Here is a 576,716-nt window from a genome sequence, read left to right on the forward strand (position 1 = left end):
AATTGAAAATCGATTAAACATTTTAGATTCTGAGTGGATTAGTGGAACGATGGATGTATTGATTTTACAATGATGTGTGTTTTTTTTTGTGTGTCTGTCATCACGGTTTGGGACAGTTAAACTGCTTCGATTTTCTTCAACAGTATCTTGTTCGATGAAAATGTGAATCTAGTGCATTTACTGAATGTTTTTATTTTTATTTTCAATATACCATACAATTTTGTAAATATTTTGACTCTTTTTGAGCTGTTTACAAACATTGTCAGTTTTCATTTTTTTTTTAGTTTTTAATTTCTATAAATATCAATAAAATGTTATTTGTTGGGTAAAAAAGCGTGAAAATTTAATGCAAGGCTCTTGGTATATTGTTAAAATAGTACTTGAAAAATATTATAAATACATTGGCACAATTTTTTTTATAAGCATTTAAAGTTCAAATTTTGACAAAATTTATCAAATTTAAAATTTAATAATTATTTTACAGTTAAATATTTATAAAATGAACTTTTATGGCTAGGGAATGAAAATTTAAAACAAGGTTCCACGTAAATAGGTTATAATATATAAATAACTTTATTCACAATAATATTATTAAATATACTTGGTAATATAATATAATATAATATAATAAATATCCTTGGCTGACAACCCGATTTCGCTCAGAATCGTTTTTCGTATACCTACAATGATATTATATCATTGAATTCAAATTGAACACCATCCATTACAGTGACCCACTTGTAACCTACTGTACAGCAGAGTGACATCCACTTATCCCCTTTTTTTCATTGTTTTCCAATGGCTATACTTAATATATGCATTGTCGCATTGATATTTGAATTTTATGGCTGATGCACAGTTATAAGCACAGTTATACTATAAATAAGATATCATAATTCATAGACATAATAATATATATTATAGTACCTATTTGGTATTTTCATAGAACAATATTATGTTCTATGATGTTTCTGTTTGGCCTCCTTATCTCTGTATAGGCTTGCTCACTATTATTATTCTGTTGTAAAATATTGTATAATATTATTAATTGGTCGACTAATATTTAATAGGTCTTGACTCTTGAACTCTGTGGCATGACCACAATCATAATATGATTTTAATCGTTGGCCATGACATTACACAACAAATATTGCTCTTTATTTAATGATGGTCCATGGTTTATATTTTCTATAACAAAATAAATTTACTTTGTCATGTTCATGCATACTGTTTTTACCGTATAGTGTTTTCAGTTGTGTCTATACCGTCTACACAATACACCTACGTGGCTACATGATACATAATAATATAATATTAATTCATATTAGTTAGTCATAATAGTTATTACACATTATAATTCGCCATAATCACACATAGATAAAACTCTTCAGAAATTGAAAGATCACAGTCAATTGATTTCGATTCTCGTGACCACTACTGACCAGTATAGTCTGCCAGTCGACTAGGCAGTAGTTTCACCCTAGAAAGTGGAAATTCTCGAAACGCCTCACACAGTCAAATATTGAAATACACCAGAGACGACCAGACAGTTGACAACGGCAATTCTTGTAAAATATATATTTTATAGGCAGGTACGTTTATCATTTTTTTTTAAATTACACTGAATATATTATTATAATCAGAAAGAGTAAAAGTGCAACACAAATATCAATTCCTGACAAATTACCGCCTGCTTTTAATCTAAACGTAAAATAATAATCATACATATAACATATTGTATCATCTCAGAAATGAATAGATACAATAGAGTACCAATGATGGGCAGTCCAAACTCAGTGATGGACTATGTCAAAGAACTGAGAAATGGTTCGTATCAGCCAGTGTCAATCTTGACACCTCCGAGTTCTACAGTAGGGCCGTGGATGGGAACAAGGGAAGAAATACCATTGTTTTTCATACCAACTGTAGCAAAGGACCTCTTGGAATTTAAAAAGTCTCTGTTTTACTTAGCATCAAAGAAACCACAAGTTGGAGCTTCAGAAGTCCTTATAATATATATATTAACATGATACTAGCTGGATTTGGTAATATGAGCACGAAGATTCATCAAACGTTGATTAAATCACGTTTTAAAATAATAAACTATAATAAGGGATTAACGGAAGAATGGATGGACAAATGGGACAAAGATTATGTATTAAGAAAAGATTATAAAGATACAGAGTTTACTGAAGAAATTGCTGAAACACTAATGGGCATATACTGGAATTTTATAACCAGAAAACCAAACATAAGACAATGGGTTGAAAAGAGTAAGGTTGTATATTCCAAAGCATGTTTAGTAGATGAAAATAATCAAAGTTTAGAAACTTTAGATCCCAATCTACGATTCGCAGAAGTAGTCAACCGTCAGATGTGTGGATGGTTCGAAATGAAAAACGAGATTTTTCTTACTATTCAAACTCTATCAAAAACATCAAATCACGAGCTAAGTGTTATCTCTAAGATCACCATGGACTATTTTATGATGGCTGAAATGGAAGGGTTCGCGATGGTTGTAGATATCTTGAGCAGGGAACCCGGACTATGTACTCTGAAGAGAATAGACAAGCGTTTTGAAAATTATAACTTAAAATTAGCAGTGAATACATTCCTCAAAATGGGCGATCATGCCCCTTTTTGCGCGTTTATATATCAACCATATATTTCAGATGAATTGAAATATTTTAAAGCTTCGGCAATACAAGGATATATAGACATGGCCAATGAGATAGCTATCACAGAGGGCAAACCAAAAGTTTTTCAGGTATTTGATGATGAGTTCCTTCAGAAATGTAAAAATGTTGTTAATCTGATCAAGGCCACTTCAGCCCTACACATTCTGACTTCCGAAGATAAAGTAAATCAGATCATCCGTCAGTGCACGAAAAATTTCAAAATTGCATAGCTTAAGAAATCATTATTATATAACAAAATAAAATAGCTTTCAACAAGGTGACAACTAAGTTTTGTTTTTATGTTATAATTATATAATTACATAATGAATACTTACAGATATTACAGAAACAATATACTTATGATGTAACAATCCGTTTACATATTATTATATTAATATATAATTATAATTATTAATTGTTATAAATGTTTAAAAATTTAATATAAATATAATATGTATACCTAAGTAGGTATTAAGTTTATAAATACAAAGTGTGATCATGATAATATACTTAGTATACCTATATAGTATATATTGGTTTCCAGATTCCATTCAAATGTGATTCAACTTAGATTTCAGTATAAATTAATTTTTAAATGTATGCTTACTATAATAACTCTATGCTTTGTTATTTCTTTTCCGTAACCGGATGACAAAATTAATTAAATTTTTCTCACATTATAGTTTATATCATGACAAATTAGATAGGTATCATGACAGTTGTACTAGTTTTGCGCAGTAGATATGCATCTCCTTCACCTCCGGCCTATATCGTAGTTCTCCACTTCTCATTGGTTGATTTTGTTCTTTGTTATATATGTGTGTATGTATGATTGATAGCCAATAAGAAATGGAGATAAAGGCAAAGTAAAGAGCGAAGGATGCATATCAAAATACTGTGATGATACCTATCTAATTTGTCATGGTTTATATAAAGTAAAGTACATTTTCAGATATTCCAAATATAAAGATAAAACACATTTTATAAAACAAAATATTAGTAACAAAATTATTTTCTAATTTAAATAATAAAACCAAAAAGAAATTTAAAAAAGTGTGTGTATTACAAACTTACAACTTAGTATGAAACAACTCTATAGCTGATCTTCATATTGTAATAAAAAAAAGAGCAAATGCCTACATTCAAACTCTACTTATATTTCAAAATGTGAGTTAAACATAATATTTAAAATTAAGCTGTTTTATCATGTCTAAATTGTACAAATGATAGACACAAATGTTAAACTTTGAAATGGCATCATCTAATTAACACATAGTGAAATTATTATACAGTAAACTCTCGATTATACACTTTGAGAATTATCCGTGGTCTTCTGAGGATCCATCTACATTCAACAGTACTAAAAATAGTATTTAAGTACAAAATATGGATTTTTGAAAAAATAAATGTAAGTTATATATATTAAAATATAATTTTAAATAAAAATAAATTGTGTACTTATCTACATTGTCTTTAAATACTATCCAATATTAAACATGATTGTTTTAATAATATTATAATAGAAGCATTTTTGATTCACTTTGTATTTTTTGGATTAATAGCGGAATTTGCGTATCCGTGGTTGTGTGTCTCCCTATTCCGTGAATAATCAAGAGTTAAATATAATATTACTAATAATGTTGATACGGTTTTTTTTTTATTGAAGATGTAATTTATTGACAATAATATGTACATTTGATAAACACCTTGAAATAAACAAGAATAATAATAGTTTAAGCAACTTCCGAAACAACATTTTTCTTTTTTTCGGAGACGTATGGAATACTATTTTTCTTTGAATGTTTGCGGACATTTTCTTCCCTGAAAATATACATAAAAATAATTATAATGTATATACCAACATATATAAATTAATTTATTATTATTATATATCATTTATTTATAATAAAGACAACTCACTTTCTTTTAAGTTTTTTCTTAGATTCCAATTGTTGATTACGTTCATGATAGATATGTTTAGGCACCTGTCTATGTCTAGCAATCCTTTTTACTTGTGGATGAGCAGCGAACTTCTCTTTCAATGTGGCATTATATTCTAATGCTGTTCTTTCACGGGGTCTTAACTAAAACAAAATTTTAGTAAATAACTGTTTCATATTTAATTTATTTTTAAAAGTTCAACGTAACAAAATAAATATTTTTATGAATTCTAGCTACCAAGTACCTACATTGGCCAAATAGATTCGGCAACCAATTATAACTTTTGGTTTTCTCATAAGAAAATGTTAATTTGTACATGATATCCATTTTAAATTATAATCAATAAAAATAGACTTACTGTTCCTAATTTTTCTGAAGCATTTGCTTTCCAAATTCTTATATTCATTTCGTCAGATGCACTTAAAACAAATTTATTGTCTAATGACCAAATTACACTAGTCAAATGTTGCATACGTTTAGTGTGATAGATTTCTCTCGAATGTCCCTAAATTTTTTGACAAATATAAAATTGATATTTTAAAATGAATAATGACTATCAAAAAGATGAATAAATACCTGATGGCTTTCAAAAATTCTTATGGTTTTATCATAGCTTCCAGTGACAAATTCTAAACCAGTAGGTGCATAATCTATACAAGTAACAGCAGCCACATGATCCTTATGCACATTTATTGGAGATTCTAAATTCCGTGTATCATAAGAATAACAACTAAATGTATAAAATAATTAATCAATAACAATTTGGTAAGTAAAAATTTGTACTTATAATCTTTTCCATGAAAGAATAATCAGTCTACCGACCTATTTTTGTCAGTGCTGCTCATCTTCCACCAACTTCCTGGGATTAGATTGATCAGGTGATTCTTGACGCGCCAATCGAATCATTTGTGATACACGAAAACTGATTATTCTCTCATGGAATAGATGTTAATATAAAATTATTAATTACTTATAATCTTCATTGGCAGCAGTAAACACATATGCTTCCATTGGATTCCAGGCTAACTGATTGGTTTTGAGTTTCATTATTATTTTTCGCATTGGTTTCACTTCCCTGGTGTCATAAAGAATTATACTGCGGTCACTTGCACATGAAGCTATGAATATTTATTATACAGTTATACAACTAATGTATTATATACAAATATAAAATAAAAATATAATACCTAATACATTAGTGTCAATTTGATTAAAAGCTATATGATGTAAACTATCAACACCCCATTTTAGAGTTGATGTTGGTTGACTTCGAGTAATGTCCCATAGTTGTACTACATCACCGCAAGTAGCAAATACTTTATCGTTTAACCATTGACAACTGATACCATATAAAACAGACTAAAATAAACATAGTTTAAACAATATTGTCATAAATGGAATTTATACTACATTAGTTGTACATACTTGAGATATGAATGTATGAGATGGTGTGTCCAATTCTTCAGTATTCCAAACTTTGATGGTAGAATCATCTCCAACACTAAACAATCTTGTGCCATCAGGGTTGAAACTTAATCCACGAACAAAACGGTCATGGCCATTTATACTACTAATACATTTCTTTTTTGTTAAATTCCAAAGTCGTACTTCACCATCATAAGAACCACTAGCTAATGTTGATAATGATTTAGGATGTTTGGCCATGCAGAAAATACCATCACGATGCCCATCCAAATTACCAATAAATGGCTTGGCAAAAACTCGTTCCAATTTCACTGCGTTAAGAGCACGAACATATTCACGTGATGATTGAAAAGGGTGAAGATTTGGGTCATAATTCCGAGGAACTGAAAAATAATTTAAAATGTAAATTATAAGATTAATTAATAATAGGGAATAGAGATGGAAAATCATTTATTCATATTTATTCATAATAAATATTTCAAATAATTAAAATTGGAGAATTATTTCTTTTCTAATTAAGACTCTACATTATGTGATTATTACGTTATTATTAAAAATATTTTGTTTTAATACAATTAGCTAATTGTTTAACTAAAATAATTAATCAAACAATAATTGTAAGTAATAATCTAATCTACCTAAACAAAGTAAAAATAATAATTATAGGTAAAGATATAATTGATCAATTAGTATACTACCTCTGGCTATATACTCTTGCTACCAAAACCAACTAGGAGCGAAGTGCCCATAAGGCGAGAAAAAAAAATAAGCAAATAAACTGACTACACTCTTGCCAAAGTAATATGAGCACAAAATACAAGACATGTATAGGAAGCATTAGAGATGTATGAAATTAGTTATTCAATATGATATATGAATAACTTTATATAAAATGGATTGGCACGTTTTTCTATACAGCTAAGACTAGTAGAGAGACAAAACATGGTAGCTCATCCTGTATTTTTTTAATAAAATTAATATAAAAAATCTCATTAAAAATAAAGAATTAAATATATAATAACATTTTCTATTCCGCATGAATTTGATCATTTAGGTAGGTAAATAAATACAATTAGTAATTTAAAAATATTTACCCAAAGTACATTTTATGACAACATAGGTATCTACGATTGCAATATAAATGGTATGATAAATGATTTAATTTGTAAAATAATTTTCTTAAAAGATGTATATATACCAAACATAAATCAATCATGTATAAGTCTGAACACATTTAAATTTGTTGACACAGTTTATTCTACCAACTACATAGAATAAAATATAAATTATTTAAAACGTGGATGTTTCTACGTACCTACCTAATGTTAAATTGAAAAAACTATTTACTTAAATGTACAAATCGAATTATTATTTATTACAGTCCCCATAATGTGGTCAACTTTACAGAAAAATACAGATATAAGCCCAACATCAAAACAAATGTTCAACTCACCTTTCTGAATATCCCGCTTCGTCTCACGCAAATAATCATCCGGATTCCGGCTCAACACCTTGACTTTCATGATCGAATAATTTTGCGAATAATAACTGACAGTTGATCATCAGCGGGACACCACGAGGGTAAGCGACAATACTCAAGAATTGGAATTTGAAGCGCTATAAAAGACGCATAACACGAGTGTTATAACTGTTGACTTTTTGCTATTATGGTTTATGAATTAATGATAAGTGATAATAAGTATGCGATGTGCGATGTGAGAACCATAGATAATCACCGAAGTAACCAGAGTAGTAGCGTGATGGTCCAATGTGGTTAATGGTTATCACTTTTCGCTTATCAATCATTCAAATTTCGTGCCTTTTTGAATATTTAAATTTTTTAACTTTTATTACGTACATCACCACATTATTCATAATTCATATTATTTGAAGTAACACTAGTAACATCTATGCTCTGTGAGGCATTTACAATTAAAGCACCTAACGTTTTAGAGGTCTAGTTGTGCCTATTGTTAAGTATGGTCAGTGAAGGTTTATTTGTTATATATTGCTATAAATTGTATTTGAAAATACAATGTTATTGTGTGTAGAAAATATAATAATATACTTCAAAATAATATTTTTAAATTACAACTTAAAATATCTATAAAAAAAACTGAGTACCTATATACATTTTGTTTTAAATTTTCAATCCTTAACTATAGAAACTTAAAAGGATGTCAGCGCACTACTTGTTTTCTCTCTCTGACCCATGCGCAACATAGACAAAACGCATTTGCGCAGAATCGTTTTTTCTATGTTTTTAAGTAATCTTAGAGTAAAAAAACCCACAAATAGATAGAGGAACCTTGTATTAAATTTTCTTTTATCAATATTTAAATTTAAAAAGTAGGTTACAAATGGGTCACTGTATTGGATGGTGTTAAATATGAATTCAATGATATAAAATCATTGTATAAGAAAAACGATTCTGAGCGAAGACAGTCAGCCTATGATATATTGATATTACTAAGTATATTTGATGATATTATTGTGAATAAAGTAATTTGTAGATAACCTATTTACGTGGAATCTTGTATTAAATTTTCAATCTTTAGATTTAAAAGTAGAACATTTTATAAATTTTGTCAAAATTCAAACTTTAAATGCTTATAAAAAAAATGTGCCAATATATTTTTCAACTGCTGTTGTAACAATATACCTACCTATCAGGAGCCTTGTATTTTATTGATATTTACAGAAAAAAAAAAACTAATAAAATTGAAATCTGACAAAGTTCGCAAACGGCTCAAAAAGAGTCAAAATGTTTTCAAAATTGTATGGTATATTGAAAATAAAAATACAAACATTCAGTAAAATTTACATGTATCTACAGTTCGTTTATGAATTACAACAAAATAACAAAATCTCTACATGAGAAATCGAGTGAATATCCAATCTTGTAAAAACTTCAAACGCTCATAAAAATTTAATTTGATTTGCTTGTAGACTTTTTTTTGATAAAGATAGACAAGCGTATGAAGGATTTTGTATTGTATTTTCAATTCTTCGATTTAAAAAGAAAAATGTGTACAAATTTCTAACTTAAAATAATTTGCACCTTTATTTGAATTTTACGTATTTTGTCAATATTTGAAATTTTTTTTTTTTTATTAAAACTTCCAGTATATAACTATTATAGTTCGACAATTATTACAATATATAATATAGATAAGGTTTACAATAGATAGTATCTTATTCTAGCATAATTTAGATAATTAGATAAGAATATAAAATGAAATGATACAATATATTATGGTGGACGTATAACGGTATATGGAATTACAATTTACCTTTATTTAATAAAGCCGTTAGCAGAGACAGGAGGGATTTTATGATTGCAGTGAACTCGGTAATAAAGGATGTAAATAAAGTTTCTGTATTAGGAGATAAGTGGGAATGGTTATGATTGGAGGAAGTAGCTTCAGCATATGATGGTTTATCGGTATTGGGATTTGAGGTGGATTTAGGAAAGTTTGTATGAGAATTGGGAGTAGATATGAAATGTTCACGACGAGGTGGTCTGTAATTTAGTTTTTATAAACGAGACAGCCTTTGTAATCATCGTCGCAGGTGATGAATACTATGTCATAGTTAGTCACTCGTTTTTGAATCGTTTTTTGTGAAAGATGGATGTACCCATTTTTACGTGCATGATTTCGCAGCTTGTTGGAACTTTTATAGGATCTTGGAGTAATTGTACTTCGCACGCTGGTCTACTAGTACGTGGATGTAATGGATTACCTTCAGGACACAAAAGGAAGTCTCTAGCGTGTTTACAATGTGTGTAATAAAATTCGTCATAAAGAGCATAGTGTTCTTTCGTCTTACTTATAGCTAGATACTTATTACTAGGTTTTATATAATAACAATCGTTTCCGGTGCACACTGGCACAGGTATTAAATTATACAAAATAAAATCATTTTTATAGATTAGTGGTAAAGTAAGTATAAGCACTAAGTTGTCATTTGCATAGTATATAGTAATGTCTGAGAGCTTTACTAATTCGTAAATATTTTGTATGTCTAAATCAGTAGGTAAATCGGTGCCCCCAGGTAATGACATTTTAATGTCCTTAATGTTTTCTAAAAGTTCGCGTGGAGATATTAAACTAGTTTGAATTATTCCTATTTTTGCTTGTTGTATTATTTCGAGTAATGTATTGGTTTCTAACAAATGTTTTGTTATTAACAAATTCATAATTACGAAGTGTTTTAACAAGTAATTTTTTGTTTGTTGTTCCCTAGATATATTAATAGATTCGTTATATACAAAAGTTGTATTATAGTTTTCGTATTCGTCAAACTTGGTTTGTAATTTAACTATTTTTATTTGTTCTTTAACGAATTTTGTTTGTGTCGCGTCGTGCGTTTGTCCTATATTAAAAGTAAATCTTTTTACATATTCCGTATATTAATCTGGCTGCTTTTGCTATTGTTCCTAACGTTGTACTTCTTTTGGAAATTTTATGTTCTATGGATTCTATTACTAGTTCCCTTCTTTTACGTAGTTCCTTTACTATAGTATTATTAGCTGTGTACACTAAGTTTTTACAATTGTTATCGACGTTGTGTGCGATGGTCATACATAGTGTTTCAGTTTGGTTCATAATATCGTCAATATAAACAAACCGTTCCTTATACTTAGCAAGATTAATATATGCAGTTAGGTCCCATTGAGACGTAATAAGTTTCAAAGGTCCCCGGTTCTCGTAGTATAGGCCAGGGTGTCGTGTTAGTTGTTCGTCGGGGCAGTATCGAAAAGTTCCCGACGTGAATGGTATTATCAGAAGTATAAGTCTGAAAATCGTTTCAGCTTATTAGTTAAATATAGTTCTATAATAAAAGTTTAACTTAATAGTATTCAATATACCCGTTCCATTGTTCAGGAAACTACTAATAAGAAGTAATATGATTATGAGTGTAAAATAAATAAAATAGCAAAAAAAAAAAAAATGATAATAAAATAATTTTATAATTAATAAAATCCCGTAACCCTCATAAAATAATTTGATAATAAAATCTTAAATACCGTAATATAGTATAATAATAATAAAATAAGAAAAAACGTAATTAATATTATTAATTAATAAAAACCCATAACCCTTGTAAACTAATTGTATAATATAAATCATATTGGTGCGGGGAGAATATTTCTCTTTTTATTTTGTTTTGCCCACACCGCATCGTTAATGACATCCCTATGTATTTTATATAGTTGTAAAAACAGGCACCTTGTCCATTGGACGTCTGCTCGGGGGTCGTGAGCTTCAAGCCCCCCCGTGAAAATAGAGATCGCTACACATAAGAGTGTGTGCCTCGTCGAGTTTGAGCGATCGCCCGTTCTTTTTGTACTTTCCTATCGGAATGGATGCTATGGGTTGGTTGTCCCCATAATCGGTTAGTAATAATACAAAGTTACCATCCAGTAAGTTGGAGGATTTGTTTATCGGTACTTACTACCCTCCCAGGTTAATATTGCGTCATATTTGTCTAGCTGCTGCTTGCTTTGGGGCTGCGTAAGGTTTGGTGAAAGAGTATGATCAGAATCGTAAAGATGTGCAAGTATTGGGTATAGTAAATTAAGTCTGTCCCTAAATATAGATTGAAAATGTTTCACTAAATGTTTCCACTCTTTGTCCGTTATGGCTCGATTTTCTTGAAAAAATAATGCGCGCCCCTCTAGTTTTGTGATGATACCCGGCTGGTATCGGCCCATGATGGCGCCCGATATGAGTATTAAGTGATCTCGGCTGTAGCTGCAAAATTCGAAATCTACGATTGCGTATTCGGGTATCTTACTGTAAAATAGATTGATTATAAAAATTTTTTTTTTTTTAGAAAAAGAAAACAAAAAAAAAACTTCATGCTTAATAACAGAAACCGTATTAGTCATATTGTTGCTTTAGATATATATATATATAGTATTAGATAGTTGTAGGTTAGTGATTAAATAGAGATATAAAAAAAATAAATAATTAAGTTTGATTAATTATAGAAATGTTAATCGTTTGTAAACGAATATGTCCGTTGGGTCCTCTGTGTTATCAATAAAATCCTTTAGTACTAGGCACATTGGTTTCCTAAGTAACACAGCAAACAAAAACTTACTTCAACCGTATTCACCCACCGAAATACTGGGAATTACTCGTACGCTCAATCACTTTTCGCATGACCTGATGAAGGGAAATCAACCACTTATAAAAAAAAAATAGGAAACCACAAATACGTATATGATCAGCAATTATAGCTATTATTTTATGTTCGTGTGCTAAGGTGCCACAATCCAACACAGATAATCAGTAATGTTATCGTTCACTTGCGAGTACATGGTGACCAACATGCGTTAGCTAGTGGGAATTATTCATACAAAATATATAATTTTTCTACCATCAGACATACTGCTGATCCGGCCGCGTTATCTAAAATGAAAACATTTGATATTAACATCCGAGAAGGTTCGTCATATTATTTGACAATTTATCCATAAATTATATAAAAAAAAAATTCGCCCATGTTTACGTTAATATAGTTTTTTACTCAATTAAATTATTTACTGTTAAATGTCTATTTAGTCTATCGTCTGTTCCATTTGCCATTAAAATCATGATATTGTTAGAAACAAATAATCGCGTTGTTGAAGAATCCATCAGTGTGAGAATTAAAAATGCTTTGGCAGGGTATGTCACTCTTCTGAACTATATACTACTTAAACTGTTGATATTTAATTTATTGCATTTACATTGTAGAAATAAGCCGGAAAACACAAATATATTCATATCGGATTATGCGGGAGTATTGTTTCACATTTCAAATTTAGAAGGCCAAAAAAATCAGCTTAGGGTGAGTGTAATGTTTAGCGCTGTCATTGGAAATCGGTTTGTAAAATAAATTTGTATTACGTTGCAGGTGAGCATAGCTTTGAAATTCTATGCTGAACTACAACAGCACGGAGCAACAGAACTACTAAACCGTGTGTATGGGTCATACGTCACAGAACCAGAATCGGGTTTTAATTTTTCTTTGCTAGTTGACCTAGAAAAAATTCCCGATGATTGGGAATTATTAGTGAAAAAAATTGGTCAGTTTAAACGTAATTGTTTCGCTTCAGTATTTGAAAAGTATTTTGACTTTCAAGAAAAAGGTGAAGAAGGCCATAAAAGAGCTGTGATTAATTACCGAGATGATGAGACTATGTGAGTGAAAAATTGATTTTATGTTAAAAATATTCATCTAACCTTTCTTGTGTACTAGGTATGTGGAAGCAAAAGCAGACCGTGTAACTGTTGTATTCAGTACAGTATTCAGAGATAGTGATGACATAGTTTTAGGTAAAGTCTTTATGCAAGAACTAAGAGAAGGCAGGCGAGCTAGTCAAACTTCACCTCAAGTATTGTTTACACACAAAGAACCACCCCTTGAACTGCAAGATACTAATGCTCGTGTTGGTGATGAAGTAGGATATATAACATTTGGTAAGAAAATGACATTTTTTTTTAAAAATTAATTTGATTTTAGTTTTGATAAATCAAGAACCCATTAAAAAAAAAAGAATAACTAATCTTCTACCTTTAATAATTTTAGTGTTGTTTCCGAGACACACTAATCGTGCAGCTCGTGAAAATACTATTGATTTGATTCATATGTTCCGTGACTATCTACATTACCACATTAAGTGCACGAAAGCATATATACATTCCTGTATGCGAGCAAAAACAACTGACTTCATTAAAGTGCTCAACAGAGCTAGACCAGAATCTAAAAAATCTAACGAAAAGAAAACTATTAGGTAAGTAAAATTTTAAAATACATTTTTTTACTGATTTCTTACGTTTATGTGTTAATTTAATTTGGAGTGTCGAGCTTTAAATTTATTTTGTCTGCCTCTTTTTTCACAAAATATGAAAAAAGCATTTTAATTCTCAATAATTTTATCAAACCACCTAAATTTGCATAATTTATTTTAAAACTTCTTTATTAGCTTAAAAAATTATTTTATAAACACTTGATAAAATGTTATATTTAACTTTATAAAAAAATAATACGACCAAAGTAGATATGGTTAAACAACAAACTTAACATTTATTATATGACTTGAAAAATGTATATTTGACAATATAGAAAGATAAACACATGGGTATAAAAGATAAATTAGTCAATAGATAATAAATAATTTAACAATCAAAAATGTGTAAAACAACCTTAATTTATAAAATAATTTGCTTGGATATACAATAACGAGTAATAATAATTATAATCAAAATTAATGATATTTATTACTTTAATTCCAAAAAGAATTGTTGAAAAATATTAAGAGAAAATACATTTTAACATAAATTATTAAAAAAAAGAGTAGTGTTTATTATTTAGACATATTGACCAATTAAGTAAATTTCCTAGTTTCTTGATGTATTAGATTGTATAATACATTATAAGGGTTAGGTAATTTATTGAAATGAGTATGTGTGTGTAATACTATAATATGTTACTTTAAATTTGTGTATCTTACTAGTATGCCTGGAAATGTTTTTTATTTATTTATTTAGTGTGTAATTTATGTAGTAAATTAGTATTAGTACAGGAACAATTGCCACCGATCAGTAGCATGAATTAACTGGTGTACAATTTCACACACACACACACAAACAAACCATTTTGTTATAATAAGTAGTTTTTTTTTATAGAAAATACAATCTATTATTAAAATACACAAATATAATGGCTGTAATTGTTAATGTTTCAGTGGCAGATCATTCATTCGAAAGGACTGAAAAAATATTTTACCTTTTCAAATATTGTATAATTAATAATAAATAATGAAAACATTGAATTTATCTTAAATTAATGTTAACAACATTGATTTTTAGTCTAGTATGTATAAATATTGTTAGCTAATATAACTAACCATTGTTTTAAATTTATAAATAGTAAAAATAAAGTTGTGTATTCATCTTTTAATTTTTTTTTTAATTTTATTATTATTATATATATTATATATATCATTTATTTAATTGGAACAATAGTATTGCATTTATATTCATTTAAATTACAATAATAAATTATTTATTTATTTATAAGTTGTTATTAATTAGACTTTAATTTACAATTAACCGTCATCTGAGAAAGGATTTTTACTTTCATCATACTCATCTTTGAAAGGATTTTTATTATCATCGTACTCCATATCATCGCCATCTTCATCAAAGGGATTTGTGTTTTGTTGTTGTATAGTTTGTACAGATAATATTGGACTCAGTCTTGGTGGTGTTTGTACCACTGGAGCTACAGGTTTAGGTGATAATACTACAGGAGATGATACCAATTTTGATTTAGCTAGTTGATTTTCAACTGTAGATAGATCATCAAATAGACATCGACCAAAGTACTCTGATATTAGTGAAAAACTATCTGTAGCTCGTTCTAGCTGACTATGGAATGCTTCATTATAATCTTTTATCTGGCCCTAAGTAAAAAACAATTTAACATAAAAAATATTAATAAATATGTAAAATAAATTATGTATTACTACAGTCATTATCAGATAACAAGGCCAACAGCACAACACTAAATAATGGTTCTCAAGATTTAGCGCTATTAACCTACTATAGAAATTTAAAGACCTTTGTATGTTAAGGGTCCCGGTGCCAGTTTTTCAAATTTTTCACAATTCTATAAAATTTGAAAATTAGATTTTATATTTTAGTTTCTACCTCTATTATAAGACTTTTCCACTAATCTACTACCTGATACCTATTTAGGGGGGGGGGGGTGGATAGGGTGTATTATATCGAAAAAAATGACTACGGGAATAACTCTCAAGCTTTGTAGAATTGTCGGAATTTGATGACTATTTTTTTTATCTAAAAGAAGACTTCCTACATCTCGCATCGATCTCTGATTTTGTTTCATATAATTGTATTAAAAAATTTATAAAAAAATGCTTTTTATCTTGAATTTTCTTAGACATATTATAAAGTTTGAGAATAAAATATTGAAAACAGAGATCGATGCGGGTTGTAGAATATTTCCCTCTAGCAATTGAAAAAAAAAATTATGAAATTTGGTTGATTCTACAAGTTGGTATCGTTATTCCCGCAGTGTATTTTTGAGGATAAAATGGCATCGGCACCAAGTGCCTTAATGTCACTTACAATTGCATAGAGCCGGGTCCCCAAATGGCAGCATTCAGGCAAGACATTTATTTTTATGGGGATTAAAGAAGATATTCATTGTATTTAAATATTTTTGTTTTTTATTATTATTTCATATAGTTTCTTAACTTTAGTAACACCCAAAAATTTTGTAAATTCTTAATGCAGCCTTCCAAAAATATGAATTGGAGACTCCTGGCATAGAGAATCATTAATAATATCAATATTTTTTTCATATAATATTCCCAATCATGAACCATAAATTTTTTTTTCATACCAGTTGTTAGCTGATGTATTAGTACCAATATGGATAGTAGAGAAACCAGTATGAGAACAATTACTGATAGACAACAGCATAACTACTTAGTCTACAAAGTTACAAGACTTCTGTATTTTATTAAAATTTACCTGAGTCCGTATGATATCCATTATTTGTTTATTGTTAGGAGTACAAGCCGGACAATCATCATCGCTTTCTGAAAAAGCTTGGAAACAGCTAAAATAAAAATAAATGTAACATAAAATAATAACCGGTTTACGTTGATTGATATTATATCATGATAGTGAATAGTAAAGTATAAAGAATAAAAAATTAAATATTTTAAATATGAATGTAGAAATTAAAATGTTAACTAACTGTTGATGGTATGAATGTTGACACATAAAATGTACACTGGGAAGTTCTAATTGGTTATTGCAAGCACTACAGCGCAAACCTTGAAAGACGACAGCACTGAAAAATAATTGTTAATTTTTAAATTGAATATTATGTATTGTCATTATTAGGCGTGACTGTACGTACCAATTTTTTAATTTTTCTATGGTGTGTTTTAGGGTTTCTGTATCTTTTTGATATTTATCAACCATTTCTTTATCCTTTTCTAGGGTTTTTTTTTCAGCGCCGAACAAACTTGTTAGATAAGCTCGAACATGGCCAATATTAATGGTTTTAGATTTGGCTAATGATGTAATAGTAAAATGAGCCGACAGAAGAGATTTTCTTTCTATTATAACAGTTATTTATTATTAATATTTTACACTGTTACAAAGTACATATTGATTGACATGTATTTGAGTTATTTGAAATTTATATGAAATAGTACGTTAACTTTGGTATGTATAAAGAATTCCGGACAAAAAGTCCAAAAATACAAATTTTTCAAATCACAAAATAAATATTAATTATTATTCTTGCACAATATTGTGTTTGATTTTTATTTTTTATAACTATATAGTATACAATTACAATTTTCAAGTTTAAAAAGTCAAAATACAACAGAAATCCATTTAATAAGTACCACCCGATATTTGTAAATTGGGTAGGTATAAAGAAAATATATAAATAAATAATCAAATATAAAATGTTTCAATGTTTCAATTTTTGGTTTTTTCAATAATTTGTATTTTTAGAATTGTTATTGGATTCAAAAAATGTGCTGGGACTTTTTGACCAACAGTAAAAAAATGAGTCCAAACTTTTTGATGGATTACCGTGTGCGAATTTCTACCACAAAAATGTCCATTATACATTATACTATATATTAGAGACGATTGATAATATAGTTATTAGCTATCAGCTATCATTATTCTATAATCAATGGTCGTTACATAACATACAATTATGAGAGCTTAATAGAAATCTATGAACTCCATAGCATAATGATTAATATTTAGAGTATACATCTAGAGTGTTAATGTACATAATCACTGAATGAGAGTTAAAGAAAAATTGTGTACACATAATTAAGACTTAAAGGAATATTATTTTCAAAAATCATGTTGAAATCTATTAACTTTTGCAATAGACACATATTTTACAATAGCCATATTTTCATGCTAAAATCAACTTGATATACACTGTTAGAAGATATTTAATCAGTATTTGAAAAATTGTTTAAAATAATAATAACACTGGTTTACTTTAAAGTACTATTAAAGATTAATATAATTTAGCGTACAAACAAAAATATTCTTTATAATGGTACATACCAATTTCGTTTAATATTTCTTCCAACAAAGAAGGTGGAAACATGTCATCTATCATTGCTGTATTAAACAATAATATCCATAATTTTGATTCTACATGTCCATATCTCCTACAACATTCTATTGCGCCAATGTAATCATATAAAGACAAGTAATAGCGTATTAATTTTGAGTACCTGAAAAAAAAAATTATTGTGGTTATAATGTAAATAAAATATTGAGTTTTTTACTAAACTGTTTGTTGCGTTCAAAAATGTAGACTATGGCTGGTTTAAATTCAAAAGACGTGGCTAAGATTAAAACTTGATAATGGTCACATGTTTTAATATCAGCAGATTGTAGAATATTAACAATTTTCTTTTCAATTATGCTACGTTTTTCTTGATTGTTTTCATTTTTCCATACAATCAAGCAATGTTCAATGTATGTATTCAGTAATGATGTAGACCATTTATCTAAAAACTTAAATAAATACATTAATTAAATCATTTTGATTTTTATTAAATATTAGTTATTACTTTTTAAGTAACTTACATTATCAAAATGTTCTAAAAAATCCACTAAACATTCAGAGTCGTCAAGCAACAAATAAATGAAATCTTCAGGTTGAGCTAAATTTCCAGACAGGTCTACCTTAAAAAATGATAATACAATTTATATTTAATATAAACTTCATTATCTAAGAATAAATTAGGCATTTACATTGGTTGTAGTATAGCAGGTGGAACATAATTTCTTCAAAAAACTGACCGTGTCTTTAGGAACATTTTCCATGAATACGTTACTATATTGCTTAATTGTTTGTACTGACTGAAATTAATAAAATATCAACAATTATTTTAATTGCTATTAGTGATTACTTAATATAACAATAACAATATGGTACCTGTTCAATGGAAAGTTTTTCAATATATTCTAAAGCTGATGTATACTCATGACGATCTTCCAAAAGTATTTTGATATACAAAGAATGTCTGCTATGTTTTTCAGCTAATGCAAGTGCATTTTCAGGTGATGACTGTCTACAAACTTTTATTGCCACATCCACATCAAAATCAATGTTTTCGTCTTTTATCTGTATTAAACACAAATTAAAATTATTAAATTTAACATTTTATTTTCACTGTTATTAAAAATCTAAAACGTTGTAATTACTACAATAAATTCTTGAAGTTTGTCTAGACTGTTTAATTTTGAATAGCAGTTGAACAACAATGTTGTATGGTCTTTATTTGCGTTACCTGATTTATGTAAAGCATGCAAATATGTGGTTAAACTGTCTATATATTGAGAATCTAAAAACTAAAAATAAAAAATGCATTAATATTCAGTTTTAATTTTTGCATAGTTTATATAATAAAATATTTACTTTTTTGATGACATAAGATGGTTCAAGTTTTCCAATTGTTTTTATATATTGTTCTACAGCACCACTGTGATCCCCTTTAGTATACAAATGATCACCATATTGACGAAATATATCAATCAGAGCTTGAGAATCATATTGCTGACACTTAGCCATACGCACCGCAACATCGTACAAGTTTTTCTTAAATAATACAGTCAATTTTGATTGTAAATCTTTTTCTATCAACTGTGATAAACATCCTTTAGTTGTTAAAATATACAATGATCCCCACTCAGGTAGAACTGATAAAATGTCTTGCATGGTAGTAGTATAAATTATAAACTTATTTTGGATATCTAACACAGTGATTGAAATAGACTCTATTTCATCACTGAAAAATAATTAAAAATAACAGTTAGTCACTCAGAAAGCTAGAAAAAAGGGAACATATTAAACAAATCTTACGAATGTTTTGTAGTAGTAGAGACAGTAATAGCATTTAAAGGTTTTCCTCTTTCTTTGGATACTATAATTAGATAATTTCGAAACCATTGAAGAATAATTTTTTGACCGCCAACAACATAGCAAGGTCCACGACTGTCAACCGTATAACAATAAATGGCCTAAAATAAAATAAATAAAACTGTTCAACCTAGAACACAAAGAAGATATAATGTGTATTTTTTAAGGGCTTACATCTTCTTTTGCAATCATAAAATGACTATCAGGTCCATTCACTAACACAGAACACTTAAAATCACATCCTACTGCATCCAAAACAGTCTAAAACAAAGCATTTTAAAGTTATAATCTCTCAATATCACATAAGATATAATCAGAGTAATGATTACTAATAAATATACCATAGGACAGGAATCTTTGGAAGTAACATTAAATTGTTGCACAGATGAGGCAGTAGATACAAAAAGGTACCATTGATCCTTATTAACACATTTGAAAGCCATTCCAGTTATTCCTTGACCTAACTCTTTTAACATCTTGGGTTTAGAATTCCGATCTCTAGACAAATCTCCTTTGAACAAAGCTATACAACCATCTACAAATCCAACAGCCATCAACAAACGATTGTCAGTTACACACAATGTAGTAGGTTTTTCAGATTTTGGTAGTTTTGTAGACCGTATGCACATCGGAGTGCTTTGACGATCTCTTCGCTCTAAATCCCAAACTTTGAGTATGGTATTAGTATCTGGTTCATCTTCCTAGATGTAAAAGTTTAAGTATATGATAAATATTATAATGAATACATATATAAAATACTCACCCCAATTGTAACTAAAAAACTACTATACTGTAGTTGTGTAGAAAGAAGAACAACAGACTGATAGGCTCGAAATGTAGTAACTTGAAATGTACGCGTAATTAAATGAACAAGGCCATCATCATCACATGTTACCAAGTGACCATGTCCACTGCTTGTTGAAGTTATTTTAGAGCTCTAAATAAATAAAACTAAGCGTTAGACATTTAATATTTTCAAATTTATTTTAAAAAGAAAAAATATTAATCTAATGATTCTATTGATTACTTTTCTAAAACAAGCACTTAATTATTTTTAGTTTAATTATGTTTGAATTCAGAACTGAACAAATTAGTTCCTTCATTAATCAATTGTTTTATTATTTTTTTCATCACTTAATAATTTTTCAATTTAAATTTCTTTCTGTAGTCTGAATTGGACATTAAAAGAACATACTATAGTTAAAAGATATAATTTTTCAGATTTTTTATTCTTCTTGAAAAATATTAGAATAATAGTAAAAACATTTAAACAAAATAAATTATCTAACTAAATCTTGACTTTCGCAAATTTTGTAGAAATTGAGCCATATACAGAATCATTTCATTGAAATATTAAGATTATTGAATTCTGATTTTAGATTAATCATAGATATAATAGAATTCTACATTTCTACCGTAGTACTGTCTATGAGATGATTGCAAATATACTTTCTCAAGTGATGAACAAAATTCAGTATAGCTATATTAATTTTTTAAAAAAAATTTTAATGTCATAATAATAATAATATATAAATAGTATTATTTAATTGCATTGCAAAACCGTAGTTCAACATTATAAGACTGTATTTTCTCATAAAATTTGTTGGAAAAATACAAGTAGAAATTTATCAAAATTACATACACCAATTGTTTGGGATATTTTTTTTGAATCTGCATCATGAATAATGTCGAAGAAATTAAATTTTCGCCACTGAAACATAAGAAAAAATAAATTGTGTAAATACATATTTTGAAATGCCATTATTACAGTCCTGGCCATTGACCAGATAATGTTTTTGGTTTATATATTATAGGTATATACAAATAAAAAATACCACTATTATCAAATTCAAAACGAAAAATTGAAACTCACTTCTAAAAAAGACATGATAGTTTTTTTTACTCAAGCATTAGTGAAAATGTCTGATGAAAAATTAGACTTGGGAGGACTTAGTGATATGATTGATACAAATATCAGAATATATAATAATAATTATAACATAAAATCATTTTTATCGCCCATCATAATTATGACTTATGAATAAATTAAGTATATATAACTTATATTTTATATTAATATATATTATGACTAGTGGGCGGTGGCCGGTTGGAAGTTGGAACACAACTGGGTAAATAGTAAATACTAAATAGTAAATAATATTATACAAGTACTATATGAATTCGGTTATCAATTGTCGATGAAATGTCATCTGATAACTTATCATGGTCTTCTGTAAACAGCCCGGTCACCAGTCTCTTGAAACCACGACCATGGTGGAGGTGAAACACCGTACAATCACTTAACCAGTGACCACTAACCGCAAGCCAAGTTGACTTTTGAATTTTTGAAATAAAGCCCACTTCGAAAGCGCTTGCCCTACAAGTTACAACGAGCTGTCGACGGTTATCGTAAGCCGTAGATCCCGGAGCTTTTTAGTTGCGTCCGATTAATGCTTTCGAACATCTTACCGAGGAATTGGCTTCCGTCGCGAGTAATTATCACGGTGTCCATGGTCCATGATTTCGTAGACGGTGAATCGGGCGCCCATTTTCGCGTATTGTTGTTGTTATCGAATGTGCCTACGTATCGGACGAACGCGATTGGTCGGTGGTAAAAATTTTTTGAAAATCAAATATGGTGTTGCAACGCTCCAAAAACGCGCACTTTTTCACAATCGATGACTGCCGAACACGGACTATACTCGCGCCGAGATCGGTTTTAGGGTCTCCACGAACGACGTCCACTCGCTGCTGACCAGCGGACAGCATTATTTAGACCGGGGCGTGACCACTTACGAAGACCCGATCCTCTCCCAAAAGACGACGATCAAAGAATCTCCTTTAGAGACGCTGCCGAAGACCAAAGGATCCTACGAGACACGACTTCAAGGCGGCAGAGAATAGAGATCGAACTTTCGTAATCCATCCAGTTCCTTCAACTACAGCTCAACAATGTCTAACGCAGGTGGGTACAAACGGTTTGGACCTCTGATGACAAAAATGATAATGCGTTTCACTTTCCTCTGGACCATTAATTCTTTCTTTTGAGTTGTTTTCGTCTCGTCTTAAGCTTTCAATTGCAGCATCTTGAACCTTGTGGTTCTGCAATTCTTGTGCTTGTAAACTTTGAAACCAACTGAACCCAATACTTTTTATTATCTTTTGATTTAGTATTTCAACTGTAAATAACTTATTTTGTTTATTAAAGTTTTAAGTCTGATTTTAAACCAATTAGTATAATTTTATCATAGAATCATTTTTTGCAAAAGGTAGAAATATTCCTAGGCAGTGTATGTAATTCATACAATAATACAATGTCTAATGGATGCTGATATTTTTAAAATTATCAATGTTATGTTACACTACATAGTCAACAAATACAATGATAATAGTTGTACTACTGAATTAGCACCTAATAACTAGTTTTCTATTACCGAATACCTAGTAATTTTAACTATCTACTTGTTTCCACCAGTTTAGAAATTGGTTTTCATGACATACATATTATGCTTGTGGTAATGTCAGGTCTTTTGATTAAAATGCATTAACCTAATCTCTGTATTTTCAGTGTATCTGCAATCTACGTATTTAAACAAAAACTATTTAAAAATCCATTAACTGAATTTCAAATTTTTAGAGTACCTACCTTTATTATTTTTATACACTTTAAATTATAATATTCATAATTATGTCAAATAGGTACCTAATTAATTTTCGAAATTAATTCTTTCATAGTTTCATGCCAATTTTGAATTGTTTTGACCTCAAAATTATTCATATTTCCTTTTTTAGAATCCAGAGGTCATTCACCTCACTCAGTAATAATAACATATATGAGTATACACAATTAATAACATTACAATTCAGACATTTAAAAATCTATAAATATAATTGACCAAACAAATATTTAATGATAATAAGGATATACCTATTTAACAAAGATATTTTAGTAAAAAAGTTATATAATTCATCTTAACTTAAATTTAGGTACCTAGATCATCAAAAATGTTACTTTGATGTATAATTTATAAAGTGTTTTATATGTATGTTGTTATAACCAAATTACATTAGGCATAACGATTATGTTTTATGTATTAATTTTACCTCCCATGGACATAATCATCCTTTGAAACAATTTAACGTTGCGCAAATAATGCTAATACCTTTAATTTTTAATTTAGTTCTACGGTTTTTAAAATGCCTTTAACCTATTTCTATTATAATCATTATCACTTATGTATTATATCTTATTCCTGTAATTATAATACACAATATTACTAAATTTTTATACTTTTTATAAAGTATCTGTTTAAAAATAACTAAATTATCTAATTTGTTTTTTTACTTTAGATTTTGATAGTCAAGACTTGAGTGGTCCAAGTGTGTTGGATGGTGATTACTTAACAATGTTAAGTTCTTCTGACAAGTTAATGTCGGGTGAATATGAAGCTATTGAGCGACTGCAGGCTGAATTAGATTTATTTGATGATCCAAATAGGACTGAAGAAATTGTGGAACAAATGGCTGTAGAAAATCATCTAGATTTAATTGAAGAAGAAGTTTGTAGTTATGGAGGTGATGTGACAGGAATGAAAGATGGACTAGTATTAGAAAGTCAACTTATTGATGAAGCTTCTGTTCAACCTCAGTTATTAACTGATTCACAAATTAAGTTAGAGACTATAGATTTAGATGAAGATGAAATTGTAACTTTAAAACAATCCCAATCACATTCTCAGTCTGAGATGTTATCTGTTAGTAGTTCAAGCGCCATAAAAAGAAGTGCACCACAAAATCTGCATGGAAATCAACAATCAAAAAAACCTGTATGATAGACCTTCGATAAAGAAAATATATAAAAACATTTTGATAGTTATTTTATTTTTATTTTAGTTGCTTACGAAAGTAATGGTTAATACATTACCAAGTACAAGTACTGGAAGAAGTACTCAGCAGATTTTGTTAAACGTTCCAATTGGACAACGTCCACAATTAGGTTCAACTAGGACTATAACACTTACACAAGCTCGCCAAATGGGTTTACTTACTCCAGGTTGTCGACTCCAACCTGTAACTTCAAATCCAAGCACAACACAAAATAAAGTATGTTATGATTAACTTTTAGTTAAAATTCATATTGGATAATACTCTTGCAAATATTAAAATCTCTTATTTTTAAATCTTTAAATTTGTGTTGTTTCTTAAAATATTATCCTACTATACCAACATTTTTAAATATACTAATAAGTCACACATGACATGTTTCTTTATTTTATTTTTTATTATGAAATATAGAATATGGTAGTAAATAAAATTTCGGGGACCATGAAGAAAGGGACAGCAGGTACCTTGAAGTCATCTGTGCCGACCAAAATCTTGCCAGCACCAACTTTAATAACAACTAAAAGTCCAATGATGCAACAGCAAAAGATTTTTATACGACAAGTAATTACAAATAATAAATAGCAATTATTTTAATAGATCAATATATTTTTTAGAGTTTAAGAGTACTCAATTTTGAAAATACTAGCAGAATTCTAGTGTTCAAACTCAATTTAACTCAAATCAAGTACTCAACTTTACTCCACAGTTTTATTAAAAACATACATTTTTAAAATTTAAAATTTAATGAAAAAAAAAAAAAATTATTTTAATATTGAATTTTTAGTGTTAAAATACTTTTTATAATACATTTTAATTAACTAGTTCTTGTGCAATTGAAAAAACTTCAACAATTACAAGTATTTGACCCTGTTCGAGGGTTAGGTTAGGTATTCGAGTACTCGACTCAATTCAAATTTAAAAAGCAGTACTTGTCCAACTCAAATATTTTTACATTTATTTATATTTTCAGGGTGGTGTTTTCAAACAAGGAACACTAGTGTCAACTAGCAATGGTGCAAATCAGGTTATAAGATTACCATCTATTGTAAGCCAGTCGTCATCACCAGTATCAACTATTCAACATATACGACTGCCAACAGTTAATGCTTCAACAAGTCTACAACAAGTTAGAATGCCAGTAGTAACCTCTGGAATACAACAAGTGATACCCAATAAACAAGTAATACTAATCAGTGACAGTTAATTGTTACTGAAATAATATAAAATTGTATTTTTAATTGTAGGTTCAATACATAAGACTAGTACCCACAACAGCCACAAGTAGTTTAGGTTCTTCTACCGTATCTGTTGTAACTACAACAACAGCTACATCACTTCCTAAACAACCTCAAATAGTTACATTATCAACTTCCGCACCAAAATCAAACGTTAAAACTACAACAACTGTAGCTAAGACTTCTACAGCTAGCAATCAACAGCCAGTTACTAATCAGATAAAAGTTTTTACTGCTTCGCCACATGTATGATGTTCAATGATTTTACAATTATTTTTTATTATTAAACCGTATAAATATTTAATTTTTATAGACTGCAACATCTAGTCAACAAAGACCAATATTACCTGCGAGTAAACCTAGTACAAGTACATCAGTAGAATCAAAAAAACCTAGTAGTTCTAATATTCCATCGATAAACTCATCAAGTTCTAAACAAGTATGTTTAAACAAATTATACTATTCTGACTGTTCTTCTAATATTATGTTGTTAAATAATTCATAGGTTTCAACTCCATCCAAAGTCACAATTAAAGAAGAATTATTAATTGATGATACTATTCCTGTAAAAAAAGAAGATAAAAAAGAAAACAACTTAATTACCCCAACTGTACCAAAGATTGGGAGACCATCAACATCTACCGCACTTGTGTTATCCGAAACAAAACCCAAATCAACGAGTGATGTGAATAAAACAAAAAAACCTTGCAACTGCACTAGATCACAATGCCTTAAACTGTATGTTAAATTCCTTAAAGATTTTTTGAGCAACATTACTTACAAGTTATTGTATATTGTTATAGTTACTGTGATTGCTTTGCCAACGGTGAATTCTGTTACCAGTGTAACTGTAATTCATGTTACAACAACATAGAACACGAAGAGGATCGAGCACAGGCCATTCGCTCAGTATTAGATAGAAATCCAAATGCATTTAGACCAAAAATCAAAAGCTTCGTAGGTCAAGCCGAACGACAACATACCAAAGGATGTAATTGTAAGAGATCGGGATGTTTAAAAAATTATTGTGAATGCTTTGAAGCTCGTATAGCATGTTCACAAAACTGTAAATGTATTGGATGTCGTAATATGGAGGACGACTCTCATACTTCATTTGGGGACCATCCTGGGTCTCTAAGTGTAGATAATTTAAAATCTAGAACAAAATCAGCTAATTTTGTAACATCATTTGGTAGCATGCAAGCTGCAAATGCTATACCAAGGTAAAAAATTTTACATAACTATTAATATACTATGCATTTAATTTTATGTACTTTAATTTAGAACTGTTGCCATTAATTATATGGCAAACTTGACATCACTTTGAAATCATTTTCTTATTTTTCAGTCAACCATTCAAATTTTTTACTAATGACGTAGTACAAGCAACGTGCCGGTGCCTTTTAGCTCGTGGCATGGAAGCTAAAAAATTAAACGCTGGTGCTGAGGAATGTCAACGTATAATAATCGAAGAGTTTGGACAATGTCTTGTCAAAATCATGGACCTAGCATCTGAAAAATCATTTTTATAGTCAAATTATTTAAATTATATATGTATAGTCTACTTTAAATTGAATTTAGTTTGTGTATAATCACTCGCTTATTACTTTAATTATATTGTTTGTTTTGTGTTGGAAAATTCTGTACATAATTTTTTATGTATACGTACATATTTTTTAAGTCATGTGCATATGGTATTCAAATGTTTTTATTTTCAAATTTTATTGACGTGTGTAAAACAAATTTCTTTAAATATTTATTACAAATTTAACATTAAAAAGCCTTTTTGTTTTTAGCTATTAAATGTTTAGCCTTTTCCTTCACATTGCCATCTCTGAATATTTCATTCTCTGGTTTAACGCGGAACGGTGCAAGTAGTTCCTTTGTCTTCTTAGCTTTACGCTGAATTTTATTATTGGTATACTTGTCTTTTTTATTATCTTTCAATAAACGTCTTGTCTAAAAAAAAGATAAGTACATAATATCATACCCATTGAAGACATTTATAATTTATCGTTTTAATAATACCTTTGCTGGAGTTACATAAAATGGATTTTCCCAAAGAGTTTCACCGCAAAAACTTCCTTTAAAAATGCGAATCGGTTGCAAAACAAATCTTGGTCCTACAACAAAGTTAAATAAATTAAATTTTAGAATATAAACTTAGAATCAGTTAGATTAAAAATTAGAATTTCACTTACCAATTTCAGCTATTGCGCCATTTTCGTCCAATATTTGATAGTTCCTAAACCATATTCTGTTATCCAATACAGAGAAGTTTAAAACATTGTCAACGAACGGTTGACTTTTAGGATGATGGTCTGGCACACCAAATATTTGTACAAACATTTCTCGTAACAAAGAATATTGTGGATGCTCATCAAATGAATTGTCAAAAGACAACAGTGGCCGTGATCCTTTTAAGCAGTTGCCAGTTAATTTCAGTTCAGTACTTGTAAATACTAAAATTTAAAATAATTAGTAAAATATATGTTGTTACAATTTCCACCATAATCAAATTACTTACTACTTTCTACATTGAACTTAATACTAGGCCCATCTGGTGAATTTGAAAACCACATGTACAAATCTCTTTTAAGTCTCCCATCAAATAAAATGCATTTGTTACAGTGAGACGTCTTACACATCTATCAAAAATTAAATGTCATAAGTAAATAAAGAAACATTAAAATAAATATAAGGTAACATTTAAAAAAAAAAATTTTTAATTCCACATACTTCGTTAACCACAAACAAATTTTCTTTACGTTCCATTTTGTTTGCCGATTTTGAGTGAGGCAACAGTTTGATTATATCTTTCATCAAATGGCGATGTTGAAAACTAATTCCACGAGTCGCAAACACCAGGACTCGTTCTCTGTTTATCCATTTAGCCTATAATCAATAAAATCTAAATAGTACCAAGTATAAAAGCCATGAATGTATGTATTAGATACTGTTTTACTATAGCACTAAAGAGCGAAATATTTCGTCTGATCAATTAAGAAATATAAGTATTAATCTTTTTTTAATATTTTATCTATGATCGTACAATACAATTAAATAATAAAGCACCTAAAGGCTGTTCAAAATAAGATCGGTACGGGCAGCCAAATAGTTCGCATGGGCGTGGCTTTGTTTCGCGGCAGCACCCAACGCGTCACCGTAGTGGAGACAGTGTTGGACCACCGCCAAACAAAAACTGGTTGCCGCTGTGTACCGATCTCATTTTGAATAGACTATAGGTACTAAATACTTTTATATAGTGAAATGATAGACACTTCCTATTGGGGAATTTTTTTGGAAATAATTTTTAAAAACTGGACCCTCTGATTAGGGGACAAAATTTCAATGACCAAAAATGTCAGTTATTTAGGTAGAAGTTTCACTGTAGTATGATTATAAAAATGTTGAATATACCTATGAAAAAGAAAATATAAGTTGATTTTTTAATACCTACCTCTATCATTATAGCAAAACCAATCATTGTATTACTTATTAGTTATTAATCATTTTGTACAAAAACTGCTAACTAACTTACCATGTTGTATTAAAAAATTACTGTTAAGACGTGTCAATGTTTTCAATTGTTAAAAATTAAATTATTTAAGACATTTTTAGTGTTATTAATAACTTCAATTGGTAATTGGCTCTTGAATTTCGTAATATCTTTTATGTGGTATTGCAACTTAGGGGAAACTGCGTTAGAATTACTCCCCATAATATTATTACACCACAGTTTGCTTCACTTCCCCTAATTTGAATAGTTTGGCTAAAAAATGGGAGATACAAAGTGGGTTTTTGCTGTACTGGGTATGTGAAGATATTGAGCTGACATTGTCTTCATAAAGAAAAAATTTAGGCCTACTATGACTCCGTAATTTGTAAGAATAAACACATACTATACATGCATTTTTAATACACAGCCTAAAGAACATCACACCTGCATATTTTGTCTCAGTATAACAAACGTTCAATATAAATAACTAGTTTTCAGCAGTTCCAATTTTGTATGGTAACCTATAATAATATGAAGAAATTAACCAATCATCAAACATTACGGTAAGAAAATTATAAATGTTTTAGGGGGGGTTTTTTAATTATAATTTTTAAGCGAGATGAGAATTTGTAAATTTAAATATTTTATGTAGGTAGTTGTACATAACTTGCTTAAAAATTAAAATATTGTAGTACCTATGTGAAAACACAGATAATATTTTTACCTTTAAGTTTGGTAATGGGTGAAATGCACTCTATTATTAAAGGTTACTACACAAAATTGGAACTAGGTACTGAACACAAATTTGCTGTAATACTTTGTAAGAGAGAGACAAAACATGCGAGTCCTCCAAAACAGACAAGATAGGCGTTGGAAGTTATTTTTCGAGAATTCGATTGTTTCATAAGCACTTTCGTTGTACGAATATAACACATACCGTACCTAGAGATATGCGCGTCTACGTAAACTGAGAACGTACAGAAGTGAAATTTAATTTGAAAACCAAAGAATCATACCTTTTTGGTGACCGGTTCGTCCGAGCGTCGGACGAGAGGCAAAATCACCTTCGATTCATCTTCTTTTACCACTTCAATCTGAGTTTTCTGCTTCCTTTTCAAATTTTTCTTCGCCATTTTCATAAAATTTCAAATAACACGTGCGATGTGTATTCGTGTGATTTGTTTGACTTCTTTTTCACAGGTTTTGATTCTGATGTGATAACGGAATACATTCGGATAGCGCGAGATAACGTATCGTCCGCCTGCTCCGAGTACCAACGTAACCGAACCGGCAACGACAATGTGCCATAGAGCTGCTGAAACAAAATATAATATGCAATTTTTAATGATGCTAAATATAGGTACTTAATAAATATTACTTATTAAACATTTGGCATCGTCACATCGATGCCTATTATATGGTTAGTGGTTATATGAAAGCACAGATCAAAAGTAGTAAGTACCGAAGTGCAATTTTGAATTTATAACAGACAGTGTCTTACAGTCGTCCATCCATTATACAGTGGTCAGTGACCCACTTGAAACCTACTGTACAGCAAAGCGTATCCATTTAATCACCTTTTTATTTTAGATTCTGAGCGGAGCGATGAATATATTGATTTTACAATGATGTGTTTTTTAAATTTAAATTTTTTTTTTTTGTGTCTGTCATCATCTTTTAGTAGGTACGGTAAAAGTGCTTAGATTTTCTTCAACAGTATCATTTCTGATAGGAAAGTGAATCTAATTGGTACATTGAGGCGTCAAAAGTAAAAAATTTTCAGTAGTTTTCAAAAACGCCGTGAAAAACAAAAGATAATTAAGGAAAAACGGGAATTTTTACGCAAAATTGATTTTCCACAATATTAAATTTGGTTTTTGGTGTAATTCTAAAACAAATGACAGTAGATACCTCCTATATATGACATTTTGACTGAATGATTATATTAGTATTTTCTATACACCATAACATTTTCAAAATATATTAACTTATTTTGAGCTGTTTACTGATATTTTCATTTTCCAATTTTCTTAGTTTATTATTCTATAAATATCAATACAATTTTATTTGTTGGGTAAAAAGCTTGAACATTTGATAGAAGGCTCCTTATATATTGTTTCGAAGATACATGAAAAATATTAAAAACCATGGTCACAATTCTTTTTTATTTGCATTTAAAGTTCAAATATTGACAAAATACGTACAATTCACAAAAATGTGCATATTATTTTGAGTTAAAAATTCATAAAAAATTTTCTATTCAAATCTGAGATTTAAAAATGTAATTCCTCATATGATTCCTCATAAATGTGTCTAACTTTATCAAAAGAAAAAATGTCTACAAGTAAATCAATTTTTATGAGCATTTGAAGTTCATATCACAGAATAAGACAATATTTAATTCATATTTTCACAAGATTGAATATTCACTCAATTTCTCATGTATAGCTATTTCGTTATTTTATAATTCAAAAACGAATAACTGTAAATACATGCAAATTTCACTGAATGTTTATATTTTTATTTTCTATACACCATAACATTTTGAAAATATTTTGACTCTTTTTGAGCTGTTTACGGACATTATCAGTTTTAAATTTTTTTAGGTTGTTTTTTCTATAATTGTCAATAAAATTGTATTTGTTCAGTAAAAGTAGGTGAATATTTAATACAAGGCTCCTAATATATTGCTACAATAGTAGTTGAAAAATATTAAAAATACATGGGCACAATTTTTTTTTATAAGCATTTAAAGTTTGAATTTTGACAAAATGTATTAATTATTTTGTAGTTAAAAATTTATAAAATATTCAACTTTTATAGCTAGGGATTGAAAATTTAAAACAAGGTTCTACGTAAATTACAGATTATATATAAATTTCTTTGTTCACAATAATATCATCAAATATACCTAGTATTTAGTAATATCATAGGCGGACTGACACTGACCGTCTTCGCTCAGAATCATTTTTCTTATACAATGATAATATTATATCATTGAATTTAAATTTAACACCATCCATTACAGTGACCCACTTGTAACCTACTGTAAAGCAGGGCAATCCACTGGCCCACCTTTTTTAAGTTAATTATTTCACTGAATACAAATGATTATAACTGATGGAGTATCGGATTGTTCCATACATAAACATTGTGAGTACTGCTGGGGAAAAGTGAGTTTACATTGAGTAGAGTATTTTTAATTTTGAATCACAAATCTAAAGTTGAATATTGTGTTTATATTAAGTTATTAGGTGCCAAAATTAATATACATATAATATGCTAATATGTAATAAATTACTAATAAGATTTTAACGTTTACCAATTTGTATGTTAATTAATTGATATCTATCCGGTATAGTTCATATAGTATATTATGTACCTATGTCCTATTCAATACTTTGGTTGTCATTTAAATTGGTTGAAGAAGGTTCATGTTCAATAAATAACACCTATCATCTTTTTAATTTATTATTCATATTTCATAAATAATTAAAAACATTAGTTACTTAGGATTTTAGTGGGTTCATTCATATTTTTTGGAAACTAAACCCAATCATGAAATATTTTAGGTTGGCTTATTAGAACAACCTTACTTATCCAGCGGAGTAGTATACTGTTGGTTGGGATATAGTTAAAGTGAACTAACCTTTGTTTTCAAGTTAATCACTTTAAGACACCTTTATGAGGCCTCAATAGTTCAATTCAATTTGTTAATAGGTCTATAGTTTTTAATGAACAGTCGATTTGTTAATGCAAAGGGATCCAGCAATTCAGCAAATTAGGCAGTACCTTATAATTTCTTAATTTTGAGTTTGTCGAGACCATAATATGTTTTTATGAATTGTTGTGTTCATTTTAGTATTAATCCTCAAGACTTTTATAATACCAATAGTTTTAAGCAATTTGTTGTTGATACCAATGTAAATAAATTGTAACATAGTGCATAATATATAAAATATGATTAGTTCAGCATTACTGTTAAGGTTTTCATTGTGTTCATTTTATTAATGGCCTAACTACAGTTATAAACCATTTTTTTTTTATTTTTTTTTGTCTCTTTCACTGTTTTTTTTTCTTTGAATGTAAATTCAATATTTAATGCATGCACCTATTTAAGTTAAATAAATTAAAGTTAAGAATATTAACTTAAAATCAGTTTGTTTAAAAATTAGAATTTCACTTACCTACCAATTTTAGCTATTTCACCATTTTTATCCAATATTTAATAGTTCCTAAACCATATTCTGTTATCCAAAACAGATAAGTTTAAAACATTGTCAACGAATGGTACTAACATTTCTCGTAACAAAGAATATTGTGGATGATCATCAAATGAACTGTCAAAAGACAACAGTGGCCGTGATCCTTTAGCAATTGTCAGTTAATTTCAGTTCAGCACTTGTAAACACTAAAATTAAAAATAATTAGTTAATAGAATTTGTTCCAAATTGCACCATAATCAAATTACTTACTACTTTCTGCATTGAATTTAATACTAGGCCTATCTGGTGAATTTGAAAACCACATGTACAAATAACAAATCTTTCCGAAGTCTGCCATCAAATAAATTGTATTTGTTACAGTGAGACACCTCACACATCTGTCAAAAATGAATTGTCATAAGAATATGATTAACTTTTAAAACAAATAGGTTAGGTACCCTATAGAGTAGGGTAGGTATATAATATTAGGGTTTCCAACCAATATACTATAGCTCATAGAGTAATATATATTTATTAAACATTTGGCATCGTCACATCGATTACCTATATGGCTATATAAAAGCACAAATCAAGAGTACCGAAAGGCAATTTTGAATTTATAACAGTGTCGTCTATCAAAACTTTTGGTTTACCTCTATACCACGATTTATGATGGTATACTATCTTAAATCGTGCTCCATACCAAAAAGTTGCAGTCAAGATGTAGAGAAGATTCTTATATTCGTGTAATCGGTTAGGTCGCCTGATAATGTGCGTCGTCGAAGCACTCTGGGCTGATGAAACTGACTCGACGTAAAGATTTTAGTAAGTACCTATAATATAGTAATATAGTCTATATATCCTTATGATTAATAAACCTCGGACGCCGGCAATATATTACTTAACAATTAAAATACTTAAAAAAAGTGTAATGATTTGTATCGAATATTATAAGAACGTCAGTGATATTTCATCTATAATTATACATCGCTCACGTCCACCACACGTGGTATCCGCACCTCGGCCTTCTTGGCCTCTTGTCCTCTTCACATTTTCTTTATCTATATGACTATATTGAATGTTCAGAACTTACATAATCAAGTCGGGCCACGGATTTCCGAGTCTTACAATTAGTGAACCCTTCAAACGAGCGTTTCGCGGTGTTCTGAACAAAGATGTCACGGACCACGGTTCGTGACTTATATACAAATAATGGACAATTGTGGAAGTCTGCCTCATCTCCGAGATTATAAACCAAGAACGATTCATAATAATTTCAAACACAATTATTCATGATATTTTTCTGTACTAGTGCTATAATACTATCATAACATGAAATATTTTGTTGATTATTTTATAAATATGAAAACTGTCAAATAACATTATATTTTAACGCGAAAAGTGCATGCATTTTACTGTTCGCCGTTCGGTTTAATCGTATACGTTTAGTTGATATACCTAATAATAATATAATACTATTCAATATAATAAACAGATTTTAACGCTCGTGCTCAAATAGATCACCTATGTGGCTATGTAAACGCAGTGGCGTGCAGGATTGGTGTGAAGAATAATTTTAGTAGGGATAACTTCAATACCTCAACTTTATTTTTAGTTCAAAATGTATAAAAAAAATATATTATGTTTAGCATTTTAGATTCTGAATAGAGCGATAAATGGATACAGTGTTTATTTCAGACCTTTTATTCTGGGGGGGGGGGGGGTATTGTAAATTTTCAAGGGGGTACATCGTACATCATAAGTTTTTAGAAGTAAATAATGAAGGGAAGTAAAAATATCGTTTTAAGCTTAATTTATTGGTATTAGATAGATACCTACAAATACATAAAATATTAATTCTTAAAAACTCATTGTTTAATTCTAAAAAAGTCTAAAAACATGTAATTGACATTTAGTAATATTATTAATGATACTCCGTTCTGAGCCTATATGTCATATATTATGTATTATGTTTATCAATAGTTTGATTTAGTTTTAGCACTACTTTATTTAATAACGGTTCATATTTAGTAGTATGAGGAATTTCTTTTTTTGCCAAAAAATAAACACTACGAACAAAAGTAGAGAAATTAATTCTATTTTGTATTTTTTCTGAGTTACTTTGTTGATCATTTGTGTATATATAGGTTCATTTTTTCCTTGTAAGAAAAATTCGTCTAAAGCTACAGCTGAACTGAACTAGCGTGTTTTAAGAGTTTACCAGTAAATTACCAGTAGCTTTTCGATAATGGAGTGCATATGAAAATACCTTGTGATTTCTGTAAAGCACTTTGATCATTACTAAGACATTTTTCACATACTTTACAAAAAGCCCCACCTTTTTCAGTATTAAATTAAACCAGTTGAACAATTTTTCCCAATTTTTTTGATAAGAATAAGTTTTTAATACTTTATGAATGCTTTGATCTTCAATTAATTCTGCTGGAAGAGGTGAAACCGATGGGTCATCAACGTCTTCGTGTTCTCGCATCGGCTGAATTTGTTTTTTTTGAAACATATCTAATGTAGGATTAGTTTTGCGTTTTGACATACTGGCAGTTAACGATTAATTTTCAAAAGCACAAAAACGCGACAAAAGTTATACAAATGTACCAAACAGTTAAACGTATCGTAAATGTGAAGTCGTTAAGTCGTACACACGTAAGCCACTACAGTGATTATACTACACTGACAGAGTAACAGACGCCAGAACATTTTAAAAACTACCTACGATTCCTACACGCGATATTGCGATAACGTATGTACCTACCTACAGTTACGATATTACGATTATTATTGGTAGGTACACATTAATTGGCTAAAAGGCAATACTCAACAAGTTATTATATTTATTTTATTTTATAATATTAACCGTGATGCACAACATTACTAGGGTAACACCTCCCCTCCCTGGTCACCCCCTGAAATAAACACTGAATGGATATTATGGATATTGATTTTACAATAAGGATTGTGTTTTTTTGTGTATGAAGTCTATTTAAAAAAATTAATTCTCCAATCATCAACATCGAGGGAGGTTTCTAGTAGAGTAGGTAGCAAATTCGATCTAGAGTTTGTACTTTAGTTATAGAATAACCTATTTACCTTGTACCTTGTTTTAAATTTTCAATCTTAAGATATAAAAATTGAACATTTTATAAACTTTTAACAACAAAATCATTTTTCAATTTTCAATTTGATAGGCATATGTTGTCAAAAATTGAACTTTGAAGTTTAAATGTAGGTAAATGTATATATATAAAAAAAATATTCCTATTTTTTTTGTATTTTTCAACTGCTATCGTAACAATATATCAGGAGCCTTGTATTAAATTTTCACATTATTTGATCCAACAGATACAATTTTATTGACATTAAAAAAAAACTAAAAGAATTGGAATCTAACAATTTCCGTAAACGCCTCAAAACAGTCAAAACAAGTCAAAATATTTTGAAAATTTTTGAAAAATGTATGATGTAAAGCAGTGGCGGTTTTTTGAATTTTTTCTGGGGGGGGTCCTTTAACATTATCTCATAATGTATAAAGACAAAAAAGTTTAACCTATGAATAATTACTAAATAAAATTTAATTATTACATAACAAAAAAACAGCATTTTATTTATAACTATATTACAACACAAAATCAATTTTTAGTTTTTTTTTACTAAATATCGTAATCGTTAATGTCATAATTTCAGGGAAAATATGGTATTTACCTAAATAGCTGTACCTAGCTAACATTCTAATATACGAAATAATAAAGATGAAATCACCAGAATTATGTAGGTACAAGCGTACCTATATCCGCATATAAAAATCGTAATCGTAATAGCTATAAAAAAAAAAAATACTGTCAAAACCCAAGCGGCTCGAGTGAATAATGTATCACAGCCTAAACTCGGGATCTGAGGGGGGGGTCCAGACCCTCTGGACCCCCCCCCCCTGTAAAACCGCCACTGATGTAAAGAAAATGCTAATTTAAACATTCAGTGAATGTATCTACGGTAAATTGTTTTATATAGTTACACCAAAAACAAAAATCGATTTTGTTGAAAACCGATTTTGACTAATAATTCCAGATTTTCCTTAATATTTTTTTGTTTTTCCCGGTGCTTTTGAAAACTACTGAGATATTTTTACCTTTGTCTTTTAACATACCTACAGCTTTAAATTATATTATATTGTGTATAGTAGGGGGTAGTGGTTGGGTAATACTTTGCTTAGAGTATGAAATATGTTCACCACGCCACTGTGTACAAGTATAAGTACATCAAAAAATAATGGTCGACATACCATGATCATGGTGTGAAGCAGGGGTCACAACTCTCTAACCAGTCGATCGTATTAAAAAATAATTGTACGGAATCGTTAAGTTTAAGACTTAAACACACTTTAAATGATTTAAATATCTGTAGGTCTATACGACTATACTGTGTTACTATAAAAAAATATAAACTCTACACTATATAGTACACTGCATTGTAGTATTGTACCTCGCCAGCCTGGGTACTTAATATACCTATGCATAAAATAATAGTTGTAGACTGAAATCTGTGGCTTGTATATAAGTACGATTGAAACTCGAAAACTAGGTAGATAATGTATAAGTTTAATAATCATAGATTATAAATCGTTGTTGAGCCCAGAAAACAATCATCATAATTGCATCGATCAGTAAAAAAAACAGCGAAATTCTTGGTGTGAACACTGCAACTTAATTGTTCACGATTATAATCAAAGTAGACACACGTGCTCAAATGAGCAATGCGATACGACGTGTTTTTGATGTTTTCGTAGTATCGGAGTTTGCAGTGCCACAAGTCACAACAATAACAGCCACCGATTATACGTGTCCGCGCTGAATGTGCGCCGTTCATATAATTTCGTATTATTTGGTTCTGATTTTAAATTTTTTTTATCTGCTGATTTTGTTGAGATAAAAGTATGAAACTATTAATTAATAAATATCCCCTTCATTTTGCATATTTTATTGTTTTGTATTTAGCAATTTTATTAGTGTTAAATTATTAGTATAAATATTATAAAATCTTTGTTTTTATTGCATATTTAACGATATCTAAGGTAATATTATAGCGATTATTTATACAATTTTAAATGCTATAAACTCCCAACCTTGTGTTATCAAATTTACTCGTTCTTTACGTATAACTATAACATTTAAATAAAATTTAACTATTACGAAAAACAATTTTACGTACGACATACCTATATCTACTGTAAATATAATTTTATCACATGATGTGTGATACACTGATACCTCTAACAAAAGTTGGTGTATTTTTTTTCATTTTTGAAAAGAAACAAAAAAAACTATATTTTTTGAGTCTTAAGCAGAAACTTTTTTTCTAAAGAATATCTATTATTATTTATTAATAATAAACCAAAAAAACACAATATTCACTTGGTTTTTACACTGTTTTAAACATATGTCTTATTCGATTAAAACAAATGTTTTAAATTCATGTTTTAAACATAATAACCCTGCCTCTACCTTAGATTTTCATAATATTATGAAGTTTAAAATATGTTCAATACCATATTACGATTTTATTAAATCAATAAATACATATATTACCATATTCTAGAGCAGGCCTGTTAAACACGCAGCCCTTAGTTCGTTTTTATAGAAAAATGGATAGCAATATTAATAAATAATTAATTGAAAAAATAAATTATAAAATTTTCCTTTCGTGTCAGTGTCACAACTATTGAACTACGTTAGTGAGAACTGAGACGTATACACTATGATACTTTTCTTCAGTTCTTCTGATAAACTGTAATTCAATAAGTATTGTATAGTATTATTGTGAGTATAGCCAGTATAGGTAATGAATAATATTAAACAATTGTATAAAATGTTTATTTTCAATACATTTTTATGTGCGGGCTGCATAGTATATTCTATTCAATATATTTAGCCCAGTTAATACTTTGAGTTTGACATGTCTTTTCTTGAAATTTCAGGGGCGGCTCCTAGGAGCCGTGCACCCCAAGCTGTATTTCTCAACAATTGCATACTGTTAAAAACAAAATTACAACAAACAAATCATATTATAATATAGACATTTTCTGAAAATTATGACTTGACACCCTCCCCTCCAACCATGTCACTGGAGCCGCCCCTGAGAGGGTTTGCAGTGTTATTAAACTTAATTACCTATTAATAACGATGGTTATGAAAAATTTCAAGTGAACAACCGAATATTAGGTATAGGGTATAGCTAATAGCTCATAAAGTTATAAGTGACTGTGACACGTGCAGTATTGCCGCCGACTTGCACTTAAATAATCATCAAATTATTTAGAATCAAGGGTCGTTTACTGAATAGTGCAGAAACTAGAGTCGCGTTTCCCAAACTCTTCCTACGTCGGACCCCGCCATAGAGTATATAGTAAAAATTATTACGGACCCCGTAATAAAAATAAACTTACATAGCATCAATAATAATAATAATAATAATAATAATAATAATAATTCACGGACTCCTAGGGGTTCTCGGAACACAGTTTGCGAAACGCTGCCCTAAACCATTACAAAATATATTATGATAAATACATTTTGTGATGTCCTAAACAGTGTCACATTTCATCCTTCACTCAACTTTATGTGTATACTTAAAAAATTGAATTAATAAATTAAGCTTACATCTATGTTATGAATAATATAAGCATATTACCTAATATATTATATATATGTTAGGTATCCTTAAATTGTGTTTTCAATGATTAAAGTTTATGTTAAAAAATTAGCCACGCCCCTCTATTCAACCACCTCTCCATCAAGATAATATAATTTGATTGCCACTATGGTCTTTTAATTGAAACACCAAACTGCATTTTACTTATAATCATCATTCATCAATATTTTATGTAGTGCTCCTCTTTCATATCATAAAATCTGCTATTGTTGTACTTTGTACACTTGGTGAGTTGGTAATTTTGTATAATATAATATATTAAAGATTTATAGCCATATACAACACTGCCCGCATAATATGAGTTGTCTCCGTCAAAAGTTCCCACGACTGGTACGACCGGTCCACTTGTACAGTTATTTATCACTGGTACATTTTCCGCAGATTGTCAGTAAATGTAAAATGTTGCACAAGTCAATGGAATTTAGGAATGGATAATATACTTAGTAAGTACATGGGTATTGGGTACACTTGAAATAATGGGTAAAACTCCATAAGGAAAACGGCAGTGGCGTATACGCAATCCAGCACACAAAATATAAGGAAAATAAGGAAGAAATTCTTTTAGAAATCAAAATATATCAACACGATAACTATACAGATAAATACCTATGGGCTATATGTTTAGACTATGTGTATGAATACCAAAATATATTATATTTGGAGTGAATTGACCTATTCGATATCAACATTATCAGGCACGTGTTTGTACAATACGTTTTTTTTTCAACTTTTAAGCGAGTTATGACATGAGTTTTGAGTCAGTATCACTCATAAAAATATAACACTATTTAAAAACGTGGACCCTCGTAGTCTTCTGGCCGCCCAGGCGGTGGTCCTGCTCCTGGCGCGCGGTTCACTACTCACGGACACCATCGCCACGCACACAAATCGATAAATTTTCCGGAATACGACGTCGCGATAGGTTTCCGTCGGTCGTCGGAACGCTCATCGTCTATGTACTTATTAATTATTATAATACTAAACAGTTGTGGATTGTATATTACCTGTATAATATAGCTCTCATACGACCTGTAGACTGTGGCGGATAAATCTAAACATTAATATGTGTATTGAACAATATTTATTATCATTATAATTTAAAATATATCGACGCATATACTGCTGTCGCCTGTTGTGTTGACGTGTCTTATAAATATAAAATCACATAGATAAGTACATAATATTATTTATGTACTTACGGTAGGTATGCGCACTTTAACTGCACAAGTTGTAACAAAAAACCAATTCTATATAACTTATTGTACTTGTTTATATCACACATTATATTATTCTGACCTATACTTAGCACTGCCCGCAAAATTTGAGGGTACATCACGGGATATTAAATTAATCTACACCATGGTACATATATGGAATTGCCACATAAATTATACATTATATTATTTTAATAGACATATAGCATCCCTACTTGTAAGTTGTAACCACATGATATTATGATTATCACAATACGTACGCCGTCAATCGATCGGTATAACGGTATCACGTGATATACTGATATGTCATACTAAATACTTATGATTTATGAATGCAGTTTGAAACGCTTTTACTGGGTAGGACATATTTTGTTCTCCAAAAAGATTCGTGTGCACCAGCTCCTATATTTTATTGTGCAGAGTAGTATGCAGTACGACATTAAACATTTTGTACTTATTCCTTCTAAGGCCACTTCTGGTCATAGTGAAAACTGAAAATATACTTACATTTAATATCCCTATATATCTCTCTCAAATTTGTAAAAAATGTGTAACCTGTACTTAATATATTATAAATTTTCAAAAAAAATTCAATTTAAAACCTCCATACACTCGACCACGTTTTTACCGGTCCACATATACATATAGCTTGACCTGGGCTGAATTAAGGGAGATGCACCTAAAATCAATGATTTATTTGCACCACAGTACTGTAATTTTTCGTGGAGCAACTGTCCGCACATATTGGCACTTCTAACCTAACCTAACCAAGTGCAAATAACAATTTTTTTTTTTAAAACGTGCATATACATAACATGGTCACGTGGGTACATCGCAACGCCCACATATCACAGAGCTAGTGTTGCATATTATGACATAATATACCATTTTGCACTACTTAGTGGGTCCAGTAGTACCTTGGAGTATTTACATTAGAAATAAATCATAGGATACAAATACAAATTAATTATTTATCTACAAAAAAAAATATGAAATATACAGATAACATATCTTATGTTTTTTTACCAATATCAAGTTGTTTACGAACATTTTAGAGTAAAAAGTGTATATCTACTTTATATCAGATATTGGATATGATCAACTGCAGTGATGGTCGATGGAGCAATAAAGCAAAAATTGCAGACTGCACTACTGCAGGTTTTCAAAAGTTTAATAATCGATGATTATCTGTACTATCTGGCTATATTAGCTATATTACGTGTGCCACATAGACAATAATTTATGATTGATGTCACTCAACGTATGTCTTGTTATTGTTACTACTATAATATTACAGACTACAGTTAACCAAAAAATAAAAAAAAAAAACCATTTGATGCTTTCAGCTTTGATTGTTATAATTGAAAAAAAATATTTGGCACTCTAGTCTATAGTGCCTAATGATTAATCAGACCTGAGCTTGAATATAATGTCTGATGTGCAAGAAAAGTGTGCTGTACGACTATTTTGACGAGTACCTACTACCTACGGTTACCAGTCGGAACTCGGAAGTATCCACAAACAATAGTAACCGACTGATTAATAATGGCAAACCGAAACCACGATTTAAGATTGTATGGTCCATTATTATATTGTATTGTATCGCACGGCGACGACGAGATAAAACGCCGCCGCAGAGATATCTAACATGTCTGACATGGCGTACAATGTCGTGGCGATATCGTATATCGTTTGGTAAACCGAATACCGTGTGTATCAGATACGGAAACGAGATACGCCGTATCTACATTTTTGGCAAAAATGAAGTTTTATAACGAATGTAAAATCTCTTCGTGCTCTTTTTCGTTGCAATTTAAATAGTTTCAATGCTCTCTTGAATGGAAAATTATGAAAATGTGACAGACACGACGTGGTATTACCATATTTTATTTAATCTATTCCGCGTAATAACGCGGTTTACTTAATGACAACGTAATATTATAATTTATAATATTTGCGGTGTGCAATATCGTGGTCGACGACAGCAGCAGCAGCAGCTGTGGTACAAAATAATATAATGTCAGTATTATAATAATGATTATACCATTTACCGGGCGGCGGCGGGCAGCGCAGCGCACGCCGCCGTCGCGATATGCGCACTCGAGCGAGCGATGGAAAGGCGGCGAGCGAAGGGAATCATAATATGAGCCATGAGGTTAACCAACGTCTACGTACCGATACGACGTCCGTACACGACACGACAGACGACTGAGTTGCAGCTGCTGCTGGTAAATTGTTACGCTTACCATATATGATCGTTCAAATTGTTCGTTGCGACTCGTTAATTAATAATCACAATATAATAATATAATAATATTATATTAATAATTGTTACGAGCGGCGCGCGTCGGATGACGCGATCACATAACAATTTACACCGACATCGCAGTGGTTCCAAAACGGTCGAGGTACCACTGTACCAGCCGTACCACGGGCGCTCGGGGTCATCGCGTGTTCTTTTGGCGGCCCGCAATAGGATATCAGGGCCGATCGGAACGGAATCTGCCCAATAGATCGCGATACTGCGATAGGCAGGTCATAGGCCCCATCAGTCGTCGGACAAGACCAGACGATGACAATATTATAGAAAAAACTATATCGATAATACCGGCACGGCGGTGGCATTCCGACCGTGTGCAGCGGCATCCGCTGAAGACATCGCTGGCTATGGCAGGACCGACGAAAGTTCGTCGAAGGGGTGGGGAGGGGTCTGGGCGGTCGCGCACCGACCGTACTCCGCGACCCGCCGACGACCACAGATGCTCGCCCACTTGTTATATCGCCACGCGGGCTGTTCCGTTCCGCCGAGCGAAAGCTCCGCAATAATAATTTACGGTGGTAAGTATATAGACGTAGTCCGGCTGCAGTAGTGATATATTATTATACATATTATACGGAAAACACGGTACAGACCCGCCGAGGTTGGCAACAGTGCGGCCCGATACTACATGTACCGATCGGTGATCATGCGTGTTTTCGTTCACCGAAGAACATCTTCGCCGTCGTCGTAGTCGCCGCCGCCGCCGCCGTACGCGTCGTTACGTCTTTAGCGCCGTCGAAAGCGCTGCCCCCGCCGCGCCGTCCCGCGCGCACCATCGTCGCTCTTCGGACCGATTTCGTGTGTCGCGCTTCTGCCTTTTTCCGTTTTCCATGTCCGAGGCACGTCCAGGCTAAGTCGTCCGGACTCATTGCAGCCAATCCACTCGGAAAGTCCAAGAACCATGGACGCCTAATAACACTGTAGAACCGTAAGTGTTTTGTTCTGCTTCTTGTTGTTATTGTTCTTCTTGTCTTCTTGTTCTTCTTGTTCTTGTTGTTATTGTTCTTCTTGTTGTCGTTCTGTGTGCGTCCACTGTCGTGTGCAGAGTGCCTGCTGGTGTCAAACGGACTTGGGATTTTTTATGAAATTTTTATTCCACCAGTGATCGCATTGCAGTTGCCCAAATTTATTTGTTATTCGGTCAAGCATACGCAACAGTATCTACGCACTGTCGACATGACCACCACTTGTCTAGCAATCCTCTGTTTGCTTGTCGTTACTCATGACTCACTGATTAAACGTCCCTTCCTCCGATCTGATCTACAGGTCGGTTTGGTCTTAGTGTTGATATATTGTTCACGATCGGTGCTCAGCATACAGTTTTTGTACGTAGGTTACCCAAATGAAATGGTTAAATCTTTATTGATCTGTTATTAAATTAACGCAAGCAAATAAAAGGATAATATCTGTTGATAGTCGACTAATTTTACTTTTCGTCTCAACAGTTTTTATACCTACTTAGTGGTAGTCATCTCAGTGCTAAGTCGTAATTTTGATTTCCACTGAAACAATTAAAATTCACAAGGTTAGGTACGGACAGATAAGTGTAATAGTCTACTGATACTATAAATAATTACTGAATTACCTAGTAATTTTTATCATTTTCTGAATAATATAAGTAATCAATTTATTTGCAATTAAATTAAAATGTTTGAATAGTTGTTTTTATTTTTTATAAATTGAGCCATAAAGTCCAAAATAACTTCCTCGCTTAATTGATACTTATAGGTAGGTGCAAATTTGAAAAAAATAGAACTACCATAATGTATCTTTTTTACTAAGTAATCATAATATTATGTTGTACCTATCTAATGAAATAATTATGAAGCTTAAGTTTGTAACAGTTTTTTATTACTTTTAATGATGTGTTTACATAATGGTTTTATAAATTTGATGTAAATTTCTGGAAATACAAGCTAGCAAAATAGCAAATGTTTTAAATATTAATCGTTACATGTTATTACTATATCTATCACTTTTACAAACGTTTTGGCTGTATTTAAATATTTCCAATGCAACAAATCAAATCAGTACCTATCCAATGATAACATATTGTCTTTACACAAAGTTTTTACTGTTATCTCATCTATTTTATACAATTTAGTCATTCTATATTAAAATGTTTTTTAGAGTAGATAGTGTCGAACATATCTTTTTACTTATTTCTGATAGTTAATTCACTTAGATTCATATAGTTTACTTATTAACTTTTTGTATTTTTTTTCAGAGAATCTTATAGTTATACTACTGAACCTAAAAACATGAACCACTTAAAAGATAAAAAGCCTAGTAGGCCTGATATTCAGGAGATATTATCTAGAATGAAAAATCGATTTAGTAATGTGGAAGATTCGGATAATGATGACATGGCAAATGAAGAAAATATGGTTACAACAAGTGTGGTTGACACTACAATAAAAGAAGAATTTTCCATAACAAAAAGCCCTGACGATGAGATTGCAGAACTTATGCTCAAATTGAATGGACAAGTAGATGAAGAATTAGTGGCTAGTATCAGATCTAGAAAGAAAATGTATGAAAATCAGCCTGAAGTCGATAGTACGTCAACTACAAATAATTCTAATGAAATCGAGCAGGAAAAACCTAGAATCATCTTGACATTGAGGCCTAATGAAAATAAACCGGATTCTTATGTGAGTTCTAGCAATCTTACGGATTACAGTTCCAATAGCCCGAAAAGAAAAAAACAAATCAACGATGTCAGCACTGAAGTTATACCTCTCAAAAGGTCTTCAAGAAGATCTAACAACAGTAATCAATCAGTGTTGAAATCTGCTATTGCTCGAAAAGAAAGAACGTTCAGTATTGATATGAATTCAAAGAAAAAATTACCTAAGAAAATAAAAATAGAACAAGAAGAAGTTGCTACTAAAGTTAATGTTATTCCCGTTATTACACAACCTCCTATTGAGATTGAAAATGAGGATATCAAAGATGCACAAATCAAAGAGGAAATTAACGAAGAAATTCTTACAGACCATAAAAAGAAGAAAAAGAAGTTCTTTAGAGGTGGAAGATACAATATTTTTAAAAAAAAACCTGTACAAAAAGTTAAGAAAGCAATTTGTAATCAATTGAACTCTGATCTTGTGAATTTTGATGCAGACTCGTCAGAAACTAATTCAGAAAGACATTCCATCTCAGGTATATTATTTGGATTGATTTAAAATTGTATATGATATACCAACTATATTGAAATGATTATTTTCAGTTTGTAGCGATATAGGCACACTAATGTCTAGTGAAAGAAATGATCAGGACGATATGGACATCAGTATCTCAACCGTTGATACCGTTGATACAGAAGGTAAACAAATTTAATTTTAATTAACATTAAATTGAGTATAAATTTAGTCAAAAATATATTAGTAACCTAACTATAGTTTAAACTGGCAATTGATTAGACGCTCATTCTCTTCGATTTTATAGTATGTAGGTATCAATCTAGTTTTATGCCAATTTAGTCAACAAATTAGTGTTGTCAATAAATACACCACAAAATAGTAAATACACTATAATTATCTGTCATGTAGGTATGTACATTCAATCTACAAACAAAACATAAAACTACTAAGCCCAATCTAAGATGATCTTGATTCTTTATTTAATGGTGTCTAATTAGTTATCATAATTTATAAGTCTAATAGATAGGTACTACTTGGGTCTATTTTGATTCTAAACTACAAATAAAAATAAATAAAAATATTTATACATTTTTTATTTTTATTAGGTAGGTAGGTACTAATGTTATTTATATTTTATGTTATGTATTTTATTTTATTTTTACAGATAAAATAAATTACAGTAGTCTTGAAATACAAGAAGTTAATTTATGTTTGTGTCAAGAACATATTCGAGTAGTTATGGTTGATGAAGGAAAAATATCTTGTAAAGCTCATGATTGCATAGATGGAAAAGTTTATGCATGCAAGAATTTAGCGTCTCACTTAGATGAATATGGCAACATGCCCATGTTAAGAGCAAATGTTGTTCTACCTTATGTGACATACTGTCAACATCATATGAGGCGGTTCTTTTTACACCACAGTTGCCCACGTTGTGGACGGTTTTGCTCAGAGGTAAAACCAAATGTTGAATATTAATTTCCTAAAATAACATTATTTATGTATAAATATCACTATTGGTATTTAATTTTAACAACAGGAATTGAGATTTATTTTATAATTGTGATGATTTTACTTATTTTCCTAGGGTATATTTATGATGTGTAAAAATAAACATTTTTTCCACATTGGTTGCCATCAAAATGATAGGGGCTGTCTACACTGTGGTGACTCTGATGTTTATGATTTTGAACTGAAAAGAATTGTAATTAAATGTAAGAAACAAATCCAGCTTAATGAAGAGCTTACACAACATATTACTGTGGAAGTAGATAATATAAAATTAAGTACCCTCGATTGTCCACCAGAAATTGATATACATGAATTTTCTAAATATTTGCAACAACTTAATGATGAAATTGTTGATACCAAGCGCATTAAGTAAGTTATTAAAAATATTTTCATATTGGAAGTTATTAATTAGACAATGCAGTGGTGTATTGGTGGAGGGGGGGTGGTATACAGCATGTACTCATTTTAATAGTTTTTGTTTTAATGTTTACTTAATTTACGATAATACCCTGGTATACAGCTATATGGTCTATTAGAATTTTCAGTAATGAAAACTAAATATTCTATAATTGTAATTTTTAATTCTCAGATGGTATTAAATTGATATCAGTTGATTATATCAAAAAATATTTTGTGAACCAATGACCTTTTATTTACTTTGTATTGTTTGTGGGTGTATTGAATTTTATCTAATTTTTCTGAATTCAAGTTTCATAAAATGTAAAGTATTATCAATGTGTGCCTCTTTTCCTTTCCGATTTTTTTCATTGGGTATTAATGATTTTTGTTTGAAAAAGTACTACAATAAATAACTACAAAAAACTATTTTCAAAAGTATTAAGTGCTAATTGTTATAAGCCCTATAAAAAAAATAAGTATTTTGAGCAAAGAAACAAAAAATTTTTTTTGACCTAATGATAAGGTTTTACCAGTCACTTACCTGCTTGAAAAAAGGTGTACCCATGAATATTTTTAGCAATGCATCACTGAGTAATAAGTGTATATTATGTCATTATAACATTAGACAGATACAAATTAATGTTTTATTAGTTAAGTATACTCAATTGTGATTTCATTTTATTTGAATATAATGTTGTTTGTTGTTTAAAACAAGTAATTTATTTATGTTTATACATACTGGTAGTGTTGGTTGAGTACTCGACTCGACAACATTTTTTTTATAGGTGTAATTACGAGTACTCACCTTGAATTAAGTACTCGTCTTAAATCGACAACATTTTGTTCACGTCAGTAATTATCAGAGCAATGTTTGTATAAAAGAAAATTTTTGAAAATCTATTTCTATTTCAATTTAAAATACTTGAGCAATTCCCAGTACTCAACCCTTTTTTCAAATACTTGGCATTTGTCGAGTACTCAAATTTTGTTCATACTCTGCCTTTGTCGAGTACTCAATTTTTTTTTCATACTAGACCTCTTTCAAATATTTGGCAATTATCAAGTACTTGAATTTTGTTAATACTCAGAATTTGTCGAGTACTCGTATTTTGAACTTTAAATAATAAATAATTGGAACTTGACTCGAAATTAAAAAACTATACTCGTCCAACACTACATACTGTTTGTCTATTGTCATTTAAGATTTACATGTTAACTAATTTTTGTAATTAAATTAAATAGGCACTCAGTTCAAGGACTCTATGAAGCTTGTGAATCAAATAATATCAAAAAAGTTTTATCAATTATTGGTAACTTATTTTTACACGTTAACACAAATAATTATAATTTAGTAAAGTTTTATCAATAAGAATTATTAAAATATTATAGGGGCAAAATGCAATCTTATGTACCAATTTCCTAGTAACCACAATCGAACAGCATTGCATATTGCATGTAGACAAGGAAACCTAATGATTGTATATATATTACTAAAAGCTGGTGTTGATCCAAACCTGGTTGATAACAAAATGAAATCTCCCGTGAGAATGGCTGCTAAAATTGGTCACAGTGATGTTGTTCAATATCTTATAAACTTTAATGGTAGCCCTGAAATCAAAGTAATACGAAAATACATAATTAAATAATTAATAATACATTGCCATGCAGTTAGTCATCAGTTGTTATTAATTATTGTTTTAGGATATACAGGGTATGACCGCACTTCATTTGGCTGCTAAGAATGGAAAGTTAGAATGTTGTAAAATTATACTTAATAAACAACCTTCTATGGTAAATTGGAAGGATAATGGAGGATGGACTCCTCTTGTGTGGGCTTGTGAAAATAGTCATATTGATGTTGTGAAGTATGATAAATAAAATATTGTAATTAATTGTTATATTTTATATTAATTTTAATGCATAATTAGGTTTTTTATCACGTATAAACCAAATACGAGGATATCAGATAATGAAAATAATGTCGCATTACATTGGGCAGCAATTTCTGGATGTCTTGAAGTTGTTAAAAGTTTGGTGGAATATGATTCCGAAGTAAACATGTTCAATGAAGCTGGTGAAACTGCGTTGTAAGTCCCTATTATTACATATTTTTTTTTGTCTAAATTAACTGCATTGTTTGTTTTTGTTCTAATTTTTAGACATATTGCTGCTCGTAAAAATGCTATCGATATAGTAACTTTTCTATTAGATAATGGAGCTATGGCTTGGCATAAAAACAAAGCGAAAAAAAGACCAATAGAACTTTGTCTTCCAAATTCAGAATGCTATAATATATTAAAAAATGTTTCGCCGGAACAACGTAAACCAGTTACTGTCATACCACCTTTAACCACTGTTAAGTTAGAATTTACTGAACCAGAACTTCAGAAGCCTCAAACACCTGTTTTTATTAAGACCACTCCAGTTCTTATGTCTGAGTAAGTAAACTATTACCTATTTTATTATTTGTCAAATACTAATAATATTATATATTTATACAGAGATATAACTCATGGCTGTGAGGATACTCCAATCAGATGTGTGAATGAAATTGATGATGAAGTACCTGTTGAATTTACGTACATTAAAGAAAACTGTTACGATGTAGGAAATTATGTTGATTCCGCCATGTCCCATATAGCTGTGAGTTACTATTTGTATTACAATTAAATGTGTGAAATGACATGTAATTAAAATTAATATTATTTTAGAGCTGTAGCTGTGATGGTGCATGCAACACAAGTGATTGTAAATGTGTACAAGCTAACGGTGACTGTTTGTACGATGAAAATGGATGCTTGAATTCAGATTTTGATTATTTCAGTAAGTATTTAATGTTATTTATTAGATATATTAATGAATAAATGTCAACTAATTGATTATCTGAATATGTTTGTCAACATAATAATATAAATTATAAACTTAAGAACATTATTTTTTTTTATCAGATCCAAGTGTTATATTATATGAGTGCAATTGGCGCTGTAGATGTCATAAACAACGGTGTGCCAATAGAGTTATACAAAAAGGTATAAAAGTAGGATTGGAACTGTTCAAGCATAAAGATATGGGTTGGGGCGTAAGAGCACTGCAACCTATATCTCGAGGGACATTTGTGTGCGAGTATGTATACTAATTATTTGACTATACAAAATTAGTAATTGTATTTCAGTTTTAAAATATAAAATATGTTTTAAGGTATGTTGGTGAAATAATTACAGATCAAAAAGCAAACGATTTAAAAGAAGATTCTTATTTGTTTAATCTGGAGAATCCCGTAAGTTAAAACTTAAAATTATGAATTAAAAACTTGTAACTCAGTTTTTGGGTCTTTAATTTTTTTTTAAACTTATTTCAGGGAGCTGCTGAATTATATTGTATTGATGCCTATAACTATAGCAATGTGTCACGTTTTATTAACCATTCGTGTGATCCAAATCTAATGTCCGTTCGATCATTTATCAACCACCACGATAAAAGGTTTCCTAGAATAGCATTTTTTGCTGTCCAAGACATAAAAGAGAATGAACAACTAAGGTACTGCCTTAAAAAAACATATTTTATTTTATAATGTATTATTGATATTTATATTTTTAATATTACAATTTTAGTTATGACTATGGTAAAACTTTCTGGAAAGTGAAGGGTGGCTTGTTCACATGTAAATGTGACAAACCTAACTGTAGTTTTTCTGATGAAACCATCAAAAGCCTTCGTATAGATGATTCAGATAATGAAGAGACAGAACTGGATGGAAATTCTGAACAAAGTAAAACAGAAAAAATTAAACTGCCAAATGATAAAATGTTAATTCAAGAAGTGCCCGAGACCAGTAAGACAGTTCGTAATTCATTGCGACAAAGAACTAGATTATCTGTAGCTAAAAATTCATTACAACAAAAAACTGACCGCTCAAGTCCGTCCAGTAGTGAATGTTCATCAGTGACTATATGCAGTCTTAAAAAACACAATTCTAAAGAAGCAAATATGATGTCCATACCTAAAAATGAACAATTAGGGAAAACTAAAACTATTACTTTAAATAGTGTTGTGAAAAACAAAGAACTTCCCATAAGTGAATCGAGCCAGTTGCTAAAGGTAATTGATAAACGATCATCAAAAGGTAATGGTTCAAAATCAATACAAAACAAATGTAACCAAGTTGTAATAAAAAAAGGTTTGGGTAACAAATTGTCAAATGGAAACTCAAGACCATCAATTGTTAAAAAAATATTATTGACTGGGAAAAAAGCATCAGTAGAAACTACTGAAAAACAAAAACTTTGCAATGGTAGTAAAGTGTCCCCAGGATCAATAAAATCAACCAATAACAAATCTATTAAAAATTATGTATTAAGACATAAAGCATTGAATCCTAACAAAAAAACTATTAAAAATATTCCATCTGATGGTACATCTCAAAATAATGGTTTCAAATGTTATAGTTTAATTAACAATCTTAGGGTTGGTATCTCATCAGATACTTCAAGTCGTAACCTTAAAACAACTAGAGATTCAAAAAATAACAATCAGTTAATAGATTTTATTAAAACTGAACGAATTGGTGAAGAATCTAAAACCAAACCAAACATGGTTAATGGACAACATAAGCATGTCGAGCGTCAAAGAACTTCTGTATCTGAGGAAGTCAAAGTAAAACCTAATGATGAATTATATATTATAAACGGTTGTAATGATGAAAGCTTTCCCCATGCTGATCAAGAAAGGTAGTTGGTCCTCCTCAATGGGATTGCCGAAATTAATATTACCATAATGATAACATTTAATTAAATTATTAAGGTTTGAATGATACATTTTTCAAAGATTACCTAAGGTTTATTACCTTTTGGGACTTATTAGACTGATAATTTCTATTCAATTTGTAATTTCAAAGTTAATTGATATCAGAAAGTACCTATTGGCAGTGATAATTGTAATTGATGCAGCAATATACCTTAAGATCTTTTAAGATTAAAATCAAATTATTTTAGCAATTTAAATGACTGAATATCTAACTTGATTTTATTAATTACTGATTGTAATAACTAATAACTGATATTGATTATCAATTTAATTTTTTAAATACCATTTTTTTAAAAACTTGAAATTTATCATCCATTAATATTACAGTACCACTAGAAATTTAAAACATGTATAGATGAAGAACCAAAATTTCATGAAGTTGTATAATTTAATGTAAAGTTAGTTCATTATGTATATGAAAAAAAAATATATATATATTTACGTAGTTGCATAAGTTTGATTTGTATTTGTGGATGGAATGCAACTCTAGTCATTTGGTCTTCCTAATCGAGTTAAATAAATAAACTTGAATCTTAAAATTCTATATATATATTTGTTTTTTTATTATTGTTCCATATTAGTTTTTACATTGATTGTTTTATTAATCATTAATTGTAAATATAATATTAAGCTTTTAAAAATTGTATAATTTTCTTGAAATGTATAATGTTTTGTTTTTAAAATATTTGATAAAATTGTATAATGTTTTTATAATTTAAATTTTTGACGTGTTCATTAGTTAGGTAACTTAAGTATATTGTTTTCGTATTTTCTTAAAAAATAACATTTTTTCATTGTGTTAGTAGTTTGTTATGTATGCGATAGCCGATAATAGTTGATTGTTGATTTTAAGTTTATTGTTGTTGTAGTTATAATTAATAGCTACTTTTTTGTTGATTTCATTATGTACAAAAAAAAAAAAAAATTCATTATAAACTCCATGACTGGTCATCTTTTTCTTTTAATGTATTCTTATAAATGTCAATTTATTAGCCAAAGAGTGAACTTTTTTTAGTACAATATATAATATGAACAATTTGATAACATCATTTTTGAAAATAAACTGGCTATTTATATTAATTTAAATCAACATAAATGTATGATGTATTTGACAACAATTTATTATATTATATATTTTAAATTATAAAAATGGTGATAACTATTTGTTATTATTTACTATCAATTAACCTATGTTATGTCAGTTAGGGCTATTGCCAGATGTTCTATTATGTGGATATATTTTTGGGCCAATCACGTCTTAAGATGTCTAATATACCCTAAAGTATATGTAGTATACCTCTCTTAAACCGTGGAACGAATACTTAGGTAGTTAGGTAGTGCTTCAAGGCGACAATAAGAAATCAAATTATATATATTGTGTCATAGTCAGTATAGCTAAAGACTATTTATTTTATTCTTTCTCTGGCATGACTGCTCTCTTAAGAGTTTTTGCCGCCATTACTGCACTACCTATCTCTATCTTGGATCACCAATCTCCAAGAGTTTTTAGTTTTAGATCTTCTTCCACCACGTCAACATATATTTTCCTAGGTTTTCCTCTAAGTCTTGAATGCTACTCCAATGCTACTCTAACTGCTTTGTTCTCTCCTCTTCTCATTATGTGGCCTACCCATTGTATCCTTCTTAATGAAGTTTGTTACTGGTGCTAGACCAGTCATTCTAATATTCTAATAAAGACTATTTATATGGAAATAAATAAAATTATAATATTTTCACATGGAAGGTAATAAGTGCACTATTGCACTGTTATGCACAATCCAAATTATATTCTTTATTTAAATATTGTACCTATTATTGAATTAATGATTTTTGTATTATAATAAAAACAGCAAGTATAAACAAGAAGAGGTATCTAACCATTCTAACCTATTGCAGTTCTAAAATATTCATGATATTTAAGATTTCAATAATGAGCATAATATAAACATTTGAATGAGTGAAACTTGTTGGTTGTTGATAAAAAAAAAAAAAAACAAAGAAAACAGCGTATAGGTACCTACAGTGTTTTTTCGGTGGCGTTATTCTCCGAAAGATTAAATATTTATGTGGTAAGTTTTTTTCCTATTATTTTAGGACAGGAGACATAACATATTTACTGTCACCGACAACTTACTGACAAGCAGCTTCTCGAGAGACGGATACTCATATTTTATCAGATACCTATACAATCATTTTAAAGTAGGTACCTATTTGATATTTTATTCGGTAATGGAAAAAAAAAGTAGGCAAACGACACATATTTGTTTATTCAAAAACTTTTAATATCTCGAGATTTAATTAAATACCACACAAAACAATACTTTACTTAATCAGTGAAATGCGTAAAATGTAGGTAGGTACGTAGTGGTTGTTTTGTAACTTTTCATTATAAATTTATGTTTTTATTGACGCAATATGCATTTAATTTTATGTTTTAAATTGTATTTTTACTTATCAGTTATTATACATTTTTTTAAATTTTACCAACAATTAAGGTGACTTATAATATAGGTAACTATAATGTTTTTTATACTATTATAATACTAGCCGGTCCCACTTGGCACTTGACTATTATAAATTATTATTTATTAGTTATTACCTACTTGTTATATATTCATATTTCTAAACAATATTTTATTTAAATTTATTAATTTTTACAAAATTTAAAATACCTAGAATATATTATTCTAAGTCTGTGGTAATGTGGTATTTAGCAAAAACGAACTATACTGCATATTGCTTTTTGCTATACCTATATGGCTATATGCCTTTTTCCAATTGCCTTTTTTCTCTAGATTCAATGCTTGAAATATTTCATGAGATCGAAACAAACTGATAGAGGCCGAGCGTTGTTGTAGACTCTTTTCTTAATTCTTTTTATGCGTTTCGGTAGTTTCATCTTCAGTGATTAGTCATAGAATAATATGCACAGGGTTTAATACAAATATATGCATCTAATGGTTCCCTAAAATTTAATGGACCAAACATAGGCTACTAAATCATATTTAAGCGACCATTAGATCATATTATTATTGATTCATTGAATGTTTAGTGGATTGTTCATGCAGCCCAGCATATTATGTGCCTATCTAGTTTTATCTCTATTGTCTATTTACCTATATAAGTAATTACTAAACTAATTACTAATAGTATATTTCATGTGTAACTTGTCATTGAGTAGATCACTCTACATAACTAAAGTGTTAAATTTGAATTCAATGATAAATCAATGTATACAAAATATGATTCTAATATAAAATTTCAGTAATTTATACTTTGAATAGTGTAAATAATAGCATTGATTAAATATACAATTGTATATTTAATCAATGATAATAGTATATATATATTTATTATTTACATAAGTACAAAGCACCTAGACCTAGGTACCTATTGTACATGAAAACTAAAAATATAGGTAACATTTCTGGCGCGCATGATACTATAATAACGTCGAGGGAATGTATGGCGTATAGTGCCAAAACATCAATACCTACTCGAGAAAAAAGGGTTTTTTTGTTCAAAATCAGCCAAATATATGTTTCTTAAGTCATGCAGAGCATCAGTATTAAATGCTTTAACTGAATTTTTTCGACTTGCTCAGTTGCTAATATTACTATAGTGTAGCCGTGTAGGTCTTTAATTATAATAGACTAATAATTTAGAAAGTTATATAGTTGTTAAACACTCTGATAGTTCAAATTCAGATGAGTCGGAAGATGAATTTAACTAATTTATATTATTTTAAATAAATAAATATATTAAGGGGCCGGGTGCCGATTTTTCAAATTTTCCGCAATTCTATAAAATTTGAAAATTATACTTTTTATTTTAATTGCCACCTTAATTATAATACTTTTCCACTAATCTACTGCCCGATAACTATTTAGGTGGGGTTGATACTGCATATCAGAAAAAAATGACTTCACAGATCATAGGAATAGTTCTTGTAGAATTGTCAGAAAAAAAAAGACTTTCTATAACTATAGGCCGCACTGAACTCCGATTTTTATTTTATTTCAAATACTGGTAATGGACAATGGTACAATATATAATAATTATCAATTTGTAGAAAAAGCGTAAAATTGTATATTTTTTTTGAAGACATAACATTATAATTTTTGAGATTAAAATATTGAAAAACAGATTGAAATGCGACATGACGAATATTACTCTCAATTAGTTAAAAAAAATTTATCAAATTTGGTAGATTCTACAGAACAGGATCATTATTCCCGTAAAGCGTATTTTTGTGGACAAAATTACATTATTGGCACCGGGTGCCTATTTTATTTTTTCCCAAGTGGATACACGGATTATAAAATTACGTTCTTTTAATTTTACACGGAAATAAAAAGAATAGTCCAAAAAATCTATTTTGAGTTACTTTATAATTAAGTTTTACGTGGTTTATTAAGAATAACATAAAAATTAAGTACGATAGGTAAATTCTGATTGCACCAAAATGTTGAGCATAAATAATACTAACATTTACTAAAATATAAACTGTTATAGTATTTTAAACTCAAAACGAGAATAAAATTTTGGAAAATCGAGCATTTTAATGTCTTTTACCATAATTTCCAAATTAAGTTTTAGTGTAAAATTCCTAAAAACGCTTGGGAGCTAAACTAGAATTGATCCAAATTACCTATACATTATTAGGAATGTTTGTAAAAAATTGAAATAACCAATTATTACTTCTAAAGATTTGTCTCATATTTATATATAGGTGTAGCATAATATATCTAACCAGTTAGTGTAAGTATTAGACGTTAAATAATTTCATACACTATCCCACTCATTCATTGCGGTTTTCTTTATGTAATTGACATAATATTATATTTTGTTCACACGAAAATATTATGTTTCACTCTATCCTCTTGTCTTATAAATAAATATTCATTTTTTATTTTTACAATAATTTATTGTATTATTTCTATGATTAAAGACATTTGTAATAACTAATAATCAATCTGTCGAATAATGACTTCTCAGTTCTAAGGTTATAATAATTTATATTTTATAATGCCATCATCGTGGACTTCGTCTCGATAATCTATTCTCTACCGGCGGCAGTATGAACACCCGCCCATGACAAATAAAATTATCTTATTTGTCATACACCCGCCACCCACGACTGTTGACCTTACAAAAATAGATTAATTATAACATAGAGCATGCTGCTATATCATAATATAGATTAGATAGAGCCATAGAATAATAGTTCAACGGTTCAACTTCAACCGCCATATCTGAGTATCTATAAACAATCACTGTCAACGATGTAAATAATGATGGAATCTTTACACATCTAACCTAACAATAACAGCGATTCGTCATACCGCTATAACTGTCTGGCCCCGACTTTTGCGTCTTTTGTCCTCGGGGTTTCAATTTTCGCACTCGTCTTTTAAACTGCAGAAAAAAAATTTGGCTCTTGTTAGACGTTTAGGTACCTACCTACTATGTATCCACACCGTAATCCGGTCTTGGGAACCATTTATCTTGACGAACCCGACTACTCGTCCGAAGGTAAGTGCAGTACTGGCAGTACTGCAGTTTTGCTGTAAAAGAGATTGATGAACTAATAGTTTTACGCCTCTTTCAGATTCCGATGAACCGTTGCCCAGGTTGTACGTCTCATTGATTCGATTCTGTCCGTACTCGGAAAGGATTCGTCTAATATTAAGCATAAAGGGTAATCCGTGAGTACTGAGTATCTAATCTATCATTTGATCCATTCTCCTCCGGTCTGTTATACCTATACCTAATCACCTGAGCACTTTTTGTTTCAGAGACCGCATGTATAAGTATATTGATTCGATAGATAACCCCGGCGACTTCTTAAAAAGGAATCATGCTTGTAAAATTCCCTATATAAAGTATGATGAAAAAGTTATCTATGATAGCTTGGAGCAGGCAGATTTCCTGGACGAACAGTACCCTGAATTACCATTGTGGAATTGCAGTCCATCCCAGAAAATTGTGGACAAGCTTTTTATAGAGTCTTTTGCTAAAGTGAGCACTTAATATGGTTTAAACAGCATAATACAAATTATGAAACAATACAATACAATATATTTATTATAATAAAATAACATGGTATGATGGCAATTTAATGATAGTGATGCATACTCATCACCCTGCCGAACAATCAGTATCCAGTTCGCTGCTTTTCATTGGTTGTGTCATGATTAATATAAATATATAGGTTATAGGTGGTGTATTGTGAGGTGAACTAGATATAATGATGTGAACAAGACCCAACAATATTTCGGTTCGTCGCCATCATACCATGTTATTTTATGGTATTAAACCATTAATTATGCTATTAGACCCATTAATATGGTATTATGTCTATTATAATAGAATTAGGTTACACAGTTTTAAGAAATTAATTATTATTGTTTGATTAACTTTTATTGAAATGCAGTAGGTAGCTAGTAAGTAATGGTTTTATTGTGTTCACTTTGTAATTGTTTGATTAAATATACCACTGGGGTAGGTTAGGTAAATTGTATTTATTGTTTGTTTTTTAATTTAATTGTAGGTGGAAACAGCGGTACATAAGTTATTTATGACAACAAAAGAAGTAAAAAATGAAAATTTTGAAGAACTTATTGCATGTTTAACACCATTTGAAGTTGAACTAGTTAAACGAGGAACAAAATATTTTGGAGGCAAGTTAATATATTCAAATCATTAAGTATACTTTTTAGTTTTGGAAATTGATGCAGACAATTTGAGAGCACATAATTAATTGTTGGTACCTGCTTGTTCAGCATGATTTTTAAGAGTGATAATAATAGTTGACTTGCGATTAACAGAATTATATAAGGTACCTGAAAGGTATTTTTAAGTCTAATTTTTCGAACATAAATATAACTAATATTAGTACATTACATCACATGACACTATTTAGTAGGTTTCTGATACTGTATACTGTAATATAACAGTTAAACTACCTATTAACAAATAATATAGGTTTTATTTTAAATTTAAAATTTTGTATGTACAATTAGAAATAATTAACTTCAAATATCTATAAGGTATATTGGAAGCCGTTGATAATTTGAATCTGTACTCAAGGCTCTCCTTATGACGTGTGCCCATGACGAGTTCAATTTTGTGTTGCCTACTTTTAGATTAATATTGACAAAATAGAAAAATAATTAAATGGGCATAAATTATAAATGGCTAAAATTTAAAATGTTGGTCATTATTTTTATAAGTATAATAAGTAAATATAAAAACTAAATAAAGATAAAGATATTCTTTATAGGGCCTACCATTGTTATTATTGCTGTTTTTAATTTAAATATAAAATATTATTATCTATATATTTTATATTTTTTTTATAGTTTCTGATATTTCATGTCTTTTCGACTTGCATCATTGCTTAGTGCGTTTATTTTAAAATACACAGATAAGCCATAGCATATGAGCTTTCATTGACCAAAAATATGCTGTTAGCCGCTATGTTCACTGTATCTGTTTGCATTAGCTATTAAGCGCAATGTAAACCCGATACAGCGTATCTAGCAGCTGACAGCCTATCTCTAAAATATTAGTGACATCATATTTTTAGTTGCCAAAAACTCCTATGCTATGGATAACCTGTGTATTTTAAAATCAATGTATATTGGAATCTAGAACACTGCAGTTTCTTTAATTTTATTTATGGCTTTTGAAATTTAAATGTTTGCTTGTTCAGAAGGTGCTCATGTATAACTTTGATAATTATTTCAAAATTAGTTGGTTTTTCCTTAATTTGTTTATTGTATCCCTGAACTTTTGAAAACTATTAAGAATTTTAACTGTGAAAAACCTCCCCAATGCACCAACTAGATTCACTTTCCCACCAGAAAAGATACTGAAGTTGAAAACCATGAAAGCATTTTCGACTACTCATGGTGTTTACAGACACAAATAAAAAAAAAGCGGATAAGTGGATGTCGCTCTGCTGTACAGTAGGTTACAGGTGGGTCACTGTATAATAGATGGTATTGAATGATATAATATCATTGTATATGAAAAATAATTCTGAGCAGAGACGGTTTGTCAGTCTAGAATACTTTATATCATATTTATATTGTTATTACTATTATTATTAGAGCTCGGATTTATATGCATTTAAAAAGTGTCAAATATGATGCAAATATGCAAAGAAAAATTGGTTAAATATGCAATTATATGCCATATGTTATTCATTATGAAATGTGATTTTTTTTAAAAAAAAAACCATATTTTTATACCAAGGAAAGTAGGTACCTACTAGATATTCATTCAGAAACAAAAGAATATTTTAATAGTTAAACATTTAATACTTTAAAAACCAAGATGCAATATTTTATAATCTTAATTTTTTCATATTTTAGATTGTTTGAGTATTTCAAATGTCTAAAACTCAGAACACTTAAAAAAAGAAACAAAATAAAAAAAATAAAATCCATTAATATTATAAGTTATAAAAAAAAATTTGTAAAATTGAGTTACTGCCTTATTCGTTTAAGTAACATCATACTATCATAGTATGCCGAAATGCAGGTGTATGTGATTTATTTTTATTAATATAGTATTATCTAAACGTGCTCAATTCTCATGAAGTGTTGCAAAAATTACAATATTTTAACGATATTCTTGTAAGAGACCCTGTTAACGAGTATTTTTCCTCTTTCAAAATTACTAAAATATATTTATCTTAAATTAAAAACCCATTAAATATGCATGTTATATGCATTTATGAATCAATATGCAATATAAAATTCAGTGTGAGTGAACCGTGGACATTTTAGAACCCCCTAGACATGCATACACTTAGTACAAATATGCAAATGCATATAATTCCGTGCTGAAGGACGAATGCCTAGTTTTTCTTGCCTAATATCTATTTATTATAAGTTATAACCATTAACTAGTTCATTAGTTATATTTTTATTATTAGGTGAAGAACCAAATATGATGGATGTCCTGATGTTGCCTTGGTTTGTGCTTATGGATGCTATAAATCCATATTCTAAAGGAAAATTTATTTTTCCTTTTGATTCCAAATTTCCTAAATTGGTGAGAATTCAAAACAATACAAATTGTTTATACATATTTTAATGTTATGCATTGTTTTATATTTACAGGCAGAGTGGAAAGTCTCATTTGTTGATTTAGGAGTTCAATTGGGTTATCCTAAGTTCCTCGCTGAACATATTGAACTAATAAAAAGTAAGATTTCTGTACTTGGTATTTGAAGAACATGCTGATATTTAATTTTCCAAACTATTAATTAAATATTATTTTTCATATACTATTTGAATAAAAATAGTTATTATATAATTTACTGTATGGAAATAGATTACTTTTAATATTATATCAATTACTATAATTAATTATTCATTCTTGTCGATCAAGTTAATATATTATATTCAACCATTCAAATTATTAAATTAAAATGTTTATTTATTACGATTATAAATGTCCACGATGATGTCAATATATCAACTTTTTTATTATGCTGTGTATGAGTCACATCTGACGTCAACAATTTAATATAGGTAATATCATAATTTGAGATGAGAATATAATAGTATAGGTAATGTAGGTTACATGTATAATTATGTCCATATGGGAAATAAAATAAAAATTTAACTAAGTTTCAGAAATCAGAGTTATATACTTTATATAACTATATCCTACTAAGGACAATAGGACATAGGTGTATCCAGACCTTTGACGCAGAGGGTGCAAAATGGTGCGTACCCGAGGACCTCCCTTTTTTTAAAACAATTTTGAAATTCTGAATTCATCATTATCATAATATCTAACATGAATTTTAAAAAAAATGGTGTCCCCTATTTCAGATAACGGATGTCAGTAGATAAACAATTAAAACAAAATCATACACCGAACATATGCATGGATAATAAATTGTTATTTACACATCTTGTTACTTGTCCCAATTGTTGGGTTAAAATATTGAAAAACGGATCCAATTGACATAATATATTTTGTTCACACAAAAAGTATAGGTATATTTAATAATGTGTTTCCCTTTGTGTTTTTGTCCTCCTGTATTTTAAATTAATAATAATATATTTATTTTTATTTTTTACAATCATTTATTGTACTATTTCTATAATTAAAGACATATGCAAATTGCAATTAATCGATCGGACTTCTATGTTCTATAATAATTCATATTTTATAATGCTAAATCTTCATGGACTTCATGCAGAGGCAGTAACACAATTTTCAGATGTACTACAGGGCACTAAGCTCCAAGTACCTTCACAACAGACTTATAATAAAATTGAACATATTTTTGTAGGTACAATAGGTACATACTTGAAAGTTTGCATTATTTTTGACTTGTGTTTCTAAAAAATATATAATAATATATTAATACTATTTTAAAGAAGCACAAAACACTCAAAACAATTTTCTGATTTTCCGGAATGCACACTTGACACTTGTATTTGAATTTGATTAGTGATTAGTGATTACTACTGATTCTAAAGGTAGGGGTGAATGCATTTTGTATACAATATATTTTTTTTTCTGTCTATAAACATTTTTTCTAGTAGAAATAAAACTTCGGTTTTCAACTTCACATTCTTTTCTGATGTGAAGGTAAATCTAGTTGCAAATCTAATTTAAAAATTCACAGTAATTTTCAAAAGCGTTGGAAAAAAATGAAGGAAAACAATTACCCATAACCAGTTTTTGACAAAATCGATTTAGTTTTTTTGTTGTAACTAAAAAAATAATAATTATAGTAGATCCTTAAATTTTCACCAATCACCAGATGTTTATATTACCATTTTCTACTTAAAATTTGACAAAATTCGCAAATATCTCGACTATTTGCAATTTTTTTTGTTGTTATAATTTATAAATTTTCCGTTTTTATAGCTAAGGATTAAAAATTAAAAATAAAGTATCTCGTAACTAGTTAGGTGACTGACAAGCCAACTCCGGTCAGAATCGTTTTTTGTATACAATATTACAATGATATTACCTATATCATTGAATTCAAATTTAACACCATCCATTACATTGACCCACTTGCATCCTACACTAACCTAACTGTACAGCAGAAAATGTATATTAACTGATCCTACATTACACCTAATGAATACAATTTCTAAATTTTTTCTTTTCAAAAACTTAATTTGAAAAAGGTGGACAAGTGGATGTCGCTCTGCTGTACGGTAGGTTACAAGTGGGTCACTGTAATGGATGGTGTTAAATTTGAATTCAATGATATAATATCATTGTATAAGAAAAACGATTCTGAGCGAAAACGGTCAGTCAGCCTATGATTTTACCAAGTATATTTGATGATATTATTGTGAATAAAGTAATTTATATATAACCTATTTACGTGGAGCCTTGTTTTAAATTTTCAATCCTTAGCCATAAAAGTTAAAAATTCATAAATTTTTAACCACAAAATAATTAATAAATTATAAATTTGATAAATGTTGTCAAAATTTGAACTTTAAATGCTTATAAAAAAAAATTGTGCCTATGTATTTTTAATATTTTTCAACTGCTATTAGAACGATATATCAGGAGCCTTATATTAAATTTTCACGCTTTTTTACCCAACAAATAAAAATTTATTGATATTTATAGAAAAAAAAACTAAAAAAATTGAAAACTGACAATGTCCGTAAACAGCTCAAAAAGAGTCAAAATATTTTCAACATTTTATGGTGTATAGAAAATGCTAATATAAACATTCAGTGAAATTTTCAAGTATCTACAGTCATTCGTTTTTTAATTACAATAAAATAAGAAAATTGTTACATGAGAAATCGAGTAAATATCAAATGTTGTAAAAATATAAATTTCAGACGCTCATAAAAATTTAATTTAAGTTTCTTCTAGACATTTTTTTTTTGATAAAGGTAGACAAACTTATGAGTAATCTTATATTACATTTTCAAATCTTAGATTTAAAAAGAAAAATTTTTATGAATTCTCATCAAAATAATTTGCTATTTTTCGTGATTTTTCCGTATTTTGTCAAAATTTGAACTTTAAATGCTTATAATTAAAAACTGTGACTAAGGATTTTTAATTTTTTTCATCTGCCTTTGAAACAATAACCTAGGAGCGTTCTATTAAATTTTCAAGCTTTTTTCATCAACAGATAAAATTTTATTGATATTTATAGAAAAAAAAACTAAAAAAATTGAAAACTGACAATGGCCGTAAACAGCTCAAAAAGAGTCAAAATATTTTGTAAATTTTATGGTGTATAGAAAATGCTAATATAAACATTCAGTCAAAATTTCATGTCCCTACGGTCATTTGTTTTAGAGTTACACCAAAAACCAAAATCGATTTTCTCGAAAACAGATTTTGCGTAAAAATTCCCGTTTTTCCTTAATTTTTCTTTTGTTTTTCACGTCGTTTGTGAAAACTACTGGGAAATTTTTACTTTTGACCCCCCAAAGTACCAACTAGATTCACTTTCCTATCAGAAAAGTTACTATTGAAGAAAATCCAAGCACTTTTACCGTCCTAAAAGGTGATGACAGACACAAAAATAAAAAAAAAAAATAAAAAAAAAAACACACATCATTGTAGAATCAATACATTCATCGCTTTGCTCAGAATCTAAAATAACAATATCTTCTTACAGTGCGGTTGAACATAGAACATTGCCTGATCTTTATTATAAAATCTTAGGTGGCATTTTAATTTTTCGTTTATTACTTTTGAAATATTGTATAGCCACTGCATTTTTTTAGAATTGAACATTCTTTCAAATTAAAAAAACTTATTTTTCGTTTATTATGCTCTTTTAATTCCATGATATTAGTATTTACTATTTATAATCTATATATATATACTGTCAGGTTAGGTTAGGTTAGGTTAACCTACCTATTTAAATCATTACATCTTGTCGTCGTACGTCGATTGGTGTGCAGCAATAATTACATACCTTATTAGTTATTATTCAATACTTAATTTAAACTTACTTTTATTACAAAATGCTATTGTCAATAAAAACACCGTTTAATAAGTATTTCATATTTTGATATTTATAATATAATAGAACTATCAAATAAGTGGCTATATCACATTGTATTATTAGAATCTTTTCCGTTATACGTATACCACGTCAGTATGATGCCGCGTTGCCATTCGCTCACTGTGTTGCACTCGGACCAAAAAATCGAAAATATCCCTCGACTTGTTATCTAACACCACCTGAAGCTCGTCACAGGGTAACCGTCGTATATCCACTCGACTATTTAATTTAAATAGTGGTATACGCAATACGTATAACAACACGTATAATACGGATTCAGATTGGATATACGGCGGTTACCCTGTGACCAACTTGAGGTGGTGTTAGATAGCAAGTCGAGGGATATTTTCGATTTTTTTATCCGAGCGAGTGGTAACGCGGGCATCACTGACGTCCCCCCCAAAAAAAGTGTGTCCAGAAAATATGGTACCTATACGTATAACGGAAAAGTCTAAAATCATGAATAGTCTTCTTATCTGTGAAGTATCATACTCGCCATATTATAATATTATTTATTTATAATGGAGGCTGGAGCACAACGTCCTCTTAATGGCATATAAGTGAAAACGAAATAATTTCGCAATACGTAAGCTGTGGTACAAAATGAGCAATAGTGTTTATTGTGTACATATTTTTCATGTCATGGTAAAATATATTATATTATATTATACTAAAAACGATTTTATAAAATATATAAAAATTAAGTATTTGAGTATGTGTACCACGTCGACGAGTGGGTACTCGTAAGAAACTCGTCCGGGTCGTCATTGTAGGTATGGGCGCAGTTCAGGGTCGAATTTCGAATTTCAGTTTTTCGTCGTGGGTCTCTAGCGGGTCGAAAAGGCGAGCGAGGGAGAGAAAAGAGACCGCAGATGGGTAAAAGGAAAAATATTATTTTGCAGTAACGATACACAGCGCTTCGTGCTGAGATTTGTTTTTTTTTTGACTAGAAACGCTCCGTCGGGGGATCGTTTTTTTCCCCGTCCGTCGAACTCGTTTTCCCTCTGGTCCGCCGTCGTTTCGGTTTCAGTTGATGGCGTGCATGGGCAGCCGGTCGTCTCCGTCGCCGTCGTCACGCTCGTACGCAAGGTTTTGGCTGCCCTTGAATATGTCCTTGACGCTGATGCCTGCGTTCGACTGCCTCTGCGTCTGGTTGAACGCGTGGCTTGCGCCCAGCGTCTGCATCTGAGACTTGCGTCTCTCCGCCTGCATGGACCTTCTCCTCACCTCGAGTGCCTGCCGCACTTCCTTGCCCATCGTCAGTTTCCGGCCCAACACCGGCGTGCCACCTGTAATAAACAACGGACGGCGATTATATATTGTAGGTTTTGAACGAACAGGCGCCTAACATAGTTTTCAGATCAAAATTGAGTTGATAAATAGATCGGTTAAATAACCTAACCTAGGTAATTTAAATACCCACACCTGGGTAATATTTATAATGTATTATTTTACGTTAACGTTTTTAATTTTTTACTAACGAGTAGGTGGTACCAAACAGAATCTGTACCCAGTGGCGTATTTATGTGCAGGCACTTTAGGCACGTGCCTACAGCGAAACATTTTGAGGGTCGGACATTTTTTCAAGGTAATTTTTTTTCCATAATGATTGATTTGGTGATACTTTTCATGTACCTGCGTTTTCGTGTTTTTAATGTTATAAAATATATATATTGTGTATGTATATATATTAATTTTTCTTAACTCTTAAGAAATTATGTTTTAGTATTTAAATAAAACTTATTTGGCATACCTACCTACCTATTTAAGTTATATTTTATAGTAATTAAGTGATAATTCAGTGCAGTATGCATTTTAGTTATCCTCCATAATTCAGTACTTTAGCCCAGGCCTACAAGCGGAAAACATGTAAATGCGCTCTAACGTCGATCGATATCCGTTCAACATAATATTGTTGTGTAGCATGTACCTATAATATATTATTAAGTCGTTAAGATTATAGATTATTCTAAAATACTTCTACCAGTTGAAACCCTACTAGGTACATATATTATAATATAAATCTATATTCTTATCTAACAGCAGATCAATTACAATCTTAATAATGTTGATAATAATTTTCATTGGTATTCATTACTTCATTTTTAGAAATGATAAATTTTGAAGGAAAATTTATGATATCGATAAAACGAATAGATAATATTAAAATAACTGCAGTCACAGGGTCTCCCCTTAAAACTACGGGACCACTTCGGTAGTTGCACCACTGACTATAATTTGCCTCCAATATTTCGATACGGCGCAAGTATTTAATACATTAAAAGTGTCTGTAACAGTGTTTTATAGATAAGTCGTTGGTAATATCGTACCTTGCGGTTCGTCTTCGTCCTCTCCCATTTTCATCTGCAAGAATCTCTTGCGGAAAGCCACGTCCAGCGTGCCAATTGTTCTGGTCTTTTGTCGTTGTTTTTCCAGATTGTAAATTGTTCGGCGGCGGCCCACAGCGTTATCGCCACTGGAACCCGACTCGTTGTCGTAATCGCCATTGATGCCCCTCAGACGTTGGAGATGCTTGACGATAACGACCGCTTGTTTGTCTAGTAGACCGTCGTGAGTCAAATCTTCAGTCTAAAACCAAGAAACGGTGATCGTTTATAATTTTAGCAAAAAAAAATCGAATTTTTCGCCGTTCGCAATTACCTTTTTGTTCCAACACAAGTTTAGGTCCGTCGAGGCAAGTATGTGGGACAGCGTTCCGAACCGATGGAACAACATGGCGGTGAACTGAACCACTATGATGAATGCGAAAAAGAACACGAACACCAAACCGATGGGTTCTAAATGTAAGTACTCTTTGCTAATGATGATCTGTAATCGTTTTATTTTATATCAATCATGTTGAACATAATACAAAATCTAAAAATGTAATATAATTTTTACCTCGGATGTCTCTGCTACAGTCGTGATATTTGTCTTGACGCCTATCGGCCAGTCCAGATGGAGCTTATCCTTGTTCAATTGGAGCAGGAAAACAATGAGCACGAACAGAGCATTGATCATGAAAAACGAGAACACTGACTTGTTTCTCAATTCGATCAAGTCTGACGCGATTCGAGCCTTTTCGTCTTTATCTTCGTCAATCGGATATAAGTATTTGTCGATCAGATCCCTCCAGAACTGTTGTTCAGCTGTGGATAAAAACGCCACTGGACCCTTACGCAGCGATTTGTCTTCGATCCAGAAAGGATTGATGTCATCGTTACGTTCCACTCTGGGTTCTGCAATCGAATCAAAACATTTTTTATTATTTTAGGTTACAATATTTATAAAATCAAGCAAAACATAATAATACAATTAATAAGTAACAACGCTTACCTAAAGATTCATCGTCAGTCTCTGTATCGGAGTGTTCGTTTTCAGAGTTTTCTTCTTGGACCGGATCCAGAGCGATCTGATGTGGGACGCTACTGGTCGAAGCATTTCTCTTACGGTTCACCGATGTCGGATCCATCACAGTCCTATTATAATGGTGCCCACATTAATCTACATTCTTAAATTACTTAATTTTAAACGTAGCACTCACTTTTCGATGTGATCCATCCGTTTACCTAGACCTTCTAACGAATCGGCTATCCTCACCAGTTGTTGACCTTCGTTTACGGGTTTCTGGTAAGTGCAAAACATGCATTTGAAAAGTCCAGCGAATGACAGTTCAAACGAACCCTCTTCGTTGTCCTCATTTGGGTCCCAGTTTTGCAAGAATCCGAGCATTGACTTTTGTTTGTTCTTTTTTTCTGACTCTTCAGCGGCTTTCTTTTCTGCTTCCATTTCCTTTTTAGTTCTTTTGACTTGAACCTCTCTCGTACCCCACGTGACAATGTTTAGATTGATAATGGAGTACAATATTAAAAGCAAGTACATAGACGGAATAGACAGCCAATATATACCGAAGTATATGATACAAGAGAACTCTTGTGGATGGAGAAGTGCCGCTATTATAAACGAACTCATCATGGCGATTAAAAATATTGCAGATGGCGATCCGATACCGTCCTCGCCCAGTTGTAAAGCTGTACCGACAATAACAGCCATCATAACTAACGCGTATAGAGCTGATAGAATTTGCGCCAATAATAGCTGTGGACAAAAAATAAATCATTCGAATGCATACGCGTATATATATATTTTTAAATAATGATATTTAATTTTGAGTAGGTGTCATCAAAATACATATAAAGCTTCTAATTATAATTTACCTGTATATTTGATTTGCAAGTGAAGCATACAAAAACAAACAATACTATCGGTATGATATTGTAATAGAAACTGGTCCAATTGTCAATATGAAATACAGCCACAAAGGCTCCCACCAACATAAGGAATATAGTTCCTGGTCCTAAAATGGTACCACCCATTAACATGATCTGAAAGTAATCAAATGTCAGATTAGTAAAAAACAATCATTCATTAGATAGGTAGGTAGGTATATTATAATAATTTAAACAAAAATATTTACATGATAGCTGATGTAAGGCATTGAAATGTTATCGTTTATTTTGATAGTTTTTTTGTAATCCATTAGCAAGTCCATGATGTTCGCCATTGTCGATGGTACCCATCTTCTTCGCTGATTATAAAACTCGTTGAAACTTTCAGGACAGTGAGTATACGCGTCACTAGCAGCTGAATATTCTACTCGATATCCTCTTTGTAATAACAATGTACACAACCATCTGTCTTCGCCTTAATTTTTTAAGTAATTTTATTAGAAATAGTTTTTATTGTTTTAATGTTCATCGTTATTCACCTTGATCATATTGTACATAATGTCTGGCTTCGTCAGATTTCAATGTATATCTTTTCATCACGTTATCGTCCATAAGAGCTTTGCCTCTGAACAGTGAAAAACATCCAGGACTACAAAGGACGCAACCAATCATGTGTTCAGTAGCTTTTTGGAGCCAATGACCAATGGCGTATTCAAAAACTTGATACCACGCCAATGGACCTATACAATAAATAAATAGGTACAATATCATTAAATCGGGTTCATAATCAATTTAATTTGCGAGGATTACCTCCTCCAATTGGATGGATTCTACCACAAGCGGCTCCCAAATTTTTATTTTTTTTCATTAAATCTATCAAAAGCCTGACCGCATGTGGCTGGAAATCAATATCACCATCGAGCGTCAATAAAAACGTATTTTCAGCAATGACTTCTTTCCGTTCAACGGAAATCGGTAGTTCCATCAATCGATGACCAAGTAAGTAGTACATGTACATGACCTGACTCCATCGTTTTCTGTGTCGGATTTTGGATTTGTCTTTGATGTGTACAGTGAGCTTAGTTTTTCCGGGTAACGTCCATACTAAACGGCCACCGTATGGAGAGGGATATTTAGTCGGTGGTTTGATGCGTATATTCGTTTCGTGCACGTGAGTTGCAGCTTCGTCGATGGTACTTACTAAAAGCTTTACGAATCGATTCACTTGATTCCAATCATCGTTTTCATCACTTATTTCGAATCCGTCATCCATGAATATGTGAGCTGAATAAATTATATTTTGGACTTAGATCAGTTTACATAATATGAAGAATATTTTACTTACTTTCAAATTCATAATAGTCTGGATCAACTACACGCAAATATTTCTGGGCTACTCGACGGGCGCACTGATCTTCGTCCATTCGGAGGATCGACTTTAACATCTCCATCATTTCTTCGTGAGTTTCGTGCCACATAGTCGCACAAGCGTAAATCCTAGTAATACTGTCAGATTTCTTCACAGTTTTAGGTGCTGTACTACTAACATCCGTGTGCACAGATATTGTTTCATAATATTCGTCTGGTTCTTTATCTCGGTCAGCCAAGTCCTTGACGAATAAATGTTGTTAGATTAAATACTTTAAGCTGAAATCAATTAAAAATTCTTACTTCAGTTTTGACGTCTTTTTCATCGTCCCATCTCCTGTTCATTCCTAACGATTGATCTATCAGCAATGAATCGTACATAGGTCTTGCGAAAAGCTTTTCAGTGGTCGCTAGACGTTCACACTTAGGTGTCCAAATATGTAACGTTACCCACGTTTGAGATAGAAGCCATAGTAACCATACCCATACGTGCTAAAAAAACGTTACAGTTATAATATGTGCTACATAATATTGTTAATATTGATTCAATCAACTCACTTCTTTGGTGATAAAATTGTTTAAGAAATTGACATCAGGTGTATCGAAAAATAAATAATCAGGGATAGAGTTATGGAAAAAACAAGGATCATCGTGACGCAAACCACATGCGATTATCAATACAGACATGGTGACTGGTACTGTTAGATTTACAGGGAATGCATAGCTAAATCCTTGAATCATAATTTTGCAAGCAAATTTTCCTGGGAAAGAAATAAAATCATAGTAGTTATTAATGTGTTATCAATTGTAAATAGTATTATAACTATTTATAATTACTAACATTTAATATCGTACATTTAAAATAATAAAGAAAAGTTTATTTTGCAAATAAGGTAGTCCCACATACTACACAATATATTGTGCATATTTAATTTAATGGTAAACTCATTAAACACTAGCAATTTTATTAATATTAATATATTTACCAAATATATAACAAAGATATGCTGAAATAATTTGTAAAAGAAGTACGTGCATTGCAGTTACATATTCTGCATCGATGTCAACCGAATCTCCAGTTGTAACTATATCGGCAAGATCTGGTAAAATAGTTCCACTTCGTGTTACTTGATTTACCTGAATAATGCGGGAACAAAATAATAATCTTAATATCAATTACAGTAATATTAATAATTTAATTATTAGAAATTACCTCGAGAACTTGTATCTTGTGTTGTGAAAATCCAGCGTTGACTAATGAGAAGATTTGTGTAACATTTTCACCCTTAAAGAACATAACTACTAACATGAAACACATGAAACATAACATTTTCCAAATAGACATTAGCATGTATATGAAATAACGCGTTCTTCTCATTCGGTCTTTTATATGATATGCAAACTTCATAAATCCTAAAAATTCAAAAACAAATTTGCTCAAACGTTCTTTTAAAAATATTCCATAGACATTATAATTTCAAGTATGGCCTACCAAAAAATGTATTTTTGGTTGTATAATTTTCCCAGTAACCACAAGAAATACAAAATACTGAAATTGGGATGGCGAGGTTATTCATCTGTTTTTCCGGGTGTAATAAAGGCCATAAAAAGAAGCCAGTGGCTTGTGATCCTACGGCAATTAGATCCATTAAGACTTTTGCGTAGACTTCAGACTTTTCAGAATTCGTTTTACAACCTTTTGTTGTCCTCGATAATAAATCTGCAATATTTAAATATTTTTATCGATTGCTCTATAAATAAATTTAAAAAATAGTAAACTTACTGAGCAAAGCTGGCATGAAACAAAGACAATTAGTAAGCATCGCACCTTTGACCACGTCTAAATTTGGTAGTACGACATACACAAGCAAAACTAAGCCAAATACGTGAAGGGTTTCCATAATTAGCACAAATACAAAATCAAATAATGGAGGTCTTTTACACGACTTGAAGAAACAAATTCTCAAAGATCGTATTAAAGTACCGATTTCTGGAACGATAAATGCCAACAGCAAACACCATATCCACGCGACACGTTCTTCCGTTGGGAGATTGACAACGTAAAATTTATCACGACCTATGAAAAATGAGTTATATAATGTTGGTTTGATTATAAATACTTGATTACAAAGCGCAAGTGCAGCTCAGTATAACAATCAATTACTAAGTTCTTTATTGCAGAATGTGACGACGCGATCAGCTCTGATTTGAGATGTCATGAAGAACATGCTAATTTTAGATATAACGCCACAACACAGGACAACAATGAATGTGGTCAAATATGCTAGGATTTTCAGCACACGTATGGTGAATTCGAGACATGCTTGATTGGCCATAGATCCGCTGTCGCTGCGCGGAGGTAAATCTCGAAAAACGTCCCATGCTTTAGTATCTGCCAAAGTTCTTTGACTAAAATATTTATGGCATTAAATCATCAAACCAATTTGTTTTAATGTCACTACGTCATAATATATATTTAAAAAAAAAATTGTTAAATACCTTCCACCATATAAGTCTTGGGTTAGAGGTGAATTTTCGTCATCGTCCGAAGAATTATTCTCGTCACTGTCGTGAAGTCTTTGGTGAGACATGTTATTCACGGATGGAACGAACGACAAACGCGACGTCATGGCGCTGAAAACAATTTAAAGCTGTGTTTAAAAAATGAAACAGATAATATTACAAAAATAATGTTTATTATAAATAGGTATATTTTCTAATTTTATAGTGTACCTAGGTATAAGTAGGAAATACACATTTATCCATTCAAAACCATATTTTACTTGGTTAAATTATGAATTATTTATTAAATATATGTTTCATATTTCACTAATAATGTTATAAGTAGAAAATTAATAATTAATGAATTCTATAATGTTTAGTCTTGGTAGGTATTCGAATTTCTAACTATATTTTTAAAAGAACAATTTTATGTTTTATTATTATTATTAAAACTTAGGTATATAATTTAATAGTTATATCATGATCACTTAAGAAACTCAATTACTATTGTGGAACATAGGTATTAAAAATGTATGTATACTGGAGAGTTAACACTTAGTTCGAGTTTCGTTTCGCTTGGAAACACGTCGTAAACAACGAACTAAAACACTAGTATATTTTGAGGTTTATTTAAAACTAATCATGCGATGTAAATAATATAATAGATACAACTGTTTAAAGTGTTGAATATATTACTTATAAAATAGGTAGGTATTAATAATGTTATAATACAAAGTAAAGAAATACGAAGAAGCAAAGTGAATTGTAGGTTTTGTTTAAAAATATTTTTATAGGTAGAAATTGATAGAAATAATTATTAAGTTTTTTCTACATTTTTTCTATTAATTTTTCCTCTAGATAAGTCAAGCCCGCCCTTACAGTTGTCGGTGTTCATGAGTCATGAATAGTCATGGTTTTATGAATCAGATATTTAATTTATTTTATTATTGTTATTATAATTATTGTTTCTGCAAATCATAAAGACTAGCCAGACGTTTTGTTTCCATTTTACAGCTAACAATGGAAATTAATGCATGTACATAAGTTTCCATTCAATAAACCGATACACGTGGAGCCAAAACATATTTTGATTGTCTCCGATGTTTTATTTCATTGATTTATCCGACACGATATTGAACTTGCTATTTTAATTCAAATTCGGCGTGTTTAAAGTAATAAGTTTACAACTGATGTCTCGTGAACTGTGTTTCAAGGATATGCAAAGAGAAAGAGGTGTATAATATTATGTATTAGTCATTTGTAAAAATGAGTACACATAGTATGACCTGTTCACGACCTTTACTATAAGAATGTTAAAACTGTGGTTATCTGTCATAGACTATGGTTGAAACATATAGTCTTATATAGGTACTAAGGTGCCTGCATATTATGTCCGTTGTACCTGTATAGGTATGACTCTTTATTATTATAGTACCTACATAACTATTTTTAAAAATTTATGTTACGTCAGAATAATGTCGTGAGGATAGAATGTTGCAATAGAAATATGTTATAATATAGGTACCTATAGTTATTTGGCACCAACATTCGGTAGACTAAATTTAAATTCAATATTTCACTAATTCACTTTCAGTATTCAAAACCAATGAGCTATCAATAGTATTATTGCGTTAGCGAGAGAAACATTTATTTTATACATTGTTTTATTATACTGTATTACTGTGATAACAACTAATATAATTAATATAATTAATAAATAAAAAATAATATGTTTCAGATATATTCAACAAAAACTATCTATTGTCTTGCCGTCTTGGTAATAATATAATTTTATGATTTATTAGGCATAATATATATAATAATTTTAGTGTCAACCTATTTTGATTATTTTGTACGCGGATTATTCTTTAAATTTTTTGTATAAAGTATACTGTAAGTATAGTATAGTAAGTATACTATAAGTATACTGTAGTACTACTCATTATTTTAATACGGACAATTTTTATATAATACTATTATAATTTCGTTAATTATTTCATCAATACAATATTATACTACAAAAATAAATTTATCTTAAATGGTTACATAATAGATATTTTATAATTTTGTTTTAATTTAAATATTTGTTTGTTGTTCTTAATTAAAATTTAAAACGTGTAACACATTATAACCAATTTTATAATAAAATAATACTTTTTTCTTTTTTAAACCGGTTTTAAACTGTAGTTATGGTGTAGAAAAAAGTATGCCAGTGGTCCAATTTAATCGGTACAATAAACATAGGAAAATAATTCGTTTACGGTGCATGATGATGTTTTAAGTATAATCTATGCGACCGAGGTTTACACTCTATATTGTACGATGACGATTCTTAACTACCTAACGAAGTTGTCGAATATAGGTACATTGACTGGAACGGTCAATGTCAGGACTCGTGTTGTCGGAATACCATCGCGTCCGTTTCCATATACATAATATCTCGACACGTATTTAATTTCCCATTAGCGATCGCAAAACGTCTTAACAATATTATTCGACTTGTGTAGAGCGGTGACCTGAAGTCGCACGCTAGAGAGGGGGCCGCGGAGTCCGGCGGAGTGTGGCCCTGGGCGAGATTTGAATTGAAATGAAATCAACAATTTACAAATTACAAAATAATAATATAATATAATGATAATAGCGCATAGATAATGCTACCGATGGACACAAATGAAGTTAATTTAAAACAAAATAAAAATCGCCACGCGGGAAGACGAAAAATTCCGCGGTGCATGTAGGTATTATTACCATTATTATTTATTACTATCGCCTACGTTGTCCGAATCTTATATAATAGGTATACGCGTATTTCTAACATAATATTTAATATTCAATTTAAAAAAATGCTGTCTTATCTACTACCATAGGGACCGGTTTCCATGGAAATGTAGTGCACTACATTTAAAATTTCACAGGCAGGTATTACTAAAGGTTGTAACTTTAACCCTAAAGGTTATATTGAATAAATATCATCGACATTTTTTTTCTCCAACAGTATAGTATTATAGGCAAGCCCGAGTTAAAATATTTTGAGGCACCTGTACGAAAAAAATAAAATAATTTATATATTATTTAATATTAGGTGCCTGTTATAATAAATATATATAGGTATTAGGTACATAACAATAAATAATGAATAATGTATCACTTTATTTATAAATTATGATTTACAAGCTTTTTTCCTCGCTAAATAATCATCGATTTTTTTTAGTGACTTATGCAGGTTATAACCTATAACGAACAAAGTAATGGACAAATCTGAGGCCCTTAATTAAATTCTAATTATCGAGGCCCCGGGGCCATGGCCCCATCTAGACCCCCCCCCCCCCCCCCCCCCAATAATCCGGGCTTGAGTATAGGTATACGACTGATGCCTAAGTGATATTTTATTCTCGATTACCAGGTACTCACCTGCAGCATACGTCTATAGTGTTTATTCTAACACTCATCTATTCTAAAATTAATAAAAATATCTTGAGGACTTTGTTAGAACATTTCAGGCATTAATGAAACAGCTGATGTAAAAGTCTAGTCAGGCCTACGATAACCGAATAATTGCTATGGTAAATTCCTCATGCACTAATAACGTCCGACTAATTAAAACCCTCATTAATTTCGTACGTTCAGATACTGATTTTCAAAATTTAACTCTATAATTGGCTTTGTGCTGTGCGATATTTTCTTAGTTACCTATGTATTATTTTCTATATATTTTCTAAGTTTCTTACGTGCGAGATATATTCGGCACAATTTATAATAATATGTTCGTGATGTGAATTGTATAGGTTTCATATACAGCGTCCGGTTCGTTTAATTTTCGTAGTCGCAAAATTTGTATCACATAGCGTAAATACACGCTATACAACGTGTCTGTATATATAGTTGTAAAATGAATATTATGGTCTAGTATAGCAAGGCACATTAGCCGTGAAAGTGAAACGGTCTCTGGTTGTCGGTTCGAGTGAAAGGAAAAATCTAAGGAATTGGTGCATTGCTTTATTTTTATTTCGTTCTTACGTTGGAACATTCGTATTTTATTTGTAAACGAATACAACAACACCTATACTATTCCTAGGTATATAATATATATGTATTATAGTACATGAACTTGTGATATTTGTTTATCTATGTTTATGGTCGTAACCATTGAAATACATTTATAATAGGTACTTATACATTCTTTTGGAATTGTACCTATTAAGTTCTATTACATACGATTATAATATAAAATAGGTACCTACCTAATAGGTAATGTAGTAATGACATGATAGGTTTTTAAATTAAAATAAGCGACTCTAGTTCGTTATGAAAAAATTAGAATAGATTTTTATTCAAATTAGCGTTTCAAAACAAAATTAATAAATATCAAAACCTAACCCCATGAGTCACGAATATATTTCTTAAATGTTAATAAGGTCGTAATAATACCATGTAATAAAAAATTTGTCGATTTCTTGTTTTATTTAATGAATCATTCATAACTATAACATTTTTATGTTAATTATTAAAGAGTTTTATATTTAAAGCATTGCGTAATATTATAAAATTTATATTTATAAACTAACTAAATTATATTTTATATGATATTTATTATATTATACGCTCAAGAGTGAAGAGACTTTAACGCTGATATTTAAGTAAAAATACTTTAAGCAACTCACTGTTCTATATTCGTAGGCGAACAAAATATAAAAATGTAGATAGGTACTAATATTTACGTACTTATGAAAGGATATTTTTAAAACAATATCTACTTGGGAATTATAAATGTTTAAAAAATGAAATGTATAATATTATTATTAATCAGCAATTCGCTTGGTGCAATGTAAATCTTATACTTAATAAAAATATCTTACCTTTATATAGTTAACCGAATCGCGTAGAGACTTGAGTAATCCAATCTGGCTAGGCCTACATTCTTTAAAATTTGAACACGTCTACAACACAATGTTATTAAACCACAAGCGAACGCCAACACGCGGCAAGACAACTGCGGCCAAAGAGACAGGTCTTTGGCTTTCCTTCAACTGGTGGGAGACTCGTAAAGCAGGTTCGTATGGTCGGACTGAAAGCAAAAAAAAAGCGAATATAGAAGGACAATAAAGAAACCGTCTACGGTATATGTAATGATTCGATTCCCCACCTCCATGAGTGATATATTAAAGTATTAAACGATTCCATGCGTCCATTTCCATACGCGCTGCAAAATAATAATTGTTGCGGGTGCTGTAGGTTATAATATGGTGTACCTAAACCCTCGGGCTCTTTGAATTATGTTACTCGATAAAACGTTTCTTTAATATTACCACTGCCTATAGATAAGCTCAAATCAAATTTCATTGTTCTAAAAGTGAAAAAAAAAATGTTAATTATTAATAATATATCAGTCTTTGTGAACGAATATTCAAAGTCCAAACCGTGCGAACTCGTTTGTATGGCGAGAAAAAAAAACAATATCTCTGTTAGAGAATTGCATTTTTTTTTGTCATTCCGATGAAATTCATATAAATTGTATAGGTACTCGGACGTTTTGTTATTTACGGACTTTATCTTCATCTCGTTGTATAAGTTGCAGCCAATAAAATAGCAGCTATACACACTGCAACACTGAAGCATCAATACAATTTATGTGCAAATTAAAACGTTATTTTAAATGTATATAAATATATCACATAGAATATTGTACACATACATTATATAATATTGTACAAAAGTAACACACAGACACACATATATAGGTAAAATATATACACATATATGTATATATTGAAAGTGAAAAATATTCGTTTACCGAATCAAATCTAATATTTATGAGCAAACATATTTGAAATATTGTACAAATACCTTCGTTTTTAATCTTTAATGGTTGTAAAAAATTATTAATTCTAGGTATTTAGGTGGGCAATATAAAAAATAATATGCTAATAATAAATGTATGATAGTTATATTACTATACAAGGAACGACTAAGTCGTAAACAACAGCAGTGTTGGAATTATTTTCGTACGAAGTTGAATCCTGTATTATAGGTAGGTACCTAATATAATATGATAATGTTTGTAATTTGTATGTTATAAATAAGATAATTTCAATACAACAAATATTTTAAGGATAAACCATATAGTTTAATATATCATTATTAAATATCATTATATCATATTCGACATTTTGATGATTCAGATTCTATTATTCACGGTAAATTTCCTAAAAATAATTTTTATATAGTTTTTAACAAACCAGTTTAAGAATTACGAATGTTAATTGCAATTCATAAAATGACCTACGGTTATTCCAAAAATGATATTTGTATTTACCACTACCATTTACCATGTTATGTTAAATTATGTAGCATATAGGTACTATTAATATACTACAGCATGTTCTTAAGTTAGACAAGATAAGTAAAACAATAAAGAAGAAGTAAGATATAAGAAGAATACTTGGATATACCTAATATCGAACTACATAAACATTTTTTATATGTTTAAAGTTTGTTGTTTTTTCATTTTATATTGGAATTTCACGGTCAGCAGTTTTCTTTTCCTCAACTCGATGGTAATTGGTATATAGGTACAGTTGTTGTACAAGGATACTAATGTCTAATAATATAACATTTTCTCTTAGTATTAGATTATAAATATCAAATGTGTACCTACACTTATATAATGGTAGGTACATCGTACATAAGTACATTGTACATACTACACACACAATATACAGGCCATACTGCGTGTTTATATATCAGAATATGTAATGACTGATGTCATATCATTATTCATTATATTATTTAAGGTTTTTTTGTGGTGATTGTATCAAATTCTTTGATAACAAGTACCTACTCAGTTTTGTATTGTTATTATTTTTTAATCGATTTTGATTTCATAATATTGTCTTAAAAACACATTCAATTTTATAATAATATCCATAAATAAATCAATTATAATAATTATATAATAATTACAATAATTACTATAAATTATATGATTACTTGATCCCTGAGAAATATGCTTTCCAGTTTCGAATATTATTTTAGTATTTTCAGCTAGATTTTAAATGTTTATCGAAAACCATATGATTAAACTGTTATTTTTTTAATAATAATTGTAGCGACATACACATTAAACGTTGTTGTTAAAATAACAATGATAATGGATCATAGGAATTCAATAAGTTAAGTTTAAATGTTGAACAGTTAAATGTCTCCTATGTTATATTATATTTGTTAAACATTTTTTCGATCGATGGTTTTGAATTGTTGATACATATTTAAATACTAAGTACCTACGAGTAATTATATATATTGTTTGAAATGGCATCTAAAGTATGTATGGCAATAGATTAATAAATTAGTTTAAGGCATACCTACTTTCATAATATCCAACACATAATAATTTTAATTTATTGTAATTTAATTTTTATAAATAACTTAGTTTAACAATGCATTCAATGTAATACATTATATTTTATGAAAATAGTTAGTAATTTCAACAGTCTCGTACAAATGGCGTAGTTAGGTACTATACAATTATTATAATGTTTTAAATTTGATAAAAGACGTATTTTTTTATAATATCATTAATCCTTATTACCTATTATAATATTTAAAAAAAAAATGTATGACACTATTGTAATTCAGCCCGCGAAGTGTAGATCGGTCAGTAGGAGGTAGGTACCTACTTTGCAGTATAGCCTTGTATATTTGTAAGAATCGTAGTATGAATACCTGGAAAGTGTGTCACACAAATTAATAAAGTAATGGTCATAGTGTGATGATAACAAAACAGGAAACTTAAAAATAAAAATAATACCTTCTTAATTATGGTCATGTTGTAAATTGAAAACCTAAGAAATGTGTATCAAAAAATTGAATATATATAGGTATGAAAAAAAAGATTGGGCAGAGTACTTTCTAAATGTAAAACATGGCGTATAAATTAAATATTGTTCATAAATTAAGCTGGGAACAAATAACTATAATATTACTATACATATAACTTTATAATACAATAATATTTATTATATCAGTGTTCTGTAAATTAGGTCATCTGTTATTTTTCAATGATTGGGTAACTTGCAAGACGTAGGTTTATAGTTTACCTATTTATACAATAAAATATTATATTTATTTGATATTAGTTATAGCAGTAGCCAGTTAAGGTATAGGTATTTAAAACGGTTCACTGGAACATTTAATAGGATGAGACGAATCCTATTGTATACTTAGCTATTTAATTAAAATACGCGGAACTGAAACGCCAATTAGTAATTGTTAAGACATAGATGTGTTCGAACGATAATCTATTTTTTAAATATCTATATTTTAACGGTATCTTTGCGACGGTCGTTTAAATAAAACCGGTTACAATAATTCATGACGTCTAACCTATTAATTATTATGAATACAAAGTTATGTGATTATACTTCTTTCAATAACAAATATTCAATCTTTAAAAAAATCGAATACAGTGTCATCTCTATAATAAAGTAAAATGTTTTACGTTATTTTAATTTTTTTTTTTGCAATAACATTTTACAAAACCTACATTAAGTTCATGGGTTTTAAATACCTATTATACTTTAACGCAACCTTCGCAAGGACTAATGTGGATGTTAAATAATAGTAATAATAACGAACGCATTAAACCGAGGGGGCGTTGTCCGTCTATTGCACCTCCACAATCTCGCCCATAGCTATTATAATAATACGATATTAACACGGCGAGTTATTATATAATATAATATTATTCTTATGAAATGACCAGTCTGTGTACATAGTTCGTTGGAGCGGGTATGTTGTTTGATATGTTTCGAAAAAAAACTGGAAAACATAACATTATATAAAAAACATTAATCTACTTATAATAATATATGTATTATAATCTACCGTTTATGCGTTTTACGAGCTATATATAAGTTGAACGCGTGTAATATAATAATATATATAATAGGTACCTCCTAATCATAATACGGTCGGCGACAATAATCTCGCGTGAATCCGATTCGGGACCAGAATATAATAATAATAATAATAGTAAATAATAATACGTGGACGTATATATAGGTAATATATACATAACCAATTATGTATTATTATATGACCACATCACAACAATGTCGACGTAGGTGGACACATTTACGATCGTAGGTGGTGCATTGAACTCGTTTGAACTTATTATAATATTATGTCTTACACACGATTGAGCTATCCATATAATGAACTACAATATTATATACGTTCACATATCATATTATTATATTTATAATCGGTAGGAATAGACCTATATAATATAATATTATATTATACATATTACACTCGCATAATACACTTCGTAAAAGATAAAACTATGGTTATTAATTTAATGGGGATACATTAAATTGGTTAATTAAATATTTATTTGATAAGCCAAGAGCCAAAAGCCAAGAAAGTCTGCTGTACTTTTTAACTATGTAAGGTAGGTTTTGTCTTCTATCCACTATTCACACTTGTTGCATACGTTTTTTACATTAATATGTTTAGGCATAATTGTAATATAGTACATATAGGTAGGTACTATATTGCGATACCAAATCATATACGTAGCCATGATAGGTTGGTTAGGTTAGGTACTCGTTTCAATCACAATCCCACAGCACTCAAAAGGTCATAATAACTGTTCCTAAATAATTATAAGAACAGATTTTGCACAATCTGGACCATATTATAATGTAGCCATGCAGGTACTTGTAAATGTCTGACTTCAATTTAAAGTTTTCAATTTTAATAGTTTGTAAGTATTATTTTGAATTCTAAAAATATTGTGTTGATGCTGTTTTTAAATTGAAACTATATTTCACAACTGTCATTTATTGTATCTTTTATTTGTTGTATATCTTTTTTTTCTCTTATTTTTTGCTTCAGATATAAATTTGTTTTTTTTGAATAATAGGTACTTGTTGTAGCTTGCTATGCTATAACTCACAATGTTATTATATCGATTAATAGTTTGTAACACTGAACTATCACTTTCACACAGCATATTTGGCTCAGAAATGACCAATTTCTTGTCCAATTATAATTGTGAATTTTTTTTAGGTATATTGTTATAGTTGAGAAAAACTTAATTAATTGTTGTTTTAAAAATAATAGGTACCTATCTGCGGTATTCAGTGATTGTGTGCACTGTACAGAGTTCCTATAATATACTACACAACAAAAACATAACTGAAAAGTGTGCAAAATTAATTGATTATAAAAAGCCTGTTTCATTTAGTCATGCGAGACTTGGCTATTTTTCACAATAATAGTAAAACAAATAAATAATAATAAATCTTGTTGAATTTGTACAGTCGACGTCAGAAGATGATTACGTTTCTTTCATGGTCTATCTGCGAACAAACGGTGTCTGAAAATCCGTGAGCGACGTGTTCGGGATGTTAAAAAAAACTAGGCCCAAAGATCCGATCGAGTAAATTATTATACAGTATATATAGGTATATATTTGTTTTTTTAAAGAAACGTAGGTACCTATATGGTATTATCTAGAGTCAAGGTTATTGGAGTATTTTATTATATATTTTGGTAGTTTTGTCCGATCAATGTTTTGAGAAATTACCTATGTTTTCCTCTTCAATGTATACCTATTTAGGTTTTTCAAGGCGAATGTAAAGATCGACAACAGCGACAACAGAGCCATCGAAGAAACGCGTCGTGAAATTGCAGAGGCCGAAAAAAAGCTAAGTATTTTAAGACACGACAAACTCGTGTTGACGGCTAATTTGGATTTGCTAGACATGACAATTCGTCTGAAACGAAAACCAAATTCGGGTGTCGGAAGCACCGCAGTCGACTACGCAGAGGACGACAACGAAATGATTTCCGAAACGCTCTCTCATTCCGAGCACGTATAGGTGAGCGCACGCATCGTACGCGCGGACGAGTACAAACGGCTGTGACGACGGACGTAGAACAATCGAGCTATATAGCATTAAAAAAATAAAATTATTTTACGCACTGACAACGATTCGTATTGGTCGTACTCAATAGATTACCTTTAGTATATTATACAGTTATTATTGTTTATTATATTATATTTTGATGATATACTTGCGCGCAATCCTAATATAGGTATGACGGTCGGTTGTTCACACTTGCCTTCACGACGATTTTATATTATATTCATCAGGTGGTCGTTACGTAACCATAGCTATATGTAGTTGGTACGTTTTTTTTCCGCACGGACGCCATAAATACATGTTTAGATGGTAGATCACTATGTGTTTCAATGGCATCCGCATCCGAATTTATTACATCGCGGTTGAACCGTTCATCCTTACCAGAAGCTATACCTACGCAGGAAGTGTATAATAATAATAATAATAATAATAATAATAACATATTATGATACCCAGTGACAGCTGAGTACTTAAATAGTGACGTTGTTACACTCGTTCCATGTATATAATATACTGTACAACATATATATTGCAGCGATTTCTCACGGAATAATAATACCTAATGTTATTGAATTGTTCATCGTCTGCTTCCCGAGATTGATTTTGATAAAATAACGAATTAATGATAATGAGATTATTCTAGTATCCCTATATTATAATTACACAAGTGTCATACTTTTAAATTATATTAACATCAAATTCAGTGCTCGCCTTGGCAAAATTAAAGTAAGGGGACTCTGTTTACTTTTAAAAAAAGAGCGTCCCCATCTCTTGTTAAACGTTATTGTAGCCCTCCGGGCTCAATGCCCCCACACCCCCTTATAACCCTTTTTAAATCATATTATAAAAAATAATTATAAATAATCAATTAAAAAACGATACATATAGGTAATTACTGTATGTAGGTACCTATTATATTATATATATTACAGTTATAAATAATAAACAAACTCAAACGGATAATAAAAGTAAATTAATTAATAGTTTAGTAATAATTAGTTAATATTAACTAATTTATAGATCTGCGGTAATGAAATAATCCATAAGACAAATTATGATGGTATCTCACACATTTTGATAAATATACAGAAGCAGAATGGGGAAGCGTCTCCTACGTCCCCCTTAAAAATAATAGTAGGGGTATGCCAAAATTTCTGAAAAATTAGTTGGGTACTCCGCCCCTGCGTACTCCCCCTCTCCTCCCAAGTCGAGCACTTAATGCCATTAGTAGAATTGTATACGATAAGGAACGTTACACCTTACGCTATACATATTTATTTGTAATATTATACTTGAGTCAACACAACGCAATACAATATATTATATATTATATACAATATTGAAATGCATTTCATAAAGTTAGTAAGTGGGGAACTGGAAAACGTACGAGTAAAATTTTAAACAGTACCTCGTTATAACGGCAACATTTTTAGTATATTTTCAAGTTGTTTAGGATAGTTATTGTAAATTAAAGCCACAACAGCTGATTAGATTAGACATTCAAATTAAAAGATGAATTTATTACAGGCGGATACCAGACTTTCATAATTTCTAGGGTATCATTAAAAACTGTACGTAATTACTTATTATCGTAATTAAGTATGCACTGCCTATATTTATATTAGGCAGGTAAGTAGTATGTATAGTGTGAATTTACAATGTGAAAATTAAAGAATTAATGGTGTTTTTTTTAGAATTAATAACTACAGTATTTTGTATGGTAGCCGGTAGGTATCATTTGTATATTCAGCCTCGCGTCTAAGTATAATAAATAATAATGGTATGTAAAAGAAAATTAAGCGTAGGTCATCAAAAACTATAGGTGCGTAGTTACAAGTTAATATCAAAAACAGAAATAGCTAATAAAAATTACTTATATTTAAAATGAAAAAATTGGGAAAATTTTATAAAAATATATTATCCGTAATTTGTCAAGTATTATATTTGATAATTCGCCCATTCTAATTATCGGCAATGAACAAATATACATGATATACAGCGGACGATTATTTTCACAATATCTAGAAAATCTATAGTCTACACTTTTTATTAACTTCGAATTTTCAAGATAAATATCATTGAGTCCGAACTCCGAATAGTGTTCTGACTATATAAAATCAAGGAATAAATTAATAAAAGGTTATAGATATTTTATTGTTTACTAAAACTAACATTTAGTTACGTTATCTATCTATGTTTAATAGTAAATTGTTTCAAGGCGAAAAAATTATATGAATTGAAAGTATAACAATTTACGATTATAATATACGTTGCATACTTATATGTATCAATTCGAATGCCTTTGTGATATTTTATAATATAATAATTACAGTTTGTTCAGAATCGTGTTGAGGACAATCTAATTTGCAGATTTGTGTGTCTTATCAACGATTTATTTAACGCATGAATTGAAATCATTTTTATGTTCTATATAAGTGCTTGGGTGTTTACGATTTCACGAAAACAGATTGGTTTTCTTTTGTTATACAATTATTACAGCAGTATTATAGTTGTTAACGAATATAGGACTTTCGTTATTACAATTATTATAGTTTTAGTCTGAGTAGTAGATAGTGAATATATATATTTTTTTTTTATAGGTATATAATAATATGATCGTTAATGTTATAAAATTTAACAAAATTCATCTCAGACACCTACGACCGACGAGGAACTTTGACAACCGATTTGATTTATATTCGTAGTCACATGATAAATAAAATAAATAAGTTATATTCGTGGTTGAGTTAAGACATAAAGTACTCTGTTTTCTGCAACATTATAATGATACTTTTCATTTGTAACAGACAATCTTTTTGTAATAAGTTTTCGAAAATTAGTAAGATTATAAATATAATGAAAACATAACTCTATTAATTAACTAATGTTGAAGCAGTATTAAAATCGATAAATATAGAAACTAGAAATGTCTAAATCATCTATTTTTAAACTAAACAATTTACAGATTTTTAAGCATTCACAACAAATTTTCATTAAAAATATTGAACAGGTAAATTACATTTGAAACCAACGCATAGTAAACATTGAGAAATAATACGTATAGGTATACGCTGAAATAGGCAAGAACCACTTTATAATAATTACAATATAATATCAAATTGTAGTTCAAAGAAAATATAATATTTTATACTGGTTCTAATTAAAAAGTATAAGTTCGTCCGGAACAAAAATATTATGCCAATAGATCTTTTTATATCTATTTTATAATTTTCTAATAATATTTTTGAGAACAATTTAGCATTACCCAGAGAGGACCACGAAGAGGCGATTCTATCTAATTATTCTCCAAAAATTATTTTGTTTATTTTCATTTTCATATTATTATTCATAGTATGAAATTATCATTATATGAATGTAAAATTGTGTAAAAATGTTGGTAATATATTTCAGTGCTGGATTTCGTTTGAGTATTCAGTGCAAAAAATATAAGTAAAATTGTACTATTGTATAGTGTAATAATATAAGTATAATTAATTTTTTTAAGTAAAAAGCCATGTTTTATTTAACCACCGATATTTCTTTATTTTAATATTTTATAAGTGTATTATTTCTAAAAAATTTTTTTTTGTTTTTGAATTTTAAAAATGAAATTGAAATTTACAACCGACCTTTGCTTTACTATCTTCTATTTCCGGGCCGAGTTTGCAGCAAAAAAGGTAACCACGGGGCCAGTTTATACATTTTCCCACTCAGGTACATATTATAGGTATCGACGTATCGTATAGGTATAAGGTACTAATATCTACTAAAATTTACTTACATGTTAACCATCGATATAGAAACCTATAGGCTATAGGGTGAAAACGAGTAGAACACGATATATATTGGGATAGTCGTAACGGAAATTGGCGACTTTCTCTTAGTTATTCAGATACCAATTGAACGACTTCTAGCATAATGCTAATATTTAGACAAAGTGTTTATTTTATACAGACACTGTGGTCTGTGACACGTGACATTTGTTAAAGTGCCCGCCAGCTAATAAAACGTAAAGTTCAATTCCAGAGTTCTCGTGCGGTGAACCATTGCAACGCGTTGGCTATAAATAAATAATTATTATCATATGCAGTAATATATTAGATCATATTTTATCCTTATACAGCGTTGCATAATTTCGTGTTACGTTCATTTGAAATTCACCGGCGATCTATATTATCTTTTTAGTTTCTATATAGGTATAATATTAATATGTTTTATACAATATACTAGATACAGCATACCAGCTATATATGTGCTTCATAAATGCACGAACGAGTTCGTAGGTGGGCATAACACGACCGGACAAGACACACTTTGTTCGAAAAATATTTTATCAAGGTCTATTACAATGATGATTTATAAAAAAATTACACACCGTTTTTTCCATTATGAAACATTGCTAAACCATAATGACGTATACAAAACACTGGACTGCATAATATAATATGACGTATACGCGTGTACTACACACGTGATTGTTAACATAAAAGCACCAATGTGATTAAAACGGTTTTTAATTTTAGCCGATCGATGTGTCAGAAAAAAGCATTTAAAATTTTAAACATTGACTCCACCTGCATATTGGTAGGTAATTAGTAATTAGAAATTACTAATTACGATACTAACATATATAGGTTAGAACAAATATTTTGGTTTGGTAATTTCAAAAGTATTATACTTTTATTCGTATATAATATGGTTATAAATTATAATATATAAATATACTTAATTTTATGTGTGGGGTAGATGGTCAGTCACGTAATTAGAAATTTATCTTAGGAGGGGATGGAAATTTTTTTACACAAAATACTATAAATACTAAATACTAAATAAATAAAATAAATATGTGTAATAATTACACATACATACTAATAAAATTAATAATACATTTTCAAGCACAGTGGTGTGTGGTAGCTGGAAATAGCCAAATAGGTACTATAATTTATCAAAAATCCTAAAACTAATATATACACAAATTTATTAAATTTTGCTTTAAAATTCTACACAATTTAGTAGGCCTACAATATTATAATATATTTGGCATAAATTCACTTTAGTTTTTAAAATTTTTTTTTTTTTTGAAACAAATGTGTTTCAACAAGTTAAGAACGATGGTGCAAAAAAAATTGCGGAAATCATTATTTTGAAAGTTTTATCCTTCCAAAGTTTGCGATTTTACGTTTGCACGCATACCCAACGACAACACTGTACATTAGTGTTGCGCACAGTGCAAATAACAAATTTTATTTATTTTTTTTTTACGTATTTTAACGAGTTAAGAATGATGGTGAAATTAGTAGTATATTTCTGTTTTACCGGAAACCCTTTTTTAAATTTTATCTTGTTTCAACGTATGTAGTTAACCTGCATGCTGAAAACAACAGCTAGTGAAGTCAGAATTTGGTAAGGCTGGGAATTGACGAGTTAATGAGTTAAAAGTTAAGTTAATCTTAATTTTAACTTATTGACTTAACTTAATAGTTCGGTGTTTTAATTCACTTAACTTTTATATATCTATAATTTTTAATTTGATGTTTGAAAAAATTGTCAAGACATGCAAAATAAGCATAACAATTTTAAGATAAGCACTTTCCCGCAAAATCTATGAAATATGCAAAAATATGTACATTTAAATTTTAGATCTGATATCATGGCACAGATAAATTAATTTATTTCGCACTCTGCTATTTTTAACAATAATTAACAAAAGTATGCAAATGCTAGAAGTCCCTAAGCCTACTTATAACCCCCCCCCCCCCCACTATTACATTATCGTAGAAATATCATAAGAAACGTAATATTTTATTTCGGGGATTTAAGTTTTACAGAATTATACAATAACGTCATAATATTATCGTAATTCGTAATATAAAATAAAATATAACTGTTAATGTTTGAAAATTATTTACTATATATATTATGTATATACATTTTTTTAATGATAAGTTGTACCAATAAAACATATTATGCACTATAAGTATATATTTGTAATTAAATATTAATTAGTACTAATTATACTAATTAGCGTTTAAAAAATAATTGCTCTATCATTTTCATGTATTGATGTACCTATATAGTTGTGAGTAAGTAATTATAGCATGGGGATATTTTTCCTAGGGTCGAGGACCCTTCGGGAGCAACAGCAAAATACGCATACCTACCTATACGGTTTTAGTATTACTCTCCCGCGACGGAGACGATTTTCAAAATTGTCTATTCTGACTGTAGTCTCGTTTCCACATTTTCTCCGTACCTACTCGAGGTTGTTGATAATTTTGTCAATCATGTCCATAATACTGGTAGTTTCGCTTTGGCGGGTTGTTTTGTTATTATATGACTCGGCCATTTTCGGTGCAGGTGTAGGTATATTAGTGTGCGTATAGGTAATCAGAATTGCAAATGAGCCGATTCTGAGTTTCGTCCTAGGCTGTCACAGAAAATTTAAAATACAACATCGTTTATTACTTTATTAGTCATTATTTATTACTAACTAGCGAGTAATAATAATAATAATAATAATAATAATAATATTTATTTAGCAAACAAACAAGATAAAACAATATATTCAAACAAATTATAGTAGGTTTGCAAGCTCATCCAATAAGCATAGATATGCTTGTAGACGGATGAGCTGGGTTCATGTTATGAGTACTCCATCATAATATTAATCGGCCAGCATCGGCTGGATTTCGGGTCCGTTTATTTTTTCAAGCATCATAATTTATTATTACTATTATTATAATTGGTATCCCAACTATAGTCTACTATGGTTCAGTGATGGAAAATAAATGGCACCCGAAAGACTTTCATTTTTTCATGTGTCTATACATATTTATAAACCTTGCAAACATATTAACCAGACATAAAAAATCTTTCAAGCAATATGAAGTAAAATGTTTCCAAGTTTCTAACAATCAATAAAAGTTGATTTTTTTAATAATTTTTTCTACATTATTTATAATTTGAAAAAATTATCTGTGTTAACAAAATTAATTAGTGGCACGGCTGAATTTTTTTTTTAATTGTGTCATAAATTGACACGTAGGCCAAATTCTATTTGCCATCCCTAATATAATAGTTACTATACTTAGGTACGCAAAGGTATAATATTTTAACGAGGATTGAAATAAATTGAAATAAAACTTAAATTTAAATAAATTGAAATAAAACTCGTTTTATACGTTTATAGATGAAGTCTTTTGACTTTTAGATTCTGATCGCTCCGATCGATGCGTATTGTAATTTTACAATAATTGTAATGTAATACATAATTATTATGTGTGTTTTTTGTATGTGTAGGTACACGGCGTTTTAAAGTAGAAAAATGCATGCTTCGATTTCAGCATTGGGGGTGATTTCTGATTGAAAATTGGATTTCATCGGTCTGAGCACTTTTTCGATTTTTAATATAATACTTGACGATAATAAACTTTAAATGTTATAAATTTGTCAATTTTCAATATTAAATATATTTAAAAAATTTAAAAATACCTACTAAATATACGCTCCGACCAATGTGAAATAGACTCGTTGAACAATTCAAATATTTTTTTGCCACGCCTGCACTGAAAGTTTAGTTTTCGATGACAGTTGAAGCGTTGGAAAGCAACGTTTGTCCGTCGGTAAAGTGGAAATCCCCAAAAGTACCGGGCGATAAAGTGGAAATCTCCAAAAGTACCGGGCGGTAAAGTGGAAATCCCCAAAAGTACCGGGCGATAAAGTGGAAATCTCCAAAAGTACCGGGCGGTAAAATGGAAATCCCCAAAAGTACTGAGCTCAGATATCACGCGTATCCTCTGCACAAGCAGACACTAAAATCTATACTATGGTACTCATAAAACATAAACTTTTGGTTACATCTTATATTCATATTATAACCTCCTTGCATGACGCGCAAACATTTTTCTTTCACGAAATTGTTTTCGTATAATAATTTGGTTGTTGCATAGATCCCCGCATAATGCATTGCCGTTGCCTTGATTACATATTTTTTTATTCTTATTTTATTTCAATATAATAATAATTATTTTTATTGAAATCTATACCACGGTCTTTACAAAACATAAACTTTTGGTTACATCGTATAATATTCATATTATAACCTCCATGCATAACGCTTAAAATAAATAAAACCAAATCGTTTCTCTCATGAAATATTGTTTTCGTAGAATAGTCTGGTTGTTGCATAGATCCTAGCCTGAATTTCCTTTGCCGTTGTGGCGCGATCAATGAACGCACAGGCGTGACAAAAAATAGTATGTGTGGCTCGTGCGGGAAGGCAATTTCAGTCTTGCCCACGACTGAAATAGCTCACTTCCCCCCGCCCTTGCCACACAATACATATACTATTAATTTTTTTAAATCCTATACAATTATAAGTATCTTAATTTTTGTCCGACGTTTTGACGAAAAATTGATAGGGAATGCTACGCTCTTAACAAAAATAGAACATCTTACGACTTGTGAAGGGAGGCTCTGCAGAGGCTCCTGTCTTCAATCATCACAACCGTTCCAGTTCTGGAACATCGTCCATAGTTGAGGGACTGTAATAGACGCGCCGCCGCCCGCGCGACCTGCATGGTCAAATCGACGAAAGTCAATTCCTGGTAAAAATTGTGTACCCTAGCTGTGTAATCTCGTTTTAATTCATTCGTACTTGATGTTGTTGAAAATTTTATTTTGTTAACGATGTCCATAATGGCTGGTATATATATCGACCTCTTATTTAAATTTGAACGCGGATATTTTTTATGACAATATTATCTAATTATTAGTGAAACCTTTCAGTTATAAGATTGAAAACTTAAATTTCTAATAACTGACATTTTGTATGCCAAAATTCATAATAATTGAATAGTGAAACTGGTTACCTATTTTTAAGCATTTTAATTATCATGAAGTGAACCTAAAATTACGAATGGTCCATAACCTTTATCTTAGATATTTTATTATTAAAATGAAAAAACAATTATTTTTTTTGGAATTATTATAAATTTTGACATACAAAATATCAGTTATTACAAATTTAAGTTTTTAATCTTATAACTGAAAGTTCTCACTAATAATTAGATAAGATTGTCATAATGTTACCGTTCCAATTTCTGATTAAAGCATACGAATTGTATTTTGCTAATGCTGTTGGTAACAAAACTATTATTCTTAGAAATTCAAAATAATAATTACCTAGCTAGAGCTCAAGCTTGGGAAATTTTCATTAAATTTTAATATTCTTTTTTTTAACTGTTTTAAAAAATACAATCAACAAAATGGTTATCTTAGAAATTAAAAAAAAATTATTTGTCTAAAAAAAACTTTTGATAATTATTAGCATTTTTGAAAAAAAAAAATCGAATATCATGCCATTCAATCAGAATTTCCATACTTATTAGTTATTACTGTAAAAAAAACTGCAATTAAATATATTGATTTTCCACGGAGATACTAGGGTGATACTTAGGGTGATACGGGACTTCTGGGATATACTGTATATTATAATCACGGTCATAGGCGGATATTTGATCATATCCGTGGGGGGGCTTAACATTTTTACCATATTCATTAGCGTTAACACATTATTAGACACTTCAACCTGCAAGCTAGTAGCTCTCCTACTTTATTCTATCTGAGGCCCAAAATATGTATAGGTTTTATGAACATAAATAAATAAATATTTAAAGCTATTAAATATGTTTTTTATTTTAATGTTATAAATCTATTTTTTTTTTCAAATATATCTATAACAGTATCGGTATTAATATATTTAGTTATGTTTTTTTCAATATACAATATTGATGTGTTGTTGAACCGCTCCTGCAACATGGAAGTTCGAAGCCAAGTTTTGATTCGACGCATTGCTGAAAAACTCCTTTCACAAGTTGAGGAACTTATTGGTTTTGTTATAGCAACTTGAAATAATTTGTATAAATTAGGGAAAACACTTTTTGTTAAAACCTTTTTTACATCATTTAAAGATATATATTCTTCGTCAGTAGACTGCAATATGCAATTCTTTACCACTGCCATTTCTGACTTCAGTAAATCTTTAGATACACACATCAAATCCTAAAAAATATATAAAATACAGGATTACTTTTAAAAATAGAAAACTAGAGTGTAAGTAGAAATTTATTTTTATAAACGATAAATGAATACTTACTTTATAATGATCTACAAAAAAAAAAACGCTTTCCTCAAAGTTAAGTTGACAAAATTGATCAACAGCTGTAGCCATTTGGAGACTCAGGAGAAAACCTTTTTTCCAGATTTACCAAGATAGCATCAAATACAGGAAAGAAAGCATTTTTTTTTGAAATAACCTTCAGTGGTTTCATTAGTTTCATTGATACTATGTTCAGCACTTGTGGTTGCAGTGACATCAAAATTTTTAAAAATTGTTGGCTCTTGTCTTTTTCTTTTACATCCTAGTTAAGTAAATATTTACTTAAAATTAAGAATTATAAATAAATATATATGTATAATCAAGGCTCACCTTTAGATGGTGTTTGTATTGATATGTCATGATCTTTAGCAAAGGTTTCTATTTCACACCAAAGCTGAGAAAAATATTCTGTTGTTCTTAAAATTTAAAAAATCATCATCACACCTTGAATAATATTTTTAGATTGACCTAAGGTTGCAGTTTTTTCTTGAAATTTGTTGGTAACGATATTAATATGAATTAATACTTTATGTAAGATAAATAAATAAACTATAAATGGTCCACTTTTTAAATTTGCTAATATTCCTAAAACAAAAAAAAAGGACTATCATTACTTTTTATTAATTTATAAATTATTACTTATTAGTTATTATAATAATATATTAATATACCAATTGCTTCGTTTACTCCTCTATCATCTTCATTTTCGATTTCTTCTTCTAAAGCTTGAATAATTGCTTTATAACTTGCTTTAACACACTCTATATTTCTATAGCGGTAGTTCCATCTAGTGTCACTGAGTCTAATCACTGACCTATGTTTTATCCCCAGATTGGTTTGAATCTCAATTAAATGTTGATTTTTTTGACGGATGTGAAAAATTTATGTATAGGGATTCTAAAGTGTTAAACACATTCCTAGGATAGGATAACATAACGGTCTTATCAGCGGTAATTAAGGGGAACAGTGGAAAATAAATTCTTACAAAACAATATTTTTTTTTTATATTTTGATTATTTTCTACAATTGTATCAATATTGTTTGTTGTAATTGAAGTAGAGATACTAGAACCTTCCGAGGGGGCTTGACTACGTTCTGGGAGGCTTAAGCCCCCCAAGTCCCCCCCAATATCCGCCTATGATCACGGTCTTAGAAGATAAAAGTCCATATTTAGTCCATAAAAATAACCCCGAATGCCTTATGTTCCTAATCTCAAAATACGTCTAACCGGCAGCGCTTTTGCGGCAATTTGGTAACCGTTTTTGCCTCATTAAGAGGAAATATTGTAATTGGCGGGAGGGTGGGAATTGTCGGACCATATCTTCTAAGACCGAGTCTGCCGCACAGCTCGGCTGTCTAATCGTATAACACAGTAAGTGACATTCTTATCAAATTACGTTTTATTGGCCTAGATTGTTTGAAATGTTGTGCTGCGTTTATTATACCCACTCTTGTTACTAACATCCAGTTAACCACTAAGATAAAATAAAGTATCTCCACTTTTTTTTATGCGTTTATCTAAAAACAAATTATAAAACACAGTAGGTACGTTTAGTGTACTTGCTGTGTTTTATCATTGTTAACTTATTTTCTTGTAAATTATCTTACAGATTAAATAACACAGTATATACTTTTAAATGTTACATACTGTGTTTCATAATTGATAACTGATTTTAAAATATTTAATTATATAGTTATATTTAGCCTACTAAAATTAAGAACAAATAAGACAATGAGTAACAACACGTCTCATAATATTGTTGAAAATTTGCTACACGTTTTCAGTTTTGTATACCTACATTTATTTGTCGTTGGACGTTTTAAATTTAAATACAAACATATTTGATATTATAATAGTAATCAGTATTAAATGTATTATGGCAGACCATACATATTCATTATATTCGTTGACGTTAAGACCAGATTCTGCTAGTCGTGTGACTGATAATTCAACTTCTTCAATTAGTAATTTAGGTAATAATTATATTATAATATTTTATTTTAGTTCAAAATGTTGTAATTCGTACCCAAATCATTTTAATTGAAATAGATGATTCAAATTCATTTAATACTAACAATTTGTTTGAGAATTTGGAAAAAGAAAATGAACATGAAAACATGCATTCAGATTGTGACGATTCAATTAAAGATCCTGATTATGTCCCTCCATTTCAAACTTTAGACGTTTCTTGTACTGGCCAGGATTCTAATGAAGGTAAACAATGCTTGATAGTTGATATAAATGTATTTTCAACTAACAATAGGATATTACACTTGTAGATTTTATTGAAACACCAAATTGTTTGAATGATCATCAAGATATCTTTGTACCTAATGTTGATGAAGATTTTCCAGTGGAAGGAGGAATTGCCGGGATGAGAAAACGTAGAATGACAGGCAATGAAAAACACATTCAAAATATTAAATTGTCAGAAATAAAAAACCAAAACCAAATGGATAAACATCCTCTTATCCTAAAAACATGTACTGGTAAGTGTAAAAGGCAGTGTAATTTATTAAGTCATGAAAATCAAGTTTCTATTTGGTCTGAATTTTGGAAACTAAATTATACTGACCGACGAAAATATATGTCGAGATGCATTAATTTGGCCTCCATTAAAAGAAGGAAGGTTAATGTTGATGAAAATAATAGTTTTAAAAAAAATAAAAGCAGATTATACACACTTACCCATCCAGAATTTAAAGTTGAAATAGCAATATGCAAATCTACATTTTTACAAACATTAGGCTATACGAATGATTCTGTTGTCACTGAATTGGTGGTTGTTATGGAGAAGGGCTTGTGTGGACAATTTATTAAAGAAAACCGTGGTAGGCCACGAATTGATGCAATTGAAAGAAAAGTTATTATAGACCACATAAACTCATATCATCCCTGTGTAACTCATTATAGAAGGCATAATGCACCTAACATACGCTATCTACCTCGTGAACTCACCATAAAAGTTATGTTTGATGATTTTACAAAGAAGTACCCAAATTATTGTGATTCAGAAACATATAGATCAACAATTAAAAAACAAAATATATCTTTAAACAAACCTAAAGCTGATGATTGTGAGGATTGTGAAATCCTCAATCAGGATATAAGTAATCCAGAATCAAATTCAACTTTGGTATTACACAAAATTAAAGCCAACAAAGCTAACGCTGAATATAAAATAGATTCACAGGAACAGGAGTTAGGTTCAACAAGATATTTTTCCATGGATCTCCAAAAAGTAATACTTATTCCATACATGCCCAATATTAAATCATCCTACTTTCTTAGTAGATTAGTAGTTTTTAATGAAACTTTTGCTACTATAAAAAAAGGAAGTACATTTAATAGCTACTGTGTATTGTGGCATGAAGCTCTTAGTGGTAGAAAAGCTGAATGTATAACTGATTCTATAATGACAGTTATTAACAAAGAAAGAGATGTGCAAAAGTTTGTATTATGGGCTGACAATTGTACAGCTCAGAATAAGAATTGGACATTGTATTCAGCATTGGTAACTGCAGTTAACCAAAATGATGGACCAAATGAAATTATAATTAAATACTTGACTAAGGGTCACACACACATGAGTGCTGATGGGATTCATGGTAATATTGAGTCTAAAATTAGGAAAAAAGGTAAAATTTATGACTTTGATGATCTTACTGACACTGTGGCTGAATCCCGAACAAAAGTGAATGTATTAAAACTTGTGACATTTTATCAATGGAATAATAAAAAAAGAACAACAAAGAAAATTGATGATCCTTTGTTCAATTTTAAATTAATCAATGTCGTAATGGTACGTTTTGTCAAAGGATCAAATTGTCTTGAGTACAAAAATGATTTTGATGATAATCTAACTAAACTTGACTTTTTGAAAAAAAGTACATTGAGGAATATCAATTGTCTACCAACTCATGAAGATAGTCAACGAGGTATAAACAGTAGTAAGAAAAAAGAAATTATAAAAACTCTTGTACCACTGATGCCAGAAAATAGAAGATATTTTTGGCAAGATTTACCAGAATCAAATAATGTAACAGATTTGTTACATGATGAAGATTATGGTTTATCCAATTCATTAGTAATTTAGTTTGTTAAAATTTGTTACTTACATTAATTGTAATAAAAATAAAGATAATTTTTATTGAAATTTTTTATTTATTTAAATGGTATTATAAAATATTATGTTATAGTGACCTGTAATTGCTTACTGTGTATGCTTACCTATTTATTGAAAATGTATAATTTTATAACAAAATTAAAAACAGTTGTTCTTGCTGTGTTTTACTTGTTTTTCCGATAAATCAGAAATTCAGTTATCAAATTATAAACACAGTAAGATCACTTACTGTGTTTTTATTTTTTTTTTGGTGGATTTTAAATACAGCAACTAAATTATATAACACATTCTTTGAGTTTAAACAAGGTCTATAATTAGATGAGGTGAAATATTGATAAATTTTGTATTTCAAAGCTCTTTGGTAACTTAATATAATAATTGCATACAAATAAACGCCATCTACATGAAATGCAGAGCAACTCCATTAATCTCCTTCTCCTGAACAATTTAGTAAATTGCACTTACTGTGTTATACGATTAGACAGCCGAGCTGTGACGCAACTAGTGATGTCATATCGAAATATAGAATCGATACTTGTACTCATTATATTAATCGTTTGTTAATATCGATAACAAATATCGATACAAGTAAATATCGAATGAATTTAATTTTTTAGTACAAACATATATTTTTCGGTTTTTCTCAGTCACAATTTCAAGAGTTCATGTGACCTCAGTTTGTGATTTTGTTATAAATTTAAGGGGCAAAAATTATTTTGAAAAAAAACTTATTTGGGCAAGATCTTGTAACAATATTAATTTTTTTTTTAAAATACCTCTATTTGTACCTAATACTAATTTATTGTGGATAAGTCATAAGTGTCAAGCAAAAAAATTAACCTCCCGTTCGGCCGTTCCTGTAGTCATAATCGCGATTTCAAGATAATGTGTTCACAAATCACGGATAATAATAGTCACGAATAATGCGATTATTGCAATAACAGTAACACTGACAATACCTAAGTAAACATAATAATATTCAACAAGAGAAACCTAAAATAAATATAAACTTATATAAAGTAATTTGAGAGAAAAAATATTTTAATATTATAATATTATGTTAACAGTCTTGTTAAGAATACTTTTTAAATGTGGATTATTTGGAGGGGCCAAAATGATACTTTTACACACATTACGCCACTGGTTTAACATAATTATAATTAATTATTATATCGTAAAAAAGCCGATTCGATACAAGTATTTTCTACTGATACTGAGTAAATATCGAAATGAAAATATCGAATAAATAATACCATAGAACAATTAATACTCAAATATCGAAAAAAAGTTTCGATACTTATTCATATCGATAGTATCGTAACGTCCCTAGACGCAACAGAATATTACTGATTAGTGATTACAAATCAGTTATGGTCGGCGACGGCTCGGCATTCTATAATCATTTTACCTGAATTGTCTCCTTCGCGTCACGCAAGTGATAGAAAATTTGATCTTGCGTTCAGTGTTGTCGTTGTGTTGTCTTTATAGAGTATAAACAATAAACCACAGTGTATTATTTAATAATATTATATTATATCGCGGGTATAGATACCTACATAAACCATAAACCTAATACTAACTGAAGTTAACTACAAAACAAAATAGGTAAATACATACGTAGTATTAATATGTATATTAGTATATTATATTTGATCATATTTTAAAGTACTCGTGTAGTCGTGTACTCGTGTATGCTACCTTCCATAAAACTGTACACATGTATTTATCCACCAAAAACGGTGTATTCTATCTACTAATTAATTACAGTTTATTAAACTAAAATTTAGTTAATCTATAAATTTCGGATTATCAACATTTTTAAGTATATGTATTAAAATGTGACTAATTCATTGTTATGTATAATATATATACGCCAAGTTGTTGTTTTTACGTCATCCCAGAAACATAAGTTATCGTTGTCTTGGTGGATAGTTACTAGTTATCAAATAATGAGCAATACACAAATAAAGTAGCCTGTGGCCATGCAACTTTATATTTTAATATAACTTGACTACTTGAGTATGTAAACATACCAAAAAATATCCCCCCTAGGCAAAGAACTGAAGTTGCCCCTGATATTGATATGTATATAATATATACTATATAGGAATAATTTTATCTGTCCTTACTCCTTAAATTTAGTAGTTATTCACATAAATAATATAAACTATCTATATTTTTATAATATTTTTTTAAAGGCGTTATGTCTGTAAAAGAGATGGGATCCGTAAGACATGTTATACCATGGACAAATGGCCAAAAGCAAGTTCTAAAACCCATCGGATGTGATCCTAAAATATATGTAAACAGCTGTCATACTCACAGTTTATTTGAAGTCCTACAATGTTTACGGAGGTATGACGTTTTGAGTATGTAATTTTAGCTGCTATCAAAATAAATAATAATAACGTGTTTTATGTTTTTAGAGAAGAAGTGTTCTGTGATATGAAGTTAGAAACAGATGACGGTATAATAGTGAGTGTACATAAAGTTGTTTTAGTATCAGCTAGTCCATATTTCCATGCCATGTTTACCAGTTTTTCCGAAGGGGATAAAGATTTTGTACATTTAAGAGAGTTTGACTCTAACATTTTACAGCTCTTGATTGATTATATTTACACTGGCAAAATCATGGTTACCGAACAAAATGTAATGGTATGTATATAATATATTTATTTAATTTTTGATAGCCATACGCTATGTGTCAAATAAAAGGATAAGGTGACAAAACTGCAACACAATATGGATTTTTATGTGTTGTGTACTGTAAACCTACCATAGGTAATACAAATATAAAAAAAAAAAAAAAACAGTGGAAAGGTGGCACTGGGGTCTGCTGTATGCTTTAGGAGTCGTGTGGGTCACTGTAATGGATGTGTTAAATTTGAATTCAATTATTTAATTGAAGGTAGCAGCGGCGTATTTAGGAATTGCTAAAAGGAGGGGATGAGGCACTGAATGACATATATAATAGTGGGGGGCCTTGCCCCCCACATCCCTCTTTGAGGTTTCCTATACTTACTCACTACATACTGTACAGTTTACACAACATTTAATACCAATTATTAATTATTTATGATTTCATCTAAAATGTATAAATATTTATTTATAATAAATACCTACATATGATTTCTAAATGATGTAATTGCAAACCGTAATACATTGCTGTAGGTAGCCAAATATTTTTTTTTATATTTATGTATGTGCCCCCAGTGACTATCTGGCTACTTCACTGATTTAAAATATTATATTACTTAGCAACTTAGCTACCTTTATTGTTTCTTCATCTGTTAATGTTTTAGCTGTGTTACTAAATAAAGAAATGTCATCTACACAAGTCTCTAAATGTAAAACATTAAGCTCCTACAGTACCGTCTACAGTTATACTTCAATAACGCTTAATCAGACGATAATACATATTTAACTGGGCAAATTTGGCCGATTGAACTCCGGTTAACTTTAATCGGAGATGGTACAAAGAAATTAAACTTATTTAATGATTTAGTAATAGAAAATGTTAGTTTAAAACGTTAATTTATTTGTGTATAACTTTACCAGTGTTATGATGTACAACAAATTTCTGCAGTGCAGAAACAGTTCATTCTCTTTAAGTCGATTAAAAACAATTATTGTAATGACATAAAGAAGACTAAATTATTTAGCAGTACTTGACATATCTAAAAAAGAAATGCACATAATGATGAAAATGTCAATTAATTTCTACAAAATTATTTTAAAAGATTTTTTTTTGATAATTTCTCTCTAATCTCCTAAAAATTAAAATTTTTTTATAAAATTTTGATTTGTTATATTTTTTTTTATTTACGCTTTAAAAAACATTCATTAAAATATGTAAAGTTGCAAATGTTGCAATTATTAGGTAAAATAAAAATGTTCCATTCCAACTACATAGAATTTTTAAAACTTGACCCTAGTTATTTTATATTATAATCAAAATTATTTAAATTCATTATTATTGTTAATTTGTTTAGGTTTTGTTACAAGCGGCTAATCTTTTACAGTTGGACTTTGTGAAAGGCGTATGTACCGAATTTTTACAAATACAACTGAATCCTTCAAATTGTCTGGGTATCAAAGAGTTTGCTGACTTTTTTAACTGTATGGAATTGTCATCAAGTTCTGAAGAATACATAAAAAAAAATTTTTTGTAAGTTATATTAAATTTTACACTGTTATAGTGAATTGTATGAATATGTTGTTCATGATTTTCAGAAAAGTTGTTGAAGCTGATGAATTTTTATTTTTGTCTTCTGATCAAGTGATTAATCTAATCTCCCGTGATGACATTAACGTTCCGTTTGAAGAAAAAGTATGCATACTAAAATTCATAATTGTTGTATTTAAATATTGAAGGAGGGTGTTTGTCCAGTATTTTGGTAGGTGATATACCTAAAAAATTATGTAAAGTATGTGTTATTATGTTAATTTGGCTGTTTATTAGATTAAGTATTTTAATCTACAGCTTGATTTCTGATTACTAGGCTATACTGCTACAGTATGGTTAATAAGCGGTTATACTTAATATGCAAATTTAAAAAAAGAATCTTATTTAATTAATAATGGTATTTTTTACAAACCTTGATCTTAAAATGAATACTATATTATGTAATATTGTTCATTATTTATAAACAAATGTGGGCAATACCCTTAAAATATTTTAATAATTAATATTTTATTTTTGTTTTGTAGCTTATTAAATAAGTACATATTTACACCAAGGAAAAAAAGTTTGCTAATGTAATTTGTCTTAGTTAAATTTTAATTTAATCATATTTATTTGTTGTAGATATTTGAATGTGTTATTAATTGGGTGAAAAATGATTTAGATTGTAGATGTGACACTTTGCCTAAATTAATGGAACATGTTCGTTTGTCATTAGCACCCCAAGAGTATTTATCAATAAAAATTTTTGAGGAACCTCTCATTAAAAATAGTTCTAAATGTAAGTTTTTTTTCATCATTATACTTTTACTGTAAATCTATAATCTTATATAATTATTATAATATGTTTAGGTAAAGATTTTTTAATTGAAGCTTTAAATTTCCATATCCTAAAGAATAATCGGCGCATTACTATACCTCAAACAATTCGTAATTCACCTAGACAAACTGGGCAAAAAGTATTATTATTTTGATTTCAGGTTTCAAATTATCTAAACAATATTATTTTATCTAATTTTTGTTTTAGTTTCTTCTTTCTATTTGGGATTCAATGTCATCAATATATGAGTATTATATAAGCTGGTATGACCCAGCAACCAAACTAATGCATAAAACAATAAGAATAAATAGTGGCTCACGTACTATAGGATTAATAAAGGAACATTTAATTTTTTCAATAAGTACTACTCAAAATATATATCCAATGGAAATGCTTGATCTATCGTCACAATCACTCCAATGGACCCCAACAGTTAGCTTGTTAGTCGATCGAATTTTTTTCAAAGTTTGTGTCTTAGATGATCGTATATATGCTGTAAGTTATACTAATATGTTGCATAAAACATTTCTATATACATTTCTATTAAATGCTAGGTTGGGGGAGTTGTTAATCGTTCTCCTACAAATAGTGTCGAAGTGTTTGACGCAAGTATTCAAGAATGGCGATTAATATCTCCTATGTTTACTGAAAGAGAGGACCACGGTGTAGGAGTACTAAATAATCTTATATACGTGGTAACATTTTTTTAAAAATAAATATTAAGTTTGTTATACCTACATTTAATTCAATTAAATTCTATAGGTAGGAGGTTATAACCGTCAATCTGTTTTGAAATCCGTTGAATGTTATGATCCCAGTCTTGACATATGGACATCAGTCACACAAATGTCTACAAGTCGCCGATGGGTTGGTGTAGGAGTCTTAGATGGAATAATGTATGCTATTGGTGGAGAACATAACGAAAATAATAGATCATATTTTCTTAATAGTGTTGAGGCCTATTCACCAATTTCTAAAGTTTGGTCTTTTATTGCTAATATGCACAATTGCCGAATCAGCCCAAGTAACTATAAGAATTACTTTTTCAAGAAAATCCTTCCAATGAACTTATTGGATTTAAATTGTATTTTCAATATAGGTGTTGTCACATATAATGGTTTGTTGTATGTTATGGGTGGATTTAGTGGAGTAAAGTTTTTGGATTCTGTAGAAATATATGACCCCAAAACCAATACCTGGACCATAGAACCATTTCCAACAAATGAAGAGATGATTAATGGTGCAGTAGTCGTTAATATGCCATCACATTTGAGAGCTGATTAGCTTTTACATCGTCTTATTGTTGGCTGTTGTATATTATATTCATATTAATTTATAATATATGAACCATGTGTTAAGTACTTTATACATTTTTGATTTTGTGAATGTTTGAATAAAATGGTTTTAAATAATTTTAATCCACTATTATTTTATCTCCCAGTTAACTTCTGATTAAATTATTCACATATTTTCTTTAAATATTCTAGTGGAAATAAGGTTTTTTTATTTGCAGAATAGGTAATAGTGTAAAACTATATAGTTGACAGCAGTATTGTTGCCCTTCACTAAATAATTTAAAGTAAAAAAGAGTATGTTCTCATTTGAAAAACAAGTTTTTATCGACACATGGCACTCCTTTATTTTTTATTTTGTCTTTAATATCTTAATACAATAATAATTACTATTTCAGAATAGTGTATAACATAAAATAAGTAATAACTAGAGCGCCGATATTTATGCACTAAAAAGTATTGAAATATGCCATATAATATGCAGTAAAAAACATAAAAAAATGCAAAAATGCAAGAATTTTTTTTTTTATTCAAAATTTTTAAATTAAATAACTTATTATAATAATTAATTACTTAATAAAAAAAAAAAATGTAGGGAATTTTCTGAACAACTTAATGTTTTTTTTAAATTGTTTTATTATTAAAATGAATAATCATATGCATTTCGAATTTTTCTTCTGTGAAGCTGTGACGTTTATCGGTTAACATATTATTAAAGACTGAGAACGAACGTATCAACGTTCTACGTCAACTGAAGTTGTTGGGGCATATTTGAAGCAACTTAGTCTTATCGGGTCTTGATAAAGATTTTCGAGCTAAACGTTTTCATCTAATAAGTAATAGTACTGGCAGTACTGCATTCATTTTTCATAGAATTTCCAGACCTTTATTTTTATTGGAAAGCTTGTTTAATTTTGTTGTAAATGTTGCACCTTTTGATCTAGGAATAGAATGATTTTTTTCTTTCGTTTTGTCAATTATTGAAAAGCTTTTATGTAAAGTCATATTTTGAGTTTGCAGTTTTTTTATGACCAAAAAATATATTTTTAATTTTTCTACTTGACAAAATATTATTTTATAATTTTTTTAAAATTTTTGCTTCAATATGTAATAAGTTTTGAATTTTACCAAAATATGCAAAATTATGCAATATTATTTAGATATGCAGAAATATGCAAAAAAAATTCACCATTAATTTCAAATTATGATGATTCATGGAGATAACTGACAAAAATCCAAAAATATTAAAAGGAAAATAATATGCAATTGCATATAAATCCGTGCTTTAGTAATAACATACATTAACAGTATTTGTGGCTCACAAGTAGATGACTCGATAATTACTTGTGCTTCCATGTTTTTATACATTTTAACATAAATAAAATGTAAACATTTTAACATAAATAAAATGTAAACATTAAAATTATAAAAAAATGTTGGGATACACGTTTTCGTTTTTCTGACCGATTATGGGTAAGACTTTCGTTGTTATGGTTACTTATTAACAAAAACAAGTTTATGATTCATAGATTATTTTCTTATGGAGGTAAAATATTGTGTTATTCTAAGTAATTCTAGGTAACTTGTAGGTACGCGATACTATGCATTTCACACACAAATGCCCCTAAATTGCCTATACCGTGCGCCGACCAGATTTTTTACGAAAAGGTGATGTACTGATGAGTATAACAAAATTCGGTAAACATCCATCGAAAAAAAGACTGAAATAATTTATATTATATACGGTGTGCGTATTATGTTAAATGTACCTCAGGTTTTTAATCATTGACTTAATATCAGAAGCTAATGGCTTATAAAAATACACATGATATTATTTAGTAAGATACCTACAATTTACTTGCCAAATATTGTACACTTTTATTTACACTCAGATTAAGCGTACATTTTATACTGACTAAAATTTCAAGTATATAACCTATTTAAGCCATAGGGAAAATATTTTTTTAACTCGACAAATAACAAAAATAGCAATAGGCCGATTATCTTACTTCAATCTGCAGCTGTTTTTGCTGAAGATTCTATATTTATATATGAGCAAGGTACGCGATAGCATGCATTCCACACACAAATGCCCCTAAATTGCAGAAAATATTATTTACAAATTGTACAGCAACATAATAAAATTTCTTCCTACTTACTCATTATTTTTAATGTGACAATTCTTATGCTAAATATTCAAACTTTATGTATATCATTTGTTCAGTGTTCAGAAGTAAGTATATTTAGGAAATAGGAATATTAGAAATAATAATAGTAATAATAATAAATACAACTTTAAATAATATGTATTACGAACGTAACAGAAATATATTTGATTATTATATGCACATACAATTACCTAGGTATATTAAACTTTTAAGTAGTTAGAAGAAAAAAATTAAACAATTTATATATTTTATATTAAAAAAAAGGTGGGTAAGTGGATGTCGCTCTGGTGTACAGTAGGTTACAAGTGGGTCATTGTAATGGATGGTGTTAAATTTGAATTCAATGATATAATATCATTGTATAAGAAAAACGATTCTGAGCGAAAACGGTCAGTCAGCCTATGATATTACCAAGTATATTTGATGCTATTATTGTGAATAAAGTAATTTATATATAACCTATTTACTTAGAGCCTTGTTTTCAATTTTCAATCCTTATCTATAAAAGTTGAACATTTTATACATTTTTAACTGACAATGTCCGTAAACAGTTCAAAAAGATAGTCAAATTATTTTCAAAATTTTATCGTGTATAGGAAATGCTAATATAAACATTCAGTGAAATTTTCAAGTATCTACAGTCATACATTTTTTAATTACAACAAAATAAGAACATCGTTGCATGTAAAATCGAGTGAATATCAAATGTTGTAAAAATATGAATTTCAAACGCTCATAAAAATTTAATTTAACTTTCTTGTAGACATTTTTTTTTTGATAAAGGTAGACAAATCTTTATCAAAAAAAAAAATGGATAATCTTGTATTACATTTTCAAATCTTAGATTTAAAAAGAAAAATTTTATGAATTCTCAACTAAAAATAATTTGCTAACTTTCGTGATTTTTCCGTATTTTGTCAAGATTTGAACTTTAAATGCTTATAAATAAAAACCGTGACTAAGGATTTTTAATATTTTTCAAATATCATTGTAACAATATAGTAGGAGCCTTGTATTAAATTTTCAAGCTCTTTTACCCAACAAATAAAGTTTAATTGACATCCATAGGAAAAAATACTAATCAAATTGGAAACTGAAAATGTTCCTAAACAGTTCAAAACAAATCAAAATATTTTAAAAATGTTATCGTGTATAGAAAATGTAAATATAAACAACCAGTGAAATTTTGATGTATATACATTCATTTGTTTTAGTTACACCAAAAACCAAAATCGATTTTCTCGAAAACAGATTTTGCTTAAAAATTCTTGTTTTTCCTTAATTTTTCTTTTGTTTTTCACGGTGCTTTTGAAAACTACTGGGAAATTTTTACTTTTAACCTCCCAAATTACCAACCAGATTCACTTTCCAATCAGAAAAGTTACTGTTGAAGAAAATCCAAGCACTTTTACTGTCCTAAAAGCCAAAAGGTGATGACAGACACATAAAAAAAAAAAAAATAAAAAAAAAACACATCATTGTAAAATCAATACATTCATCGCTTCGCTCAGAATCTAAAAAAAAAATACAAACTAAAGTATAAAATCCCATTTTTGTGGTAACATAGCAAATCTATCGATAATTTCTTTCACATTTAAATCAACGTTTCGATATATGTTTAGTAAGGCCAATCCAGTAAGTCTCGTTTCTCCTATATTGTTTCGTAAGTATGTTGTAAGCAGGGCCTAAAATTGTGTGTAGTAGCAAATTTAAAAGTGTACAGTACTATTTTCGGCTTTTATAATTTTTTATTTGATTAATATTCAACATTGATTATTGAAAATTACTAATTAGCATATTGTATTCGTTTAAAATCCTTAACATTACAAATAATACACCATATTCTGGGTGGCTTATTATATAATAAGTAGGTACATTAACTCAAGCTATGTAGTTTTTAATTTTAAAATGCCTAGTCATATAGGTATCAAGGACTTTTATAGAAGATTGTCTTAGATTGTATTTATTATAACTAATTATTAATAAATAACAAAAACAATTAAGCAATGGAGTTATATGTGGTATGTGCACTACTAGGCCTATGTTCATTATTTTATAATATTTTAGTATAGAATTAGGTATGAAGTAGCAAAATATCTTAATTTTAGGCCCTGGTTTTAAGTCTCCGTAGAGTTGAGAATGACCGTTCAGCAGTAGCAGTTGTAATAGGTAATGTGACCATAATATTGTCAAAAGACTGAATGTTTGGGAAAAAATCATAAGACATTGCAGACAAAGTAGTCAATGATGTAGTCTGACGGTCTCTACCAGATACATTTTTCCATTTAGCTGGCCATATTTTAATTTTTGCGTCAAATGTTTCATAGTTAGGTAAAATATCTTTATAAAAAAGCGCTACCTCTTGAAAATCTTGAATAAGTGATTGTAGTTTAGCTATTACATGATGATGGTTAGTAAATCTATCTTGTAAATTGACAAATAAAATGATCCAAAAAAGGTAAAAATGTTGATATTTTATAATACTGTTCCGGAGAATCAGATGGAATGTTGTTACGTGCAGTTTGTCGACCTACAGTTCTTGGTACCTCAATAATTCCTTCCAACATAGACTCTTCTGAATTAGAAAATATTTCTTTGAACTCATCATCGCCATTTTCTCGAATTTCCTTAAATATTTGACATACATCTGTTACTCGCTCATAACAATATGACAAATCAATATTTACTTTTTATAGTGCTATAGATAGTGGTAAAGTTAAAGAAAAAACTTCTCAATCACATGTAAAGCTATGATAAAAACTGAGTTATTAATGGAATTTGAAAACTGAAAAGCTGTACGTGATGTTATTTCTACATTTGAACACTTCTAATTTTTAAATGCATAATAAATAGCTTTATATAATTCTTTAAATCGAATTAAGCTTTCATATCGATCTACCCATCGCGTTTCACACATTTTTATTAGAGTTTTTGTTCGACTTTGTGGGACATATTCATTAATACATTCAATCAGTGTTTTTGTTCTTTGCAATGAAGCTCGGAAAAATGTTATTACTGAAGATACAGTTCCAATACAGTTTCTAATTGATACGATTTTACATGAACTTCCTACAGCCAAATTCAAAGAATGAGAAGCGCAATTCACATAAAGCGCATGTGGAACAGCCTCTAAAATATAAAAATTAAAAATTAAATTATAAAACTATGCAGGTATGTCTAGTGTTACATATTATATTAATTTAATTTAAAAATTGTAAACAAAATTACCCTTTAAATTAATTTATTCATTTTCCAAATACAATAAAATGAGAAGAAAATATACAGAACTTTAAAATAATATGATATAAATTATATTTTACCTCTGATGTAATGCTGGATGGATGCCATTGAACTGCCCACTCATCGATGCCACGCCATCATAAACTTGTCCTACAAGACATTTTTTTTTCAAATCCGAATTTCTCTAGCAACTGAAGCATAGAAGTAGATAATCCTTTACCAGTCATATCGTGAACAATTGAAAATTCAAGAAAATCTTCCACAATACAATTTGACTTACCGTCAACGATACGTACACAAAAAGACATTTTTTCTAACCGAGATATGAAAAGAAAAATATTGTGCATTTCTGATATTTTTAAATATATTTTCTTGTATTAAATTGCCACAAATAGTAATGATTTCATTTTGAACATTAGGACTCGTGTGAGATGCAAAAGAAGTTGCGTTTTTTAAATGATTGTCTAAAATAGGATCAGTTAATGATTTAAATCTTAATAAAGATCTAAAATTCCCATCATTTGTTTCTATACTTTCATCATATATTTTGCCACTGTTATTACCTTTTAAAGCAATATTTTGTTTTCCACATACAATTAAGGTTTCAATTATTGGACGAAGAATATATCGATTTTCAATGACTTGTTTTTTCGTGAAGTATCTATCTCATTTGCAATATTATTCTTTTTGTTTTCCATTACTTTAATACATTTTTCAGAGACCAGAGTGAATGATTGAAAGCTTATGATACTCAGATTTTGAATGATGATTAAAAGTTAAAACGTTCAATGGTATTCTTCCATTTTGTAAAAGGTTTTATAATCAGAGCACCTAATTTTTGATGAATCCCCTTTACCAACACTGTTATTGGAAAATAGTACACAGCATTTACACAGGGCACCTTGCACTTTTTCGGAGTAAACAAGCCAAGGAAAACGGTTTAACCAATCTAATTGAAATATCAGCCACTTTTGTTGTTCGATGGGAAATTGGTAATTTTTGGGTGGTGTCCATGGTTTTTTTAATAACTCGTATTTTTTTGCATCATTTATATTATAATAAGCTGATAAAAATAATCCAATATCCAGAGAATATTTTTTTAACGATTCATTGTCTATATTTGTATCAAGTTGGGTCTGCAAAGCGTTTGGTACATCAACTTCGGTTGCAATATTTTCAATATTACTCGATTCACTTTTAGTTTCTTCGTTATTTTTAATTTTTTTTACACCAAAATTGAATAATGATGGTTGATCACTATTTCTTTACATTATATATAAAAAAAAATGTATATATAATTTTTAATAAATTTGGTTATTTAATCAGTTTTATAAGTTAGAACTAAAAATATTTAACTTAAAATATTTTATAATAATAAGAGTATAATAAATTTGACTTAATTTCAAAGAAATTATTTCGGGGGGTGGGTTTGCCTACGTATATTTTCCGAAATGACCCAGTACTGTTCGCCTGTTCTTATTTAAAAAGTAAGAACGCAGAAAACTTCGTTTGAAATGATATTCAAACTCGGGTTCCTAGTCGGAAACAGTTTTACTCAGGTCTCAGGTGTACTACAATTAATTTGAAAAAAATCATTAAATAAAAACACTTGGCCAGTATACTCGCGTACAATCAAAAAAATGAGAACAATGAAAAAAAACCTAGTCTCTTCAGCAACGTTTGACCCTTGCAAATTTAACGAATGCGCTGCACACGGTACAAAATCACGCTTGTTCAGATATTCGTTTAATACGAGCCTGTAAATTGTAATCCATTTTAAATGCCTGACATATTTCATATTTGACGCGTTGTCATAGGAATGTTACAATTTTCAACTTCAGTATCTTGTACGATGGGTAAGTGAATCTAGTTGGTCCATTGGGAAGGTCAAAATTTAAAATTACCACTAAAAACAAAAAAAAAAAATTAAGGAAAAATTGATTTTGGGTTTTGTGTAACTCTAAAACAAATGACCGTAGATACATGAAATTTTTACTGCCTAGTGCCTATATTGTTACAATAGTAGTTTAAATATAAGATTCCTCATAAGTTTGTCTACTTTTATCAGAAAAAAAAAATGTCTACTGGAAAGTCAAATTAAATTTGTATGAGCGTTAGTTACATTACGTTAGCGTAAGTTTACATTTTTACAATATTTTCTTATTTTGTTGTTATTCAAAAACGAATAACTAGATATTTCAAATTTACATATTATTATGTTTATTTTATCAATTCCTATACTTGATAACATTTTGACTCAGTGGCGTCATTTCAGTTTTCAACAGAGGGGGGCAAAGGTTTAGACCGGCCCGAATGGGTAAAAAAAACCGCAAAAATATTAGTGGTTTATTAAGATATCTTCTTTTTTTTATTTTTGAAAATCTATTAACTGCATTATCTATAAATCAATTTTACCTGATTCATTATAAGTATATAAGTATATATATATTATCTTATATAAGTATATGATATATTTACAAATTAATATTATCTTAAATTATAGTATATTTTTTTTTTATTGCTTGATTACCGGCTCAAGTTTTGTCTGTTTATTAACATGTTAGAAATTATTTTCGATACTTTTCGAGCAGTTTGCCGTAATTTTATATTTTTAGTCGCACCACCTAACACCACCCATCTATTTTTTTTAGATCATATTTTGCCCAAATTAAAAGATTAATGTAAACATGCGTCACGAAAAAAATTAATTTTAATTTAGGTACTCAACTAAATTAACACAATACGCAGAATAGTTGAATCATACACGACTGTCGCAAGTTATGAAGTCCGTGATCAATGATAAAAGCGTCAATCGGTTGTTGTTTTTAGAATTTGTAATTATTTTAGATTTTAGAAATTAAACTATACGAGATTATGATACTAATTGTTCATTTTCCTTCACAAAACACACTCACACAAACAAACATACATAAATACATACCCATACATACAATGTGTACGTCCCCGCATACGTCTAAATATATTCCAACTATCAATTAGTAAAAATGTATCATTGTGACAATAATTTCTTAGTACATACTATAATATTTTCTGAAAATATTATAAAATACCCATACAGCAAATGTTTGACTAAAAATATTATTATAACATTATTATAGGCACGTTTTTACGCTAATAAAATATAATAATGGTAAAACGGCAACAACTGGACACCGGCCCATAGGGCTGCTTTTAAAATCAGACAGGGGCAAATGCCCACCTTGCCCCCCCCCCCAAATGACGCCACTGTTTTGACTTGTTCTAAGCTATTTACGGACATATTCAATTTTTAAAATTTTTTTTCTATAAATGTCAATACAATTTAACACCTTCCATTACAGTGACCAACTTGGAACCTACTGTATAGTAGAGTGACACTCACTTGTCCACCTTTTATTTTATTTATTTTGTTGTTGTATTTTTATTTTTATTTTTAATACTAAAAATAGCCAGTTTGGAAATATTTTTTGAAAAACGTGTATCTATGTAAAATGCATAGTGTATAATATTTTACAAATTAATATACCTAAACAAATTAACTTTGAAACGAAGAAATAAATAAAATATCATCAAATTGCCTATCCATGCGCCGCACAGATTTCAACAATACAAAAAGGTGATATTATACAATACATTGCAGTAAACTTTTTTTCGATGAAAATTGAAATGATAAAAATATAAAGTGTATAATGTTTCTCAGATTTTAGATTCTGATCAAAGCATCTTTCACAATGATGTGTTTTTTTTTTTAATTTTTTTTGGTGTCTGTCATCACCTTTTAGGACGGTAAAAGTGCTTGGATTTTCTTCAACAGTAACTTTTCTGATCGGAAAGTGAATCTAGTTGGTACTTTGGGGGGTCAAAAGTAATTTCCCAGAAGTTTTCAAAAGCACCGTGAAAAACAAAAGAAAAATTAAGGAAAAACAAGAATTTTTAAGCAAAATCTGTTTTCGAGAAAATCGATTTTGGTTTTTGGTGTAACTCTAAAACAAAATGAATGTCTATACATGAAATTTTCACTGGTTGTTTATATTTTCATTTTATATACACGATAACATTTTAAAAATATTTTGATTTGTTTTGAACTGTTTAGGAACATTTTCAGTTTTCAATTTTATTAGTATTTTTTTCTATGGATGGCAATAAAACTTTATTTGTTAGTTAAAAAAGCTTGAAAATTTAATACAAGGCTCCTACTATATTGTTACAATGATATTTGAAAAACAGGCATTTTATTTATAAGCATTTAAAATTTAAATCTTGACAAAATACGGAAAAATCACGAAATTATATTTAGTTGATAATTCCTAAAAATTTTGCTTTTTAAATCTAAGATTTGAAAATGTAATACAAGATTATCCATAAGTTTGTCTACCTTTATCAAAAAAAAAAAATATCTACAAGAAAGTCAAATTAAATTTTTTTGAGCGTTTGAAATTCATATTTTTACAACATTTGATATTCACTCAATTTCTCATGTAACGATTTTCTTATTTTGTTGTAATTAAACAACGTATGTCTGTAGATGCTTGATAAATTTCACTGAATGTTTATACTAGCATTTTCTATACACGATAAAATTTTGAAAATGATTTGACTCGTTTTGAGCTGTTTACGGACATTGTCAGTTTTCAATTTTTTTAGTTTTTTTTTCTATAAATATCAATAAAATTTTATTTGTTGGGTAAAAAAGCGTGATAATTTAATGAAAGGTTCCTGATATATTGTTATAATAGCAGTTGAAAAATATTAAAAATACATAGGCACAATTTTTTTTATAAGCAATGTGACAAAATTTATCAAATTTAAAATTGAATAATTATTTTGTAGTTAAAAATGTATAAAATGTTTAACTTTTTTATTAAAGGATTGAAAATTGAAAAAAAAGCTCTACGTAAATAGGTTATATATAAATTACTTTATTCACAATAATATCATCAAATATACTTGGTAATATCATAGGCTGACTGACCGTTTTCGCTCAGAATCATTTTTCTTATACCATTATATCATTGAATTCAAATTTAACACCATCCATTACAGTGACCCACTTGTAACCTACTGTACATCAGAGCGACATCCACTTACCCACCTTTTTTGACTTAATATTGGAACTTGGAAGCTAAATATGGCTTTAAAAAATACGTACAATATTATTTATTTAGATACAATTCAATATAATACTGTAAATATTGTACTCTCTTATATAATATATTCATAATAAGTAACAACTGAATAAGCATATATTATATTTTATACTGACTAAAATTGTACAACTATATTATTTTAAGGTACATATATCTTTCAAAAAATCGACAGATCAAAAAAATAACAATTATCTTTTTTTATTAAATACCGATTATTTATTTCCAGCATCCGAAAATTGGCTATGTCGTATGCGTATAAGACGGAGACAATATAATATTATGTGGGTTGGACGTCTCCTTTTGTACATATTTTTTTTTGATTAGGCATTACAATATTAGTGCTATAGTACGACCTAGGTTAAATTAATTTTTTGCATTTTAAATTCATATTTTATTGTATTTTTTTGAAATTTTTAATGCTTTTATAAAGGTTTTTAGTGCATTAAATTCATAGCCTTGATAATATTATATTTTAAGTTTTATGGATTCACAAATAATATTTTTAATTAAAACAAAACCACTATAATAATAATTGTTATTCTTCGTTTAAATATCTAGTTTTGTCGTAATTTTAAATTAAAATGTCTGTAAAAAATAACTGTGTTAATATATTCTTTTAGATTTTTTGGTTACAAAATAAATTACTTACGCAGAACCTTTAATTATTTTATAAAATTATAATATGCATAACTAGAAAATAATTCATGATGATATTATATAAGTTCGTGATTTATTATAATTATTGTTAAGACAAAACGCATTTATGCAGAATCATTTTTTCTATGTTTTTAAGTAATCTTAGAGTAAAATCACCCATTACAAAAAAGATAGAGCATACTATTTTTGAGGGAATGACATATTATATAGATTTGTCTAAATATTGTCTTAAAACAATTTAAACATAAATTAAATGTAAGACATTTTTTTGTTTATTTTGAAAGTCGATTACAAGGTCAAATAACAATAAAATATAAAATCGATGTCTCAAAAATATAATTTTCGCTATTTTTTGTAGTGGGCGATTTTAATTTTACTCTGAGATTACGTCTTAAACAAAATTTGTTTAATTCTATTTAATAGAAAGAAATATGATTCTGCGTAAATACGTTTCGTCTATGTTGCGCCTGGACCAGAGAGAGAAAACAAAATTTGTTGCGCTGACATCCTCTTTTAAGAAAAATAATTAATAGCCCAACTGTTGGTCGCTCGCGTATCACGTTATCTCCTACAGTCATATCATTGAGTATTACCATTGATTAAGTGAACTAACTTACTAATGTTTACTTAATCAATGGTATTATTCTTTGGGCTCATACAGTCGTATCTCGTATACTACTAGACTGCTAGAGTAATAGAGTAATATTGCTGAATAAATTAATATAATTTTACTTTACGGCACAGTAAGGAAACAGAAGCTGTCTTCAGTCTATTCATGTTCACACTTCTACAGTTCACACAGTTCAGTAGTTCACACTCCACAGACAGCCTGTAAGTCAGTGAGCTTACAGACATTTTCAAACTAGTGATAGTATATAATATTTATTATTTTATAACTTATTTAAATTTAAATAACAAAATAAAATAATTTTCGGTATATTTGTGTAAATGTTACCACCTTCTTGTCGGTAGCAGGCTCGATATTTCATTGAAAAATCTATACAATGTCACTTAGGGAAGTGTTTAAGCCTAAAAGCTTGAAGATCTCTACCACGTTTATCGACGCAGATGGGAGAGAAAAACAGGTACATATTAATGCACATATAATTCTAATAATAAAATAATCTTATTTCGAATGATATCATTATGGTATCTTATCATTTTTGATATTGTCGAATCCATTTTCAGATCGAAACTAGGGAAGACGAAGAACAGTCACAGAAACTGCAAGAAATTATAGATCTGTTAATTGCAGCTGGGTATTTTCGTGCTAGAATTAAAGGCTTATCTCCATTTGACAAGGTTTGAACGATAATTTTTTTTTTACCAAAATAATTACTTATCTGGTATATTTATTAAATACATGTGCACACAGATTATTGGAGGTCTTACGTGGTGCATAGATAATTGTAATGTTGACTTGGACATTAATCTGCATTTCGATGAATCTTTAGTCATCGGTCAAAAAATGTAAGTTTTCGCATTATTTTAATTTAGATTTGTAAATACTATTTAAAAATATGTAAACTATTGTTATTAGAGCACTCACGGAAAAAATTGTGTCCGTCCTACCTAAAATGAAGTGTCCCTACCAGATTGAGCCGCATCAAATTCAGGGCCTTGATTATATCCATGTATTTCCTGTTATTCAAGTAATTGCTATTGACTATTGAAGAATTATTATTAAGGTATTATTATATTACTATGTTCATCTGTGTAAACCGGTTAGTTTACACTTGACTACAATATACAAATTGGTAGAAAATATTCAACAACTTCATTGTGGGGTCAGGTGTGTTGATGATGAATAATAAAATTGTTTTATATAAACAATATGATTTAATTAAATGAATAACAAGAAACTTCTTAACGCAGTGATAGTGTAATAGTACCTTTATAAAATATTTTATTGCAATCATATTCCAAGATAAATCGTATAATGTTTACAAAAATCGATTTTCAGTGGTTAGTGAAGCGTTCCATAGAAAAGAGAAAAGAAAGAGGTGAATTCTTGATGGTCTATGCTGCTAATCAATTTGATAAGTTAATTTGTTTTAAAAATGTCTTGGAAAGTGAACATAAACATAAGGAAAGATGTAACCATCTTAAAGTAAGTAGTATAAAATATAATACATTATTGTGATTTAACTGATGATTTGAAGTAGTGTCACTAAATGGCTCCTTTTATTTACGTCATTCAGCTTTTTCATTGTAATCCAAAATAGACGTATAATGGATATTGGAATTATTTATTTCAACAATGGGCCAATTAAATTTTTTAAAGGTCATGAGGTTATAATTATGAAATATTTTATACTTTTATGTGAACCTGAAATGTCTGTATGGGCCCCAATTCCCAGGTGGCTTCTCTCCCATGCAACATTTTTTATTTTGTTTTTATTTTTACAGATTATACATTTTCTTATTGTTTAATTTTTAATATAAAACATAAAACATAACAAATCTTATGAATTTGAAATAGTAAATTTATTATTGTATATTCGTAAAATAGAAAAATATATAATAATACCACTTAACTAAGAGATTGTCACCACAATATTTGTTCTCTCTCTCAGACACATGCATAACATAAATAAAACGCTTCCACTTAAAAAAGTTTTTATTATTTGTTATTTTTATCATTAAGTAATCTTTGAGTAAAATTACCTATTACAAACATTTTAGAGGATAATATTTTAAAAGATATGACATTTTGATTATATATTTTATTATTATCTAACTTTGTATATAAGGTCTATGGTTTTGAGACAATATTTAGACAAATCGATATGTCATACCCTCAATTCTCTATCATTTTTGAAATGAGTGATTTTACTTTAAGATTACTCAAAAAACATAAAAAAAATGATTCTGCGTAAATGCGTTTTGTCTATGTTGCGGGTGGGCCAGAGAGAGAGAGAAAAGAAACAGTACCCTTCATCCTCTTAACCCTTATTATCAAACAAAAATCAAATTAAAAGTATGACTTATATATATATATATTTATTTCAGAAATGTTTGACTGGCAATAGGACAAATAAATCCTTTCACAAGGAAGAGCAGAGAATAATGGAATGTATTGACGATATATCTGAACCTGAAGACATGGAAAGTTGTGAATGGTTTATTAAAAAGCCTTTTGATGCCAATGACTTTATTGAGGTAATAATAATTATTAATATTTGCATGTACACACTAATTTTTTTTATTAATAATTATCAATATTGTTTTATTATTATTTAGACTGTGATGACAGATGAAGAAAAAATTGCCAAGTTACACACAGAAAATCAAAAACTAGCTGAAGAGTTACAACAAGCTCAAGAAGAAACAGTTAAAATTGAGAGTAAAATAGAAAAAATAACTTTGCAGAATAACAACATGGGGGACGATAGAAAACGGTAAGTGATTATAGAAACATTTGTGGTAGATAAAAATATTAAATAAACTGAACACTAAATTTGATTAATATTTTTAATCATTACTCTTTTTACAGAGAACATGAAAAAATTAAAATTCTTCTAACCGAGTATGAAAGAGTGAAGGAAACCGAAGAAACATTTCAAAAAGAATGTGAAATAAAAATGGAAGAGTACCAGCAAAAAATAAAGTACACTAAATTTATATATACACAATAAATTGAGAGGATGCTACCCATATATTATTTGTCTCCGTCTTCTACACATACAACATAGAAAATGTTCGTTCACTAGTTTTAATAGTGTGCTGTTAGTTTTGATATTAGATTGAATTGACCTATTATAAAACTTTTAGATAAGAACATTATCTTTGCTTAAGGGCATTATATTATTCAAGGCATCTTATATACTTATTATTGTATTTTAATTTTAAAGCATGTTATGAGTATTTTAAGATATACAAACAATTTACAGTTGTAAAATACTCATAACTCGGCTTGAAATTAAAATATAATAAAAAACTTATTAGATGCACTAAATAGTAATATTACCTTTAAATTTTATAAGAGGTCATTTCACTGTAATATTAAAAATGTTGATGATTATAATCATTATTGTGAACGTACAATTTGGTATGTTGCTTGTGGGTTAGAGAGAGAAAACAAATAGTGCGCTGTATATCCTCATTACTTCTTGAGTGTCGTTGTTATTTGATATTTTAATTTTTAAGCTAGAAAATATTTAATTTGTTATTCATGAAATGGTCAACAATTAGACGTTTGGGTTATTTTTTATTTTATTTTTATAATACAACACTTGACAAATTTACAGTTTATACATTTGAATATTGAATACAATACATTGTTTAAAACATTTTAAGTATTATTAAAGTAAGATAGAAGGGTCTCGATTTGCTAAATACATGCAGCGACATAGTGGCTCATTTTAATCAAAATTAGTTGAGAAAGTTAATGAAAATAAAATAGGGTGATGTGAGATCTAGACTGGAACATTAAAAAAAATTTGCAGCTTGCCTACAATTAGCTAATGTGTCAAGTTTAAGTAATTGTAGGACAGGTGATATTATACTCCGTCCTATGAGAGAAGTAGACTGGGCGGCGACCTAAACTCGTCTTTTTCTGCCACTATCAGCTAAAGCGTCACAGATTGTGGGTCGTTGCCGACTATAAGACTCGCCAGTTGGCTGCGAGTGTGTAATATACAATGCGTGCATGCTGACTGTCACATAATGGGGGAAACGGAGCCTCGGAACGGCCGCTCAGTCTACATTCGCGGAACAAGCTACTTCTCTTGTGGAACGGAGTTTAAATGCGTTTAATTCATTGTCAACTAATTGTGTACATACTATGTATAATTGGCTTCTTTTGTTATCATACAACCATTTTATGATAGGGAAGCTAGAGCATTGCTCGAAGAGCCAGTAGAAGACGATGCGGAACTTAAAGAAGAATTAGACAATATTAGAAACATGGTGGAAGCAGCTAGAACGAAACTGAGTAAAAAAGCTAGAGCTGTGGGACTAATGAAACGAAAACTCGATCAAATACCTGACAGAGCTGAATTGGCCCAATACCAAAGACGATTTGTTGAGCTGTCTAATGAAGGTATATTCTTGGATGTATTGTTTTGTACTTGTTGATATTTTACTTGTATATTTGTTATCTTATTCTTACATTTCATATTTATTTAGTATCGGCCAGGTATCGAGAGACAAAACGACATTACGCTCTCTACAATACTCTTAGTGATGTCCAAATGTACTTGAATAAAGAGCTATCATTATTGAGTTCAATTCTGGACGCTTATCCCGAGTATGTAGTCAATCAATCGTGTTGTAGAATATTTTTTATTGCTTATATTTTAATAAACCTTTTAAACTATAGAGCAGAAAAGTCACCAGAGTCAAAAGAACAGTTTTTGAGGCAGTTAGAAAACATAGATGTTAGCGTTAAACAAACTTTAGACAGAGTAAGTCTTGGGGACTCATTTTGTTTGATGCCGGGTTTGGTAATTATGACTACATTATCATGTTCTTAGGTGGAAAGTAAAAGAAACAAAGAGCAAAGCATTAAGACTAATCTAAACAACCAGTTGTCCACTTGTATGTCAGCGCACCGACAATATTTAGCTGCCGTAAAAGAGCTTGAGACTGAAGTACAAAAAAATCTCCATCTTCAAGAACAGATTGATCAATTTTAAAATATTAAAGAGTCAATCAAAAGGCAATCTTTAATAGTTAATACTTATTTAAGTAGTAAATTGTATTTAAATTATTATTTATTTTTATTTATATAATATTATATTTTAACTATTAAAACAATACAAATGTTTAAAATTGTTAATAAATATTATTTTATGTATAACACAAAATGCAGTTGTTCTGATGTATAGTAGATTAGTCCACTGTAATGAATGGAGTTAAATTTGAGTTGAATGATACAAAATCATTGTAAACGAAAAACGATTATGAACGAATATGATTTGTAAGCCCTTAATATTACTAAGTATTTAATGCTATGATAGTGATTAAAAGTAATTTATTTTACTATTAGTACAACTAATGCCTAACAGTAAGTTAAATTCATTTTTGCTAAAAAAATTACATTTGAAAAAGTCATTGTGTGTATAAAATAACTATATTAAAATATGTATTCTAAAAGTTTCAGATATACATGAATAATTTTTTTGATGAAATCATAATTAAAACCTTAGTTTAATATGTAATTTTGTCCAAATTTGAAGTTAAAATGTCTGTACAAAATAACCAAGTTCATATAATTTTTGGTTACGGTATGAATTATTTATGAGAATCATTGTTTTACATTTTCAATCCTTAGCTATGAAAGTTGAAACATTTTATAATTTTTTAACTACAATATATTTTAAAATCTTCGAGTTTTTGATATATTTTATCAAAATTTGAACTTGAATTAGTAATTACTTATAATCATGGCTATAAATAACGTAACTTTCCTGTGAACTTTTTCATTTGATAGAGGTAGAGATGCTTGTTGTGAACCTTCTATTAAAATTTCTCATGTTAATTATGAAAAGAAAAAAATTATATATTAAATTTCTGACTAAAAAATAATTTACAAATTTAAAAAAGTGGGTAAGTGGATGTTGCTCTGCCGTTCAGTAGGTTATAAGTGGGTCACTGTAATGGATGGTGTTAAATTTGAATTCAATGATATAATATCATTGTATAAGAAAAACGATTCTGAGCGAAAACAGTCAGTCAGCCTATGATATTACCAAGTATATTTGATGATATTGTGAATAAAGTAATTTATATATAACCTATTTACGCGGAGCCTTGTTTTAAATTTTCTATCCTTAGCTATAAAAGTTGAACCTTGTTTTAAATTTTTAACTACAAAATAGTTATTAAAATTTGAAAAATTTGTCAAAATTCGACTTCAAATGCTTATAAAAAAAAATTGTGTATTTATATGTATTTACAGCCCAAAAAGAGTCAAAATATTTTCAAAATTTTACGGTGTATGGAAAATGAAAATATACACATTCAGTAAAATTTTCATGTATCTAGTTATTCGTTTTTGAATAACAATAAAATAACAAAACCGCTACATGAGAAATCGATTGAATATCCAATATTATAAAAATATGAATTTCAAACACTCATAAAAATTTAATTTGATTTGCTTGTAGACATATTTTTTTGTTAAAGGTAGACAAACTTAAGGAATCTTGTAATCTTGTATTACATTTTCAAATCTTAGATTTAAAAAGAAAAATTTTTATGAATTCTCAATTCAAATTAAATTGCTAATTTTCTTGATTTTTCCATATTTTGTCAAGATTTGAAATTTAAATGCTTATTAAAAAAAACCGTGACTAAGGATTTTTAATATTTTTCAAATGTCATTGTAACAATATAGTAGGAACCTTGTATTATTTTTTCAAGCTTTTTACCCAACAAATAAAGTTTTATTGACATTCATAGAAGAAAAGTCTTATAAAATTGGAAACAGAAAATCTGAAAATGTTCCTAAACAGTTCAAAACAAATTAAAATATTTTGAAAACTGTATCGTGTATAGAAAATGCAAATATATAAACGACCAGTGAAAATTTCATGTATATACTTTTTTTTTTAGAGTTACACCAAAAACCAAAATCGATTTAGTCAAAAACCGATTTTGCGTAAAAATTCCTGTTTTTCTTTAATTTTTATGTTGTTTTTTTTGTTTTTCTGTTTCACTATCACAAATTATGTTTTCGGAAGATCTGCCCCCATCTTCTAGCAGACGCCGTCACCCATTGGCCATCGGCCATAGGGGAGAGTGGTCCACGTTGAGACAAAAATCGTATTATTGTGTCTTATTAAAGATAGGAGGGCGGTAGATCATTTCTAACTGTACTAAACGAATCAGGAAGTAGTAGGGTTTATTATAGCATATTAGATCATTATTGAAAACTATTTAAGCCACTTGAAAAAATTATTTTTCTAAAAAGTAGAAAGTGTCTCATTGTAGACCATCCATGGTCCACAATGAAACGTATGTTATTCTTGATATAAAATAAAAAAATGAACATGAAAAAACTAATTTAACTTTCTTAAATTTTTTTTTTTATCTCCTAATTATCATAAAATGCAAATATAATACACTGGTAAATGTATACTATATATTATATACCTATATAATATAATTATATACATACAGTATATACCAATTTATCATTATACTATAGTATTTATAATCAATGATATTATGAACAACTTATAGGTATAAATAAAATAAAAACAAACAAATAGGTATAGGTAATATTCTTTTTTTAATTTAAATTATCATACAGTCTTACTTTGACTTTGATCATAAATTTAAATTATAATATATGTAACATAATAAATAGTTAAATTGACTAAAATATAATTTTTGTACGACACAACTAACACTCTAATTCAATGAGATGTCGTCTCACTGTAGACCAAAAATTTTGTCTCATTGAAACTCATTTGACATATTTACGTTACTATGACAACTACATACACTAACGTTAACATAGTGATTCGTTTGATACATATTTAAAAAATAGACAACTTACTGAGTTAGAATTGTTAATTGTTTTGTTTTTACATATTAATTAATTACACAAAAAACTTAATCAAAAATAAATGAAAAATTTACCTCACGTTATCAAAAACCGATTTTTAACATTATTTTGAACTGTTATCATCAGAGGCCAATGAAAACACGTTTATCCGTTGGAGGTAACAATTTAAATCATAACCTCCAAATATCAAGCGTTATCTATTAACAATAATAATATAATATTATGTCACTCGTCTCACTATAGACCACAACTCTCCCCTATATACTATTAAAGAATAAAGATAATTTTAAAGATAAGATTTTTGTAATAAAGGTAATTTTTGTCATATTTTTATTTTTCGATAATAATTAGCGGATGATTGGAAATATTATAATGGTACATCACCATTGGTAATAATATCAGCTATAAATTATCCAGCGTGAATGAGCACCTGTAATTATAACCAGCAACCATGTATGTACCTTATTTTGTAATAAATGTATCTCTTTATTATTATTCAGTTTATAGTTGCTAAATTAAAATTGAATACCGAACCACAGAATATAATTATGACAAACTTGATATTTTCCATCTACCTAGGTATAAAATGAAACATTTAGTCATATTTTTTGTAAAACTATCCATTTGAACGGTAATATTATAACACAATCTTTAGTGTTGTAAAAAATACTTTTAAAACATTTTAAAATAAAGTACTTAAAATACAACCCAAATACTATAAATATAGAAGTATTTGAAATAATCTTCAATTACAAAAAAAAATTCTATTTAACTAAGCTATTAATTGACGAAAACCGATATCAAATCATCCATAAATGATAAATATATAATATAAAATTTTTATAACGCTGAAGCATAACCATGACAGCATGGGAATTTTTATAAAACAAGAATTATAAATAGAAATAAATTAAGAATTAAAAGATTAAAAAAGTACCTATTCAATTGTAAAAAAGTATTTAAAAAACCATTCAAATACATCAAAATAAATAGTATTTTAAAAGTATTCAATACGGAAAAAAGTATTTGAATACTTTTACTCAAATATTTTATAATACTGACAATCTTACATAGCTTCATAACCTATCATAGTTTAACACTAATTATGCACCTACTCTATTATACATTTTTTAGAACAACATATCTCTATTGCATTCAACTTCATACAACTTTTTATTTTCTGATAAATTTGCTATAACGAGTGTGAAAAAAGAGGCACTGAACATATTGATATGGCCCAGTATCCCAGTGAAATATAAATGTACACTGCAGGTTACCTAGGCAAGCCCTAAATCTCCAACAACATTTTTAAAAAAGTCAGTTGAAAATTCAACAGATGTTCTTAAATGTATGTATAGAAAAAGTATTGTTTACAGAACTGGAGCATATTTACTATTGCCGTTATAAATTTGTCCTTGGTAATTAGTTAATTGTAGAAACATGATGAAAATGTATTTAAAAAATATAAAAAACAATAAATACTGATTCGATATTCAATTTTAAGTACATATCAGTGTTTTCCTTTTATTTATGGCAGTCCAAATAAAAAGTTTTAGAAAAAGAATATGTACAAATGGACACCCTACAAACCCTTCTTACAAGTTGGTCATACCAAGTGAAAGGTTTGATATAATATAAGGTACCTAATATTGTTATGGTTCATGTTCACAGTATTTAATTGAAAAACAAACAATATAGAGGACATAGTATGGAACCATTAGGAATAACTACTGATGATTGCGGGATAAATTCCAAGTAAGCAAAAACATTGTAATTAGTGTGTCATTAGAAAATTAATTTTTAACCTACATTTTAAAACTAATTGTTTTGTTAATTTATGTATTTATTATTACATTTGTGCAATGTATCTAATTTATACATAAGTAACGCATTAGTACAAACTGATAAAAAATCAATTTTTTTGCAATTTCTTTTAGGTATAATGATATAATACACAGGTCTAGTTTCTTGTCAATCCCACTCATTAGATGTGATGATCAAGTATTTAATGGAATTATTAAACAGGAAAATATTGATAATCAAGTATTTAATGGAATTATTAAACGGGAAAATATTGATAATCAAGTATTTAATAGAATTATTAAAGTGGAAATTATTGAAGAAAAGGACCATAATAATGATGGTCGATCATTTCAAATAGGGTATGAATTAAATCTACATCATAGTACCTATAATATTACATTTTGTATAAAATTTTAATTTTGATTAATTATTTTATGAAATATTACACAGTTCTAGAGTGCCATTACCACTTAATGTGATATATGGTGATCAAGCATTTAATGAAAATACTAAACAGGAAATTGTTGATGATCAAGAATTTAATGGTTTTATTAAAGAGGAAATTAATGATGGAACAGACCATAACAATGATAATCAATTATTACAAAAAAGGTATGAATTACATTTATGTTATAATATTATATTTGATGATATGATTTTATTTTTTAAACTCGTTTAACCTATTAAGAGACAGTTAATAAAAATTAAGAAATAAAAATGTTTGGCAAGCTGGTCCCACTCTACTGTACGTATGTACATAAAGTATCATGTGGGTCAATGTATTGGATGACATGTTAAATTTGAATTCAATGATATAAAATCATTGTATTTATTTGGAAATGATTCTGTGTTGACAGTTCGTCAGCCTATTAGTTTATTTACTAAGTATATTTAATGATAATATTGCAATTAAAGTTATTTATTTTTCTATTCATAGAACAGTAGGTTGGATTAATTTTTACCTAAAACTTTGCATTTCAAAATGTCATTTTGTGTATAAAATGTGATAATAATATAGTTTAATAGTTTCAAGGAGATATTCATGAATTAATTTTTCAATTACAACATAATAACTGAAATTGTTATTCCTTGGTTGAAAAAACATGTTTTAATTTCTTAGCTATACAAATTTAACATTTTATACATCTTTAACTACAAATAAATTTGTGAAATTTTGTGATTTTCTCAAAAAAATATTTCTTTTGCCTAAAATGGCTCAAAAATAGCAAAATATTGTAAGTACATTTTAGGTTTATAGAAAATGCTAACATAAATATTTGGTAAATATTTTGTAAGTATATCTATGGTTAATGGGGCTCCAGCTGACAAAATTGGGGGAACTTGGTTTGACAGATTTTCATTTTGAAAACGAATTATGATTGATTAACTTTAATAGGTTTTCTCAGATGCAAGTATTTAATATTCCATTTAATGTTAGTGTCTTATTAAATAATATAAAAACAAAAATATCATAATTTTATTCATGGATATCACAGCTGAAAAAATAGATATTCAAAGTCGCCTCGATCAAAACCTAGTAAACTTAGTAGCTAGTCAGTGAAAATCAGTTTTAATTATTTAAATCAGTTTTGTCTGGCTTTCTGGTCTAAATTAATAACTCCATCATTGCCTACCGATACGTAAGTTAATTGACGGTGAATATAAATAACGCCAGACCAAACGGGTAGTATTATGGTGTTCCTCCAAGCGCGGTCGCCGGTCGAAAAATATGCCGGAGCCGGCAAACTGGGCGAACTGACCGGCCGGCGAAAAACGTCACTGTCTGTTTTCCACTATCTAACTCTATATATAAAAAAACCAGACGGCAAACTAGGTACTAATGTTCGTTTACTTTGTGCACAGTTACAAGTTACTTAAATTTTATCATGTTAAATTTCCTATATTCATTTCCTTAAAACATGACCGACAGGACCCCCTTAAGAGGACGTGATACCCGTAGTGTTGTCTTACAAGTGCGCGCCATAGCAATTTTACGCTCAGCAGAACACGTGAGCTCTATAGGTTTAATAGAGTGAATTGACCTCTTATAAAATTTAAAGATGAGATTATTATTTTCAGGGCCCCGCGTAGGCTTTTATTGATATTATCATTTTTAAATAAGTTATGAGTACTTATGACCTTTTTGAAACTGTACATTTTAAAATGATCATGACTTATTTATAAATAATAAGATCGTTAAAAGCCAACGTGGGGCCCTAGATAATAATTTTTTCTTTAAATTTTATAAGAGGTCAATTCACTCTATACTTTTTAAACCAATAGAGGTAACGTGTTCTGTTGAGCGTAAAAACATTCAACATTTTAAATTAGCGAATTTATTGACAATAAATAAAAATGTATAAAAATAAACAGAATTATATGCCCATAAATAGCTCTAAAATATTTAGAAAATCGTGCAAAGAAATTACTCATATAAACTTTTAGGTGATAATTTCAAAAAAGTAGGTAAGTGGATGTTGCTTTGCTGTACAGTAGATTACAAGTGGGTCACTGTAATGTAATGGATGGAATTTTAATTCAATGATACAAGATAATTGTACCTATAAGAAAATGATTCTGAGCGAAGGCGGTCAGACAGCCTATGATATTACTAAGTATATTTGTCACAGGGCTTGAAACCGGATACCGGTTTTTCACGGAAACCGGTTACCATGACCAATTTTGGGTCTGGTAACCGCTTCCCGGTTAGTAAGTTTAAATTTTGAGAAGCGATTAACAATTACCGGTCAAAAAAATTAACGTTATATTTTATTTTTATATTTTATTTTTTTTTTTTTTTGAAATTGTATTCAATTTTTTTGATTAATAATTTTATTTACAAGATAATAAATTTAATGTAATAATAAGTACGATTAAAGATGGTATACTGTCTGTAACCGCGATAATAAGTAAGTATCACCAATCGTAGATACTAAGTACGATTCATTGATTCATAGACATTATTATAGAACATATTAAATGATAATTATTCATTTTATTTTATTGTAATTTTTGCCGTGAACTATTTTTCAATCGATGATTATGGGTAATTTACTAATTTAATTTAAATTTATGTTTATCCATATCATCAAATGATAAAATATAGCCATATAGATATTTATTTTTTAATTTAGCTTGTCCTGGACCATTTTATAAAGTGAATATTTGTTTTGTGTAAATTTAAGTAAAACTAAAATTTTCCGAAAAAAACATAAATGGAAAAAACCGTTTCTGAAGTGGTTACCGGTAATCTTGAACAATTAAAACCGCTTCCAAACTGTTAACCGGTAGCCACATTTTTAGAGATAATTTTAGCACGAGTCAAAATATTTTTAAAATTTATGGTGTATAGAAAATAAGAATCTAAACATTCAGTCAAATTGTCATGTATCTATCTACAGCTACTTGTTTTTAATTGCAACAAAATAACAAAATCGGTACATGAGAAATCTAGTGAATATCAAATGTAAAAAGGTGGATAAGTGGATGTCACTCTGCTGTACGGTAGGTTACAAGTGGGTCACTGTAATGGATGGTGTTAAATTTGAATTCAATGATATAATATCATTGTATAAGAAAAACGATTCTGAGCGAAAACGGTCAGTCAGCCTATGGTATTACCAAGTATATTTGATGATATTATTGTGAATAAAGTAATTTATATATAACCTATTTACGTGGAGCCTTGTTTTAAATTTTCAATCCTTAGCCATAAAAGTTAAAAATTTATAAATTTTTAACTCCAAAATAATTAATAAATTATAAATTTGATAAATGTTGTCAAAATTTGAACTTTAAATGCTTATAAAAAAAAATTGTGCCTATATATTTTTAATATTTTTCAACTGCTATTAGAACGATATATCAGGAGCATTATATTAAATTTTCACGCTTTTTTACCCAACAAATAAAAATTTATTGATATTTATAGAAAAAAAACTAAAAAAATTAAAAACTGACAATGTCCGTAAACAGCTCAAAAAGAGTCAAAATATTTTCAACATTTTATGGTGTATAGAAAATGCTAATATAACATTCAGTGAAATTTTCAAGTATCTACAGTCATTCGTTTTTTAATTACAATAAAATAAGAAAATTGTTACATGAGAAATCGAGTAAATATCAAATGTTGTAAAAATATAAATTTCAGACGCTCATAAAAATTTAATTTAAGTTTCTTCTAGACATTTTTTTTTTGATAAAGGTAGACAAACTTATGAGTAATCTTATATTACATTTTCAAATCTTAGATTTAAAAAGAAAATTTTTTATGAATTCTCATCAAAATAATTTGCTATTTTTCGTGATTTTTCCGTATTTTGTCAAAATTTGAACTTTAAATGCTTATAATTAAAAACTGTGACTAAGGATTTTTAATTTTTTTCATCTGCCTTTGAAACAATAACCTGGGAGCCTTCTATTAAATTTTCAAGCTTTTTTACTCAACAGATAAAATTTTATTGATATTTATAGAAAAAAAAACTTAAAAAAATTGAAAACTGACAATGGCCGTAAACAGGTCAAAAAGAGTCAAAATATTTTGTAAATTTTATGGTGCATAGAAAATGCTAATATAAACATTCAGTCAAAATTTCATGTCCCTACGGTCATTTGTTTTAGAGTTACACCAAAAACCAAAATCGATTTTCTCGAAAACAGATTTTGCGTAAAAATTCCCGTTTTTCCTTAATTTTTCTTTTGTTTTTCACGTCGCTTGTGAAAACTACTGGGAAATTTTTACTTTTGACCCCCCAAAGTACCAACTAGATTCACTTTCCTATCAGAAAAGTTACTATTGAAGAAAATCCAAGCACTTTTACTGTCCTAAAAGGTGATGACAGACACAAAAATAAAAAAAAAAATAAAAAAAAAAATAAAAAAATAAAAAAAAAAACACACATCATTGTAGAATCAATACATTCATCGCTTCGCTCAGAATCTAAAATATGAACTTCAAACGCTCAAAAAAATTAAATTTGACTCTCCGGTAGAGATTTTTCTGTTGATAATTCCTGTTGAATATTTTACCCCATGAGCTGCCACTTTAGCCTATAAACACCATACATTGAAGGAAATATGCACGAAGTTCAGTGCTTTAAGTGGTTCTATAAGTTGAACTCTTCCTGAATTAAAAATATTACTCGAGCGTTCATTGAAATAATGATCAATCAGAGCAATCAATGGGTATTGTGATTTTAGATACACTGCGCTTATACATTTACCTATAATAGAAAACATTTTAATATTTTCAAAATTGGGGGTGATTTCTGATTGTAAATTGGTTCTAGTTGGTACTTAGTAATATCATAGGCTGACTGACCATTTTTGCTCAGAATCGCTTTTCTTATACAATGATATTATATCATTGAATTCAAAGTTAACACCATCCATTACAGTGACCTACTTGTAACCTACTGTACAGCAAAGCAACATCAACTTACCCACTTTTTTGAAATTATCACCTAAAATTTTATATGAGTTATTTCTTTGGGAACAAATATAAATCTAGAGATGTTAAGAATAAGAAAATCCAACAAAAATACTCGGAAAATATTGGTGAATATATAAAGAGTATTGAACTGAATGACATAGATGAACTCTGGGCCAAAGTTACCAAAGCCATTAAAGAAATGCATCGGAAAACATTGGAAAGATAAGAAACAAGAAGAAAAAATGGTATAGTGAAAACTGTCGAAAAGCAACAAGAAAAAGGCAAATTTTCGGTGAAAATTATATCAATATAGATAGTATAGACACAAAAAAAATTGAAGATGTCTTGAGTACTCTAAAGAGAGAAAATAAAGTATATAGGTGAAATATTACATGGGGCTGAAAGAAATTGTTCCCTGGGAAGTTTTAGAAATTTATTCAAGGCCATGAATCAATACAAATCGTTCAACCCAAGTTTAAAATCACCAGGATCGAACGAAGTACCAGCTGAACTCATTAAATATGGCGTAAAAGAGATTCAACACCTACTTTTTAGGATTTGTCAGAAGATTTGTAAAGATGAACGCATACCAAAATGTTGGAACGAAGCTATAATCATACCAATACACAATAAAGGCGATAAGTCAAATTGTGAAAATTATAGAGGCACATCATAGCTTAACTCGGCTTATAAATTGTTTTAAAATATTATTAAAATGGATAACACCATACGCCGTATACATCGACAAAGCCTCTACAATATAATGGATGAGTTCGGGATCCTACAAAAATTAGTGGCTTTGACAAAAATGTGCATGGAAGATACGCAGAATAAAATAAGTGTTGAATACACGGTGTCAGAAGCTTTTGAATTAAGAACTGTCTTAGAACAGGGAGATTCACTTTCCTCTACCCTATTCAATATAGCTTTGGAAAAAGCTTTAAGGGAATTACAATTGGAGACAACTGGAGTAGAAATCGGCCAACAACATAAACAAGTTCTGGGTTTTGCAGATGATTTAAATATACTAGGAAACTCAATACCTAGAAATGGAGAAACCATAGCACGCCGTATCTAAAACATGGCAACCCTTCCTACATCCCTAATTATTGGCCAATATAAATTCAATCTCAAGTTTCTAAACTATTTGAATCGCTTGTACGAAATTCCATTACTCCATCTGTCAATAAGGTCATTATGGAAGAGCAGCACGGGTTTTGCCCTGGCCGCTCTATCACGTCGTGCAATGTATTATTCACCAATTTTGTTTTTAATGCATTTAAAAGCCACTCTCAAGTAGACGTGATATATACGGACTTTAAAAGGCTTTTGATACAGTTGATCACGCAATACTTATAAAAACTCTCAAAGCGTCTGGTGTGCCACTAGTTTCTTGGTTTGAATCCTATTTTTTGGGCAGACATCAATAGGTCAATGTATTTGGTACAAAATCAACAGTTTTTCATGCGTTTCACAAGATAATTCGACACATATTCTATTCTCGTTATTCGTTGGTGGTGCTACCAGAGCTTTGGAATCTAGTTGCCTTCTCTGTTTCGCTGATGACATAAAACTATTCATGCGCATCGAGTCTCAGGAAGAATTTGTTAAATTACAAAACGACCTCAATCGTTTTGTTGACTGGTTTATAGGACTTGAATTAAATATAAACAAATGTAGTATGATGTCATTCACGAGAAGATACTCTCAAATTGTATTCTTTTATAATATAAATGGTACCATCCTGCAGCGATCTAATGACTGCACTTTACCTGGGCTTCAAATTAACAAGTTTTTTGGATTGTAGACCTCATATAACGGTTGCAAGGCCTTGAAATCACTTGGATTTATTATGCGTACTGCTAATTCCTTCCCTAACGCATTATCCCTTAAGGTACTCTATTGCGTTTTGGTGCGGAGTGTACTTGAGTATGGCAGTGTAATCTGGGATCCCAATACGACGTATGTAGTAGATCTGAGTGCAGAGACGATTTATTAGGTTCGCTGGTTCCTTGCTAAAAATTTCACAACCCCAACATGATTATGACTCTGTTTAGATTCCTTGGCTGATTGCCAACATTCACTAAATCTCCAGTTCCTAAATATATCTGGTTAAATTGTCTCACCTACCTTCCTGGCACTGATTAGTTTTTAGGTACCTCAACGATCTGCCAGGCATTCTGTCCCTTTTTTCATTCCATTATCTACCACAAACTATATGTTAAATCAACCTATTAGGCGTATAGTGTCCATTGTCAATGTGGACCCCTCTCGTTCTCGTTTTTAAATTGTTAATTATTATCGTTGTATAGATATCCTAGGATTTTGTAAATTTAGTATTGTTAATGTATATCATATATGTGCTATGCAGTATTGTAAAAGGGTTCAGCCCGTAAATCTTAATAAATAAATAAATAAATTTCAATAAATAAAGTAAGAAATCTTTTTTGTTAAACACTGTTTTTCGTAAAAAATTCCTGTTTTTTCCTTAATTTTTTTTTCTCCAATAATTTGAAAAATTACAAGGAATTTTAAATTTCAACTCTCCAGAGTAAAAATAGACTCATTTTAACACAAAAAAAGATACTGAAGTTTAAAATAGGTTCATTATTTTAACTACTTGATTATCTTGTTCACATCCACAAAAAAATTCTATGTATAAATATATAAATATTGTACATTCCATTTGAACATATTATATATATAAATACATATTTTTGTATAATATTATTTAAATATAAAAGGGTTTGTCCATATGTACCTACGTTTGACATAATATTTAAAAAAACATATAACAAATTGGTCTCATTCATAATTAAAATATTTAAACTATGTTGTAAAAGTTATTTTCCTTTATTTGATAAAGGTTAACGTTTTTAAAATACTTTATTTTATTTTTTAGAACTAAAACTGAAGAGAAAGTTAACACTATTGATACCGTAATAAAAACAGAAGTAAATTGTATTGAAGGTTTTGAATTTGAAGGAACAGTTGTAAACGAAAGCAATTCTGCAGATATCATTACTTGTATGAATTTGGACTTGCCATCTAACTGCTTAAAGAAAAATCCATTGGATAATAACTATGAGAAAATCTCTACAGCATCCAAATTAACAAAGCATACGAAGACATCAGACACCAGTAAAAAATCGTATAAATGTGATATCTGTGATAAAGAGTTTACTACAATATCACGTTTAAAAAGACATACAAGGACACATACCGGCGAAAAGCCGTATAAATGTGATAACTGTAATCAAACGTTTTCTTTGAATGCACATTTAAAAAGCCATACAATGACACATACTGGCCAAAAGCCGTTTAAATGTGTAAACTGTGATCAAGCGTTTTCTCAGAAATCAAATTTAACAAGGCACACAATGACACATACCGGCGAAAAGCCGTATGGATGTGATAACTGTAATCAAGCATTTTCTCAGAAATCAGATTTAAAACGTCATAGAAGGACACATACCGGCGAAAAACCGTTTAAATGTGATTACTGTGATCAAGGGTTTTCTCAGAATAATAGTTTAATTAACCATATATTGACACATACCGGCGAGAAGCCGTATAAATGTGATAACTGTGATAAAGCGTTTTCTCGGAAATACAATTTAATAGTACATACAAGGACACATACCGGCGAAAAACCGTTTAAATGTGATTACTGTGATCAAGGGTTTTCTCAGAATTTTAGTTTAATTAGCCATATATTGACACATACCGGCGAGAAGCCGTATAAATGTGATAACTGTGATAAAGCGTTTTCTCGGAAATACAATTTAATAATACATACAAGGATACATATCGGCAAAAATCTGTATAAATGTGATAACTGTGATAAAGAATTTACGATAAAATCAAATTTAATAAGCCATACAAGGACACATACTGGCCAAAAGCCGTTTAAATGTGTAAACTGTGATCAAGCGTTTTCTCAGAAATCAAATTTAACAAGGCACACAATGACACATACCGGCGAAAAGCCGTATGGATGTGATAACTGTAATCAAGCATTTTCTCAGAAATCAGATTTAAAACGTCATAGAAGGACACATACCGGCGAAAAACCGTTTAAATGTGATTACTGTGATCAAGGGTTTTCTCGGAATTTTAGATTAATTAGCCATATATTGACACATACCGGTGATAAGCCGTATAAATGTGATAACTGTGATAAAGCGTTTTCTCGGAAATACAATTTAATAATACATACAAGGACACATATCGGCAAAAATCCGTATAAATGTGATAACTGTGATAAAGAATTTACGATAAAATCAAATTTAATAAGTCATACAAGGACACATACCAATTTTACAAAAAAGACAAACCTCATAATTTGATCATGAATACGTTCTACTAAATAAGAAACAACGAGTTCATAAACTACATCCACTTTTATACAGACGCTTCTAAAACAGTAAAGGAAACCGGCTTCGCCATTACATACACCGAAGATAACAATCTCCATAAAATCGCCCCTTTCTCCAGCATATACACTAAAGAAACTTTCGCAATACTTGAAGCTATAACTATCTGACTTTCCACAAACCACAATTAAGTCCTCATATTAAGTGACTTTTTGAGCGGAATCACCTCAATTACCAACATACATACAAAATAGAACCTCGCCCGAAGCATCCAAAATACAATCCTTACAAACTACAATACTATCAAACTCATGTGGGTTCCATCGGAATTCCTGGCAACGAAATCGCTGGCGAATTTGCAATGAAAGCGGAAAATCATCCGGACATCAAAATGTATCCACATGTAACATATGAAGTTGTAATCCACGCCCTTAAAATCAAATGTCATTCTCTCTGGCAAAATCGAAGGAAATAACAAGCCAACCAAGACAACAAACTTAAGAAAACAAAACTTTCAATTAAAAAATGGCCAGACCCTCTAATCAAGCTTACACGGTCCAAGGATACCATGGTTACCAGACTATGTATTGGACACACTAGACTCACACATTCACATCTAACGTTTAAGGAGTCCGAACCCAGGTGTGAAACGTGCCTCGGTGAACTCGCAATCAAGCACATATTCTTAGATTTTCCAATTATCAGAACATCCGACCAAATCAAACATAAACACTATCCTACCCAAAGAAGCATGCGGCTCCGGTCAAGAAACAAAAATAACAGTTTTCACCAAGATAGCCGGGCTCACAGTGAACATCTAGAACAATGGATCAACGACAGCTCTCTATAATAATTAAATAAATCTTTAAAAAAAAAAAAAAAATGAAAATTGAATGTAACGAAATTATGTAAATAATTGTATAATTGTACAAGGTTTATTAACGTGTATTTGAAACCTTGAATAAATAATAATAATATAAAATAAATTCATGTTTTTATTGGTTTCTTTCAATTTAGTTATAATTTAAGTATTATTGTTTTAGTTATCAAATTGTTGATCTTTATAGTGGTATCTAAATTATTTTAACCTTAATAAAAACTCAGAACAAGGTTCCCCTTTTCAAATTGTTGGTCCTATTGTCTCAATTTTTTATCCAGTGACCTCGGCATTTATTGAAAAAAATAAAAATAAATTTGTTTATTGTTAAAATTAAATTTCTGTAATATTGTGTTTCATTCTTAAATACCTATTAAATATTAAAAGAAACGTTTTTGAGTTTTTAACTCAAATTAATTTGAATATTTTCATACTCACATGGGTCCAAAATATTTAAGAGCCAATATCAATAGGCAATCGTAGTACCTGTTTAAGGAGTACATCGTATTCAAATTATTATTTATTTTTTTATTTATATATATTTTAATTATTAAAACAATAAAAATGCTTAAAATTGTTAATAAATATTATTTTATATATAACAAAATTTTTTAAATAACAAAAAAAAAAAAAACGTGTAATAACAAATCTATCGTATTTAAGTGTACCAATCTAAACTGCTATGGAGTAATCTGAATGCTTTTGTGGGTTGTTATTTGACACAGGTCTCGACCACAGTGTTGACTTTCCCAGGTTGAGTTTCTTTAAAGTGTCCGAGTTGCTGCTGTCAGTCTCTGCTCGGCGTGCACTAGTCGTGGGGAACAATGATGTGTTGGCCATCGAGGAAGACCTTTTAGATCTGTTGGTTGGGAACCATCTACAAAAAATGATTTTAAATAATTTTGAATGTTAGATTAAACGTTTTTTTTCTACTACAACAGGCACTGTTTTTTACCTAGTCTGTGTTCGTCTTGGCAGTGATTTTTGTTCGGTTGGAGGTGGAGATAAGTCCGACGATGTGCTGGACTGTGCTCGGCTGTATATGAAACCTGCGAAAGAATCACAACAGTACATCAATTAGACGACTGGCAAAAAAATGGAAAAACAAGTGTCGACAAACACAAAACGTTAGAAATTTAATAATATCAACATTCGATTAAAGTAATATTGTAATGTGTTTGTTTGTTTAGCGATATCACTGTGGACACTCGCTTGTAAGTTTTGTTTTGTTCAGATGATTGGACGATTCAATCCTACTTGACGTCATATTTTGTTCGACATCTGAATCCGAATCATCCATATTGTGTGCGGAATGCTTTTCGTACAAATCTTGAGCTGATCTGTCGTGTCTGTTTTTGAACATCTGCAATATTAAAAACTTAATAATTATGGTACACACTATACTGTTATATTTGGTTTTTTTTTTGCAAATGCGTGTAAAACTGTGTATTTATTATTTAAGTTTTAAACGTAATTTTCAAATTTAATGATGTTTACATTGCTATCAGTCTTCTGTAGTATCTACAATCTACATACCCACCTCTCGGTACCTAACCAATTTATAATGATTTGTTTCATAAGAAAATATTTGTATACGTGCAGGTTAGTTTTTTCCATTAAAGACTTGCAACATATAATGATTGTTATGATTAAAACGAGTAGTACCTACAAATTGATTAAAATTTTAAATGTTGATTATATTATTTCTTTAAATATCTACTTTTCCACAGGTTGAACTCTAAAATCCTTCAAAAATTTGATTTTAAAATATTGATACTTTTACAGTTTTAAATAAGTAAAAAAAAAAAATAAATAAAAATAATATTCTTTACACAACGTTTGATATAATCACGAGTATGAATTACATTTTTAAACGTTAATTTCGTATTTTTTTATTTTTAGGTTTTTTTTGTTCATTCATTGAATATATTTTAAAATGTTCGTCCTGTAAATTGTTGTTTTAATAAACTATTAAAAACTATTTTTATTTCCAAAAAACTTGATAGAATATAAAATATGTACCTATTACATATGTATTTTTCTAGGATTTGTTGTCTTGCATTAAATTCAGAATCCTATATATATATAATAATCTAGCTATCATCGTGTGCCTGAGCGAGTTACGTACCTTTGGCGGGTGCGAGGGGGGCCCATAGTTTTCGTGGACGGATTGCTGGCGGAGCGTGAGGTTGTGCAGCATTGGCATGGACCCGCGCTGTGTCTCGTCCACCGGAAAAGTGGCGTACGGCGATATGTCGGCCGACGTCTCTGTAATATTATCACATTGTAATATTGTTAAAATATTCGCACAAACGGTTCACTAACAGCTGACACCTCGCTAAATTATAATATACGATGACGACGATGCCCGGATTCCGTAAAGAATTTAGTCATTATATAATAATATGATACGTAATATAATATATTATGTTATTTGGAGTTCAAAAAATTATGAAATCGTTTGTTGACGTGAAGTATTTTTCCGTAGCGCTTTTCCGAGGTCGAACTTCTTCGAAACCAGAACCCAACGGAAAGATCATACTTTGACTCAATATAAGTTTAGGTATGCCAATAAACAATTAATCGTAAATTATGGAATTATTAAAAAAAAAATCTTGCAATTTTAAAGAATGTTGCAGCGCTCGATGGTGCATGATTTAACTTTTGGGTAAGAATATGAGTGGAATATGCTAGAAGTATAATGAATAAATGTTCGAAAATAATACCACGTTCATAGTTACCGACTGGATAATAAGTTAATTTCAAATAGATACAAAGTTAAACCTAAGTCATACTTATAACTAAACATTTGCCCACAGGCTACAGTACTTTAGAGCGTGCAGTCCGTAATATAAACATTTAATAGGTAAATTACATTTGTATAATATATAAGACCATTAATTCACTGGTTCGATATTCTAGGATTGTTTGTCTCTCTTAGATAAAGGTTTAATCGTCAACGACATGTATGATGCATTGATTTTATAATTTATTAAACTACTGTTCTACTAATCTTCGTAATAATAATTTTTTTTTGTATTATTGTGGGTAATAACGGTAGTGTTTTGCCGTTTTGGACAGTACATTCACTCCCCACTCCCCACCACTTTAGCAGCGTGGCATTAAATTATGTTATCACTGTGGGGGAGTGGGACACTCATCTAAAGTGCCACCTAGGTACTGAAAGTATGTAAAAATATGCTCTGTAATGTGATGCACCAGCTACTATCTATAATAGCGCAGCTTCGACGGCAATGGATCAAAGTTTCCCTATTGTAAGCACGATGTTTGCTATCTCACTTACCAGGAATTTTTTCGGAATTGGTCAGTCCCACTTTGTGGATGGTCGCGTAATATTTTTGATTTTCTGCACTCCTCCTGTCCCGCGTGTCTGTTGCACTCTGCGCCGGAACGCTATCACGTTCTGAAACACGCATTCGTGTGTCAAGTGTCAACGTAAATATTTAAGAGGGTATGTAAGGTATCCAAGATAATACAGAGACCGCCATGACACAATTGATATTTTGAAATAGCCCTAGGCTTCTCTGCGCCGTTTAAATACCCACTGGAGCCTGGAGGTATATACCTACCGATACCACAGACCTTATTCTCAAAGGTGTGCATAATCTAAGTAAGGCGCTAGTTAAAAATGGTATTGTTTTTTTTTTAACTTTTTAACTTAACTAGTTAGTTAATTTTCTAACTGACCTAAGAATTTAGAGATAGTTTAATATTGACTGTGAAAATAACTTAGATTTGTTATGCTTGTTTAAAAATAACCCATCATAAAATTAAAAATGTTTTTGAAATGTCTGGTATTGAATACTATTGATACATTAATTCTGTACTATATACACGGTTTTAAATAAAAATAATCTAATACCATAATAATATATCTATTAATACTATAATTTCTGTTATATTTCTTTATACCAAAATACTATATAAACGATATATCTTTAACTTAAGTAGGTATAGATAGATAGGCAAAAAGTACTATTCTTGTAGTCCACATACTAATAAACAATTTAGATTTACTTTTTTAAACTTAGTTAATATTTTTTCCATATTATAAAAATTATTGATATACGTACCTGGTATATTTATTTATAAAATTCATTGATAACGATTAGGCAAGGTTAGGTTAGGTTTCATTTTGTATTATTGAAATTGAATTGTATTTGAAGATTATTTCAAATACTTTCAAAAAATATTTGAGTATTACTTAAATGGTTTACTGTAAATAGTTTTTGGGTGGTATTTTAAATAATTAATTTTTAAAATATTTGAGTAATTACATAAATACTTTTCAAAAGTATTTTTTACAACACTGCTCTTAAAGTCTTAACTATCTAAGGACTAAGGAGTGGTCGTATTATTTCAACTATAATAACAGTTATCGTGCCGCGACATCGACAGACATTGCGAAAATTACAGTCGGAAGTGGTAACCGTACTTCTTTTCAAGCAGACGAACGCTGTGCAAACGACCGCCAGAACGGCGACGAACGTGCCTAACACTGGAATAGCCATTTTCATGTCCATGTAGTAAAACGGACGAGATATCTGACTCTTCTCGACCAGCTCCGGTGGAGGCTCTTCTGCAAAACGGACGAACGAAAACGGTTGAATGGAGTAAATAAAAACGACAAATGATTCGCAGAAAAGACCGGACGAGAAGCTCACCTCCGTCTTCGGTCAACGTGAAAAAGTAATAGTCCGCCAACGTCGACCCGGCAGCATTGTGGCCCTCAACTTGCAACTGGTACTCTGTGGCGGGCATCAACCCGGTTATCGTGAATTTCCTCTGGTTCCTCAGGTTGTCGGCGGCTGAAACGGTCATTACGAATATAACGATGTATTGTATTTTTGATATATTTTATGTATTTTCATTACAGACATCGGTACAAATACCTACATAAGTTTGTACACGATAAAGACAATATAATATTTACAATAATATTATGATAATAATTTTGATAAAATATAAAAAAGTGAATACTTGACTATAAACAGAGGACAATTTAAAGGAATTCGAGATGTGGACATCATTTTCTCTATGCTCAACAGTCGTGAAGAGGTGACTTAAGTCAATAATTATTTTATATGAGAAATTAATTAATAAGGGGGGGGGGGGGGAGGAGGAGGTGAATATAGTATGATGTGGAAGAACTTTAAAAATTAATTCTATAACATTTTGAAAAGAGATGATAATAATGTGTTGGAACGCATCCGATCGGTAAGGATAGTAAAATTAAAAGATTTACGGATCAGTCTGGATATTTTGGAGGACAAGGTAGGTTTAATAAATGGGCGGCAAAGTGAGATCGGCGATGAACTCTCTCGATTGCTATAAGGTATAAAGAATAGCTTATGAGGGGTCTTATGTATAGAACATAATATTATATGGTCATATTATGGTTATAATCGTCCTATGCTTAAGTATGGTGCCGTAATTTTGGACCTCCATACTGATGTTACGCTTGTCAGCTGGAAAGGGTTCAGCGAAGGTTTTTCAGATTTGCAAGCTACTTTCTGGGTATTGCTTGTCCTCTTTATGATTATTATACTGTTGCCACTTATCTTGGTCTTGTTACTTTAGCTGAGCGCCGACGTCATTTTGGAAACACATTTTTAAAAGACCTACCGACTGGCGTTATAGATTCTCTAACCTATTACTTTCCTTAATTATATTTAAAGTTCGGCAACGGTCCTCTCGCTCTATTGCTATGTTCCACTTACCCTTCGGTTCCATCAACTACATGAGTAATAAACCTATAAGAAGTTTGATGTAATATGCCAATACGGACCCCATTTAAAATTTTTAATTGTACACGTAGTATATTATCATATATGTATCAACGTATGTCATATTATATATTATCATCGTGTTACTAATTATATTGCTATCTTACATTGTATGCTTATATACCTATTATAATTGTACACAGGGCTCAGCCCGTATATTTAATAATAAATAAATATTATACACTCACTCGTGGTCCAGTGTGGTTGCAGCATCGGCCGGTGTCTGACGACAAACTTGTCGATCGGACAGTCGTTGTCTGGCCACGCTTCCAGGTTCAGTCGCAGGTACGTCGAGTTGGGCTTCAGGAATAACGATTTCTTCGGCACCCCGGGCCTGCCACCTTTCGTCTTGGCTGTCACCACGACGCTGGGCGTGGAGCTGCCCACCTTGTTGTTGGCCACGATGTGCGCCTGATAGGTCTGGCCGCACGCCAAGTCCTGCGAACCAATATTCATAAATTTTACCGTACTTGTACAGTTATCGTTATGCCGACAGTTTGTCGTCGCCGGAAATCCACCCTCCAAATGTTCAGAGGAATTTCAAGGAGATTCGAACATCGACCGCCGGGACGAACACACTCACGTTCAGATAGTACGACGTTGTATGTCTCGGGATCGACACTTGTCGGTACGGGCCCCTGGGGTGCAAGTGGTACGTCATGGTGTAGCCGGTGATCGGAGCATCGCCGTTGGACGACAGCCGCCAGTGGAACACGAGAGTGGAACTGGTGGCACGAGCGGTGTACAGGATGGGCGGTTCCGGCGGCACTGTAGTGAAACAATTGTATGAACTATAAATAGTGCTGGAATGGTATTTAAAATTATTTGATACCGGTACAACAGTATTATCCGGTAATTGTTTACTACCGCTATATCGATTATCGACGGTATTATTATACCAATATTGCGGTATATTCGGTAACTATACGGTAGCGATTATAGGTACATAACAAATTATTATTGATGGTCAAAAAAAAATCAAGTTACCTTATTAGGTATATAATTATTGTTAGTTAATATGTGTACAAATGAGACGAGATTTTTTTATTAAAATTAATAAATTGTTCAAAAAATACGTGTTATGAATTTATGATCTCGATTTATAAGTAATCATAAAAAAAAATCATTTTATAAGCCGTTTAGAATTTTTTTTTTTAAGACTTTAAAATCGCATAGTTGATAGTAAGTTTGTGGGATATAAGTCAATATATATATTTAGTCAATAGTACGATAAACTATCTGGGTGCTCTTGTAGGTACAGTGCATAGACTTCAATTGGCTCGAGTTTTGGTAGACACATATAGTTTTATTTTTTTTATAGGGTTTGCTTTGTGCCAAAAAAATGTCACGCCAAACTCACCTTGAACGATTATTTGATAGATTATCGCATCGGCTCCATGTATGTTTTCCACGTGACATGTGTAGTTGTCGCTGTTCGATCGTTGGAGGGACGTGATCGTCATGTCGCCGTTTTCCGTCACTTGCAAGTTACCGTCCCAAGACTGAATGGCCCTATAGCTCTTTAGCCACTGCCTCTTGACGGCAGGCTGCCCGACAGCTGTACAAGGCAGTTTTATGAACGTCCTCCAGGGTCTCTCGACCAGACCGCCGAACGAAACGATTTTCGCGGGAACTACTTGGGTGACAACACAAATAGTGAGTTTTAATATTGTAAGTCATAGAAATATTATAAAGCTTACGAGTGTGTATGTTCTAACGCGCTAATCTCAGAGAGCTACTTGACTGATTCCAATAAAAGTAATATTATGAATAGATTCCTTGAGACTAAGAGGGTGTTATAAGCTTCATTTTTTGAACCCCTAATTTTTTGTTCATATTTAGGGTTGCCATTGGTTAGAGAAATACAATTTAAAAAAAATGGTCTATTGCTACTTAATAAATGCTTGTTGGTATACGATATTTTTTAAATAAAATAAAATAATTTTTAATTTGTTGTTTATTACCAAATGTCAAACATTGAACATCCTTATGTTCGTAGCTTATAGACTCAAAAACTACTTGACAGATTTTGACGAAAGTTTCAGAGATTGTTCTTGGAGATATCAGAACATTTTAGAGAGTATTTTTAATCACGTTCGAAAATATACCAAGTACTATGTACAATTATATACATTATATAGTAACTCAGACTTCATGAAGTATACGAAGTAATATAGTAATTATGTTGTGCAAAATAATGTATTTTACGTACAGTCATCATCACGTGTTTGTTTTTCAATTTCTTATTATTTGTGATTATATTTTAACTAAAATTAAAACGTGATCAGTGTGAACTGGTTTAAATTTGTAAATGGTTACTCATCTTTGGACCTTTATTGCGAATCTTACAAAATGTAAGCTGAACGTGGATACATATTACGAACTCAGTGTGTCAAAAAGCAGTCCTAATAAAGCCCTTCGAGGAAGTTTAAAAAATGTCAAGACACTGACTAATGTATAAACAAATAATAGTTTTTGATTTTTCTGATTTTGTTTTTTATCAATCATTGTCTAAGTTATATATTTTGATTTTACTCATTTTTTTTTATCTCCAAATAGGTCGAGCGCTGTATCCTCCTATACCTATCCAGATTCTGCTGCTCGTGAATTCCGAATAGCTTTATAATAGTAATATTATTCATGATGTTTAGCTTACTTCTGGTCGTTGATAGTATCTGCGTTGTTATTTTTGAGCTTTGTCCTTCGCCTATTTTCGTGGAAGCTGTCACCCAATATTGGTATTCCAAGTGTGGCTGTAATCCTTTGGTTTCGTACGTCAGATGATGACTCGGCAACGTTCTCTTCATGTGGTTTAACTCTTCTTCGCCTTTCATAACTCTACAAATATCACGTAGGTATGTATTATTATTTATTATATATTTGTATAGGCATTTATAGACACAACACAGTGTTGTGAAGAATATTTTAAAACTTGTTAAAATATTATAATTTCCATCGAATATAATTTTGGTCAATCTATTGCTCGAATAATTTTTTTATTTAAATTTTTATAATATTATTTTTAATTATTCGAAGTAACATAATTTCTTCGAAATATTATTACGATATTTTTAATAGGTGACAGTTATCACTTTATCAGTATATAAGTTACCTACCTACCCATACTACAATTAATAATTAAATGGAGTTCTATTAATTAACTCGATCGTTCTATATGTTCAATTAAAATTTGAAATCACAATAATTATGCATATATTATTATTCCCACAGTTATAATACTAAATAAATAAAAATACAATTTGAACTCCGGGTAATTAATATCTATGTATTCAATGAGTATGTATTTAAAACATAATTTGAATTATTTTACTCAAATACCCATCACTTGAAGCATAATAATACTATGTATTTATTATTATTCAAGCAGAAGTTGATCATATGTTACCTGGTGTATAAATTGTATCGCAGGAGAACGCCGTTTGAATACTTTGGAGGCGACCAGGCGACTGTCAACGATTGTGCGGACGCTACGGCGATTTTTATGTCTTCCGGCGGTCCGGGTGCTAGAATGGTTTAATAGCAACACGTCATATATTATTCTAATGTTTTTGAGCGACTTTAAACACTATGTCATTTTCACATAGATCAATAATATTTCTGTCGATCATCATAACAGCAGATAATCATATTACCTAGGTATAGGTATATTATTATTATAAACATACCGTCTTGATCGGTGCAACACGTGATCGGCTTGGAGTTTTCACCTGTTCCGATCCGAGTGTACGCGGCGACCTTTAGTGTGTAATTGGTGTATTTGTGAAGTCCCGTCAGGACGATGGTTAGCGACGGTGTTCTCCGGTTGCCGATTTCGATATCATCGTCTGCAACACGGTCGCATTATTATATATGTTAGTATGCTATTCATCGCAAGCCACCGATCAACAGATCACTGAGCAACAAGCCGCCTACCTCTATCTATGGAATCGTAAGTGACCACATATCCTTGGATCACTCCGTTCCAATGTTGCATTTCTGGGTGTTTCCAAGACATTTGTAACGTTTGCGAGCCCAGCGACGAACAATGCACGTCTAGTGGATAACTGGATGGCACTGAAATATGATAAAAAAAAAAAATATACTATACAGATCCTACACAAGGTGATTATCAAATAAAGGACACTTTTATAGATAAGCATATGGTAAAGATTTTGGAAATATTTAATTTATTAAAGTTATAATACTATTTAACTCGTTTGAAATTCAAGTTTTAAGAAAAATTATGTATAATAACATACTTGTATAATATAATTTGGGCACGGATTTGTATTTCATAAATTAGTCAAAATAATATAATAATATGTAAATATTTAAGTAGGTACCTATTGTTATACTTTTGCCAAAATACAATACATTAAAGAACATTGGAATATTTAATAAAATAAGTTAAAATCTAACATTTATGTTTAATATATTATATTTATAAAATTGTTATTATAGATATATATATTATGTAAAAAAGAAAATTTCTGATTAGAAAAACTATCTAGGTATATCCTATAGTACTAGCTGTTGTTCAACGTTATTTATTACGATTTATAACAGATTGAATATATTTCCCGCAGAATAATGATTATAGACTATAGCAAATATTTGTGTGAATAGGTTAAATAAAAAAATACGAACTATTGAACAAAACATTTCGTGCACTTATTAGTTATTACTTATTGGTAAAATATTTAAGAATATGCATTTACTTAAAAATAAAAAATATGCAAACTTAAAAATAAATATGTTTTATTTTATTTGGAGCGTAATTATTTTTAATCAGAATTAAGAAATCTGCATTCAATAATACCGTGTATTTACACAAAAATCTGCTTCCTAATTTATTTTTATTTTTTTAACATCATTTTTTTTAATTAGGCAGTCTGTTGCAAAAGTTGAACAATAATACGCTTAATTAATAAATTTTTTTAGTAAACACAGGAAACACAGAGTGAACAGACTTCCCAGTGGAGGAACTTCGCTTCCTAAATTAATAATAATTGTGAAAGTATAAAATACCGTCTTCCATGGTCTGCGCCGTGGTCGGTTCAGACAGCGGCCCGTTGCCGACTTCGTTGAACGCTTGCACCACGACCGAGTATCTTTTGAATTTAATCAAATCCGCCAGTATTAACTCGCCACCGTCTTCCCCGTCGCCGTACACCGTAGTCATGTTGTGGGCCATGGTATCCATGCTAATCAACAAAACACATGATAATAATAATTATTTTTAATCAAAAACCGCCGTCGTTCGTTTGCACCCCGTCGTCCGATTTACCTCGCCTCTACGAAACCAATGTTGTACCCCAACACTATGCCGTTCCTCTGATCTTTCTGAGGCGGTGACCAAGTGACGAGTAGCTGCGTGGACGACAAGGACCGAATTTCGATTCTTGCCGGCGGGCCACTGGGTCGTTCGGGATTGGTGATCGCTACCAGATCTTCGCTGGGCGAACTCCAACCGGCATCACCGGCGGCAATCACTCTTAGCAAATACTTGGTGGCTGGTTGCAGGCCACTCACAAGCGCTGTATGAACGTTGCTATCCACCTCGGTCGGATCCCACCAACCTGTTCGGAAATCACCACCGATGATGAATAAAAAAAATTCGATTGTAAGAAAACCGCCAAGTGTCGATGATGTATTATAAACCACTAATAACTATATTATTATGATTATTAAGGAATTAAATGTTTCAAGTTTTCATAGTAGATATTTGTTTCGTTTATAGCACGCAACTTATACTCTAGCCGCCGTTTACCCAAAAAATACGAACAACAAAGTTTTCAAACATTATTCGATCGTAGTACGATCGTTCAAAAGCCATTTCACTTTGACTACCGATATAACGGCTCCAGAAGGCAGAAACCCCCCTCATATATTTTATACTCTCAATTCATTACATATTTACATAACATTTATTTTAGCGTCTCAAAGCTTAACCAGATTTACTAACACAATATACCAATGATAGGGAGCACTTGAGGGTGCTATAATTCACCACAGCTTAAAAACATTGGCCTCACACCCTCCAAACAACACTTCATTAATCACTATACGTTTTTTTCTTAAACTACTAAATATCTTTTAAATGTATAATATTATGTTCATTACAATGTCACAGTTTAATAACAAAATCACAGAAAGTGGGCAATTTCATCCAGTAAAATTTAAATTATTCTATGTTTTTATAAATATAATGAATTATTTGATGAATAACAATTACAAACGATAATATCTAACTTTATTTATATGACATTATTAATAATCTCTGCCACACATTCACACTATTGCATAACACTAACAAAATATTTGCCGTATACTATCTCACTGTTATTTGAATATTGAAAATACATACTAAATGTTTTAAAAATAATTATAGCAATTGCAAAAACTGACATCGATAAAACAAAAAAATTGTATTTTAGGTAAACTTCTGAAGTGTTGAACCATTTATTTTTATTTTGTCACCTCACATCCTGTTTGATAGTATTGATGGAGCGAAAATATCGTTCTGCCTAGAATATAGCAGAAGAGACAACTGCACCTCATCCCCTAAATGCCTCCTATGCACACACCATGTACGATAATATACCTACAAATGCGATAAATATTACACCCCGCGCACGTTTAAATAAATTTTATTTTTATATAGGTATATATTTCGCGCGCTTAGTTAGTCGATATTTAGTTTTACGCTTAGTTTGTCGACGTTCTTTTATTCAGTTTTCGGTATACCACTAATCATTTGCTGAACACCAGTTTTTGCAGATCTAAAGTAACTATATTTTCACTAATCGCTTTCAAACTAAAAGTTAATTGACAAACAACATACCGTCGGCCTTTTTGTGCTGTACAATGTATTTGGACGTCTGGTCGCCATTGTGTTCCCATTGCACGTTGATCGTCGTACTAGTGACAGTGATCACCCTCAAGTCATTAGGTCTGTTTGGCGGCTCCTGGACGTACAACTGCACCAATTGCTGGTCTCTGCCGTACATGTTACTTGCCTGACACACATAAGATCCTCCGTCGTCTACTTGTACGTTGCTGATTTGCAGTGAAGCAATCACTTTTTCGCCAAACGTTTGTTGTCGTTCCGTAAGTCTACATCGGACGAAACACACAAGTAAAAAGGTGGGTAAGTGGATGTCGCTCTGCTGTACAGTAGGTTACAAGTGGGTCACTGTAATGGATGGTGTTAAATTTGAATTCAATGATATAATATCATTGTATAAGAACAACGATTCTGAGCGAAAACAGTCAGTCAGCCTATGATATTACCAAGTATATTTGATGATATTATTGTGAATAAAGTAATTTATATATAACCTATTTACGTAGAGCCTTGTTTTCAATTTTCAATCCTTAGCTATAAAAGTTGAACATTTTATACATTTTTAACTACAAAATAATTATTAATATTTTTCAACTGATATTATAACAATATATCAGGAGTCTTGCATTACATTTTCACGCTATTTTATCCAACAAATAAAATTTTATTGATATTTATAGAAAAAAAAAAACTAAACAATTTAAAACTGACAATGTCCGTAAAAAACACAAAATAGTCAAATTATTTTCAAAATTTTACCGTGTATAGAAAATGCTAATATAAACATTCGGTGAAATTTTCAAGTATCTACAGTCATACGTTGTTTAATTACAACAAAATAAGAAAATCGTTACATGAGAAATCGAGTGAATATCAAATGTTGTAAAAACATGAATTTCAAACGCTCAAAAAAATTTAATTTGACTTTCTTGTAGACATTTTTTTTTTTTGATAAAGTTAGACAAACTTATGGATAATCTTGTATTACATTTTCAAATCTTAGATTTAAAAAGAAAAATTTTTATGAATTATCAACTCAAAATAATTTGCTAATTTTCGTGATTTTTCCGTATTTTGTCAAGATTTGAACTTTAAATGCTTATAAATAAAAACTGTGACTAAGGATTTTTAATTTTTTTCATCTGCCTTTGAAACAAGAAACTAGGAGCCTTTTATTAAATTTTCAAGCTTTTTTAACCTACAAATAAAATTTTATTGATATTTATAGAAAAAAAACTAAAAAAATGGAAACTAAAAATGTCCGTAAACAGCTCAAAATATTTGGAAAATGTTATGGTGTATAGAAAATGCTTATATAAATATTCAGTCAAAATTTCATGTACCTATGATCATTTGTTTTAGAGTTGTACCAAAAACCAAAATCGATTTTCTCGAAAACAGATTTTGCGTAAAAATTCCCGTTTTTCCTTAATTTTTCTTTTGTTTTTCACGTCGCTTTTGAAAACTACTGGGAAATTTTTACTTTTGACCCCCAAAGTACAAACTAGATTCACTTTTCTATCAGAAAAGATAGTGTTGAAGAAAATCCAAGCACTATTACTGTCCTAAAAGGTGATGACAGACACAATAAAAAAACACACATCATTGTAAAATCAATACATTCATCCCTTCGCTCAGAATCTAAAAATAGGTAAGTATAAAAAATATTTTACAGAGCCTCCTGTACCGGTAAAATGGTAGAAAGTTTTCAATTTTACATGGATACATCTTCATCTATATTTTCACAGACAGTATAATAGTGTATGAAAAGGCGATTAAAAAAAATGAGAAATTAACAGACTTGATTTTGTACAATTTTATGTTTACTCTATAAATATTTAATCAGACAAACTAAAAATAAAAACCGTTTGAAAAAGTTCAAATGTTTATTTGTCCATTTCGAAGAAGAAGTTTAATTAGGTCTTTAAATACAATAAAAGTGTTAGTTTTCTTCGAGTTAATCAGCTTTCAAGTAACAACATCCGATTCATTTTTGACATATACATATATGAAAGGGACGCATGCCTCAAACTATATTCCTAATTAAAGTACGACATATTTTATCAAATGCCATAGCCCATAGGTAATGTGTTTTGTATTTTATAAAACGTACACTGTAGTACTATACGTCTGTACAGTGTACGCAACTATAATATAATCTTTAAACTTTATTTACAGAGAAAATAAATAAATCAAGTCTGGTCTTGAAATACAAGGCTGAATCACAAGTTATTTTCTGTGCAAGATAAATATAAATTATATTTTGGGAATTTGTAAAACATGAATATTACACGAAAGAGAGTGGCCTATTCATGAGTAATCTTGACGTTAACTTTCCATAACACTTTCAATGAGAATTCCCAAACAAACACAATCGTTAATAAGTTGACCTTTTATAAGAGCTCGAGATAATAATTTATAATATACTCTTACCGTATTTTCAGGAAACTGTTATTATACATACAGTCGTATTTTATAATATGTTAGGTATAAAGTAAACGTTCATAATATAGTCGCCCCACATACATACAAAGTGATTCACGGATGCACCAAGTATTCTCACCCACATTTTTTCCTTTAATAATAAATTTATTTAAATTCTGATTTTTGGCATTTTTAAATATACTCAAAGACCATTTTTAAAATTCTTAAATTCTTTTGTACTATTTAAGGATTGTCCGGGGGTGGTACAAAATTCTAATTTTCAAATGAGAACCATTTTTTTTTATTTTAAGTTATTTAGTGAATTATTTTTTTTGAAAATGTTGATAGGTATACCTGATTTAAAATTCGAACTAGTAGTAAGTAGTTCCTCAGTTAGGTATTAAAATATTTGTACGAAGGATAATAGTCCTTAAAATGATTTAAGGGCCTGCGTGCGACTTGTTTTTTGCTCAAAAACATGCCTTACAGGAAAAACTCTCACGCTTCTTAGATTGGTCCGATTTCGTAATTTTTTTTTATTAGATAGAAGAAGACTTCTTTTAGGGCGCATTGGATTTGGATTTTCAAAATTATTTTTCAAAATCTTATATTACAAGTTTGAATTTAATCCGATTTTACAACTTTTTAATTTTTGTATTATTTTTTGTTTTTAGCAACGTAATTAAAAATTGAAGTCCAAGTGCCTTGTAAAAATCTTCCTCTATCTAATAAAAAAAAAAAATATGGGAATCGGACTGATATACGAGGTGTGAGAGTTTTTCCTGTAAAGTTTGTTTTTTGTTTTTATCGATATAATGCACCCTATCAACCCTCCCTAAATAGGTATCGGGTAGTAGATTAGTTGAAAAGTATTATAATTAAGGTGACAACTAAAATATAAAATTCAATTTTCAAATTTTATAGATTTGCGGAAAATTTGAAAAATTGATACCAGGACCCCTAATAGTAATTTAAAATAGATGCAATATTGGTTCTAGTACTTACTATACTTGGACCATTTTACAATTTGTTTATGTTGATAGATTACTATTATATCTATTATTACTATTCTACCTAGAACCTTTATTTTCTAGACCCAAATTAATGGTTCTATTATCCTTAGACCTTACATAAAGTTAAATAATTCAAAAACTCTTTGTTTGAATTTTCATTTTGATATGTCATAATTTTCAGAAACATTATTGAAAAAGAAAAGGGGTGAGCATGCTTGCTGGATCACCCTGTATATAGGATTACGATTACACAGATAATTACTATCAAACACTCTGTGAACTGTAGAACATTATATTATCATGTCGGGGATTGTAATTTTTTATTTTCTTAAATATCTTTTTAAAACAATTGTAGATACAACTCAAACTATTAATTGTACATTATGTGTGGTATAAGGAGCTTATAAGGTGCAGACTTACCGGAATTTGCTCGACGTCATCGTATCGGTTTTGCCGTTTTTGAACCATTTCACCTCGATCGGATGGTCGCCCGTCACGTTACACTGCAAAGTGGCCGTATCCCTTTCTTTGGTGGAAACCGTTCTCGAAGTCGACGAAAACAGTGGCGAAGCTACGAGGTTATACATTTCAATGGAAACACCGAAACACTATATTACAGGTACGTAGCCTGAGCACACTCACATTTAACATTGACTTGGATCACTTTTCCAATCGCGTTTCCTATACCGTTGGAAGCCTGACAGAGATAGTATCCTTGTTTGTCTTCTTTGACGTTTTGAAGCAACAGCGAATGATTGCTAAGTACTTTCGTGTGTATTTTTTCTTTTAGTTCTTCGTAGTCGCCAGATTTACTTCCTATTCCGATACACGCAACAACATTAATTATTAATCGAATCGTTATCATACGAACGAGCCTATAATGAAATCAAGTGCACGTGTACACGACATTACTGTGCAGAAACGCGAGACGCACAGAGAAAAAACACCGTTGTTAGAAATTTTAAACACATTACTCGTAGTTGCCAGTCGCAAGTAGCATAGTATATTGGTTTTTATTCCTAATGGAATTTTAGTTTTGTAAAATACTAAAATCTCTCATCACATATCTTATAAATCGAGACGAATATGAACGAAAAACATAATACGATTTTTAACTTATTATTTTTAGATTATTTAATATTGTTTGCAGTATTTGCAGTAAATGTGTGTGTTTAAAAAAATAAATAAATCTATTTGGTATATAATTAAATATAATTTTTAATTTCCGTAGTATATGCAGATCATTAACATCAAATTAAACTGGATAAATTTAAATAAGAAATGAAAATTGTCAAGTCAATTTTTGTTATTAGAATATATACGTTCACTCATATTCACGGAAAAATAAGACGTCAAAATAATATGACAGCTGCAGTGGAGAGGAATGACAGATCTATAGAGACGCTCTGAAAACTACCGCGTTGTACTACCCTTCAGAATAATACGGGAGGTCATTTTTTCGAAAACCTGTCAAAGTTTGTATTTGTATGATCATTCTGAAATCTGTCAAACGCGTTTCTATGTTCCAGATATTTCACAACAATAGGGTTCATCTAATTTTCAAACGTGCAAGTTCTTTTAAGAAGTCATCAAACCATTATGAACAATTTTTCAGTCTACTGCTTAAATGTAATTGGCTCCTAAACTCAAAATATTTTTGAACATTCTTCTTTCCAAATATACGCTCTGCTGGTTCCAGAAATTCTATCGAATAGTACTCTCTTTCTTCACTTATTTTCGTCACTTTTATTAGCGACCTGTCTTTAGAATATTAAAAAAAATCTCTACATGGATGCAGGACCTATATTGCAGGTATATAATATATCATTATGAAAGTTTTTATAAACAAAAACAAAAATCCATCGAAACATACGTTTACCGACAACATTCACAGATTCGTAGGATATTGTTTTAAAATAGAATACTGTTGACTGTTGAGTCATAATTAATAGAGTGCCATAGAACATTACTTATAGTTATAAATGTATAGGAATGTTTAATGTGTATTCAACTCTCAAAATTGTAGGTATAGTGAACAAAGGATATTGGAACTTGGAAGTATGGTTTTAAATTACCATTAAAAGCTTTCATTTCATTTATTCTTTCTCTTTGTTCCATTTTATTAAGGTCAACTACAAAACGTTCTTTTTCAACCCCTTTTTGTTAGTAACTCTTTTTGTAATTTTTTTCATATATTTTCTTTGGAACTTCTTCGTAATTTATGCGTATAATAATAATAATACAAATAATACAATATATAAATCATTTCACCACAAACGCTAAATAATTCAAATTGAAATAACATAAAGCAGCGAGAAATAATCACAAAGGTACCTAGTACAAACTACAAAGGTAGTTCCTACCCATAGTATCGGATGGTATTCATTTTCATTAATATATCAGATATACCTAAAAACGAAGAGAGGTTTATTTAAATACGTGATGTATTTACGTTTAGTCCTCGAGCATAGTTTATTTAATTTTTCTTTGAAATATAATTCATTCTGAAAAAGAAATGCCTATATTTTAAATTAAAATAAAATAATAATATTGATTAAACGAATGTCCGAAAGTAAAATAAAAATATTTTAATTTATTAGGATACAAAAAATTGTTTTATAATGTTATTATTATAATACGATTTATTCAATCGAATATAATGTATTTTTTTACATTTGAATCACAAGATGAAATACAAACATTTGTTTCTTTACTTGTATAGTCTGAAAATAAACGTTTAACTATTGAGTTCGTGTTTATTTAATCAAGCGAAAATTGCAATTTAGGCTTAACGGTAATTTCCCAGGTATGGGTGCCGGGTGGTTTCACACAAATTACATGGCTAAAACAGTGGGAGGGGAAAAGATCTGCAAATGAAAAAAATGAAAAATGCAATACAAAGAATACGGATGCGGACTTTTCCGACTCGATAAAAATAATAAAATATAATAATAATATTGTTTATAGGCAATGATAATATTTATATTGTGTTCCAAATACTGACCGGTAGCTTTTTTCCAAACGACTGTGGGCTTGGGCACTCCATCGGCTTGACAATCGATAATTAACTGTCGGTTCCTTTCGATGTCCACGTCCGCCGGTTCGATGGTCCACTTCGGCGGCACTGTTGGGAGGTGGAAAGGGGTGGGGGGGTTAAAACAAAAACAGACCAAAATGAATTATCAAAATCGATTTCGAAACTGCTCTACACGTACAATACTTGAAATACCAATCACCGCAGTCAGTTTTAACCGGCCGCTTTTATTAAATAATTATTACACGCGTCGTGGAATCAGCAGCGGTATGCGAAATTTGCATACTGTAATTACTGTACAGTGTACACTGCAGTCGTGGTGTAGGTAAGTACAATAAACGATTTTAGTATCAGTGTACGCCACGACGGCCTCACAATAGTACATAATATTTTCAAGAACCCGAGTGGCGTGTAAAATTATGTGTATTGTATGTTATAATAATATATAGTATATAAATATATAATATAATATAATATTATAGTACCTCATCGTATGTATTATATACCGGTATTTAAGAGGAAATTAACCGTTTTCGATTAAATGTGTCACACTTTTATCAGGGCCTGGAAATGCGTAGGTACGTTTTTCGAAAATATAAAGCAGACATAAAATTAACAGTGTTTGAAGAATGACATCGCTCACGTGCGTGGAAATGAAGGCGATGAACGCGTCTTTGGAAAAAATATTTTTATAATATTTTATTTATACATATATCTATATAAAATATGTTGTAACTTTGCACGGTGCCTTTATTTTCACTTATGTATTAAACGGCTGTTTACAGTGTAATAAAATATGTTTAACTAAATGTAATCACTTAAATAGAACTTAAGAAAATTGTGGAAAATGCAACCATTTTATTTTTACATAAACACAGCAGAAAATATTTTTCAGTTAATTCAAAACACATCAAATAGCAAATTTAGAACTTCACTATATTATATGAATATTAAAACCATATACAATTATTCTAAATATATAAATAATGTCGTAATAGTTTTCATATTTAATTAAAAGATAAAAAATGTAAAGAAGTGTAAATTGATTAATTTTAGGTTTGAAATATGGTTAATAAAGACGACTAAAATAATTTTAATTTTTCGAAATAACTTTTTGTAACTAAAGAAATTAAAAAGTAATGTTAATTAAACTCAAAAACAAATAATTGAAGAATGACAAAAAGTTCATCTGTAATCATTAATTTTAAATTAAATAATATTTGATATATTTTGGACTGTGTGGCGAATATAATTGAATCACGTTCCATTGAAATTATATATAAAAATATATAATATGATATATATTATAATATTCGATATTGCTTAGGCTTAGGTTATGTTTACTGTAATTTGTAAACAAAAGTCAATAATAATTACAAAATCAAAATTTTCTATTTGCCCTACACGTGGTCGTTATTTCACGAATATAACATGCGTAGATTATTTTCAGAGTATTTCGATTTAAATGTATGGAAAATCGAATTTCAAACAAGTACCTAGTTAATTATTTATAAATAGTTGAAGTTTCAATAAGTGAAGCAGTGGACCAAAATTTGCAAAGTACCTAGCAACTATTCTATTTCCACTCCATACTTTTAAGCTTTAAATAATTATAACTAATTAATTATTCGTTTGAAATTAAATGTTTTTATATCGAAATATTCAGAAAAATATTGTGCTTTGGTAATATGAAATTAAAAATGTATTGTCCTTTAGAAATGTAAACATTTCAAAAATGATATCAATGAAAAACGTTGTTTTGTAATGACTTAACATTATTAAAAAAAAAAAAATCATATTAAATTCGAAAATAATTTCGGGTATGACATTTTTCCAATTAATTCGGTTGGTATGTTGGGTACTTGGGGTATACGTATAATATTGGAGGACGCGCGCGGTGCACTTGAAATATAGATTATTAATTTTTGTTCGGATGGGTATAGTTTTATGCTGTTGGTTTCGTATATTTTTGACGTCAACGTCAGGATATACGAAGATACCATAAAGACATAGACGATACAATAATTTCACTATTTTAGTGTCATCATAATAATATATTACAATATTATATATTATAGGTAGGTATAGTTATAATTGTTATTTTTTAGAAGGGAATATAATATTATTATCTTGTGATCGAACAATGCTTTGTCCCCTCGGTCAAAAAATGAGACTTTTAAAGTTTTAAAAACGCCGGCACACTTCTGAGTAATAGGTATTTCAAGTATTTGTCCAGATAGTGGTTTATTAAGATATCGTAAACAAATTGTAATCATATATAATATTATTATGTAGGTTAGGTACGCCTGTCGACTTTGAGCAAGAAAAGTCAACAGAGGCGGGCTGCGTTTTGCGAATCGATGCATCGAGCGAAATATAGACAGTTACAATTGTAGTTATATTAGCGGAAACACAACATAACGTACTATATGCACTAAAATATGCATATTGCATAATATTATAATATCATGTTATCATCTAAATGTCAACGACCATCCGGACAAAGGACGATAGAAACGCGTTTCGATTCGCACCTTATCGCTGCAGATAAGTCGTTGTGATCGAGACCGTGTAACGACTATATAGGTAACGATAAACATAAACGAATATTATATATAAACGGATTATGCAGCGAGAAAATTATGGGGAACGATGATAATAAATATTTATATACACAAACATTGTGTATGTATAGAGTGTATAATGTATATAATAGATAGATTTGCATTAAAAAAAAAAAAAAATGTTTAAATATTAATTGTACATGTTGAATAAATAGGATAACCTACGATTACTTTTTAACGAATTCACGTTTCCACCATCCCGACGTCTCTTGTCGGATGTGCATAATATTATCATTTATGACAATAAATTGATAATATATTATTATGCGTATAATATGCAGGTATACATCGTGCGCATTATAACTGCATATTATATACATAAGTACACGAGCTATATCCATGCGCTTTTGGAACTATAATATAACAATAAGCCGGTACATACAAAAATGAAAGTCGATAATAATATTATTATATAATGTGTAGGTACAGCAGCTATAAGTGTAGTACCCACATATTATATTATACTATTATATATATACACAGAGTGATTCACCCCTCCACCCATTTTATCTTCGATTACATGCGGTTTATTAAAGTTTTGATGATTGAAACTTTTAAGTTCCAAACACTTATATACCGCATGTTTTCAAACACTCGGTTTTTTATGGAATTTAAGGAGCGTCCTGCAGCAGCAGTGGCATGCTTATAAAATAGCTTTTTTTCTTCTAGCGAGAATCTCCGCTGTTAAGGCGACGAGTTGTTAAAGTTTATAACGTATATTACAGACCCTGAGTGTAATGATATAATCCATGGCGATGATAGGATGAAATGGGAACGAGTAATCATGCTTTTGGCGAATCACTCTGTATACATATTATGCTGTACATACGTCCGCTATGGGAACGCGACTATATTATAATATAAATAAATTACAATATTATTATATTATATATATACATTTGTGCGTGTACGCATATCCGCGTGCGGTGCAAGTTAAATGCGAAATAAATGGATTAAACAATGATAGTGTAAAACATGCAAATCCTATTAACGGGTACATTATAATATAATATTGTTATAATGACGGAGCGGAAAAAAATCGTAAAGAGACGAGTAGGTACATCGTAAAACCTATATATACGTATACGAGCGGAGCGAATCGAAATCGGTCGTAAAAAAAGGGGAGAGATAGAAAGATATATAGATATATAGATAGAGAAAGCGTGAGGGAGAGAGAAAGAGAGTATTACACTTTGGCGAAACTATACATAACATTATGTTCCGAACCGCGTTTACTGTACCGCTGAAGCTAGTGGTCGTAGGCTTATACCTTGGTCGTAATAGGCTATTAAACCGATGTAGACGGTGACGGCGAGTGCATCACGGGCCATCATAAATCATTAATTGTGTTACGCATTTAACGATAGCGAAAAAATAAATGTATAAATGAATAACGTAATGTACGAGCTACAGGCTATAAGTGCGATTTTAATATTATCATTATTATGGCGGGCTGTTTTACAATCCCTGTGGAATTTGGATTCGCTCCGCGCGCGATGAACTATAATAATAAATAATAATTTGGAGTGTGGACGATGTGATGACGACGTATAGGTGATATTGGTATCTAGTGCGGACGAAAAACAAAATTCTCTAGAATAAATTAAACGAGAGTAAAAAGTATAATAAAGAGTATAAGTAATAAAAATATAAAAGTATAACAATATAATATTATAAGAGTAAATAAGAATGAATAATAATAATAAAAAAATAAAAATGTATAGTAAATAAAAAGTGCTCGTTTTACCTGTGAGTGATCGTGAACATATAACTGGTGATGGTTTCCAATGATAAATACGTTTTGTGAGTTAAGTTGGTGTACGATATAATATTATGTATATATATTGTTTCGTGTGACTAATATGTGAGTGCTTATATATTATACAATATTATAAAGAGCTTACGACGACCGGAAACGCGTTACGGTTTTCCATCGATTGTGGTACAATTATTTTCGTTTTATACGTATGTAAACGATTAATTATTATAGACGCGAATAATATTGTGGTACGCGTTGTATTTATTTTTTCTAAAGGTATTTTTATCATTATTGATTTACAGTCCTATATCAAACCGTGATAGTTAAATTTAAAAAGACAGTTGTTGCCGGTCTGTAGATCGCGATTCGTAACGGAATTATTTCTGTCCAATTCGTAACTCCATACACAAGCACAATATGTATTTAATAGTGCGAGGTTTACGTCGATCAGTTTTTGCTCTCGGTTTGAACGAGTTTAGTTTAGTTATTCAATTTATGGTCAACAGAGCAGTGATTATAAAAAAAAATGTTTTTTTGAATTATTTACATCGCGCAACGTAAATGAAAAATCAACATTAATTTATATAGAATTTTTTTTTTATTTAAGCGGAACTCCAATTAATATTTTTAATTGAAGAATTTCCTTGTACAGCGTCGGGAAATATTAAGAATCGTGCAGCAATTAAAAAACGAGAGGTTTTGATTTGCATTTCAACGGGTTTTAATGAAAAATTATAATGAAAGAGCGTTCTAGAATAGTCTACAACACAAAGCGTTTCTTCCGATGTAATACCTATTATCATGTGTACTCGACGTAACGAAAAATGTGAGTGATGGCACTCTGCAGTCGCTTAAAATATAAGAAGTGCACGCGAATAACGCGCGTTTGACATTGGGTGCAATCGGTGACAAATATTATAATAATATTAAAATATAACTTTGGATACGAATGCGAGTTTAGCGGGACTTATTATCGGATGAATAAATACGTATAACTGCGATCCCGTATAATGGGTTTACAATTTATTATTATAATATCGAATGGAACGTGAACAGCGGTTGAATTTTTTTTTTTTTTAGTTTCCAGTTTTTAATTTGAGTTGAACAAAAATATTGACTTCACGATTACACGGGATCTCGTCGCGCAGAATGTGCACAAAACCATGAATGCGTTTCAAAAGTAAAAACCACCACCGCAATAAAAAAAAAATTAGCCATATTGTTGTTAAAAATTATGTTTATAATTATTCTCCCTTTTAGCAAACGCATTCAGCAAACGTCGCGGGCTTCATAAATATGTAACAGTGTAATATTTTGAGTTAAATATTCAAATATTATGTTTAAAATTCATATTTTAATGGAAGAATTTTTTTTTTTTATAAACGCGGATATAATTTATGGCGTATCACGGATGGTCTGATAAAAGTTTACAGCCATTTTTCTTTTCGTTTATAATCAAATGAATTATGAATAATTTTACCGGCACGTATAGGATTAAGATAACATATTAAGTAATGCACATTTACAGATCATAGCGATAGTCGTTGGTTTTAATATCAAAACGAGCAATGGAAATGTTCAAATGCACTAAATAGCTGCAGTTGCAACATAATATGGATTCACGTGGCAAAAAATCTTTATGTATACGACAGTAATATTATAATGATATCTATATTTTGAATAAAACGCCGTAATTATATACAATAATTATTTTACTTGCGCTAGTTTTTATTATTTACACTGGACGAGTAATTACGCACGGTTATAGTATTATTCGAAACGTTCGTGACGTCGATTGGTTTTTTCGGTATTAATTTAACGCGTTTCTATCTCCGTACATTTTTATACGGTACAACTTTACTCCGCGGGTATACTGCACATTCACAGCCCGAAACCTAATGGGCATCGAGATCGATGGTGGGAGGGGGGGGGGCGTGAAGTGAGTTAAACACATATAATATATAAATATATACGCGAGTATATATAGCGCATTATACGATCGGAATACGCTCTCGGACCTTTGTTATTTTCGTTTTTATTTACATAATTTACGTCGGACGGTCGATCGGCGTCCGTTCGAACTCTGTGTGGAATAATTGTCCGCCGTGAAACTGTCTTTTTAAATGTACCCTTCGGGTCCCGAAAACGATAAACGAGTTCCGGTCGCTTGGCTCTCGACACTGCAAATTGTATATACGTATAATATGTGGTGGTAGTGGTGGTGGTGGTGGTGGCGATGGTGTAATGGTGCAAAAGCCGAGCAAACGCTTTATCAACGTATATAAAATGTTTGTGTTTCGATGGCCCGGCCGCAAAAAACGCCCGACGGAAATCGTCGGACGGACGGACGGACAGACTACGCGTTCAGTCAGACCGAAATACGTCGTCTGCGCCGGATTTTCGTCGGTCGCTGAAACGATACCGGACACGTCCTCCGCGTTCGGTCACGTAGATCACGGTATGCGGCACGTAGAGTAGATCATAATATTAATATTGTGTGTTTAATATGAGAACTCGGATTGTCCGTACACGAGGGTGGTCAGGTGCACTCATTATCACGTCGGTGACTGTGATTACAAGTACAAAATATGTATCTGCGGCCAATGAAAACAAACTTTAGTTAGATTTTTACGTTGTTAATAAATATGTATTAAATAGGTACATAGAATTTAAAAAAAAAACGGTTCGAAGTATTGTTGACTGTGTATAGTAAATATCTTAAAATAAATATCTCTAAACCTAACCCAATCTAACCTTCAAACTTCCCAATTTTAGATTTATCATAAGTGATGTGTTAAGATATTCAGATTTGAAAAGATCCCAAAAAGTAAAAATGAATAGGTAACTATTTCGTTGAACTCAAAATTTGTATGATCTGTAATAACGTATATTATCAGGACAACTGCCTAGAAATGGCCTGATACTTTAAATTTGAATTTTTAGTCATTACGAAACGGTTTAAATTTATGTACTTCACTATATGCATACTCTTGGAGCTTACATAAAACCATGACCCATCATGGGTCTTATACATTTCTTGGAGGGTGTACATATGCACGACAATCCGCTGGTCTCATTATAATAATATATATATAATATTATGTTACAATAATAATAATATAATGATCTACCGCGGTATCGTGTATCGTATAACGTGGATCGAACTGCCGAGCAAAAGTCCAACGCGAGCGCGCGCGCGTGTGTATGTGTGATGTGATTGTCGAGGGGATGATATGACTGCAGCGCGGGGGATGATGGATTTGCGGGGGGCATTTGTCTTGTGCACTTACCTTTAACTAGTAGCGCGGCCGTGTACCTGACCTGGGCCGCGGGGTTTTGGGCCTGGCAGGTATACCGGCCGGTGTGGTGTCGTGTGAGCCTGGGAATGCTGAGCAAACTGGAGTACGGGTCAAGCGTGGTGACGACCACGGCACCGTCGCCACTGCTGCCGCCGCCGTTGCCGAAAGTGGCGGCGGCAGCGGCAGTGGCGACGGCGGCCGACGGGTCCTCACCGCCGCCACCGCCGCCGCCGTCCTGCAGCAGGACGGGCGCGCCGTCCTTGAGCCACGCGATGCTCAGCGGAGGATCGCCGTGGCTCACGCCGCACACGACCCTCGTCCGCGTGCCTTCTACCAGCCCGTCGCCGGGGAAATTAAAAGGCTCAATTACGGGAGGTACTAATGGGAAAACAAAACAAAATTATAAATGTATATACGATAATAATAATAATATAAACGCTGTAAAAAAATGTAGTGATGTCAATACAGAACAGTAAGGACGACTTCACGACACGTACAGAATAATATAATAATAATAATGATAATAATAAATATATTTGTATACGGAGTGATTTTTTTTCGGTTATTTTATGCGATTATCGTATTATAATGTATTTTTTATAATGAAAAATTAAGTTTATTTTTTTTTTTTGTAAAACTGCGGCGTAATGATAACAACTTTAAATTTGTATTCTTATACAAACACAACATTTGACCGAGCGATCGATTAATGATTGTGCGTGTATTGTGTTTCGAAAAAAAATCACCTCGTAAAAGACGCACCACAATATGGGATATTGCGATGACGATAATAATAATATAAACGTAGAAAAGTTAAAAAAACAATGTACACAATACAAATATAATAATAGTAATATATACGCAACAATACGTCTAAATAACAAAATATATATATATGGAAAAAAATGTAATATAATAAACTCAAAACGCCGACGACGCAGTATATAATAATGTATAAAATATACCACGAGTAAAAAACAAAATTCAGCTACGTAAAACGCACGACTGGCAGCAGCTGGGTGGGGAGGGGGTGGATATGGTAGTAGACCAATACAAATGAGAATCGATTGGGGTAAAAATCGAAAAAAAGGATGGTAAAAAAATGTTTTAAAAAACCGTCGACGGGCGACCGTCGGTTATTTTCGTTTCTTTTACCGTTGACGATCAACCGCTGCGTGACCACACGCCGGGCCGCGTGGTTACCGGCCTCGCAACTATAGTTGCCGGTGTGCTGCGGCCCGAGCGTCTCGAAAGCCAGCACGCTATTGTAATTGTCCACCCGGGTGACAGTGGCGGCCGGGCCAAGTGGACCGCCACCGTAGTCCTTGGACCACGCGATCGTCAGTGGCAGGTCGCCACTGATCACCGAGCACGTGATGCTGGCCCGCTCACCAACGTTCGCCGTCCGTTCCGCCTGGAGCGAGCTGAGCCGCGGAGGCGCTGCAATTTATTATCAAATTCGTGTTTTCGATGGGATATGATAATGGTAATATAGGTAGGTAGGTATATCGTGTACCGATCGCCACTGCAGTATTGTAGGAACGCATGTCGGGAAATTTAATATGTATTATATATAAATATTGGTTCCTAAGGGGTCGAAACAATAAGTGTTCGAATTGATAAAAATCGGAAATTAAAAATAAATATTACACCATTATCATCACATAGATACAATCCGTACGTACAATTAATATAGAGATATTACTGTATTAGGTATTATTGTAAGTCCTGATGACTGTGATTTTCCACAAAGAATTGTCATCTACTTCAGAACGAACAGATTAATATTCAGAATTTTATTCCACCCTCCCAAATATTCTTTTATTAATTTAAAAAGATATCCATTGTGAATTGTATCTAAAACAAAGACGTACACTTAAATTTGAGAATAACGGTTGTAAAATAAAAGTAAATTTGTGAACTAAATACACGAAAAAGTTGAATGATTGCAAATTCTTGAGTTTATAATTCGTAGAAGCTGGATGTTGTAATTGTACCACATTATTTTTTTTTTATTATTATTAATTTTAATTAACTTCAACTTATTTGATATTGGGTTAAACTCTATCATTGTTATTGGTATTGAAAAATACGTATACCTACTATTTGGTAGTATTAATTTATTAAGTTTTTGATTGGGATTTTGTTTACTTACAGAAATTTAATTAAATCTTATAAAAAATAATAATACAATTTTGGTTTTTTTGCCAACTATATATTGCAAGCTACTTGCAGTTTGACGTAGGTACCTATTATATATTCAGACGAATAGATGACAATAACAACACGTATAATAATATGACGTACTGTTCGGCACTTTGGGGGATATTTGCGACGACTCTATCTTAGGGGTTATCTACGGGACAAAAAAAGTTTACCGCACTTGTCGGTCAACGCGTATCGGACTACAACCGGGGGAGTTTTATTATAATTTTTTTCCCGCAAAAAGTTATTTCGTCGTAACGACGTCGAACGGTTTCGAACGATAAGTTTTTACTGTTCGGTGACCCGGAAGTTATCGCGCTCGCGAACGTAATGTTATGCATGTATAATACATAGGTATATAGTATAGACGGCTTCCGGTAAAATTACCACCGCGTCTAGGGCTTGGCGTATATTAGACAAACTACACCGATCAGTTTTTTACGTAGTCGCGGGTATTACCTAGTAGAACACGATGAAACGTACTGCGATAAAAACAAAAACGATCGTTGCAAAGGAAGACGATTGAATGGACGACCTGCAATATTATTTTATTATCATAATAATAATGTTATCGTTATGCATGTTATTATTCACGACTTATTATTGCGGTAACGATTGATATATAATACCGGAATCGAGCTTTTTATTGGCAACTCGGATGGGACCACGAATTTGTAGGAAGAACTTGTGCAGTAGTGTAATAATTGATGTCTCGGAATCGCGTGGTTTTATGACGTTGTATTTTTTACGATATAAAGTATATTTACGTCAACGCGTCCCACGTATGTCAAGGACATTATAATGATACCGTGAAGCATGAGACTTCCTTATAAATTATCATCACGTTATTCGTATTAGTTAAGTGTTTGGGACTAATACAAAGTTTAAAATTACAGCTGTATGTTTATTATATTATATTTCAACCAGAAATCTATAGAAAATATTGTGAATTATTTGTTAAACGACGTGCAGGGAACGCAGACAGCGAATATACATTATATTTCATATAATTTTCTTTGTAGGTACCTACACAGAAACTTTCGAAAACGAAACTTAATAACTGAAATTATGTACACGTAATGTTCTATACCTATATACACTTATAAAATAACGATAATGATTGAGGTATCAACATTTAAACTTTTGAAATCAGATTTATTAATATTGAAAAAAAATTAATATCCAACTTGTACCGAAGAACGTGGTAAACTCGGTCGTTACGCGATGAAGTTTTTCCAACCATTAAAATTAAATTATCGAAACGTTTTTGAATTTATAAATGTTGTAGTCGTTGTTGTTAGTGCGAATAGAGAGAAAAAAAAACTTTTCAATACCTCGTACAAGTTTCTGCATTTATAAGAAAATCTCGTTTATCGCGCACCGACGACAAAAACATTTTGATGCAATAGCGGCAGAGAATGAATTGGAGGATAAAAACGGTTGCGGTCAATATACAACTATTTACGTTTGCGGAATGTGAACTGCTCTATAACCCCTATAACCTATTAAAAATTCTTTCGGCTGCACTCGGAGGAATTCGTCATATAATACCTATATAATATATAATATATATATATGCTCTTCCGCCGCCGTGGACGATGTGCAGCCGTGACGTGAAATAGTATAAGTATATTAATATTATTTAATATATATTATATAATTTGTTTTCGAAGATTAAAGAAAAATATTTTTTCTAAAACTGCTAAGAATAAAAATTTGAGTTAGACATATTTTATATTATATTACTTATACATTATTACGTGCACAAAGAAAATTTTCGGAACAGGCACATTTCGATACGCCACAAACAGGGGGGGGGGGCAATACGGTCGGGTGTAGAAAAGCTTCCTGCTGTGACCTAAAATATAAACGTTTCTTTTATGCTCCCGATGTATTCAAGTTATAAATTAAATTATGCCATTGGCGGTGAATGCGGCAAAACTTAAAAAGAAAACACATACATATGGGTACCTACCACCGTATCGTATACTGTTGGTCGAAATCAAATTGTGCGTTCTGAAATATTTCCTTTGTTGGTAATAATGTATAGAATCGGTTCAAGGCGGCCCGGGCGAAGGAAAAACACAAACATATTGAAAATGAATCTTTCATGTGGGCCCCTCTCTACGTGGTCCCGCCAAAGGTTGTTCGGAGTTTCAATGACCTTTTTTTTTCTCTCGGAAAGCCCGATTTGAATTTAACACGGCACTCAACAGGTAAACGCATTTTAAATTCATTGTGATGACTATGAATTTCTATCGCTACTGCAAAATTTGCGTTTGCAGCTATTTTGCGTGCCTTAAGTTGAGTTCGTGACTAAAAATATATATTATACACGTTCGGCGAGCACGTGAAATATTTGTGTCGGAGGAAACCTTTTTCTTCTTTGTAAACGCTAGAACAAATTCGTTTTCCACTCGATCACGTGGTTTTAATATTCCGGAATATCATCAGGTTCTACGAGGAATATAAACTTCCCGGAATCAGGGTTAGGTACGTTTTCCAATCGCTACACACGATTTTGTACTCTATAATGCATGTCTGGTTTTCGAACATTGTATTGTGTATACTTGAGTATATATATCATATCCTATACAATATGTATCTAATGCACTGCGTATAATGTATAAAGCATAATATTTTCTTTGATGGATAATTTTTCACATAATGATAATGTCATGATCATAATAATATAATACTATATTTTGATGTTAAAACGAATATTCTGCTCTGATAAGGTATAGGTATTAGGTACTCGCGGAAATCATGATGTACCTATTGTATCATGTTATAAACAACGATATAGGTATAATACTTTATTTTTTCGAGAATCGGCAAGCGAATTTTCAAGAGAATTCATATTTATAGCGGCGAAATGCATTTTAAATCAAAACAATCTTAACGATATTTCGTCGGTACAGAAACTTTTTCAATTAAATACGAAACGATGATACTTTTGCTTATAGTGTTTGATCATGCACTCGAAAGTTCTGCAATTTTAATTATTTACTCTGGTATTCTATATACACCACGTTGATGAAATGGTTAGGCTTACAGCAAACATAGGCTCGCGGAAACAATGTGCATTTTGATTTTGAAGTATGCGTTCAGACTAGCGATCCATTACATTAACGGAATATTATTATTATTATTGTTGTTAAAGCACCAGTCATCACGATGGTAATACTCTAATAATAATAATATGTTACATTCGGTATCAACGTTTATTCGGTAGGTTAACCATTAATATTTGATAAAGGGAATAATATGTTTAAATGAAATAGTAATATTATTAATTTTGACCTCAAATTAAAATAGTTATCACTAATATTTTTACACATTAAGTTTCTTTCGAAAATAATATTGGACCACTCATCTATTACTAAATGTCAAAATCGTCAACCTTAGTTTATTTTAGCGTAATATAGTTGTGTAATTGAGATAATTAATAATTATATGTAGATCACACTTTTTTTTTTAAATTTTAATTTGTTTAAATAACTTAAGAATGTCATAACAATTATGTTTTTAATTTAACGTCAATAAATCTATTATTTTTGACATGAATAGAATATGATCAACCTATAGGTAGGTTGTCCAAGGGGGCCTCGTTAAAACTGAATGGCGCAATTAATTTATTGCAGGAAATTAATGAATTCAATATATGTTAATGGCTGATATTAAATTGCTCGTAAAATATATTAGTATAATATTATATCTGTGAAATGATTATATGAATATATATTATTATGAAATATAAATTATAATGCATTTCAACATAGTCACTATTTATACTATAAGTAAATAAATATTTACCAACTTTAAAATCAAATTTGTTTAACTAATGAGATTGTTATTAATGGAAGTTGTATTAATTTAATTTAATTTTTATTTACGTACTAAAAGTAATTATATAATTTAGGTTACCTATTTGTAAGCTTAATAATATTTATATCCTTGGAAGATAGGATACCTAATAAGTATACCTTACTCGAATTTAAAAACTAAAAATAAAACGTTTTCTCATTGAAAAGATAATATTAATTATGGTCAATAACATAGAGTTTAAATTTATTGATATAATTATTTGAATAGTGTGATGAATAATTCTTTTTAATTTAATCTTTTGTATCGTTTTAACAAAAATAAAAATTTATCATAATATAGAAAAAAATAATAATGAAACATTATAGTGTTTGTAACAAACAATTAAAATAAACGACTTTTGAATTTTTTTTAAAAATATACATAGAATTAAACGGGTTCAAAGCCACATTGAACACCATACAAAGTAGATTAAAATTCCGTTTCTCGGTAATTATGATTCGGTATATTTTGTATTGATCGAAAACGGTAGAAAATATATAAACAATTTTTAACGGAACATTTTTTTCCTACCGTAATTGTAAATTTAAAACATTTGGGTCAAGTCGGGGAAATCAATTTCTCTGTAATATGTCATAATATAATATGTACACGTGTATTACGTATGTGCAGTAATTTCGGTCGATGACTTTCCACTTAAACTCCAACGGCTCCATCCCGCACCCCTCAGGCACCGCCCCCACTACCACTACCCTGTCAACCCTAAAGCTATAACCGCCAAAAAAAAAATCACATAAAATCGGTATTTTCACAAACGATAATAATATGATATACGCTCCGGGGAGGTTTCCGAACAACCCTTGTTTACGCGCCGCCACTATCGAGTACCTATTCCAACCATTGAAATCCCATCGCTCGGCACCCCTTGAACCGCAGAGTGGCGCGTGCACTCGCGTGGTCAAAAACCTTACCGATCACGTCCACCGTGGTGGTCATCTTGGCCGAATGTCCGTGTTTGTTGTTCGCTATGCACGTGTATGAGCCCGAGTCCACGCCTTTTTGCACGGACAGCACGGACAGCACTCCTAGCTGTAAATCGGTCTTCTGCCTCAGGTCCTCCGGCAACTCTTTGCCGTCTGTATAATAGGTATGTACACCGGAAATAGGTATACGTTACTCGAATGGCGTATACATGTAATATGTTCCGGGGAAAAGGCAAAATCGGTCAAATCTCATAAATGCCCGCGGACAAAACGTGAACTGCCCACAGTATACTTGGGGAAAATGTCATATATCGACTTAGCCCGGACAAACCTAGTTGTGACCGACATTATTTGAACCAAACCTAGTTGTGACTAACAACATTTGGACCAAACCGTAGCAACTTTAAAAGTTTTAATATTACGTATGTAAATAACGATAAATTAAAGATTATTGTACAAATTATATAATACGTCATATAATAATATAAATATTATATTTTTTAATATAATTGCTATTTATACTATAGTCATAGTAGAATTATAGTATTAGTTTTAAAAACTAAAAGAAAATCATTTAAAAAATGAACAACCTAATTATTATTGAATAAATTGATCATAATCTCTTCTCTAATCTCTTCTCTAACTATATAAAGCAGAAACCCGAGGGTGCTCCTCTGGCGATTTTTCGTACTGCTATAGAGGAGAATGAAGAGAAAACGGATCTCTTTTGTGGCGCTCCTTTGGCAATTTTTGAGACGGCCAATGAAAAAATTCGATGGGCGGTCTCCCAGGCCTCTGCTTTGTAATATTATATATCAGAAAGAAAGGTATATTTCCGAAGAATTTTGTATTTATATTTAAAGATAAAAACTTATATATTTTATTGATATAAATAATTTAGTTTATGTATGAAGATATCAACATTTACTCCCTTTGAGGACTTCCTGCGTCCATGCTCGGACCTTATTCGCGTTCCCCGCTAAATTTACAGCCTTACAGGCCGCGCGGCGGAGATAACGTGCAGACCGAGTACCGCCGTCGCGCGTGTTTATCGATAATTTTTTAGAAAAGTCGAGTTTTACCACTTTACGTCACGTAGGTATTACTATATTTATTACAGGCATAAATACATGTGTCGAAAAGTTCGATTTTTTTTATTGATTTTTTGGATTCAATAAACTGCGTTATTATAATATTATATTTGACTGTCTTTAATCCTTTTGCCTACTGGATGCCCGAAATTTTTTTAATTTTTTTTCACTTAATGTCGTGTTTTCGGCGGCAGTAAAGAACGTTTTCAGCGATCTGACGCAGTTGGATTGCATACCTGATGCCGTGACCCGGCCGTCCTACATTGTCCGCTATCCGACGAAGTCGGATTGCCTACCCGGATAACTGAGGTGACTGACCTGCTGACACCAAAAAAATCGCGGCGGCTATATGATTTTTTTTATGGAATTTCGAATTTCGGCGGCATAACCCGGGCTCCACGTCGAACCCGGGTGGTCCTAACCTCATCACAGTTCCTTATCACCAGACCTCCTTATCACACACCAACCGGCTTGAGGCCGACGAACAGACAAAAAGGACCACTGCAGCTTCCGACATCGGCGGTTAAAACTCTTCACCAACTCGGGGGGTTTGGCGGTCTCCCCCAGCGACGCTCGGAGACCTAGTGTAAGTATAATATAACATATCCTAGACTGACAAACCGTCTCCACTCAGAATCAATTTTCGTATATAGTGATATTATATCATTGAATTCAAATTAAATACCATCCATTACAGTGAACACTTGTAGCCTACTGTTCAGCAGAGCTACATCTATTTGTCCGCTTTTTTATTTAAATATTTATTAGCCAATACATTTTTTTTTTACATTAACTTACTACTAATGTCATTCATTACTAAGGAATGACAATCAGTTTTGGGAATTATCTAGATAAGATTTTTTGAAATAAATTATCTTTTAAAGTATCTATGGATAATTATGTTACGATTTATCTAATGTTTAGCTTAGATAAAAAATGGGCTTATCTAGATAAATTTATCTAGATAAATATTATAATGCCCCTATAAAATTATAAAACCAATATTACTAAAATTCTAATATAATTTAAATTATTTATAAAATTAGAAGAATATATTTCTTGTTATTATTGCCAACGAAAATATTAAGATAATACAAGAACCGGCATGTGGGCTTGCACTCTACATCGTTCTCTACTAGCCATAATAAGCATATTAAAATTAATTAGTTATAGGTTTATTTCCCCATCCATTTTAAAAATAAATTAAAATTAACTTCGTAGAACTGTATTTCAAAGGCTCAATTCGTTGTTATTATAAATATTATGTCATTATATTGATATAAATCTAATATTGAGACCGACAACCAGACCAAAAGACCACTGCAGCTTCCGATATCGGTTAAAACTCTTCGTCAACTCGGGGGGTTTTGAGGTCTCCCCCAGCGACGCTCGGAGAGCTAGTTTAAGATATAAAATAGTATATACTTGTATATTTAATAACAAAAAGGTGGGTAAGTGGATGTCGCTCTGCTGTACAGAGGTTACAAGTTGGTCATTGTAATGGATGGTGTTAAATTTGAATTCAATGATATAATATCATTGTATAAAAAAAACGATTCTGAGCGAAAACAGTCAGTCAGCCTATGATATTACCAAGTATATTTGATGATATTATTGTGAATAAAGTAATTTATATATAACCTATTTACGTGGAGCCTTGTTTTAAATTTTCAATCCTTAGCTATAAAAGTTGAACATTTTATACATTTTTAATTATAAAATAATTGTTAATAAATAATAATGTAATTAATAATTATTAAATTATAAATTAGATAAATTTTGTCAAAATTTGAACTTTAAATGCTTATAAAAAAAATTGTGCCTATGTATTTTTAATATTTTTCAACTGCTAATAGAACGATGTATCAGGAGCCTTATATTAAATTTTCACGCTTTTTTACCCAACAGATAAAATTTTATTGATATGTATAGAAAAAAAAACTAAAAAAATTTAAAACTGATAATGTCCGTAAACAGCTCAAAAAGAGTCAAATTATTTTCAAAATTTTATCATGTATAGAAAATGCTAATATAAACATTCAGTGAAATTTTCAAGTATCTACAGTCTTACGTTTTATAATTGCTACAAAAATCGTTACATGAGAAATCGAGTGAATATCAAATGTTGTAAAAATATGAATTTCAAATGCTCATAAAAATTTAATTTGATTTTCTTCTAGACAATTTTTTTGATAAAAGTAGACAAACTTATGGATAATCTTGTATTACATTTTCAAATCTTAGATTTAAAAAGAAAATTTTTTATGAATTCTCAGGTCAAAATAAACATTCGGTCAAAATGCCATGTATCTACGGTCATTTGTTTAAGAGTTGCACCAAAAACTATAATCGATTTCCTCGAAAACAGATTTTGCGTAAAAATTCCCGTTTTTCCTTAATTTTTCTTTTATTTTTCACGTCGCTTTTGAATATTACTGGGAAATTTTTACTTTTGACCCCCCAAAGTACCAACTAGATTCACTTTCCTATCAGAAAAGTTACTGTTGAAGAAAATCCAAGCACTTTTACTATCCTAAAAAGTAAAAGGTGATGACAAACACAAAAAAAAAAAAAAAACACACATCATTGTAAAATCAATACATTCATCGCTTCGATCAGAATCTAAAATACAACAAAAATATATTTTTGCGGTATTTATGTCTTATACAGATATTATTTATTTATATACATTAAAATAATGTTATTTATTTGTTGTTAAACAAATTAGATCCATATATTTAATTTTTAACGAATTTTGAACTCTATGTTCTCAATTATGATTATGGTACTTCGATGTTCATAATTGCTATTAATTAATTGAATATTGTTCCTTGTTTCAAATACGCCAGGTTTTTGTCATCAATAATCATTAATAACTGTAATAAAATCCTACTATTTTCATAATCATTCCTAGCTACGGTTAGGTTAGGTTAGGTTAACTACGGTTTTGTCCAAATTATGTTTGCATGGGAAAAATTTGAAATATTACGTTTTATTCAAACACCGTGATCAGTTCTCGTTTTTACCGGGAATTTCTAAGGGTTGCCTGATTTTGACTTTCGTTCGTAACACATATTATTATACACAATTTATATACGCATTTCCAGAAATACTGTGGATATACTTTTGATATATGGAGGTCGGCATCACTCACCCTTTTCCCATCGAATCTCGTTGATCGGATATCCGGCTACCGGACATTTTATCTTCATGTTTTCTCCAGCCACGGCCGTGATCTTGTTCATCGGTCTCACGTACGGATCACCTGCAGCAGGTTGAATACAATAATTTTACAAACGTATATAGATTGAAGTTTATAGAATAATTTCGATAAGCAGGTTGAGTTAGGTATACAGATGGTTATGTTTAAATTATATACAGGATGATTCTCTATAAGCATGATGCTCACCTTATTTATCTATTTTTAATTAATACAGTTGTTCAAAATCTTAGAATTTTTAAATATTATACCTAAATACCACATTTTGAAGTTCTTATAATTTTTTTTATTACTTAAGGATGTTCAGTAGATGTACAAACTTCTGTTCTTCAAATGATAGGACCCACTTTTTTACTGTAAATTATTTAGCAAATTATTTTTCTGAAAATTATGAAGTAGGTATCAAAATGAAAATTCGAACCAGTAGTTTTTGAGTTATTTGACTTTGTGTACTACGGACAATATGTCAATAAATTTGGGTTAAAAAAACCCAGAATTTCGACTTTGTATAATTGAGAATCCTAAAATTCAGAATTTGAATAAATTCATTACCAAGGAAAAATGGGGGTTAACGTGCTTGCAGGTGAATGACTCAATACATTAAAATGGTAACAATTATAAACGCGTATTTATGCAGAGAGTATTTAAACGAAATTAGTAATTTTATCGTGAATTTCGTGAATGGGTTATATTATTATTATTATTTTTTTTTTTTTATTGATCTTGAGCCCGGCAGCTGAGGCCATTAGCTATTTTTAGTTTTTACTGTAGGTTATTAAGTCGGTAGGGGGAGAAGGAACACGTATGTGTTTAGTTTGGCAGAATTTTTGATTGGGCACCCGTAGGTATCTGCCATGCCCGGGTGGAGGATGGCGACACTTGTTCTCCGGACACCGTGCCTTGTCCGAAGAAAAATGCCGCCCATGGCCTAGGAATCGAACGCGGGTCCGACTGCGTCGCAGCCGACGCCTTAGTCCGCTCGGCCACTCCGTCCCCCGGGTTATATTAATAACGATGTATTTAAGCAAAAGAGTAAAAATGTTTATATTAATACCTATATTCATTCAAATTATATTTATAATATTTTGAAAAATGCGAAGTAATGCACTCATTTTTTGTATACGGATTTCAAATATAATTATTTAAAAAATATTTTATATCATAATCAGAATTATACGATTTTTTTATTTATACAAAGACATATATTTTACAATACAGGAACAAATTTTGAAATCTGTGTACCTATAATGATTTTAGTTTCAATACTATACCCTTTATGTTAAATAAATTAAATATTAGCCAGTAGGAGGTAATCAATATCATTGATGATGTACGTGCAAAATTTGATACAAGTTTTGATAATTGTTTGGCGCTTTACATGAGTTAAGACGTTAAGTTGTTATTCGTAGTAAAACTTACCATAGATATTAAGCCTAGCAGAATGCGAAGTAGTTCCTGCTCGGTTATTGGCTGTGCATGTATATTCACCTCCATCTTCCACCAAAACTTGTGAAATGTTCAAATGACTAACAATATCTCCATGCAGCGTAACGTATTGGCCAATTAAATATCTGAAAATTAAACTCTTTAAACCATGCGTCATACTGATTAAAACAACATATTTTGGAGGTATTTTTTGTATCTAAATGGTATTATATAGTTACTTACCTATTATACTTTTATTTTTATTATATATATATTATTTATATTCGTAGGTTAGGTTAGGTTTTACATAAGCAATTTAAATTCATTCTAAAGAAATAAAATGTTGGTACTTAACAAATTGTTTAATATTATATTATGTTTACCTCTTTAGACTTTAGTCTTTACCAACATACATATGTACACCTAAAGGCTATAACCTATAACATTATATCGTAAATTTAAAAGTCGATTTGCCAATAGTCATTATTCACTTTTATGAAATGGCTTAGGTAAATGATGTGTGAATATTTAATGGATAATAAAGGACACTGAGCTATAAAGGCAGCAGCAGCAGTCGATAGATGGCATAAATAATGTAAAAATATGCGCAAAACAAATTATTTATTTCAAATGTCCAGTTTTTAACCTACCAATTTGATTTACAACAGTATTCTTAATTAAAAATAATATGTAGAGGTAAAATGCATCTGACTACTATGTGACTTTTCTGGCCAGACAAATACAAACTGTGATACAATGACTCGATACACGAAATACGCGTAATACACCAAATACCGCCTTCACGGTTAATCATTCGGGTTATAATATTCAGTTAGCGGACAGTGGTTAACCACATAATACAGTGTGGCTCTATAATGTCAGTACCTAACTATTGACCATAACCCAAGGAACAGTTACATGCACTATTATGTCCATGATAACAGTTAACATATTATTCTAGAACCGCACTAGTATTATGAAAACATTTAAACTTCTCGGAGATGGTGGTTTGATATATTTTCAATCCATATTTACTGAATAATATACATTTTTAAGAGGTTTTTCGTGTCAATTTTCAAAACTTTTTACAAGACCTCTTTGCTAACTGATTTCATGTGTCCGATTGTTACATAAAAATACTACGTGTTCTTTCATTCATTTAACGTCGACAAATGCGTCCATCCACGTGTGAATCTTTCAATGGAATTTATAAGAACGGACTTTTAGTAGTGAATTCAATCGGAAAAGAATCTTTAGTCTTTAGACTTTCGTTCGGATATTTACTTTGATGCTGAATTTTTCACGTTTATTTATTTACGACAGCAATGGAACTTTTAAGGAGAAAAATCGATTGTTTTTATTTTTATTTATTTTTTTAATCCTAAGAATTAAACCCACCCTCGGTATTGGGTAATATTACAGTGTGGGTTGGCAATAATGGTGGGGATAAGGTATGTTGTTCAAAATCCTGCGTGGTGGACACAATTACGGGTTTTACCGACAGTTGGCACTGTTTTATTTTGGCACAATTCATCGTGCAATGTCGGTCTAACATTTTCACGCACAAAATAATATTATAAAATATTTTGTTTTAAAAATTGATTTGTGATTGTAAAGTATACTAGTGTGATAGACTATAAACATCAAATATTACGATTATAAACGATTCAAATTTTCAGATACACTAGTCCCTACTTAATAATATAATATTAAATTTACATTACACAATATGATGATATGTAGATTAAGAATATTTTTATGTTGATTCCGGATTTAACTGTGTTGATTGTTATATCAAGTTGTTTGTGGATTCTCGGACAGACTTTGATTGATGAGGCAAAATAGAAAATGAACTATATATTTTTTTATTCCAGTTTGTAACCAAAATGTCAAATAAACTTTCTTTTCGAAAATAATCGTTCGTTTTTATCATATTAACGCAAGAGATTATATAATTTAAATATATTTTAGTAAACACGTATGTATAAGACGTATTCTTATTATTCTATTAGGTAAATTATATTAAAATAGCATCGTAGCCACCGATACGGCCAACAGGACATAAACAATAGTACCTATTGATAGTATCATTTTCTTCTGCAGTAAATCATTATTTTTACTGGTTGTCCGCATTGTACCTATTATATACTGTCTATAAAGAACAGGCGTATATATATGCTTTATAAAATCACTCACCTCGGATGATCTGGTAATTTAAAACCATCAAGCGACCAAGCCATTGATGGTGTAGGGTTTCCAGACGCGCTGCACTTTAACGAGACGGTCGGGCCAGGTTGTAGTGTTTGCTCAATGAACGTGTACTCCATAATCGGCGGCGCGTCTGTGAAACGACAATTTATAACACTCGTGAACAAAGTTAAATTATTTTTATATTTTTTTTTATATTATGAATTTACTAAATATAAATTAAACGAAAAGAAACCTAACCTAACTGGTTGTGTGGTATATTAATATTGTACATTTTTTTCGGAGAAGTTTTTCTGTGTAGTTCGTATTTAAATTTGCTTAAAAATCAATTATAAACTATACAGACGAGCCGTACGTGAGTGAGTACGTACACTGGAAAGTTCAACAGTACGCTTTATTATTAATGTATGATAGAGTAAAACTTTCGAATCAAGTTAGATGTTAGAATAATATTTATTGAACTTCGGCAGAAGTATTTGTCATTAAAATATATATTAATACTTTCCACGGCTTACAATGGGTCAATAAATATTCAAAGTTATATTTTGATTGCGTATTCAAACTAACTTTATTGTCGAGTATATACGAAACTTTGAAAACGAAAGTCTATATATTATAGACTCATTATATCGAAGTGTCCCGCGCTCCTATATACTATATAATATTTTAAATTAGTATTTTCGAGCTCTGTACATTTTCGATTGACATAGTCATAAATTGCAAATACCAAAACTTATTGAAACGTTATTTACTTACACGAAACCGAATAATTATTATTGTAAAAACAATTACACCGAGTTTACATTGGATTTCGTCCCGAACACGTTGGATAGGTAATATATTATTATGCCGCAGTGGTTTGGACGATCAAACGCTTTTAATTTCTATGCGGTTATGGTGCGTGCATTATTGTTGTCGCGTGTGTGCAGGAATTGATTTACACGTAAATTGGATTTTTTTCTGTAAAAATTTTACTCGCGCTCGAGTGTGCACATTCAAATATCTCATCAGTCATCGGTCGGAAATGATGATAAAAAAAAAAACCCGATGGAAAAAAATGAAAACCATCGAACCGCTCTCCCCTTGTTACGTTGTAGTGTACCACGAATTTTAATTCCACGCCCGTGATTTCCAAATAAACAAAAGCGAGGATTAATATAATGATACCAATGGGATTGGCATGTATAGGAAGCTATTATATTGTTATCATTAATCATTATTGTAAATTATTCTTATATTGTTGTTAATACAATATTATCATTGTATAAGTGCGATTAAAGTGCGGATGGCGGAAATTTGGTGGAGTGCCACATAATATTGTTTTAGTAGAATTTAAACGCTATTTTTCAGTATATGGTGACTGTCTAGGACGGTAGATACGTTTTTTTTTTCAAAAGCAATCACGTGCTACCAAAAATACGGTAAATTGATTTACTCACCTCCCAAGCGTACGGTAGCCGCGCTCTGTGCCGTCTCCCCGTCGCCCCTGCGCACCAGACACTGATACGTGCCGCAATCGGCTCGGCTGACCGAAACGAGCCTCAGGACGTCCCTCTGCGCCCTGCCCGCCATCACTCTGCCGTCCTTGTACCAAGTGATGGAGTGTTGTCCGTCGTTTGACGAGGACGTCATGCACCTCAGCTCAGTTTGCCCATTTAGGCTGACCGTCGACGTGGCCGGAATGATCTGTGGGAAGACATACATATAAAATAATAGTAATTTAATATCTTTAAACGTGCCTATCGTTATCGGACCTCGCGAATGGCAATTCGAAATCGTAATTCCAGCTCACTATAGTTAAAAATCACGATTTTCAGTGGACAATTTTCAGACGTTTATTATAAGCGAGTACAAAATATAGTTTTTCCGCAATATAAACGAATTACAAGATGCACGCGCCATCGATACAATTGTGGTTAGTAGTTAGTACCTATACCCTAAGGGGTGCCAAATGGCGTCCTGCGGGCCACATGTGGAAACATTTTATCCAGCCGGTAGACAAGGAAAAAAAATTAAAAATCGATAATATTATACGTTTTATAGTGTTGTAGTTTATCACTTTTGTTCATTAGTTTTACCGGTTTTAGCAATTTTTATGACCCGTTGACAATTTCCAGATTTATAATGTTGCACTTCAAAAATATTAATTGGTGACCCCTGACCTATACATTAAACGAAACTTTAAAAACGTAACATCCGTCGAATAGATACATACAATATATTCATCTACAGCGGTTTCCGTCATTTTAACGATTAAAAACTATGGGTAGTACAAATATACGAAATCAAACCTGCAAACGAATCGCGGCCGTCACGCGATAACTATATTTTATTTCTGAGGTGATCCATTCGTCCGACTTTATCTAATACCTATAATATAGTGTACACCGTAAACCAATTACATTATTTATTTTTATTCTCTAACCGCCGAACGAGACTTTCGTGTGCCATCCACTGTGGTGATATTGTTATTATATTATTATGTAGCAGTATTATAGATATATATTACGCGATCTCGTCAAACGAAAGCCATTAATTTTTACACCGCTGCGACGTTTTATTTGTTTTGACGCAATTTCATAAAATTTCGAACGCTGCAGTATACCTATAGCTAGTATAATATTATTATTATTATTACATTATTACGGCGGTACGAAACTGCAATGGTGCCAATAGGGATGCCAACATTTAAGCAGACTAATTTTTTTCATCGTCAAGCCACATTTTATTCATCATCGCCATTCATAGGTAGTGTGATGTATGTTTTTCATGTGTGTAAAAGTCCACGTATGGGGTTAAAGGGGTATAATGTATAGTATAACATTTAATGTTTTAATGATCTAAAAAAAAAAATCGGAAAGTTGGAAATAGGTTTTGTCATGCATGCCAATAATAAACAATTATAAATAATAAAGATATACATTATTACCTCCTTAGACGAATATCTTATATTATAATGTATGAACTATCCGGCACGTTTGTAAATTTTATGGCAGGCTTATAAGACGGAGAAATAAATAAGGATGACAAATAACACCCTACTGCCCACCCAAACAGCTCCTCTGCCCGCAGCGTATATCGCACCGGAATCGCTGAACTGTATATCTCGCGCTAGCTTATATATATTTATTTTATATACGTGAACAATAAAACGGATTACTGCGCTCGGCGATAAACGGGTAGACAATTATTAGCCGGAGTCGCGAGAATTGTAATTTAGAAAGACGTTGAATAATTGAAAAACGTTGGAAATCTGTCGATCCGTTTCGCGTTTGTGCGCTTTCACGCGAACGCAACTTTTTGCGGCGCGTGCACATGTGTATGACGTATAGGCCGGATCAGAAGATATCAAATGCAATGAGACACTATAATATAATGATAATATGATAATCGTATATAGACGGAGATTGATTTTATTTTATTAATATTATTATTTATAATACAATATGTAATATATTATAACCTGTATTTAAGTAGGTAGAAGCACCTGCTGACTATATTATTATATAATTGTGCAACCACAGTGCTACATAATACCCTACATATACAGAGTGATCCGTTTTAGAACAAAACCTAACCTGTCCTAAGATTTTGTATAGATAAACCATATTTTTTATCTTTGAAAACATTTCGCAAAAATATTTTTCAAAAAAACAAATGTATACCTCATATTATATTAACAATTTATTGTATTTTTAACGTCTCTCTGAAAGTTATAAAAATAGCATTTTTTTGGTACGTGAGTTTTTTAAATTCTCCATTGGGAGTCACGTTTCCTATTTTTTTTTCAAGCATAATATTATTTTATAAGATCATTGCTATTACTTCTCTGTTTCATATTTTTGTTCATTTCGGTTCGAAAACATGACGTGGTTTAAAAAATGCACGGGTTACATTAAAATCGTTTGGTAAAAGCCACAACAGAGGACGTGCTGATAAATACGTTATTTTTAAAATATGAATATAAAATCAGATAAACGATAACAATGCGTCTTTAGGAAAAGTATTTGCAAAAAGGTGACATATATTATCTTATGTTGATACACGAACTATGTTGTAGAGCAGATACAATATTGTTAATTAGTAGCACATATCAATTTTCGAATGAGTATTCGCGGTATTTATACTAATATTATAGATTGTACAGGTTGAATATTATTTTATTGATTACGAAAGGCAAGACAAATGATATACGAGTGCAGGTGACCAATCGATAACATATTATACGTAAATATCCACGGCAACCAAGTTTTTCGAACAGAATCACGGACTTTGGAACGTTGGACGTATTTATTTAAAATATAATATATTATGAACGGACGTCATGGAAATATTCGTTGAATATCGAATATGATAAAATGGTTATTAAAAAAGTAAAAATAGTGAAAAATGACATACCATATTGTAGGTTAACGTTTTCATTGTAAACAATAAAAAATCGAGTAGACCGCGTATATACTCGAACAATAACAACAACAACAACATACGTTATTATTATACGACATGTTTTATTTATTATGTTTCTCCGAACAATATTTATTATACCCACAACGAGACCTGAGCAACGCGTTATTCTTGGCAAAAATAAAACGTCTTGTTAACGTCTGCCTATGGTGATCGTAACGATCTCGAAACGCGGACGTCCTAATATTATCGTAACATTGAGGATAATGGACTGCTATATTAATGGACATAATATTATTATATTATAGCGTAGATCGGAGTCCTTTGGCCGACATTTCCCCCGGGAAGACCGCCTAGTAAATTTGCCGTAGTAGCCGACATACGACCTACACTGTTATATATTATAATATTGGTGGTAATAATTTTGACTAATTGGGGACAGCAGGTAAAGATAACCAAAATCCAACAGATTATATAATTTAGAAGTAGGCAGCGATATGTAATTAAAAGGGGGGGAATGAGTATACCTAATCCGAGTATAATTAATAAACTCCACGAAACGTCTTTGTCTTGTCGACGTTAAAGCTTAAAACACAATATATAGGTACACACCGTATAAATAATATGTGACTCTGTAATTAGCAATAAATTACTAATTACGCGTTGCCAGTCGCTGCAAAGTCGAGACGCAATAAACAATCAGTGGTGGTTTTCACACACGCTGCAATACATTATAATATAGGTAACTGCAGCAAGCGTTCGAAAATTCGAATTGTTTTTAGTACAAAAACTAAACTAGAAAAACGCTCAACGCATCTTCAAATTATCAGATTTTGATAATTTTTTTTTTTGAAAAGCAGACTTTAAGTCTGATTTTAAAAACTTTATTTTCAGAGATTTAAAGTCTATACATCACAAATTGTTGAGTATCTTGAAATGTATTATTTTGGCAATATTTAAAGTTAATTACAAAATTGGAATCCAATGCGGTTTGATCAAAGTTTTCTTCTTTAGGATAAAAAAAAATGATCAAAATCCTCGTCTATTCTACAAGGCGTGTTCGTTTTCCCTGGAAATTCGTCTTTGATCGTTTTTGATCGCCGAAATTGTTTGATTTGATTTTTCTGTATGATCTTTGTATGGCCACCACCCAACGAAACTACAGAATTTGCTTGCATTTTTCCTGTTAATAAATATCCCTTACTATAATATTATTTTTAATTACGTTGTTTGTGAAAATCATGGTTTCAAAAGATCCACTCAGGCTAGTGAAACTACCAATCATAGTTATTTTAAACACTATATATCGTACACAAAAGACAGTGTTTGCTGCATCCATTGCATTTTTTGATATAAATAATAAAAACAAAGTGAGTTTTAAAAGTATAAAAATAACGGATTATAATACACAGTGATAATTTTTTTTGCACTAATAATTTGAAAGAAAACTACGTCACATGATATATTACATTATATATAGCATTAATAATTGGAAAAAAAACTCTACGTCACATAATATATTGCCTTATAATTTATATATTCATGTATAAATTTGGTTTCTTAACTATGATTTGTAGCTTAAGTGGTTCTTGATCGCGTGAAATTGTTTTCCCCTCGTATTTACGCGACAACCAACAATGGTACTGACTATACTGCAGAGACACGGGACCACTTGTAAGTTAGGTATTTCAAATTAGTATTTAAATACATCTAAGATTTCATTAAAATTGCCAATAACAAACCCCTTAAGAAAACGGGCGTCATTTTAATTAAAATATAGTCAGTGCCTAATAACTATTACCACCATCCGGGGTCGAAGACATTTTAATATACCGTCAGTCGGATGGAGTTTTTATTTCTTACGGCTCGTTCAGACGGAAATCTCGAGAACACAACATAAACAAGTGCCACGCGATTATTGCGAACCGCCGCTGTGTGTGACGCGAGCAAATTAATTTCAATAAGTTTTTATCGTATAACCCCGCGCACAGTCAACGTCCCTTCTTTTTAATCCCGAAACTCGCGCGCACACTCGAAACACGGTTAATTTCCTGAACGGCCGCCGCCGACGCTTCGAACCACGCTACACCCCACCCCACCGCAACCCACTCACCCACCGGACTTCTTCTGTCAATATACGGATTCCATTTGATTTTTATACGCGTCACATTTTTTAGTGGTGTGGAATGGATTTATATCTTATTTTTTTGTTAACAACCGCAGGGGCTTCCAGGAAAACTGGAAAATATGAAAGAAGTATGGGTAGGTACTAGGTAGCAAAGAAGTGTAAAAAATTTATTTATTAAAAACTGCATAAAGTACAGTGTGTTTTCGTAGATGCCGCGGTCAACTTCTACTTACAATTGTTCCCGTTTTCCCCAAAGACCCTGCAAGTGGTACCTACATTGTAAATTATATTGTTAAATTTAAAAATGTTACAAAAGAACGCACTCTTGCGCGAGCAATTATATTATTCAAACAATATATATATTCCATGTAGGTCGACTGCACCGCATTAAACGCGTGTAGCATGAAGCTTCATTGTGTGTGGGTATATAGGCAGACGGAAAATTGTACACAAGACCGGGAAACTCGCGTGAGTAGGAAACCGTGTGAGTAGGTACGCGAGCAAGTGCACACAAATGTTGTATAGGTACGGCGCAGTGCCCTACGAACGACATTCGTTTGGTCTGTACTCTGTAACATATTATTTTACGCGTAAGTGCACGGCGGCGGCCGCGTAGAAAATGTATTATACCTGACAGTATAGTCAGTTATGCGCAGCGATAGCCGAAATTACAAACCATTAAACATATTTTTTTCCTGCAAATCCCCTGATAGACAATAAAAGTAGTACGTTATAATTATAACAATTGTAATGCGATGTTTTGCGCGATCGAACGATGCGATTGATCAAGGCCAATCAAATAATAGGTTACAGACTAGTCGACGGATAAAATTCACTTGACTCAGCAGTTGAGGTAAGTCCTCAACGCACGGTTTGTGAAGTTAATAATGCTATAATATCCAAATAATTATTTATTCAACCCTAAAAGTTTAAAGTTAAAACGGACAAAATATTACCAACTAAAATTTACTAAAAACCTATCTTATATTATTTGTTCTAATTGTACACTATATAGCTGTGGTGTGTTGGCCTTGGCAATGTGTCAACTGAATTATTATTAAATCAAGAAATATTAATTTGTTTGCTGATACTTAAATAGTTAAATTATTGCATATCTATATAGTGCAAAATTAATTAATTAGTTTAAACTTTAAACCATAATAATATAGTAACGGCGGGTATCCGAGTTAAACAATAACTACCCAAGAAACATGTTTTTAACTTAAGTGTATAATATTATTTATAAAATTATTCTAGAGAAGCTAAATTATTGAAATCGATATTTTCACTACAGTGAAGTTATTAAGCTAATTCAAAAACAAAATATTTGGCTAAGTAAAAAAAATGAAAAAAATTAATTATTCACTTTATCATAGTTTAACCTTTGCAAATAATACACTGCGAATGTGATCAAACGTAATATTCGGGCGCTCATCTAATATAATATTTTTTACAACAAGCTCTATTATTATTGATGATTTATTTTTCCACGAAAACGTGATAAGTTTTAATATTATGCCCTGCAGGCTACTATTATAAGTACTACAGCAGCCTGTGTTATACTGCAATAACCGTGTTATACGCGCACGCAGTGTATTATGATAATAATAATATGTAGGTACCTACGTAATAATAATATGCTAAGCCTACAGTAATGGTTATTGATTTACAGACTCGTTACAAACCGCCTACTATCTACCCAAACACTATGCACGTCATATATGTTAATATTTATTTATACACTATGTATATACCTATACGTGAAAACATATTGTATGTACCTAATAATATATGTAATAATTATGATTGACGTCGGTGTTTGTATAATATGCGGACACTATTGACGGTAATACGTAACGAATTCGATGCTTTGGTCGTGCACTGTTATTCATATTATATTATTATGTATAGTTATTACCTATACAGCTATACCACGGTCTGCGGGTATACCACGCGGTATATCCTTCGGCGTGCTGACGCAACGTGAACGACAAATGCTACGCATTGGCCGGTGGGGGGGGGGGGAGAGAGATAGAGCAACAGAAGTAGATATAATCGGCAAATGCTTCCGAGCAGGTTCTTAAACGACTTTGCAGGTTTCGTGGATTCGTATCACAGCCAATAATAGATGATCGATCGAGAGAATACGACGTGTTATGTGTATATTATATTGTTTCCGTCATCGGCCATATTATATATAATATACGAAAAAAAAACAAGACATGTTTTTTCTGGGTGCTTCGCGTCGTGAAGGCTTATTTATACAAGGTGATCCATTTAACGCGAGACACGCTGCTCATTATTTCAATAACTATTGAAGTTATTGAAAATATTTCTTTTACATAATTTTAAGTCATTACAAAACAAACATTTTTGGGAAAAAATTATATTTTTTACTTTTTTATCGTTATCATTTTTAAGATTTTATTCTAATTTCATATTTTAAAGTAGAATGTTATTCGAAATGTTTCGATCTATACAAATCCAAATGTAGGACAAGTAGTTTATTTTTTTTTTTTTATTTTTTTTTTTTAATGAACTTGAGCCCGGCAGCTGAGGTCATTAGTTATTTTTAGTTTACTGTAGGTTATTAAGTCGGTAGGGAGAAGAACACGTGTGTGTTTTGTTTGGCAGAATTTTTGATTGGGCACTCGTAGGTATCTGTCATGCCCGGGTGGGGGATGGCGACACTTGTTCTCCGGACATCGTAACTTGTCCGAAGAAAAATGCCGCCCATGGCCTAGGAATCGAACTCGGGTCGACTGCATCGCAGCCGACGCCTTAGTCCGCTCGGCCACTCCATCCCCCAAGTAGTTTATTATAGTTTAGTTTAAAAACTATGAAAATAGTAAAAAAAAATATATAGGCACCTACATATACTCGTATATTTAAATATGATTCTTTTAGAAAATGTTGTAACAAATTAAAATCATGTAAAAAAATATTTTCAATTACATTAGTAATATACTTATTGTGATAATGAGCTGTGTCTCACGTTCAATGGATCACCCGATAAAAGAGATTCTAGCCTGCAGCACCGGAGGTTCTGCTCCCCACTTGTCGCGCCACGGGCCCAACTCTATTCCGGTGTACAAACAACTACGCGAGAACGACTTGCCGATCCTAGTTGATTTTTCTCCTGCTACATATTTTTATTTCCACTATTACTATTATGGACGCTATTATACGCGAGTGCCGGCGTCGGTGAAAAATGAATTTCGCCGAGGCCGGACTTTTTCAGAGTTATTTCACAGGAACGGTCCTCCGTGTATACATACATATATATATATAACTGCAGAAAGACCGACGGCCGGAATGATTGATTTGTCCCGGATGATTGATGTCGTGAGCACAAAAGCGATTCCGGATTTTCGTCTTTCGGCTGCCCCGGGAACGGCGGAGCACACGCGAGTATGTGCGCCTAACGGGACGCTAAGATTTTTAAGTCCCAGACGGCAGTGGTTATTTTATTACCGGCCAAACTGACCCGTGGAGACGTGTGCGTGCGATAACACATATAATATATAGTATATACAATATAATGTGTATTATATACGCGAACAAGGCCGGAAACCAGCTCGGAAATCGTTCCGGTCCGTCGTCGGTCACCGAAAAGTAAATTCGAACCCTAACTGCGCCCTTGCTGTGGTCCCGCGAAGTAATATAATATAAGGAAATCGTGTTTATAATATATTGCAAACATAGAGAGTAAGAGAGGGATTCATTATTTTTTCCACAACGATTCAAATTTTTTTTTGTCTATATCGCACAGTGAATCTTAAACATTTTTTTTTCAAACAAAAAGCCCCCTTCACACTCAGAAATTTGAATATTATTTTGTGAAATTAAAATCAATTCAAAGATATAGGTAAGTACCCTTTAATTAATTATTATTTACTTCTACGTTTCATAAGCAATAATTTGATCACGATTGGACTTAATGAAATACAATAATTATATAATTATTTAAATTTTTCTCATGGAAATAATTATAATAGATATAAACTATAGATATATAGATTCACCGTATATTATAGTGGTTGGTTATATTTATATTTGTAAATTGTAATAGATTTATTTTTAATAAATGTTAATAATAATAATATTATAATCACAATGACACGGCGATATAGATATGCAATTTAGGCACATCACTGTCATGTGTATATTATTATCTATTATTTTTCTAATGACTATTAATAATAATAATTGATAATATTGTGAATTAATTTGATTTTTTAACGCATTTCAATACTAAAATATTTATCACAATTACAGTTTTCTGCTTTAACACTAGACACCAGCGGCTGATATGTGCACCAGACACGGTATGTTATAATGTTGATTTTTATTTGTTTTAATAACACAATTTAATATTGTAAAGTACTATAGAGATTGTTAAAGTTCGACAACATGGGTCTTTCTACAATTATATGTCATTATCAGGAAACCGTGTCAGTGATCCAAAAACACCATGACGCATTGATGCCATTATTTCATATTTAATTAAACTTGGTGCTTGCTACATTGGAAATTTACGCAATTACGGTTACAGAGAACGCAACATGCATGCCTCAAAGGATTACAAGCCACGACAATTACGCGTTGAATAAAAATAAATTATAATTTGTGATTAATAATCTATTATGTAACGAATTTTGTAATAAACTTAATTAAACAGTATAATAATACAACGTCAGTGTACTGATTTTTTTTTAAATAAAGTATTCCAGGTTCAGATTAGGTTATACGTATGTTTTTTGTTAAAATAATTAAATACGGTTGATAATAAATTAGTCAAATATGATAAATACAGCTCTGTAAGTAGTTAGAATATATCTATTATATTATATGAAAGATGGTTAAAATAATACTGCCTATTGGTTTATTGTCACGTTGAATTTTATAAGGAGAAAAGTGTTTTAAATAGCAAACATGGTATTTTATAGTAGTTACCTAAGTACTTAAAAATTTGAAATACTAATATTTATGGTCATTTTTATCAAATTTATCAAATTTAAATATCTAAAAGTAAGACTAAATATTATTGAAAAAAATTATAAAAATTTAAAATTAGATGATTCATACTCCACAAATGTGAAAATATAATTTTTACGTAAAATCGATTCAATCTAAAACGTCATTCGTTAATTACTTAAAAATAGATAAATTTGAATCGTTTTAAAAGAAAATATAAACTAATATAATAAATTAAAAATTGAATTAACAGTTAGAAATAACATTCATTTTATTACAGACTTGAATGGTATGACAAATATTTTTTTTTTACTTCCTTGAAAACACAATGTATCAAAAAAGTATAATATGTTTTATTCAAATATTTAAAAAAATAAACAGTTTTATTAAAATTCCAGTGGATATTTTTTTTTTGCAGCGGTTAGATAATATTATACCATAATGGAATGTGAAAATGTTTTTTTTTCGTCGAAAATACAAGGTGTAAATGGTTTTTACGAGAAAAAAATGTATATAATATGTTTTTATACAATTCTTTAAATTGTTATGCTGTTGTTAACCATGGGGAATATTCAGATGGAATTTGGAGGATCAAGAAAAAGGGGGAAAAATCGTAATATTTTAAGTATTGTTTAAACGAGGAACACCGTTCCGAATAAATTGAATTCGTATACCGTGTACGTCTGCAATGAAATTATTACAATATTTTGTTCGCAGTAGGTATTATATCACACGCTTACTGTATATTGTAGTGCACTAGCTGCACGTATACGTTACGCGTGAATCGTATTAAAGTGCGCTTCGGGAAGAGTACATATTTTTCACTCGGCGGGGAAAAAAACGGTAAACACAGTCGGAACGGTTTTTTTTTATTTTAAACGGCATACGCGATTTATCGTGCATTAGTACGGCGTGCAAATGCATAATAATAATATGTATGCAGGAGTTCGTCTGTCACTCCGACGTATACAAACACGCCATCACTCGATCGAAATTCGTGCGTTTTACTCGGGGCCTACTGGGGTTCGAACTATCACTAGAAAAAACGTCCCGTTTTAAGGTTGTCGCACTGCACCTTTCGTAGCCGAAAAGAATCGCAATTTTTCAACTGTATCAAATTCTAAGATAAACAAACTATTGATCCACGCATTATCAAAATAGTTGAGGAATTTAGAATTTAGAACTTTATACAGTCAAACGTATATTTAGTTAGGACGTTTTTAATTTTTAGTCGATTGTTAAAATTGGTATATTGTGCGTTGATATACGGTAGAAGTACTTACTGCAGTAAGTAGTAAAAAGTTCTAATGTCTTAATAATTTTAAATTGAAAGTAAAATACAAACTAGTTAGTATTTTTATAATAATTTAATACAATTAAAAATTACTTTAGCACAATGAGTACAAACGGTTCAGATACGCAGTGAACAACAAAAGTTCAACTAGATATTAGAATAACAATTGCTTTGAAAATGTACTTTCTGTTGCGGAATCCGTCAAAATATTATCCAATATAATAACACGAGTGGATTCCGTTCCGTTACGTTTTGAACTCGTTTACAGGATTCCTATTTAAAAGTTTAAGTATACATTTTTTTTCGTTCGGTCAGTTCGATTACGTAGGTATTCCAAATTAGCGTATAGTGACAACCTTGGTATGAATTTTTGACAAGTTCAACTCGACCGACTTCTGTGTGATAATAATATACATGGCTGGTTTCAGGACGCGTATATATTATTACATCTAAACCAGGGAGTAGCCGTTGTCAATTAATTTAATGAACTTTATTCAACGAAAGCGCATAGAGGATTGGCTAAGTCACTTTACACTCGCTGGTCCAAGTCTGGTTCGTTAAGTCAATAGAATTAAAAACGTCCCTTTAATTATTTTATAAATAGCCTTGAGGGCTTAGATTACGGTTCGATATTTAAATACGGTTGAAAACACACGGATACACTATACGAGAATAGACAAAATTAAATGTCACCAAAAGAATACAACGGATAAAAATACAACTTTTAAACTTTTAACTGAATGTTCCAATTCACGAGAAAACTAGGAAGTCGATGTAACAAACTCTACAGAATTGGAATTTTTGGTACTTATCGAGCATTTTAACGCTGTTTTTAAGTTCATTTAGGTACAGTTTTTTATTTCGTTATCAATTTTTAAATGTATTACTTTTTTTTAATAACACATTCATTTTTAATTACTTATTCTAAAGTAGAATACTTCAATGTATATAAAAATTGATTTTAAGATGAGTAGTTTATGAGTTATAAGAATTGGAAGTTTGATGAGCGGAGTGGAATGGTGCAGAGGAACGAGGAACACCACCAAATGTGGCTCCACTACTCCGCACATGTAAACTTAAAATACTCATATCTGGTAAACTTCGTCTTCTAAATTTGATTTTTATAGATCGAAATACTCCAAAAAATATTTTGCTTTGCAATAAGAATTTATAAATACATGGTGTCATTAAAATTTTTTTAAAAATAGTAAAACTATAATTTTTTTCCAAAAATGTTTGTTTTGTAACAGCTTAAAATTATGCATAAGTAATATTTTCATAGATATTAGCGTTTTACGAAATAATGGAAATAATGCAGTGCGTCTTATACTCTTATGTAGTTAAATGGACCACCCAGTATACGTATATTATATTATTGTGGTGCGTGTAAAGTATTATTGGTATTATAACAGTAAACGGAATTCGGTGCCGGCACAACGGTCGGCTGCTGAGTCGAAATTGGAATCGGCTCGGACAAAAACACGTACTCGGGTATACACATATATATATATATAACTCCTGGGACGCGCATAATGCGTCGTGAAGTATCCCAAACAGATCGTAAAAAGAGCGCTATTGCAATCGTAAAAAGATACAGCTTTGCGGTCCGGTGAGCCGTATATTTGACCGGAGTATACGAGGTAGGTATGTATACATTCTCGTTTTTATATATAATGTTATATATATATGTACACTTTTACATAGGCACAGGGCATTGCTTCACGCGCGTATAGGTATGACTATATACTAGATATATGCTAACACACGTACCCCCAATGCTATATGACGGCGGTGATAGTATATACATTATAGTACATCCTCGTATTATTATAGTAGTATTATAATAGTTGTAGTGGTATTATATTAGTTGTAGTGCTGGTAGTATTAGTATAAAGTATTATGGTATTAGTAGTGTTTTGGTGACTCGATATTATATAGGAATTCAAACGAAACTTCACGGTATCCCTTTTTTTTTACCCTTTTACGTAATTGGTTTTTTTTATCGTCATTTCTGGGATAGCTATTAAAAAGTCGCTATAATTTTTTTTTTCAGTGAAATATGTTTGTGTGCTTTTTTAAAAATTGTTTTTTTTATCGTCTTCGACTACTAGAATAAATCGATAGAAATATATGCGTTCCCCCACACTTTGTATAATCTTATTTGTGGTAGTACTAGTACACCAAAGAATAAAAACTAAAGAATAGTAATATTATAATTTCAAAATGTAGAAAAATTAAGTTTTTACAAAATATAATAATATACTCTTTAGTGAAATTCAAGAAAGTATTCAACACCGGTCTAATATTATTAGTCATGGTTAGGTGGTGGTATAACAGTTAACAGTCTTATGGATTCTCTGAAGTGGGGAGCGGAATTGTTGAACGTACTATTACTACTATAACCTAACCTATTCGGTGTTTAAAATGAGTAACACAACCTGTACAACAACAAGTATTAAAAAGTTTTTTTATCGAGCACTTGTATGTGTGTCTCATAGAAAGAAAAGAAACTGTACAACAGCAAACCAGTGTAGAACAATTATGGACGTTTTAAAATCGTATTTATTAGAACGGAGTAAAGGATAAAGTGCATTTCACTAGAAAGCAGCAGCAATGATACAGCATAAATCATAAGTACAGCAAAGTATACAGTTCAGGGTATACGAGCCCGTTTCTACCCATTATTATGTAAACTACAAGAGTTTTAGCACTGAGTCCAGAGGAGGAGGGAGGGTGGGGCATAAGAATATAATATCCGATTCAATGTTCGTATACAGTAAATACGCAACAATAAAAAAAAGCCACGAGGAGGATGAAATTTCTGTTTCGTATAATATTATCGAGATAAACATTAAAAGAACGGAAAATACAATATTGCTGTCGCCGCAGTCGGTATATTTCGGAACGCAAACGATTATAATATGAATAGACGAGTTAATTTCCAAATCGTCTTATTATTATTTTCGGTAAACGATGTACCTATAAATAATAATACTACACTTCATGCGTAGGAGGTGTATAATTGGACGTGAATTTACCGAACAATTGTGCGAAATTCGTGATTTTCGGTACGATGTATTAATCTTACCAAACTTCCCGCGGGCCAAAACACTTTTTATGATTTTTTTTCACACGATAAAAAATACATATTTTTTGTTTGGTTTTTATTTATATTAAAATAAGATTTTTATAACTTCCCGAATTACGATCGCAAATAAAACAAACTATTAAACTATTAAATATTAAGTATGATTTATTAATGTGAATAATAATTATATATTTTAGTTTTAACTAGCTTTTTGAATGATATTCGAAGTTAAGTTATTGCGACTGATTTTCATTCAGTAATTAAGATGACCGACATCTGAAATTATTATTTATTAAGTTGATTTTTGAATAATCAGCTTCACACATACATACATTGAACCAAACATTGTTGCATAGATGCGTAACCTAGTTTCTTAATTCGAAGTATTTACTTAAACAAGTCTATTTAATTTAGAACTGTTCGCACTGTAAAGTGTTTGGAACTTGATTACATTTATAAAACCAAAACTTCCGTGAACTCGATCATTATCATCTGTAAGGTAGCTTTATTAGAGTTGAAAATGATTTCGGCTTCACTGCTATTCATTCACCGTCGGGACGTAAATAAAAGTAAATATTTAATATTTACAATACGTTCTTCATTTTTATGAAATCGGTAAACCTTCATACTCAAATTTAAGCTTTTTATTTTATAAAATTAATAAACTGACTGATGTCAATACCTTCATTATCATTAAAAACGGTTTTAAAGTTTGGCAAACCTTTACAAAGGAGTTCGATTTTCTTTGAAAAACTTTTAGCTTCTGGCAGTATATCACACACTGATTTTTCTATACCTTGTAGTTTGAACTTCAAGTAATTTATATGTTTAAATATGTATATATTGTATAATATTCAATAATCAATATAGTATATCCATTAAAAATACAATATATCCGACATGTTATTTTTTCCAGAAAATCTAAATACCTAGTATTTTGCTCTTAGAATTTGTTATCGATAATCATTCGTTTTACAAATCTTGTATAAACCTGAATGTTACTGGAAGGTAAAAATCTATATTATAAATATTTTTATATAATAATATACTATCTTGGTCCATAAAAAATGTGTCCACCAGTCGGTGACCTCTGTACTATAAATGCGTACAACAACGACGTTTACTACGCAAAACTTTCTCGGAATTCGAAAACGGAAAATTCGTCGAGCGCCATTCTCCCGCCACCATCCCTGTCTTAAATATAGACGAGTAATTTGCGCGTGATAATTATTGTAAAACGAGGAATACGCTCACTGTTATAATAGATACCGCGAACACGTGTAAATACGCGTAATCGACTGCACCGGGGTGTATACTTAGGGTAAGTATATATTATACTATGGGTCTCTATCGGAGTCGCCATATAACAAAGGGATTTAGCGCATACATATATAATATATATTACTACTCTACATACCACACGTACACGCGTGCGCGAACATATTCTTCGGATACGAATAGAGTGAAGACCCGTTGGAACATATTGACGTATGTACAGGCCGATGCTTTTTGTGAATCGAGTAAGACATGTCACGGGTGAATACGTGACTTTTAATAAAAGAAAACAAATCATAATAACAATACATTCGTAGATAACCACGAACGTAAAATGTGGAATAATAAAATATGTACAGGGTGATTTATTGAGCATGTTCACCTTATTACTCTTCAATAATGCAGCTATTCAAAATCTGACTTTTTAATCTTTAAACGTACTTGTAAAGACAAAGACATTATTTTCAAGTTCTCTAGGTTTTTGTATAACTGTTAATTAAAGTGTATACCGTGGAGATACAAGCTTCTGTTTTTCAAATGATTACCCCCCCCCCCCTTTTTTTTCACTATACCTAAAATATATAGTTTGAGGAGGAGTATTACATACGTGCCAAAACCCTTTGTTTCACGGCAACTCCGACACTGTTATTATAAATGTTTAAAAATTCTTTACAATTTCCGATATTATTTCCCGATTGGCGCACCCCATATAATGCTATTGTAGTACATGCGAGTGTATTTCAGTATATACATAGCGACGAGCGGGGGGTATTTCATGTATTCGGACCGATTTGGAGTTATTGGGCCCCCGCGGATTGCACGCGGTCACAATCGCCGCCGATGAGAGCACATGCAATAATTTACATAGGAACAAAAGCGTTTCCATGGAGATCGGCTGCGGAAGTGGCGGTGGTGGATGACTGTTACGACGACGACGGCTTTAATAATAATAATAATAATAGTAGTAGTAGTAGTAGTAGTAGTAGTAGTAGTAGTAGTAGTAGTAGTAGTAGAACAGTAATAATAATAATATAGTGTGACGAGAAAGGCCACGACGCCAAATTTTGAACGTAATTAACATCGGATGTCGGTTTAACACGTTATCCCAGGGCCGGAAGTTAAATGACCGCGTAAAAGTGTGCAGGAAGGGGTTGACGTCGTCGTCGGGAACTGTTTATTTTCTCCGCGTCCTCGCGCCACGCACGCCCACCACCAATACACTTAAAAGCTGCGACCCTTTACCCCGTTCACTGCGTACCAGAGAAACTATATATATATTAAACACTGCACTAAAACGTACTCTATACAGCTAGACAGTATACATAATACTACGACAACTACTACTTCCGGTCCGACAAATTTCGCAGACGAGAGGGGGTTAGTTTTACAGTAATTTGCTAGCTATATATACAATAACAATTAACGCACTGCCGCGCCATCAACCTCCCCTGTAGGTCGTCGCTTTAAACGACCCGTTTAAACCATTCCGGTCGCAGCCGCTCCACGTAGACGCCACCGCGTCGTATCATTTTCGTTTCGTTATTGTCCCGCGTATTGTTTTTAACGATTTCCGACCCGGAGACGCTCCGACCTTCCGAAACACATATAATATTACGATTATAAAATACCGCACGTGCAAAGTTAAAGGTACCACACTACGACTGAAACTGCGCGAGTATGTTTTTCGTTACAACTCGAATCGGGGGGTTATATATAGGTGTACAACTCGTATATAATAATATTTTGTTTCTAGAGGACGTGGAAGTATCGTAATTCTATTAAACGGCTACGGTATATAAACGCGCCGCAATTTTGAACTCGGATTTGTTCGTAGATAAAAATACTCATTCCGATTAAAAACGGAACTTTCTCCCATATAGTCGAGTTTTGATCAGCAAACCTTATACAAAACTTTTCACTAATAGTTATAACGTTTTTGGAAATATTTTATATGTTTTTCACTATATTATGACGACATATACATAATTTTAATTTCAGATTCCTATGCAGAATATTTTTCTGATAATTTCAATATAATATCGAACTTTGAACGAGTAACTAGTTATTAGTTATAAGTATTTCAAGTTTTGAAGAGCGTAGTGAAGTGGAACATAGTTACCTCTAGAAAATATTGGTCCACTATTCCGGTCATCTTTCGTGCATATTAGAGTAAAATATTTATAAGTATTTGTAGTTTCAACATTGAATATTTAGCGCTAGTTAGTTATTTGACTTGTCTACTCGTTCAAGATTTGATTTTTAAATATTGAAATTTCCAGAAAAATATGTCGGTTATGCATAATGGAATATGGAATTTAAAATGTATGATGCCGTTAATAAAGAAAAAAAAAACTTAAATAACTTTTTCAAAAACGTTGTTTTGTAATATGACTAAATTAATTCCAAAAACGTAGCAACTTATCAAGAAAACGAGTGACACCCTCCCCCCTTGTAATTATGCCAGTGCTAGATGAGGTAGCCACGTCATTAAATTTTTCAAACGATCGCGTAGAGTCGTCGATATTTTGCTCGTCGCGTGTAACCTACAGCCTCGCAATAAGTAATAACCATTAGAGAAATATGTTTAAATAAAACACTAGATCAAACAAGATATTATGTACCTTTAATACTATATAATATTATGCGTACCTATCGGAAAATCTTAATTAAAAAAATTGTGACGTTTAGTAAGTTTTAATTGTAAACAGACAGCTAAAAATTGAGTACGTTTCCCGGATTTATACACTATAACTTATAATATCATATTATGTATAGAGTGACTTATCTAATTAAATCGCATATTTTAATGATATTATGTTCATTGTCATGGCATAAAATAGAATACAATACGAAGACGACGTGTCTATTAATTATTACGTTCTTTTTATTTGACATTCTCCCACGAAACTTAAAATTGTTTTATTTAAATTTGGACGGAAAGAGTTTTAACACGAATCTGAATAATATTATAAATTAAAAACGGAACAGAAAAAGTTAGATTACAAAATGTTATTACTTATAGTGACATTAAGCCGGTGTGCTCGAAAATCGTTTAAAAACCCATTCTTCTTTCTGTCCCCAACAGGAGGTTTGCCCGTGTTTCCTCAAATTTAATTTAAAATCATCTTTACAATTCATTTTCATTACTTGTTTGTTATTAAAAAATGAACTTTAAAGATTTTTTTTTCAATATAACACGTTTCATAAAAAAGTTTTTTAAATGTACTCACAACTTTTTTTTAATTACACAGATTTGAAACGATGTGGCTTATTTAAAATTTAAATAGTATGAACAAATAACGATAGATGTAACTAAACACAAAGTAAAAAAATCTTAGTTTTTAATGCTTATAATTTATAAGTAAAAAAATATTTGATTAATATCGAACTATCGAATAAAATATCGTCAACTTGATTAATTTCTGGAATAAAGAGTAAATTGACTGTATTAAATTGGACCACCCAACTTGAATATTTCAAACTAAGAATAAAATTCGTGTGCGAATAAAATGTTCGTTATTTCGAAGAGTATTGATTTTATGATAAATACAATTTTTACGGAGTTCATCATTTGTGTACTTTGCATTATTAATATTTCAATAGACAAAAATAATCGCATGTAAAAGAGAACAGAATACATTTTTTTTTCGTGACTACATTTTTATCAACACTACCTATTGTGTACCATTAGTGTATTAATATCTAAATTTAATTTTTTTTTGTTAAATTAAAAAAGTACTTTTCCAAAGAAATATCACGGTAATTAATTTTCGTTACAATAACGGTTTTTGTGTACTGATAATGTTCACTAATTATTTTTAGTATTAACTCTTCCCCCTGTCATAGATTAGATTTAACCTATTTAAAGTTCTACTAAATTAAATTCTGTTTACAAATCGTATTCCTACAAGAAGCTATAATTTTTTTCAGTTCGTGTACAGTTATAAACGGATTATGTGCATTCGTGTTAGTTTACAAATTAGTGTTTTATGATCATAAATAGGTAGCAGGTACGCAACTACGTAATTCGATATTAATTTAATAATTCAATTGGAAAGTTTAATGTATATTAGTTTTGAAAATCAATTCGTCTGTATTTTTGTATTGTTTATGTGTAGGTAACTTAGTTCAAAACAAACACTTGGTTCAGTTATAGTATAATAAATATTTGGATACGTCAAATTATAATATGATTATGATTACCATATTATTTTTAATAAACGGCTTAGTGATTACAGTGAGTGAGTATATTATATCGAAATGGTAAAAATTCTGTACATTCACGCGGGGTTAAATTGCCAAGAGTTGCTCATATATTGAATTAAACGAGTCATCGTTGCGAAATTATGTCCATTCACCCCCGCAGTAGATCATCCCTTTATTATTATTTTGGGACGTCGTTGAAAATAATAATAACAACTGTACAATAACTATTGGCAGGCTAATATTTTCGCATAATACAATAATCGCCCAGTTTAGCATGCGAAACGTCATGTTTATGACAGTAATACGGTCAGCCCGAGAGTTACATTTACTGTTTAGGACCAGGACCGTGGCACGCATGAATCGTACGCATAGTAGTTTTATACGCGTCATTATGTCGAGAGATCGACGTAATTCTGCATAATAATAACAATATAATATGATTTAATAATAAAAAAAAAAAAACAATTGTTCGACATCACGAACAAAAGTTTGTCGTCAGGAATTAAACAAATATTATTCCGCATGAATAAACGCGAAGTTGTCCCAACAAACGGACATTTACTACCATTTGGACGTGACAAACGAGATTATTATAGTTGTTTCAAAGAATATTATTCATAAAATATGCACGAAATATATTGACGAAAAATGATAATTTTTTAGTTTCGCACAAATAATATGCGTATGGTGAACAAATAATGAATAATTTTTCAATTATTGGTCTACCCTAGCCAAGGCGATTGTCTATAAGTTAACTGCGTTCGTGTATTCTAAAAGATTCACATTTTTTTTTTTTATCTAAAAAGTAATTATATAATGTATACGAGTTTATATAGGTAGAATAAGGTGACAAATAATTTACATTATCGGGGGACGAGGTGGCCGAGTGGTCTAACGCGACGGATTCGGCACAGCCGGTCCGAGTTCGATCCTCGACCACTGGGCGGCATTTTTCTCCGTGCAAGTCACGGTGTCCGGAGAACAAGTGCCGCCATCCCCCCACCCCGGGGCACGGCAGAAACCTACGGGTGCCCCATTAGAAATTCTGCCAAACACAACACACACGTGTACCAACCTACCCAATATAAAACTTACCAAACCTACCCAATATAAAAAAAAACCTACAGTGCCCTCCCCACACCCAATGGCCTATGTTGCCGCGGGTTACCCAATAAAAAAAAAAAAAAAAAAAAAAAAAAAAAAAAAAAAAAAAAATTACATTATCAGAATGACAGATGGTAAGCACCTATAGTATAGTGCCAACCGATATCAGCTGGGCAATTGGGCAAGACTAGAGTTATCAGGCCAATTTTTTTTAGTTGTCTGTTAGGATTTTGGGGGATAGTGCTTAGAAAAGAAGTTTAATGAGTTTGTTTTGGTGATTTTGAACTATTTAGTGAAATAAGACAATTTAGAGATGATGGTGACTTTTCGTAAGCTGATTTGGTGTTTGAATTCTGAGGTCTTTATAGTTTTTGTACTATGGAGATTTATTATATCCCACGGAGTAGAGACAAATCGAATGAAACATCTGAAATGTTCTCAGATTTGAAGGTTTTTTCTGAACCTCATAATATCTGAACTACGTACCTATGATCAGACTGTTCTTATTATTTATTTATTTATTTATTTATTTAAACGGGCTAAAGCCCCCCAATAACAGTTCTATTATGATCTATTTGTAGATGAATATCCAACATTAACGACGTTTTACCTGTACTTCAAGTGGCACGACTACGTCCAGTCTTGTTTCCGCACTGGTCTGGCCGGCATCATTGCTGGCCGAACACCTGTAAGTTCCTGCGTCTTCCGGCCGGACCGCTTCTATGGAGAGTACCTGACCAAGCACCCTAGTGCCCGAGCCCGTCTCCAATAGCGTAGGTTCGTTCTCGTCCAGTACGTGGTACCACCTTATGCAAAGAAAAAATAAATAAGTACTTATAGGTGGTCAGTATAGATAGTATATAGGCATATAATATAAAGATATATAGATTGCGCCTGGGCGTGAAGAGAAAAAACGAGTTTCTGAGATGACTGACTTAAAATGTGATCTAAAAGAGATTTGAAAATGGAATTCATTTTAGTACAATATGTAGATTTTGATATTAAATAATTTATAACTTTAGGTTTTTTAGGCGTATTTCTCATTTCCTATTCTGTTTGTGATGTACCTAAGTTCATTTTCAGCGACTTAAAAAACAAGGTAAACTATTTCGTTACGAATTAAAAAAAAAAATTTTTTATCAAATATCAATATTATGGATCCTATTATTATAAAAAAATAAAGAATATTATTTGGATGTAACAATAAATTTGTATTACTTATTCCATGATATTAGTTAACATAGTCTGTATGTCTCTCTCTATCTCTCAACGTTCATACTATCGACGCATTCCATATTTTTATAATATTTCTATATTACGTTAGACAGGTATTTGGATTATGCTATTTATACGGTATACGCATGGTTAAACGTCTATAATTTTTTTTTTACCTGAAATGAGGATGCGGACATCCGGTCGTGATGCATGTGAGCACGGCGCCTTCGTCTTGGGCAACGCGGACCGAACTCTTATGAGCGACAATTTCGACCATCTCATTTCCCGCGGCCTCTGGAACGCATACAAATATTTGTTTTTAATTAGCGTGCAGAACGGACGAGACACTTGCGGGTGCGGGAATAGCCGGTTAAGTAAATGGTCTTTAGAGCATGAAACGCAAGGACAAGTAACATCTTTCTCATTATCTGCTTCGGGACGAAGGCGGCGGCGGCGGTTAGTGTCGGGACGTTCGGTGCTTTTGTACGTCCATCCATCCGTGTAATCTCGGGTACTACCAGCAATCGGTCGCTATGGTTACCGGGTTCGTAGATTTTCCGGAAAAGGGTTACAATGTTATTATTTTGGTTTTCGGGTCACGTGCTAATAATAATTACTGCGACAGGAGTTTATGTGTCTCGCCAGAGGCGGGCATATTTCCCATCAAGTACAATTTTTTTTTGCACACCTATAACACCACCGTGCGCAATACCCGACTTATTCGCCCGACCGCAAAGACACTCGATTTACACCGTCACCCGTTTGTGTCATAATAATCTTACCGTGAACGGCTATGTTGGCCGGCGTGCTGGTCGTTAATTTTCTGGTCAAAGTGTGCATCATTTGGCACGTATACGACGAGAACTGATCGCTCGATTCGAGATTGTGAACCAGTAGTTCACCAGTGTGCATTGCGTGATATTTACCGTCTGAAATGATAAAAAATTAATACACGAAAATTAATACTGTATCGTTGGGAAAACTTCGCGAAAATTGGTAACATTTCGAAACGGATTAATACTATAATATTGTAATAGGAAAAATATATACTGTATATTAATATATTAATCTGGCCGTATAGAAGATTTAATGTTTTATCGGGATTACAGCAGCATTATCCTGCTTATATTTGGTTAAAATTAAGTTTATTTTACACACGGATATAAATTAAAATCTTAAAAATTCTCCGGCGGCTACTGTTCATACTATTTACTGGCTATATAGAACCTAGAAATTCAACAATCTTAAATTTAATCTAATATAATCTAAATAATATTTATTAAATATTATATTTGTCCAGCAACGTAGTATATGAGACGAAGTAATAAGTAGCATACATTAAAAATTAAAAAATAGTGTTAATTTATTTTGATAATCACTACCTCTGCCTAATAACTACATATACCTATTACAATATAGTCATTTTAAATTTTAAATTTTAAATTGATTAATCATTATGTTATACCTAAAATAATACATTTAACATTCAGTAAACTATTAATGCATATAAAGCATATGGCTGGTTTCTGTATCATTTTTTTTATATGTATGAGCCGGTGGAATCGATATAAATAAGTGTTATTATGAGCAGCAGACAGCGGATTATGTACCTACATAAGTTTATTTTTCAAAAAAGGTTTGGTTTCGGCGGAATTAATAATCCCCAAAATTATCATTTTAAGTAATAATAATAAAAAATAAAATATAGTGTATAACCGTCGTTGTAATTATTTGAACAGTTAATGTTATTGGATTTTTATTTTTATTGGCCAGCAATAATGATTGTTTAATAGTCAGCTCTTTTCGTCCAAATAACACATTTCATATAATAATTATTATTTAAATCGATTTCAGTATAACGGAATGCGTTCCCGTAATGCACAGCTGTCGTGGAATATTTCGGATATACGCATTATACAAACATGCACATCACTTAATCATAGGATACTGGATTACCATATATGTTGTACGAAATTACAACAATATATTATATCATCTAGTATTCTAGTGAATACCCAGTTAATGTGGTAAATTAACATAATTTACATTGATAAACGATGTAATATTATATCACATGTCAACTGTCCACTGACCAGATAAATTGTCCCTAATATTGTCTGTGACAGTAATGCGTATATTATGTTCGTATAGGTAGGTACCTGAGTTTACTTAATTTATGTGGACTAAACTAATTTACGTTACCATTTTTCAAACAGTTACACAATTATCTAATAGAATTATCAGATTTAGTTAGACTGAATTAGTTGATATTTTTTTTTTGTACCTGCAGTTATAATATAGGTATTTTTAATTTAAACTAATATACGTGTTATTATGGAAGAGAAATGTTTAGTGGAATAAGTCATCAGTGTCTAATAAAAACGAAATATGTACAGCACCATCATCATCATCATCATAATCTCGTTTCGTCAAGTTTTAATACCATGGGTCAAATGTTGGTTATTGGACGCATATTGATTTATTGTAAAATGTAAAGGTCAATAGCCTGTGTTTTACTAACGGAAATTTTCGATAAATTAATAGATGGGTATTATTACATTAATAATGAGCTCAAATATGTATGGTAAATAACACAGTGATTCAATTTTACATATTATTTTAGTAATATATAATACAAAACTGGACTTATCAAAAACAAACCATTGTTGTATAATATTAGATTTATTTGGTGTCGTTTTTGCATTATTATTACCATAATATATTATGAGTACATTATCAGTTATGTCTTAATTATTTATTGTTATACTTATTTATTATATTTATATCCGTAATTTGTCTTACCATGTATTATTGTACAACCACTTATGTGAATTGTGAATCAATCGTTAACTCCCTACTTCCAAGTTCCAATACAAAGTATACGCTTAAAGGAAGTAGGTAAACCGAATAAAAAATTTAAAACTATGGAAAAGTAGTAAAACTATTAAATTATGTGCCATTATATTATAGTTAAATTTTCAATAAAAAAAATTGTATGTGGATCTGCTGTACAGTAGGTTACAAGTGGCAGCATTTTATAAATTTTTAACTACAAAACAATTATTAAATTTTAAATGTGATACATTTTGTCAAAATTCGAACTTTAAATGCTTATAAAAAAAAATTGTGACCATGGATTTTAAATTTTTTTCATCTGCCTTTGAAACAATATACTATGAGCATTGTATTAAATTTTCAAGCTTTTTTACGTTTTACCCATCAAATAAAGTTTTATTGACATTCATAGAAAAAAAGACTAATAAAATTGGAAACTGAAAATGTCCCTAAACAGCTCAAAATATTTTGAAAATGACATGAGGTATAGAAAATGCTAATATAAACATTTAGTAAAAATGTCATGTATCTATAGTCATTTGTTTTAGAGTTACATCAAAACCAAAATCAATTTTGCGTAAAAATTCCCGTTTTTCCGTAATTCTTCTTTTGTTTTTCACGGCGCTTTTGAAATAACTGGAAAATTGTTACTTTTGACCCCCCCCCCCCCTAAAGTACCAATTAGATTCACTTGGAAACAAAAAAAAAAAAACACACATCATTGTAAAATCAATATACATTCATCGTTCCGCTCAGAATCTAAAAATGTATATAACCCGAATAATATAATATTATATGTAAGCAATCATGAATATAGTGCAATCGGTATTTTTAAATTTCATAATAATACGTCGACATATCTACCAAACAATAAATCTGCGACACGAATAGTTTCATCGATCACTCATGTATTTTGATGCACTGAAAACTGAGTATAATAAATTCTACCTGTTGGAATATTTTCATTTTGTTGTTATTCAAAAATAAATAACTGTAGATACATGAAAATTGTACTGAACGTTTATATTTTTATTTTCTATACACCATACAATTTTGAAAATATTTTGACTCTTTTTGAGCTGTTAACGGACATTGTTAGTTTTCAATTTTTTTAGTTTTTTTTTCTATAAATATCAATAAAATTTTATTTGTTGGGAAAAAAGCGTGAAAATTGAATATAAGGCTCCTGATATATTGTTATGATAGCAGTTGAAAAATATTAAAAATACAAAGGCACAATTTTTTTTTATAAACACTTAAAGTTCGAATTTTGACAAAATTTATCTAATTTAAAATGTAATAATTATTTTGTAGTTAAAAATGTTCAACTTTTACAGCTAAGGATTGAAAATTGAAAACAAGGCTCCACGTAAATAGGTTATATATAAATTACCTTATTCACAATAATATCATTAAATATACTTGGTAATATCATAGGCTGACAAATCGTTTTCGCTCAGAATCGTTTTTCTTCCACAATGATATTATATCATTGAATTCAAATTTAACACCATCCATTACAGTGACCCACTTGTAACCTACTGTACTGCAGAGCGACATCCACTTATCCACCTTTTTTATATTGTTATTATATATTTTATATTATTATATATTTATATTTTATTATAGCCAGTAACGGCAGTAAGTTGAATTAATATTGTAATATTATATCTTTACTTGTTGCTATGGTGATATACAAAGCGTTAGAAATTAAAATCACTTTTTCGGAACTTGTCTGTAGTTTTTCTTGTGGCATTAATAAATATTGAGAAAATTGAAAAATGACCTGTCTAAAGTAACATCTTGATCCAATTTGCTAAAGGACAAGGTACTATATGTTGAAATCGAAGCACTCATTCTGGTAGAAATTTTGTATACAGAATAAAAAAAATAATAAAAAATAAATACCATTGTAAATCGCTCCACTCAGAATAAAAAAAAAAAAAAAACATAGATACAGACTATAAGGAAAACGTTAATATCCAAGGATAATATAAATGTCCAAACTTTATATTCTCTTTTATATAAAGACTTTTTGAAAAAAAAACTAAAATTAAGTAAACATGGAGAGGAATAAGTTCGGTTAATTTACAAGTAAAGTTCAACAAATTTAATAGTCAAAGGGATAAATTTTAGTGTGTCAAACGTTTTGATTACATTTGAATAAAATATACTGAGAGGGCGAGAGGCAAAAGTAGGTAATTAAACATCAAAACAGTTTGTGAATATTTTAGCTAGTCGAGAGTAAACAAATATAAAAGAAAATGCCTGCAGATGTTTTTATATTTGTACCTACTGTGGTTATCTTTTGAAACTAATTGTTTGATTGGTACCTCGGTGGCTCGGTATCAATCCATATCGTAATGAAATAGTTAACATTTTGTCACTCAACATCTGTAGGTATTAGGTACCTATCAAATAATAAAAGTGACAAACCTTTACAGAACTCATCACGCGATGTGTCAAATGAATTAATCAAATAATAATAATAACAATAATAATAATGATGTACAATGTAATTTATTATGTTTGTGTATCACCGATAAGAACATTTTTTTTTGTTTTTTTTTTTATTAGATAAAAATAGGATATTTACAATCTGTAATATTTATATACAAAACAATAAGTAAATTTGATAGCTTAGGTACAAAATATGAAACGGCGTGAGGAGGAAGGCCCACCAGTGTGGATACCCTCTTAACTTGGGGTATTAAAACATTTACGATTATTTCATAAAATTAAATACCAACCTCCTTGTAACGATGGGTAGATATAGAATCCTGGTTCTTGAAGCCAGGATACGACCTTGACCAAATCTTTCATGAACGTCGGCGTTACGCATTCCAATACCGCAGTGCATCCTTTGGCAGATCCTCCGTTCACCACTCGAACCTCGAGGTTGTAATCTTGAGCCACAACTAAGACCACATCAATCGTGTAACGTTATTATTAAAACGATTATTATGGCGTAAATTTTAATTTAAAAGAAACTAAACTATAGGTGCCACATACGTCATGACACATTTCAAAATATTTTTGATTCAAATAAATCGTGCGATATATAAGACATAATATACGTTATTGATATAGGTGGTAGGTATGTATTTATATATCAGTTTATTGAATGTTATCCAAACCAATCGTACGCTATAAATCATATATGTTATTGATATGTATTCATATCGGTTTGTACTTTGTTGAATGTTATTGAGAATAAAGTATATGCATACCTAGGCATAGTGTTGCATTGGATTTAGTGAAATATTCATCGGAATATGACCGTGCGATGTCGCATGAAAATTGAATTCGACATATTACACACATTTTTCGATTTTAAAAATCATCACTGTCAATAGAAATTGCTCTGTTTCATGTTTTTGAAATTGTTTAGGAAGCACAATAAACTAAATAAATTGCTACATATGATCTCTGCAAGCGTATTACTACAAACGATTTTTGGTGGGAAAAAATCTCGATAGACTTTCAAGTCATAAAGGATAAATACGCGCAATGATAAAAGTTATACAGTGGTACCTGATCTTCAATAAAAAAAAATTAAACAGGAGGACATATTGTCGCGACAGTGACGAAAATGTGTACAGCTTAGGGACCTCGTAAAATGTATAGGGTGGAGAGGTCCAGAGGACGCAACAACAAAATCAGTTATGTCTGTATTATGTCGCACTATATTATATGATACTGTCGCATAGTTAATACCACCTCACAAATTTTTCGGATGTGATTAAACAGTGAAGATTGAAGTATCATATTATAGGTAGGTAAGCTTAGTCGTTACAAACTTTATCGAAAACACACCGTTCGTGTTTTCACAGAAGCTTTTTTTTTAATACTTGTATTTTTAAGACGGTTATTAATTATTTTAATTTTATGATTTTGTAATTACCTATTTAAATAATGATTAATAACTTTCTTGAAAATCTGGTACGCGACAGTGGTTTTACAATATTTCGCATGTATTTAACTAACATTATAATATTATACAGGTACACTGAAACTGATTTTATTCTGTTAACCTAACATTATAATATTATACAGGTACACTGAAACTGATTTTATTCTGTTAACCCTCTTAGGAAATATTATTTTTTTTAGAATATTGTGCTCGTTGATGTTTTACGGTTGCTAATGTTTTCATAATCGAATATTCGTGTTCATAGTCTACAATATAATATAGGCTTCGACAAGCATGTGCATAGAAAGTGGTTGGTTTTACTTGTATACGTTTTTTTCAAATAGCTAACATTTGAGAACGGGGTTTTCCGGTGGCCTACACTTATCCCGTGTAATGGAAAATGAATAAATGGAGTTAAATAAACTTAAAAAATATACTTAATAAAACTATATTACAGTTTTTAATGAATAAACAAATTGAACATTATGCAGTAGGTACGGTATAAACTATAAACATACGCAAAATGTAACTACAAATTTGCAAATTTAAAATTAAGTCATTCTATTTATTTTGATAATTAATAAAAGATATGTATGTATAATTTATATTAGATACTTCACGTTTTAAATTTAATTTATTGAAGTCTATTGTACTTACTGTCTACTAACCTTACGGTGTACCCATAATAATTTCTTTGATTACTATATTTCATACATTTGTAGATATAGGTATAATTTGAAGGATTTGATTTATCGATGTTTACCTATTAGGTACGTAGTTTTATTTTAATAGTACAACGTAAATCATAATACCTACGTATAGAAGATATTTGACCATTCTCTTAAAATGTAACGTTAAGTTTTTCAAATACTTGCGAAAAGAAATATCATGTTTAATGATTTCGTTTGCAAACACAATTTCGATTATACTACTACTACAACAGCGCTACCTAGGCATTAAAATTATTCTGGAATGCCACTCTGCATTAGATATTGACACAACTGATACGATTGTAACATTTATAATATTATAGTAGATACCCATCTTCAACCTAGCTATTTTGCTTAAACGTATTATATTATTTTATAATAGTATATTATGATGGTGTGACGGCAGTCAGCTATTAAATTTGACTTGTCACATGGCATTAATATTCACATTGATGATTTGTGAATAGTACGCGTTTGAATAAATTTGCATGTAGGGCATGCGTTTATAGTAGGTAATCTAAAGTATAAACTTTGACGAAATTTAGATACGCTACAGTTAATATAATATTATGCATGTATAATGTATATATAGGAGTCATTCGCTTGTACAATTATACTGAAATATGATTGTATATACCAAAGAAATCGCAATGGTTTCATAATTTATATGATGTTCGATATATCTACATGACTACATATATATTATTATTTATTATGTAAATTATATTATGTGATACAACAACCATAATTGTTAATTGTTAATTGTTGTATATATATAACAATTTGTATAACTTGAAATGTTGTAAGTGAGTATAGTGGACATTTCCTTAAAAAAAATCCAGATAAGCTACCACAACAGACAATAATATTTGAAGTTTCAATAATTGATTTATGAATTTATTAGTTAATATAAATATGCGGAAATGTGGAATCGTTCCAAGAATCGAAGGTTTACACTGTCCATTTGAATTGCGAACGTTGCGATTTCGGATTTAGTGAAATAATCGTTAATGTGATTGACACAGCGCGCTTACATGTTTCAATGCTTTTACAGTAGGTACACAAAGAAACTATTTTGATTCGAAATTCTCAATTTATGAAGTAAATGCACGTGGTTGTGAACATTACATAAAATGTCTTTAAAAGCTGCGTGTTTTGAAGTGTAAAACGATAAAAGGTTTTGAACTTAATTTTTTTTTGTCATATGCTTTACTTTCTGTCCGCAATGTGACGAGCGAATTTAATAAATCTATAAAATAAAAACGATTCAAAGATAGGTACTTACCGTTCGATTATGTTGTTATACTATTATTATGCTATTATGTATATTATAATATATAATTTACTTGTCGGGTTTTAATATTTTCAAACAAGTTTCTACACCGGTTTTTCTCGAGAGATGGTTTAAAAATGAACTATACGTCACATAAATAACAATTTTAAAGTATTTTTGGGAGACCTATTTCTAGCTATTTCCAAGTATTGTGTCTCTCGTCTCTTAATAAGTATATAATATTGCCTCGATAGTTGTACATTTCTACGATACTAACAATAATATAAGAACTGAAAAAAAACCAATAATTTGTTCAAATCTGATATTATAACTTACCGGCTCTAACGTGTACGTCACGGCTGACGATGGATCCAACATCGTTGGTGGCCAAGCATCGGTACACGGAGCTGTGCACGTCCTGTCTGTACATCGCTGGTGGAAACGGCAGCAGGGCCAGTGTGCCGTTGGACATATCTTGCCGGAGTGACGAAACGTCCGGCACGGGCGTCCCATCGGACGTCAGCCACCGGATGTGAGGTGCCGGATGTCCGGCCGCTGTGCAGTCAATCCACGCGCCCGTCGTGTTGGAGAACTCGAACTTCCCGGGAGGCTCCAACAAAAAAGATGGGCCCGTGAAATCCGAAGATGACGACGATGACATGGACGTTGGAGCGTACGTCGGCAACACTGCAGAGAACACAGAAAATAGTGATTCATATAAATTAATAACTATAAACTGTCTATGAATCAAAGTTGTGAAAAATGTTATCAAAATGTTTATTTGAATAAGCGTGTAATCGAATAATTTTCGAACATAATGGTTATTCGAAAAATATTCGAACACAATTGCTTTTTAAATCTATTCAATCATAATTTTTTATTAGAATTATTATTTAAAAAAAATTATTCAAAAACATTGTAATTATAATAATTACAAAAAATGTAGGTATTAGGATAAAAAACTTTTCAAATAAAATTATTTAATTTAAACAAAAATATATTAGAATAATTCGTTACCCTGCAATAGGTATATACATAAATTGTCATGATCAAATACTAGTATAAACTATAAAAGCATGTTATAAATATTATCCTGTAAACTAATAATTTTCGAATTTCGTAGCACAACATTTTCTATGAAAATTGTTGATATACGATTTACCTACGTTATACAGGCCTCGACAATGGACCAATATAATCTATTGTTTACGAACGGAGTTTTACGTGCTACTTGTGAAAAAATATTCTGCTTCTGTGATTAATGTATTATTTTTTTTTTCAAAAATTTAATGACGAGTATTTTGACAAGCATAAAATAAAAAACACAAAAAGTGAAAATTAGTACTGCGTTACTGCAATAAAACACTGTTTATTGATGTTGAATTTAATGGTATAACCTGACCTGGTTGCTCAACACTAGAGGTAAAAGATGTCTAAGAAGATAATTTAACCGTTTATATTTATTTGGCAAACGTTAAATTTTCTATATGCTTATTGCGAATTATTTTTCGTAATTTTATCTAATAGTTATGCATATGAAATGTGAATAGTTTTCAAGAGTTTACTAAGACATTAAGGATTTTAAGTTACGAATATTGATATTTTAATTTATTTTCGAACAGGTAAGCCTAAAATGGATATACTCAACTATAATAATCAGATAAAGGCACCGAGGAATATTAAAAATATTTTCGAGCCGAGTATAATATAATAAGGCAGTAAAAATCATATTATATTTCCGTTACTTATCAGTGTAGATAGATATGTATATAATTATTTTATAAGGTCAAAATAAAGATGATTATAACTCTTTCACACACTATCGCACTTCGGGCTTAGGATAATACGTTTTCAATAGGTATCCGAACCATTGAAACCACCGGAAAATTGTACTGTAAAAGATATGGAATAAAAAAAGGTGGGGACACGGTTGATAGTTGATGATATTTCCTTCCGTGGTTTCTCAAGTCGTTCACGCACGAAATGTCAATATTTGTTTTCGGAAAGTTAGTTTTTCCATGGGCCAAAAAAAAAAAATAAAACGACGTAGGTACATAAAATAGAACTTGAACGTGCAACGTGTTCATTTAATACGTACGGTGTTACTGCGTCGTTGAATACAGGTCGAAAATTGTAAGGGTTGACTTTAATTTGCTTTAGATGACACATCCGATGGCAATGACTATAATATAACCTCAGAGCGTTTTCGAATAAAACGAATTGAAAACGCCAAGTAAACATAATATACCTACCTACCAAACTAATAACATTTTCAATTATGCGTTCAAAAATATATTTTATAATACACCTGTTTATCTGTTAAACCCATTGTATTAACTAAATTAAAAGTATACTGGGTTTTTTGTGAAATGTTTAATTACAGGTATTTAAGGGGAATAATATATTATACGGTTATTTCGGATATATAAATATTATTTTTTTAATTATGTCAAAAGTGTGTAATTAAAAAAGGTAATTATTTACGCGTAATATTTACAATATATTTTAATCCTCATATTAATTGACGGACAGCATAATATTGTAACATATAGGTTCACTCATTTTAATTTGATTAAACTATAAAATATCTAATATAAATCTATCTAAAATAGAACGTAGTTACGACAGGGTTTTGAAAAAAATAGTTATAATACTTCATATAAAATATTTTTAGTATGATAATTAATTAACACACAATGTGCAGTCGTTTCGAATTCATGCACGTATAATACTGGAAATTATTATTTTGTTGAATCTTGATAATGATGATATTATAATGTAAAAAAAAATTGCACGCAAAAAGTACCCTTAAAAGAACAATATTCGGATACATACTCTAAAAGTCTTAAGTATATTGATTTACACTTAAAGCACTGGATGGCTAAAACTACTTAGGTTAAAAGTGATGAAAATGCATATTTTTATCGCACCAATTACCTATATAGCTATAGTGTATACTGTACAATATAAGTATATTATATAATATAAGGTTTGGTGACAACCAATAAACAATTTTCACCAACTTAATATTATTATTATTCTGTTATTGTAGTGCTCGCCGTGAACAATAATTATTGTGCAAACACAATAATAGAAACGGATTAGATTTTGTGGAGTTAACCGAAAAGTAATATTGTTTAAAGTCATCATAAACGGAGAATATGTTTTTTTTCGATTTAATTAAAAAATTATTGTTTTTATTTTCCATAATAATATTTCTGGCTTAATCGTATTAAATTTCTGTGCTGCGTCGGGTCATGGTGATATATCGGTGTATTGGGATCGAAAAAATAAATAGAATAAACGTTCGAAATAAGCATATTATTTACACACGACATTGTATTATTATTTTAAAATTGGCTTTAGTGAAAAAAAAAAAACAAAAACTGTATAGCTACAGAGCGTTAATCAAATTTCCGTTTGACTATTTAATATCAAGCGCAAGGGCGACCGCGTGGATCATAATACTATGCTCGGGTACGTAGTAAAACGATTAAAATAATAATATCAGAAATGTTATATCAGACGATTTAAATCAAACAAGTCAATATTTGTGTTCAAACAAACGGAATATTATTCAGCCCGTGCGCCGTGCACACACCGACACTATTTGTTGCGTGAAAAAGATCTTGTGGCTGATCGGTTTTTATTATTATTATTATTTATTGTGTACACATTTTCCGTTCGGGCTGCAAACATAATACAATATTATTATCGTGCGCATTAAATAAAATGGAAACGGCTCGGAATACTTTGTGCGCACATAATAATGTGTTTAAGAACGAATAGAAAATCAAAAATTATATAAACACCGAGCCACGACCGAGCCGGCGCGCAGCCTATATAAAATAATAAAAAACTTTATTTATTTTTCAGAATAAAATTTTTTTTTTTTTTAATAACTCGGCTTTTGTCTGTCCTATCGATTTTCGCGAAATCCATTAAAATTATTATAATTTTTGTGCTCTAACCATCAGAAAGTTTTAAAAATAAAAATGATTAATCACGTAATAATATATGCATTGAAATGTATAAAATACGTATATATACATATATCTTCCCGAAGCGACGATGACGACGGCGTGGCAAGGTATATGGTGTGACACGGTACTGTCATCCATTATTATTTGAAATACTTTTGTAGGGACTCGATTTCCATTAATATTGCCCAAACGACGAATTCGTTGGAAAAAAAAAATAATACATAACGAAGAAAATTCTTTGCGTTGCCTTTTTATACTAACCCACACCAATATATATACATATTATATACTTACAGATAGAACCTATACGAATATTATGTGTATATTATTAATATTATGTGCACGTAATAAAAGTATATTATGATATGATCATGTATAATATGCGTGTGTGTAACTGCAGTAGACGAAAACGGGAACAGTTTAACGACGCCTATTTATTTTTCATTTTAATCATGTCGTTAAAAATGTGCGCTCGCTCGTTCGTATGTCAAATATAAATAGTATCATACTACAACAGTAACAGCATAATAATAAAGATCCATACAAGTGCTAAGCTCTCAACTCTTAATTTATCCCCCCACGCTCACTCCTAAAAAAAAATTGTTTCTAAATATTTTCACTTAATCCAATTTGTTTTTGATAAATACAATGTTAATAAGTACCTAGTCGCAAGAAAGTTGACGGATACGTGTAACGACTAATGACAATAAATTATTATTAATATGACAAATTTACGTTATTAAATCGTCGTTCACGTATATAATATTATTTTTTTTGGTAATTTAATATTTACAAAAAAAATAATTAAATAAATTCGAATCTTCATTTATATTATAATAATAATTATGTAGAATGTGTGGGGCTAATCGGACACTGATACAGACTGTTGTTTATAGTATGTTGAGGACGAGCCCAGGGATAATTAATTATAAGTCCCTTTTTTTAAAAAAACACACTCACTTAAAACTTTATGTTATATATACAGGGTACCAAGCATGCTCACGAGTAGTTTTTGAGTTATTTAACTTTGTGTCATTATAAGGACAATAGATCCACGATAATGAGTTTTGAAGATAATATTATAGAGGCTATGATGACTTGACAAATTTAGTAATTAATATTAATCTATCATCATTTATAATTTGTAAAAATGGTTCAAGTATAATATTACACTAGACCCTATATTAAGTCTATTTTATATTTTTGTTATAATGGTACTATTTTTAAAAACTATTATCAATAGTTATTAACATTTGAATAACTGAATAACTAATCATTCAAATTTTTAATTAGGTTCTTACATAAAAATTTTCAAAAAAATATCCACTAAAAATGCATTGTAAAAAAGGTGAATCTCACTATAATACTGTAATATACATATTTAAATATTATGGTTTATGCATTATACGTGTAGAAAAAAACAAAAAATACAAGCACGTTATTGCCGTGTATATATAGTATATTCGACCTAATTCGTCCGATTCGGTCGAGAGAAATGATAATAATGTCGAGTTGGAAAAAAATCATTTTCGGTTTCATTGTCCGATTGAATAGAGCCGCGCGTGGTACATAATATTATATAGCATCATATATTCACAGAGGTTGTACGGAGGTTCGAATTGTACCCTGCAGTCTATATAACTTGTACGGATGTAACGCGTCACTTCCAATCATTATTATTCCACGGGGCACAGAATTCTTTTTTTACACGACAATTTATTTATTTCTCAGGATTGCCGCGTTTTCAATACCACTCATTCTAATCGATAAATGGAATTTACGCCGTACCTTAGTGATTAAAAAAAAAAAAGGTGGGTAAGTGGATGTCACTCTGATGTACAGTAGGTTACAAGTGAGTCACCGTAATGGATGGTGTTAAATTTGAATTCAATGATATAATATCATTGTATAAGAAAAACGATTCTGAGCGAGAACAGTCGGTCAGCCTATGATATTACTAAGTATATTTATTTTGATGATATTATGATGAATAAAGTAATTTATATATAACCTATTTACGTGAAGCCTTGTTTTAAATTTTCTATCCTTAGCTATAAAAGTTGAACATTTTATAAATTTTTAACTACAAAATAATTATTAAACTTTAAATTTGATACATTTTGTCAAAATTTGAACTTTAAATGCTTATGAAAAAAAATTGTGGCTATTTATTTTTAATATTTTTCAACTGCTATTGTAACAATATATCAGCCTTGCATTAAATTTTCACGCTTTTTTACACAACAAATAAAATGTTATTGATATTTATAGAAATAAAAACTAAAAAAATTGAAAACTGACAATGTCCGTAAACAGCTCAAAAAGTGTCAAATTATTTTCAAAATTTTATCGTACATAGAAAATGCTAATAAAAATTTTCAGTGAAATTTTCAAGTATCTACAGTCATACGTTTTTTAATTAAAACAAAATAAAAAAATCGTTACATGAGAAATCAAGTGAATATCAAATGTTGTAAAAATATGAATTTCAAATGCTCATAAAAATTTAATTTGACTTTCTTGTAGACATTTTTTTTTTTTTATAAAGGTAGACAAACTAATGGACAATTTTGTATTACATTTTCAAATCTTAGATTTAAAAAGAAAAGTTTTTCCTTAATTTTTATTTTGTTTTTCCGGGCGCTTTTGAAAACTATTAGAAATTTTAAATTTTGACCTCCCAAAAGTACTTATCGCTCCGCTCAGAAACTAAAAAACTAAAAAAAAAATTGTATTTGGTTTAACTCGCGTATGATAAGGTATATAATATTTTCAATAACATTACGTCCGGATCGTATTATTGTAATAATTGACATTTTGCAAAAAATCGTAAATCGTCCGAAGGTGTACTTCGGGTTTTAATCGGTTTTTGGAAAAAAATCTCCCAAACACAATACGATAACTCCTTCGTTCTTCAACCGTCGGTGTGGAATCCTCGACAACGATATTTTCAAGAGGCCGACAATATAAATTACGACCATGGTGATGTTATCGATTCGTCTCGAGAGTGAAAACGGAATAGTCTCCATATACACGAGGGTTTTAAGAGTGGTTTTCGGAGAAAATTATACCAAAGCAGCACGTTTTCACGCTGTATAATAATATGCCAAATGTGCTTGGGGTCATGTGCTATGGGATTCATAAAAATCAGCGTGGTACCACACACACAAAATAATATTATATTGTGTATAAAAGCTTACAGGATACAGCCTGACGTTTTTAGCAAGTCGCCCCCAAAAGGGCAATGTCGGGTGAAAGTCGATTTATCGGACTGCTGAAGTATTATCTGCATAGGTTGGACGGAATCGACTGACTAGACATTTCTGTAGAATAAAGTTACATAATATTATACTTTCCGTGGGAAATGTCGAGATTGGACGAAATAGTAAATTATTATATTTCCGACTTTAGTAACCTTTATAGTCTCGGAGTTAGTTTTTACTAGGATTTATATATCTCAATTATATACAAAAAAATGGCACCACCATCGAAAAAAGTTCGTGGGCACAACTAATTTTAGCCAAAAATCTATACTTGCCGCACGAAGTATTTGAACCATCGTTAATGAAATAGAGGCCACAATAAGTATATTCGAATCACCGCCCAAAAACGAGCACTCTCGTAGTTGTAGGACTCACACGAAATAAAATGCATAATAATAATATAATGTACCTACATGATAGTTAACTTGTGGCCATAGGACGCGAGTTTACCCGATGTAAACTATGCACCTCATTCCTGGTGTAAATGGTTATAGCAGCGGTTAATGAAGGGCTTCGACATTTTTGAGTTAACGTAAAGACTAGGTATATTTTGTCCATACCCACACATGTTCATAAATATTTTGTGAAACTAGAACTTCGGGTTGCTGTCGAAAACACTTTGATATGTTTTACATTTACGTGTCCCTAACAGAAGCCCGTTTCGTAAAACCATATTAACTTCTTTTATATTTAGATGACTAATTCTTGATAAAATAAATTCTCATACAAATAATTACCATCTTTGCAATTATTTACTATCGGAAGTTGTGTGGAAAAAAAATAGTCTTATACTGAGAGCAAATCTTATTATTATTACTATTTACTTACATCTTATTTTGCCGTTTTTGGTATACATTTTATTAACCTTTCTCTGTAACTCCCGATAAAAAATAACGACAAAAGCTCAAAATATTTTAAAAAGTAGTAGTCTATTGCATTTAAAAAATGTCTTATTCAAGATTATATTCACTGAAGTAGAGAAATCCCTCTTTACGCTATATTCATATTATTCCATGAAATATAATAATAATATGCTAAAATATGTTTCAATATCAATTGTATGTTGTCATATTCGATCGAACCGAAAACAGAATGACATTAAAACGGTTTCAGGATGTTTTTTCACGAACTGTTTTGTATTTACATATATATATATATAATACGTATCCTAACAAAATCACTTCGTTAACTCAAAAAAACATGGCTTAGTGAAACAAAACAAATCATTCAAATTAGAAAAGTTAAACACTGTTCCACACCCACCTCTTGCTACACGGTTCGTATATTTCAAGAGAACGCATAAGACTGACATTTGTTGTCTCCGTTCTACAAGTGCGTAACATATACTAAATTTACGCTCAGCAGATAACGTTTAGATTGAGAATTTTTAATTTACGCTATATATATACTCGAAACTTGCTAAAAAATTGAACAACCGTATAACACCCACATTCAAACACAGATAATTTTCTTACCAACAAGACGTCTCATAAGAAGCAGATTCACTCTTATTTTTAAACTAACGAACCGAAACGTTATCTGCTGAGCGTAAATTTGGCCTAAATTTCTGTGTTTTGTTCTCTTATAAGGGCTTATAAATTCGTTGAACAGTCAATATCGGACAGCGCTGAACTCGGAATAAATTACAAATTTCACATCGGACAAAATTACGATTTTAATCGATTCATTAGACCTAATGTTTGTCAATCCATTAAAACATATATATGCGTAAACTATGATGTACGTAATCTTATATATTATTATTAAACTCAAAGTCGAAACGAGTCGCGAACGTCTCGTAAGAAACGATTTCTGGTGATGGCAGGATTTGATTGAGTTAGCGAGTATGATAATATTACACGTGTTTATGACTCCCAGAAAGCGTTTGACTTATATTTTATGCTCTTGCGAATTTTGTTGATTTTGTACCGTAGCCCGCAGGGTCGAACGGGAGGCAAACTGAACACTCTCGTGTCGAAATGTCGTGAGTGTACACGTTTTCGCAAAGGCACCGTTTGGAATTAATATAATATATCGACGACTGCGAGGAATTCACGATGACTTTCTACGTCAGCAATTCAGAATATAATATCATTATTAGATTTTTTTTCTTCACTGAAATATTATAAAACAATATAATACAACGTCTTTGTTGATCGTCATCGTCGTCATTGTCTTTTTTGTTATACATCTACACGTCATGTGCTCTACAGCAACGGTCCTCAAACTGTAAAGTCTACAGTGTATGACTTTCTCAAGGAAAAATAAATTGAAAAAAATTAAATAAATAAGACACGGTACAACATAGAGGTATTAAACTGTCATACAAGAATTCATAAAAAAAAAATAAAAAAATATTCAATGTCCACTACGACATGACAGTGCCGGTAATTATTGTATTATAGAAAGGGTCGGCAAGTAATTTATATTGGAGTCCGGTAGATTAAAATAATAAATAAATGAGGTCCAGTAAAAATAAAATCTTTGTAAAATGTTTATATTTTTATGATAGCAATATGAAGACAAATAAAATTGTAAGATATGTTGACAGTTTTCTGTCTTCCGCTGCCCGCTAGTTGCCTACCGTTATATTATAGTTTAGGTACAGTAAGAACGTCGGTTCTACTATACCTCGAATTTTCACGTCCCGAAAAAAATAGAAAATCCAAGTCCTAATACTGTCGGATCTGATAACTCGAAAAATAAAGTATAAATATTTACAATACACAATACCTAATTGTTTATTGTTTCTTTTTCAATAGACATAAAAAATAATTCGTTTCTAATTCATCAAGATTCTAATCCTTTAAAATAATATATTATATCGAGTAGACCATGACACCAAGTATATATAATAGGTTAGGTTATTAGGTCTATTTACTTGCGGACCTGGTGCTTTATTTTTATTTTGTTCAAGATCATGAATCTTATATCATTAAAATAGTGATAACCTCTATTATACAAGAATGTTCTTTTTTAATAAAACTAATAAAAAAAACTTAAAGGTACCCAATTATAGATATATACTATAGAGTAATATTTATTACTCTATGGTATATACATATTGTTATATAATATTCCGTCCGTGACTGAGCTTCAAATGGGGTGCAAAGTTATACTATTTACACTGTTCAGTAATAAAAATATATTTTGGATAAAAATAATTAAATACCTGTGAAAACGTATTGTGTGTTTTTTTAATTTTAAGTCAATAGTAAATCAGCGTTATATAAAAAAAAATCATCATTTTTTGTAAAACAAATATCTCTCGCTCCATTCAAAATCTAATAAAATACATAATTCATTAATTTTATTAGAATTTGTCACAGATAATTATTGTGAACATTTAAAATTGAATTAAATTATTTTTAATGACATTTATTGAACGAAATAAAAAGATTCAATGTTTAATTCAATGACGCGCGCGGTCGCTGATAAGCAAAAAAAACGTGCCTTTGGGACGGTTACTCGACTAAAACATAAGAAAGTTTTTTTTTTTGAAGTATCAAAAGTCATAAGAATTTTACTAATCAAATTTTCACAGACTTAATTAAAAATTATTGGAATTCATAGCTATGCAACTTCTTTTGAAACGCAGATAAGTCAATAATAAGCAAAATAAACGTGCCTTTGGGACGGTTACTCGACTAAAACATAAGAAAGTTTTTTTTTTTTGAAGTATCAAAAGTCATAAGAATTTTACTAATCAAATTTTCACAGACTTAATTAAAAATTATTGGAATTCATAGCTATGCAACTTCTTTTGAAACGCAGATAAGTCAATAATAAGCAAAATAAAATTATAATAACCATTGCACTAAATGTCATGATAATATAATAAATCATTCTTATTTGATGTTTGAACCATATTTTCCATCATCTTTTAGATTTATGATATTATTTTCTATTGACGTAAAAAAAAATAAATTGGCCAAACTATACACACACGAACTATTAGAGGTAAGCGTTTTTGGAAGTGTGTTGAACGAGAGTATTCATATTATAAATTGAAAAGAGATTGTCATCGCGTTCTATGAAGTGGAGACGTTATTTTTACTCATATACTTACGGATCTTTATAATAGTTTGGAAAAAAATTATGGTATTTTCCATATTACACATAACCTTAAGTTTTATTTATTTTCAATTTCCAGTCATAAAACAAATTAAGCTTCTTTTTATATTCGCTTAATATTCAAATTGTATAACAATCAAAATACACACTAACATCGTTATCTACTACTACAGGTAATTCAATTTTGAAAATTGCATTGTTCTTACCTACTCATGATTCAAAATCGATTTAATCGAATTAGAATCGACTAATTATTAAACTTGCAGTAAAACACAATTAATTATAATTCAATTATTTTAATGAATTCTACCGAACGGTAAAATATTGGTTTCCAACATTATCGTAAGTCATAACTCGTGATCTGCGATGTGATGGATCGTCCATAGAATATTTATAGGCAAAATTTAAATTAAATTGATTATTGAGTAATGATAAATAGTATATACTATCGGTAATCGGTTACACCATTTTGCTAATTACAGTAATTGTTGTGTCTATTGTGATGATATCGTGAGTATGAGGACTTCGTAAACAGTATAAAACTATAAACCTAATAGGTATTATACTCTTGGTAATATATATGGTTGAAAAAAATATCAACACGCGACTACGCGTCAAAAAGTAACACAATAATAGTAGCTATTTACATTATTACTGAATCGAAAAATAAATAACCAATAATATAAAAAAAAAGAGGTGACAGTAAAATAAACACAATAACAAAACGGGGTAGGTTATTTTTTATCAATTTCATCGGTCCTATAATTAAATTTAAAATGATCGAATAATTTACATAACATAAATAAATAGTCTAAAATCATATAGTAATATGGGCGTAAAGTGAATAGGGGGACTGGTACACAGTAAATTATAAGGCACGGCAATCATGTTTCAAAGAATAAAGTCCAATGTAGTCAGTTTTATTTTGTACAAGTTACGGATTAAGTTATAATTAAGATGTCAATAATGTGATTATGTACATCATTGATGGACCAAAACGTTATACGCATTTTTTTTGACGTGTACGTTGAGGAGGAAAAAACTTCTATAAAATACGACAACCAATTTTCGTCGTTGATCTTTGACAGTAATTTATTATAATTAAAAGTGAGTGATTCGAGATAAAACATAATATAATTCTATCGTCTTTTTATAGTGTTTCCGATGCACTATATCATACATACATGTATATTATACACTAAGTACCAAAGGTGGGCATTAACTTGTTAAAAAGTTTAAGTTAAGTTAATTATTTTTGTTTTTACTTTATTAACTTAATCAGTTAAAATTGTTATTGTTGTAATTTAACTTTTTATAGTTAATTATCACTGTCGTGCAGTTAAGTTAATTTTCTTTTTATGTCATGCGTAATTTACTAGACAATATTGATTCGTTGACTTTTTTTCGATTTTGGTAATTTATTTTCGAATTATATATTATTATAATATACTAATTTTTTTATGCAGTGTTAAACGTTTTGGTAAATGTTTACATATAGCAAACTAGGTACAGGGCACTTAAAAATATTGTAACTTGAACAAATTTTTTTTTAACTTTTTTAATTGATTTAAGTTAATTTAATTTTAATTTTAACTTTAAACTTATCTAGTTTAATTTTTTTTTGTTAACTTTTAACTTAACTTGTCGGAGTTAATTATTTTCGTTAACTTGCCCACCTTTACTAAATATACGTATTGACAAACTAAGACTACACTCGCATCTGTTATTTTGTGACCATAATATAGGTAAACATTTATTATTATTTATTATTAACATGATCATCGTCATCGCGGTCGATGTTACGCACTTACGCCAACGAATTTGGCGAACATCAGTTAATGCAGTAGGTACTTAGCTAATACCTATAGACGGAAATCAATTTGTCGGGAAGAGAGATGCATACTAATTATTTTCTTTTTGCTCTTCATGTCGTATACATTTAAATTAAGTTTGCTTGCTTACTTACAACAATATTTTTTAATATAGTGATTTTTTAAGGGCCGTTACTTTGTTCATATTATAGTATACTAATAATAGACAATAGTTGTAATCCAAATTTTACCGAGTTGAATTATTATTTTCATCAAAATGTTACCAAAAAAAAAAAAAAAAAACGTCGGATGGATTTCATTGTAACACATTATTATATTTACTAAAAACTATGTTTAAAAGATATTTATTTTTTTTATATCAAAAACCCAAAACCATTTCTGGAAAAAATAACCTTGTGCAATATTATATAATATTGTATACATATTATGAACCGGGTTAATATAACTCTTGCGGCGAAATAGGTTGATAGTCGCGGGAGGCCCATAGGGTTATTCGGTTTTTTCGTTATAATAGTGTCGCGATACTTCTCGGGGCGCGGGACGTTGGCAGCCGTGTACCAGTGACCGGCCGTCCACTGTTGAAGGGTCGTGATTTCCCGAGGGACAATTCATTCACGCGAGCTCGTCGTCATCACGGACCATCGTCACCGCGAGTCCCCTTAGAAAACGCCGAGCTTAATGACGTCCGAGGGACTTCTTGCCTATTTCTCATATTTATTCCCCCCCCCCCCCCCCCGATACATATACGGGGTGATATGTTCACACCCATTTTTCCTTTAATAATAAATCTATTATAATTCTGATTTTTAAAATTGTTAAACATACTTTAATACCATATTCTCAAATTCTTAAGATTGTTTTGTATTGTGTACCTACTTAAGGTGTGTCCTAGCTGTGAAAGTACAAATGTCTGTATTTCAAATGATAACTCCCCATTTTTTTTAGTGTAAATTATTTAGCAGAACATTTTTAAAGAAAATTGTATTGTATACTTAATTCAAAATTTGAACGAATATTTCTCAGTTATTCAAATGTTAAGAATAATAATCCTCAAAAATGATTTTACAAAAATATAAAGTAGATGTAACATAGTGTCTAGTGTTCCTATATTTTTACCATTTTTAGTAATTATAAACAACGATAGATTAATAACTGAAATTTTCAAATCACCATTTCACCCATATCTTTTAAACCTATTATCCTTAGTACACAAAGTTAAATTACTAAAAAACTACTCTTTCGAATTTCAAGTTTGATATGTCGATATTTTCAAGAAATTGTGCACTAAATAATTTACAGATTCTAAAAATCGGATTTTAAATAATCGCATAATTGAAGGGAAAAGAGGAGGTGAAAATGCTTGGTAAATCGCTATGTATATCCCCGATCATTTTTTTTCGCTCCCTTTTTCCGTTTCTCCGTTCTCACTACCGATGTAATCATCTGCCCGGACATTGGTCTTTTTTTGTTTGTCTGTCAACACGTGACTGCGTATTAAATATACATACAACGCACAATATTATTAGTGCATATAATACATTATTATATAAAGCTCAGTAACACCTCTCATCGGAGGTCATTCCTTTGACTGTTTGCGATCGGTCCGATAGCGATCCCCACTCGTCGCCGCTTGACTACGCCGGTGCGCGCGGGCTGCAGGTGGCCTCAAGCAAATATAATAAGAGACTCCGCGTGATTCTTTGACCCAATAAGGGCTATTAATTCTTCCGTGAAAAAAAAACCGAGTTCAAAGGACCTCTTTCATCTCAGACGAGAATATTTCGCTATCTATATATACTTCGAGTATTACTAATTAATCCGCTACAAGTGACTGCATCCAACATACACGTATAATACAATATTGTATTATGAGCACTCGAAGTCGAGTTTTTATCTTTATCCGTGAAAACAAAAGAGAAAAAGAAAAAATGAAACGAAATTATGTGACATCTTCCACTGTATAATGAACAAAAATGTTTTTTATAACAACCATAATAATATTCATATAATAATGTAATATGCAGCGTTCATTTGTATGAATAAAATTTATATTTTACTATTTCGATTGTTTTGTGAGTATTTTAAGTGGATATTGAAACTAAAATAATACTGACGCATTGTACATATATATACACTGCATGCAGCGTTTTATCTTCAAGGAGCACCTTTGTATAATTTTTTCACCCGAAACTTTTCAACTGATTTAGTCCGTAAAGATTAGCTAGGTTTCGTTACCTAGTGAAATCATCGCGATAAAACTTTTACTTCCGTCTGCGTTCGTATATGTGTGATATTATATATTATTATATGGTTACTTAAACTTGTGCATATGCCTTTGTTTTTATATTAAATAAACATTATAATTTAGGCTTAAAGTTTATAATAATATATAATATTATAATATGACTTGTATTACGTAGTTTGAGGTCAAATCTAATAATTTATAGTGGACTCACGAAACCATTTTTTTTCCTAAAAATATAAATAAAATTGTAATATAATGTTTAAAATATTGGAAATCGAGTGTAAATATTTTTTAAATATGTGAACCACGGTATAAAATGAAAAGTAAAAAAAATTATAACACTATCATATTGTTCTGTACCTATACTTTTATAATGTTAAAAATATTAATTGCTAAACGATATTAAAACACTGACGTGCTATTAACTATTTAATAAATATTAAAATGTATTTTAACGTGTGAATATTAAAATATATTGAATTGTTTAGGTAAACCAGATGGCTAGGTATTATTTTTTTTTTAGAGGGGTAGGTATTGAGCTGTGTTGACATTTTAACGATAGACATAAGAAAGTGTAAGGATTCTATATTTCTGTATGGACTGAAAAGTTCATTTACAAGGCGATTCTTTTAAGTCTCACTTTTGTAAACATTGCTGGCCTCCTGGAACGGTATAGCAAAGAAAGAAATATAGAGGGTATATCCTTAAAGCAGATGAGGATATCGTGTTTATTTTGCACTCGACCTTTTTATGATATCTTTCCAGGCATTGCACCTCTGGTCAAAAATAATGGCATAAAATAACACGAATGCGCACTGAATATCGTCGAAAGACGAAAACTTATATGTTCATGTTCCTCAAAACATATACAAATTACGTAACCAATAATGCCAAAAAGGAGACAAATATAAATAATATGTAAATAAAATAATCATTGAACCGTACCGTATGTTGGACCAAAACCAGAATAACGAAAATATATTTTTATATATATTCCACATAATAATATATAAGCCTATATAAAATATAATATAATATAATATTTTAGAATCAAAGGTAGAGTGATTTTGTTTTTCAAAAAACGTTTGAACATTATAATAATTGCTTCAAAAATATCATAAAACTCAAACTATACGTTTAGGCCTAACCTGACCTGATTTTCTGCATTAATGAGTACGAATTCATATAATATAAATGGCTAATTTTATTAATATAGATGACTTTTAAAATGTTATATTATTAAAAAAAGTCTGACGTTGAAAATTCAGAGAACATTTTCAATTAAAGAATTTTTTTCAAAATATGTAGACGTAAATTAGATGCTATCTTTACTAGTTTACCTACAGTATACATAATAATAGCGTAATACACCTCACGTTATGAAAAAATTCGATTGAAATATTATGTGATTATTCATATATTATGTTATTACTAAGTGGATTCAAGTTACCTAATTAATTTCATTTAAAGTCGTTCGTCTTTCGTTCATATTTTTCATACAACCAAAAATATTTAAATTAAATTCAATCAACCCCATAAGAAGTTTTTTCGCATACTAAATTATGGTGTGAGCGTCAACGGTAAAACATTTCGAAGATATGTCTTAATATAATTATAGCAGTAATTTTAGAACATCAAGAGCCAATTTGAATAGTTAAAGAAGAAAGTTTCTTGTACCTTGCTGTCTATATACTGTATTTACCAGACAAAACGCTTTTGCATATTAATATCTTTAAAATTATTAATATTTTGTAGAATAATGACACAACCGCGTTTGAAATTTAACCTGTTTTTAATTTTAGAGCGTCTCATCTTTTAACCATTACCGTCAACACTTTTGATATTATAGTACTAAAGAATGTCGGAAATATTATTATATCAAATATTAAATATGAACATTTTTACATTATTTTATATTCAATCAAACATTGTATACCTACATTATACAATATTATATACATATTTTCATCAACATTTTAATCGATTTTATCATTATTTCTACTGTTTTATATTTGATCTAAGATATTTATTTTAGTTTATATTTGTTTAATATAATTTAACGTAAAAAAATGGGAGTCCTACAGTCATATAGGTGATGAGGTAAAATTGTCTCGCGTCGTTCACGCCTGCACAAGACAGTATGGTATTATTAAATAATGCATTTCAAAGAAATGTTAGTTATATTGTAATTACAGAAATAAAATTAACCAACACACCAGAAAAAAATTATTCCAAGCAGGACTTTGTGTATTAAAGTGTTAATGTCTTTAATTTATTTTATGTAGGCACTCGTAAAAAATAAGTTACAGTTTTTTAAATAATTATATTTGTTAAAGGGGGTATAATATGAGTAATCCAAGCTAAACAAATAATAAATAAAAATGCAAATAATAAAAAAAAAACCAGTAAAACTGTACAAAAATATATATAAAAATTGTATTTATAATTTATTATGATCATTGTCATATGATCACGACTATGAAAATACAAATTCAAAAACCAGGTAATTTCCGTTATTTTGTTTGTTTTTCAGAAAATAATAACTGAATTTATTTATAAAGACTGTAAAGTAATAATAATAATAACTACTTAAGAGACATGAAAATAAAACTTAATTTGTTAGACGGCGTATTGTATAGGCAATTTAGGTACCTACATTTTTATGACGCGTAGAAGAACATGTTTAATTTATTTTATTATTTATGGGCCAAAGCGCCTACATCACACACTACCTGTACACAGCTATTTGTATGTTTTTATATGTCTTAGTTAGGTTTTCTACGTAATTCGTGGTTAATATCGATTTAGTCCACTCATACCGGTTAAAAACTTGTTCATTTGCTACACTTTGGAGAACCATGGCGGTTATCCGAAACCTGTGATTCATAAGTTTTAAAAAACAATTTTTATAAGGACTTATTTTAGAAACATACTTCAATCAAAAAAGTTGGTAATTTGCACATGTTAAGCTTGAGTATTATAAAAGTCTGAAATAAACATACCGCAAAATACTTCATTTAAAGAACTGCTTAAATGTACAAGGTATAAATGTACAATTATGTTTATCATATTCCTAACGTTATCGAAATTCACATTAATTAACATTCCATATCATTTAAAAGAAACCGTATACTAAAAACAAGGATTATACACATATTGTGCATGTGTATCGTAACCTATACAAATAGTATTTAAATTTGAGAATTTGAAATCAATAATTCATATAGGTAGAAAAAATACTTTAAAAAAACAAACAATTATAATATCCATACACAAATAATATATTTTATTATACGCTGTAAAAAATTACGATGGATCAATCAATCTAAAATATCTATTGCTATAATAAAATTAATCAGTTTTTAATTAAATAGGTAATCAAAACATTTGAACTTTCTAACGTCGTTGCACCAGATATCGGGTGCTATAGTATATTGATAATTTATATAGCAGGTGTAATTTATCTTATTTGGTATTATATAGGTAATATAATAATATATAATCGACTGTAACAATATAATAATATTATATCTTTAGTATATAATAGTTGTAGTGTCCGCGCGTACCTATTTTCTAATCGATAAGAGACTTAATGAAACTTTTGGAACGTGTTTACCAATTCGAAAAAGGTTTACCGAGGCGAAACAAAAACACAATACAATTGTAAGACCTCGGTGCGTACAGAATCTCAAAGTCGAGTTTTATGGTCGTCCTCGCAACGAAAACAGACGTTCGCCAATACATTATAATAATATGAGTGTTATACGCTTTGAACGGTCGTAAAAAGGTCTAGACGGTAGACACGCGAAACCTTTGTTCTCGTCTCTCGCGACTAAAGGTAACACGACAATACGGTTAGGATAAAAGGGAAATTCGTTTTATACGATTTCAATCACACACTACGCTCTCATAAAATATATTATATTGTTACAGAAACGGGCCGGACACACGTCTAACGCTACCTAATAATATAATGCGTATATAATTCGTCTCTGATTACCTTTGCTGGAAATGTTTATATAATCACGCTAGATAATTATAACGCACCGGTATAGTATATACTATAATATTATACCTGTCACGCACATAAGGGGCGAGTCGCCATGAGCCAAATATTATAATATACTCAATGATTTTTTAAACAGATAACACTCACTATTATGAACTTCTTTGAAAATATTTTTTTTGCTTACTTATTTTGAAGACGTTTTTGAAAAAAAAACCTATAGTTTTTACTATACATTTATCGTTTTAATGTTTTCTTAAATATTTACTTTTTTGAATCATTGCATATATTTTTAATTTCCTATTCTTAAGAAGGTTCATTTCAAATGAATGAATAATAAGTTATAACTTATAAGCGTTTGAAGTTTAGATTTATAATATGTACCTACCTAGATTACAACCTAGATTACATTTGGCGAGGTTGGGGTACCCACCTTGTTCATCTAAACCTAAAATACTTATACCTAATAAAATTAACCACTCTTAAAATTTGGTATTTTTAAATCAAAATTCAAAATACACATAAAATATTTTGCTTAGGAAAATGAAAATGAAAATGTATTTTGTCATTTAAAAATAATATAATTTTTGATTTCAAAAACGTTGCTTGGCAATTACTTAAAATTATTCAAAAAAATATTTTTCTAAGCGGTTAATGATTTTCGAAGCGATAATAACTATATTATAATGATATAATATGTAGACGAGAACAGTGTGACTGTAGACATTTTCATAATGCAATCCTATTCGTCAGTTGGTTTGCAGACTGCCGCCTATATAATATTATAGTATAATATATAATAATATGCAATTTTTTTATAATAACAAATGGTTTGTACGACCCGTTTCGAGTACTTCGATTCATCTTTCCAGTCAATCCGACGCTCAAGTTAATTGTTCGGTCACCCATTTGCATGTTTAACTACAACAGTATCGATCAGTACGCCGAGTGCAGGCTGAGTGAATAATAACTACGTGCGCACAAACACGGCGATAAATAGTTAATAATATAACGAATGAAAATTAAATATGAGGGACGGAGTGGCCGAGCGTACTACGGCGTAGGTTCCGACGCGTACCGTCGCCGGTTCGAATCTTGACCACTGGCGATTTTTCTCTCTGGGTAGGCAACTGTTTAGAGAGGGAGAGGCCGCCATTCGTCGACTGGGCATGGTAGAAACCTATGGGTGCCCAATTTGAAATTCTGCCAAAAACCAAAAACACACGTGTTTACTAACCTACAGTACCCTCCCCTACAAACAAACAAAACAGCAAATGGTCATAGGCCGGGCTTAAAGATCAATAAAAAAAAAATTAAATAATATAATAATTCATTATTAATTATTGATTGTTATTGGACACTGTCTATAAATAATAATAAAATAATAAATTGTATAACTTGTATTGAAATATAATGAAAAATATAGGATCAACAAATAAATAGTAATATATTGTTTACAGTTTTACACACATGATATTATATCAGTTCATTGATGTTTCATTATAAAGTAAATATGTTTTTGGTATGGATGCAATTTTTTCTTCTAACCTTCGAGGCCAAATTTCATACAGCTAGTTCATTTTTATGGTTTCTAATAGGTAATAATTAACAAAAGCATATTTATAATTCCAAGATTTTCCTTATGTAATGGAAAAATATCAAGTAGCGTGCTACTGGTTTTTATATTTCTTAACTAAAATTTCTAATTGTTCACGTTATTTTAATTTTGTTTTTAATGTTTGGATTTAAATGGTTCTTTATAAAATAGTTGTCTTAAAAAGTATATGATTTAAAGTAAGTCACAATTTAAATTTCTTTTAACTTTTCTATGAAAAAAAAAAAATTGAATGTGTCGAAAAATACCTGAATCAAATTGGGAATGTTAAATAAAGCAGACCGTTACAGCATAATATGTAATTTCCTATTCGTAACTGATTACATAAAATCATCTTACTTTCTATAAGACAACGTGTAGGTTTAACAACAATAAATTATGGTCTGGGAAAAAATTAATATTTTTTTAAAATACTGATTAGGAAATTTAGTGTCATATTTTCAAACGTTTGTTTCAGAAATACATTTTCTTCTGATAATACAAAACGGGTTGCAGTTTGAATTATGTTTATATATTATATATATACTTGTTTAGTCCAGTTTATAATCCAGGCGCGTTTTGGATTAAGTAAATAGGTCATTTGGGCGCAGTCTATACGTATGCTCCACGAAAAGTATAACATTGTCATACTATATTATGAAGATAGATTATGTGTGCAACGTAATGCATGTTTCTACATGACAGGTTAGGTTTGCTCGTACAATCTTATTTTTTGTACGGCTTCGTTATGGACTAGTCATATTTTGCACCGTCAACACCTCCATATATATTAATATGAATAGTTTTTTGGTTTTTTGAAAGTTAAACAGTTATTTTATCATTAGAGTTTTATAGATTTAAAATACAAAAATTTCCGGTTTTTATTGAACTTTAGGTACCTAGGTCGTAGGTAAACATAGAAAAATAATATTTAAAATTCAATTTTTATGAAGATTACCTATAATGCACTTTTATCATAATTTATAATATATAATTGTATTATTTTTGTTTGTGTACCTATGTAAGTTGTTGGGTGTCAACATAGTGGTCGGCCGTTCTATATTTTATACTGACCAGTGATGATCGGGACACCATTGGGCGTATACTATTTATGTGGCATTCATTCGTTTTTATCTTTTGTAATTATAATACTAAACTGATGTCCATTCAAATAGATTTTTGTTTTCAGGTAGGTTTATAGTTTCAATTTTAATTTTTAAACTTATTTGTAGTGATAAAATATGATAAACGTGATAATTGAATGATAACAATTTTTAAATTATTTATCTTACCTATAGTTCTCAATAATAATATAACAGTATATGTAATACTAACCTAACCTAACCTATCTATTTTGAAATTGTAATATCTTATCATACATATTTAAATAATAATACCACCAGGCTGTAAAAGGGGTGGTGGAGATAAAATATTTACATTTACATTTAAGCGTCCTGAGGGTTATTATTTATTAAAAAATGAACTGTAAGAAAAAACAAAAATTTCTCAGAAAGTTTGTGTATTTCGTTCAAATATTTCACTGTGCTGTGTGTCTAGAAAGCTTATATAATATGTAGTGTGAGCTATACTGTGAGCTATATAATATTTATTATGGTAACGCCACGCAAAGTGCAACGATTAATTTAGTTTGATTAAGTCAGTTTGATTAACGATTTACACAATGCATAATATACTGTTTTAAGTGTTATCGTGTTGTATTGTTAATCGTTCCACGTGTACAATCGTGCGATTAATGTCGTTGTAAAAAAATGTTGAGGGTCTCCCCAACATTTTCCAGCTAATTTGTTTCACTACACTTGGAGCATCACAAAAAGTTTTTCAAATAAAAATATTGTTGTACGACGCAGTTATATTATATTCAATAGCTGGAAGTTATTCGAACAGTGTTTTCGCTAACACGAGATCATTATTTCGTGGAAATGATATTATAATAATTCTGTGTTTCAACTTTCGACGAATCGGTTATAAAGTAAGTAGGTACAAGCTAAAGATACATACGTGACAATGTTTCCAGCACATTTATTATTACTTAATCTCATGTTTAAAAAATACCGAAAGGCGAAATAGTTTTTATTGTGAAAAGTACTGAAGACAACCTGTTGTCATAACAAACTTTGCTATTATTTTAATCAAACAAAATTACAACTGTCATCCGAGACACATTTTCAAGTATAAATAATGATTTTAATTATTATTATTATTATTATTATTATTATTATTAAACAAACCCCAACAGTGAGGGTGTATTATTTTATTTAGTTCGATATAATATTCTATAATAACCAACAACAAAGGAAACAAAATATGAAATTCAGATTTACTGATCGCGATTACTTATACCTATAACCTATTATATTATTTTTACAACGATTGGTCTACATTAAACAAAATCTAACCTATACTGCGGCTATATTAATTACCTAACATCATACAATATAAGTGTAGGTATAGATAATATTACTTTACACGATATACGATCGCGTGTATATTATATGCATAATATACAGAAAGGTAGCCAAATGCCGAGGTATGACTAAATTTAAATACGGCCAATAAATATTCTGAATATTAAAGACTCAAGTTTAAAGCTACAAAATACAAATGAAATCGCTTAATACCTTAAGCCCAGATTAAATAATTCTGGCTGCAGGTACCTATCCAAAACCGTATACATTTGTAAAGACATAAATTAATGATATTTATTTTAAATTTTTTATCGACGGAAATTCATATTTAGATACGAAAATAAATGTATATTATACTTTAATTAACATGCGTCTTAAACCTACCTCGAGAAACTTGAACGATCTAAAAAATTTACAACGTAGGTTATTTTTTATTCATAATTTATAGACTTTATTTAGGGGTTGTCCGGATGTGGAATACAGTAAAATGTTTTATTTATGAACGATAACCAAAACAAAAGAAGGATCTTCAGTAAGTTCCGTCGGTATTTATATACACATATATATATAAATATATTACAAACACAAGCAATACACACACACACGCACACACACACACATATGTATATGATATTCACGCGTGAGTGTATAAAAAAATCATTGACCTCAAAGTATACAACGCCGGATGGAGACACTTGGCGCCAGTGACTAAAATATTTTCATTTTTATTTTATTTTTCTCAAAATCCTGCCCTTTTGTTATACTGAAAACTATTGACGACTGTAGCGTTCTAGGTTAAAATAGTTTTATTTGTAATTGTTTTTTCTTTTCTGAAAGGCTATTATGATATAAATGTAAAAAAATACATGTATAAAAAAACAGTACTTTATTTAGCTAAAATTTAACAATACGCTTTCTGTAAGCAGCTTGAATCGTATCTAAGTATATTTAAGTTATATCTAGAACATTATGTTTTTTTTGCTTTTAAAAACTTTTCAGTGTCAAAGAAACCACTTGTTATTTTTATTTAGTGTTTGCTACGCGAATTCGACAATAGTAATGAGATAAAACAAAATAAACTTTGAAATGAGTTTTTCATCGAATAAAACGATAGCTATGAATAATATTATAGTGTCATAATTATTATAATATTATTTATATAATTATATGTATACGAAGTATATACTATCAGCAATATAATATATATATATAAGTTATATCTATAATATAGACATGTAATAGTTATAAGAACGCAATGTATAATATCGTAACTAAATATAACTTAATAATACATTTTATTAATTAACTTTTAATTTTAAACTTTAAAACGGTGATAAGTTATAACCAATCAATTGCACACATTATTTATACCTTGATACCTATTTATAATAATTCGAAGAGTTTTCTTGAAATGACAAGAAAAAACAATTTTGATAGGATATGATGTGCAGCAGTGTGTACTATTTACGCTTATGGTACTATTATTGTTTATTGTCATTGATTGAAAGACCAAAAGCATCAAATGTTCAATAGGTGTAATATATCTCATTGTATTATACGAGTACACAGGCAGATAAACAATATATTACGCCTACTCGTGAAAACTGAAAACGAATTTTATAACATACTCGACCGTTGTGTGTCGAAAACAATTGCGTAATTAGAATTTAACGTTGGCGTTAAACCCTTAAAATTTAATTAAAAGTCTTCATGGAAAGTACATACATAATAATATAGGAACGACGATAATTTTTTTTTTCATTTTTTCGCGTCTGTCTGTGGATAAAAATTACGGTTTTCCGCGTTCATTAAGGTGCTTTTCATGTCTAACAAAATTGAATACAACATGAAATTACTTTTTTTTTCTCACTCGAGATAATAATATTTAATTCGCGAAAAACAAAACCGAGCGTGCTCCGAATGACGTTCGTCTTTGATGTTTTTGTAGGGGGTAATTAAAAAAATATGAAAGTATAAGTAATGTTTCCGGTGAACAATACGAGCGTCAAATGTACATATAGCGTGCGTATGATATTATGTATAGCCATATCAAATTTCTTCGGCAAAACGGTACAATTACACAAGAAACACAACAAGTTTTTATGGCGGGGGATTAATTTTGAGACATTCATCCTCCGCAGGGCTATCGCGTGTCTCGGTTTGTGCACGCTCAACTATATACTATATGGATATACTTATATATGGCGTTCAAAAGAAATAATATAAAAGGAGAACGGTCCCCGTTTTTTCGGTCAGAAATTTTAAAGAAAAGGAAATGATATCGTTTTACTCGGCGCGCGATTTATTAAAAAAGAAATACGCCTTCTCCCATTATTATACACACCCACAAGTACAAACACACACACACACACATTATATAGGTATATAATATAAAAAAATACAGTTGCCGAGTTCTTTTAATACGGTCGATGAATTACAGCAGAGTTCTGAAAAACAAATTTTAAAAATGAATCTACTAGACCATTATTATTATTATTATTATTACTACTGCAGTATAGTATACGAAACACTATTCTTTAGCGTATGGTGGGTTGGGAGGGGGGAAGGGGCAGTTATCTCGGCGCAGAAACAGTTTTATATGGCATACGTTTGATTTTTTTTTTCTGTACTTAATCGACTATAATATTATTATTATTATGTCGGCATGTCGTTGAACAAAAGTATTTATTTACAGCATATATACGACCGATACGTGCAGGTTAACCGAGTTATTAATATAATTTATAATATTATATACAACGATTTACGAAAAACGATAGAGAAAGAAAACCCAAATGTCAGCCAGTAAGCAATAGTATTTTCCCAAGATATATTTTAATCCGTGGTCGAGTATGGAGTTATATACATCCCGCAACAGCGCGCACAGCACGTGGTATATAGGTACATACCGAACATGGAATTAATGGCTTTAAAAATAGTTCAGAAAATTAAATGAGAAAAGTCCACTGTGGCCAATAATAATACCTATCACTGTAAAGTTCTGTTTGATTGTAATAGTTTTTTTGTCGATAGTTCAAAATATCCCAAAGTTTTGTTGATTTTTCCACGCGGTAGTCGTGTAATATTGATCTGCCGAAATACCTGCAGTAGGTACCACCTATTTTATTGTAACCATTTTTGTTTCTTGTTCTCCAGATTTTATTTAGAGTCAAATTGATCGTTGAATTATTCTTAAATATCATAAAACAATCTATTAAAATACATTTAAAATTAAAATTACATTTCGGCCGCTCCGAAATATACGCATCTAGTGTCGAATCTAAATAATATCTAATACTGTAATATATCATCGTGTTTGGATTGGCCCTACCGTGAGTGATTCATCTATAAAGTGAGGTAATACGCAGAGAGACAACTGATAACTAGGGATAAAAATTTCCGAAAAAAACCCAGGTATTTTCCCGTTTTTTTCGGAAAAATTGGGAAAATTTGGTTTCATTTAAAATTTCCGGAAAAAATGGTTTTTTTTTCTAAATAACTGAAAAAGTAATGTATAGTGGAAACTAATAATTTATAATAATACAAAAATATAATTTTATCGTATCCCGTATTTCCGCCAATGATGTTTTGTTGTTACGTATTTTCCTAATAATTATTAATTAATATTGTCATTACTCATTTGTCAATCGTGCGCTGTCTATAGTTATCTACAACTTACAAGTAAGTAATATTAATTATATAACATTTAAAAATACAGGTGATTTATTTTCGGGGAAATACACTCTCTCACATAAATACCAATTCGATATGTAACCACGTAATTTTTAGAACAAATATTGAAATATCCGTATTAATATTTTTAATAGTTGAATTTTAAATTTTAATACAATAAGGCCGGGGCTATACACGGCGTATTCCGCCGCGTTTTCATCCGCATAAAAACGCAAACTCCTAATTTTACATTGTTTTATACTTGGACGGGCTATACTGGTGATGGAAAACGCTGCGTTTACACCATAATTTTATGAATACAATAATTTGACGAGGATATTCAATATTTCATCTATTTAATTTAACTACCTACCTACTCATAAATAATAAATAGATTGTATATTTTATATGTAGATGGGTACAGATTTCTCTCCTTTTTCTTCCAATGCCTCATTTATGGCAATTATTAGAGCTGGTGTAATTTTTGGCATAATGATAATTTATAAACCTACTCCTACGAACTGACTAGTGCAAATGATCGATCGATGAGTGTCTATTATTAATTTGTACTATTCGATTGCGATTAATATATTTATATTATTAATACAATAATTATGGGATTTACCATTTTTTTTAAATATTGAATAGATATATGAGGCGGAATACGCTCGACGGATACGTCTTGTATAGCTTGGCCGTCAGAAAACGCGGCGGAATACGCCGTGTTTAGCCCCGGCCTAATACATTGATAGGAACCGTATAGGCAAATGTGAAATGACAATAACAGGTTTTCTTATCTATTTTTAAAGTGTTTTTTTTTTACATAGATTATTTTAATTTTTAAGCGTAAATACAATATATTATTTTCCAAAATTCGGTTTTTTTTTAATTTTCCAAAAACTTCGGTTTTTTTGGAAGTGTATTACCTATTTTAATATTCTCCAATTTTTCCACGTTTTCCGAGGCTCTGGGAAAAAAACGGTTTTTTCCGAATTTTTCCCGAATTTTTCCGGCATTTTGATTCCTACTGATAACTACACTCAAATCCAGCTTTCAACTTTACACATTAACATTCACAGAAAACCCAAAATATTCTACCGTTTTGCACCTTGAATGACTTATAGACACTCAAAATTGTATAATAGGTACCTACGTGTAATCCCGATAGAGTGTATTCCCGACAAAACGAGGTTAATGTACACCTGTGTGACCAGAGTATAAATCGTTATCGATAATGTGACTGAGAAAAACTACATCGACGAATGGAGTAAACTTTTAATCGTTATACAGCTGCGTAGGTCTTTATTACTTCCCTCCCCTTGAATAATTATTCAATCTACCCCCAGAATAATTACAAAATTACAATACTAAATTACGAGAACATGTGAGCAGCTGGGCACCAATAACCAACAATAGGTGGTAATTTTTTAGTGAGTGGTAAAGATCGGATTTTGATGTTTTTATTAAGTCGTCGTTAAAGAAAAAATACCGAACAACTTGTTTCAACTTTCTTTTTTTTATTGAACAAGTATTTTTTTTTAAATCACACACTTGATGTATAGAGCGCAGCAATATTAGAGATTTTGAAAGTCGAAAAACTTTTAAATTATTAACTTTTTAAACTCAATAATATAATACAAAGGATATAATAATTATCTACTTATAAGACGTGTGCTGGCCGGAATTTGTCGCAATATTAATATTATAAATCATTATAAAATATATTCGCAAAGTCTAGGAAAAGTCTGGAAAACTTCGTTCGTCAATCGTCGATAATCGTATAATGTTATTTTATGATACAACTCTGAACTCATCAGTACTTTCTGATTACAAGCGTAATCGTGTGGAAATTAATATCGCCGGGGTGCGGACATCGATTTATAATTGTTCAACGGTTTTACCGCATCCGATAAAAAAAAAAAACGGGCGATAAAAAAATAAACTGATCGAATTATTATTTATTTTTTATTTAAACGCGTGCACACATTCAATACAATAACAATCATTTGTCATATTTCGAACTTTTACGAGCGTTCATCTCTCCGTTCGGTCGTATATTATTTCCCGCGCCAAACTTTCACCTCTCGTTCCGGATATATACATAAATATAGCACGTGGTGTATTCCTATAAATATTATATATAATATAAATATGTGTGTGTGGGTGTTGTGCGTAGGATATTCATATGTAAATTCTCGCGTAATGCCGTCGCGTGGAATAACCAAATAGAGGTTTTTACCATTTTTTTTTTCATCGCTGGTCTTACACGGTTTTTTCGCTTTTCCACGACGATAATGATTTCTAACGGATCGGTTTGAACTCTGACGCTGTTGCAGCCGCCAACTCACTAAATGTACTCGTTCAATTCCCGGAGGAGGAAACGCCCGCAGTACGCCACCGCCGTTTATTTATTATAATAATAATAATAATAATAATAGTAATATATAATAATGGTCGCTCCGGCGTGATAATTATGTATAATATTATATATCTATGGATGGTGTTTATCATTTCGATCTTATCTCTGCGGTTTACCTCGGGAGCTGTAGACACAGAAAATATTCTGACGATTTGGACCATTTTTTAAACACAATATTGACAAAATATTACACCTACTTATAAAAACCATAAGATTTATGTATTTGTTTTGAATAATTATTCGTAAAATATGCTCCAATAACTTAATGGTTTTTTTTTTATACAAATGAAATTTCCTTATTTAAAAAATGACAATCCATGCAAATCTAGAACAATAAGTAGTTCGTTTACAAGAAAGTTGAGAATGACATGAAATGCAGTCATACAGTTGAGAAACCGGATGATTTGGTTTATTAAAATGATCAGATCGCGGCCCCAGTTCCATTTGAGCGATCTGGGTGAATTCCCAGCAATCGTGTTCGATACAAGTTGTGAAACGAGTTGGTTGAGATTTGAATAAAGTCTTCCTTGAAAGTGTTGGTGAAAAAGTAAAGCGGTATCGTCGTTTGAAAGATTGAAGGGTTTTGTTTGATAAACGCCAAGATGCTTTGGTCATGACGGGAAGGCAGATTTTCAGAAAAGCTTGAATAGTTGTCTTAAGTACTTGAGTACACGGAATGGTCCCAGATAACAATGCTATACTACCAATGTAGTCTCGAAGAAGCGATTTATGTAAAATGAGCTTATGAGCTAAATATGTTAAATTTCGACCGAATGCGCGTTAACAGGTGAAACCAACAGGGAGTAACTTAAGTGCTCAGTAAGTTATATACATGAATATAAGACATAATTTTGGACTTGTATGTATGCGTTCCCATACACCTACTAAGAGATATTCCTGTGGAAAACATGATAATATTGGACATAATATCCAAGCTGCGATGATTTATCGATCGAACGTTGTCATAACGCAACTCTTGCCCAAGTGCGTGGCAAATATGGAAGGGAGGGGGCTTGAGAGTATCAGCTCGTCTTGTGAAGTTTATAATTATTTCTGAAATATATTATGCAATATTATTCATACATAATATTTCGTGGGTTGTGACTATTTTATACTCTAATTTGGTAAAATCTAATAAATATTGCTCGTTAGTCGTATATATAATTTCTATACATTGATTATTATTAAAAATATCTCTTCTAATTTTTCGATAGTTGTAATATTCGATGGGCAGTATAAATTGTTGTAAATAAATAACTCGATTCATAAATAAATGGGAATTGAAAATGTCAACTTTAAATTTTAATCGATCTCTTAATAAATGGACTTATTTACATTATTAGTAATCATTGCGCTGTTAGAAATACATGAAGACATTAATTAGTTTTAAGTTCATAAATCATATTATGGTAAGATATTATTATAAGATTCATCCTCGTTTTGAATTTAAAGTAAAAACTGATTTATGAGTTCACGAAAATAATTCTAAACCGAGTTAATTCGATCGTTTTTAATAAATTTAAATGTTTGTTGACTAATTACTAATTAGTAATTAATCATTTTATGTACAGATTTTAGTTTATTTAGTTGATTTTAAGAACCTGAATATACACATAAATAAGTTATAATTTTTAATATGAAAAAGTAATATTAAAAACAAAAAGTGATTAGAAGTTTTATGAAAACTGTTTTAGAAAATTGACAAAGAAAACTTTTCTATAAAAAATTGCTTTTTCAACTGGTTCAATAATTCATAACTATGTGCATTATGGAAAGAGAGAGTACCTATAGACAGTATTATCCCAGGGCAATTATCAAGTGTAATAAAACTTTTCTCCTTCATATCGTTTGTTCTGATTTTTTTTTGATAATATCTTAGGTGTTTGGAAGACTTTTTTGTTTCCTCGTTTACTTTTGTTGTAATTGAAAAAATCGATTAAAATCAAAATTTATTATTTAGTTTGCAGAATGTATACATTATAAAATGTATAATATATAGATAACTGCAATATCAGTAGGTACAAAATAAACATAGTAAGAACTAAGAATACTACCTATTGTACGCTCTGTGTTCTCCAAAATAATTAATACAAATAAAGATAAAAAAACATTACAAAATATGAGCAATTGAATAATAAACAATTAACCTTGCCTCTTGGTAATTAGTAATTTTATTAGCTTTGTAGAAAAAAAATAAGAAATATCTTCATATTTATCTTCAATTGTAATATGTAGTGCTGTATGTTTTTAAAAATCAGTTGAATGGCTCACACAATTTTTCAAATTCAAAATAATGATTTCTTTATGTATAAAAATAAACTATAACAGAATAATAACAAATACTATAATAATACAATAATAACAAAAACTGTATAAAAAAAAACGCATATTTATTATTAGTTATTTAAATAAATGATCGTGGTAATAATATTATTTTATAACTAATGATAAAATCACTTTTAAACTGAGATCCATGTATTGAGTAGGTATTTTATCTTTTTCATGCACTAAAATATATACTTATAGTATATAATATATTATTTTATATTTTATATTTTATATAAATAAAGTTAATTAATGAATCACATAAATAATACATATATTTGTTTATGCATATACTATAAATGTATATATTGTGCACAAGGAAATTCCAAATATAATAGACTCCATTCATATCGAACATTTATAATACGGTAATATGCAACCAGATTTTTATACAGTAAAAAACATTTTTTTTAAAAATATTTTGGATAATTAAAACTTGAGTATAGTATGAATAAATTCCTATTGAAGGTATATATCAATCAAAAGCAATATATGATAGAGATCAATCGACGACTTGATGAATTTTTTTTTAATATTTATAGATATAAAGGGTTTTTCAAAGTCAAGTATTTTTCAACGTACTAAAGCAGTATTTTTTTTTTAAAAAAAAGGAAAACCATCATTTTACGAACAATTTTGAAATTCTTAACGCATTTTCATCGTGAGACTCAGAAATGACTGGGGAAGCGATCATGAACTAAAAATTCTCTACAAGACAAATGAAATAGTAAGAATTCATTCACCGGCAATTCATAAATATGCAGTAGAATAGGAATAGGGACATGATTCTAAAATAAACTAAATAATTCTAATGAATAGTAATTAGTAAATAATTTTGTTATGCGAACGATTTTAGTAATCTGCCATGCCAACATGCTATATATTACCGTCTTATTAAGTAGGTACCTAAATAACAATATAACTTAAATATTATTTACGTGGAATGAAGATTACATATTTTGAAACAACAATCCAAAGAAATTTAAATGAATTCCAATACATTGTAGGAGTTAATAAATATTTTTTTTTTATTATACCATTAACCTACATATTATCTTTTCACTTTTGTGCCTTTAGTTTATTGATACACATATCTGGTTAAATACCTTTATAATTATATGTTATAGATTTGGATTAATCAAATTACTGTTTGATTTGAATTTGTTTATTAAATAATCAATATTAATTTAAAAATCTACTCACAAATTTTAATTTATATTTAAGCTGTTCCGAGTTTGATTATTCTTGTCGAAAGTTGTGTAGGTAGGTTTTTAAAACTTGTTGGACCAAGCGAACGGCAACAGAAGTATATTTATTTAAAAACTTATCAGCGGTTACAACGAAATCGGTTTTATAAAAAAATACACACAAAATTATTTATTTAAATCAAAAATTTGAATAATATTCAGTGACGTAGGTAGTTTAGCACTAAAATACGAAATAAAAATAATTATGTTTATTTGCGTTATTCGAACGATGGTCTATTTTTTTATTTTTATTAATTTTTACTGTAGTCGTTTTAAAAGTAATATGTATGTAAGCTGAGGAACTCTCCCATTACATTATTTCCCTTATTGAAATTTCAAATACATGTAAATAATAAATGTTGTGATAAATATTTTAGATATAATATACAAACATCAACATTTTTGGACCAATATGTCTTCATTTACTTCAGAATATGAAAAAATAAAAACCCACAAAACTACAAAAATTTACTGAAGAATAGATCTTATTGAATATTGCGTCAAAAAAAAAAAATTTCCTGTATAATATTATAATATATAAGCGACGTCATAATATTATGTATAATATAACAACGATAAATTTGTAATGCCTCGATCGGATACGACGGTGGTCGCGAGTCGTTAGTTTTATTACTTTACCATAAAAACAAAAAATAATAATAAAAACGAACTGCGCTAGCGGAGTAAATTCAAACTTGTACGTATATTATATTATTATATTTGATACCTTTAATAAACTATACGTATATATCATAAGGCATAAATTATATAGAATTTAATAATTTATATACTCATCTGCTATAACATAAAAAGATACATTTGTCTGTTCTTTAATGTGTACAATATTTTTAATGGACTGTCAAGACTCAAGAGGAATGTGCTTAATTTTTTTGAAGATAACTTATCACTATAGAGCAAAACATTTTTATTTAATACTATATAAAACGATAAAATAATAAACATCCATAATTCTTGCATTATAATTATTGAAATATAAAAGAAAAATTAACAATTGCTTTATTAGAATTATTATTTTTAATTAAATGTTTTTTAAGCTCACCAAGCACAAAATACGTATAACACAATCGGCTGGAAAAATATGAAAATATTCGAAAGTCCTCACAATATACTTATTATACTTATCTGTTGGCAGATTATGATGTGATCACTAAGCGGATTGGATCTTTGGAAATATTTCTAAATGGTTAATACTTAATACATGGATTTCGGGGTAGTCTTGCGTTATCTATTAGTTACTAACTCCACATTCCCTCATGTCAGCTATGACGTAGAAACGAATTCATACTACAAAATAATTTTGATACATAACTAATTCCAGAAGCGTATTCAGTTTGAAATAGTTACGTTGAGATGTATTAACTTTCACATACCTATTACCTATCCTATTACAACCGTGATAACTTATAACATTTTGTAATTGTAAATTGCGTTTAATTTTAGGGTTTGAAGACTCTTCTAAGTATAATACATAATTATTAATTAATATAATATCATATTTTTTTTAAAAAATAATTATATATATTTTACAATTTTTACAGTATAGTATAGGTAATAAGTAAGTTTGAAGATAGCTAATTCGACTAAAAACATTTATGGTTAGGTTCCATACTAACAAATTAACTAAATAGAAAGGCTCTCAACAGTGACAAGATAAAAATATAATAGGTATCGCGTAATTTAACTTTTAGCTAAATTACTACAATTTTTCTACGTGTAAAATATATTCAATTATAGTAGAGCTCGTCAAGTATGAAAAAGTCTATTCAATATTGTATATGTTAGTATTAAATACAGTAAACATCAGAGTTCGTTTTTTGAGGTATCATTTATCATTGCTTTCGAATTAAAAGTAATAATCTGATAATGTGCGGCGATGATTAAATAGTTAGACACACGCTTAAGGTCAAAGCCGGTGTTTGCTAGTTGCCTCGCCAATTGACCCGAAAAATCCACAATTTCAAATACCTGTATTGAGAAAACTATTATACACACATCTAAGATGTTGTTCGGAGACTAATAAAATCGGTGCCATGAAATTTGAATTTGGTTCTGCGAATGTAGGTACTGAGTATAATATTACGACACGATGAAATCGAAATGTGAGTAGGTGGTGCATAATCGAATATAAGGTATGCTGGGTAATTTGTTTATCGTAGGATTATTATTATTTCATTAACTTTTAACATTTTTGAAATTTGTTATCGTTATAATTATTTGTTAAGTTTTCACCGTTTCGAATGACAAAATACATATTTTTTAATATAGCAACAGAATATTTTTTGTAGGGATGGATTTTCAGTGACGTACTGACATAGTACTATTATTATACTCATTATAAAAACAAAAATTTTAATTTAAACGACAGCGGCGATGGCCTACACAATATATTATAATACAATACTATATAGAAGTGTGGTGGACGCATAGAGATGTATGGACACGAGTTGCCGGACGACGCATATAACAACAATAATAATTATAATATAGTTGTACAACATCGGTGCGCGGCGACGGTCCCGCGTGATGTCCCCCGGCGCGACTGTATCTGACCGCCGCCTCGTCGTTCCGGTCGGGTCCGAGATAGGTGTGCGCGATTAATTAATACGGTCGGGTTAACTCGTCCTACATGTGTGTGTGTGTGTGTGTGTGTGTGTGTGTGCAATGGGGGGGGGGGGGGGGGGGTCAAGTCGAGGTGTAGAGGTGGTCTGTCGAGCTTACCGTTGGGGGTTGGTCGAGAGGGGGGCCGCACGCCAACGACTATAATATACTCACGGCCTTTCGACTGCGGGCGGGCGCGGAAGGGGAAAGCTCATTTCTGATGACTATCGATCCCGTCTCCACCCCCTCCCACTCACTCTATAACTCACTCCATCCTACCATCCTATCATCCCCATCACCCCTCAATAAGCGCTACAACGACTAACGGTGTCCGCAAGCAGCTCGCGCAATTAACACGGTCAAGCTGTATCGGTCAGCCCCCCGACTCTTCAAAAAAAAAAATTGGACCACCAAGACGACGACGAGCGAGATGACTGTATAGTTGGTTCATACTGTTTTGAATAAAAAATATATTCGCTCACATTTTTAATGAAATTCATACTTAAAATAATTATTCGTGTGCGTTTTAAAACCGTTAAAATCAACGTATTTTTGATTTAATATCGATATATTTTCAAAACCGATTATTGAATGTTTTAAAATCGAAATTTTGAAACACCACAGCACAAGTATAATGATGTTTAGTTAATTGTTACACCAATTGATTTTGTATATTATTATTTAAGACATAATTAAATGGATAGGAACTTTATTTCCGTACGAATGAATACAAATGCTGTCCAAAAACAATAATTATTATGACCAATAATCATGGAACTACCATTTTCAATAATGTAACGTTTTAATATAGTATTATAATATATTCTAAAATAAACACGGTCAATGGTGGGGGGCTGTAACCCCCTTAGCCACCCTACCCCTGGCTACGTATCTGTTATATAGGAGCTCCACTATTAAAATATGTCTATTTTTTACAGTCTACACGTTATAAACCTGTCCAGTAAATTGTCGATTTTTTTGTTTATTGGTACGTTTACTACAACTATTGGCAAAAGTTACTATAGTAAAAAAAAAATATATATTTAAAAAATTAAATACAATTTTAATTCAAACATTTAATTCTGGCAATAAATATTTTCATTATTATTATTATTATTAATAATACCCACTCGTAATTAGTTCAAGTGATATATTAGTGTTCCTTCTCTTTAACAATGTCAAGGTGATTAATTTTGAGGCAATAACTTTTCCTCTCGAATGTGTAATTATTTCGTTATTGGTCATATGTATTCCTGGTAATTTTGAATTTTGGTATTATGTTTTGGACTCGAACATGATTAATTACATTATATGATTTATTTATAGAATTTTGAACTTTGCTATGGCCAGCTATATTGCATTATAAGAATGTTGTCTCTTTCATCACGTTGAATATTTTGAGAAACTGCCAAATGTTAGTATGATGAGTTTTTGCCATCCTTTGAAATTTAGAGTGCTGTCCTTCTATCTTATTTGCTGTTGTATCACATTTGTCAACAACACTTTGGTAGGTACATATCATTCCATGCTTTTGGTGGATAATGAGGAGTTGGTTGTCTTAATCCTCTAGCTTGACGTCCTCCTTCGACAAACACCAATTCGATAAATTCACCGCCCATATCCATATTCTATACAAGCATTATTGTAACAAGTTTCCTGATATTATTCTTAATATATTTCATATTGATTCTATGGACATGTTTAAATTAAGAATTTTAAGAATAATTAATTAGTTATACGACGTATTGATATGATTTCAAGTACTAAAAATGAACAAACACATTAATGATTTAATGAACTAAAAACCTTAAAAAATGTGTAGAAAATCTTCCAAATTGTTTAAACTATTAAAAATAATTAATACGTTTTATCAATTTAATACACACAGTTTATAAATATAATACTCAATAAACGTGTAGATATACATGCGAACACTTGTATTCCGACGCAGTAATTTTAATCAAAACAAATACGCCATCAGATGTAAATATTTTCATTGAAATTTAAGATTTAAGAAAAATTTCAAAAAACTATCTGTTATATTATAGAAATACAAAAAACAATAAATTTATGTTTAGCTAAAAATGCAAATTCAAATATATAATATCATTCTCAGAATCTATGAAGCGTGAAACGAGTTTTTAGCCAAGATAGCACATTGTATATAGGATTAAAGTGAAAAAAACGCAAAAGTCATCAATCCTATTTCTAATTATAAGCATTTTAAGTTTAGATAAGTTGAGTGGAGTGGCACTGGGTTACCCCTGACAAAATGTTGGCTCACTACTTTATCGTATATACTTTAAATATACTTGTATCTAAGTTATGACTTGTAACTACTAATCACGACTTCTCAAAACTCGATTATTATAAATTAAAATTCTCATAAAAACTACATTCTGGTTCGGAATATGAAATTAAAAAACCCACAATGCTTTCGATTGAAATAGTTCAAATCTTAAAAAAACTTTTATTTTTTAAAAATTGGTTAAGAAATAATTGCTTAAAATGCACGTTAAGAATTTTAGATAGATCGAGTATTGTTTTTAAAAGAATCACCCTGTATTATACGGTATAGACGCTGTACCTACATCGTATGCAAACACTCGAGATAGGTACTTTAATTATATTTTGTTATCAAAGTCCAGCACCGGAACCCTGCTGCAGTCTATCCCACAACGGTATACGTCATAATATATTATAATATAATGTATCATTATAATAATATAATACACGTGAATGTGTGTGTTTGTGCGTGATTTTTACACATCACACATGCGTATGTGCCAGTGTGTGTGAGTGTGTGTCCGTCGCAACGATAATGTCAAAGTCCCTCCGGCGGAGACGGCACAAAGCCCGCGGCGGAAAGAGGAGACGGCGTACGGGCGAAAAGCGCGCGTCGCATGTGTAACCGGCGGCTGCGGCGCCCGAGAGAGAGCGGCGACTTTGATGTACGGTCACGTGCGAATATCCGCCACCACCGCTATCGCGTAGTACACAAAATGTATTATTATTATTATATATGACAATTATAATTTAATATCGTCAAATATTATCTAACGACTGTAATGTATACGATATTTTCCCTTCGTTTTTAAAACACTGAAAACGCCTTTTTTCCGTTATTTTTTTTATTTTTTTTTATTGTTTTCACCCGTTACGTTATATTATATTGTCCACCGACAATAATGCGTACTTCGCGTCCGCCGACACGCTTTACTTCTATGTATAATAACCGCGGGAATATAAAAATAACTCCTCTGCACAGCCTCGCGCCAACCGTATTATATATTATGTCATAATATGTTATACTGTTTATATATTATACAGGGTGATTCACCAAGAACGCTCACACCTCCATTTTTCTCACTTTAAGAGAATGCTACACGGACTTTTGTTGTCTACGTCTTACAGACAGTGTGTAAGAATGTACGCTCAGCAAATCACGTTTACCTTCGTTTGTTTAAAAATTAGAGTGAATCGACATATTATGAAACTTGATGGTAAAAACATTATCTGTATTTTTATGTACTTAGGTTTTTTACGATAGTTCAATTTATTAGCAAGTTTTGCGTATTTAATATAGCGTAAATTGAAAATGCTCACAACTCACTTAAAAACTGAATTATCGTAAAAAGCCCACACACAAACACAGATAATGTTCTTACCATCAATAGTTTCATTTTGTTTGATTCACTCTAATTTTTAAACTAACAAAGCTAAACCTGATCTGCTGAATGTAAATTTGGTATGTTATGCACTTGTAAGACGGAGACAATAAATATCTGTTCAGCGTCCTCTTAATAATTTACAGTTGAAAAGATGGGTTCTCGTTTGAAAAGCAGAAGTTTGTATCACCACAGGACACTCCTTAAAAAGTAGAAAAAATATCAAGAATTTGAAAATATTATGGTGAAATTCCAAAAATCATATTTTAAATTACTGCATAATGAAAGAAGGAAAGGGGGTGAGTATGCTTAGCGAATCACCCTGTATATTTTATATTGTTATACGTTTATAATAATTAGTGTAGTGTTTTTATACTTTCTTTATCCGAATTCGCGATTATATATTTTTTTGTAATTTGCGTGTATTTTTTATGTAGGTATCTACATATAAATATTAATATGATATAACACTGTAGTATGATATACTAAGATACGGATAGGTCGACCCTAGTACAGATTTAACACTAAATCTGTTGTACTGCAGCAGTATTACGTGGACATTTTATTTAATTTAATTTAATAATTTTTTTTGTGTACAATAAATATACCCTAAAGCCCTCGAATGTAATTTTTCCCATACTGGAACAATAGACATAAAAAAGAATCTTTTATATGTCCCTATGGCTAGAACCGGAACCCGAGGAAACGTAAACCCAGCACCCGAAACGGTAAGACTCATCAACATTATTTTAAACTTCCAGTGTAAGCTTATTATAATGCTGTACTTGACCGCAAAAGTCACACTTCGTATGTGGGCACTCGGGATATTATTTATATTTTATCTATCGATTATGACATACTTGAAATATCTAACTGCGGGTCAATTGATAGTAAAATGAAATTGGGATTTTGACGATTTGCAACGGGGTTTTTTTTATAATATTAGAGAGCATTTTTTTTTTAGTATCTACACTAAACAACTCGATTACAATATAATCTATTATACAATTATAAATGGCAAGAATTCTATTTTATTAAATATTAAACCCTACTCAACCCTTTATAGTAAATTTTCGATAGTTATACAAGATAGACAGGTAAATATACTTGGTATATCTATAATCTATAGTCTATACGTATCAAATTATAGTGTGTCCCTTGATTATACAACGGTTTTTGATTGAGACGAATTTAGATTCTAAATAGGTTTCTTTGAAGTATTCGAGTGTTCGTGGTAAATTAATGTCTTTATCTTATTTTGATTAAATGTTTGAACTAAAAGGTTTCAAATTAAAATAAATTATTCAGATATAAACTATAGGTATCGTAAATACCAAGTCAAATCAATTGTCTATGGGATATTTAGCGATTTTCAAGATCAAAAACGGACAAGACGACGTTTAGGATTTACATACCTAATTAAAATTTAAAATGCACATAATAAATCGTTGTCCTTTATTAAATATATTATTATTATTTGAATGTTTTAAGAGATAATAAATACGTAAAATTCACATTTTATTTTTTGTATACTACATAAATGCCGAAAATGTTTATTTTAATGTTTATGTAGGCCTAACCACAGTATTGCATTTTTACAAGTTTGTACCAACCCACTATCTATACATTTTTCGTGGTAACTTTTGCGCTAAATTGTTTAATGACGGAGACTCAAAAATAAGAGATGTAGATATCTAAGTTATATTGCTATATTATTTTATAAAATGTATAGAATATTAATAATACATTTGAAACTGAATGATCACTTTATGAAAATGTTGATAACTATACTTATAAGTTATAACTATGTAATTAGAGATAACACAAAAATAAATGAATTTTTTATTTAATTATTAAAGAAATAAAATTATTAGAAATAAAATTATTTTGTGATTTTGAAACATAAATAAATTATAACATAAATAATTAGTAGTTCTACCAAAAGTTCACATTAAAAAAGAATATCGATTATAATAATACAATTCAAATAGTGTAACAGTGTAACAGTGTAAATTGTGTAATTATTATATCTTTGTCTTTATGAATGCGATAATTTTGAATATGACTTCACATCGGGATTAAATATGATATTTATAAAATATAAAATCATTTTAATTATTATTTACAATTCTTAAAATTAAATATTTTATATAATTCGATTGATATCGTATTATTAAATTCAAATATTAAAATTAAAATAGAGTATTTATGTGAATTTTGTGATTTTCATAATAATTTAATATATTATTAAAATCAATAGTTATCTCATTCATAGGCAAAATAATATACTTATAATGCCTATTTTACAGCTAAATTACTAGGTAATAACTAATACGAACCACTATGGGTTGATAATACGTTTATTAATTAATATAGGTACCATGTACTGTTTACACTTTAGAATTTAGATACTAAATTAAAAAAAATTTCAAAAAATATTTACATTGTGTTGACTAATGACATTATTTTCAATATTGATTATTATTTATAATTAATAACTAGTTTTTGTAATAAAGCAACGTAAATGAAAACAAGTAGGTATACCTATTTAACATTTGAATATTTGAATAAATATATTATATCAGTTTGAAATATTACACATTTCTTTCTTTTTAAAACATTCATTAATAATAAATAACTGATCAATTTAATTTTTTTTCTTTCATATTTTAAATATGATTTTTAGTTTGTAAACATTGGGTTCACATAAAAAATATAAAATAATTTAGCTTTGGAATTTATATCAATTCAAATAGTTATGTTCATCCGAAAATTCTATATTTTTTTTAACAACTTTTATTTGTTATTACTTATTAATTTATAACAATCTATATTTAAGTCGACAACTACCAGGTAACAACGTTATACAAAGGCAAGTCCAAAGACAATATTCTATTAGGTATAGTTCTTGCCGTTGGGATAAATTAATGATAGAAGATTGATCATTTGACACTGTAGTTATCTTATATGTAGCCATTTGTTATTATTATTACTTATTTGAACGGACAAAATAATTTTTATTGTAATGTTATCCAATAGAATTACACATAAGGAATTTATCAGCGAGCTCTGAATGGGCACTATTGCTATAATAGTATAGAGCCAATACCATATCCACAATACAATATAGTAGCCTAATATACTTTATTATTTACTTTTTTGTACGATATTATCGGTACAACAGCGGCTTGCTTAAAAATGCAGCAGTTTAAAAGAAAATGGTCGAATGATACGAAAAAAATATATAATAAATTGTTATTATATGTATAAACGTTTGGAACCAATACAAAGTGTTTTCTGACGTCGTCGTCGGTCAATTGAAACATTTTTTTAAAAATAAATATACATAAGAATGGTACGTATCATTGGTGCGCATCTATAAAACTAGAAGTATCTATAAAGCTTAGGACATTTTTGGCAACACGTGTGATGGAAATATTTAACCGTTTGGCACGAGATACTTTCGAATCTCGACTGTCGATATCGGTTAAGTCCGCCGGATTTGTGCTAGTATATAATATGTGTGCGTGAATATATTGTCCTCTCAAGCCCTCTCAGCTCTACATATAAAATTACGTAAAATGCCTAATCTTTGCGCAGTTCCCGTTGGTGCCTACTTAGTATAGAAGCAATCTGATGTGTGTAACCGTGTATGAGATTATACAGTGGAAGAGAAGGATTAATACCAGACAAACAGTTGACGATCCCGAGGTGCGTTCACACATAAAATCGTACAAACGCCGTTTACTTATCATAAATATTCAACATTTAAACGTACAACAGCATCGTAAATGTTATCAATGTATTTGACATAAAAATTATATAATGGACATAAAAAAGCTGATTTATCACGAAGAGAAATCACAACTAGCACCCCCTAAGTGAAATGTAGGTAATAGGTATTGTTGTTCAGTGTTCTTTCTTATCGTGAAATTTATATTTTACCTGTAATTGTATGACTTTGTAAGGCCCAATTAATATAATGTTTATTGTTATTATGCATCCGATAGACGAGTTTTGAAAAAATAAAGTATTAACAAAATAATGGGTTGAACTGTATTGTAAAATTCATACATCAATTTCACAATACTAATAATAATTTGTTGTCAATTTAAAACTGTTTAATAAACTGTCTTTAAGTATTTTGCATACAACCTTTATAATGGTAGTTTATAGAAAAATTACATTTTACTAAATCTTACGAATCAGGTGTTTAATATATTTCACAAAGAGAAAAAACGAATTTGATGTGGGATGTACTGGCGTAGTGACATGTGCTCTGTCAAACTTTCTGTAAACATTAAAATAGTTTTGAGCACCTTAGTAAAAGTTGCAAATATATACGTCTGCTATATAATATATTAGTTAAGATGTTATCTTACATGGCATTTATGGTCCTGAAGTATTAGGAAGTGTCCATAGAGATGTCAAGACTGTCTAAGTTGACAAAATAATAGACAATACAATATATTGAAAAATAAATATTATATTATATTATACAATGGCTGTAATATTTTTTATTTTTGCCGAGCCTGTGCTAACTAATATTTATTATTAATAAAAAGTATTCAAATTTGTATAAAAAATATTTAATAACGTGACAATTTTTTTGATTCAAGTAATTATTTTATTAAAATAAATTACAAATTTTAAATAAACGAATAGATGAAATTCCGATTATAATAAAAAATGCCATTTTTTTTTCTCATTAAAATGGAGAAATAATAACGCGCATTTATTTATATTTATCAAAAGTAAATATTTATATTTTTTGTTATTATGGTAAAATATAATGGATTATTATTTATTGTTAGTTTTGGTAGAAATATAAAAATTGTAATTGATTTGTGTTCAAATAAAAGTTTTATAAGAGGTAAATATTATATATTATTAAATCAAATTTAATTTTTGTAGTTGTAAAAAACACTAAATGTTATACAAAAATATGAAATAATTAGGTAAGTATATAGAACATTGATGATTTATTTTCCAATTTTCTGAAACTAAAGCAATATTTGGGGAATTATTCCCCCCAAAACACGAAGAAAAACTTTGAAAAATTACGAAAAGTGACGAAGAAAAATAATATAAATCTATCAGTCTTATTCCTAGTGCGATGGATTATTATTGCTTTCAAATTGATAACAATTTATAATATAATACACCATTATTCTGCATCAGATCGAGACAATTTTTCAATTCCACTATCATCAGCTTATTAAAATTTCCATTTTGTATTAATCCTATTTATAAATTTGATTTGCTATTTAAAATAATAATGTATATTATGGATAAATTATAAGAAAGTAGCTAAGGTATTGCATAGCCTATAAATCAATATTAATTTATATCTATAGTACAACAATTGTTTCTATATGTATCGTTCTTTAAATTGTGATAATACAACTCTTTAGTGTTTCCTTTTTAAAATTCAATAAATATAAATACACATTAATTCTAGGTATATAGCAAGACAATAACTTTTAAGAAAACTTACTATAGTTTTCTGTTATTTAAGACTTGTTGTTGTTTTTTTTTTTGACTTTAAAAAACGTCTGTGGTTTCAATAAAATTATTCAATAAAATTTAAAAAAAAAAAAAAAAATTGTTTATATATCTTGTATCTGTATCTTGTACACTCCATGTAAATTTTGTAAAAGCCGACTGGCGTTAATTCTAATAAAATAAAAAATAAAATAAAAAAAGGTGGATGAGTGGATGTCGCTCTGCTGTACGGTAGGTTACAAGTGGGTCACTGTAATGGATGGTGTTAAATTTGAATTCAATGATATAATATCATTATATAAGAAAAACGATTCTGAGCGAAAACGGTCAGTCACCCTATGATATTACCAAGTATATTTGATGATATTATTGTGAATAAAGTAATTTATATATAACCTATTAACGTGGAGCCTTGTTTTAAATTTTCAGTCCTTAGCCATAAAAGTTAAACATTTTATAAATTTTTAACCACAAAATAATTAATAAATTATAAATTTGATAAATGTTGTCAAAATTTGAACTTTAAATGCTTATAAAAAAAAATTGTGCAAATGTATTTTTAATATTTTTCAACTGCTATTAAAACGATATATCAGGAGTCTAATATTAAATTTTCACGCTTTTTTACCCAACAAATAAAAATTTATTGATATTTATAGAAAAAAAAACTAAAAAAATTGAAAACTGACAATGTCCGTAAACAGCTCAAATAGAGTCAAAATATTTTCAAAATTGTATGGTGTATAGAAAATGCTAATATAAACATTCAGTGAAATTTTCAAGTATCTACAGTCATTCGTTTTTTAATTACAATAAAATAAAAAAATCGTTACATATCAAATGTTGTAAAAATATAAATTTCAGACGCTCATAAAAATTTAATTTAAGTTTCTTCTAGACATTTTTTTTTTGATAAAGGTAGACAAACTTATGAGTAATCTTATATTACATTTTCAAATCTTAGATTTAAAAAGAAAAATTTTTATGAATTCTCATCAAAATAATTTGCTATTTTTCGTGATTTTTCCGTATTTTGTCAAAATTTGAACTTTAAATGCTTATAATTAAAAACTGTGACTAAGGATTTTTAATTTTTTTCATCTGCCTTTGAAACAATAAACTAGGAGCCTTCTATTAAATTTTCAAGCTTTTTTACTCAATAGATAAAATTTTATTGATATTTATAGAAAAAAAAACTAAAAAAATTGAAAACTGACAATGGCTGTAAACAGCTCAAAAAGAGTCAAAATATTTGGAAAATTTTATGGTGTATAGAAAATGTTAATATAAACAACCAGTGAAAATTTCATGCATCTACGGTCATTTGTTTTAGAGTTACACCAATAACCAAAATCGATTATGTTAAAAATCGATTTTGCGTAAAAATTCCCGTTTTTCCTTAATTTTTCTTTTGTTTTTCACATCGCTTTTGAAAACTACTGGGAAATTAAAATTTTGACCTCCCCAATGCACCAACGATATTCACTTTCCCATCGAACAAGATACTGAAGTCGAAAATCGAAGCATTATTTCGACTACTTATCGTGTACACAGACACAAAAATAAAAAAATAAAAAAAAAATAAAAAAAAAAACACACATCATTGTAAAATCAATACATTCATCGTTTCACTCAGAATCTAAAATAAACCAAAGTTATTACTATTTTCTGTTAATATATTTGATTTTTACTTGGGTTGATTGGATGTAATCAAATGTATTTTTTTTAGAAAATATATTAAGATTTCAATTTCACGGATATGTTTTCACTTTGTGAATTATTATAGTTTATTATGTTTTAAGTACCTAAAATCAAACTAAATATGTTTTTATCAGATATATATCTATACAAAATTATTCATGTAAAAAGTATTAAATAAAATTTACCTACGTAACAAATAATTATCTGTTTAATTATTTACTTATTAATACTAATATTACTTATTAATACTATCATATTAAATTATATTATTTACTTATAAGTTAAAAGTTATGTTTAAAATTAAAATGTATATTCATAAAATTTGAATCAACAGCTAACATAGGGTATACCGGCATTTTAAAATTATTTTGGTAAACGGTATACCGTGTAAATCGTATCAACCATGACTAAATAAACAGGCATTATCACTAGAATTTAGTGACTAGATTTTTATTTATTATTTCGGTATACCGTAACATATCGGTGTTTAGGTATACCGAATCATTTCGGTTTTTCGGTATACCGTTTCAAACCGATATTGAAATCAATACCGTAACACCAAAAATTATTTTCAATACCGTCAGCCCTAAGGTAACATATAATCATTTATAAATTATTGACTACCTACTTTAAAGTTCTATTATTTTAATATAGTTGAATAAGATTTTTACATTTTTTGTATATGGTTATAATCGTACACGATACACCATTTCCAGCCAGTTCAACTACTTTTTTTCATAACTATTGACTTTAATACTTTCAGATACTCTTTATACTATGCAGCTCTACTGATTATTTGAATGTATATTTATATTTATATGCTTATGTTGGCTAATTTGTACCATTTTTTCCTTCTTCTGGCGGGTAGTATTAGTTTACCGAAATGCTTAGAAAATAATGTCAACATAAAATCGATATTAAAGATAGAGCTATAACTCAACTTTTTAAAGAATATATTTAATAGCCAGGAACGTAATGAAAACTATATTTATTTAGGTATGAATAAATATTAAAAAAGAGCGAATAACAAATTTTTTTAAAAACAAATTAAATAATGTTATTTTTTTGTTAATACCACGGTATTTTTTACTTATATTTTTATCCCTTTTATTATAAAAGTCCAATAAAATAATTATTTGTAACATAATAATTGGGAGGAAATATAGTAACTATAACAATGACTCTAAAAATATTACGAAGGCACTGATAGTAGAATTCGACGATTATCACAAAGTATGAACATAAAACATTATCTTTTTTGCATTCAATTTTACAGTAAAAATACGTTGATAACTTCGAGGGTTAAATTAATTGTCGGGATGATAAGAATCTTTATGTTCGTCTGTATTCTTTGCCATCTGTCAAATATCCACTAGTTGCGTCGTTATATATATAGACATTAGACACATTATAATTAATACTGAAAATAATATTTTTATAAAATTGGTCCGTTGAATTTTATTTGAAGTGAAAAAAAAGGATTCAATCTTTTGATTATGTTTTATAAAAAATTGAATTTAAAATATATCTTTAGAAAAATCGTTACTTTCTGTTTCTTTATGCTCAAAATGTAAAATATATTGAATTCAGTTTATCATTTAATTTTAACTTAAATGTGGTATAATCAGTAAAAATATTACAATAAAAAATAAATATATACTCTTACGTTATTCATATATACCTACATAGGTAGTACATTATTATATAGTAAAACATAAAATAAAAAAATAAGGGCATGCATTAAGTTTCTAGAGGAATGTTTGTTCTTTGAAATAAACAATCATTCAGTTTACAATACTATGTGATATTTAACATTTAGATTTTAGGTATAGTTTTATATGGGCAAAGCTGTGATAGAGGATATTTTTCAAAACTGTTGCACGTTAAAATGATAATTCATAGGAAGTTATTGCATTTGAATCTTTGCCAATTTATGATAAAATATTAGGTATACGGTGCCTCTACTACTTATATTTGGTAATTGTTTATATCTTTTAATTTTTTTGCATTTAATTGCAGTAGGTAAACATATTCTAGTTACATGTAGTCTGTAATATTATAAATTACTAAAAGCAATGAAAATTTATGGAACATAAAATACTAGAATTTTACTTGTTGAGTTGTTATTGTAATAATACTCGACATGCTTTTCTTATAAAAAATTGTTATATTCATGTATAATCTTGTGTAATATGCATGTACATAAAAGGAAAATCATGTCTTGGATTTGCGTTGTATTTCATGTAAGTTCATTAATACACATGTGGTGTTGTAAATTAAATAGTTCTTTAAAAAGTAGGTACTAGCTTGAAAAATAAATATATAGTGATGCCGGACGAACTTAACAAACATTTATTAGCATGTTCATTGTGTAAACGAATTTTGAAAACAATGATATACAAAAGAAAAACTAAAATGAACTTATTTGGCACTTTGTAGTTGATAACTTTAATAATATATTGTACTCCAACGTATACTTTATATTATTATGTTATTAAAAAGATATATTTGAATTTAAAGTAAACATATTTCAAAATTGAAAAATGTGTTTTCACAGATTAAAAATTTGAGTATAGTTTTATTCATCGTTCTCAAACATATTTCAACACCACTTACAAATACGTTTTTGTTAAGTATTTTCAAATATGTTTTATAATTGTAAAAGCTTTTAATATTTATTTTATTTTTGTTTATTGTTGATGAATTACTAATGTAACATAAAGAGTTAATATTATAGTTAAATGTATAGTTAATATTATACATTTATAATTATTGAAATTGTTTCACAGCGTCGTATCAAAGCTAATGCCTGCGATAAACGTTAAGTTATTAGTTCAATTCTAACTGTAGAAAAATAATGTTTCTCGGTATTTCACTGTAAAATTCTTCACATATGTAGCACGATAACACGTTTTACTGTATTAGTTTGTACCTTGTGCAAAAACTCCCTAATGACTTTGTGAATTAATTTTGAATGTTGACATTCATGCAAAAGTACATTCGAAATTCCTTAAACTAAATGCACACCAGCGCTCCTTTTACATTTTTGATATTATCTTGATGAAGAAAACCAATTAACCTTCCAAAGTAAGTACCTTAATAATATAGACTTAATCAAAATTGCAAGTACATACATACATTTTTAATGAAATGATTGTTAAAAACTTGAGCGATCTATTTCCCCGTATGTATTACAATATTACAATATTACAGTACCTAATACAGTATATACTATTTTATAGCATTGAACAATGTAAGATATTATAACAAAAATCTTTGAGTTGTATTCAGCAAATAAAACGTATGCTATTTAAAAACAAATAAGTACGTACCTATAAGTTCAAACAATAAGTCCACCCCTTCACCACCAATCCCACCGAAAAGTATTATAATTGCAATTATGCAATTATATAATATAATATTATAATTTATAGTTACAGATAGAGTTAGTAAGTAGTAGTGAAATTAGTACATATTTATTTATCATTGGTATTGAGAATTCAAGATTTACAACTACACATTATTTCATCAAAATAAATCACACAACGTTGTACGTAACACAGTTAGTGCATTCACCACAATTCAAATTTTAAATGCTCATAACATCAAACATATTGGTTTATATATACCTACTGTATTTATAATATATATGTATATTAGATATAAAAATGCATCTATCGTTGATAATTATTAATTCCAACGGATATGTCACGTTAAGTAGGTACAATAAGTGTATAGTGTGATAATAATATATTACTCTTGTATTATATTATAAGAATCAAGTTTGTCATATATAACATTTATCTGGTAAGTGATAACACAATATATTTTATAATGTATTATTACGTAATATTATATTGTGTTTAAAACAAGGTAATCGGTGGACGGCATCACTTACATCGAGACGCGAATTTTCACGCTGATAATATTATTAACTACCCCGTACTCGTATAACCATTATTATTATTTTTATTATTCTTACTTTCTGTCAACGTATAGTCACGAATAGGATGTGGTGCGTACTGCGTACACTATCTCACACGATTGTCTACTGACTACTGTTAAATGTCCAAAACCAAATAATTACACGTTTAAAGCTGATTATTTCATTGATACTCAATGCAGTGCTTATATAATATTATCATTGAGTATAACACATCCATTACAATACACCCACTTGTTCACATTTTATATTACATAGATACGCGTTGGCGTGTCACTACTCACTGCGAACTGATAATTTCGGCGACCATTCAAGATAAATACATAATATGAAAACTCGCGTGTGATAGAAGCACATAGTACACTTTCGAATTTCGCGAAAGGAGCACGCGTTGTCCATTGAATTATTATAAACGACCACGGTAAAGTCGAGTAGTAACAGACATACTTATATATGAAAAGGAAAAACCTGCGCAGTAATGTCGGGTTTGTATAGTGTGTAATATTATTATTATTACGAGTAGGTATGACGTATATACCTATAGTGGCGCCGAACTCTCATTTACGTCACTGGTGGTGCGAAATATTGCAAATAATTAACATCGCTGACAATTATTATCAAAAGCAATTTCAGAATATTAAATATTATCTGACCCGAACTGATGAGTCCCTGATTTACTACCCCACGTGCACTACGAGTCGTCAGCACGGTCATCTTATCATAATATATGTTCCGTTGCAGTTGGTCTAGACTCTGGTCTAGACCGTGTCCGATGTCCGTCGTGCGACTGCCACCCCCTATCATCCCTTTTGCATCGCAGGTTAAACGGTTTTACGCAATATTCACTCGATAGTAATTTGCTCTTTGCCAGCCGACGGCCGACCGTCTTCAGCAGTATTTAGGGGAAGCGATAGTGATGCGCTGCGACATCTGATGCACATATAGACCAGCTATACACTGTGCACAAACGGTCAATTAACTTACACACGCGAAGCCATAGCATTAAATATATCGTATAACCACGGGCCTATAGTTTCTGGTTAGACGTTTTCCCGCAGTGGAAATTCGAACTATGCGTATATAATATATAATAATATGAAAACGCACACGGGAAAAACGCCATGCTCTTCGACCCTTGTACAACGGAACATTTGCGCAGAATGGAAGTTTAATGAGACGCCGCACATTAAAACGCATTTAGTATTAACACGGATATATAATTTGGTGTTACCATATATAATATACTTACTCTACTTGATTTGTAATTTTAGAAATTGAAATTAATTTTGATAATTTATTATTAATGTCTTTTAAATTGATTAACAATTGCACAAAGTAACAATATAATATATAAATACGTAAGACGGATTGCATTGCGAATACAAACTACGTACTTTATGTTTTTAAAATGAAGAAAGGGGGACGAGGTGGCCGAGTGGTCTAACGCGACGGATTCGGCACAGCCGGTCCGAGTTCGATCCTCGACCACTGGGCGGCATTTTTCTCCGTGCAAGTCACGGTGTCCGGAGAACAAGTGCCGCCATCCCCCCACCCCGGGGCACGGCAGAAACCTACGGGTGCCCCATTAGAAATTCTGCCAAACACAACACACACGTGTACCAACCTTCCCAATATAAAACCTACAGTGCCCTCCCCACACCCAATGGCCTATGTTGCCGCGGGTTACCCAATAAAAAAAAAAAAAAAAAAAAAAAATGAAGAAATATCCAGAATATAGTTGTTAAAAATATAGTATTACGATTTATAATAAAATGTGTAATTTTATTGTTAAATTTATAATAATTTTAATTTTAATTATTCATACCATTTTATAAAAATATGTATATTTTATAGAAAATATAAAAAATTGATATCATAGATCAAACATAAATCATTTTATTTTATACATTTTAGTCTGTTATTGTTGAATAGAATATAGGTTTTTATTTTTTTTAAACATGTAAAATAATGTGAATATTCTGTATTTAACTGTATAAACTACTAATGGTATACCACCTACTTACTTAGTTTATAAATAATAACAATACTTAAATAAGTAGGAAGTATTATTTAATATAATTCTTGAAAATAGCAAATGCAGTTGATAGTCTTAGTAGTAATTATATACCTACTAAGAGTAAATATAATATTCAAAGTTTTCAGGTAAATTATATACTTAGTGTAATATTTATACAACAATAGTATAACGCTTTTAATCCTTATCGCCACACTTTTAATTTTAAAAACGAAAGGCTTAAATGAATAAAGATAATATGAAATGTAAACAACTTCATACAATGTTCAACGTTAATACTCTTTTTGTTTATTAATTCGTATTATATTTTAATCCTAAATAATCGCTTTACTACGTGTTTAACTACACGTAATATTTTAAACATTGTTTTAATCTAGTGAAATGTACAAGTTTTCCAAATAAAATTATGACGACAATAGAACATAATATTGTATAATATGGAATAACAAAGGCAGAAAAAGTGCGATGCAGCTTATCAAAGATCACCTTACGTACAATACACGCGTAGATATTATATATCTATACGGTTAATGAATATTGCATTTTAAATGTGTCATTCGGAGGGATCAGTGAATTAATTATATTATTTAATAATATAGAGTTTATGGGGATTTATCTGTTTTATTTTTTTTTCCATTCTATTGCGCATTTGAAATCTTTATTTCGCTCTAAACCCCTACGCGCGCGTAATGCGTGTGTACAACGTTCCTACGTCGGAATCCAATTACCCGAGATACGCGTCTCACAGACGAAATAAAACCGTATAATATAGAATATATAAGAATATGTGCTATATACATAAAATTACACACACACATTTGTCTCCTTTAAACCGTGGTAATTATTTAGCGTCGTCGCGACGACGTATTATACCACCCCCCGGCTTGAGTTCAACAGCCTGCCACAGATTAATATATATAGAAAAGGTGTGCGCTAACCCTACATTAAACAAGTAATAAATACAATTCGAGGTAGTGTCGCATTGAACTCATCCGAGGTACGCTTCGATTTTGATTTTTTCCCTCGACGTTTTTCTTCTGAACTTTGCGTTAAAAATGTTATGAGTGCGCGTCAAGAGAAAACCTCCACCCCGTCGCAATATAGTCGGCCACGTGGTGATGGTTATGAATATAAGACGTAAACTAATATAGCAGATGGTCTCGCGTTTTATAATAGTATGGCGTCTATAAGGGGTGAAAAGTGCAGGCGAGTGGTGAGAGAGCAAAAAAAGAATGGAAAATAAAATAATCGCGGGACCGAAAAGACCTCTTCGAAATGTCACCCAGACGATAACACGCGACACCCGCGTAAACGTTCAACCGTGAGTGTGTACTACATATATATATATATATATATATATTATATATTATTAAACCATGGTAATTATTTAGCGTCTTCGCGATGTCACCACCTCTCCTGTCACGAGTTCAATGGCCTGTCACAGATTAATACACATAGTACAGGTGTGCTAACCCTACATTAAACAAGTCGTACCTAAATATAATTCGGGTAGTATCGCGTTTAAATCACCCACGGTACGTTTCGATTTCGATTTTTCTCTCGACGTATTTCCACTAAACTTTGCGTTAAAAATATCATGCACGCGCGACAAAGGAAAACCTCCACTCCGCCGCAGCAGTCGGCAGCACGGTGACGGCTATGAATATAAGTGTAATACTAAAATAACAGATGGTCCTGCGTTTTATGCGGGTACGTGCCAGAAGGGGTGTAAAGTGCAGACGAGTGGCGAGAGAGCGGAAAAAAAATGTAAAATAAAATAACCGGGCAGAGAGGACTTCTTCGCAGTGTCGCCCAGACGATAACGCTCGGCGTCCGTAAATGTTCAACCGTCAGTGTATATTGTATAATATATAATATATATATATACAGTATATACTATATATATGGTATATAGGTACTAGGCCATTATAATATGCGTATACATATTGTATCCGACCGTTGTCTATAATATAAACGTGAGTACGGAGTGGTTGTCATCGTCGTCGTCGTCGTCACCAACGCGCCGTCGCTTTTAATCTTTTAAATGGGTTTAATATGTAAAGTTCTCCAGCGATATGGGCGTCTATGGGGTTGTATATAGTATTAGGTACCGGGGGGGGGGGGGGGAGGAGGAGAAACAAAAATGATGTTTATATAGACGCGCATATTTATAATACGAACGGTATACACACTGCACCGTCGTCGTGTTGGTGCGGCACTCGGCGCAGATGAAATGCTCCGTTAAAATATTGCGTATCCTATTATTTTTGTGCACACGGTCTCCCGAATGTAGGGGATTCGTGCAGAGGCTTTTCATATTTTAACTAATTGCCCTAGTGTTTGCCGTGTAAATCCACCACCGCCACCACCGGCAGTGTCTCTGGAGAAATCCGCTTGTACATATATTATATTGTTGAGTCGGCGGCGGGGCTCTTAATTTTAATAACCATATCAACGCGCGAGGCGGTTGCCCTATCGTTCGAGTTTCCTCTAAGTATATTATACTATATATAATATACGCGATTACACGACCTCCGCAAACTTTGCGCCTCTGATTAAAATTGTGAACGCTATAAACATTTCCTTGTCCCTCGTCTCACCGTCACATCCAAATTAAAATATATTATACGTCATCTGGTTAAAATGGTAAATTAAACGTCGATCGTTTATCATCTATATTTTTTATAATATTTATCACTAAATTATATCAAAAATGCTCCAACTACCTATATAAAAATATATTATATTATGTTATTATAATTCGGGCGTGCACTGATTTCCCAATGAATTTAAATTTTGATTTGTAAACAATATATAGATAGGAACGTTTGTATATAATAAATTTAATATCACATTCGTCGATCAAAAGGACATGTTCTGGTAAATATATCAAAGACTACAAAGAACGTATTTGGTCGATTTATATGCGGTAAATATACATATATGGCAGCATCATTGGGAAAATTTAATTTAAATGTTTTTTTGGACAGATTTTGATATGATATATTTATTTATCCAAATATAAAACCCCTTTTAATAACCCAAAGAATAACAAAAATACCAGTAAATATTTGAAAATCTTTTTAGTTTTAATTTAAAAGTTTGTGTTGACAGTTGGCATATATATTTCAAAAATGCTCTGTAGTCGCAGCCAGGGTCCTCATTGGCCAAACGTATCAAACGGTGTAGAGGAAAATTATAAAGGTGCCTAGTTAATGGTATGATAAAGGGAGTGGAATTTCTCAGTCGACGATAAAGTACCCTAAATTTGGTATCCACTTGCTGAGTAGGTGAATCAAGTATCAACATGACCAGATATGTTATGAAGTTGGTCGAAAAACGTTATATTAGCCGTTTTTTATACAATAAGTTATATAGAGTACTTAGGTACAACAACAAAAAATGTATTGTACCTAATCCTATAATAGAGGAGAAAACCAAACTGATATATTGTTTTAAATTTCTTTGTTAGTTGATAAGTTGTGTTTTTTTTTTTTAATGAAGAAATAAAAAACCTTGACAAGCCATTGGTCTACGAGTAACTTAAATTATATCATTATTAAATTAGATACATATGACAATTCACATTGCTTGAACTAAGGTATAGTTTATATTTGGATGTACATATTAGATTTTTTTAGATACCAGCTACTTAATTTAATTATGAATATCGTTTGGATCCAGACTAAGGATTCGTGTTTACATTTTTAGAAAATAACAAGAACCAATGATGAGAATCGTAATATTATCCAAGACTTATTAGTCTTATTTGTAATTGCAAATATTATTTTAAATACAAACATTTCATGCCGGTATTTTTTTACACTATTATAAATTATTTAAATCATAACGTAGCTTATAATAATGCACCTACTCGCGATCAATAAAAAACAAAATCTCAGTTGAACGTGTGTAACTCGTAACACGAGTTGAATATTATGTGACACCCGTACAGCAAATTTACACTTAACTCAGTATGTTTTTTACTAAATAAAACAGGTATATTTTATATTAAACATATATCTTTACACTGTCAACTATAACATAGAAAGTGACATTGGAAACAAAAATCATTGTAATCGAATCCTTTAGGTAGGGTTAGTGTTCTGTATGAGTATATATACATATATAATATATATATATATATTTAAACGAAAACCTGCTCGGTTATGTTATAAAGGGTAAGTATAGTAAAACCAAGGCATACTTTTTATTCAATACTTTCCGTGTCTAAGGTGACACTGATAAATGGGCTATTAAACATTCAACGAACCGTATTTAATCGTTTAGGTAAACTTCACATTACAAACAATACGGAATTGAAGCAAATGGAAGAGCTACAACTAAGCTTTAGGGAAAACTTTTGCGACTATTGTTCCGAATAAATGTATTGCTTGTGCCGAGCCGTGCTCAAGAAATCTTTAAATAAAAGTATGAAACAACTGGATTTTTTTGTATCATAAATAGTTCAATATAGATCGTGTCTTTATACTGTTAATGATGAACTGAGAAAAGTCTCATGTCAAAGAAATTATTTGTTATAATATATACATGTATATATTAACCGAATAGTGATAAATATATTTTTAATTATAAGACATATTTTTCAAGGCATTTCTCTGCATAATACCTATTTTGTAATCAAAGAATATGGGATTTTTTAATTAATAGAGGTAATATTAAATTATAAAAATATTTTATTTTAAAAACGATTCTAATCATTCAGGCTACATAAATGACAAATCAAATCTTTTACAATTTAATGGTTTTATACTTTACATTTTATTTTCATTTTTTTAAAACTTAATAAGCTTTTCTAATCTACCTATTAGGTACTTACTAAGAAGTAAGAACACAATCAAAGGCTTAAATTAAATTGAATTAAAATTCATACTAGGTATTATTAAATTCATGAAATATAATATATGAAATATTAAATATAACTTATAAGCACTTACAATTAAATATTAATAATTATTATTTTAGTATTTTACTTAATACATTTTTTTCAATAGAAACATTAATCAAATTGCCTAATTATAATTGTTGTTAAGATACATCTTATTTAAAACACAATAAAGTTATCTTCACAGTTTACATAAACATTATAATATAGGTATAGATTATATTAAATTTATTCTGCATTAATATACGAAACAATAAATTGTAGTTATTGTATGAATTTTTTTTCCTATAAACTTAACGGGTATATTGTAGTTAAGGGTAACAGTGTATTAGTAGTACATTTTTAACTCATATACTATTATTCATATTCAGTATGAAAGATTTATGGGGAAAGATTAGTTCGAATTGTTCACCAAAGGGTTGCTGGGCTACCTCCTTAATGAATCATATGCAAAAAACCACATTCAAATATATAATGAATAGATCTTGATGTGCTAATACTGGCTCTCAAGTTGAACCCTATTTTGAATTAATATAACAGCAATAACTATAGTGAAAATATTCTTTGTGTATTAATGTACCAATTATCTAATTGTGTAGAGCCCATTAAATTCTACTGGCTGCTTTATAGATGATAATTTATCTAAGTACTTACAAAATATAGTACTAAAATTTCATATTTTGAAATTAAAATAGTTTAAATATTGTTTAAAAAATCATAGGGAAATTACTAATTAATATAAAGTTTATTGAAAAAACAAACCTCAAAAATTTTTTTGTTCTATCTTATTAGGATTTAAATTAAGTATAATATATAAAAATACAAATTGCATTGAAATGCAATAAAAAAATATGACAGAAAATAAAGTCAAAGCAATTAATATAAAGTTAAATACGACTGATATATCGATACGATCCAATTAATTTATCAATAAATAATACATTATTTTGAGTCGCTAAAATATAAAGGTATGTCAACCGTCAATATTTAGAAAGAAAAAATATTAAGTCTTCACTTATCAGCTATTAGTTCTATATATATAAAATATTTCTTCTTCAAAACCTATTAGTGCAGTTATGTTACCGAAGTATTATTAAATTATTCTTAAAATTAATTTTTCGTAGCTCTTTAAATATTTATTTTTTCGTAGGTAGGTGTACCTATAACGGCTATTCCATTGACATTAATTACATACTAATAATTGTCAATTTATAATACTCACTAACAATCAATTGATATTACTATTACTATATTATCATACTTATATACATTAGGTACTTACAATCAATCAGTTTACAGTTGTTGTATAAAACTGTCCATATCCTTAAAGGCCTCAATATATTTTCATATAGGTAGTGCGTTTAATGATGCGTTTGACAAATATTTCAGAGATCTATATATATATATTTTTAATTTTTATTAGAAAAATTGAACAATTTGTAGGTACAATAAGTTGAAGTGATAGTCAGGTAGTCAAACAGAAAAAATAAAAAGAGGCATGTGGGTGGCAGCCAGTGACGGAACTTCGGCGAGAGATATATTCAATTTAATCACATGTTTTTAACGGTAGCCAATCGGTATTCGTGAATTAAAGCAATTTTGAACCTAATATATCGTTAAAACTATTATAATATGTATAATTTAATATGTATTATTTGTTCACACGTTAGGTTAGGTATTTATATTATTATTTGTTGCTAACTTTCAGAAATAAATATTAGTCATCAGAATATATAATATTATGCATAGTAAACAGATTAATTAAAATATATCTATTGTGCCTAATAATTCACCCATTCAAAATAGTTGTATTGTTATTACGTTGTGTAGTCAAATAGTTCTGGAAATATCTAGTAATAACTGATTGGAGAATAATTATTATTGTTCTAGCGATAAATTGAACAGTGGACAATGGACACTGACTAGCCATCAATCGACAACGATCGAATTAATATTCATGATATTCAATTCAGATATAAAGTACATACAACTCAAAAATTAATCTTGTGTTAATACAGTACAATTATAAATTATAATAGGTACAACAAATTAATTTTTATAATATATTATAAAAAAAATATTTACCTCATCGTAAATGCTGAAAAAAGTGGCACTTTCAATTTTTACTATACAATAACTTTAAATGTTGAGTACCTTAAGGGCAATAAAATATGTATATTGAAATAAAAAACTAAAAAACAGAAACTATAGTATTTTATAAAGTCTTTAAACTTATAAAAATAGCTTTTGTCTATATTTTAGTTATAACTTGCCTTAGTCGTTCAATTCATCTTGGCCATCGGCGACCATTACGATTTCACAAAATTATGGTTCTGAAAACTAGGTATATTATAATATTGAAAATACCATAGAGTATAGACATATTATTAAGTTTAATATGTCTATGGAAAATACCTACAATCGTAATTTGTAATGTGATACCAACTTAAATGTTAATTGAGAACATGAAATATAATTTAAACATTGTATATCCAACCTAGAACATATTTATCCTGACAAATTAACATTAAATTTATTTGCTATTTCATTATGATATTTATTATTTACTAATATTATTATTTATTAGGTATTGATAACTACAAATTGGTTATTTTCATTTGATATTGTTGCGAGTGGCTACACTGATTATATATTTTTGTTGTCCATTACGTCCTGTAACGTCCACCGAGAGCCAAGGCGAACTTTACTAGTCGAGTGAGTATACGTTGTTTAAAGATAAAATATTGTTGTAAAAATAATAGGTTAAGATTTTGTATATCGTTACGGTATTAAGTCAAGAGAAAGATCTAGTGATTGTTTTCCTTTTCTCTAAATCCTATCAGCACTATCCGTCTATTTAATAGAAAGACACTTTGACATGCCATAATGGTACGTGGAAGAACCGACTTCTGTCAGTCGAATTTTCTATTAAAACTGATGTGGACAGGTAGGTTGAAATGTACATTACACGGTGGCAAACAATATTGAATATTAGTTATTTTGTTAATAAAACGTTATTTCTTCATTATCTAATCTCGTAAATTGTATATAAAGATTGAAGTACTTATTACGCTGACACAATACATAATACTACCCATAGGTACACACTTTTTGCGTATCTAATATTATAGGTTGAAACTCGACTAAGTACTTTACTAGCTCACTAAATCGCTTTTCTCAAATTAATTATTAATAATAATTCAGCGTTACAATATATGCTATATTAAATTAAAAATACAATGAAAACTGATTTAAGGTACCTATATTATTATATTTTAAGGTAATCATATACAACTTTTAATAAGCTCATAAATAATAATAACATACAGAAAATTATGCGTAGCTATCAATAAATATTTAAATAAATATAAATCCTGAAAAATAAAAAAAGTTTGACTTTTAATTGATAAACTTAAGAATCAACGAACAATTATTAGAACGATTTCTTTTCTCAGATATTTCAAAAGAAGATACGAGTCATTTCAAAATAGGTACATACTTCAGGGAAAATTCTTTTGATAAATTGATATAAGTTAAAAACATACCTAAGCTATTTTTATATAAGCTATGATCATATTACCTACTAATTATTGTTTATGATTTAAAATACAATTGTAATGCATGTTGTAAGAATTAACTATGATTTATTACAGATACATATTTAGGAATATATTTCATTAGACATAAAGGAATACGTGATTTTAAAATTATATTAGATACCTAATTAATTAATATTATAAACTGCCTTTGTGAGTGGTGTTAATACGCATTGTGAAAAATAATATATTATTTTAACTAGGATTATAATATTACTTTTCCGATTATTTTTTTTATCAATTGATCAATAAAACTACTTATTTCATACAAAACGAACATTTCAGAAATAAATATTTTAGAAAATAAGGACCATGGAGATATTTTAACAGCAATATTTTACCAGCAACATATTATATAGTTCATTTTTTTCGCTATCATTTTCAAAAGAGCACTACTTTGTCTGCCCCGTCACACTGGTAAATCTATAAATCAAATTTAATCCAATAACTGTGTCAGAAAGTAACGTATATTATATATTATATTATGTATGTTTAACCATTTCATATATAAAATTCTGTATCATCATTTCGACAGTGATATAAAAATATTTTAATACAAAGGTAAAGTAGATGTATTATATAAATTAACGAGTTTTTGTTAAATTAAATATTCTCCTTTTAATATTTATATCCATGAAGAAGTCACATAAAAAATAAAATATAATTTCACATCATAATATTAAATTTAAAAAATAAAGGCTGATTAATTGCAAGTAAAAAATATTTTATAAAGGTAGGTATTTGAATATGTTCATAATATTATTCTTTAATAAATTAGAGTTATGTTTTACCATATTACATATTTTAATTTGTAACTATTATTTTAAAATACATATTATCATGTGTATTCGTATCTTATAAAGTTGAAAGGAAAATGTGCTGGATGTCCTTTAGTTTAATATTATGTAACAGAACGTTGTCAGTTGTCATTTGAAGTAGCAAATAATAATATTGTAATATTAAATAAGCAAATGTGTTCACGATTTTTCCAACCCAAATAATAAATATAATAACACACATATGGTTCGTTATGTATCATAATAATATAATATATATTTTTTTACAATAATTTACCACGGATTAGACCCTTAACCATTCGCACTATTATTTTCAAAGTACATATATCGCATTAAGTATAGTTTCTTTATTTCTATTATTTTATTTTTTTGAATTCGACTTCGTAGTTTTGTCGAAACCGCGTCTCTTGTCGCTTTTTTTTTCTTATTAACGTCCTTTGTTCTCCGTTCTTCATACATAATACAACGCACTCAATGGGCCCTCGGGTTTCCCTTGTTTTCACTAGCCCATACACACTTGTGTCCACTGCCCGCGCAACCTTTGTTTTTTCCCACCCTTGTCTATACTCGCGTTTCTTCCACTTTTATGTTCTCCGTATCTACATTGTAAACTTTGTCTTCTGTGCTTTCAATTGCTCTGTCTGTAGCTCCTTTACCCCGTTCGGCCATCACCGTATCCTTTTATCGACTCATTTTTCCCTTTACCCGTTATACTCTTTATGAGCAATTTCTTCGCAAGTTTCACCCTTTCTTATATTTTTCATTTAAGATCCCCATACTAAGAGACACTATTCTCGAATGATTATCAACACGAACTCCAGACCAATATAATTGAACTGCATCATATCGCATAAAACAAAATCCGAAGAAAACCTTTCTACCCAAGTGGTTATTAAGACAACACATCTTAATATAATATTAAAATTGTTTTCTTCTTTTATACAGGTTTAGGTACCTAATACTTATGCATAATGACTTATCAACATTTTTACTGAAAATATTTTAAATACATACACACACGCAAAAAATATTTATAAGTATGTAATATATTATATTATAATATTTTGAGCTTTATTTTATTTTTTTAATTTAATATATAATCATAAAATTAAAAATGCATCAATTATACTATTATTATATAATATTATGTTATGATTTACCTATAGTACCTATTATGGGCTGTAATCAGTTTAAATCACACTATATGGGAAAAATAAGTTAATACATGCGTTGAAAAAATAACATATATAGGTACCTACATACAACTAATGGACCATTTATTTTTTTTGTTACATTTATAATAATAATAATATATAATATAATACCTATGTAGTCAATAATCTATATTTATTGAGGTTTTGTATAATATTCAATTAGTTACTAATTTATTATAATCATACCGGATTGTGTTCACAAAATAAAGTTATCACGTAGCGATTAATACTTAAATATTAGATAGATAACACAATTAATAATATAATTAAAATTTTATTTCAATAACAAAAATAACATTTTATTTTTTTCTCTAAAAATTACAATTAGGTAAGACCTAAAAATTTTCTTTTTTCTTTTTCATTTTGTTAATTTATAAATTAAAAAATCATTTTACGTATTCATTAAATTTAAATTTAAATTAATAACTTAGAAGGAAATTATGTGAGTACAAAACAAGAATGTATTAACTGTAGGTACGATTTTACAACAGAACAAATAATTCATTTTTGTCCCGGAAATAATTTTAGAACGGAACAAATATAAATTGTATGTTGGCTTAGAATGTATTAATATTTTGTACATTTTTTTGTTGACAACTATTCTATGATAATTAAAACAAACAATCATATAATAAATAATTATTTTGGAGATAGTTTTTCATTGTTAAAAAAAACCCCTGTACAATTGAATACTTCAATTATGGAAATAATTGGATATATAAATTAGACATAATATCTTTATATGAATCAATGTACATAAGTGCATCTGTTTTTTAAACATATCTGGCATCAATTATATTTATAATTATCAATTTATATTTTATTTATCAGTCCATAAAATTGTGTGTACTACGACATACTTTGTGTAGTACGAAATTTAAAAGTGTTTTATTCTAATTAAACCTTTATAATGATATTATATATAATTTTATATCTTCATTTTTTTTTTATATTTCAATGGTTTTTTGCCAAATCACATTTTAATTAATATCTAAATTCTACACAGAAACACAGTAAACAATATTTTGTGTTGTTATTACGTCTTATTATAGTTATAATTATTAACTATTCATTGTTATTGAGAGTAGCTATTTTTATTATTACCAGCTTAGTAGTGAACGGTGGTATATAGTATACTAGTGTTTTAAGTGTTTAATCTAGAAATAATTTAGATTTTACCGATTTGGGACTATATGTGTAATACGAAAATTTGGATATTTTAGAGACTGATATAATTGCATTTTTTATACTGTTTTTCATTTGTTAAATTAGTACGCCATATTATCATTCATTATATAGGTATTAGGTACTGTATAATTACAGTCATATCATATTTATAAACTGATTTAGATGATAGATTCTAGAAAAGTAAATATTATATATCTTATATCTTAGTTATTAAATTAATATGATGTATCAAATGCTCAAATCCGTATAATATTAAACATATTTATTACTATTTTTAACGTGCATGAAGTTGGCCACGCCATGTCGAGATAATTTTACAAAACTTGTGCCCTAACTATTTTATAAATGTTAAAAGCGATGTTCTTTAGACGTTTCAGAAATATTGTTTTGTATAAATATGAGTAATACATTTAAATTATGCTGTAACACGTTACTCAAATTAGCAGCACTCTAAAAGTAATTTGTAAAAGTATTTTTTTTTCTTAACAAGTTGGAATGAAACCCATAAAAAATAAACCACGTTGAAACTCGTGCAGGAGACGCTAATAACAGTTGCAAATGTTTTCGGAAAATATTTTTTGATTCATATCCGCGGGTGTACAGTAATGAAATAATAGTTCACTGTGACTATAACCACAAGCCATATTTTTTCTTTCTTCCTTATTTTACGACCAATGAAGAAGGGTAAAGTTTCAAAAGCAGTAGAAATTTAACAGGATGAAATAAGGAGAAAACAGGAAAGATGTAAATAAAAAAAATAAAGCACACTCAGGATTGTAAAATTAAAAGAAAAAAGTAAACGGAAAAGTTTACCGTGTAAAATAATCCAGAGAATCGAATGAAAATTTCCTCGGCGAAAGAACGATGGTCTTCTAGTAAATGGTCATTGGGGATGGAGGAGTGGTTTTTAATCTGTTGACGGTCGACGACGTTCAAATTAAACTTTCGCTCCAATATGAATCGAGTAAGGGGCGTAGTGGGACGCAGTTGTCGCGATGCAATTTAAAAACGAATCGTAAACTCAACAACGAACAGGAAAAATACCAGTTCATTAAAAAAAAAAAAAAACATAACTTTTCCCTTAGACTATATTATTATTATATATATATTTGTAACCCTTCAACACGATAATTATAATTAGCGTTTACGTACATTTATTTACAGAACTCGTCTAGTCATAATATTTGGTTTATATTATAATAATAAACACTATAACGATGTTTAATTGTATGCATTTTAATTTTTCTATCAACTTGTTATGTTTATTTCAAATATGTAGTTAAAAATATATTTCCAGTTGATGGTATGTATAGAAGAAGATTTTAGTTTAGTTTTTATAAATAACTAGTGATACATTATATTTTTGAACACGAAACTAAAAATGTTCGGAAAAATCATTATTAGTCATGACAAAAATAATTCTGCAACATTTTACTTAAGTAGTTTTTATAAATGTGTTATTAATACTTCGATGGTAGCCAATTGGTAGGTAACTATAGTACCTACTACAACACGGCGCTAGAAGCAATATGGTAAAAGTGATATTCATTGAAAAAGCAGAACTCAAACAATTAATTTACCAAATAATTTTAAGCCGATTGTAAATAATTGTAACTGTAATTTTAATCATAATAATATTCGGATAATAGATAAGTAGGTAGCTAGGTATATAATAACCACATTGTTGATGTCATATTATTATGAGTTCTGGTTGAATTGACTTTGCTAATGAATTGTAAATGACTGATTAATGACAGTGAACAATGGTTCCTACAGTAAAGTATTGTACTTATTCTGGATTTATTCTCATCAATGACACAAATTGAACTTGTTTACGGTTTATTTGGAAGTTATTGATATCCTAGAATTCTACCGATGTACATATTAGTATTTTAAGCTGATAAATATTTACTTATATTATTTAAAAAATGTGAACATACATTATAATACATAACAATATTTTATATTATACATATATTATAATATTATTTAATAAAATGCAAAAAAATAAACCCTGTTAAATATTTAACTAACTATGAGGCATTTACATATTCCACCTTATCGTGGAGTATATAAATAGTTTTAACTTGCAATATAAATAACGGTAATATAGGTATAATATATTATTTATGAATTATAGCTGTATGCATCCTAAGAAAATGCGCATAGGTATTTATCCGTAATATGTTTTTAAAAAAACTGAAGCTTGGTAATATTATGTTTAAGCATGGATGGCGTTGTACTTGTATATTTGTTTCTAATTATTAAAATATGTTATTTAAAGTTATTCAGTGTTGATAAATGTATAATAATGTTTGTGTTATTCATATTATACCACCCATTGATTTGGTTTTTCGCTTATTTAAATGTCGATGATGACTACTGGTTCAATTACTGAATTATAGTTAAGTGTAAATTAAACATTATGATTAAATAGTTCTATACAAAACATTAAATATAAACATATTTATTAAACTTTACTAATTTAAAGTTTAAGCCAATTGTGTTTTAAATTAATTTAAAAAGCAATTGTATTTTATGCTCCTGTATGTCAAGATAAATAATTTAGATACTTATTTCTTATTAAAATAAACGTTTACAGCTGTAAGCTTTTGGTTATTTAATAATTGTCATAGAATGTACGTTAAAATACCTACTTACAAATAGTAATGATAAATGTTTAGTGTTCAGTTAAAGGTTCAAATTATTATTTTGTATTTAATTATATATTATGTTAATTTATTTAACACATTTATTATATTTAAAAAAATTGTTTATTGTGATAAACAGACCAAAGTTCTATAATTAAATAATATTTAAGTGGAATATTGTGTTTTTTCTTCAATTTATTTTAAATATACCTATTACCTAACATGCATGAACTATTAATTAGTATATAATATATATACATATTAAATACAATAGTCACTGATAAAGTGATGAACAGTCTTATAGGTATACTCTATAGTCTCTACAGAAAGATTGTTTAAATAATATAATTGCAATATTATTTATAATAACAACATTATTATGTAATTAATGTTGTATTTTATGTGAGTTATCCATTACAAATCATATAAGTTCTGTATAGTTATTTTAAGATGATTTCGGTATTTCTTATAGTATGATTACGAGTATATTGCATTGCATTTCTATACAATTTTATTTTATGTTTTAAAATAATGGTTTATAGTTTTGGATATAAGAATAGCCATATTGTATAATATCTGTGTAATTAAAATTATAATACCTACTAATTTTAATTCGTTTTATTCAAAATACAAGTTTTAGTTATGAGAATTCAAAGTTAAATAACTAATTAACAATGGTCTAGGTTTCTAGAAATTGTTATATTTACACATTTCCTTTTGAATTTATAAATAGCTTTTTATTGTATGTGAAGATTTATATGGGTATGATCAAACAAATACATTATGCATTCGAGAAGTTATAAAAATATGTCGCAGGCATAAACTCAAGTGTAAAATTAAAAATTTAAAAATACAAGATATTTTGAATGTGGTCTGAAATCATAAAATAGCATATTGGTCATTGGGGAACACTGTTAAGACAACACAAACACTAACCTTAGGTCACGATATAAAGGTCCCTTATAAATAAACAGATACCTACTATAAGTCTATACAAACATATTATAGTCAACAGTGAGTATAGGATTTACGATTTATCCGATAACTTGTAAGCAATATATACTGCGTTCTATTTAGGTTTTAATTTATTTTAAATTTAGTAATAGCTAAAGGGTATATTATGCAAAAAAAATGTACTTATAATGTCTTAATTAGTTTGAACCGACAACGTTATTAGATTTCCTCAAGTTTTAATTTTTGTAAAGCTTTCAAGTTACAATATTAATCTACTAGACAGCTTCTGGATTTTTATTAAATATGAGACACTATTAAACGTAATAAATATTTTTAAATCTCTGAAAAAAAACCAATATTTTAAATACATATTATACATAATATAATATAGAATATACATTTTACCTAAGAGTCTTTATTATAAATTATATGTAAAGTTGATGTACCTATTTACTATCTCAACGTTACTGAGTTTTATTATGAAATAATGTAAAACTTTCAAATAAAGATGGATGTTTTCAAACACTTTCTGATCTGGGGATAAAATCACTCTATGATAAAATGTATTGCAAGAAAAAATTTACCTAATACAAACTGTCATATATAATATTACATATTATAATAGGTACAGAATGTGTACGTATAACTTATTAGTACTTTCAAAAATATACTCAATCATTTAAAATCACCTATAGTTATACTAATTCACCTAAGTGAAATATGAAGAAGAAATCCCGGAAGAAAATATTAAATTTATAGTTTTAGTTATTATTTTAAAGTCCACGTTAATGTATAATATCTTATATACACAGATATAGGTTCTCTTTTATACATCAATTTTTTCGTATAATAATATGTATATAGTGAAAATATGCGGAGATTTAATTTACAAAATATTAATATGTTGTACTAATTTTAAAATTCTTTCTAGAAAATCAAAAATTAAATAATCACAGAACTAAAAAATAAGTGAAAATTCCCTGTACAACATAAAATTATATTCTATGAAATGTATCTAGGTATTTCAGTAAATTATTAATTTTAACTGTTATAATTTATACATCGTTAAGTTATTAATAACTAGCTAATTACTTAAATATTTATTTGATATTTAATTTTTCTTTAAATTTCAATTCTAAAAAAAATGTCTAATTAATAATTTCAGAATTTTTGATTTATCAATGTTAAATAATACCCACCATACATTATATAAGACGTCACTAAATGCGTTTATTGGATATAATTGTTACGAAATATGTAAATTCACTGTACAGACATTTTGTAAAAATTAAATGGAAAACTTTAAAAACAACCAAACTCTATATAGTTAGTAAAATTAAAAAAAAAATTAAATTGTATATTTCTATACACCTAAACCACACGAAAAATTAAAATACTAATAAATAATTCAAATATTAAAAGAGGACTCTTTTTCTAATCTCTAATTAATAGTGTACATGGTATATCTTCGTATAAAAAAATTAAATCAAAAAAATTTGAAAAAAACAATAAAATTTAAAATATATTATATTACTCGACTTTTTAAAAGTTCTTACCGGGTAAAAAAATGTGCACGACGAAAACAAAAGTCGCGCCGAGCCGGCGAAACATGTCGAGGGTTGCGCGTCTAACCGATACTGACGATATCCGGCGACTGCGCCGACACCCCTGACCAGGCTTAATACACTCCGGCAAACGGCCGCCCAGTAAAATGCCCCCTATAACGTGCGTGCAACTGTGCAAGTGTTTTTTACGCGTCAAAAAACCGCGTTTTTGTAATATATTTCTCTAAGACTCACTACAATGACTTCCGAAGAAAATATTATAACAAATCCTTATACCTATGTTGTAAGGCTTTTTTTCGTTTATAAATACACGATGATCAAATATCATAATTTGACGAAAAGCAAACATAGAAGTTCACGTTGTTAATGTAAAATCCACATTTTTCCATGAATATAACATTATAAGATAATAGGTTTTTTTTAAAACTCGATTCAGATTTCAGGTTGGGGAGCCATGAAACAGTTGCTAGGTGTGTTTATTTGTATTAAAATAGAAAATTTGAAATCAATGTTTAAACTTCACGGATTTGAACTTCTCTATACATTTTCCTGATACACTAAAGGAAATAACTGAGAAATCGAATAATTACAGATAATCAAAGAAGGTATGTATAAACTAGAATCAATGTCTGATCGATATTTTCCAATATTAACGAGCACTCCTTTTCCCAGAAAAATCTTTTTAGATAGAAACAAAATAAATATAGTAATTAATAAAATCAATACATTCCTTGCTTCATCATTAGAATCCGAAAACGTTAATCGTAATATATATGATGAATACATTTTCTTCCTTATAATCAGCATAACTGTTTGATCATTGTGGATTTTAACATGTAGTCTTGAGAAAAAATTACAAGATAAATTCATAAATATACTACCTGTATAGTACTTTTGATAAATTATGTTAATTTGTAATTATGTGTATATCTACTGTACTATCTATATTATACCTATCTCATATCTGTTACAACACTAGAAAATAACAAATCGTAATAAATAATAATATATTATTAAGAATTCGGAATTCAGCAATTCAGTATATTAATCTTACCAGGTTGCTCATGGGCCATGACTATCTTATGGCTCAACGAGAAATGTTACAAGTCTAACGTGTAGAACTAAAGTAACGATTAAACATGATAATATATTAACAGAATATTGCCATTTGTCAATACGAACAGAAAATAAAAGAAAACAGCATTTTGAATACTTGACCAATACGAAATCTTATAACCTCAAATCGGAATCAATCAATAAAATAATACATTTTCTAAGACATAATATGTACATAATATTATTATGAGCTATACAGATTAATTTAGATATTGATTAAGAAATAATATAAACAGCAAATACTTGTTTTTGTTGAAACTTTGTATACCGAGTGATTTTTTACCATTATTTTAACCAATAATGAGATAGACCCAATATATCCTTAGTACACAAAATTACCTATGTTACTCAAAAACTACTCGTTCAAATTTTCATTTAAATAAGTACATCAAAATTCTTACAAAAATATATCTGCTGAATAATAATTAAAAGTTAAAAAGGGGGAGGGTTCCTATTTGAAAAACAGAAGTTTGTACTGTCACAGGATCGTTCTTAAGTGGTACAAAAAATTTCAAGTATTCGAAAATATGGTCTTCAAGTGTATTTGAAAATTCCAAAAATCAGAATTTGAATATATGCATAATTTAAACATAAAAATAGGGTGAGCACTGAGCATGCTTAAAAAATAGCCTGTATAGGTATGTATATTTTTTTTAATACGCATGTGAGTAAAATAATTAAAACCATTTTTAAAAATGTATTTCAAAATTGCTGATGATTGAAATCAAATTTATTAAACTTAATTATTTTCTTCACCAGTTTTCTCCACTATGGATATTATTTTATTAGCATAATACAAAGTTCCACATTTTTCCGAGTATTCTGCATATTATAAATATCAATTAATTGTTCTCTTTAAAAGCAAAATTTAAATTCTTTAGAAGGGTAAGAGCAAGCTAAAAAATATAGTTTCCAATTAAATTGAATAAATTTACATTATAATTCTTTTTTCATTAAGAACTAAATAATATTCAAAATTATCAAAATGAATAATAGAAATAATATAGGTGTACCTATATAGTTAAAAAATTATATTGTTCGAATATTGGTTCACCGAGGTTTTACTTATGCTTAGTATTATATTTATTCATCTGAAATTGTATTCTGAAGATGTCTGAGTAACCAAAATAATATTAATCTAAAATCCGATAGAAGCTCTGTAAATTATATAAAATTGTTTAAATATATGCAACTACCTGTGCAAGCGAGTGCTTCATATTTTCCCGGTATGTATCTATACTCGTAAAACCTTGTAATTATTATTAATCAATAAACTGCGATTGGTAAATTTAAAGTAAATCTTAGACCTGAAATAAATTGCTATAATGTACCCAACTACAAATACGACGTGAAACTTATATTTAAAAATTATTAAACTTATAGGAGGAATAATCGAATCAGAAATAGTGCCACCCTCGTATGAAGTATTATATAAAATGATTTGATTTATTTTTTAGAGTAATTTGTGTATCCAATACCTACATATATATGAATATAATAGGTCTATATGACATGAATTATGAATATGTGACTAGTGCAATCGTAATAGTGTGTTATTCTTGATAAATAAAGTAAAGCAAATTATTAGTTACCCAGCTTGTTATCGAAGTCAGCAATAACATCACATCCCAGTAATGAAATTATGTACCAAATTAAATTATATTTAAGAATTTATTTATAAATAGGTATGTGTAATACATGTGTTATAATAATAGAATTAAATTTACGTCTACATGAGATATGTGCATTATGTATACCTACATAAAAGGTTGCTTATAATGAACAGTGGCGTAGGTAGCTAAAAATTAATCAGAAGGAGTTCAACAAATCGGGCGCGAAAGCCAAAATCTAAATAATGCCAACGTACCTACATAATAATATTATTATATATTATGTATACTGCAAAGAGGATTACATAATATTTTGTACTCTGAATTTTTAGACAGTTTTTAATTTATTAACGCGTGTTCGTGTGTACAGCAGGCCAGCAGGTACCTACATCTATATTACCTTTACCTATGTATACGGCTTAATTAAATTTAAATACCTGATTAGAAAACTTTCAAAAATATCACAAACGTAATAAAATAAAATTCGTATACATTTCAATACAGTCTTATACGCATCGAGGTGCAATAATATTATAATTTATTGCAACAACAATAGGTACAATATAATATGATTTATATAAACAGATTTAATTCAAATTGCAAGCTCTTCCAATACGCATATTACACTTGAATCGGATGAGCTGAGCAACCAATATATGCAGCTCATTACCTCGATGCTTAGTCGTTAGTCATAAATATTAATGGCAACATATGGTCTGTATATTTTATTTTCGATATTTTAAATCTACCGATGCTCAACAATCGCGATCATACGAGTATTAAGTAATAGATTCATTGATTTTACCCGAACCCTAACGGTTAGTATACTTTAGTACCTATAGGTGTATTTGTTGAGTATGCAGTTTTGTTTTTAGTTTTTACACATTATTATTCCTGGTATGGACCGTGGGTGAAACTTTGTCGTCCAGCACGCAAACGCTTAGTTTTCGCAATTTCGAGCCAATCGCAACTCGGTCCTTTTGTCTTTCGCCCCGCCGAATTCGCACCTTTGTCGACAACAATATTATAATAGCAGACCACTACAGTACAGCACATCTAGCACACCATCATATACGAGGTATATCGTTTTATATATATATAAATTATACCAATATGTGAATCGATGATAATACATAAACACAATAATACATGATAACGCACTTCATATTATTGTGTACGCATTATCGTTTTAGGTAAACATTTTTGAAAACAAAAAATATTTTACGAAGATTTTACTTGCAGTTTACAGTGATTTACCAACCATGCTCATTGCTCACACCTTATTTTCTTAAATAATTTAGTTATTAAAAATCTGATTTTTGGAATTTTCAAATATATACCTACTTAAAGATCATATTTTCAAATCCTTGAGATTTTTAGTACCCACTTGTATTTCCATACATCTAGATTATTTAAATAATGGTCTTTGAGCATACTTGAAAACACCAAAATTCAAAATTTAAAAATATTTATTATTGAAAAAAAAAATGGGATGAGCATTAAGCACTGATAAATCACACTGTATGACTGTATGTAATATATATTATATTATATATATATATAATTGTATAATATTTAATATGCTACGTGCAATAAGTTTACAATTTGGGCGTTTTATAAAATATCTTTCATATATTGGGCAATATGATATAAGATTTATGTTATTATTTATTTTTATTTTAGTATCAGTTAATGTCGTATGTACTACTTCCGTGACATTTTTATGTAGATACAAAGTCGCTCCGCTGCTTAGCTCTTGCACTTGCATGTTTTTTCATTTTTGTACAAACGTACATCGGTCGTAACCTGAAACCGGAAAATGTCCGTGCCGTCTCAAGGAGTGAAATTTTGGTTTGTATAGCGCCTCATCGATTTTCAGAAAACTTTCTTTGCAAATTACAAATTGGTTCCCAAATCTACAGATAATAATCCGTGCCTAACTGGCCCTGGTATTTTCACTTTATTTTGCCTATGCTTTACGATTAAATATCATTATCTATATTGCCCATAACATACGAAGGGCATTGTAGAAAACGCCCCAATGGTATACTTTGCCTGTAACATAACACAATTAATGGATCGACGATAATGCACACTTCATATTAATATTTATGTCGTACTGGAAATAACCTGACATACAGTGGCACAGCGGAAATACAAAGGCGGACACCTTTGAAACTGGGAGCTTTTGACTACTATGTATGATATTATCTTTAGCTATACGCAATAACAATTTTAAGCTATGTACAAATATAACGGACCTATAATATAATATTAAACCGGTGTATATGGTACTATTGGTACATCTGTATTGACCCATACATACAAACAGCTATTACAGTTGGTAAAACATAAAATAGTTTAATAAATAAGGATTAAGAAATAATGAAAAGCAAAGAACAAAGAACAAAAGTAATTAAAAATAAAGAACGATAACGGAAAAAATATATCTAATTTGTTTGTAATTTTGTGTAATTGCCATTAGGTAGGTATAGCTACACAATATTATGTCTTAGTTTTTATTATTACATTTTATATTATTTTTATGTTTTTGTTTTTTCTTTACCTATATATGATATAATATATTGGCTATATATGATTTAATGTATATGGTTATTTATGTATCAATTTTATTGAATTCATTTTTAGACTAAAGTTACAACTTTCGTCATAAATCTGTACATATATTTTATTATCAAATATTTTTTCAAATGGCAGATTCCTCCATTAATACTTACAAATAAATAAATAAATACAATTTATATGAAATAATATTACAATTATTATTAGGTTTATAATATAGACAATATCAATATTTGTCGTTGGCAAACATTTTTTTTTTCAACCCTACTCTAATAGAAGAATACATTACTAATAATTAATCCAAGCATGGACGTATAAATATAATAATAGTAATAACAATATATATATATTATATACAATAATAAAATATCCTTGGAAATATACTGCGGCTGACAGACCGTGGTCTCCGCGTAGAGAATCGTTTTTCGTAGATACCTATGAAATGATTGTAACGATTATCGTCATCGACATCGTACATTACTCCCTACGTTGAGCACGGCTAATATATAAAAAGTGTTAGTAATGACAAATGTGTATATATGTATGAATTATATATTATGCTGACGCGATGTTTAGCTCACATCGTGTAAATAACCGACCGGGACGCCTGGCGGGAGATAGTTATGATGGAGTTTACAGTGAGGTAGTCGATAGAGTCTAGAGCCGGCGGTCGATAGTGGAACTCAAAGGCTGACAACGACCTGAAGAGGACCTGCGGACGACCAGCTCAACCCACATTTGGACATCGGCACCCACGACACACCATGGCCCGATCGGTAACCTGTAGTTATAATTTATAAGTATACTTTCGATGTTGTAACTTGTAGTAGATAATAATAATACATTAATATTCAATAACAGATATACATATATTACGTTGAGTACTTAGCTTCCCATAAGGTAACCCTGATCCCTAGTAATAATATCACACACCGAGGTCGAGTCTCCGAGACCTCGTTAATATAAACAGAACGACACCTGAACGGGTAAGAGCCCAGGTGAAGAGGAGACGTTACATGATTTAGTGTTGAATTCAAATTTATTTCATCCGTAATGGATAGTGACTCAATTACAAAGTACACTATTAAACAGCAAAGCGACTTTCTCCGTTTTTTGTTTTTTTTTTTTTTAACGAGATCCGTGAGTATTACTGGTCGATGTGGCGTGAGTTTAAATTTGGATGCTGTGGTAAATAATTCAATTTGAAAAACGATTCCAAAAGTTAAGTTCGGTTTACCCAAATCTAGTTAAGATTGTTCGCTTCAGTTTCTCCGTTCGAATTGTTTTGCCGTTTTCCACTATACCTACTGTTTTCCTAACACCTAGAAGATTAGAAAAAATAGCCTTTTACTATATCGTCTATTGAGAAAGTAACATTCTTATGTAGTAGGTAATCCATTTCCTATTATTTATATACGTAGAACTACAGTATGAAACTTTTCTCCATTTTTTTTGTTCAATGCGTTTTCAAAAAAAAAAAATAAATAAATAAAAACCAAACGAGATTCACTCGTCTATATTTGTACAACAAATAGATCCTTCGCCTCAAACAGTATTATTTTAAAAGTGAAAATGTAATAGTTGTTTAAAGCGTTTGCGGGAACATAATTGTTGAGTTTACAACAACAATTTGAAGCTACGCAATCGCCAAAAAAATAAATATATGGATTTAAACGTTAAAAAGTTTGATAATATAATGTTTGGTGTATCTACTTCTTTAATAACGATTATATCGTTAAAATTATCTTCAAGACATAACACTTAAACAGTAAATAACTTGTGGAATGTTCTAGAAGAAAATACACACCTAAATGTTTCTTTATTAAATTCTAAATTATATTATAACGTTTTGATAAGCCACATTATTAGCCAATAACGAAAGTTTTCACGTAACTGTATAAACTTTTTGGTCGTTCAAAGTGGTTTACTTCAACGGTATTGTAAATGTTTGAAATCATTTGAATTGTTGAATTAAACAAACAATTTCGTTTGGCACATATTGGTTTCTCGATTATGTTAGGTTAGGACCTTAGAAAACGTACAATAAAACCGAAATTTATACAAATAAGATAGGTACTTATACGGGGAGGGGGGTACACCTATATACTTTATTTCTCATTATTTATAACGATTAAAAATATTTATTTTTAACTTGAGCGCCATATTGTCGTTACATCGTTAGTGTATGTATAGGATTCTATATTTCTTTCCCACAATAATAAACATTATTTAGCGTCGTAAACAAGATTCGGTTATTGTTTTTCAACGAACTTCAATCGTAAAATAGCGGTCGTGCACATTTACCACAAACATACATGGTAATTCATCAAACGCGCTCACAACCATTTTAATATAGGTAAACATATTTCTTGGCTGTAGCCTTGTAGGTGTTTAGGTTACCAAGTTTTTATGTTGCTGACCGATTTTTCGTGTAAAGGTTTTTGTTGTCACGGTTACTTATTAACAAAAACATATTTATCATTCATAGATTTTCCTTGTAGAGGAAAAATATCGAGCATCGTGCTATGGCTTTTTTTCTTCAATAATTTATTTATTCAAATTCTGATTAATGGAATTTTTAAATAATATACTTGAATACCGTATTTTCAAGTTCTTCAGATTGTTTGTACTACTTAAGGAGTATTCCGTGTTGATACTAACTATTTTTTTTCAATTGAAAACTCACTCTTTTTACTGTAAATTATTTAATAGATATTTATTTTTTTTAAATATTGATATACCTAATTCAAAATTCAAACGAGTACTCACTTATTAAAATGTTTACACTAAGAGCAATAATTTATTTGATCAATAAATTCTGTTTCAACAATCATTGTATTTTATCATTTTAAATTCTGAGCGGAGCGATGAATATATTGATTTTACAATTAAGTAGTACAGTTTTTTTTATAAATATTTAAAGTTCAAATTTTGACAAAATTTATCAAAATCTCGAAAACGTTCAAATCATTTTGTAAGTAAAAAATTATAAAATGGTCAATTTTTAATAGTTTCTGTAAATTGTTTATCTAATAAATGTTCTGAACATGTTGACGAATTAAAATACAAATTCAAACTATAGTCGTTTTTGAGTTATTTAACTTTGCGGAATAAGGATAGGTCCATGATGAAATCCATACTTGAAAAAAATATTATTTCACCCTGGGATGAGGGGGGGGGGGGTGAGGAGGATGTGGTGATTTGGTGATGTTAGTATTCAATATCAATCTATTAATATTATAGTTTTTGGCAACGGTTCAATTAATTTATTCAATACTAGATCAAATATTATATATATTTTATATTTTTGTAAAACCTTTTTAAGGACTATAATTATTATGAACATAATATCGTGATAGTAAATTAGTTATGTGTTTATGGATTATAGTAAGGAGAGATTGTGACGTTGGAAAGAATTATATAATCTATTTGTTTAGAACTATTGATAGGATTTAAGTACGAAACGAATTAGGATAAAATATTAGAAACATGGCGAGAAAATATTGTATTATCTTTGCAGGTTGCTCCTGAATGTATAATTATTAATGATAAAAACAAAAATAATTAAATTAAAATGTAATAATATGCTAGATGTGAAAATGTACACCCTCCAATTCCAATCCACACACTTACACACACACACGTAACCCTTTGGGATTTCCCAAAGTCCTAACCCTACTCTTACATATGATTTTCACTTGAAATGTGTATAATGGAACGAGCCTTAGTTAGTGGAAAATCTTTGGACCTTTCTCAAAGTAGCTGGTAGCTTTATTTAACGTAACCGTAGGGTGATTCTTCTTTTGAAAAATATTTAAATGATTGTTCAAAGTTTCAAACATATCAGTAATGTGGATTTCAAAATTGTTTACAATTTTCTCAGCACTTCCATCGTTATTAAATTGTTCTAGTGTGCACATTTTTCGTCCACGAAATTTGATAAATCAATAAATTCACAAAAAATAACCGTAATTTGTATGACCAAACCAGGACTTGAAATCGATTTCAAAATCGATTTTAAATATCGATAAAAATCGTTAAAAATTTTTTAAAAAATCAAAAGTAATATCGAAATCATTAATGCTGGTTAATGATTTCCAAAATTTATATTAAAATTGAAAAAAGTTGAAATCGATAATTTATATCAATATTGAAATCATATCATAATAATATCGATTTTAAAGAAATTACAAAAAACATTTAATTTAAAATTAAAAAGTATACAGGCATACAGCCATCAGGTCTATTTATATTTTATATTGTTAATAGGCACACGCATTGATATATTGGGTTATAAGTTATAGCATTGACTATTATATACTTACATAATGACCATATTGCGTATTATGCACAATAGTAATAACTAATTACTAGTAATAATTAATAACTTGTGTCTAATATTTTGTTTTCTTGAAAGTTAAAATAGAATCTTTACAATATAGTGTACCTACATATTATAGGATAAAAGGAATCAGCGTTCGACAGGCGATAGTTGTTGTTATTGCAAGTTTTATTTCCATACACACATTTAACTTATTATTAAGTAAAATGCTTGGAAAAATAATTTTTCCATTATCGTACATTATTTATTCCGTATATAGATATTTTGTATTATGGAGGTAAGATAATAATATCTTAGTGCGTGGCGCGTATGTTGTTAAGTTTAAACCAATAACCTAAAATACTAAAATAGTTTTAATAATTTAATTTGCGACGCGTCGTCAATCTCAATCATTACATTTTGTCGATTTGACTGTTCAGTTTGCTGAAGCTTGCCGTGTATGCCGCTCATGCCCGGTTATTAGTTATCACGTTGTAAAATTGTCATATTATATAATTTTAAATGGGTAGACCTCAAACTAATCCCGTGTAAAAATTATTTTTTTCTTACAATATTGACAAAAATGAGTCCGTATGTAAGATTGAAGGTAAAATTGAAAAAGCATAACAATCTATTGGGTAATATCTTTAATTTTGGTGGCTCTTAAGTGTTTTGTTATTAAAAAAGTCTAAACACTAGGTAAACGTTAGATCTTGGGCATTATTATTTAAATTTTAAATGGTTGCGACCAGGCCCGTATTAACAAATATTGCCGCCAGGGGCTAACCTTCATTTTACATTTTTGACCATTTCAATATTTTGCCGCCCCTAAACCTAATTTTTATACTGCCGCCAGGGGCAATTGCTCCTCCGAGCCCTCCCTTAAATACGGGCCTGGTTGCGACAGAAATTTAATTGATAAAGTTAATCAATATCAGAATCTAAAATCTAATCTAAATTTCACATTGATTGAAATGTAAAAGTAATAAAGAATAATCAAAAATGTATAGTTTAAGTTCATAAATTGAAAATATTTCAGTGACATTGAAATAATAATAGTATAAATTTGATATTTAAATTTTAAAATGTAATCTAAAATTGAAAAAAAGAAAATTATATTTAAAATCAAAATCATAATATAATGAAATCGATATATTATTTTTAAATCAAAATCAAAAAATACTAAAATTGATATATTATTTTTAAATTGAAATCGAAAAAAACTAAAATCGATAAATTATTTTTAAATTTAAATCAAAAAGAACTAAAATCGATAAGCAAAATTGAAATTAAAATCGAAAAATTTTATTTCGATTTCAAGCCCTGGACCAAACATTATTGGAATTGAAAATATAAATGTAGATGAACTACATTATTGTTTAATGACATCATCAAATTTCATATATATAAGTAAAAACAACGAATATCCAGTGTAAGAATTCTTATTTTTAGACTTTCGATTCGTTAAAAACATATTTAATTTCAAAATGAAGTGCTCCATAATTCTCAATTGCTCGACTACACGTGAAATCATTTAAGTAAAAGCACATCTATCACTTAAAAGGGTTCTATAAAAATAAAATGGCAAGAACAATCAATTGTATCCTCGCTTCGCTCAAGCGAATTAATTTAAAACCATTATGTTTAGCCACCGTAGAGTAAATGTAATTTTAAAATACATTTTATATGTTTTGATTCAGAGTGAAGCGAAGAGTCTCTCTCTATAAATATTTATTATATATATATATATCAATTATAAGACAGATCTAATTGACTACCTATGTCATTTTTGTCGTTGTTTTGATTGTAATCAGCAGTTATCACTTTTTCATCTGGTATAAGCACTCCTCAATACTTTCCAAAACGTCATATTAAAAGGTAACTATAGAATTTTCAATTTACATTTTAGTTAGGTCATGTATGTAATATTAACTACGTAATTTTCTTAATAAACCTATAATAAGTAAATATGGGCATTTTGTTGGTACCTACCTGCCTTTATAATGAATGTATATTAGTTGTGCAAAAGTCGGTTATAATATGACTACCTATCTACCAGCTGTCTACCGGTGACATTGTTTTGTAAAAATCGTTAAGTAACCGGACCCTCAATATAAATGTCGAGATTGTCTTTTGACTTGTGTTGATTATTATGAAATAGTGTACTGAACGAAGACAGCAATTAATAATTTATTCTTACCTTATTGTTTGTAATATACTAAATATAAATTATAGGTAATAAACGTAACTAAACTGATGATATTCTCTTATATACTCTGAATTCTGATTGGTTGATTTACATCACCCCATTAACACAGGCCGACCACATTCTACCCGTTTATAATTGACCACTTTGCACTCAAACATATTCAGAGTAATATTACATTGGGTACACACGTCATAACGAAAGCAGTGAGGTGATTGGTGAACAATAACAGAGGAACTGGTGTAATCAACTGTTTAGGACGTTCATTAAACTCATAGACATCCTGCAGCTGTATAAACGTGATACTAATATGCACTATGAATAAAACACAACGTGTGAATATGAAGTGCATTCTATGTCAAGAGAATATGGATTATCACGATATATAGAATAAGTGTGGAAAAAATTAATAATCTAAGAAATTTGAGAAGTAATAATGTGTACACTTGGATCATATTACTATTATATTTACCAATATATTTTTTTAAATATTTCACGACCATTCACGATCGATTCAAAATTTAATTTCGATCAACATAATACGCATGCATTAATGATTTTACGATAAAGATAATTATACAATATAGGCGTACATACATAGAGATATACAAATATTAAGAGACAATAATACAAATAATACAAATTATTATTAACTTACTAGGTAGATAACTTTTTAGTTTTCGGTACAATAATTGTTGTTAATAAATAATAATAATTTGGCGACAGCTGAATTAGTATGCACAAATGCACCACAGCGTGTACAGCTACTTAAGATTTCATGGTTTTCAGTTTATGAATTAATTAATACACGAACCGTGAAACTACGTTGCCTTTCGGTCGACCCACCTCCATTATGTAACAGTACGATTTGTGTTTGCTGGTTGTATTGTCCAAAATTAACACCTTCAAAGGGTTCTGATACGTAAACACTATCGCTTTGTTCTTTTCTTTTGTATTTTTTATATCAGCAGTCAATCAGAAGAGTGATATTAACTTTTTTTAAACTTACACTTACTACAATCTACAAATGTATAATATTAATCGGTAAATTATTGTTAGACCGTTTTTTTCATACCTAATATTATTCTCTTCATTTTCGTTCTTACTTGTTATACGATTTCAGATGATGACGTTATTCCAGACAAAAAATAACACTATTTGTTTTAATACATTTAATTTTGATAGCAAAATTAAGTACCTAGGTACCTACGTATAAAATATTTTTAACAAATAAAATTACAAATTATAAAATTAATTAATGCATGAAAAAAATTTGGCAGGTATACCAACGTTAATTACATATCACATGATATTCATAGGTATAACAATATAATTTGACATGAACTCAAAATGTCGAAAAATATTTAAATAAAAGTATTCTATGCTATAAAATGTATAGGTATAGATAAACTGTGCCTAAAACGTAAACTGTTTTACAAGAAATTAATAACTACACGTATATTATGTTCTCTTTGCTCGAAGTAATAAAAACGTATAAAAATGAATCAAGTGCGATTTATTGGAGTGCGCGTCCAAGTGTACTTCGTGCGTGATGTACCTATAATATAATATAATAGGGTCAAATAAAAGACCAATGAAACAATTCCGGTAAAAGATAGGGTACAATGACCACGTATAGGGTATTTAGTCGTAATAGACTGTCATCGTTCTTCTTTAAGCCGGGCGTCAGACGTGAGTTGATTTACAAAAATATAGATGTGCGTTTGTGTGTGTGTGTACCTAACAAAAGATAGATCGCGAATATGACCACCGTGGTGGCTTTGTGCAAGGCGCAGTAATCGATCATGCTAGAGACTCTATTATATTATAATATAAGTGACTCGCGATGGTAATGCCGCCGCCGCGCACCAGCACGCGGAATCGGATTTATGTAAAAATTTGACGATTCTTTGTTTTTCGTTTTATTGATCCTCTTACGGGGGGGAGAAACATTTTTTTTTCACTTTTCGGTCGACAATTTTCTCCTATAATATCACATTTGACAGAGTGGTAAGTGCCCGCCCGGAGCGAGTGGTCGGACGAACAAAAGATGCAGCTCGGCGTTGTACTATACTATAAAAGGCACTTGTGATGTCTGCTTTCTTCTGTGCGAACAATACGTTTAAATACTTTTAAGAGGCGCGTTTTCCTACCGGTGTGTGAGGCGGGTGGTGGTGGTGGCGGCGGCGGTGGCTGCAGGGATGGGATACAAAGCAGTCGAAACAGGCTTTTGTCATTTCCGAGGGGAGGAAACAGCCGAGGCGCAGGAAAATGAAAGTCTGCCGTTTTTGAAAAAGGTAAAAATGAGTGGGTATTATCAGGAAAATAAAAAAAAAACTATCAAGGTAAATTAAGTTTAACTGCCATAATAATAACGCCAAAAATATCAATAAATCCTTATAATTTTCGACAAAAATGTGAGAAAAAAAAATTTAAAACAAAATATAATAATACTTAATAGTACTTATAATTATAAACCTAATAATAACAATAAAAAATAATAACAAATATATCTCTAAGACATTACTCATTTTAATAACATTTCGAGTAGGTAAAAAAAAATCTCTTGTAAAAAAGAGTAGGTATTATATATTATATTATTAAATAACCCAACGCTCCATTATACATACCACCCGTTACTCCTTCCATGACTTATGTTATTGCCGAAAATATAATTGCACGATGACATAATATGTATATTGTATAGGTAGTATACCTACATTACAATAACCACTATTTATTTACATATTTTGATTGAAAATGAAAGTTAAGTTTTTAGTAACAAAACGAGTGTGCGTTGGAGATATTTTTGCAGGACGTTATCCCCTTAGCGATAAACTAATTCGCGAACCATTTTGAACTGAGATATTGTCTGTGAAGAATTTTGTGCGCCTATAATGCCTAAGATATCTCTACATTTTATTACTCGATTTTATGTCCTAAGACTACGCGTAACTATATACGTCCCTAAACTAATATGATGAGAGCTTGAATTATATTCATTCGTAATATCCTATGTCGTCAGTAAAGCGGTTGTTGAAAAAATGATATTTAATATTATATCAGGCACACGCTGTGGGTAGAAATTTTATTAAAATTATGTTCGAACGACGATGTCGATTGTACCATATTATCGTAAGTGACCCGCCGAAGACTGGTAAGTGTCAATTACAACAACTGAACGACATGATAATAATATAAACTCACCCCCTACGGCACGTACACGTCGCAACACGCAGCAGTGCAGCACAAACGCCAAGAGGGCTGTCGTTTTGAAAACGTCAACACACGTATGACACTGCAGTTCTAGTTGCAGTTCTTACTTAAATTTTTTTACCCCACGGACGGAGTAGGTGGTACCAAAATATATAATGGTGGTGCGTCGGTGCAGCGAATAATAATATTATTATATATAGCTGATAGTTCCGTTTGACCAACAATAAATAGGAAAATAACAACCCTAACGCGGATATTTGCAGGAAGACCATAATAATACGGGGAATGATATGTCAAATAATTATAAAATTACAGGTAATAAGGTAATAATAATAATAATCATAATAATGTACCACGCGAGAAAACATCGTCGAGACCTACACGACCGCAGAAAATGTATTGTACACCTTGTACAGCAACCAGGCGACGAGAGCGTACTTCAGGTATATCACCACCAAGTCCAACACGTAAAGTCTGCAAAAAAAAAAAAATTAATGACACCAAACTGTTACTGACCGAGAGAGTTTTGATTGAGGATGCGTTGAAGGGTAGTTATTAATTTGGGCACATAATATGAACAAATTAGTAATTACACATTTATTGTGACGACGACCTGTTTGAGTACAAAATTATACAGACGATGAAAACCCATTTACAGGCAGACTCCCTCATGTAAACCAGCGCACCCCCCCCCCCCCCCCCCCCTGTACGGAATGTCCAGTTTTCCATCCCAGATGACATTCACTAAGTGAACACTTACATAGTTTTATTAGTCTGTATATGATGGTTACACACAAAGGTGGGAAAGTATTTTAACTCGGTTAATTTACGCATCAATCGGACAATTTAAAAGTCAACAGTTGATTTCATTTTTGGTTAACTTGATCAAGTGTTACCGGAAATGTGCGCAAACTACCCGAACAAGTACAACTATTATTGTTCCTACAAATTTGCGTCAAAAAGTGCGCTTACACTTTCAGGGTTTTCCTGGCCTTGGGTATGGACGCAGGGTCTTCCTTCAGGCAGTACTGACGGGCGCCCAGAATACAATTCCTGAAATAAACGTCCATGTCCATTTTCTCGAAATCTATGCTGAACGTTTTCCGGTCCACTTCGGACAGGCTATCCCGGAGTGCCAACAGTCGGTCGTTTGTGAAGTCCCAATTGCGCAACGTGAAATATTGGAGGACGCGAAGGCCGTCCGATATCTTCTGCTGAACTCTGATCATACTGTCAATAAAAGTATAAAAAGTGATGTCATATTTGTCTGGAAGGCTCATCGGTAAATCGTCGTTATTATAATATTATAATATATTAACACGTAAAAATAAAAACTGTCGATTTTGGATTATAATATTATTATATGATTAAATAAAACCAGTTATTTGGTATGTTGTAATTGATACATTATTCAGTTTTACTAACGATTCAAATGCTTCACTCCGCGCTGATTATTACAATTATTTAATTAATAATATAAAAAAAAAGTAGATCAGCGCATTTTGGTGGTGGATGTTTGTCCATCGTCCATCGTCTTTTAAAGTTTTTACGAATGTTTTTAACTAAATTACAACAAAAAAACTCCCAAAATTGAAATTTCTATAAATAGCTCAAAAATGGCTTAAATTTTCCGAACTTTAAACCGTAAGGAACAAAATCCAAAATACAACAAAAAATATCTCTTGTCAAGCAATATTTCTGGTAGAAAACGTCGTCCGTAATTATTTAATATTATAAAATCGTGAAATCGTACGTTTTCTCTCTTTTAACCGCTTTTATTTCCAGTAGAGTTTCGAAAATCGAAAAATGACCTCTTTAAAGTACCAGCTCAAGAACATTACCTTTCAGAAAAGATGCTATACTTGATACTTTTGAGCAAGTTTAGAGGGAGAAAAAGTGTTTACAGAATAAAAAAGAAAAAGAAATAAACATCATTGTAAAACCATTACATTCCTCGCTCCGTTCAGAATCTAAAAAACCATTAACTATGTGACTAGGTACAACATTTCAAGATTGATTTAAATTATTTCAAATTCTAAACGTTCCTGACAAAAATTGTTAATTTTACGTTTTTGATAGTTTATAATAATTTTTCAATTATTACGTTAATAATATTATAATATAAACACACAATTTTTATTCGAGTTTTAAATCTGAAGATCCAAAATTAAACGTATTATTAATAATACTGTCACTGCTAGAATGTATATTATACTATGCATATAATGTTTAGGGTTTCAAATGTTATCTTATATACAGGAGTAAAAACATATTTTTGGAAATTAAATTAAACTGTAAATATTGTAGAGTAATCCGGGAAAAGTTTCTTGAAATATTTTTCACGACGTGTTAATAGTAATAGTTTTGAACGATATAAACAGCTTCCGTTTTAAACCAACGGCAATACTCACAAACGCTTTTGGCCGAGCAAAAACAAAATGCTGTCGATAAGGTAGGCTGGTATCCAGTGGTAACATATCACTTTGTAAGTGTGAATGAATCGGTTTGATGTAAGCGACCCGGTGGGATACCACAACATGAGCTCGAACGGGTTTTTCATCGTCTCTTCTCTGCCTTTGGACATAACTGCATCCCAAGTAATTGGGTTCAGGTTGTGCTGAGTCAAATTGTACACGGGGACAACGTTGGTCCTGTACAATACAACATTTCTAATGTTACTTAAAAATACTAATAATATGGACATCGGTGTCGGTGTGACTTTCACAAACACGTGCAATCGAAAAAAAAATGGTATCGGTTGATAACATCCGTTTGGTTATTTTGTAATTGTATAACATAATGCATAATATTATCGATTAGTTCGAATCTCGATAGCATCAGCAATCATCGCTGTTATCATAGTGGTGTATAATTAAGTATTATGCAAATAACTAATGATTTTTTTTTTATTTGTATTGACTATTATTTGTTATTATAAATTAGATGCATTAAGAAATACTAGTAAAATATATTATTAAAGGAATAATATATATTGTAACAATAAAAACAGTATTTTGGTTGTTATAAAGTCAAAATCAGTGTAGAAGAGTTATTGAAGAGTTTAATTCCATATTATGCGGAAAGCAACATTTTCAAGGCTAGAAATATTTATGTTTAAAACCTGTATTTGAAGAAATGCCGTGTTTCAATATTTTAAAGAAGTAAAAGTTTATTAGATTTAACTTAATTTTATGCATACTATAGGTTCTGCCTACTTTAAATAATTTTCATTAATACCTATCTGATGATGATTTGTTCATATTACGCAGATATAAAAAAATTGTTTCGTGTTGTGTAGTGGTTCGATTTTTTCGTTTACGAATAAAATCGTAATAAATATTATTGTACACATGTCATCCATTGCTTTTCCGAAAAGAATTGTTTACTATTTTATGGTAAACCCCGCCCACACCCGTCAACCAAGTTTGTACGCCAATGGTTGCTGTACTCATATTGTATTGTTATTATTATTATTGTCTCGCAGTCTACAAGGCTGTATACTTGCTTTTGTTTGGAAATTGCCGTTTTCCACGCGATCACGATCACGGCGTTTATTGCAAAGTCCACCGGCACGGCTTCGGCGGTATATTCCGAATTGCAAAGTATGGACCGGAGTACGCCTTTGCCGCCCGCGGCCAATATTCCTGTGGGTCCGTTGAGATTATCCACCCAGCCGGGCAGAGGTTCTTTGAGCGCTGGCGTCACTGCGGAAAAACAACTGTTGAGTTATTGTGATTACTCGACACCCCTCCCCCCACCACCATAATACACCCCACTCAAACGACCACCTCACCTATTGAAGGCCTTGCGATGACGACCGGAAGCTGGGGATAAAAGTCGCCGACAACGTCTTCGGCCAGGCGTTTAGAAAACGTGTAAGTGTTCGGATGTGGACTTATCAAGCTGCAATCACACGTTCGACGTTTTCGCGTAAGTATACAAGATAACTGTTATGCACAATAACCACAGTGGTTGATTATAAATTATAATAGATGAATGCGCAATCGGTACACCGCATTATTGCCGAGGAAATTGCGTAAGACTTGTGACGATTGTAGGCATACGTTTTTAGTTAGGTAACCAACAAAAGTACACATGTGTATAAGCTAACCGTACGAGTGACACCATAATACGCAGGTAAGAGTCGATATACATAAAAAGCTTCTTCAAAAATATCACATATATTGCTATCACGTATTATATTTATATACAGTGGAAAAGGATAGTATGATATATACCGTATTCGGTATATACCTCCTGTAATAACGGTTTTTAATTTTTTTAAATCATAATTTACGTTTTTTGATTATAACTGAACAATGATTAATAATATGTTAAAATAACCAGTACCAAAAAATCGGGTGCAAAATTATTATATGAATTTATATGAAAATATGCAACAACATTTTAGCACCGTTATTTTCACGCCTTTGCGGTAGTAACAAGTTTTTAAAAATCACCATAACTATGTTCCACGTGATTTTTTTTACAAATTTACCACCACCAACCAGCACGTACTTAAGAGGTGTTTCATATTAATTAATATTAATATTTTTCAGCTGATTTTATAGTACAGATGGTAATCTTGACTTATCATTGAAACTTGTTCAGCTATAACTCATAAGAAGCACCATCATGATAAGCTCGTGCAATTATTAGTGCCCCATTTCCCCTGCAAGTGCAAGAAACTGGCAGGGTGCACGCGAAAAAAACCAAACTAGTAGTTATATTCCATATATTATCAGTGGTGGATCCAGGGCTTAATTTTGGAGGGGTCGTGGGGGGGGGGCAAAGGTAAAAAAATGACTAAACACAGTATAAAACAAAGGGAAAATACGGCAGTTGGGTGGTGGGGGGAAAATGTCCCCTTTGCCCCTTCTAGATCCACCACTGCATATTATTATACATAAAATAATTGCTTCAGTGCAATAATACAGTCATAATATGGAAAACGCTAATAGAAATTGTATAACAATATAATATTATATTATCATAATATTCATATAACTGGGCTGGCGCATGCGCCGATTGCACCATTTCATTTCGCGCAATGGTATAATCAATCGGACCATACGCGGCGCTATATTATAATGGGAATGCAATATTGTTTTCCTTACTGAGGCGTGACCATCTTGATGGAGTTTTCGTTGAGCCAAGACGGTAACCTCATTATGTTGTATGCGTCGAAAGTCGATTTGTGCACTTCCTCGTCCAACGTGTCTAGGTCTACGTGACAAAACGCCGTGGAGAAATGTACGAAAGCCTGAAACATTCACACCGTTGCATTAATATACCGTGGTTGTCACCCTATAGGTCAGATACGCGCAGGTACGCGCTTGAAAAACTTTATAATGCCACCGTCAAATTGCCGCAGTCTTAACGAGAAAACGTGATTATTGCCACATTTTCGTTGGGTGACTAAACGTATTTATTATCGACGATTAACAACTTTTAGAACGTTTTCGACGCCCAAACTGGAACTATTGAACTCTTTGTGGTCGAAAATGCACGGAACCGTCGTCGTAATCGTCCGAAATCCGTATATTATTATAACTTATATACCATGCGTGGTTGGATGTGATTTGCTGGGTCCTAATCAAAGCAAATATTTCGACTTATTTATATTATAGGCTATGGTGTATTACTATGAATTCCTAAATTGTGACTGTGAATGATTTCTATTAGGAATACATTTTTCGAAATAAAAAATGTATAAGTAGGTGGGTAGTGGGTACAATTTCTATACCCAGTTCCGTGTTAAAATTGGCTCTCACCACTGTCTAGGTACTTTATTATCACATTTAAAATAAAATTTCTGATTTTCAAAAAATAAATGACATAAACACATAAAGGTCATATTAATTTCTTAATTTTTGTACTCTACGCATATTTTTTTAAATTTCTCTTGCAAATTAACATATATTTCTTTTGGATTATAGCCGATTTCTCTTAGACCTTATTCAACTAATTAATAGAAATTAATAAACTAATTTTTGTTCCTCTTTGAATTTTGATTCTATTTCGATACTCTCATTTATTTGATTTCAGAAATGTTTGATATCAGACAATATTAGTATTTTACCCCGGATATTTTGAACTTTGGAAAATTTCACAGTAGACATTCTTGGTTTCGAACATTTTTTGCCGGACACTTTTACCATAGAAATTTTTCTTTCTGACATTTTTGTAGACTAGGTAACGAAAAATATCGGTTGTTGCACCGGGCGAAAGAATTAACGAAAAATATACGTATGCATAATAATATTATACATACCTAAGAACACATTTTTCGGTATTGGAAAATATGTCACGATAGTGTTGATGGCATTATTTTTCCTCTATGTAGTGGTAATAAAATTGTGTGAGCCCAATAATACACCGACCACCACACGATATCACGTTAATGTGCGAGTTGCACTTGTAATTTGTAAGTTTGTAACAGTTGGGCCGATGCATTTCTATTTTAATTTGTATTATTTTCTAGTTTAAATTATACATATAGGTACACTGTATAAAGTAGTATACATCCTGATTCCTGATACACAATAGTAATATTTTTCATGCTTTCTCAAACTATAACTAACATGAGATAATTGAATTATTTGATATTAATATTTACATTATAAAATATATTATTCGTACATTAGGTAGGTCATAGTTGGTACCTAATTAGTAATTATCATCTCTCAGATAACTCTGTAATAGCCGATTCCAATTGACTTAATACGAACAGACAATTTAATTTGACGTCGATGGTTTCATTTAAAATTGTATAACAGAGTCTTAGATTATGATGTGTGTGAATTCTGAGTGAAGTAAAGAATATTGATTGATGATGTGTGTTTTTTTTATTCATTTATGTGTCTGAATACACTTTTTCTAGTAGAAAAAATGTCTCAATCATTAACTTTGAGGGAGATTCTGGTAGCAAGTTAGATGTTTAGATGGTACTTTTCATAGGGCCTCAGTACTTTTTAAAATATGTAATCAAGAATTATTACAAAAAAAAAAATTAAACATTTGTTAAAATTTTAATATTATTATTAAAATAATTATTTGGTATTCTTGGTTTCCAAAAAAGTCAACACTCTTCGCACTCAAAATTGTTTTCTTCTTGTATACAATGATGATTTATCAATTATCATTGAATTTAAGTTTAACACATCCATTACAGTGACTTACTAAGTGACGAGGTACACGCGACACCTACATCTGTAGTACTGCAGCAGAACGGTTACCTACTTGACAGCTTTATTTTTAATACGTGTGCAAAGCGAATAAAATTATACATGTGTATGAGTGTGAATATAAATGTAAATATATAAATCAATTAAAAGGTATCAATGTGGTTATTATTATTCAATTTCGTGTAAAACTATTGTAGAAGAGTAATAAAGGGCGCCGCCAGTCGATAAAACGGCACCAAATACATTTCACATTTTAAAACTGTTATATAGGTTAGGTTTATCCACTCACTATCCCATTCAATTTTCATACTTTATTTAAAAAATAAGAAAAACAATTTCTATAATTCTATATAAAATTAAATGTCAATAACATAATATTTTCTGAGAAGAACAGTATATTATAGTATTTTTTTTATTTTCAATGTTAGTTTCTAAGACGAACCAATTTCATACTTCAAAGCTTTGTGCGAAAACGTTGACATGTGAATGGCTTACATCGATCAGACAATTTTTTTTTAATCGTAGCAGATGGATTGCATGGATAATGAGTGTTTTGTGTCAAAAGCATCATTCTGAGATTACTTATTATTATTATTTTTATTTAAATTTTTTAATTGACTATACATAATATTATAGGCATTAGGCAATGTATAGGTTTATCGTATCATATCAAAAACAAAGATAAATACATCTTTAAGCCATGATCGATAAATGCATATAATATTATTTTAATCGGTGCTAATATTATAATCTTATATTATTACCTCTAAATTTTTCATTTCGGAGCATAATTCGAGCATGCGTAGCGTTCCGCTCGTGTTCAAGTTTATGGCCTCGGTCAGTGACGCGTCCAAGTTCAACGTGGCCGCTCCGTGAAAAACAATCGACACTTCCGATATGAGCCTTTCCTTCATTTCCTGTGTGATGCCCAGTCCGTCCAGACCCACATCGCCGCACACCACTTGCAGCTTGGACAACAACGATTTGTTCGTTTTCCTAATGGAGTCAAACAACTATCGCCGAAATATTGAAATCTCGTTGAATATTATACATAATATTATTATACTCCTACAACTATATTATAACGGACGACATTCTCACCGGCGCTTTTATGATTTCCTGGTATCGCAAAAGAGCAGACTTGCCTCTTTTCGATCTTATCAACACAAAAATGTTTTTTATTCCCGGACAGCTGTACAACAGTTTCCAGACGAGCACTTTTCCCATGAGACCCGTACTTCCGGTGACGAATACGGATCGGCCATTGAAAAACTGAGATATTACGCTTTTCTCCATCTTGGACTCGACCTACACAATCAAACGAATAAAAAGATAATATTAATAAGACCACAACTATAATATGTCATTATCGTCGTACGTATAATATACAGTTTATTTAATTTTTTTATCGTTTTGATAAAGGCTTCAACAGCGCAGGTTTTAACCCCATATTGACTTAATAACTGTATAGACTCAATACTTTATATAGTTTATTATTTCTCATAAACATTTTCTAAAATCGTTTTTATTTGAATGATGGAAAATTTGAACGAATAAAATAGGTACCTACCTAAACTAGATTAATTGCCGTAAACATAATTATATAATATTATGATGTATATAGGTACAATAAATACTAATATAAAATCACCATTATAATATCATTATTTAATTAAAGTGTACGAGATGTTGCCATATTAGTATTACACCGATAAATTAAAAGTACATGTATAAATTAAACTGTTATTTTCGAGTTAATCAAATTATAATTAAATTACTAATTCAAATCTCAATAAACGGAATAGCTATATCATTATTTAAAACCTATTTGCATCATAAACGACGGACGTAATAAAATAATTGTATAAATATTTTAAACTAATTATACGGATTACATATTACGGTGTGATAACAGTAAATTACAACACAAAATCAATTGATGGTTATATTATTAATGATAGTAATAATAATACTATGAACTATGATATTATGTTATATATTATTATTATACATAGGCGGGTAGTTAATAACAGTGCCGAGGTCAACAATTGAAGACTAACTCTTACGGAATGGTTCGACGATTACCTAAAGTTGAAACTAAAGTTAAAAACTAGTTTGGCTATTACGTTATGGGTGGCTTATTATTATAGTTATTATTAAAGTTACCTATGTGAAATAACTTATCATTTAAAATTGTTTTGATTTTTTTGATTATAATATTATGAAAACAACAATAATAATAGCAACACAATATTGTTATAAGCACAGCGAGTGTCACGACTTCTTCACTTATATAATATTATTATCAAGAAACAAGTACCTACTAATATTTATAATAATAAAATCTAAACATAAATAATATATAAAACCATTAATTACAACGCATTTTATTTTGAATAAATTTCTAATCGAATACGATGTACCTATTTCACTTAACTGTAAAATGGTAAACCACGAACAACACGCTACTAATGTTTCTATATATGGAATATAAGGAATATATAGTACCATAGTAGTCACTTCGAATATTGCATATATTATCGTTTAGTAATGGTACATAATATATGTATAATGTGCTGTGAAATAGTAAAAGTTTAACCATCAATGCCGTACAGGCTGCATTAAACGGTAAGGATTTGCCTATACGGCCTCTCGAAGTAATAGCATAATATTAAGTAACATTTTTATTTTTTACTCACGATAATTACCATAATATATTATTATTTACTGTTTTGGACTGTTTTAAACGTTTTCCAATTTTTAGATTCTGAGCGAAGCGATGAATGTATTGATTTTACAATGATGTGTGTTTTTTTTTTATTTTTTTTTGTGTCTGTCATCACCTTTTAGGACAGTAAAAGTGCTTGGATTTCCTTCAACAGTAACTTTTCTGATAGAAAAGTGAATCTAGTTGGTACTTTGGGGGGTCAAAAGTAAAAATTTCCCAGTAGTTTTCAAAAGCGACGTGAAAAACAAAAGAAAAATTAAGGAAAAACGGGAATTTTTACGCAAAATCTGTTTTCGAGAAAATCGATTTTGGTTTTTGGTGTAACTCTAAAACAAATGACCGTAGGGACATGAAATTTTGACTGAATGTTTATATTAGCATTTTCTATACACCATAAGATTTTGAAAATATTTTGACTCTTTTTGAGCTGTTTACGGACATTGTCAGTCTTCAATTTTTTTAGTTTTTTTTTCTATAAATATCAATAAAATTTTATCTGTTGAGTAAAAAAGCTTGAAAATTTAATAGAAGGCTCCTAGGTTATTGTTTCATAGGCAGATGAAAAAAATTAAAAATCCTGAGTCACAGTTTTTATTTATAAGCATTTAAAGTTCAAATTTTGACAAAATACGAAAAAATCACGAAAATTAGCAAATTATTTTGAGTTGAGAATTCATAAAACTTTTCTTTTTAAATCTAAGATTTGAAAATGTAATATAAGATTACTCAAAAGTTTGTCTACCTTTATCAAAAAAAAAGTGTCTACAAGAAACTTAAATTAAATTTTTATGAGCGTCTGAGATTTATATTTTTACAACATTTGATATTCACTTGATTTCTTATGTAACAATTTCCTTATTTTATTGTAATTGAAAAACGAATGACTGTAAATACTTGAAAATATTTTGACTCTTTTTGAGCTGTTTACGCACATTGTCAGTTTTCAATTTTTTTAGTTTTTTTTTCTATAAATATCAATAAAAATTTTTTTGTTGGGTAAAAAGGCGTGAAAATTTAATATAAGGCTCTCAAACATCTTACACTCGTTGTTATAAGTTTTAAAAATTACCCCCCCCAAAAAAAAAAAAAAAAAATAATAATAATAATAAATGAAAATATAAACTGATGTCGCGACCGTTACACAATCATATTCCGTAGCTGTTAAACCATATTATTATTTTGTAAGTATCACTTATCATAACAAACTCGTATGGTTTGTGTAAATGAATCAAAGGGGAAAAAAGGAATTAGAGTCTATCGTTGCCGTACACTGTACAATACAATATATTATAGAAGAAACAATGTAAATCATCATACTCGTGGGTACCTAATACTAATCATTTTGTAAATCTTATATGCAATAAAATGCGAGGCATATGTACATATATATGTATAATACAGCGTATGTATACATATTTTGTTCGACACTCGTACAATTACCTACTGAAATCGTATTGCTACCAGCTATTATAAGACTTATAGTTTGAGTAGTAATCAGCGTCCCATCGTGTAGAAACCACACGCGTAGGCGGATAGAAGAATTTTAATTATAATCTTTGGTTTTTGCACGTCTTTATCTACCACGCTCGCGGTATGGTGAGATTAACGGAACGCAACTTCTGCGCGTAAACTTCTCTAATGAAGATAGCTTATGAACTTTAAGAGGTCGACCTAGTAAAAATAAAACTAGTTTGTATTTGTTTGGTTTGCATCCGGAGAGTGTAATGAAAATCAACCGAACGCCGCAAAATTCGTTATCCGATCGTTATAAAACAATATTGCCGTGGTATTGGTGGCATGCCTATCTATATATTCGATCAAAAACAATCATCATTTCACATTCGATCCTCTCGCACTTTACGATTCGTTTATAAAATAGTATACCATACAAAATAATATAAATTATAAACTTACATCGCCGATGTGGTATTCTGCTGAAACAGTCGTAATTTACCGCGAGATGTTGCTACAATATTGTGCAAATATTATCCAAGTCGGTATTGTACAATAATCGAATACAATTTAAGACTTTAAGAACAAGTCGTTGAGTTTTTACATTGCTTCGAAGTAGCTAAAAAGAAAAAACTGTTGCACGCGTTGTACTTATATATTTTCAAAAAGGACACCGTCAATATTGATACCAACTGACGGGTGAAAAAAATTGGATCGGAATAATAAGACAGGTACCAACTTTTAACGAATTAAATATAATATAGTATAATATAATATAATATATAGTATAGTATAATATAATATACACTTACGAGAAAATACAACAAAGAACATTTAAATAGTTTATTGAATTACAATATTATTATTATTATTATTAATTATTTCATGGAGAAAAAAACAACGCTCACAAGTATTTTATAGGTACCTAACCTATCTATAATACCAATATTAATTGTATTTATTTACGATAAATGTTTTAATATAAAGTACCGTACAGCAGCTGCAGGCTGTTTGTACAAACAAAACAAGCAGAATATAATATATAAAGTTGATGTCGCGGTAACCCTAAATTGCATATAAAAACAAATTAAATGTCCGTAGGGATGCCACCCCGTTCGATGGCATCCCCTTGAGCTATTTTTAGGCTATTAGTTCTATACAGGTAATGTCCACCGATCAAGCCAATTACTTACTGTACCTTTTGTACAGATTGTAAAAAATGGAAATATTCTACTATACTGCCTACTACACTCCAGCCACAGCATTTTATTTCGGTATGGCTTTTATTCGAAAACTGGTCGAGAAAATCTAAGTTCATATGGTTTTAAATTTAAAAATGAGGTGGGTGTATCCTGAAACCCCGTTCGAATTCCCCTATAAATATAACTGTATACCTACCTACATGCATTTTAAATAAAATCGTGTCTACATTCGACAGTAATAAAAATATATTATGTAAAAAAAAACTATTTGGTTATTGAAAAATATCTTGTCGATATTAAAATATAGACTGTAATAAAATCTAATAAAGTAAGTTAAAATCACGTCCATCAATGATGATATTATATACTATATATATATATACCTATATTTAATAAAATACAATATTGTTTGAAACATCAATTCTAACAATTCTATTATATTATAGGTGTCCGCGACTGTCTACGTCTTGCAATATTATTCGATACTAACATAATTAAGGTGCACATCGGACATCTATTTGGAAAGTTCAAAACACATGTACCGAATTTCCAATTATTACTTATCGGTACACCATAGTATTACAATATTTCTTGAACATAACTAAACTCGAGTTGATGGTAAGAAGTATTATAGGTATACACTTTTCGCTACTATTCACTACTGTTAGTAAGTACCTACCTATGTAGGTATAGTTGATAATCTACAATAATTAAAAATAAATGAAAAACTTTCGCCTGCTCTATTCCACTTATTGCATAATATTTTACGGCTATGTGACGATTCATAATTATATAATTGTACTGCAATATAAAATAATGGTACCATTAAAACACCGAAATTAATCAATACATGGGAAAACATAATAATAACTTATATAATAAAACACAAAATGCACATTTAACATAACAAAATACAATTATTAGTGTATAATTATGAATAATTTAAATTAATCAATTATGGACGAGGTATTAGATTTAATTATAATAATTAATATTACCTTGTATATTGTACATTAATATTGGTGAACACGATTATTAATACATTTTAAATTTAAAATACGATACAAAATATAATGCTTGAAAGTATCAAGTGGATTTTAGTTCTGTCATTTCCAGGAATTTATCGAATATGCAAATTGCTAAGATATTTATTGTTAAGGGAAAAATTAACAAAATTTAATTTTCGTACAAACATAGGGTAAGATATACCTATACATAATATGTAACTTGTTTTTTTTTATTAAAAATGTATGAAATACTATAACATAAAAACTGAAAATTTTACAAAAATGTGTAGGTGCGTCGTGTAAAACCTAGCTATAAAACATATTTCACACAAGTAAACGTAACGTTAACATAATATTCTTACAAGTGTCTTAGATAATTCATTATACATAGGTATAAATATGTATTTATTGTATAATATATTATCTATAACTACGATGACGAACTTCAACACTTCAGGGTATTTGTATTTTGATGGCTGACAAATGTTAGTCGATATAAGTTTATCAGAAGCGTATTCCAATATTCCAAGAAGGAGTCGGATGTTGGCTATGTCACTTTACACTATCTGGACTTGAAGTCCTACACTCGGATATTCCTATGTATTACTTGACACTCGGAACTTAAAGTTCCTAGAGACTAGAATTATTGATAACTCTATTCGTCTACTCCTAAGGGCTATGACTTGCAGCGTTCTCAAACTATATCTACCATTACACTATACACAGACGTTTACAGAACGATAGACAAATTATAGATAATGTTTACTATGACATAAGTAGGTAATTATAATAATTAATATATAAATTACAACTTTCACCTAGTTGGTAATCCTAAGCTTGTCCTTGATTAAAGGAGTCACTCGAGATGGTGAACTTTACTACTTTATTAAGAGTTATTAATATTAAATGCGAAAAAAAGAAATTCATATAATATATTCCAGTGGCGATTCGGTTATCAACTGTCATTAAAACGTAAGATCAACATTTTACTTGAGATGCCTATAATATCATGTCTCCCTATAAATAATTATAATCGACTCATAATTTATGCCGACTTCTATTGAAATATGCCGTATGAACAAAAACTGGATATGCAGATACAGTAATGACTACCCTATATAATATGATTTTAATATGTTTTTAATTAATTCGAAAATTGATTTGTGTGGGGATTCAGTTAGTTTGTACATAGCTACTAATATAATATGCATTATTGTGATATCATAGAGTAGTATTGAAAATTTTAAACAGTTTTTATTAAACTTATTTTAAAATCCATTATTTTTAATGTATATTGTATAGTAATAGAATAGTAATATACAGTTGACGATGTTTTAGTTAAACAGTTTATTGTTTATTCCATTTGCAAATGATTGATAAATTAAATCCCTTGAAAAGCTAAATAGGATTAATTTAAATGCTTGAACAAACATTACAAATGTGTGTTATTTTTAATTATAACCTAAAATATTATATGGTGACAAAAGCCATTTAAAATTAATATTCAATGAGTAAATCATATATTTTATAATGAAAATAGATTATAAAACAGAAATATATTCGTCAGTTATGGATAGTTTATGAATGTACAATGTAGAAGGTTAAAGAAATCATTAAACCGAATAATATAATAATTTACCAGTTAAAAGTATTGAGAAGGTTTGTTTAAAAGATACATATTTTAATAGGATTATAAAAAGTACCGTTTTACTAATTATTTTTGGTGTTTATTTTTTAATTTAGTTTTAAAGTGTACTTATAGTTAAATTTGAGTACAATTATCATAACAAATCTGAAACAAAAATAAAAAGCTAATTTTTCTTGATTGCTAATTAATATTGTTAAAATCAACTCACACAGTATAATATTTTTGGTACTTATTACCAGACAGACCACAGTATATATAAATGTAATAATATTATATTGCATTACCAATAAATATTATGATCAAAATATCTTCTTATAAATTATTAAATTATATGAATTATTTATTAAGTTAGATGACTTATAAAAAAAATGAGTTTTCTTCGAGCATGTGAAATTTGAAATTTTCCGCTACAGACAACGACAATATTATTACAACGGTATGTAGCTCCGAGCGTTAAAATGGGGTTGATTTTTTTTTTAAATTTGTTACGGGTCGGGGTAAAAATCCATTAAAAAGATAAGTGTAAAAGTTCATATTACGACGGCAGGACTAAAAACGAGGATACCATAAGGAGGATAACAAGTGAAATGACAAGTGCAACGACGACCGGCCAATAGCAAGCACTGTGTATACTACACCACTCCAACATGTTGGAAGCAGCCACAGCGTCGAAATAACAAGCACAGGTGACAACTTAATTAACAATAGAAAAACACAATGGAAGAAACGAAATATAATAATATTTTAATGTAGCCCAATGGACGGATTTGTTCTCGCTGTGTGCCGCCAAATGAGACACGTGACTAATAATTATTGTTGTAAAACATTATAATAATGATGTTAATTTGATATTGTTATTTACAATAATACTTTATATCTATGCACCTAGTTATCATATTATAATTAATGAGAAATGTTTTTTTTCCAACAGCTATAATCTAAGAAACTACCGGACCGATTTCAATAAAAGTGATAACTGTGTGGATTCCCAAAGACTCTGAGGGTGTTTTAAGCTTCTTTTTTCAATCCTTATATAGGGTAGATTATTTCTTTTCAGCTCATGAAAATCGAATAATCTTGTGTTTATATATTATAAAGAGTTGCCTTTGGTAACTGAAATAAAAAAAATATACCTACAGACTTGCTGACTTGCGACTTGCTGACGCCCCATGCTTTGCTATATGGGATTTTTTTTAGGATTTAATTGATCGTTCGTTTGTTATTCCATTAATGTACAACACAATAGGTTATGTCCTTATGTTTGTAACTTACAGACTCAAAAACCACTCTAAAAATTTCGAGGAAAAATTGTTCTTAGAGATATCAGGTGAGTTTAGAGAGTAAATTATGGACCACGTTCGAAAATATATCAAGTGCTAAATCCAATCCGCCACAGGCGAATTGCCCATCTTGGTTGAAGTGGTTTACAAGACGAGGTTCGACGATGCTGATTCACACGTGAACTGAGGTACACTTAAACCAAAGTATAGGTACACCTATGTAGTGCCATATTTTATTTTTTTCCCCGGGCGAAGTGTATCGAAAAACAATAAATTATAATTAGCTGAAACAACAAGGAGCGTTACGTAGCACAATATACCGACTCTGTATTCGACATTTTCCCTCGAATGCGCACAGCTTTACATATTTGAGAAAATAACAAATTTTATACAAACGTGCACCACGTCGCACTGCTGTGTTGAGGATTTCAATTATTTTAATTACCCACCTAGATTCTGACAAATATAATATATACCTATTATATCACTATATGCGTAGTGTCAATTACGGCAATTGACGGGGCCAAGTAACAAATATAATTATTGAAAAAGAAAAATCATAGGAGTCAACTGATGCGAAAAAAAAACTAATATGATTTCTCTAATTAATAAAAAAAAAAATAATAAACCGTACAGTTTTATGATTGAAGATTTTACAAGTGTAAACCTAATATAATATATTAGTACATACTATAATGCACGACATAAAAACTTCTGCGATGTTTTTCTAATTACAAAATATATAATTCACTGGGATAAAACAATATTACGTTTAAAAGACGTTTGAATGTATATAATATGCGGGCAATATACACTGATATAATATTATACCTGTGACCTTTTATAGCAAAAGGGTTATTTATCTTCAGTTCGTTGTTTAACTGTAACGCAAATGGTCATTTGATTAGGTATTTGAATCAATGAATTTTAGAGAAACGACAGAATAAATAATTCGATTTAAGGGTGAAATGTTTGTTAGTTGATTTCATGTTGTTATTAATGTACCCGTATGATTACCCAAAATACGGTTGCATAAAAACCTTCTTCAATTTTAACTATATAAGTATCCAAATTAACTTCAATTCACTTTTTAAAGCGATTAACATTAAATACAATCACTAGGTATTTTACGAAATGTATTCTACCTTGATCTTAAGAACAATAATGTAATTATTATAATGTACAAATAGAATGACCCAAAACACGGTTAGTAAAAACATTGTATACAATTGTAACCGTTCCTATTCGTATCCAAATTAACTTAAATTCACTGTTTAAAGTGATTAGCATTAAATACAAGCACTTGTTATTTTACGATATGTATTCAATTTTGATCTTAAGAACTGTATCTAATTATTAATGATCTCTTCTAAAGTGTCTAGATAAAATCTTAAGTACCTAACCTGGCGTCCGGCTTCAGAGAATAAATGTATGTATTTTATAATAAATAATAATTAATACACTTATTTAGCACACAAATCCGTCTTATAAAAATAAAACCTAATCATTAATGGTGATCGGATGTGGATCTGACTTATACCTAACCGTTTAATTAAATTGATATAATTAAAAATTCTAGATTACATAAAAACTGAACAATATATAAGCATTGATAAATTCAAAATTGTATAGGTACACCTACTTGACAACATTAGTTTAAAACATCTTCTCCGATGTCAATTTATTGTATTGAGAACGAAACGTAATTCGAGCTATCAAGGCGCGATATTCTAGAGTTTATTGAACAGCATATTATTATTCTGAAGTTCCATTAAAAATGGTTTGCAGCAGAGATGGTGAAAAAAAATTTTATAAATAATCTAAATCAATCATCGGAAGACTTCTAGTATCATATAATATATACCTATTAATCGTTCTACCAAACGCATAAATCGGAAAAATAATTACAAGTCACCTTGTCGTTAGATACATAACATAATATTATATTATATTATGCTCAACAAACGGGTTTAAAAGCGGATGTGGTGCACTTAACTTATATACAGAGTCTTATTGGAATTTCGGATTCTCGTTTTTCTATCGACATCGGCATATAATATACTTTCACTCAGCTATGAGTCTCAACTCTGTATTATACTATTATTGTATATAATATGTACCTTCATCATATTATTATACATATGTGATAGGTTTTTTTTTTTTTATTAAATGTAATATTTATCATCATAGCGTATCCGTTTACACGATGATACATATACCTATCTGTCAATCCTAACGATGTTTTAAGATTGATTGTATAATAAGAACACACATTATATTATTATTATTTAATTAGAGCAAATTTTTAACACTCTCGTCTTAAAATAAGTCTCCCCACTAATAATTATTGGTCACGAATTAAAATGCAATTCAGTTAATTAATGGGTTTAGGATATTATTTAATTAATTCGAAAATAAACAAACATCGTGCTGTAGGTGTTATTTTGATTCGAACGAAATTATTGTGTAAACAGCGTTTGTCGGTGGGTGGGAGCTGAAATGCGACTAACGACAAATTACAAAAACTACCTAATGTGAATATTATTTTCATTCAGACAAACAGTTTTTATGGTTTTACAACACGCCCACGTACACGCCAACTAATTTATAAGTAGTAAGTACGTGTTAAGTACAGCCCTAAAATACAATAAAAATTATAAGAATAAATAGAATCCATAATAAGCTAAAAAAAAATAACACTAAAATGGGTATCTAGTTAAGTGTGATAAATGTATGACTTCTATTTTAGTAATTATTATCTTTCACTGTTACACCATATTAGAGAATGACAACGTTTTGTAGTTGCAACCACTTATTCTAACACTACCTACTGATGTATATAATATAATAACAGATTGATCGTAAATAAAAATTAAAAACCACGTAAAAAATATCACGCAAATGGCTTATTTTTTAAAATTAAGTATAAACCTTAATAGATTTTTTTAAATTAACTTTCACCCAAATGGTTAATAATAATATAATACGAGTACAGTTCCACGCGCTGAGGGTCAAATTATCCATTATTGCGGCACAAAAATGTTATGGTTTCGTAATTTCCACGGTTGATGATTCAAATATGATTTATAAAAATTAGTTTAATTACAATTGTTGCTTATAGATAAGAATATAATTTAGATACAAAATGTTTTATTATGTGTATTTGAATGAAATATATCCTGCAGTGTAATATTTCATCTAATCTGATACTCCAACCACAGAGATTTCACAAGAGAAAAACACAGTTTTTGTTATCTCACAGTTTTATCCGTCAGACAGTCAATGCAATAAAATAGTCTCATTTAACTTCTTATTTTTTTTTTTTAAATATAATGTTAGCAATATTTAACTATAAAAACTTTGTAATGCTAAAAATATCTGACAAAAAAATTTATAGAACAAATTATATCTGATTCAAATTGAATTTATAAAACTCTCGTATGAATATATCAAATAATTGAAAGACTATTTCAGTGAGCCATAATAAATTGTTTTCTACAACACTTATAGTGAACGCCAACTTGTATTGTATCATTCAAAATATTATCAAAAAAACTACAAAAAAAAACTCAATACAGGACAAACGACGTAACAACTAATAAGTATCAAAAATGGTAAACATCAATACCAAACGTCGCGTCGGGTTCTATTACTATACAAGGTGAATATATTAGAGAATTAGAAACGAATACAATTTAAAATTATCTAATTCCTTCTAGTTATATTATATACAATTAATTTATTCTGTAAACAACATTTCTACCAGAAGGAGTAATAGTAACAATTACTTTATTTAATCAAAATGTTAAAACACCAAACTACTGAATAGAAACATAATTTATGAATCTAATTTCAAAATAATATTATCTATGAAACATATTAATTTCTATATATAAATATATATTGCTACATAAAATTACTAATATTTACACTAATCCTCTGCTCAGAATAGTTTTTTTTTTCTAATGCAATCATTGCATTCAAATCGAATACTGTAGTAATACACTATCCTGTCCGAGGACCAAAGGGGTGATGGACAAACTTCCAACACTGCTGACATACTCCACCCAATTGAACTTACCCACTTTTTTTTAATTATAATTTTCAAGTTTTTAATTTGTTCAATGCACCAGGGTTTTTAATTTTATTTTCCAAAACAGAATATTTGCCTGAGAATATCAATGTACTTATAAAAATCGAATTTCGAATCTGCAGTTGTACTTAATGATACTAAGTTGTAAGTATGTTAAATGGAATTGTACTATTACAGAAAGATAAATATTCTGCTTTGGAATATGAAATAAAAAATGTATGCCGTCATTAAAAAATTAAAACCTTAAAAAATGATAACGAAAAAAAGTTAAATTTTAAATTATTTTTCAAAAATATTGTTTAAAGATGGTCTAAAAAACATATAATACTTTCAAAAACGTTCATAACTTTTGATGTATTATTATGAGCGTGATGACATCTAAAATAATCACCTTATAGTTATATTATAAGTAGTAAGACAGTAAGTATACACAAGCATAGTAGGTGTGAAAACTTACAATAAAACAATAATAATGCGCACACCTTAACAACGTTCGCCGAACACTATATATAATAATATAATAATACTATAATACGTGCAAAAACCCGCTGGGGATCGAAAGTCTCCGTCTTATCCAAAGCCCATTACGTGCTCGTAATTCGGTCAAGAACAATGTCTTCCGGTACATTGGGTCTAAGGGATCCGCTCGACCCATTAAGCTTTCGCCCCATCCCAACGGATGCTGCTGATTATTTTCAAACTGTTGCTCGTGAGCAAAAACCCACAACGTGCTACAACATCGTTATTTTTATCACGTAAAGCAAGTGCCAGGTACCTGGGCAAAGGAGGAGAAACTTGTTTTCATTCGCGTGGTTTTCTTCCGTTTCATTTTATATGACTCGACAAGTCGATTATAACGCCGACTACTGGATAGTAGTTGTAATTTATTGTATAATATATTCGATTAACTCCGAAAACTATTATATCGTCGATAGATTTGCCAAAGTTGTGTGGTTAATTAATTTTAAATCATGTTCGGTATTTCGGTAGATACAAATATTACATACCTACGTGTTAATGTGTTAAAATAATGTTGTGATTTTAATATTTATAAAACTTTATAAAACTATGATTTTAAAACATTTATTAGAAACTTATAAAACTTGTATTAAAGTATCCAAGTCTTCTGAAATTGTAAAATGTTTCAAAGATCTACGTACCTATAACGTTTATACTTCAAATTTAAATTGTTAAATTTTAGCATAGGTACTATAAGTAGTCTATAAGTTTAGAAAATTGGAAAATTGGAAAATACTTTCAACTCTATGCAATACTAAAATAAATATACGGTATACATTTTATTTTCCTAAATAATAATTACATTGAACTTTACATACCTAAACGAGTTAAAGTTAAATCAAAAAGTTAATTTTATGTTAGCAACTCAAAGAGGTGTTTTTAGGTTTTTATTATCTTGACTTAATAAATCACGAATTAATTTAAATTTGACTTTAGATGAGTTTATAGTGAGGTAACTTTATAGTTTATACTTTAAAAAGTACTTTATTATATACTGTAATTCTGTAAAATCAGTTAAAATATTTTAAGTAATATAGGTTACCAACTATATTAGATTTTAAGTGGAGAAATTAATGGATTGGTTTAACAAATATGTAGTTTTTAATGACTGAAGTCACTTTTTTATCAGGAAAAATGATATAATAATCATCCACTTCTAGAGGGTCTGTGGTAGTAAATGGATCTAATTTGTACTTGAGGGGGTCCAAATTACACATGTCCCAGTACTTTTTAAAATAATCGAGAAACCACAAAAAACAATTAATATAATTTTTTTTTTTTTATATTTTAATATCATCGATAAAATAATTGTTTGGTTACCATGGCTTACTCAACATCTACTGTATACATAAAAGTGGTTAGCTTACTTGCCCGCTTTAATTATTGTATTGTTATTCAAAAAATGTTAATCGTAGGAACTTGAAACTTTTAGCCATCACGGCTACTATTATTTACTTGACATTGACATTTTCAACATTTTCAAATTAATTTTAATCAAATAACCTATTCACGCCGGTTAACGCACATATTACGTACGTGATGTTTGTTTCAAGTTAATAACAAGTGTATAGTAATATTATATGAAATAATATTATAGTACTCAATTACTGTATAACATAATTTATTATTGATATTAAGCTTTTTGTTTTGATAAACAATTTATTTATGTATATGAATTTGGTAAGTTAGTGTTTCGTAGTGAAATCTACTTAGACAAGTTAAAAGTTTAAGACCCATTAATCGAATTTGACTAACCATAGTACAAACTGGTTTTCTTATAGTTTATTACACAGATGTTTATATTTCGTTTTCACAATTTTCTGATTACACCTTTTGACGACTTCCAAAAATAGAAAGATTAAAGTACCACGTGTTTCAAATTTTTAAAAGTTGCTTCATGAAATCAATCCACTATACTACCGAAAAAATCGTGTTTAGAGATTGCGAAGTAATTATCTCAATGTATACAATTATTTCGCTTTAAATTTAAATTAAATAGAAGAAAACAAAACACACAAGTCGTATGACAAACAATATATGTTGACTAATATATAAGTTTTATATAAGTAAGTCAAAATATACTTTACTTTATGACAATTAGAGTTGAATACATTTTTTGAGATTTAATAGAAATATATTATTTTTGTTCAACGATATGTAAGGCTGGCATTAATAAACAATTAAAAAAAATATGTAACGATCATTATTATTACTATTATTCTTATAGAGTATAGACATAATATATTTTAATTAATTTTTTTTATTTAAAGCTTTATATTTTATAATATACATTTTATCAATATTAAAATGCCTTAGGCGAGAAATCTTATTTCATTCCTCTCAAGTTTTAATCGCACTTGCTCGCTTTCGAACACATACCACAAAGCGTTATTGAATGTATATAAAAAAATAAATATTTTGCTGAAAACTGAGATGCTATTATTATGAAATAACGGAAACCGAAGAAAAATAAATTATTCCCACGTTATACCCATTTTTCCTATACGTAAATATCGTAATGCGAACGTATATGTATTCTCTGAGGGTAAACAATAATAGGTGCACAAAAAATGACTGTCGGGAAATTATTATTTAGTATACACCATGCATATAATATCCATATTATAATAAAACGTATAAATATATTTAGAATTTGGAAATTCTGTTAAAATAAAATATATTTTGCTAGAAATTCCATCATTTCTTCTTGTATAGATATTATAGTTATGCTAAGCAGAACGTTACTCTAGCAAGCTAAGTTCATACAAATATGTTTGTACTATATTTATTGTAAGAAATAAAATATTTAACACCAACCTGATTAAAATCCACAAAGTTCGTCATCGAGTATAGGTTATCCGAGAGAATACGTTTTGTTTACAGAGCTGTGACTCGTGTACAGAATTCTGAATATATTCAAAGAATCGCGCACTGCCGATGTAGGGAGAAAGTTAACGATCCGGTCGGATGCTTATTCTGGGTCTCCCCCCACTCATATATACGCTCGATTTGATTTCATAATAATAATTCTATGTTATTATTATTTCATAAATATAACCACATATGTATCATCGTTATGGTGAATTTGTTTTCATTGAGTAATTTTGTCAAAAGTGGGGTCATCGTGTATGATGGAAGGTGGTATCACCGCCACCCTATAATAACAATCATCGTGAAACTTTCGGCCTATACTTATACGTTTAATGGTTTGTTAAAATAGAAAAAAAAATCACTTATTTTGTTTAATAGAAAGTCGTTTTGTCTATGTATAGTGTACATCTTCTTGATTGCCACATGCGTGGCTTGCACAAACGCAAAGACGTACCTAAATAGAATACGCCACGACAAAAGACTTGGATAGTAACGGTTTTGAAAATTGCCGGTGGCAGCTGTAGTGAATATTACCTACGTACCTATAATATACCTACTGGTTAAACGAATATAGATAACCAATAGATTCATTTGAATTTGTTGTATTATCTAAATCGCCACATAAAAAAAAGGATAGATAATATTATTATAACAATATTATAACCTATTTTAATGTTTATTATTGAATATTAGGTATACCTACTAATAAGACATAATACGCATACGCAACTCATAACAACAATTCCGCCGCTGTGTATTGTATTATTGTGGTGTTCTGAACTTATGATCATAAATAAATACCTGGATACCTATTCATATTTATTGTTGATTAAGGATATCATCTATTATATGCATTAAAAATATTAAAGTTATTTCATGACTTTCTAATCCACCGAGTTATATATAGACATTTATTATTTGTTTTGTGTAGTTTTATGAAGAATTAATATTAAATATTACGAACGATTTTATTATCATAAATTTTAATTAGAAATTATATAAGCGCATGAAAAAAATACATTTTCTCATTCGTCAGTAGTTAACCTCCTGGCGTTTTTAATAGTAAATTACCGATATAATGTGACTAACATTGTTTCCCATCGTACTATAATACTACACCGTCTACACCCTGCTTGTGTCTTAATGCCTTCACTCTGCACAGTAACAATTATAATAATAGTACCTATACTTATTTAGTTTTTAGTTTTTGCGTTTCTAATATAAAATTTAAAATCTTTGTCATATATTATTGTACAATATTAATTAAATAATAAAATAAACTAATTGTGTCTGCTAATAGATTTACAATAGTTTATTAATGTTATTTATATTGAATATAATACCTATCATAATACATATAATATTATAACTTATAATTACAAAATATATATACCTACCAGTATAAATGTATAATAGGTACGTAAATGTATAATAGCAACGTATAACAAGATACCTATTAAACCTAAAATGTGTAACTATAATATAATATATTTTATGCAAACTAGTTTTATTAAGTACAGGTAAAAACTGAGACAAGTACATTTTGCGAAAGGAATTATTATAAACTTGTAAAAAATATGCGCTTAACACGTTATTATAATATATTAATTAATAAATATTTATGTTCATATAACTTATCTTATCATTGTGCCTATTGATATACCTAAATATTTTCTAGCTATACACCGCTATACACTATTAACGAGTATAGATAGAATTCTTACCTACGTTGAGTTTAAGTTACTCAACGTATAAAATAAAATATTGAGAAAAGTATAAATAGCATGTTTCAACAACCATCACATAATATTATCCACACGTAAAGTAACCTATAATATATAACTACACACGCAGAATAATACACTAACATCGCAACTACACACATACATACACGTCATATAATAGATATTAAAACTTACGCATATTATAACGTGTTAATGTTGGTAGATACCTACGTATTATATTATGTAAGTGTGTGTGTGCGTGTGTGTGTGTATAATGTAGAACAAAAGAATAAAAAACAATTTTCATTCTCCTTCCTTTTCGAATACTTCATTCAAAATAATACACAAAACGTAATATTTTTGCTTGTATATTATAATATATAATGTTGAGTTCGTCATCGTCGGTATACTAACTATTCGTTTTTAATATTTTAAAGTATAATTTTTTACGCTTGTTTCTGCAATTATAAGAGGAGTAATTTGAATAATTAAAATTGAAACGTTTTAGGTAGGTACCTATTATGTATATGACAATAATTGACAATGATTCGCAATTACATTAATGTATGTTATTTTTTAGAATAATTACTATCAAAATGTACAAATTTTACACACATGGAATTTTTATGTTTATATTTATAATTTATATAATACGTATATTACATAGGTATTATTATGAGTTATAACGGTCGTTCGAATATTACATTATAAGAATTTAAATAACGTTTGCAACATAAGTAGGTGTACTGACAAATAACCCACTTAAATAATAATTATGTCCAATACATAAACACATATTTATTATTTTTTAATTTTTTATATACAAATAATAAAAAGTAAATGCTATGATTTTATGATAAAAGTCAATAAAATAAATTATATTAACATATTAAAATAATATAAGTACCAAACACTAAAATATCGATCAAAGTTTTTACATTTATTATGGATTAAATCAAAAATCAGATTAATTAGTTAGATAAATTATCATAGAAGTTATAATCCTACACTCATCTTACACATGTCCGAATATTAAATGGTTCTATCGTAAGATCATCAAAAACCATTACATTCAAAAAAAGATGACGAGTTGACCTCGCAGTCATCCAAAAAATTATAAAGATTTATCGAATGTATTTTTAAGACTTATACGAAAAAACTAAAATAAATCAGTTCTCTAATATGCAATTTGTATTAAATTTGTTGTGTACACGGAGTACAGACATTTTACATGACCCACTACCGGTTTATTTGGGCACAACGATCACTCTATACCGCACTCTGACATACAAGGGACACTTGAAGAAAGTAAATTTTGAAATTTGAATTTTTATTGATAATGCAAGTCTAAACAAGAACCATTTCATAAAAATAAAAACTGGGATATAAATTATAATAATTAATAGTTAAATGGGCAGGTCGTAATAAGTGTTGTAAATGTATAAAGTTTACTTTGTTTACAGCATCTATACCTATACAACAATGGCGCTTTAACGCGATATGCCACAAATTTAATGTCTGTCTATGAACGTCTATTGAATTCAAATTTCAAATACCATTGACTTAATGTAATTAAGTCATAATCTAGGTTATAATCTTACTTGAATATTTGTACCTATAACTGTCTATTCTGTGTTGTGAATTACGATATTGTGAAAATACACAGTATAAGATTAAAATACATCTTAGAACGAAAATTCAAAAGAGCAGTAGTTGTCAGTGAAATAGAAAATATTCACTACCGTTAAATTATTTTTCCTATAGAAGTTCATACGCCATAATAATGGATGTATTCGCATCAAAGTATTACAAATAATTTATTTAAATAACAAATAATAATTATCATTAGTCAATTGATGTAACAGACTTTCTGACTGTGTATGGCAAATAAAATAATAAAATCAAACAGACAAATAATTTACTAGATTACATTGTGATGAAAATAAACTGTGTAAAACAGTACGCGCGTGAAGAAGTTATAAACTTCTACCGCAGATTTATCAAGAAAAAAAATGAAAAAAATTCAGTTTTTAGAAATAGGTACATAATATTATTACTATTTTATCAAGAAAACCAATTAAAAAATAAAATTTCTTCGATTTCCCTTAATTTATTTCGGTATAATGGCCCATTTGGTACCTACCACAGTTATTATTTTCTGATTTGGTTTCACAGATCATTCGTTATCGCTCGGTTTTTTAATTATTATTATTGGGCAGAACCACCGACTATTATGTATAATGAACACATAGAAACTATAATAACAATAATATAACGATTCTAAAATTAAATATTAATAAACAAATAAATCAATATTCACACAAAACGATACGGCCGAATACGTTACAATATTGTTTTTTCTAGGTTACATGCGAAAAGAAATTTCACTTCAATAAAATATAATCACATTTTGACCATTCTAATGAAAAACTATAAATTAATGATTAAAATATTTCATTTGAAATTAAACAGAAATTAAAGTTATATTTATTTTGCTCATTTATCATTTCAAGGCCATTAATATATAATATAATAGGTATTATCATTGATTATAAATACTATCTATAATCAATAATTGTATTATTTAATCTTTAAAATAATCTAAATTTTACCTAAATATATTTATAAAAACTGAGTTAAATGCCAACAACGGACAAGAGTGCCTATTCTGAATAGCAACAGAATAAAATAAAAAACTAAGATACCAAATATATTAATTATTATCATATTTATATGTAGCCATGTAGGTACTACAGTGAATTTATGAGACTAACTCGAATCGTACATTAAGTGTAGGTTAGGTTCAAGCGTACAGCACGTCATGAAATAATAAAATCAAATCATACTGGGTAATTAAATAATGATAATCATTAATCATGAAGTAGAAATTAACTATCATCATGAGTTTGTAAGACTATCTTTTTTTTTAAAAATGTACCTAATCGGTAAAACATTTGGTAAACAATTATTTATTACGTCATATATTATGTAGGTACCGAAATAATCAAGGAAATAATAATAATTAGAAGTGTGTCCCTAACATGACTAAAGAATTAGACAGCATAATATTGCATAAGTATTATAACTCTTCAACAATCACCAGATTCATCGATCATTAGTAATCACCTAGCTAGGTACACCTACTACCTAGTTACACTGTTAATGTATCTACTTATATTACAGTCAAACAATAAATATTGTACCCTGTACGGGTTGTAATTAGAATAACGACGTAGGTATGAATGGTATGATATATTTTACTTTTTAACGATCATTATGTTTAATTGCATAACATATGATTTTAAATTTTTAGCCTTCTCATTTTCGAGATAAGATTCAACATAAAACAATTTAATGTAACCGTCAAATAGCATGTCGTCTAATATAGACACAAAAAGTGAAATGAATGAACATAGCAATTATTATAATACCAGTTTCTATTAGTACTCAGTGAAATTAAATTAATATAAAAAAAAAAAACTGTATCAAAATATTTACATGTATAGTTGTATAGGTACATACTATACATTTATTAATGGACATATAATTGCCATTTAGTATCTAAATATTATGATTTATGATATTGTCTCCTCGTAAAAACGTATAGAAAAATTATATTACGATGTAAGATGCTTGATGTTATTTTATTTTATAACAATGTAAATAAAGGTGTTATTTGTACACTTATAAAGTTATAAGCCTAGGAATTATTTTTTCCACTAATACATTGCCTGACCGCTCAGGCTTTATATAAATTATTATAGTATGGGAGTCTTATGAAAATATGTAAAAGTATATTATCAAATATGTAATTACTAATAAGTAATAAGTGCTAAGAACACAGAGTTTTGTTTATTACAATATATCAGCAGTTTCCTCAAACAATATTGTTAGTATAAAAAAATTAGTCTAATCAATTACAGTAATATTTAAAATGTAATAAATAATGTAGATTACATTGAAGTAGATTTATATAACAATAATAGAATAGTTTTAGAAAACTGTCGTCCATTAATTTTTGTTATTATATAAGAATAATTAATAAAATCTTGATCCCACTAAATAAAGAAAAAAACTAATGCCTGATTCCATGACGTGTAACACCATACCAAATACAACAATAATAGTTACCTATTCCTAATGATGTTAAGACAAAAACAATTAACCAACTTTGTGTAAAAAAGTTAGCGAATACAGAAAATCAACAACACAATATTCTCAGGTTATGAATAATAATACATAATAGGCTATTAACATGCAGTGTGTCTTGCAAAAATTACATTTAGAATCAGTTTTAGAAATCACAATATATTATTACCTGCCTATTTTAAATTTAATAAAATGATAAATGCATGTGTATACAAAAAAAAAGTGGTTACTTAGACAAATAATTATCTGGAGATTTATAAATATAATATTATATATTGTATAACAAATGCACACTGCACAGGTACCTACTTAAAAAGTGATTTTTATTTTTCGTAATTATCTTAATATGGTATTTTTTTATCGTATAAAAATCTTTAAATAAATTTATCTTTTTTAAATACATAGGTAGCGTGGCTGCGTATAGTTGTGTAGTACTCAATGTATTCGGTTCATACAAAATTGTTTAGGTACTGTTTTTAAGACACCAATGTATCTATAGTATTTTATTATTATCTAATACCTGTCTTTACCTAACATAATAAAATTTGAAATTTTTAAAACAAAGTTTTTGAATATACAATCAACCTGTATTTGGTGGTGGGTATGTAAGTATATAATGTTACCTAATATTATTTATTTACCTATTATTAAAAATAATAAGGGCATTCCAGAGTAGACATCGTTAAACAATGCATTTGCATAAAAATAAAATAATAATTTTGGGTTCACAATATTTACATTGCTATTTTATAATTAAGTTATATAAAAAAAAAAGTGATGTTGATGATGACGTTCGTTATGGACTAGAGCAGGTATTATAACGATAAACACATAATATAACGGGATCGTAAACAAAAAATAAAAACAATAATATAAATAAATAAGTAAAATAAATAACAATTGAAGTGACAAGTTTTAATAATTAATAAATAATAATGTACAAGTTAATTATAAAATGTACCTACCGATACGAAAACAAAATCTTCTTATGAAAAAACAAAATGTTCAATCACTGATCACTATAGTTTATTTTTGAAAATATTAATAGGCTCGAAATACATATTTTTCTAGACAATACACATCATGCAAAAACTGACGAATTTTTATATGTAATAATATTTTATAATTCAACAAAAACGCGTACCTAGCCTGTAGATATAGGTAGGTAAAGTAAAATTGTGTTTTTTTAATGTAAGTATAAAACTCTTCATTATGACATAATATAATATATTTTCCAAAAAAAAAATGTGCTTAATAGGTAGTATAATATTGCATGCATTCTACCTATTAGCATATGTACCTATTGCGTTTTAACATTTAATCTAATCATACGTTTTGAGACAATTTATCAAGTTATATATTTTAAAACTGGATTAAACTATAGGTAACTATTAAACTATACCTACCTTAGTACTTATACTTACCTAGGTACTTATTAACTTATACAATCTTAAACAAACGAAGATTTGGATTAGAAATTCACTGATCCAGTGTCTGCGTAATTCAAATTATCTATGTCTGCAGACTCAGACTATAATATTGTGTAGGTGTGTAAGTACTTCCTACTGTATTATGACGTGTTCACTGCGGGCATGTGATTGTGTAATATTATATCAATTCGGATTAAATAAACGACAAGGCGGTTAGTCTAAAGGCGCTGTGTAAGATTCTAAGTTAGGCTTTCTCGATGCATATACATATGATAATATGTACCTTTTTTTTTCCGTTCAAAAAACCGGAAACGGATGAGAACTGTTTAGCACAATACTGCCATTCCATATAATATGTACCTGAGAACATAGAAGGGTGCCTATCTAGGTTTCTTTAAAATCGGATTATTGTTTAGGTAGGCACCCATCGTGCAGGTATCCATCATGGTTGTGCTCCTATTGGTATTATCGCTGAAACCTAGGTCAAAACGGTTATAGATCCTATATATTACTATACTATACACCTATATCAAGTAAATACAATTAATATTTTTATACCTATATGGCTACATATATTATATTATGACAGGCGCGGATCTAGAACATATTTACGGGGGGGAGGGCATCTTAAATAAAATTTCAGCCTAAGTCTGATAAAAACAAAAATAAATAGATATAATAGAAAATTCACCAGTCTACGGGGGGGGGGGCATGGCCCCATTGCCCCTCCCCCTTGGATCCGCGCCTGTATTATGACCTGAAGGTCAATTTCTAGTCGAACCTGGAACAATATTAGTGCCCCTAATTTTTTTTCGGACACATATTAGGTACCTATCATACATTCTAATTATTAGTAATTGTAAATTAATAAAAAATATTTTTAATTTTATTACAACTATCATGAATTCATGACAAATTCAATTTCGATGATCTCCATATTATAATATATTGATTAATATGAAATTAAAATATATACGCACATTTTACCATGCTTCTAAAAATTGTCAAGTTCTGGTAGTCTAACTTAACCTAGATAGGTATACCTATTGGCTACTACCTATGTTTTCTTATATGACTTATGGATTATGTAGATTGTAGATATACTATAATCATTTTACTGTCTATATTTACGAAATAGTGGTGGTGTAAATTATGTTGTTTGTGGATTGTGAATTAATAGATTAAGTTTATAGGTACTATTATTATTATTTTAGTAGGTATAGGCAATTATGATGATAGATTGTGACTTGTATTCTCACCTGTTTTCAAAAGTCATGAAATATTAACGGTGAAATTTTGAAAGCCTTTGATCATTAAACCATGATAAAATACCCTCTGTCCTATACGTATGTACGAACTACGAATATTCGATGATATACTTTGAGCATAAATGCTGATTTCTAAGAGCATCCAATAGATCCATAGAGGTGTTCTCACTAATTAGTAATTAAATTTCCCTTCGGCCGTGTCTAAAATACCTCATTTAACTATAATATATAAAATATATATATTTGATAATATAGATGATTATGAACAAATAATTATAAACCTAAGTATTCTTTATTCAGTGTTTCAATTGTATAGATATTAGGTACACATATTATGTATTATAAAGAGTACCTACCTATAATTTGGAATTTGGATAATACAATTTAATTCAAAATATCTTCAATTTTATTCTTAACATAGGTAATTTTCATTTTCTCTATTAAACGGCTGATACTTTTAGTTAAAATTGTAATGGAAAATATTCTATTCAGCCAGTAACGCGTATTTAGGGGCGATATAGGTAGATTTTGGATAGCTGATAAAATAAAATAATAATATTAAATTAAATTATTATTGAGCTTATCATTTTTACTAACGCAATACCATGTCATGAGCTCCAGAGACTGGTGGGGGTGCTAAGTCATAATTTTCAGAAAACTCAATACTATAATATGTTTTTTTTTGGTAATTTTGATTATAACAGTAAACAATTTTTTATGAATACGGCTTGGGAGGGGGCCACGGCCCCTAGACCCACCCTGGAGCCGCCCCTAGAATGCATTGGTTTTAACATTAAGTATTTTTTTTTTTACAAATATATTGCTGAAAAAAAATGTGATGGGAGGTTGTTTAATTTTATTACTTGTGGCGAAAAATATCTAAGTACGCCCTCTCCCCCTTGCCTCTATATCATGGTTAAGATCTTATGACTTGAGTAGATAAAAACACGCGTATAAAAAAAATTAAAAGAAATTACAACAATACTTAATATTGACGTCAAAGATGCATCAATTCCTACAGTCCTACTAGCTAGTTAAATATGCATATTATTAATATTTAATATCATTACCTACTTATGTAAACACTAAAAAAGTCTAAAAAAGTTTTTATTTTTATTTTAAGCCACGAGATATACCTAAATTGGCTAAATTGTTCAAAGATTTTTTTATTCAATAAAGGATGATTTGTTATTTTATTAAAACTAGTTTTATTTTAGTAAATTTAAAAAAAAATTAATCCCTTATCTAATTATTTTATAACTGGCCACGGGCCACCTTGGGTACCATGATCCTAATAATATAATAAAATATATAAGTAGAAAGTCAACTGATATCTAACGCTTTATTAACAGTCATTACTCATTAGACATAAGTCATAACAATTTTAGATAATCCACCTCTATGATTATAATATAATATCTTGTATAGGTATCATTTATTTGACGTATCCTGGTACACGGTATACCTACCTGATTCCCGAAGTCCCGAGGCTACACCACAACAAATCATTAAGTACCTACCTACAACTGTCAGGCATCAGCTGCTGCTGCAGGCTACACTCTCGAATATTTCAAAATGTTTAACTATACCACGGTAATACGGTATACTAGCTAATTACGAAAACACACCGACGTCACCCTTTGTTAAAATAGGTAGGTACATTTGAGTCAAATGATCTGACTAGAGGTGTACGGTACTAATGGTCTAAACATACTGTATACTAGCTGTATACCATAATAAACAGTTAACAGTTTATTTTCTTGTATGATTCATATTATAAGTGAATAGCGAGAAGCGACTGATGAGCCGCATTGTACGTTTATTTTGTCAGAATAACCTTACTACCACAGAAGACAAGAAAACAAAAAAAAAAAACATAAAATCAACTTTTCCCAACTCAGCCGGTACGATCCAAATTGTTTTTAAAAACCAACAGAATAATAAAACCAGCCCCACACTCTGTGTGGATTGGATGATCACCCTCGAAAAAACTATTTGTTGGACATAGCTGTATTGCTGTGACCGCAAAAATATAATACCATTTATCAAATATAAATCAACAATAACAAATATGTAGGGGGAGATTGTCCTAAGTGGAACTTATTTTTACATTGCCATTTTTGAGTTAAACAAAATATATAGTCAAGCCGGATTAAGAGGGGGCCAGGGGGCAGTCTTAGGTAAAATACTTTTGAAAAGTATTTGGAATAAATACTCGAATACTTAAAAATATTTTTGATAAACATATGAAACGATACCAGTTATAATTTTGATATTGTATGATATTAATAGATATTGTTGATTCCAAATTTCCAACTTATAAAATATAAATTTTGTTTTAAATCAAATGCAAGGGAATAACATGCAAATCAAACAATTTAATTTTCATACTATAAAAGTATTCAGAATACATTACAAAATTGGAAATAGTATTCTAAAAGTATTCGGAATACTACCCAAGACTGCCGGGAGGGGGGGGGGGGGCATGGACCCGGGCCCACAACGGATATCGAACAATAGTGGGACACTGGCAGGTAATAAGTTTTCTATAATATATGGATAATAGTTATATTATTATTATTTGGCCCCAAAATTATCTTAATCCAGGCTTGTATATTGTTAGGTTACTACTAACTAGGTGCCATCTTCAACAGTACAGATATTTAAATAATGTAATTTTGGTATTCGTTTAGTATGTGACCTACGCCGTATTAGGTATTCATTTTGTATGTGATTTACGAGACCAATAATTAATTTAAAAACACTCATCTTAAAAATCATAAAATTATGTTAGTAATTATTTAATTAATACATTAGTAATACAGTTATAAAATAATACAGGATTACATTTAACAATATCAAAATGAGTCAAACAAAATATCAGTTAAAAAAAATGTATGAATACACATGTTAATATTATAGATCTGTTCTCATATGTTGCCCGTACACAATATAGATCAGCATTTCTTAAACTGTAACCTAACTTAAACCTTGGGATTCCGGGGGGATCACTTCGGGGTTCTGCGAAACTTACATTATATTTTTTAGTGAAGGATTTATACTTGTGAAGTCCTTTGTCTGTCATTTAAAATATTTTTTGAATTAAATACAGTGTACACATTATTATTATAATTTTTAATGCAATAATCCTTACATAAAATGACACATTAAAACTATTGAAACAAAGTAGAGGTGGGTTCTAATCATCGAGCTGTAATAACTTATTGTTAAAAGCTAAATAAAAAAGCCAAAAAGATAAAAATGAAAATTAGGGGTTCCATGATTAAAGTGGATATAAAAAAGAGGTTCCACGAATAAAAAAGTTTAAGATATGCTGATATAATCGTCTTGGCAGGTCACATACTAAACTCGATTTTCACTCTGTAGTTCACATACTAAACAAATACTGTAATTTTTATAATAATATATAAAATAATTAAAACTAAATTAATTTAACGTAAGCCAAATATTTCTAATTATTTAAATTGACTTTATTATTTTTGGATATTATGTAGTTCATTGATTACTTTTAACTTTTTAGTACTCGTCAATAATAAACAATAGGTATTAAAATCATTCAATATTCCTATGAATATTCAACTTGCTCTGTTAACAAGTATTTATTCTAAAAAACAATCAATAATGTGAATTAGTATATATATATTTTATATTACTAGGTAGCTTAATCCCATACATAGTTTTAAAATGAAAAAAAGTTTTTTGTATTAATTGTTAATGGTTGTATCATTTTCAATTATTTTAAGCGCATCTTCTGCTTCTGTTGCAAGAAAGTAATCATCAGACTTGAAAATCACTGGTGGTTCATAGGCAGGTAATTGTCTGGAAGAATGGTCTTCTTGTTTTTTCTAATTAAAATTATTACAAATAAATAGTAATATGATATTATGTTTGCAAAATGCATTAATTACATTGCGATTAACTTACAAAAAAAGGTTTGAGAATTGTATTTAGTGGACCGTCCTTATTAATAGGCATACACGCCTCAGCTTCAGTTAGTTGTTGGTCAACTAATTCTACATCTTCACCAACTTTATTAACCAGCTTTTCTAATTTATTTACAGTGTCTGTGAGTTCAGTAACCTTGGACTTCATTTCTTTTATCGAATCATAATGCATCACAGTACTTTCCATTCGTAATGCTCGAACCTGTAAGTAATGAATGTGAATTAAAATTGAGTTAATTGGACACTATTAAGAAGAAATGATTTTCTACCATTTCCATAAATGTCTGAAACTCTTCCAATCTGGTGAGCATATCTTCGACTACATCTTTTAGCGCGCCAACCTGAGAAGACAAAGAAAATCTAGAGTATGTTTAATACAATTTCTATACTCCGACTGGAATAAGAACATTAGAATGCCGGGCGGCGGACCAAAACAGGTACGCCGCATGCAGGTCTGGCTTATGACTGTAACTATATGCATAAAGCTATGATAAGGTTGCGGCATAAGCGTGCGCAGAATTCCTGGCAGTGTAGTCATATACAAATACATAACACACACTTATTAATTATATATATATCATATTCACACCTTCACACCTAAGTTATAAAAACTAATTTGGATGGAGTAACCTCATTTAACTTTGTCTACCATAGTAAAAAAGTACATTATGATTGACTTTGCATGATAATAATAATATTGAATATTGAGGAGGGAATGTTCGCAGAGTAGTCAAGTGCCTATCATGTCTACCCCGTGCACACGCTTATGGGTTGCGTGTGGGAAACTGTCTGCGCACAGAAGTACTTTCTTATTTTGGTCAGAGTATAGTACTAGTATTTATAAGCAATGGTATTACGTCGTAATATAAACAGGTATACCTAAGTGTACTGCCTTACAAATATTTTAGTTTCAATGAAGTTACCTCATTTTCATTGTCGACTTTTAAGTACTCGGAATAATCGATTGCCAGCTCGTCTAACATCATTGATTGGTTTATTTTACCAAGAGGTTGTCTTACTTTTTGAACTGTTTAAACTTTAAGCAACAATGCATATGACCTAGGCTACAATTTACAACGGGAGTAAGACAAAAACTACAAAAATAGATCCGTATTACGATTCAAGAATAAACAACTTGTCGACATCAGTCACGTCATCTATGTCAATTTAATAAATTAATTAATTATACGAAATACAGAAAAATTAATAAAAATATTTATTGTTTTATTCTTTAATCAAGTGACAAGTGCTATCATGGTTATCAACAAGACCTAGTTCACGATTTAAGATACTCTCGTCAGCCCCCCTGCTGTGGTTGGCTGCACTGTCCAACATAGCGTGGCGTCCAAGGCGACGGTCGACATGCCGGGCCCAAGCCCGCTCAAAGTTCAAACTGACTCTTTTCTCGTGTCCCTCGTCTGAACTCTGTGTGCCATGCTCAGTGGTGAAAACGCGAAGCGTCCTTAGTCCCGCACTACCGCTCCATATTATAATTAATATTTATTCGTATAATCTCAATAATAATAATAATTATTCAACCACCTTGAATCCGTAAGTACCTATATATGAAAAATAAATATTTTTATAAAAACCCCTTGTAAGATATGCATAGGCAATTTCTACTATGATGTATTGCGGGTTCTCTTCCTTATCAGAATATTGATAAGTGGTAACTGGTAATAATATGATGATCGAACGAGATATCGGTATCTATCTTCAGAGACATCAGACACTTTACTGTTTTTACTAAGTTTTGTCATTTTTTACTTTTTAGTAACAATTAACAATTACTAAAGATGGTACAGATTGTGGGAGCATGGGAGATGATAAATTATTAATATATTATGTATTATGGTAATAATATCAGCTTAAGTTGTACAGTGTCAGTTTGCAGTAAATATTAAGACATAAGACACAAAGTTGTCATAAATGTACTTCTGATCTGATCTCATATCAATAGTTTATAGTAAGTAAATAAGAATTGAATATCGAACTCAAAGTTTTTCATGTAAATATAACGAGAAATGTAGGTATAATTGTTATATTCTGTGGTATAATGCTATTGCATTTTTGCTATTATGCAATTTTGGCAATTTATTTTTTTCGAAACATTTAAATTTATATTTATAAATGATAGTGCCTTACTGACTATTTAAGAATCTTCCTTTTTTTTCGATACAATTTAGTCGTGATGCTATGAGAAACGCTGCAAATATATATCCATGGGTCTGAATCTAATTCAATTTTTTGTAACCAAGGGCTTTGTGTTTGGCAAACAGAGCCGGCAAGCATAAGGAGCAACTTCTTGTCTTACCCTAAAATTTTTATAACTAAAATGTCAGCTTTAGTTTTATTGTTTGGATAGGTTTTAATCATATGACTGTAAATCACTCCATTCAATTTATTAATCCAAATACCTCTGCTCATACTAATAATGTTGATTGTATATGCGGCTTGCAACATTTCTTAGTGAGATTTCTAACTTACAAACCCTTTACCAGTGTTGGGTAAGTTACTTTTAAAAAGTTATTAAGTTACTTTACTCGTTACTTAGAGATAAATGTAATTACTTTACTTTTCAAATAGAAAAGTAACTCATTACTTTCTCGTTACCAAAAAAAAATAAATATTTTTTTTCAAATGTCTTGGCAATTATCATTCTGCAGGCAATAATGTAACTTTTTATAGAAATACATTACTTATAGTAAAAAGGTATAATTTGAAAAAGATGTACAGTTAATACATAATTACATAACAATAGTAATTACTTACGAGTTATGAATATTAAAAAATAGTATTAATTAAATGTACCTACTTAATACTTATCAATGGTAATTAATCATTATAGGTATATGTAAGTATATCATGTATTTATGTCACAAACTCATAACATAAACCATAGATATTATGTGAAAATAAAATTATTAAACAAATAGAACACAATAAGAGCTTAAAAAATTATAAAAATAAACCATTTATAAATTCCAAAATATAGCTATAATGATTTATAACAGTACAATGTATATATTTTGATATTATTTAATTTTTAGAGGAATCAATTTAAATAATAAATTTATTTAACTGTTCTCGTGATTTACGGTGCAATTCAACATGTCAAATATCAAAACCATTGAAAACTGAATTGTGTCGAGTTAAAATTAAATATACATACATATTCGATTGGTAAACATAATAATATCCGCATTATAGACAGATTTTTTTCAATTCGCAATAGATAAGTAGGTACTTGATAATACGAAACTGTAACGCGTTATTCTATAGAAATTACTTATTAAAAGTAATTTCCATTACATTTTCGTTACTTGGAAATAATTCTAATGGAATTACGTAACACGTTACAAGCAAAGTAATGCCGTTACAGTAACGTGTTACTTTCGTTATGTTACTACCCAACACAACCTGTGGCTTCTCACTCGCTGCATTTCTTTCCATGAAACCAAGACCATTGTTTTGAAAATTTAAAGATACTTATTTAAGTAATACCATAAAACCTACCAATACATGTGATTATAACTTCAAATCTAATGATTTGTGAGAATTTTTTTAGCTAAACAGGGACTTAAACCGGAAATTTTAAAATATTAAAGTACCGGAAGCAAACCGGAATTTTTAAATTAAATAGGTTCTTTTAGGTTCAAAAATAAAATTATTTCATTTATCATAATTGAATGGTATTACTGTTTATGATCATATGAGCATTCTAATATTTCTCAGTCTATTAATTAAACCAAAATTCCAGATAGGTATTTAAAATTATTATACTTTTCGGTACCTAAATTATCTGGAACCGGTACCAAAATTATTTGGAAGTGATACCTCTAGTTTTTTTTTTTATCAAAAAATCAGAACCGATCCGGTACAGTTATTTTATTTTTGGAGAACCAGTACCAGAATCAATACCGATAAATTCAAAATCCAAGTCCTTGAGCTAAATTGTTCCGAAAAATATTAAGTCATTAATTGTGTATAATTATCTACTAGTTAAAGATAGACTTGCTTAACTAATCACTGTTTTATTTCTATTTACTATATTACCTATAACTTTCTCAGAACAACATAATTCTTCATATCTCTATTACATAAAACTTTTTATGGTATTTTTTTTTGAACCAGAAACCCCCCGCAAAAAAAAAACACTTAATACATTAATATATGGTTCTTATTTATAATTATATATCTAGGTACGAAATAATTTTACAAATACATTTTTTGTGTTAGTGTACTTACTACAATAATTGCTATAAGCACCAAAAAAAAAAAATTAGAATTATAGTCAACAATTTTTAATTTGTATGTGTTACTGCAATTCCGGGTCAATCAACGGCAGAGGAGGAAAAAACCCTAAAATCTACCTAAGTTTAAAATAGAATAAAAATATAAAATATGTTCTAGGTACAGCAATGGACAATTTTTACTCTTGGTTGGTGGGAGATATGAATGTAAAATTGTAAAAGAAATAGAAAGTCAATGCGATGTACAACTAGGAATCCTATTATTTTATTATTTTAATCTATTCTTTATAATATAATTTATTACCGTTATCCATTTATCCTTAGTAGTTGGTCATTCGTAGAAATATTAAAAATAATAAAAATAATACAAAATACTGACTAAACATTAGATTTTTAAATGTATATCAGTGTTTTCATATTATTTATGGCAGTCTAAAAAACACTTGTCCCTTCTAAAATGAAATGAAAAGTCATAAAAGATATACCTATTTGTAATGGTTCATGTTCACAGTACTAATTGAAAAGCAAACAATTAAAAAGACATAATTCAATATGGAACCGTTCAGAACTACTATTGATGATTGTGCGATCAATGCCAAGTGAGCAAATACATTATAATTATTAGTGTAGAATTACAAAATGCAATTTTAACATACATTTAAAAAAAAAAATTATTTTATAAAACTAGGTGTTTTCATAATGTTTGTAGGTATTATTAAATTTGTGTATTCTATCTAAATTATAAATTAGTTACCTACCTACCAGTTAATAAAAAATCAATTTTTTTGCTATCTGTCTTGGTATAATGATATATTACACAGTTATAGAGTTCAAGAATTTAATGGAAATATTAAAAAAGAAATTATTGATGATCAAGTATTTAATGGTGATATTAAAAAGGAAATTACTGATGAAACAGAGCACAACAATGATAGTAAATTATTACATATAAGGTATGAATTTAATTTATATCATACTGTAATAAATTTGATAATGTAATTTTTATTTTGATTAATTTCTTTATGATGATATTATAATACACAGTTCTGGAGTGTTACCCCTCTCACTAGATGGTTGTTGTGCTCAAGAATTTAATGAAAATATTAAACAGGACATTATTGGTGATCAAGTATTTAATGGCATTATTAAAGAGGAAATTACCGATGAAACAGATCAAAACAATGATAGTCAACTATTACAAAATATATGGTATGAATTAAATTTATATCATTGTCATAGAGTAATCCAAGTCACTAATTTTAAGTCGAACATTTTTTAGATTGTTAGATGTTAGATGTTAGATTTTTTTAAATGAAATAAACATTCCTTGAATTTTAACTTCAGGGAACTTGTTTTTAATTGCTTTGATCGTAATTTGATCGAAATCGCAAACTATTGATTTCGGTTTTTATCCGGATTTTAATTTAAGTAGTATTTTAAATAGTCCTTCATACGTGTGATTTTTTTTATCATGTAAAAGAGCATTAATAAGGGTATGCACACCAACGAGGGATTTACTTAATTTTACGTTTACTTGTGAAAATAAAAGATATGCTACTTTAAAAGTGCCATTAACATACCAATTAGAAGACTAATAAAATATTTAAATTTTGAGCACAACAAAAAACTAACATTATTATCCAAACACGATTAAAATCATTTTATGAAAAAATTTGAAGTGACTACGCTGAAATGTACCCACCCTAAAACGGTGCTGCTGAGATGATCCGGATCCGTCCTAACTTGTTTAAATAATCAATTTTAAAACTTTAAGGCTAAAATATCTCATGGCTATGAATATCGTAACTATTTTTCTGTTTAAGGTTAAATTCTTTAATTTACCGCTAAATATCAAATACTGTACAAATTTTATATTCAAACCCTCATAAAAAATGAATTTTATTTTCCAGTAAACTTTTTTTTTGAATGGTAGGAAAAACTGAGGAATCTTCTATTAAAATTTATAATGCTTGGTATAAAAAGAAAATTTTTTATGCATTTTGAACCAAAAAGTAATTTGGACAATAATTTTAAAAAATTTACAAAATCTTAAAATTGTTCAAAGCTATAAATATCTCAAAAAAATATTTAATATTTCAAACATTTTACATATTTAAAAAATGCTAATATAAATATTGGGTGAAAATTTCAAGCGTCTAGTTTTATTAGTATTTGAGTTACACAAATTAAGAAAATTGTTCTATGAAAAATAACTTTTCGCCAAATTTTTTTTTGTCAAAGATACACAAACATAAGTTATGAGAAATCTTGTGAGGAATCTAAATTTTTAAATAAAAAAAAGATTAAAAGATTTTAAAAGAAAAATGTTGAGAATCTCTAACTCAAAATAATTTTAATCTCTCAACTTTTGGATTATGAGCGGAGGAATGAATGTATTGATTTTAAATTGATGTGTGTGTGTGTTTTTTTTTGTATCATTATTTTATTGTCTGTCGTCACCTTTTGGGGCAGTTAAAATGCTTTGATTTTCTACTTCTGCATGTTTACTGGTAGGTAAGTGAATCTTGTTGGTACTTTAGTGTTCAAAAGCGTCGGAAAAAAGAAAGGGTAAGTGGGTGCCAGCTGTACAGTAGGTTACAAGTGGATCACTTTAATGGATGATATTTTGAATACAATGATATACTTTCATTATGTACGAAAAACTATTCTTATCAGAGATAGTTTGTCAGCCTAGGATATATTATATTATATTTATAGTGATATTATTTGTATGGTAGCCGGTAAGTCTAATTAATACTATTTGCACGTTATCATATTTCAATATTTGTGTTTAATAATATACTTGAGAAGTTTCAAGTTCTCACGAATAATATTTTTAATTACAACTAAAATTGTTATTCTTGGTTATTTAACATGTAATTTCGTCCACATTTGAACTTAAAATAACTAAAAAAAAAGGATTTATATATTTTTTAGATACCTTGGTTACAGAATTAACTACTTACATGGAACCTTGTTTTAAATTTTTAATCTTTAGATATCGATCCTTAGCTTCCATAATAATGAACTATGTTTTACTAATTATATTGTTTTTAGGTGTGATAGAAATTGTTTAACTAATACTTGTAATAGAGGTGGTAGTGTCTTGATTACCATTTGCAAAGATATTTTTTGTAAGTTATTACCGTACGTTATCAACTATGTTGAACATGTGTTTGTTAAATTTCATGTGTATAATATTACCTTTGTTCTTTGTTCTCTGTATATTCCACCTTCTAGTCCTGTTATTATATGATTCTTATGTTACTGCTGCTCAATCTATTATTGATTCTCATCCTGGATACTTATTCAGGACTTTAACCTTCCTGACATATCGTGGTCTAATGATAAGTTTGGTTTTATATGCTCTTCTTCTTCTGGCCCTAGAGCTCAGTGTATTTCAGAACTGTTTTCATTTAATAACTTTTTTCAACTGAACCGGGTACCAAATTTGCATGGAGGTATACTAGACCCGGTCTTCTTAAATGAGACTCTCTGTTGTTAAATCTGATGTTGTCATTATTGCCTGTGATACGTATCATCCTGCGTTAGAAATCAAATTTACCATTAACAGTGAATTATCTCTCGTTGATAATACACATAAATAGTGTGATTTGTGTCATGCTAATTATACTGAAATATTTGCATTTCTAAATTTAGTCAATTGGTTAGAAACTATTAGTTAACTCAATGTTAATTCTTCTACTGATGCACTGTAGCCTTACATTATTGTGTGCTAAATTTCATCCCTGAAGTGATTTTTACATCGTCTAAATTTCCGCTGTGATTTTCCATTAATTTTTGAATAACTACAAAATAAGAAAATCTGTATGAGAATTTGTTAATTTATGGGTGGAATAGCCAATGTCTAACTTCAAACGCTCATAAAAACTTATTTTGACTTTCTAGTAAAGTTTTTTTTTATGTTTAATGTAGGAAAACTTAAAGGGAGTCTTGTATTACATTTTCAAAGCTTAGATATAGAAACATTTTTTTAAGTTTCAAACTCAAAATAATTACCGTGGTTTTACTTTCAATTTTTTTTTAATTTCCACTAACAACAAATTACAAATATTTGATTAAAATATTTTGGACAGTCGAAAAAGTTCCGTCAATATATATCGTTTCTGACTTACACGAACATTTTAAATTTTCATAGCAAGTAAATATAATTATATTAGATAATTCATCATTTATTAATAAAAAAATCTTCTTTAGATGTAGTCAAATCTATTTAATTTAATGCTTTATGAACAATGAACATATGACATAGATGTAGGATTCGAAGGAAGAGAATTTTCAATGGCTGTTTATATTCGCATTTCCTGTACACGATAAAATGTTCCAAATATTTTGATTTGTTTTGAACTGTTTAGGGACATTTTTAGTTGTTTAGGACATTAGATTTTTTTCTATGAATGTCAATAAAACTTTATTTTTTGGGTAAAACAGTTTAATTCCAAATTTAATACAAGGCTCCTACTATACTGTTACAATGATATTTGAAAAATATTAAAAATCCTCATTGAGCGTTTAAAGTTCATTTTTTTACAAGATTGGATATTCACTCGATTTCTCATATAGCGATTTTCTTATCTTGTTGAAATTCAAAAACGAATAACCGTAGTTACTTGAAATTTATATCATACATAATATATTTATTTTATCATTTTCTATACTTGGTATCTTCTGTCTCAAAAGGTTGCCACCCCTGCTCAAGTAGGTAAATCTTATGGAAAATATAGATAAGCCGGCTCCAGATCTGGAATGTCAATTAATATATCTTGCAATCCTTGGTCTCCAATATTTAACATCAGCTAGTCCCTTATTATGGACTCTTCTGGGTACCCATATTTACAATTAGTAAGCTTATTTATTTATATTTTTTTTTATTAAACATTAAGACCGTGACAGCTCTGGCCATTGGTCTGACAGTAACGTGTTATAACATAATATTAAGGTATTTTAAATACATAGATACATAAATGTATAGACTTAAACTTAAAATTAGAAAGGTTTAAATTTCATTGTACAAATTAAATGTTTTTAAAAACATAAATAAATTTACAATTGCAGTAAGATCTGGACTGTACATTTTGTGAAGATATTGTGTAGAAAAGAGGGTTCCCTCTGGATATTTTTAATGATTTCTGCATTCGGTTAGGATGTGCTTAATAGTTAGTTGGACACCTCAGGTAGAGCATTTGGGTGGGTCGTCTCCTGTCATAAGATGGCGAAAGGTTTGCGAGGTGTGGCCTGTTCTGAGACGATTTATAATTGTTTCTTGTCTTCTGGAGAAATCTGACGGTGGAGGCAATGTGAGTATTGACATTTTGATTTCGTTAAGTTTTTGTCATTTGTTTTGACCAATATTGTTGCCACACTTTGGTAGTGTGATTTTTTTGTGAATTTCTTACATCAGTGTAAGAAAAACCTGGAATAGTGATAGCTTTAAGTGAGCTGTATGAGAGTCTTGCGACCTCATCGGTTTTTCGTTGCCTGCTATATTGCTGTGATCGGGAATCCACATACAATTTGCATGTGAGGTGTCCAAATCTTGAATCAAATATTATACCAAGAATTTTAGTATTTTTGATTACATGTTTAGTCATATTAATTGGAATTTTATTTTTGTTGTTGAATTAATGAGTTTGGGTTTTTTTAGCTGAAAATCTAAACCCATATGTAGTTGACCACTTTATTAGTTCATTGGTGGAGTCTTGTAGTATTTGTTTTATTGTCATGGGGCTTGCTACGACATTAAATAGAGAAATCATCAGTATAAAGCAAGGGAATGATAGACTTTGGTATTCGCTTGGAAATGTAATTTATAGCTAAGTAGTAGGAAAAGTGTTACTGAGATTTTGGAACTCCGTGAGACTCTATTTTCTTGTATAAGTATCGGATAAGCAGTTTGATGATTTTACTTGGAAGGTACGTTCGAGTAACAGGTTTTTGATGAAGTTGAAAAGATTTTCCAATGGAATTGACCATTTCCTTTGGTGTCGATATGAACTCTGAGTTAAAGAGAAGTTGTATATTGCTTTTTGTTAGTTCCTTTAAGGGATTTTTACTCCAAACTATAAAGGGATCGGTCTGGCTGACTAAGCTGGATGTGTAGGCTTTCCATTAAGATGCTTTACTGTGTTTAACTAGAAATCTAGATCGCGCTCTATGTCGTTTTAATGATATGAAATCGTCTGGGTTGTGTGTGTTTTGGATTTTTTTTAGTGATTTGTTTTTATTTATAATAGATGTTTTGATTTCTTTGTTCTACCATGGAACCTGAGGTCTTATTTATTTGTTTTTAGCTATTCCTATTGACATTTTTTGCAGTATCAGTAATAAGTTTTGAGAATTTCTTTACATCATCATCGATATTTTCTTTGGAAGGGGTTCAAGTGTTGGTATACTGTTTTTGATCAATGAATTGAAAAGGTTCCAATTAGCTTCTTTAACTTTCCATCTTGGAGGATAGTATAACTTGTTTTTGTTTGACGAGTAGGTAAAAGTTATTTGTATGTGTATGTGGTCGCTGCTGTAGATAACTAGGAGGACTATCCATTCAAGTGTTTGTTCAAGGGAAGTATTAGAGATAGAAAGGTCAATAGAGTAAATTTTTTATTTGAAGGATTTATTCTGGTGGGTTGGCCGGTGTTAAGTAGTACTAGATTGTCTTTAAGTAATGAAGACTCTAAATTGATTATTGTTTAGGGTGATTGACATTGAACTGGGCAGTTAAAAAATATCTTCATGATTAATGTACATTCGCCTGCGAAAATTCGTGATATGCTTGTAGCCTTACATGTTGATGCCGGCTTTTAGATGATTAATTTACGAGATAGTGTTTATATTTATATGTTTTAATGCTTCCAAAATACTCGGTTAGAGATAGACGGACATACATTAGATATAACAATCCGTTTAGCCGGGTTAACAAGTCTGCGTATTGGAATTATTTGGTCATTAATTTTAATGGATTGTGTTTGTTGCATTAAATTATCAAGAACTTTTATACTGTATAAAAAAACACAGGAACGATGGTTTGGAATTCGCGATACAAAGATAATGTTGATAGATTTGAATATTTAACCGATGGCAATTGTGTATTTTATTTGAGGTATTCCATCAATAGAATTGAACACTATCGCTTGCTCTCTTCTCGGAGTGTTTTACGTGGCAGTTGCCGTACCTACCGAAGTTAGGTGAAAAGAATATGTGTAGATAGAGGAATGTTTAATTAGGTGTTCAATTAACGATTGAAAGTCATTAGTGTGGGTTAATTGAGTTGCTATAGCGGCGGAGACTGGTATGTTATCGGTGGAGTGGTAGAGAGGAGTCAGGTGTGTATTCTTAGACGGCGAGTTGGGTGCGGAATGGTTGATAGTCGAGTTTTAAAATCGACTATTTTTGTCTCGAGGCTATTTTTGCTTTGAATTTGTTGGATTGTGATGAATTCATAAGTGGTGTATTACGATTATTTGTGTAGACGATGCGCTTTGCAACCGCCACAGATTTCACTAACAATGTTGCAGTGGTCCCGTTAATCTTTTCAACTTCAGAGTGCACTTCCTGTCAGCTTTGGGGTGAGCTTCAGTTTGATGAGTATATCCCCTCGGAGTGTCTTACTCAACCCCCTTACTTCGCTTGTCAGGCCAGCTTTACCCAGGCCCTTCCTCACCTTCCTGAGTGTCTCGGCATATGTTTTGTCTCCAATTTTAAGTAAAAAAGTCTCCGATGGAACCGCACTGGTCTTAGGTTTCTCACGCGCCCTTTTTTTCTTTGACATCAGCGTGAATTCGTTGTTGAGTTCGTCCGGTGGTTCTTTTTTCTGGGTAGGCATAGGGGGTGCATCGCTGTCACTCTTTCTCTTGTCCTTCACCGTCGTGCCGTTGTTTCTTTGCCTAGTCTTACGTTTTCTTGGCTTATTCGGCGCCGGAGCTTTGTTAGTTTCTGCATCTTCATTTGGCATTGAATTTGAGTCCTGCGTACCCGGGTGGTCGGCCTCTGGAATCTTTGGAACCTTGGATGGCGGAGGAGTTCCTTCCTCTGTCGGCGTGCTCATTTCTGCTGAACCCTTCTTGCCTGATTTATCTTCCTTTAGCTTGAGGTACAGGACGTTCATCGACTTATGCAAAACCGCTCGGTTTTCTTGGAGTGTATTTGTTGCTTCATAGACCTTTCCTATCGCTTCCTTGATCTTCTCGGATCTCGTGGACTCTCTTAACTGCATTAAATTCTGGACCTCCTCCAGCTGTAGCTTGAGTCCGCCGTTTTGCGTTTTTATATGCGACATTAATTTCGCGGCCGCTTCTTGTGCACCAAATGTAGAATGCGTATCCGATGGCACAACTGTCTTCTTTATTTGCGTACCCGGGGGCATGCTGGAGTCTGTTTGCAAGATTTGGGGCCATACTAGACACCCCCTCCTCCTGTTTGTCGTGATTGACTGGTAACAAAAACAGCAGGCCCCCCACTCCTTTGGACCTGGCTTCTACCCCAGCACCACCTGCTACCAACGACTGTTGAGGCTTCGTAACCTCTACAGTAATAACATCTTCTTCGTTGGTTGTGTTAGTCATAATTTTAGGACGACTCCAGCCTCGCCTCGTCTGTCCTTTTTCCGTCGTTGCCTGATTTACCTGGACACCGAGAGTCAATCATTTCCCCGGCGTTGAGCTTGTCTGCGACTGCTTATTCGTCCATCCCGAAGGTGTGGCTTATTACGCATACCTATATATATACCTATGCATTTATTATATTTTATTTTAAATTAACAATTTGTGTTATTTAATAAAACCCTAAGCACCTTTTTAAGTTGAAGTCTAGTTAGGTCAATTTCTGTAATGCTTTTCTACCAATATTATTTGCAGTGTTGTTTTATTATTGTTTTTTTTCCTTTGACCTAGAAAATGGATTAATAAATGGTTTTACAGTTACAAATAGTGATGATGGTAAGTAAAATTAATTTTACACATTAACATGTATGGATATAAATTAATATTGGTTTACTGCATTAAATTGAAATTATTGTTTTGAATATTTATAATTTGATTTAAAAGAAGCCTATTATTCTAATGAATATATTTGTATTATTATGTAATTTAAACTAATATGTAATTGAGTAGCTTAATCACATTAAAAATAAATTAATCCAAATCAAATTACAAACATTAAATGGAGAGAATATATTATTAGGTTTTATTTTAAAGAACTGTTTCAATTGTAAATTTTCTTTTAGTTAAGAGTTAATCTCTAATATATTTATTTGTTAATCATTCCAATTCAATAATACTCATGTGATTTTGAATTCAAGATACTTATTGCTTATGAGTGGGGGGTTGGATTTGTATGCATTTGGATATTTTTAATAGTTGATCGTATTGTTTGCGAAGTAAGAACAAAATATATTTTATGAATGTGTGATTAAAAAATAAAAACTATACATATACAATTACAAAATTTTTTTCTGCTAGATGGCGCCACCGATGTAACTCAGTTTTTGTCTCTAAATCTCTAACTCACATCAGTTAGGTCCATAATTTATGCTATAAACCCGCTCCCCGACATTCTCTATCATTTAAAAAAAATTTTAGCAAAATCGGCCCAGCCGTTCTCAACTGATGCAATTTCGAATTTTTTGTCTCCATTTTTATATATAAAGATAAATATGTATTGTATTATACTAACAACAAATCAAATTAATATTTTTTAAAATAATGTATTATATTTGGCCATTTTTGGTACTTAAATGCGTATTTTTAAAAAAAAGTGTATATTGCATAACATACTTAAGAGCCCTACTAATGAATTTTGATGATATATTTTACATTCAAAAAGTAGGCAAGGTGTTGATTGTACCTAGTCATTAATTTGGTCACTGTTATTGACGTTTCTGATCGGAGACTATCTAACTTTGTGGTAACTGTAGTTAGCAAACAACTTAAACTTTTTTTTTATCTTAAAAAACACTGAGAAATTTCTATTCTCGACCCATCATAATACCAGCTAGATCAAATTTTCTGCCAACAATCTACAGTTAAATTTAATGATATGAGCATTTTTTCTACTATAAAAAGTGTCTTTAGACACTAAAATAAAAAAATACTCATCATTATAAAATAAATGATCAGTAGAATTTAAAAAACAGTTTTTCTATATCTTGTACATGTCTGTGCAGAAAAAAAATTGGTTTCACCTAAAAAAGTTTGTGAGTAAATTATTATTTTTAGGCTATGATAATAAATGTTAAAAATATTATGTTTTAAAAGTTTACGTGACTTTTAACTATATGTTTTACTTTTTTTCTTCAGACACATCATCGCCAATAATTGCTCCCAAAATTGAGAGAGAAGAACCTGAAAAGATTAAGAAATGGCGGGAAGAACAGAAGACTCGATTAGAAGAAAAAGGTATTATATTATATTGATTAATAATTATGTGGCTTTTTACTTAATTTATTTTGTGAATATGTGATTAGATGCTGATGAAGAAAAAAAAAAAGAAGAATTACGGCTGGTCGCTAAAAGTGAATTGGATGAACGGTACAAGATTCACAAGGAACAAATTGCAAAAACTAAAGATGTTAATCGTTAATATAAACTAATATTTTAAAATATACTATTATGTTAAATTATATTATTATAAATATATTTTCTTTAAATGCTTCATTGGAATAGGGAATCTGCAATGTAAGTACAATTAAGACTTAATTGATTGATGATGACTATTTCCAATTATAAAATGTATTTAATTTTTATTATCTATAGTAATATTATAATTTGTTTAATTTTTATCTAGAAATGCAGAGAAACAATTTGTTGCTGAATCTGATGAAATTGAGCCAGGCACTGAATGGGACCGCATCTCAAAACTCTGCGATTTTAACCCTAAATCGAGTTGTGCTAGTAAAGATGTAACACGTATGAGATCTATCATTCTTCAACTTAAACAGACTCCACTGAAAAAACCGGTATCACCTGCAAAATAATTTGTAATTATAATTTCCTTTCTGTCATTCCTATACAGTAAAATATTTATTCTATTGAGTTTTTTATTTTATAACATTGCTACATAGTAAATATTATATTAATTTCAGAGATAATAGGTATATAATAATATTTGTTGCATGTTTATGCTCATTATATTGTATTATTAATTTGTTATTTATAAAGTATTATTCATAAAATTCAATTATTTAAAAACTTTTCTGTTACTTATAATATATATAACATATTGCAATAAAAATCAAATATTTATACTTATAAATGGGTTAGTATGTTTTCATTTATTAGGTTATGTGGTTCTGGTATATTATTATGATTGGTAGGTTGTAGATATGTGAAGTTCTATTTAATTATTTATTTGTGTAAGGAAAAGATTAATGATTTAATTTATTTGCTATTTGTATACAAATATTTACTAAAACTATAAACTTGTTTAAATTAAACCATGCTAGTGTTATGCGGTCCATAACATGGCAGCTTTGAAAGCAACAGCATATTTATTTTATAATTTATAGTATGTATATTAGCTGTCTTCATTCAAGTATTTTAACTGAGTGATATCGATATAAAAAAAAAAAACATACATAAATAAAACTTGTACAGAAATATTAGCTTTATTATTCTTAGATAATTTTCAGAACAAAATGTATTATAGAACTTGAGACATTTCTATTAAAGTTACTGCTTGATATCTGCAAAAATAAGGAACTGGCAATATGATAATATTAAGGACATTATTGCAAATAGAAGAGGTTACAAATTACAACAAGTGGCCAAGGGTTAATTATTTAATAAAAAAAAAAATTACAACATTGTAAAACTTTAAAGGGGGCATGGAAAAAATCAGATTGAAAGTGGTTGTACACCATTAAAGTTAATACAATTTTCTTCCATTTAGTTAGAAACAAAATCATGTTTGTAGATTTATCCGACTTGTATTGAACAAGCATATTATGATACACACAATCAGATACAAATATTACTTAAGATATGTCAGCACACTATTTGTTTTCACTTTTCACTCTCTGGCCCATGCGCAACAAAGACTAAACACATTCACGCAAAATCATTTTTTTATGTTTTTAAGTAACCTTAGAGTAAAATTGCTTATTACAAAAACAACAGAGAATAATATTTTTTGAGGGTATGACATATTGATTTATTTAACATTGTCTCAAAACAATTTAAACATAATTTAAATGTACAACATTTTATTGTTTATTTTGAAAGTTCAATACAAAGTCTAATAACAATTAAATATAAAATCGATACATTATCCTCTATAGTTTTTGTAATAGTTGATTTTTTTCTAAGATAACTCAAAAATCATAAAAAAAAAATAATACGATTTTATATATTGTAAACTTTACAATGACTTGGTTGATATCCGTTATGATTTTCTTGAGCAGAATGAAATATTGAACAACCAAATGATGTATGTGAATCACCGACTTGAACAAGACGACGAATAAACTATACCAATATAATATTTTAAGAAAAACGTATTTTATGAAACACATTAAGTTTACATTTTAAAACAATTTACAACACTATAGGTATAAACAAATGCCAATTTATCGTTGTTAAGTGAAATTGTTTTATAATTAATTTATTGTAGGTTGTGATAATTATTTTTAGATTACTGTGTTTTATCGATAGACAACTTGACATAGTTTAAAGTGAATTGGGTACACAAATTACAATAATTTAATTTAAGAGTTGTGTTTGTCATATTATGATTGTATACTTGATTACAAGTTACAAGTTTACTACGTTATTGATCAATGATTTATGTAATATTTTGAAATTACCATTTTATAGCTCAAGCAGTTTTTGAAAACGAGAATCATTTTGTAAATTTTTAAATTTTTTTTTACTTAGATAAAGTAGAACTATTTTAAAAATTAATCGTTAAACTTTTCCTACGTAGCTCATAGCAGGCGTCTTATCAAAGAGCGATTCAAAACAGATTGATTAGTGAGAATTGTTTTCTAAAATGGATACAAGCGGGGCTTCCTCAAAAAAGTTAAAATAAAACTCAAAGGCTGTTGTTATTAGTGGAAATTAAAAAAAAAAGTTGAGCGTAAATCCACAATATGTTTTTATGAGTGAAAAAATTCGTCAAAATTATGAAAACTTGCAATCTGTAGTTAGATATAAATAAAATAATTTTTATTTATATCTAAGATTTTAAAATTTAATACAAGGTTCTCCATAAGTAGTTATTTTAATAATAGAAGAAAAATATTAAAAATATGTTTGTACGATTTTTTTTTATAAGTGTAGGTAGTTAAAATGTTGATAAAATTAGATATTTAAATGAGGAATAATGATTTTAGTTATTTTGTTATAATTAAAAAATTTTACTGTAGGTGCCCACTTGAAACTATTAATGTATATATTATTTTGATGTATACACACAAGGACATTTTCAAATGCAATTATTTTGGAAAAAATTACTGTAATCTACTTTACGTATTGTACTATTGTCTAATAGTAAAATAAATTATCTTAACAGCAGTAATTATTATCATAAAATATACTTGGTAATATTGTCATTAGGATGGCTGGATGGCAAATCGTCTTCGCTCAGAAGTCAGGGCCGATTTTCGCATTCAATGTTTTTATATACCTAATTGAATTAAAATTGAACACACCAATCACAAAGACTGGGTCACTTGCCCACCTTTTTTTTCAATTGTATTTTGGTGTTCATTATTTATATAATACATAAAATTGAAGCTGATATTGAATTATACAACATAAACACGTCATATTATTTGTAATTAATGCAATTTCGTGCAATTTCGTCCAATAATACATAGGTAATCTAATTTTTATACAAATTTACAATTTACATTTTCATTATCAATAATACATGAACATAATACATATAGGTAATATAATTTTTAATAATTCCAATTTACAATAATTATTTAATCTGCAGTAGCTGTACTACAGCACAACATACGGCTTAAAAATGTTTTTGTGCGAGACCAAATCGTTCGGCGTTTTTGTTTTATGTTTTTCCCGGTGACCTGCACCGAATCCAGACTCCTCGAACCGGACGGCACATCGCTTTCAAATTCGATTGCCGCAATATTCGGCATAGAATGATATGTCGCGATGCCGTTAAATTCCTCACGGCTCGTGCAGCCCTCATCGAAAGAATCCACGGATCGACTGGCCGAAGTCGAAGCTATTGATCGGCGTCCATTTTGTGCCATTTTATCGGTGATTACCGGGTCCACTATTCCGAAAGGCGAATTCTGCAGCGGCAAGTCTTGTGCACAACCGGCCAGCGGCAAGTCCTGCACGCAAGACGCGACCACCTTCCGCATTATCGACCCCGTAAATTGTTTCACCAAATCGGTCGGCACTTTGTTTTTCTCCTCGATCGCCGCTTGAACGTTGGCATAATACGTTGTCTGTAATCTTTTTGCGGCCATGGCACCGAAATATTTGGCACGGCTCGAGAATCCCCCGTGCAAATCCATTGGCCGGCTCAACGACATCAAAGGCATTATGTACGCTCGGCGTTTCCGACGAACCGTTTTTCCGACGACCAGCGGCAAGTGCTGCAGACAAGCCGCGACCAGCTTCCGGAATATCGATTCCGTTATTTGCTCTATTAAATCGGTCGGCGCTTTCTTATTTGCCTCGATCGCCACTTCAATGTTGGCATAATACGTAGTCTGCAGTCTTTTTGCGGCCATCGCACCGTAATATTTAGCACGGCTCGAGAACTGGTTTAGCATATTTGAAGACATTTCTATTTTAAAGAGAAGAAGGCGAGTAACGTTAAGCGCAATCTTTAAACAATAAATAATTATGAAGTGAAAGACAAATGTTATTTTAATAGTATAGTTGACCGTTCTCATGGAAACTATATATATTTAAATATTATGGTTACTATTACTATGTATGGAATACATTTTAATTCAAATATTGCAAGTAAATAAAACTGGAAAAAAAATTAAATAGTAGGCATACAAGGTGATTTACCAAGCATGCTCACCACCATATTTGGCAATTGACGTTTATATATTTTATGACATATTGACATTGGCCTTTGGTTTTGGAAGCAAAAAATAATTTTCAAACATGTCGTTATCAGTTTTAGTCTTATATCCTTATTATTGTAGACGTTTGACAGAGTGAATCTATTCTGTATTCCTGTATGTCGAGTTTCTTAAAATACGAATCAAATTTTTCTTTGGTCTGAACGGGCCTAAAGGCCAATAAAAATTAGTCAACAGATATATAGAACGTTTGGATATGTTGTGTGAAATATGATATAGCAAAGGCTTATCCGAGAGCTGCCTTTATATCCAAAAAATATATTAATGTTTAACGACATTTTAAATTAAAGTAAAAAATTCAAAATATACTTGGTTGGTTAAATATTTTAACTGTAGTTGTAAAAAATAAAAATACCATATTAAAATAATGAGAATTTATGTTTCTATCTTTTTAATAAATGTCACACGTCATGTTATAATAATATAGAAAAATTGAAAGAAAGCAACACAATGTTACTATAAATCTAGATATATGTTTTTTGAAATTATTTTATATAGTTATATTTTATTTATTAAATATACTATTTAATGAAATGAGTAGGTAGTGAACATTTAAAGCCCATAATTAATTGTATTTTAATTATATTTTTACTAACTATATATTATTTTTGGTTGACATATATTTCATAACCTTAACTTTTTCTCATTTGCTTATGAGGGCCACAGTTAAAATAAAATGACTTACAATTAATGAAGTACACTTTTACTAGAAAAAAAAATAGCGAATTAAACTGAAAATAAGTCTGAAAAAAAGGATTATAGATTATTATTGAAATTAGCTAATGAGATGTACAAATGTACAATATAGTAAGACGTGGTGGTTTGAGAAAAAGTTACTTCGGTAATTACTAAATTCGCCCAGGTTAGGTTAGGTGGCGTAGGAATGAATGTATTGGTTTTACAATGATGTTGTGAATTGCTATTTTTTTTTAATTTTGTGTGTGTATACGTTTTATAGCAGAGAAATGCGTCGATATTTTACTTCGAGGGTGGTTTCTGGTAAAACTATCAGTTATTTCCAAATAATTGGGAAAAACAATGGGAAAACAATAATTTTTACGCTAACCTAACCTTTTTAATCGACAAGACACTGTCAGACAGTCTATAAACACAAAATTGGAACGGCTAATCGTAATTTTGATACCTATGTAGGTATAGTTACATACCTATAGGTACCTACCTAAGACGGAGACATCAAAATATTCGGGCGTGGCGTTACATTTTTGGAGAATTGTTTTCAAAAGATACGAAAAAGATCAACAATACATAAATACATTTATTTTACGAACCACGTAGGTACCTTATACAATCTATAGAGTTTACATTTAATTCGCAGGAAAGCTGTTTAACATTTAAGTGCTGAATTATACGCTTAGGTACAGTCAGTAATTTATGTAAAAAAAACCATTTCTTACTCCCTTTTACCAGTTCTCCCGCGTCTTAACGGCCAAGTGTTTTACTGCAGCCGTGTGCAGAAAAAAAAACAATGAAGAAGATAAACTTCAATATAAAATACAATACCGTGGAAAAAAATTAGGATTTAAAGTAATTTTATAAAATATAATAAACTGAAATTATTATCAAAAATGTGGGCGATATTTTAGTTCTGTTATTATATTCAAAAAGATCGAATCACATTTATTCAAATTCTTATACTTACAATTTTTTAATCTCAAAAGTTTTAATCTCTTATTTTCAAATATTTAGATTTTTATAATGGTAAATGGAGTATACTGTGGTGATTCTTTTTTTTTCAAACGAAAATCAACCTCATTTTCAATTTAAATATTGCTAAGCATATTATTTTTTTTTTTAAATATTGTTATCACTATATTATAGAGGTGACCATTAATCTTAATTTTAGGAGTCACAAATTTATGAAGCTAATTTGAAGCGAGCCACATTGTTAAGAGATGTTTATAAAATTATGAATTTATGACACATTTTTCATTTCATAACAAATAAAGGAACATTAAATGTTAAATAATATTATATTATAATATTACATTTTATTAAACGTTTATTTATTTATATGAATATCTTAAAGCCTCACGAAACTGACTCAAAAGCTGCATGTGGCTCGCGAGCCTCGTTGTGTCCACTCCTTTTATATTACATGTATAACATATATCTTCAAAAATATATTAATACTTTTCGAGGACTTGAACGTTTATTAAAATAATCACCCTGTACACACATTTTGTAGTAAAACGTATAACCGCAGTCGATGAAAGCGCAGCTACGGTCACAAAAAAATATAACACAAATCCGATTAAATATTGCCAAACAATTTATTAAACTTATTAGACTAGAGTACAATAATATTAGACCACACAATTGTTTGTAGGCTAAGTGGGTATAATACGATTGTAGTATACACATGAATATAATATAATATGTATGACGAAAAATGTAATAATAATATATAAATTTGGATACATAATGGTCTAACCGTTATGCGTTTAAACGTAATGATATGTATTACTTAACATTATATAAAGAAAACAAATCGTACCTATACAATTAGTATATGCTAGTCGAGTTAACAACAGAAATTTTTTTTTATACACATAATTTTATTATAGTTATCATAAGAAGTATCATCAGTGTTGGGTAAAAAATATATCTTATAACTAATAAAAATATAACTAAACAAAATTAATCATTGATTAAGCGATTGAACTTTTATTTTTTACTCGTGTGGTGTGATTAATTTCACTAACTATTGAGAAATCCAATGAATATATTATTCTTTGAAGTTTATCAATTTAAAATATTAAGTGTAGGTAATATTTATGAACTCGAAACATAATAATATGTTAATCAATGAGTTTTTCCCTAACACTGATAAGTAGGTATATTATATAGGCGCAGTATGGTGCAGAGTGCGGGTATACTACAACTATAATTTATTGAAACGGTATCTTGTTCGTTTCAATGCGAATCCAATACGATTAGATCATTTACACGGCATTTCTTTTAAAAGGTTAATACTCATTCTCAACGCTAAAGATTTTTGGAAATATTTTAATAATTATTTATCAATTTTTATCGTTAAATTGTTTTTTAAATTTTTACTTATTTTTTACAACATACATTTAAATGCCATATTCCAAAGCATATAATATTACGTTGATGTAGGTACGCTTTAATTTAAAAACGTGAAAACCTTTAAAAATAATAACGATGAAAATGGTAAAAATATATTTTGTTTTCAAAAATCTTATAGTGAAAATACTTAAAATTGTCTAAAAAAAAAAATATTTCAAAAAACGTTAAAACTTGTCTATAAAATGACCCAGGAAGCATTTGGGAGTGATTATGTTCCACAAAATATCTTATGATGTATAGCTAAAAAAAACTAATCTAACCTAGGTCCTAACCGACTTTGTTCATTATGATTTGTTTATTATGTTATAACATAAGATTGTAACATTTCCCAAATGCAATATGAAGAGTAAGATCTTTTAATGAATTGCCCCGTGTATAGTATACCCGAAGCTAGTTACCCGAATAATTATAATTTGTTTCGTCAAAAAAATTACTCTGCAGCATACTGAAACATGTATTGTATTGTGCATGTGTAGAATTTTCGATATTGTTATGGTGCATTAATAGGTTATAGTTAAATTAAAATCAAAACGATACATTAATGGGTATAAATATTATTATAGACGTCTTAAACGATGAGTGTTATGTACACCGTACCCAGGTTAGGTGATATTCAATAATCAACGTATAATTAATATTAATGTAGTGGTGACAAATAAAATGACTGAAAGAATGTCGTTTTCAACTAACATATAAATCAATTGCTATATTATAATAATAAATAATAATAATAATGCTATATAAAGATACTTTCGCACGGAATCGTCAAGGGCTTCAGATTGTTTAAATTATTTAATATAATACAAACGTATTGCGTCATTGTTTTCCAATAGGCGTCGTAGGTTAGGTACATTATAATATTATATTACAATAACAACAATAACAACAATTACAATAATAATGATAATGATAATAATAATAATATTGCTGTATTGGGCATTGGCCGTATCGATGGTGCGGAAGTTGCCTAGTGTTCGGGCGGCGGTGTTAGTTCGAAAAGCGAATCTGAAACGGAAATAATATAATATTAACGCAATTGCACAAGACACGTAAGTATACGTATCAATCCACTACAGGTATGATAAGTAATTCAGTATTTTATATCTTAGCTTATAGAAATATAAAAACCATAATCTTTCAGAATCTCAACTGTTGATGATAAATTATAAACTAATTTAATTATTTAATTATAATAATGTGTAACTAGTGTAAGATCACAAAGTTCTGCGAAAGTTCAAACTTACGAATATTAAAAAAATAACAACAACTAATTCAGGGTTTTTTAGAGGTGTGCATTTTTATTTAATTTTATAACACATTTTCAAACTTATCGAAAAGAATAATTAAATAAAATCCAACCTAACGTATCTCAAACTATATTTTCTATTTGGTTGGTGTACAATAATTGTACTTACATGGTTATAATACGTATTTAATATAATATTGTGTAATTTAAAAAAAAAAGTTATTAGAAAAACCCGAAAATCGCTTGGAAAAATTTTTAAAAACCAGGTTTTGGAGTTAGTGTGTTGTATTGCACATCGACTTGAACTTTGATAATATAATATAAGATATAATATATATTTTAAGATCTAAATAGAAAACCCATTTAAACTGATCCCATCCCAGTGATGTCGACTAGTTATTTTAGGTAAATATTATTTTTACACTATATTTGTATGCAGCCTGAGACTGTATCACTGACAAATCAAATGTCATTCAAATTCACATCGTAGGTAAATAAAACAGTAAGTATGTAATTAATTTTTTCGTTGAATGTGGCTAACAAAGTTCATGCAGAATTTTCATTGTGTGTTTCAGAAGATTTAAATTACCTCTAAAACAAGTCAACTTTTAAATACGAGAAAGTTTGCATTCTTCTTTAATTGTCGTTCATTGTCGTCCAACACAATGTGGTTGTTAGATATTATTGTTATTTAAATATTTATATCCTAACATAAAAATAAACCCTGACCAAATAACGGTACCATAATAATATGTACTGATTTATACCCCTTTACCCAAAATATGAAGTCAACCAAAATGGTGCAATATTTGAAAACAATTAGCACAAATACCCAAAATATAAATGATTTTTAAAATATACAGGCCTATTTTTTTAATGTTATTCAAAATATTAAAATGGTCGATGAAAATAATCAAAACATTTTAAATGATTTACATTGGCATAATTCATCAAATATAAGTATTTTATAATGCTATTACTGAATATGTAAATAGTTTTCTTAAAAAGTGTACATATGAGTCTTGTACCTATTTACTTATTTATGTTTTTGAACAAAAGTTGTGGTTTTGAGGATGGTGATGTGGTCGACCCGCCTCCCCCCTCCTCCAATGTGGAACTTGGTTTATTCCTTTTAATATGTAAATATTAAAAAATAATAATATATCGCAATTTATTACTAACAGTATGTTTTTTTAAATTATCGGTCGTGGTTCGTTAAGCCGGATTTGTCGCTTACCTATATAGATAATTATATGATATAATAATATACTAGAATATATTATGGAGACGAAATTATAATATAGTTATTTGTTTGTGGTTCAATGGACGCCCATGAGCGCTTGGATGTTAGGCTGTTGGATGAGACAAGTCTGACAGGAAGATGTCATCGGCGGTGTATCGGTCAACTCCTTTTCCGTTTCACTGATAAAGGTCATTGCCGCCGGAGAGGTTAGATTGGGTTCGCGATCGCTGTCCATCGGCTCGTACAACTCGTTACGTCCACCACATAGAGACTCATCCGCCGACCCGTTTGCGTCCTCGTCAATGTTCACTTGAGCACCCACGGAACACTAAAATCGTGTAACAATAATAGAAAATGTAATTAGGTATTATTAATATTACTATCGTAATTATTTTCAAACATTTTTTTGCGCAGTACTCAGCATAATATTATTGTTAAAAGTATTCTAGTCTGGTATTATGGTAGCATATTCGTGTCATTGATTTTTATCGTTTCCGCATGTTTTCATTCCTCACTGCGATTAGTTTTCTCGAATAATTTTTAACGCGAGCTTTCTAACCGTATAAACACATATAGATAACGAATAGAAATTAATACTTTTGTTTTGTGCATAATGGTTATTATAAGACATTTTTTTACAACGTATATTTACGCACAGTATTGAAAATCAACAATAGGTTTTCTATTTTTCAAAATATATTTAGGTATAATACAACCCATAATTGCGTAATGGCCACAACTATAAGGTACCATACGCAAACCAGGATTCGACATAATATGTCAATTCTTTTTTTTTGTTTTGCACGTCTTTAACAAAAGTTAACAATAATATAATTCATTCCACCTATATCTCAGAATGCTTAGGTTTTTGTATTACATTTGAATGTATTTCAATAAAATAATATACAATAATAATATTATTATTATCGCACGGCGTCTTGGATATGCAATTTAGCTACATCACTGACTCATTGGTGAATTTCACGCTATATCGTGACATCATTATATTCATTCCATTTTTGACTGACTAATATAATAGTGACCCGTGAACTATAAATAAAGCCAGTCAATATATAATTTATATATTATTAAATTTAAAACAACTATTTACATATTACCTACAACATACATAATATTATATGCTTAATGCGATTAATCGATACTAATATGTACTAATGTAATTGATACTATTATTATTGACACTTTAAGAAACTATTATATTGTATAGATCACAATAATTCTAAAAACGAATATACCTTCATCCACGCTGTTGAAAGATTTTTAAGAAAAATTGTATTTAACTCTAAAATGTATTAAACTATATATTATATTGTATATTATTATAGTCCATTTTTGAGAATATAGCCTTAAAATTGGCAAATATTAGCGTATCTCCGGGAGCCGGGTAGTGGTGAACGGGATGATGTCTCAATGTCACGGAAATTAATCGAACACCAAAGCAATAATAAAAACAAGCCGATTACAAAAGTCTGTTATATCAAAGTAAACGGCGACGGAACAACATCAAATGACGAAAACAATTTCGGCCGAGTGCAAACGATAGGTCTTGTGGTATGGGTGAAATGGGTAAAGGAAAGTGAATTGTGTTTGAGAAATTCCTCGACTAGGTAGGTATTAAAAAAAAAAAAAACAACAACAACAGACACAGCCCACAAGTCACAACCAACGAATACTCAAAAATCGCTCTCGCCGATTGAAAATGTGGAAGTGAAAATAAGTATAGAAGTAAAAAGATCCCATACTTGGGGAAACATGGTGCGTAATTTTAATGATGAGTTTTAAAAAAAGTTTACAACATAACAATAATATTATCACGGTGATTTTTTTTGAATTTTATATTGTGCAAATTGAGTTTTAACGGATAATCGCAGACCTCCATATGTTAATGAATGTATATGCTTGGTTTTATAATATTTTTAATATACTAGGCGTGAACAGTTGATTCTATCACAGTACATATCGATATGATTATATTTATTATATTTTTAACTATAGAGACCAACTAACGGTATAATAACAAGACACTTTTATAATATCTAAGTGTGTACACCAAAAAACATCGTGATAGAAAAACTTTTTAACTAAAAACTCTTTTGATTTTCGGCGAAGGATTTCATCTTACAAGGTTGATATATTTTTTTATATAGCAGGTATTCTTTTATTTTTATTTTTTTTTGTTGAATGAAGTACTTTGAAAGTTACATCAGACCCTCTATATAATATAATGGATTGAAAATTGGACAGCGGACACGAATTGGGGCGAAAAAAAATGTTTTCGTAACAACACCGCATTATTGTTATTATTTATTATAAGATAAAATTTGTTAGTTTATACTTTATACGTAATATTAAAATTATAATATGTATTTTGAATCCGAATCCATAACCCTGAAATTGGGATAAGTATAATTAATTATGTATATGTGGTTGTATTATTATGAATATCATTATTAATAACTAGGAAACCTGTTTGGATGGATTGACGTTTTTTTAAATAATAGCCTAGTATTTGGAAAAATGACGATTTGTATTTTGTTGTTGTGGATGACGATTGTTGTTTTTTTTAATATATCATAATATACAATATTGATTAATGAAAATACTTTAAGATAATAATTTATAAATTCAATAGAACGAATGTTTGCCCATAAATAATAATAACATATATATATATAATTTTATATAATATATAACATGATATAATATACAACGTCCGTATTTCGTTTCGACTTTCAACATATTGAAGCATCGTCGTGGGCGACACGATGGCGCCTACTCCCTTATAGCTATTTGTATTCACCGTAAAGTCTCCACGTCGAGAGTGAATTAAAGAGAGGCGGTGACGAGCCATGGGCTTTTGTTGTCACAAAGGGTGGGCCGATGTTTTTACCCGTCATTCCCGTGATATAACATCGATACGACGATAACATAATAATATGATACAATACATACACGATGTCTCAATAATAACATAATAAATGAGTCACGTATAAATTAGTTGTATTAAATAAATACAGTCGACTATTTTTTTTAAATCTATACCGCTTCACATTTTAATATTATTTTATTTTTGATTTAATCATCATCATAAGTTTTACAACTGCTGTTTTATATTTATCAGGTTCAACTATGAGAGGTTTAACTGCAGTTCATCGACATTCCACAACATTATGATAATTGAGCGGCGCACTGACCCAACTACACACTTTCAATCACACACACATACACATATTTTTTGTTTTTTTTTTTTTGGTTGAGGGTTGGCTTTCTTATGGAGATTTCCTGTAGCTTTCATATTATATTCTCATTATTTATCTGCAGTCTGATGTGTGAATATTTCTCCTACACCCTTCTACTATATTGGTATATAAATGGCTTGTAAGTTGTAATAAATATAAATTTATATCAATTTTTGTATAATACTGATATGATATTTATCCGGTATGATTCACCAAGCACGCAATACTCCAATTTTTCTCTTTAATTATTTATATTTTATTTAAATTCTGATTATTTGAATTTTTTAATATATATTTAAGGACCATATTTTCAATCATTTAGATTAATTGTAAGTACATCAGCCGAATATCTACAGTAAAAAGGTTGGTTTTCATTTGAAAAAAAATAAATTTGTATCGTTAACGATACTGCTTAAATAGTTAAATGGTACAACAAATGTAAGAATTAGCCAAGTTTGTGAAATAGTCTAACATCATACTCGTTCTTAGTGAATTTTATGCATCAGTGAAGAAAACATTTTTCGTGACTTATCATCCAATAGATATTTATAGAGGTGACCAACCCCTTCCCAAGCGCACACCTAGTTGCACCTATGCACACACAAATGCATATATTATATTATAAACGTGGGAAATCGTCGTGTGTGGATTTCAGTTGCTATAATATATAAGTCGTGTGTCTGCAGCACGCTCCACGCGCGGGTTATATTATAAATATCGCGTTGTTGTTTTTTTATTTACTTCCCAATAGCAACAACAGCGGCAGTGGTAGCTTTAATAACTTAATGTCAGACAAAGTCCTAGACACGAAGCCCGGTCGTCACGCACCACGCCCACGATTGATCACTTCCGGTGGTTATCATTCCGCTGGTTTTTTAGGGTGTGGCCGCTCCCTCGTTATGCCGGGCGGTGCTGCGTTTGCGAGCATATACGTTTATACCTATACACCTATAGTATACTAGATACCTATTATATATATATTATTATAAAGTGTCTATGTGTGTGTGTGTGTGTGTGTGTGTGTGTGTGTGTGTGTGTGTATGCTCGCGTTAAACGTGTATATTTTGATTCCGTTTCGTGTTTTAATTACGACCTCAGGCCGGCCAGCCGGTCACCACTCTTCACGTGTTAGCGTCAGAGGGGGTTGTGTCGTAACGGACAAGTGTTGTGGCAGTGTAATTATTATTATTCGTTCATCACGTTCGTGTACACACTTACGTTTTAAAAGAGACACGCGAAACCAATCGACCAGAAACACACATATATTACCTATGTGTATGATATTCGCCACGTCACAACAGTTGATAAACTGCAGTTAAACGCGTGTAATGTAGCCAAGGGCTTCCAGCCCGTCACGATGGGTAAACACAAAACGAGGGATTTGTGTCCTAGCCAAATTTACGACTGAAAATTTCTCGAAAAAAAAAATCAAAATTATAGTACACTAACACGCACCTCAGTTGTACAATGTCAAACGTCGCGCACGCTGCACAATGCAGACGAGTAGAATTACGACATCACCGCATAGGACGAAGAGCTTATTTATTATACTAGGTGTAACAGAATGACCTGAGAAATAAAATAACTTGTTCTAATCTACATTTAAAAACTATTTTTTTCATAATTTATAGACGCATACGTTGTACAAGTAGATATACAGTATAACATTTTTTATTTTTATTTTTTAACACTGAAATAAAACATTTTTATTTTATTATATTTTTTAAAAACAATTCGAAATAGCCAATTTGCAAATCTAATTTTTAGAAAAATGTTGATGGTTCAAACGATTATTTAAGTCAAGTAGGTAGTTTATTTTTTGAAATTATTTAAAATACCAATATTATTTTCAGTAAATTAATTCGAAACGTAATAACTTTTTTCTAAAATAATATTATTTTTGAGAATTTTTAGACATAAAAAAATCAATAATTATTTACTATCCACATAATTTTTTTAGTTTTTTTCATAAACAATAACGTTTGGAATACTATAATCTGTATGGTAACATATAATATCGATTTATAATTTTTCATACGTCAGGTCATTCTGTTACATCCTGTATACTGTATAGACGTATAGTGTATATCAATATCTATTAGAAGGGTATTATATTTTTGCAGGTTGAAACTTTTCTTTTCCCTTTTCGTTTCCAAACCATAATTGCAGTCGTTAATGTAATGAAAATAATTTAGAAAACAGATTTTGTTTGTAACTTTTCAGCAGAACCGTGTTTTTTTTAACTCTTAAGATTTATTAAAAACAACGTTAAATATTTATATGAAAAATTCTATTCCTAACACGTTTATGCCTGTTATTCTGTTACATATCACAATATAATAAACGTGTGTAAAGTCATGAGTGGTGAACAGCTGACGAGTCTCTGAAAGATCATTTTGAGGTCGGACGAACACAGAAATTTATTTTTGTCGTATTTACTATTCCTATGAGGATTTATAGCTATACGTAGCTGGTTGGCTTTGGACAGTCCACGTAATGATTTCAGACTCAAATATAAATATAATAAAGCGTGATAGGTATGATATGCGACTAATACTTTTTAAAAGCATCTCGGTGGGACCTAAACGGAAATAGTACCTAATAATAATAGACTAGATTTTATAACGCCTAATAATATAAACAATAAATATAATATTATGTACTAAAGTCTAAAATAAATATTATATAGGTAGGTATAGATTGTTGTTGATCGAATAAACATCGTCATAGCATACGTTATACAAGACCTAAATATTAGATACAATAGGTATATTATTTAGGGACAATAAATCACATCAGTTTTAAGGCGTTTTTGATATTTCAATAAGCGCTCTTTGGAATGTTCACCACGTATACCTAACGATACAATTATTATTTACAATAAAATAAATTTAACTTCATAAACTTAGACACCTCCTCGAATCAAAACTTCCAATCAATATCAAACATTTAAACTCTTGATTTATTAATAAATTATCCTCTTATCGATGACCTATGGAATTCAGGTTAGGGATTGGGAAACGGCCAAAACATACAATATTAAAATATTCCAACAATTCCAGTCAATTTGCCTTCCGTCTCATTATAAAGGCCTCCGGATACGTCAGAAACTCTCCCTTCACTCTGACCTCAAAATCCCAACCATCCATTCACTAGCTGACTAGCCTCCCACTATTAAGTATAAACCATTTCACAAAACACATTCAACCATTTAAATTCACTAATTTCAAACATCTCCTCCCCTACACTTTCTGATCCCCAACCTTGCCGTCTTAAGCGAAATTGGCCGAGGGACATCCTATACATTGAAAAAAAAACACAGCCTAGAATTATAAAGTAATCATTGAATCCCATCCCCACCCCCCCATGTTACCTATTGTATACATTGTTATTACAGATTGTATACCTATAATGTATATAATATTGTTTTTTTATTTGTTCGAATAAAAAAAAAAACATTAAAATTAATTCCAATATAGTTTTCACGGAGATTGATTATTAAAACTATAGAGAAAAAAGAATTACCTACCTATTTAATAAACGCATAGTATAGTTATATAACCGAATGGATTAAAACGGGCCGAACGGAACGTGCTTCGAGATAATGATATTGCTGTTTGGCCTGACCTTTTGGATATACACGCGTTTGTGTAAACAAAAAAAAAACGAAAACATATACTTACCTATACCGACTGACTATAGTACAACGGGCAGAATTTGTTCGTGCAAGCCGCGTTGGCAAAATCTCAAAAAGAATAAAATAAAAGATCAACTTGCCGGACATGCCCCTGGGGATCGCGGCTTAATTGACGCGTGTGTACCCACCAACTCATCCACCCACCCACCAGGCTTATGCGTACCTCAGTACCTGCCTATGTTTCATTCGCATCAGAAACGCATTTGTTAAATTAGCCGACCCTCGTGCACAGCCGGCTCGACATAATATCACGGTGTTCAAACTCTTTGCCGCAGTGTTGCAGTGGATCGTCTAGATAATTGTATCCACACAATTATTGTGTTTGAATAAAAATATTTATCTTTTTTATCTTGTCTAGATAATAAAATTATTTTATATATTATAATATTTAATATTTATATTATTATAAATTACTTTTCAATTTTTTTTTATTGGGAAGGTGTCAATTGTTCATAGCTATTTAGTCCATAGGCTATTTAATCGGGTTTGTTTTCGTGTTCTTTTAGTTGTTTTAGTTCTTTTATATGTATATTATATTTCATTAAGTGTGTCTTATTGGTAGTCTGTTATTTTGTAGTACTACATTGTTTATTCTCTGCAAACACCGATGGAAAATTGGGTAGTTAAAACACACGCGTATTTATTACGAATGTTAACATTTAAACTTATAGAGACATAATAATATGTACCTATTGTTATATTTATAGTAAAAATTCTATTTCATAAATGCTAATGTTGAATCATCTATTTTTTTTATTAATATTAAATGTCAATGAATTATCGCTGCTTAGTTATCTTTATCTATATATGTATAGGTAAATATTATCTGCAGCGGTTAAACGAAAAACAACAATATAATGAGATCATTATTATTCATATTATATAATCGATTTATTGTAAATTCAGATCCATTCATATTCGCGCACGGATTAAATCAAGACGTGTCATTTTATTATGTATTTAAATATATTATTTTTACTGTTTGACGACGAGTTCGCAATACAACCGATGGCCAAAAGATTATTATTATTATATTGAAACAATTGAAGCAAAACTTAAAATAATCATCGTTCGTATTGTATACTGAGTAAAAGAAGTTTTAGAAACAATTGAACTTTTAAAATGAGAAAATAAGGTAATGCCATACACACTACACTGCATATTTTAGTGAACACAAAGAAGCTATTCGTTTATTTGAATTAACTATGTCAAATCGTTCATGTTTCAGACTGAAATCAGTCGTTATTCGTATACATATAGTAGTACAATACTACAATGTGTTAATATGAAATTACAATATCAGATAAAATTTAATTAGTAATGCGGAAATAAAACAGCTCTAAACAAACATTAAATTTGATTGTTGCATGTTATGAAGTACAATATTATTAGATTCACATTCTTTCTTTAATATTTTAAAATGCATTTAATTTAAATTATAAAATAATATTGTTTTTTGTTGATTACACACAACTACAACACAAGTGATGGGATTTAAACTGTATATTAATATTAATGGTTTTTTTTTTAATGGGTTAAATCAATTTATGCTTAAGGTTAACTACGCGTGGTATAATAATTATACAAATTAAGTAAGCTTTTAATAAATTCTGAGTTTCAATAAACATGGGTTGGATTGGATTAAAAACTAACACTAATGTAATATTGCGTTTTATTGTATCAAATAGTAAACGATTCGTTGGTTTAGTAAATCAAAAAGGGTTTTAACAATCATCGTAAACCGGTAAAAATAACTATAGTCGATAATGTATAATATTAAGATATAGTTAATATAAGCTTTAACCATGTATCGGTTAAGACAACCTTGAGCCCCCGATAAAATTACTACCTATGTTGACATGATTAAAATCTATTACTATCTACCGGCTAATTGATTTTTGCAAGATACACAAAATATATATGAATTTTAAACTCTATTTTTAGTGCAGGATAATCCAAGTTAGATGAGCATTTAAAATGCAGCTTGCACATCAAAGTCACATTTCAAAAACCATCGGCATCCAACATACGCAATATACGCACGGTGAATGACCAGAAAATACCAATTATAAAGGTTAGTATAAAATATTATGTTGTGAATACTGCAAGTTTGATATTATTATACTATCATCGTTTATTCGACTTACCGTTGATCCGTTTTCCGATTCTGTGCCCACTGGCGACGCCGTTACCTGGTCCCTGGTGGTCAACTGGTAGACGTTCATCATGTGAGCCGATTGCGCGTGCACCATGAGATCCCAGGCGCTGTCAAACGATTCTTTGCACTGGACGCACACCAGAGATAAGCAGCCATCGTTCAAGTTTCCGGGCCATTCTGCAGGACGAGAAAAACAAATATTAGTACAGGAAACACGTGAAATTCGGTATACCTACGTACGACAAGTATAGTAAAATATTATAATGTAAAACAAATCGTAAAAGGTATTGTAATATTATATGTTGTTATTGAAATGGGGTGAATGTAAAATAATATATTCTAACACAAACACGAAAAAAAAAAATAATCGATAGGTTTATTTTTAGTCTATGAGTTTAAAAGCGAGATATTATGGAAGTTCTTACTTCTTATATAATATTATAATACTTAGTCTTATATAATAGACCTTGTAGATACATGGTTACTAGACCTTTGTATCTAAGTCTAATGTGTAGCTAAGTTAAGTTTGTATTTTTCTCTATATTAATTTAACATTTTTGAAGTTCAACAACATACTATTATTGTTACTTATACAACTTAAAGTTTAATGTTATCATTTGCATTACATTGCTCCCCTTTGCATATTTATATGTATTATTTAATAAAATAAGTTAACATATTTTGTAAGTTATTTGTTGGTTATTAGTTAATAATAAAAAATAACATAACAATAGGTAAAATTATAAGTAAATAAAGATTTAAAAAAAAAAAGATCTGACATCAAATATTGTCTCTATATTATATTAGTGAGCACTATAATTTTGGGCACGCTGTTTGCTAATAATTTCTTATGACCACACCTTCACTCTATAATTTCTCAAGCGTTTATGAGAATTCTGAAACTAACATTATATATTTCATTGAACTGGATTTATATGAACGTAACAAATTCTTGTTTCAAGTTAATTTTTTCTTAATTAGAGTAGTGTTGTAGGAATAACTCATTTAATACCATTATTATCGTTACTAAAACCTGCAGTACGCACACACCATTAGTTAATTAATAATTGAGTATGTTTTAGACGAAGGTACCATACTATAGGATCACGGTCGGTCGATTTACCGATCGAGTGGAAAGAAATAAATTCGGTCAGGTTCTACTGTATTATGTACAGCACGCGGTGCACTGTCACTTGCATTGTTCGGATGATTTAATTGGTTTTCGTTTAAGTCAAAATTATTATATAATAATAATAATATTATTATACTCGTATAATGTTTATTACCGTTTTCAACGTAATGACACTATTGATTTTCTCAAATAGTACTTTCAAATATTATTGTACGTGTCTATTTTTTCTTTAAACACGATTATAATAAATGTTTAATATAATAATACTTAAAGACTACGCGTACGTCTGCAAGTTGTCAACATACATATTTTATTTAAATCATTTTCAATTAATTTCGCACGACGATTACAAAGTTTGACTCGACAACGATGGCCTTGGACAATTTGATGTTTTTTATTCTTTATAATTATGACAAAACGTTAGTTTAGTTTATTTTGACACTTGGTAAGTTGTCGCGTATAGAGGTGATGGTGATTTTTTATATGGCAGTATATTTTATCGTTTTTATTGCTAGTAGGGCATTACGTATTTAGGTCAGGTCTGAGTATGGCTGACTTCTATTTAGGGCGGGTGCCGGGTGATTATCATTGCGAAGTCACGACCCTGTAGCCTGGCTGTCGTAGTTTGTAATTAAAAATACGTAAACCTATACTTGTAAACCGTGTTAATGCACTGAAACCGATAATGTGTATTTCTTTATAATATTATGCAGATAACTATAGAAATAAGTCGTAACGAAAATGAAGTTGTGGTGTCACTAGGAGAGGGTTATAACCGGATGACACTGCACTATTAAAGTTACTATTTGTACTTTGACAGTGCCAGACAACAAAATATATTACTATTATTATCATAAAACATTTACTGTTATTGTTGTTGAAATTGGGCTTGACTGAGTTGTTACACTTGCACGTGAACCTGAGTTTGCAGTATTCCTTCTTATGATCCAACAGACCTTGCAGTTCGGTGAACATCTCCCGACAGTTGCCACATATCAGTATATCCGGATTGCCTGCGTAAAATCAGTAGGTTAGTTGTATAGCTATTGAGCTATTTATAGTTAGTTATCACTTATCACGTTCGTTTCGCTAGTTCAACCTGCCAACGTGATTTCGCTAGACTGTTTTAAACTAATAATATATGTAAATTCATGTTGGTCTCGCACTAAACACTATACCTATCACCAAAAAAAAAAAATTTACCGAAAACCCAATAATGTGGATGAAATGCAGTAACGATTAAATGCGTACATGTTACTTTGTTCAAAATATTTTTTTAGTTTTTAATTGTTTATTGCTAGTTTCACTTGTTTTTGAATTTTAAATTATTATTAATTTTACTGTGGGGTATTTTATATTATTTTTACAATATTTAACTATTGTTTAAAACATTACAATTTAGTATACATTAATAGTTAAGCATCGACATTCCACATAATTATCTAATCCTAACCAACCTTACCCTCCCCAACAGTAACAGGCTAATGATCTTAGTGATCAAAGCCTTAATTAAAAAAAAATAAATATCTCATATACATTATATCTCTCATACATTTTCCGATAAATATTCATACAAATTCTTAGAATGTATTGATATAGTTTATAAATACAAGAAACATATATTTATACATTTTTAGGCATTCAATACAAAACAAATAAATTTAATCAAGAACTTAATATGTCTAGTCTTTTACATTTTTCCCATACTTAATATTATCTGATGAACATAAATAACTCAATTATTGATGATTCGATTTATGAAGGGAGGGGTTGATAAAATTAAACCGTAATACTAGGGTCTCGTGGGGATTTTGTGACCGGCACGACATACCAAGTAAGTACGCATACACGATAAGTCATTATATTACGAATCAACTCACTGTAGAGTTTGAGTTGGTCCGGCACGATGGCATGATGCGGCTGTTGCTGTAGACCTTGTCCGGCCGTCGGTTGACCGCCACCACACCCTCCGTTCTGGTTACGACCACCCTTCGCCGAGAACTGATGGCTGACCTTTTGACGTTTGGAAGCCTTTGATCCACCGCCGTTGCAATTGTTGCCCACCACAGCGGTCGGCGGCGATATCGTTGACGACGAAGCGGCGTAATAGCTTTAAAACGTGCATAGAAACGCGCGTAAATGATTAGCGGGCATGTGGTAATTATAATATAATGTCTACTAACTAATTGTATAGAAAAAATTATGATTTTCCGGCATATGTAAAGCACACGCATTAAATATAAGACGAATACCTAAATTTAGCTATTTTTAATAGCAAACAATTTTCGTCGTGATGATGTATTTTGTTCTCGTTTTTTTTTTAGTACTTCCATTCTTGTACCAAATCGATTACCCCTCCGCCGACGAGCCAATTATTGCGGGGCTCGCGAACGCACAATGGGTTGTAATTCATCGAGTTTTCGAAATTGCACTCGGATATCACGTCTGCCCTGCTGTTTTCCGGATCATAACTCTTAGGCCCATTAAAAACAATCCTCCTCCCCGCCGCTCAGAACGCGTTTATAACGCGCGCCCGCCGTATTGATTTAATTTCCCGTTTTATATTTTATACGTTTGTCAATTGAGCGTGTCTATAATATTATATTATATGGGTATTATACACTGGAGATCCGCAATTTTCTTGCCGGCTTTTAACTTTTGATTTTTTTTACAAAATTAGATACGCCTCGCTCGTCGTGACGCGTCAAACGCCGCGACGACATTATAAGCACACGCACTCGACCGGCGACAACCCACCCTCATCGAAAAGGTGGGGGGAGCGGACAAACACTAAACAGTAATCCCGTCTCGTCGTCGACGTGACGCGTGAATTTGCATTTGATGAAATATATATATATCATTTCATATACATAATATATACCTGCGGCCCGACATCATAATATAATAACACGTCCTAACTCGAGGGCTGCCACCGCCAGCGTTTTGATGCGACACGTTAAGTGCGGGCCGTCGACGGATTTTCGAATGATTTTTATTGGCAAAAGTACAACGCGAATATATTATCATGATGATATATAAACGCGTATTAATATTATACACATATACCATAATATGTTGTATAAATCCAATACGCGACCGCATCATAAACACTATTTTGCAATTAAGTCTCGTCTGCTAACCATTTGATGACGGTTTTCATTGGAAGGTAGGTCCGCGACCAGTCATGAAAATTACCTAAGCCATTTATGATGTATGGCGAATGTATAATGTAGGGACATAATATTACGTCATCAAAGGGTTTTATAAAAAAAATAAAAAAATAGCCTAATAATTAACTGCAAAAAAGGTTAGATCTCGTCTGAAAAAAGAGAAGTTGATACCGCCGCAAGACTACAACACAATCTTTAAAAATGATACAAGAATTATATAAGCATTTGCGAAGTTTGAGAAACAGTCTTAGAAATTTGTTCTTAGCCAATTTTACGTCTCATTGAAGAAAACATTGTTCACGACTTATTATCTGATAAATATTTTATCGTTGGGAGTGGGCTCTCCAAGCTTCCTATCCTTAGTTGCAATTATAATAGGCAAACTTCCAAATAAAAATAATAAGTACAACAATAATATTAAGGATATAATATATATAAATGCATGTGCGTGTTGTCATTGTAATGCACAACTCGTGTCTTCACGAGGTCGCTGCGTCATGATTTCAATGTAAACGCGATAAATTGCGTAGATGTACACGGTTTGACGACCCCGTAATAATCGCATAAGCATGTTCGCGTAATATTTTAAAAATGTCACACTCTTTCGCCACGATACTCGTCGTAGTTTGGCGTAGACGCATAAAATGCGTTTAGAGTACGTATAATAATAATAATATGGTACGCGCATTACGGCCGACCCCTTTTATGAGATTGTACACATATACATATAACTATCCGAAATTTTCAATAAATTCTTGTACGGTTCATTACCACCCCTGCGCCAGTTTGGCTACAACGAAATTCCTCCAGAAATTCCATTCATATATCGTTGCGCGTCGTTCACATGCGTGTAAAATATATAATATAATATAATATATATTATAAGGCATGTAATATATAATATAATATATTGTCTGGAAATTAAAGTGGAGAGCTATCACTCTAGTATAATACGTTTTGTTGTGCATATTTTTTTCCACACAATGTACGATGCACTCGTTTCGTGTGCTGAACTCGAATACTTAAATACTCCGATGGACGGACGTTATGTCCATATATTTTAGGCACAATCTTGTCTGTTTCGAACACACACATACACGTCGTATACATACGTGTTCATAGTGATAATTTTAACATGATATAGGTACTATTGTAATTTGTATTATATAATTTCAAAAATGATTTTTTTTTATCTAGTTTATAACATCACATTACAAAATAAAATCTTTCAAAACATAGTGACATTTTTAAAAGTTATGGTTTGGTTAGATTTGTAGTTTTTTTATGGACAGCATTAATTTTTACGTAAAAATCTAGTTTTTTGTAATGTCTTCAAATTATGTAAAAAAAAATGTTTTCAAAAACTTTAAAATACTTTTCCAGTTATAATGAATGTTTACTGTTTAAGAACCATATATATATGGCTAAATGTACTATTAAATTCGTATTACGTAAGTTGCGCAAGACACTCGTTTTAGTCATTTTCTCAGTCTATGTAATATATAATATTTTGTTTTCACTGTTAAGTTTAGAAAAAGTAACAGTAACAGAATTTTTGCCACGAAAAATGTATTGTTTTTTTATCACAGCGATTTAGTACGTTAGTTAAGTTTTGATAACAGAAACTGTAATTTATTTAAAATTATGTATATTGTATATTTGTATACATATCCCGAATCACATCATTATCTAAACAATTTAATTTACAAATATAATATAGGACACTGAAACAATAAAGACATATAGTAATTTATTATAACCATATGTAGGTACCTACGCATTTTTACTTTTTAGTTTATAGTTTAGATTAAGTGACGGGTGAATATTATTTTGTGATATAGGTGCTATAATACTATATACACTGTATAGTTTAAAATGTTTGTGAAATAATGACTATAATACGTCTATACGTATACCGATTCAATATTCGATATATTTTAAACAATGACATTTTCACAACACGGTATGATCACTAATTTTTAAATTTATTTTTCCGCACTTCATGCTCGTTGACGAATACGCGGCCGCTCCTCGATCCACACAGGGTTTCGAACAAATCCTATTATCGTCTTGTACACGCATACTGGTGCAGCGTGTATAGTCGTTAATAATTACGAAAGTTACGTGAGTTTTAGAGAGTAAATTTACTGACGAATTTGAAACGGTCCGCGGCTTCTGCAACTCTGGGGCCGGCGGAAGAAGACATGCGCACACACATTCACGTCTCTCTCTCTCTCTCTCTCTCTGTCACACACACACCCACGCACATCAGCACTACGAATACCTATACCTATAGTAACATATACTCGTGTGTACATACCGCACGTCGAGTGTCTGTGTGCGTGATGCTGCAAGGGGTGTGGTGGGTACGCTAACGAACGTCGTTTATCTGGCTCGACAGTCCGTAACTAATGTAACATAATAGCTAGCCGGGTCGGCGGCTGGGTAAGGGATGTAGAGGGGGTGAAATTTTGCCATAATGTAGTCGCGACCGCTATACCATTGTCGCCGAATCCACCACATCCCTCCCACCTGCTTTCGCTTGTTTCCGAGTTAAACTTTTATCGCACAAGTTTTGCCGTCGACGCCGCCGCCACCGCCGCTGATCGGGCGCAAACTACACTCAAAACACACACACACAAAGCCGACGTAAAAAGTGACGTGTGAATGTAAATATATTATACATATATAGTACCTAACTATAACTATGATTCAAAAATTGTAAAAAACTTCTTTTGATACCTAACAAAATTAATATAGATAATATAGTTAATAACGAACATTTAGGTATTTCATAAAATATTAACAGTGTTATAAATACCTTCATTACCTACATCAAATGTTAAAACATATTATTTTTATGATGTTCGGGTAATATATTATATTAGCTGATATTTAACTTGTTCTTTATTGACGTGTATTATGACGTTACGGATTTCCACAAAAGTTACAAAGACACTACATAATATTAATTTAACTCAAAGACCCTTTATATCATTTTAATTACAATTTTAACATTAATACATTTCTATTGTAAATCCAGTAAACTCATTATCACTATTATTTAATATTTTAAAAAATATTTTAATAAACCTACTGATAGATACTTCTGTTGAATAAAAATTAAATAACTTTACAATATAATATACATTTTAATTTAATAATATTACCACAATATTTGTCATAAACCATTTGTATGCTATACTGGTTTCATTTTTATGTAACATTTAGTTAGAACTTATATGATATAAATAATATTGTAAATCTTTAAATTGTAAATTTAAAAAACACATTTAGGTGCCTTAGTGATTTTACGTTTAATGCCTTAAATATTTTAAGACGGTAAACGAAATAACCAATTAGTTACGGTGGCATCTACTGCAAAAATGTATTCACATCGAGTAAGACACGAAACTTCGTTTAAAGAAATGTCTAGACTAATTAATGGTTATAGGATGACTGTTATATATTTAACACAGAAAAAAAATGTTTAGGCTTTAAAATGCACTAACCAATCTTGTTCCAAGTTAAACGCCAATAAGAAATCCCATAATTTTCAAACACTTCAAAATCGCTGTCCACAAATCTGTGTACACTCGATTTTTTATTATTATAAAAGACTAATGATCAATTCTTTTTGAACATAAATTGTATGCGTAAACAGGTGTTACTATTTTCAATTTATTTTAATTTGGTTGTGTTCAAGTGATTAGATAATATTGCACTTCGGTAAAGCTTAAAATGGTTGTAATAAATTATATACATCGATTATTAAAATAATGTTTATTTTTATGTCTAACACTCTTACTACATAGCATTATATTTTGTTTAATTATTTCACATTTTATATTGTTACACTATACTACCTACCTAACTAATAACAAATTTATTTTTTTTAAATTTTATCTTAATAAATTTGAAGTTTTTATTTAGATGGTACAAGATAATAAACATTTTAAACTATAACATAACACTTTTATAAAATTCACCCCGGTTAAATAGTAATAACTAATAACATAAAACAAAATCACAACATAAATAAATAAATTTAATTTGTTTAAATAAATTTTATAGTTAGAACCGTTAGATGTAATTTAATCATATATGTAATCTATGTATACATATTTTTATATTGAACAATTATTTTCTCAAACATACTCAACATCTAATGGGACTATTGTTGAAAATCAAGTATACAGTCATATAGATAGGTACAGCTAGTATGTATCCTTTTACATCGTCAATATATTAATATAATAACAATTTGATAATAACATTTTTTTCACCTAGATACGTGCCAAGAATGTTAGCAACAACTAAGTATACCTAAAATCCCGAAAATTAATAACCTTAAAAATTGCTTTCACTACGATGTAGTAAATTTTTCTTAAAAAATCTTTAAAGACATTCACACTATATAGTTTGTATTGCATAATCTATGCTCGCACGTTAAAAAATTGCAGTGTTAGTTAAATCGTGTAGTTATAGGTATATACCGTATACTTAATACAAATTACTCAAAACTATAAACTGTTATTTTAAAATAGTACAAATACCTGCCTTTCGAACTCGTTTTAAAATATAATGACAACATCAATAGTCACTAGTCAGCATTCTTCGAAATTTCGGGTATATACTGTAGGCATCTTAATACTGATAGGTGGATAGGTGTGTACCCATATAATAATATATTTTCTGTATAATCACGATTTTGAGAAGTAAACCAATTTTTATAGACGCACATCACTTAACGTTTGACAGCTCAACTACCGCAGAGCAGTTGTGTGCGTAGACGGACCGAAAGAATAAAAAAAGAATAAAAATTGAAAAACGACACCTTTTCCCGAAACCACCCTTGTCTCTCGAAGCGTATCGGCTTCGATCCATTAGGGTCGTGGTGGTACAAAGGCGAACGTCTTGAATTCAATTAAGTTTAAAATATAATGTCTCGTCAGCACTCCAAACGGAAAAGAGCGTTTTCGGGATGTCTGTTTTGAATAATAGATTTCTATTATTTATTTATTTATTTTTTATTTCTTCTGTTGCGCCTCGGAATAGCTGTGTTTTCGTGCCCCGTATAATTCACTCTTTGCGTTTTCGCCACCACCACCGCAATGGTTTTGCACGCGAGAAATGCTGATGAAAATTCAACGTGTACAGTTTCGTTCACCTTTTTGCATATTTACAGACTTCCGCGTTCATGGCACACCCTTAACGACCGCATTGTTCTTAGATCGCATTCTCTCCCCCCCTGCATCCCTCGTCCACACCGGTTGCGCTGCAGCATATTACCGCGTGGTATATACCTGTGTCCACACACCGTCTGCCTGTCACTGATTCAGGAACTAGAAAGTTTCGAATTGAAAACATTTTCGAAATATAACGATATTGGGCAGGAGGAACGTCTACAACGAATTAAAAACATCATACGTGGCGTGCCGGACTGTCGTCGCTTTGTTCACGCTCAACACACCGCGAAATCGAATTCCGAGTCTAATTGCAGACGAATATCTATTAATACGACTCCCCGCACACCGCGACTCTGTCGTCGTAACCTTAGCGTATAATAATAATAATAATAATACCTCTCGCGGTTAGAATAATGTCGCAGACGCGCGTACCCTCGTCGTCATCCATCATCGAACGAAAGAGAGAAACTCATAAATATTCAAAACTTTTTCTTGGTCGACTTTTATGCTGACAGCCGTACCGACCCTATCTTGACACACATACACTCACAAACATATATTATAATATATACACGTACATAATAATATACATTATTAAACATCACGGTACGGGCTGTGGTGATATGTACACATACTGTACTTGTGTGACAGCAATCAAACGACTTATTGCCAATTTTTCATCTCAACATTACCTAAAGTATTTGTTATTATTATTTTTCTCTCTTTTTTTCCCCTTGGCGTTTCGTCGTCGATAAACAAACTCTCAGAAGTATGCTTTATCATCGAAATTGACGTTTATACCATTACACTGGCTTCGCAACGGTATTACTGCTGTAATACTAATATTACTTGTAGCAGGTGAATTGGTGAATGATGAAGAGACGAACAATGTACTCGAGAATGACATTGCGATTTTTGTAAAATGCCGAGCGGTTCGCTATTTATTTGATTTTTATAAGTTATATGCTACGACATTGATTAACTATAATAAAAATATCGATGTTCGTACAGAAAGTGCAACACATCCCTGGAAAATCCGAAGACGAGGATAGAATGGTTTTTTTATGAATGCATAATATTACGAACGAACATTCTCGTAAAATGTTTATTATTATTATTATTATCATCATTATTCCCGGTGTCCACCTTCAATGTTATTACAATGAAATTATTTTTTATTACTTACAATTTTAGATTTCAATTTATGATCTTCATTATGAGGCGAAAATCTTTTCATTCTCCTGAATGGCAAACGAGTCCCGTCAAAAGTTGATTTTCTTCGGGTGACAAAATGCAATATGAGAGGAAAAAAGTTGGTTGTACGAGAGGAGTGCGTGGAGTTATTATTTTCACCGTGATAAAAAGTTGCCTCCGGAGTATTTTAAACGGGTTTTCGAAAAAACGACCCCAATAACAGAGTTACTATTTAAATTCACTGAAACTTATATTCGGTCTCTCGCTTTCTTTTTTTTTTATTTTTACTTAAACTTCAATTTTATCTCATCTTCCGAACCGTAGTTTCGCTTTGGGAAAGTCGACTCAACGGGGTAATCGATTTCTTTTAAACGACAATATACACACTGAAGTTATAATTTAGTTTTTTTTTTTAAATATAATATTAAAGTATATATCATACCTGTTGTAATAATATTCCCTGAAACAAAAAAAAAAAAAAAAACAATATAAAAACAAAATACAATCAGTTTACATGAACAATATATTATTATATATATTTATTATATTTTATATGCGTGCATCATAATATTATTGTTATTATATCATAATATACATACAATGTTAATCGTATAAGAGACAAATTTGAATCCTATATGATAATATAGGTGCTAAACTACATTGGTAAATATGATGAGGGGGGGGGGGGAGGGAATGACACATTTTAAACAATAGCTCTCTGCACTCGAGAGAATAACCGTAATCGCAGTAAATTAAGCAGCGTGAAAAGATAGTGCATCTGGGATTAGGTACTCCGAATACCCTAAATTGTAATAATACGTGAGTAAATTTGATGCAATATCTATATATATATATATAATTAGTTCATTAATTACTATTACAAATTTTAACGTACACGCGTATTAGACAATATTATGTACTGTATTATTAACACGAGAGAGGAATATCGCATGTCCGACTACCATTATAAACGGAAAATAACACTGTCGCAATAGGTGTTGTGTACACTGAAAATAAATATTGTTTTTTTTTTATAATAGATCGGTATTTACAAAAATAACAAAATCTTGTATCGACTTGCATCGATTTTAAATGGATACCAACACCATAATTTAATATAAAAATTTCGAAGTACACGAATAACTAAACATAATATAAATCATAAGAAGAATAATTACGTACACATTTTAGTATTATATTATAATATCCTCTATAGTCTATTATTTGAATATGACTATATGTAAATATAATGGAATCGTTTCTGTTTTAATTTGATATTTGGGACAGCGTTACAGTGTAATAACGGTGCAATTTTTGTTTTATTATATAATACAAGTATACAACCTGTAACGCTATGTGAATTATACATGCTATAACTTACTATATTAGTATATTAGTATAATCGTATAATTGTACTTTTGATCTCTCGGGATTTCTCGATCCCAACTTTGTAACAAAATGTGCTGTATTATAACGATAGTAAGAAGCCACCACGCCGCCACGCCAGTCTCATTTTTGGGGTTTTTATTTTTTCTATAATATAAGGATCGGACACGGTGACAATATCGGAGCAAAAGCTTCTGGGTTTTCCATTAAAAAAAAATATTTATCGTCTAGCGAATTCCAAGGTTTCCACGAGCCACCCGGCACGTCTCACCACAACGTGTATATAGTGTGCGAATCGCGTACGTGACCGGCCCCCGAGAGTGCGTATGATAGAGGCCACGGCCATGAAAAAAACCATGAAAAAATTGCACGTTGTACCGACACGCTTCGGGTCTGAAATTGAAAAGTGGTCGCAGCGTAATACATTTGTCATATCACCGTATTCAAGACATATTCTGCTCCTCACACCCCACACATCTTCGATATTTAGGTTACAGCGCCAAAGGTGGAGTTCCTGGAGTTTACTCGTTCTGCATTTTAGCAGTGCGCAAAACCAAAATCGAACATTTAAGACGGTCGAGAGCGACAACTCGGGTCGTATTATTGTTATTATTGTTATTATTATTATTATTATTATTAGTGTTGTTATAAGCGCTACACTATACTTGACGAAACTCTCTGCGTAAGCGTGTTTGTGTTAATTATCTGTCAGGTAGCGACGATGGCGGTCGAGTGGTACGACAATTATACTATGTATTATGTTTTGTAGGTATATTAGGGGGCGGGTGCTGCGGGCACAAAAAACACCGTTTCTAAAGACGACTATAAGACGCGATAGTCGAGTGTCGAAGTTGTGCGTATAGGCCGTACTTGTGATGTTTGAACGGGTAAAACCACCTGTTCCACAACCCCTAAAACTACGCGTCCTGTCGCCAACGATGATGATCCTCGTCCAAACCAGACCTCGCCCCTATATATCCTTTCTACGTGGTTTTACCTCTCTCCCAACCATCACACCTCACCTCCCGTACTCTTAAGTTATTATATTATAAGGTCTCAACGGTATATTTTCAGTATTTACTGTACGCGAACATATAGGTATACGCAGCTGTGGCTGTGCATGGTGCGAGTCGGTTTCGGTGTTGTCGTCGCAGTTCTGTCAACAAGAAAGGATAGACCTGCTTAGGGCAGATAAGGCGCCAAAATATTCCTCACCGTTTTAATGAACACAACCCTTCGTCTTTAAATGGTGGGGGGTGGTGTCTGTGTATGTACACATCTGGTACCGCTGCCGTCGTGGAGCCGTGGGGGGATGTAATAGAAATTAACGAGTGTCGTTTATCGTTTCAAAGGTGTGTGTATGTATATAGTATTATCTACCATAGGTACGAGAGGTAATTTTTTTTTATCACTATTATAAATTTCTTTGTCGTGATTCATAAAAATAGCTCGAGACATTTTTTTTTATCGATATCCCATTTTTGTTCCTTTGAGACACGAAAAATGATGTCGTCAGAAACCTTATGCGAAAAACGAGAAAATAATTTATACAGAAACATGGTATTATAATAAAGGAAATCTGGCATTTTAAACGCTTATACCTGTACTGCTATATTATATTATGAAACACATCGAGTCGCAATAAAAGCAAACGCGTAATTCAAACGATGTAATTGATGGAAGCAATCGATTCTACGGTGAACGTGGCAAGAATAAATTATGAGTAAAGGGGAAATGGTTTTTAAAATTTTTATAAGTTTGAATGAAATGAAACTAGGGCGTGATAAAGACTGAACAGTAGATATAAAAGAGTATTAAGGAAATATGCGAGTGTGGAATAATATACATGAAATATTCAAAGGAGGAAAAAATATATTATATTTATATGTGAATTGTTGGATAATGAAATTTCTTTGTTACGAAAAAAAACAATGGAATATTAAAATAGTCGGAGAAAATTAAAGGAAACGTATATTGTCTTGACTGTGGTGAAATGGCGACGAAGCGAATCGCCAGTGTATCAGCATAATTGATGATATAATAATACATAGTATCAATAGAAACAGGAAACGGTAAAATTCTAACATAATTCTGAACGGTATACTCGTTTGCAAGACTTTGATGAATATTATAATATGTGCACATGTTTTTCTCAAAATTGTATAGATATTGTTATTGTCACGCTCAGACTTTTATAATACAATGTAATTGTTATTTTTTTCATTTCAGAACGCTAAGAAATATTATAACGAGGAGGAACAAATATTTTATACCATCCATTATAATATTGTAGACACATAGGTATAATATAATAGCTTGAGCGTTACGGATATTGTGGTTGTGTTCAGCGCAGATGTTATAGGAATAATGTGAGCTCGGAGAATGTGTAAAGCTAATACTGGACACGTAGGTACCTAGGTATACGAATGAAAAAAAGTTAAAACCAAAAATAGTACAATAATCTATTAAATATTTTAAAACGTGTAAACCCCATTTGGCAGGACCAAGAAAAAAGTAACGGTTCGTTGGTGATTATTATGTTGCTCTCGATTCCTGTTTTTAAGTGGTGACACGAAATAAATAATTGGGGAAACATTAAATTAATATATCGATCATGGAAAAGTATTCCACACACTGAGGGACCACCGCGTAGAATCGTAAAAATAATTTCACTATTTTGTCAATTCAAATAAAATTTTACCAATCGACCATCCACATAATTTCTGGTTTTAAATAAATAATGAAAATCAAAATATTTGTAGAAATACATATTAAGTACAGCGTGGGTCCAGAAAATTTTAAGAGGGGGTGCACAACAAAAAAATTCATTCCACTTTTTTATTTCTGATTACGTTATTTTAGGGGGTGTCCGAGCACTCGTAGTCCCCTTGAATCCACGCCTGATTAAGTATAAAGTAGGTACTATAAATTATCAATCGTATTTTTTATAATTAGATAACATTAGTTAGAGCAAACTTTTAGTATTGTTTTCGATTATTGATTATTCCAATATTATAGTACAATTTATTATGACATTGTGTTTAACGTCAATTTATTTTATCTATTTTAATTATTAAATTATTTATATCAATTTATTACTTATATTATTTTAATATAAATGTATATTAATAACACAACTATTGACCAATTCGATTATCGTAATACATATTATGGTTAAAAAATTTAATTTTTTATGAAATATTTATCCACTTATTCGTTTAACTAAATATGATATTTTTTATATGGTACTTTCCTGTTATACGAGACCACGGCTGTTATCGCGACTACCACCCAAGACTACCTCCGTTATCGCGACTACCGCGCTTATTTTGTGAAACATTTCAATCCTGTTATATAAAAATACCATAATGGTACTTTCCTGTTATACGGGACTACCTTATATTTCTTGCCTTCTTTGATATATTTTTCAATAATATGTATTCTGGGGATGGCCAGAATGAAATAAAGAAAAAATTTAAATATATATTAATTATTCGTAATGTATTTTACACGGTAAACGCCAAAGTGCCAAATTTGCCACGGCGTACGGAAAACAATAAAATAATAATAACAATACAAAAGATGGTAAATCCACAAATAAAATAATACATAATTTATGTATTGTGGGGATGACCACAATCGAATTATATAAAAAAAAAAAATTAAAAGATAATACATAATAATTATTCGTCATGTACTAAATTTGCCGTGGCAAACACCAATTACAAAAACTAATAATATACGTAATGACTAATGATAGATATATAATAAATATAATCGCAGCTTATGGATATCGTTCAGCTATAATATCAGCTAAGACAGGTAGTCGCGATAACGGAGGTAGTCTTGGGCGGTGGTCGCGATAATAGCCGTAGTCTCGTATAAGTGTATAACAGGAAAGTATAATTTTAGTAGTCTTATAGATAGCAGCTGAATTGTGATATCAAAAAACAGGGTAGTATCGTATAACAATAAAGTACCAATATTTTATTATTTTCTATACATTATTATATAAGGTATAATAACTAATTGTGTTTTACTCATTATCCATTGTTCTCCCCCTGAAAAAAAAATATATAATTGGTTCCGTAGGTATATTTTTAATTTATGATTACAACATTTTTTTTTAACTATTGAACTTAAAATTGCTTTATTTTGTATAAGTTTAAAATGCATACCTATTGTAATATTATTATATGAACCAAAAGTGTAGACATTTTCTGAAAGCACATCTTGCTTAAATTTTAACAAAGTGAATCAGATGAAAAGAATTATCTTTGACAAAAACAGCTTGTGCTTTAATGAAGTTCAATAAAAACATTATTGTTTATCTTATTGATGTATTTATTCTACTTACTTACAATTTATAATAACAATATTTTGTTGTTAAATATATTATTTTTATTTTAAATATTTTTATTTTGTTCAATTACCTATGTTACAATTTAAATAGTAATATATTATAATATCAAAGTCACAAAATTTGTTTATTTTAATTTAATATAGGCCCCCAGCATTTTAATATTGAAAATAACACAAAAATCAACACGAGAGAAATTGTTAATTTCATTAAATAATAATAACTTATGTATTATTATACGTACTTAAAACACATTTTTATTTTTAAAATTTCAATAATTACATAAATGATGTCAAAACTACAGTTAAGTATTTATTCAAAAACAATCGAATGATTTTTCGCCTTATTTATTCGCGATTTGCAGTGTTTTAATAATAAGTTTCTTTAGTATAGATAGTTTACTAATGTGTTTGGCTCGCCATTGCGCAAATGACCTTTTGATGACAGCTCGTAATTTTGACGAGCAAGTTTTAAATGAGTTTATAAGAGTTGCTCAAAATAGACTTAAAAATAACAAAAAAACATTTTACATTATTTCTATTTGCCCTTCGCTGCAGTAATCAGTGTTGCTTATAAATTTATTGTACCTACATAAATAATATTACAATATAATATGATTAGTACGAGTTAAATTTCCATCGACCTTCTATAGTTATCTCATAGTTTAAATTTAAACCCAACACCGCCACGGTATACAGGCAATAAAATATAATATTCCGGAAAATTCTCACTTGGAATACAATTCAGTTATCCACCTCGGTTTCCGTTGTCGGTGTGGTGATTTTTTTTAGAGTTCCAGTCTTTCAGACTAGAACAAAAAAAAGAAGGACGATGAATGAATTAAAAATCCCCCGGCACATGGTCTCGTGGGAAATCACAGTTGCCCTCAAAAATCCTGGTTTTTTTTTTTTTATTTCATTTTGAAGGTTGGTTTTATCTTTGCTACATTATTTACCTATGGAATTCTGCTTTGCTAAAAACGCAATACTATACCCACACAATACCCGCGTAGTAATTACCCCGTGTAACGACACCCAACCCTTTTTATTATTATTTTTTTTTTATACAATTTGGACTTTATCTGAAATTGAATACACTGCACAGTCATCAACGAATGAACGGGGTTTTTCCACGAGGAGTTATCTGACCACCAAATTATATTCAAGTAGGTATCGCGAGAATAAAAAAGTCATGTTTTTATTTTTGTAGCGTTACGACACCACGACGCAAATATTATTTTATAATATTTTTAGAGAGGGTCTAGAAAAAGGTATTTGCAACAGTAATTTTCATTGTTGTTAAAGTAATAAAATTGAACAATGCCAAAAAATTAAAACGATAACAATATATTATATTGTACACTGGAATTATGTGTTATTATAAATAGTTCCATTGTAATTGTAACATATTTAAAATCGAATCTTAAGTTCATTAAAATATTTGTTTTTAATATCTAGTTTTGTAGAAAAATAATATTTTAATTTATAAGTACCTATCTAACTTATTAAAATAATAATGTAATGAATTCAACACATGAGTTAATGATATATAATATATATATATATATGTTTATTATTATGTTTAAAAAGAGAGTCTCTTCATTAAAACGTTTCAATAACTATAGTCATTATTAATTGATTAGCTACTCCGAAAAGTTATTATCACTGGCAATTTCCATGGGACGAAAAGTCTATTAAAACTTTTGCCGTCGATAGCACCATGTACTTTCTACGATGACCCGAGAAATGAAATTTTCATTAAATATTATATTTTAATAACGAAAATATACTATAGAAGGATGTTTTTTCGAAATACCTATGGATATTATTTACCAGAGATAATAATAATTGTTCTCACGGTCAACCATAATCGAGTGGTTGAAATAAAGATAAACCTACACTAAAAATAAATTAAATAACTTTAAATCACTCTGTGTATATAAAATGTTTTTTCTTACCTAATCTTTATGATAGGAGTGCATTGAAAAAAGATGTACCCACCGTAACCTATATCGTAAAAATGTTATACATGTTTCAATTTGAAAATAAATTTCATTAATGGAAAATAAAATATTATACTATTTTAATTGCGATAAGAAATATTAAAAAAGATAGAGTATAGCCACTTACAATTTTTACACGGAAATAGAGGAATAAATTATATTACGTATGAAGTTAATTCAGACATAAATTTTCTTCAGCAAGTTCTAAATAAATAATAATATAATATGATAAAAGTTTAAACGAGTTTAACCCTAAATTTAGCGGCACGTTATTAATGACAAGCGTATTTTGTCATTATATCGAATATACAAGTAAAATTTAATTAAAACTACATTCGGCAATTGCCAAAAAATAAATATATTCGATGTAAAAAAATATAATTATAATGCAAAAAAAAATTGTGTGTTCTTTATAGTAGTGGAACTCCATAATAATACGTAATTTAATATATTTTGTTTATGGGTTTATAACTGTATGATAAAAAAAATATGGGGCGTAAAATGCATAAAATGTGGAAAAGGGCTTTCAGTCTACTTAAAAACTGTTACCAATAGTTACAGGAATAGATACATAATATTATTAGCTATATAGTATAGCTATATAGTTTGGACTGTTTAAAGTTAATAGTTTATAATTGAGTTTATTAATTACTTTAAATATTGTAATGTATTGTGATATAATTTTACTAATTATATACATTTTAGAATCTGAGCCTTACCAAGGAATGTATTCATTTTACAATACTAATAATGTGTTTTTATTTCTGAGTTAGTTTTGTCTGTTATTGTAATTCCGACTATTCCGAGTAAAATAATGGAAAAGTGCTCGAATAGCTTCATAAGCATCTTTTTTTATTGTTATTATTACAAAGTTGATTTTTATATGATAGTTTTAATTTACAAAACTTATCATTTTGAAAATGTAGTGTTTATTTTTATTTTGATAGCTTTAACTGTAAAAACTCGATAACGTATTACATTATTTTACAGTTAATGAACTTATAAACATATTGTGTTATTATAGATATCCATGATATTCAAAAAACCAAAAGTTATAAGTTAACATTATGCCTACAATGTATAGGTAACACATATTCGTTAAAGTCTTACCATTTTAAATATTTTAACCCTAAGATCTTTAAGATTTGACATCTGCAGTGCACTTATAGATAGCGAAGTATAATATTAACTATTAATGGGTATAGAGATTTTCAAAAAATTCATTATTGATATTATAATATATATATATATTTAAATTCTGCGTTCTTTCTCAATAAATGAGACGCGTCATTTTCTGTATTTAATAGGAAATATATTATTAAATAATCTAATTTTTCAAAATCTGGCTTTTTCTGTCTTTTTATCTTGGAGGCACCCTCAATCCCCTGGCAATGTGAAGTTGTATGAATACAAATTTTACAATAGCATTTCATTCCTATTTCCTAATATATCATTAGTCTTTTCACGAATACCTACTACGTCATGATGCGAACAGCGCGCATTTGTTCCGAGTCGGTGTAACGACATCATACTATATTGTGACATATATTTTGCCATTACCTTTCTGTATGTAGTACCTATGTATTTTATTTCTTCTTCATCAAACACTCAAACATACATTTACGCATATGCGTACTTATACGTTATACACCTTGATAAAGTTTGCTCATCGTTAAAAGTCTTATACGAGTCCATGTGCGCGCAACAAATGAAAAGAATGATTAAATTATATTATTATTGCATTGGGCTGGGTAGGGGGCGCGCTCCTGCGAAGATTGCTGTCGGTCTCCGATTTATAATGTGGATCACGGATCGCAGCGGTCCCAGCGGACGGAACCCCAGCGTTTCGATACGTCGGATATCCGGTATAATATTTCGCCGGGTTTATTACGACGTCGTATTTGGCGCAGGTACTTATGTGTGCGTGTATACGTAGGTCGATAAGCTATTATATCTAGGGTATAACTCCGCCGAGAACGTGGGTACTAATAAAATATCGTAGAAAAATTGGCCAACTTTTGTTATTGTTGTTCGGGGGTTACAACGCGGGCGAGGGGCGCACGCGAGAAATTTATATGGCCCGTGATTGGGTTAGGGAAACACTATTGTCGACGGAAACCAACTCGCGGTCTATATAATAATATTATTGTGCGTAGGTTAGGTATATAACGGTCGTAATAATAACATAATATATAACTATATAACATCATGTCGACCGGCACCGCGTGGATTGACGAAAGAGAAGGAAACGGACGAATACGAAAATATATAGAGGAATATAATAATAATAAAATGGACAAAAAACAAATTACTTTACTTACCAGTCGTTTCCGGTTTTTGATAAGTTTTGCCTTTTCCTACCGGTCTGATGCGGTTTCGGTTCGGCCACTAGGTTTACGTCTGAAAAAAAATCGTGAAACAGACACAAAAATATATATAAGTCTGTCTCCAAAACACGGTTTCGTGTGCAAAAGTCAAAAAGACTCGGTCGTTTAATGAGTATTGAGAAAAAAAATCGCAAAACAATAACAAAACAAATATGTGCATATTTGGAATTTGAAACAGTGCGAGTAACAGGTACAAAATAAAAAATAAATATACTTTGTCGTTGCAGCATTTATTATTATATACGTGCGTATATTATAACAAAATAGCTTCTACATTATATAAAAAATCCAATTCATTTTTCTACACAACAGCTATATATGAGTATATTATGTATCTGTGTATAGAGTATATTTTGGTTGGTAAAAAAATCGTTACCGACTTAACGTAGTTGATCAAAAACAATTAAAAAAGGTGGGTAAGTGGATGTCGCTCTGCTGTACAGTAGGTTACAAGTGGGTCACTGTAATGGATGGTGTTAAATTTGAATTCAATGATATAATATCATTGTATAAGAAAAACGATTCTGAGCGAAAACGGTCAGTCAGCCTAAATTTTTTAGACATATGAAAAAAAAAAGGTGGATAAGTGGATGTCGCTCTGCTGTACAGTAGGTTACAAGTGGGTCACTGTAATGGATGGTGTTAAATTTGAATTCAATGATATAATATCATTGTATAAGAAAAACGATTCTGAGCGAAAACGGTCAGTCAGCCTATGATATTACTAAGTATATTTGACGATATTATTGTGAATAAAGTAATTTATATATTTACTTATTTACGTGGAACCTTGTAAAAATGTTCAATCCTTAGCTACAAAAGTTGAACATTTTATAAATTTTTAACTACAAAATAATTATTACATTTTAAATTTGATAAATTTTGTCAAAATTTGAACTTTAAATGCTTATAAAAAATAATTGTGCCTATGTATTTTCAATATTTTTCAACTGCCATTGTAACAATATATCAGGAGCCTTGCATAAAATTTTCACGCTTTTCTACCCAATAAATAAAATTTTATTGATATTTATAGAAAAAAAAAACTAAAAAAATTTAAAACTGACAATGTTTACGGAACAGCTCAAAAAGAGTCAAATTATTTTCAAAATTGTATCGTGTATAGAAAATGCTAATATAAACATTCAGTGAAATTTTCAAGTATCTACAGTCACATGTTTTTTAATTACAACAAAATAAGAAAATCATTACATGAGAAATCAAGTGAATATCAAATGTTGTAAAAATATGAAATTCAAACGCTCATAAAAATTTAATTTGACTTTTTTGTAGGCATTTTTTTTTTTTGATAAAGGTAGACAAACTTATGGATAATCTTGTATTACATTCTAAAATCTTAGATTTAAAAAGAAAAATTTTTATGAATTCTCAACTCAAAATAAATTGCTAATTTTCGTGATTTTTTCGTATTTTGTCAATATTTGAACTTTAAATGCTTATAAATAAAAACTGTGACTAAGGATTTTTAATATTTTTCAAATGTCATTGTAACAATATAGTAGGAGCTTTGTTTTAAATTTTCAAGCTTTTTTACCCAACAAATAAAATTGTATTGATATTTGTAGAAAAAAAACTAAAAAAAATGGAAACTGAAAATGTCCGTAAACAGCTCAAAATAAGTCAAAATATTTGGAAAATGTTATGGTATATAAAAAATGCTAATATAAACATTGAGTCAAAATTTCATGTACCTACGGTCATTTGTTTTAGAGTTACACCAAAAACCAAAATCGATTTTCTCAAAAACAGATTTTGCGTAAAAATTCCCATTTTTTCTTAATTTTTCTTTTGTAATTCACGTCGCTTTTGAAAACTACTATTTTTACTTTTGATCCCCCAAAGTACCAATTAGATTCACTTTCCTATCAGAAAAGTTACTGTTGAAGAAAATCCAAGCACTTTTACTATCCTAAAAGGTGATGACAGACACAAAAAAAAATTTAAAAAAAAACACACATCATTGTAAAATCAATATATTCATCGGTTCGCTTCGCTCAGAATCTAAAATATTATTAAGATATGGATATATTATGGTGTGTAATGGATAAGATTGCATTTTCACGTATAACACGTATATAATATGGCCTACCTATTTCGATTCTTTGAATCAAATTTCTAATATTTACTAATTAAAATAATAGCAGAGGAGTCCAACTGCAGCCCGTGAAAGTATTAAATGAATATTGAAAAATAGAAAAAGATTTGACTCTCATTTGTTAAAAATGTATCGTGTCTATGTAGAATAAAATATAAATTAATATTTCATCTTTTCCTCTTGTTTATCGTTAATTATATACGTTGTTGTCAATCAGACATGATAATGTGTCGCAGCGTCCTCGTCGTTTATTAATAGAAATAACAATACCAAATTTATCTTTTTGTACGAACCACAAGTTAATATTATTTATCGTCAATAAATATAAACTTTGCTCTATTAATTAAAATCATAAACGAAAAATGTTTGATTCTTGGCCTGCCAAGAATTAAAATAATAATTTCATCTTGATTGTAAACATAAGTAATTGTTTCATTTTGGGTGGTAAAAATATCACAGTTTAAGACATAACGCAGTGATTTTATCAAAAATTGTAGTCAACTTTGAACTTGGTTTAAGTTTTCTAAGTTCGGAGTATATCTTGTCTATAAATTAAAAATAGTGTGTGGTATAATTTTGGTACACACTGAGCCAATAAAGAGTGTGGTTTTTATCCATCTACATTTTTGGAGTCTAAATCATAAGTGTGCTGTTTTGGGACACAACTGGATATTCTTAACTTACTGTCTTAAATCAACATCAAATTTGGAATCCAAAAAACCAAAGTCGAAAGACTAACATTATAATATATTTTAATAAATACACATGTGACCTGCATATCGTCTAAAAGGAGTTTTATGGAAATTGCAGCTACCTGTTTTATTTTGAACCCATCGTCACAAAACATCAATTAATTGATTATAGAGGAATTAAACCGACGTCGATTCTTATAGCCGTCCTGACACATTTTATCGCCAAAAATGTTTTTTTTATTTGCTATATACAATTGTTATTATTTTATACTTAAATAGAAGTCTTCCCATACACAAGTACATTAATAATAATCCTAGCCAAAGATTAAAATCTCGTAAGTCTCCTTAGACGTTGGCATAGAAATTAATAAAGAAAAACTTTAATATCAACTTTAAATGGACTGATGAATGGAGACTAAATAACCCTGACAAAAATAACATTATTGACGACTTATACGTAAAGAGTACCGGCCATTGGGGTTCCAACTACCTCGGAATAGGAATGCTATATAAGTGGGGGCTTATAAATAAAACACTATGTGACTGCAGATCCTAAGACAGCCATTTACATTGTAGAAGAATATAAAGTACGCAACATGCAAAGTGGTATGAAACACCTCCATAACCATATAAGGTTACAGTAGCAGTAACAAATTGGTTAACTAATCTGGATATCAGAATTTAAGTCAATGTAAATACAATCTTGACTTCACCAATCAACCATAATATGTATTTATTTATTTGTCTAATTTTATCTATTTATATATTATCTATATTTTATATTCTATCAATTTATATAATAACTATAATAATTTATTCCAACTTCTTCATAATAATATTTGCATTTAAATTTACACATTTTTAATTATATATTTAATTATATTGTTTAATAATATTCTTTGTTGTTAGTGTCGTATGCAAACCATACGATAAATAATAATAATAATAATTGTATAATATTCGTCGTCTGAACTTTTTAACATTTCGTCGCTTTATAAAAAATATTATATACACGTGCAGCATAAATACTGCAATATTATTGCATGTGGGTACAACTACTATTAAATACTCCACTGCCTACACATAGCAACCTTTACACTCGTAAAAGGCACATTACTACGCGTGACAGACGTTGATGTTTTACGTCGTTCAAAATGATAAAAGATAATTCAGAGAAAAAAAGATCTCCTATTAAATTAGTTTGGATGTCTGATGACGGCTCTGGCAGATTGTAGTATACGACCGAAATGACGAGGCGGGAAATCGTAAAAATTATTTAACGTTGTAATAAATTCTTGCCAGCTATTATTATGAGGTATTTAACGTTCTTATATAATGTATATACTATATTATAGCTATGTATATTTTATGAGCTGGTATTTATTGAAACAAAAGAATATTATGCGTGATATATATTATGATGCGGAAAAAGCGAAGTGGGCATTGACAGAAAAAAATTCAAAGGTTGCTAGGGTTTTCATTATAAGCCTTCGGTAATAATGCAGGAAAAAAGGAAATTAAAATTAGGGAGTCGACATACAATTTTGCGTCTCGTTCTGATAACGCTTTGAACCGCATGCGGACTCTAAACAGTATACGTAATTGTAAATTCAAGCGTCTGTTAAACCCATTTAAATACAAGTGCAACAAATCCCTTTTCACAGGGTCCTCCTGCAAGAGACAGGACAACATCAAAGTGTATTTTTATATTTTTAAATACCCTTGGAACCGTAATTAAAATGTCCATGTTTTCCCATTAATATTCATTTTTATTTTAATTAAGTAAACAACCGAATAAAAAACTAACGACGGGACCGCGTTATACATATTGTTGTATCAATATACGACCGAGTTTGAGAAACAACAGTCGAACACGTGATTTTTTTTATACAAGCATATTATAAATGTATATAACCGTTTGACTCGACCCCGCAAAACGTATAAATAGAAACAGTGTTTACTAATTGGCCACTCACTCAATTGAACGTTTATATACTGAGGGTAACCGTTATCATTTTTTAAGAACAAAACATACGCTGGATCGACAATTTATAATACCGTACATACCTCTACTATAGTATAAGTGTTCCTTTTGAGCTTGCAATTATTTAATTCTGTACGAAACTGTTTCATAATATTAGATTGTATGTAAAAAGTACATTTTTCTGGGATACATTTTCTTATTATATGATGTAATCGTAGTTACATTTTAACTGTTTGTGCAACTTTAAACGTTATATTATAATTAATAATATTATACTGTATATTCAAATATTTAATATTCTTATTTTTGAAGTGAAACTTTTTTACGGAGGTACAACGTCGAAAAATTAGTGAAGAAATTATGCTCACAAAGTCACGACATGAAAATATTGTCGGTGGTACCAACCAAATGTGAAAAATAATTTTATTTTTATCAAAATATTCACTCTAAGCTATTCGTAGATGGTCACAGCATCATCATAGCAGTGTTGTCATTTCTGACAACATAAAATATGTTTATTCGCATATTTATAACATATATTATTAAAACACAAAATTGCCATATTAATAAATCAATATAATATTCATTAAATTAATATATTATTCATTCAGAAATAATATAATTTTTGTATAATATTCGTCAATCCATTATCATATACCTACATAATAATTCTTAAAACTCAATTATCAAACGCACAACCTGAAATTCTATTGCAAAAGTGCATAGTAATTGAGTAATAGTCGAACAACACACTCACGTTGCCCCCCCTGGAACTAAGCCTGTGCTCTGTCTATGAGTATAAGCTCTATGATCTAAGCATAGGTATTCCATTTGATTATTGCTAAAGATAATTATATTATTACTATTAGTTTTATTATCTATTTAGATATTTAATGATTGATGGGGAATAGTGATGAACCTGAGCGTCGTTTTAATATAATGTTCTGTAAGTTATTTCAATTTATGTACCTACAAGTATAATAACATAATAATATTATATAACAATAATAATATACATACTATACATATTACACGTATATTATTACTAATAAAATTACTATTACTATGTATTTAGGTATTTAATAATCATGTAATAATAATAAACCTATATAATAATAATTATTCAGTAAAATCCTATCTGTTCATGCAAGTCTTTGCTGCGAGATTGTTCATTTTCAAAATATAGCACAGATATCATGGTATTATTTTAGTGCACTATAAACTACGAAGAAGTTTTACTTTATCCGCGCGTGCTTGCACACACACACACGTTTATTATTTTAGTAATAATTACGGCAGGCTTATAACAATATTTTTGGTTTTTTTTTTTACTGAGTCTTGATTTAGCATAATAAAATGGTTTTTCCACCACATGGACATTTTAAGCACAATATTAGTGACCTATAGTTAAATGAACAAACTCTACGACCAAAATATTTGAGATATTTCATTGTGAACCTAACCATTTGTGACAAATGTTCTCCATATTCTTGGTACTCAGTCCACGAAAATTCAATTTTACCAATAGTGTTCTATCAAAGTCGTTGTGATATTTATAAGCTTCACTGCAATTCTTCCCAATATATTATATAGGTATCATTATTTTTCAATTTAACAATCAGAAGTATAATCGGATGTACGCCGAAAATGTATACATGCGGGCAGTGACCGGGAAATTCGGACAACCAAAAACAACGGAAATTGATGGAAAATGAAAAAAATTAACTGTACTGAGTAGTGAGTACAATCATACTACATTACTACATAATATAATACCTATTTGTGTGTTTTATATTTTACAATCTAACAGTATTACGTGAACAAAACGTATATTTCTAACAGAAAATAAATTTAAAATACAATAGTATTATACCACGCGTATTATAAGACTTTATCAGGATCTACTAAACAAAAATCCTTCATTTTATTTCTACAAAACTGTTATTTAATGAATAGCGTGTATATCATCGGGTATATAACCCGTGTTACGCGCCATAGTTGAACTATGTATTTATATGGTAATTTTTTTAAACATTTGATGAAGTACGTAGTTTTCTTTTTCAACAAAAATACTATTGATACAAATTAAACTAATTAATAACAAATAAAATATTTTTAAAAATGTAGTAAACTTTATTAGGCTTGTTTTGGCGGAGTTAACTGTTTAATAAATAAGTTTATGGTTATAGAATACGGTTAGGTTTCAATTTAGTTAATAAAAATATAAAATGTTAAGATTTTTCTGTATTTTATTTTATTTTATTTATAAAATTATTAAAATAGATAAAATGTTTATAGTAAAACGTAGATATAAATTCTGATCTAATATTGAACTATTAAATGTAAACAATATTATATTATTTATAGAGGTATAGTTAACATTAGGTTTTTTTTTTGCTTCCTATGTTCTCTGGCCTGCTAGATTTTCACACATTTAAAATTGGCCCTCTAGTAGCGTTGAGTTGCCCACCCCTGATTTAAGGTATTAAGCACTACCTATCTACATCATTAATCTTATGATTATTATACTCGGGAAATAAATAACTTACCTTTGTACAAAAGTTTGCAATAAACTTCCCTGTTTTTTATTTATATGCATTCATGTTTGTCTCTGATAAAATCAATGAAATCGTAATTAGTACTTTCCATTATTAAAATTATTAAAATGTAATAGTATATATAGGTAAATCTACTATTGGTTTTAAATTATGGTTAAATTATGGTTTTAATTATATACAATTACAAAAAAGTAAATTTATTAAATTATTATTTTATTGTTATCACGTTTTTATCATAAACTTTTTATTAACCGAACCTCAGTAAACCCTCTTACCAAGTCGAAATCGACGGTTACAAAATTCACTAAACTCGTTCACGAAATTAGTTACCTGGTTACAGTAACCGTAATCGCGAAAACGATATCAGTTAACAGTTTACTAGCGGTTAGCGCCGGTTACACCGCCAAAACACGCCTACCGTTTGCGTTGTATCGCGCACGCTCTGATTAAAAAAAACCGGGAAATTCTGAACCTATAAAACATTTCGTTCTTGGACATTAACACACGCATTATAGGTACGATATTTATCGCATATATACCTACGTGATTTATGACTTATAAGAATATATTGCGAATGTCGTTTGACACACATGATTTGTTGCAGCGTGTCACACCCTGCCCACTTGCAATTCGCAGGTCTTGGATTAAGTGCAGTACATTAATTTTCAATAAACACGCGTGTATCAGTCATATTATTTTGACCTTTCGGAGGTGTACGATCCCGTTTAAGCAGGTGGTGTCACCACGACAGACAGAGGAGATGGGAACAAATACAAAAACCGGACGATAAAAGGCAAACAAGGAACCCGTTTCCCCCTCATTTCTTTTTCTTATTTTTCCTTATTTTTTTTCGACTTTCTTCGTTCTCGCTATTCGTAGATTGACGTTTTTGTTTCTTAACGATTTTACCTGGAGGCATTAAACGAGATGTCAGTGCCAGAGCTCACTATATATATATATATATATATATATATAATATGTACCTATTCTACTCGGGGAAAACATCCGAGAAATTGTATTTCGTTTGTTTTGTCCGGCTGTTCAATTAAAAACATCCATGATGCGCCTTTTATGTATACACTGCTGCGCATACCTCTGTAAAGCTGACTGCCGTAATTTACTCTGCGAATACAACAGCTGTTTAATAAAATTATTTTCCTGTGATATTGGGGGGAGGAGTGCAGCTGAAGGACTGAAAATTATTGTGACTTTTGCAGGAGGCTATCGTGTAAAGGACTCATTATCAGCCAAAAGCGAGTGGTTTCGTTACAGCACTTTAAGGGGTTTTAAAAAGATTACTAGGTACTGGAGTTTTAATTTGTGTGTGTCATAATATTTACTTAAACATTGTGTTTGCGCTTTTATTTATCGTTGTTTGAAAATACTATTATATATTATTTATGGCTATATTATATTTGTCATAAGTATTTTTGCTACAATAATCCAACATTTTAACAGCGAACGAAACGACGCTATAATTGAGGAAAAAATACAACTGTTTATAATTACTATTACCTATATAGGTTTACTAAATTATTATAGTACGGGTTTAATTGTTTTACCATCTGCTAGTAATATATTGAGGTGATTTTCGATCGGTACTTTCGAACGGTACCATAATATCATAATTAGTGGAAACATAAAATCGATCTCGAGATTACTATAATATTTATGTTTGCACGTAATACTATATAAAGTCGACCATTTTGATGTATAGATAATAATATTATATTATATTAAACGTATGCGCTTGGAAACAGCGATCGTGTAATTGACAATATATTGTCGGTAGTCCGTACTCGGAACGTCATTCGGCTAAAGGATTATTTGCCGTACATGCAGCAGTTTGGGGGTGGAAAATGTTTTCCCGTCCTACATCTGTGGCGAAGGGATGACGGTCATCGTATATAACAGAGGGTGTCCCGCAAACCACGTCAGTTTCCCGCGAACGGTCGTCGGCGCGTTGACTCGCAAGTGCAAAGGCTGACCTGTACCGCGTTCGTATAATATTATGTGTATATGTATATAAAATATAATGTATACATGTAATGTATGACACAAAAATACCGAGAGCAGCTCTCTAAATCCATGACATGTATTATTCTCTGGACGTGACTTTATATTTATTCGTATTAATACCAACGCGTAGCTAGAACGATATTATTATTATTATTGTAAAACCGTTGTCAACACCCATCGCCGTCTGCTGTAATAAAACCCTTTTTTTCATTTTTAATGCGTAACACGCGACACTCGACGACGTGTTAAATAGAATGTACGACATTTCATATTTTTTTTATCACAACACGGGGGATTCGCCGAAATGAATATCATCGTGATACTTTTCTACGGCGTGTTTCACTCGGCGAAGGGGCAGGATATATCAGCTTTGGTTTTAGGCGATTGACAATATATTTTATCTTCTATCTGCCTAATTTCTGTTTTTTTTTATTAAATCAATTAGCTATCCAAAATGTTTATAAAATTCAAAATAACTAGAATACTGTGAACCAATACACATAACCCATAAATATATTTAGTATAAAAATCATTCAGCGTAGACGGACAAAATATGGTATAATTCAAAAACATATTAGTGGCAAATAACTGGCGTAGATTAATACGATAATAACGAAAATAATAATACAATATTATATCAATTTGTGACCAATCTATATGTAATATAATATCATGATAATGCGTATTATACTCGTCACACGATACGTCATATTACCCGAGACATGGAAATGCACTTGCAGTTGTATACTGCAACTATATGTGCATCATTAAATTAGTATACATAAAATAATTATACATAATATTATTACGATGTTTGCAAATTTGCATAAATTAACCCATTACAAACATAGTTATTAATATCGTCTCAGCGACGGCGGTGGTTCATGAAATATTATATTGATAATCGTCGTATAATATTCATGATCGTTACGATGACATCGACTTGGATGGTGAGTTGTGGTGTAGAAGGGGACCATGCCGAGGTGGGATGAGTAGGAGTGGTAAGAAAAACATAATATTTATATATATATATATTATGTGTATAGAGTACGCGATTCAAAAGTTTTCGGGTAGACGTCGATCAACTACAAAAGTTTCCACCGGACCGGCGTGCGTGCGACCGCGGCGTGGGGAACGACGACGACGACGAAGATCCGCGGCGGCTTTTAGACCGTATTTGCCGCGACGACTGCAGCGGTCCGCGCTCGTCCCCCGCCACCCCCCCATACATCCATAACATTCGCCCCCCCCCTCGCCATTCTCCACCATTACGTCGACATTATTCAAAGTCGTAAACCACCGGGTGCCGCGGAAACCATTAATGAATAAAGTGTCATAACTCGAGTTTGGCCCGCCGCTCGTGATAAATAGACCGACCATCCGACCGGCGCGATATTATTCGTAGTAGCTCGTCGAGGTTGAATACCGTTTTACTTGTCACCGGCAGATATAAACGTCGTCGTCGTTGTCGTATACGTATTGCGAGAAGTCGTCTTTTCATTTTCTCTCTAATTTTTATCTTCTCCTCTCACTCTCTCTCTCTCTCTCTTTGACTCCCGCTACCTCACCCTCCTTCTCATTCATCCCTCACCCTCACCCATTGACTCTCACTCGCACCCTCAGCACAAGGTTTCTGAGCTCCCCTCCCTCCCATACATGCAACCTATTTTTTGTCGAACAAAACCGCGTGCTGCATTATATAGGTTTTAGCGTTGAGTATATTTTTGTATTCTTATATAATATTATAATATGCTAGATGATTCTGCACGGCGTTGCCCATGACAAATTAAATAACGACAGTGGATCTCCCTCGTCTTAAATATAAGCACAATAATTTGGGTGGTTTTGATCAAATATAAAAAGGTATTGGTCTAAAATTATATCCAATTATAACTAATTTTACTTTCTGCAACCATAATAAATATTCGTTTTTCATGAGCCAAAAAATCTCTGTTTGAGATACTATTTAAAATGTGAATTTTAAAAAATCCTTTCTTGTTGCATCCCTATACTATGGTGGTATGAAGATATAAAAACTATTTTAAACCACTCCGTTAGCTCATCATTTGTATACAAATTATACACATCCACTAAACATTTTTCTATATAATTTATATACATATTGTATATATATGTATACACGTGGGATGAACGACACTGTGATAGCTTAAGTATAAAATATAATAAAAGTAATTTTTTTTTTTATTGAACTTAAGCCCGGTGACCAAGGCCATTAGCTGTTGTAGGAGTTATGAACTGTGGTAGGGACTAGGGGTAAGGTCGGTACGGTAGGTTGTTTTTACGATTGTTATACGGTTCTTACGGTATGTAAACACGTGTATGTGTGGCAAGGTTTTTAACTACTATGAACCCGGGTGGTCACCCATCCGGGAGCTAGTAGATGTAGCCGTTACTTACTCCCAGTCGCATTCCGCGACTGGTAGTAGCCAACGCGCCACGCCAAGCCACAATATATAATAAAAGTATTATTTTATTAACTATCATTATTATTCCACCGCAACTAGTCCATCTAGACATCTGCCTTTAATGGGTATATATTATTATTATATTTTAATATAAAGGGTGGTGCTGAAAGTCCTGACCAAAACTTTGGCATACCGTTCTGTATGCGATTTATTGCAGAAAACCTCTTGGTCGTTTTTTGTTTGTTTTTTTTCAATTAGAAACTTTCTATTTAGTCCATAATATTTATATAGGTATTTATTAATTTTTTTTTGTCTACACGCAATTTTAAATAAATTATGTCTTAAAGTTGTACAGGATGAAGCTTCTAATTAATAGGAAAAACATTATAGTATGCGAGAGAGGTCCCTTGCTCGTTTTTATTCGTCCTAAAACGTCGTTAAAACTTGAAGCTGAAAAGGAATTTATTTTAAAAAATACAATACCATTTTGACACGTTCTTTAGTGAATTTTTTTGGTAACTATCTTATATCTGTAACAGTATCTTGTAGATCATAGTATCAATTAATTGGTTTTTGAACGAAAATTATTCGATATTCACATAGGTATTATAATAGGTGTCTACATAAATGTTTAGATATGAATCGAAAATATGAGTTGCGTTTGAGGGGAAGTAAAAAAAATCTCTGTCCTCGGTACTGTAATAATATTGCATTTAGACTCCTAAATGCAATTATATGGGGGGTGTAAATACTTTTTTGGAAAACCTTTAACCTATTATGTATCTCGATCTCGAACTCACGCTTCACGCCGTCGTCACGGTGCAGCGTATATTATAATATATGATAATAATATTATTATAATAAGTCCTATGTATTATAATATATACACATTAAATATAATATAAATATTATTATAAACATACGCGAGACGAACTCGTGGTAGTTACCAGCACCCCCGAGCATCGTGCCATTAATAACGACGAGCGGTTGTCAGTTACACGCCGGTAATTATTGTACGGTTGTTATACCGCGGTAGTCTGGCTGACGGGCGGGCGTACACCGCGTTATCGTGCCGACGACGTGCCCGAACAACCTCGCGCGCCAAGTCGTCGTAGTCATCGTCGTATAGTCGCCCGTTGAAGTATACATACCATAACAGCGATACGGATATATACGCGTGTATTATATTATAGAGTTTGTATATTATGCCCCTTAAATGGGTTTATGTTATATGTTTACTGTGTATAATGAGTGTGAGTAGGCAGTACTATTGTACTCGTGTATGACACCTGCAGTGTATAATTGGGTTCGCTGTATAAATTCGCTAGACGATTTTGTCGGGGTTCCGAGCACAAATCGAGTGACAATATTATTATCTATTTTAGCGCGAAAACTCGTATACGTAGGGATTTTTAAATTACTAACCTTGCATGATATCATGTGCGCCCGCAACCAGAGGATTTTTCAAAAGTGAGATTGCAATTTTATTTCAAAAAGAGATAAAAATGCAATTTAATTATGACTTCAGTATTATACTCTATATTTTAAGAAGTAAAAACGTTGTTTTTATAAGTGCGGCACGATCCTCCCCACCACCAACACAACCCATAGGGTTGAATGCACAGGGTTTGATACTGTACATTGCCATGTTCTTCAGCAGCTGCATAATATAATATGCTCAACGAGCCAGAGCTCAGACCATATTATATTAAATAATATAATTATATTATATGTGTATACTTGCCCATCACGCGTCAATGGACCTATTTCATATCGTGGATGTAGTTAAACCTTTAAACACAAAAAAAACTCTAGTATATACCTACGTCATATATTATTATACCCTCGTGGTAATAATCTCACCCTCGTCGTTCAAAATTCACTGACCACCGAAGTCGACTGGTTTTTCGTACCACCCGTGCCTGAGAAGTCCGTGGACTGTAATAATAGTATACTATATTATGTATAATCATAAGGCTGGTGGTACTTCAAATTTCAATACCGGTATCTAGTATTTGTTTATTACCGGTATCGATGGTATTTTGCAGTTGAATCTAGAACAGTCTTACCAACCCAGGACAATGTAATATTTATTTTAAAAATTATGTTTGTAATAATTACCTATACATATACACATTACACATTACACAATAATTTGCTTAAAAAAATGGTCACAAAATATTATTTTGATACAGTGATGAGATGGCAGGGATCTTTTACAAAAATTAAAACGGAAATGGATTAGAAAAGGTTCTAGTCTTAATACAAACTGTACTAGATCAGACGTTTCTATAGCCTTTTTACAATCGTACGCCAGCGTATTCAGTTTACAAAGTAGGACTACGGACCATTTACAGTAATTTATTTATATATTCTACCTAATGAATACTAGTATCGTCCATTGGTCCAACCATAAAAACCGTTTTAGTTGTAAAATCAACACTCTCTAAAATATTACATTTCTTAAATGGCACACACACTTTGCGGGTATCGGCGTCTGTGAGATTCTCTTCCTTTTATTCGTGCAATAATTTTATTACGTGGGAAATATTATAACAGGTATTTCGTATTTTAGGTTTTGAGAATATAAGCTACTAACATAATATGAACAAAAGAGTGCTTGAGTATAAATATATTATGGATAAATAATAAACTCATTATATATTTATTTTCATTCACACTAATACGTTTGTCAACTACAAACAGCAGCACTTTATATAATAACATGGGCGAAGTTTTCGTCACAACGATGTCACTCAGTTGTTATACATAATATGAGTATAATATGACCAATAGCGCTAATATAATATAAGATCGGATCCAAAAACGTAGATATTTACTAATGCACTATTTCAGTATTCGAACATATTTCGCGTATACCAAAATACACTGTGGTGATACTGTGGTGGTAGGTAAGAGGTTTATACTAAAACCACGGTCTGTACAACCGTCCAATAAATGTCCTGTGCACAAAACACGTCAAAAATATCGTCTTCAACTACTAACTTATACTTGGAAATTCCAAAATTTGAATTTAAATAGGTATATGCACAATTTAAGCATAAAAATGGGGCGAGGAATCAACTTGTATATTATTATTCAGGAACACATACCTTGGATTTGATTTAGTTTTAACTTTTATTAGAATGTTTATAATAATATAGTGTGGTGGTAGTGAACGAGTCGTGGTGTGTAAATAGTTTAATGCTGACTGCTTATAATATAATATGGCCGTACATCGATTATTTATTGTTTTTATTTAATTTCTGTTATATTCAAACGACAGCTGCAGTGTAGTAGTGGTCCAACAACGAATACGTGCAAAAGAACCGAACGGTTTTTCGAAAGCCGTCTGTGAAAAACGAAAGCAAAAATGTTTTATGAAAAACGATCTCATCTCATCGCCGTGTATTATAATATTGCTGTAGGTACCTGTATGTATGTACATATAATACTATATAGGTAGGTACTAATAATAATCTATGTGAAACCTTTTTTTTCCCACCCACCGCTCTTTACATCGCATGCCGCAAATGGGTAGCTGATAAAACGCGTTATTTATAATGTATACAAGCGTGCTTTAATTAATTAACTGCCCCCTGTTTTCTAGTATAATGAAAAGCCTCTCGTCCGAAGTTAAGTAATTAACAAAAAGTATCCCGGCTCATTAGTCAAATAAACCTGACATCTGTACATTTCACACGGTTGTGTATGTTTTATATATATAGGTAATATATAATATGTAACGATTTTTTTTTACATTTTTTTGTACGTTGTTATTAGTTAGCTAAAGAAAATTGGCAATATTCTTAATTGATATTACGGTAAAAACAATTCAACAAGTATTCGCATCATGCTTTATAATATTATATTTAAGAGTTTAAGTGGAGCGATGAATGAATATTGCTTTGACAATGTCACAATGATGTGTGTGTGTCACGTATCTTCTATGAGAAGTAAAATATAAAAATGCTTCGATCAATGTTAATAACTTTGACCGTGGTTTCTGGTAGCAAATTGGATCTAGTTGAAATACACTTTTTAAAATTACTGGGGGAAAAAAATTACGGAAAAAGGCAGGAATATCACGCAAAATCGATTTTATTTTGCGGTTGTAATTCAAAAACAAATAACCACAGGGAATTTAAATTTTCATCAAATATTTGTATTAACTTTTTCTATACGTTAAATAATTTTCAAAGTATGCATATTTGTACTACTTATTGATATTTAAAATGTTCGACTTATCTTAGTTTTTTTCAATTTATATTGATAAAATAATTGATGTTTTACAACTTGAAATTAAATACAACGTTCCTGATAAGTCATAAGAACAGAAATATAGACACTATATACACCGATATTATAGACACTTTAAGTTTATGATTTGACAAAATTGATATTTACTAAAATTAAGTATCAAACATTTTTCCTTTAACAGCTTTTAAAGTGTTAATTATTTTGTTTAAATTCAAAATATATTAATCACAGGAACTTTTCGCCATTATGTGTTGGTATTTCTATTTTCTCTATAAGAGGATCCTATTTCAAAAGATTTATACTATAGTTTTAAGCTATTTATACCAAGAATATATTCTCACCTTTTTTACGGTACATAGAAGTTATTAATAACTAATAATATTATATTAAATAGTATATTATTAGTATAGCGCAATTAGTATTAATTAATAATGTTCTTGCGATGTTGCCTCTAAAATACGGAATGTATAAATGTTAGGAAAGCAAAGATAGTATTCTTACAATATTATTATAACTAATAAATTTACCGAACTATTTGCTGTTTGAAATATTTAAAATTGTCTTTAACATATTTTCTAGGTTTCCTTTAAATTAGTTATTTCTGTCATGTTCATTCATGTTTCTTGTTTATTAGTTATATTTTTCAAAAAACTACCTTCAACTACCTAGGCAAATATTAACAATATCTTTCATTGAGATAGTAGGGAAATTCTATGACACGTGTTTTTGAATATGTAATATAATCTTCCAAAGTTTTGAACTTTTGCGGTTTATATCCATTTAACCAAATGCATTAAGTTACTTGGTAAATATAAGATATTTAATAAAAAAAAATGTGACTATACAATTTGAAGTTTTAACTAAAAATTAACATGTTAATTTTTTTTAAAAAACAGTCAGTTGTAATTTCATTTTTAGATAGATTAACTGTTAGAGTAATATACGTCATTTTCAAGACATCAAATCGTTTTAATTTCATGTTTTGAATTTTCCATTTGTTGAGTCTGCAGTCTAAACAAAACTTGACTGAAAATACAATGTTTGGTTTCAGTATTACGGAAACAGGCCATAAAACTGTAAAAAATGTTAGTTCACCTGAAATATTATACTAAGCACAATGTACTGCAGACGGACCAGTTTCTGCCCCCGCGTCACACGATGTGACTATACTGCTGTTCCACCGAAATCCCCAAGGTAATACGGCGGAAAGCGCGCACAACTTTTTACCGATATTATGTAAAACATTTTGAATGGAAAACACCCAAACACCCATACACACATGCACACAGGCGCTCGCGCATAATAATAATAATAAATCTTTTTACCGCTAAAAAAAAAAATAGTGTGGTAAACGATTTATAAACTTTGCACGACGCGTTGTGCACGACGCGTGTGTAAATAGATTTTTACGGGACTGTGTGTGAACAAGATATTCAGTCGAGATAGGAAACTTCCAAGCACACACATAATATACTCACACACGTGGCGCTTATCGGTGGAAACTAATCCTCCTCAATTTAATGTGGGCGTGTGCGCCTGGCTATTTATTACATTGTCCGTACACGTGGAATGACTGCAATAATACACACGACGCCCCACACACACACACACATCCACCTGCGTGGATTTAGAGGTTAACCGAAAATCCGTTTACGACCTGCAGATGATATTATATTATAAAATAGTCGAAGTGAAAAAATTATTATGGCAATGATTATAATATGATGAATAATAGTAATTATTGTGATTTTGATGTATTGGGAATGTACATAAACATATACAACATAATAATATGTTGTTCTCAGAAAAAAAGTGCAAATCGACTATGGTTCGGTCGTGGAGAAGATTGAGTGCACATTTTGCCTTTGGGCTAGCCTGTAGTTGGCACAAACATGGAATGACCATTAAAACGAAATAAGTAAATACGTCATCACGCGAATCACCTTTATCCAGAAAACGACAATCTTGTAAAAAAAAAAAATTATCAAACACCACTCATTTTCCTTCTTTTTCTATCTCTCGCACTCTCTGTCTCTCTGTCTCTCTCTCTCTCTCTCTCTCTCTCATTAGAAATTAAAAATATTAAACGTAGTAGAAATTCTCGATTGTGGATTATAGCTCGGTTTTTCATGCCGTTTTATAATATAATAGGTCTAAGGCTAAGTTTATGCGTAAAAAGTATTATTACTATTAAATTAACTAGTTAAAACATGTTTTCTGCACTTGTCCGAAATCTAATTATGTGTACGGTTTAGTTATATCAACACACGTTATTGGACCTATATAATATTTCCTACATGGCTATATTAGTTATATTCATCTACTGTTATTATTTTATAATAATAATTTATAACTCACAGGAGCAGAGTTTTAATCTAATGAATTATTTTGAATTTTCTCTCATTCAGACTTATATAATATATTATACGAGTAAAAAATAAATGGACTCGGTATTCTAATACCTAACACCATATATTTTTTTTTTAAGTTAACTCCTCTATTGAATCGAAAAAATAATTTGTCGGTCTGACCTATTATTGTTGAGTAAAACCTAACTAATAGCCATTTTTTACCTTTAGTTTAATCAATATTAATATGAATATAATATCATATTGTTATATACTTATATTATGTACTTGTTATAAAGGATAATATTATGAAAGATTGTTTTTCAAGATCGGAGTGTAGCTATTTTGCCTATGCATTGCGCCGACCAAAAAAAAAGGTTTGACATATTCCCGGGAAATCCTCTCACCTCCACGCGAAATGGCGGCGTATTGTTTGTTTATGTTAGAAAGTTAAATAATAGTCGTAAAATTATGTAACATTCGCTACTTTTAGTTCTTACAATTATTAGTAATTTTTCTAATTGCACTAAGAGTCGCGATGCTACTGTGAAAACCAAAAAATGAATCGTTCAATACGGTTACTTACGTAATAATAATTTGAGATTTCCAGCGTATCTAAATGAACATAATCACGAGGCTACTGTACAATATTTCTCGTTTACCATTATAAATATCAGTCAAAAATAGCCACATACAAAAGCAGAACAGATATGCACCAGCTCTACAGAATAGTCCTTTCGATAATAATCCAACCGTATTGTTTACTTACTTAACTGATTTATATTTGAGTAGGCATTAACAAAGCCGATTATATATTATAATAAGTCAATCGATCGATTGTTGATATTATGTCAAACTACATACGCTACGGTTTCAGGTAAGTTACTTGGCTAGGTCCATATTAATTGAGCTATAGGTAAATTAATTATAATTAACAACATTAACTATAACAAGTTTGTTTGTAATTTGTATACATAGTATGCATAGTCTTATATTATGATATTCATGAGTGTATTTTACAAATGTTTTTTTTTTATTTTAAATATGTACAATTTATATATAGTACACTTTTACTATTAACCATATTATTATTATTATATAAACAATTATGAATTCTAAATATACACGAAAGGCATATAATACACAAATATCGTATAGTTTATAATTGTGATATGCATATTTTTGACACTCGACCCGTATATAAAAATAATATACGTGTGTGACAGTCAGAGAGAAGTTTTCTGGAAAAACCGCAAGTCGATCTAGATAAAATACACGTTTGTTTGTTTGGTTTTTTTTGTTATTTAGTGTCATACACACGCGATCCCACGAGAGCAATTGAAAAGCGCTCCATTCGTGTGTTGAATCGGCGAGACGGGCCCGCGAGGTAGACAGAAGGGTAAGAAAAAAAAGCGCAATATAATTTGCTGCGATGTCAAAACGAACAAAATTATCTTCGGATACTTTCTAGGCACTTTGTTGCCGTGCCCGCCCACCCACTCACCGACCCTCTGCTCGCACACGCCGCGTCCGACTTCCCCGTAGAATATTATAATACGCGCGTTTGTACGTATCTATTTATGCGGAGGTCGTGGGGAGGAGGCGTGGACGGGCGGTGAGTCGTAACGACTTTTGAAACTTTGAATCGTTTCTGTCATGCACAACGCCAAACTGTTTAAATTCTCACGGGCACCGCACTGCCCGTGCCTGGTGTTCTCTCGTGCTCCATTCACATACGCGTAGGTATTGTGTATATATATATAAATGTTTGGCACCGAGACGGAGAGAGAAAAAAATTAAATCGTTTTTCTTTCTTTTTAACGTTTTGTTACACCCCCCCCCCCCCCTTCCTCACGCACACGCGCACAACAGATATGATATCGCGTGCAGTGCTCCGTACATACTTCGGCCGTCTTATACCACGAACACAACACGAAATCTAATCCCGTCCAATATTCATCCGGAAACGGTTTCGCGGCCTCGCGATGTGTGCACATATTAATATACATAATATAATACACCACCCCTTAACCCCTCAAGAGCTGCAGGGAGATGGCGAGTTGCTCGCGGGATTATATCGCACCCGTCGCGGCCGAACAATCGTTGTCCTATAAAGGGACCGGATCGAACGACGGAGGGCGCAGTAAAAAAAGAATTACGATTTTATTATACCATCTCCCGCGCGCACGTATAAAAAATTCGCATATATTATATAATGTATATATTTTTACTTATATACAGTGTATATACATACTGCAATATGCATGCAATTGCGGGTTTGCTGGAACGTTCTCAACGGCCACTAATAGAAATAAAGAATAAGACGCGCGCGGGGAGGGAGGTTATTTGGGAGATGTTAGTTGAGGGGATGCTGGCGTCGGGGGTGTGAAAAAGGTGCGAACAAATGAATAATAAAACGACGGAGTTCGAAAGGCGCGTGAATAATGTACCGATATATCTCTCGTGCACGCGCATATAGGCATACGCGGTATTGTGCCGGCCATTAAGAGCGCAGACACCTCGGCGGGCTTTCGGGGGTGTATTTTGATATCGTAATGATTTTAGATTGAACTTAGTGTATTGAATTTGAAAAAAATTTGGCCGTCAAGCGTGGAGTTCCGAGATGGGTTGTGACTGAAAATAATAGTTATTGATCGTATGTCGGAGCGACAGAGACGCTTTGTAGACGTATGCCGGCCCTTCGTAATATTAAGAGGACGTTATACCTGCATGTGTTGTCTCCGTCTTACAAGTGCGTAATATAGCAAATTGTACGCTCAGCAAAACACGTGTAGCTCCGTTAGTTTAAAAATTAGAGTGAATTGACCTCTTATAAAATCTAAAGGTAAGATTATTATCTAGGCAACCTCATGGGCTTTTTAGTATATTTTAATTTTAAAGCAAAGTTATGAATATTTTAAGATGTATAAAAAAGTTACAATTTTAAAATACTCATAACTCGCGTTAAAATTAAAATATAATAAAAAGCCCATGAGGTTGCCTAGATAATAATCTTACCTTTAGATTTTATAAGAGGTCAATTTGCTCTAATTTTTATACTAACGGAGGTGTAGCTGAGCGTAAAATTTGCTATGTTACGCACTTGTAAGACGGAGACAACACATGCAGGTATAACGTCCTCTTAAGACAATTCGTCGTCGTATAGCGAACGCGAGAAACGTCTCACAAAATGTCAATAATATTATTGGAATATTTTCTATTTCAAGACAGAATTTCCCCGTACAAGGATTTTCCACGAATCACATTGGTATAGTACTCAGTATACCGGTCCAGCGCCATCTGACAATAATAATATTATCGACATTTAATTAGTACAAATTCGTAACGAGTAAATAGTTTTGTCTTGTAAAAACCAAACTTGAATGTTATGTTTTATAATTTTAGAGGACTTGACAGTTCATAAACGTACCTATGTCTATGGTATGTGGTTTTGTAACTGCTCCAAGATATGATAACAATCACAACATGAACACATTATAAAACCAACACGTTCATCTCTCCACTCACAATCAAAAACTAAGAAATTCATATTAAACCAAATTAAATGTTTTAATTTTGTTATTTGTTTCTACGCTAGATTGATACCTAGTTCATAAATAATGTTGTTGTGAAATGATTATGCTACAGGTGAGTAACGCAAAAGTTTCAAATCCTGCTCAAATGTATAAAATATGAGGTACAGATAGATAGGTCCCTACTCGCTTAAATCTGGCCCTTGTTACAATTTCTACTTTTACAACTATAATAACTTTTTATAATTTTGGCTGAATATTTAATAGGTGACTATATTCTAGGCTTAGACGGGATGACGTTACTTCAGCTCCAACTGAGGAAAATCCGGGTGGATCAAGAATTGCAAGAATCATCAGATTCAGTTTTCATAGGAATTGAATAAGAAATATCCACGCAAATAAAAAATTATGATTAGGGGGCAAGGGGATTAGGTACGTTATAAATAATTTCACTCAATCCGCAGACTGCTAATAATATGTAAAAAAATAATTCCAAATCATTTTGCCATAGGTATTTTTATTTATAAAAAAAATGAACTTAATTTAGTCATTGGGTACTTATTACAAACTATAATTACTATAGGAACATTATGTACCTATACAGTTATTATATATTTATATACATAATATACTTATATATATTATATTATACATAAATGTATAATAATATTCTCGCTAAGGTTTCCTTGAAGAATAGAAGCCCCTCATATTATAATATACGACGGTACTTAGAGTTATTTGCCAAGCATCTTTTTTTTTTTTTTTATATGAATCCATATAAAGTATGTATTATTATTGTATATCATCAAATAAATAATATAATATCATATGTATTGTTCAGAACTTTATGTACACGACGACGGTAATAATTAAAATATGCGAAATATTTACTTCAAACGAAAATAAAATGTGTACGTTAATTGTTAAAAAATAAAGATAGGTATATTATTACAGTTAATAATTTGTTCTTAAAGTGAACTTAACAGAATTATTATTTGTATTTACTAAATATTTTATAGAAAATCAGTAAGTTATTCTCATATTTAGTACCTGAGTAAGAAACATGTTATTTCATATCTGGACATTTTATATCCATCACCAACGATATTTTAGACTTCAAATAAAGATAATGAGATAATATATAATATAATACATAATATGATCGACTTTTTAGTACGTTTTTCAATTTTAGAAATTACAATTACAGATTCCAATAGCTTTTGGGTTTTTTTTACCGGTATATTTATTACATATCAACGTTCCTGTGAACCATGATGACTTATATAATATATTTTGACTTAGCTATTTTAAGGTTAATCAACTCATCGATTTTCCGTCATAATATGATGTTGCTAAAAAAAAGGCACTCTGGTGATGGCCAGGGAAATTAATAATTATTTCTATAATTCCGTATAACACGTATGCCGAATAATAACGCTATTGCGGATTGTATGTTAATAGAAAAATTAAAATTATCTGTGAAAGTTTCAAAATTAAATTACAAATATGAAATAATATTATATTCATTACCGAACAAATGGCATATGTATGGTATCATTCGATGATACTTTTCCCCTGGCTTCCTATTGGTCACCAGCTGATCTTACACCATGTAACTATACCTACTTATTTCAGGGATATGATGTTAAAGATACTGCTGCAGTGCACGTACCAAAGTTATATCGTCAGCAACGATATAGGAGCTAAAATATTAGCGGAGTCAATGATGACAGCGCATATGCATGGAATGAACTCGAGTTCCACTATAGATGTTGTTCGAGACTTCGAGTGACCAAAAGGTGCCACGTGGTACATATATAACATATTAAATAGGTATCCAGGCCCCACACATCAAATTTTGGGCCCGTGTGCTAAATGTTTTTGAGGGTCCAATACAAATTTTCCAATAAAATACAACGCATTAGAAGCGATACGAGTGTCCTTCCCCCCCCCCCACCCTCTACACGATTTCTAGGTAATCAATGGTTATCCCACAGCTGCTTAAAATAACAAGATCATTAAAATATAGATTCATATCTTAAAATATTATTTAATATAAAATAAGTATTCCTATCAAATTACGAATTAATTTAAACTAAAATAGCCAGGCCCTTGTACTCCAGGTCCAATCACCCACCCTCCCTTGTGAGGGCCTTGCAAATAAATAAATTTGATATATTATTCTGTTATTTAATATAGATGATATCATCATATCCATATATTAGGTACTCTTAACATAATATCTGAGCATTTGATATTGACTGAATAATTTTAAACAACCTTGTACTTGTTAACTATATTGTAAACATAAATACATAACTAAATGTAAATAGACGAAAAAAAAATTGTAACAGAAATAATAATAATCATGACAATAAACGAAAAACTGGTGATTATGACATGCTACTCGAACAATACGTTTATAATAGGTGATATTTTAATACATCGCAATAATTACCCAATGTTTGTCCCAAAACGGTGCGGGCATCTTCTCCGACACAGGCGCTGCGAGCGTCAAAGGGATTAGTGAACTGAACGAAAGCAAATCCTTTGTGCATCGATATACCTGAAACACGAACGAAAACGTATTGTAACAATGACGACGACGACGATGATGATAGTAATAATAACAATAATAATAATAATAATAATAATAATAACGATATAACGTTAATTAAGCACAGGTGGTGATGGTCGGGGACTGTAGTAGTAGGCGCACCCGTCTTCCACCCGACACCACTTAACCATCATCACTCTCCTCTTCGCACAGCGGCGGAATCGTAGTAAACCTTTCCGACTTGATTATCGACTGTATAGTAATAATATATATGTATATAGTATGGTATCAAATGGTTTTAATATTATTATAACATTAAACATTTTATATAAATACCGTGAGCAATAGTAGTTGTTACATTATTAATATTGGCATTGTTTACCTGCCGGCGATATATACGTATTATTATATGCTCGTGCGTGTCTTTCAAAGGGAAACTATGCGTACACTTCAATGCAATAATATAGATATTATTATTATAATTACTAAAACTGTTCGAGAAAAGGATCCAAAGAGAGATGGTTTCGATTCGGAATAGCTGTTTAGAATCGCGCCGCGACGTTTCGTAGAAAATCGTATCGTTTGTTCGGAGAAACATACCGGTTAAGTTATTTTGACCTAAAATACGATCAGCACGATTCAACTACGCATCGTATGCATATTATCGTGATTATAATAATATATTTCTAGACAATTTTATGACTGCAGTGTTTATTATAGTCACAACTCTGCAGGTATGAGACATTTTTTCCAAGCGATCGTACACTTTTTTCAGACACCGGCGTCAGTTCTACGAAATGACAAAAATTTGAAAACGAATTGCTAGACAAAATTCAACGAAACGCGATTAAATAAAAATATGATATTCGAAGTTAATAATATATATTCGCCGCAACAAATCATAATACGAGATGATAATTTTTAATCGAAAGTCGTACCTATAGAAGTTTTAATAATAGCCATGTCTAGTGCATTTTGTCACTCTAACCAGTCCAACCTATAAGTGGTGCGTGGCACGACTCCCAAAATGCATTTATTTTGATGAGGCAACCCCCTGCCAACATTACATGAGTATAATAATTTCTTCTTCTTCCTCAGCTTGTCGGCCCATTAAGAGCCATCGCTGGCGTCATAAAACCTATGACCTATCCATTTCTCTCTGTCATATGCGTCGTCAAAGATCTATTTTATAATTTTGATATCTTGAGCCACAACATCCACGCATCGGGTCCTTGGTCTTGCTTACTTTTTAGATTCTGAGCGAAGCGATGAATGTATTGATTTTATAATGATGTATGTTTTTTCTTAATTTTTTTAAATTTTTTTATTGTTGTGTCTGTCATTATCTTTTAAGACAGTAAAAATGCTTGGATTTTCTTCAACAATAACTTTTCTGATAGGAAAATGAATCTAGTTGGTACTTTGATGGGGTAAAAAGTAAAAATTTCCCAGTAGTTTTCAAAAGCGACGTGAAAAACAAAAGAAAAATTAAGGTAAAACGGGAATTTTTACGCAAAATCTGTTTTCGAGAAAATTAATTTTGGTTGTTAGTGCAACTGAAAAACAAATGGCCGTAGGTACATGAAATTTTGACTGAATGTTTATATTAGAAGTTTTTTTTTCTATAATTATCAATAAAATGTTATTTGTTGGGTAAAAAAGCGTGAAAATTTAATATAAGGCTCCTGATATATCGTTCTAATAGCAGTTGAAAAATATTAAAAATACATAGGCACAATTTTTTTTTATAAGCATTTAAAGTTCGAGTTTTGACAACATTTATCAAATTTAAAATGTAATAATTATTTTTTTGTCAATAATTTATAAATTTTCAACTTTTATAGCTAAGGATTGACTGACTGTTTTCGCTCAGTATCGTTTTTCTTATACCATGATATTATATCATTGAACTCAAATTTAACACCATCCATTACAGTGACACACTTATCACCTACTGCACAGCAGAGCGACATCCACTTACCCACCTTTTGTTTATTTTATTAACCAACCACTTCTTTCATTACTTGTCCATCCACTCTCCAGACATGACCAAACCATTCTAGACGTTTGCATTTTAAATATGATATAATATTTGGCCTGTGATATAGCTCCTGTAGTTCTTGATTTTTTCTTCTTTCGTATACTTGCGACTCTGCGTTATACCTTGGGCCATATATGTAATTTGAGACTTGAGCGTATACGAATGTACAATAATTGTTTGTATAATTCCTTTTAAAAAATACCAGATACAGAAGTCACTCACATTTAATAAATATTTATATTTATATTTTTTGTTTTTAAAACCTTATCTGATTTGATAAATTAAAATACAACATAATATTATAAGGGATAAATGTGAACTCTATAGTACCTACATTCTCAGGCATTTTGGCACGACGCATAATTCATTTATTTGACTACCTGCTGTAAATATATTACTTATACATTGTATATCTTACGTAAAATAATAAAACTGAAGTGTTATAAAATTGAGTTTATTATTTTTAATAAATTAGTAAAATTATTTTATTGCACCTGTTATAACTATAATAATAATAATAATAATAATAATAAAAAATTCAGATGTTTAACGTGAGGTTATGCTGCTGAAATATCTTGAAAATGAATGCCGGAAGGGATATTGTACAGAGGAAAAGAACAAATAGCTGACTCAAACAGCAATAAGCGTGGGTGGGCGACGGCCGCCAGAGGGTAGATATATATATACACACGACCAAACAACGTGCATGCATTTGAAATGGGAAAAAAACGAGCAAAAAAATATGATATCAAAAGACTTCTGAGGAATAATAATAATAATAATAATAATATACATTTTGACAAAATGAAAAAATGAAAAACTTTTTGATAGTGTTGTGGCTATTGAAATAATATATACATACCTATACGCATAACCAGCTTGTGATTTGGTGTCATTAACAGCATATTTTCGTATTATATTATTATATTATTATTTAAACATTAAACGTGTTCGAAAAATATATTATATTTAACAGCAATGTCAGCCGTTCTCAGATCGCATATAATATAATATCGTGAATAATATGATATAATACCTACTATAGGTATTAAATATGTTTAGTAAAATTCCTTTGTACACTCATGTTCAAGTGCATTGTACCCTTTTACTATAATATAATGGTATTTCTATTAAATTTTAAATGTTAATCAGTAATATAATACTGTGCACTAATTAAAATACTCGAATCGGGAGTAAGGGGGAACCCTTTGCCGTCAACGACTTTACCAAAAATCTTCAAAGAGATAGTTATTATATTTTATATATTTGGACTACCTATGCAATACGTACCACAATAGTAACTAGTACAATATAGGCAATACCTACATAAGTAACTTATGTGTCCAATATTTCGGTATACTATGTAGTAATTTGTGTTAATTTATTGTTATTGATATTTGAATTATTAAAGTAATGTTCCCTATACCTATTAATATAATAATATAAAATCTATAAATAGGTTGTATGAATGTTTAAATATAATGATGTGATTAAACATTGGTTAATTAAATTTGAAATTGTTTTACAAATTAATTGTGTAAACATAATTTATAGGTAGGTAGATATGTATAAGTACCTACTTATTTACTTTCATATAGATTTAAATTGACAACAGACGAAGATCCTCGTAAAACATATAACATGTACGTTATCTCTATTAATATAATTTATTATAAGTCCTAACGTTCTCTTTTCAGTAATTGATTCATTCAAATTTCACTGAGACACTGTTCAATGACATCCTATAGAATGTACTATAGCGCTAAAGGCAAAAGCACGAAAAAAACACAAATATTTTCACCTTCAGTGAAGTAATGTCTGTAAATCTTAACATTCATCAGTAAAACTTAAAGATTGGAAAGCAATGGGCATTCGCGATTACACATCTATATAGCAATCTACCGTATTATATAGGTACCTACAAAATATAATATAAATGGAATTTTATTTGATATGGGATTTTTTTATATGATTAGTTTACAAACTATAATAAAATTAATGGTGAATTGATCGAATTGATGTTTATAATGACATTTTACATTGTAAATACGACATACATTTGGATTGAGTACTAATAATATTACCTAAAATTGATCCATCGTTTAAGTCTATCTATTGGTTAATACATCTACTTTTACCTTTTAAAATTAAATGTGTAGTATTTAAAAAAAAATATTAAATACATTAATTGGATAAAACGCTCGTTAATTAGATTTTTGCAAAATAATTAAAAATATAACATTTTCCTTTCTTAATTAATTTTAAATTCAATTCAATTAAATTGTTAAATTCATAATTTTAACAAGAGACAGTCTTTGGGCTGTCTTATATTTCCCTACTCCAAATAATTAATGTGAAAAAAAATACCGTCAATAATAATTGTATTATTTTAATTTTAATGCTAAACGGTTTTAATGCCTATACCTAATACACGCGCATTAAAATAATAATTTTTTAATTTAAGAAAAATATAAACTTTTCGATTACATAAAAACGAGATGATAACATTTGTAAGTATCTAAAGTTTTAAGTTGTACCTATATAATTATAATATCATGTTTTTACAATTTCTCAAGCAGATTCTGACCACGCTATACTCAAAAATCAAAAGTTTCAGTGGAAAACGTTTGTTATCGCAGCTTATGTATCATGCATATTCCGATAATCAACGTCCGTGACCTACTTAATTAAGGTCAGAATTAACCTTGGACCTTTTTCACCTGCCTGAAATACGTTTTCCGGAGCACAAGTCATATCTCATACACATAAACATATCTACCTATACAGTAAACACGATATTGATGATATTATGACTACGGTGACGGTGACCATTTCGCATCGCTGTCAAAACGTAATAAACGACCCACGCACATTATACGCTGGTAAGAGAATTTAACTGTGTATCGTGATTTTATCGACACAGGTAGCTATTTATGACACAATATGCATAATATATATATTGAATGAGGACGCCCAAGACGTCGATGGAAATACAAATAATTGAAAAATAAAACTGTTTTCTATATTGTCTACAAGTAAAATGATAAGTATTAAATTATATCATAATAATATTATACAAATTACAAACTTCTATTACAGCTGCATCTAATTCTATTGTATTTAAATTATTCATTACCTACCTAACAAATAATATATTATAATATACACATATATATCATACGAGTATAATCGACATAATGCGTATACTTAGATGTTTGGATAATATAGGTAATCGCATAAGCCAATCGAGGCTTTTGTAAAACCACTTACCGTGTATAATATAATACAGGTTCCTACTCTAACTATAAGTAAGTAGGTATAGTACCTACTGTTTATTTGAAATTGAAGTCTGGAGGTTACTCACTATTAGGTACCCGTTTAATATTACTGTTACATTTACTAACTAAAAAATGTCTACGTTAATATATATTATTATAATTTAATTACCCGTCTACTATGTTAATTACACAAATTAGAAATTAGGTATATTAATAATATTTAATGATAATATGACGCACGTTTGACGTAAACAATATTGATTTTTGCTAATCACCATCGCCTTAATTTTATTTTAACATTTTTCAGCATAAACACATAGATTTCTCTTTTATTTTAGTATTTTGGTCTTATAATTAACATATTCAAAAATTAAATTTTACTCATTTTTTCGTTAGTTGTTATATAATACGAAAATTTCAGAAGACTATATCACGCAAATGGTTTACAGTAGTAAACGCAGCACGTTTACGGATTGTGAAAATATAATATTAAGTACACACACGTGTGCTCCACGGGGTATTGCTTGACAACCTACAGATCATAGATATTTCCAAATTCAAATTGTAATAATTCTGACTATTATTATGTGATTCTAAGTACCTACACTTAAATTGTCAACGTTTAAATCAGTATAATAACATATACTTACATGCATACCTACAAACTTAGACGCGAATAGGGGGGGGGCTTTAGGGGTTAAGCTCCCCAAAAATGTCCATAGCCCCCAAACATTTCCTACATTTTGTTTTAAGCTTATTTAATAGTATCAAAGTAAGGCTTTATCCCGGCCCCAAAATCCCAAACGCTATTTGCGCCTATGCCTACAAAGTCTGGGTATATGATACTCAACATGGAATTGTGGCATAGAAGCATAAAATATAATATTGGACCAACTTAGAAAACCACATCAGATCTTTTTGGACCAACCATTACAAATTACAATAATGCATTATTATTTTAATACTTTTACGTGTAACAACGAGCTCAAACATAATTAAGTCGCTTTTTTAATTTTTCTTTTTTTCTACATGCAATCAGCATTTAATTTTACGTCAAACAATTTATACCATATTTTATACCGGCATCAGTTATATTTTAGCTTTTTGTCCTTAACTCCCGCCCCACCTTGTTTCTTAAACAAGCAAAGACACTGAGCAAAAAGCAGCAACTCTAAAAGTTAAATTTCAAGTCTGATTATGAGTATAAAATACAATATTTGTCACGAGGAAACCAAAGCCATAACATAAACTTAAATAGGAAGGTACATTAATTAATATGTCTATTATTTTGGAATTTCAATAAAAAAAAACACGATTAATAATTATTAAATCTTATTTTTCCCCATGTTTTAATTGTATTAAAATTAATATTTTTGGAAAATAAACTTTTCCTGCATTTCAACTAATGTCGCACTTATCCAAAACAATTCATTGACACGCGTAACACCTATCGCACGAGCACTATTACGGTTAAAATTATATATATATATAATTTTAAGTATTTTCAATGATTTTTTTAATTATTGTTTATGAGAAAATTCGGTAAACTTGATTTAAGAAAAACATATAACTTACTTAAAGTCATTAATGCTCAGTGTTTCAAAGATTGAACTATCTATGTAAGGACTTTGCAACGCTGCACTCCATCGTTTTATTCGTTTTGCTGGCTGGGAACCATAAAATAGAATTGCGCAAGTTTAGTCAATACGATATTATTACTATTACAACTATTATGATACTGCGTCCCACGTGGTACGTTGGCCAAACTGCGCACGACTCACCGACCGACCGACAACTACTACTCATTTGCCTACCAGTTGCGCGTGCGTTCGCAGACTGATAAGAGGTATCAGTTTTTTTATTTTTTCGTCTGATAACATAATATTATTGTCGTAGTTTTGTAAGTTTTGTTGTATTTTTCTTCGTTTGTTGATCGTCATCCACTGACTGTAAGTGTAGTAAACATTTTCGTCTACCACAAATCGCAATATTGATTAACCACCTGCGAAATTATTCAGGACATCCGTCACGATGCAGGTAAATTTGAATTTCTATGTATTATCGTATGTAGAAATTACTAAAGATTTGAAGCTTTTAGTTGAACTTTTCTAATAGATTGGACCTTTGGATGGATTTCCGCCTTGTTTTAAGCACGTCATTTACTCATGTTTCGAACACGAGTTTAACCCATATTGTATAAATATAATTTATTATTTGCTCGATACAATACCTCCATTGAGTAAAAATACGTAATAATATAATCAAATAGGTAGGTAGGTACTTACAAAGTAAAAACGTCTAGGTTGATAACTCATTCATATTGCTTAAAATTATTAATTATGAATAGTGGAATAATAGTACTATTACTATATGGATATGGTATATATGATTATATGAATGTTACATAAATACATATACAACATCTGATTTCTGTATAAACATGTTAATATTTTTTTGTTCAACAATAATATGTTTAAATAAACTACCTAAATTAAATACATAATTTATAAATTAATAATTCATTTACAAAAATATGGATAATAATATAATAAATTTTAATATGTACCTATGACTTGTTGTCAAAGATTTAGAATAATGTCACTGCAATAGCCAATAGTATAATCGTAAGATCATAATTTATGGAATAGAATAAGCGCAGTTTTAAAACCTTCCTATATTAATAAATTAAATTAAAATTATATTATTATGTTATCTCAATATTATTACCCACTTACAAACGTCTGCAGAGTAGTTCCTAATTTTTAGCCTGTGTATTTCATTCATTCTTGTATTAATGTGGTAATAATATTTAATATGGTAATTGAATATATAAAAATGAAACAATGTCATATTATACTGGACATTAATTGTACCTGTTTTTAATCTGTATTAATTTGTATACATTAGTTTAAATAATTTCGTAAATCATGTGTAGGTACAACATACGTCGCATATTAAAAATTATAATGATTAATGATCAATTCGATGATGATGATGATGTCTCAGAACGTATGTGTGTTCTATCATATATTTATAATATTATGTAATATATTAACTCGAATAATTATATGCATTTTGCGTGTTTAAAATTTTCGAATGACGTTATCGCGTGCGGTTTTGTACTTAAATACTTAATACTTTTTGCCTGGCTCTTCATAATTTTGCATTATTATTTATTATATCCCTCTATTCAATAACTGAAATGGAAAATATTCATCTACTGTTATATCGATTTTAAGACGTAGTGTAAACGGCGTGTGTTTAAAACTTATATTTAAACAAAGGTAACCGCCCCATTATTTCTTAATATATTATATACCTAGGTAGGTTTGTTATACATTCATTGTACTCGTGTATTTTTTATAATAATTTTATATTCTCAAGTATAAGTATATTATTTATATAGATACATAATATTATCTATTACTTTCAGCTTTAACTCATTGTTCGACGTTGTTCGACTATAATTTAGTCGATTTGTTGAACCGAAGATTGATATTTTTTTTTATTTCAAGTGTATTTGCAGATATTTAATGATACCGATGAAGTGTTGTTAGTTGCCACTACGATAAAAATCATTAAAAACGTTAACAATTGTTTGTCGACTGACTATTGTACACAAACCAATTGGTAGGAGAAAACAACTCGTGCAGGCTGGTTTTTCGCGTGTTTGGGACACATATTTTAAATATGTAAAACGATGTTGGCAAATAGACACTGTTTTTGACGTTTCCATTTCTGCTTTGCACCGTCGGTTTTGGCAATACCCCCTAAAATTATTATTTTCTATTTTGTTGTTTCGGGACTCCAAACGATGGTTTATAATGATGTTTGAATTAAGTATAAAAGCTACAACATTATTCAGTAATATATTTTATCAAAACGCATATTACAGTGAAATCAACGACCAACCTATATATTTTTCCTATATTGTTTAAGCCTATACCACTCCAAACTTGACATACGCACCTGCGGATTGAATCACTAACTATATATTTGAACCCAATGATCAATCGCTCACTCCACAACCATGTTTTTTGCATGAAGAGTATCTATACATTTTTATAAAATTTGAAATATTGGTCATACCTGTTAATGTATCTATATGTCTATGTGTTGTGTTTTTTAATGATTTCAGATTTCAGATTTACAATTTCATTTTTTTGTCTATTTATATAAACATATCATAATAACATTTATCTCGATAAAGTTATTTTTACCCCTTGAAAATGAAATTATTCAAATTAAGAAATATGAGCAATTATTATAATAACTAAAATAACATTATTGTAAGAATTGTTGTTTTTGTTTTGTCAATTCATTATTTAAAGCGTTCAAACAAAAATTATTATTAGGTTTCATTGTTGAATTCCACTTAAAAAAACTAAAATTCATATTTTTCAGAACTCAACGTCGATGGTCTTGAGACATTATTTGCGACGTCGTTGTGTGCGTTCCGCGTCAAGTGCGTCGAATTTTGACTGGGAAGATGCGCTGAACCTCGATCACAATTTAACGGACGACGAACGACAGTTGAAATCCTCGTTCAGGGACTTCTGTCAGAAAGCTCTCATGCCCAGAATATTGAAATCGAACCGCGACGGCGTGTACGAAAAAGAAGTGCTCAAAGACATGGCGTCAATGGGTGCGTTGGGATGTACTATCGGAGCCTACGGTTGTACCAAAGTGTCACAGGTCGGATACGGTCTCATCGCTAGAGAAGTGGAAAGAGTCGACAGTGCATATAGGTTGGACGCTTTTCATTTACATGTAGGCGGGGGGTGCCCGTGGGGTGATTCGACACATTTTAAATTAAATTCATTATTATTATTTGATTGCAAACATTTTATGTCTAAATAATTATTTACGCAGTTAACTGTAAAAGCAAATGGTTATACTTTTGCATTGAGTTGTCGTTAACGATGGTAATAGAATCTGCGAAGCAATATTATAGTGGAAATTTTAATGTTGAATAACCATGATATCGACTTTAAATTTGTAAATGTCACTGCTATCTCTCAATGAAATTTCAATTAACAGTCAGGCGCAAATCCAGACTTGAGAGACTCGGGGTTTTTTTAATTTTAAATCGTTTTTTAGTAACCTCACATCCCTCTCAAAACGGGCACCCCTTTCGATGACATTTTATCATTAGAACCACCTCGCCCGGCGGCGGTCATTGACGGGTGTGGGTGGTCAATTTGGTTTTAGATCCGCCCTGAGCGTCCAGTCGTCGCTGGTCATGCACGCGATTCACGCGTACGGCACCGAAGAGCAGCGGGAACGGTACCTACCACGGCTGGCCTCCGCCGACTTGGTGGGCAGTTTTTGCCTGACCGAACCAAACGCCGGCAGCGACATCGGGACGATGGAAAGCAAGGCCAAGTACGACTCGGACACTAAGTCGTACGTCTTGAACGGTGCTAAGACGTGGATAACCAACGCACCGGTTGCCGACGTGTTTGTAGTGTGGGCCAGGTGCGAAGACGGCCGCGTCCGAGGGTTCGTGGTGGAAAGGGGCACGGCGGGCCTTTCGACCGCCGTTATACCCGGAAAAATGTCGCTGAGAGCGTCCAGCACTGGGTCTGTGTACATGGACAATTGCGTGGTGCCCGAGGACAGCCTTTTGCCCGGCGTCACGGGTATGGGAGGTAAGGCTTTTTGTCATATAATTTAATATAATATATAATAATTATACGGTCGAGTGATCCATTTAACGTAAGACACGCTTTGAACGTTCATTGTTATTTTAATTATTTTACACAATTTTTTCAAGTCATCAAAAACTATATTTTTCTAGAAAATATATTTTTACTTTTTTTAATGATACCTACCATGCTTTTTTAATTCCTTATTCCTAAGCAGAATATTTTTTGTAGTACTTTGATTTATAAAAATAGAATTTTAGATGACTACCTATAGTTAATGGGATATAACTTTATTAGTATTTAAAGTTCATATGAATGGTGTGGAGTGGAGTGGTACAGGGGTACCTACTTCGTGAAATGTTCGTACACTACTCCGCTTATCTAAATTTTAAATACCCAATTACCTACTTATAATTAGTATACCTTCTATACTCATCCAAAATTTGATTTTTATCGATCTAAATATGTATAATAGTATATTGTCTTGCAAACAAGTAAAAAACTTCAAAACTGATAACAATAAAAATAGTAAAAAATGCTGTTTTTCGACGTCTTAAATTTATGCAAAAAAAATATTTTCAAAAACGTTTGTGTCTTATGAAATAACAAGTGTCTTACGTTGATTGGATCACTCGAGTTATACGTATGATGTAGGTATATATAGTGCCTATACTACTTGGCTGGTATATATGGTATTCTTCTGTCAAAATAATTATCGCGATAATCGTCATGATTTATCACCGTTACTTTTTTAGGACCTTTTGGCTGTTTGAACCACGCCCGGTACGGAATTGCGTGGGGCGCTTTTGGGGCGGCCGAAGCGTGCTTGTCTGTTTCCCGGGCGTACTGCCTAGATCGCAAACAATTCGGCAAACCGTTGGCCGCCACGCAACTGATCCAGAAAAAATACGCCGACATGGTCACCGAGATATCCATCGGCCTGCTGGCGTGTCTGCAAGTGGGCAGGTTGAAGGAACAAGGATTGGCCCCGCCGGAAATGATATCGTTGATAAAGAGGAATTCCACCGGCAAATCGTTGGACATCGCGAGGTGGGCGAGGGACACGCTCGGAGGAAACGGTATTAGCGACGAGTACCACGTGATCAGACATCTCATAAATTTGGAAACCGTAAACACCTACGAAGGCACCTACGACGTTCACGGTCTAATTTTGGGTAGAGCGATCACCGGCATACAAGCATTTAAATAGCCGCCGAATCGAGAACTTCGGAGATACGAGCTTAAGGAAAACAAAAAAAAATAACTATAATGCTGTGTACCAATTCCAGTCACCACAACGTTATACCGAGTAACCGAGCTTCATAAACCTATACTTACCGCTATCGTATATATCGGTATATACCACACGCGGCAGATGTACTATATATATTATGCCGACGGCAGTCTTATAACGTATTTCGGTCATATGCGTCTTAAAATACGCGTATATATTATTAATAATATTGTATTGTTTGTGCTTAATAAAATATTTTTATCTTTAAGATTTGATTTACCGTTTATAGAGGTAATACTATATATTGTATATACCTACCGCCGACTTCATACCACGATGACGTGTTTAGATTCCAATAATTCCCGAGAGGGAGTTTACGCGTGCGCGTGTGTGTATACGTGACTGCAGTAATTTCAAACGAGCGTAATATTTTTTACGGTCGCTGACAACTCACGATACTCAAATTAATAATTGTCTACCCGTCTTCCGCCGTCGTTTTATAAAGGTAGGTATAGGGCCGACCGGTACCACCATGGATGGCGTGTGCCGCACATGTACCTATACCTTATACATAGGAAGTATACATCACGTTTTTGGGGGGAGGGTTGGACAGCGTATATATTGCGCCGCCATATAGAATACCTTTTCAGCAACGCTATGGGGATGTTAACAAGTTTTGTCGATCCATACATTCGAAATGAGCTGAAAGTGTTGGCCGATCGCAACCCTCGACGAATTCATGAATTTTATTCCGATTATCTCCTATATACGCGTGAAATTGGTCTTTTGACAGCGGTTCCGTGTATAGTCTTAAAGTGCTTCTTTATAATATAAATTGGCGAAAATAACCTCTGGCGGTTTTTTTTTTATGCAATCAATACCTCCACTCGGCACTCGCTATACGGTAGGTAGGTACTTCTTTGATATATTTCTTGATTATGCTAAGCTTATGGCCGTCTACCAACTCTTTCTGCTACAAAGCGGCTGGATTATTAACATTATTATTGTTTCTAAATTTCAAACAGTTTTTGAATCCTGTCAAAAATTGGTTTAATTATTCACTTAAAGCAAAATTATTTATCTATAGTCTTTTATAAAATAAAAACCCTATTATATAATATTAATTAATTTAATCCTCATGTTCCCGACGGCAGTACAAGCAATTTGTTCGCAGCTTATTATATCTATTAAAATTAATATAATACTAAATTGCAGGCGACTTGTAAAATGTCATCGAGCTTGGCTATAATTCGTCACTGACTAAAAATTTATCGATTGACGATTACGAATCGAGAACTGCACTTGTTGGAATATTGTATTAAATATTATAATCACTTCACGCTCGTCGGAAATGAAAAAAAAACATTATTCGCAGATTCTTGTAATATATTATGCTTGCAATCCCCAGGTGTACAATAATTATTTCGTAACTGTTCGAACGGAACGACGCCGCGATTTTTAACGATTGGAAAATATATTCTGTGCCTCTGAAACGCCGACTGTCTCGTAAAAATAATTTGTTTATATAGGTACCGTAAATTAACAATAAATATTAGCTTCCATATTTCCACCATTCGCATAGTAATCCGACGATAGTATAATTATTATTTATTGTCTCGTGAAGTCAAACAAACAATATTATAATAGCGAAAGGCGTAAACGCCTCCCTCGTCACCCACGATTTAAAAACTTCGAAATCCACGTCGATCCCACAATCGAACTATTTCTTTATCGTCGACGTGCAATTCGGACACGCCCCGTCAGAAAAAATCATCAGCTTTTGGAATTTTCATCAAACTCAAATTATTTTAATGATTATTAAATCATATATCATCGAAAATACGATTTCGGTATCGGTTCGAATGTGCGCCAAACAATATTTCGGTCGAACGTGAGCGATTTCTTCTGTATGGAAAAAAACGCTCGAACGCATATTGAAATTCGTTGCCCCAATAATTATCGTTATAATATTATCGATGGTCATATTGTTATCGTCGCAGGCCGTCGTACAAATCGGCCGGCGGCGAGTTACAGGAACGCCGTGGTACCACTCCTACAGACCGACGCTTTTCCAGGGGGGGGGGGGGTGGTGAGGGCTGCGAGCTCGGGCGCCCCGGGGGTAGACACTACATTATCTCGTGTGCCGCTACTTAACGCGTGCGGAGGGGTGGTGGGGGTGGTTTTGGCCGCCGCGTTTATCGGCCGCGTGGTTTACGCCATTGTGTGTCCGCCGCCGGCCGTCAAATCGCTCGACGAATATACATAAAATATATATATATATTATACACATTATACATAATATACGCTTTAGAGAGTGGCTCGTTTTAATTTAACGCCACCGTGTGTGTGTGTGTGTGTGTGTGTGTGTGTGTGTGTGTGTGTGTGTCCATTGTGCTTTCAGCGTGCTCGCGCGACGTATTAACGCGTCACCCTCCGACCAACCCCCAACCCCTTTTTGTGTGTGGGCCGTATATAATAATATCGCGATATATAATGTGTACGCACGTGATATCGTATTGTATATACACACGCTGTACGTGTATTTGTACTTGTGTGTGTATATAAATTATTGTTTCAATAATGACTACGATCTGCGTATAATAATAATAACATTGTGAAAAAAAAACAGAAATGGTTTTCATCACTGCGCGTAACTATATATTTTATAATAGCTGGTATGTGGTATTATGTATATATATGTATTTTATATTTATATATTGTGTGTAGCTATATAATGTACCTTCAGAATGGGGCGATTCTTTTAAAGGTAAACACACTCGTTTTAACGAATTTGTTTGATGAAACTATTATATTTGTTTACCTACATAATTTGAAGTCATTACAATAATTGTTGTATTATTAAGTAATTACGGGTCACCTATACCTAATACCTATGTCCTATATAGGTATACCGAAAGCTAATTGATTTCCAAAATTGGTTTATTTTTTTAACTATCGATTCTCAAAAATATTGTTATTAGTTTATTCATGAACTCACTATCTAATATCTTGTTTTTGTGTATTTCTGTTATTTATGTTTATGACATAAATCTAACTATGATGGTTTGTATAATACATATGCGTTAAATATAATAATTATTGTGAGCCTTGTCCGTTTATAATGAAAATAATAACTGTTGTAAAAAAATGATATTTTTAGATATTCCTTAACTTTGTAATTTCTTGAATTTGTATTTGTTTGAATGACGACAAAGGTGTATTTTTAACCAGAGAATTTTAATCCATAAAAATCGAATTTTGAATCATTAGTTAATATTTTGTTATGCTTATGACTTATTATGAGTTATGCGTATTTAAACTTTAAAGTTTAGACGAGCGGAAAGAAATAGTACAGTGGTATCACCCCCATGGCCCCATTAAACAGCACCTATATTTAGGTTTCAAAGTGTTTACCTATATTTCAAAGAATCACCTTGCATAATATTATTATCAGGCTGGGTTGCCCATAGAAAACCTTTGGAAATGTCTGTTGGATTTATCCATATATTATAATATTCCTACCGACTACCGTATCTCCGGCTATGACTTCCAATCCATCCTTTTTCCTACCCCGGACTACCACCACCACCGCTAGCGACAACCACCGAAGACGACTATTCCCGATTGTCGAGGCTTCGGAACCCAAAGAATTCGTCGTTTGCTATGTACACTCACGAAACAACTATATATATATTATATTATATGTATATTGTGAACGTTGTGGATAAAATATTTTCTCGTACGCAGACAGAATCCGCAGTTATTCGAATGTAAAATCGTCCGGAAAAATAATAATACGCAACCCAAAAAAACTAAACCTCCTCATATCGCCAGTCAGTGAAGACGAATAATTAATTATATCAAAAACCTAATTGTCATAATATTATCGAAAACTCGTTATATTTTGTATGCAGGGGTGGTGGCGTAATAACGCTTGTGCTGTATATCTAATGTAAGATGTCCGAATTAATATTATGCACATAATACTATTATATTGTATTTTTTTCGAAACTTTCTTTCGGAATGCGTGTCTTGGCGACGGCGGCGATGGTGTCAGAACATGACTATAATACTTGTTGTCGTGAGCGAACTTTGTACTTAAGAGGATTAAAGGACCCTGATAGAAGCGTGGCTTATTTGCCGGGTTAATATTGTATGCATTTTAAATGTACCGTAAACAGATTACGTCGGAGCGAGAAAGTGTCTTCGAAAAACTGACCAACGCGTATACAATATATACAGATAGCCAATAATAAATACGCTTCTGAAACCAGCCCCCAGTGCATAGTTAACGAGGTAATAATATAATATAAAATTTATGTGCGCTTACAAATTAAACAGTCTTAATTTATTAATCGCGGCCGTCATACCCTACTTTCGAACTATATAGATACTATTCGTGGGATTGACAGGTGGTGGTCACCGGGAAATTCCGTCGCCACTTGGTGGTCGAGGTTTCGCGTAAAACAAATACAATTCCAATAGATGTTATGTCACTATATTATTATTGTTATTATTAATAATAATTATCACTATCTGCAGTTGTGCCAAACTATAACAATACAAACGAACTGAAAACGATCGTTTCGTATGATAATAATTTTAATTTTGGTCATTATAATACTTATTCTTTTCTAAACATAGTTTGGTTTTGGATATAGGTAGGTTATTTATGAGTTCGGTGCAAATGCATGTACAAAGAGTCAACAATCTGGTCGTTTTATATTTTAAAATGCAATGACTAATCAGTATTCAGGGCGACTACAGAAATAACTGTCGATTAAATTTCTAAACCAACCTGTAGTCAATATAATAGCATAGTATAGTACCTATTACGATGTCACCGCAGTGCTCGGTTTATCGTTAGGGAAACTTTCGATTTTTTACCGACTGTAACATTTTTGAAGGGAATACATAACATTATTAACACGCACAATTAAATTAGGTACCTACCTTCGTATACAAATTACAAATATATAAGGTTAGGTCACGTTTTGATTTTATCGAAATCATGTATAGTCATGACGTGATTATTGTACTATACATGAATTTAATAAATATGCAGATCAATTATCATTATAATAATACCTATATTATTCTGAAAATTATGTCCGCCGACGTTTGTGTTATAATATTATAATATGAAAAACCAATCGGGGTGAACGGCATTTTATTCGAAAACGGAAAACCTATAATAGGTGCAAATCGGTTGTTGTTATTGATGAATAATAATGAATTGATTAAAGTTTAAAAAATAGTCGACAATTTTTCGAACGTCATATTTCAAAACAAGACACACTTTTTCCTGGGTATTGTGTGAACAAAAAATATACGAAAATGACCATTATTATACATTAAACTATAATATAATATAATATACTCACCCACTAGACGACCGTATCTTTGAAACATTCTTTCGACGTCGGTTTTGCTACATTGAAATGTGTTGAGATTTCCCACGAAAACCCGAGAGTTAACCGCCTGAGGGTCTTGCGAGTTGGTTTGGTTGCCCACTTTGCTCATCTTCATGTCTGAGAAAATAAAAAAATAAAAAATGGAGATGATAAAATTATAAACTTAGATGTATTAGAATTAAGGCTTTAGCAATCTGACAATTTCTAAAGTACAATATGAGCACGTGACTGTCGGCCATTGTGCTGTTTATACTTATAATATAGTATTATATAACAACTACTAACACTATTTCTTTTTCTTCTCAGCAGCGAATCTTTTTTTATTATTCTTTACATTAGCGTTGATGTATAAATACGATATAAAAATAATACATATTTAATAATTTATATACTCATTCCATTGATGAAAATAATTTGATGTTTGCATACTGTACACTCGACATCCCCGTGGACGTGTACCTACAACTTATACTGGATGTGCCTATTTACATATGGAATAATATTTATTTTTCCTTACAGTCTGTTTGCTGTTTGCACTTTATAAATATTCAAAGTTAAATCAACGACGCGTCCTTTTTCGACATCTTAAATTCAATTCGTATAAACTCTCAACTATATTGGTCAATAAATGAATATAAATACGTATATATTATATGGAAGTGTCTAAAAATGAGTCGACTATATAATATTTAAATGTGAACATTTTTTTTTGATTCAGAACGTACTTAATACCTACTTAATATTATAATTTCACGTGCGCAGACATTATTGACAGGCAGTATATATAGAGACAATAGTCAATAGGTACCTATTCAACTTGAGTATTGTTCCAACAATTATTTTAGAGAGGTAATAAAATGTGTTCAACAGCTAACCACTCTTATACTGAAAAACGTATTACCCACATAACATTATTACACACATACCCTGACTGGCTGACCATATTATATACCTGGTGACGGGTAATAATATTATAAAAAACTCAAAACATCACTGAGACGATTTCGGTTATTTTATTTCCGATATTCTCTAAATAAAAATATGTCGCCGACGGTGTTGCAGGGTATATGTTTCAAATGCCTCTATTTCTCTTCATATCGCGATTAAAAATAAATCGAATATTAATATTTATAAGTTTATATAATATGTCCAATATACTGTATAATATATGTAATGTTATATATCTAGTAAAACGTGTCACAGAAATACGTATTTGGTAGACGAACGAAATCATAAAATAAAATTATATGAAATACTTATCACCGTTATAACATGATATTAATATTGTTGTATAATATCGTAGTAGGTACTTGACATTTAATGCCAACACATTTTTCAAAAACTATAACGTAATATAGTATTATATTATCAACCCCGATTGACAACACTTGCTAAACATATATTTGAATAAAATCAAATGAGCCAATAGTCGATATCAAATCATTTTTCTAGTTTATTCATCGTTAAAAAATAATAGGATGATACTACTCATACCCGTAATATAGATTTTTAGTATATTATTTGAGATTTATGTTTTTCGTTTTAAAAATATTGTACTTTATATGAAAAAATTCACTTTATTAAGAAATTAGTTTTTTGTCACATTCGCGTAATATTAAATTGACGAAGACATCGTAAGACAGCAGACACTAAGATATCACATATTATACCGTGAAAATCAACCAGAAACACGAAAAAAGTTGTTCGAGAGGTTCGCTCGCGTTTTGGGCCGAAACGCAAACACCGCAAATAACGCGAGCACTAATCCTCCAACAAGAGGGTAGGTACGTTATTATTAGCAGAGGCTTAGACACTCTCCTCTCCCCACAGACACCTCCTCAACCACCACGACCACCACCGATAGAGGAGAAGACGTCTTTCGGTCTCTTCCGATTTAACGACGGCGGCGTTATTGTTGATACAGGCTTCACTGTAATTTGTTGCACGAGCCCATTGGCTAAATAAACTACGTGTACATTATACATCCGTACTATATAACAACACTTGACCGCGACGTCTTGGAGCCGCGTCACGTCGTCCGTCCAGCACATTAAACATTGACAGTTTGCATGCATAAATCTATTTATCATCCGCGATCGTCTTAAACTTCGCCACAAACTCCAAGACTGTCGCCAAGTTCGACGCCCTGCAGGTAGTTGCCACGCTCGTAAATTAAACATTATACATGTTAGTTGCAGTGTTTGGACTTATCTAGATGAATATCTAGATAATGATTTGTTCATATTTTATCTTATCTAGATAAATAGTTACAAGGTATTTAAACGTTCATCTTAGATAATTTTTTTACTCATATAAATTTACGGTCACACTGCAATACTCTGCATTGTATTTAGTATTTTAGTATTAGTATTCAATTTATTCGTGCTCGGATGTGACGTGTAAAAAGAAATCTAATAAAATGCGTATTCTTTTGAAGATTTAGTTTCTATAAAACGGTTTTAGTTTATTGACTTCTTTTATAATACTTATATGATTTTACTTGCAGTTGAGCATGCGTTTAATGCACTTTAATTAATTAACATTTTTTTCTATTCATATTATAAATGATAATATCCCTGTAAATTAGGTCGATTTGTATGGATTCAAATTTAACTATATTATACTTATTACAAATACGATATTGTAAATGTAAGTACCTATACTTGTATTTTGTAATAACAATAGTAATTGCCTTATTATAAAAATGTAGAAGAGAACTTTTAAAATAAATTTTTTTAATACAGTACAAAAACTACTGGGGATTTAAATGAACAGTATTAATTTCATTTTATAATAAAATAGTTCTAAGATTGTAAGATTATAGCTCTTCGTGAAGTATAGAACATTTTAAATACTATTAATTACTACTTTTAAATAACTGATTATACTGTTTTAGTGTTTTACCAAATTTATTAGCAATAATAGGTTGATTAATTCTACATAATATGTATCTTGTGCATCACATTTTAAAAATAACAATCAGAGTTATCTAAATAGTAAACTGTTTAATATCAATTACTATGTCATATAACTGTGTATTATAAAAATTTAAAATCCATAAAAAAAAATTAAATTTCTACCTATATGTCAATCTTTGACTTGTTTTTCAAGAATTTTCATTTTTTAATACAAACATTTCAAATACGCTTATAGAACTGATGAATTTCAGACATCGTAACACTCATAAACTTTAGCCACTTTTATGAGTTTGAATAACCTAATTCTATGAATTCTAACCATTACATAATATCAAAATTATTATAGGATAGGTTTTTTATGGTACATTTAATACACTTCTAAATCACAAGAAAATTATTAACCACTCAACTATTAGTCTTAGAATCAAGAAGGGTGAATGGATTTTTTTCACACCAACCTTATATCATTATTAGTGATATATTATTAAATAGATTATAAAACAGTTAATATACCAGTTACGGTCGAGTGTAGACTTCAGTAGAGGGTGCTTCGTACAAGCATTTTATATAGCACAATCGATCAATGTATGTAAGACTAAAAAGACGTTAGACTTATAATATTATCATATTCGTATACAATAGTGTTATGAGAATGATCGCCAAAGATGTCAGAAGGTCATTAATCAATATTATGTCATTTTCAGAAAGCAAATTGGTTAAGTCCAGCACAAATCTCGAGTGTCGTTTTACGACAAATTGTCCACCCAAGATACGCACGGAATAGCAAAGCAAAGCATACATGTGATACGCGTTATCGTAGGAAATTTGCTTCTTTTAGCGTCGACTGATAAATAGTGTGTAATACGAGTCGGGAAACTGATACAATTTACTGTACAAGTACAGTGTACACAATATATAATTAAGTTACTCTACATGTGTATAATTGTAATATAAATTGATTTGTGTTCTATAATATTGCAATAGAGACTTCGATGCCGCATGTCCATATCACATGTGCTGAAACACTATAATATAATATTCGAATTTCACAAGGTGTTAGGTGATAACTTAAATCTTAAGACAACAATTTTATCAAATTACATAATTTTAGGTAGTTTATTATAACTGTGTTTTTTGAAAAATTGAATAATATTTTTTATAATATCTTAGTATTAATTACAATATTATTATTATTTTGTATGCAAAAGGTGGTTATTATAGGTCCCAAATATTTTTACAGTTCCCTCAATATTTTAGTGTATTCGTATTTTAGTGTAAACGTTTTCTTCAAAGAGACACCAATAATCAAACCTAACCCAGAACGAGTATCTATGCTGCATGACTGTTCTTCAGATTTATCAAAGGATGACGATATATTGGAAATGTATAATTTTGAAGACAGACAATCTGGGTTAAAATAAAATTGTCATGTTTTTATTGATCAAAAAAATATTGGTACCTCCTATCTACCTATATATATTTTTATCAATGTAAATATTTTATATTATTCATAATTTATTATTGTTATAATATATACACCGGTCTTGCAATAATATGTAAGCTCAGTGGAATATTGGTGTACGGAAAATGTTCACATCTATTAATAATATAAAGAATGGATAAATATGAGGGGTAGCGGTATAGTGCCTCCTCTACAAATTTATCCCATTATATTATAATATGCCGAATGGTCCGTGTACGCTCGTGGACCGACCGAAACGATGCGCAGATTAATATAATAAAATCATCTCACGTAATTTACGACGTGCGAGCGGGATTGCAAGGAAAAATAATAATATAATATATCGCGTAAGACGGTAATATTGTAATGTTGTCGTGAAAATTCGAACAATCGGATTTAGGAGGTGAAAAAACAAATAAATAATATAACCGGTACGCAGCCGAGGAAGACCGCTGTTTTCTGCTGGTGCGGCGGACGGCACATCGCGACGACTGTATATAGACGACGAGGGGTGGGCTCATATTTTTTTTCCTGCCCGCGGCGCGTCCGGAATTTTCCAGTCGACCGCCGGCGGACGTCTTGGAACGCGCGCATTCCGTTTAAATTAAAACGGTCCGTCGCACCCACCACCCCCTCCCCCTCCCCTCCCCTGCAGGAGACGGCACCTGAAAACGCGCGCGGCCGGCAATCTTGGCGAGAATAATAATAATACATTATAAAATAAAATAATGTGTACGCTCGTACGTATCGCAATTACGCCGAACGCAGCGGCAGCAGTCGTCGTCGTCATCCCGTGCAGAGTTGAGCTTAAAACAATTACGCATTTTAAACGAACCGTTTCGGCGGGCACGGAGTTTAAAATATAATATTATGGTACCGTGGCTTACGGATTACTGACTCGTTGTCTATGTGGAGGAGTATGCACTCGGAAAATAATAATAATATGTTCTTTAACAGGTGAACAGAAAGCACAGGAACGTTGAGTAAAATATTTATGTAAATATATACATATATTATATTTTAATTATGATCATAGTATACTGCAGTTTAGATCGCGAAGAGGGTATTGCATAGCAGCTGCACTCAACTCTGTACGTTTTAATTTTTTTTTTGTAGATTTACTACATATATGTAAAAACTGGAAAAATCTTACAAAAAATTAGAGACAACTATGTAACTCAGTATTCACAACTTCACTTTCTCCGCCCAATTCGTAAGTCCAAACTCAGTCTCAAAAACAAAATGCTCATCTATAAAGATATTATAGCTTGGTCATACAGAATCCAAATCTGGGGCCATTCAAAACAGTCCAACATTCGCTTCTGGAAGCATTTCAGGTGACTAGTTTACGACTAATTACTGGATGCCTGTGGTGTCTCTAACCAAAAATAATACATTTATTTATAATACATTTTACAATAAACTTATTAATCGCCAAAATCCTCTTATCTCTCAAATGTCCATCTCAACTATTCCAGGAACTCCCGCTCAAAGACTTAAAATTAGCTAATCGCAGACGCCTTAACTAACGTAATACAATATTATGAATCACTTCTTAGAAAAAAGATAAAAAAAATTAATAGGTATTATAAGTGTAATGTTCAGAGGGACTACTAATGGATTGCCCTAGACTCCTAGAGCGTGTCGTCCCGAACGATTTTGAAGAACGGATGAAGCCTCGTGGCGTCGACAGTTCTACCAACAATACTAATAATATAATAAGAATGGTCTATGGTATTTAATTTTATACAATATTGTGTATATAACGGAAATTATGAAGTAGATCAAAATACCATAATATTATAGGTAGCTGGTATACGTAAACGACCTACAGATTCGTTTATATATTTGGGATTATGTTTTTTAGCCAACCCGCAACCATATAATATTGGCGGACGAACGTCAAAGAATTTCTATAAACTATACATTTTACAATATTATATTTAAAACCTTATCGAGGTACAGTATACTTTAATCAACAATATAAATGACAACTCAAACATTTTGTAAAAATAATTTCAAGAGTGGATAATGGATATAGCATGTTTCAGTATTTTTTGACACATATTATTATGATAAAACTAATGATTATATTATTGATGTAACGTTTAGTTATATATTAAAAACATTTTTTTTTTTCAAAAGTTTTAATACTAAACTATAAAGAATTAAAAACGAGAGCCTCTAATAAAACTTTATTTACACGACCCCATGATTCAGTGGCGTTTACCAGAGGAGATGGAGTGATTTCGTGATATTATTCCCCCTCCCCAACTATCTAGGTTACTTATCTACTTACTATACGTATATGACGATTTACATAGTTTAAAACAACAAGGCGCAGTAGTTTGATATTCGAATTGCGTTTATTATTTAATGTTGATTTTTCATGATTTGAATTATTTAATCTTTAAACAAATTGTGTTTAAATTTAATATATTAATAAACAAATTATTATCTGCAATTTCATTGTTTAGGTACCAATATAATTGTGTACTAATATTATTTATGAGAAATAGATTTCCAATGCGTATAAATATATACAATTTACAAAATATCCTATGGTGGAATACGAGTATACAATACTGATTGTGCATGCAAGTTTTGGAGTAGGTAGGTAGCACTTTAATTGCGAACACCATTTCTCTGTACAATATACATGGTGACTGTTCATGCATGATCGCCACTCCTTTTATCCATTAATAATGAATTTATTCAAATTCTGAATTTTGGAAAATATAAAATAGATTTAATATTTAATAGTTTATGTAGAATACAGCACGTGTTTAGAAATCATAAAATCCTAATATCATATAAACATGACTAACAAGGTATTATTGTCAAATCATCAAAGCCTTTATTTCTACAAACCTATAAATTATCATGGATTATTATAATTTAGAAACTACACGTTCGAATATTTTAAATTAAACACATGAAAATAAAAAAAAAATACCCGCTTAACAATTTGCAATAAAAATATGTGGTTCTTATTTGAAAAAAGAAGTTTGTATCGCCACAGGTCTTTTTATGTGTCATAAAACTATGAGTGTTTTAAAAAATATTCTTGAGATAGCTATATTAAAATTTCTAAAATTCGAAATTCAAATAAATTCAACATAGTAAAAAATGAGCGGCGAACATGATTGGTGAATCACCCTGTATATGCAATGATAATATTATATACATGACACATCCCTTAAAAAAAACACCTGGTTACGCCACTGCCTCACATCAACAAAAACAACCATGATCAATAATAATGCTCACGAAATTATGTTTCGTTTAAAATATATGATATTATTATTATATTATTTATTCATTTCGTTGCAATGCGTCTAGTGAAGCGCATTTAATATTCTCGGATTGTTTAGAAAACTTTTTATTTTTTATCTAGACAAATTATAACACACCCTTAATAGAACGTATTGATTTTGAACATTCCGAGCTCTTCGTGTTCAACCTTGACAGATGACGTGCAAAACGAATAGCTTCTGAATATTCTCCACGCAGTAATAATTACGGTCGCTTTCTTTATCTCTCATATTTTTTCTTTGTGTGTATACAACTATAAATAATAATACTCATAATAATTTCCGTTTTGGTTTGGAGGAAATCTTCAAAATTATCTTTAATTAAATACCCTTACACATAAATACATAGTAAAATTAATATAATTGCGAATAAACATTATGACGACGGTACAATTCGTACTTGAACATTTGAACAAACGCCCAACAGAAAAATCAATTGTTAAATCTAATTTTAATAGAAAGTAAAATAGTATGCATATATTATAGATACCCACTTCATATATATATATAACGATTTATTACTTCTCTAAGAGCGATTTAAAAAAGAGTTTTTTTTCCGTCGTTGTACTATTTGATATAATTTAAATAAATTATATACGAGTAGGTATTATGGCTTAAAAATACTTATTTTTTACCCCCTCGTAAATCCTTAAAAATTAACTTTTATGCGTGCGCGATAGTGGCTTTTTAACGAAATCTCCCCGGGAATAATAACAATTTTAAAATTATACTATGATGATTATTTTATCATTTATTTCGTCAGTTCATTTTCAGGTTGATATTTGAAGAAAAAAAAGTTACCCTCGACTGTAATTTATTTTTTAACTAGTTATTTACTCGAGAGGCGCTGTGTATAATATTATGTATAATACAACTGCAGCATAATAATAATATATACCTATTAGGAACTGCAACATAATGGGTAGCCGGCGAGCAGTGTATGTCGTATAATAATATAGTTTTATTTCCGACGGAAAATTAAATTTCTTCGTGAAAATACACCTACCGCGGCGATGGACTTAATTCAATACACCACGCGCGGGAGAAGGTCGACATCGGAAAACTAACTGAATTCAACCACGCCGGTTTACTAAACAATATATAATAATATAATTTGCTTACGCTGTACCCGTTCAAAGAACTGCACGCTGCAAACGCACAATATTATGTATAGTTATACACATGTACGGAAAATGATGCCATATAGACGGGAAAACGTATACCCTTCAGGAAATACCTAATATAATATATGATAGTCTTGAGTGTAATAACCAGCGGAGGAGTTTTCATAAAATTGGTTTAGTGCACAATAATAATCAAGACGCGAACGTGGCTGTCCGCACACAATAATAACACACGATAATAATTATTATGATTTTAAACATTTTTCCCGAGTATAATAATAATATGTCGTACTTACTCGTGGTATACGATGATGTTGGAAGTACACACACATTAATAATGACCGTTCTGCTCGAACCGAAAGTCAATTGTTTGTAAGGCAATATCAATCACAATCCCCCACATAATAAAATAGAAAATTGTACGAGTTCTATTATTATATATTATTTTTGTTTTCTCAATACCTACGTTTTTCATTCCTTACGATTTTCCACAAATACGAGTATATTAATTTTAATTATTTTTTGTGTTTATTAATAAGTACAACAATTTGGGCTCAGAACAGACATTTTTTAATTAATAGTACAAACAAAAAATAAAATTCATAACAAAAATAATATATTAATATATATGCTATTAAATTCAATTTCAAAACAACATTTTTGAAATTAATTACATTTCTTACTGTTTTTATCGTCATATATTATTTTAATTTCTTACTTTTTTGAACAACTGCGTGTACATTTAAATATCATATGCTCTGAAACAGAACATTTTTTTGAGCACTTGGATATAAAAGAAAAATCGAATTTTAAATGAGTATAGACTATTTCTACTTAGTTCTAACTAATTAAGTACTTGTTCGAAGTTAGATTTTTATATATTGAAATTATGGGAAAATTAATTTTCAAAAATAACGTTTTGTATTGGTGTTTAAAAAAATTAAAACATTTTTAAAAACGTCAAAACTTTTTGATAAAACGAAAGTGTTCAAACGAATCACCCTGTAAGCTTAGTGTGTTTAATATATTGTCCGACCCTGCACTACGTCTGTAGTGTTATGACGTTATGTTTTTCAACATTTTAATCACAAGGCACTAATACTATTATACCGTTGCAGTGTCTAATGTATCCTATGGAAAAATCGATAATTATTACGTGTTCCGGACGTCTGCCGTGGGGCTTCAGCCGATGATGCACTCGCCCCTGCAGGGCACTCCCTCTCGCACGTACACGTATTATACACATATTTTTTGCCACCCTCCACGCAGCACACGTACGATTACGCAATTGCTACGAATTCATCAAGAGACCTACACACCGACCCGAGCGTTTCAACCGATTTCCACTCGCAGATTTTTTTATTCAAACTAATATCCGGTCCGAGTAATATTGTTATATAACTATAACATCGTTTCGTATTATAGCCATAGGTATTATTATTATCATCGTCATCATCATCGTCTATCTATAATATATTATGTTTATATTATGAAGGAAAATGTATAAAAATGAATGTGTTTTTGTTTGTACTCTATACAGACTCAAAAACTACTAGATCGTTTTCAATAAAAGTTATATTATCAATGAATTCCCCGAGACTCGGAGGGTGTTCATAGCTTATTTTATCAACCCCTATAGACAGTGCCGTAAAAATCTTAGGTGCAATCGGTGCACAGCACTGGGGCCCGCCGGTTTGAAAGGCCAATAGCCGACAACAAATGTTTTTTTTTTCATTTGATTCATAATAATTTTATATTAATCTTGTACCTATTTAATTTCATATAATGAAAATGTAAAAGCCTGGTCCGTTTTGACTTGGAATTGTTTATATAAAAATATTGGGGGCACAGCGTACACAGCTAATCACAGTTATTATTGCGTGATGGTAACTTAAATAAGAAATTGTATTTGTTTATTTATCCAAACTAAAATCTATTTAAATAACTCAGAAAAAAATAAACGGATTTATATTGTTGTTGCACCAATCTAATGATAGGTATTTCTTCCATGAAAATGATTTCATGGAAGAAATGCCTTTAATAAAGGCTATTCCGAAAATATTGTGACACTCCCTTGCGTTTCACACATTTTTCGCGTACAGGTTCTATCCGTAATGAATTTTAACTTTAAAAACAAAACTTAAAACCAAATTCTTATGAACACAGTTATTATTACAATGATTAGTTTTATGATTTATGCTTTCATAATTTGAAAATATTTTTGACGAATATCAATTTTAATAACGATATTGGATTTACGTTGCTTAATCGTTGAATCTATCTTCAAATTGTTGCGTTTACATCAAAATATGTTCAGAATAAATAAGAAGTGGAAATCATAAAAGTAAGTTTAATTGTGATTTAATTATATATATTTTATATACCACCTAGGTATTTCAGCTGAAAAAACTGAACACGATACATAGATAGATTGATTTTGATCTGGGGGAAGTCGGGTACCTTCTAGTATTTTAATAATGTAACCGTACCGTGATACCTACCTAACCGACTACATGATATTTTAATTTAATTTTAAATTTCGGAGTAAAATCGTCAAATCCTCCAACCAAGTAAGTCATATAATATACCCATAATAGGTACCTATACGGTTTTATATATCACTGTGAAGTAGTATTTTCAAAGTATTTCAATATCGCATATTGCATATATGTGGATTTATGTTAACAAAGGCACCGTTGGGTCATCAGCGAACTATTTTATAACTCAATTATGGTCACTCGATTTCTCTTTTGAAGCCGACGTAATACGCTTCTATGATGTAATTAACGTCTATATTTTATTTTCCTTGACTCTCGGATGTGACCATATGCACATTATAATATTGCGAACAATTATTATTTATTATTACTACTATTATTAGTATTACTATCAGTTCGCTGAAATAAGCCTTTCATATATATATATATATATAATGTACTGTACCTATATGAGATACTAGCTATGTAACGTGACTTTGCCCGTGAAAATATGACCAAATAAATAATATAGTCCTAAATAGGTGTAAGTACCTATACCTTGGTTGTAGTCTCGTCAGTGTACCTCGCTTTGTGAATTAATTCGTCCGAAATGGACAATTCACCTGTAGACTGTAGTGGAAATTTGCTATGTTGAGGGTCAGATAGAGAAAACAAATGGTGGGCTGACAATCTGCAGACATCCTCTCTAAGTCTACAGCGCATGGCCGATACGATCTTTCACAAAACGTGGTATGACTAATGATAATTGGCAATATGTTGTCAAATCGCGCGTATCACGAAATCACAAAAATTATTATTTTTACTAACAAAACAAATTTCGACGATAAATACATAATATTTTATATCAATACATTTAGCTAATATTTTAAAACAGGGTGCTGTTTTGTATCTATAGGGTGTGCTAATGACCCATATACATTAAAATATTCTATATGGAACCCTCCCTAACCGGGTAGTTGTGCCAGCGCCTATATAGACTTAACGAAATCGGATACGACTTGAGTTCGACGCGCGGCGCTTTTAAATATATTGCATATATAAAAGAACGATTTTTGTTAATTTTTAGTCCGTCGACCTTCTCGTATTTCAATAGCCGGTTCAATTGTTTTGCTATATTATATAAAGGAACAGCAGCGGTATATAATTTAAAATAATTGTTTAGTCTAAAAATGTTGCGATCATTAATTTATTACAAATCGCTTATATATATATATGTATATACATATTATAATGATCGTCGGATATCGTCTTTGTGCTTAATGATCACGTCGAGAAAGTGTATGTCCTACGCAAACGCCGCCGCCGCTGCTTTGATATCAAACGATTATTATATACGCTGTACGCGCGCTGCGATGGGAAAAATAAAGGGGAAAAAAGCCACTATACCGACGAATTTTCGCTCTTGCTCTACACTTAGGTACCACCTACTACCCGTTTCCCGCTCATTCTTTCCGCCGCGGCATTCCTTTAACTTGTCAAAATTTAATTATACGCTCGTTTAATTAATAGCCGTCGATTCTTCCCTTTGAGCCGCGTGGAGGGCTTCAAAAGAAACGCCCCTCCGGATAATTTGATTACAGAGAAATGATAACAATAATAAAGACCCCGTCCAATACTTGACACCATCGTCGCGTGAAATCGTTAATTGGTAGGAACTGTCGGTGGCACACTCGTCGTCATCGTCGTCTAGTAGCTGTAGGTACACTATATAATACATATTATATAGGACGAGTGCGTCTTGCAGGCCGTCGTTAATAATACTCGAGGAAGACGCGTATGTTTTCAAATTGAGCTTTTTGCGATAAATTCGGACAAGAGTTACATATTCTTTTTACAAACGCCTACGACGACATGATATGCGTGACAAGATTATTGAGAGGACGTCATTTGTTTTCATCACCTGTTGCAATAATTTATAGAGGATCATATTTTTGAGAGTTCAGTGCGAATCGATTTTACATTCTATCATTATTTGACTTGAAATATAAAAAAAAAATGTTGTACATTTAATTGGATATTAAATTGATTTGAGACGATATTTAAATAAATTTACGTGTCAAAGCTGCAGCGTCATATACCGTCAAAAATATTTTTCTCTACGATTTTTGTAATGCGTGTGATTTTATTTTAAGATTAATCAGACATAAAAATAAAAACTGATTTTGTCCGAATTCGTTTCGTCCGTATTGCAAGGCCAGAGAGAAAATAAGCAGAACAGTGCACTGGGCATCCTCAGAATATCATTAATTTTGACGTGGGTCCGTGGGTGGTCGAGGAGTAGGAGGCACTGCTGCACCTGTACACGCACGGACCCCGGGGGTGAAAATCAGCCCTGGCGATTAGGGGTGGGTTTAATAAATTAGCGTCGACGGTCCAAATTCTACATATATTTATATACTATTATTGTATAATAATATTACGATATGTTTTCGCCGGTGGTGTTTATAATTCCGACGACAGCAACAAACAAAAAAATAAAAGAAACCTTTCCGCCGCCATGTTATCACATTATAATAATAATATAATATTAGGTATTATTATACACCAACTGACATTTTAGCCGCGGCCTTTCGCAAACGCCATATATAAAACAACGGATATAATAACCTACCCCTCACCACCCACTTGCCACGGCGGTCGTTTCGCAGTGCGGGCCCGCGATATTGTCAAGAGACTTAACTGAAGGTTATACGGTTTGTAATTTTACTGGGGCGCGTGATACAACGTATAGGTAGTATAGCTACATAATATATACATATAATACGATATAGGTCTAAAACCCGCGAGTAAACAAAATAAACACCATGCGCCTTAACATATTTTGGTCGAGTTTGGTAAATACTGTCAAGATTATTTTATAGGTACATATGTGTAATATGCTATGTAATAATATATATTATTATTATTATGTGCTGTAGGTTTATCGTGTTTGCCTTGTTAAACTGTATAATACTATTCGCATAACCGTACACGTTGTATGCACCGACATCATATTAAAATATTATTATGTGTGTACGAAGACGACCGATTATCAAATACAATCTTATTTACGCGCTTTTACACAAGTATAGTTCGATGATATATTATATATTATAAAGTTGTACATATTTGGTACTTACTAGTTAATTATTTTAAACGAAACGGCACACCGACATACCGGGGTATGTGGTACGAGTGTTGTAATTTTTACGGTAATAACTTAAAACTTTTAGATCTCTGCAATAATAACTTATATAAGAAACCTTGTCTTACATTATCAAGTTTTCAAAAATAATAAATCGAACATAAGCTAAAAAAGTAAAAAATGTCATATGTCTATAAAAATATCCCAAAAAGACCCAACATATTTTTAAATAATGTTTCGATTTGTATGAAGTGATTTACAAACATATTTCAAAATTTGATCAGTTTCAACTATTTAATAATATTATAAATGAAAATGATTGGGATTTGTTTATTACTATTCATCGTTAACTGCAGTTTCAGCTAAAAATATTATTCAAAGTTGACAAAATATAGGTTGAATGTTGAAAATGTATAAATTTTAATTGAAAATAAATACGTAATATTCAATCGGTGGTTGCACTTTACGCAATTATTATTATTTAAACAAACAAGGGAATCCAAACATACCCACACATCGAATACAATGATGATTGCAGTCCAAAAACATTTCCTCCGTCACACTCAGTCCAGTACCTTTCAAAACAGCATACGTATTCAAAAAAATAATATATTTGCATACACTTTGCGGACTGGAAAAAGGTCCGATTGTTCACCTTTATTTCATCAAGTCGTCATTCTATAAACGTTCTACAGTTTTCGATGACATTATAAAAACAATTTGAGGATTTGAGGATTTGTAGATAATATATTATTGTACTGAACATTAAAAGGACGTTACACTGACATTTGTTGTCCTCGTCTTACAAGTGAGCAAATTTCACGCTCAGCAGAACACGTTTAGCTCCTTTGTTTAAAAAATGGAGTGAATTGACCTCTTATAAAATTTAAAGGTAAGATTATTATATAGGCAATCGCATAAGCTTTTTATTATATTTTAATTTTAAAGCGAATTATAAGTATTTTAAAATTATAAATTATTTGTACATCTTAAAATACTTATAACTCGTTTTAAAATTAAAATATGATAAAAATAATGATGCGATTTCCTAAATAATAATCTTATCTCTAAGTTATATAAGAAGTGACTTTACTCTAATTTTTAAACTAACGGAGCTACACGTGTTCTGCTGAGCGTACAATTTGTTATGTTACGCATTTGTAAGGAGACAACAAATGTCGGTGTAACGTCCTCTTAACCACAAATATTCGTGTTCTATATAATAAGTATAATATTATATTTAGCACTCAGGTGAGAGTTATCATAGAATTTATTTTATTTTATTTTATTCAATAAAACATCGAATGTTGATTTTTAGGCATAAAGCCATAAAGGGATATAAGGCCTGGGTCATTATAAAACGTATTGGTTCTGAATATTATTGCAAAAAGATAGTTAAAGTATCATTAAATAATAAAATCATACAAATATTATGATCACAAAAATCGTACATTCACTTATATTCATTTATATAACAGGGTGATCCATTTAACGTATTAAGACACTCACTATTTAATGAAATACTAACGTTTCGGAAAATATTTCTTTTACATAATGTTAAGTCATTACAAAACAACATTTTTGGGAAAAATTATATTGCTTACTATTTTATATCGTTATCATTTCTTAAGTTTTTACTATTTTGAATGACAGCGTCCATTTTTAATTTCAAAGGTATTCCAAAATAGAATATTATTCGGAGTATTTCGATCTATGAAAATCAAATTTTAGATAAGTAGGTAGCTTATTGACCATAACTCATAAGTAATTAAAGTTTAGAGTATTAGCAGACCAATATTTTTTATTTTCGGAGTACTCCTAAACCCTATTGTATTACTCCACTCAGCTCAACAAAACTTTAGATACTTATAAATTATAACTCACAAACTATACACGTCTAAAATCGATTTTTATGTATCAAAATATTCAAAAAATTATTATTCTTACGTTTAACACAATATTTTCACTTTTCCGGAATATTAAAGCATATATAGATGACATTAACGTATCACATTTGCAATTGCAGCTAACGTATATCTGTTATGGAGCAGCGTTACAAATGCAACATCGTCCGAATGAAACACGATAAGTCCTGGTCGGGGAGGGTAGGTACCTATCTAGAGACATGCACGCATACAAAAAATATAATAAAGTCCTAAAGTCGGGCGAAGACGAATTTATCGCGGTTACAACAGAATAGTAATGTCGTATATCACAATAATATAATATCGAACGAGTGTAACAACTTACACGTCGGACAGAGTTTCCGGTGCATAATATTATCACTGTCGTTCCGCTCCCACGCCCGCGCGTCGGCGAGACAAACGGCGGCGATCCGTTGCTCGGCGCACCGTCGTCTGTTTTTTGAGCATACCTACTAGATTATTACTATATCAGTACCTATGTATATTACTGTTAAATCAGCATCTTATATAATTTTTCGTCGCGATATTATTATAAATCAATTCAAAACGGCATCGGTGCACTCGACAGATCGTCAATCATCGGAATACGATTCGTTTATACAAAGTAATATATTATTACTAGGTATAATATTTTTACATAATATACATTATGTGCATCTTACGTGATTATATATACATGTACAGGGCGATTCACCAAGAGAGCTCTCCCCATTTTTCTTCGTCAATAATGCTCAGTTATTCAAAAACTCATTTTTGGAATTTTTAAATATACTAAAGATCCAGATTTTAAAATTCTTGAGATTTTTTATACTATCTACTAATAACAATTGTTCTGTGGATGTATGATCTTCTGTTGCATTATCCCTAGTACGATAAATACTTTAACAACTCAAAATCTAATCGTTCAAATCTTGAATTAGGTACATGCATATCAATATTTTCAAAAAAAAATGTCCGCTAAATAATTTACTGTAAAAACGGAGTTCTCATTTTAAAATCATGATTTTTCATTTCTACGGGACACTCTTTAAGTGGCACAAAACTATCAAGGGCCGGAAAATATGGTCTTTAATAATATATTTTTAGAATATTCCAAAAATCAGCATTTGAACAAATTCAATATTAAATTTAAAAATGGGGGTGAGCATGTGCTTGATTCATCACTCTGTATTTATGCGCTGCCGCCACCGTCCGAGCGAGTGACCCCGTTACCGAAATGAACTCTCGGGGACGACATATTATATTATTATCGTTGCGAAATAAATCGCACCCCGAACCCGAGTGATTTGATCTGTCCCCTTGACCTGCCGCTCCCGCAGGGTTGCTCGCACGTACACGATTTCGTTATTATTATTATTATTGAGGTCGTGATTTCGCGGAAAATGGCACTTTTTAAACAATATTCCTTATCTGGTGTATCCGGTTTTTTTAAGACCAAAGCAGCAGCAGCAGCCCCCCCCTCCCCGTCACCAGACGATCCGACCAACCACAGTCGTCGCCCCCGCGACCCACGGCTAAAAATGTTTGCCGATCAGTTAACGGACGGTTTCAGCTGTAAATACGCCCGACGTATTATACATTTATACATATATAGTTTCGTATAATTACCCCGGCAATTAACCGGATATCCGATTACGACGACTTATCTCGACGAAAATATTATATTTTATATTACGACTTCAGAAAACGTAATAATAATAATAATATTGTGGTTGGGTAGAGAAGTACACCGCGAGCAGCTCGAATCGAACGAGTCCACGTCGTAAATATAATGATATATTACCCTGCCGCGAGCCCGCGAGTATCGGCTGCTATTATAATCATTATTATCATATTATTGTTATTATTATTCGACAGAAACGATCTCTGGTGTATAATAATAATAATTTAATAATCGTTGTCTGAATTATTCAAAGACGACGCGCGGTGTGTGTGTGTGTGTGATTTTATTTTTCGTTCATACGACTTCAAAATGTGTATTCACCGAGAACAATATTGCAGTTAGTCTGTACGTGACAGCCGCGATGTCAAAAGCGGTGGTCGAATAACTGCACGCTGTATATACGTAATATTACGCACGATTTAATGTTATACATGCAGAGTGATTCAAAGCTCAACCGACGCCCAAATTTTTCTTAAATAATGCATCTATAATTTTTTTGAATTTTTTACTACACTTAAAAACAATATGGTTATTATTCGATTTGTGAGTTAAGTATTAGGCTTGTACTAAGAATAATAATACTAAATCATTGGTATACTACATAAAAATACATAAAATAAGATGTCCGGGTGTTCCTAATGGCTAATACTCAGTCTGGCACTTATTAATTAGGTGCTATTATTATACTAGTATACTCAGACAACTTTCTCAAACAAACATTCCTGTTTGCTAAACAATTTACAGCAAAATAGGGTTATTTGATAAAAATGTATTTGTATCGACACAATACAATACGCAAGTGACATAAAAATGTAAGTGTTTAAACAATATGGTGTCCGTGTCTTATTAGTGTACTTTAGTACTTGTACAATTCTAAGAGTCAGAATTTCATAAATGTATTATTAAAGTAATTCAATTGGGGGCTATACGTTTGATGGACCTGTGTAAATGTCAATGAGTAAATACGTAGTAAATAATAGTCATAATTATAGTAATCAAAACATAAAAACATTTCAAATATATGTATAAAGTGTATAGCAATATAGCACATAACTACATAAGATTATTTCTCATGCACCTATCGATGGACAGAAAATTGAGATGTGTTTGTAGTTGAAAAATATTTTCGTCCACCCCTCTAGGGATTTGTCAAAACCCACCCTGAATCACTCCGTATAATATATGACGAGAGGAGCGAATCCGTTTCGAATATTATATTACAAAATATTTAAATATTATACACACGACGTCACGTCAAAGGTCGGTTTTACTATGGTTGTTCCCCGTGTCAAAATATCGTATCGTAGGGTAAAGTTTTCTCCCCACGTAAATATCGCTGCACGTATCGTACTAAAACGTCATATTATTATTATACATTGAAGCGCGACGAAATATCCGTCCGAAACAAATATTTTCATTCTCTCGATACGGCTGCTTTCGTACAAATTGTTTTTAAAAATAAATCTCAAACATACAAAAAAAATAAATGTATATATTCACCAATATTGTGACTGACATATTTTTGAAAAACCATTAATTTAAAAGTGCACGAGCTTATGTATAATATTTTTTTTATATGTATTTAGTTGCACTTATTTGATCGACTAAAACCGCAAGTGTCCCTTTCTTTTTAACACGTTCGAGTCCAATGAAATATGTAAATTTTTTTCTCGCTGAAAACATATTTCAATGTATTTTAACTAGAATTACATTTATTCGTTAAATTTTTAAAAAATATTAGCGTGTCTTAAACATTACTTTATATACTGAGCGAAGCGATGAATGTATTGGTTTTAAGACGATGCGTGTTTTTATTATCATCTATATTTGTTCCCTATCAACACACTTTTTGGAACATTAAAAATACTTCGATTTTCTGCGGTTTCTCCGGTAGAAAATTGGATCTAGTTGATACTTTCTATGGTTAAAAGTATCAAGACTTAGAAAGAAATAGCTTACTACTAGCCGTCTTGTCCTCGCCATACAATATAATAAGTATGTATACATATACTATTTTCTATTTTTACTCAATAAATAAATTTGAACAAGTTGGACTAACAAAAATGTCATTACCTATCAATAATGAAATATCGTTTAATATTATTACTATCACTGGCTCTTAAATAAGCATTAATCCTAAAAAATTACCTTTGTTCACATTGTCGACTATAGTACAATAAACTATCCAACTGACAATGTAATTTGAGCCTGTCATTCGAAACTTCTTCTGCACTATAATAATTGTCTAACTCACCAGGCAAATTATCATCTATAATATTCTACTGCCCTGTTTCTTTGTAATATCTTTCTATTTGAGGGATTGGTAATTATCAAAACGTTTTTTGGCCTTAGATCAATTTCAGTTGACCAAAATCAGGTTCGGTATGCTGGCCAAGACATTGTTTATTGGCCGGATTTAGAAATTCTCGACAGAAATAACAATAATCTAACTGATGGATTGACTATATTTAAACCATGGATCAATCGTACCAAAATTAATAAATTATCGGTTTTTATGATTTTCAAACTTTATGTCTCTGGGTTTCAATGGTCCTTTTTTGTAATAATAGGTAGGTAAAGTGCATGCACTTACAAAATTAAATTAAAAATAAAATTTGCAGTAGCTGCAGACTGCAAGATGCATGTTAGATCATTATTCTTGGAATCACGAAGGACTAATAAATCTCGAATCGGGCGTGATTTTCCAGATTTTATATCACTTTTCCGTAATTTGTTTTATGCTATACTCGTTTATCGATAAAGTCAAATATATTTGATAATATATATAAATCGTAAAACGACGTCAAAAAATAACAAATATATAAAATTAATTTGTAGAATGATTTCAATAATGTGGGTATTCTTGTATCGATTGGATAGTCCTATAGTTCTATGATAAGAAAATGTTAGTGAAAATAAATAATAGAACCTATGAGAGCTGTATTATTTATTGAATGCGATTAAAAATTTGAAATTTAAAAATCTAGACAAAAAAATTGGCTATCCATAATAACCGTTAGATAACATTAACATGATAGTTATAAATAAGCGAGTTAATGAATGAGTAATTTTTTTATCTAGATAAGTGTCAAAACCTTTTGGATGTAGTCATGTAGGTAATTAAATATTTAGTAATTTTAATCGTTCATTTTTAGTAAATGGACATCTAAAAAATAGTGTCTACTAAAAATTAAATTAATTTTAAATTACATAATTTACCTACCGTCGTATAATCTGTATAATATAATAAACCATAAAGTAATGCGATAGGAATATTGAATTTGTAATCATTGAAAACAGTGAAAACAGCCCATGGAAATTTCAACGAATAAATTAAAAATAATAAAAGTAACAATTTGATTACGTTCGCATAATCGTTTTGTCGTTAATCGTCTGTTTCAACCTTAATGTTCGTGAAAATTCAAAACTATTTTTAAATCTAATCATGACTACCACAACTGTATTTTGCGTAAATAATTTGATCGTCGTTGTTTTGCAAATATTTTGTAATTACGTCAAACAAAATTATTGTTTAATCTTCCGAGTCGAAATCAAATTAGTCTGGATTGCATTAAATTAACATAAGTAGGTACACTGTTTATGGCTTTGAATCTAGGTTAGTTGGAACATTTAGAGTAAATAATGTATATTATACAATATGTATTTGTAAATACATCAGAAAAACGTGTTAAACCGAACGTGTAAAGTCAAAAGAGTAATATAATCATATATATTTTTTTTTTGTATATAAAATAATCTTGTTAAGATTATTTGTATAATAAATTTTAATTTTAATTAGGTATATCTTTACGTAGAATCCTACTCAAAATAACATTTTAACGAGTCTAAAATATTTTTAATCTTATTTCACGGGCAATTTTATTATTGGTAACGTTTTAATGTGAACACGAATAGTGAATATATGTATAAAAACATTCATCCAATCGTCTAGTTTTTGAAATATGTCTTATATGCAATTTATGTGCATGTATAATTTCCAAATACATATTATACTAAATTCCCATAAATTTATAAGTGTTATAACATTACATTTCAATTTTGTAATGGTATAAGACGTCCTTAATAATGGTTCAAATTATCGTACTAATTAAAATATTATAATTAAAATTAAATAATATTACTGATAGGAAGTTTTTATTATTTTTATTTTTCAGTTTTACGTAGAAATAGAAACCTAAGATTGATTAAATATTTTTTCTGGCAGTAAAAACTTTCAGTGGAGATTAATTCAATATAATTATGTCGTCATGTAGTGATATGATGGTGATCAAATGTCATAACACCGCATACCTACTGTAATCATTAGGTATATTATAATAAAACAAATACATATTATACTATTTCTCGCACAATAATAAATAACTACTCACGATAATTCGACAATATCAACTTCAAATCAAAATAGTAAAAAAAAAAAATCACATAAAATCGCTCATACTTGCTTGCGATTTCGGTGTAAGTACATTATTCGATTTGATACATTTATATGAGTTATAAAATATATATTATCCATAAACTCGGATGGATGATATCATGTATATACCTACTTTACACTTTACGGCGTAAGAAGTAAACTCGACGAGGAAGATACGAAGCATCGCGTATATTGTTCGTTGAGACGCGAAAATAATATTGCACATGAATAACGACGAAGTAATTCCAGATACTCTTGTTCCAGCGGACTTCGAGTGATAACAACATTCCGACGCAAAGTTTCAAAATAAACGAACGTCCACGATCAAAAGTTATTTATGTGTCTCGTTTGCGCATCAAGTTGTAGGTACACGTAAAAATATACTCAACCGGTGTGATGGTATACCAGCTAGGTATATAATGTACCTACATTATATTATTATTGTCAATTAAAACGATTTGAAAAACGTTCAGAGTTAGGGCGCCTACAATCAATCCATACGCGTAAGAAAACCCATTTTGCAGATGGCCACTTAAAAATTGAAACTTAACTTTGGGGTCGTCAAAATAGGTTTAGCGAATCACTGTTTCAGCATTACAGACACACAATATCATATTTCTGCAATATATCATTCAATCGTCGTATGGCCAATTCATATTATTATATCTTTCGTTTCGGTGTTATCGTGGAAAATATGTACGAAAGTATTTCTAATTTCAAAGTAAAAACCATACTCAGTTTACGAGTACGCGCAAAAATTATCCTCGGTACCGTCCGATGTGTATTCGTACCTACTACCTATTCGTTAATTTATAATATAATTATTTGGCCTATTTTTAAGTTCCATACAACAGTGTAAGTGCATTTGCTAAGGGCACAAATCATCTAGATAACTGTTATAATACCTGTGCCTATCTAAGGGCGCACTTTGTTTATTAGCATTTAGCATTTAGAAACCTGAGCACCGGTCTAGACACCAAAACTCCATAAAATGATATCAAATCCTATGGGTGCACACAAAAAAGCTTTTAGGTCCGCCGTGGTCGCATAAACATAATGACGAGAAGAAATATAAAGTCGTTATACTATATTTTTAGGGTGTATTGTGTGTGTAATAAAGCCGGTGCACTTTTTTGACCTTCCCCAGCTGGCTGCGGAGTGGGGTGCGTGAGGGTCGTAAAAAACGCATTTACTTCACAGGATTTGATATCGTGGCTCAATTAGGGCGCGCGCCATATCGAATAATTAATGATATAATGTCCGATTGCGCTCTTAACGTCATTCGAATTTCATATTATTATTTGCCGCGGAACTTGTTAAATGTACACCCGTAAAATGCGACTGCACAAAGGAATATAATCCGTAATAGCGTATTCCAGAAATAACAATAATTAGTGAAACGCAAAAGCAATCAGCAATTGTGTCTGGCTGATCCGCTCGTTACACCCCGGGGACGTTTATTTGTTCAAAATTAGAGACCTGACACTTTAAATACACAGCACAGTTATTATAGTTCCGCGAGACACAATTACACGCGATTGTAAAGAACCGTAAAAAAAACAAATTAAGAAAATATAGCTGTTAGGTGTGTCGTCTTAACGCAGACTTTATCGAGTCCACCCGCCGGTATGGCATAAAATATTTTAATGTTTTTATAATGGAGGTGTTTTTTTTTTCGAAACAAAAAATAAATGTTTAAAGCGAAAACTGAAAAATTAATTGAATCGTTTATTTTTATCGGATTTTGAGCAAAGCCTTCGTGGATTTATTACGATTAGGGATAGACTTTACGATATGAACCTAAATTTACGTGTATTTGTTTTTTTCATTAGTTATACGCCTACTTGGTGTAATATGAGAGTGCTTAGACGTCAATTAAATTATAATTTTCATTGTATTATTTTATTTTTAGTTGCATTAACTTAAAAGTTTTTTATGAGATTTCTCACTGAATATTTTATTAGTAAATATCCAATATCAAAATATCAAGTATTTTTTAAATTACCTATTTATTATTATTATTATTTTATAATAATTGTAACTATTGTCTTATTCTTTTATATTATAATATTAAATACTTATAAACAATATACCTATATAAAAAATTTTATCAGGTTAACTTTTCGAAAATATTTCAACAAAATTAAGTTTGAAAATATTATGAATATTATGAAATATGTGGCAGCACATATTATTATATTCGCAGGTAGATAAATGGAAAACGATGATATCTTGTCTGAAACAATATATAAGTAAGAGTTATATTATTTTCATAAGATTATAATAAATTGATGTTGTTAGTTATGTATTATTAAAACACGATTCACGTCTTTAAGATTATAAAAATTAAATTAAAACCTTGAAGTACAACAAATTAAGTAAATACAATTATTCAACAAGTTTAACAAGGTAAAAAAAAAAACAATTAATTTAAAATCAACTGTCTCTTTTATTTTCCTAAAATGGACGATTAAATTTAAACGATTTAGGAATATAAACGATAAAATAGTGAAATGGGTTGTTAACATCATTATTAATCAAGAATTATTTCTTTTAAGTCAATTAATTTTAGATTAATGTTTACATCCCCTTATTAATAGGGTAAGGGATGAATTCAATATGACCCTTAAAATTAGCATAGTACGTTTTATTATGGTCAACTTGCGTGAACTATAACAATCGGTTTGGACTTTTAAGAGCCTCAAGTATCTATACATAGGTTATATTATGGATAAACACTCAAAATCGAAGTATGTATACATACAATATTTATGCGATATTATAAGTACCTAACTATTTAAATAACCAATTCATCATCGATAAATATTTATTTCGAAAATAGCATAATTTGGTAATTTATTTTTAGTTTTAAATGTTATACTCTTTGATCCTGTGATAATGATGATGATCTGATAATAATAATAATCATATTATAAATTATAAATAATTGTATTTTAAATTAAACCTTTTTTTATTAATCTTATTCAAATATTATATAAATCATAATATAATAAAATATGAAAATACGATAATTTATAAAAACTTGTTGTAATTTTCTAGCTAGTACTTCATAATAAGTGATGATTCTGTGGAGCTCATTCCAAGTGTCGCCAATCTGTTGGATTAATTTTGAAATGTTATGTTTCATGAATAAAATATTTAACCCAGACATACAAAGTTGTTACAATATTTGCCACAAGATTGAAGAAAATTGCAACAAATTGACTCGTAAAGTCATAACTCATAAAGCATGTAATTTGTGTGACGTGTGTGCATGTGGTGGTGGGGGAGTTTAAATTATATTATAATAATATTGTATATTTGTTTACCAAAATCGTATTTGTATGGTTATGAAAACGTATAAAAGCTCACAAAGAGTATTGTTGAAATTATAATATAAAATCTAATTATAACTATAAATACTGTCCGCGGACTATGATTCCATCCCAAGTACCGATATCGCAATCCAGCAAACGTCATCATTCGCCACCAGCGTTCGTCGTTGACTTTGTTGACTAACTTTAACTAGGAAATGTTGAGTTTATTGTCGTCACGTTTCTGTACCCAATCGGAATTTATATTATAATACGTGACATAATTTTTTCCTCGGCTTTGTAGTCGCAGTTACTAACATTGTTATTATATTATTACATTTGTCTCGTCACTCCAAAATACTATGTTTGCAACTCTAAAAATAAACCTATTGTTTTGCCTTTTTTTAGTCGATTGTCAAAGTTGATCTTCAAAGAGATGGTGTATTAGGGAATATATAAAACACTATTAGTGAAACCTCTCTGAGTATAGAGTCTTTTAAGATTTCGAACAGTCGTGATCATAGGCCGCCTCCCCCCACCTGCTGCATCTGTAATTTGTTTAATGTATTCAATTTTGAATATAAAATCACAAAGATTTTCTACGATTTTTCAGGTATTAATATTATTATTCATTTTTATATTTTGTTAATATTTTAATAGCATTAAAATTGTTGTTTCGATATCGGCAACAATAGTATATGCATCGTTCTTGTGAAAGAAGCCTTTCGAAACCTTCAGCAGTCGTAGAGGCAAAGTTACGGAGTGGTTAAGACACATAATTGGGCGGGTTAACCATATTTATATAACAATACAACAGCCCTAAAACATTAGTTCGTAAAGAAGTCGTTGACATCTTTAACTCAATATAGCCGTCAAATGACGTATGAAACTGTGTACAAATATTTTTTTTTAGTGTATTTCCAAATAAAGATGTAAGTAATGTTATTTACCTATAAAATATGAACTGCAGATAAGTGTTAAAATTATAATAATATAATATTACTATTAAACTATTACTAATGGTATTCAACGATTTTATGACTTTTAAAATAATGAAACTTGTGGTTTAATTTTACCAATTTTAAGTATCAAGTCTTTTTGTGTGATTCAAGTGATGAAATATTTTAACTTCGTATGAATAATTTTTTCGAGTAAATCCATACTAATATTTTAAATGCGAAAGTAACTTTATCTGTCTGTTACAGTGTTACGTTTTCACGGCTAATCTTAGATTAATCCAAAAATTAATACAATTTGGTATTGAGATGGCTTGAACAACGGGAAAGGACATATGCAACTTTAAAAAAAAAACAATTCAACTCCAAAGAGGGGGTGACACTAATTAACCACTCAATATATTTGATAGTTAACTGCGTAAACAGAATTGAAATGTGAAGAGGGTGATGATTTTATATTGTATAGGCATCGTTGAAGAAGGGTATTTTAGAAATTCAACATCTAAGGGGGTAGAAGAGGGTGGTAAAGTTTGTATGGAAATAATATTTTTATTGTAAAATGTACTTGAAATTTGGTCATTTAACGCAATTTTGAATAATACAATTGTTGGACAGATGAATAAAAAATAATGTCACAAGTAGTAAGAGATATCATATATATATACTCATCATCACTCATCATAACAAAACTACTTGATATGTGAGCGAAGCTGTGGGAATTATCTAGTTATAATATATGATATTATGCAGGTCACCGGTAATAATAATATGATTTATTTCGATTAATTTTAATACAAATATGATTTGATAGGATGATGTGTCTTGGCAATGAGCAGTCGCACTTATTCTAGCAATTTATATAATGTTGCTATTTTTATATAGTGCTAGTATACTAGCTGTAACTTTATTTTTATGATTGTTGAATCATTATGTTATAACCTTATAACCAAACAACAAATAAATTGTAAAAGTTGGGCATGTATGACATCCACTTATAGATTTAAACATTTTTGCGAATTAGGCTTCTGGACTGTTTTTAAATAAATAAATAAATATTTTAAGAGGGTTTAGAGGATGACTTTCTAGTTAGGCATTGACATTATTACCAGAACGGCTGAACTACACATTTTTAGTCGTGTTCTATAATATTATTATCGTAAAAAACGATGCGCTTATATTATTTTTTTACACGTAGCGTGGTTTTATCTCAAAAATAACTAATGAATCTGACCGATAGACAAATAAGTGCACGTCGATATAAGTCGCTCTCGTCCACCGTTTTTTAAACACATTTATCGTCGAAACGTCGTAGAGTAAGATCGCCGTTTTACGCTACTATACGCCTAATATATAAAATAGACCATTTTCGTTTGTCACGAAAATCGGTTTCACATTTAGCACCCAACCCAGCTCAATTATATCGTTTTCTAGACCACCGTCGTCCCGTACATTCGAGTATCACGTGACACGCGTTCTATGTACGATAAATTCCTCGGGGGTGTACGAGTGCAGCGGCTAAACGAACGAAACCCATCATATATACGGTACGACTTTATTCGTAAGACCGTCAAATGGCAATTTACAGCGGCCGCTCGTGCAGTGCGGGGCCCGACCGGAGGGTGAGCGAGTTCCCTCCGCCGGCCGTAAATGGATTATCGGAGCGACACCGTTGCAGGTTAGTTGTCTGCCAATCGGCTCTACAAATTGAATTGGAACGACGGAGCGGGGAAAAGAGCTGCTGGGCCCGTGCACACGAAATTCTATGTATATATACCAACTGCCTACCGCATATATGCAGTACTGCGAATTTAATGCAATAAAGTCGGGTCCCGCTAGGGAAATGTACTACTACAACTGCTGCTGCTTCTGCTCCTACAGCTCCTGTGTACGACAAACGGTTGTAACTTATTCATAGCGTTTGTCGGTCGGTCCGGGGCACCGGTAAAACAGTCTGGTCCGGGCGAGACGGGGCCGAGGGGTGAGACTAATCGAAAAAAATCACTTCCATTCGCGCGAGAGCTTTCGTTTTCATTTGGCAAATGTGTGGAACTCGCATAAATATTGCATCATTCCACGCGCCCCAGCTGCAGGGACGGTCTCCCACGAGGCCGCGCGCTTCCCACCACACCGCCACCTCAGCAGTGGTATTATATTATTATATCATATTCACAACCGACGACACCAGAGACATTGGCGTTCCAAATCTTATCTGCACTATTCAAAGTCGTCCCGATTTAATGTGCCTAACCCGCCGAACGGGTTCATCAAACGCAGATCGTGTTGATCACGTGACGTGCGGACGATGTAGGTCTCTCCACAGAATTAATATCTCACGTGTATTATAATAATATATGTATTTAGTATTATATTTTTTTTTGTCATGCCTGCACTTAAAATTTAACTTTCTTTACCGGTCAAAGCGTTGGGAAATTACATCCGTTCGGCGGACAGCGCGGTGGGCGGAAAATGTACTGTTGAAATCGGTTTAATATAAACATATTATTATAGGTAGTATACAGAAGTCAGAAAGTGTCGATAAGTTTGGCCTAACATATCAAATACTAGCCAGTAGGTGGGTTACCTTCGTGCCGTTACTGATTACTCCATTACCGCGGAAGTATCGATAAGAGGCGTGTCAAAAAAATAGTAATTGTGGAAGGCAATTTCAATGTTTGGTGAAAATGCAGACCCCGCCTTAAGCTCGTGCCGCACACTTCGGTTGTGACTGAAATAAGCTCACTTACCACACAACATTATAATATGTAAGTAGGTACTATAACTACAGGTGTTTAAAAATATCATGAAATATGAAAATTTGAAGTTGTGAAATATTTCAATGATAATGCTTTAATAAAATAAGTTTATTTTCACGAAATGTAATAAATGTCATTGGTGATCGTTTACTTATAATATTATGATAGAAATATTTTAAATGTTTTAAATCGACAAACAAATATACCTAGGTATTTAATTTGTACACGTTATCATGCATTCAAATTATTGTAATATTTGTATGAAGGTTATTGTAGCAAAAGTATAAAATGTTATATACCCACGGCATCGGCATACCAAACTTATTAGGGATGTCATTATAAGAGGAAATTCGACCAGAGGGTAAAATATAAATCATTATATAGGGGCGTTCTTCTCGGTTGCTTTCAAATTATTAGATAACTAATCATATACCCAAAGTTGGGCAAGTTAAAGATTTTTTTTTAACTCGTTAAGTTAAGTTAAAAGTTACTCGTATTTTTTTTCGTTAACTCGTTAACTTTGAAAACAAGTAACTTGACTTAGTGTAAAGTTAAAATTTGCAAATTTGCAAAAATAAAAATTTCGGACACATAATATTGTTTATTAGATAGTTTTTCTTTACGCTCAAGAAAATTACTGGGGAAATTTAAAATGATACATCAAAGTAAAAACTCAGTTAAAAATGTGCATTATTCTTCGGACGAAAATTAACTTAATTTCAATCATTTTGAAATAAAATTAACTTTAAGTTAACACGTTAATCTTGGAAAAAAGTAACTTATTAAATTTGAAAAAGAAAGTATCGAGTTAATTAACTTAATTAAAATTAACATAACGTTTTAACTTAATTTTAACCTTTTAACTCGTTAATGCCCAGCCTTGCCTATACCTACAACCTACCTAGTATATCATGACACGGTAGATCATTCGACATTCACCATCAACACGAGATAATTTGAACTCACAAATGCAGCAGTAATACTAACAACCGCATTCGTATTCCGGTTATAGGACAATAAAGTAATCGACTTACTTAATATTATTTTCATTAAAATAATTTTAGAGTTGTAAACCAAACAATAGCCTATAATAAAATATAACATAGTATGTTAAACTAGTGTTTGATTTATTTATAAACGTTATGCGGTTTATGCGCAACATCCGTTCTAGCTGCAAAATAATATAAAAAACCGAGCAATATTATGATTATAGATGCGCGTTCAATAATTGGTTAGTCTCCAAGGAAAGTAAATTCTAAATCGTTTTTTCTCATAAATTATTTTAGAAATAAATTAGCGTTAATCGTGAAATGGATGTTGGGTGCTATAATACTATTATAGGGAATCTGTTTTAATTTATTGCGCCAGAAACAAAACGTGTACAATGGTTGTCAACTATGTTTACGAGACGTGTATATAACAATGATAAATAATACTATCATTTTTTTATGGAAAACAATCATAATTATGCATTTTGCTTTGTCACGCGTGGATTATAATTTATATTTGTTTTCAAAAACACTACCTTTAACACGTCATCTCGTATAGATGAAGTTTTCCGATGTTTTTGCAAATAATGTATTGATATAATAACGAATAATGTTTTCATTCAATTTTCTATTCGTACCTATAGGTTAGATTAGGTTGTGTGTTGTACAGTAGATATATGTACAGCATATCAATACCTACATAAGTTTTGTCGACACCGGTTGTATCGCGAGCACACGCCAAACAAAATAGAAAATCATACACTAAATAAAAAATTACTTTTTATTTATTTAATGTAATATGGTAATTTACGAGTATAGGTAGTACAATACGTAATATAAAGTAAATAATAAGCACAGAATTGAAACAGTGAGTGTATAAGAATTTAAAAGACGATACAAATTAAATCTACGAAAGCACAAGCACGTATTTTGGTACAAAATACATCTGATTGACTTTGAATGTTCAAGTAATTAAGTGGTCGGGTGATGGAATATATATTATAATGATGTCCAGTACTCCAGTACCAGTAACAGTAACAGTATAGTAACCAAAATGTAGGTCAGGTTAGGGCTTTTTAACATTTCTATAACATGGGAATATCGACGGGACCTTCAATTTTATATCGTCAAACACGGTCTGTCATTACAAGTTATAACTGGTACTACCAGTGTTATAATGTAAACGATCTATTGTATGTGTGCTTGTAAATAGTATACGCGTAGGGAATAAAAACCGTAGAAACGCTTTGTTTTCATGTCGTGACCCACAGCTGCGGACCGGCCTCGTTTTTATTTTAATAAAATTGTCATAGTGGTAATTTTTTTTCCGTCTTAAAAGTATCCCGATAACGTACATTTCATTAAAATGGACTATCGAAACATTTCATACCCTCCCTGCCAAGGTTTAAAAATGTTTCGTCTAAGTGAGACGTTTGGAACTGCTTGTTTTTTAAAATGTCTTGATAGTTTGCATCAAACTTTGTGGTTCCAATTAGTAGCGTATGTATTAGTAATCTGTATCAATCGTGTTTTGATTTTTATACCGTCTCCCTCCGCCTAGAAAACAACGCCGTGTCATCCGCCATTGCAGGAGCATTTTTTTTGGGGGAACTCAAAGGCAAAAACAAAAGCGATTTGCCGAATGACCGCGATACACACAACATAATAATATAACGACACGATAACATAATATATGATACGATTGATTTTCAGCGAGCATAGGTACTGTTCGAAAGCATGGAAACATGCTGTGGCCGTGATTGTTTTGCGAACTGCAGGTGAAAGAGGGGAGAGGAGGGGAACCCCGATGGATACACACACGACGCAAAGGTCCGGTACCCCTACCACCCAAACCATGTACCTATATATATATAGGTATACGCGCGGTTATCCTTTAGTTGCTGATTAGCGGGTTTTGTTAATTAGCAAATGGGGCCGGACCGATGACGCGTGATTTTACGTGGACGCGGCAAACAATGAACCTTTGCGTTATTTGCGAATCAAACAATTCCGACACATCGATCCCGAGAGAGACAGAAGCGCACAACAATATAGTATAATATGACGCACGCACACATATACGCGCGGGACCCGAGTGCCGTCGTTGAATCAGTCGTCACCGAATACAACATAATAATAATATAATATATTATTAATCGGTGAAATACTGAAATAATTAAACTACTGATTAATTTCGTTTACCACTCTACACAATATACTCTATACATATATATATATATATATAATATATACAGAGTTATTGACCAATCGTCCCCCCCCCACCAATTATTTTTTTTTAATAATGCTCAGTTATTCTAGTTATCCTATGTTTAAAATTTGTAAATAACAAAAATATATATTAATTCAAAAGATTACCTACGTTTGCGAATAGTTGAAATTTTTTTACCACTCACGGAGTTGGACACCGTGGCGGTATAAAGTCCTGTTTTTCAAACAAAAACGTCACGTTATTCAGTATATCATTTTTTTTTTGGAAATGTATCTAAATCTAAATCGAAATACGAACGATTATAGTTTCTGACTTCATTAACTTTATGTACAAAGGATAATACTATAATAGTCCATGATACTATAGTCCAGATGTCCGGACATCTTAATAATTATTCATACAATTAAAATAAATGTAACTTCGATGTTTGTTAAGCAATGTTCTGATAAATCATTATTAATATTAATATTAATCTGTTAAAATGTTATAGTGTACGAGTGTGGGGTAACAAGTGCTTGACTGAATAACTATTAAATAATGTTATAGTTTTTATTATGCCCTTATTTGTATAAGTATAATATCTATTATCCTTAGTAGAAAATGTTTAATAACTCGGAAACTACTCGTTCGAGATTTCATTTAGTTACATCAACATTTAAACAAAAAACCAGCTGCTGAATAATTTAAAGTAAAAAAAAGTGGCCCTCATTAGTCTTTTGAAAAAGGGAAAGGTACAGAAAATCTCAAGTATTCGAAAATAATGCGGTCTTTAGACTTTAAGTATATATTTTAAAAATTCCAAAAAATTATATTTTGAATAACTGCTATGTAGGTAGTTATTATTAAATTAAAAAAGGTGATAAGCTTGCTCGGCGAATCATCCTATATTGAATTCGAATTTAGGGAAATTTCGATGACGGCATATTATGGTGAACGAAAAAACCCACCTACCTATAGGCACGCTATTCAATTGGATTGGCGACGCGCACTGCATAAAAAAATATCTGTTTTGCATATTATAATTATAACAATAACAATATGAATGTAACATATTATTATTGTTAATTTTTATAGGTTTATTAATTTCAATAGATTATATAAATTATTATTATTGTCGTTTGCCGGGACCGGAGCAGTATGCAATAACAACAATGATCAATCGACAAACAATTAAAATATATCCAAACGGCGGTTATTCCACAAGTTGCGATTATATTATACGGATATCATAATAATATTATGGTTTTAACTCGCACACAGTGTGTGGACTGCGATCGTAAAATATATAATATCAAGTACAATATTGTGTGACGCGGTGTAATTTATTGCAAGTCGGTCGTAATAATATATTATGGCGTTTATAGCGATGAATATTTGGAAATGGAAATTAACGGTTTGTATTAGTTTTTTGACATTCCTGTATTATGAATCGTCCGTATAATATTATTTTATTACTGTATAATAGACGTACCAATGACGAGATTCTGTGCATATTTTAAACTGATAATATACCTATACTGATTTTGAACCAATTATAAACGATTTCAAACTAATATGCTTATTTTTAACCCACACGACCAAGAAAGGTTTTTAAATTAAATAATCGTATACTTGTAAACTTTTTTTGTACATTTATCAAAATTAGGTATTGGCGTATTGCACACTAAAATATGATTCAACAGCGCATTCATATTCAGAATAAATAACAGAACAAACTGACAAACAATAAATAAAAAATTAAAAATTGATAGGTACTAGTTATGCAGAAACATAATATGACACAAAATTATGAAAATTATATGGATAGTAAATAATGTAAGATTTACAATTATGTCAGAAAATTCAGAAAAAGAATATTTTGAAATAAGTTATTATAATATGTTTCAAATTAATTTATTCCAAAAATATATTAATATTTTTAAGTTATAAAAATTAAACTATTTTTGTGCATTTATAGTCAAACTTACATAATATATTGCACATTAAAATAAGGGCTGCCTCTGCAGCATTTATAAAGCCTTATTTTTAAACATTTTTTGGAGGTTTTAATTCTCTCGCCAGAAGTGGTGGTGGTATAAAAAGCACGCACCATCGTAAAACTAATAGTTTTGAATATGTGTCAAATACATTATTTTTTTGCAGCCACCCGAATATAACCACAAATGTATGTCAGACATTTTATCCTCAATTTAACGACCCACATCGAGTCGCGAACAATATTCAACCATCGCACAGCCATCAAGAAGTTCGTTGTTCAAACTGGGAATAAACTCTTTGCGCTACACGATCGCATTTCATCGCAAACACAGACAGAAGCGGGTCGCGGTAAATTTTTTTAGTAAACTTTTTTGCGGTGTACGTCATAACAAATATCAAACTTCTTTGTACTGTCGACGTTTTAACTAATTTAATCAACATCACGCGCTTATGGCTGGAAATCGAAAACTTATCGTTGTGTGCACGTCAATTTAGGTACAAAACCAAAGATATATAATATAGTTACACAAGTGATTTTCCGAATCAATTTGTACACAGGGTGTTTGCTTTTACGTAGGTGCTACACTCGACTGTCTCAGTTTTTGTGTTTACAAAATAAAAGAACGATTTTTATATGATTCATAAATAATAATATTATAACAATACATTTTTGCAAGCATATCAGCTCATTATAAATTATAATATATTAATTATTGTTCCTATTCATTTTTAAATCATAGGCTACATGATATTAATTACTATTAATAATAGTTTAAATATCGAAAATTAAAAATATTAAAATAATAAAAAAGCATTTTGGTAAATACTAAATTATTAGCAGAAATTTAAATTATAAATAATAATTTAATAATTTTAACATTTGGGATCATTCAACAACTCTGCCTATTAATAATTGCTGTGCTCTATGAAATTGTTTTGATTTTTCCTACTGGTAATTAAGTCAACTAATATACAGCGTCTGTTCTGTTTTCATTTATCGCTTTATAGTAATGATGACTAACTCTTTATAATATTTCGACAATATCACAATTAATAATTATTATCGACCGAGGGGAATAGCTGATACACATATTATATACGTCTCATCATAACACATAATAATGTTATTACTAATTACCAAGTATTCTCTTATTCATTGCGTGAAAAGCGTGGAAACATTTTTAATTTGTTTTAAATCCAACTTAACGCCGTTTAATTCTTACTCGGTAATTAGGTATTAGTATGCAGCAGCACACACGGGTAACGCGCGTGGACCCAAATAAAATTACACGACAAAACGAAGCGAGCAATAACAGCATAATATATAGCTACCTAATAATAATATTATGATAATATGATAATAGTATTTGCGTCTCAGTCGTGTCCACTCAAAAACAGCGCCGTCGTAACGAATTTAATACGTCAGAAGCGTTATTATACGTAGTATGGTATTATATTATTACGACGTGTCGTGATCCCGAACTGTGAAAAGGCCTACCTCGATCGTCGAATACCTCTTGTATGATATTATACACTTATACATCTGTATTTCGCAAGTTTCAAGCGATATAAACGACCCGACGGTATTAATATAATATAGTTAATGGATTGGAAATTACATTTCGGTGTCCTGCGAGACGTCACGTCTCCGACCCAAAACACGTATAAGTACCTATACATATATAATATTGTGTAGTGACATACCGCGGCGACTGTGCATACTATATATTATATTAAACTATATAAAATAATTTATAATAATATGTTATATCACTTCGGACGGATATCCTGCACGGTATTCCGATAAAATATAATTTTATACTTCTCATTGCGGGGTCGTCGATCACGTAAATAATATCTTGTAATATATTATATAAGTAAGTATTGCACATGGTAGGTATGTGTATTACATACTTGAAGAGCAGTCACGATTCACGAGAGTCCTAATAATAAACGGATGAACTGCGTATATAGCCGAAAACGACCTCGACGAGTAATATGTATCGAAGCGTTCCTGCACGTTATTATGTTATATAGGCTATTAGGTGAGGTCAGGTTAAGTGCATGAATATACCTGCCTACGTATATTGTATAAATGTATAATAGGATGAATGTGACTTCCTACACGAGACCAAAGAGCTAAAAATACACATAATGTTAGTTCCTATAACGTGGGAACATAAGTAAGCACCTACACATATATGTTAGGATTTTAATGATAAAAACTCGTACAATCGTCTTAAAAAAAATTTTAAATTCATATTAATTATTCTCAACAGCGTAAAAAGTTGTATACAAAATAATGTTATAATATTAAATAATTGTGAAATAAAAACATATTATTATATTATATTATATTATAAATGTACCGATACAAATGTCTTGAATATAGTGTTTGAAAGCGGTCAATTATTAATGACAGTACACCCAATTAGTTCGCTCGTCATTCACAGTTCTTTACTTTCAGAGCATACGCTTATTAATTATTATATTATACGTTTGTTGGAATATTTGTTTAGATAATATGAGCGCTGATAGATATTATTCGGCCTCAAGACGAACGCCAATATTGATTGTGCGGGCGTTGCGATGCTATCTGTTATCACTACGAGTTTTCATTTTAAAGTTTTAATGATATAATACAAAAACTAAAGAGTGACAAGTACCAATCATTTAATGAATCAGTATAGTGAGCTAATGATTTACTGGCCACTGATTGGTCAGTTCAATTTTAGTCAACCATTAAATTTATCAATATTTTATGCAATTCTGCATAAGAACACAATAAGACTGTGCGTGAAAAGGTTATTGCGTTATCATAGTTATAGTCTGGGCACTTGAATATTTTAAATCAAACGCGCCCAACTTCATAATAAATATTCGATGTATTTATTTTGGTGGAAGGAATGGCTCTCCCACACGTGAGTTCTGAATGTCCCGTAATCCTCCCTCCGATAATGTTTTAAAATCCTGTATCGGTGCCTTCCTCTTCCCCCACCCCCACCCATGTATATAGAGGTACTCTGTGCGGTCCAATACTAAAATAATATATTTTATACTATATAACGACGACGGGACTAACGAATGATCATTCACGAATTATCGCAATGTTGGAGAGGAGGTAGAGGAGGGGCAGAAAATCGAAAAAAAATCCGACAAAAACCATTTCGAATGACAAATCAGTATTGCGCGTTTACAAATAAAACGATAACTGACCAACGGATGATAAATGAAGTGTGGCTAACCGCCGCCCGTTGTCTAATCCACTATCAATCACTCTGGCCAATATGGTACAGCGCGGGACTACAACTACCTCCACCGCTGCCACCACCAGTACTATATATTATAAACAAGTATACACGACTACAACACAACACCACACAACGACTACCGACACTACCACTACCGCGGTATACGGCGTGGTACACACATAATCGACGCTAGTACACGGAGTGCACATGTCGCCGCGCGGATATGCCTGTGATGAGTATATATACCATCCGATAACCACGGTGCAGGGTGCGGGGGTTGATGGTGAAACTCCGGCCGGGTACATATTATACGCGTCATATATTTTACATATTATTATTATTGTTTATAGGGGCGGTGTGACAAACAACGATATATACGTAAATTATGTCATTTTCAATTATTAATGTACGTCCGTGACTGTGTAGGGGGAAGGGTGCAGCACCGTCTAGGGATCGTCCGTCCAGTTAAATAATAATAATATGGTATAATATAATAATATTATGCGACGGGCTTTTGAATAAACACACGAAATACAATATAATATATTATAATATTATAATATATTTGTATATTACGTGTTTTAATCCTGAAAAGCGTTATTTGAATGATGATATCCGTCCGTCACACGCTCCACCCCCATCCTCATCGTTTCACTACCATTCGTGGCGATTATATTTTTATTATTATTATTATTATGTACCTGTATATAATAATATCATGATTGACGAATTTTTTTCAACTCCCCAATAACATAATATTATAATACTGTGCAGCCAGCCATGGTGCAGATTTGTGATATATTTTTCACGCCACGACACCAGTATTATTATATTATACGCACGACAGTAATATTAATATTATATAATTACGGTTGGCCGCGATTTTTGTTTTGATTAGTTTGACGCCGACTCTGTTGAAAAAACACAATCGTTTGCTGTTTTGTTTTTGTTCGAAATATAGGTATATCGCATAAATTAAATTAATGGAAAGTTTTCGAGCTTATACCAACAATGTACACAATCGGTGTCGATGCCACAGATTGAAACTGATAACAAAAAAAATACTGTTAAATAGTATGCAACCTAGTCCGGATGTATGTTGATCGATCTACTACGGAAGACGTGCATTTCCTCCACTGACATTTTCCAACTCAAAATGAAAAAGGTAAAAATTTTTCTTTTATATTTTTAAGTTTCCCTTATTTGATCATCTAAACTTTTAGAGGTGATTTACAATATAAATACATATCTTAACATTATAGAAATAAAAAATAGACATTTATAATATAATAATATATACATGTCTATCCCTGTATATTGATTGACTTATTGGTGTCTTAGAGAAACTGTCTTTATTTATTTTAAATGTAACAATAAAGACTTATTTAGAAAATATAATTTTTGACGATTATTATTACGAATAAATATTCCTACTTTTGTTTGTTTGTTTGATGTTTGTTTATTATTTATTATTATATTTTGTTACATTTATTTAAACTAATTATTATGATACCTATATATGAATGGCGTTAGTTGAACGTTGAACACTTGAATGTGTGATGATTTCAGAATGCACTTTTATTTCACATTTTATAAACATCGAACAATAATATCGAAAAATTCAAACATTTGAATAATTTAAACTAAACAGACATTCGGATATTATTCATAGAATGTCTTCAAAAGAGCAACGATATAAATGAATTTAAATTAATTTAATTACACGCGGGAATACTTGTTGAAAAAACACGGGGCAAGACGATACACAATTTTTAGTAATAAACCTAAATCTATGATTACTTTGAAGCAAAAAAAAAATCTGTATGTTAAGGTAAATAAATGTAAATATTCATTTTTTTTTTAAACAAATTACTTTAACTATGAATATAAAATAATAATAAGTTATAATTATACATTTTGATTTAATACCTACAGTTTTTTTAACAATTTTTATGCGTACACTATAATATTTAATCTTTTCTAGTGGTGAAATGTAAAAAATCGGGAATGGGAAATCTCTTAATGAACGATTAGTAATATCATAAATCGCCATTCATTTTTGTCAGACATGTATATATGGGCATTTTTCACCATTGTTTCAAACGCGTCTAGCACAACCACAGCGGACCATACTATCAAAATTCAAAATATCAAGTTATGTTCGCATATGCGGTATACTTTACACACATGACACATATTATGTTCAACGACATTCGATAAATAATAGCTATATGCACACCGCGGTGCAGTGACGGCCATGCGCATTTATCTATAATAGATAGCTTAATTAAATCGTTGAACAGTGATAATAATATAAATAATTGTGTCGAACGCGCATTAAACGCGTTATCCTTAAAACAATTAATCACGTTAACGTATTATTCGGATACATAATAGTCTACACACGAGTTTTTTTTCGTTTAATTCTCAAATAATTGATTTTTAAAAACAATTCTCATATTCGATGAATTTTTGTAACGAAAAAATAATTATGCAATATGAATAATAATTATATTTATATTTATTGTAGCGACATCGAGTAAACCAGGTATAACCAGGCATACCATGTGTTGCACAGTCTTACAAAAAAATAAAAACCGTCCATCAATGCGCACACTGATTTGTCGCACACCTGTTGAAAATGGAACCTCACTTTTTGTATATTGATACCTTTATCCAAGTTTGAAATTTGTAATGCTGAGTTAGTGGCTAACATTACAAATTACAATACTATCTTGGACAGTTGGATCCTTTCGAAAACCAGCCAACGGTATACGAATGGACTTGTTGAACAGTTTTTGTGAGTTTCCAAGATCCGGCATAAGTTAAAATGGAAAATACAAAGGGGGAGAGGGTATCAAATACTTCCAACAAGTTGTCCAATAAATCAATATATCCACACATTGTTGCTCGGTTTTTGTAAAATTTTTCTACACGTCGGATACAAACTTCACGTACCCAACTGACCATAACAATATTATGTAAAATTTCATATAATCGCATATACGTGGAATTATCATAATATGCTCGTTACCTTTTGTGTATAAACATTATATTATTATATTACGAGGGCGTTGGAGAACTGTTAAAAGTGCATAATTTACATTTTTGCGCAGCGAACGTCATGTCGGTTTCGAGGACTCGTGACTTATTTTATTAAAAATATTTCCGTCCGTCCCGCGTCCGGAGAGCGGCAAAACTTCCCGAAAACCTTTCCAGCAAACTCCGCCGCGTAATTAATGAGCGAAACAAGTCCTACGCGCGCGCTGTCCCCGCGATATTAATGCGTTTTAAATGAACCCTCCTCACAGACACCTGTAAAACTAACGACTTTTTAATACCTATATTATTATATATGTGAGAGCGACGTAAACGTGGACGTCTCCCGAACCCGGCGCCGTGGTTTTCGCATTTAAATTCGAAAATAAAAACAACAATGCCGGCGACCGAATGCGCATTGTCGTACGCCTCATTCCAGTGGTGGGCGAACGGAGTGATGGCGATGTGCTTAGGTCGGAGGTATTCATATATATATAGTGGACCATAATAATTTCAATTCGAAACCATTTTCGTGAATTTTTAAAATTCGGTAAACTAGCTACGACATTGAGACATTGAGACGGTACTTGACGATAACACACCATAATATTATAGCAGTTGCCGTTCGAAATGGCTGCTCTTCGGGCGTAATAATGTGTATTAACAATTATAATCACTATTGTTATTATAATACCAAACAATGCGGTAAAAATAATTCTCGTAATATTCATGAAAATATGTAAAGCTATTTACTAAATTCTCCTCAATACTCAAAAAAATAAACATTATTATACAATATGTTTCAGAGTATCGTACGCAATAATATTATATTCAATGACACGAGGCGCGTCAACATTATGCTTTGAAGTATTGACCTGTTGAATCAAAGGTTCCAAGGTGTATGTTATTATAATTGTTTACTTTGAAAAAAGTAATAACTACATAGTTAATGTAATGTAATAAATAATAATATTAATGTGAAACGCATACACACCACACGTTATTTTAAATTCGGATATAATTTGGGTCATAATTTGGGTCATAATTATTATTATTATTAGTGTCAGTTTGTTTTGTGTGCCAAGTTATTAATATTTTATAAGTGTTTAAATTAAACTTTTTCAGACTCGTGATAAAATTGTGCATTTTAATATTAATGGTTCGCAAACGGCACGCCGTTTGAAGTCTCGAACGTTGAGACTAATGATTTATATCATTTGCAGCGGACGACGAGGAAAAAATGTGTTATTTACGATAGCGGTGTTAATACAATAGGTATAGACGTATAGTACCCAAGTACTATAGACAACAAGATGTCTTGCAATTTTCGAAATATGAAACATAAATATTTAATTCTAATCGCTAAAATTCGAAAATTCGAAAATTCTAATATTATTATAGCTGAATTCAAAGTTTCGTGTTGGACTAATTAACGCTCATTCGGTCTGATTGAATTATTTTTACGAAATACAGAACTATTTGACATATACATATAGACCATGAAATCGTACCTACCTATATGTATTATTTTGATTTAATGAGAACGATTTGTAGTAATATGATCTCGTAGCGAAAAACAATATGACTACAACCACGGTTGATATTTTCATATTCCTATTTTTTTTTAACTCAGTTCTGGTAATACGCGTTTTTTGTTAATATTTATTATACGGTTGTTATTATTAAAAAATCGTTTATCTTTTCCCCCATTTTAATAAATTGTTAAATATTCGTTGGACGTATCACGATATTGTTATACACTTTTTTCAGTATTACGCTTTAAGCTTTACTTTTAGACAATAGGTCGTCTCGCGTAGACTTTGACACGTTATCATAGAAAACGGAAACAACAAGAAACATAACACGCGATATTTTGTTCAACTACCCATCTGCATCACCATAAAATATTTATATTTTATATAATATACAGGACGATTAGTCTTGAGTTGAACACAGTTTTTTCAAGAACTATATTTTATGTCTTTGGAAATATATAATTTTATTTTATTTTACATAATTCGAAGTCATTACAATTCTTTCAATTTTTCACTTTTCGAGTGGAGTGTTTGACACGCGTTTGTTGACTATTTACTGTATATTTGAGTTTAATAATTTACTCATAACTGGTTAAAGGACTACTCGTTCGATATTCCGTCATTTAAAAAGATTTTTTTTAAATAGGTACATTGTTTGCGTATAGGAAGTAATGAATTCAAAATATCACGTACGCCGCAAGAGAGGACCCTCTTTGACCTTCAAAAGAATCATCCTGTATAATATAATATTATTATACATGCGTATGTTTTATTAGCTTTACCGTGTTTGGCAATTATTATTGTAAGTATATCATATTATATAGGTATATAGTACAGCGTGAGTGTACGGTTAGACGGAAAATGAAAATGTACCTACCTTTCGTGTGGCGAACGTTTTACACTGAAAACGCGGTTTTACCTGTCTACTATGTTTAGGGTACGGTTACCGTGTGTGTGTGAGCTTATTTATTATGTATAATATGCGATATCTTCCCCTTCTATCTAACCGAATTAATCTGAGCGTTGGTGGTGTGTGTGTGTGTGTGTTGTGAACGCCCTTGCGGTGGCTGTAAGAAATGTAGATATATGCACATAATACATAATAATATTATACCGAGCGATTATTATGAATTTAATACACTATAAAAATAACAGCCAACTACGGATGTATATCTTGACGAAAATAATGTACTGATATTTTTTATATGATAATATAATATGATATTATAATAATAATAATTATTATATATATAATATATTATATTATTATTATATGCGGTGACCGAGGATGAGAAATGAGGTTTAACGACTGTCGTGTTTTTATTTATTTATTTTTTTTTTATTTATTAATCTGCGGCAACTTAAGCTATTGGGTGGTTTTTACTGTAAGGGAGGGTACTGTAAGCTTAAACACGTGAGTTTTGGTTTGGCAGATTTTTTAGTGGACACCCATAGGTATCTTCCATGCCCGGGTGGGGGATGGCGGCACTTCTCTCTGGACTCCGTGACTTGCCATAATAAAAATGCCACCCGTGGCCGGCATCGAACCGGCGCTGGTGTGCGTCGCAACCAACACCTTAATCCGCTCGGCCACTTCGGCCCTTTTTAATTTTTATTATTAGGTATTTTAAAAGTCATCGGACTTTAGGATTTCGACTTCCTAATTATTTTACACACGACACTGATGTCGAAATAACGGTATTCGTGTTGAGGTAAGAATGTTCTGGTATAAGAACAGCATTTGCACATAAAAACGTTTATCACAATTGTCCGAAATTAAGCAGAAAAAAATGTATACTCGACATACTAACATTATTACGATCGAGTAATCTACGTTAAAAATATTTTACACAGATAATAATTTAATGTCCAACTTATAATATAATATAATGTGTTAATCTAAATCGGCGTAAACGTACTATTCGTTTTCTTTTTTTTGACACACTTAAATAACTATGTACAAGAATTACAACAATTGAATATCAAAATATACTATCGTAAAAATATGAACGCAATACTGTTTCTGCATAAATTCAACTCGCACGTAGAAAATCTGAAAACACAAGAACATTTCAAACTCTCCGGAGAGATCGTGAGAGGAGTACAATTATTTTATTTCTTTTAGTAATAACTGTTTACTCCAGTAGCATATTATAGATAGTAAGAATTTTTATCATTTTACACTTCGAGTAAAAGTTTAACGCGATGCCGCACATTCCGTACAGATTTAAACCAAATACTTATCACAAAGAACTCAGATCAGCGTGTGTACAATATTATTATGTGACAACTTATAGTAATTAATGTACGACAAATTGTTAAGACACTGAAGTTAAACATCATAGCATCAGTTAAAATAATATGAAGATGATTAAGTAGATATTGTCTCTATTATTATTATTCACGTTATTAATTTTGTATGGCTGGTATAAAGTACAAAATTAGATAATTACTCACTCATTTTTATTATATATTCCTTTTAATAATGGTAGGTAGTCAATCATAATATTAATGATAATAATATTATTATTATGGTAATATGGTTTTAAATTAATGTAAATTACGTATATATTTTTCAATAACGAAAAACTGATAACACGGCGTGTTGAATAGGCAATTTAGTTACATCACTTAATCATGGCGGGTGGGTACGTTATTTGTTTTTTTCGAATATTATAAAGATGGTTGCTAAAACAACACATCACAATATTATACAATAAATGGGAAATACCTAGTACAGTCAAGTTACTTAAAATCTGAATATTATTATTATACTGTATATATTATCTTTTTATTCTGGCGATTGAATGCAATTATTTTAGGCCATTGGATCTGTTATTACTGTCTAAAATATAAAATGAATCATTATTTTCATGACATACGTATATTTTTGAAAATCATAAACACAAGAAACATAATATATTTGTAATTCAATTACAAATATATTACAATGTTGTATTATATTTTAAATTTTAAGTTGGTTGTTCGTCTTATCTATTATGATACCTACATTTTTGTATAGATTATGTATATTTATTTTAGATAGTTATATTAAAATAGAATCTTTGGATTATGATGTTTGTAATAATAATTATTAATAATTGTTCGTCAGTGATTAATTTAACTTGGAACATAAAAGCATTTGATTGATATAAATGTTCATACGCTTATACGTAATTCCTGTATAAAAATCATTTTTATTTATACATTAGATATTGAGAATAATAAGAACAAAATATGTGAATATAAACATTAAATATTATGTAATTCTTGTAACCAAACTCTAATCAAACTCTAATCAAAAAAAAATGTAAGCATTTCATCGATGTGGATAATATTTCCATTAATTAATGCATTTTTAATAACATTTTGACTACTCACACATAAATATCATAACATTATAACTTAATTCCTGAAGGATACAAAATATGTCCTGGTCCTATTCGTTACTACTCTTCAACATAATATTCTAAACACCGGATTTCCCCCTATGGATTATTTTTATTCAACAATTATCGTACCTAAAGTCCATTACTACAATATAATAATTCTATTATAAGTTAAAATTATGAATGTTTGACCACGATCACACACACACACGTAATAGACAGTGGATTTTAAAACGTGTGGATTCATATATTATTATGATAATACATTTTTGAAATAATTTTAATAATATATGCATTTTCCCGCGCAAGGCCTTACGAACAACCAGAAAACTCGCAGGATCCACTCTGTATATATATTATTATGTACACTGCAGATGATACCTATCCGATATTCGCACGATTCATGGGCGTCCCCATGATTGGCATAATCTCGCCAGTTATTTAATAATAATATTATAATATTTTCCATTTGTGCGTGCAAATTGTTTGCTGCGCTGTTGACACACAACAACCCTTTTTTTTATCCACCCATCGCGTCGACGGCTCGCATGCTTTTTCCCGAACACCGCTTCGAATTACTTATGCTTGGCCACGTGACCGAATTGCGTTTGATACAAATTATTTGTTTTTATGATTATTATTGTTCAGCCGGTGTGACGCGGTACTAAATATATATTTAAAATTTTGTGTAAAACCATTATTAAGGACTATAATCCTAAGTGCATTAAGTTTAATAACAGAGTACCTAACCACTCGTTCAAATTTCGATTTGGACGTATTAACACTTAAAAAAGTCATAATGCAGTATAGTGTTTTCATTCGATAAAATAATTTCAAAAAATAAACTTATGAAAAGTAAATATAGAATATAAGTATATGAATGGTAAGTATCTGAACATTTATTATTATGAGCTTTAAGTAAAAATTCCAAAAATTATAATTAGAATAAGTTGATTATTAAAGAATACAAACAAATGGAATAAGCATACTTGGTGAACCACCCTGTATCGTCGTATAACCGTGGCGCCCGTACGGTCGTAAAACAAGAAACCGTCTCTTACACACGACCCACCCTTAGTACGCTCTCTGCTGTTTGTGGGAGTAGGGGGTACGGAGTTAATTTGTAAAAGGTCGGCGGCGCGACGTTAATTCAAATGAATAAACGACGACGTCGGGGGTTATTATATCGTAAAGATTGATCGCGGGAAATCGCTAAATTCTTTTGCGATTATATAATATCTCACATACACGTCGAGTCATCGTCGAAGAATATTTCACATTTTCACACACCTTAATAATATTCTGATATCGTTTGTATTCACCTGTAAGCCATCTGTAAAATGTCTAGAAAAATATATTCGGTCACTCGAAAGTAGTAAAACTATATTAAGTATACCTTTAATATAATAGTATGCACAATGTCATACGCCGTACGTTTTTAGCTACAATCGATATATTGAACATCATGTAACGACTTTAAGGTTTCAATACGACGATGTATACCTATTATATTACAAATAAGTTATAGCAATAATACTGCCACTGGTACCTATATTAATACGCAGTAAAAATAAGTGAACTTTTTAAAATTGTTGAATGTCAAAAAATGGAATCACTCGATTTTCGTCGTTGACATATTTAGTTTACAATTTAATGTTTAATGTTAAACAAAAAAAAAAAAAATCCAAACAAAACATTAACATAATGTTCTATATTATAACTTTAGCCAATCCGACAACCGTCTCTCGACATTCCATTTTGGTCAGCGAGAAAAAAAATATTCAAAATAATGTAGGTACCTATATATTATAGTTAGCTAAAATCATATATTTTTTGGATTGCGTCCCAACTACAGCTGCAAAGTGACGCATATCGATAGAGGTATCGCTGTACCTCTACGTTGTTTTACTGACATCGAATCGATAAATTATATTTTCCGCAATAATAATAAATAAATAATAACAATAGATAGATGTACGTCCGATTATATAATATTATTATTATGTATAAGCGTATTATTGTGTTTGCTGTTTCGGCTGCGATATGTCAATCCAAACGTATATTGAATACGATTATTATTAATTATTGTTGTTTGTGTTTAATTTCAGACCCATAAATCATACACGATAATAATAATATAATATACGACGGAAACCATATCGAGAAGTCAGCTCGCTCGCGGGCCGTGCTTACCGTATATAGTATTGCTTGTTTTTACGTCATATCAGCCGTGTTTACATTTTACAAGCACACGTTCACAAAAACATTTCGAAGATCGCGTACGTGCTCTGCAAAAACATCCGGTTGTGCGTTGTTTGATATGTTATATTATATAATATTGTTGGATGATAATAATCTGTAAATATTCGCATAAACGAGCAGGAAATAAAAAAAATTGGTTTTTCCGATCGAAAACTGTTTAATATCACATATCGCCTAATATTATATTATGCACATCGTAAATATTTTTTTTACGGAGAATTACGGTGCCGCCAAAAAATGAAACTTATCTCATTCCTCGGTTTTATTTCTTTTTTTACGGGAACATAATATTAATAATTCCTAACCTTTTTTGTTTTTTTCGGGTAACTAAAGCGATCGTTTTATTTATAATTTTAGATTCTGAACGGAGCCGGGGGGCCATATTGTTTGTACAATGACGTTTACTTTGTTTGTTTTTTTTTCAGGGGCAGTAAAACAGCTCAAAACGTTCCGCACCTCTCTGCAGTATCTGTGTATACAGATTGAAAAATGAACGCAGATTGCATAAAAGAGTGGTCGTTTTTTTAAATTATATTTATTTAAAAGTAATTCTATTTGCCATCCGAAAAAATGTTATTCAAGTTGATTAAAACCATTATTTGCCATTAACCATATTTTTACCATGGCACGAAATCACAATAAACATATTATAATATGTATATGTATATATAAATACATAATCATTAAATCAAATGCAATCATTTCGACTGACTTCTGATTTTAATTCGTGTATTATTCGGGTGTAACTCGTGTAAGTCGGTTAATTCGAAATACGCGTAAGTGGTATATAGTAAGTACTTATACAAATAGCGCGTAAAAGTACGATGACTAACGACAAGTATTTCCGGTGGTGATATATAATAATATTATGGTCATGAGCGTCGATCGTTAAATAAAAATATAACTAATACTTTCCACCAGAAATCTGTGGCTCTACCCTGCATCTCACATTAATCAACTTATTGCATTTGTATTTGATGACAATTGTATTATTATTAATAGATAAAAAAAAAAGTAAGATGTGGAGCTTTGATCGCCACTCAAATATTAGTATGTCACTGATGCACACGCACACAAACATACACGCGTGAGCATATTATCAAAAGAGGATGAGAAAATAATTCATCATTTTCGTTGTATCATGCTCGGGAATAATAATAATAATAATAATTATTATTATTATTATACCACGGTCGTGGTAGCCCCCATCGAGCAAAACCACGCGACAACATTACGTTCGTGTAATATTTAAATACCGCACAGTATCGTTTACGCCACCGCCGTCGCACTGTGTTACGGGTGCATATTTAAAATAATCGTTCACCGACAGCAGTCTGCTCCATCGACCCGTTCCCGAGCTTGCATTTCATATTATTATATCATGTTAATCATAGCTATTTTGTCGACTAATAACGTTACATATTAACGCTCTGAGCTAAAATATTATATCCATCACACGTCGTCGTTGTCGTCGTCATAATTTTACCGTCGTCGTACGGTTCTTGAAACTTAGTTTTTTTTCTATGGTATTTTGTCGGATTCACCGCGTTCGCACAAAAGCGTCCTGTTATAATAATTATTAACTTGTTTATCTTAAGAATTTACTGGGGGTCAAGTACAATTATTCCGATTTTGTTTTCTCCTGCCTCCGTGGGTACCAAACTGTACTTAAATATACAGTTTTGTTTTTATGCGTTTTAGTCGAATTACAAGAAAGTTCTTCGCCAAGTCAAACAGTCGCAATTAGTCGTCAAAACGATCGTTTCCGAGACAAGCTATTCTTTTAATAATAATTAGTTCCGTCGCCGCCGTCCAATTAGTTTTTGCAACAACGGCAGAAGCGGAAGAGTAACACTAATAGATATGATGTGCATTTTGAATTTCGATTGTTTAGCGCGAAACCTTATTAAGACTTGCACATAAATTTAAGACCCATTCATATAGCAGAACGCGGCCAAGCCGACGCACGATGTCTCCTGTAGTGCATAAACTTTTCGTGCAATTAGATAACTTTGGGACTTTTATAAACGCGCGTGTCTACCCGTGAAATGACATGGACGCAGTGTTCCTAAATATACATAAATATAGGTGTGTGTGTGTGTTTCGAAGTCAATCGCCGAAATACCGAAACCTAAATGCCCTCACGAGATGGGTATATTACAATATTAATAATTATAGGCACGCACGCTCCGAGTTGAAAAGCTGCCCGTTCTACACGGGTCGGGGGGAACACTGCAAATAAAACACAACAATAATATAATATATTTTTATCAACGAAACGATGATCGACGGAATGATAACATATATATAATACAGGTTAGGTTAGTTACTCGTTAATTATTTTATCTAACTGAAATCACTTTTTGTGTGATCAATTTTGTGAAAAGTCGTATAGTTGTGATTATGTTCTATAGTTCTTACATCTTACTAGAAGTGGGTGTTTCTATGTTTTTTCACATATTGTTGTCATTGACTATAGGGTATAATATGCAGTTTTGGGGGTAAAAACTGAAGACGATTCATTAAACGCAAATTTTTTTTACATACCTAAGAGTGTAACTCGGGTATTCCGAATAAGAGGATATTTTAGTTTCTATACCATAATAATTTGGTAAATTTTGGAAACTGAAAAAAAAAATACAATGTATTTTAATCTTCCTTCAATTATTATTATTAATTTTAATTATGATGTTCATAAACAATTTTTTTTTAATAATTTCTCGATTTATTATCTTTTTAAATTATGATTTTATTTGAAAATTGTTTTAGATGAGGTAGATAGTCATATTAACTGTTCGTCAAATAATTTTGATTTACACGTAATATGGTAGTATTATCTCTTCGTACAGGCATTTTTCTTATGTATATTTTTGTTAAACAAAATTTAATTTTCATATTAAACCTTATTTTATCATTTTAATCATTTGTACTCAAAAGTATATTTGTAGGTTTTCACAGAGCGCATTACAATTTAAAATCATATTTTTTATCATGACAATCCGGACCCTAGTGGCCTAGTTATGACCTAACCTTGTGTTGAAGCGAACACTTTTTATAAACTCTTTAAATTGGAGATCTGTGCACAGTATTTTTGTCAACGCACAAATAAAACTAAAAAGCTAAAGCTTATTTCAAACCGATTATTTTTGATACATTTTTTATGGTATAAATTAACTTGATTTTAAATTTAATTACTTATAGTGGTCAGTATACATATTATTTTAATGTTTTAATATTATATTATATTATCCATCAAATGATTGACAATTTTCGTGAATGTTATAAAAATCGTAGCTTTATTTACTGATTTATCACCTAATAAATAATATTATTCTGTACAATACTTATGAATATTATTATATTTCTATTATATGCGCATATTCGTGTTTAAATACGACTATACAAGTTGCAATTTCAAATTTTTTTACTAAATTTATCGTTATCCTGTAAGCATAATATAAGTATTGTGACAAAAATATTTGCAAATTGTTTTCCTAACGATTTTTAAAAGCCAGCACACAAACTGAGGATACCAAATATTGTATTAACATCTTAATAAAAATATTGAAAATTCCAAATAACGTCGGAAAATTCCTCAGATATTGGACCCCGAGGTCCCGAATAATGAAAAAAGAAGTTGTAATGTTTTAAAACCATATCCTTTATTCGACGAATATTTGGTAATTAGAGTTTTAATAAAGTTAAAAATTCTAAACCTAGAAACAACGAAGAATATACAGTTCAAAGATATTAATATTATAATATCTTTTTCGTGGTATATTGCGTTAATAGGAATAACACAATAATGTTTTCAATATTATGATATTATGTAAGTACGGTCTTATCAATCTTATAAGAATCAAGGAAATAAAGTAAAGAGCTTTCGATCTGATATTTATCCAGTTAAATAGACTTATTACATAAATACACAATATTTTTTTTTATTTCATTCATAATCGTGATCAAACATTAAATAAATAATTAATACGATTGAATGAAATATACATAATAGACTACCGATGACAAATAAAACGTTCCACTAAAATAATTATGTTACTATGTACTAGCATTTAACACTTTTTTCTGTACTGCCGTAGATTATTGTCATTGCGTAACTCGCAAATATTATTTCATTGATTTTTTAACAAAAATCAAACTTTCAAAGTTTCTATTATATATTTCGAGACATTTTACGAACTCTGCAAAAACTATTTTCCTTTGTAATAGGTAAACAAAAAAATCTTGTAGGTTCTTTTACTTTACTTTTACCTTTAAGTAGTCAGTGCCATCACTTTTCATTGTTGCGTAGAATTAATAAACTTGACCAAAAACGTGATAATGTATTTTGTAATATGTTTTATTATATTTGGTAGTGATTCAAATTAATTCTAGTTGTATTACTTAGGAGAAAACTCATGAGCCGAGACATTTTTTATCGTCGAGCATTTTTTAATTCCCGCAAAATTATTCATTTTTTGGAATTTCACGTTTGTTTTTAAATTTAAAATTAGAAAAAATGAAATAAAATTATATATCGACTCATCGTTCCTGCTCAATCATTTTCAACTACTATCTACCATATATTATGCGGACTAACGAGAATTATCTAGTTTTTTCAATGAGTAAACGTATGTACCTACCTGTCCTACCTGCAGGAAATTTAAAAATAATAAATTTAATCAGGCGCGATGAACAAAAATATATTATTCTGAAAAATGATTCTTACATTTTTTTTTTTTTTTTTGATTTTATTTTTCTTGCATCACACGTCTTATACAATTAATTATACAATGCCAAAAAAAAATTGGAAATGGAATATTAAATTCAAGTGCAAACTATTATTTTAATATAGGCATTATGTTAGGTTAAGGCAGGGAATTTGGGAATATACCTAATATATTATGTACCATATATGATACAAGAATTTGATTAATCTCGAGTGAATGGCCTTAGGTGGCCTAACATCTCATTTGAATGATAAAAATGTAATTGCTTACAATAATAAGTAATCGTTTACAACGCGTTAGATTCTATTTTTAAAATCACAAAAATCAAACATTTGCACAACTTTTCAATTTATTAAAATTAAAAAAAGTAACGATAATATATTTTTTATTAACTAGGTATCACGTTTATATTTAATCGTAAAAATGTAATAATTTATAATTATTCTAGTCAACGGAATGTTATCATTCAAATAATTTTTGGCTATTAGAAATTAATATTCAACATAGTAACTTATGTAGATAATAATATTATGTTGAAATTATACTTGGTTGATTTTTATTAATCAGTTAAATTACGGTCAGAGGTACATTGACCGATTTTCTACTTAAGAAATCAAGCTTACCAGGTATGATTTGTATCAATCATACAATATTAAAATTATGACGTGTGCCAGTTATATTGTGCATATATAGGTACATAAAAAATAGACGATATTAGTATAACAATATGTACCTGGTTGCTTATATTTTGCGATCAGTGGCGTCGGCGGCGGCGGTATCGGCGGCGGGTCAGTGCGGCGGCGACGGTCGGGCACGTATGTCTATATCGTCGGGCGAACAACGTCCGTACTGAACCACATGCGAGACACGCCGCCACGACCACCCGACGATTTTCCGGGAGCGCAAGCGCCCGCGTCGCGACACGCCAACGCCTCCGACGCCGTACCGGTCAACAAGTCACCTCTGTCGAGCGCGCGCATCGCGGCCGCCCGCATATATAGTCTCTTGCTCTCTCCGCCCTCTTGTATCGTTTTTCGGCGGTCGCCATACGCCCCCCATGCCCCCCTCCCACCCCATAATAGATCCCCCCAGCTGTGTATGTGCCTTTTTTTCCCCCCAGCGAGCAACCGTCATCCCCATATAGAGTCCGCTGAGTTCTTCCATTCGCGTTCACGTCACTCCTGCAGTTTTGTTTTAAAACCCCACCCATCCTATATCCGATTTTTAAGCAGCTGAGATATCGTGATCAATAATATTATAATGTAGATTGTATAAATACGACGATGATCGTATTTGAACGCAAAAAATGTGCACTCTGATATTTTATCTTCCATGCTGCTTTGGTAGCTTGTCCGTGTTGGAGGTAGAGAAATCGATATTAAAATTATAAAAAGATTGATTTTTTTCTTAAAATACACGGTTTACCTTCTCAGTATTGTCCGATTTGGTCACTTCGATCACTAAAAATAGTAAATACTATCGTCTGTCCGCGTCCAATAATATAACCTGCAGGGACAGTCTGAGCCTAACATAATACTGAGAAATTCCCCATGGCCTGGCCTATAGGCATTACCTATGCACTGACTTGACCGACTGACAGCTATAATAAATTAGTTATTCGTATAAATTATTAGCTGTTTATTTTGGAAATTTCGATGTTACATTTAAGTTAACTAACTAGGTTAGTAACAAACATTCTAGTACCTAACCTAACCTAACCTAACCTAACCTAAATGATTTAACAAACAAGGCGATTTTACATTTTAAGAATTATTCTCATAAGTGCAGAATTAATTACTTACAATTATATTAACTTAAGTTTTAAATTAATTTATGTTTCAATGCTATTAAAAAAAAACATATTAAAGTTTATAGGCATGTGTTATTGTTTTCAATAAACAATAGTTACTTCTACAGGTACGCCCAACTAGTTTCAAATGTTGGGAGGATTAAACTCTAAAACATTCATATAATAATATTAATATTACCTATAGGATAGATATATCTAATGAAAACTAATGTTGACAGAAATTACTATTTTTTGCACTGCCGTATATGATAGCACCGTATTCTATTTTAGCTCTAATCAGTGTTTTGTAAACATTGTAAAGGATTTTGTTTTGAGCACCCCATTTGTTGTTCGCTAGTAGTTTAATTATGTTGGTGGTCTTGGAAGTATTTGTTTTTAAGAATGAAAAGTGCTTGTTCCAGTTCAGGTTTTTGTCGAAAATCATTCCAAGAATTTAGTTGTCATTGACTATGGGTATAATTACATTGTTGAGTTTTATTTCTGGTTTGGGCGCTTTTTTTGTTTTCATAGAGAAAACTATGCATTTGGACTTAATTGGTGAAAATCTGAAACCATTTATTTTGCTCCAATCATTTATGGTATCTACACTAAGCTGGATGTTTTCTAAAATGGAATTATTATTTTTGCCTTTGCAGTGTAAATTTATATCATCGGCAAATATATTGATTTGTGTGGGCAGTTTTATTATTTTAGTAACTTCATTAATTGCAATTAAGAAAAGTGTAACACTAATCCCCCATTACTCCATTGACTAGAGTGAATTCATCTGAGAGTGTGTTGTTGACTTTTACAATGAATGATCTATCTGATAAGACATGTTGAAGATATGCATGAATGTTGCCGTGGATCCCCCAGTGGTATAAAGTTTTGAGTACCTTGTACCGCCATACGGTATCGTAGGCTTTGCATATGTCGAGACATATAAGTATCATACTTTGTTTTGTAGTGAATGTGTCACGAATTTCAGTTTCAATGTTGGTTAGACAATCGTAGGTACTTCTTTGTTTCCGAAAACCAAATTGTTTTTCCCCAAGTAGATTTTTTTTTTCAAGGTACCAACTGAGTCTGTTATTTATTATTCTTTCTAATAATTTACTTAATGCACAAAGGAGCGATATAGGCCGATAACCTTCGGTGGTATGTTGATTATTTGACGATTTTGGGATAGGGATTATTGTTGCTTTCTTCCATTGTTTGGGGAATTTGTTGGTCAGATAGAGGTTATTGAAAATTTTTAATATTAAGTTTATTCCTTGGGTAGGTAAGTGTCGTATGAAGTCTATAGGAATATTGTCGGGACCACAACTCTGCTTTTGGATTTGTTGAGACTTAACATTATTTCGATAATAGTAATTTCATCATTTAATGATCTTAGGTCTTCATCTATGAGTGAGATCGCTTGTGGTGTTTTAAATATATTGTAATCCTCATTGTCTTTTTTATGTTCTAGGAAAAGTGGGTCTAGTGATGAGTTATTGCTATTTTCTTCAAACTTACGACCAAGTTCATTTGCTATGTCTATAGATGCCGTTAAATTTTGAGTATCAGTTTGTAAAAATTTTATGTTTTTGTATACTGGTATATTTTCCATTGCTTTAATTTTTCCCCAAACTTCAGATGGGGAAGTAGTGGTTGTTAATGTTTTAGTAAAGTGCTGCTAAGCTAGTTTTTTGCTATCAATAATGGTTCGTTTGGCTATAGCTCTGAGTCTTTTAAAATCAATTAAGTCGAATATATTTTTGGTTTTTTTGAATTTGTTATAGGCTTTTTTTTTGTTCCTAATAGATATGTCACTAGCTTCGTTCCACCAGGGGACCGCGGGTTTAATTTACTACATATTTATAAGTATTTACCTATAATGTATTAATCAGTTTGTAATAATTAATCGCGGCCAATGCCCTATGCAGTCGAGGCCTTGTTCCTTATAATAATAAAAAAAAAAAGATATTACTATATTATAATATTTGAAAAGCTAAAGCAACGGCATTTGAAGATATTTTCAAAAAAAAATACGGCCTGGACAACAAACAAAATTCCCAGCCTAAAATTAGGTTTCCTTCACTGTAATACTCGGGACCCGTCGATAAAATTATTTTACCCAAAATCATTCCGTCAATATTCAATCAACAGTTTTTCCTAATGTCTTTGACTGATTCTGTGCTTTCAAGACGCTTTCTGTGAAAGTTAAAATGCATTACAAATTATAATAAGTCATATAACGCGAGACGTATGAGTACCTACTATGATTATTATCATAATTCGTTAATATTTGTTTCACGCGCACACGGCTCTGCTCCGTATCGATATCGATAAAATAGTTATTACGATCCGGCCGTTATCTAACATCTTAACAATATGTAATGTCATATTATTATTGTTTCGTTGTCACTGCTGCACCGCCACATGAGAGGTATTTGACGCGTGAACGAATTTATTATTCCACCGTAAATGTTTAAAAATTTTTATTTCCCCAAGTAGTTCATTTATATACATATATTATACACATTATGCTGATATGCGTACCGTGTCGCTGGTGTAGGTATAGAGCGCGCAATGCAAAATGAGAAAAGGCAAACGCGAGAAAAGCGTTAATTATAGATAGAAATTGCTTTGTTTTCGCCCGCGTATTCTCGCGAGACCACCTCGTTGGACTATAAACGTAAAACAAACTTGCATTTGTATAACACGTTACCAAGAGAAGGGTTACCGAAGCCTCTCGGACGATTTAACCGAATTCGAATAGTAGCGTGGTTTTTTTTTTGGCGTGAGCTATTTCAACGTTTGTTCGTTGTTGACTCTATGAAATATTTAATATCAACGAAAAAGTTTTTAAAAAAGAAGTAAGAAAGTACAATGAAAAAGCTGCAGTTCACACTTACTCACACGCGCAGACACACACATACACACACACATACAAACACACACACTGCACGTTTTGTAACTTTCATTCATGCTAGGTACGTTGTATATAATAAATAATAATATTCACGCACCTTCGGAGCCCATATTAGATCCGTTGTCGAGGGAGAGACCCAACATCACGGACACGGCTGGATGTAGCCGTGTAGATTGTGAATTTTTTTAACTTTACGAGTTGATTCAAAATGCTATCTCAGTCGTCTACAGTTTAATAGGTATCTAGGTAACTCATAATGATTCACGTTGAGGTTCCTGTCAAATCTGTCACTCGAAAGTCGTACCGAGCTGTCGACAAGTTTAAACTATGCATATAAATATATAATACGTTAATACGTTATACCATAATATAATATGCAACAAAAATACAATCTACGAGCTACTCCGCAAAAATGTAACTAACGATTAACTATTCATCTTGGTTAAATCGAATTACTCAATTCATCAGTCTAGTCTAGAGGGATATCGTTGTATGATATGGTATTTTATATAATAATAATTAATAATATAATATTAAAACTAGCTTATGAAATTATAACAGATTTTAAGAGACGGCGTTATGCATAGACAATTTCAGTACATCAGTGCATCGATAATCTTCAGTGAACTACACATCAGTAACCAGTATTATAATTTATAAGTTATAACAGTCAATTTAAATTATTAATACTTAAACACTTTAATAGTAATAATAATAAAACATAATATATTGTTATACACTCGTGCAAGACGTCGTTAAAGCACCAAGAGTTTGAAATTTGTGTATTTTTAGTTGTATTTAAACATAATATTAGGTATTACATCATATTGTATTTTAATGACGTAATTAATAATTTAATAATTCATAAAAAAAAACAATGTCATTGTCAGCAATACGTTTCCTGGGTCACATTGTTTACATTTATTCTCGAATAGTGATGTTTTTTTTGCACCATGAATATTTTATATCTTCTGGTATTAATCAGTTGGTGTTGTGCCATTGTCCGTTTCATGTGATTTTTGTTTACTGGAAGTCTAAATTTATATCAAAATATTTAAACCACTATTGCCAAATTTTACAATGATATATGTTTTTTTTGTATACGATAAGTAATCAAAATAATGCTTTGATTTTTAATTTCAGTCACTTTGTTTGTGAGAAAGTGATTCTATTCGAGTGGTCAAAATTGAAAATTCTCAGTAGTTTTCGAAAGCGTTCGGAAAAAAAAAATTTAAATTACCGTCTTGGGACGGTAGACAGAACTACAGAAGTGAAAACTTCTACTAATAAATGTGTACAGAACTTGCCCACTCTTTGGTATAGTATAATATTATGTATAGGTAATGTATAAGACATGGTTTAAGATAGTATGGTTGCGCATAGACTTGTGATAAGAAAACCAGTACAGTGAATTTCACTTTTTTTTTTATTATATAGCAGTGTTCCATGTGAGCAAAATAGTGTCATAAAGGCGACTTCACACTGTTCCGTGATCGATGAACCGGAAAATAAATACTCGTACACGTGAACGTATGTGGTGGAAATCCATCTTGACTCGTGTGACTATTGCTAGATCCATATCGATAACCGTCGGAGGTGGGTATCCACTATCCCAGTATCATCTATACACGTTTGGTTATAATTTGGATTTTGGAAGAAGTGTTCTTATCTCGTTTGCGTGTATGTGTATAATAATGTGTATTGATAAGGTGTCGTCACTTGTTTGAAAACTTGATTGAAAATTTTACTACAGATAGTCGTCACCACCGGGAGCGCTGCATGTCCTAAAGAGGCCGATAAATGAACAGTTTTGTACACCAAAGCTATAGAAAATTGAAAATATATTATGATTTAAGGAATAACATTCAAAATTTTTCATTGCATAATGACTTCTATGTTCTAAATTATTTATATGCATGTATTTAATTACTTTCTTTTAATCAAAAACAATTATTAATATTATTAAATATTGTCATTTTTAAATTTCTTATTAAAAAAAAAATATATGAAAAATGTGAGAGTTAATTCACTAAATTATCATACATAATGCTTTCAAAGTGTTACAATTAACAAATAATAATTATTAATTAATATATGGATTTTAAATACAATTCATAATATGTAGATATTGAGGTTAATACTAGTATTCATATTACCTATGTGTTACCAAAATGTATATATTTTGAATACCTTTTTATAAGCATTTATTACTCAGTTGTACTTATCACCATTGATTTTATGAAAAAAATTAACAAGTTGCTAAAAACAAGAAAACGCCAAAAAAACTAAACAATTTTTCAAAATTAGTTTGAGGTTTATAAGATTACTATTATTGAATAATATTATAATATAAATAATATACCTAATCATATAATAAAATATGCAAGTTTAAACATGCTTTTAGAGTTTTTTATGAGCACTAGAAAATAATACTCCACAATAATACTCCAAATTAAGTCCTCAATAGTTTATTCATATTTAACATTAAACATGTAATTTAATCTTATGTACCTAAACCCAATGGCCTATGTTTCCGAGGGCTCTTTTCCTCTAAATAAAAAAAAAAAAAAAAAAATACTCCACTCTACCAGACTACTATTAAAAATAGAAGCAGAATCATAATAGGTAGTTTTAATTTAATTTAAAGATTTCAATTAGGTTGCAAATATCCCAAGAAGTGACTAAATTATACATCATAATATTTCATAATTGATGTCTACTTGATAAAAAATATTTAACCTTATCAATACACCTTGGTGTATAAAAATACTTTTCTGTAATGGTTTGTTATAAATGGTAAGCTTTTGGTATACCAGAGTGCTTATACGTTCTTACCACCCGGTTAACCCACGATACCGTGTTGTTGGATGTAATTCAACAATTTTGAGTACACGGCTATATATTGATAACACAAGAATATATGAGGTAACATAACCAAACCTAACCAATTCTAACCGATCTAACCCATCTTAACCGGTGGGAAACGTTTAGGAGACCGTTAAATAAATAAATAAACAAATGCTCATAAAATCCCAAGCCATTTTACCGTAATGTGGGTTTCCACTACATACGTATACGTGTACGTGAATATATTTAGCGGATCCGTTCGCTATGAACGGTCTCACAAACGTTTCCCATCGGTTAATATGGGTTCGATCGGTTAGGGTTGGTAACACATTAGTTACCTCATATATTCTTATGTTATCAATATAGAGTCGTGTACACGTAAAAAGTTGAACTGGATCCAATTGCATGGTATCATGATCAAGCCTGTGGTAAGAACGTATAACACTCTGGTATACCAAAAGCATACCATGTATACCAACAAATCAACTAAAAGTATTTTTATGCACGTATACGTACACGTACCTAGTGGAAACCCACCTTAAAGCCGGGTTCACACTACACCGTGTCGTATAAAATAATCACGGTTACCACAGTTACCAAACGATACCGCATAGTGGTTGGACCAATTAGAGCACGGCAACATTTCACGACACGACACGGTGCGATGTAAACCCAGCTTTAGTAGATGGGCAATCATACTATAACCGTGGTGTAAGAGCCACTATCAACCGACGAACGCGTGCGCACACACGCATATTTTATAAATAATGTATGTATTATAGATCCATTGGATTGCAACAATTGTCAGTGTCGCTGATATTTTCACGCATTTACTCCCATAATTCAAGCGCAGAGCAGAGCCTCCCAATAGCGAAGTTTTCACTTCAAAAATTAAGGGAAAACGGAAATTTTACGTAAAATCAGTTTTGGATAAAGTCATTTTGTTTTTGAAATAACTCTAAAAAATTAATCATAGATACATGACATTTTTAACTAATGGTTTTATTAATATTTTCTATACATGATAAAATGTTCAAAATATGTTAACAAGGTTCCTCATAGTTATTAGCTTAAAAATATTAAAACACATAATATGTAAGATTTTTTATACAATCAGTATAACTTATAAGTTATAAGCATAACTTTTTTTAAAAAATCAAATTATGACAAAGTTTATCAAAACCAGGAAAACTTGCAAATTATTCTGTAGTTAAAAATGTATAAAATATTAAATTGTTATACCTGAGAATTTAAAATGTAAAACAAGGTTCCTCATAAGTGTCTAGTTCATAGTGTAACTAAAAAATTTAAAACTATATAAACACAGATTTTTTTATAGATATTTTAAGTTCAAATTCGTACGATATTAGATCTTAAAACGAATATTACAAATTTTGTTATATTTTTGTAATTAAAAATGTATTCGTTTTTCTGTTAGACTATTACATAAGTACGCCGACGAAGAAATGAGGATTTCCAAATTCATTTTCAATACGATAGTTCATATCTTTTAATCTAAAATTAAAAAAATCGTTAATTGTTAGATAATATAGTTAAAATATATTACTGCGTTGAAATTTGAAATTATCTAAAGCTCTGCTTAGAACAATGACAGATTTGTGATTAAAACATAATAGTAACTCAACGCATACATATTATTATATGTTTATATCAACTTAAACCTGAACATTTTTAGACCGTCGTACACGATTCGTTAAAACGTAATCGTTGAATGTATCAAACTATATTAATATAATACAACGAAATTCAAATCGTATCAGAAATATGAGTCAAACTCACAGCACAGAGATAAAATCATCACAAATATGACGTGCGTCATATTTTTTCGTTAGTGGCTCAGTGAAGGCGTTCAATGTACAATATAATAACATCGTCATAATAATAGTGAGGCCTTCGCGAACAATCGGTCTGTTATCGTCGTTCTTATGTTGTTTAGGTTTTTGTATTGTTATGTACCTATAGGTATATATGTTTTTGAATATTTTTTTAGTAGTTACCGCGCTCCAACAATAATATTGATTTCTCCCACGTCATTGAAAATATTGTTATTATTACCTACCTATTATAGTATTATATTACCTACAGTAGAAGCTTCAAACCATGTATTAATATTATTATGGTTACCTACGACTATATTCAGTCAGCGAATATGACATGTCTAACATATATCATATTAGTAATTATTATACAGTATTTCTGGGTGCTACGGAATATCGAGTATTGACTCACGTGAATTTGACCTCTGCAGTTAATAGTTATATTCAAGGCTGGGCATTAACGAGTTAATAATTAAAATTAAGTTTAAATGTTAAGTTAATTTTAATTAAGTTAATTAACTCGTTACTTTTTTTTTCAAATTAACTTTCAACTTAATAAGTTACTTTTTTTCAAGATTAACGTGTTAACTTCAAGTTAATTTTATTTCAAAAGTATCTGAATTAAGTTCATTTTTGTCCGAAGAATAATGCAAATTTTTGAATGGGTTTTTGACTTTGATGTATTAATTTAAATTTCCCCAGTAATTTTCTTGAGCGTAAAGAAAAACTATCTAATAAACCATATTATGTGTCTGGAATTTTTTATTTTTGCAAATTAGCAAATTTTAACTTTACACTAAGTAACTTTTTTTTTCAAAGTTAACATTTAACTTAACAAGTTAACGAAAAAAATACGAGTAACTTTTAAATCAACTTAAATTTAGATTAAATTATTTTAAAATAACTTAACTTAACGAGTTAAAAAAAATCGTTAACTTGCCCAGCCTTGGTTATATTATACTAATTTTCTTGGCCTGGGCGTTGCATGTGTGCTATAATGTTATATTAATTAAATCGCAGCTAAAAGTGATAACAATAATCTCGTTACCCATTTTTATCAGCCGAATAAACGGCTAGAACATGATACAGTGGAACTAATAGAAACCGGAAACAAACTCTGCAGGTAGCTATTGATTATTAAACAATTTTCGTATTTTAAGTACGAAATTTGTGAATGAGACATCCATTAGGACGGGGGATTTTTAATTGCAAGTCTAGAACATTATGGGAACCACTATTCCAAATTTCAAGTTCATATTTTTTGGGGGGTTTTTCAGAAGTAGGATTAGTAGTTCTTGTCGAGTCCTATCTAACAGTGAAAAAATGGTTGTTCTATATTAAAACCCCTAAAGCTATACGGATTTGTTTTAATTGTTATTATAAGGTGAGATGGGGACTTCCTATCCAACGGTGCAATAATGGTTGCTATAGTATAAAAAAAAGTCTGTAAGTAACTAAAAATAAAATGCCATACTTACCTGAATTAATTTAACTGCGAACAAGTATACACGATACAATACAACAAGTTGTTGTATGCGCCAACTAATTTAATTATAAAAATAATAGGCAGTATACCATATTCTTAATAATGGGTCAACAAAGCAAATGAGCTATGGTAGCACTTTGTAAAATAATACTTAAGGACGTAAGCGCCGCGGTAGAAGGGCAGTGCAGGTCCTCGAGCGAGGCATGTATTTTTGTAAGTGATTCATAGAGACTCGTATTTTGTGTGTTTTTTTATTATTAATAAAAGTAATTGGAATTTTCGTCATATTTTGGGTACCATCGAAAGATGGGTTAGATCTGTATACAACAGTGGCGCCCAACGTAACTCGTAATCCACTACCCGAATGGCCCAATTTCTTTAAAATGTGTATTAAATTTGTGCTTTTGTTTCATTGTTTTTAATTGGTTTAGTTATTAATAATTTTTTGTGTGTTTTACACAAATCACATTTTGGACATTCACCGTCAGATTGAATTTTCACGGCCGGAAGCAATAATAATTGCGCCCGATCACAGCAGCAATTGACCATAATATTTTGGTATTTTACACATTCGAGATAAATATTGGTGTATGGTTATATTTTGTATGTATGCGAATTATATTTTTGTTACGCCTGCACCGAAAGTGTTTGGTTTTCAATAGCAGTTGAAGCGTTGGAAAGCGTCACTTTTCCGTCCAGCGGGTGGTAAAGTGGGGATCCCTAATAGTGCCAGGTGGTAAAGTGGAAATCCCAAAAAATGCCGGCCAGTAAAGTAGAAATCCCAAAAAGTGCTGCACGCACATTTCACGCGCGACGCACATATACCCTGCACAAACAGTCACTGAAATCTGTACCACGGTCGTCGGTTCCTTACAAATTATAAACTTTTGATTACATAATCATATTATAACCTCCATGCGTGACGCTTAAAATAAATAAAACCAAATCGTTTCTTTCATGAATTATATTGTTGTCGTATAGTAAATTATAGTCTAGTTGTTGCATGGATCCTTGCATTACCCTTGCCGTTATCGATGAATGCAGAGGCGTGACAAAAAATAGTATGTGTGGCTCGTGCGGGAAGGCAATTTCAGTCTTGGGCGAAATGCGGCCGCACACGTCGCCTGCGACTGAAATAGCTCATTTCCCGCCCTTGCCGCACAATATATACCATTTCGTATTTTTTTTCGTTTCAATCACGTTGCGTGATTGATTTCAACCACAACGCCGCACTGTGCCATACATTTATATATTTTATTAGACTAAATATTACATTTATATATTTTATTTTTTGTAAAACTATTTTTAAGGATTACCTATACTAGTATTAGGCTAACCTATCCTATTACTGCTATTAGTACATAATATATTTTAATAACTCTGATAGTACTAGTCTTTTTATTCATGATTTAGACACATCTTTTTATTAAAAAAAAATCATCTGCATTGTTATTTACAGTGGAAAAAGAGTGATATTTTTGTCAGCTTAAAGATTTTTTTATTGATCATCCTTGGACTCTCGTACTATTTTTTAATAATTATTATATCGCTTCGTACGTATTATAATGATTTTTCAAAAAGGTTATATATTTCGTTTGTATAAAATGTACCGTCACTTTATTATATTATTATACACAGCGTACCGGTACATAATATAATACGGAATACTTGCTACCAGCAGAAAGCGCATCGTCTCTCGAATTCGCACAGCAGCCGCAAACGTTTTCTGAAATGGACTGAAAATAATAATTTTTGCCCTCGGGGAGCATAATATTATTATTATTTATTATTAATACTAAGATATTATTACATTCCGCAGTAGCAGCGGGTGTGGTGCGAAAAACTCGCTGGCCGACGTCGTGTGCACGCCGAAGGTTTCGTTTTTCGAAAAAGGTCAAACCCGAAGGTGTTAATTAAACCACGCGAATGCGATGTACATATAATTATAATAACACGATATACATACGCGCCGCCGCCGTACAATATACGATATAATAATATTATATAATATGATACCTTTCCCCATACCATATCCCTGTGCCTTATATATTTTATAAAGCCCGCGAGTATACGCATTGCAATGATGATAACGATGATTATGGCGATAATAATTATTAAAATATGAACAGAACAAATGAGCTACGATCCCGAGATGAGGAGCGAACCTATACACTAACCACAGGGTATACAGGATGATTCACAAGCAGTGCACAAAGATTAATAACTAAAACTATTCGTTCTAGTTTCGATGTACATATAAAATTGAAAGAAAAAAAGTGGCATTCCGACTTAAAAATTCCAAAAATCAGAATCCGAATAAATGCATAACTATAAAAAGGAAGAAAACGAGCGTGGTTACTTTGGGGAGCACCCTGTATATATTATTATATGTATACATTTTATATTTATATGACGCCACAGCGGTATAGGTATAGCGAATGACCACTCGTCGCCATTATACACACACCCTACTTATGTAAATGAGTGTGTGTGTGTATGTGTGAGAGAGAGCATAAATATCGTTATAATTTGACCGCAGTCTTGAAATACGGTTTTAATTAACTCGTTGGCTTTGCGCGGAACAGGAATCGTCGCCAATTATACTGCGCACAGGCAAAGGGCTAATTCTGCTGCAGGACATATAGTCGGTATATCGTATACGGTACGATGCTTTGAGGTCCTAAGCGAAATTCGTGAGTCTCGTAAATCCGTAAAAGTGTACAAAAACTAAAAAGTAATTACAAACGAGAAATGCCTACCGTGTATCTACCGGATACCTACCGCGTGTGTATTAATAATATTATGCATGGTTTTTTCTTAAAAGATAGCTTTCTCATATGAGTTTTAGTTAAATTCTAATTACTAATATCAACGTTTTAGATGTTAATGTAAACATTTTTATTTCCATTTTATAAGAAATGAAAGAATTTTTCAAAAAACAGCATACCTACTCAATAAACATGCCTAATAATTAACCACTTCAGATTCATATTTTAATAAAAACCGCTTCATATTTACATTAAAATAAATAATGTTACAAATAGCTTATAATTTGTAGGTTAATAGTTTAAATCTAATGTTTGAAACATTTAAGGTAGGTACTGTTCACAATATTAAAAAGATTTACTATTTTCTAAGAAACTAAAAATAAAACACATACGATAGACATAAACTACTATTATTTAATACGAGTTAACAATTTGGTTTTAAAAAATATTAATATAATTTCTATAGAATAATAATTATTATTACATCATTTTGTATTATTAAGTCTGTATTATAATTTAAAATTAATTTTTATATGGCACCAAGTTTTTTTTACGAATAATAATAGAACAAACTAAACATTTTACAGAGTAATATTGGCTTAAATTCAAGATTTTAATGTGATATAGTGCAACAAGTGGAAAGGTGTCAGTCAATTATTTACTTATTAGATATTGCATAGGTACACCCAGATACTTAGATCAAAGTCATACTACAGCGTTTGGAGATATCTAACATATATATTTTAGCCTATAGGAACATAGGTCATAAGAGAATTATTTTTATTAGGTACCTACCCAACGTATACGATTTTCTTGAATCTGGAAAAGTCATGTTATGTTGATGCTTTTCAAAAATAAGAGCTATAGGTAATATTATGATCTTGACCATCATTAATTTGAAAAAATATATATTAAACGAGCACAAACCATATCGCGAACGTTTACCACGGTCGTGTTATCTGCATTAGGTATAAATATTATTGGCATTTTTTATCGTTATGGTAATCGAACACAATATTATCCCAACTCCCAAGTCATAACTCTCATTCCGTGTTAACGCTCGATAAAATTACGAGGAAATATCGTATGTACTATGTACGTTCCACCCCTCCGGAAAACGTCAATTTTATGCTATACGCTTTTCCACGAGGTAGTCTATCAACACCTGCAGACAATGTTTCTGACCCTTTACAATATACCATAATATATTATATATTCTGCTTTCGTTTATCTGATTATATGTATACAAAACATATTATAATATAAATACGTATAATATTATAAATTATGTGTTGGACTATATACTGGGTGATTCTTTTCGAGGAAAACATTCGTTTTGTTTAAAAGTTTAAATGTTTTTGGATATATTATATATAATTTATTTTTTAGTTCACTCCAAGCTATTAAGTAGGGAACGAGAAATATTTTTAGGAAAACATTATATTATTTCTTATTTTTATCGGACTTCAAAGTTTTTTCCCGAATGCAACATAAATATTTTAAATTCCATATTCCAAAGCGAAATATTTTTTTGAATTTCCTTGTACAAAAATCGATTTTCAAACGAGAATTTAATAATTATTTAAAGTTTTGATGGACTCAATTGTGATCTGTGGACCAACATTTTATGGCGTATTACCCGCGAGTTGTGGCCGCTCTATTCTGCTAATCATCTATACTTTAAACATTTATAGGCTATAATCAAGGTTGGGCATTAACGAGTTAAAAATAAAAATTAAGTTAAAATGTTAAGTTAGTTATCTCGTTATTTTTTTTTTCATATTAACTTTTAACTTAATAAGTTACTTTTTTCAAGATTAACGTGTTAAATTCAAGTTAATTTTATTTCAAAAGTATCTAAATGAAGTTAATTTTAGTCCGAAGAATAATGCAAATTTTTGAATGGGTTTTAATTTTGATGTATTAATTTAAATTTCCCTAGTAATTTTCTTGAGCGTAAAGAAAAACTATCTAACAAACCATAATTATGTGTCTGGAATTTTTTATTTTTGCAAATTAGCAAATTTTAACTTTACACTAAGTAACTTTTTTTTTCAAAGTTAACATTTAAACTAGTTAACGAAAAAAATACGAGTAACTTTTAAATCTCAACTTAACTTTATTATTTTAAAATAACTTAACTTAACGAGTTAAAAAAAATCGTTAACTTGCCCAGCCTTGGTTATATTATACTAATTTTCTTGGCCTGGCCATTGCAACCTAACCTAACTTTCCCAGCCTTGGCTATAATAGGTAATATTATTATAGCTATTTAATGGTTCAAAATAGGTATTGAAACTCTCAGAAATATATACATATATATTCTACAATGACTTAAAATTATTTAAAAAAAATAAATTTCCAAAAACTGTCAATATTTTTGATAAAATTAGTGTTTGCTTCAAAAAAACCCTTATGCATTTTCTATGGACACGTTTATATTATTATATTAAAACCAGTAAATTAGATTCGTTTGAATATTATAACTGCGTTTTAACACTAATCTAGAGTATATAGTTATCAACGCAACAAATGTAGGTATGTAACAAATGTCGCAAAACACGGCAGTGGAAAAGAAGAATAGAAATGTTGCAATAATAAGAAATCTGGTCCATCCATCATTTATCCGTCGGCGGAAAAATCTATTATTCGGAAATACAGTTTTTTTTTTTTACTATTAACGATAAACGCAACACAAACAAGTAAACCTGAGGTGGAACAGTAGCAAACGATTCATTGGTTGTCATTGCTGTAGGCTTAGGTAACGTCATCTCAGGTTTTACGATCCACGTCGATCCATGCGGGAATGGTATTTATTTTAGTTGAAAACGATAAAACTCGATTCTCGGTGATATAATATATAATCAGTATACAACATAAAAACCGACCGACCGAAAAATTGCATTCAAAATTACGAAAAATATTTAGCGTTTGAATTATTTTCGTGCAGATATGCAAACACAGACGGATATTACGTACCTATACATTCGACATTTTTACAACCTTAAAACGTACCTAGGTACGCTTAAAAAACACGATTTTTATTATATAATATAGATGTACAGAGGTACTGCGGAGGCAATTATTTAATTTGAATGCTGATTGTCTGAAAGCACACACACGTCGATAAATTCGAAAGATTTAACTTGAACAAAGAAATAATAATCCATATTATTATGTTATAGAATAATCCGTCGATCGACAGTGATTGGATTAAACTCAAACTGGACATAATATTATTCTACGATCGACTAAAATGGTATTCAATACCAGTTGTAAATATTGTCTACTATTAGACATCAGTAATACAGTAGGTTGAATTCATTTTTTCCAAAAAAATGTCATAGTGCGCATAAAATATAATAATACACTTTATAAGTTTCAAGTACCTATAGTAGCTACCCACGAATAATATTTTTAAATTACAACAAAATAACTGAATTATTTATTATACCTAGGACGAATCCCCATTATTATGTATTGGTACATTTTAAACAAAACACGAAGCTTAATAATGGGATTTTTGGTGCTCTGCAAATTACCGAGCAAGTAATAATACATAATTTATTATATTAGTAGATTCTACCTACTCCGCTGTGATAATATGACTAATTACGACACGCAGTCATTTTTCTAGGTACCTATTCGTTTTTATCAACTATCGTTTCCGTAAAAAACTTTATGTGATTTTGGAACGCCGTTAAAATTTTCATCGAAACGAATGTCATGTATTTAAAATTTCGTGACGTTCAGCTGTAGTGCATTTAGAAATAAAACAGATCATAGTTTGCGCGTCTAATGAAATACCCAACTTGGGGGAGTTGGAAAAACTATCTTTTTAGCTCGGCCAGAATCTCCAGAAAGTAATGGCCAATGCCGTATTATTGTATGCCGTTCGTTTACACAACTTTTCACTTTGTGTAATATTTGTGTTACACCTCAAACCGTCAGTATGTTGGGGCGTAATATTTTCCACTGCTCTTAAATTTCAAATATACTCTATGGTAGACAATACTATAACATGACCAGAGTTATACGTACTCTAAATAAAACGATTAAGATTTTTAAATACCATCATTATGTTTATTTCCATAAGTTTTTATTAGTGAGTATGAGCGGGGGAGGGAGTCTTGATAAAAATGCATTTAAACTACTTTTGCTTCGACTACTTAGAAAAAATTATTAGGATCTACCAATGTAAATTTTAAAATACTATAAGTAGAATCGTAAGACATATTTTTTTTAACTATTAGCAGTTTTGTTGCAGATTATTCAACCTAATTTAAACCTAATATGTAATCATAAACATATAAGTATATAACTCTCTACCTCATAGACACAATAGTTTGATAAAAGATTTTATATATTTATTGAAATCAACATTTTTTTTTTAAAATTAGTTCTGTTAAATATTTTTAAGTATTAATTAAAACAATTATTTATTTTTAAAAAAAAATTGCACGAGAACGGTTTAGGCATTTTAAAAGTGATTGCTTTACAAATAAATTGTAATTTCCGTTCATAATAATATTATGTCCACCAACTATTTTTTATTCTAATATCGACGATAAAAATATAGCAATATTGGAAGCCGTTAAATCATTTACACGACAAACTGGTTTTTATTACGGCACCATAGGTACCTAATAAATAAATAAATAATTAAATAAATATTAAATGTTTGATGAACTCTTTTTTTCAAATTCGAATAAGGTAGGTAATGGCGTAACGATATATTAAATTTTAACTTGATTACGTCTATAATTAGATACAACGAGATACATTTTTTATGTGTAGGTAATTGTCACTGCAAATTTAATTTGACTAAATATATAATGACATGTACCTATACCATTCGTACAAACCCACACATGTTACCTACCATGTTTTTAATTTGTTTTAACAAACCCTTGATAACTTCAAAAATTAAATTTTAAACCAGCAGAACAAATCCTATACGCAAAATTAAATAATTAATACACGAAATATAAAAACACTGTAAAAATAAAAAAAGGTGGATAAGTGGATGTCGCTCTGCTGTACAGTAGGTTACAAGTGGGTCACTGTAATGGATGGTGTTAAATTTGAATTCAATGATATAATATCATTGCATAAAAAAAACAATTCTGAGCGAAAACGGTCAGTCAGCCTATGATATTACCAAGTATATTTGATGATATTATTGTGAATAAAGTTATTTATATATAACCTATTTACGTGGAGCCTTGTTTTAAATTTTCAATCCTTAGCCATAAAAGTTAAACATTTTATATATTTTTAACTACAAAATAATTAATAAATTATAAATTTGATAAATGTTGTCAAAATTTGAATTTTAAATGTTTATAAAAAAAAATTGTGCATATGTATTTTTAATATTTTTTAACTGCTATTAGAACGATATATCAGGAGCCTTATATTAAATTTTCACGCTTTTTTACCCAACAAATAACATTTTATTGATATTTATAAAAATAAAAACTAAAAAAATTGAAAACTGACAATGTCCGTAAACAGCTCAAAAAGAGTCAAAATATTTTCAACATTTTATGGTGTATAGAAAATGCTAAAATAAACATTAAGTGAAATTTTCAAGTATCTACAATCATTCGTTTTTTAATTACAATAAAATAAGAAAATTGCTACATGAGAAATTGAGTAAATATCAAATGTTGTAAAAAATTAAATTTCAGACGCTCATAAAAATTTAATTTAAGTTTCTTGTAAAAATTTTTTTTTTGATAAAGGTAGAAAAACTTATGAGTAATCTTATATTACATTTTCAAATCTTAGATTTAAAAAGAAACATTTTTATAAATTCTCAACTCAAAATAATTTGCTAATTTTCGTGATTTTTCCGTATTATGTCAAAATTTGAACTTTAAATGCTTATAAATAAAAACTGTGACTAAGGATTTTTAATTTTTTTCATCTGCCTTTGAAAAAATAACCTAGGAGCCTTCTATTGAATTTTCAAGCTTTTTTACTCAACAGATAAAATTTTATTGATATTTATAGAAAAAAAAACTAAAAAAATTGAAAACTGACAATGGCCGTAAACAGCTCAAAAAGAGTCAAAATATTTGGAAAATGTTATGGTGTATAGGAAATGCAATTATAAACATTCAGTCAAAATTTCATGTCCCTACGGTCATTTGTTTTAGAGTTACACCAAAAACCAAAATTGATTCTCTCGAAAACAGATTTTGAGTAAAAATTCCTGTTTTTCCTTAATTTTCCTTTTGTTTTTCACGTCGCTTTTGAAAACTACTGGGAAATATTTACTTTTGACCCCCCCCCCCCCCCCCAAAGTACCAACTAGATTCACTTTCCTATCAGAAAAGTTACTGTTGAAGAAAATCCAAGCACTTTTACTGTCCTAAAAGGTAATGACAGGCACAAAAAAAAAAAATAAAAAAAAACACACATCATTGTAAAATCAATACATTCATCGCTTCGCTTAGAATCTAAAAGTTGTCGATATACTGTATGATAGTTTAGATAGATTATGATAGATTGATTTAACTTTATTTCTTTGTATTTGGACTATCCGATATCCAAATTTATTTTTTTTTATTTCAGATTATTAAATAGACAATTGTTCAAAAAATTTCATGCAAAACTAATTTCTACTTTCAAAATCAGAAACTACAAGAACCTTTATCGTCGTCTTCGAAAACACGAAGGTAATCCATTTTCGAAAAGCTTTAAGCGTTTAATTTTATGTTGAGTAAATTTAATATGTTGTTAATTACCTACTCTTTTCGTGTACAGTTACAAATAACAATAAATATATAGGTAAAAATAAATATCCTATGATAAAACTTGTAAAAAATAAACCCTAAGTAAAATTCAAACATATTTTTGAAAAATTCAGAAAGTACGGAAAACAAAGACAGGAATTCATCCTTATTGGAACAAGTTTAGGTCCAAATCCAGACAACGAAATCAACATAGTAAAATTGTTTAAAATTATCAAAATACCAAATTGAATGTAGCCAACAATTTAAACGTACATATCTCAATATTGAATTTAAAACTGTAATTTTTTTCCTTATCAGTGTATACAAATGAAATGCTAATTACCTTAGTAGTCAAAGCAGAAATTATTGTAATTTGATGACCAATAAAAAAAATAAAAAAAACCTTAGGTAAATTAAATATTATTTGAAGTAAGTAACAATAATTATTACATAATTCCTACAAATTGGCTACAGTATTTACATCTTACCAAATCAAATGAGTATTTTTTTTTTATCTCTTATTGCTCTCCATAATATTATAAGTACAGCACATAATAATATATTAAGTATTAAATAAGTAATCGATTTCAATAACTATATAATAAAATAAATTTTTTTTTTTTATTTATCGGTTATTTTGTGATGAATATTTTTTTTTTCATAATTCTCACTTCAGATAAACACTTATTAACTATTTTATATCGGCTAATAACAGATAAATTCATATTCAGTACAAAAACATCATTCAACTGGTAACTTAAATGATTGACACGTATAGTACGCCATATTATAATATAATATTATCATCACTCTGAAAATATTTCAGCGGCTCACCATGTTTCAATATATGTTTTAATATTGATAACGAAAAGTTAAAAAAAAATTTACTTAATTAAATAGATTAATGATAGGTATTTAATATTTTGAAAATTTAACTGAGCGTTGTAAATAATGGTACATGTAGTGAAGACAATATTCAAAACCTCACGAATAAAGGTTTTTTTTAAACACCACACAATAACTAAAATGGTTACTTTTCGTTTAAATATATAATTTAACTCGAAATTTGATTAAAATAAACTGTGCATACGTATTTTGTAGATTAATAGATTTCTGTACGAAAAACTTATGAGGAGGAATTTTTATTGTAACTATTTTTTTAGCTTTGCCCATTAAAATTAAAGTGTATACAATTTTTAATTACAATATAAATTAAATTAACAATTTAATTCAGCAAAAAATTTACAAAAAATAATAATACTGTTTTTAAAAAAAAAAAATGTGATCACGTACGCTAATAATTAATAAGACAGCATATTAATAACCATTGCTGTTAAAGCGTTTTGTTCAATACAAAAAATATATATATGTATATAAATTACATGTCTGCGTGTGATTTTGACAAGTTTCGGAAAAGTTCAAACTTTAAACGCTTATGTGTTACTGTGTATTATAGATATTTTATAATTCTGTTTCCAACTGATAAAGGTGGTGACGTCAGTGGTCACAAAAAAAATCCACATTGTAAGGCCGTTCACTGAAACTCTGAGACAAATTATTGTTTGTTACAAAGTAACCAGGTACCTGCAAGGTTGTTTCTTGTTTACATATTGTGTCATATAGGTTGCATGTATTTTTATTCTAGTACGTATTAAAAATAATCTTATTATGACGTATCTTCAGTAATCTCATAATGTATAGCCTGTAATAGGTACGTCATATTAGTAATTAATGATGTACATAAACAACCACATTTAGAGATACGAATTGTAATTCGAGTTTTCGAACTTTTATATTCGATGAAGAGCATAATACCAAAAATATTTTAAAAAACTTCCAAGTACCTACCAAATAGTATATTATAATGTCTTAAAATTATATAAAAAATATATTTCCAAAAGCTATAGTATCAAAATCATTTTATGCATAATTGTTGTCGCCAACTTATGACGATTTCTATACAAAATCATAATTGGTAAATTATAAGAAAACAATTGAATAGGTGCCTCAAAATTAAACTACCTATAATAGTAATAACTGAAAATTAAATTAAATCAGTGTATTTTTCTTACAGTTTACAAAATATTTCAAAATAGTATAATATTATGAAACCCTATTCCTATTATAACCTAACCCTTAAAATATTATTCTCAATTTATCAAATGTGCAAAAAATTACTTTTTTCCTGTAAACTCACTGTGTTTAATGAATCGTTTTTATTTTTTACTTCCCCTCAATTTGCATACTTACACTCAACAATGAATATTATAACAATATACAAAAACAAAAAAAATATTTTTTATGGTAACGATGTTATTTGATTCCTGTGACATTTCGCCCGTTTAAAGTCACGATTCACAAATATATAAGTTGTCCATCGAATCGCCAACGGCTAATCGCATTTACGACCTACCGAAGACCGAACTATATAATACACTTGAAACCTGCTGTGCAGCATGCAATATTACATAATAGGGAATGTTTTTGGAAAGGGGAGGGGATCTAGGGTAGTTGATTTTTCAATCAATTTGTTTTCATCTTGCACCGCAAGTTCACGAATACCAGCAGCTATATATTTTGATATAGGTCGTAAAATCAAAAAATGCGATACCGTACATTAATATTATATAGTCGGTCAACAATGTTGTGCTGGCAAAACCACTGATTGCACGATGGAGGAGGAGTATTTTACAATATTATCGCACATACTATTATACATGCGCATGCATACAATATAATAATATAACAGCGGGACACTCGGATAGGAGGCGGTCGAGGAATCCTATGTCGGGCAATAATAACGATAGTAATAGTAATAATAATTATTATTATTGTGATATGATTATTATGATGATGAACCGGTGGATGAGGCCCCCGAAACCACTTGACGGGATGTCCGTGTGGGGAGGGCAAGTGGAGGTTGAAAATGTTCAGATATTAATAATATTATACCTATCGCATAACATCATCGATACGCACTCAAAACCGTCGTCCGGAGCACGCACGTGCCAGAACAATCGCCACTCGTTATTCCGTATTATAATATATACGCTGCGGGGCCCCTAATATTTCTGTTCAAAATTCGACTCGTCTCTGCGATCGCACGCGGCTAATAAGTGATATTATATAATATTCTGCTATTTGTATTTTGTATGAACCGACTTGGCCCTTGAAAAAGTGAACAAATATGGAATATAGAGCTATTATATTATACATGCATGTAGGTGTATCTCGGTGTACCTACCTCAGTTCACGGGCAGATCGGCGTCGGCGTGCCTTGCTTTGTGGACTAACCAACCGAGACGGGCAACGCCAGTGGTGGATTTGATGATATAGCACTTAGTTTATTTTTAACCGTGGCTTAAACTAGTCCTAAACTTTTCTGATACATCTAGAAATAATGTTTGAAATTTTCGTAAAAATCGATCGAGGACTTTTCAATTTATTGAAATAATGATCTACAAACGTATATTCATTTTCATACACAAATTATATAATTATAATATAAAAGTCACTTTTATTTCTGTAACCAATGACAATCCAGTATATAACATACATCCTAACAAACACGTTAGGAAAGCTCACTCTACGAGCGTGCTTAATTTACAATTTCTTAACGTATTTAAATATAACGCAATAAACTATAATTTCATATTATACAATTTAAAAAGTCTTACAATTAACACTCGTAATTAAATATGCGGATGCCACACCCTCATGTTTTGTTCTCCGCCTTACAAATGCGTAACATAGCAAATTTAAGCTCGACTCTATTAGTTAAAAAACTAGAGTGAATCGACTTATTATGAAACTTGATGGTAAGAACATAATCTTTGTTCGTATGTTGGTTTTTTACAATGGTTCAATTTCCAGCTAGTTATGCGTAAATAATATAGCGTAAATTAAATAACTCAAAAAAGAATTTCATAACTCACTTAAAAACTTAATAATCATAAAAAACCAACATACGAACACACATAATGATCTTAACATCAAGTTTTATAATTGGTCGATTCACTCCAATTTTTTAACAAACGGATCCAAACGTCATCTGCTAAACGTAAATTTGCTATGTTATGCATTTGTAAGCCGGAGACAACACGTCATTCGGGTGTGGCGTCCTCTTAATACAAATAATCGTTTCTATGTACAGCAACTAAGGACAATAAATAAATATTATATCTCAATATCAACAGTCGTAACTCTGCACTTGTGACTAACAGACTGGCGGACACAACGGGAATATATAAGGTGTTCTAAATTTATGTTTAAAGCATAAAAAGAAATATCTTATTTTCGTGATCCAAAACGAGATTCCTGTTTGAGCCGTGCTAGGCAACCTAAACGACAGTCAACAAGTAAAAATAGAAACGTCAAAAAAAATATTTAAGTTAACATTTTTATAGAAAATTAAAGGATTATGTTTTTAGAATTATATTAAATAAATTATTTTGTATTTGCGACAAATGTATGGGTTTTTATTTCAATGTATTAAAATTTTTTTAAAAATATATAAATACTGTCCAAAGTCAACCATTATAATAATAACATCGGTTTTTAATTAAATCTAATACATATCCGAAGTCACCCCATTTTACAGCTCACTTTGAACAAAATTTAACTTATAAAAAAAAGAATGAACTTCAATGAGTTTAATAATTATTATTCTTCTGGAACATGATTTCAACATACTTAAAGAACATGGTATATTATTTTCAACATTTGCAAACAATAAATTGAGGTTAATTTTTAAAAAAACGTTAAACTCTATAAGGAGTCACCCTAAACTAACCTACCTACTAATAAACACACAATCATTTATGTATGTATATATAAGAAGAAAAGAAACGGCTGATAAAAGTATAGATATGTGTGAAGTGTCGCACTATACGGATGCGAATCATGAGTATTGAACAAAGCGGAACAAAAGTTCCTCGAAAGTTAAGATGTGGTGTTGGAGAAGAATGTTACGAGTAAGCTGGATAGAAAGAAGAACTAACGAAAATATTGTAAACGAAATACCTGAAACCAGGAAGATACTTAGTACCATAAAATAAAGAAGATGCCAAGATGGAATATGATTGGTCATGTCTTAGGACACGAGGACACGATTAATAGCTTCTGTATATTATAATAAAAGGGAAAATAAATCGCAAAACGATGACCAAGAACATCTTACATCAAAAAGATGATTTTCGATGAAGGTCTAACAAACTTTATAAGGAATTTAAGAGCTGGCAACAAAGATGAATGGAGAAACTACAGAAAACTGCAAAACCAACCTTAAGGTTGATCACAAAAAAAAAATATATATAAGAAGAGTATAAAATTAAGCAGCCACCGACAGCCACCGACTTTTTATGTGTGTCGGCATCAGGTACCGATTTTAGACTTCGTCGGCCACCCACGTAGACATTAAATGTTTATTCATTATGATATTATGTGTATTTTATGCCACGGTGGATTCGTTATCATTTTACGCGATATTTCAATGTGATTTCAGCGCTCCTCACTCAGACCCTGATTACCTAATTAAAACCGAGGCCACATTGCAAGATCCGATTCGGTGTCCCGACCCATATACCTTCTCAGTTTAGTAAATACTCTCTACAAACAACAACCTCCCCCTCACCCCCCTTCTCCCAAACCCACACAGTACTTTTCTAATAACCCTCATAGGGCACAACAGGATTACGTATGTTTGTCAATGGATTAAAATATAACACTTTTAAAAATAATAAATCAACACAATTGCGTACACAATTGTATGCAACATTGTCAAATTTATTAATTGCACTATATTAAACCTAATAAGTATCAATTAAAACCCAGTATAATAATTTTGTCTAAGCTAAAAAACCCAAAATAGTATTACTATAATAACTAATATTAAATAGTAAAATAAAATAATAAATGTAATGAGAATAATATTATAATAAATAAATAAAACCGTATGTTTTTAAATTGATACAATAATCGATAAAAATGAAATATTTTAATTCCCTGATCTATATCTTTTAAATATTAAATTAAACTGGTATAGATTTTATACTCATCATATTAAACCTTTATAATATATTGAATTCTAATTAAATCCTATTTTGATATTTTCATTGTTTTCCCATTATTATCTAATTCTAATTGTATAATCGATCTTGTCTGAATTTGTGTTTAACAAACGTGTGTTGGAGGATGAGCACTATGAAATTGTCTCTTATAAGATCTATAAAAACTTTTGAGTCCATTTGCAGTACCTACTTAATATTATACTTAAACAATTAAAAATATTAAAAATATATATTGTATTTTGATTAGTCACCAGTCACCGAGGATTCGTGATTTATTATTGTGCCCACATCTCTGGAGGAAAAAAACATTCCGGTTCAGTATATATTTATTTAAAACAATAGTCTGAAAAAATGTGACCATATTTTTCGTTTGGACGCGTAGCCATAAGTTCAAGAAAACCATCTTCAACTTCTGTAAATGGAAGGGTAAATAATAATTTCAACCCTGATCCTAAAATGTCATTTTCGTTCATACAAGCAATTCTTAATACTTGTTCTTGTTGTATCTACAATTTAAATATTAAATAATATAACTAAATTTAACAACTTAAAATTTATTATTAAAAAAATTATTAAAGAATTGTAAAAAAAAAACATTTTATTATAATATATTATTTACTATTTATATAGCTATTCGTAATTTATTGTTCCATTACCCTATCCGATTTCGTCAAAATCTTAACTTAAAATATCTATAGAATTTTATTTTTTGATATTTTTCAATGACATAATCGTATTTAAACAATTCAATTTAAAGATAAATCAACGGTTACAATAAATTATTACAATGCGTAGAATATAAAATCCGATGATTAATAACCTGCTGGTTTTATTATCCTTTACAATTAAACATTATTTATATAACAAAATGTTGTATCTATTTAACTTTTTTAATATTATTCATCATACATATTTTCTGAGGAAATATAGATTGATCAGCATTCATAAAAACATAATATATTGAACCAATTGAATTGCATGAATAGGGTACAAACATCAAAATGTTAACAACAATAACGATGATGTAAATTGTAAATAGTGAAATTCACACTGAGTGGTATAAAATGTAAAATAGTACCTACCTACGAATATTATTGCATTTCAATCATTATTGGGATATGCGCATAACTCTGCAAGCATTCAATAGTTGATAGGTACTTAAACCGTTTTAATTGTCTTAAAAATATATACTGTTGTTGAAAGTCGAAACATTAAAACATTAATTAATTATATATGATTAAGGTTTCCAATTTAAAATGAAACCGAAAAATGTGTTCAATGACGCAGCTAATTGATATTTTCGTTTTATTTTTGTCGCTTATTTGCTCAATTATTATCTCGAAATTATAATAATATTTCATTCGAGATATTTTGTGAAAAGGACAGAAAAATAATTAGAATTGGGTATAGGCATTAAAAAAACTATTAAATTAATTATAAAACGTATAGGTTTCTGCGGACAGTGTCATTTTAATTATACACGCAATGTGATTTTCATCTTGTCAATTATTATCAGCTGAACAAAAATAAAACTATCAGCGTTATGAGTTTACAATCATTCCTATCCTATTATTCTACCTATGTATATTTAATAATTATTTTTGAAAAAAAAGTGAATATACTTCGTTAAGATATATGGATATGAATAAAAAAAAATATTTGACTTTGGACGCCAATTGCACGTGTTGTCTGCATTTCCACTAAACTGGGCCTGTCTCTGCTGTCCAAATGCACTCTGAACCTACGCCTGAATAAAGTGTTTCACCCTGTCAACGTGACGCATCGTACGGTTTAAGTGTATCAATGCGCCGTGGCAGTTCAAAAACTTGAATTTTTTCTTTTTGAAGAACAAGTAAATACATGCTCAAAACTTTGTCAAAGATGTCCTTAGGATTTATCGTTTAAAAAGCTTTTGCTTCTCATACCCCCCCCCCCCCATCACCTCCCCACCTACAAATAATTGAAAACTTGATGAATGACAATATAATATAGGTACACACATTCAACTGTCTTATTATGAATATTAGTTTATAATTTTACTTGATTATGACACGTTAGGTCATAGTTTTTATTATTATTATTTATTTTAGATTTCTAATCATATTTTATTAAGACAGTCAATATTTTCAAAGATTGTTCGCTCCATTAGACATAGTTAATCTTAACATTGATGTTCAATTAGTAAAGTGTACATTAAAATCAATAAATTATTGCATAAAATGTACTAATAATAATTGTTTTTTACTTCCCAAAGAGTTCCCAAAGGAAAAAGACTTGTCAGATGACTAGTATAAAGTGCTGCGAGATAGTACCTACCCGAAACGAATCTGACATTTTAGTCCTTAGGGTGCAGTGGAGGCGGCTTTCCCGAACCTTCTACAGAACAGTAATTGTACCCAATAGAGGTAAATAGAGTTTAATGTTATAATTATTATTTATTATAACTTAAGTAGGTAAAATCATTAATTATCATTCTTTTTATAATTATAAACCACCTTTTATAACATTTTTGTATGTAAACGCATTCAAAGTAAATATATATAATATAAGTTGGATTAATTCGTTAATAACTGTTTTAATAGTGAGTGGTATAATATCTAAGAATTTTTTTTTAACAACTTTAACGAAACTTTAACGAAATTTGTATAAAATATATGTTGTTATGACGTATTTATATAATTATAATCGAGTATCCTCTTTAGGTAGGCGTACATCAAGCAAATAAAACTAAAGTACCCATTTTGAATATTCTGAATTGCTTTGGTTACAATCTTGACTATAATAACAAAGTATAATATTTATACCAATTTTGCTAAATATAAGTAAAACTTTATTTAATCATAACAATAAATAAATATTTCAAAAAACTATTCAAATATCGATACAATTATTTAAATCTAATCTTTTTAATCTTACCAAAATTAAAATAAGTTTTAAACGTTTTCTAGATTCTGAGCGGAGCAAGAAAGCTTTTGGTTTTACAATGGTGTTTATTTTTTTTATATATATCCTGTATACAAAATTTCTACCAGAAGAAGTGTTTCGATTTCAACATAATATAGTACCTTATCTTTTAGGAAATTGGATCAAGATAGTACTTTAAAAAGGTCATTTTTTGATTTTCTCAATAGTTATTTAATGCTATGGAAATAACTACTGACAAATTACGAAAAACCGCTTAAAATGAGATTTTAATTTCTAACGATTTGTATATCACCGTAGCAACGAATAAAATATCATAATATTATAATATTAATTCAACTTAAAGGCTATAATAAATAATAAAAAGCGGGTAAGTGGATGTCGCTCTGCTGTACAGTAGGTTAAAAGTGAGTCAATGTATAATGGATCGTATTAAACTTGAATTCAATGTAATAATATCATTGTATAAGAAAAACGATTCTTAACAGAGACGGTTTATCAGTTTGGATTTTTTAAATTTTTATTATTTATTATAGCCTTTAAGTTGAATTAATATTATAATTTTTTATTCGTTGCTACGGTGATAAACAAATCGTTAGAAATTAAAATCCCATTTAAGCGGTTTTTCGTAACTTGTCAGTAGTTATCACTTATTCCCGTGGCATTAAATAACTATTGAGAAAATCGAAAAATTACCTCTCTAAAGTACCATCTTGATCCAATTTTCTAAAAGATAAGGTACTATATGTTGAAGTCGAAGCACATCTTCTGGTAAAAATTTTGTATACAGGATATAAAAAAATAAAATAAAATAAACACCATTGTAAAACCACTAGCTTTCTCGCTCCGCTCAGTATCTAACATTTAAAAAATCCAGACTTATAAACCGTCTCCGACGCTTAGAATCGTTTTTCTTATACAATGATATTATATCATTGAATTTAAGTTTAATACAATCTATTATACATTGAGTCACTTGTAACCTACTGTACAGCAGAGCGACATCCACTTACTTGCTTTTTAATACCTTATCATACAAAACGCATACATCTCATATAATGATGAAGTACAGGGGTCGTCAACCCGTGACTCACCTTGTCCTTATTTAAGGATCGCGAACACATTTTAAGCATAGCAATATAGCATGTTATATATTTTTTAAAACATTTTAATCATTTAATAAATGTTTTTATAAAAAATGCAGCCCTCGAAATTATTTAAAAAAAATAATAGGTTTCCCGCAGCCTAAATAGGTTGAAGACCCCTGATGTAGTATTGGCGTATTAGTTATTACGATACTTTTTTATACTTGACTTTACAACTCTATAAGCTATAGTGATAATTAACGATTATTATTAGGTATAATTTGATCGTAATTGATTCCAATTTTTATACATTGTGTGAGTTTAATAATTTTCTAAGAAATATCATCATAAATATTACATTAAATAATGGCTATTGGAGCAATTTCTCAACATCATATTACTTATATAATAATATCCATAGTAAAGTTCTATGTATAATACGGATATGTTATTCGGAATATTGATAAAATGTAATATTGTTGTACACTTTGACCGTAACATGTTATCATTGTCCTTCATAATATTCTGTGCACTAAAAATATTTCTTTTTACTTGTAGGTAACGAATAGCACGTGATTGCTGGTATTCATCAATCGTACACATTGTAATTTGTAGGTATTATATTATTAATATATAAATCAACTCGATAATATAATAAGACATATAGAGTTATTACACAATATTTATATTACAACTACCTATCAGTTGTTTCCTTGTGACAAAAAAAAATTACCCTTTTGATTAAATCAAAATCATTATAGGTACATGTTTGGTATTTTGATCAAAGTCGACGGAAGTGAAAAGATGATGATTACAATTTGGATGTTTATGAGTAAAACCAATATCAGACATATTTTGGTATGTATAGACTACCCCCCCCCCCCCTAAGTATAATGTGCATAATCTTATAAATTGTGTTGGTGGTAGACATATATATAACATGTACACATTAGAAGTAAAAGAAAAAACAGAAGAATTTAGTTTTCTTATATTAATCTTGTAAATAGTCATCTTATTGTCAATTTTGAAAAATCAGCCAAGAATTATAATGTAAGTTGTCTATGACTTTTGGCGTTACATCATGACGTAGCACTGACCCAATACTTCTTATTCGACAAAATAATAACGAGACGTGATAAAATAATATTATTGTCGTTACTAATATTAGGCCTGTCTGTGCATATACCATATACCGGTGTACATTTTCCTTCCTGTTAATAGAACCAGTAACTTCGAACTTGAAAAATGAAATATTTACTCCAACCCACGTGGGCTTATTGGTTGCGCGCCGCTCGGCTATCTTTAATAAAAAATATTCAAAAAACATTTAAACATTTCGTATATTAATTGTTTATTGCTTTAATATGGACGGTTTTTTCAGTTTTGTGCTAACTCAGCATACAATGTGACTAACCAGAAAAATTTGCAAATACGTCAAACCTGCAAAGCAATATTTTAGTTATATGCACTGCAGTGGCGATTTTGTTATGAATTCATGTCATGAAGACGCGATAACACGCATAACGTGTTGTCTCAGTCTTACAAACATATTATAACATGCCAAATTTTCGTTCGCTAATACTGATTTTGTGTCATTAGCTTTAATACCATTGAGTGAATATTGACCTATTTTAAAATTTAAAGGTAAGTTCATTATCTCGTAACCCATAGCCCGTAGGTATTTATTGATATTGTAATAAAAATGAGTTGACCCGTTTAAATAATGTAAAATAATTTTTAAATGCTCATAATATAACCAGAGCAGTCTAAGTTTCTATAATATTTGCGTATTTGTTTCAATCGTAATTTTGTTTAACAAATTTGTTTCGTGTTACGAAAAAGCGAAATCTGTTGTCATATTCTTTATATTGCATATTTTTACATATTTAGGTACTTTTTCCCTTTAAGATTAAGACATTGTGTTGAGGCATATTTCTTTTTTTTTCTTCATCTTAGATTTTTTATTATTAGCGTTTATAAAAGTGACAATCAGTGCTTATACCATTTAATTATCAGAACGCCTCTACGCACTGCCTCAATGGCCGATGGTCAATTATTGAGTATTTTGAATAGAACATAATGCGTTTTCTGCTCTTATCGTAAGTATCATTAAAATTAAAATAACAATTAAAACCCATGCGATATGAGCGATAATATTCTTTACTTCTAACTATAAATAGTATATTATATTTCACTCCCCGTCCATGCAATTTTCTTAAAATACGCGTAACTTAAAATTTTTTCTATAGATAGTTAAATGGTATAGCTCATACATGCAATTTTTTTCAGCTCACTAAAAATAATTTTTTGTTCATTTAAAAGGTTTCCATTGCAAGTCACATATTATAATATTATAATTAGTAGAAATATTGCATGTATAATTATAAAAAAAAAAAAAAAACAAATGTTTAGCACGAGCAATCATGGGGCAGCTAATTTAAATCAGCGTTCTGATCTTTAGATAGCAGATCAATATTTACTACTCAATCAACATGGATAACAAACAAAAACTCGATTATTTGGGACGTGTATACTTGATTCGCCCATACCTACGTCATAAGAAATCGGAGTTTGTTTAGCCAGCGTCTTCCTATATATTATCATGTAACCTTTAAAACAAGCTCTTATCTGCTAATTGTTTCAAAACACTAATCCTTGAACTTCCGCGTCAACAGTCAAGTACATGTGTATATTTCCTATTTTATGAAGTATTGGCCTACGAAAATTCTCTCGTTGGTTGTACGTAAAAGCGTTTTAATGAAGCAGGTATGAGTATTTCATTATTTATTTACTTGTTTATTTGGGCGTGGAAAATAATTTTAAAATCGACATAATATTAACCTTTTTTTACAAAAACTAACTAGACACTTGACATTCCTTAGCCATAAAAGTTAAACATTTTATACATTTTTAACTACAAAAAAATTATTAAACTTTGAATTTTGTCAAAATTTGAACTTTAAATGCTTATAAAAAATAATTGTGCCTATGTATTTTTAATATTTTTCAACTGCTATTAGAACGATATATCAGGAGCCTTATATTAAATTTTCACGCTTTTTTACACAACAAATAACATTTTATTGATGTTTATAGAAAAAAAAACTAAAAAAATTGAAAACTGACAATGTCCGTAAACAGCTCAAAAAGAATTAAATTATTTTCAAAATTTTATCGTGTATAGAAAATGCTAATACAAACATTCAGTGAAATTTTCAAGTATCTACAGTCATACGTTTTTCAATTACAACAAAATAAGAAAATCGTTACATGAGATATCGAGTGAATATCAAATGTTGTAAAAATATGAATTTCAAACGTTCATAAAAATTTAATTTGACTTTCTTATAGACATTTTTCTTTTGATAAAGGTAGACTAACTTATGGATAATCTTGTATTATATTTTCAAATCTTAGATTTAAAAAGAAAAATTTAAATGAATTCTCAACTCAAAATAATTTGCTAATTTTCGTGATTTTTTCGTATTTTGTCAAAATTCGAACTTTAAATGCTTATAAATAAAAACTGTGACTAAGGATTTTTAATATTTTTCAAATTTCATTGTAACAATATAGTAGAAGCCTTCTATTAAATTTTCAAGCTTTTTTACTCAACAGAAAAATTTTATTGATATTTATAGAAAAAAAAACATAGGTCCGTAAACAGCTCAAAATAAGTCAAAATATTTGGAATATGTTATGGTGTATAGGAAATTCAATTATAAACATTCAGACAAAATTTCATGTCCCTACGGTCATTTGTTTTAGAGTTACACCAAAAACCAAAATCGTTTTTCTCAAAAACAGATTTTGCGTAAAAATTCCCGTTTTTTCCTTAATTTTTCATTAGTTTTTCACGTCGCTTTTGAAAACTACTGGGAAATTTTTACTTTTGACCCTAGGTTCACTTTCCTATCAGAAAAGTTACTGTTGAAGAAAATCCAAGCACTTTTTCTGTCCTAAAAGGTGATGACAGACACAAAAATAAAAAAATAAATAAATAAAATGAATAAATATATACAAAATAAAATAAAAAAACACACATCTTTGTAAAATCAATACATTCATCGTTCCACTCAGAATCTAAAAGGTCATGCTAGACGAATCACTCTGTTATTTGTGTATCTACTGTAAACCAGTATTGTTCCGAAAAGTCCTAAAACGAATGCAGTTTTGATAATGCCTGTCATCGGTGCCTTTTTTGATTTGCAGGAATTTCGTTGCACGTATTCGTATAGCAAGTACATAATAAATAATAATTTAACATTGAAAATATGTCAATAAAACAATGAAAACAACAACATGTGCGTGTTGTCCAATAACACTGGGATTTGTGCAGTTGCGATTGTGTGATTTATGATGAAAAAAATGAATCTATCAATAAAAAAATACAAACACGTGTGCCAAAACCAGCAAGTGGATACTTCCTTATACGTCCCAAATGATTTCCTTATCGACCAACCACGATGATTATGTATAACAATATTATAACTATTACTAGAATAATAACGTATTTTGCAGTATTTCTGGCGCAATCGGGTTAAACGCATTTCGATATTGAAATATTCATATATGACTTGGACAAAAGTCAATAACGATATAATATTATAATATTATATGGGCAATAACATCATCCTACCTACTATCGGCCATAATATTATTTATTGTTATTATGATTATATTATCACCCCACCCCACCACGCGGCTAGTCATCTGCGTATAGTGACTCGAGCTCGGGAATCTGTGTGCAGACTACAGAGTATATATAGTACGTGAGTCGAAAATGCGTAAAGAAGCAACGAACACACGTGTTTTGATTTTTATCTTTTAAACGAAATTCCGTTCGGTATAATATAATAGGTTATAGATTATAATGAATTAGCTATAATAATTATTATATTATGTGCATGGCGTTTGCGAGTTCACTATAGTTATTATCATTAGCTGCGACGACCTGCGAGGATATCACCGGACCGACTAATCGACGTTTGCGAAAACGTTTTCTTCGGTGGAAAAGGAAAGGATTCGGTAGAGTCGTTGACTCGACAACAATTTTGCGATGTTCTGCTGCGGTGCCGCCTGTGCAGTATTATAGCAAACGGTCGCAAACCGATCGAATTTTGACGGCCGAATTCCTTTTAAATTTCACTACCCCTCGTCAAAATGATCTTCTCCAACGTGATCGGAGCTCTGACGTCGGATTCAAACACGCTGTGGATGGCGTTGCTATCACTCGTGGTCCTCGGTGTATACTTTTTATTCTCCGACAAATTTTCTGAGAACCATGGACGACAGATTTCACTATTGCCGTCGATCACTAAAAGCCAATGGACCTCGTTGATTGTGTCGCTAAAACTCGCTAGTTTTGGCCCAAGAGGTACGTACCGTGTAATGTTTTATTTCTTATTCATTGGGTATATAGGTATCATGCACAAATGTGTGATGTTATGACGCTTTATTAATTTTTGTCGTAAGAAAATTAAATATAAAAACATTTAATAATTTTAAAAAAAATATTTAGTATTATAAAACTATAACGTATTAGGACAATTTGTATCACCACGACGGTTATCTATCCAAAGCGATCCTCTTCTTCGTTCTCTCCCCCACTTTCTCTTAAATAACAAATGTATTTAAATTCTGAATTTCGGAATTTTAAACTATATTTACTTAAAAGTATACATACAATATATAAGTGCCCTTTGGTGATACAAACCCATTTTTTTAAACGGGAACTAAAAATGTCATATCACCACAGACACTACTATAATGATATAAAGAAAACCTGAATTATTGAAAATAATAATATATTTTGGTCTCTAATAACAAAGATGGGCATTAACTAATTAATTATTAAAGTTTTTCTTTACATTTTTAACTTAACTAATTAGTTAATTTTCTTATCAACTTATGAACTTGGCCAGCCTAATCGACAGTTGAGGTATTTGTTTAGTATGTAACCTACCAATACGATTACCTATCTATACCTATATTATTATGTACGGACAACGTACGGGTATCGAATTAACAGAGAAGATACATTTATTTTTAATTTTATGTAATATACAAAAAGTGTACCTATTGCTAAAAATGTTTTTTTAAATATAATAAATATTTTTTATAATAAAATAGTTTTATGACATTTTTTGAATAATTTTCATACATTTCTGTAATAAGTATGTCTATTCAATATTCATATATTTTTTTTATTGATATTTTGTTTGACTGATTTTGGTTTTGTTAAATGTAATTCTGTATTATTTTATATTTGTATTGGGTACTAATTAATTAATAATAATAAAATAACATAATTTTATGATTTATAATTTGTCTAAAAATACTAAACGAATACCCAATACGGTATATCACATACTAAACGAATACCACAGTTGGAAAAACTTAGCTTTTGTCGGTAGATTTAAAAATAATCCAACAAGTTAATATTTTTGAAATCGGGAGGAAATTCGGGTAACTTTTTTAAAAAAAATTCACTGGAGGCAATGTGAGGGTCAGATGGGAGGCATTTCGTGAGCGCTCCTTTCCGGAACATTCGGGACGCGACGTCTATAACATCAAATGCATTTATAATTTTATAATTATTTATAAACGCCGAACAATAGTGCGGTTTGAGAATAATATGATATTATAGGTTGTATCGTATATTGTAATATTATAATTTATTTAATTTAATAATTTAACTGGCATAATGCCCAATGGAACAGTTCGACAGTATACACAGTGGTAGCCAATGAATACTACAACACGGTAAAAGAATAAATTAACAACAATATTAAATAAAATATAATACGATTTAATGTAACGGACACGGCGTTAGATAAAAACGTGACATAATTGTATTTCCATTGTACCTGTGTAATAATAGGTTCCGTGATTTATTTTACAGATATTTTGCCGTATTTCGACAGCGTTATCAAAAAGTATGGTTCGCTGATCCACTTAAAAATCATAGCGCGTCATTATATCATCATAAACGATCCAGACGATATAAAGGTACGTCCGCCGTAATAACAATATAATATATAATATAATATTGGCACACTAAGCAGTGCTCAGATACCACGGTAATCAAATGTAATAAACTAGGTATACATAGTGCTTAATATTATATAGTAATTATTCCGCGTTGTTGAATGTCACGTGCGTATATAATAATAATAATAATATATTATAGGTACTACTGTCGAGCGTACAGCATATTACGAAAGGTCCCGATTATGAGATGCTTGAACCGTGGTTGAACAAAGGGCTACTGACCAGCACTGGTACGTATATTATTATTATTGTTGTTGTACGCACACTTTCGTCATTATATTATATGTTAAGGTTAGTATGTGCTTAAATCTGTAGTGAATAATATATTATACGGGCTTTTCTCGAAGAAAATCGGTTCCGTAGTTTTAATTTCTGGTTTCCGTCAAACATATAATAACTATTTGAGTTCGTATTGACTAATTCGTATTTGATATTTTAGATTCCAACCGAGTGTGTGTGTTTTTTTTAATGTGATTTCACCACCTTCTGGAGCAGTAAAAATACTTCAATTTTCAACTTTGGGTGCGTGGTTTCTGATAGAAAATTAGATCGAGTTTGTGGTCTAAAGTAAAAAATTTAAAGCACCTATTTCTCAAAATAATCGGGAAAAAAATTGAGAAAAAACAGAATTTTCACGTAAAATTAGCTACAAAATCGATTTTGTGTTTTAGGTGTAGAAGAATAATGATTTTAGTTATTCTTATTTGTATTTCACACAATGATGTTTTCAAATGCTATTTTGCAAAAATTAATTCAACTAGGAAAATAAATTACTTTTACAGCAATATAAGTATATCATAAAATAATTAAAATATACTTAGTAATGTATAGGCTGCCAGACCAGAATTTTTTGCTCAGAATTATTTTTAGTATGAGTAAAGAGTTATTATTGAGTTTAAATTAATACACATATTACAGTGACTTACTCAATAACGAGTTACACTCAACACCTACGCTGTACAGCAGAGCAGTTAAAACAACTTTTCCCCTTTTTTTTTCTTAGATCCGCATTCGTGTTGCTAGTTGTTACTTACAGGAATATTCTGTTGTTATTTACAGAAATATACGCCAACGCAATGCCACATGACTAAAAATTACAAACTATTCGGAAAAATATTTTGATTTAACCTAACCTTGTAAATAACATAAAATGAATGCGATTATAATATTGAAAATGTGGCATAATTTTCTAATTACTTTGGTTAATTTTATTAATTTAAGGAAAATATTTTGTATTTACCTAGGAATAAATTTAATTACCTAGTTATTTTTTCACGAATCCTCAGTAATTTTGTAATTACGTGGTATATCGGTGATACTAGTGATAGTCACACATACAGTTAATTTATTGAAATTTAATTCGTAATACATTTTGAGATTTTAACCACCAGCTAATTAATGAAACCGTTTAAAATGTATTTAAATATTTTGAAGAATACCTTATGAAGCAATATTATACAAGGTTAACAATACGTCATAAACAATAAACATAATAAAGAATAGAGACAAAATAAGTGAAATCAATATGTTTTTCTAAACATCTAAGACACTATTTACGAACATTATTAAAAATTGTATAGCAAAAATGTGTGCCATTCGATAAATTGTTATTGAAATTGTTTTACAGATCAAAAATGGCATTCAAGGAGGAAACTGTTGACCAACACTTTTCATTTTAAAATATTGGAAACTTACGTACCGTCGCTAAATAAGCACTCCCGTTCGTTGGTTAAAAATCTCATCAACGCATCCGAAAACGAAAAATCCATAGCGGATATCGACTCCCATGTAACTCTCTGTGCTTTGGACATTGTGTGCGGTAAGTCTTCATTTTATCGTTTAAACGTGGAAATGTTTCGAATATATTTCATGATTTCGTAACGCCAACCACAAAATTCTTAATTTTACATGCAATAAAAAAATATAAATAATGTAGCCCTATACCATAATGTTATAGTGAATAATGAGATCAATAAATTATAATACTTTCGTTTTTTTTCATGTGCAATATATGTACAGAAACAATTATGGGTGTAAATTTGAGAACTCAAGAGGGTAAATCGATGAATTACGTTAAAGCAATCAAAAAGTAAGTACACCTTACACCAAGTGTATAATTTGTAACGTTAAGTGTTTCTACGTTAGTTTTTTAATTACTGTTATATGTTTTCTGCAGTGTCAGCCAGATACTAATCAAACGCATATTCACGTTTTGGTATTGGAACGAAATCGTTTTCAACCTTAGTAGCATCGGCAGAGAATTTCGTAAATCATTAAAGTTATTACACGATTTCACTGAAAATGTAACCACCATAAATACTTTTTTTTAAACATAATATTATGTATATTTTATCGTAGTGTTTATACAATGAGTTTTTTTTTATATATATAATTTAGGTCATACGGGAGAGACGAAAAATATTAGAAAACGTAGAACAAAAGAAGCCCGATGAAAATGGTAAGACCAAAATATTGTAGAAATATTGTAAGTAGGTCTATATTGGTGATCGAACTTTGATTCCCGCTTAAAAAATTGCAGGAAAGAAACGGATATATTCGTTTTTGGACCTTCTTGTCGGTGTTTCCAAAGAAAATCCTGGTGCGATGACTGATAAAGATATACGAGAAGAAGTGGATACGTTTCTTTTCGAAGGTCACGACACGTCTTCAATAGCCATTACCATGGCTATAATTCATTTGGGGCTCGATCAAAATATGCAAGTAAGTAAAACTGTAATGAACAAATATTATCAATAAATTATAAGATACTCAATATTTTAAAAACTATTAATGTTTTTAAAAATATATGTTACTATTTTTTTTATATAATTAATTTAATTATATATTAAATAAAATTGATTCCTTATTCCAATTCAGGATATTATTTGGAGTACTTTGTAGGGAAGATTAATTTAGGAATTAAAAGTACTTAACGTTTTGATGAGCGGAGTAGAGTGGTACCACGAAAAATGAGCACTATACACAATCTGATTGTCTTAATTTCAAATAATTATGCTTATAATTCATAAATAATGAACTACTTGCCGAATATTGGTGATTATAGATGGAAATCAGAAATGTTCTAAATAATATTCTGCTCAGGAATATTAATTTTAAAATGAATACTGTCTTTCAAAAGAGTAAAAGATTTTAAAAATTCTAAAAATATTGTTTGTAACGACTAAAAATGATTTAAAAGAAATATTTTGAAAATGTTAATATTTTCTGAAATTATAAATGTTAAATGGATCATCCCGTACAATATAATAATAATACTATGTTTTCTTCATTTCATATAAAATATAATTTTATGCTCGTAGGGTAGCCATCGTTTTCAATATTCGGAAATCGATATTTTTATTGTCTACGAAAAAATAAATGTTTTTAAACGTATTTATAATATATCTTCGCGATAATAGTTACTAAATCTATAATTTTACAATCGTTACTCATTATTTTTTAACACTTTTCTTAAGTTTGGTTTCACGTCTGTCTGTGATCAAATCTTGCGCGCTCGATTTGAGGCACTTTTTGAAGATGAAAAATTCTGAAAATTGGTATAGACCTTGGTCTTGGATGACAATACAATAATCCGTTGTCATTTTGGGACATGGACCAAAAAAAAAAAAAAGGATTGTCCCCACGACGTCGCCGTAATATCTCTCGCAGATATTGAACTTTCTCTCTTCCCCAAAAAAAACCGCAACCTCTTACGAAGCAAGTATAGGCGTGTCCTATCCATTATTATAATATCTATGGTAACAACGGTAATTATTACCAAATAACATTATACCGGTATTCTGATATAGGTACCGAAAACACCGGATAACATATTTCTTAAACGTTTAATAAAAATATTTACTTTCAACTAAAAAGTAGAAAATAAAAAATTAAAAAAAAACTTTTAAAAACACACTTTTCCATAAAAACATTTAAAAAAAAATTTTAAAAATTGCACTAAAAAGACAAAAATAATTCTCTGTACTTAAAAATAATGAAAAATGTATTGATGAAAAATTTAAAAGTGTGTGGTGCATCATACAAAACATTAAAAGCCGAGCTAAGTCTCACATACACTTCTTTGTTCAATCCTGTTTATAAGATAGTGACTGGCAGTATATGTCAAGTATAAGAGCAAAATAATGAAAAATTTACTGATGAAAAATTTAAAAGCCAAGGAAAGTCTCACATACACTTCTTTGTTCAATCATGTTTATAAGATAGTGACTGGGAATATATGTCAAGTGTATGAGCACCACACACTTTTAAATTTTTCATCAATAAATTTTTCATTATTTTTAAGTACAGAGAATTATTTTTGTCTTTTTAGTGCAATTTTTAAAATTTTTTTTTAAATGTTTTTATGGAAAAGTGTGTTTTTAAAAGTTTTTTTTTAATTTTTTTTTATTCCTGCGCTAAAAGTCGACAACAAGTCACCGAAAGTCATGATTGCGCATTTATGCTCTTGACAAGCCGTAATTTTTTTTTCGTATGGGAACAAACGACGTATTTTTAATTTAATTTTTGATGTCAAACAGAAATTGGTCAGAGACGAGCTTTACGAAATATTCGGCGACAGCGACCGGGACGCAACAATGGAAGACCTCAAAGCGATGCCAAATTTAGAAAGAGTGATAAAAGAGACAATGAGACTTTATCCGAGCGTGACGGGTATCACGAGAACCCTCAAAGAGCCGCTCCACCTAGGTATGAGTACAATATTATGTATAATTTAGCTCAAAGAGTCTATCTTTTAATTACATTCATTCCGCGTTAAATACGTACTGTTCGCGTACGATAAATAATTTTATAATAATTGAAATGTTTCAGACAAGTATACGATACCTTCTAAATCGGTGATGGTCGTCGTCCCTCACCTATTGCACCGCGACGAAAACATCTATCCCAATCCGGAACAGTTCGATCCCGATCGGTTTTTGCCCGAACAGTGCAACGGACGTCATCCTTACGCGTACATACCGTTCAGCGCCGGCCCCAGAAATTGCATAGGTAAGTACTATAGCAGTGAAGTTAGCGTTTATGGTTGCCAACTTTTAATTTTTAAAATACCGACCTAAAAGTACCAAAAACAAAAAAAGGTTATAATTTTCCATGAATTTTTATCTAATATTACTTTACGGCCAACGTACACAAATACCTATATATAGTACGTCATAACTCATAATATAATAAAATAAATTATTCAAGTCTGAAGTCATTAAGATTATAAGATTGATTGACAGCAATATCTGATAACCTGCAATTTCACAAAAACGAACAAATATTAATATTTTTATATCGATATCTCTTCGAAACTCTCGATTGGATGAAAATACCGGTTTTTTTATAGGTTATACCGGCAACCGCCTTTTAAGTCTATGGAAGTGAACCCGAACAGTTGGAAACCGTATTTGTGTTAGGAAAGCTGTGTTTAACGCAGTGTTCTAATAATAATTCATTTTTTACAAATTCGCAGCCCTATAGCATTAATTAATAATCAGGGCTGGGATTGTTTAGAATTTTTTTATGGTATCTAGTAGGTACATAATAATATATAGAATTCAAAGTGCAAAATCTGACTCAGACGTTAAATCATGGATCTTAACATTTGAAATTATATTTTGCATTTTTATTCACATTTTCCAACTTTTTAGTTTTAAGGGCCTCTTTATTAATACCTGTATTGAAGCACCATAATGTTTTTATTTGTAAATAACATGAAAATATTATGTTTTTGAAATATTGTTCCTCGGTGGTTTCCAACTTTCCAAGTAATACCCCTTGTAGAAACCACTAGACATAAAATTCAAATTTCAATTTTTTTTATTTGTCCCTTTTTAGGTTATTATTTATTTTAGGGCATATTTTAAGGTAATTTTTGGGTCATATTTTAAAAGTTTTTAGTAATTTAAAATTCTAGCTCTGGTAATAATATTATTGCTTTTAAAGGATGAGCAGAATTTCGACCGATCGTATAAAATTATACCTACACAACGCTTGACAGTTACTATAATATAGACTTCCCCTTCACGTAAAATAGCCCCCTTCCAATTTACTCATTGTGTAACGTGTAAACTGTAAATAGATGTTGAGATGTTGTAAATATAAAACTTTGTTCAAAAAAAAAGAATCCGTTTCAAGTAAGTTATTAATTTCCACCAATGAATTACAGGTCAAAAGTTTGCCATGTACCAGATGAAAACAGTTTTGTCCACGATCTTGAGGTATACAATTGTTGAGACGTTGGGGACGCAGAAGAGCATCGTCATCAGCACACAGTTGATAATGAGAGCGGATTACTTGCCGAATGTGAAAATAACACCAATCACGAATACCGCACGTCAAATTATATTATAATATATGACATATATATATAAAGTTAACTATTAATCATAGCATCATAATAATTTAATCTAAGTGTAAATATCGTGTAACTATATAACTATACATAATTTGCATATAACGCAATATATTTTTCGTTTTTAATAATTTTAACTATCCGCATAGGCGCAACTATGCGGGGGTTTGGTTCGGACCAAATATTGTATTAAATTGGATTATAGTCACGAAAAGTATTTTCTTTGATATAAGGCAAACAATTGGCTGTGTAAGACGAATACGCTGCAAGACTGTTTTTCAAATTTGGCTATCGTTGATATTGCAAAAGACGTGTCAATTTATCACAAAGAGAGTCGATATATTTGTAAATGTATAACTTTAGAGATATTATACAATTTGTATTAAATTAAAATTGTTATTTGTTGATTAAAAATATTTATATGTGTATAATATTATTTTGAATGTAAATTTCAATTTATTATGAGCCACTTACAAATACCTACTTACACAAATCTATAGAAGCGGGTGTATGGTGTAAGGGAAATTTGTACACGGATCAATTAAGAAATAACATAAATACCTACTACAATCCCTTAAATATTATGCCTATGCGCATGCGTGCACATTGCCTTAATTTATTTTAATCGCTGCAAAACCTGCTACATATTACCAATTATTATCGAGTTGAGCATTGAATCTTATTGAAGAAATCTCTGAGAATCGATTGAAACTATTATTATTTTACTATTTCGTTAAAAAACTGTTATTTCAAATATTAATTTTTTTTCAAAACATTTTATAGTCATTTTCCTTCTAAACGTGTGTTATTCTCTATATAATATTTTATGTTCATTGTAATATTGCAGTATTCATACTATAAGTACTAACTATTAATTAGCGTAAATTACCACATATTTTCTTATTTTATTTCACAATGTCGGTACTAAATTATTCATAATAACATGTTATTACCATTGCCCGTCAAAACGAATCATTTCCTCAGTAATTATAATGGATAACAGGAAAACCATAATATTTTGTTTTTGTTTTTTAAGGGCGTCGGAGGTTTTTTAGTACAAAAACATGTCTTACAGAAAAAAACCCTCACGTCCTGTAGAATGAGCGGATTTCGTTAATTTTTTTTATTTGAAAGAAGCGAACATTTTTTAGGTAGGATCATAGCTTGATTTTCAAAATTTTAAATATAAAAGCTAAAATATGCATTTAAAAATGCACAATATTTGTTCTTTTTTAGGTGTATTTTTATATTACTATTTAAAGTTAAATTGAAAATTCCAACCTGTAAAATGTCTTTTTCTTTAAAAAAAATTACAAAATCTGACTATGCTACAGACTGTGAGAGATTTTCCTGCGAAGTCATTTTCGTTGGTATAACACACAGTATAAACCCACCCCCAAGCCCGGATTAAGGATCAATTGGGCCCCGAGAGTGTACCATAAGTGTACCATACTACATTTACCTAACCCACCTTTCAACTTTAACTTTAAAATAATTGTATCATTACGTCATATTAACGACTTTATATTATTGTATAATTTTTCACTATACAAAGAATTTACAGTATGTATCTTATGTCATTGTACGTGGCTTTTTTTTTTAACAATTATGGATCGATGATATGGAATTTCGTTAAAACAAAAAAAAAGACATGTTTCTCTATTTTTAACAGGTGATTTTTTTACAAAATTTTCATAAGTTTTAAACACATAGTTGTACCAATAATAAAATTGACTTTATTTTTTCAAATAATAACCACTATATTTTTTATGGATTCTGTCGTAAGCCTTTTTTTTTGAACATTTTGACAGTAAATTGATCAATTTTGGGTCACTAGGTTATTAAATATGGTCCTCTAAATTTTAGTATAATATGCATTTATACTTATAACTGAAATACCTAATTTACAAGAGCTAAATATTTTTTTTTATAACTACCTTTTTATATACTTAAATAATTGAATCAGTAATCTAAAATCCTCAAAAAAAAAAAAAACAAACAAAATTGTTGGCAAACATAGTTCATTATTTATAGTAATTTTTCGTGATATAAAATTGCGAACAATTTCATTTTATAATTATTAATAATAATTTACCTACCTACATACCTACCTACTTATATAATTTTTTATTTTAACTGTATTGGACGCGTTAAAAAAATATACTTGTGCCCCCCTTGCCCCTCCCTTAATTCGGGCTTGCCCCCCCCTAAATAGGTATAGAGTTGTAGATTAGTGGAAAAATATTATATTCAAGGTAGTAACTATCACTAACTAAAATATAAAATATTAGTCTAAAATTTTATAGAATTTCAGAAAATTGGAAAAACAGCACCGGCACACTTAAAAAATATGTTATACCATTATCGTTGGTGTAAACTATGAAACTGTGCATATTTTTTTAAGGGGCAATGTATAATTTATATTTTATGCAACAAGCAATAAACTGAAGGTGATGTTATATGGATACATTTGATCTTATGCGATGCAATATGCACAAAAACACAAGGCGATGCACATGCGCAAACTATGACGAAAACATTGTTCGTATACTTCGTGTTGAGCATACTCCTTATTTTTTATACTATGATTATAGTCTTAGTCGTATTATAGGCTTCCAATGGAAGTTACTTAGAAACGTTTCAGAATTCCCTTGGAGCGTTTTACTTTTAAAATACTGTTACAGTTTTTTGCACGGTGGGTGGCATATATTCGGCGCGTAGGTATATGGCATGTATTTGATAAATTAGTCCATTATTTCGTTTCAAAATATTAACAAATTTAAATAATTAATTATTAGTGTCAACAGCGACTATTATCATTGTGACTATTGTGGATTAACTAGTGTAGCCCTATGTTATAAAGTAATTATGTACGAGTATTAGGTTACATCTTATTGTAGCTTATTAAAGGGACTATCATTATTACTAAAAAAGGTAATTTGCGTTTTATATATCAATGATTCGTGTCTACATTCGTTTGTCATCGTGGCCTAATTAAGGTTCAAATATTAGGTACACTCGTACATTAGCAAAGAAAATCTCACAATCATTTAGCAAAAATGTATTTTTATTTTTTAGAAAAAATTATAACTTACACGTTTTAGAGTCAATAATAATAAATTGTTCAGAGGTAAGTATACTAACTTAAAAAAATATTAGCAAAAAATAATACTTTCATTCTATACTAAAAAGTTTGGAAAACTGATATTGGCCACGATGGTTCTTAAGCGACATTATAGTAAGTAATGCTATGCATAATATATAATTATTACTAACTATGCATTATAATACTAAAATGTATGAAATGTAAAAATATTCGCTATATATATCTATAGTTAACAAAAAAATGTACTCTGTTAAGATATTATTATTGTACTACGTGAGATCTAATAAGTTATATTCGTACACTTGTTAGTTGTTTATAAATAAATAGTAACATAGCTCAAATACATAACTCTAGCCTCAATGTAACATTTTTTGATGGAGAAAATGAAATATCCTTCGTATACCTAACCATAGGTATTTATTATTATATTATTATTAAATACTATAGGTACTATATTATAATTAAGAAAAATTGTTAAAACATTTTACGCATGTATCTACAGTAGATATTATGCTAATGATTTTGTTTACTTGATAAGTATTTTTGTTATTGTCTATAAACAACAATATTTCTTTATTCTGTTTGGTATATTTTTATCTTAATTAGGTACGTATTAAGTACTGGTTTTAAATAAGCATATTGGCAAGACTGGTTTTCTTTTATATATTATTTTAATATAGACAATTTTTACAGAATAAGGTAAAATTAATTAAAATATAAAAAAGTAAGTACCTATATCTAATAATTCCAGAATTTTCAGTGCCTACAATATTTAAAATATTTAACGCATTTAAATATACAAGTTAACTGTTTATAGCGTTTTTTTGGGTTTTGTAATCACAAAAATTATTCAAGAACAAGTTTTCGTGATTTTGACAAAATGACGGCAAGGATGCCTCCGAGTAACACTAATCAATGACCAATACAAAGTACCTAAATGTTTTGTATTTATCTTCATGTATAGGTATGGCGTTTCGCGAAGGCCAAATTTGTATTTACTGATAAGCGGATAATAATATGATATCTGTAGCCAAAAATTGACAACTTTGCAAACATTAAACTAATACAGATAGATATGTAATTATAATATTTTCCAGAACCTCAACCTTTATATATATAGGTAAACATGTGAACGACCGACAACTTCATTATTAATTATTATAGATATTTAAATTTCTTTTCTTGGTTTGGCCAAAATTATCCGACACGTTATTATGGAATAATTACGAAATCGATTATTTTATCTCATATATCCACGACATTTTCTTCATTAAGTTTTTATGCGTTTACACGATGACGTTAAAAATTGCTTGCGGTTCATGTAAACATTCGCATTTTTGTTTGTTTTAATGACATTGTGCTTTATATCTGAAACACTAATTTTAAAAGTATAAACCATTTTATCGTTTAACGTGTAATCGTAACTACTGATTGTTTTCCCCAACATTTAACATATTATGCACTTGGTAGATGTTTTTTCAATCACAATATATGTAATAAATATTGTATGGCCTTAATAGTTGTACAATATGCCGAATGTTGTTGGTTCATTTTACGGATATTAATTCACTAAACCTGTAGCTATATTGAATACTATCTGAAAATGTCAGAACTTTTCTACGCGTATAATATTACCATAAACAGTATAAAGTATAAATATTTTGAAGTATTAAAAATTATTTTAAGTATTTCAAACCTGATTTACTCTGCTTTAAGGACCAAAAAAAAATATTATTAAACATTTACTGTGAACTACTCGAATTTAGTAGGTACCTGTTATTATGACAGTTACCGTTTAATATTTCAAAACTTTTTAACTTCTATTTGAAAACATTACTTTATACTATCAAAAATCAAAATATTCAAAATAGATACCGCCAAGTTTATAATAAATTATTAAAAATATTTATAATTATATTTAAAAAGTATACTTCTGGTAATTTCCAATTTGTATTGTGTTTGCCGTATTTAGGTACATATTTAAAACATGTATATTGATTTTACGTAAATTCAAAAATATGTTTAAAGTGTATGTTATTTAAGTAATGCTATCGGGCAAAGTTAAACTTAAAATTCTAGAATTAATTTTAAAATCATAATTACACAGCATGTGGTGCATTAATTTCGTAGATTAATTTTTCATAAAATGTAGGTATTGATGATTAAAGTTGATAAAAACTTATTTAATAAATTCTATTTTTTATTGTATTTTTATGTAAATAGACTTAACAGTAAAGTATTAGTAATGTTCTAACTTCTAAGAAATATAAGAAAACATTATTTTCGATTTTTCATTGAAAGATTAAAATTAAAATTGGTATTGGTTAGGTTTAGCAAAGTTAAGTTCAAAATACACACAATGTTGTATAAATTAATGTCTACAATATTTTTTTGTTATTTTTACACACCAAATAAACCAATTTTTAAAATATTATTCTAAGTTGCTAAAAGTTTCTAAGTTAAGTTTGTGTTGGTTATCCTATAAATAATAGCCTTATATTTATCAATAATTGCATCTATCATTTGAATGTTACAAAATAACTAACACATCTAATAGGTAACAATATAGTAAGATATTGCCCTTTAGCACTGAATAACTTTGGTTGTGTTATACATTTATAATGTAGGTAACTAACCTTATAAGTAGGTACCATAAATATTATCCGTATAACCTTTGATCCCTACATGATTTCATCGTATAATTATTCATGTGTATTTCTTTAGATTGATATCAATAGTATTTATGCTCTTAACAAGTATTGAATTTGTTAATAATTAGTGACGTTGAATTTTAAATTATTTTGTACTAACTTATTTTTCCCAAAAATAATAAAAACTAAATAGTTATATTAATCAATAGACAATATTATATACCTAGCTAGGCACCTATATCGTATATACAAACGTGTTAAAGCCAATTAAAAATATTAGTCGAGTTAAATCGACGTTGAAAACTTTAAGTTATAAGTTAATAGTTAACAAAAAAAATGTTAAGTTAACTAAGTCAAAAAGAAGTTGATTTATTTAATTTAATTACCATATGGTTATTACTTATTGTATGCCTTTCAAATATTTTTATGATAATTAAACACTCGTTAAATATGCATTCTAATATTTATTTTCTTATTATTATTTCCTATTCTGGCTCACCTGATTTACAGTGTATAGTATATAGTCGTTTAGGCAACTATTACACATTAGTGTCAAATTAATATTACTTTATCAAGGACTAATTATTCGCAATTTTTATTTAATAGATATGTATGAAAAGATTTTAACTTAACGTATATTTATTTTAAATTAACTGATAGAACCTAAGTTACAACAATGGATACTTTTTATCTAGTAATTTTACTAAGTTAGGTATATAATTAGAAAATTAACTAAGTGATTGGGTTAAAAAAAAACTAAGTTTCATTTAGTTAATCCCCTATCATCACCCACCTTTAGACAAATTTTGACATTATAACAATACTTTTTGTACCCTTTGATTTCTGTACGTTCTAATATAACTGTAGGTACATCGTACAAAATATTAATAGTATTATATGATATAATTCTATTGAATGTCAGATATTTGTTAGATATTATAATAGACTATAAACTTATATAGACTTAAAAACAATATTCAGTAAATTTATATTATTATGTTTTAACTAGTAATATTTGTGTATGAATTTATATGCTAACACATAATATTCATTGCGATCTAGGTGGCCTCGAACTTGGAAGGTATATAATGTTTGTTGGCGATGTCTTTTGCATCACGTGCAGCTCGCAATATTATCACGCAGATCAATCATAAATTAAACTTGTAGAATAATATGATTTTAGAGCTGAAACACACACGACACAACTACTGTCATAAAAATGAAACAACGTAGGTACTCGGTAACTTATACGTATACATTTAACATTTTATTTTTACACACTAATTTATTATATTATATTGTGACATATTTTTTACAAATAAGTAAAATCAAATACGTTTCGAGAATTATAAGCTAGTATAATTAAATACCGCCAAAATGACATCATAGTATTGCTTATCAAAATGTCTCAGTCTCGATTCGACCTTAAGAGGATTCGATACCGTGATTTTCTGTTTTTATCTAACACACGCATGACATAGTATTTTAGACGTGTTTTATGCCAAACATTCCAATTGATCTATTGAAGCGATAAGAATTATGAAAACAGATTTAAATTCATCGTCAAGTCTACTTGAAATCGACTTTCCCACATTTTTGATATTATCCTCCAAATTCCAGAAAACGTCATATTAAAAAAGAGTATTTAAATATTTTTGTATTTCAATTTTTGGAGAAGCTAAAATCAAAAAATCAAAATTGTGGGGAAAGTCGATTTCAATTAGACTTGACGACGAATTCAAATCTGTTTTCAGAATTCTCATCACTTCATTAGATCAATTGATATGTTTAGCAAAGAATCCGTCAAAAATCCTATGTCGCGCGTGTGTTAGACAAAAACAGAAAATCACGGTATGGAATCCCCTTATCATAGTACTCTCTCGTTTTTGTGATAACTTTTAAGAAATAGTGCAGATACTTAAATCATACATTTTATAGTTATTGTAAGACAGCGCTATTTTCTAGTGTTACGAGTTGCCACAACAATCCGTGGCATTCGTATGGCACTGAAACTACGTAGTTAGGTACCTATCTTAATTTTTGAGCGAGGACACTGTTTCTACTGACTCGCGAAAAAAGTATTCTACGACAAATATAAAAACTCGTAACTAAATTGCTTACGTTACTTTAGGTCATAGCTTTAGTTTTTTTATGGCATCAAATGTTTTGAGAAAAAAAATAAGCTACGAGATGTGCTGGAAAACGAAGTTTCCTTATCTGATTTATCTGAAGATGCGTTTTATTTCGAAAACCACTTCTTAATAATAATATTATATTATATTATCGATCGGTACGTGGACGTGTTTTCTGCTACGCTCCTCCGTCCGAGAGGCAAATATTCTAACCAACTTTGGTGTGGTGTCCCCTAGAGATTCGTATAATTTATATTTAAATAAAATCATTGAAATGCAATAGCGCTGTTGTATTATCATGTGCCAAACTCGTGATCTAATGTAAAATTCAAAAATATTAATTGATACGATTCAACGAATATAATAGATATATACATTGTTGCTTATCAAAAAACTACACTCAAAATATATATAAATGTAAATGCGAGATGTATGCAATTATTTTATCAAATAATAAAAGAAAATAAATTACGATGCAGCTCTAAACACGTTACAAAGATGGTATTAGGTGTGTATATTTATAATTTATAAATTATAAATAGAAAACAGATAAATCTTTTGTTACTCATTTTTCATTATCATTAATATTGTAATTAATGTACTTTTATGGCTTTATTGAAACCATAACGCTTATAATTATTTTGAATCTTAAAATAAATAATTTAGATTTATTTGCAAACTCATATAATATCATAGTTTAAATGACCACTAAAAAACCTACAATAACAGAAATGATTTTGTTAAAAAAAATGGAATATCATATTTCTTTATAATTGCTAACGACTTTTGGAACTAACTAAACAAAAATTTACAATACAGTTCGCGTTTAAATTTTGAACTCATTTTAGCACGTTGAGAGAATATTTTAGATTTTGATCGATGAATGAAATAATATTTGAGGGTGGCTTCTGGTAGCAAATTGGATCTTGTTGGTACTTTGGCAGGTCAAAGGTAAAAATGAACAGTATTTTACAAATAATCTGCGGAAAAAATAAGGAATAACGGGAGTTTTTATACTCAAATCCAGTTTTTTGACAAAATCTAGAAAAAAAATGATCTTATAAATACTTGAAATGTTCACAAAATATTTATTTTAGTCATTTCTATGCATGATAAAATTTTAAAAATATTTTGACACTTATTAAGATATTTGACATTTGATATTGTTTTTATCTTTTAAATTTAAATTTCTATAATTTTTGACAAAAAATTGTTCACTTGGTAAAAAACCTTGAAAGTTTAATACCAGGTTCCTCGTAAGTTTTCTCTATAGCTATTTTAAAGTATTAAGTATACACGAATACGATTTTTTTATGTTGAATTTTTTAAGTACAAATTTGGAAAAAAAACATTAAAACGAAGAATAGCAATTTTAGTTATTTTGATGTAATCAAAAATATTATTCATGCCAACTTGAAACTTTTATTGTATATTATTAGAATATTTTATATACACAATGACTTTTTCAAATGCAATGTTTTTAGCAAAAATTAATTCAACCTATCCTATTACTAATGGTAAAATAAATTACTTTAATAGATATATAAATATAATATCATAAAATAATAAATAAACTTAGTAGTATAAATTAACCTGACAGACCGTATTGGCAGTCTTGACTAAGAATCGTTTTCATATTTAATGATGAATCGTTGAGTTCAAATTTAACATATATATTACGGTGAACTACTTCACAATTACGAGACTATGAGAGCGGTTACCTACTTACCCTTTCTTGTTTTAATGATGTTTTGAACGATTATATTATTATCATTGTTGTTATGCAAGGTTAGGTCAATGACCGGAGTAACAAATGCACCAAACACCCGAACCTCACAGCTGTTAACTAAACGTTTGGAATCTAAAACGTAGAACAATTATTTAAAACAAATGGGCATAGTTTAAAGATTAATCCCTACTGATTATATATTATTATGTAGAAGTATATTCAATATTGTTACGATGAAGTAAATTATTTTGATCAAGACAATATTATTGTATTCCTTAAATATTCTTCTTATGTCCCATCACCACCGTTTGTACTTTTAACTTTGTATTCAAATACAAATGCATTATTTTAAACGATTATAAACGTCATGTGATAGTGTGATACCTACCTAATACCGATTATGTATTTGGTGATAAAAAAAATTGTAAAAGTATTTATAAAACACTTATAATATGATAAATTCTGTGTTAAAACTTTAAAAAGAAAATGGAGGAACTCGATAATTTATTATTTTCATGATAAAAAAAAATGCCCACACTTTTTTATTGTTACACATGACGTTATAAACTTATGATACGTAATATAGTCTTACATTGAACTTGGATTTGGGACCTTTACTGCAGTGTACATTAATATAATAATAATTATTATTATAGAATTCATTTTTGTTTCACAAAATATATTTATAGACAAGTTATAACTTATAACCATTGGGCTATATAAAATAATCATTTGAATGCGATAATAGCATATAGATGCCTTCATATTATTATATCGTTGTCTTGTGCAGGTGATGAAACTTCTTTTACGCCGCTAAATTTAAATAAAATGCAAGTATATCGTATATATAGTAACAATAGAACAAATCATAATATTTTATAAATAAGTGCGCCCCAAATCAGAATAGAATTTAATAACGATTTGTCGTTCAGAACTGTTTAGAAACCATCACTGATGTATGCATAAAAAAAATTAAAACACATTACACATACTATACGTCATAGGTATAAGGTTTATCCGTACTCGATGATTGCTGCTCTTGTGAAGGTACATGTGCAAAGCAACGATAGATACTTTATAAAATTATATGATGAAACACAATAATTATTAAGCAACACTAAATTAGTGGGAGAAATTTTAAATATATGTTATATTGTGCACAAATCTGTCCTTGTAAGTAAAAAAATGACTAATTATGTAATTGGCTCATCATTTTGAAATCGATAATTAATTTTCAAAACAAACGTATAACGTAAAGTGCTGTTCTTGAATAAACACGTCGATATTAGTTCAAAACTTATCTTCTAAAAATTGAAATATTTACAACACGATGTTTTTTAAACGTAACAAATATATATTTTAGAATTTTTTTTTCATTAGGTAGTATTTGTTTATATTATTTAACTGTTTTAAATTACATTGTTTGTTTCCATATAATCCCGTGTCGGGTACATAATACATATTGATCAGGTAATAGTTTTTTTTTCACGTAATTTAGAATAATATGCGCGGGGAACACTTCCAATTTTGGGCATGAGTTTCACTTCTCCGGTCATCTCTAGACTTACAGCTTACGAAGAAAAACATATAGGTATTCGTTTTTATGTTTACTTTTTACGTAATTGTTAAAGATAAACGATCGATAAAATATCACAAAATACACTCGGATAACATATTAATTCATTATTTTGCCTACATTCCAAACAAACATTGTATTATGTTTCGTTTACAATAACATACTGACGGAAACACGACATACATATTATAATAATATGTAATATTATCAAAATCATTCTATTTAGCCATCCAGGTAGGTATATTAATATGTAATACGCGCACACGACCTCGGCGCTACGCAATCAGTTGGGCCGATTGTGCTGAAAATGAAACTATTATTGTCTTTCTCTCACTCTCACTCTCTTTCCAGTGTACCTCCTCAGCAGCGATGGAAGGAGGAACGCCGCCTGACTGGACGACCACAGAAATAATAATATTGTGACCTACTGACGCGCCATCGGTTGTCGAGTTATTCTGCACTCGCGCGGGGTGAACGTATATTTTATTTACACGCTCGTGAGTCGTCGTCGTCGTTGTCGTTCGCTCCGATTTCCCGCGAAAAACCGTGTCCGAGGCCCGTGATTGTCAGACGGTCATTTAACGCCAATCCGACCATGTTGGAAACCAACGTGTATAACTTCGTGTTGATCTCGTTGGCGATTTTAATATCGTACGCGATATGGTCGCGACTCCAGAAGCCACTGGAATACCGCCAGATCTCGTCGCACGTGCCGTCCGTCACGAAAAACCTTTGGAGTGAACTTCTGTTTTCGTGCAGCATTGCGATGAAACACCCTAGAGGTAACGATCTATCTATAAACCCCGAAAACGTTATTATTTAATTTTCAAAAATACTCAATGTTGTAATATTGTATACATTTATACAATTATTGGTATAGATAATAATATATATATTATATAAAGGTAATACATCGATGAGAAAAGTTATTTTGTGCTTTACTAACTATAATGTTATTAAACCATGGATATACGATCATAATAATAAATTATACTATACGGTAGAACAATGCGTATATTTGTATACATCAAAAGTGCTGTGGAGTGCCAAGCATGCTAATTTTATCCTTTTGTGATGCATTTGAACAAATTTTAATTTTTTAAATTTTTGAGAATACCGCAATAACACCTAGTAATCATATTTCTACTTGAATACGTGTTATGTTAGGTGGAGTGTCTCTTGATTGCAGTAAATTGTTAATCAAACAGGGGCGGAGTGGCCGGTCTGGAAATGGGAATTTTCCAGATGGCCTGGACCATATTATGGCCTGGTAATTTTATATTAGATTTTATTTACAAAATTAGTAAATGCGTCAACAATGTTTTTGTATTAAAACTTTGAAACTATGAAATAAGATTTTGGAATGGGGGAGGGGGGCAAAGCAAAAAAAACAGCAACTGTTCTATTACTTGATAAACGCAAAAAAATAAGAATAAACATTATAACATTAATATTGTCAATGTGAAACCAAATAAAAAGAGCTCCTTATGGCAATTTTTCAACAGTACATACCTACTGATTATTTGAAAAAATAAACGGCGAAACACGTTCAAAAATATATTTTTAAATTGAAATTGGGAGAATGAATCAGGAACACAAGTAACACGTTTATAAGTACACATTTTTTCAGACACCAAAAATGAATGCAACGTTTGAGTACTTCATATGTTCAAAATAATACCATGTTTGAGCACCTTCAATACGTTAAGGTACACCGTACACCGTTACATTATTTTATTTTTTATTTTTTAGAGTCTATTAGCGTTACCCAGGAGTTACCACGGGGAGATTGGCTCATAATCGTTACCCAATTTTTTTTTTTTTGCAACCAATTTAAAAATATTTTTTTTATTGCATAATATTATATTAAATAATTCGGTCATTACAAAAATACTAAATCTACTTAACTCAACAATCGTATTTGATTTTATTTACTGCTATCTTATTTATTAAAAAATTTTATTTTAAATTCATTATTTTTTTATTTAAATGTATTCATGTTATGTTACAGTTACGTTTAGTTGGCACAACAAAAAATGTTGTGCTCGTATTTGTTTATTTTAAATTCATTACATTTAAAATTACCAATTATAATGCACTTGTTACCATAACGGGTTTCAAAAACTTCAGTAATATTCAGTATTTCAGTATATGTATTATGTTTACTCAAACGTTCTCGGAGTAGACTGATTTACCATGTAAAATTATAAAATACCTTTAATTCTATGTTTTCAAACGTTGTGTCGATCTCTATTTGTACCCAAACGTGTTGTCTGTTATAGGTCCATGTGCGATGTGCCTAAACGACAATCACTCAAAATAATACAGCCAATAGGTGGGGCATGGTAGGGACACCCCCCCCCCCCTTTGGCTACGCCACTGCATTAGAAGTTAAACAAAATAGCAAAATAGTGATTGAAATACTTTTATAGTTTTATAAAATTAAAAGTATAAATATTATTATAAATAAAATGAAATGTATTTATATTATAATTCAATTGAAATAGGTAAATATAAATATAAAATTGGAGCGTTGCGAGAAACATTTTTTTGGTGATTTAATTGGAAAATTGTGGGTGGCCTATTGGCCTGGATAAATTTTAATCTTCCGGCCTGAATTTTGTTCCCACTCCGCCCCTGTAATCAAATGATTATTTTTGAAATGTTGATGTAATTAAGGTATATTAAGTAATTAGGTATAACGATTTGTTTACGTATTACGTACCTAGGTAGGTACTTACGTAAGACGATTAAGACGATAGTTTAAATACCTAATTGATGTTTCTATTTTTTGAAAGAATGTTAGTATTTATACGAATCGAAGTATTTAAACATAACATAATATGATCTTAAAATAACGTTTATCAAGAAACTTAACATTTTTCACATATAAAGTGATTTTTTTCATAATTTATAATTTTTTATGTTGAACGACAATATTTTCAAAATGGAATTTTTATGTAACTATAATATAGATATTAAAACTGCACTCATTTTACGGGATAACCCATGTTTATTTTAACTAAACTTTAAATTATTTTAAGCTATTAAATTTAAAGAATTTTCTTTGGCTTTATTGAAACTCAAGTTTTCCATAACAACAATGAACCATCGTCCATCAAATAACTCTGCAATAACCGACCATTGCATTGAAAGCTGCCCGTTAGTATACTTGTTACATGGACCATAGATCACATACTCAGTTGATAAAAACGGATCAGCAAACAAACTATATTATTATGTTGAATTATGTATATAAATAGGTACATCTGGGAGTAATAACTTATGCATACCGCGCTGCCGGTAAATTGCGTATACGTGTAATCAACGCCAAGTCTATATTAAATAATATTATACTATTAAGTATAATATCTATATTCATGTGAACTTAAAATTTAAATTAAATAATCCCATGCGTACATACCTATACGTGTTTTTGAAAAATAATGAAAATATGACGATGTTTGTACCAATACCAACTTACGCGAATGATAAAAATATGTAAAAATTAGTTTTGATTTCATTATTTTAAAATTTGAGAGTAGTTATTACCAAAGGGCCACTACTGCAGTAACATTATATTATTGAATTGAGAGGAATTCAAATGAAATAAACCTTTAATAGGTAGTGTACATGATTTGTCTTACATATTATATTTGTTTTACAAAACGACCGTTTTAATTTTTTACTATAAATTCCACAGATTATAAGTTTTTACAATCAATTATCGGTTTATTTAAAATGTTTAGTCTATACTTATTTAATGTTTTTAAAATTCCGGAACAGATGAGTCATTTGATTAAAATTAAAATTAATTAATTTAATTAACTGCATACTCATCCAGTATATATACTACCTTTATTTTTTAGTTATATTTTCATTACAATGATAATTGCAACATGATTATAGAATATAGACATTATAGTTAGTTCCTAAAATATAATATTACAACGTTTATCTGTGATTCTAACCTATCAGTCAACGAATTCTACCAACTCGTGCAATTAATTTTAGCTTGGACATCATTTACGTAGATAAAAAGCTAAGGCGTCGATTTCACGACAAACTAAACTAAAATAATGATAGTTCAGCATTTTTGTCTTAAATTTTTTTTTATATATTATGACTTTTTTGAATTTTTCGAGTTTACTCAAACGTTTTTGTTTGTTTTTGATAGATTTTTTTATTAGCAATTGATTCTTTAGAGGCAAGCAACGTTTTGACAACCTATCGCAATACAATTTTTTTAATTTGTCATAATAATAAGTACCTATGCATTTAAACTGGATTTGTCTAATTTGTTGCTTCACCCTTTCGGATTCCGAACAAATTGTGGACGTACAATGTTTTTATTTTTATGGATACACTTTTTTAGTTTGAAGTGTAGTCGGTGATATTCGGGGGTGGTAGTTTTTCGATTCGTTCAATAGTTTCCCTAATCGTAAACGAAACTATAAAAAAGTATTCGTGAAATGAAAAAGTTTAAGCAGACGTAATTTTCACCGAGCCCTGTTCAAAATCGATGGCTCGATTTATTCATTGTTTTCAAATCCGATGTTACAACACGGCAACACAAACGTTTTGTTGTGAACAATCAATTTTCTTATTCACACTTATTAAAAAAAAAAATATTTGACTTTATAAATAATTAATAAATTAATAAAACTATATTAATAAAATTAAAACAAATAGTTGCTGTTTTTGCAAGCTAAACTAATTTTGTCTTATCCTTCATCGGTCTGATTGAACTCGAACGAAACTAAATACTAATAAAGTTCCGCTATATTATATTATGAGTATAATCAAAACATTTTTATAACACAATTATTGTATATATTATACGTAAAGTATTTAGAATAATATTATAGGTAACCTACACGAAATTGAAAATATTTTTTATATTTAGTTTTTGGTACCAATGAAATAATATTAGTTGTTTGTATTTTGTGTTTAAATAACTTGTCTTTATTTTAATTACCTACTTAACAATTTTAGATTTGTTGCCATTATTCATGGACATATTTCTAAACAACGGTCCAGTTGTTCATGTCAATATTACTGGACGGTCATATGTATTGTTAAATGATCCAGATGACATAAAAGTGAGTACATTTTAATAAATTTAATATGTTGCATAGATATATACTAAACTACAGTTATTAGATTCGTTTTATCCCTTGCCCATTCCTCTGCATCGATTACGTAGGTACGTATTATTTCAACGTTAATTTACATCTAAAACACGTATAAAAAACAAAATAGTAAATAAAGTACGATTTTTAAGGTCATCAATGTTTTCGATAATAATATTATTTTAATTTCATATAACCACTTATCGCAAATCTATCCTCAATTAGACTTCTTGGAAATTCAACAAAAAAACATAAGCACCAATGGCCTCTAGATTTTTTTAAAACGTTACATATAATAGTAGGTACCTAGTACCACCCGTAATTTATTTATGTTTTTATTTTTTTTAACACTTAACAAACACGCTATTGAACTGCCGACGCTGTACTGCTCTTTGATCAGGTTCAAATGTTAGTATTGTAATTTTTTTTTAAAAATCACTTAATGATTCAGATGTTATCTATTCAGCTGATATTGTACCAAATATATTATGTACATTGTGTCTATAAATATATGGTACATTATAATATACAGGTTGTAGAATTTTCAAAATAAAAATGTAAAAGATATACATATATAGTTATATTATCACAAATACGAATTACTTACACGGAATATGTATTACCTATATATTGTTGTACTATATTTTATTCGTAATGCAAATATCACAGTAGTCAGTAGGCCCAATAAAAATGGAGATATTGATGTGCACGAATCAAATAAATAATAAACGGTTCATTGATTCATTCCAAGGTCTGGGAAAAGATAAACACAAAAATATAAATAGGTATTAAAAAAAAATGTATTTATAAACGTTATCATTATACGTGTAAATACAATGATTTATATTTAATAACCAGATTGTTCGTTGGTTGATTTATTCTACAAGAGTTATAGTTGAATAAAAAAATAATGATAACAAACATTTTGAACAACGTGTATAATGTGTAATAATTTGAGGTAGTTTAACTATTTAAAAGTAAACCTTATCTGGCGATAGTATAAGGATTAGAAACACAAAAACTGACCACATTTGAGCCCTCCAACTTTTTTACAAAAGTAATATAAAATTAAAAATAATTTTATCAAAATCTAGTTTCTAGATTTTCTAGAAATCGCTTGCCATATAACATGACACTGTTTCGGTAGTTTAACGAACATGTTTTTTAAATTATCTGAAACCTTCCACGTAAAATATTTAAATAAAACTGGCGTGTTTTGTGTTTAATAGATTCTGTTATCCAGTACACAGTACATAAACAAAGGTCCCGAGTATGAGATGTTGAAGCCATGGCTGAACGACGGCCTTTTATTGAGCTCAGGTATTTTTAATTATTTACGTCAATTTAAAATTATACTTATTTGATAAAAAAAAAGCATACGCATAAGATGGGTTATACCTATTATATCATGTCAAATATATTAATTTTTAGGTTTGAAATGGCAAAACCGTCGAAAGCTACTGACCAACACTTTTCACTTTAAGACATTAGACATGTACAATCCTGCCGTCAATAAACATGCAAAGGTATTTACAAAAAAGCTCTTGGAAGCATGTGCGGACGATAAAGAAATCTCTATCATGGAATACGTGACGTTATGTTCTTTAGACATCATCTGTGGTAATTAATGTTATTGCATTTTATTGAAAGTTCAACGTGACTTGCCGAGACATTTCTCATTTAACAAACCTAACCGATTATATGTATATATAAACATAAATAATAGTAGAATTTGACGGATTAGGTTAGGTCACCTGTTTGAAAGTCATGTGTTATAACAATTTTGTTCAAAAATTGAATTCAAAAAGATATTTTTTTTATTGTTTTATAAGTATCTACCAATGTACTGGAAAAAAAATCAATGATTAATCACATTTCAATGAATATTTGAGAAAAAATAAAATAAATGTGAAAATTATAAGTGAGTAATAGTTATCCATAAAATAAGTTATGAGTAATAATTGTTTAAATTATTGATTGATAGACCTTATAATACCTATTATCAATATGAGTGTAACAAGTAAGTAGGTACAATAACATGTTATAACTTAAATTATACCAAGTTTCCTATATCAATTAATGTATTCAACAAAGAATTTACAATATGTAACTAGAAACTACCTATTGCAAATTTGAATTTTTTCATTGTAAACTAACTTACAATTATTGATATTAAGATAATTACTTACTGTACATTACTAATTATTTGATAAATAATCATATTTTATAGTTCTTACCTGACTGGTAGAATATTTTGACTAAATATACTACCAAAATATTAGGGTTATCACATACTTACCAATCCTGTTTAAATTGTATTTGGAATTATAGTTAATTGCGTAGAACTAAGAATTTAAAACACGTTTGGAAACCGGGAATTTAGCATGCACGCTCGCAGAGTGTGCTTTCCTAACTTGTTTTTTTCTATAAAATATGTCAATAAAAAATAATTTGTTTGGATAAAAAGCTTAAAAATTCATCAGAATCACGAACATTTTTAAATTTTTTTGTATTTAAAAATGTATAATATATGCTACATTTGTATAGGTAATGGTAATACTAGGTTCGTTATCAGTAGTTCATACTCTGTAACCGAAAAATTATTGATAATATTGGAATAATTGGCAGACATTTACTTATAGCAATATTAATATTATAAAATAAAATATTTTAGGCTGAAACACCGTCTACGCTCAGAATCGTTTTTCGTATCAAATGATAATATATCTTTGAATTCAAATTTAACACAGTGATCCATTCAAGTTATAAGTACAGTAAAAGTGATAAAACATAATATTTCCAAACCGGTGACTGGCGACTATTTCAATATCCAATATAATAAATGTTTATAATAATTGATAAATATTGTTAAGTCTCTTGCCTAAAATATAAACTAATAAGTAAAATGTTCAATGCCAAAATACATTAAAACACATGTCTATTATTCTCTACCTCTATATTAGACAAATCAAATAATCGATAGGTCCAGCATATAATAAATATATTTAAAATTAAACTCTTTTAGTTTTAATTTCGGTAATTACCTAACTTAATTATAACCTAACTGCAAAATCCTAATAAATTAATTTGTCTTAGAAACAATTATGGGAACTGAAATGAATGCTCAAAAAGGGAAATCAGTTCAATACGTCCATTCTATTAAAAGGTAAAAGCTTACATAATATATTTTAATTAAAACTAAAATTTATATGAGGCAATTCTACAAAATACTAATTTACGATTTTTATTTTTAAAGTGCTTGCAGGTCAGTGATTGATCGAGTTTTCAAATTTTGGCTTTGGAATGATCTGATTTATAGAATAAGCGAAAGTGGTCGATCGTTTTTTAAATCAATTAAAGTGTTACACGATTTTACCGATAATGTTTGTATATTAAAAAATCTATAGTTTTACATGTGAAGACCTTTTATTATGACCACAGCGTGGACATTAGTTGCAGTGTTGACTTTCTCCTTTTTCAGATTCCACCAAATCACAACCTATATTCTTTAAAATTTAACAAACAATTTCCGTAACTTGTCCAAAAAAAATATATTATATTTTTAAATAAATCCATTCGAGAAACACGAAGGAAATACCACCTGTCCTATACTGTTGAAAACGCGGAATAGTCAACACGAAATCTATGAGCGGTGTCTATGCTTGTGTCATTGCGGAGGTTGTGACATAATGCCATAGAGTTGGGTCGCATTTGAAGTTATTCTATCGACTTACCAAATACCATAATATGAATTGTCTTTAATTATTATTATAGGTTATCAAACGTAAACAATCATTGTTAAAAACCTCTGGAAATCAAATTGTGCAGCCTGAAAGCAAACCAGCTGGTACGTATATCTACAAATTTATCAATCCTCCTGTCTGGCATTATTTCCAATTTAACCAAAGCGTATACTTCCTTGTTAATCGTTTAGAAAAAAGGAAAACGAAATCGTTTTTGGATTTACTTCTTGACGTTTTGAAAGACAGCCCGGATCAGATGACCATCAAAGACATTCGGGAAGAAGTAGACACTTTTCTCTTCGAGGGCCACGACACGTCTTCCATATCGATGACGATGACTCTTTTATTGCTGGGGATGCACCAAGATGTTCAAGTAAGATGTTTATTTTTTATTCATATACCTACATCGTTTTTAAGTGCTCGTTACATTTTAAATATAAAAACAGTAACTTTAAGGATCACGCTAGAGATGAGCTACATAGTATATTTGGTGACTCCGATCGAGACGCAACAATGGAAGACTTAAACGCAATGCGATACTTGGATGCAGTCATTAAAGAATCACTCAGACTTTATCCAAGTGTACCGAGTTTTACGAGAGAATTGGAAACAACGTTACAACTCAGTAAGTATACTCTACTTAACCTAACCTACAGCTCAGTAAGTATGAACCTTACTTGAAATTATCGCGGTATAACGAATATACTACTGTGGGAACAATTTTGGCGGTATAAACACATATTTTAATAATATACCAACGGGAAACGGACATATTTTTAATATAATATAATTAATTCCTGATGTTTCGTGTTTTATATAATAATTATTATGTATGATAAATATATAAAAGTGTGTTGGTATTATTTTTCCCTAGAAAACTATAGCATTCCTCCAATGACAACAATGGCGATATTTCCCTATATTTTACACCGGAATGAAGATATTTTTCAAAAACCTGAAGACTTTATTCCTGAAAGATTTTTAGACGAAGAAAATAAATCGAAATTTCTATTTGGTTACATACCATTCAGCGCAGGTGCAAGAAATTGCATTGGTAACTTAAACGTTCTTATTTCATACAGTATTCAAAAGATAAAATAATTAAGTATTTTCGTATACATACGTAGGGTGTACCTATGTGTGTAGAGAAAATATTATTAAAAAATGTATCTTTCTAATACTGAGCTAAGATTATTGACAAAAAAATAAAACAAATCATGTTAATCGATTTGATTGGATATTGTTTTAGGACAAAAGTATGCTATGAATCAAATGAAAACTGTCGTATCGACTGTTTTACGAAATTCAAAGATTGTATCTTCGGGATGCAAAGAAGACATTAAAATTAGTATGCAATTACTTATAAGAATAGAGTCACTTCCAAAAGTGACATTTTATAAGCTTTAGTCATGTATAACTTATAGAATATTATATAGTTAGTAGTCATTTGAAGAATTTGTTTATGTGAAAATAACGGTCACTGGCATTATGTGTATATATAGTACTTAATGTTTAATTTTTTTAATTATCATACATATTTATATTATATAATTTATACATTTGTTTTTATAAGTTAGCCTAACCTAACATACGAGGGTGTTTTTTTTTTTTTGGGGGGGGGGTCCTAAATTTTTATTTTCTTAATTTTTAATCAAGTAAGTATGGTAATTAAAATGAAAAAGTCTGAATTTTGAAAACTTCAAGAATTCGGGTTAAATAGGAAAATAATAAAAACGTAACTCAGTAATGATGAGTAGGTGGATAATTTAGCTAGCTTTAATATAAAATACTAATGAGAGAGATTTGATATCACACCTAAGCGGTATAACCATTTGAATCCATAAAAACGTCGGCGTGAACAGTCCCAAAATTTCTATTTTTTAACTTTTCTCTTAAACTATGGTAGCTAGAAAGTTGGTTGATAACTCATTTAAAAGGGATTCCGGTTTCGGAGATCTATCTCATTATATGAAAATGAAAATGATTTTTTGTGGGGCTGTTGACACCAAAATTTTTCTGGATTCAAACTTTTATACCTCTTAGGTGTGATATCAGTTAATATATTTCTAAAAATTAAAAATCAAGAAAGTTTACATGCAAATCCCTGACTTGACAAGCGTTTTATTTAGTTTTTTTAGATCTAGAATACTTATCACCTGATACATTAGACACCATTATTGTTTATAAAAAAAATCGAGGGGGGCACTTTCACCCGGTGCTCCCTTGCTACTGCGCTGTTCTGACCTATCAAACACAATACATACGTGCAATCACTAAATTTTCAATCTTGCATCCGAGGACATACATGTGTTAACAAACATTTATAATGTAATTTATTCATAAATGTATAAATTATTGATTCGTCGCTGTAACTGTATACCAATCTTAAAAATGTAAGACATGTGCCAAAAACACAAATTATTTAAAGTCACAAAATGGGTAGTATAATGTTAACAGTAAAACTGATAACAAACGATATAAGATTATGATAATATCATTTTGAAGGTTCGAAATGGAAAACAGTCGGAAGTTCAGTCTCTGGTCAGCACTAGACAATATAAATATATAATATTGATATTATAATTTTGAACTCGTCGAGGTGACGTTTAATTATTCGCATAACTCAATAATAGGTAGGGCGAAATATAAAAGTTATCTATATACAATTTTGGGCGAAAGAACAATATGAATAACCGATCATTACAATGTAATAAGGATAGGATATTTTATAGTTAAAAATCTTCATATTGCATTAAATATATCACATTCGTTAAATTTCAACCTAACCCTAAAATACATACCACCTATGTGGTTCAGCATATTATAATATAATAATAATTAAAACTTAAAAAATATCTTATCACTAATGGAAATAAAACTCAACAAATTAATAAGTAATAGATAACCACCGACTATGATCAATTTCACAAACTAGTTTTTTCATTGTCAGATTGCATATTTTAATCCAACATAAATATTCCATCATTTAGTATGTTGACATAAATCTAATGAATATTTGTTTATTGAATAATAAAATACTGAATACTTGAATAAAATACAACAAAACTAATAGAATGTATATATATTTGTATGTTGATTATTTTAATGTTTAAAGAATATAATTATTTAGTCACTTAAATTTAAATTTATTTTAATTGTTAAATCCACCATAAATCATATAAACGGAAAAATAGTGATAATTTTTGTTTCAGTTATAATGTAAATGGTAAATAAGAACCAAAAAAAATACCGAAGAATTTAAAATAAAAATTAGTTATTTAGATTCGTGTTCATTGAAACATCTATATTTTTAGTTGGAAATCCCTCTATTGTCTAGAACGCAAAAAATCATAAATACCTATCGTTACCGTTCCATTATTATTTATTAATTATTAAAACGAGAATTATTATGCGCTATTAACGGCTGTGACCTCGGGGAAAATGTAAATCAGTAGTCGCTTTTCGGGCGACGTCGTAGGCGCCTAACTGCTCCAGATCGGTGTCGATCGCCGTAAAAAATTGTAAACACTTTACCGGACACGTCGCCTGCGCAGCTTTACACGTTAAGCTTGTGTGTGACGTAATATTATTATTTATAATGTACAATACATTTTTTATTTAAGATTTATATATATTATTATATGATATCGTTCGTTATAATAATTTATAATAGTGTCCTCTACGCCGAAACAACGACACAATCGGTTGATTTGAACGGACTTCCGCTGAAATGATCGAAGTGAACTTTTACAGTGTGGTGTTGGTGCCGTTGGCGGGTTTCATATCGTACGCGATATGGTCGCGACTACGTATGCCGGTGGAATACCGACAGATCTCGTCCCACGTGCCGTCCGTGACGAAAACCTTTTGGAGCGAAATGGTACTTTCGTGGAAACTTGCGATGCTACAGCCCAAAGGTATACGCGTCACTCGTTTCAACCGTTAATAATTGATTTCAATTGATTTTTTATCCAATAATTCGACGACGGTGTTATAATGTGTAGCATGACGTAGGTACCTACATATTATTATGAAGACGTAGGTATACCAACATTATCCGTTATTTCGTCAGTTCGTCTTTATAATATTATGTCGAAACAGTATAGGACGTACCTTTAGCCAGATCTGTATTATGTACAAGGTGATTCTTGTATACAATTAAGCACAATTTTTATTGAAAAGTATTTATATTTTTTAAAATTTTTTTATGAGGATATCATTTTATCAAAATAAAATTTCAAACGATTGCATTAAGGCATAACTTATAAGCAAATACTGAAATACCTATAAAGTTTAAATTAATGTAATAGACGATCAATATTTTTCGGGTACCCCTGTGAGGCCCCATATTATAAGAAATTAACACATTGTTTGAAATACAATTTGTATACTATATATTTTATTGACACTCGAAGAAATTAACATTCTCCTTCTGAATATGAATTTGAGTAAAAACTTAACAATTATGTATGACGACTGTCGATTTAAAGAATTGTAGAATTTGAAGAAAACTTCAAAATACAACTCATGTTAAAGATATAAAGAATTACTATTCACGTAACTAATTAAATATATTTAAATAAAAAAGTTTGAAACATTTACGTATTTTTCAAGTTTGCTAGAAATAAAAATGTAAATTATGATTTCATTATAAAGCGATTATGAACACAATCCATAGAATATTAAAATTTAAAAACAAAATCGGGCATGTACCAGTTGCCCTTAAAATTACATTTTTTTATTCCATTTGTCCCCCCCCCCCACGTCCTAGAACAAAATACCCCAGTGTCTATTGACACATTACATGCATTATACATTTATACAAGATTACAATATATACATGGCAAACAGTGGCGTATACATAACTTTTGTATGGGGGGGGATCAGTTGCAAACAAATTATTATGGAACAAAAATACCTAAACCTAGGTATGTGCACATTTAAATACCTAATAAATGATAAAACATATATATATTCAATACATTTTATTTTAAATTCTACAAGTAGTTATATGTAGTTATGACTTGTTCGTACAACTGACATAATATTTGTGGTTGATTTTTGTTTTTAGATAATAATAATATTTATTATTTAAGCTATTTTTAGCTATTTTTATATTTCTTTTTCTAATGTGTAGGAAAATGTATTATTATACGCACGGACATGCGGGCGTCGTCTCCGCCGCGTTGATATCAGTGACGGTGGCGACTGGCGACGGCCCGTGGCTGGTCTGCCACATATTATTATCTTATAATAATTTATTATACTTGTATATATAATATACATATTATCAAATATCACATAATACGATTATATGAATATGAAATAAATATAATAATTATGATTACTGATTAATATTAAGTAAATTAATTTTAATTAATTGTTGAATGTGTTAAAATAAAAATTTACAAAAAATCCTTGCCATTTTTTTTCCTTGTAATTTCCTTACATTAAGTCATTAAGAACACTATTTTATAAAATTTAAAAAAAGGCCTATTGGGGGGGGATCTGACCCCCACATCCCCCCCTTGTATACGCCCCTGATGGCAAACAACGTAATAACGTAAAACATGGCAGGTAAAATATACGGAAATAATTGGAAATAATAATAATGTATATTATATAATCAAAGAATAAATATAATACCTAATTATAATAATAAGCGGGGTACAATGTATTTTGTCAAAAAACAAAATTAGATTAGATTGATAACATTATATTTTTCTTACCAATTATTTAGATATATTGCCATTTGTAACGGAGTTATTTAGAGAGAATGGTCCAGTAGTTCATTTTAACCTATCAGGCAGATCTTACGTTTTGCTAAACGATCCTGATGATTTAAAAGTAAGTACATTTTTGATAGATTTATACATAATACATATTTTAATACTTTATATTATTTCGGAAATACTAGTTTATTAATAACTAAACTCCGAATAACATACTATTTTTGTGAATTTATCAACCACTTATCATTTCAACAGTTACCTATCAACTGATTACTAATCGAAATACTTTTACAATAACTTATATTTATAAGAGTGCTGCAATGCATTGATGACATTTATAATATTACATATGTATTGGAATTTGGATAAGTTTCTTAAAATTCAGTTAACCACATAATAAGCCCAAAGATAAACCGATTTTTTATAAAATTATAACAAATAACTAAAAATGTTTTAACTGTTAGATAGTTAAGTATAAGTTAAATTACCCTTATAATCATCACAATAGATGTTTGTGTTAAAAAACAAATGTAGATAATATTTGTGTAAATCAAAATACTAATTTCAAGGTTAGATTAACCACTGTGTTAATAATAATTATTAGTTAAATATTTATAAGATTTTGTATTTTGTATAATGATTAATATATAAACTACTTATACATTTTAATTATTGTTTACCAAAAAGGTGTACCGGCTTATGTGTTTTACTATATTAATAATAATAAAAATAATTAAAACTACTAGTGAGTTTCTTGAACAATAGTCGGATATGACAAATGTAAATAAAAAAAAATTTAATACAAAACTGAAATCAAATTTGAATTTTGTACGTTACAACCACCGCTGCCATACTCGTCACCTCAACTAAGCCCGTAGAACGATAGCACAATTCTGACAAACCTGCAGACTTAACCATATGATAAATTTACATAAAAACAAATAAATAATATTAGTATAATATGTATTAGAAACGAACTGCAGTCTACTAGTCCCCACGTCATAATATTATTCCAACCATACCCTTTCTTCCATAGGCGTCACTTGGTAGACAATCGAGTGATGAGTACTTAAGTATTGTACTGATGATGTATCGTTGAAATCCTAACCTAACCAGTGAAGATAATGGTTACTGGTTACGGTAGATCGTAGCAATGTATTTTGATTAGAATTTATTGATTTTTTTTTCCACACACATGTTTTGGTTTCTGTCCTGCAGAACTCGACAGAACATTCTAATAAATGGTACATCAGCTATTACAAAAGCTTTAAAGATTTATTGTCATCAGGTACTATAGATAATCGTATACTATAATTAATAATTATGCGTTTAATATAGGTTCTACTGTCCAATACACAATATATCAAAAAAGGTCCAGAGTATGAAATGTTGAAACCGTGGCTGAACGAAGGCCTTTTATTGAGCTCAGGTATTTTCGTCACAGTTAAATGAAACGATTACGCGTACACGATATTCTGGAAGACGATAACAGACATTACCTATTTATAATATTATATACAGGTCAGAAATGGCATAACCGACGGAAGCTCCTCACCAACACGTTTCACTTTAAGACATTAGACATGTACAATCCATCCATTAACAAACACTCGCGTATATTGGTGGATAAACTATTTGATGCGTCTGCGAACGACGATAAAGAAATCTCTATCGCTGAATACGTGACTTTGTGTTCTTTGGACATTATTTGTGGTAACTTTTATTACGTAGCATTTAATTTTCGGTCATTATTGGAGCCAAGTGTGCATAACTGAACTGTAAATATGGACCGAAAAACTTGTGCCATTATCGGACATATTGATTCCGTTTTTAATACCTTCATTATTTTTTCATCACGATTGAAGACAAACTATATTTCTATCTATTAATAAAAAAACACGATTAAAGATTTATACATATAATGGATGTTTATTTATTAATAGATAGAAATATAGAATATAGATCATTATAACTAACAGTTTTATTTTTGCTAATAAGATTCTAATGGAAATATATATTCTTATGGTATTATTTATCTATTCTGTAGTATTATAATGTCAGACTTTTATATAAGAGGATAATTTTCAGTGCATGAATTATAATAAATTATATAAATTATATAATATGGGCGTTCCATGTTTTCAGTTCAGTGATTGTGACATGACCGAAATGTGTTGGATGTCGTGTCTGACTTTTCCTATAAATACGGTATATATTCTGCGTTACATAATATAAATAAAATAAACCAATCAACCGTTTGGACCACTATTGTCAAAATTCGTGTCCATTTACTCCTTAAGTATATTGTTTGTTTTAGAAACGATTATGGGCACTGAGATGAATGCTCAAAAAGGTAAATCAGCTGAATATGTTCATTCGATTAAGAGGTAAACCTACATTTTAAAATATGTACTAGTTAAGTACCAACGAAACTCAATAAAGAATAATTTAGTATGATTACAATTAAAAATCGTTCTAATTTCAAACAAAAAATGGTTTTAACTAATATATTATATTATATTTAGCTACTTGAATATAATAAATTTAGTTATAATCATTTATATATTTATTTGTTTGCAGTGCTTGCAAATCGGTGATTGAACGTATTTTCAAATTTTGGCTGTGGAATGATCTGGTTTTTAGAATGAGTGGAAGTGGTCAAAGTTTTTTTAAATCAATCAAAATCCTACACGAGTATACTGATAACGTTTGTACATCCAAATGCTAAAATAATACATTTTAATCATATACCTCAACCATTTAGTGTTTATTGTGATAACCATATTAGTAACACCAACACCACTAACGAGCTGCTTAATAAAATAGCTGGCATAATTACTTTCCACGTTTTAGATTTATATGTGATTTGATTTTTATTGTGATTTTTCGATGGTTATTCTGTATCGATAACGTATATTAACCTAACATAACCTTATAAGAGTGCATAGATAGATCGCCTCTACGTGGTGCACCCTGCGCGATATTTAACGGCTAAAGATCTATAAACTTGGCGGCCAAACTATCTTATATAACGATCTTCTGATCTGGTTATATGAAATCCAACCAAACACAACATTATCGGAAGATTCGAACCAAAAACGGCTGTTTTAAGTGCCAATGGACAAGAAAGTCCTAACTTATGCACCTGGCAAATCAATATTAGAGGTATTAGTATGTAAAAAAACGATTACATCTCTCGCATTCTTAATGATCAAGACATCGATAATGACTATTCAACCACCGAACTGAATAACGCCCATTTAGTATTCGATCCTAAATAGAAACGTACATTGTTAGGTAGATGGGATAAACAGTAAAACCCCTAACTTTTGCAAAGCTGCATGGGAAGACTATGCAAACGATATCTATAACTGCATCCAATTCATCCCACTTAAATTCTCAAGCTACAAAATGTTGGCGGGACTCGTCATTAGGATTTCTTAAAACAGATGCCAAGAGGCCATAGGAAAAAATACATCCCTGGATGGAATGAAATCCGTGAAAATCTTTACCAAGAATTTATCGACGGAAACGTTGAGGTAGCAGATGACCTTTTGATTAGGATTGATGAGTCTAGAAAGGAAAATAGAATAAAAAATTTTGACTTAAGGCATTCTAGTAAGGAATCCTGAAGCCTCCTCGAGAAACTGGGACAGTAATATCATTCACTAATATCCATGTTACTATAAATTGTAATATTGTATTCTATTTTAATTTAATTTATATTATATTTTCATGTAACCTTTTTATCATTTCCTAATCTATTGCATATAATCATCAAACACACACTAAATAAATAACGTATATTATAGCGTATATTGTATTTTTACTGTAGGTAATTAAAAGTAAACGAGCATCGTTGAATAACTCTGGAATTGAAAAAATTAGGTCAGACAGTAAATTTGGTACGTACAAAGAAAGATGATAGTTATTTTTTCTGCCCATCATGAATTTCAATATTTTTAAAATAAATGAATACCAATAGTCTACCTATAAGTTTTAAGCAGTTTTTAATACCTATACCTTATGAAAATACCACTTACACATATTTTTACTACTGATCGATTAGAAAAAACGAAAAAGAAATCGTTCTTAGACTTACTCCTTAACGTCTTAAACGACACGCCGGATCAGATGAGCGACAGAGACATTCGTGAGGAAGTAGATACGTTTCTTTTCGAAGGCCACGACACGTCTTCCATTGCAATGACGATGATTTTGGTTTTACTGGGGATGCATCCGGAAATACAAGTAAGACATTTTTTGTTTCATATTGCATTTTAATAATAATTGTAATTTAACAGGATCGAGCCAGAGACGAGCTACATAGTATTTTTGGAGACTCTGATAGAGATGCTACAATGGAAGACTTGAATGCTATGAAATATTTGGAAGCCGTCATCAAAGAATCGCTTAGAATGTACCCAAGTGTGCCGGCCTTTACGAGGGAACTAGATAAACCATTGCAGCTCAGTCAGTACTTAAAATCGTCATAATATTTTTTTAACAATTATCAAAAATTTAGTTATTCTTGTGTTTTAATTTGTTCAGATTTTTACAAATAGTTTAAATTTCAATATAAATCACGTGAGTTTATAATTTATTTTTTACAAAATAAAAAAATGACGTGTATTTATGGTATTATTATGCTATGACGATTTTTAGTCAAATTATAATTATTTAATAAATAAAACAAAACAGTATACATGAAATGCTAAATTTTTAACTTCAATCAAGTCAACAATTTTAATCATTCGTATTAAGAATACAATTTGTAATAAGTATTAATACTAATTGTATTTTAATATAAAAATCGAAAGTGAATAGATTTATTTTAAATTACATCAAAAACATTTTGTATAATATTGTTTTGTTATTCCAGATAAATATATTATTCCTCCAATGACTACAATAACAGTATATCCCTTTATTCTACACCGTAATGAAGACATATATCCGAATGCTGAAGAATTTATCCCTGAGAGGTTTTTGGATGAAGAAAATAAGGCGAAATTTATATTTGGATATTTACCGTTTAGCGCTGGCGCCAGAAACTGCATTGGTATAATTATTGCTTTTGTTTTTAAAATATTTTGAAAATTTACTTTTGGTTAATTAACGTTTGAATAATGTTTCAGGACAAAAGTATGCAATGAATCAAATGAAAATAGTTGTATCAACCATTTTACGGAATGCTAAGTTTGAATCCTTAGGACGCAAAGAAGATATTCGAATTAGTACACAATTAATCATAAGAATAGAGTCACTTCCAAAAATGAAATTTTATAAGCTTTAATAATACTATACATAGCGTAGGTAGTGAATTGATATAACTATAATATTATTATAGTAATTTAACTGTAATATTTTATTTTATTTAAGTACATAGATTGTAATTAATTACCTATTACCTAATTACTTATATTATTAAGTTATTAAACTATAGATAGGTAATACATTTTTTATAAAATAAATTGAATTTTTAACCAAAAGGTAAAAAGTATTTTTACAGCAGTACGACACGGTGGTGTTATTTCATATTTTGAGCCTAGGTGTGAAATTTACATCAGTTTCCATTCTATGTAGAAATGAATTGATATTGAGACTTCAAATAGAAGTATTGTACCTAAAATAATCTTACGTTTTTCAAACAACAAATCATCGATATTTATTTTAATATACATATACAATCTGTAAAATTTTATTTAATATAAGAATATGTGCTAAGATAAACATGACATGAGTTACATGAAAAAAGAATTAACCGAGCGCATAGGCGCAAATAGGATGGGGCTTGGGGGGCTAAGCCCTCCCTAATGTGAATTCATCCCCCCGGATTTATTATCGTATTAATGTAATTTTTATAAAGAAACAAATTAAAATATGACCTACGTCGTTATAGGTGCACAATACAATATAAAATATAAAATACAGATTTTACAAATTTAATATTTCCTATAGGTACATTCTACATACACTCGAGAACTATTTAATAATTATTGATTCACAATAATTGTCCTTTCCGGGACCTTACAGGTTAGGTTAGGTTACCTTACAGGCTTAGGACTGACATAAAATATGACCAGTGCTTAAAAATCGTTAACATTTTTTTTTAATGTTAAACATAAACAATAACATTGTTTTTTATAATAAGTCGTGGTGGACTTTATATCTTTAATCATTATTCTATTTATTTTACGTAAAATTAAAAATTATTATTTTAATACGTCAACCGGTGGACGCGTTCAAAAATAGTAGGTATTATCGTTTTTATTGTACACTTATAAATTTTTTTTTATTATTATTATTAGGTTTAAGGCTTTGATGACTGAGATCATTAGCCTGTACGTTTGGTACGGTCGGTTAGGAACATGTTTATGTGTGGCAAGTTTTTTCTGCACTACGAACCCGAGTGGTCAGTGGTCACCCATCCAGGAACTAGTCGCAGCGGCCGTTGCTTACTGTCAATAACGTCGCGTGATTTATTTCAGCCAGTGCGCCGCGCCGAGCCACTTATTATTAATTATTATTCATTACTATTATACGATATTTATAGAAACATTGTTTTGATGTACAGTCCTTCGACAGAGGTTACTTATTAGCTGAACATTTCTTACAACACAAAAAATTATGTAGTTAAAATAATATACCATGTGTATTTTATTAATTATATCATGTTGTATATGAAATATAAATTATGTACCTATAATATAATATCAATTGGTGCACAGTTGTATTGTAATTAGTCTAATTAAAAAATGAATCGTCCTGTACCGGATGGAATGTGATTAATTTCAGTAATTTCACTAGGTATCTAGTTTTTTTCTTAATTAAATGTTATTTGAAATAAATAAGATGATAGTTTATTGTTGATGCAGTTAATAGCTATCGTTTCTGCACTTGAATAAAGCCTATACAATACGTACGATAGTATTTGTATATTATACATTGAATATACTACACGAAAGAGTAGGTATCCATAGAAAAAAAAATAGGGAAAGTAAGTAACCGCTCTACTGTACAGTTTGTAGGTATCGAGTGGACCTCGTCGATGACAAGTAATTCACTGTATTGTGTGTGTTAAAACCTAAATTTGAATTCAATGATAAATCATTGCATATTATAAAAAACAATTCTCAGCGAAGACGATCAGCCTATGAGGTACCTATGAGGTAACCAACGTCCTCACCTAACTTTGTATTAAACTTTTTGATCGAGTAAACATTTTTTTATTGACATTATTATAAAAAAAAAATCAAACATTTTTATGTCTATAAATAGCTGAATAAATTAATCAAAATATTTTAAAAATTGAATGTACCTATAGAAAATGCTAATATAAACGTTTAAAAAAAATTAAAGTGTCTACGGTTATTCATTTTTGAATCACAACAAAATAGGAATATTGATTTTGTTAAAAACCAGTATTGCGTAAAAATGTTTTTGTAATTTCCCGATTACCTAATTCCCTGGGAATTTTCAATTTTGACTTCCCAAAGGTACCGACTGGCATAAAATTTTATGTAAAAAACAACTTGGTCGAATCATTTTTATAAATGTGAATTCGTGTAAGCATCCACAAAAAACTAATCGCATATCATTGTGAAATCATTAATCAATAAATTTATCGCTCCAGTTAGAATTTGAAGGATTGGTAAAAAATGGATTTGGTAGATAGTTTTCTTCCTGCAGTAGAACACTGGCCCGTGTGTACCAGCCGTCTGCCAACACAGTCCGTCACTGTAAAATGTCTACACCGCCACACTGGCGATATTATAAACATGCGATTTCGTTTGGTCGTATATTATATTATTATTATAATGTTGGATCATGTGCCTAACGATACCGTTGTACTATTATTACTGATTACGTATGGTATTATGCAATGCAGCTGTGACCTCGGAGATATTACAGACCAGTTACTTACGTGATTATTTCGGACTCCGTCGTACACCAAACCGCATCGTCTATCACAGAACAAAACTGCAATACAATATTTGTTTACAATATTGTATTAAGTATTAAGTGGACGTGAGTTTATTTTATTGTATATTTGTTGTCTCCGGCTTACAAACGTACAATAATATGGCCAATTTTACGTTTTACTCTGTTATTCTGTGAAGTTAGAGTTCAATGACTTATTATAAGATTTAAAGGAGTGAATATTTTCTAGTGCGTCTCCCAAGCTTTTATTGATATTTTAACTACGAAGAAAATGATGAGCGTTATAAAACAACATTTCTATTATAAATGTTCAGTTGTCTACAAACTTACTTCGTATAATTAAAATATCAATAAACGCCTCAGAGATGCCTCTACAGATAATTATTATTTTATGCAAATTCGCTCTGGATTTAAAAACAACAGAGTAAATGGATATCGTGAACGTACCATTTTGCCATGCTGTACGTTTGTAAAACGGAGACAACACATGTGGCCATGTGGGTGTGGCGTCCACGACCCACAGACACACAGAGGTAGTCTTACGCGTAATTCGTAACCGGCACATCGCATTGCGCAGCTAACAGGTGCACTCGCGTGGCTGTGGTGTGACAAGTTATTATTATTGAAACAACAACGCCAATAAAATATCATTGCTTAAAATTTAAATCAGCCGACCGCGTCGCGTCGTCGCGTTATTTTGACTCGGATGTAGAGGACAATAATATTAAATTATTATTTATTAAAATTAGACGTACCTACTACAGAGACCGTGACGGAAATGATCGAAGTGAACTTTTACAGTGTGGTGTTGGTGCCGTTGGCGGGTTTGATATCGTACGCGATATGGTCGCGACTACGTATGCCGGTGGAATACCGACAGATCTCGTCCCACGTGCCGTCTGCAACGAAAAGCTTTTGGAGTGAGATGGTGCTTTCGTGGAAACTTGCGATGATGCAACCCAAAGGTAGGTAACCGCGACGTGGGTGACGCTGTATTAATTTCAATTGATTTTCGATCGATTCACCAACCTCTATTCAAAATTAGCAATTATTCAAAATCTGATTTTTTGAATTTTTAAATATATTATGCTTAAAATTTTTTTAAAGAGAACTTTGAACCTGTTTTATTGTTGGTATGTGTCCAAAAATGTTGTGACTGAACACAAAACTTGGAAAAAATAAACGTGAATTTTTAATAAAAAAATAAATCTATAGTGTTGCGATATATTATAATATTACATTATTCTATACATTTATAAATATTATAATTAGTTTAAAATTAATAAAACTAAATTCAACTTAATTTATTAGTCGAAAACGCACTTACCTCAATCGTGCACTTCCATAGTATTTTTAGAAAATTAGAATTTTGAAGAAATCATTTTAAAATAAAAATTAAACACAAGCACCCAATCCACACGTAATTCAATATAATATAAATTGTATAAATGTATCTAAAACATATACGATATAAGTATTATTCAAATTACATATAAATTAGAATGAACAAATTATTTTAATAGGAAACCGTTCGATTATACTTAAAAGATCAAAATAAGAATTTGAAAACTATATCTTAAACTAAAAAAAAAATATTAAATATTATACAATTATTACAGGTATCATATTATAATTTTTGAATTGATTACTTTTTATTTTTCTTAAAAATTATTTAGATATATTACCATTTCTCACGGAGTTGATAAGAAATAACGGTCCAGTAGTTCATTTTAACCTTTCAGGCCGATCATACGTTTTACTAAACGATCCAGATGATTTAAAAGTAAGTGATTGATTTATATATTACTATAGGTACATTTGAGTTTTAAATTTTAATTACCTACCTGAAAATATTTTCAAAGGTAAACTGATTATTTATAAGTTTATAACAAATTACTTGATATTATAGCATTCAATTTTTCTAACAAAAACATATCGTAAAAATAAAATAAAATGTATGACATTTTATAAAATTTAGGATATTATTTAAATTTCTTTTTCCGTATGCTAAAAAAAATCGTGTGTGAGCTACCCTTTACCTATCTACAGCTTATATAAGTTTAAAAATCAAGCTGTATACACCCTCCAATTTTTAATCTATTGAAATAACTTTTTTTAAAAACGGTCCAGTCATTTTTAGAGGCTATTAACTTCGGATAAACCAACATCCAATTTTAGTTGTACCTATAACCCGCCTAACCCATAAGTGTATATAACCTTGGTTTTGGTGTACCTACCTAGGTACTGAGGTGCCACAGATAAATTTGGGTAGCTTTGCGAACTAAATCGACCAAGGTGAATAATTTATTTGTGGTAGATTGGGTATAGGTTGGTATACATTTTTTATGTAAAGTATAACTTGGTATAAATCGAACGTGGTTCAAACTACTCTTTAAACATTCCTATATCTCCAAGAACAATTCGAAATTTTCACAAAATCGGTCAAGTAGTTTTTGAGAACCTATATAATAGCTTAATTATACATTCAACTCTCACATTTGTTTTAAGATATAATTTCTTTATTCGAAACCATAAGCGTGCGACGATGTGTGGATGCTTTGACCTCATCTGCCAGAGTAACTAATGGGAAACATTTAAATTTTAAAATACTAATTTTTACTAATTATTTCTCCTATAACCAATAGCAACCATTTATAAACAAAAATTTCTATCGTAAATCTCAAAATACCTGTTTGAGCACCTCTCCAGGTGAAATCAGCTGGGTCTAATTGTGAATCTAAACCATTCAGGGACTCACTCAAAATCACACAAAATATGTCCAGTGGTTTAGGAGGAGTACAAACATTTATAGACGTTCAAAGTCAAAAATTTATATATAATATATATATATATAGACATAAATTGTTATTATTTTCGGCCACCCAATTAATTTCACCAAGAAAAATTATTATACAATAAAAAACTTCCGCGTGACTCGACCGATTTATTAGTAAAAACCGTATTAAAATAAGTAGAGTTATTTTCATGATCGTACATACAAAAAAGGGGCAGTATTCCTCTTCTATATTATGCATGTTATATACATATAAACCTTGCTCTTGAATTACTCTATCAATTAAAAAACTGCATCAAAATCCGTTGCGTAGTTTTAAATATTCAAACATACTATCTGAGACAAAAAGGGACTTTGTTTTATAATACATTAATACCTACGTTAAGATTATAAAATATTAGTTATTAACTACAGGCGATAACAAACAAGTAGGTACCATTAAGCTTAATATTATATCAAAAATGCGTTTTTAAATATTTAATACAATATCTTCCTCATCATCATCACATAATATTTTTGTTTTGAAATAAATGGTTTTGATTAAATCAAAGTAAAATTAGTAATATTGTTATTTGATTCGATTTGATCGATCACTGTGTATATTCTTTATTATTATTTTTGTTCTTATCACAATAAATATGTATACATTTTTATAATTTTTAAAATAAATCATTATAAAGCAAAAATTCCATTATTACATTTTAAATACTCTACCAATAAAGCGTAGGTATTCAGTACTTGACCCACACGTACCCTTATAAGTTATAACTAAAAATAAAAACAAGTAAAAAGATAAACGATTTGACGCTTACACATTAATACACGGAGCAAGTAAAAACGCTTTGTTGAATAATGAAGGTACTTTATTATTGGTTATTTCTAAGAGAACACAGCTTGTTATTTTTATAGGTATCTACATTAAAAAATAATATTATATGTAACAGTTTTAAAATTTAAAAGGTTTAAAGGAAAAGCGTTTTTAAAAGAAATTCCGCAACATACGAAAATTAGACGCCGTGCGCCGATCAGTCGACGACAAGAGACACAACCCTCACTCCCACCACTGACCATGACAGACTAGGTCAACGTGTCGCGTCATATGTCGAGTTTTGGAAACGTTCAGTGCCTATTACGTGGGTGACAAGAAAAGACTCGGCAAAAAACACCGTGTCGTAATTTCATAAACAAAAGCTGGAACTTAAAAATGTCTTTAACCGTTTATCTAGAACCCCCTCAACCCCAATTAGAATTCCATTAAATGATAATACATCAGGATATCAGCTATTACTAACAATTGTTTACAAAGTTTTTTTTTTAATTTCTTATATTGGTCATCTGTTACATGAATGCACAATATTAAGCTACCTAATTAGACGGTAGTATAAAAATAAAATATGACATCAAATAGCTGAGGAACAGGGCTACCTAATACTTCATCATATTACAAAGTTTTAAAGAATTTTTTGTCATCTGCAGCTATTACAATTTACAACAAAATAATAATTTTACACTAAACTTTGTATTTTATTTAGATTCTACTGTCCAATACCCAAAATATCAAGAAAGGTCCAGAATATGAAATGTTGAAACCATGGCTGAACGAAGGTCTTTTGTTGAGCTCAGGTATGTTTGTCAGATATTATATGAAATGAAGCTATAATGAGTACACAATTTCGGAAGTCGATAACAGACATTACCTATGTATAATATTATATACCCACAGGTCAGAAATGGCATAACCGACGGAAACTCCTCACCAACACGTTTCACTTCAAGACATTAGATATGTACAATCATTCCATAAACAAACACTCGCGCATATTGGTAGATAAGCTGTTGGACGCTTCTGCAAACAGCGATAAAGAAATCTCCATCGCTGATTATATGACTTTGTGTTCTCTGGATATTATTTGTGGTGATTAATTACATAACATTTAATTTTCAGTTGTTAGTGAAATGTTTATGTGTCTATACTATATACATTTTCAAAATAACTCTGTTATTAGTTATGACTTGCCCCAGTATAATAATAATGGTAGGTGGAAAAAAAGCCCATGTAAATAAAAGTATGAACAATCATAATATTCATAAAAAATAATAATAATAATTGAGTCACTCGTCAGTCAATTTTCAACTGTAAAATAATAATAATAACTCGAAAAACCTTTGTGACATAACCTTTATTCGATTTTATAATCTCCATAAAAAAACAAAAAATTAAAAAAAAAAAGCAGACAAGTGGATGTCGCTCTGATGTACAGTAGGTTGCAAGTGGGTCAATGTATAATTAATTGTATTAAACTTGAATTCAATGATATAATATCATTGTATAGGAAAAACGATTCTTAGCGGAGACGGTTTGTCAGTCTGGATATTTTATATTGTTATTATTTATTATAGCCTGTAAATTGAATGAATATTATAATAATATTATTAGATTCTGAGCGGAATGAGGGATCTAGTGGTTTTACAATGGTGATTTTTTTTTATCCGGCATACAAAATTTTTACCAGAAGGAGTGTTTCGATTTCAACATATAAGTACCTTATCTTTTAGCAAATTGGATTAAAATGGTACTTTAGAGAGGTAATTTTTCGATTTTCTCAATATTTATTTAATTCTACAGGAAAAATTACAAAAAACCACTAAAAGTTGGATTTTAATTTCTTACGCTTTGTTTATCACCATAGAAACGAATAAAAATAAAAATAAACACTTTAGTTATTTTGTTATAATTTATAATATTAATTAAACTTACAGGCTATAATAGAATATAATAGCAAAATATCCAGACTGACAATTCGTCTCAGCTCAGAATCGTTTTTCGTATACAATGCTATCAGTAAATTCAAATTTGATACAATCCAATATACAGTTACCCACTTGTAACCTACAGTACAGCAGAGCGATATCTTCGTACTCACTTTTTTTATTCGGTTTTATGTTGATAAACAAAGCATTAAAAATTAAAATCCATTTTTAGCGGTTTTTCGTAATTTTTTGGTAGTTTTTCCCGTGGCATTAAATAACTACTGAGAAATTACCTCTTCAAAGTACCATATTGATCTAACTTGCTAAAATATAAGGCACTACCTATATGATAAAATCGAAACACTCCTTCTGGTAGAAATTTTGTATACAGGATAAAAAAAAATAAAACAAAATAAACACCATTGTAAAACCACTAGCTTCCTCGCTCCGCTCAGATATTAGATTTAATATAAAACAAATTTATAACTTTGAAATTTGAATAAAACTACACTGTACTTTACTGTCCTAGAGTTTAAAAAATATTGGTCAGTCAGTAACACCCACTTTCCCACCTTTTTAAGTACTGAAAATATACCCATTTGTCAATATAACAACAGCTATTGATAAATGTTTTAACATTTTGACTGTTTAATTATATATTATATAAATTATATTGGTAAGCACCGAACAATATAAATTAAATTAAATGTCAAAATGCTTATCAATAATAATCGGGTAATAAAAATATAATTTATTGACAGGTGGTCCATTGGTGTGCATCCATAATCTATTTCCCTTGTATATAAACCATTTCATAAGATATTAAACTTAAGCAACAAAAAATAAAAAAATAAAATGTAAAGCTCATATAATTTCAATTTTAAAGTCAATCAAACGGATAATTATAATTATAATATTATACTTGATTTCATTAGAAAGATGAACAGTTTAGTTATCATAATAGGTACATTTTTTACCTGTGATTATATTTTTCAAATTATATCTTATGCCAAAAAAAAATACTTATATTCATATTTTTTTCTGGGCTTTTTTTCCACGATTCAATTATAATATGATATAGTGATATACTTATTCGGTTGAATATATAAATTAATGAATATGAAAATATAAATTAATTGTTTGGAAAATAGTAAATTGTCATAACTCGTGTACATATTCAATGTATATTGTCTGTTATAGAAACAATAATGGGTACTGAGATGAATGCTCAAGAAGGTAAATCAGTCCAATATGTCTATTCAATTAAATGGTAAACCCACATTTTATACTATTTTGATTTTAATTTAAATATCAAAACTATTATTGGTTTTCCAATGAAACCAAATACAGAATATAAGTGTTATTTAAGTAGTTGCTGTTAAGTGTTGTTTAATAAGTGTGATTTTCCAGTAAAAATTGATCTAATCTCTGAATAAAAAAAAAATTAAACTGATAGCTGCTTACTTATATTAAATTATAATTATTTATTCGTAATTTTTTTTTTTTTGTTTTTAAGTGCTTGCAAATCGGTGATTGAACGTATTTTCAAATTCTGGCTGTGGAATGATCTGGTTTATAAAATGAGCGGAAGTGGTCAAAGTTTTTTTAAATCAATCAAAGTGCTACACGAATTTACTGATAACGTTTGTATACAAAAAGGCTAAATAATACATTTTATTCAATATAACTTATAAATTATAATCGTTGTATTAACACCACCAACAAATAACATCAATGGTAAAAGCTGCAGGGACAGCATAATTATATTCCTCGTTTTAGACCTAGATATGACATGACATAGAATATTGTTTTTTATAGTTATTCTGTCAATCATCAATAACATAATATATTATAGCGCATATTGTATTTTTACTGTAGGTAATTAAAAGTAAACGAGCATCGTTGAATAACTCAGGAATTGAAAAAAATAGGTCAGACAGTAAATTTGGTACGTACAAAGAAAGATTATAGTTATTTTTCCTGCCCATCATGAATTTCAATATTTTTAAAATAAATGAATAGCAATAGTCTACCTATAAGTTTTAAGCAGTTTTTAATACCTATACCTTATGAAAATACCACTTACACATATTTTTATTACTGATCGATTAGAAAAAACGAAAAAGAAATCGTTCTTAGACTTACTTCTTAACGTCTTAAACGACACGCCGGATCAGATGAGCGACAGAGACATTCGTGAGGAAGTAGATACGTTTCTTTTTGAAGGCCACGACACGTCTTCCATTTCGATGACAATGACTTTGGTTTTACTAGGGATGAACCCGGACATACAAGTAAGAAATTTTTTGTTCCATGTTACATTTTAATAATAAATGTTATTTAACAGGATCGAGCTAGGGACGAGCTACATAGTATTTTTGGAGACTCTGATAGAGATGCTACAATGGAAGACTTGAATGCCATGAAATATGTAGAAGCCGTTATTAAAGAATCTCTTCGACTTTATCCAAGCGTGCCAGGCATTACGAGAGAACTACAAACGCCATTACAGCTTAGTAAGTACTTCAAATCGTCATGATATTTTTTTAATACTTATCAGAGGATTAATAATTCAATATAAAATTAATAAATTAATGTTCAAAAATATGCAGGTATTTGAATGGGTTTACTTCAATATAAATAACATCAGTACATTATTTGTTTTTTTTTTTTCAAAATAAAAAAAATTGTTTAGTATAAAATTATGTGTATTTATCCCATCATATACTTTAAATGTTGTTAATTAGTATAGTTAAATTATAATTCAGAAGAGAAAAAATTCTAATCAATCGTCTCCGAATAGGCCACACAAGGCTGACTCACAAGTTCCTTATGGCCAAAGAGGAGCCCACTCAATGCACAGTCTTAAACATATAATAACAGAGTGCTATCAATATACCGACCAACTCAGAAAATTCAATATTCCACCCAATATGAACGAAGCAATAGGACCAGGCATCGAAAACATATCAAATATATTAGCTTTCCTAAGGAAGATCGACCTATATAATAAAATTTAAACCTTTTGTTAATGATAATTATAATATTAATGTTAGAAGAAATTACATATAATCAACAACATATTATTAACTGTACAATTTTAGAACCAAAAATCACTTATTATGTATTTAACACAAAAATTAATAACCTTTGCTGTCGAAATTATTTTAAGTTCAATAAAAAAAAAAATTATAATTTTTTTCATTAAAACAAATCTGATTATAAAATGCCTAATTTTTTTTATCTAAAATCAATCAGTTAGTTAGTCAGATTTTTAATTTATATTTACTTAAAAATACAAATTTTATTTTATTTTGAAGATCAAAATTGTGGATAGGGTAAAAAATACTTTTTATAATATTATTTTATTTTTTACAGAGAATTACATTATTCCTCCGATGACTACAATTGGAGTATATCCTTTTATTCTACACCGCAGTGAAGACATTTATCCAAATGCTGAAGAATTTATCCCTGAAAGATTTTTGGACGAGGAAAATAAGGCGAAATTTCAATTTGGATACTTACCGTTCAGCGCTGGTGCCAGAAATTGTATTGGTATGATTGGTTTTATTTTACTTCTCAATTGTATTTATAACCTATGTCATTATATCAAATAATGAATAATCAAGATATGGGAGAAGAGTATAATTTGTGCAATGTATTAAATTTTGATTGAAATAATGTTGCTAATATAATAAGCGTTATAATAATTACCAAATGGTCCGTGGAAAATTGATGATTTTTGAATAAGTAGTAGGACAATTAAGACAATTTTATTTGCATATTTTTCTAGCCAATTACATATCATTTAATTTCGAAATATAACATCATCCATACCTATGACAACCCTGATAATCACTCTATGAACTTTCGGGGGTCCATGCTATATTATGTATAAGGGGGGCTAGATGGTGTCTTCAAATGTCCTAATAATTGTTATATATTAGAAATTAGAACGATAACGCTTCATGTGAATGGGTTACTGTGAATTCTTATTTTTATATTATTTATTAGAAAGTTATTATGTTAATAATAAAATATGCAAATAAAATAGTTTTAAAAAAAAATCACCGGGCACTGATTTTCCAAACATAATCCATTTTCCGTCGAGCTCCTCTATATACATGTGTAAAAAAGTCTTCAGTTTTATAATTTAGAAACATTTTGAAATTTAACTTTACATTATTCCACTTTTGAATAATGTTCTAGGACAAAAGTATGCAATGAATCAAATGAAAATAGTTGTATCAACCATTTTACGGAATGCGAAGTTTGAATCCTTAGGACGCAAAGAAGACATTCAAATTAGTACTCAATTAGTCTTGAGAATAGAATCACTTCCGAAAATGAAATTTTTTAACCTTTAACTATAGAACTGTGAATAGATAACCTAACCTAATATGTGTATTTAACTTTTTTTTTATGTGTGTTTATAACGGCATTGTAGAGGGGCACATCATCCCTATTATTATTAATTTAATTAATTAATATTATTATACTAATCATAAATTAATTGTTTTAAGACATAATGTGAAAATTGTATTTCTATTCAGTTAATTTGGTAATAAAAGACAACAATAATGGTCCTATTTTTTTTTTCTGACATTTATGGTATTTAGGTTTATATAATAAAACTAATAATACATTATTATTTGTAAAAAGTTATACGTTTTTAATGTTTCTATCAAATTACCAACTTGGCTTCAGGAAAATCAGAGGATCAAGTGAAGGAATAGTCAATAGGTACTTGCTCTAAGGATAATAGTACGAACGAGAATATTAGAAAAATATAAACAAATATAGTTACATCACGATTGTTGATATCCATTTTCCTCGTTACCGGATCAGTGTGTCAAGTCGATTATCTACATTATGTACTTAGTACCTACATATATGTCTTATTAGTGTATTGAATATTCATTTATATATATTTTTTTTTTTACTGATATTTTATTTAACTGATTTTGACATTGTTAAATGCAATTCTGTATTATTTTATATTTGTATTACTAATTAATTAATAATAATAAAATAACATAATTTTATGATTTTTACTTTGACTAAAAATACTAAACGAATAACAAATGTCTTTTAATACTTAATACCCACCTATACCTAATTGATTTAATGTTAAAAAATTACCCCTTTTCTATAAGAGAAAAAAATTAAAATAAGTCACTTGATTACCTGGGCGATTAAAATTCATGAAGTAACAATAAGGAATAAAGTAGCCTTATCAATTTTACTTGGAATAGTGTAGGTGTTTCAAGTAAGTAGTTTAAAACTTTAATCCGTTTTGAAATTGTACGATTAGCGGAACTTGCAAAATAGGTATGTAGTAAATATGATAACTTCCCGAGAAAAAATACAAAAACCGTTATCTCATCGATCGTTTTTAAATTGACATAGGTATTGATAATATTATGTATTAAATATTTTGTTTTATTGTTTTAAGTTTATTATTTAAAACAGACAATTGGGTAATAGGTAGGTATCCAAAATTTTGAAAAACTTATTTACAAATAATGTGGGTACATGTTGTACTTACCTACTTTATACTTATTATTATATTGATTTTAATATTTAGATTTTTGGTAAGTTCCTACCTAGCTCATTTATTAATAAATAAACACAATTGTAAAACCACCAGCTTTAAAAAACTGCATTTCCTTTGTAATTGGGTTTCTTTGGTTTCCGAAGAATAAAATATTAATATAGGTACAAATTAATTTAATAACATGATATATTAATATGACTTCTGTACTACCAATTACTAAAAAAAACCAAATCAGGCAAGTATTACTTTTTCGGCCAATTCTCGTCACATTGCACATTTGAATAGTAAAAAAAAAAACAGCGTACAAGTTTTCAACGATTTTTCCATGGCCCCGAATCCGAAACGCCGATTCGTTTTTTTCCCTCTCAAAACTATTATAATATTATACCTAGGGTACCTACTTAGCTCTCGACCGCCGATGCGTCTCCATTATCGCGATGATTTCAGGCGGCATTGAAATGGAATTACCTTTAATTTGTCAACGACCACCGTATACTTTTCGCCACAGTTCGTTCGCGTTCCGCGTCGGACGTAAACAGATTTGTTATAATATTATTAGACGACGCCAATGACAATAATAATAATAATAAGCGACCGCAGGTGCGACCAGCCGCCGTAATGTCGTCAATAGCCGATCAATCTTTACCCGCAAATTCTCTACGCGTTTATATTGCGTTATAAGTTTAACCGAAAACCAAAAAAAAAAATAAAAATAAAAAAATAGAACAACGGAAAAAGTCTAAAAGGTGCAATATATATTATATTATGTACAATACATTATAAATATTATTACATTATACGTACGTGAGATGCTGTGTGAACACGAAAACGCCTTTTCAATCACAATTTATTTCCGTTTGGAAATATTTAGGGACGTCGTTGATTTATTTTCGGTTTTCACATGGATGCGGTTTTTGTATTTTGTACTAGCTGATCCCGAGCACTTTGTTGCCCGTAAAAAATTACAAATCTTAAAAATGATGGTTGTTTAACTCCTTTTGGGCGTAACTCGATGCAGCCTGCAGTAAGTGCAACTCAGCCACCTTGGTAAGCAATGTGCGAAAATTCGATTTGATGCAAGCTTGATAAACTGTGGATTTACGATCAACCTTTTTTAATTTCCACAAACAACTTATGAAGACCGTTGTATCACATTTTCAAGTTTTTTGATTGAGCAAACATTTTTTTATCGACAATAATTAATAAAATACCTAATAAAACTCGAAATTTTCTGAAACTTATAAATAGCTCAAAACAGTCACAAAATTTCGAACATTTAATGGTGTTATAAATTGCTAATATAAACATTCAACATTCAACAATGAAAATTGCATGTATCTACGGTTTTTTTTTAGTAACACTAAAAAACAAAATCAATTTTTCTCAAAAACTGATTTTGCGTATAAAACTCAGTTTTCCCTTAATTTTTTGTTTGTTTTCCCTGATGCGTTTGAAAACTATTGGGATTTTTTTTAGTTTTGATCTCTTTTCCCCAGGGTACCACTAGTTTTACTTTTCAATCAAAAAAGATGCGGTTGAAGAAAATCGAAGTTCTTTTACATCATTATAAAATCAATATATCCGCTATCAGAATCTAAAATTGAGGATATCAAATGTCTATATATAGGTAGCTCAAAAAGAATAGTCAAAATATTTTTAAAATGTTATCAACTATAGAAAATTATAAAATAAACATTTGCTAAACTGTTATTAGAACTTAAAAGAGATTAAAATGAACAATTCCCGGGAGTTTTCAAGTCAGAAAAAAAACAGGAAGTAAAACGGGGATATTTACGTAAAACCAGTTTTCAACCAAATTTATGTACTTAACAAAAAATCTAACAACTCTAGATAGGTATTTTAAATCTTCACAGAAAGTTTATATTACCATTTTATACACACCATTCAATGTTCAAAATATTTTAATTCATTTTGAGCTATTATTATAAGTATAAGAAAATGAGTTTTTAGGTTTTTTTTTCAAAATTATTATTGTGTCGAGATCTTCTCAATGAGTAATCTAAAATCTAAAGTATAGCAATAAAAAAAAAAATCATCAATAAGGGAGTGTTACCACTGGGTGACTCCTCCCATCAAGTATTCATATATTATATTTTCTATCATCACATATTCTTATTGTTCCTAAGAGAACATTGTATATACCGTAAAAAAAAAATTTAAAAAAAAATTATTCTCGATAAAAAAATTTTTACCCAGTCAAATTATTAGAGATTTCAATAAGTCTTTGTTAATGAATGGAAGTTAAAAAAAAATTGAGCGTAAATCCACAATAATTTATTATGAGCGTTTAAAGATAAAATTTTGAAAAATTCGTTAAAATCACGAAATTTTGGAGTTAGAGTTAGTTAGGATTATTTTGAGTAACAATTTATTTATATCTAAGATTTTAAAATGTACAAGAAGATTCTTTATAAATTTTCTTACTTTGAACAAAAAAAAAGCTTACCGGAAAGTCAATCTAATGTTTTATGATTGTTAAAGTTAACATTTTATTGACATTGGATTTTTAGCCGTAAATTAACGAATTCTCATTTTCTTATTTTGTTGTATTTCGAAAACAAATAACCGTAAATACCTAAAATTTTCACCGAATGTTAATTTGATCATTTTCTATAGATGATTAACTTTTCTAAATATTTTACTTGTTTTGAATTTTTTATAGACATTTTCAATTTTTTTAGTTTTTCTTAAAAATATCAATACATTTATTTTTTGCCAAAAAGCTTGAAAAATGTAATATAGGGTTCTTCTTAAGTTGTTATAATAATAGCTAAAAAATATTAATGATACATAGGCACAATTTTTTTTTATAAGCATTTAAAGTTTAAATTTGACAAAATTCGTTAAAATCTCGAAAGTTTACAAATTTGTTTGTAGTAATTTATAAAATTTTTAGTTTTTATTTAAGGATTGAAAATATGAAACAAGGTATTTCATATGTAGGTAGTTCATACTGTCACCAAAAAAGTCTAAAATAAAATAGAAACATAGTTTTTTAATTTTTTTTATTACTATTTTATGTCAAAATACGAAATTAGATATTTAAACAAAGAATAACGATCTTGGTAGGTAATTTCTATGTAATTTAAAAATATTATTATAATATAGGCTAGCTGACAGACCGTCTCTGCTCAGAATAGTTTTTAATTTTTTGTATACGATGAATAATATATATATATATAGGTGGTATATCACTGAATTCAAATTGTACACTATTAATTACACTACTACTGTAATAGTAACAGCGACCCACTTGTAACCTAGTAACCTACTGGCTACTGTTCAGCAGAGCGGTATCCACCTTTTAAATATAAATATTATAGTATATCTTTTAATCATGAAAAACTAACAATAAAACCAATATTTTTAACCATACCAGTATTATCTACTACAATTCATTTTATTGCCAGTCCTAAGTCTGAAAAATGGGGAAAAAAATATTGATTTTGTAAAAATATCGCTAGACGTAATTTACATGTGTATAAAATATAACGAGACCAAATTTTACAAAAAAAAGAAATAAATTAAAGCGTCAACACAGAACTTGCGAAACATGCGCATTTACCTAATTTGTGCCTAAACAATTATAGAACATGGTTGTAGAAAATAAATAAATGGTTAGTTGTGAAGTAGTATAGTACAATTATTATACTTGTATGTAGAAAGTGGAGACCAAGTAAAAAAAGAAAAAGTAATTTTTGTACCTATATATTGGACCCCTTAACGAATTTCCTCGGTAGGTACCAACGCTACTGTGTGAATAAATTTATTATTATATGATTTCAATGTCCGGTATAGACAATCAAATTACAATTGTGTTTAGCATATTATAATCAACAAATAACACATTTCAAACTTCAGGAAATTGTCATATGTACATCGTACATGTAGGTATATAATATGACTTTTGTACACACTATGGCATTACACACATATAATATATACCTATACAGTCCAAATGGGAATCCTTTATTAAACGGTTCAATAATTAAATTGTCTTCATTCTCTGACAATGTATATTATTTGTCATACATTGGCTATTTGAATTATATTTTAGACAAAACACTGCAAAAGCCGATAGTTTACACTATCCTTTTAAAATATGTCATCAACAATCAATAAAAAAAAAATCACAATCGAATATTATACAGGGTGATTCACCAAGCATCCTCACCCCCCATTTTTTCCTTTAATAATGAGTTTATTCAAATTGTGATTTTTGGCATTTTTAAATATACTTGGACAATATTTTAAAATTCTTGATTTTTTTTATACTACTTAAGGAATGTCCTGTGGTGACTGGTGATACCAACTTCTGTTTTTCAAATGCGAACTTCACTTTTTTACTATAAATTATTTAGTGCATAATTTTTTTGAAAATATTGATGTACCAACCTAATTCAAAATTCGAATGAGTAGTTGCGTAATTATTAAGTTTTTTGTATGAAGGATAATGGTCCTTACAATGATTTTACATAAATATAAAATAGACATAAAACTAGGCCTAGTATTTATTATACTTGGGTCATTTTACAAATTATCAATATTGATAAATTAAT

General features: G+C 30.1%; 20 protein-coding genes, 2 long non-coding RNA genes and 2 pseudogenes across 38 annotated transcripts; 15 read left to right on the forward strand and 9 right to left on the reverse strand.

The window, feature by feature from the left end:
* Window positions 1-984: 984 nt before the first annotated feature.
* LOC132953001 (uncharacterized) lies at window positions 985-3,049 on the forward strand (annotated as a pseudogene).
* A 214-nt stretch (window positions 3,050-3,263) lies between these two features.
* Window positions 3,264-4,124, forward strand: LOC132953003 (uncharacterized). Its single transcript, XR_009665545.1, has 2 exons — window positions 3,264-3,845; window positions 3,971-4,124. It is a non-coding gene; the product is annotated as an uncharacterized LOC132953003 (long non-coding RNA).
* Window positions 4,088-12,349, reverse strand: LOC132953000 (DDB1- and CUL4-associated factor 13). Of its 4 annotated transcripts, none has more exons than XM_061025539.1 (9): window positions 12,156-12,349; window positions 7,498-7,661; window positions 6,045-6,427; window positions 5,807-5,978; window positions 5,590-5,737; window positions 5,196-5,349; window positions 4,978-5,124; window positions 4,599-4,762; window positions 4,088-4,499 (listed from the first exon to the last, which is right to left on the reverse strand). In XM_061025539.1, the coding sequence occupies exons 2-9, from the start codon at window positions 7,565-7,567 to the stop codon at window positions 4,412-4,414; spliced, it is 1,326 nt and encodes a 441-aa protein (XP_060881522.1). In that variant the 5' UTR covers window positions 7,568-7,661; window positions 12,156-12,349; the 3' UTR covers window positions 4,088-4,411. The 4 variants fall into 4 exon arrangements, with proteins under 4 accessions (XP_060881522.1, XP_060881521.1, XP_060881523.1 ...); XM_061025538.1 differs by lacking the exon at window positions 12,156-12,349 and adding an exon at window positions 7,781-8,008; XM_061025540.1 differs by lacking the exon at window positions 12,156-12,349 and having other exon boundaries at window positions 4,088-4,272; window positions 4,385-4,499; window positions 7,498-7,723.
* A 162-nt stretch (window positions 12,350-12,511) lies between these two features.
* LOC132953002 (probable actin-related protein 2/3 complex subunit 2) lies at window positions 12,512-15,121 on the forward strand. Its single transcript, XM_061025541.1, has 6 exons — window positions 12,512-12,724; window positions 12,794-12,887; window positions 12,954-13,240; window positions 13,299-13,519; window positions 13,629-13,833; window positions 14,788-15,121. Exons 1-6 carry the CDS (start codon window positions 12,651-12,653, stop codon window positions 14,813-14,815), a joined length of 909 nt encoding a protein of 302 aa, XP_060881524.1. The 5' UTR covers window positions 12,512-12,650; the 3' UTR covers window positions 14,816-15,121.
* LOC132952999 (vacuolar protein sorting-associated protein 11 homolog) lies at window positions 14,997-22,196 on the reverse strand. Its single transcript, XM_061025536.1, has 17 exons — window positions 21,925-22,196; window positions 21,694-21,762; window positions 20,815-20,988; window positions 20,393-20,752; window positions 20,226-20,312; window positions 19,995-20,152; window positions 19,551-19,920; window positions 19,337-19,483; window positions 19,068-19,256; window positions 18,884-18,991; window positions 18,716-18,814; window positions 18,417-18,643; window positions 18,185-18,357; window positions 16,998-17,199; window positions 16,833-16,928; window positions 16,604-16,691; window positions 14,997-15,507 (listed from the first exon to the last, which is right to left on the reverse strand). Exons 1-17 carry the CDS (start codon window positions 21,937-21,939, stop codon window positions 15,151-15,153), a joined length of 2,919 nt encoding a protein of 972 aa, XP_060881519.1. The 5' UTR covers window positions 21,940-22,196; the 3' UTR covers window positions 14,997-15,150.
* Window positions 22,197-22,402: 206 nt separating this feature from the next.
* Window positions 22,403-27,705, forward strand: LOC132952524 (protein lin-54 homolog). Its single transcript, XM_061024838.1, has 10 exons — window positions 22,403-23,016; window positions 24,402-24,877; window positions 24,945-25,154; window positions 25,347-25,496; window positions 25,906-26,115; window positions 26,180-26,416; window positions 26,484-26,609; window positions 26,676-26,908; window positions 26,974-27,393; window positions 27,519-27,705. Exons 1-10 carry the CDS (start codon window positions 23,004-23,006, stop codon window positions 27,700-27,702), a joined length of 2,259 nt encoding a protein of 752 aa, XP_060880821.1. The 5' UTR covers window positions 22,403-23,003; the 3' UTR covers window positions 27,703-27,705.
* A 155-nt stretch (window positions 27,706-27,860) lies between these two features.
* Window positions 27,861-30,878, reverse strand: LOC132952525 (ribosome biogenesis protein BRX1 homolog). Its single transcript, XM_061024839.1, has 6 exons — window positions 30,686-30,878; window positions 28,910-29,065; window positions 28,698-28,818; window positions 28,372-28,632; window positions 28,199-28,293; window positions 27,861-28,129 (listed from the first exon to the last, which is right to left on the reverse strand). Exons 1-6 carry the CDS (start codon window positions 30,806-30,808, stop codon window positions 27,944-27,946), a joined length of 942 nt encoding a protein of 313 aa, XP_060880822.1. The 5' UTR covers window positions 30,809-30,878; the 3' UTR covers window positions 27,861-27,943.
* A 13,125-nt stretch (window positions 30,879-44,003) lies between these two features.
* On the forward strand, window positions 44,004-54,033 carry LOC132952140 (histone-lysine N-methyltransferase EHMT1). Its single transcript, XM_061024314.1, has 16 exons — window positions 44,004-45,056; window positions 46,356-47,293; window positions 47,361-47,456; window positions 47,939-48,228; window positions 48,362-48,654; window positions 49,927-49,994; window positions 50,074-50,303; window positions 50,386-50,549; window positions 50,613-50,771; window positions 50,844-51,122; window positions 51,186-51,327; window positions 51,396-51,507; window positions 51,633-51,807; window positions 51,883-51,961; window positions 52,043-52,221; window positions 52,296-54,033. The coding sequence occupies exons 2-16, from the start codon at window positions 46,390-46,392 to the stop codon at window positions 53,413-53,415; spliced, it is 4,290 nt and encodes a 1,429-aa protein (XP_060880297.1). The 5' UTR covers window positions 44,004-45,056; window positions 46,356-46,389; the 3' UTR covers window positions 53,416-54,033.
* Window positions 54,034-58,585: 4,552 nt separating this feature from the next.
* Window positions 58,586-63,515, forward strand: LOC132952310 (pyrimidodiazepine synthase-like). Its single transcript, XM_061024584.1, has 6 exons — window positions 58,586-59,022; window positions 59,099-59,195; window positions 59,286-59,508; window positions 60,041-60,170; window positions 62,435-62,553; window positions 62,622-63,515. The coding sequence occupies exons 1-6, from the start codon at window positions 58,956-58,958 to the stop codon at window positions 62,730-62,732; spliced, it is 747 nt and encodes a 248-aa protein (XP_060880567.1). The 5' UTR covers window positions 58,586-58,955; the 3' UTR covers window positions 62,733-63,515.
* A 3,608-nt stretch (window positions 63,516-67,123) lies between these two features.
* Window positions 67,124-79,639, reverse strand: LOC132951743 (chitin synthase chs-2). Its single transcript, XM_061023668.1, has 20 exons — window positions 79,482-79,639; window positions 74,623-74,757; window positions 74,288-74,532; window positions 73,907-74,200; window positions 73,616-73,843; window positions 73,337-73,536; window positions 73,110-73,260; window positions 72,682-72,884; window positions 72,427-72,615; window positions 72,101-72,365; window positions 71,566-72,039; window positions 71,295-71,495; window positions 71,004-71,230; window positions 70,744-70,911; window positions 70,071-70,624; window positions 69,863-70,005; window positions 69,428-69,765; window positions 69,188-69,355; window positions 68,857-69,115; window positions 67,124-67,815 (listed from the first exon to the last, which is right to left on the reverse strand). Exons 2-20 carry the CDS (start codon window positions 74,751-74,753, stop codon window positions 67,553-67,555), a joined length of 4,701 nt encoding a protein of 1,566 aa, XP_060879651.1. The 5' UTR covers window positions 74,754-74,757; window positions 79,482-79,639; the 3' UTR covers window positions 67,124-67,552.
* Window positions 79,640-81,766: 2,127 nt separating this feature from the next.
* LOC132952013 (uncharacterized) lies at window positions 81,767-85,511 on the forward strand (annotated as a pseudogene).
* Window positions 85,512-95,809: 10,298 nt separating this feature from the next.
* On the reverse strand, window positions 95,810-96,604 carry LOC132952997 (uncharacterized). The gene is made up of 3 exons (XR_009665543.1): window positions 96,387-96,604; window positions 96,046-96,300; window positions 95,810-95,977 (listed from the first exon to the last, which is right to left on the reverse strand). It is a non-coding gene; the product is annotated as an uncharacterized LOC132952997 (long non-coding RNA).
* Window positions 96,605-101,221: 4,617 nt separating this feature from the next.
* On the forward strand, window positions 101,222-106,258 carry LOC132952071 (kelch-like protein 2). Of its 3 annotated transcripts, none has more exons than XM_061024205.1 (11): window positions 101,222-101,447; window positions 102,041-102,197; window positions 102,269-102,497; window positions 103,835-104,010; window positions 104,076-104,172; window positions 104,650-104,806; window positions 104,878-104,984; window positions 105,053-105,340; window positions 105,400-105,540; window positions 105,608-105,869; window positions 105,945-106,258. In XM_061024205.1, exons 2-11 carry the CDS (start codon window positions 102,046-102,048, stop codon window positions 106,127-106,129), a joined length of 1,794 nt encoding a protein of 597 aa, XP_060880188.1. In that variant the 5' UTR covers window positions 101,222-101,447; window positions 102,041-102,045; the 3' UTR covers window positions 106,130-106,258. The 3 variants fall into 3 exon arrangements, with proteins under 3 accessions (XP_060880188.1, XP_060880187.1, XP_060880186.1); XM_061024204.1 differs by having other exon boundaries at window positions 101,222-101,375; window positions 101,409-101,447; window positions 105,608-106,258; XM_061024203.1 differs by having other exon boundaries at window positions 105,608-106,258.
* An 11,146-nt stretch (window positions 106,259-117,404) lies between these two features.
* LOC132952655 (coiled-coil domain-containing protein 93) lies at window positions 117,405-123,159 on the forward strand. 5 transcript variants are annotated; one of them, XM_061025006.1, is made up of 13 exons: window positions 117,405-118,180; window positions 118,365-118,434; window positions 118,538-118,651; window positions 118,725-118,819; window positions 118,890-119,001; window positions 119,313-119,459; window positions 120,362-120,511; window positions 120,593-120,750; window positions 120,846-120,959; window positions 122,182-122,393; window positions 122,480-122,600; window positions 122,673-122,757; window positions 122,827-123,159. In XM_061025006.1, exons 1-13 carry the CDS (start codon window positions 118,125-118,127, stop codon window positions 122,986-122,988), a joined length of 1,596 nt encoding a protein of 531 aa, XP_060880989.1. In that variant the 5' UTR covers window positions 117,405-118,124; the 3' UTR covers window positions 122,989-123,159. The 5 variants fall into 5 exon arrangements, with proteins under 5 accessions (XP_060880989.1, XP_060880992.1, XP_060880993.1 ...); XM_061025009.1 differs by having other exon boundaries at window positions 117,407-118,220; window positions 118,325-118,434; XM_061025010.1 differs by having other exon boundaries at window positions 117,407-118,180; window positions 118,322-118,434.
* A 2,953-nt stretch (window positions 123,160-126,112) lies between these two features.
* LOC132952239 (zinc finger protein ZFP2-like) lies at window positions 126,113-138,812 on the forward strand. Its single transcript, XM_061024472.1, has 5 exons — window positions 126,113-126,320; window positions 127,539-127,622; window positions 127,805-128,029; window positions 128,121-128,282; window positions 136,004-138,812. Exons 2-5 carry the CDS (start codon window positions 127,576-127,578, stop codon window positions 137,448-137,450), a joined length of 1,881 nt encoding a protein of 626 aa, XP_060880455.1. The 5' UTR covers window positions 126,113-126,320; window positions 127,539-127,575; the 3' UTR covers window positions 137,451-138,812.
* A 49-nt stretch (window positions 138,813-138,861) lies between these two features.
* Window positions 138,862-282,047, reverse strand: LOC132952238 (cell adhesion molecule Dscam2). Of its 5 annotated transcripts, none has more exons than XM_061024468.1 (32): window positions 281,960-282,047; window positions 212,877-213,227; window positions 209,395-209,562; window positions 204,592-204,738; window positions 203,986-204,103; window positions 203,205-203,400; window positions 181,558-181,804; window positions 180,107-180,251; window positions 177,905-178,056; window positions 176,420-176,530; window positions 172,163-172,327; window positions 165,153-165,539; window positions 157,450-157,569; window positions 155,088-155,261; window positions 154,866-155,016; window positions 151,006-151,277; window positions 149,449-149,740; window positions 149,190-149,365; window positions 148,095-148,235; window positions 147,848-148,006; window positions 147,568-147,685; window positions 146,818-146,999; window positions 145,522-145,794; window positions 144,745-144,929; window positions 144,350-144,599; window positions 143,040-143,183; window positions 142,811-142,954; window positions 141,659-141,778; window positions 140,483-140,622; window positions 139,567-139,717; window positions 139,310-139,403; window positions 138,862-139,231 (listed from the first exon to the last, which is right to left on the reverse strand). In XM_061024468.1, exons 1-32 carry the CDS (start codon window positions 282,012-282,014, stop codon window positions 139,027-139,029), a joined length of 5,733 nt encoding a protein of 1,910 aa, XP_060880451.1. In that variant the 5' UTR covers window positions 282,015-282,047; the 3' UTR covers window positions 138,862-139,026. The 5 variants fall into 5 exon arrangements, with proteins under 5 accessions (XP_060880451.1, XP_060880452.1, XP_060880449.1 ...); XM_061024469.1 differs by having other exon boundaries at window positions 139,612-139,717; window positions 145,522-145,797; XM_061024466.1 differs by having other exon boundaries at window positions 145,522-145,797.
* A 14,141-nt stretch (window positions 282,048-296,188) lies between these two features.
* On the reverse strand, window positions 296,189-321,086 carry LOC132952379 (putative fatty acyl-CoA reductase CG5065). The gene is made up of 9 exons (XM_061024669.1): window positions 320,954-321,086; window positions 305,309-305,515; window positions 304,972-305,220; window positions 302,138-302,283; window positions 300,814-300,923; window positions 300,526-300,724; window positions 299,432-299,671; window positions 297,993-298,250; window positions 296,189-297,494 (listed from the first exon to the last, which is right to left on the reverse strand). The coding sequence occupies exons 1-9, from the start codon at window positions 320,978-320,980 to the stop codon at window positions 297,398-297,400; spliced, it is 1,533 nt and encodes a 510-aa protein (XP_060880652.1). The 5' UTR covers window positions 320,981-321,086; the 3' UTR covers window positions 296,189-297,397.
* A 12,132-nt stretch (window positions 321,087-333,218) lies between these two features.
* On the reverse strand, window positions 333,219-334,790 carry LOC132952101 (biogenesis of lysosome-related organelles complex 1 subunit 4). The gene is made up of 4 exons (XM_061024254.1): window positions 334,467-334,790; window positions 333,813-333,884; window positions 333,524-333,745; window positions 333,219-333,444 (listed from the first exon to the last, which is right to left on the reverse strand). Exons 1-4 carry the CDS (start codon window positions 334,527-334,529, stop codon window positions 333,304-333,306), a joined length of 498 nt encoding a protein of 165 aa, XP_060880237.1. The 5' UTR covers window positions 334,530-334,790; the 3' UTR covers window positions 333,219-333,303.
* Window positions 334,791-335,299: 509 nt separating this feature from the next.
* On the forward strand, window positions 335,300-349,032 carry LOC132952901 (clathrin light chain-like). Of its 3 annotated transcripts, none has more exons than XR_009665531.1 (6): window positions 335,300-335,509; window positions 338,308-338,395; window positions 338,618-338,749; window positions 338,841-339,005; window positions 348,110-348,208; window positions 348,277-348,479. XR_009665531.1 is itself a non-coding variant. In XM_061025403.1 (5 exons), the coding sequence occupies exons 2-5, from the start codon at window positions 338,374-338,376 to the stop codon at window positions 348,784-348,786; spliced, it is 423 nt and encodes a 140-aa protein (XP_060881386.1). In that variant the 5' UTR covers window positions 335,300-335,509; window positions 338,308-338,373; the 3' UTR covers window positions 348,787-349,032. The 3 variants fall into 3 exon arrangements, 1 of the variants encoding a protein (XP_060881386.1); XR_009665532.1 differs by lacking the exon at window positions 335,300-335,509 and adding an exon at window positions 335,848-336,050; XM_061025403.1 differs by lacking the exons at window positions 338,618-338,749; window positions 338,841-339,005 and adding an exon at window positions 348,596-349,032 and having other exon boundaries at window positions 348,277-348,387.
* Window positions 349,033-355,156: 6,124 nt separating this feature from the next.
* LOC132951954 (heterogeneous nuclear ribonucleoprotein C-like 3) lies at window positions 355,157-484,277 on the reverse strand. 2 transcript variants are annotated; one of them, XM_061024030.1, is made up of 10 exons: window positions 484,146-484,277; window positions 430,498-430,644; window positions 412,814-412,921; window positions 388,354-388,432; window positions 378,727-378,744; window positions 370,612-370,841; window positions 369,598-369,744; window positions 367,589-367,776; window positions 358,479-358,812; window positions 355,157-357,000 (listed from the first exon to the last, which is right to left on the reverse strand). In XM_061024030.1, exons 2-9 carry the CDS (start codon window positions 430,640-430,642, stop codon window positions 358,561-358,563), a joined length of 1,167 nt encoding a protein of 388 aa, XP_060880013.1. In that variant the 5' UTR covers window positions 430,643-430,644; window positions 484,146-484,277; the 3' UTR covers window positions 355,157-357,000; window positions 358,479-358,560. The 2 variants fall into 2 exon arrangements, with proteins under 2 accessions (XP_060880013.1, XP_060880014.1); XM_061024031.1 differs by lacking the exons at window positions 430,498-430,644; window positions 484,146-484,277 and adding an exon at window positions 419,807-419,953.
* Window positions 420,112-425,381, forward strand: LOC132951952 (glutaryl-CoA dehydrogenase, mitochondrial). Its single transcript, XM_061024029.1, has 4 exons — window positions 420,112-420,268; window positions 422,636-422,979; window positions 423,443-423,882; window positions 424,635-425,381. The coding sequence occupies exons 1-4, from the start codon at window positions 420,263-420,265 to the stop codon at window positions 425,087-425,089; spliced, it is 1,245 nt and encodes a 414-aa protein (XP_060880012.1). The 5' UTR covers window positions 420,112-420,262; the 3' UTR covers window positions 425,090-425,381.
* Window positions 484,278-518,627: 34,350 nt separating the features above from the next.
* Window positions 518,628-527,719, forward strand: LOC132951941 (cytochrome P450 4C1-like). Its single transcript, XM_061024016.1, has 11 exons — window positions 518,628-519,252; window positions 520,780-520,886; window positions 521,068-521,158; window positions 522,556-522,747; window positions 522,948-523,017; window positions 523,105-523,231; window positions 523,326-523,386; window positions 523,468-523,649; window positions 525,467-525,635; window positions 525,759-525,938; window positions 527,101-527,719. The coding sequence occupies exons 1-11, from the start codon at window positions 519,039-519,041 to the stop codon at window positions 527,283-527,285; spliced, it is 1,578 nt and encodes a 525-aa protein (XP_060879999.1). The 5' UTR covers window positions 518,628-519,038; the 3' UTR covers window positions 527,286-527,719.
* An 11,124-nt stretch (window positions 527,720-538,843) lies between these two features.
* LOC132951942 (cytochrome P450 4V2-like) lies at window positions 538,844-548,910 on the forward strand. The gene is made up of 11 exons (XM_061024017.1): window positions 538,844-539,262; window positions 543,476-543,582; window positions 544,842-544,932; window positions 545,044-545,232; window positions 546,709-546,778; window positions 546,869-546,995; window positions 547,387-547,459; window positions 547,547-547,728; window positions 547,812-547,980; window positions 548,230-548,409; window positions 548,605-548,910. The coding sequence occupies exons 1-11, from the start codon at window positions 539,076-539,078 to the stop codon at window positions 548,760-548,762; spliced, it is 1,533 nt and encodes a 510-aa protein (XP_060880000.1). The 5' UTR covers window positions 538,844-539,075; the 3' UTR covers window positions 548,763-548,910.
* Window positions 548,911-550,614: 1,704 nt separating this feature from the next.
* Window positions 550,615-571,633, forward strand: LOC132952431 (uncharacterized). Its single transcript, XM_061024729.1, has 22 exons — window positions 550,615-551,272; window positions 553,096-553,202; window positions 554,426-554,516; window positions 554,609-554,800; window positions 555,405-555,474; window positions 555,668-555,794; window positions 556,923-556,992; window positions 557,157-557,338; window positions 557,392-557,560; window positions 557,970-558,149; window positions 558,226-558,380; window positions 561,744-561,996; window positions 562,708-562,814; window positions 565,358-565,448; window positions 565,549-565,740; window positions 567,777-567,846; window positions 568,093-568,219; window positions 568,455-568,524; window positions 568,689-568,870; window positions 568,924-569,092; window positions 569,955-570,134; window positions 570,789-571,633. The coding sequence occupies exons 1-22, from the start codon at window positions 551,086-551,088 to the stop codon at window positions 570,944-570,946; spliced, it is 3,129 nt and encodes a 1,042-aa protein (XP_060880712.1). The 5' UTR covers window positions 550,615-551,085; the 3' UTR covers window positions 570,947-571,633.
* Window positions 571,634-576,716: the final 5,083 nt, after the last annotated feature.

The sequence above is a fragment of the Metopolophium dirhodum genome, chromosome 9 (genome assembly GCF_019925205.1).
Source record: "Metopolophium dirhodum isolate CAU chromosome 9, ASM1992520v1, whole genome shotgun sequence".
Lineage (NCBI taxonomy): Eukaryota > Metazoa > Arthropoda > Insecta > Hemiptera > Aphididae > Metopolophium > Metopolophium dirhodum.

What these genes read in the sequence shown, in the direction of transcription:
- LOC132953000 (XM_061025539.1), bottom strand. Translation starts at nt 7,567, where the DNA reads ATGAAAGTCAAGGTGTTGAGCCGGAATCCGGATGATTATTTGCGTGAG. An exon ending in AATTGACACTAATGTATTAG is followed by an intron (nt 5,738 to 5,806) that starts GTATTATATTTT and finishes AAATATTCATAG; the next exon opens with CTTCATGTGCAAGTGACCGC. An exon ending in GCTGCCAATGAAGATTATAA is followed by an intron (nt 5,350 to 5,589) that starts GTAATTAATAAT and finishes TTATACATTTAG; the next exon opens with TTGTTATTCTTATGATACAC.
- LOC132953002 (XM_061025541.1), top strand. Translation starts at nt 12,651, where the DNA reads ATGATATTGTTAGAAACAAATAATCGCGTTGTTGAAGAATCCATCAGT. An exon ending in GCCAAAAAAATCAGCTTAGG is followed by an intron (nt 12,888 to 12,953) that starts GTGAGTGTAATG and finishes ATTACGTTGCAG; the next exon opens with GTGAGCATAGCTTTGAAATT. An exon ending in AACGAAAAGAAAACTATTAG is followed by an intron (nt 13,834 to 14,787) that starts GTAAGTAAAATT and finishes TTAATGTTTCAG; the next exon opens with TGGCAGATCATTCATTCGAA.
- LOC132952999 (XM_061025536.1), bottom strand. An exon ending in GTTTTTTAGTTACAATTGGG is followed by an intron (nt 20,753 to 20,814) that starts GTGAGTATTTTA and finishes TTTTACATCTAG; the next exon opens with GAAGATGAACCAGATACTAA. An exon ending in TGGATATCATACGGACTCAG is followed by an intron (nt 15,508 to 16,603) that starts GTAAATTTTAAT and finishes TTTTTTACTTAG; the next exon opens with GGCCAGATAAAAGATTATAA.
- LOC132952524 (XM_061024838.1), top strand. An exon ending in ATCAACAATCAAAAAAACCT is followed by an intron (nt 24,878 to 24,944) that starts GTATGATAGACC and finishes TTTTTATTTTAG; the next exon opens with TTGCTTACGAAAGTAATGGT. An exon ending in AAGTGATACCCAATAAACAA is followed by an intron (nt 26,116 to 26,179) that starts GTAATACTAATC and finishes TTTTAATTGTAG; the next exon opens with GTTCAATACATAAGACTAGT.
- LOC132952525 (XM_061024839.1), bottom strand. Translation starts at nt 30,808, where the DNA reads ATGAAAATGGCGAAGAAAAATTTGAAAAGGAAGCAGAAAACTCAGATT. An exon ending in ATTTGTTTGTGGTTAACGAA is followed by an intron (nt 28,819 to 28,909) that starts GTATGTGGAATT and finishes AATTTTTGATAG; the next exon opens with ATGTGTAAGACGTCTCACTG. An exon ending in TGGCGCAATAGCTGAAATTG is followed by an intron (nt 28,294 to 28,371) that starts GTAAGTGAAATT and finishes ACTTTGTTGTAG; the next exon opens with GACCAAGATTTGTTTTGCAA.
- LOC132952140 (XM_061024314.1), top strand. Translation starts at nt 46,390, where the DNA reads ATGAACCACTTAAAAGATAAAAAGCCTAGTAGGCCTGATATTCAGGAG. An exon ending in AGAAAGACATTCCATCTCAG is followed by an intron (nt 47,294 to 47,360) that starts GTATATTATTTG and finishes GATTATTTTCAG; the next exon opens with TTTGTAGCGATATAGGCACA. An exon ending in CCGCCATGTCCCATATAGCT is followed by an intron (nt 51,328 to 51,395) that starts GTGAGTTACTAT and finishes ATATTATTTTAG; the next exon opens with AGCTGTAGCTGTGATGGTGC.
- LOC132952310 (XM_061024584.1), top strand. Translation starts at nt 58,956, where the DNA reads ATGTATCCACACCGTAATCCGGTCTTGGGAACCATTTATCTTGACGAA. An exon ending in TTAAGCATAAAGGGTAATCC is followed by an intron (nt 59,196 to 59,285) that starts GTGAGTACTGAG and finishes TTTTTGTTTCAG; the next exon opens with AGACCGCATGTATAAGTATA. An exon ending in AGGAACAAAATATTTTGGAG is followed by an intron (nt 60,171 to 62,434) that starts GCAAGTTAATAT and finishes TTTTATTATTAG; the next exon opens with GTGAAGAACCAAATATGATG.
- LOC132951743 (XM_061023668.1), bottom strand. Translation starts at nt 74,753, where the DNA reads ATGACGTCGCGTTTGTCGTTCGTTCCATCCGTGAATAACATGTCTCAC. An exon ending in ACAAGATACAAGTTCTCGAG is followed by an intron (nt 73,261 to 73,336) that starts GTAATTTCTAAT and finishes CGCATTATTCAG; the next exon opens with GTAAATCAAGTAACACGAAG. An exon ending in ACAATTTTATCACCAAAGAA is followed by an intron (nt 72,616 to 72,681) that starts GTGAGTTGATTG and finishes ACGTTTTTTTAG; the next exon opens with CACGTATGGGTATGGTTACT.
- LOC132952071 (XM_061024203.1), top strand. Translation starts at nt 102,046, where the DNA reads ATGTCTGTAAAAGAGATGGGATCCGTAAGACATGTTATACCATGGACA. An exon ending in TTACCGAACAAAATGTAATG is followed by an intron (nt 102,498 to 103,834) that starts GTATGTATATAA and finishes TAATTTGTTTAG; the next exon opens with GTTTTGTTACAAGCGGCTAA. An exon ending in ACGTTCCGTTTGAAGAAAAA is followed by an intron (nt 104,173 to 104,649) that starts GTATGCATACTA and finishes TATTTGTTGTAG; the next exon opens with ATATTTGAATGTGTTATTAA.
- LOC132952655 (XM_061025006.1), top strand. Translation starts at nt 118,125, where the DNA reads ATGTTCACACTTCTACAGTTCACACAGTTCAGTAGTTCACACTCCACA. An exon ending in ATGCCAATGACTTTATTGAG is followed by an intron (nt 120,512 to 120,592) that starts GTAATAATAATT and finishes ATTATTATTTAG; the next exon opens with ACTGTGATGACAGATGAAGA. An exon ending in TGTTGAGCTGTCTAATGAAG is followed by an intron (nt 122,394 to 122,479) that starts GTATATTCTTGG and finishes ATATTTATTTAG; the next exon opens with TATCGGCCAGGTATCGAGAG.
- LOC132952239 (XM_061024472.1), top strand. Translation starts at nt 127,576, where the DNA reads ATGGAACCATTAGGAATAACTACTGATGATTGCGGGATAAATTCCAA. An exon ending in GGTCGATCATTTCAAATAGG is followed by an intron (nt 128,030 to 128,120) that starts GTATGAATTAAA and finishes AATATTACACAG; the next exon opens with TTCTAGAGTGCCATTACCAC. An exon ending in AATCAATTATTACAAAAAAG is followed by an intron (nt 128,283 to 136,003) that starts GTATGAATTACA and finishes TTTATTTTTTAG; the next exon opens with AACTAAAACTGAAGAGAAAG.
- LOC132952238 (XM_061024466.1), bottom strand. Translation starts at nt 282,014, where the DNA reads ATGTTTCGCCGGCTCGGCGCGACTTTTGTTTTCGTCGTGCACATTTTT. An exon ending in GATACTATCAACGACCAGAA is followed by an intron (nt 145,798 to 146,817) that starts GTAAGCTAAACA and finishes TTGTCACCCAAG; the next exon opens with TAGTTCCCGCGAAAATCGTT. An exon ending in CCAAGACGAACACAGACTAG is followed by an intron (nt 139,232 to 139,309) that starts GTAAAAAACAGT and finishes CATTTTTTGTAG; the next exon opens with ATGGTTCCCAACCAACAGAT.
- LOC132952379 (XM_061024669.1), bottom strand. Translation starts at nt 320,980, where the DNA reads ATGACGAACTTTGTGGATTTTAATCAG. An exon ending in CCGAAATGAAAAATTTAGAG is followed by an intron (nt 302,284 to 304,971) that starts GTAATAATATAA and finishes TGAATGTTTCAG; the next exon opens with GCTTTCGTACATTTCTCCAC. An exon ending in TTGCTCGGCCAAAAGCGTTT is followed by an intron (nt 298,251 to 299,431) that starts GTGAGTATTGCC and finishes TTTTATTGACAG; the next exon opens with TATGATCAGAGTTCAGCAGA.
- LOC132952101 (XM_061024254.1), bottom strand. Translation starts at nt 334,529, where the DNA reads ATGATGTTAGACGAGCTGGCAATCGATTATTCCGAGTACTTAAAAGTC. An exon ending in TTCAGACATTTATGGAAATG is followed by an intron (nt 333,746 to 333,812) that starts GTAGAAAATCAT and finishes CATTACTTACAG; the next exon opens with GTTCGAGCATTACGAATGGA. An exon ending in CAATTCTCAAACCTTTTTTT is followed by an intron (nt 333,445 to 333,523) that starts GTAAGTTAATCG and finishes AATTTTAATTAG; the next exon opens with AAAAAACAAGAAGACCATTC.
- LOC132952901 (XM_061025403.1), top strand. Translation starts at nt 338,374, where the DNA reads ATGATTGTGCGATCAATGCCAA. An exon ending in GATTGTGCGATCAATGCCAA is followed by an intron (nt 338,396 to 348,109) that starts GTGAGCAAATAC and finishes TTTTTTCTTCAG; the next exon opens with ACACATCATCGCCAATAATT. An exon ending in AAAAACTAAAGATGTTAATC is followed by an intron (nt 348,388 to 348,595) that starts GTTAATATAAAC and finishes AATTTTTATCTA; the next exon opens with GAAATGCAGAGAAACAATTT.
- LOC132951952 (XM_061024029.1), top strand. An exon ending in AGAGTCGACAGTGCATATAG is followed by an intron (nt 422,980 to 423,442) that starts GTTGGACGCTTT and finishes ATTTGGTTTTAG; the next exon opens with ATCCGCCCTGAGCGTCCAGT. An exon ending in CGGCGTCACGGGTATGGGAG is followed by an intron (nt 423,883 to 424,634) that starts GTAAGGCTTTTT and finishes TTACTTTTTTAG; the next exon opens with GACCTTTTGGCTGTTTGAAC.
- LOC132951954 (XM_061024030.1), bottom strand. Translation starts at nt 430,642, where the DNA reads ATGAAGATGAGCAAAGTGGGCAACCAAACCAACTCGCAAGACCCTCAG. An exon ending in CGTTTTGGGACAAACATTGG is followed by an intron (nt 388,433 to 412,813) that starts GTAATTATTGCG and finishes ATTTTTTTTCAG; the next exon opens with ACGTAAACCTAGTGGCCGAA. An exon ending in GGACCAACTCAAACTCTACA is followed by an intron (nt 369,745 to 370,611) that starts GTGAGTTGATTC and finishes GATTTTACGCAG; the next exon opens with GCAATCCGGATATACTGATA.
- LOC132951941 (XM_061024016.1), top strand. Translation starts at nt 519,039, where the DNA reads ATGATCTTCTCCAACGTGATCGGAGCTCTGACGTCGGATTCAAACACG. An exon ending in CGCTAGTTTTGGCCCAAGAG is followed by an intron (nt 519,253 to 520,779) that starts GTACGTACCGTG and finishes TTTATTTTACAG; the next exon opens with ATATTTTGCCGTATTTCGAC. An exon ending in TGCTTTGGACATTGTGTGCG is followed by an intron (nt 522,748 to 522,947) that starts GTAAGTCTTCAT and finishes ATATATGTACAG; the next exon opens with AAACAATTATGGGTGTAAAT.
- LOC132951942 (XM_061024017.1), top strand. Translation starts at nt 539,076, where the DNA reads ATGTTGGAAACCAACGTGTATAACTTCGTGTTGATCTCGTTGGCGATT. An exon ending in TACGTCCATTCTATTAAAAG is followed by an intron (nt 546,779 to 546,868) that starts GTAAAAGCTTAC and finishes TTATTTTTAAAG; the next exon opens with TGCTTGCAGGTCAGTGATTG. An exon ending in GGAAACAACGTTACAACTCA is followed by an intron (nt 547,981 to 548,229) that starts GTAAGTATACTC and finishes ATTTTTCCCTAG; the next exon opens with AAAACTATAGCATTCCTCCA.
- LOC132952431 (XM_061024729.1), top strand. Translation starts at nt 551,086, where the DNA reads ATGATCGAAGTGAACTTTTACAGTGTGGTGTTGGTGCCGTTGGCGGGT. An exon ending in AAATGAAATTTTATAAGCTT is followed by an intron (nt 558,381 to 561,743) that starts TAATAATACTAT and finishes ACTCGGATGTAG; the next exon opens with AGGACAATAATATTAAATTA. An exon ending in TGCGATGATGCAACCCAAAG is followed by an intron (nt 561,997 to 562,707) that starts GTAGGTAACCGC and finishes AAAATTATTTAG; the next exon opens with ATATATTACCATTTCTCACG.